The sequence below is a fragment of the Tachypleus tridentatus genome, chromosome 13 (genome assembly GCF_004210375.1).
Source record: "Tachypleus tridentatus isolate NWPU-2018 chromosome 13, ASM421037v1, whole genome shotgun sequence".
NCBI classification, from domain to species: Eukaryota; Metazoa; Arthropoda; class Merostomata; order Xiphosura; family Limulidae; genus Tachypleus; species Tachypleus tridentatus.
Window position 1 is genome coordinate 251301849 of NC_134837.1, and position 576716 is coordinate 251878564.

The 576716-nt window shown below is 33.2% G+C and overlaps 7 protein-coding genes, 1 long non-coding RNA gene and 1 pseudogene across 24 annotated transcripts; 6 read left to right on the forward strand and 3 right to left on the reverse strand.

The window, feature by feature from the left end:
- Positions 1-113916: 113916 nt before the first annotated feature.
- On the forward strand, positions 113917-157194 carry LOC143240055 (uncharacterized). Of its 3 annotated transcripts, XM_076481878.1 has the most exons (4): positions 113917-114167; positions 145023-145132; positions 148159-148318; positions 151263-157194. In XM_076481878.1, the coding sequence occupies exon 4, from the start codon at positions 152158-152160 to the stop codon at positions 154831-154833; it is 2676 nt and encodes an 891-aa protein (XP_076337993.1). In that variant the 5' UTR covers positions 113917-114167; positions 145023-145132; positions 148159-148318; positions 151263-152157; the 3' UTR covers positions 154834-157194. The 3 variants fall into 3 exon arrangements, with proteins under 3 accessions (XP_076337993.1, XP_076337992.1, XP_076337994.1); XM_076481877.1 differs by lacking the exon at positions 145023-145132; XM_076481879.1 differs by lacking the exons at positions 145023-145132; positions 148159-148318.
- Positions 157195-168562: 11368 nt separating this feature from the next.
- LOC143240056 (uncharacterized) lies at positions 168563-233650 on the reverse strand. Of its 4 annotated transcripts, none has more exons than XM_076481882.1 (7): positions 233475-233650; positions 215463-216240; positions 203366-203682; positions 197331-202685; positions 181865-182022; positions 177224-177336; positions 168563-174560 (listed from the first exon to the last, which is right to left on the reverse strand). In XM_076481882.1, the coding sequence occupies exons 2-7, from the start codon at positions 216035-216037 to the stop codon at positions 174386-174388; spliced, it is 6693 nt and encodes a 2230-aa protein (XP_076337997.1). In that variant the 5' UTR covers positions 216038-216240; positions 233475-233650; the 3' UTR covers positions 168563-174385. The 4 variants fall into 4 exon arrangements, with proteins under 4 accessions (XP_076337997.1, XP_076337998.1, XP_076337995.1 ...); XM_076481883.1 differs by having other exon boundaries at positions 233433-233650; XM_076481880.1 differs by lacking the exon at positions 233475-233650 and adding an exon at positions 232042-232506.
- Positions 224860-224930, reverse strand: LOC143241163 (U6 spliceosomal RNA; annotated as a pseudogene).
- An 8641-nt stretch (positions 233651-242291) lies between the features above and the next one.
- On the forward strand, positions 242292-396508 carry LOC143240057 (histone-lysine N-methyltransferase 2C-like). The gene is given in 74 exon segments (XM_076481885.1): positions 242292-242463; positions 260929-261493; positions 262709-262956; positions 263629-263713; positions 264836-265051; positions 267478-267599; positions 270177-270286; positions 271705-271809; positions 273512-273569; positions 276984-277161; positions 279969-280083; positions 281317-281510; positions 285773-285869; positions 286602-286644; positions 287186-287319; positions 290467-290604; positions 291368-291484; positions 291642-291743; positions 300308-300412; positions 301324-301505; positions 301751-301915; positions 302972-303090; positions 304531-304623; positions 304884-305072; positions 309523-309657; positions 310905-310988; positions 311736-311890; positions 316472-316819; positions 318631-318751; positions 323819-324047; positions 324415-324605; positions 327170-327243; positions 327563-327613; positions 330012-330114; positions 333882-334090; positions 334240-335110; positions 335365-335475; positions 338192-338269; positions 341974-342246; positions 343668-344261; positions 345956-347154; positions 347157-347322; positions 347766-348094; positions 350903-351061; positions 352485-352664; positions 353879-354482; positions 356677-356850; positions 358038-359660; positions 362187-362248; positions 362604-362753; positions 364591-364747; positions 366719-366855; positions 368447-368561; positions 368707-368976; positions 369132-369302; positions 369901-369976; positions 372548-372720; positions 373056-373114; positions 373613-373874; positions 374113-374252; positions 376615-376701; positions 376961-377320; positions 377980-378090; positions 381688-381797; positions 382801-383044; positions 383363-383478; positions 387299-387416; positions 387680-387842; positions 388981-389117; positions 389817-389947; positions 391731-391905; positions 392605-392721; positions 393264-393446; positions 394696-396508. Coding segments are annotated over 73 exon segments (15402 nt in total). The 5' UTR covers positions 242292-242463; positions 260929-260984; the 3' UTR covers positions 394789-396508.
- A 9633-nt stretch (positions 396509-406141) lies between these two features.
- LOC143240058 (heterogeneous nuclear ribonucleoprotein A1-like 3) lies at positions 406142-425035 on the reverse strand. 3 transcript variants are annotated; one of them, XM_076481886.1, is made up of 11 exons: positions 424894-425035; positions 418802-419065; positions 418225-418435; positions 416853-417017; positions 416108-416185; positions 415680-415760; positions 415337-415441; positions 414636-414732; positions 410673-414243; positions 408061-408188; positions 406142-406831 (listed from the first exon to the last, which is right to left on the reverse strand). In XM_076481886.1, exons 1-8 carry the CDS (start codon positions 424906-424908, stop codon positions 414662-414664), a joined length of 990 nt encoding a protein of 329 aa, XP_076338001.1. In that variant the 5' UTR covers positions 424909-425035; the 3' UTR covers positions 406142-406831; positions 408061-408188; positions 410673-414243; positions 414636-414661. The 3 variants fall into 3 exon arrangements, with proteins under 3 accessions (XP_076338001.1, XP_076338003.1, XP_076338002.1); XM_076481888.1 differs by lacking the exon at positions 424894-425035 and adding an exon at positions 424681-424701; XM_076481887.1 differs by lacking the exon at positions 410673-414243.
- A 69-nt stretch (positions 425036-425104) lies between these two features.
- On the forward strand, positions 425105-464744 carry LOC143240059 (chromobox protein homolog 1-like). Of its 8 annotated transcripts, XM_076481896.1 has the most exons (6): positions 425194-425251; positions 425545-425756; positions 438954-439091; positions 455890-456055; positions 458623-458720; positions 463191-464744. In XM_076481896.1, the coding sequence occupies exons 3-6, from the start codon at positions 438961-438963 to the stop codon at positions 463339-463341; spliced, it is 546 nt and encodes a 181-aa protein (XP_076338011.1). In that variant the 5' UTR covers positions 425194-425251; positions 425545-425756; positions 438954-438960; the 3' UTR covers positions 463342-464744. The 8 variants fall into 8 exon arrangements, with proteins under 8 accessions (XP_076338005.1, XP_076338009.1, XP_076338007.1 ...); XM_076481890.1 differs by lacking the exon at positions 425545-425756 and having other exon boundaries at positions 425105-425251; positions 438944-439091; XM_076481894.1 differs by lacking the exon at positions 425545-425756 and having other exon boundaries at positions 425109-425309.
- A 5433-nt stretch (positions 464745-470177) lies between these two features.
- LOC143237481 (uncharacterized) lies at positions 470178-513236 on the forward strand. 3 transcript variants are annotated; one of them, XM_076476774.1, is made up of 11 exons: positions 470178-470606; positions 492054-492206; positions 494172-494254; positions 495422-495533; positions 495874-495993; positions 498883-498987; positions 502037-502148; positions 503086-503201; positions 503664-503807; positions 504345-504470; positions 507210-513236. In XM_076476774.1, the coding sequence occupies exons 1-11, from the start codon at positions 470585-470587 to the stop codon at positions 507986-507988; spliced, it is 1872 nt and encodes a 623-aa protein (XP_076332889.1). In that variant the 5' UTR covers positions 470178-470584; the 3' UTR covers positions 507989-513236. The 3 variants fall into 3 exon arrangements, with proteins under 3 accessions (XP_076332889.1, XP_076332891.1, XP_076332890.1); XM_076476775.1 differs by lacking the exon at positions 470178-470606 and adding an exon at positions 487065-487536; XM_076476776.1 differs by lacking the exon at positions 498883-498987 and having other exon boundaries at positions 470179-470606.
- Positions 513237-527549: 14313 nt separating this feature from the next.
- LOC143237269 (uncharacterized) lies at positions 527550-534193 on the forward strand. The gene is made up of 2 exons (XR_013019960.1): positions 527550-527844; positions 532761-534193. It is a non-coding gene; the product is annotated as an uncharacterized LOC143237269 (long non-coding RNA).
- LOC143237268 (protein HEXIM1-like) lies at positions 527844-528773 on the forward strand. The gene has a single exon (XM_076476332.1). The coding sequence runs from the start codon at positions 527920-527922 to the stop codon at positions 528577-528579; it is 660 nt and encodes a 219-aa protein (XP_076332447.1). The 5' UTR covers positions 527844-527919; the 3' UTR covers positions 528580-528773.
- Positions 534194-576716: the final 42523 nt, after the last annotated feature.

A 576716-nucleotide genomic window follows, 5' to 3' on the forward strand; every position in this document is an offset into this window, starting at 1 on the left:
GTCACATTATATCGCTCCCACGTCAGAAAGGGCGAGCATGTTTGGTGCAACCGGGATTCGAACCCGCCATCGACACTAAAAATAGTAGAAATATTTTATTTATTTTCTTCTTTTGGTACTTTCTACAATTACTAACGTAGTCTTCTTCTGTTGATGCTATGGCCATTTAACCTGCTGTGACCTGGTCGTCAAATTTTCTGAATGATGCAATGGTAAATCAAGAAAAATAAATAATTAAATAATAGTAATAAATAATGTGACGTTAAAAGAAATAAATTAATAAACATTTTTTGTTCAGACTGTTTTATGATAGGAATAGTGTCTCCACTACTTATCCAAGCCAGCCTTAAAAGCCCTGATAGTATGCGAAAGGCCTCGTCGATAATGGATAAAGTAGAAATAGTGCGGTTGAAACGTTGTGTCATTTACCCTTCCCTTCATTCAGAATTTCATATAGCATTACGATCATCCTACAATTTCTAAGAAAAGGCTGACTGTTCTAAAAACCAGTGATTTGTGTGAAACAATGCACGTGCTGCTACTTCAGCCAGATATCGTGCAGTGCTGTCTCGTGGAAACGGTCATCAGTCCGAGGTCAGCGATCTCATGTGCACTTTAGTTCTTTCATTATAGTCTGGGTGTCATGTAGCTGAGATTAAGCCAACTGATTTGTTAATCGAAAGCTTTAATCGAAGCTTTAAACATTTAAGGTTTCTCAACCCATTTATTCACAAGTTCAACATGACTTCTGATAAAAATCCTGAAATATGAGGAAGTTAAACCTCGTCTAAGTTTACAAATAAACTCAAAATGGTATTTGCTTGGTCTACACACGCAATAATGTTATACCACTAGGAACTTCATGAATTACAACTACCTTACTCAAAACAAGGACAACCTCTCAATATTCAAACCGAAATTCTTTATTAGCTTGAAAAGTGCTGTGCAAAAGTGTTAGGACAAGGTAAAAAATTAGATTTCAGGCTACTTTCAAAGAACAATGGAAGGTAAATCACACGTGAAACATCAGAATGTTATTAATCTTCATACTTAGTACAACAGAAACTCAGTGGAAGTGCTTGAGTTCAGCAAACAGTTAATATTTTGTGTCTTCTTTTAATAACTGCAGACAGTCTCCCAGGCATTATTGTAGCATACTTAATCAAAGTGCCCTTTAGTATTTTACTCCTAATATCTTTAATACTTCCCATAAAATGTCTTTAGAAGTAACTTTTGATTTGTCAAGTTTTTGATTTATCAAATCCCAGATCTGCTGAAAATGTGTTGAGACTGGGGCTCATTGGGGCCATTGCAACATAGAATGACTCCAACAGTTTCTGTCTTAGCTGAGTAATTTCTGCATATTTTGTGTGAGTGCTTGTAGTCATTACCTCCTTGGCAGTAGAATCATTTACCAATAATACATAAACCACTGAGTGTACCATGACGAATCAGTATCTGATGGTACTTTCTTGGTCCATTATTCCATCTATTTTGCAAATGTCTCCAGTCGTCTCATCAGAACAGTGCCATAAAACCAACGCACTGCCTCTTTCACACTTCTTGAAATGTGCTATGCATTGAGGTAAGTATCTTCCACCTTTCTTCCGCTGGACATACCAATCTACGCTTTGAGCCACATATTTCAAACTTGGACTTATCCGTCCATAACACCATTTTCCAAACATCAACAGTTCATTTTCGTATTTATTAGCAACTTTCAGTCTCTTGGCAGTATTTGAAGATCTAAATAAAGGTTATATATCTGCTAAGCGACCAGACATTCCATTTTTGTTGAAACTGTATATCTGGACACTTTTTTTGTCCAGATGTTCTGCCTCTTTCTTTCGTATTTTTAAATGTACGTGTCGGGTCTCATAATCTAGGGTGTACTTACTTGACAGTGTTTGGTGAGCATTTCAAGTCTGTAGCAATCTGTTGAAAAGCCCAACCAGAATCATATAAAGTTTTTAAGCGAACTCTTTGCTTTTTGGACATCATCGTGACAACGAAACTTAATATATGGTGTTAAACACTAATTTTCATCAAGTTTTATTTCCCAAATGCTATTAATTTTATTTATTTCAACATACACCGGTACCATATTCTAGCTTCTTGCAAGCTTCTTTCCATATGGTTAAGACACTGCATGAGATACCACGATAGTTATTTAATCAGTATGTGTATTCAAGCAGAACTATTATGATATGTCCTTGGTACAAGTATATGGTAATTGTGAACAATAATAAGTAGTCTCACACTGGCTCACTTGTTAAAGGGATCAGTGAAGCATTACCATAATATTGAAATTTACGTTATATAATGACATAGAAGAATTATCCCCATATAATGAAAAGAATAATTAAATATTATCATGTCCTAACATTCACGTACTATATCGTACCACATTCGTTTACATTAATAAATATAAACAGGTAACGCAAGACAAACGTGTGTTGTTTCACTTACAAATCCGTTCTCACATATTAATTAATGCACACTTGCAGTAAAACATGCCACCATTCAGAAACTATACTGGGTTTCCACGGAAACCCTCGCCACCTGTTTGCAACTTTCCACAAACACAAAACGGTTTGTTTTCACAAGCTAAGCGGCGCAATTGCAATTACTTCAACTCGAATATTAACTCGAAATACAAACTTAATCAGGAATTAAGACAAGTAGATTTATTCTGCTGTAAACATCTATCCATATCGTATTTTGTGTTGCCAACTGAAAAATACGTGCAGTCCGATGTAGTACGTACGTAAGACATGAAAGTAAAATTATTTTGGCTATCATAACACAGAAAAACAGCTTGTAACGCTTGTTTACACTGATAGTGCTGCCATCTAGGGGTCATAACATCCACTGCATCACATAAACACAGAAAAGTTAATCAGGAAAAATCCTTACTAAATAATACACGTTGCTCTTGATTTGTGGAATCTTTGCTAATTTTTCATGACGTTTTAGAGCACAATTTTTTTACTCTGCTTGAGAAAAATTGGTAGATATCAATCAGTCCATCAGGCGCAGTCTTGCACAGCAATCTTATCCATAGTCACGTTACATGTGCAAGTTTTCCCGGAATGTTCCTCAGCTAAGGTAAACATTTCAATGATATTTAATATTAAACATCATCCACCTAAGTAACCATCTAGTGGTCTCCCGCTGGTACAGCGGTATGTCTACGGATTTGCAACTCTAAAATCAAGGGTTCGATTCCTCTCGATAGACTCAGCAAATAGCCCAATGTGGCTCTGCTATAAGAAAGCACACTCACCATCTAGTGTTATCTCGTGATGCCACGCATCAACGTACATACAATGTTACAAATATGCTATGAAAGTTTCTACCATTCAACATTTACTGCAAAATTCTAAATAATTTGCTTTAAATTTCGAAAGAAAATTAAATAATTTCTTTTTACTTCTAACGTATATTTCCTGTTTATTTCCTTAGTTTTTTGAAAATGGTTTGTTCTGATAGACTTACTATCACAATTAATTATTTATTTTATACTTTCCTAGTGATTTAGCGGTATATCAGCAAATTTAAGACTGGTTTCAATATGTGTGGGCTCGGCATAATCCCGTCACACCAAACATGCACCCCTTTCAGCCGTTGGAGCGTTACAAAGTTACGGTCAATCCCACTATTCGTTGGTAAAAGTGTAAGTAACCCAAGAGTTGGCGGTGCGTGGTGATGACTAGATGCCTTCCCTCTAGTCTTACACTGCTAAATTAGGGACGACTAGCGCAGATAGTCCTCGTGTAGCTTTGCTCGAAATTCAAAAAACAAACATGTGTGATGAGCATAGAACAGATAGCCCATTTTGAAGCTTTATGCTGAACAACATCTAAACCAATTATATGATAATTCTGAAGTAATAACGTATGAAAGTTATACTCGTATTACGTAATGCCAAATATATTCAGTCCCTTCTTCCAGTGACACAGCGGAAAATTTGAGGGCTTATAATGGTAAAAACTGAGTTTCTATAACCATAATGAGCACAGAACAGATAGGGATAAGGTTACGGGTTTACAATGCTAAGATATGGGGTTCGTTTCACAGTGATGAGAAGAACACGGATACCATACTGATACTTCAAAACAGAAGTAGAAACTATAAATTGTGCACAGTTCTGACTTCATTTGGTTTCGATTTGTGGCCCCATCTGTTGGGACATATTATATATTTCAGTTAAATTGTGCACTTTGTTTTTTGTTTTGTTTTTTTAAATATCGGACTAACGAGGATTATAGTTGATACATTTATGATATTCCATTGGAGTTTAAATTTGGAATTTGTATAAACAGTGACACAAGTATTTTTCATACTTATTTACCAAAGTTTATGCTACAACGTTCTATTCTTTAACATGTACCAGCTTCTATCACAAACTCCCAGAATCGAACCTCGACCACCTCCACCATAAAACGCAGTAAGAACAACCCTAAAAATGACTGCAGATTAACAGCCAAAACGTAGGATAAAAAGTTGTTAGCAAGTAGTAACTATAAAAAGAGTATTGTTTATTTGATCATTTTGTTTGTTTTCGAATTTCGCGCAAAGCTACACGAGGGTTATCTGCGTTAGCCGTCCCTAATTTAACAGTGTAAGACTAGAGGGAAGGCAGCTAGTCATCACCACCCACAGCCAACCCTTGGGATATTCTTTACCAATGAATAGTGAGATTCACCGTCACATTATAACGCCCACACGGCTAAAAAGGGCGATCATGTTTGGTGTGACGAGGATTCGAACCCGCAACCCTCAGATTACGACTCGAACACCTTAACCCACCTGGCCGATTTGATAATTAACCATGACAATTTAAATCCAGTCGCCACAATCTCACCGTAAGCATTTGAATATCTGTTGACTAATTTAATATATGGGTACAACAACTACAGTTAATTTAACAAATACAGTTAGAAAAACTGCATTGATAGATTTTTAACAATAAAAAGTATAGAGCTCAGGTTCTCGTGATGTTTTTATATGAGCTAGTTTTGTTTTAATTAAAATATTGGATGGATTTATATTATTTAGTATTACACTTTTTGCACAACAGAGGGAGTTGTATTTCTTATTATGACAACTTTTTTTACTCTGACTTAAGGAATTTACATAGTTGAATGTGACACGTGTTATATTGCAAAAGCAGATGTATTGCTTATTTTTGCATTTCTTATACCCTACACATGTCATACATCACTCACTGAATTTATTTAGAATAAGCTCAATACCCTGCAGGTTGTTTTCAAGAGCTAATTTATTCGATTATTTCAAACACAATTCAGCAACACCAGTGAAAAGGCCAGATCAAATACTCTTAAATTCCAAGTACCAACCTTCCATAATTTAAAACTGCTAATCAGAGGGAGGGAAAACAGTCAGCAGCATCTTATACCTATAACGCAGTTATTCCTAATTTATCAGCCGAATTAACTACCTCATTTACAACGAGTCCACAACCGAAAATACGAAGCGTGTTTAGCAGTTTATTACGTCTCGAATATTGCACCATCGGATCAACAGATCAACAGGCAAAACATTAGACCATGATCAGTCTGCTATTTCATTACAACATACTTCTTCGACGATAGTTCAAGACACTAGCTACTTTTGCATATTTCCTTAGTAAAGTATTCTACGTTGTTTAGTTATTAACAGCGAGAGTGAGTACCAAAGTGGTTAAAATGTATTTGAATTCTTATATTACTTATGATTACTGCACCAATGGCCAGACTGATTTTCAGTTTTACCTTAAGTGCACAGCCTGCACTGATCGGAAGTTATTATACATTGGTATATTTTAAAAGTACCTGAAATACGACACAAAAATATTTTTTCGTTTATTTTTGTAGAATGAACATCATCTTTAATTTGGAAAATAGACAAGAAATGTTACATGAAATATACTCTTCAAAAAAAGAAACGCAAAAGGGATATTTTTGTTATTTTAAAAAGAAATATATTTAATAACGTTACAAGCACAGAGTGTGTGATGTTACACGTGTTAAGGCACTGATTGTCAAACCAAAATGACAATAAAAGTTGTGCACTTTGAAAACGGAGGAAAACATCGGATTTTTCGCCAAAACGCATGCGTGTCCAATAAATTTGTTTGAGAGATCTGCATGTTCTGCAAGTGCAACATGTGCAAAATCCCTATAAAGTGACGGGTTCTCGGTTTCCATAGCTCACTGTTAAGCCACCGACACACAATACAGTTACGCCAAGACTGACTGAAGCACAACGCAACAACGCCATTGGTCGCTTAGAAGCAGGCGAATCTCGATCAGATGTCGCCAGAGCTGTGAATGTCCACCCAAGCACCATCACAAGGCTATGGAATCGTCACCAACAAATGGATCAACTCGTGACCGTCCACGATCTGGCAGACCTCGTGTGACTACGCCCGCACAAGATCGCAACATCCGGTTACGTCACCTTCGGGATAGGACCACCACTGCGACGTCTACTGCCTCAACTATACCAGGGCTGCGTAGGATTTCCGATCAGACCGTACGCAACCGTCTACGAGATTCTTAGGCCCTATGTGCAATCCATCATGGTGAACGTCAACAACGTTTTTCAGCATGACAACGCCCATCCTCACACAGCCCGACTCACCACTGTCTTCTTGAGACACCACAACATCAACGTTCTTTCCTGGCCCTCCAGATCACCAGATTTAAACCCCATCAAACATCTTTGGGACGAGTTGGACCGCGTCTGCGACGGCGACAACCTCAACCACAGACTCTACTTCAGCTTGCAGCAGCTTTGCAGGCTGAGTGGACAGCCATTCCACAGGATGTGATTCGTCATCTCATCGGTTCCATGGGCAGGAGATGCCAAGCAGTTATTGATGCTCACGGGGGCCATACTCGTTATTGACGTTGAGTGACGTTAAACTTCACCTAGTGAGCATGGACTTCGCCTTTGCAGACTTTGGATGTTCAGCAGTGAATGTGCAAAGTTTCACACATGTCATACAGAACTACCCGGAATAAACTTGTTAACAATGTGTCTCATATTTTGCCTTTTGCGTTTCTTTTTTTGAAGAGTATAGTACTTTTATCGTCTATTCCTCGCTGACAATATAACTCAATGTTAAATGGTGAGTCCAATAATAAATTGGATTTTTTTTAGCTTTCATCTTGATCATTTTTTACTTTACTGATAATATTTGAATTAGAAGTATTTAAACGGCTTCAAATGTAAACGTATTTTGTTGTTTTATTCTTATTTATGTTAGAAAATCTGTACTTACAAAATTCTTATAAGTTTTCAGGGTGAAACTTAAAGGTCTTTTCAAACCAAATTACTTTCCTTTTCATTGCAGGAAGATTCTAGAAACTTCTATAAAACGGACTTCCTAACTTCTATTTTACAAGTTTGTTTAATTTATTTGGAGATTGAAGGAAAAGGAACAACAAGATGAGAATGTTATTTACAAACAAAAGCCAAAAGAATGAATATTTAATATCATCTTTATAATGGGATTATCATATTTTGGGCCTAAAGAAAGAATATTTGTTATAGGAGTTTCACCATCTGTAATAGGATTATCCTATTGTAGGCCTATAGAATGAGTATTTATTATACAAGTTGTTTCACCATCTGTAATGGATTATGCTATTGTAGGCCTAAAGAACGAATATTTACTATACAAGTTGTTTCATCATCTGTAATGGGATTATCCTATTGTAGGCCTAAAGAACGAATATTTACTATACAAGTTGTTTCATCATCTGTAATGGGATTATCCTATTGTAGGCCTAAAGAACGAATATTTACTATACAAGTTGTTTCATCATCTGTAATGGGATTATCCTATTGTAGGCCTAAAGAACGAATATTTACTATACAAGTTGTTTCACCATCTGTAATGGATTATCCTATTGTAGGCCTATAGAATGACTATTTACTATATAACTTATTCCAGCATCTGAAATGGGAATATTATACTGTATATTTGCAGAAATGTACTGAACTATTGCTATATCTTTATTTTATTCATCCATACTGAATGCCCCAGAAGTCCATTTGTTGAAAACTATTTAATTTAGAGTAATAATTCCTTCTTTTCGTTCATTTTTAATTTAACTGCCATCTTTAAACAAGTTGTGTCTTCATTATGTTATTTAACATTACAACATATATAAATATTAAAATATTATATTGCTTAATGATATTACTGGATACTTTTCTTTTACACGAACTGTTATCTGTGTTAAAATGTCGAAGTCTGTCTTTTATCATATTTCGAAGCATTTAAACCTTATATTAAACAGTGTAAAGCCAACTTGGGTAAGGTTACGGCTGAACAAACCAAGAGTAATATAAAGTACATCCGACTGAGCAAACTAACAATAATTTAAATCACATCCTACTGAACAAACCAAGAGTAATATAAAGTACATCCGACTGAGCAAACCAACAATAACCTAAGTCACATCCTACTGAACAAACCAACAATAACCTAAGTCACACCCTACTGAACAAACCAACAATAATCTAAGGTCCTTTTTACTGAACAAGTCAACAATAACCTAAGTCACATCCTACTGAACAAACCAACAATAACCTAAGTCACATCCTACTAAACAACCCAACAATAACCTAAGTCACATCATACTGAACAAACCAACAATAACCTAAGTCACATCCTACTGGACAAACCAACAATAATCTAAGGTCCTTTTTACTAAACAAGTCAACAATAACCTAAGTCACATCCTACTGAACAAACCAACAATAACTTAAGTCACATCCGACTGAACAAACCAACAATAATCTAAGGTACATTTTACTGAACAAATCAACAATAATCTAGGATACATTCTACTGAACAAACCAACAATGATCTAAGGCACATTCTACTGAACAAACTAACATTAACTTATAATGTACAGATTACTGACATCCAGCTGACCAACGTACTTTTTGTGAGATGAAATGCAACATGATAAGTTCTAAAAATCCGATATTTGAAAAATGGTAAGATGCAAATGTTTGTAAAGCTGATGTTAGGTAATTGAATTTCCAAAGAGCTTTTCAATATACATAATTAATTTGAAAAAAAAAAACAAGGTTCAAAATTCAGATCTTATGTGTTATCATACTAACTTCACGTGGAAATAATGTGCAGGTTATATCAACTTGACACAGAATAGTGTTAAAGTCATACTAACTTGACACAACAATAATATTCTTAAGCTAATTCTAACTTCACAAAGAAGTAATATTAAAGTTATAATAGCTCGATATGAGAATAATGCTCAACGATACAATATAATTGGTTTAGGTTTCTTTATTAGCATATAGGAAGTTATCTGTATTTTGATAGGATAGAGTGAATGTCTTGCATCACCCCTCCCGAGACAGAGCTTAGTTTAAGTAATTAATGGAACTGATCAACTGTTAATCCCAACAGCCTTCTTCTCCCAGATCGGTTAGTGGTTAGTGATTAGTTTATTTGAGACGTACGATGAAAGAACATTTATATTGACACAGGATTTTTTTTCTTATTACAAAATCAATTAGAATAAAGTCGGTTTCGTTAATCAAATTCGCCTATACAAAGAAATGAGTCTTTCAATTTAAATTGGAATAAAAATAATTTTCGAGAGAAAGATACACTCAGTTACTTTAGAAACTGTACAATTTCATACCTTTAATGAACCAGTCTGAATTACATTCGTGGTTTACAATAAACCTGAGTGGCTTTCAACCTGTTATGTACAATTTTACAGCAACGTTGCTGTTTAATATTATTTTATGTATTTAATAAATACGGACCGCGAATGGCCCAATAATCAGTACGTCTGGACTGCGATTCCGAGAATTCGGGTTTGCGACCAGTTGCAGCAAGATCGCACTTGGCATGTTACGATTGTTTGTGCGTTATAAGAGTTACAGTCAAATTCCGATATTTGGTCAAATACAAGTAGTTCAAGAGTTAGCGGTGGATGTTGTTAAGCAGATGTCTCTTCTCTAGTCTCTCAGTTTGATATTAGCAACCGTTGGGCCAGATACAACGGTTGGGCCCAGATAGTCCTGTTTGTAGCTTCGTGAGAAGTTCTGTAAAGAAGAAACATACAATAATATTATTTTATAAACTTTTTTCTAACTTAGAAAAGCGATTTTTTGTATTTTTATTTATTTTGTGCAGGTTTGATCAAGCACATCAGCCACATAAGTTCAGAACTGATTTAAATAACGTCCCGACACGCAGTTTTAATATTTGGAACAGTCAGATTCAGCACTTCATGGCTATCTTTCAGTTGACACGTAAGAGTTTCTTTCCAGACAAACAATGAACGGATCTAGACTTAGCCGTAAAGCAAAATAAATTATTTTAAGAACATTTTATGCATAGTAGAAATATTCGATTGGTCAGGCGCGTCACCCAGTAAGCTTAGTAACTTACAGCGCTAAATTCTGGGGTTCGGTTTTCCGCGGTGTGCACAGCGGATACTCCAGTATGACTATACTCTAAAATAAAGAATCAAACAAACAATGAGACACAGCTGTGCAGCTTAACAACCCAGTACGACTCTGATCTAAAACAAAGAATCAAACAAACAGTGAGACACAGCTGTGCAGCTTAACAACCCAGTATGACTCTGCTCTAAAACAAAGAATCAAACAAACAATGAGACACAGCTGTGCAGCTTAACAACCCAGTACGACTCTGCTCTAAAACAAAGAATCAAACAAACAATGAGACACAGCTGTGCAGCTTAACAACCCAGTATGACTCTGTTCTAAAACAAAGAATCAAACAAACAATGAGACACAGCTGTGCAGCTTAACAACCCAGTACGACTCTGCTCTAAAACAAAGAATCAAACAAACAGTGAGACATAGCTGTGCAGCTTAACAACCCAGTACGACTCTGCTCTAAAACAAAGAATCAAACAAACAGTGAGACACAGCTGTGCAGCTTAACAACCCAGTACGACTCTGCTCTAAAACAAAGAATCAAACAAACAGTGAGACACAGCTGTGCAGCTTAACAACCCAGTACGACTCTGCTCTAAAACAAAGAATCAAACAAACAGTGAGACATAGCTGTGCAGCTTAACAACCCAGTACGACTCTGCTCTAAAACAAAGAATCAAACAAACAGTGAGACATAGCTGTGCAGCTTCACAACCCAGTATGACTCTGCTCTAAAACAAAGAATCAAACAAACAGTGAGACATAGCTGTGCAGCTTAACAACCCAGTGCGACTCTGCTCTAAAACAAAGAATCAAACAAACAATGAGACACAGCTGTGCAGCTTAACAACCCAGTATGACTCTGCTCTAAAACAAAGAATCAAACAAACAATGAGACACAGCTGTGCAGCTTAACAACCCAGTATGACTCTGCTCTAAAACAAAGAATCAAACAAACAGTGAGACACAGCTGTGCAGCTTAACAACCCAGTACGACTCTGCTCTAAAACAAAGAATCAAACAAACAGTGAGACACAGCTGTGCAGCTTAACAACCCAGTACGACTCTGCTCTAAAACAAAGAATCAAACAAACAGTGAGACACAGCTGTGCAGCTTAACAACTCAGTACGACTCTGCTCTAAAACAAAGAATCAAACAAACAGTGAGACATAGCTGTGCAGCTTAACAACCCAGTACGACTCTGCTCTAAAACAAAGAATCAAACAAACAGTGAGACATAGCTGTGCAGCTTAACAACCCAGTATGACTCTGCTCTAAAACAAAGAATCAAACAAACAATGAGACACAGCTGTGCAGCTTAACGTCACGTTATAACGCTTCCACGGCTGAAAAGGCGAGCATATTTGGTAGGATGGGATTCGAACCCACGACCCTCGGATTACAAGTCTAGCATCCTAACCACCTGGCCATGCCGAGTCTTTGAGTTATATGCTTTTAATGTAATTAAAGTCTGTCTTTTGTTTTGTAACTCTAAAATTAGCCACATAACAACATTATACAGTAACAAGGGCACTATTCCCTTGTGATGCAACGATAAGCTTGAGGGTTTATAACGCTAAAATTCGGATTAGATCCCTGCGATAGACAATTCTATTGTGTAGCTCAGCTCCTAAATAAATAAAAATTGCACCACTGGTAACGTTAAGTGCGAAAAATTAGTTATTAGACCTATAGATAGATAAAAAAAAAACAGAAACAAATTTTCTGCATATGTTTCCTTTATTATGGACCCCTAGAGGGAAGAGGGTATGTCTGTGAAGCTGCAACGCTAGAAAACGGGTTTTAATACCTGTGATTGGCAGAGAAAAACGGTCCATTGTGTAGTTTTGTGCTTAACTTCAAACAAAGAAACAACAACAAAAATCTTTCTTCTAGATATAAATCTCCAGTATAACAACATGAAATTTATAGTAAGAAGGAGAACCTTCCGACCTTATCCGGAACACTGCTTGTAATAGCAACATGAAATTTATAGTAAGAAGGAGAACCTTCCGACCTTATCCGGAACACTGCTTGTAATAGCAACATGAAATTTATAGTAAAAAGAGAACCTTCCGACCTTATCTCCGGAGCACTGCTTATAATAACAACATGAAATTTATGGTAAGAAGGAGAACCTTCCGATCTTATCCGGAACACTGGTTGTAATAACAACATGAAATTTATAGTAAAAAGGAGAACCTTCCGACCTTATCCGGAACGCTGCTTGTAATAGCAACATGAAATTAATAGTAAGAAGGAGAACGTTCCGATCTAAAAATTCCATTTTAACGAATTGGTACATTTATTTCAATACTGTAAGAAAAGTAACAAATGCAAATGCGAAGTTTGAAAAGATTGAATATCATGTTTACACCTCGAGATCAGCGTTCGTTTTTATAAGAAAGAAAAAATTGGAACCACATATGTCCTAATCGGCCACAATAATACTCGTCAAATTCTTACATGTCTTTCCAATGGGAGTTCGTACCTTTACCAAAACGTGGTCTTAGAAACTGTCCTCCATGTAAATTGGAAGATCTGCAGAAAGTATGTCAATATGTATGGCAGGCACTAATGATTAATTATGACCATCAGACTGACCAATTTGTAAGGTCATTATAAAGCCCGATTGACCTCAATACTGAAGTGACACATGTTCCACAGAGTCCGTTTGGTTTGTGAACTCTGGACTTCCACTAATTAAAGCTCTCTGGACTCCCTCTGATCTTGAGATATCTTTCATCCGCTATTTCAACATAATATTTTTTAAATAAACTCAATCCACAAAACTTCAAGTCCAGTATGGCCCACCATCACAGGAGAGATGAATAAAACCTGAAGCTTCTAATTAACCCTAGTAATCCTCTAAAGTGAAACATCGGGGATCTCATACCACAATTCCTGCCCAATGTTGTAGTTATACTGAACCTACCAGACAATTTAACAACCATGATACCTCCATTTTACATCTATCTACATAATATTCTGCGACAAAACGGTGATGAAGCATCTTAGGGTCATGCGCATTAGCTATTTTACATGAATTGTTCAATTGAATTATTTATGACAGTAGAGGTATATATGGACTAGTCCGTAACTATTTCATTTAGAGCGTTCTACGTAGCGTATTATTTCTTCCAAAGAAGGAGGAATAAAAGCACGGGTTTCCGTCTGTCAGAGAACAAAACGATGTACGGGTTACTGTCATGAAAAAACAACTTACAATGTTCGACTGTGTATGTGTGTGTTTTCTTATAGCGAAGCCAAATTGAGCTATCTGCTGAATTCCATCGATACAATGCTCGACAAGGGAAAGAAGAAATGGGAGCCGATAAAGTCCAGCATCACCCCTTCTCTGATAAAGTCCAGCATCCTCCTCCTTCTCTGATAAAGTCCAGCATCATCCTCCTTCTCTGATAAAGTCCAGCATCACCCCTTCTCTGATAAAGTCCAGTATCATTCCCCCTCCCCTTTCTCTTCTCCCCACCGAATCATAAGAAAACAACTAGCACAGTATTATTGGTTTTTATTTTGATAAACGGAAGTTCATTCTACGATTATTCTCTGATTTTATTCACAACTGTAAATAAAAAACAAGTATTCTAACGAAGTTATTCTAACTCGGTTGTTTTTTCTATCAGTGTTGCAAGGTGTCCTTTTGTGCCACTATGTTTATTATACAAGTTAAAGAATACAAACCTTGGACGTGTTCTAGGAGAAATTTCTTTCCGAAATTTATGCATTCTTTATACAAAATCGTAAATTATTTGATGTAAGTTTTCCACTGGACTTTTTTTGATGTGTTTTAAAGTTAGAGACTCTAAAAGGAAGATAGGCCAGTTACTCATTCGTACAACATGATGTACCTATTTTCTTGCTGTTGGTTATACTTGTATGTCTGTTTTCTGTGATACTTTAATCACCAGAATTATGTGAAAGATAGAAGTGAGTCGTCTGTGCTGCCACCTTATGGCAGTTATGAATGTTACAGGATGTTGAAACACAGCAACTTACACTTGACAAAGAACATACTTATCGTATTAACTACTTCTTATAATGATAACTGCGATAATAGACACACCGTTCGGTGTGTTTAGATATATAAACATATAGATAACACCTTTCATGTAACAAGCTTGAACCTGCAGTAAGTCTGTATGTTTGTTTGTTTTTAATTTCGCGCAAACCTACTCAAGGGCTATCTACGCTAGCCGTCCCTAATTTAGCAGTGTAAGACTAGAGGGAAGGCAGATATTCATCACCACACACCGCCAACTCTTGAGCTACTCTTTTATCAACGAATAGTGGGATTGACCGTCAAATTATAACGCCCCCACGGCTGAAATGGCGACCATGTTTGGTGCGACGGGGAATCGAACCCACGACCCTCAGGTTTCGAGTCAAACGCCTTAACCCACCTGGCCATGCCGGGCCAGTAAGTCTGAAGGTTTACAATGCTAAAACTGAAGCACAGGTAACCCGTTATTTGTGCCTAATAACAAACAAACAAAACAGTTTTATTTCACAACAAACAAAGTAAAATTTGCACATAAATAATCTCCTAGAAATTCTACTTACAACCCCAGATGCAAGGGAATCGGAAGATGAAGTTAAAAAATACATCCAATCGTTCTCGAAGCGTTTTTGTTGTCGTTTCCTAGCGTTATTAACAAGTAGAACAAAGACTACACAGAAGATACAAAATACGTCAAAGTAAGAATGTAAAACCAAACGTACAGAACTTTTAGAAACTGGCTTTTCTGAGTTAACCCTATAAGTTGTCTTCGCTCTCTACACTAGTTACTGAGCTCTTGTGCTGAAGTAATTTTCTACATTTCACAAAATTTGTCTTTTTATTTAATTCAAACTACGAATAAAAACATTACACGCTGTTACTACTATCGAAAAACGTTTCAGTTAAATAAATTAAGTAATAATATACAAAAGCATTCGTGATGTTCCAAAAACACGTAGGTACAAGGAGTCTTAACAAAAATGAAATAGAAACCCTATAACCCGAGCGCTTTCGATTCCCACGTATTACAAGACGCTGAAATTTGTTCACGAAAACTGGGTAATCCACGAGCACAAACATGGGTACTAAAAGCCTCCCACGTGCGTCAAGCAACAGTACACACACAGCATAATCTCTGTTCAGAAATGAGGCCTTTATCAAAATGAGGCTTTCAACCATATCTCCTGTTGAACCGTTACATAACAAAAGCCTAAAGAGCATAAATCTGGTATTCCTGCTAGTGCATACGAAAACATACTAGTCAGTTTGCCCAAAGCAGCGCATATGGACTTCTCTTTATCGAAGTCTTGAAATCGTCTTACTCTTAAACTATACAACTTATGGGCGCAACAAGGAGGAGTGGTGTGCTTTGACGTGGCATCATTACGACGGATTATTCTCAAGATGCACGGTTGTCAGATTGAACATGAGTGGACGTTCTTGTTATTTTGATATTAAACGAAAAACTGCACAAAGAGCTATCTGTGCACTGCTCATTACGGATGTAGAAACCTGATTTCTAGCGGTGTAAGTCTGCAGACATACTGCTATGCCATTGTGAGGAGGGGGGCATGAGTGGACGTATTGACAAGGACTTTAACGACGTGTTGACGCTCTTAAATCATTCTTGTGTATGAATATATTGTATTGATTACATTTCCATAAGTGATGCATCTGAACTGTTCATAACCTCGGTTAACAAGTGGGTTTTCAGTATGAATATTAGGTGCCTTAAAGGACTAACTACCATACGAAAGATTGTGGATATAATTGTCTTGTATATAGAATATTAAAGAACAATTACTAAATACCCTACTGGCGGTAGAATTTTCTGTAAGTAGTTTGTACTTCTGTAGTTATTACAGACCGATTGTTAAACATCATGTTGGTTGTATAAGTTTCTGTGAGTACGTCGTAGTTCTTTAGAATTATATCACTGCCTTTTCTGTTCACAGGATGCCACATCAGAACCAGAAAGAATTAGACTTTTGTTATTCCTCGAGTCGAATTGAAAATATTATTCACGAGATTTCTCAGCTGACTTCACAGAGGTAGCAAAAACACTCAGTAATTTTTTTGTGTTTTTGGTAGTTAAGTCATCACCGTCACTGAATATTTCACGCAATCTGATGAAGAGCTTGGGGTTGGTCGTATAATGTTGTATGGATGAGAAAAATCGACTTGTAGACAGAAATAAGAACCAGTTACTTTACAACATGTACGAGCAGTGATACGGTTTAGTATTAAGTTACAATTCCATTACTAGAATGCCCCTCGCTAGTACAGCGGTATGTCTCCGGATTTACAACGCTAAAATCAGGGGTTCGATTCTCCTCGATGGGCTGAGCAGATAGCCCGATGTGGCTTTGCTATAAGAAAAACACACACACACCATTACTGAAAATGAACATTTTTCTCTCTAGGTGAATTTCAAGTTGAAGTGAAAAGAGAGACGCGCCTTGCAAATTGTCTAAGTTTTCTAAACGGCTTGGGACTGCTTCTTTATAAAACTTAGTTAAAAGGTAAAACATTGCACGTGTTTTCGAAGATTGTACGCTAAAGAGTTAAACACTGGTGGGTAATTCTCTATGTTCAGTTAATTATTGAATGGATGATTTTGCTAGCTCATAGTTCTTCCTAGATTGGCATATAGTCCCATTGATAGATTAATTGTGTTAGCACTTCTTCTAAACACCATGACTCTACCTTCTTCGTCGGTAGCTGTACACTAATTACACCAACTCACTCTCTCTCTGTTTTTTGTTTGGAAGTTTCTTGCAGCTACAATTTAATCATCTCTCAGAAAGAGCTTACAAAAAAGAAAATTATGTCGTAATTACACCTGCCGACAAGGGTGGAGCTATAGCGGTTTGGCGGAAGAATCTACGTTTAGAAAACGAGAAAAATAGTGCTTCATAATAGAGGTTGATCAGGAATTTGTTCAGAACTGAAATTAAACATTCGAACATAAAATACCTGAAAAAGCAGAGTTATTTTTGAAACAACACTCAAAGCCTTGATTTTCAATAGTTAAAACCTCCCATACATAAGCAAAATAATGAATTTCACTTTATAGACAAAATCAAGGTTTGCCCATTTATTCATATTTTACCAGATTAGTAAAACATTTTTAATTTGTAAAGGGGTTAATAGTGATATTCAAAAGTGTGTAAACAAGTTGAATAGAAACATACAGAGTATATTATCAAGCCTACAACTAGGTACTCTAAAAATGTAAACAAACAGTATTGTTTGTTTATTTTTATTAGAGTTCCCGGATGTTGGCTTGAAAACATAATCTTTGCATTTTGTACGTTTTTGACGCTGTGTATTCCCCCTTTTTAAATTATCAATTTTTACTAATTTTGTAGTACAATATGAAGTATAACTCTGTCTTAAATGTTTCCTTATTGTTATTTTATCTGCGTTTTAAAGTAAAACAAACATTTCTCTTGTATCAGATCTATCATCTTTATAAAGCACTTACAGCCCCACCTGGTGACACTTAACAATAACATTAGAATTCAATTCCTGTAGAGGACATGACACAGTCAGTCCACTGTGAATTATTATAGAGTGTTATTTTTACGTCTAGCTATTACTAAGTATTTATCAATAATGTTAGTCTTACACGTATCTATTACGTGTAGTTATTGCCAGAAATCTTAAATGTTATCCTTACGTGTAAGTATTATGTGATGTTATTCTCATGTGTAGTCATTATTAAGTATCATAAAATGACATTATCTTTGCGTGTAAGTATTGTAAAAGAAAATTTGAAACTTTTATTCGAAATATTTCTCTAAGGTTAGAAATGTCTAGGAAAATAACGATCGAAGACATATAGAGTTACGTGTGAGTGTTTATTAATTCAGTAGTTCTTTATATTTCTCAGCCTTCTCTGATTTTTCTTCTCTCAATTTTAATAATTTATTTTTATTCATGGACTTGGGAAAGTTTTTTTTTAATGTTCTTTTAACCTGATGTTCAAACTACGTCCGGTTTCACACAAGGGTCAAAAGTATACATTTTGGGGTTGTTTGATATAAAATTTTTAAACCATAAAATCCTTACAAAAATTTAAACCAAAAAAAATGAAAAAGCTGTCACTAATTTTGAAATGACTAAAACATCCAAAAAGTCACCGTTCCAGTCTTATTTATCAAGATACTTAATTATTCTATAAAACACAGAAGTTCCGTAATAAAACGATAAAAATAGTATCATTAATGTTGACCCCAAAATATCAACCCATGGATCAGCACTCAATAGCTTGATATGTCATTTCTTGTCCCTAGATGGCAGCAGCATTTCAGAAAATAAAGTTTCAAAAAAGTATGTGTCACCTGCCCACAACGGGTAACGAAACCAGGTTTTTAGAGTTGTACGTCCGTAGAGATACTGCTCTGTCAGTGGGGGAAGGGGAGGGCGCAACGATGGAGTGTAATGTCGGTTATCGAAATGTTTGTTTGTTTATGACAGAGCTACACAGACGAGCTATCCACTTTCTGTCCACCATGAGTAATTTAACATTGAACTTTAGAGTTGTAAGTTCGTAAATTTACTGTTGATACACCAAGAGACAAAAGATAGAATAAAAAAAAACGTATATATATATTTAGGCTAATCACAAGTGTGTATACTTTAATATGCTAGCGACATCGACCTTTGTTAGCTTTTTTTCTTATTTATATATACACATATAAAACAAATGTATACATACACAGAGAGGCGTATATGTGTGTGTGTGTCTATGTATATTTCGTATTTACGTTTTAATTATATAAGGGAAACATGTAAATTAACAAGAAAGAAATACGCTGAGGAAACTTGGAGCTACTACGTGCGTGATCGAATACATATTGACGTAATTTGTGAACTCAATGATTTGCCAAAACTGGTCACGTGTAAGTAACTAGAATGTAACCTATGGATTATTAAAAGTACAAATGTTTAGTACGTTTTATTTTTCTAGTTTCGTTACGCGTAAAGTATGTAAATTCCTTCTTCTTCCCTCACATATACGTCGAAGAATCAGGTGGCTATCTTTAACTTCGATAAAAAAAAAAGTTAAACAACAACAAAAACAAACAACCAAGATCTAAAATGGGGCACAAAACACAAGTAAAATATCAAAAGTAGGAAAGCTACTGGACGTTTTGATTTGTTTGTGGTAAAGGCTGAACTGAAATGAGTTTTCAGCAGCTCTTGAAAATATCCACTATAATATTGATTTCTGCTGCTAGAAATAAAAAGCTTAAGGTTAGCATTGCTTGGTGGTTAAAGCGCCCGACTCACAATCTTCGGGTTCGAATCCTCGCTATCAAACATGTTTATTCTTTTAACTGTGGGATCGTACAATATTACGACCAGTCTCACTATTCATTGCTAAAAAACAAGATTAGCCTAAGAATTAATACTGGTAGTGTTGACCTATACTCTATCCCGCTAAATTGTCACCCGTTGGGACAGCAATAAGTCGCTGGATTTACATCGCTAAAATCAGGGGTTCGATTCCTCTCGGTGGACAAAACAGACAAGTCCCATGTGGCTTTGCTATAAGAAAAAACATAAACACAAACCTCACTAACTTAGGGAAGGCTTAGTGCAGATAGTCCTCGAGTAGTGTTGCGCTAAATTCGAAACAAAGAAACTTTTATTTTTTATTAAATTTCAAATGAATATTATTTTGACTATTATTATATTGTCAACAGTGAAATATCATACACATGAATTTGATAAACACTTCTTATATATGGCAGCGGTAACCAGTAGTGACATACCCTTGACACATACGATTTCTCAAAACAAAAGTATATCAAATAGTGGTTTATCAAAAGAAATAATTCAAGGGTAAGACAGCAAAACGTAAATACTGAGCACTTGGTGGTAGAATACGTTAATAAGTACAATATTCACGCATTGTTTTAAAATTCATTTCTACGGTTTTCACGTGATCTCATAATGTTCTCTACCAGCCACAGTGGGAAACTGTTTTAGCAAATTTCAATGGGCGTTCCTTTGAAGTGTCAAATCATAGTAGAATATCGCTACGGAAAGAACTGTAGGAAGGAAACGCATTTTTATTGTTGTTTTTACTCATGGCTTACCCCAGGGCCACACAATATAAACATTTACGAAAGAAACACTTCTGATCGGCAATAAATATTTGTTATTAGGCTAGTAAAGTTACAACATACAAATACAAGCAAAACAAAATATTTTTGATATTCAAAAATTATAAGAAATTTTCTTTAAAAAATGGCTTATCTTTCGTTTTTAATGTGGTCGAAAAAAACGCTTTTGTCTCGGACGTCGTACATTATCCCTTGTGTACTATGTTTGAAAATTAAGCCTAAATTACTCTGTGCAAGAATTCTGTTAGAAGGCTCTGTCGCTAACTTCATTTAGATAATTACAGTGTTAACTTTAAGTAAGTTATTTTCCGTACCAACCACGTGACCTCCTCAGAGGTTTAACAGGTAATTAAGACGAGATCAGTAACTGGTTGTTTGTTTGTTTTTTTTGGAGGGTTTAACGAAATTAACTCTCAACATTACATACACCATTAGAAGGTATGTCGACACTTGTCTTAACGTTGTGTGTCCACGTTTCGTTTGGGATTTTTTCTTTGCTATTTTTCTCTGCATTTCTTGGTTTTTGTTTTAATTTTACTTTTCTGAAGTTATTATATCGAGTACGCCTCATGGTTGATTATGATAAATAAAGATATCGTATTTTCTCCTTTCCAAATATAAAGAATTTGGAGAGTAGTATAAATGTAAATATTTGGGTGTGCATATATATAATATGATATTAACAAAAACAAGTCCAAACAAAAAAAACAACACTGCACCAATCGAAAGGATCCCCAGGATACAGGCTGCAATGCTGGATATAAAATGCACCCTCGATTTTGGAGGTAACTGAGAAAGTAGGGCTCACATTGCGGTGGGGATACACCCTCTATCAGTCAACCTCAGTTCACCAGCTTTACATGAATAATAATTAAATGATAAAATAATAGAAGAAATAGAAATTAGGAGAGCGAGATGTGGGTGCTCAAGCCCACAGCATTCCACACCTATATCACCCTTCACTACCTTTAGACCGATGTGGGAAGAGGTGACTGCTGTACAAAGTAAAGAGGAAGAATAAAAGTTAATAAGAAGGAAAATAATAATAACAACGTTTTACCACTTGAGAGTAAGTAAGTTAAATAAACATACCTCATGAAGTTGGTATTCCAGCCCCCATTACGATGGTATGGTACTAATTAATAGCCCAGTAGACAAACTATACTACTATAAAGGGACCCAATAAATTATCTAAACTTACTAGTATAACGCCCAACCATCACCCACTAAGTTCGCTGTAACAACTAATTTTCAGACTCTAAACAAGTCTTTATGTGTAATATGGTGTTCATCTGCATAAAGTAGTGCTAAGTTGTTTAAATGACTTTATTAACAACTGAAAATAATTATCAGGAATTTTCAATAAAATTTCCTTAATTCTCACTTCTGTATATTTATTTAAGGCATTCTTATAGTTATCAGAGAATATTTTGATAATTTTATTTGGAGTTTCCCTATTAAATCCCATAAATGTTAATAGATTTAATAAAGGTTTGATATGCTTTGAATTTCGCGCCAAGTTACACGAAGACTATCTGCGCTAGCCGTTCCTAATATAGCAGTGTAAGACTAGAGGAAAGACAGCTAGTCATCACCACTCAAGTCAACTTTTGGGCTACTCTTTTACCAACAAATAGTGGGATTGACTGTCATATTATAACACCCCCACAGCTAAAAGGGCGAGCATGTTTGGTTCACAGGGACTCGAACTCGCGATCCTCAGATTACGAGTCAAGTGCCTTTACCATCTGACCATGCTAGACATTTAATGAAGAAATACTAAATTAATGATGGAGCGTTTTTTCTTCTGTTTGGGCTTATTTTTGTTTATAATAAATTATAATTAGTCAGAAGTTTCGACTTGCTGTTTTACTGCAGTTCTCCCTTTGGATATTGTTTTATTTTACTTGACTGATCAGTATTAATATTATATATATATTGTTGTTATAGTTTCTGTCGTTAGACGGGTTCTTTTGAAATTATCACTTGTGAAGAAAGATGAAAAATCCAGTACACTTCATCATAAAGAAAAGTTATTTCATTGGGTAGAAGTTTTAGCTCTACGTAACTAGCGATAGGCCTAAATTCACAAATGATCGCGTACCTGCTAGCCTCTTCGTCCGTAGAAACTTATGTTTCTCTAATTACTATTAGATCATTAAAAAAACAAATTTGAAATATACTGCACTGGACTAATTTACTGGCTAACTCAATCAATTCACCACTATAACATATTCGTTAACCAATCAACACTCACTGGTCTAGTGTGGACTTTTTATATTGTCCAGGTCATTTTCTACGCTTTCGTAAACCGTTTTAGTTATTATTTATCACGTTATTATAACGTGATGTTGAAAAGTGCATTTAGTCAAAAAATAATGCGCAGTATAAAAAATTTTATGGCATACAAATATATCTTTGTTTTTACTTATAATCTTATAGAGTAATAAAATTACATTTATTGAATTAGATTTTCTTCAGTGTATACTCTTTAACCACAGGTTATATATAATGTCGAAGATGCGGTGTTTGTATTTAACGTCATTCCTATGTAAACATATCTCATACGTCTATAGTTTCTGTCTATTTAACTTATAGGGTGATATAAACACGTTGCATATAAATCATTGAGAGTTTGGCCACAATAACATTATCAACTTTTTACTGATTATGTTTTATTTGAAGTTAATCACAAGGAGCTAGCTATCTGTGCTCTGCCCACCAGGGGTATCGAAATCCGGTTGCTAGTGCTGTAAATCTGCTGTGCCCGTGCGAGGGGAATCTACTGATGTTATACATTATCTAAATACGCTGTGTTTTAGTTAAACTCTTACACACCAAATTATTTTCTTCTGATAGATTCACATTCATATTATAATTATAATGACGAGAAACCCCCTTGAAATAAAAAATGTATCTCAGAACGGCTGGTAGGGGTATTAACACTTATTGATAAGGAGAGAACATCCTGAAGATGACCTAGGAAGGTCGAAACGTTGTTCTCTCCTCATGAATAACAGTGCTAATACTCACAACAGCCGTTCTGAGGTACAAAAGTAGGCCTAATATTAATGTTACTCTACGTACTGGAAATAAAAGATGAAAAGTTTAAATTACAAAATTGGGAAAATATTTGTTGATTTTTTTTAACTTAGAGTCTCCGTTGGATAAAGAGGTTTGTTTTTCTTAATTTAAAACGTTGGTGATATAAAAGAAAATACCTCAATTCAGAAACTATTTAAGCGTTTAAAAAGTTAAGCGTGACGTGAAAAACTAGTTTTTTGTGGTTGTTTTTAAACATACATTAGGTAACGTGACGTATAGTGGCATGTGTGTCTAGTTACAACACAGTCATATAGCCCGAGCGAAGCTGGGTACTTTCGCTAGTAACTAATGTACTATCGTTGTATGGAGCCGTTTAAATTAGTAATATACACTGTAGTTTAACAAATAATAACTACTTTGCATGTAGATAGTAAAGTACCTTACTATAATAAAACACATACTTAAGGTAGTTTATCTCCAGCTTTCCTTGAAACAACATGTTAGAATAGAATGATGATTTGTTGACGTCTTATTGGATGTTTGTGGATTCTATGTGAAGAGCCATGTGATAATTTAACCTGTACTTCATACAAAACTGCTTCCAGACTTAATTTTATAGCATCTATCTTTTACAAATATTCTGGGTGAGCATGTTCCCAGATACCCGTTGTATTATCATGCTAATTGTGTTTTGCACAATATGTGTTGGCTTTTGATCTCACAAAGTATAGCCCCCCAAAACACATTCTGCCTAAAGGCCTAAAATCTTTATTTATCTATTTTGGAATTATGTTACACATGGAATATTAACACATAGTACCTCCCCCCCATAATTCTGAGCTTCTAGATTAGAGTAAAGACAAATAATCAACGGTACCTACCACTAACTTTTGGAATACTCGTATCTGCCTAAATTGACCGAATAGTAGAATTTGATGGCCACTCTTATAGCACATGCATAGCCATAAAATGCAGAGCATGTTTTGTTTTTGGCTACTTATTTATTTTTAAAAAACAAGACATGTACCATGAATCACCGGATTAACTTTCCAGACAACCACTAGACCACCCCTGACTCAGAGAAAATAACAAATCCTGAGAGGAATTGCAGTAACATAGAAAGCAAAAAAACAAACCGTCAGAAGCAGTTAACGTAGCGTTGACTTGATTTTTTTAAATTTTGTAGATTTTTACCAAAATTCTTTAAAAAACACAACAAGCTAAGAGAGTGAGTAGTTACCATTTCTAACTGTCGTTGATAGTTTTGTTAAGTGCAGGGTGAGTGATAGTAACAGATAGAGTTACTCTCATTTAATTAGGCCTTGTCTGATTTTGTTATTTAGTCACAGCCACCTAAGACGAAGTAGCTGTAAGCACTAACTCAAGTTAAAAGTCCTGGATGAAATCGAATCAGTTATTGCAAGAACGAATATAACGAGCTTAATGGACGTGAAAACACATCCGAAATAAAAACAAAAGCTGGTAGAAACGAAATCACAATTTCACTTAATTGTTTTAGACGATAAAAGGATTCACTCTTATTCAAAATGTATTTTTCTTTATTTGATTTGTTTTTTACTACACAAAAAATCTTCACTAAGCTTTTAAGAATTCCATTAGAGTGTCAACATTGAGAAAATCCAATTATTTTAGAAGTATCTCCAGCGAGCGAACAAAATAAATCCATGACTGTGGAATATCCATAACAAATAATTTAGTTTGTAAAATATATTTTAGTTATTCAGAAAGTTCCTTCTTTATTTGATTTTTTTACGATACCTCGACTTTATAATAAATTTTCAATAATTACATGAGGCAATAAACAATACAAGTGTTTAATTATTTAGAATTCTTATAAATTAAAGTGTGAAATTAAAAATGACTCAGAAAAACTCTATCTATTTTACAGACACACAAATATACAAGTATAATATGTCTGATCACACACACACAAACACAGAGGCATTTCTAAATGCACATGCACAAAGGGCCGGCATGGCCAAGTGGTTAAGGCACTCGATTGGTAACCTGAGAGTCGAGGACTCGAATTCCCGTTGCACCAAACATGCTCGCCTTTTAGTTGTGGGTACGTTATAATGTGACGGTCAATCCAACTATTCGTCGGTAAAGAAGTAGTCCAAGAGTTGGCGGTGGGTGATGATGATCAGCTTCCTTCCCGCTAAATTAGGGAAGGCTACCTCAAATAGCACTCATGTAGCTTTACGGGAAATTCTTTAACGTATATTGTGTTTGATTGTATTTTTAAACGAGGTGGAATTTATTTTCATATTTGTTAATGCTTTAATACAAACGTTTTATCATATATTACATTATTTTTTAGGGTATATGGAACTCTTAGTTCCAAAGACTAAACTCTTAAGAGATGACGTAATCAGTGTTGTTTTTTAACCTCATTTCTAAACAATAATTTCATCCGTAGTAAAATATCAAAACCGATTTTACAAAACAAACAACAACACAAAAACCTTCCATGTGATAACCGGAAAAAAAGGTATTTTTTCTTCCTTTTCTTGCAGTAAAACTGGAGATTCATATTCCAAGGGGCTTCGTTCTCTTATCATTTATTCTCACATATAATATAGTCCTGTAAGAAATCTTCCCGTAGAGAAATTACCTGAGTGGAAAGAGAATTAGGAAGTTAGGGTAGGCAGGAAAGTGCACTTCCTTCGATTCTTGAATCGCCAAGGGATATTTGGATTTCTTGTCATATTAAGACAGCTCCTGCTCTTCTGTCGCTTAATTAAATGTAGACAAAATCCCAAATATGTAAAAGAAACCACTTAAATCCAATAAAAGTGAAATATCCTTGTTTGCTAAAACTCTTCAGATGATAGCGATTTAAACGTAGTGTGTTTCGAACGCTGCATATGGTAAAATAGTTTTCTAATTATCTGTGAAAAGAATACATATTGAAAGATTTGTACTGTTTGGAACATCAGTATTAGCTTATAATCCAAAGCTAGCTACCCACACAAGTCATAATTAAATATCAACTTGATAATGTGTATAGCTAGTTAAATATACTATCGTTAAATGCATGGTTTCAATAAATGGGTACCTTTGTTGGTTGCAATATGTTCGGCCGTAATCCCAATAATATCTCACGAGAAATAGTGAGATTGGGAGATTTAGGCTGTTCCCGGGAACTGCCTTAAATTAACAAGTACACTATCAGCTTTTAGTTTCCGCTAGGTGCCGTTGTTGCACGAGTTTTCGAAAAGAATGACTAAGTTGACTTTTCAGCAATGTGATGAACGTTTTCTAATGTAAGTCTGACATCTACACTTTTTTCACTGAAAATTCAAATTTTTGATAAGACTGCATGTATTTCAAGTGGTAATTTCCTGTTTATTAATATTGACTATATATAAATATATATATAACGTTATATCATATAAAATTCGTGTTTATACCTACACGTATTTATCAAACTATAGCTTTTTGTTGTATTTGGAAGCGCGTAAGGTGTGCGACTCGTAATCCGAGGGTCGCGGGTTCGCGCCCGCGTCGCGCCAAACATGCTCGCCCTCCCAGCCGTGAGGGCGTTATAATGTGACGCTCAATCCCACTATTCGTTGGTAAAAGAGTAGCCCAAGAGTTGGCGGTGGGTGGTGATGACTAGCTGCTTTCCCTCTAGTCTTACACTGCTAAATTAGGGACGGCTAGCACAGATAACCCTCGAGTAGCTTTGTGCGAAATTAAAAAAAAAAAAAATGTTGTATTTGGATGGTTGTAAATCATGTTCTTTCAGGTGACCATTCGTTATTAGATTGACGACACGTTAAATAATGTTTGTCACGTGACCATGCATTATCAGACCAACGACGCGTAAACAAATAGAGAATCTAAAATGACAGACATACGAAGATTATTCCTCACTATTTCCCCGAAAGGGAACTGAAATCTTCCTGGCTGATTCACCTGTTTCAACCTCTCGCACCATAATACTGTAGTGTATTGTCTGCAGGTCAAACAGTAGACACGGAAATTACGTCATTTAAGGGACGCTTACCGCCGCAGTTTGTAGTGTTGTAAAGTCGATGAAATGTGCGCGTGCCATGAATCACAAGATGATTATGCATTCTATAGGCTACATACATGACATGCGAACTTTAAAACAAGAAATAAAAATATTTGATACTCTTAATTTTGGTTTCATTTACTCTTGAAAGAGAGTACTTTCGGAGATCCTGTGAGGGTGCATCTAGTATATAAGTGTGCAATTTTCTCAAAAACCTACTCAAACGTAGACTGTACGCAGTCCATAGTGAAGACAGGTAACCGTCGCGGAACTGACAGTCTAGAGTGATGGCAAGTTACAGTCACTATCCACATTCAACTCTCAGGCTTCTTGTCTGACAAGTAATGGGTGGCTTGGCATGGCCAAGCGTGTTAAGGCGTGCGACTCGTAATCTGAGGGTCGCGGGTTCGCATCCCGGTCGCGCCATGTATGCTCGCACTTTCAGCCGTGGGGGCGTTATAATGTGACGGTTAGCCCCACTATTCGTTGGTAAAAGAGTAGCCCAATACCACTCATGTAGCTTTACGGGAAATTCTTTAATGTATATTGTGTTTGATTGTATTTTTAAACGAGGTGGAATTTATTTTCTTCGATATACAGAATGTTTTATTTAACTTTTATTATAATTAGATCAACTTCTTTAAACTAGGCCCGACAGGGCCAGGTAGTTAGAGCGTTCGACTTTCAATGAGGGTCGCGGTTTCAAATCCTCACCCACCAAACGTGGTCGCCCTTTCAGCCGTGAGTTCGTTATAAAGTTACGGTCAATCCCACTAATCGTTGATAAAAGAGTAGCCTAAGAGTTGGCGGTGGGTTCTGATGACTAGCTGCCTTCCCTTTAATGATACTCTGCTAAATTAGGGACAGATAGCGCAGATAGCCCTCGTGTAGCTTTACACGAGATTAAAAAAATTCTTTAAACTTTAGATAAGCTGTGTTCTAATAGGTTAATGATAATGTCTTTGCACCGTTTTCGAAAAGATTTAGATGATTTAATATTTTAAGACCGCTTTGGGATGCCTGGCTCTTTAGTTAAAGTACAACTATAAGTTCACGAGAGGAGGCATATTTCAAAATGTACTAGAGTGCCTTCCACTCACAGTAGAAGTGACCATACCATTTCACGAGATGGAACGTTTCTGACCGTCCAGACGTGTGTCTTCAGTTGCACTAGAAACGTTAGTAAATATGATAGTATAGCTTCTGAAATGGTTAAGTTTTATAGAAACTAATAGACATTCAATTTTCATTCACATTTATCTCGAAATAAGTAAAGAGTCAGTTAAATATCTAAAGCGAATTAAAGTTGACACATTATACCAATGTTATCAACACGCACCGCCAACTCTTGAGCTACTCTTTTACCAACAAATAGTGGGATTGACCGTCACATTGTAACGCTCTCACGACTGAAAGGGCAAGTATGTTTGGTGTGACGAGAATTCGAACCCGCGACCCTCAAATTAAGAGTCGAGTGCCTTAACCACCGGACCATTCTGGGCCAAAAAATATTAAGAAATAACTAATTTTACTGTAAAAGATAATTCGGAGAGTGTAGGAGTATTAAGAAATAACTAATTTTACTGTAAAAGATAATCTGGCGAGTGTAAGAGTATTGAGAAATAACTAATTTTACTGTAAAATATAATTTGGCAAGTGTAAGAGTATTAAGAAATAACTAATTTTACTGTAAAAGATAATTTGGTAAGTGTAAGAGTGTTAAGAAATAACTAATTTTGCTGTAAAAGATAATCCGGAGAGTGTAAGAGTATTAAAAAATAACTAATTTTACTGTAAAAGATAATCCGGAGAGTGTAGGAGTATTAAGAAACGACCAATTTTACTGTAAAAGATAATCCGGAGAGTGTAGGAGTATTAAGAAATAACTAATTTTACTGTAAAAGATAATCCGGAGAGTATAGGAGTGTTAAGAAATAACTAATTTTACTGTAAAAGATAATCCAGAGAGTGTAGGAGTGTTAAGAAATAACTAATTTTACTGTAAAAGATAACCCGGAGAGTGTAGGAGTATTAAGAAATGACTAATTTTACTGTAAAAGATAACCCTGAGAGTGTAGGAGTATTAAAAAATAACTAATTTTACTGTAAAAGATAATCCTGAGAGTGTAGGAGTATTAAAAAATAACTAATTTTACTGTAAAAGATAATCCTGAGAGTGTAGGAGTATTAAAAAATAACTAATTTTACTGTAAAAGATAATCCAGAGAGTGTAGGAGTATTAAGAAATAACTAATTTTAGTGTAAAATATAATCCGAAGAGTGTAAGAGTATAAAGAAATAGCTAATTTTACTGTAAAAGATAATCCGGATAGTGTAGGAGTATTAAGAAATAACTAATTTTACTGTAAAAGATAATCCGGAGAGTGTAAGAGTATAAAGAAATAATTAATTTTACTGTAAAAGATAATCCGGAGAGTGTAGGAGTATTAAGAAATAACTAATTTTACTGTAAAAGATAATCCGGAGAGTATAGGAGTGTTAAGAAATAACTAATTTTACTGTAAAAGATAATCCAGAGAGTGTAGGAGTGTTAAGAAATAACTAATTTTACTGTAAAAGATAACCCGGAGAGTGTAGGAGTATTAAGAAATGACTAATTTTACTGTAAAAGATAACCCTGAGAGTGTAGGAGTATTAAAAAATAACTAATTTTACTGTAAAAGATAATCCTGAGAGTGTAGGAGTATTAAAAAATAACTAATTTTACTGTAAAAGATAATCCTGAGAGTGTAGGAGTATTAAAAATAACTAATTTTACTGTAAAAGATAATCCAGAGAGTGTAGGAGTATTAAGAAATAACTAATTTTAGTGTAAAATATAATCCGAAGAGTGTAAGAGTATAAAGAAATAGCTAATTTTATTGTAAAAGATAATCCGGATAGTGTAGGAGTATTAAGAAATAACTAATTTTACTGTAAAAGATAATCCGGAGAGTGTAGGAGTGTTAAGAAATAACTAATTTTACTGTAAAGATAACCCGGAGAGTGTAGGAGTATTAAGAAATGACTAATTTTACTGTAAAGATAACCCTGAGAGTGTAGGAGTATTAAAAAATAACTAATTTTACTGTAAAAGATAATCCTGAGAGTGTAGGAGTATTAAAAATAACTAATTTTACTGTAAAAGATAATCCTGAGAGTGTAGGAGTATTAAAAATAACTAATTTTACTGTAAAAGATAATCCAGAGAGTGTAGGAGTATTAAGAAATAACTAATTTTAGTGTAAAATATAATCCGAAGAGTGTAAGAGTATAAAGAAATAGCTAATTTTACTGTAAAAGATAATCCGGATAGTGTAGGAGTATTAAGAAATAACTAATTTTACTGTAAAAGATAATCCGGAGAGTGTAAGAGTATAAAGAAATAATTAATTTTACTGTAAAAGATAATCCGGAGAGTGTAGGAGTATTAAGAAATAACTAATTTTACTGTAAAAAATAATCCGGAGAGTATAGGAGTGTTAAGAAATAACTAATTTTACTGTAAAAGATAATCCAGAGAGTGTAGGAGTGTTAAGAAATAACTAATTTTACTGTAAAAGATAACCCGGAGAGTGTAGGAGTATTAAGAAATGACTAATTTTACTGTAAAAGATAACCCTGAGAGTGTAGGAGTATTAAAAAATAACTAATTTTACTGTAAAAGATAATCCTGAGAGTGTAGGAGTATTAAGAAATAACTAATTTTACTGTAAAAGATAATCCGGAGAGTGTAAGAGTATAAAGAAATAATTAATTTTACTGTAAAAGATAATCCGGAGAGTGTAGGAGTATTAAGAAATAACTAATTTTACTGTAAAAGATAATCCGGAGAGTATAGGAGTGTTAAGAAATAACTAATTTTACTGTAAAAGATAATCCAGAGAGTGTAGGAGTGTTAAGAAATAACTAATTTTACTGTAAAGATAACCCGGAGAGTGTAGGAGTATTAAGAAATGACTAATTTTACTGTAAAAGATAACCCTGAGAGTGTAGGAGTATTAAAAAATAACTAATTTTACTGTAAAAGATAATCCTGAGAGTGTAGGAGTATTAAAAAATAACTAATTTTACTGTAAAAGATAATCCTGAGAGTGTAGGAGTATTAAAAAATAACTAATTTTACTGTAAAAGATAATCCAGAGAGTGTAGGAGTATTAAGAAATAACTAATTTTAGTGTAAAATATAATCCGAAGAGTGTAAGAGTATAAAGAAATAGCTAATTTTACTGTAAAAGATAATCCGGATAGTGTAGGAGTATTAAGAAATAACTAATTTTACTGTAAAAGATAATCCGGAGAGTGTAGGAGTGTTAAGAAATAACTAATTTTACTGTAAAAGATAACCCGGAGAGTGTAGGAGTATTAAGAAATGACTAATTTTACTGTAAAAGATAACCCTGAGAGTGTAGGAGTATTAAAAAATAACTAATTTTACTGTAAAAGATAATCCTGAGAGTGTAGGAGTATTAAAAAATAACTAATTTTACTGTAAAAGATAATCCTGAGAGTGTAGGAGTATTAAAAAATAACTAATTTTACTGTAAAAGATAATCCAGAGAGTGTAGGAGTATTAAGAAATAACTAATTTTAGTGTAAAATATAATCCGAAGAGTGTAAGAGTATAAAGAAATAGCTAATTTTACTGTAAAAGATAATCCGGATAGTGTAGGAGTATTAAGAAATAACTAATTTTACTGTAAAAGATAATCCGGAGAGTGTAAGAGTATAAAGAAATAATTAATTTTACTGTAAAAGATAATCCGGAGAGTGTAGGAGTATTAAGAAATAACTAATTTTACTGTAAAAAATAATCCGGAGAGTATAGGAGTGTTAAGAAATAACTAATTTTACTGTAAAAGATAATCCAGAGAGTGTAGGAGTGTTAAGAAATAACTAATTTTACTGTAAAGATAACCCGGAGAGTGTAGGAGTATTAAGAAATGACTAATTTTACTGTAAAGATAACCCTGAGAGTGTAGGAGTATTAAAAATAACTAATTTTACTGTAAAAGATAATCCTGAGAGTGTAGGAGTATTAAAAATAACTAATTTTACTGTAAAAGATAATCCTGAGAGTGTAGGAGTATTAAAAAATAACTAATTTTACTGTAAAAGATAATCCAGAGAGTGTAGGAGTATTAAGAAATAACTAATTTTAGTGTAAAATATAATCCGAAGAGTGTAAGAGTATAAAGAAATAGCTAATTTTACTGTAAAAGATAATCCGGATAGTGTAGGAGTATTAAGAAATAACTAATTTTACTGTAAAAGATAATCCGGAGAGTGTAAGAGTATAAAGAAATAATTAATTTTACTGTAAAAGATAATCCGGAGAGTGTAGGAGTATTAAGAAATAACTAATTTTACTGTAAAAGATAATCCGGAGAGTATAGGAGTGTTAAGAAATAACTAATTTTACTGTAAAAGATAATCCAGAGAGTGTAGGAGTGTTAAGAAATAACTAATTTTACTGTAAAGATAACCCGGAGAGTGTAGGAGTATTAAGAAATGACTAATTTTACTGTAAAAGATAACCCTGAGAGTGTAGGAGTATTAAAAATAACTAATTTTACTGTAAAGATAATCCTGAGAGTGTAGGAGTATTAAAAATAACTAATTTTACTGTAAAAGATAATCCTGAGAGTGTAGGAGTATTAAAAAATAACTAATTTTACTGTAAAAGATAATCCAGAGAGTGTAGGAGTATTAAGAAATAACTAATTTTAGTGTAAAATATAATCCGAAGAGTGTAAGAGTATAAAGAAATAGCTAATTTTACTGTAAAAGATAATCCGGATAGTGTAGGAGTATTAAGAAATAACTAATTTTACTGTAAAAGATAATCCGGAGAGTGTAGGAGTGTTAAGAAATAACTAATTTTACTGTAAAAGATAACCCGGAGAGTGTAGGAGTATTAAGAAATGACTAATTTTACTGTAAAAGATAACCCTGAGAGTGTAGGAGTATTAAAAAATAACTAATTTTACTGTAAAAGATAATCCTGAGAGTGTAGGAGTATTAAAAAATAACTAATTTTACTGTAAAAGATAATCCTGAGAGTGTAGGAGTATTAAAAAATAACTAATTTTACTGTAAAAGATAATCCAGAGAGTGTAGGAGTATTAAGAAATAACTAATTTTAGTGTAAAATATAATCCGAAGAGTGTAAGAGTATAAAGAAATAGCTAATTTTACTGTAAAAGATAATCCGGATAGTGTAGGAGTATTAAGAAATAACTAATTTTACTGTAAAAGATAATCCGGAGAATGTAAGAGTATAAAGAAATAATTAATTTTACTGTAAAAGATAATCCGGAGAGTGTAGGAGTATTAAGAAATAACTAATTTTACTGTAAAAGATAATCCGGAGAGTATAGGAGTGTTAAGAAATAACTAATTTTACTGTAAAAGATAATCCAGAGAGTGTAGGAGTGTTAAGAAATAACTAATTTTACTGTAAAAGATAACCCGGAGAGTGTAGGAGTATTAAGAAATGACTAATTTTACTGTAAAAGATAACCCTGAGAGTGTAGGAGTATTAAAAAATAACTAATTTTACTGTAAAAGATAATCCTGAGAGTGTAGGAGTATTAAAAAATAACTAATTTTACTGTAAAAGATAATCCTGAGAGTGTAGGAGTATTAAAAAATAACTAATTTTACTGTAAAAGATAATCCAGAGAGTGTAGGAGTATTAAGAAATAACTAATTTTAGTGTAAAATATAATCCGAAGAGTGTAAGAGTATAAAGAAATAGCTAATTTTACTGTAAAAGATAATCCGGATAGTGTAGGAGTATTAAGAAATAACTAATTTTACTGTAAAAGATAATCCGGAGAGTGTAAGAGTATAAAGAAATAATTAATTTTACTGTAAAAGATAATCCGGAGAGTGTAGGAGTATTAAGAAATAACTAATTTTACTGTAAAAGATAATCCGGAGAGTGTAGGAGTATTAAGAAATAACTAATGTTACTGTAAAAGATAATCCTGAGAGTGTAGGAGTATTAAGAAATAACTAATTTTACTGTAAAAGATAATCCGGAGAGTGTAGGAGTATTAAGAAATAACTAATTTTACTGTAAAATATAATCCGGAGTGTGTAGGAGTATTAAGAAATAACTAATTTTACTGTAAAATATAATCCGGAAAGTGTAAGAGTATTAAGAAATAACTAATTTTACTGTAAAAGATAATCCGGATAGTATAGGAGTATTAAGAAATAACTAATTTTACTGTAAAAGATAATCCGGAGAGTGTAGGAGTATTAAGAAATAACTAATGTTACTGTAAAAGATAATCCTGAGAGTGTAGGAGTATTAAGAAATAACTAATTTTACTGTAAAAGATAATCCGGAGAGTGTAGGAGTATTAAGAAATAACTAATTTTACTGTAAAAGATAATCCGGAGAGTGTAAAAGTATTAAGAAATAACTAATTTTACTGTAAAATATAATCCGGAGTGTGTAGGAGTATTAAGAAATAATTAATTTTACTGTAAAATATAATCCGGAGAGTGAAAGAGTATAAAGAAAAAACTAATTTTACTGTAAAAGATAATCCGGAGAGTGTAGGAGTATTAAGAAATAACTAATTTTACTGTAAAATATAATCCGGAGTGTGTAGGAGTACTAAGAAATAACTAATTTTACTGTAAAAGATAATCCGGAGAGTGTAGGAGTATTAAGAAATAACTAATTTTACTGTAAAATATAATCCGGAGTGTGTAGGAGTACTAAGAAATAACTAATTTTACTGTAAAAGATAATCCGGAGAGTGTAGGAGTATTAAGAAATAATTTTCTTTAACAAAGACCACTTTTGAATATATTACTGCTCTGTTTTATCGGTTTCATTTGGCTCAAAGGATACAGTAACTCCACCATCAACTCCTGGCCTATTCCATTCTCATCAAACAATGAAATTTGATCATTACTGGTACCACTGCGGAGCGCGTTCTGAAGTAACGAGCCATGAATTCTGTTTCGCAATCCGAGCTTCCCAGTGATTAGACCACGCTCAGCCAATTAGTGAATGACTTTATCGATTTTAAAACGTTTCGTACTTCTTCAACCAGTTTCACGACTGTTCCCCATACTATATGTTTCAAACATATATGGTATATATGGGTGCGTTATAGGAATGAAAGTCAATCTCGATTATTTGGTTAGAATGGAGTGGGTATTAAAAATCTCTGATCTGGACGTTTAAGCTAACTATGTACATAATGAAGTATTTTTGTAACATATTTTCTTATTGCAGGCTTAGCTGTCATAGTTACTTAGAATATTTCTAATGTGTACTTGTTTTAAATTAAGCACAAAGCTACACAATGGGCTATCTGTGATCTGCCCATCTGTAAAAGATAATCCGGAGAGTATAGGAGTGTTAAGAAATAACTAATTTTACTGTAAAAGATAATCCAGAGAATGTAGGAGTGTTAAGAAATAACTAATTTTACTGTAAAAGATAATCCGGAGAGTGTAGGAGTATTAAGAAATAACTAATTTTACTGTAAAAGATAACCCTGAGAGTGTAGGAGTATTAAGAAATAACTAATTTTACTGTAAAAGATAATCCTGAGAGTGTAGGAGTATTAAAAAATAACTAATTTTACTGTAAAAGATAATCCAGAGAGTGTAGGAGTATTAAAAAATAACTAATTTTAGTGTAAAATATAATCCGAAGAGTGTAAGAGTATAAAGAAATAACTAATTTTACTGTAAAAGATAATCCGGATAGTGTAGGAGTATTAAGAAATAACTAATTTTACTGTAAAAGATAATCCGGAGAGTGTAAGAGTATAAAGAAATAATTAATTTTACTGTAAAAGATAATCCGGAGAGTGTAGGAGTATTAAGAAATAACTAATTTTACTGTAAAATATAATCCGGAGAGTGTAAGAGTATAAAGAAAAAACTAATTTTACTGTAAAAGATAATCCGGATAGTGTAGGAATATTAAGAAATAACTAATTTTACTGTAAAAGATAATCCTGAGAGTGTAGGAGTATTAAGAAATAACTAATTTTACTGTAAAAGATAATCTGGAGAATGTAGGAGTGTTAAGAAATAACTAATTTTACTGTAAAAGATAATCCGGAGAGTGTAGGAGTATTAAGAAATAACTAATTTTACTGTAAAAGATAATCCTGAGAGTGTAGGAGTATTAAGAAATAACTAATTTTACTGTAAAAGATAATCCTGACAGTGTAGGAGTATTAAAAAATAACTAATTTTACTGTAAAAGATAATCCTGAGAGTGTAGGAGTATTAAAAAATAACTAATTTTACTGTAAAAGATAATCCAGAGAGTGTAGGAGTATTAAGAAATAACTAATTTTAGTGTAAAATATAATCCGAAGAGTGTAAGAGTATAAAGAAATAACTAATTTTACTGTAAAAGATAATCCGGATAGTGTAGGAGTATTAAGAAATAACTAATTTTACTGTAAAAGATAATCCGGAGAGTGTAAGAGTATAAAGAAATAATTAATTTTACTGTAAAAGATAATCCGGAGAGTGTAGGAGTATTAAGAAATAACTAATTTTACTGTAAAATATAATCCGGAGAGTGTAAGAGTATAAAGAAAAAACTAATTTTACTGTAAAAGATAATCCGGATAGTGTAGGAGTATTAAGAAATAACTAATTTTACTGTAAAAGATAATCCTGAGAGTGTAGGAGTATTAAGAAATAACTAATTTTACTGTAAAAGATAATCTGGAGAGTGTAGGAGTATTAAGAAATAACTAATTTTACTGTAAAATATAATCCGGAGTGTGTAGGAGTATTAAGAAATAACTAATTTAACTGTAAAATATAATCCGGAGAGTGTAAGAGTATAAAGAAAAAACTAATTTTACTGTAAAAAATAATCCGGAGAGTGTAGGAGTATTAAGAAATAACTAATTTTACTGTAAAATATAATCCGGAGTGTGTAGGAGTACTAGGAAATAACTAATTTTACTGTAAAATATAATCCGGAGAGTGTAAGAGTATAAAGAAAAAACTAATTTTACTGTAAAAGATAATCCGGATAGTATAGGAGTATTAAGAAATAACTAATTTTACTGTAAAAGATAATCCGGAGAGTGTAGGAGTATTAAGAAATAACTAATGTTACTGTAAAAGATAATCCTGAGAGTGTAGGAGTATTAAGAAATAACTAATTTTACTGTAAAAGATAATCTGGAGAGTGTAGGAGTATTAAGAAATAACTAATTTTACTGTAAAAGATAATCCGGAGAGTGTAAAAGTATTAAGAAATAACTAATTTTACTGTAAAATATAATCCGGAGTGTGTAGGAGTATTAAGAAATAATTAATTTTACTGTAAAATATAATCCGGAGAGTGTAAGAGTATAAAGAAAAAACTAATTTTACTGTAAAAGATAATTTGGAGAGTGTAGGAGTATTAAGAAATAACTAATTTTACTGTAAAATATAATCCGGAGTGTGTAGGAGTACTAAGAAATAACTAATTTTACTGTAAAAGATAATCCGGAGAGTGTAGGAGTATTAAGAAATAACTAATTTTACTGTAAAATATAATCCGGAGTGTGTAGGAGTACTAAGAAATAACTAATTTTACTGTAAAAGATAATCCGGAGAGTGTAGGAGTATTAAGAAATAATTTTCTTTAACAAAGACCACTTTTGAATATATTACTGCTCTGTTTTATCGGTTTCATTTGGCTCAAAAGATACAGTAACTCCACCATCAACTTCTGGCCTATTCCATTCTCATCAAACAATGAAATTTGATCATTACTCGTACCACTGCGGAGCGCGTTCTGAAGTAACGAGCCATGAATTCTGTTTCGCAATCCGAGCTTCCCAGTGATTAGACCACGCTCAGCCAATTAGTGAATGACTTTATCGATTTTAAAACGTTTCATACTTCTTCAACCAGTTTCACGACTGTTCCCCATACTATATGTTTCAAACAATTATGGTATATATGGGTGCGTTATAGGAATGAAAGTCAATCTCGATTATTTGGTTAGTATGGAGTGGGTATTAAAAATCTCTGATCTGGACGTTTAAGCTATATATGTACATAATGAAGTATTTTTATAACATATTTTCTTATTGCAGGCTTAGCTGTCATGTATAGTTACTTAGAATATTTCTAATGTGTACTTGTTTTAAATTAAGCACAAAGCTACACAATGGGCTATCTGTGATCTGCCCACCACGGGTATCGAAACCCGGTTTTTAGCTTTGTAAGTCCGCAGGCATACCGCTGAGCGATGTTGAAACCTTGAATTAAAACAGTCTTTTTATCTCATTGTAAACAAAATGCTCATGAAAAGTTTCATCATGAATGAACAGACAAATGGAAGCTTTCTTTCTTGGCTGGGCGTAGCCTAGTAGTTAACGTGCCAGGACAGTGAATCCAAGCATTCACGAATCGCGAACCATTGTCACAGAAACGATCTCCGTATTTTGAAGCTGGGAATAGCTTAAGAGAAGACGGTGGGTGTTGTTGACTAATTGTCTTCTCTCTCTCTATCGCTATTAGTTTAGAGTAATAGACGGCTCACTTGGCCTTTTTTGTAGTGTTGCGCGAAATTCAAAACAAACAAGCAAACCGTAATTTTGATGATTTTCGGGTTCAAAATAATTAATAATTAAAAAAATATATATTAAAAAAATAGTACGAACAAGAACGGTGTTAATTGAGATGTAATAAGCAAATCATAACGAAAGTTACTGATTAACTAATCAGGTACACGAATTCCACCATCGAATGAACGGTGTTATGAACAAGTAGATAACTTAATTACCTCAAAGGCTTGAAGCTATAATTTACTTTTTAAAACGAATTATTCATGTAACATTATTAGATTAGTTCCTAAAGTCGAGGAGCTTCGCTTCTTCTTTGTGGGTATTTGGGTATGTTGGATTTTAGATACCAAGGAGGGTCACATGCAAAAGACCTCTTCCTCCATCGCTAACTTTCATGTCGGCTACTACTATGTTGTAGTTGTAGTGTTTTTGGGCCAGAGTAGCCCACAGTACTCCGGCCCTTTTCAGGGCAATGTCTGTGTATGTCTTGAGTTACTTTTTTTATTTATTATTTATGTTGTGTTTTAATTATTTTTTATATATATATATTTATATTTAACGAAGAAAAAGAAAAAAAGAAAAAAGTTATGAATATTATACTAGTTTTAAATGTCTAGTGCATGATGGTCAGCAGTGCGTGGTGGCCAGCTTGATTTATATTTTTTAAATATACATTCATAGGAGAGAGATACTTAGGACTATGTTCATTATGTACGTGATATCTGTCGAGATGGGCCCGGTATGGCCAAGCGTATTAAGGCGTTCGACTCGTAATCCGAGGATCGTGGGTTCGAATACCAGTCGCACCAAACATGCTCGTCCTTTCAGCCGTGGGGACATTATAATGTACCGGTTAATCCCACTATTCGTTGGTGAAAGAGAAGTCCAAGAGTTGTTAGTGGGTGGTGATGACTAGCTGCCTTCCCTCTAGCCTTACACTGCTAAATTAGGGACGGCTAGCGCAGATAGCCCTCGAGGAGCTTTGCGCGGAATTCAAAATAAAAAAAAAACGTATCTGTCGAGATCACACAATAAATTATTTTTATGCCAATTTTTATCAAAATAATTTAGTGCATGAATTTTTCAAATACTGTCTCAAAGTTTGAATACCTGTGTATGAATGTGGATGAAGTACTGCGTGGTACTTTATAGGCTGTGGTTAAGATTGAATTTTGTAGTTTGTGAAATTGTTTTTGTTATGTTTATCCAGACTAGACATGCGTATTCTGTTATAGGTCTAATGTATGTTTTGTAGATTTTTATTATATTATCAGGTGATGTGCCTTGATTTCTACCCGAGAGGCTTCTTGTATAATTTGCTCTTTTCCATATTATACTCAGGATATTATTTGTATGTTGTATGCACGTTAATTTGGTATCGTAAATTAATCCTAAAAATTTAGCAGAAGTAGTAGTCTGTAAAAGTGATTCATTCATGTATAACTTTGGTGGATATTTTTTCAGTTTATTTAATCTGGTGAATAATATTACTTGGTTTTCGGATTATTTATTTTTATTCTATATTTCTGGCAGTATTCTTCTATATCATTCAGAACTGGTTGGAGGTTTGTTGCTGCTATTGAAGGAGTGGGGGCACTTTTCCAGACTGCTACACAGTCAACAAATTGTGATGCAAAACCTAAGTTTAGGTCCGACATATTACTCACATACATGATAAATAAGATAGAGCTAACTACCCCTCTCTGTAGGACTCCTGCCTCATGTGTAAATCGAAGAGCTTCTGGAAGGTTTCTTTGTTTGTTTTTGAATTTCACGCAAAGCTACACGAGAGCTATCTGCGCTACCCGTCCCTAATTTAGCAGTGTAAGACTAGATGGACAGCTGCTCGTCATCAGCGCCCATCGCCAACTCTTGGGCTACTCTTTTACCAACGACTAGTCGAATTGACGGCTGAAAGGGCAAGCATGTTTGATGTGACGGGGATTCGAACCCGCGACCCTCAGATTATGAGTAGAGCACCTTAACTACCAGGCCATGCCGAGCATCTCTGGGAAGGAGCACCTGCTTTACCTGATCCAGAGCGATATCAGTAGGTATTCTTCGAACAGACAAGACGAAGCATCATCAGAAGACTCAATACTTGTCAGTCTTCGTCTTGTGGTTTGTAAGAAGACACTGCTTTAAGCTATAGGAATCTCGATCAAAATGGTCCTTCACTTTAGGTCATTGATTATTAGGCACCGCTACAAAAACCTAGGTAAAGCGTTAAAACTTTATGTTTTATAATACATGATGCTATAAATTATCGAATACAGAAATGGGAAAAAAATGAGATGTTAATTAGCCTCCCAGTGGCACGTTGCTAAAAATCGGATTTCGATATCTGTGTGGGCAGAGCGCAGGTAGCCCATTGTGTAGCTTTGCGCTTAATTCTAAATAAACAAAGATGTTAATTAGGACAGTAGAAGCTTCACGACGAGGTGTCATTTAAAATACTGAAGCTTAGTCTAGTGCCCGAACTGCGAATTCAAAGATTCATGGTTCGCAACTCATTGTCATAAATATATACTCCCTACACGGTAGGGGTGTGAGTGCGGTGTAAATTTTTGTTTCTTTGTTGAGTTTTACACTGTATACAGTAGTTTTGGAGTTCATCAGAATATGAGTCTGACTCAGTTGGTAAGGAACTGGTTCACCGATAATGGTTAGCAGAGCCGTGATGGATTTATAACATTCTAGGCATTACTGTACTATCGATACTGATAAAATGGTGTCGCTAAAGCTTTAATTCTTTCACAGTATATTCTAAAATATTTCATTTAAAGTATAGCGGTAAGTTTGTTTGTTGAAGTTTGCGCAAAGTTAATGTAGGGTTATTTGCACTAATTGTCCTTAGTTTTGATGTAATAAACTAGAAGGAAAGCAATTAGTCAATATCGCCTACCGTCGATTCTCTAGTTTAACAGTTACATTATAATGCCCCCATGTTTGTTGACGGGATTCAAACTTGCGACCCATAGGCGAGGAGTCAAGCACCATCACGATGCTGAAGTCCGGGTTTCGATACACATGGTGGGTACAGCACCATGTAACTTTATGTTTATCTGCAAGCAAACTTAACCACCAGGTTATGCCATGTCTCTATTATTAGCGATAAGACAAGAATAGCCCAAGACCTGATGAGGGCTGCTGTTAAATAGCTATCTTTCCGTTAATCAGTGACTTCAAAATTAAATACAACTACGTGAAAAGCCTCTTATGTTGATTTACCCAAGAATCTGAAAGAAACAGCAAATAAACACACAAGAAGGGACATGTGTCCACCACAGGTGTTGAAACCTGGTTTTTAAAGCTATAAACCTTTTTAAGGAAGGGAAACAAAAACGGAACTTTTAAAAGTTTGTTCAGTTCTTTCTTCTTCAATCAACAATATTGTTTGTCAATGACAAAACAGAAAGAAACAAACAAGATAACTGTTAAATACCACGTTTGTACACAAGACAGAGTGCGTTGTATTAAAACGATTATGATTGTTCAGGAGAGGAAATCACATATACACAGCTGTTATGTCGCTAAGCGTTTTTGTTTTATGCTTTTGAGACAATTTAACACTAGAATTTTCTAAAAGAAACGTGTCATGTTTGAAGTCGGATAAGAGTTGTTTACTTTTATTTTTCACGCAGATATGTAAAATAACAACGTTAAAATAACTTTTTAACGCTTTTGGTGTTAACTCCAATTTTTTTTCGCACAACTGGGCCTAACGTTTGGCAATGCTATCGGAAAGTTACAAATAATTCAGTTTATAGTTTTGGACGAACTTGTTTTCAGCAAGAATAAAAGTATCTTCTTGTTCAAAATATTGCTTCGTTTGGTAAGTCTGGATAAGTGAATATCTCTGTTTTATTCAGTTCGACTTTGTTTATCAAAATTAACAGAGACGTTTGTGACTCGATGATATTTACGAGTATAGCACGCCCTCTTTATTTCGCGATCATAATTCACAGGCTTGCGATAAAAACAATAAATATCAGAATCTAGTTGAACGGTTTAAACGCCATAATTCAGAGAAAGAATGTTCACTGAAACTATAAACTGTGGACCTAATAAAATAGCTTCTCGAAATACTGTCTCATATATTATTTTATTATATCGTAATACATCGAAAATGACAGCATTTTATTCTCTAGTCGACCTAACCGTCAGGTCGTTCTCAAACCGCAATCTTCGGGTCACAGATATTCGATTCCTCTTCGCCGATCATGCTCGTCCTTTCAGCTGTGTGGTTGTTATAGTGTAATGGACAATCCCTCTATTCGTTATAAAACGAGTAGCCCAAGTATTGGCGGTGGGTGGTCATGACTAGCTGCCTTTCCTCTAGTCTTACACTGCTAAATTAGAGACAACTAGCGTAGATAGAAATCGAATTGTTTAAGACTTTAATTGAATGTATTGTAATATACTCGATTTTCTCCATAAACAAATTCGATTTCACCAAAAATTCACTTTCTTTTTTAAATAGGTTTTATCAAGAGCCGAAAGGAGTTTCTAATCAGACATCACAAGAAAATATCAAGACGCAATCTGTAAAATTGACCGCGTAGAACAGTTTACATTTTTAACATATCTCAAACTCAGCTGCGTTTATTCAATCTTCTAGTTGCATCAAATGAATCAAATCCCATTTTCACCAACAAATGAATGGAGACGGTCACGTGCACAAATATATTTGATCAATTTCTGTTTGTTTGTTGCTAAGAGCACAGCTAGAGAATGACCCATCTATGCTGTGTCTACCAGGCGATATCAATACCCGATTTTTAATGTTATAAGACCTTAGACTTGCTGCTGAGCCATTGAGGGATGAGGGTGCTCAACCAATATGATAGCTTACTCAAATGGTCCAGTGGTTAAGGCACTCGATTCGTAATCGCGGTTCGCGGGTTCGAATCTCCGTCACACCAACATGCTCGCCATTTCATTTGTGGGGGCGTTATAATGTGACGGTCAATCCCACAATTCGTTGGTAAAAGAGAAGCCCAAGAATTGACGGTGGTTGGTGATGACTAGCTGCCTTCCCTCTAGTCTTAAGCTGCTAAATTACGGACGGCTAACGCAGATAGCCCTCGTGTAGTTTTGCACGAAATTCAAATCAAACTTTATGAAATTCATGACTTTTAGAGAAGTTCGATATTTATAACCCGATCTTTGAAGTCCAATTTATATTTAGAAATACAATCTAGTAAAAATCGATTCACAGCCTAATTAAGTTTCATAATATGGCCTGTTCGTTCATGTTTTCGTACAATATACGTCACATAGGAAAATCAGGCCTATGAAAGAACCATCTAATCTTCATCATTTCCTTTCGCAGGTCATTAGAATGTAAAACAACAGATCAAAGAAAGTAAGTTGAAAAGTAGAGGGCGCACATGTTATCCAGAAATATTCGAAATGTATTTGGAACTGCTCACTTAATCCTCTTATATCGTAAGCAAAAACACCTGGAAGGCATCACGTTTATAGTACAACAAATTTCACTTGATAAATTCTTTCTTATATATTAATTCTAAGTAAATCTAAGCTTAAACTCAGTGAGCTGGTCGTGGCTTAGTGATTAGGGTGTCAAACTATGGATACGAGAGACCGTGGTTCGAGCCCTACTGCCGCAAAATCACACGCCTTACTTTATGGCAGCGGTTGCGTTATACGAGTGACAATCAAATTCATTATTCGATTAGAGTAGCTTCAGTTTTGCCGATGAGTGTTGCTGACTAGTCGCCTAACCTCTAACCTATCAATTCAAAACTAGCTGTGGCTAAAGCAGATAGCCTTGGTGTAGCTTTGAATAAATATATGAAACAAACAGTATATCGTCACGGAGTAAGGATTTAGTTGTTTTTAAATTATTAATTTGTTTAAACGTAGGTTCCAAACAAATATTTCCTTTCCTTTTACATTTTCGTAGCTGAATTATGTTCCGAACTTTACAAAAATATCGATCAACGATAATTTGTTCGAATTTACAACCTAAAACACAACCCTAAAACCTGATATTAGATTTCCGGCTGTGGACAGACTGCTGATAGTATACTTTTAAGCTTTTCGCTTACTTAGAAACTAACATAAAACTATTCCACACGACTTTACATTTAATATAAGCGTTTCAGTATTTTTAAATATTTTTGAGGAAAAAATAAGCTGTATATATTTTGTACACACTGTAATCAGCGTCGCTTATTTCTACATTGAAAGAGCGTTTTCTTTTAACATAAGAGGCGCGAGGCAGAATTCTAACAGCGCCACCACGGGAAAGGAAGCTGCGTTATTTTTCTCCTGTCGTGACATTAGACTCAAATTGATACTTTTTTAACGTCAAAATAGATTCATGAAAACCATTCGTTAGACAGCAAGTTTATCTTTTATATAACTTATTTTAGTAGTAGACGTGTACTATTATTCTGTGGACTGAACGAATCAAGATTCTTATAGTATTTAGAATCGGTTTATACAAGTGCTCGATACTTCTCTGTATAACTGAACTTAAAAAGAGTGCAGTGAAAAAGTTATCAATAATAAATAGAATTATTCTATTGGGAAGAAAATTACTGAAATTTGTATTAGGCGTGTCTTAAAAGGTATAGATTATTATAGCGATTTAAGCCTAACAGTGCTCTATTATACAAGTGTTGTATTACCAGTAAGTCTCTTTGCAAGCATATTTATAATTTCACGTTGGCTTGATTTAATCTAAGGAAACGCTCGTTAGATTATTCTGGTGTGAAAACATCGATAACACGTTGTTATTTTTCAGTTGCAGTTTTGTCTTTAATGATTTTGTACTACGTTTGTCATAACCGATTCCCATACTTTTTGAGTATAGAAAACATAGCACGAAGGGCAACTTCACGCAAATTTCTAGTTAACTTCAGTTCTACTGAGTTACGTCATTTTCGCTTCTTAATTAATTTTGACACAGTGCTTGTCTTTTCCACTGCTCGTATTCTGATTATGAGGTAGTGTTTGTCTATATTACAGCCTTTCTTCTGATTATGAGGTTGTGTTTGTCTATATTACAGCCTTTCTTCTGATTATGAGGTTGTGTTTGTCTATGTCACCGCTCGCATCAGAGGAACCAAAAGTAAGGAATATGGTAATTCGAAACTTTTTGATAAATGTTACAGAAGAAACTGACAAGTAATGAACATACGAGATAGAATCCAAGATAAAACTATACTCTCAGAAACAGGACACATGCTCAATAACGTCTTTAGAGCACAACGAAATAACAAAGTTACACGTTTAATAGCGGGTCTAGACTCCCAGAGCCTGTATCACTACTACAAAGCTTTTGGTACTGATGAAATTAAAGTGTATTTGCCAATTCATTCATGCTACCCCGAAAAACACTACCAGATATAAACTTAAGATACCCCTACACTTGCTCAGTAGGATTTAACTCCCGAGATCTCAGCGGGAACGAGCTCCACTCGTTCGATTGTTTGGTCTCGAAGGTACTGGTCGATCATCTATTGAAGTAAGGACGAACATTATGATCGAAAAACAAAAACGTGTGGACTACTGCGCCAGCGTAAACAAAACCTAACATATTGATCAAGGATACGACCTTTGTAATATACTTTGTTTATTGTGTTGTTCAGTGTTATATACATGCCTGTAGAACCTTACAACGAAGAATCTTCCTAGACCATTGCTGTGGTATAATGGAAACTTGTAGGTGACATAGACAAGCACAATCTCATAATCAGAAGAAAGGCTATAATATAGACAAACACTACCTCGTAATCAGAAGAAGAGCTGTAATATAGACAAACACTTACTATTTGTTTGTTTGTCTTCAATTTCGCCCAAATCTATACGAGACACATCTGCGTTAGCCATCCCTAATTTAGCAGTGTAAGACTAGAGGGAAGACAGCTAATCATTGTCACCCACAGCCAAACCTTGAACTACTCTAACGAATAGTGAGATTGGCTATCACATTATAACGCCCCAAAGGCTCAAAAGACAAGAATGTTTGGTGTGATGACGATTCGAACCCGTGACCCTCATATTACCAGTCGAGAGCTCTAACCACCTGGACATGTCGGGCCCTTACCTGTTTTAACAAAACTAGTAGATAGCCATCACGATTGTTCAAACATCACATGGATTACATCCTAACTATCATCCTGTTCTAAATGCTGTCGCTATTCTTGAAGATGAACAATTGGTGGCATACTATGGATTAGTTTGGGGTTTGGTTTGATTTGCATTTCGCGCAAAGCTACACAAGGGCTATCTGCGCTAGCCGTACCTAATTTTGCAGCGTAATACCAGAAGGAAGGCAGCCAGTCATCTCTACCCATCGCCAACTCTTGGGCTACTCTTTTACCAACGAATAGTGGGATTGACCGTAACGTTATAACGCCCTCACGGCTGAAAAGGCAAGCATATTTGGTGTGACTGGGATTCGAACCCGCGATCCTCGGATTAGGAGTCGAGCGCCTTAACCACCCGGCCATACCAGGCCCAAAAACAATCTGTGCTCTGCCCACAACCGGTATCGAAACACGGACTTTAGCGGTGTGAGTCCACAAACATGCCGCTGTAGCACCGGGGGACAGAATAAGTAGAGTGTGTACGTGTGTTTTTTATAGCAAAGCCACATCGAGCTACCTGCTGTGTCCACCGAGGGGAATCGAACCTCTGATTTTAACATTATAAATTCGTAGACTTACCGCTGTCTCAGCGGGGGACCTGATGATAGAAATAATTATATCAAGCAGTGAGCCGGTTAAGCTGCCTTTTGGTGTCCGACTCCTCTGACGTCATGTGTTCCGAGCTTAAGAAACACATGACCAGGTTTGTACATCTGAGCGTGTGAGAAGAATGTATTGTTTATTACTACTTGTAAATAAAGTTAATTACATATTTTTTTAAAAGATGCACTAATTAACATCATCATTAACTTTTGAATATAAATGAACAAAATTCAAAAAGTTGTTTAAGTGTTCTTTGATTAAAAGTTTGATTACAATTAAAATGCTGTATACCATTAATTAGATTGTTTGACACTGAAAACAATAACAAAAATTTGACGAATAATTATAATTACTGTTGTGCTTTGAGTTACAAGAAATGGTTTTCCTCTGTAGAATATTAAAAAAAAAAATAGAATATACAAAATAAGATTCTGAATTTCGCGCCCTAAATTATAAATATTATGAAAGTGTCAAACATATAATACCTTCAGTTAAACTAAAACATACCAACCATTCGGGCGAGAGGCATGACCTGTTGGTTAGAGTGCCTGGACTGAGAAGTTGAGAAATCACAGCTCGCGTCTTCTTTCCCAACAAACGGTAATAACAACAACAACAAACTTTGCTGTTGATTTTTGCCTCGCCATTCAATTGCTCTAAAATTAGATAAGACTCTGTACGCTTTGTGTATCTTTACCCAACGTTTTTGTTTTATTTCAAACGAAATTTGAATTTCTACTTGTAACGGATTAACCGTTGTGCGTTTATTGAAATACGTACGTTTGTTGCAGTACGGATTTCTTTTTTCCATGTGGTGTATATTGTTGACTGTGTACTGTGCAAATCTCGCCTGTTTTTGAACTTTATAGAAAATTCTTCAGACTAAGAATAAACAATATGTCTTTAAAGAAACCTTAGCGTGTGAGAACACGGTTGCAATTTGCGTGATTATAAAACTGACGCGCCAGAAGAATAATGTTATTGGTCAGCTACATGCCTCGGAAGCTATAATTGTGATTAATGCCTGTTAATAAAAAAAACTACAAAATTGGACCAGCAACTTTTGCATATTTCAAAGATTACAAAGGTTGAATGAATAACTTCGGATGTTATTATTTCTATGATTGTTTTGTTTTTTTGATTTCGCGCAAAACTACACGAGGGCTATCTGCGCTAGCCGTCTCTAACTTAGTGTAAGACTAGAAGGAAGACAACTAGTCATCATCACCCACCGCCAACTCTTGGGCTGCTCTTTTACCAACGAATAGTGGGATTGACCGTCACATTATAACGCCCCCACAAGTGAAAAGGCGAGCATGTTTGGTGCGACTGGGATTCGAACCCGCAATCCTCATATTACGAGTCGAACACCTTAACCCTCCTGACCATGCCGGGCCTGATTCTATGATGACATACGATATCATTTTCAATGAAAACGTACGGAAGTTTCAAACTTTTCCAGCCGTTAAAAGAAGTGTACAGTTGTGTCAACAAAGAATTAATTTGTTCTCCGTGAACGTCGGTAAAATATTCAGTTCCAGACCAGATATAAGATTCAGTATTGTTTGTAAGTTTGTAAGACTATTATATCATTGGTACTAACTGTTAGTAATAATTGTTATTACAAATCCTATGTTTGTTTTCGCTTGTATATTAAAATATATTTGTATAAAAAAGAAGACTGTGTGTATCAACCTTGTTGGTAAATATCATAAACTTGATACATATTAACATTTAATTAACTTTTAAATTAAAATTAAAATTAAAATTTCTGGTTATTTGAAATAGTAATGCATAATGTATGTAACGTAATAAATCGGAGATTCATTCGAAATAAATTATGATACGTAACCTAATGAACTGGAGTCATGTGTCCAAGATCTGAATCAGACACGAAATTCGTTCTAAATTAAAATTCAAATTTTAATTAAGTTTATATTAATCAGTGTTAACAAGATTTGATCATGTCTGATTATCGAAGTTTTCTTGAATCACCCTCCCTCGAAGAACTCGAAAAATATAACAAAAGGTAGTTGCTTGAAATTGTAAAAAAATTAGAATTAGAGGTTAAAAATCAGTGATAAAAGATGTATTGTTGAAATATCAGTTGATGTTGATTTCTTGTTCGAGGAAGCATCAGGGAAATACGCTAGTGCCTCCACCAGCCAATCAGAGTTGAGTGATAAAGAAAAGTTAGGAATTTATTGAAACTCAAACAAATCGAGCTTGAACAATCCCGTATCGAAGCCCAGAAAGAGCAAGCCTGTATCGAAGCGGAAAAAAAGTAAACATCTCGAGGCCAAACAAGCCCGTATCAGAGCTGAGAAAAAAAATTAGGCTAAAAGAAATGGAAATTAGACTCAGCTCTGATCGACCAAGGCAAAATGACAGCTGTGAACTCGATATATTAAAGTACCACCATTTAACTAAAATGAAGTTGATAAGCATTTCCAACATTAGAAAATAGCTGCCCGAACCATGGAATGGACAACTGAAAAACAGTCATTATTATAAGACAGTTGTAACTGGTAAAGTAAGGGAAGCTTATGCTGCTCTGTCTCTAGAAGATTGAACCAATCATAATAAGGTTAAAACAGCTATTCTCAAAACATACGAGTTAGTACCAGAAGCTTATCTCCAAAAGTTTCGAGGTTATGCAAAGCAAGAAAACCAAACTTTATATGAAATTCGCCCACGTAAAATAGGTTTATTTTGATCGATGGTGTAATTCTATGCATATTGGCAACGGTCTTGACAAATTAAGACAATTATGTCTGATTGAGGAATTCAAATGCTGCTCAAGTAACGACCTCTGAACCTATTGGGATGAAAAGAATGTTGAAATACCACAGGAAACTGTTGTTCTTTCCAGCAATTACACTTTAACACATAAAACCGTTGTTTTAAACTTGCTTGTAATCCAGACATTCAGAATATTTCATATAAAGAATTATTATAAAAAAATAATACAGTGGCTTATCTTAATACCAGCTTGTACCCCAAACATCTAGAGAATTTCGTACACGTATTTATGGCGAAGCAATACGATGTCGCGTATTAACCTTGCTTGTACCTTAGGCACTAAATGTAATTCATACATGTAATTATAGAAAACAATATGGTAGCGTATATTAATACCTTTTTAAACCTCAGTATTTCACAAACATAATTATATAAGAAAAGCAACATGGTGGCGTAACTTTAAACTTGTTTCTAACTCATATATTCATGTCTACATCGATCTTTTTCTGACGTTACGTAGGCCCGGCATGGCCAGGTGGGGTTAAGGCGTTCGACTCGCAATCTAAAGGTCGCGGGTTCGAATCCCGGTCGCACCAAACACGCTCGCCCTTTCAGCCGTGGGGGCGTTATAATGTAACGGTCAATCCCACTATTCATTCGTAAAAGAGTAGCCTAAGAGTTGGCGGTGGGTGGTGATGACTAGCTGCCTTACACTACTAAATTAGGGACGGCTAGCGCAGATAGCTCTCGTGTAGCTTTGCGCTAAATTCAGATAACAAATTTACGTTACATAAGTAATCGATTAAAAGTGTGAACATAAATATGACAGTTTCTCCTCAAAATTCTTTTTACTCGTGGAAACTTTGTGTACATGTGTGATTTGTTAATGATTCTATTCTTCGATCCATAGCATTAATAGACTGTCGTATTTTCTGCGTTTTAGTTTAATATTAAATATTTCTACAAAAATGCAAATATTTAAATTAGTGACTCTCTGCTATACGAAGCAATTTAATAATGAATAGAAACAGAAGAAAAACGAAAATAAGACGACTGAAATACTAGTAAAATTTAAATGTTTATTATTTCGAACGTAAAGAGTCACTTTACTTGAAACCAATAATGGGGACATTCACATGGGTTCGTTTAGTTAAAATCACTGAAAAACAAAATAGTTCTTCAAGAAATATTGTTTATATCCTTCCACAGAAAAAGGGTACTTACGACTTACGCTATACTCTTTATACGAGGACTACATAAGGCGTCTCATTCACTACCATGGAACCGTGTAGTAATAATTCTTGTTTGTATGAGACGACTGGGTATGAGAAAATGAATAGCAAAGCGCTTTGTGCGAATTTTGTTTGTATACTTACCAGTCTTTGTTTGTATTCCGGGTATAATAAAGTAACTCAGAACATAATGAAGAAATGTGCTTTTCCCAGTTTTATAAGTGACCGCTTCATTAGGAAAATGGCTCAAGCCAAGAAAGAAACGTCTAATGTAAACAGTTGGAGAAAATAAACATGAATCCCACATGCGTGATTATATGGTAATATTACAGAAAACAAAACCGGAATGAAATACTTCAGATGTCCAAACTCAGGCAATGTCCTCTGAAAAACAACAATACTAATTAAATAACATGATATCTTGAACTAAAGACAATAGGAAGTACTAGAAATTTCCAAATTGGTTATTTAGATGTAGCTGTTTTTTTATCTTCTAATCGTTGTCTATCCAAGACAAAAACAAAAAAGAAACACACTAAGTAGCAGTGATCTTTCAATTATTTATAACTTGTTAATATTTAAAACACTGAATTGGTTTTTTTTAATTTAAATCAGGAAGAAAATCGAACTGGATCCGCATATTTACAACAAAGATGTTTTATAACCTGATGGCCCGGCATGGGCAGGTGGTTAGGGTACTCCAATCGTAATCCGAAGATCGCGGATTCGAATCCCCGTCACACCAAACATGCTCACCCTTTCAGCCGTGGGGGCATTATAATGTTACGGTCAATCCCATTATTCGCTGGTAAAAGAGTAGCCCAAGAGTTGGCGATGGGTGGTGATGACTAGCTGTTTTCCCTCTAGTCTTACGCTGCTAAATTAGGAATAGCTAGCGCAGATAGCCCTCATGTAGCTTTGCGCGAAATTCAAAACAATCAAACAAACAATTATAACCTTATAAATCCAGAAAAAAATCGAACCGAATCATCATTAACGTTGTTCTGTACTTAACTAGATGTAATTAGCAAAAGTGGCAAACTTAGCTTAAATTGATGGCAACAGCAACATTAAAATATTCAAATTAATGTGACATTTAATCAATCTTTGGACTCACCACTCGTCAATACCGGTTTCAGGGAAATCCTCCTCTAACCTCATTACCAGTAAGTAACCCTAGACAGTGGCGACTCGAAAGAGCCCTTACTAACAGCCACAAATTTACCTGTTCTTTAAATCTTATATTAACATAGGTTAAATGCAATGGGCAAAAAAAAAAACAACTAAAAACAATAACGAAATTGATAAAGAGAGAGAAAAAAAGAATTTTTATTTCTCTCGGTGGCTCAACAGAAAGTTCGAATGTTTACAACCCAAAACCTTAAGGTTCGATCTCTAGGTTGAACCAGTGCAAGTCGTACATTCTGTGGATTTGCGCTTAACAAAAACAAAACAAGAATCGTATTTGAATCGTGCTATTTTTAACATCTAAAACTGAGATAATGAATTGTTATCAATATGTTTTACATATTGTCGATAGTGTAGTATTACAACACTTATATCCTACAGTGGTTCAGCGGAATGTCTGCGGACTTACAACGCTGAAAACCGGGTTTCGATACCCGTGGTGGGCAGAGCACAAATAGCCCATTGTGTAGCTTTGTGCTTAATTGAAAACAACAACAACAACTACAACATTTATAATGTAGTGTACTTTAACGTTAGCTATAACTTGAACGAAGCGAGTCATACCCTGGCGTTTGTTGGTTAACCTTATCAGACTAACGTTGTCAGTGTTTTAGAATCATACTGTATAGGTAAATCAGGCTCTCTTCCAAGTGTTAAGACCCGACAAAATGAACCAGGTTGAGATATACCACATGCGGTTCAATATCGTATTAGAAAATGAAAAGCTATGCGTTGAAAGACGGTAAGATGTAGTAAATTGATTTAGGGTCAATCATAGAATGGCATTTCTTAGACTGTTATGAACAATTAACTAATGGTAGATATTGAGTTTTCGAATATTCATCTGATATTGAATATCATCGTAAAATAGACTATCTTATAAAAATTGTCAACATAACGTAAAAAGTGTTATAGAGTTCAAAGTTCACAATAAATTACAGTGACTGCACCACTGATATTGTAAATGACCAAACAAAGTATTCGTTCGAAACAATATTTTTAAAGCGCTTTTGTACTGTTTTTTTTATAATATACATACACACACACATATGTCTTATTAAGCCTATTTAACATTCAACACAGAAAGTTTCCTTAGTTAATATTTGAAATTATTAATATGTACGGTTCTGGCTGTTGACATCACCATCTTTTAAAGAATACATCGAGCGCTAGCACTCTGTATTGGGAAGACACGGAAGCCCCAGTTAAAGCTATACAAAAGTAATCTATATATGAAAAACTACTTGGCAGAGCCACTTTATCGCCAGTGTATTTGCCGCTTTTCAGTTATTCAGAGCATCCCAATCTCACAAATTTGCGAACAGCCGAAACGAGATTTCTTATTTTCATTCTCCGTCTTCTTTCTTTTCGTTGAGATCGTGAATAGAGATTTATTTACTAAGTAACCTTTTCAATAAGTTCAACTAAGTAAGAACTTTGTAGTAATTACTTTTCTTTGTTCCGAGAGCGGTTGTGGCCTAGTAGTTATCGTGTCGGATTGCGTATCAAAGGGTCCAGGGTTTGAGACTTGAGGCCACTGAACAAATTATCAACGCTTTCAGATGTTGGCGCACGTTATAAAAAAGTGAGAGTTAGCATCATTATTCTGTTAAAAGAGCCATACAGTGGTCTTGTTGTAACGGTTGTTACTGACCTGACTGGATTTCTTTTGGTCTGTAATTCAAATCTATTGACCATCACGCTTGAATTTTAGGAGTTTCTGTTCTGGACACTTAGTACAAGTCTGCAGAAAATGCCGTTTGCGTTCAGAAGCTCCAATTCTTTTTTTGATTTATTAGCATCACCAGTAATAAAAAGGTGAATTCGATTTGCAACAAATTCTTCCAAGAAATAGGTATAAAAGGTGTAAATACCAGCGTTTTTACTTACATTTTTGCACCAGTAATACACATTCCTGAAGGGGGGCCCGGCATGGTCATGTGGTTAAGGCACTCGACTCGTAATCTCAGGGTCGCAAGTTCGAATCCCCGTCATACCAAACATGTTTGACCTTTCTGTTGTTGGGACGTTATAATGTGATGGTCAATTCTACCATTCGTTGATAAAAGAATAGCCCCTGAGTTGGTGATAGGTGGTATTGACTAGCTGCCTTCCTTCTAGTCTTACACTGCTAAATTAAAAACGGCTATCGCAGATAGCCCTCATGTAGCTTTGAGCGAAATTCAAAACAAAAAACACTCCTGAAGGTGTGGGACTTGCGAACTTCTGAGGTACTCTAATCGAATAGTAATATTTGACTGTTACCTTTACAGCATCCATGGCCCTAAACTGTGAAATGTAATTTGTTTTTGAGGCATCGGAAAACGAACCATGAAACACCAGATCCACAATATGTGATGCTAACCACTAGGCCATATTCGGCGTTGGGCTACTATCTTACTTGTATTTCCTGTATCGATATTACACATATTCATTGATACAAAAAGCAGTTTATTTACTAAGATAGACTATTCTCTTTGGGGCAATAAGCTTTACAGCCCATTTCACGCAGTCTGCCTGAAGAATTCAGAGCTTTGGTATCCTAGGAGTGAAATGTTCTGAGAAGAAATTGTTGAGAAGCTTAACCCTCAAATAAGAGAGGGGCAACTATGAAGCATGAACAGTTCACGCGGTTTACTCTGTTTTGTGTTCCCGAATTGAACATTGGTTTAGCTAACGGGTTAATTACTTGGAAATGAAATATTTTAATTCCTTGTAGTAGACACGACGCGATTCGCTCTATACTGACAAATGTGTTTTGTGGTTTTGTTTATTTTGTAGCTAAAGGCTGATAGCTGGATAGACAAGTTCGCTCCGAAAACAAGAGGTTGTATTTCAGCATTATCACCCATATACTGATATACTAAAGGAAGGAAGGAAAGCAGCTGGACTTCAGAGTCCATCGCTAGCTCTAAAGCTACTCTAATCGAATAATGAGATTTGATTGTCACTCTTAACACGCACATACTACCCACAGATGTGGAGAATGATTTTTTGTCTCTCTTTTTGATGCACCCGAGTACGAGTTACATGCCCTTGGATCCACAGCTCGGCATTTTTTTCTTTATTAATCCACCATCGCAGAGAGGATATTAACTAAAATACGTCAGAAATTACAAAACATCTCATGAAAACTAGTGTACATACCTGCATAGTGAATAAAACAAATAAGAATAGTTAATTGCTTATAACACTATATTTTAGTTCTTAATTACTTATGTTGTAAAAGTACAGAAAATGGACATTATTCCATTTAAACATTGCTTTTGTGACCTGGATAATGAAATTTAGAAATTAACCTATTTTCTATGTAAAAACGGGCAAATTTGTACATTTTCATTTACATTAGGTCTGAATAAAACAACATATGAATCAAGATTTACATGTATTTATACTGAAGATATAGAAAAATGAACAAAAATGTTTAGAAGTGAGTAGTGTTTCGAGATTTACGACTGTAATGTAAATCACTTTCACGTATCATCTCCCAAATATAGTCTCCTATCATATTTTCGTTATACGCTTCTTAGTAGCAGCATTCAAAGTCTAGTATATCTTGGTGGAAACGCTCGCCTTGCTCCTCTCTGTATGCTCCCATGTTCTCCTTGAATTTATCAAGATGAGCGTCAAGGATATGGACTTTCAGGGACATCCTGCAGCCCATTTTACTTTAGTTATTCACCAGAGCCTCAACCAGTTCCACATACTTTTCCACATACTATTCCATACCTGTCGACCCTCACAAAATGACCAGAGTCGCGGTAGATACTGTGGAAGTTCGAGGTTTTGTCTAGTAACCGAAACCGTGACTAATAAAGATAACCTTTAGCTCTAAGTTGAGATTTAAGTATATTTACAAAACGAACACCAACTCCGCGCCATAGAACGTAGAATAAATCACAAACTAAGATATACACACACATTAACAAAATAAGCTGAGGTGATGTAAACTCCAATGTGGTAAATAAAACTAACCAAAACACCCTGTCCTTTTCATGATCCATTAATGTACGGCCTAAAACTATCTCCAACAAAACAAAATCTAAATTGCACGTATCCTGTACTGTGGAACATTGGGAAAGAACAAATGAGCAATAGTTTCTCTAGCAATACCACAGGAGGAACATCAATCCGTCGGATTATGAAACATATGAACCAAATTAATATTGCTAGTCATCACATGATGCCAAATAAGATAATTTAAATTACAATACTGATAACCGACAAAATAATTAAAAGAATATTTCCAAATAGACGACCAATCAGTAGTAGATACGACACTTTCTTAAAACTGATGCGATACATCGGGATGAACATTATCCTGCAAACAAATAAACGTCATTCGCAAGAAAAGACCTTGAACTAAACTAAAGCGCAAATCACTTTTATATGCTACCCACTAAGTCATGCTGGTTACTTGGCCACAGGTTTACTTATATTTCTTGCGTCAGTACCCCACACTCTCATTGCAGGTTGTAACAGATGGATGCAAAGGGTACGAATGTACAGTGTTTTTAGGTAAACTCTTGCGTCAGTACCCCACACTCTCATTGCAGATTGTAACAGATGGATGCAAAGGGTACGAATGTACAGTGTTTTAAGGTAAACTCTTGCGTCAGTACCCCACACTCTCATTGCAGGTTGTAACAGATGGATGCAAAGGGTACGAATGTACAGTGTTTTTAGGTAAACTCTTGTGTTAGTACCCCACACTCTCATTGCAAGTTGTAACAGCTGGATGCAAAGGGTACGAATGTACAGTGTTTTTAGGTAAACTCTTGCGTCAGTACCCCACACTCTCATTGCAGATTGTAACAGATGGATGCAAAGGGTACGAATGTACAGTGTTTTAAGGTAAACATCTTGCGTCAGTACCCCACACTCTCATTGCAGGTTGTAACAGATGGATGCAAAGGGTACGAATGTACAGTGTTTTTAGGTAAACTCTTGTGTTAGTACCCCACACTCTCATTGCAAGTTGTAACAGCTGGATGCAAAGGGTACGAATGTACAGTGTTTTTAGGTAAACTCTTGTGTCAGTACCTCACACTCTCATTGCAAGTTGTAACAGCTGGATGCAAAGGGTACGAATGTACAGTGTTTTTAAGTAAACTCTTGTGTCAGTACCTCACACTCTCTTTGCAAGTTGTAACAGATGGATATAAAAGATACGAATGTACAGTGTTTTTAAGTAAATTTATTGTGTCAGTACCAAGCACTCTCATTGTACGTTGTAACAGATGCATATAAAAGGTAGGAATGTGCAGTGTTTTTAGATCAGTTGTGATTCTGAGACTTTATATCTTTTGTTGTAATTGACAATAAACCAACAAAATGTACAAACGAATATACTTAGGTATATTTCCTCTATCTAAATATGTGGCCTCATCCATCCACGTCATTAGGAAAACGGCCCGGCATGGCCAGGTGGATTAAGGCGTTCGACTCGTACTCTGAGGGTCACGGGTTCGAATCCCTGTCGCACCAAACATGTTCGCCCCTTCAGCTGTGGGGACGTTATAATGTGACGGTCAATCCCGCTATTCGATAGTAAAGGAGCAGCCCAAAAGTTGGCAGTGGGTGGTGATGACTAGCTGCCTTCCCTCTACTCCTACGTTGCTAAATTAGGGACGACTAGCGCAAATAGCAATCGTGTAGCTAAAACAAACAAATATTAGAAAAAACACTTAGAGAAAATAATGCGAAATTCCTTTTTTTTTTGTTGCCTGTTTAACGTTAAACACAAAGCTACACAATAAGTTTTCTGCGCTCTGCCCATCACAGGTATTGAAACCAAATATCTAGAGTTGTAAGCCATTGTGTAGCTTCTTTTTTCTGTTTTGGAAGGATCTAAAAAATACGCGCAAGTACCTGAAAACCATGCACTTAGTAGCATTATACATGATTTACATAAAGATACATAATTTTATATCTGTATTTTCAAAGCCAGTCCGCTAAAATAACTGACGCCCCCAGTGCCATGGTGTTATGCCTGCGGACTTACAACGCTAGAAACAGTGGTGGGAAGAACACAGATATTCCACTGTGTAGCTTAACTCGAAAAGAAACAAAATAAATAACAAACAATTTAATATTTTATTGTGAACAAAAAAAGTGTTTGTTTTTCACTTTGCTATGAGATGAGATAGAAAGGAAGATTGACTGAAAGACAGAAATCTTAGAAAAACGTTAAAAAGAGATTATTAAAATTCTTCCTTATATAAACTATTTCAGAACTGTTTGTTTGTTTGTTTTTCTTTTTTTAAATTTCGCGCAAAGCTACACGAGGGCTATCTGCGCTGGCCTACTTGGACTACTCTTTTACCAACAAACAGTGGGGTTGACCGTAACATTATATCGTCCCAACGGCTGAGAGGGCAAGCATGTTTGGTATGACAGGGATTCGAACCCACGACCCTCGGATTACGAGTCGAGTGCCTTAACCACCTGGCCATGCCGAGCCTTCAGGACTCAAAAAAAAAAAAAAAAAGATGAACATAGAACAGAGAGTAATCTATTCTCAATACTAAATAGAGAGAAAGGTAATAACTAATGTGTCGATATAAAATACATATAAAATAGCAATGGTTCGCACGTCCCTTAGTGCTAACCCTAAGTAGTGTTTAAAACAACATGGGACAATAGTTAATTTGAGAACGCCAGAGTTCAGCAAGCTGATTTAATGAACCAGCCGAGAACTATATGTATTTAATTAAACGTCGCGAAAATTCCTCTTTGCTAATGACCTAAAATAAAAAAAACAACGGACAGTCTAGAAACTCTAAATCCCACATCAATTATGTCAACATCAGCATAACTAAAAGAAAAGGAAATCTGTGCGATGAGAAACGAGAAACTTTGTGTGCTGAGAGAACATGCAACAGAGAACTGGTAATCTCCCCGTATTACAGCGTAAGTAATATCATCAAAGTGCAATCAAACACAATCACCTTCTACCTTTGAGAAACTCGGTGAACAGAGCCTCTGTGCTGGTTACATTTTGTCATTTTTGCACGCCCCATTGAACACGAATTCTCTAGTATACAGCTCGAGAGCTCTAGGGGAATCTGTGAACGTCGACAACGAAAGTACGACGTTGAGCGCGTGCTGAACAAGAAACTGTTTTGACATTTTCATTTTCTTTGAAACCTTCGCACTCAAATAACAGAAAATAAACAAACATACAAAGAGCTAAGTCATTATTTCATAGATAAAGAATTGCTTTATCGTGTGAACCTCTGATAGACACTGAAATAATTATAATGTGGATTTCAGATTCCCTAACAGATGGCGTCTTTATACTTTTTATTTTTTTGGATGGTTGTTGAAATTAAAGTAGCATATTGTATGTCTAGAGCTAAAACGAGATTTCTTTCTACTTTTGTTCAGAAAAGCCGGTTAATTGTGGATCCTGGCCAAGCGTGTTAAGGCGTGCGACTCGTAATCCGAGGGTCGCGGGTTCGCGCCCGCGTCGCGCTAAACATGCTCGCCCTCCCAGCCGTAGGGGTGTATAATGTGACGGTCAATCCCACTATTCGTTGGTAAAAGAGTAGCCCAAGAGTTGGCGGTGGGTGGTGATGACTAGCTGCCTTCCCTCTAGTCTTACACTGCTAAATTAGGGATGGCGAGCACAGATAGCCCTCGAGTAGCTTTGTGCGAAATCAAAAACTAACAAAACAAAATTGTGGATCCAATAATAAGCACGTGAATTGATTATTTCTTTTTTTTATTCCAAAACTTTCAGCGACATAAAATACTTATGATAAGCTTCGTGGGATTAGATATCAGGCGTGGTTAATCGTCTGCGCAACCTTTTTCTAAGCCTAGTTTCTTCTTGCTTTTTGACCAAACTTGAAATCCAACAAGATTTCGAGAAGGATCACAACTTTTTACGAAGGAAACGAAGGTTGATTAGTTATCAATATTTTAAAACATAATATTAGAAATATAAACGTCATTAATTTTTAGGTTTAGTGCAAAATAAACATAAAAAAGGTTCACAAGCGCATGACTGATTCTTTGTGTTTCATTCAGTTAAGATCAGTTTCAATAACCGCCTTGAAATCAAAATTTTCAGACTCTACAAATTATTGCAATAACATTAATTATCAGGTATCAGCGAAAACAAATCTCTTTCTGCAAGAAGTGTTCACGAAGTTTCTCACGCGTCTATTTTTAAATATATCCGTTACTAATATTATGAACCTTACAAATCACTGCACAGTATTTTAAAAAATGTAAGAACGTAGGTACGAGTCTCGATTAGTCGAATCATACCAGTTCGTCATATTCTCTGGATTTGGAATTTTCAATCTGTTTCATTTTTTCTGATTTATTCTGGTGTCGCTTCTACCTTTTTTTTTTCTTTCAACTTTATCCGACTTCAAACGAATCGACCGAATATCTGTTATAAATACCGGAAGATTTGCGTTTTATTAGAATTAGGCGTGACGTTTATCAATCGATATCATTTATTTTATTCAAATATCTGTCTGTTGTAGCTCAAGATTATCAGCGTTCTAACCACCAGAAGGAATCGAACCCCTGACATTTAGCTCTTTAAGTTCTTCAAGTTACTGGCCTGGAATGGCCAGGTGGCTATAGCGCTCCACTCGTAATCCGATGGTCGCGGGTTCGAATCCCCGTCATACTAAACAGGCTCGCCCTTTCAGCCGTAAGGGCGTTATAATGTGACGGCGAATCCCATTATTCATTGGTAAAAATGTAGCTCAAAAATTGGCGGTGGGTGGTGGTGACTAGCAGTTTTCTACCTAGCCTTATAGGGCTAAATTAGGAACGGCTAGTGGAATTAGCCATTGTGTAATTTTGCTCGAAATTCATCAGTTCTTGTTGCTCATGCTATGAACATATAATTTAGCGAAGTGTCCATATTATAAATTCTTAACAGAAGTTTTCAATGAACACATGAAGTTAGTTAAGAAAAGGTTGTTATTTTCACTTTATATATATACATGAATATCTTGAATAACTCTATTATAACTAGAAAACTATAGATGAACAATAATTTTCAACGTAGCTTCAGAATTTGTATCTTCAAAATAGCCAGAAACGGTTGTTATTTTTCCAGTAGCAGAATTATTTTGTTGCTAGGTGTTGTCAATAATGGTGTATAGATTTACACAAAATATTTAATTTCTAGTTTGATTTTACGTTTATATTTAAACACCTAATATATAATTTTTTTAAGTTTAACTTCGATTTCTTTATTTTCATTTTAAAGAAGAGTGAGACCAGATCTCAGCCATCAATCGTTATGTAAACTTAAATAAATATAGTTTCTATTTACTGATATAAATGCACATATAAACTTCGTCTATCGCCCACACATTCTGACATTTTTTCTTTGCTAGTTATCTATTGTACATACGGTTTTCTACAGTTGGTTGGCCTTCCTTTCTTCTTCTTTCTTTCCGCAAAGATAAACAACAAATAACCTTTCTTAGAGTTGCCACAGAGAAGAACTCCAGTACGTATGTGTTCAGTCGCTTTTCGAGACGAAGGTTCTTCTTAACTATTTTTCGCACTGTTATTTGAGGCAAAAGAATGTTTTTTTTCATTGAACTTTTAACTCGTGGACTCTGCCGTGTTACAAGAATTCGTATTTTTAATTAGCCCAGCTGGATTTAAACGTGTTGCAAATATCTATCTGGATGGTCCTGATGATCTATGATATCCATATTTGTAGACGTTTTTCAATGCCATAAAGTACCATGAACATATTTATCTTAAATCCCAAATCTTTAACTTGAGTACGTCTTTATGACCTGAATGTATGAATATTTGTTATCGGAAAGCATTGTTTTATATCCTTCTTAAAAGCATTCAATTTCCAGTGACATTAAACTACTTGTATGTAAAGCAATGTTCAAAAATATTGAAAGAGCAAGAACTCCTTAAGAAATGACTCCAGTAGCCTAGCGGTAAGTCTTATAAGGCTAAAAACATGTTTTGATACCTGTGATTGGCAGAAAACAGTTAGCCAATTGTGTAACTTTGTACTTAACTATAAAAAAAAATGAAAAGGGCATTTTAAAAGTAGATTAAAGCAAATATTTTATGTGTTTTTGTTAGTGTAAGGGAGGGTTGAGGAGACTCTGATTGTCTGTTGACATGGAGAGTAAATATCCACAAGGAGTGAAGGACTCCTCTTTTAAACCTATTCAATTGGTTTTATAAATATTCTAATAATCCAAAATTAAATATTGAATTATTGTATATTAACACTTATTAGCTTATAAAAATTATTATTATTATTCACTATGAGGACTTAGTAATTCCTTGTGTGTTCTTCATTTTAACGCTGAAATATGTTTTCCTAAGTACTTACAGCCATCAAGGTGTGGAATCAGGTATGCATGTTTGTAATTGTTGATAGTTTTTGTACCGGAGAAAAAAAGGGTACTTTGGGGCATAAAGGTAGAAAAATGGGGCTTGAGCACACGCGGCCGTCCTCATGTGCATACCACTGACTGTATATGCAAAGCTAAACAATGTCAAATGTAGCTGTGATACATTTAGTTCCACTGGAGATATCACGTGATCTGCTGATTTACATATTCATGTTATTTCAATAAAACTGTATTCGACCGTCTTAGCTGCCATCACATCAAACATGCTTGCCCTTTCAGCCGTGGGGACGTTATAACGTGACGGTCAATCCCACTATTCCTTGGTAAAAGAGTAACTCAAGAGTTGGCGGTGGGCGGTAATGACTAGCTATCTTCCATCTAGTCTTACACTGCTAATTTAGGGACGGCTAGTGCAGGACAGCCCTCGTGTACCTTTGCGCGAAATTCAAAACAAACCAAACCAGAAAAACCCTCTGAACTGAGCTAACATCATAACTTATAAACTTGGTTGAAAATATTATAGGTCAACATCTCTGTGTTGGATAGAAAAACAAAAATGAATACATAAAGACATCGAGTAAATACGTTTTGTTTTCATAAAACAATCTGTCGAAAGGAAGGGAAAGGTACCGGTTATTCATGGAAGAATAAAATATGTTCTAATACATGTTGTACACTGGTGTTTTTATTTCAACTTGCGATATGTTGGCAATAACAGAAAATGTGAAATACGGTGAATATTTTGCAGCACGTGAAATGTTGCAAACAAGTGTGAAGTTGATTTTAATAACACTGACCAAACTAAAGCTACTTAGCAATGTTAGTGAATTTCTCAAAATCGAACCTTCTATTGTAAGAAAACGTTCATGTACCATAAATGAATATAAGCTGTATTTAACATAATATAATAACGTACAATTCAAAGCTTACACTCAATATACTCAGTAGATATTTTATGCGGACTATGTATGAGTTTCTAATACTAAAAACCTGAAGAAGAGTATTAACATACTGACAGTAATAAACAATCAATGATTCAGTTTGTGAAAAAGGTGAATTTCCAGTAATGGAGCTTTTAGGAGATACGTTGCTGGAGAGCGTTCTTCCTTCTGGAAACATCCGGGTAATTGGCTTTCTTTAATTAACACTCATCTACTGCTTCTATCCTACTAGTGGCCTCAGCATGGCCAGGAGGTTAGGGAGCTCGACTCGTAATTTGAAGGGCGCAGGTTTGAATCCCCGTCACACTAAACATGCTCGTCCTTTCAGCTGTAGAGGCATTATAATGTTACGGCCAATCTCACTATTCGTTAATAAAGGAGTAGCCCCAGGGCTGGTGGTAGGTGTTGTTCACTACCTGCCTTCACTATAGTCTTACATCGCTAAATGGAGGAAAGCTAGTGCAGATAGAATTTGTGTAGGCTTTGCGCGAAATTAAGAAAAAACAAACAATCTTACTATCTTCGTCTTTTTTTTTAATTATCGCGAAATTTTCAACACAAAGCAGTGGTACTCAAACGGCGACCCTTTTCCTGTTGTCTAGGGTATTTAACGCCTCCACGCACACACACAGAGAATATTTCGCGCTACTCTTGAGGGCAAAACGCAATTCCCAGTTTTAGAGTCAATGAATTAAAGTATAGTCGTCAGTCTGCACTTGAGTTCTACTAAAATTAAATTTTTTTCTTGGTAACCAAGACGTTCTTACTTCAAGACTGTTACCTCCCTAGATGAAAATCAGTGCAAAGTAAAGTCTTTAGTACACTTAGTTATCTGAAACAAGAGCTACTACAATTCTTTTCAACACAAACACAGAAATTAATATTTTCCTATTTTCTATAGACATTAATTTTTATTTTATTTTATTTTTGAGAAATAACAAACTTCATTGTATCTCCAGTTCGTGTCCAGCAAGTATATTATTCGTGTAACTCGATCGCCTTGTCTTGCTGAAATCTGTGTCGGATTTAATCACGAAATCGTTTTAGGTACAGAACGTTGGCACTCACTTTAGTTTATCAAAATCAATCACAAAAATAAACAGGAGTGTCACATTTTTTCCATGTTTTGTTGTTTCTTTACCGACTTTACACACATAATTGCAAATTTTTTTTACACTACGTCTGCGCGTGCGACACGCGAATATATTTTTTTGTAACTCTACACTTGTTCCTTTGATTTAAAGCAAAGCCAAATTGGGATATCTGTTGCGTCCACCGCGGAGGAACAAACGCGGATAACAGAGTTGTTAGTCTGTAGTCTCTCATCTTTCCCACCAAGAGGATTTGTAATTCTACCTAGTTCGTGCTATTCTTGCTTATAATCTGCCTATAATTTCATAATATACCTACTTGATACTATGGTCTATAAAGACAAAAATAATAAAGAAAAGGAGAACAAGGAAGTTGGTACTGAGCGTTTACTTAAAAAGTATTATTTTATCTATGTCTTCAACGACTACAAAAGTTTAGCTAGTTATTACCAAATAAAGTAACATAGTATCTCACCAAGACTATGTTAAACTTCATAATAACTGGCGTAGCTAACCAACACGATCTGGCTGCGCTTGTAGGTTTGGAAATAAGAACAATGGAACTATAATCTCTCCCCCCCCGTGGCACAGCGGAAAGTCTACAGGCTTTCACCGCTAGAAACCAGGTTTCGATACCCGTGGTGGGCAGAGCACAAATAGTGAGTTGTGTGGCTTTGTGCTTAATTCAAAACAAACAAACAAGTACTAGCTATAAAACATTACACTATATTTGTATAGGTATTGATTATAACGTATTACACTATGGTTATTTAACTATTAAATATAACATATTATATTATACTTAATAATAATAATAGCTTTGTGCTTAATTCAAAACAAAGTACAATTTTTCCCTGATTTTCGCAGATTTCAAATTAGATCTTTATAATTTCACACCGTATTTGCCTGCTGTCCAAGCAAAAGAATTACACATTGAAATATAAGATATCGATTTCTGTGTGTGTTTTTCTTATAGCAAAGCCACATCGGGCTATTTGCTCTGTCCATCGAAAGAAATCGAACCCCTGATTTTAGCGATGTAAATCTCGGACTTACCGCTGTCCGAGCGAGGGACATATCGATTTCAGTAATACGATGAACATATTAGAACCATTAGACACACCAGTGAAGCCACATTAACTTGAAAAATATTACTTAATCGTAGATTAAAGCAAAGCCAACAGAATTTGCATGTTGGGACGGTGTGAATTTGCCAATTCGTTTTATATTAGAGACAGTGGACGGGAAATAAGCGTTGTTAGAGACGATTCAGACAACAGTCGAATTCCTGAATAACGATCCCCTCTTACACACCTGAAAATTTTGTATTTTTCAGTCATTTTTGTACAGATCTCAGAAACTATATTTCTCAAGATTGGCTCAGCTACGTTCAGTGATTACGATGAAACTTATTGTAATAAGAGAGCTGTGACATTTCAAACGGTGAATTGGTCAGTGTTACCAACTAAATACTGTTTAACTTCTCCTATATTCCCATCACCATGCATAGAAAGACAAACAATCTTAATATTACTTTACTGGTATTGCTTGTGCAGAAAAAGTATAATAACAAAACCGAAACCACCCTTTTCATTATAAATAAGCTACCCCGCTAGTACAGCGGCATGTCCACGGATTTATAACGCTAAAATCAGGGGTTCGATTCCTCTCGGTGGGCTCAGCAAATAGCCCGATGTGGCTGTGCTATAAGAAAACACACACAAACACACATTATAAATAAGTTAGCATTTCAAAAGTTGTTTAATATCGAATTTTAACTTCAAGGGAAATCCATTTCAATCTCTCTTTGATAAGGCGTTCGACTCGTTATTCGAGAGTCGCGGGTTAGAATCCCCATCGCACCAAACATGCTTGCCCTTTCAGCTGTGGGGTCGTTATAAAGTTACGGTCAATCCCACTATTCGTTGGTAAAAGAGTAGCCCAAGAGTTGGCGGTGGGTGGTGAGTGATGACTAGCTGTCTTCCCTCTAATCTTACACTGCAGATAGCCCTCGTGTAGCTTTGCGCGAAATTTAAACAAACAAACTCTTTGATCGACATGTGTTACTGGGTTATACTAGCTTCAAATAATTATCACAGCGAGTATAAAGCACGTTCAAACCATTAGTATGTTTGAACTCTTTTTATTACCATATTACCAACAACACTACATGGGTATATACCAGTTTTATAATAGGTTCTATTTATTTAAATAATAAAGGTGCACTTTAATCCAGTGCTTTACAATAAGGAATTTCAAAATAAACCTTTACATAACATTTCCACACATTACAAATGTGTTAATTAAAACAGCCAAATATAAAACATACCTAAAGGGTATTGACGTTATGCGTGTGTTTGATATATTGATAGTAGAATAGATACACGACAATGAGTAAAAGTGAGGAAAGCTTCGGGAGATGAACAACAAGCTGTAATTACTGGTCCTTCAGAATAGGATATTTGCGCTCAACTTTAATTAAAAGGACGACCGTGAAAAAAAAAAGAGAAATAAAGGTCTGTAATTAAATGCTTGATCCTTCTCGCTTAAGTCAGCCGCTAGGTGGCTTTTTTTTGTCTTTCTACTCCACTCGACATTTTTCAAATTACTCTGCTAATATATTCATGAAACTAGCGTTTTCTTTGTGTTGTCATTGGATATATGGAGCAACGTTGCTCCTGGCAAGATTCGTCAGTTCACTCTACTATTTGGTCGCGCCCGTTCTAAGTTTGTTTTCAATTAACTTTTCTTTGTTATAACGACTTATACATCTTAACTTAATTAATGTTTTTGTTGGTGTAGGGGCTTTATTTCGAAAATACAAAACACTGGCGTGTTCCATTTAGTGAAACCAGCTAGTGATTAAAACCCGACCGCTTCGTAATTAATATGTAGATTCAATGTTCATAAAATGAAAAACAAGAATTAATGAAAAATTAAATGAATTTACAAAGATCAATCTCATTAATACGCTGGATATTTAAAAACCACCTGGCCATGCCGGGTCCTCTCAAAAGAAATTCATTTCTTACGGCGTTCACATCAGTTTAACAAAAGCACAGTTTCACAACTTTTGGTTGGTACAAATAATGATATTAGATGTTAGTTTTATTACGGAAACAACTGAAAGTGTGAAGCTTGTTCATCACTGTGAAGTCTCGAACCTGTGCTGTTAGAAGTTGGTGATATTCAAAAAACATAAAAGAAATTGAGGAAGTATTTGTAGTCATCAGTCATATTTTGGTATGTAGGTTCAACTACAGAGGCTGCTAACAAAATTAACTGTTGAAAAATATTAAAATTAGTGATTTGTAATCGGTTCACATACCTTTTTTTTTATTTTAAAATTACTTATTGCACTTTGAAAACCGATATACATGCTTTCCCAAGAATAACTGGCATGGCCAAGCGCGTAAGGCGTGCGACTCGTAATCTGAGGGTCGCGGGTTCGCGCCCACGTCGCGCTAAACATGCTCGCCCTCCCAGCCATGGGGGTGTATAATGTGACGGTCAATCCCACTATTCGTTGGTAAAAGAGTAGCCCAAGAGTTGGCGGTGGGTGGTGATGACTAGCTGCCTTCCCTCTAGTCTTACACTGCTAAATTAGGGATGGCTAGCACAGATAACCCTCGAGTAGCTTTGTGCGAAATTCCAAAAAACAAAACAAGCCCAAGAATAACAGTTCATAACATGCTCAGTAGGGGACAGTGACAAAAGAAACCCAGTTAGTTTTGTTTGTTCCAGTGAAAATTTGACAGAGGAAACACTAAGGTTTGAAAACTTTAATGGATTGAAACTGCCTGTTGAAATAAAATAAAACAACGTTTCTGTTTCTACATTTGAACCTGAAGAAGGCCTCAAAATAGAAACCGAAACTTCGCGTACTTTTCTTTCATCAAACAATTTCAGTCTTTTAAATTTGGCACGGCATGCTCATGTAGTTAACGCACTCGACTCGTAATCTGAAAGTCGCGAGTTCGAATCCCTGTCACACCCCACATGCTCTCCTTTTCATCCGTGAGGGCGTTATAATGTGTCAGTAATCCCACTATTCGTTGTTAAAAGAGTAGCTCAAGAGTTGGCGGTAAGCGGTGATGAGTAGCTGCCTTCCCTCTAGTCGTACACTGCTGACATTAAAACTCGGCGTATTGCTGTTTCCACGATTATAATTTGGATGCTGTTATTATACACTCCCACTTGGTACCTATCACTTGTTTACTTTCATTTGCACTGCAGAGTAACACTGCAGTGTTGTTGGTACAATTTCCTTCCTCAGAGCTCCATCCAACAAAACCTTCTGTTTTTTATTACTTCATTGTTCGTGAACTCTCCTGAGAAGGTTATATTCTTTTGCTTTTCTGTCATTAAGGCTCAACCTGCAGTTGGTTAGGAGACAATCATCTTCTCAAAATCGTTCTTTTTTTGGGTTTTTTGTAATGCTTTTGGCACAGAAAGACAGAACGGTAAATATCTCAAGTGATGCTCTAAGAGGCGATTTCCGCTATTTTCTTCCAGATCGACTGAGTGTGTTCACGAGCTACGTAAAAAATGAAAGTATTTTTCTACACTTCCATGACACAAGTTGGGATAATTACCATTAAAAGGATCTAGCTAACCGAGCATGCGCACCAAGACTGCTAAAAACTGCTTAATTAAATCCCGTAACTTCAACATACCCAGATTAAATGCATACACGGGAGAAAAACAAACAAACTTTAATGGAATTATAAAGAAAAAATTCTAAGTCTTAATTTTAAGTTATTAAATTAGAATACACTGGAACGCGCACGCTTATATATTTTGGTTTTAAAATATTCAATTTTAAACATTAATAATAAATTAGTACTTTCATTCTATTAGGTTTTCTTTCCTATCATAAATATAATTTCCCGTGATGCTTCATGATAGAGCTATCAAAGGAATATCTCATGATCTGTAAGGAGAGAAGGAAAATCATTAAGAATACGTCTGTTGACTTTCTATGATGTTTGACTAACACAGAAAATTACATTTGCTGATTTAATTTATGATTCGTTAATGAAAACAACCTTACAGCAACCCCTTCCTTGGGATATTTATGATCGTATTAACAAACTACGTTCGAAGTCAGGTTTCGTTCGGTTTTATGCAAAGATATTTTCCGTGATATTTACTAGACGCTTATTAAGATAGAGAATAATGCATCTCGCGCGTTTTAACAAGAGTGGATCATTAAATACAGCTTATAAATTATAAAATTAGTTACAGCACATCCATAGAAGATTAATTCTATTTCGGCTAATTTTTTGTCGTTAAGCACACAGCTACAAAATGGGTTAACTTTTCTCTGCACACCGCGGGTGTCGAAACCTGGATTCTAGTGTTGTAATTGCGAAGACACGCTGCTATGACACTGGTGGACGTGTTTTAATTGATGATTAAAAGTTTAGTTTTTGGTTTTGTTGAGCACAAAGATACACAATGGGTGGGATGTGCTCTGCCCATTACGAGTACCGAAACTGGATTTGCACCGTTGTAAGTCTACATACTTAGCTGAGCCACTGAAGATCATTTAGAAAGTACCAAAGCTCCTGGCACTCACATAATTAAAAATTCTAAAAAATTTTGTTTTGAATTTCGCGCAAAGTTATACGAGGGCTATCTGCGCTATATGCACGCATTTAGAGTGTGATTTAGAGACTCACTTAATTAAGAGTCTATCTACTTTTCAAATGCTATAAATATTCAGCTCTTTTCGTTATTTTCAAACCGAACGGCTGGGGCTTGTTTGTTTGTTTATTGAAATTTGCGCAAACCTACACAAGGGTCATCTGCACTAGCGGTCCCTAATTTAGCAGTGTTAGACTAGCGCGAAGGCAGTTAGTAATCACCACCACTCACCGCCAACTCTTGGGCTACTCTTTTATCAACGAATAGTGGGATTCACCGTAACATTATAACGTCCCCACGGCTGAAAGGGGGAGCATGTTTAGTGTGACGGGGAAATTATCTACTGTTATAACAAAATCAGCTATGTTATAGACAGCAAAATAAGAAAGAAAAACGCCTTAAAATAAAAATTGGCTTTAAGAGCTAAGTTACGATTATTCTTAAATATCTGAATGTCTATCTTCCTACATTTTTCATGCAATAATGTTAAGATAAATATATATATACACAAATACCAACACGTTACTTTGTGATAAAACATATTACATGTGATTTCATGAAGGAATTTCTAGGCTAAGACTCAAAATTCTATGCTCTTGTATTTATGTTGCACGAGCAACAATGAAGATTCTTTGATCAAACCGATACTGTCATAATATGCAAACAGTAATATTTTAAAATTATTGTTGTCTTTTTAACACAAGCCAAGTTATGATTGATCAATATCTCCTTGTCCTCCTGACTTGAAAAGATACACGTATATTGTTATAATAGTCATTAGGAAACGAAAGACTTTAATTAAGAAGTGTAAATAATTCACTTAAGTAAATTGAGGCAGTCTTTAAAATAAGCACACGCACATAATTAAAATAATGAAAACTTAAATTAAAGTTAACAAAACTGCGTAACATATAAGATGGATTATATATCTCACGAAATGTATGCATATATTTGGACCCAATGAACAACCAGTTGTAATGAACGCAAAAAACAATCTTAACTTAATTCAAAAGTATATTTTTAATGCGTTATTATGATTAAAAGACATGTTGTGTAATAAACGTAATTTACTTTAAGGGCGTATTATTTGAAAAGTAAAACTGGCTAATTCTTTTATTTAGGTATATAACAGAAGACGTGAATAGGTACCTAATCAAAGAGTAAAAAATTATTTGTTTGTTCGTCGTTAATCATGAAGTTACACAATGAGCTGTACGTGTTCTGTTCAACATAGATATTGAGATCCAATTTTTAGTGTTAGAAACCCTCAGACTTACCACATAGTCACCAAAGTGCGAACTAATTCTAAACGTTCCTTTATCTTGCATAAGCACGTATTTATGTGCTTATGTGCACGTAAATATCCTTAGTATTTAATAACGTATCAGTACGAATATAAATTTTCAGAAACAAACCCAAATAACACACTTTAATTTTGTCGTTTTACAAACAATTTCTAAATGTAATTTATCATGAAGGACATGGCCAGGCGTTTGGGATGCTAGACTTGTAATCTAAGGATCGTGTGTTCGAATCACAGTCACACCAAACATGCTCGCTCTTTCAGCCGTAGGGGCGTTATATGTGACGGTCAATCCCACTATTTGTTGGTAAAGAGTGGTCCAAGAGTTTGCGGTGGGTGATGATGACTAGCTGCTTTCTCTGTAGTCTTACACTGCTAAATTAGGAACGGCTGGCGAAGATAGCCTTCGTGTAGCTTTGCACGAAACTATGAAACAAACAAGTAGTTATGATGGTTTATCAAAACGTCTCACAGATATATATGTATGTTTTTAAACATAGACTTTACGTTTTTGTAACATTTCAGGGGTTTCGACTGTAAATGAATCGAACGCTGATTTCTCGAGACCAAGGGGGAATGAAAAGACAGCACTATCTTCTTTATCAAAAATACTAAACTTCAAACCTATTAATAAATATTTCAATGCGATGTCAAAATGTCAGCATTTCGAACAAATAAAAACGAATTCGGTCACGTTTCCTCCTTTGTATAATATAAATTTTAATACTTTAGACATTTACTAAAAAATAACGTGTTCGAAACTTTTCATATATCTGAGAATTTAGCGATAAGAAAACATGTTTAGGTTACGGAGAAAACACAATCTGAGCGTAGTCTAAAGGCTAGCGTATCTGAGTGAGATTCCGAATTCGAGACGTGATTCTGTCCAATATTTTTAGACCATAAGCTATAAGAGCAACAGCCACTATTGCTATTGAATAAGTGTAGCTTTTTATTCAGGGGATGCGTATTACCGATTAATTGGTTTCCTTCTGATTCGGAGTTCAAAATTGGGAACAGCTCTGCCTGACCCATTGGAGGCCTTTGACCTGGCTTATCAGGTGTCGTTCAAACAAACGAACAACAACAACAAATATTTTTTTTTAACCATCATCTTCGCATCTACTGATATTTTGTTGTGCTGCCCTCTGGTGATTGTTTTTAATAGAGTTCTGGCGCATATCCTAGGAGAAAAAACAACAACTACAAAAGAACGTATAAAGGCACAAAACAAAACAAATGAACTGAAATAAAACACAAATAGACAGAACAAAACTATCAACTTTATTATACTGAAAGTCAGCAAACACGTCACCAGTTCGGCTTTAAGCATGTGATTAACACAGGAACGCTTGGCATATATGATGACGTTTTCCAGCCAAACTCAGCAATAATCCTTTAGTCTGTAACAGTTTTAGTGTCAGTTGCTTTGTTGTGATACATCATTAATCCAGTCTGAGTGTGAAAGACCGAAGTAAGCGAAACTCGTAAAAGTACTGATATGCAAGCTTGTATCACACTTTATATACTTGAGCTGGTGTTACTGCTTTCACTTCTACGGTCTCTGCAAAGTGAGTGAGTTTTTTACCCTTTAAATAGCTGCTTGTGTTCCTCACAATGGAGGAATATCCTTTATAACTTCCCGTGTTTTGTAAGGAAACACGAAACGCGCACGATGTTTGTGAGGTTCAATGTTGTTGATCTTATGAATAATCTACCGTAATAAAACAACGAAGGAAAGTATGTTTTACAAAGTTGTGTTGTGGTAGTAATCAAATTATAATAAACTACAAAAGCAGTAGTCGTTGCAGAGACTAGATATCAGTTATGTGAAGACTTTGATGTGTATATTTTCAAAGTTTGTAATTAGTTTTAAGCTTTATTTGTTTGACGTTTGGTAAAGCTACACGAGAGCCACACGCACTAGCAGTACCTAATTTTGAAGTGATTGACTAGAGGGTAGACAGCTACTCAACCGCCCACCGTCAAGTCTTAATCTGTTATTTAACAATAAAAACAGGAACCGACGGTCACGTTATAAACGCCTCCATGGCTGAAGTGCCGAACATGTTACATGGTAGAATTCGAACTCGTGACTGGCAGATTATGAGACTACTAGTCCAGTTTTTAGGAAATCCATTCATAATTATTATTTGAAAATAAGGACTAAACGTGGATCAATAGTTAGCGTGTTAGGCTGCTGCTCGAAAGATACAATATTATTCTGCATTACTAAGATGTGTTATTTCAACGCAATAACAGATACTATTGTAAAGTGGCATACTGTTAACAGTTATATATCATATCTGTAATTGAAATGTTTTATCTGATTAAAAAAACAACACTTTAGTTTAATGTTAGGTTTTAGAAATTCGCTTTACCTCAGGTAACAAAATATTAAACCTTGACCACCATTTTTACTCATGAATTAAAAAAAAACGTAAAGTTGTCAGCAAAACAATTACCAAATGTACGTCACCACAAGTCCTAGAAAACACAATAATTATTGCAGAGCACATGTGAAGTTTTTCGTTTCATGTAACAATAAAAATATCACGCAACGTATATATTAACTTTCTCACATCACAAGTACAAGTTCACAAACAGGTGTTTATCGAAAATTCTAATAATTCTAATAATAGAATGCCTTTGTTTTTGCTTTTAAACGCTAAGTACAGAAAGAGCTATCTGCAATGAGTCCATCACGGGTATCGAACCCTCGTTTTTAACGTTATATGTTTTCGATCATACTGCTGAGCCGTCGGGGTAAATAGAATTGTCTGGAGAACTCTAAATTAGGCATTATAAATTTCGTCTTTAACCACTTCATCCAAGTTGTGTCCTGTCCTCAACTATAGGTTTCAACCATTTCTTTGTAATTGTGCCCTGTCCTCAGCTTTAGAGTTGAACCACTTCTTCAAAGTTATGTCCGGTACTCAGCCTTAGTTTTCAACCACTTCTTCGTAATCCTCAGCTTCAGGTTTCAACCACTTCTTCGTAATCCTCAGCTTCAGGTTTCAACCACTTCTTCGTAATCCTCAGCGTCAGGTTTCAACCACTTCTTCGAAGTTATGTCCTGTACTCAGCTTCAGGTTTCAACCACTTCTTCGTAATCCTCAGCTTCAGGTTTCAACCACTTCTTCGAAGTTGTGTCATGTACTCATATTTCATCTTAAATCGTTTCTTCTTCTTGGTTTCTATTTCCAGTTTTTTGACTTCAAGATTCGTTTCAGCTTCTGTTGTCTAATGTGTGCTATTTTTGTCACTTATTTTCCTCCGTAGGCACTTCCTGTCGTTAATCAATCTAAGCTATAACGTTTTTTGTTCACTACATGATATCTTACAAGCTCTTTGGTACATCGTCAAGAATGTCTGGAAGATGTCTGACAGCCTTAAATTACTGCACCCATAAATCATTTTGTTAAAGGTTTCAATAATTATTTTTCGCAAAAACTTTTCATAGCTGATACATTGCCAGAAGCACTGTCAAACCTAAAACACACCTTTCACTTTGATGTACCTCACGTGTTTTATGTGGTACCATAAACAAGTACCTCAAGTTTAACTTAAAGGTGAACTCTAAAAGATCTCCACCTCAGACTAATTAGGTGATTCTGTGACACAAGATTTAAGAGCTGTTAGTTATTTTGATAGAACTTCACCAATTTGTTCTGTTGAACCATGAAACGTACAAACGAAATGTAAAAATAATCAAAATTTTCAAAACGTCTGTGTGCCACCTGTGTATAAAAAAAGTATTTGTTGAATTCTCACGAAGATATAATATGTTAATCAGACATAAATCCCTATTTAAACATAAGATTAATGTAGATCACATTACAGGATCAGATGCATCAGACTTTAAACTTTACTGAACATTCCATATATAGACTTTCAGATAGATCATGTTACTGAGATCTACAAACTTAGCTACTGGCCAGTAAAGGATCTAAACTCAATCCACAAAAGAAATACGTAGTTGAGATATATTAGAACCAAAATATACAAGGGTTTATCATACACGTCTGTAATTAGTTATAGTTATCATATGGATTCGTCCCTCGATTAGACAACGGTAAGTCTACAGAGTTACAACGCTAGGATAAGGGATTCAATTCCCTGCGGTGGACACAGCAAATAGCCCAAAATATCTTTGCTCTTAAAAGAAAAAAACCACTTGCACTCAACTATATCAAAGACTGAAGTTCATAGATGTGTTTGGCTTGTTTGTTTTGAATTTCGCGCAAAGCTACTCGATGGCTATCTGCGCTAGCCGTCCCTAGTGGGTTTGAACGTATCGTTTTATCGACACCACGGTTAAAAAAAGGGTGCATGTTTGAAAGGACAAGGATTCGAACCCGTGACATTCAGATTACGACTCAAGCACCATAATCACCTGGCCATACTGGGCTGTTGTGTTTGGAATATAGCACCATGTGGCGTTGTTAATTATAGAGATAAAATAAGTCCAAAAAAACTGAATTACCTGACAAAAGTAATGAAATATTTTAACTAAAACGACATATATATATATATTAAGATACTACAAGCTTTAATGAAAAATACTGTATAAATATTCACTTAGTTACTAAAATAAGATTTGAAAATAGGTCATTAATACTTAAATCAACCTCGCAGTGGCTCAGCGGTATGTCTGCGGACTTACAACGCTAAAACCCGGGTTTTGATACCCGTGGTGGGCAGACCACAGATAGCCCATTGTGTAGCTTTGTGCTTAATTCAAAACAACAATACTTAAATCAAGGTAAATTATGATAATTTACTATATAAATATTTTAAATGTTACAATCTTCACAGAAGGTAAACTGGCATTCAGACAATGGTCTAAAATTATTATTTACATTCAAAAAATACATATAAAGCCCTAACGCTTTAGACATGTAGACCTTTCTTCATCAAATATTGCTTGTAACAGCTGGTTTTTGTTATACCTCTCCCATCAAATTTGTATTTTGTTTGTTTGTTTTTGAATTTCGCGCAAAACTACTCGAGGGCTATCTGCGCTAGCTGTCCCTAATTTAGCAGTGTGAGACAAGAGGGAACACAGCTAGTTATCACCACCCACCGCCAACTCTTGGGCTGCTCTTTTACCAACGACTAGTGGGATTGAACGTCACATAATAATGCCTCAACGGCTGAAAGGGCGAGCATGTTTGGTGCAACAGGGATTCGAATTCGCAAATTTGTATTCAGAAGAACCTGAGTAAAAAGTGTTAATTTTATATTTTAATGTGTGCGCGTGCTGTAAATCTACTTATGTAGGTTTCAGATTATTGCGTTTTTACTTCAAAAATATTCAATAGCAAGAACGACTATAGCGCCCTAAACATCCATAAGAATGTGCTCCTTCTCCCCCAAAAATAATCATCTCAAATGGCATTGCTGACTTTGGCTGTTAGACTGGAAAATAGTAGATTTAATATCTAGATACAAAATTAGGCACCATAAACTTTAGCTTATATGAGCAACTGATTTAATTTAATTTATGGTTATGGGGCTATATTATCATACAAAACAAAAAAGACTATATATAATCTTATTACTTAAATTAGCAGACTCTAAAGCTAAAAAAACAAAAGTTGTGAAATTATGTTTCATCTTTTGAAAAACAACAACTAAAAATTGAACTGTTGCACATCCACATGGAATTACTTCACGTGGGAAAAACGTAATGAAATACTAATTTGTAACCGTGGCATAACAGAGAACGGCTCTGATTTTCTTTTTTCAAATGCAAACTTCTATGTCATAGCTCCATTTCTTAATCAATTTGAGATCTAATTACAGCCGCGGCTATTGAGGATTTTCTTTTATTCAATATAATATTATCATTTGAAATTTGATGAAAATAATCCATAGGTCTACAGCTAATTATAAAGCCAAAAAGTTTAATAAATTTGTCTATTTTACTTTAGTTGCAAACATGTTGTATTCGTCCAATAAAAAAAAAATTGAATGACAAGACGTAAGAAGAAACCACATCTATCAATGAGTAAAGTTACGTTGTATTGTTAAAAAAGTATTTTACTAGCAATGGTAAAGCTTATAATTTTGTTGCGAAAGATCTTTGGTTCGAATCCGAGCTGAGGAAATATAAAAAAAATGTTTTGCCACACGTAGAAAATTACCTAAAAATATGTGTAATAAACGGCACTCAGTGCTTGTTATAAATTGTATTTCTTTGCTTGTTTTAACGCAAAACTACAAATAAGCAATCCGCATGCTGTCAGCCATGGAGAATCGAACCCCTAATGTTAGTAGTATAAGTCTGCAAAATTACTGCTGTTCCACTCAAAAACACTCATTTTATAAATATCACTCAACATAACACCTAAAGGAGTTGCGATGTAACATCAAACTTTGACTACAACTGGTCCAAAAACTATACAAAAGTCCCAGCATGGCCAGGTGGCTAGGGTGCTCGAATCTGAGGGTTGCAGGTTCGAATCGCCGTCGCACCAAACATGCTCGCTCTTTCAGCCATGGTGGCGTTATAATGTTACGATCAATCTCACTATTCGTTGGTAAGAGTAGCCCAAGAGTTAGTGGTGGGTGATGATGACTAGCTGCCTTCCCTTTAGTCTCTCACTGCTAAATTAGGGATAGTTAGCACAGATAACCCTGGTGTAGCTTTGCGCGAAATTCAAAAACAAACAAACAAAACAGAATATTTTATTTTACTTTTTTTACAGTAACGAAATTAACTGAAAGACGTCGCAGATTTTACTGTTATAAGTTATACTTCCAAACAACACAGTGACAAATATTATCACACATAGAAACTAAATAGCAAGGATTAATTGTTTGTGATTAACCACTATTGTATATTGTATATCGGCTAGTAGTTTAGTTTTAAATGAAAATTGTTCTATAAAAGACGACTTTATGGGCCGATGTTGATTCATGGAGAGTGCTGCTAAGCTAACTATTTGCCAAGAAATTTTTTAAATCTTTGCAACGTTTTGACACCTAGCGGATTTCTTCACCAGGCTGAGTAGGTTTTGCCAATCAAAAGTACACTATATGAGTAACAATGATACACTCTTACCAGAGAACAGAAACATTTGAGCCAAATAAAACGTAGCCGAGAGTGGCCTAGCAGCCAAAACTTCTCTCTACCCCTTTGGAGCTGTGGGTGTGTTATAAGAGTGACGAAAGTCAAGTCCCATTACTTGTCTTGTTTGTTTTGGAATTTCGCACAAAGCTACTCGAGGGCTATCTGTGCTAGCCGTCCCTAATTTAGCAGTGTAAGACTAGAGGGAATGCAGCTAGTCATCACCACCCACAGCCAACTCTTGGGCTACTCTTTTACCAACGAATAGTGGGATTGACCGTCACATTATAACATCCCCACGGCTGAAAGGGCGAGCATACTTGGCGCGACCGGGATGCGAACCCGCGACCCTCAGATTACGAGTCGCACGCCTTAACACGCTTGGCCATGCCAAGCCACCCATTACTTGTCAGACAAGAAGCCTGAGAGTTGAATGTGGATAGTGACTGTAACTTGCCTTCACTCTAGACTGTCAGTTCCGTGACGGTTAGGTGTCTTCACTATGGACTGCGTACAGTCTACGTTTGAGTAGGTTTTTTGAGAAAATTGCACACTTATATACTAGATGCACCCTCACAGGATCTCCGAAAGTACTCTCTTTCAAGAGTAAATGAAACCAAAATTAAGAGTATCAAATATTTTTATTTCATGTTTTTGAAGTTCGCATGTCATGTATGTAGCCTATAGAATGCATAATCATCTTGTGATTCATGGCACGCGCACATTTCATTGACTTTAACAACAGTACAAATTGCGGCGGTAAGCGTCCCTTAAATGACGTAATTTCAGTGTCTACTGTTTGACCTGCAGACAATACACTACAGTATTATGGTGCGAGAGGTTGAAACAGGTGAATCAGCCAGGAAGACTTCAGTCCCCTTTCGGGGAAATAGTGAGGAATAATCCTCGTATGTCTGTCATTTTAGATTCTCTATTTGTTTACGCGTCGTTGGTCTGATAATGCATGGTCACGTGACAAACATTATTTAACGTGTCGTCAATCTAATAATGCATGGTCACGTGAAAGAACATGATTTACAACCACCCAAATACAACAAAAAGCTATAGTTTGATAAATACGTGTAGGTATAAACACGAATGTTATATGATATAACGTTATATATATATTTATATATAGTCAATATTAATAAACAGGAAATTACCACTTGAAATACATGCAGTCTTATCAAAAATTTCAATTTTCAGTGAAAAAAGTGTAGATGTCAGACTTACATTAGAAAACGTTCATCACATTGCTGAAAAGTCAACTTAGTCATTCTTTTCGAAAACTCGTGCAACAACGGCACCTAGCGGAAACTAAAAGCTGATAGTGTACTTGTTAATTTAAGGCAGTTCCGGGAACAGCCTAAATCTCCTAATCTCACTATTTCTCGTAAGATATTATTGGGATTACGGCCGAACATATTGCAACCAACAAAGGTACCCATTTATTGAAACCATGCATTTAACGATAGTATATTTAACTAGCTATACACATTATCAAGTTGATATTTAATTATGACTTGTGTGGGTAGCTAGCTTTAGATTATAAGCTAATACTGATGTTCCGAACAGTACAAATCTTTCAATATGTATTCTTTTCACAGATAATTAGAAAACTATTTTACCATATGCAGCGTTCGAAACACACTACGTTTAAATCGCTATCATCTGAAGAGTTTTAGCAAACAAGGATATTTCACTTTTGTTCGATTTAAGTGGTTTCTTTTACATATTTGGGATTTTGTCTACATTTAATTAAGCGACAGAAGAGCAGGAGCTGTCTTAATATGACAAGAAATCCAAATATCCCTTGGCGATTCAAGAATCGAAGGAAGTGCACTTTCCTGCCTACCCTAACTTCCTAATTCTCTTTCCACTCAGGTAATTTCTCTACGGGAAGATTTCGTCCAGGACTATATTATATGTGAGAATAAATGATAAGAGAACGAAGCCCCTTGGAATATGAATCTCCAGTTTTACTGCAAGAAAAGGAAGAAAAAATACCTTTTTTTTTCCGGTTATCACATGGAAGGTTTTTGTGTTGTTGTTTGTTTTGTAAAATCGGTTTTGATATTTTACTACGGATGAAATTATTGTTTAGAAATGATGTTAAAAAACAACACTGATTACGTCATCTCTTAAGAGTTTAGTCTTTGGAACTAAGAGTTCCATATACCCTAAAAATAATGTAATATATGATAAAACGTTTGTATTAAAGCATTAACAAATATGAAACCAAAGTATATGTAGGACATGAGACACCAGATACTGTTATATATCTATATATATGTACATGTATAAACTGTTACATATGTTCACGTAAAAACTGTTACGTGTGTTCATGTAAAAACTGTGTTATTTATGTATACATTTAAAATGTTAAATACGTGCAAAAGTAAAAACTGTGTACATCCAAAAACTGTCGTATGCGAATATGTAAAAGCTGTATAATAAATGTTTAATCGTAAAACTGTTTCTGTATGTGCAAGTAAAACTGTGTTGCATATGTGTGCCTGTAAAAACTGTGTAATATATATTTAAAGGTAAAAGCTTTTATTTGTAAGTATATGTAAAAACTTATACATTTGTGCAATGTAAAAATTGTGTTTCATACATGCACGTGTAAAAACTTGAGAGCTGAACATATGTCTTCGTGTACATGAAATAACTTTTTTTTTTTTTGCCGGGCATTAATTTTAACACATTATTAAAATTTCAATATATGCCCATACTGGTCTTTCTTATTTCTTAAGACTTTGTTTTATTATCACAGGATACATTCAGGTATCACCTTCCTGCGATGTATTCTACGTATTATAATTCATAAAAAGTATTGTCTCTTCTCCATTTCACTGAAAAATAAAGATTTTTTTTCCGAAGTAAAACGTGCTAGGAAAGACTGGAATGTAATGTAATTTACACTTACATATTGCTTTTGTAGTAACCAGATATCTAGTTTTAATCACGAAGTGATTGGAAATCACGTTTTCATTTACGATACTATTTTCAATATCTGGAAATGTAATTTTAGAGCCGACTCACTCTGTTCTAATAACATGTTCCTGCAGTTCCTGTTGGAATTACTTTCCATGTTCTCTATAATGTGTCTCACGTTCATCCTCCAAAACCAAGAGCTTATTATGTTTTTTAAAATGCGACAGTGGGAACACGGATGAATTTTTCTGAAGTTAAATGTATGTCTCGAAGCTAACAACTTGACAAAAAGTATATGATATTATGAAAAAAGTAACGCACGAGGTTGTTTTTGTTATTTCATAAAATTAGTGGTGGAAAACTTATATCCTTGTACTATGAAGATATGACAGAGTGAAGTGAGAGTTATAAAAGTGTACAAATTAAAATATCCATGTTTGCTAGAATAGCATAAATGTGCTTTTGAAATTCTAATAAAATTAACAATGTTTTATCACTTCTAAAATCACCCTACATGCTTAATATTATAGTAAGCGATGCATATGTGAATATTAAAAAACTGTGTAGAAAGACAATAAACATGTTGTTCTAAGTCATAATAAACGTACATCAAAGTAAAACTTTAAAATAATAAATCTGTAGTCGTTACACCATCATGAATGTGCACAAAAGTAAAAGGCCCGGCATGGCCAAGCGTGTTAAGGCGTGCGACTCATAATCTGAGGGTCGCGGATTCGCATCCCCGTCGCGCCAAACATGCTCGCCTTTTCAGCCGTGGGGGCGTTATAATGTGACGGTCAATCCCACTATTTGTTGGTAAAAGTGTAGCCCAAGAGTTGGTGGTGGGCGGTGATGACTAGCTGCCTTCCCTCTTGTCTTACACAGCTAAATTAGGGACGGTTATCACAGATAGCCCTTGCGTAGCTTTGTGCGAAATTCAAAACAAACAAACAAACAAACAAAATAAAACTGTAAAGCAAATAATATGTATTACTTACATCATCATAAACATTTACCAAAATAACACAGTAAAACATAACACCTAGTTCTTACACCATAATAAATGTGCAACAAAGTAAGACTAAAATAATAAACATTTTTTTAGTAAACCACTCTAAGAGTATACCAAATAAAACCAGATTCATCTGTTTGTGAAGTTAGTAAAATAAGAAGGTAACTGTTCCTAACTATCTATAGAAGCACAGCAATGTATAAACTGGTATTTCTGTATTTATTAAATCATCATAAAAATCACGATAATATAGAAACTAGTACCTCTGTGTTTATTGAATCATCCTATAAAATTACAACAATGTATAAACTAGTATCTCTGTATTTATTAAATCATCATAAAAATCACCACAATTATAAACTGGTATCTCTGTATTTATTAAATCATCATAAAAATCACCACAATTATAAACTGGTATCTCTGTATTTTTTAAATCATCATAAAAATCACCACAATTATAAACTGGTATCTCTGTATTTATTAAATCATCATAAAAATCACCACAATTATAAACTGGTATCTCTGTATTTATTGAATCATCATAAAAATCACAACAATGTATAAACTGGTACTTCTGTATGTATTGAATCATCATAAAAATCTCAACAATGTAAAAACTGGTACTTCTGTATGTATTGAATCATCATAAAAATCTCAACAATGTTAAAACTGGTACTTTTGTATGTATTGAATCATCATAAAAATCTCAACAATGTTAAAACTGGTACTTTTGTATGTATTGAATCATCATAAAAATCTCAACAATGTTAAAACTGGTACTTCTGTATGTATTGAATCATCATAAAAATCTCAACAATGTTAAAACTGGTACTTTTGTATGTATTGAATCATCATAAAAATCTCAACAATGTTAAAACTGGTACTTTTGTATGTATTGAATCATCATAAAATCTCAACAATGTTAAAACTGGTACTTTTGTATGTATTGAATCATCATAAAAATCTCAACAATGTTAAAACTGGTACTTCTGTATGTATTGAATCATCATAAAAATCTCAACAATGTTAAAACTGGTACTTCTGTATGTATTGAATCATCAAAAAATCTCAACAATGTTAAAACTGGTACTTTTGTATGTATTGAATCATCATAAAAATCTCAACAATGTTAAAACTGGTATCTCTGTATGTATTGAATCATCATAAAAATCTCAACAATATTAAAACTGATACTTTTGTATGTATTGAATCATCATAAAAATCTCAACAATGTTAAAACTGATACTTCTGTATGTATTGAATCATCATAAAAATCTCAACAATGTTAAAACTGATACTTCTGTATGTATTGAATCATCATAAAAATCTCAACAATGTTAAAACTGGTACTTCTGTATGTATTGAATCATCATAAAAATCTCAACAATGTTAAAACTGATACTTTTGTATGTATTGAATCATCATAAAAATCTCAACAATGTTAAAACTGATACTTTTGTATGTATTGAATCATCTTAAAAATCTCAACAATGTTAAAACTGGTACTGGTACTTCTGTATGTATTGTATGTATTGAATCATAAAATCTCAACAATGTTAAAACTGGTACTTCTGTATGTATTGAATCATCATAAAAATCTCAACAATGTTAAAACTGGTACTTCTGTATGTATTGAATAAACATAAAAATCTCAACAATGTTAAAACTGGTACTTTATTTATTGCATCACCATTAAAAGTTTTACGACGCAAATAATTGTACTTTTTTTGTTGGCGTCTTTCTTTCTCTTATTTATTTAACATTAGATCAATAAAGGATTACTTTGGATGATTAGAACCACCAAGATATATGCACAAATCATTTGACCTGATCTAATCATATAGAGATTTGTGAGACTTCAATTCACGCTTGAAATTTTTAAAGCATATTTCATCACAACCTAAAGATTATCAAACTTACACCAGAACATTTTCTCTCGAGCCTTATTAAGCGACCATCTTCAACCAACAAGGTATGTCAGTTGCAGATGTGCTCGCTAATACCGCAAAATGAGTAGAACAAGTTGAAAACCAGGGTCTTTTACTATCTGTCATAGAAAATGTTTGAAAGTGCACCACATAGAGAATAATGACTTAGAGTGAAACGAACAACATGGCATCTGCTAAAAAGGGAATAAAACATTCGTTTTTACAACCATGTGACAAACAAAATTAATTTCAGTGTGTGGCCACAGTTATAAGAATCTCGAATTAGAACGTAAGTTATAATGAGTTATGTCATTATTAAGAAAGTGACCAGAAACTCGGGAATTATTTTGGATACTTTTCTAGAATGTGTGGCAGTTGGAACACAGCTGAGCCCCTGTGAAGCTATTGTGAAAACTAACGTATAATGAGATTATAATGATTACAATGTACTGGTTCATCAGTTGCGAGGTCACATACAGAACTTGGATTTCAATACACGTGATGGGCACAGTGTTCACTGCCTATCGTATAGATCTGTGTTTACATACACAAACTCATTTTAAACATCCCTCATTTACCTTTTAACATTCATCCATTTTTTTTCTCTTATACTTAACCTATATTGTCAACTGAATAAAGTGTAGGACAAAACCACAACTTACCACAAGTAGGTGAAATAACTGAACTCATTTGAGTAGAAAACCACAACTTATTACGAGTAAATACAATAAATGAACTCATCTGGGTAGAAAACCATAACTTACCACAAGTAAATACAATAACTGAACTCATCTGAGTGGAAAACCACAACTTATCACGAGTAAGTGCAATAACTGAACTCATCTGAGGACAAAACCACAACTTACTACAAGTAAATATAATAACTTAACTTATCTGATTAGAAAACCACAACTTATCACGAGTAAGTGCAATAACTGAACTCATCTGAGGACAAAACCACAACTTACCACAAGTAAATATAATAACTGAACTCATCTGATTAGAAAACCACAACTTACCACAAGTAAATACAATAAATGAACTCATTTGTTAAAACCGAGACATTAAAATAGGTTTGCTGGTTTTTCTCCTTAGGTAAACTTAATTTTTACATTTAAAACAGTGTAGCAACACCTGTATGTTACAAGACAGATACAAGATATTTAGAAAAGCTTTTCATACAGGTCAGTTTCTCCAGATTATTCCCTTTTGCATAACGAAATCTTTTACACGATTAATACGTTTGTTTCTTTTGTTATTTTAAAGCCGCATCTTTGTATCAACTATTTCTAATGTTATCATACAGAATATCTTCGAATCTAACCTGATTAAACCAATGGCGTGAAAGAACTATACTGAAATAAACTAAACACTCACGTCACGCCTATCGCTTAAGTTTGAAGTACATAATTACAGAAAATAATATAATAATAATAATTCTATTACGAAACAGCACGAGGCATTTTAAATAAGTCACACAGGACACTCCATAAAAGTAAACATTGTTAATCTAGTAATGCACGTGCTTTGAAGTAAAGATATCGCAAACTGAACTGGAAAGTTTATTATAATTTGTTTGGTCAAAATTTCGCGCCGTTCTAATCTACCAGTATAAACCAGAGGAAGGCAAATAATCAACACAACCCACCGCTAACTCTTGGGCTATTTTTTTTTACCAACGAATAATGAGATTGATCGTCACATTATAACATCATAGATCTGGTGTGATAGGAAAACGGTGATTTTTACTGGCAAAGGCCGTTTAAGTCCAGACTCTAAATCTGATGATTTACAGTTCGCGACTCGTTTCTGCAAAAATGCAACGGAGCGCGATTTGTTTTTGCGACACCGGCACACAAACCACAAACTTCATGATTCACCGTTCAAATACGCTTATGACTAAACCACGATCAAGCTGCTCCCGTCTAAAGTGTCAGTACACGTTCAAAGTACGATGCTAACTATCCTAAAAACTATTCAGTGAAACAGTTTATTTACAAGTTATATTACTGAATAAACAGCAGACGCAAAATTAGTTTGTGCACAAACAGAAATGTTTACAGATATTGACAATCTCAGTTTTAAGACACAACTTCCTATAAAATATTAAAAATAAGGCTTAACCAACAAAAAAAGCAGTTTCTGCAGAGTTACTTTACATCTGTTTGTGCATGAACAGAAATGTTTACAGATATTAACACTTCTGAACTTCCAATAAAGTTTATTCGACATTGACCGTAAAACAAACTTTTAAAATTACCTTCTATTTTGGAATGGAAACACAAAACCGCATTTAAAAGATTTGCCATTTGTCATCCACGTGTCGAACTGTGAATTCAGAGGTTCATTGTTCGCGTCACGTTATCCTACAATCCTCTTCTCACTTTAGGGCCGTGGATACTTTATAAGAGTGACAGTCAAACCCTATTACTCCATAAAGTAGCCCAAGATTGGTGGGTGCTGTTAGGTAAATGCTTTACCACAAGTCCATCAACTCATGATTACGGACAGCTGGCACATGTAATCCTCGCGTAGTTTAATGTAAATATCCGAATCAAACAATTAGGAATGCTAACAGTGTATCAAAAAACAAATCGTCCATCTAAAAAAAAAAACTTGTTTATCTACTAATATTTTCTCAAGATCAGATGTCCGAAAATCTAACAAATAGAAAGTTTTGTTTGTTTTTGAAACATAAAACGCGCAATAAACTATCTACGCCAAGACCATTGTAGAAATCGGACGCCCAATTTAGCGTTAAAATTCCTCGAGCTCACTGCTGAGAGACAGAAACACTTAACTATCAACATTCACAAGCGGAACGGCACTGGAGAAGACAGGCTGCTTGATGTGTATCGGTAGGCCTGGCATGGCCTAGCGCGTAAGGCGTGCGACTCGTAATCCGAGGGTCGCGGGTTCGCGCCCGCGTCGCGCTAAACATGCTCGACCTCCCAGCCGTGGGGGTGTATAATGTGACGGTCAATCCCACTATTCGTTGGTAAAAGAGTAGCCCAAGAGTTGGCGGTGGGTGGTGATGACTAGCTGCCTTCCCTCTAGTCTTACACTACTAAATTAGGAACGGCTAGCACAGATAGCCCTCGAGTAGCTTTGTGCGAAATTCCAAAACAAACAAACAAACTGATGTGTATCGGAAGGCTTTAATAAAAACCCAACCAGTTACGACACTACAAATAAACTTCATTATTGAATTCTCATCTTCCTTTAACCTTTCGTGTATGAAAACTGTAATAAACAAGTGGGTTTTAGAAGAAAAAGAAAAGGTTTTCTTTGTCTTCCTTACAGGCAAATTAATAAAACTAATACCCCTGTGATTGAAATTTAAAACTTATAAATATTTAATGTTCAATACTGTAAAGTCTATTACATTAGGGATTTCTGTTTGTTTGTAATTAAGCACAAAGCTATGCAATGGATTATCTGCCATTTTAACGTTGTAACTCCACAAACGCGTCGCTGTACCACTGGAAGATGAGAGGGATCTGTTACGCGCGCTTGCTTGTTTGTATAACACACGTTGGGTTACTTTTTTTGTTTGCTTGTTTAACACACGTTAGGTTACTTGTTTGTTTGTTTGTTTGTTTGTTTAACATACGTTGGGTTACTTGTTTGTTTATTTAACACACGTTGAGTTACTTGTTTGTTTGTTTTAGAATTTCTCGAAAAGCTGCGCGAGGGCTATCTGCGCTAGCAGTCCCTAATTTAGCAGTGTAAGACTAGAGGGAAGGCAGCTGGTCAACACCACTCACTGTCAACTTTTGGGCTACTCTTTTACCATTGAATATTGGGATTGACTCTAACATTATAATGCCCCCACGGCTGAAAGGGCGAGCACGTTTAGTGTGACGGGGATTCGAATTCGCGACCCTCAGATTATGAGTTGAGTATCTTAAGCACCTGGCCATTCCGGGCCTAAATATTTTAAAAATATTTAAAAAATTGTATAAAATACGAACTGTTCCATAAATTAGAGCCCCCCCCAGCCCCAGTGGTACGATATATATCTATCTTAATGTTGACGTTTGTTGCAGTTAATTATATATCCAGACATGCATGTAACTTAAACTAAATACACCCCAACATTTCAGAAGTAAGTTTGACCGCTTATTATGCTAAAACCTTGGTTCTGATACCCATGGTTGGCTCAGCACAAATAGTCCATTATACAGCTTTGTGCGTAAAGACGAAAAAATATGGAACAAATCTTAGTAAACAGAGCTTAAAAGGTGAACTGCCTCCACGAATAACTTCTTAGTAAAGAGAGCTTAAAAGGTGAACTGCCTCCACGAATAAATTCTTAGTAAAGATAGCTTAAAAGGTGAACTACCTCCACGAATAATTTCTTAGTAAAGAGAGCTTAAAAGGTGAACTTCCTCCACAAATAATTTCTTTCTTTATTTGTTTAATAAACAGAAGCATTTAACTAAATGTTTTCTCTAATGTTTAAAACTGGCTAATCTTTCCGGGATATTTTGTTCAATTTCACATTTTAATGATAAACCACGTGGAATAGGATATGTTGTTATGGTTTTATTATGATCATCTTCTTGTTCATCGATTTGTGTACTCGCATCCACCTACCCACCCACCCCTAACTATATTATATTTAAAACACCAAATTCTCACTAGAAACTTCCTGAATACACATTTGAAAGCACATTCTGTCTAATTTGCTGTTGACATATCAGTACATAACGAAGTATCTGAGAGGTCATCTAATATTTGTCTGTTTATCCATATATCTGTACCTTTATCATCTCTGGTACAGAATATGAAACATCGTATATTTCTATCCTTGTTTTTTAACCCATCAAAATAAACGATAAAGTTGTTCAAGTGAATAGTGATATATTTGTTTATATACGGCCCCCAGGGGCTTAGTTACAATAAACTTCAGAAATAGTGAGAAACAATAACGGTTTAGAATTCACTTGGATCGCTTGTTTAATGGTATTCCTTAAACATTAACAGTATACCTTTATCAGTGAAAGGTCCCTAAGCAGTTTTCAGCGCTAAATTACATCTCTGTAACCTATGTAAGTATACAAAAGTTGTATTGTGCCTGCTGGCGGTTGGTAACGTGTGTTCCTTTATTAGAATCAAAGCTTATTTCTAACCCACAAAGCTGTATAATTATTCAATCCACAAGCCCAGAAAGACTGGATACAGTAACAGCTATGTTTCCTTTGAATAATGAAAGGAATAAGTTGACATTTATAAACGTTACTCCGCAGGGGAGACTCTGATCACAGTTCTATAGACATATATGAACATTGTACACAACTGGCTAATACTGACATGACACACATAACAACCATGTTTTAACATCCATTACTCACACAGAGATATACTAACAGTCACATGCAACATGATATTAATGATGTGAAAAACACAACAACATGAATAAAAATAACACAGAAATGTACCAACAATTATATGTAACATGCTAATAATAACACAACAAACATAACGATTACGTAACAACATTCATCAGTCAGTATGGACTTATACATACCAACAATTACATGTAACATGCTAATAATAACACAACAAGCATAACGATCACGTAACAACATTCATCAGTCAGTATGGACTTATACATACCAACAATTAATTATATGTAACATGCTAATAATAACACAGCAAGCATAACGATCACGTAACAACATTCATCAGTCAGTATGGACTTATACATACCAACAATTATATGTAACATGCTAATAATAACACAACAAGCATAACGATCACGTAACAACATTTATCAATCAGTATGGACTTATACATGCCAACAATTATATATAACATGCTAATAATAACACAACAAGCATAACGATCACATAACAACATTTATCAATCAGTATGGACTTATACATACCAACAATTATATGTAACATGCTAATAATAACACAACAAGCATAACGATCACGTAACAACATTTATCAGTCAGTATGGACTTATACATACCAACAATTACATGTAACATGCTAATAATAACACAACAAGCATAACGATCACGTAACAACATTCATCTGTCAGTATGGACTTATACATACCAACATTTATATGTAACATGCTAATAATAACACGACAAACATGCTATTAAATTATATTAACTTTCGATTAGTGCAAACTACATACCCACAGGAGAGCTTAAAAAAAACAAACTTGTAGTGACATTTAGCTGATTAAATGTACTTTTCTACTTACAGAGATTAAAATGTTTCATAAGTTGGATATTCTCGCTGCTAACGACATTTTCACGCACTAACATGTATTATCCATATATACATTAATAATCCAGATACCATTCCAAGAATAATGTGACAAAACACGGCGGTCACGTACCAAAACTTAATTCAACTTATGGAAATGAATACATAGTATAGTGCTAAAAACATAATAAGTCAAATACAACGAAAACAATAATTAATTATAATCAATACTGGCTACCGTAGAAAAGACGTTCTCACCACAGCAATATAATATTTGAGTATAGCAGAAAAGAACAAATGTAATGTCTTTAAGATTATGTATATTATTAGGTTCTTCAGTTTACACTACCTTTTTAATACACAGAACTTATTGTAAATCTTGCTTTGATGGGCATTACAATAACAACACATTAAACACCCAGCAAAATAAATAAATCTTGGGTTTCAAAATTTTAAAATTATTCACAATTTCTATAACCGCTGTCTTGCTTGCGCTATAAATTTTTGCAAACCTTTCCTGATATCGTGCTTTAACTTATTAACTAAAACTGCGAAAAACTGAACACAAAGGTTTGTTCTGGTACAAATGAACATCAAAATTGTATAACAAAGGTTTGTTCTGGTACAAATGAACATCAAAATTGTATAACAAAGGTTTATTCTGGAAAAACAATGAACATCAAAATTGTATAACAAAGGTTTGTTCTGGTACAACAATGAACATCAAAATTGTATAACAAAGGTTTGTTCTGGTACAACAATGAACATCAAAATTGTATAACAAAGGTTTGTTCTGGTACAACAATGAACATCAAAATTGTATAACAAAGGTTTGTTCTGGTACAACAATGAACATCAAAATTGTATAACAAAGGTTTTTTCTGGAAAAACAATGAACATCAAAATTGTATAACAAAGGTTTGTTCTGGTACAACAATGAACATCAAAATTGTATAACAAAGGTTTGTTCTGGTACAACAATGAACATCAAAATTATATAACAAAGGTTTGTTCTGGAAAAACAATGAACATCAAAATTGTATAACAAAGGTTTGTTCTGGTACAACAATGAACATCAAAATTGTATAACAAAGGTTTGTTCTGGCACAACAATGAACATCAAAATTGTATAACAAAGGTTTGTTCTGGTACAACAATGAACATCAAAATTGTATAACAAAGGTTTGTTCTGGTACAACAATGAACATCAAAATTGTATAACAAAGGTTTTTTCTGGAAAAACAATGAACATCAAAATTGTATAACAAAGGTTTGTTCTGGTACAACAATGAACATCAAAATTGTATAACAAAGGTTTGTTCTGGCACAACAATGAACATCAAAATTGTATAACAAAGGTTTGTTCTGGTACAACAATGAACATCAAAATTGTATAACAAAGGTTTGTTCTGGTACAACAATGAACATCAAAATTATATAACAAAGGTTTGTTCTGGAAAAACAATGAACATCAAAATTGTATAACAAAGGTTTGTTCTGGTACAACAATGAACATCAAAATTGTATAACAAAGGTTTGTTCTGGCACAACAATGAACATCAAAATTGTATAACAAAGGTTTGTTCTGGTACAACAATGAACATCAAAATTGTATAACAAAGGTTTGTTCTGGTACAACAATGAACATCAAAATTGTATAACAAAGGTTTGTTCTGGTACAACAATGAACATCAAAATTGTATAACAAAGGTTTGTTCTGGTACAACAATGAACATCAAAATTGTATAACAAAGGTTTTTTCTGGAAAAACAATGAACATCAAAATTGTATAACAAAGGTTTGTTCTGGTACAACAATGAACATCAAAATTATATAACAAAGGTTTGTTCTGGAAAAACAATGAACATCAAAATTGTATAACAAAGGTTTGTTCTGGTACAACAATGAACATCAAAATTGTATAACAAAGGTTTGTTCTGGTACAACAATGAACATCAAAATTGTATAACAAAGGTTTTTTCTGGAAAAACAATGAACATCAAAATTGTATAACAAAGGTTTGTTCTGGTACAACAATGAACATCAAAATTGTATAACAAAGGTTTGTTTTGGCACAACAATGAACATCAAAATTGTATAACAAAGGTTTGTTCTGGTACAACAATGAACATCAAAATTGTATAACAAAGGTTTGTTCTGGTACAACAATGAACATCAAAATTGTATAACAAAGGTTTGTTCTGGTACAACAATGAACATCAAAATTGTATAACAAAGGTTTGTTCTGGTACAACAATGAACATCAAAATTGTATAACAAAGGTTTTTTCTGGAAAAACAATGAACATCAAAATTGTATAACAAAGGTTTGTTCTGGTACAACAATGAACATCAAAATTGTATAACAAAGGTTTGTTCTGGTACAACAATGAACATCAAAATTGTATAACAAAGGTTTTTTCTGGAAAAACAATGAACATCAAAATTGTATAACAAAGGTTTGTTCTGGTACAACAATGAACATCAAAATTGTATAACAAAGGTTTGTTCTGGTACAACAATGAACATCAAAATTGTATAACAAAGGTTTGTTCTGGTACAACAATGAACATCAAAATTGTATAACAAAGGTTTGTTCTGGTACAACAATGAACATCAAAATTGTATAACAAAGGTTTTTTCTGGTAAAACAATGAACATCAAAATTGTATAACAAAGGTTTGTTCTGGTACAACAATGAACATCAAAATTGTATAACAAAGGTTTGTTCTGGTACAACAATGAACATCAAAATTGTATAACAAAGGTTTTTTCTGGAAAAACAATGAACATCAAAATTGTATAACAAAGGTTTGTTCTGGTACAACAATGAACATCAAAATTGTATAACAAAGGTTTGTTCTGGTACAACAATGAACATCAAAATTGTATAACAAAGGTTTGTTCTGGTACAACAATGAACATCAAAATTGTATAACAAAGGTTTGTTCTGGTACAACAATGAACATCAAAATTGTATAACAAAGGTTTGTTCTGGTACAACAATGAACATCAAAATTGTATAACAAAGGTTTTTTCTGGAAAAACAATGAACATCAAAATTGTATAACAAAGGTTTGTTCTGGTACAACAATGAACATCAAAATTATATAACAAAGGTTTGTTCTGGTAAAACAATGAACACCAAAACTGATTGATAAAAATTTGTTCTGGTACAACAACGAACATCAAAACATTACTATGTGATAACATGACGACTATAGATTTTCTTTCAGAGTCTCAGTAAAAAATATAAAGACTCCCAACCAAACAGAATTCGAAATAACTTGAACTCTCTTCGTCTGATAGCGCATCTACGAGTCTGGTTGTAGATAGCCTGTCTCCAGCGACATATAGCGAATCATACGTCCTTGACTGGGGGTCGGGGCACGATAATCCCAAACTACATTCGGAGCAAAAGCAATTCTTATGACTGAAAAAAATGAATGTACAAAAATAAGTCAACCACATTATGTCTGCTATATCAAAAGAAGACGAGACTTTTCACCCAACACTAAGGCTCTTCACACTTGGCTGAGATACAGCAGACACAATAGTGACAGACTAATGGTAATTATATATTTATTTTAGAAACCTTCAATCTGTATAGTGATTTGCATGTGACCTTGACATTCGTATATGCATTGCATCTAAGCAGAGTGATAATAATTAAGTTTTGAACATATATGAGCTTAAATAAACTAAGTTTCCTTCAATAAACGTTTACTGTTTTACGAAATGAGTCTGGATTTAAAATGAGGTGAAACGTTTAGGACTATCTTATAATTACTCATAGTTATGATAATCGAGGAATTACAAGGACAGAGAAGATAGATACGCGTATTAAGTGGAGAACAATTAACATGTTAAACTTTTATTACTTTTACTCCTCCAGAACATCTTTTAACAACGTTAAAACGATTTTTTATTCACATAATAAAGTTAAAAACATTTCATTGCATGTATTCGTTTACTCCTTAAGATGTAATATACAAGGAAAATACAGAAGAATCGCCAGTAATATACCTAAGAATTGAGTATATGAAAATTTAAAAAAAGTATTGGTAGAATATGTAAGAATTCCCAGTAGAATGTATAAGAATTATCAGATTTGTTTGTAGTAGAGTATTTAAGAATCTGGTATATAATAATAATAAAACTATTGGTAGAATACATAAGAATTGTCAGTAGAATATATAAGAATCATCTGATTTGTTTGTGGTAGAGTATTTAAGAATCTGGTATATAATAATAATAAAACTATTGGTAGAATACATAAGAATTGTCAGTAGAATGTATAAGAATCATCTGATTTGTTTGTGGTAGAGTATTTAAGAATCTGGTATATAATAATAATAAAACTATTGGTATAATACATAAGAATTGTCAGTAGAATGTATAAGAATCATCTGATTTGTTTGTGGTAGAGTATTTAAGAATCTGGTATATAAGAATAATAAAACTATTGGTAGAATACATAAGAATTGTCAGTAGAATGTATAAGAATCATCAGATTTGTTTGTAGTAGAGTATTTAAGAATCTGATATATAATAATAATAAAAATATTGGTAGAATACGTAAGAATTGTCAGTAGAATGTATAAGAATCATCAGATTTGTTTGTAGTAGAGTATTTAAGAATCTGATATATAATAATAATAAAAATATTGGCACAATGCGAAAGAATTGTCAGTAGAATGTATAAGAATTATCAGATTTCTTTGTAGTAGAATATCTAAGAATCTGATATATAATAATATATTCAGGTGACAATTTTTTTTATTTAAGAACTTATAATAATAATAAACCTTAACTCTCCTAGCATCCCAAGATGTCAAATATTCAGTTTCCTGTCTCTAGCGACTAAATAACTCTTAGGCAATGAACATGTTAGTTTTTAGATTAACCTATAAATAGCTCAACACCTGTAATTTTCATAAAACCCAATTAAAATTCATGTTGATATATGCTGAACAAAATTTTATCGGTACTACAGTTTTGCCTAAAACTCAATGATTCTGTCTATTAAAAATTCGAAACAGAAACAGAATAACTACAACAGGCCTATAAATATAATTCAGTAATGCATTTAACTTCATTTTTAGTGTTAAAAGGAAAGCAATACTAAAACGTGATTCAAAACAACTGATCGTGAAATTATTTATGTCGTAATTAACGCTACTACAATTTGTAAACTTCGAGTGATTTGTTGAAGCAGTCTAGAACGTCTATTTTTAAGTGATAGCATAATACGTGGAAAACAATTACAATGGTGTAGTCGAACACCTTGTTAAGAAACCTTTGACGAAGATCAGGTTTAACTACTGCACAATAGATCGTCTGTAATTGATTGTATCTGGAGAGAAGAGAGGTAGATTAGATGATATATCGCACGAGGAAATCATCCAGAAATCTGACACAGAAGTTCTCTTTGTAATAATAAATTTTAGGTTGAAATATGAGACGGTAATTTCTCAGTTCTCACTGATATATATATATTCGGAAATTCAAACTTCATATAGATGGTCTCGTGATAAAAACGCATCTATACATAACTGAGATTTAAAAGTCGTAACCCGTAGCATGCATATTTAAAGAGGATTGGAAGGATTCCTTTGTTTGTTTTGTTGTTAAAACGCAAAGATGCCCAATGAACTGTCTGAGCTGAGCGCACCACAGGTACAGAAACCTGCTTTTCTAGCATTATACGTCTTCAGACATGGGGCCAAAGAAGACTGGAAGACAAAAGTGTCAAAATGTCTCTTTGTAATGATTTTATTTCTGAAGAGGTTCGCGTTGAAGTAACGCATATGGTATAGCTGTGTAATGTTAAGTCCCTTGGGGTGGCAAAATGTTCAGGGATGAAACTTCGTTAAGGGAATCTCTACAATGATAATCTCGAGAGAGATCGGGTTTACACAATGTTTAAATCTTCCTTTAACAGTATGTGTTAAAAAGGATTGCATCGAACCAACGTACAAGGAAAAGTGTTAGAATAATGTATTTTTAGAGAATATTAAGTTCAATAATTACGTATTACAGCTCTTACACCAAAATTATTCTTACCTAATACAAAACGGTGGTAAAGTTGTCTGAAGGATTCAGTCACTCTGGAATAAGGTGAAGTAACATATTTTAAAAATAGTTTTATATAAATATAACGAACTCTACTGTCCTGCATTTTTTTCAGTTCCTCAAGACGTACAAAAAGTAATTTATATTTATTCGCTAGTTACCTTAGACTTGGATTAACAAATAACCCTGTTAACTATTACAAGAAAACTTTATTCAATATGAAAATCAGAGGTTTGTGTGTTCGCGCATATCATTGGTTGTTCACGAGTTTTTGTCCTTTAGGCAGGAATATGTCAGTTATGAGTTTGGACCTTCCAGAAAAAGGAAATTTTTTGTGAGCTTGGACTACCAAATAAAAGATTTTATTTATGAGATTCGATTACTGAACAAAAGTAGATTATTTATGAGCCTGGACCTCGAGAAAGAAGTAAATTATTTATGAATTTGCCCTCTAGGCAGAAGTAATTTATTTATAAGATACATTTATACGCAGAAGAATATTACTTGTTAAGCTTTATCTGTAAACAAAATTAAGCCTCACATAATAAAGAGCTGGGATTTTTTTAAAAATTTGTGGAGCGTTACTTGAATTTGTTTTTAACAAGTTTCTCCTGTAGGGGAGCACAGCACGTGCCATTACGTTTACAAAAGCACTCTTTCACTGACGGATAATCATTAGTGTGTGTGCCACATCGAGCTATCTGCTGAGCCCACCGAGGGAAATCGAACCCCTAATTTTAGCGTTGTAAATCTGGAGACTTACCGCTGCACTAGCGGGGATCATCATGAGTTCCAAAAACATTAGGATCTTAATGCAACTTGATTAAGCTACGGAGCTCAAATTAACCATAACAATTAAAGATAAGCAAACATTTAATTCACAAAGAAACCTGTGGTGGCACACTTTTTTGTCAAAGACTTTAAATGGCATATCATCATAAACTTCACACAAAATATTAGCCAAGCCATTGTAATTGTCAGAGTGTTTAAACAGATAAGTTTACTTGTTTTTTATATGTGGGCCTGGCATGGCCAAACGCGTTAGGCGTGCGACTCCTAATTTGAGGGTCGCGGGTTCGTGCCCGCGTCGCGCTAAACATGCTCGTCCTCCCAGCCGTGGGGGTAATAATGTGACGGTCAATCCCACTATTTCGTTGGTAAAAGAGTAGCCCAAGAGTTGGCGATGGGTGGTGATGACTAACTGCCTTCCCTCTAGTCTTACACTGCTAAATTAGGGACGGCTAGCACAGATAGCCCTCGAGTAGCTTTGTGCGAAATTCCCAAACAAACAAATTTTAATGTGTACCATGCTACTCCTTAAAACATTTCTACAGGTTTACTGAGCAATGTGTTAAGTAGTTACTGAAAAAAAACAAAATTGCAAGACTGGTCGACGAGAAAACAATAAAAATACCATGATAATTACGGTAGAAAGGTAGAACAAAAATGCCTTTAAGGTTTCATTTTATCTTAAAAAAAGTGAATTAAATGGCTAGACATGACTTGCTTTATCTAGGAGCGTTCTGTTTCCGATAAATGTCTTTAAGTTCTCATTTTATCTTTGTAGCTACAACTATTTTAAGTACAAAATATACTGGGACAACAAAATGTTTTATATAATCGTACCTCCTAACCATTTTGTTTCATCTTTCAAGATTCATGGATGAATCGATCGATAGCTTTTATTATGATTAGCAAACGTATTGCGAGATTCAACTTACGTAACTCCAGACAAAACAGGAATAGTTAACATCTGAGGATTAATCCCTGCACAAACACAGAAGTGATCCTAACGTAGTACAATTAAGTCCTGTTGTCACTGTTGCAAGCACTCAATACGACAAAAGGCCCCGAGTCGGTCGTAGCCCAATTGTAAATATGTTCTAATTGTGATTCAAGGGGGTTCACTGTACGAGTTTCGATAGAGATGGCCAAGCATAAATATCTGGTCAAGCAAGAAATGCTAGCAATGGATTATTTTCTGGTGATATGTTTCTGTCCTGCAGGTGACAATTTACTGAGTCCTTATATTGAGAGAGAAAGTTGGACACTCCTTTTTTTGCATCATTTCCTAGCAGTTTAATTTCATTCAATAGCTGTGCTGGTGATGCCACAAGGAAAGGATAATGCTCTATAAGTTCATTGACAGGAGAGTTGTCAGTTTCCTACGATCATGCAGAGTTTTGTCCATAATCAAGTCCACTTTACGAAGATCACCCCTTTTTCTCTGCAATGCAGACGAGTTTAAACCCATTCCTTGTGTATTTCGGTGGAAATTTCATCCTCACCAACTGGCTTTTCACTCAAGTATTGCTCTAATCCATATAGCCTCTGTTCTGAGATGGGGTTTCATCTGTTGCAGTTTTCGTCTTTTTTTTTCTTTCTTGGACTCAAGGCTGTGATGAATACTTCCACTTTCTATTATTCTGGAATTTCTGACGAAGTCTCGTCCTCCACAGCTCCTGCAATTAGAATTGACAGAATTAGTTCTATTGAGAATGATTAACAAAATTGCCCTGGTATAACTATAATTATGTTAAACAGCATTTCTTTTAAACCACTTTTGGCATTTTTCGGGTTTAATCTGAGAAACTGAAAGTCGTACACATACTGGTTAATAAATTAGTTGTACGAGTTCACCTTGGCAATGTATTATCTTTAGCGTCAAATTAGTTGAGTTTCATTAGTTGAGTCATGTTACATCGTATACAAACAAAACAAATGTTTCAAAGTATCAAAATAGTATTTTCCACAGCCCCTCCTTGGTAGATAGATGTACTTGGGTGTATTTTAAAAAAATATAACTTCCCACAAAATATTCACTTGTTTCTTTACTAATATTATGCAACACAAAAAACGCCATTTAATTTATTTTGTAACTAATGGACATATTTCTTGCAGAATACATTTACACCCTTACAAGTGGTGATATGGTCATCCCTGTTATGCACTTTAGAACGACTTTTATTTGTCTTGTTGATTTTTGGGCTCATAAAGTCAAATGTATAGATAAAAGAATATATTTGTGATGAAAATATATTCCACAACAAACATAACATAATGCACATGTGGGTAGTACTTACACGAACACCTTTGGGTGTTAGATTTGGGGCATCTGACAGCTGAGGGTAGCACTTAAAAATTTCATTCAGTACTTGGTCATACTGCCTTGAAGTGGGATATCTGGAAAATAGAGGTTGAGCAGGCTATCAAGTACAGATGAAGACATCGGGAGAGATATAATTACACTCTTGTAATCAGAAATGGTACACATAGTATTCACTGCACAGCACTTACAAGGTATAGTTGGAAACCTCAGTGTAGACTGCATCCAGTAAATGAAAGCGACCTTCTTTCTCAACAGGCTTCCCTTGCGACAACAGCAAAGCAGTAGATCTAGGCAGACTTGACAAATTTTCCAGTTTAAAGGGTACTGGCCAAGGCTTGAATGTTAAGATGCTGACCAAAGAAAATATCAAATAGTTCAAAACACTTACAAATTGGGGTTGACTGATTGAAATGAAATACTAAATAAGGCCTAATAAATAAGAATGATTATATTTTCACCTTTGTTCACATGACAAGGCAATGAGTAATGATCATAAAGATCTGGAATGCTCAGGAGTTCATAGCTTCTCATTGGCTCTACAATGTAAGCATGAAGATGCCTGTGATAATCAACAGTTTGGTATCTTTGCCAATACAAAAAAGGTTTTCCCCAAAGAACAAAGCAACAGATCACTGAAGAAAATTGAAGACTGTCGAATTCATAGCTACTGACAAACATTGTCCCTGTGTTGTATGTGAGGCAGTTGACTGCATAACCTGATGTTTTAGTGACAAGATCGCCTTCCCAACAAATGCACTGACAAGGTTTCGCTCTTCTCCGAGTGAATTCACAGGCAGTCTGACAGGATTAATCAGGTCAAAGGCATCTACTCCAAGAAATCCATTGCTTTCCAGATGTGAACAGAGTTTATACTGGTGTCTCATTGCAATTTTTTTGACTAGATTCCTCCTGTTTTCGGTACGTTTTGCAACATCAACAAAAAAACTATGTTTGGTCTCAAATCTCATGATCCACACATTCCTCAGTAGACCAAATCTGCGGGTCATAACTGGGTAATGCAAAGTAAAATGTCTCTTTGGCTTGAGAGTTCTATTTGGAAATTCTTTTTCATAAAGAGAATGGAACTGTTGTATCACATCATTTACGAATTCAATGCTTGAATGTGACATTGATGGACACATTGTCAATTCTACCATATCCAGCAGAGCCAACAGAACTTCCTATTTGTTGTTGCCTTCTGGCACTGCATCACCCACAAGTAATGGAAATAACCTTAAGAGACACCGAACTTGCATAGCTTTTTGCTTAATGTATACAGACCCTCTCAAAATAACAAGCTCAGGCCTATTGATTTTATCAGTTTTTTTGTAGTGGAACTCCTTCACTCTGCCTGCAAGGTTGTGAAGGCTGAAGTATCCAGACAAGACATACTGATCTACGAGTAAAACTAAAATTTCTGACACCAAGCCAGATTCAAAAAGGTCATGTAATATATCAGGTGGTAGAGCATTTGCCACATGAAATTGCTACAGAACGTTCAGGGGGATCTCGTTTTTAACCCCATATGTACTTGACAAAGTCGGTTCAGTTTCGACCATTGCAACTTGGTAATTATAGGATGCAATAGATCTCTCTGGACATTTTGAAATATCAAATAAATTTCTTAAATCATCCCGAGTTACCATGCAGAATCTACATGATCTGAGACCATAAGATGATTCAAAAAACGCTCCAATAGCATGGCTTCCCAAATTATCTGCAACAACAAAAAGAGGTGCATCTCTGAATTTGAATGTTCCCTCTAGTTTGACAATGTCAATGCCAATATTTTCAAGAACAGATATTTCTTCAATCAAAGGTCTCATCACTGTATTTAGCCCATGTTTTTTTACATTTTCGCTCTTCGCCAAGATTGCTAAGAATATAAAATAAAGCTGAGATCTCAAAGCATGTTCAATATTGCCTAACTGATAGTAGAAAGCAGCATATTTGTAAGCAGGAGCTCGTATTCCAGCCTGGATCACGGCTGTAAACTCATCAAAATATAGAATGATTTGAATGGCAAGGGGAGTTTCTTGCCAGAATGGATGGTTTTTGAAATGTTCACTATCAACGACATCTCTAAGACAATCATCAGCTGACTGGCGAGGATAAACAACCTGGCTAAAAATATCATCATGTTTAAGCAAACACTTCAGAGTATCTAATAAAGAAACATACTGCAGTGTGTCATGTTTCCCATCACCAGCAATTCCCAGATCATACTCAACAGGTTTTACAAATGCCAAATTATCTTCAACGTAAGACTGGAAATTATTGTGGTCAGTGAAATTTTCAATCATGGAATGAAAATCAAGACTTTCTTTCTTGCAAGCTTCCATCACTGTAACTATAGTATTTCTAGAAACCCCCTCACTGATCAATGTTCTTTTTATGGTTTGGAATAAATGTTCATCTTTAGCAGCCATAATAGAACAAGACAAATTTAAAACATTACTTGTAGTTTTGTAAGTAATTTTTTCATTTTCACGCCTCTGCAGAATTGTTTTAGCTAAGGTTCTTCGCTTGTCTGTGACAACCATCTCCTTATTACCATCAACTGCCTCGTCACTGTTAGAGTTTTTATACCTCTGTTCCATGATGTACTCGTCACATTCACCACCAGCTTCATTATCATGTATACTGGTAGTAGCAAACCATCCATGCTTTTTATTTATGTCTTTTCAAACATCTGATGCTTTTGAATGGTCCTTCACATCCATTAACCCCACATGGGACAACAAATCCAGGCTCATGCTCATGAACTAAAGAAAAATGAGAAAAAAGCTTGCCAAAATGCTTAACCTTATAATTACATTTAATGCAAGGGAAAATATTGAAAACTTCTGACTCTTCTGTCATGTTTAACTTCAAATTTTACCACACTTCACAGTGTCTATAATAAATATCATGCAAGACATACATCCAAATGTCACGGGTTTTCATTTTGGAATGTAAAATTTATCATTTATTTAACTAAATTTAATGATAAATTTTCAACAATAACAACGAACCGACAGTGTATCCTCGGACTTGCCCTCAATTTAGCGAATAAAAACGTACTTCAAAAAGCAAATTCTTGACACAACCCCCCGGGGGGGTGGCCAAAAACATTCATTGGCCAGACCTCAAACTAACTAACATATTCACCAAATTGAACAGAAATCCGAAAGGAATTGTGGACTGTAGAGAGAACACAAGGAACTCTCAGCAGACTCATACGCATGCTGATGTGTGATCCGTAGTATCCCTCGATTTTCGTAAGGGTATACAATTTTTATTATTTTAACTACACAACTCCGTTGCTCATGACTCGATGCAATATCCCCCGGATCCTACATTTCTCTCACCAGTATGGATGTGGTATGGATTATGGGAGGGACCCAAAGTCTGAGAAAGTTCCCTGGGAGCAAAGAAGGGAGAGGGGTTGGGGAATTATTTTGCAGGATCACAGGCCTTCTATTCATAGTGTACGGCCTGGCGCTGGCTCCTATCTCGCACCATTCGATTTCAAAGTATAGAGTTTAGAAATTTAATTACATTTTGTACCTAAAGAGATTTCTAGATAGTTTGTAATATTAAATTAAAGAAGCACACATTAAACACAATATATGTTTCACTTTTTTGCTGTTTTCAAATGATTTGTCCTCTGCCCCCATTTGTAACTCTATTGTTGACTGTGTCAGTGGATCCCGCCATAATACACACGTTGCATAAAGTGTGTACGCTTTAATATTTGTAGCTCTGCGGATTTATTAAAAATAAGGAGCTGATTTATTAAAAATAAGGATTTATTTTTTACGTATTATCGTATGTCATCTTTCATTATCAAAGATCTATAAAATAATAACAGACGAGGTCCCTTTTAATGAGTATACAACTTTCATCTGTGCAGCGGTGGCCGTAACAAATCTTTTTAGCAGCGGTGTAGTTGGAGCTAAATTTAACAGAGCAGCAACATGGATCATTGCGAGTTTTGATTCTACCGCAGGATATGCATTCAAGATACCAAATATGTGCATTTGTGATGTCAAGACTGGGGAATGTTTTCGATTTCATACTTGCTTCAATGCATTACCTAAATATAAATATTCCTACTCTACTACCACTGGACTACAGTAATACAGACCTACATAATGTAACGGGCAACCCATCCTTGTTTACACATAACAAGTTGTACAAAAAATACCGATGGATTCACTTCAGCTAATCTAGAAAGTTAAACATTCGTATTCTTATATTGTTTTATTGAAACATAGTGTAGGAAAATAAGACATAAGCGATTAATATTTACCTGGATTTCTTCTTTCGGTCATCTGCGCGGTTGCATGGCAATTATGCAATGTCAGTACAAGTTTCGATCATTATAAATTCTATAAACGTCATATGTAATTCTCCAATGTGCGACAAAATATTGCTGTGTGTGATTTCTTCGCCTACCCCCTTTGGGTTTTAGTGTCATCCCAACCTTCGGCTGCCGCTAAGGAATGGACCATGCCGTCTTCACCCCCCCTCCCCCCCGTGTATGTATTGTTGCATGTGAGCCCCTAAATCCCCCCTCGACCACCTTGAGGAATGATCAACCTCTCTCCACAAATAACACCTACAGCCCTCCTTGCACAAGGAACTCCCGCCTTCAGATAAACTCGACCTGGTACACCCCTCTGGAAAAGAGATAGGCTCGCTCGCGCCTGATGAAGCTGCTTTCTATTTATACTCGATTTGCGCTGCGGACCACAAGACGAATCGGATGCATTTCCCGAACGTGTAGTGTCAGCGCGAGTATTACCCACGTGGGGAAAACTTATTTCAATCATAACTTAGATCGTTGTGGATTGTAATAATAAATGTATTGATTATTGGATTTCATATTCGAATATTCCAGCACATGCACACAACAATATAAAAAACACAATTGTCAAATAAAACAGTGAAGAAATAGTAGTGATCAATAAATAAGATTTATTTAGGTAGGATTTATTTTGTGTGAAAGAAATTTATCCCCCCCCCCACAAAAATAAAAGTAAATAAATAAATAAATTCTTGCAAAGTTTAGCCCTGGTCACATTTCAATTGTTGTATTTATGGAACAAAATACATGTATACAGTCATTTACCTGAACTGCACCTTAATGCTATAAGAAACATCAAGAATGTTAATTCATGAGTTAATGCTGCTTATGATGTTGGTCTTCCTGACCACAAAGTAGTCCTTAAGACCAGCATAGCAAACAGACTGGAACATGGTCATTCTGACTAGGAAGTAGTCAAACTAACTAATTGCTTAAATTGACTAAGAGTCAGTTTGACTTTAGTACTAGTGGTGATGACTAGTTGCCTTCCCTCTTGTCCTACACTGCTAAATTAGGGACGACTAGCGCAGATAACCTTCGTGTAGCTTTACGCGAAATTCAAAACAAAATAAAAAAGGTGAATTGTAACAGTCGTTCACAGATACGTTGATAGGTAAGTGTATCTACTGCTTTAGAAGCTCTGCTGTGAGTTATTTTGAAATGAAAGTGTAAATGCAAAACATGTACTTTCAAATTTTGAAAAAATAAGTTAATTGAAACTGTAGTGAATGAGAACTGTATAATTCACTTCTGATAAGTAATTAAGTTACCAAATATGATGATAAGTTAAACCGATTGTTGACCATTCCTGTTTATCTATCACAGTTTTGGACTTTGTTTTCAGTAATATCTTTCCATTTCTACTTTAATTCCAATTAAACTTGAAAATAAGAGCGAAAATTTTCGGTTATATATAAGTATACAAAAAATAATTTAGATTTCCACTCAGTCTAATAAATACATTCACTTAGGTAACATAATAATCCTCGTCAGTGATGTCCTGTTAAGGGGTTAAACGAAACTTAGTGGTGAGCGTGCCCAAACTGCAACTTCGCGAATTTGGGCATCACGTCCTGTTTCCGCTATAAAGGCCGCAGCCAATTCTAGTTATCAACATAAATAAAGTTGGTGATAAGTGTTTTTGAGCAACTCACTTTCCTCCAGTCTAACACTTCAAAATCAGACAAGTGTCATGCACAGTGTCTGGTATAAAACTTAAAGCAAAAACCTGGATTAAAAAAATAGCAGAAATATCAGAACCAGTTCAGTAATATTAATCAGATTTGATGTGTTCCTTTTTTTTCTTGTAAATTATACATATTCATACTTAAGCTAAAATCTCCATCGATAATTCTCTTCAAGAAAAGCAAGAGGAAACGTATCTTTTAATTAGATTCTGCTGCTTATCTAAATTTCTCCAAGTCATATTTAGCAGAAATTTACGTTATTTTTATTATTCTTCCTCTCCTTCTTTGAATATCAAACAACAATGTAAACCCACAGATGATTGTTAGCTGGGTTATATATTATTTTTATTACTCTTTCTCTCCTTTTTCGATATCAAACAACAATGTAAACCTACAGAGGATTGTTAGCTGAGTTTAATGTAATTTTTATTACATATACTCACTGTTTTGGATATGAAACAACAATATAAATCTACAGAGGATTGTTAGCTGGGATTTATGCTATTTTCTCTTGCTCTTACTCTCATTCTTTTGGACACCAAACAACAATGTAAACCTACAGATGATTGTTAGCTGGGTTTTATGTTGTTTTCATTACTCTTTTTCTCCTTTTTGGATACCAAACAATAATGTGAATTTACAGGTGATTGTTAACTGGGTTTCATGTTATTTTTTTCATTTCTCTTACTCTATTTTTGGAGTTGAAAAACAATGTAAATCTACAGGTGTTGTTAGCTCGATTTTATATTATTTTTATAACTCTTTCTTTTTCGATATCAAGCAACAATGTAAATCTACAGATGATTGTTAACTGAGTTTTATGTTATTTTTATTACTCTTTCTTTTTCGATATCAAGCAACAATGTAAATCTACAGGTGATTGTTAGAAGGGTTTTATGTTATTTTTATTACTCTTTCTTTTTAGATATCAAGCAACAATGTAAACCTACAAATGATTGTTAACTGGGTTTTATGTTATTTTTATTACTCTTTCTTTTTCGATATCAAGCAACAATGTAAATCTACAGGTGATTGTTAGAAGGGTTTTATGTTATTTTTATTACTCTTTCTTTTTCATATCAAACAACAATGTAAATCTACAGGTGATTGTTAACTGAGTTTTATGTTATTTTTATTACTCTTTCTTTTTCGATATCAAGCAACAATGTAAACCTACAGATGATTGTTAACTGAGTTTTATGTTATTTTTATTACTCTTTTTTTTTCGATATCAAGCAACAATGTAAACCTACAGATGATTGTTAACTGAGTTTTATGTTATTTTTATTACTCTTTCTTTTTCGATATCAAACAACAATGTAAATCTACAGGTGATTATTAACTGAGTTTTATGTTATTTTTATTACTCTTTTTTTTCGATATCAAGCAACAATGTAAACCTACAGATGATTGTTAACTGAGTTTTATGTTATTTTTATTACTCTTTCTTTTTCGATATCAAACAACAATGTAAATCTACAGGTGATTATTAACTGAGTTTTATGTTATTTTTATTACTCTTTCTTTTTCGATATCAAGCAACAATGTAAATCTACAGGTGATTGTTAGAAGGGTTTTATGTTATTTTTATTACTCTTTCTTTTTCGATATCAAACAACAATGTAAATCTACAGGTGATTATTAACTGAGTTTTATGTTATTTTTATTACTCTTTCTTTTTCGATATCAAGCAACAATGTAAACCTACAGATGATTGTTAACTGAGTTTTATGTTATTTTTATTACTTTTTTTTTCGATATCAAGCAGCAATGTAAACCTACAGATGATTGTTAACTGAGTTTTATGTTATTTTTATTACTCTTTCCTTTTCGATATCAAACAACAATGTAAACCTACAGATGATTGTTAACTGAGTTTTATGTTATTTTTATTACTCTTTTTTTTCAATATGAAACAACAATGTAAATCTACAAGTGATTTTTAGCAAGGTTTCATGTAACTTTTATTACTCTTTTTTTTCTTTTTGGATGTTAAACAACAATGTATATTTAAAGGTGATTGTTAACTGAGTTTTACGTTTTTTCTCTTACTCTTACTCTCTTTTTTGGTTATAACAACAATTTAATCGACTAGTAGTCGTTAGCTTTGTTTTATATTATTTTTTTACTCTTTTTTTTTTCGATACCAAACAGTGTTGTTAATCTATAGGTGATCATTAGCTGAGTTTTATGTTATTTTTATTACTCTTAATCTCTTAGTTTTGGACACCAAACAACAATATAAATCTCTTTGTTAGCTGGGTTTTATGTTAATTTCTATTACTCTTACTTTCTACTCTGGACACCAAACAACAATATAAATCTCTTTGTTAGCTGGGTTTTATGTTAATTTCTATTACTCTTACTTTCTACTCTGGACACCAAACAACAATATAAATCTCTTTGTTAGCTGGGTTTTATGTTAATTTCTATTACTCTTACTTTCTACTCTGGATATCAAACAACAATGTAAATCTACAGGTGATTATTAGCTGAGTTTTATGTTATTTTTATTACTCTTAATCTCTTAGTTTTGGACACCAAACAACAATATAAATCTCTTTGTTAGCTGGGTTTTATGTTAATTTCTATTACTCTTACTTTCTACTCTGGATATCAAACAACAATGTAAATCTACAGGTGATTATTAGCTGGGTTTTATGTTAATTTCTATTACTCTTACTTTCTACTCTGGATATCAAACAACAATGTAAATCTACAGGTGATTATTAGCTGAGTTTTATGTTATTTTTAATACCTTTACTCACTTTTTTAAATACCAAATAACAGCGTAAATCTGCAGGTTATTATTACCTTTGTTTTGTTATTTTTCATTACTCTTACTCTCTTTTTGGATGTGAAAAAAAAATGTAAATCTACAAGTGATTGTTTTTTGGTTTCATGTTATTTTTGTTACCTTTACTCACGTTTTGAAATATGAAACAACAATGTAAATCCACCAGTGCTTGATAGCTGGGTTTTATGTTATTTTTATTACACTTACTGTCTTTTTTGGATATAACCACAATGTAAATGTACATGTGATTGTTATATGTGTTTTATGCTATTTTTATTACTCTTTCTCTCCTTTCTCAACATAACAAAACAATGTGAATATTCAAGGTATTGTTAGCTGAGTTCTATGTTATTTTTATTACATTTACTCATTTTTTTGGATATCAAACAAAAATTTAAACCTAGAGATGGTTGATAGCTGGGTTATATTTTATTTTTATTACTCTTTCTCTCCTTTTTCGATATCAAACGACAATGTAAACCTATAGGGGATTGTCAGCTGCTTTTTACATTATTTTTATTACATTTATTATATACAACAATGCGTTCTCACAAAGGCTTTTATGTGTTGCTTTGCAACAGAAATATAACCTAATATTTTTCGTTTGTGAATGAAAGTATAGAATGATATTACAGACAACAAAACTGAGGAAAATATTTGTCGATTTCTTAATTTAAGGTCGCCATTGATAATAGATATTTGTTTTTATTAAAAACGTTAGTGATATACAACAGAATGTAGCTTAATTCAGAAACGATTTAACTTTAAAACCAAATCGATATTTGGCTCTAGGTTAGGTGATTCTACACTATATCTTTACTTTAGGTTTATTATACCAACATTCGCTACACTTATACGGTTTCACAGCACACATAGAGATTTTGCACCCCGTCACTAGAATCGTAATGGGCAGACAGTAATCAAACTATTCTATCTGGATAAATACATTTTTAGCTTTTACGACTCCTCTCATTTCGAGAAATAAAGCGTGACGTGACACATGCTACTTTTATATAGCTTAGAATGTTACAGTCACAATGGTCAGCGTCATTTGCGCTGACAACAGGCCAGAAATAGAAACAATTTCGCTTCAAGACGCACAACTTTTACGCGTTAGAGAATAACCAAAGCATTTCAAGACTTATCTAACCCTAATTTGTAAAGGCTATGGCCGTGTTACTGTTAAATAAATGATAGAACCTCACATTTCATTTCATCAATTGTAACTTGCTTTCGATACATAATCCCATATTAGCAACATATAGTTTTTATAAACCTATCCGCGACGTGACAAGTTTGGTAAAGTACACATAGTTGTGAGTTTAAATATCAATCACAATTATCAATATGGCACATACACTCTTGATATTACCTATCGTTAAGGCTCGTGCGACTCGTAATCTGAGGGTCGCTGGTTCGCATCCCAGTCGCACCAAACATGCTCGCCTTTTCAGCCATGGGAGCGTTATAATGTGACGATCAATCCCACTATTCATTGGGAAAAGATTAGCCCAAGAGTTGGCGGTGGGTGGTGATGACTAGCAGCCTTCCCTCTAGTCTTACACTGCTAAATTAGGGTATGGCTAGCGCAGATAGCCCTCGAGTAGCTTTGTGCGAAATTCAAAAACAAATAAACAAACCTGTCGTTAAGCCTACTCTGTATTTCGTACGCACAACGCCACAGGTTTAATTCGTCACGTGAGCTGGCATTATTAACCAGTTAGATATTGTTAACATAATTTTACATATCCAGTTTTACAGAAGAAAGTTTTGTCAATATTGTATACTAGTTTGTCAGTTTTGTTTATAAAAGCAAAACAAATAATATTACTTTTATTCTTTGATAGACTGTTTAGGCAAAATATTCATGATGAAACTTTGTAGAATGGATGGCAACTGCCTGTTGTGGAAACACAAGTACAGGACGACATTTCGAAAGTCTTTCAACTTTCGTACTCTATACTGTGTCTCCACAACAAGAGGTTGCCGTCCGTTCTACTAAGTTTCATCAATATTATTTTTTACTTTCGTAAAAATAATAGTAATAATAATAATGTAAACGATTTTTTTCTTGGTGTCTTTCGTTATAATACCTCCACAGTGGTACAGCAGACATACAACACTAGGATCTGACTTTCGATACCAGTGGTGAGCAAAGAACCGATAGCCTATTATGTAGCTTTGTGCTGAAGTTCAAACCAAATCGTTATAATGAACGTATTCAACCAGTAATTCAGTGTTACTTTAAGAAGTTTAAAGAGATAAAACGTCTTTATTGAAAATAAAAATACAACGTTTCAGCTACACATGTGACAAAGAATTGTGGTCAGAACAATGCACACTTTAATTAAGCTGTTTTAATTCGCACTTAATTTGACTTTGCATTATTATATGCAAGTCTGAAGACGTTAAAAGCAAGTAAAAGAAAGACAAAAGTCCTGCTCGGTACAGCTTTAACGTCAAAGCAGCTTACTTTGTGTATGTTATTGTACAAACAGTTAAAGAAGAATTAGTGCTATATGATGTAAATATATCTAGCCATGATCTTTGTATTCTAATGTGCAAACAGTTAAAGAAGAATTAGTGCTATATGATACAAATATTTCTAGCCATGATGTATGTATGTTAATGTGCAAACAGTTAAAGAATAATTAGTGCGATATGATACAAATATTTATTGCCATTTAAACCTATCGCAAAGTACGTTAAAAATAGACTTCAAATATCATCGCTTAATTTTTTGTGTTAATTCCTTAAAGCAGGAATTTTCAAACTAGGAGGAGGTTGGAAGACACAGGGGGGTGCAAAACAACTAGACAAAATTATTTAACGAAGGAAAGTTGCGGGTGAAATATAAAAAAATAAAACCTGAAAAACCGTTAAATATGATTCTTTACATGAAATATTTACAACAAGAATAAAGTGTTTATGGAACTCTAATTGGGGGGAGGGAGGTGGGGATATGGCAGAATGTAGGTGGTCTTCAGCACCCAACATATAGAGCTGTGAGTGTGAATTACGAAGCAGGCTACATAAAATGTAGTTTATGTACTCCAGGTGTTGCGAAGGAAGTTATATAGATTTTATATAATAGGGCAAAGAGGCAGATAAAGTGTGCTTTCTATACCATATCCTTCGTTGTCGGTGTCGGTAATGGTTGGGTATTTCTTACTTTCGGGTTTAGATATCACCATAGGCAATTATACTAAAGCATACGCATCCCTCTTTACGTAAGTATATTAATATATTTTATGAATATACATATATAATAAATATACATACATATAGAAGGAATAAAACTTATATTCTTTATTATGATACACTTCGAACACAGGCCCGGCATGACCAGGTGGTTAAGACACTCGACTCATAATCCGAGGGCTGCTGGTTGGAATCCCCGTCAAACCAAACATGTTCGCCCTTTCAGCCGTGGGGGCATTTTAATGTGACGATCAATCCCACTATTCTTTGGTAAAAGAGTAGCCCAAGAGTTGGCGGTGGGTGGTGATGACTAGCTGCCTTCTCTCTAGTCTTAAACTACTAAATTAGGAACAACTAGCGTAGATAGCCCTCGCGTAGCTTTGCGCGAAATTCAAAACAAACCACTTCGAAAAGAAATTCTGTCGTAGTGTCTAACGGATATCGCCATCTTTGTAACAGGGTTTATGCGTCAACCGTATAAGTATTTTTATTTTCATTACCGTTTAAAATTTTAACTTCGAAATGTCCAAAAAAAATATTTCGTAATGTAGAGTCTTCCATAAATATTGCACATGACTTGAATTTTCATAGATATAGAACTCGAAACGCGAAATATGAACAACAAAAGAAACATATTAGTGAGATATTTTATGATACGTTGTAGTTAATTCTCAACTCAGCATTATAATAAACCAACTTGCTGAAAGGTGTGAAAGAAAAACACTCGCACAGGATACGTATCAGTTCTCCTGAGTGATTTATATAGTTTATAGTGTATCATCTGTGACACACAATCATATAAACACATAGTTATTAAGCCTAGGGGGTGCAGATCCCCCATAATTTCCACACTATAACACTTGATAACATGTCAGGAATAAACTAACAAAATCTGATTACACTATCGGTAATGCAAGGCGACCTCTAGCGGCTGGCGGGATCGTGAAAAGCTTTTACCAGTCAAGAGAATGCCACAAAACGGAAGACGAGTGGAACGACTGGCTCGTAAAACCGATTTGCAAGGAACGTGTTTGCGTTTCTACTGAATTTTTCCCCGCCAGAGTATAACGGTTATCACAGTAAAAGCTTCTCAGGTTGAAAACCAGACACGAGATCCTCGATTCAATAGTTACCAATAGTAGAAACGTTTACCTGGACTTAGTTAGATAAAACAACTTTGTCAACCAGCTCCGAACGCAACTTTTGACACAGCCAACCAAAACCCCTTAATAACAGACTGGTAAGTTTTGTGTACAGATTTGTATATATATAAAACAACCTATTAGTTAACACTCCGAACAGTGTTCAAATTTGTGCACGAAAATATGCTTTACAAAAGTTACTGTCTGTAAAGTAGAAATTTATTAAGGTTTTCGTTGTTTTGAATTTCGCACAAAGCTACACGAGGACTATCTGCGCTAGCCACCCCTAATTTAGCAATTTAAGACTAGAGGGAAGGTAGCTAGTCATCATCACCCACCGCCAACTCTTTGGCTACTCTTTTACCAACGAATAGTAGGATGAACCAACTTTATAACGCCCCCACGGCTGAAAAGGCAAGCATGTTTGGTGTGACGGAGATTCGAACCCGCGACCTTCAGATTACGAGTTGAGTGCCTTGACCACCTGGCCATGCCGGACCGGCTTTTGGAAGTAGCACTTATTAAGTTTTCGTAATTTCCTAACTGATGGAATTACCCCTCTATGAATAGAAAGATTTTAGTACTGGTTCGTTCTACAATAATACCTGTAAATTAAGATAAAATAGGAAAAGAAAAATGCGACGCTAAACTTTCGTTAATTTAAGACTTAAAAACAGCTTTTTTCGTGAAAGTTTTCAACCACGCTTATTCGTTTGTTTGTTTTTTTCATTTTGAAGTGGTTACTTATAATAATTCGAACAGTTTTTACTTTTATTTATTTGTTTGTTTCAGAGTTTCGCGTCAAGCTACACAAAGGACTATTTACGCTCAGCCTGTTTTTGTTTTGTTGAATTTCGCGCAAAGATACACGAGGGTTATCTGCGCTAACCGTCCTTAATTTAGCAGTGTAACACTAGAGGGAGGTAGCTCGTCATCACCACTCACCGCCAACTCCTGGACTACATTTTTGCCAACGAATAGTGGGATTGACCGTCACTTTATAACGTCCCCACGGCTGTAAAAGCAAGCATATTACGAGTCGAACCCCTTAACTCAGCTGGCCATGCCAGGTCCTCAAAGAGGGAAGCGTGTATTTGTGGCAACAGGTCGCGAACCATAAACCCGCAGAGATACAGTCCAAGCACGCTAGTTTCTAGCATTGTATAGTGAGAAATCGTAAAATGTCATTCGATTTTCTTTTCACATGTTTTCGTTCCTTCTCATTCCTATATTTCTCACTCCGTCTCGCATCATTTAATTTAAAATCGCATGGTTTTTAAATTTGCCAAATACCATGAACAAAATAAAAGTGATAAAATTGATTGGAATAACCTTTCATTATGATGGAAAAATTTTTAGATGCTTAAAACTATCTGTTCTGTAGCCATGCATTGCTTTAGTTCAGAACTTTAGTGATATAAGGCCTCAAACTTACTATTGAGCCACCAGGTGTCCTATAAATGAGACAAGCAATCGTAAGTGCGCAAGGATTTTACATTTCAAATTAAGAAAGCCTTAACTATATAAGAAATTGACAAAAGCAATGTAATTAAGAAAACCTCGTTTTTAAAGTGATTTTACTTTAGCTTCAGCAGAGGTCGCTGTCGTTCTCACGGGCTGCTCTCTTACAATCATCTCTATTTATTGCTACGTTTTATACAGTTCTTTTCTCCTTCATAATTTCTTTAATCCCATTTTCCCAGCTCTTTGCTGGTCTTCTCTTACTGGTTACTGGCACCTTATATGTTCTCCTAATTACTTGTTCTAACCTTAGGCTCACGTGATCGAACTACATAAGCCTCGTTTCTCTTACCTTTTTCTCTATTACACAGACTCTTGTCATTTCCTTATCCGTTTTCTACTCTTTCAGTTACATTCCTGTCAGTTTTATAAGAATCGAATATTTTACAGTAGGTGTTCGTAACTTGTTGACGATAAATTTTACAATAAACGAACAGCACACAATCTACTTGTTTTAATATAATACATTCAAGAGAAGCAAAACGTAAGCACAAAAATTTGTTACACTGCTGATTATCAAAGTTGCATCTAGAGCTTAAATAATTCTTCTTTGTTTTTCGTGAAAACTCACCACACGATGATTCAGTTGCGTTATAACTCAATTAACAAGAGGAATTAGACTTCTCTACTCTGTTATTATAATACAATATATGAATATAACACCTTAAAAGTCGCCACTATACACTCTTTATGGCTGAACTTACAAACACAGTACATATATGTTCTTCACTAACTCTGTATTAATTTTAGTAACTTTCTTACTTCCATTAACTTGGTTGCCTAAATGCATATATTATATTTCCCGACAAAGGCCTTCAACTTTCTACAAATTACAAGACATTATAATGAAGCATAAAGCAACGAGGAAGATTCTAAAGGTTCGAGTAACGTGACGTCAGCTCACAAGAGTTGAACAACACAAGAAATGATTAGTAAACAGTTACGTAAGCAAATCTGAGATAAATTATCGCTTCTTTAAAATATTAAATTTAGCACTCGCGCTTTACAACTATCTACATCATAACCTTCGTATCACATTTAAATAAAACAGGTTTATCTAACACCTCTCAACAGTCACCTCAGCATTCTCGTTTCTATTAACAAACAATCTTCTATCTTCTTCTGTGAAATTACTTGTACCGTAGAAAGTTATGCTACTTTATTATTATATATGTTAACTTATATTTTTTAAAAAATTGAAAATATTAAGTGCCATTGACACATTGAGTTACAAATTGAAAGAGTTAACGATCACACCTTTCTAGGATCTTATTATTTGAAAGAGTTAACAGTCACACCTTTGTGACATCTTATTATCTGAAAGAATTTAGGGTCACATCTTTTTAAGAACTTATGCTCTGAAAAAGAGTCACTTCTTTTTAAGGCTTTATTTTCTAACACAGTTAACAGCTACACCTTGCACAAGCCCTATTCTCTTAAAAACTTTTCAGTTTTCGAAATAAACACAGAATGAAGACACAAGTAAACATCAATAAACTTTCCACACCCATATTTCTCAGCTAGAGCTCACCCATATTTCCCGACTAGAACTCACCCATATTTCCTGACTAGAACTCACCCATATTTCCTGGCTATAACTCACCCATATTTCCTGGCTAGAACTCACCCATATTTCCTGGCTAGAACTCACCCATATTTCTTGATTAGAACTCACCCAATTTTCTCGACTAGAGCTCACCTATATTTCCTAGCTAGAACTCACTCATATTTCTCGACTAGACGTCACCCATATTTCTTCACTAGAACTCCCCCATATTTCTTGACTAGACCTCACCCATATTTCCTGGCTAGATCTCACCCATATTTCTCGACTAGAACTCACCCATATTTCCTGGCTAGAACTCACCCATATTTATTGACTAGAACTCACCAATATTTCTCGACAAGAACTCACCCATATTTCCTGGCTAGAATTCACCCATATTTCTCGACTAGAACTCACCCATATTTCCTGACTAAAACTCAAGTGGAGGAGGGGGTTGTTGAAATCTTTCAATTGTGAATAAATTTCTTCTTCTTATAGCGCCAGAAGAGTGGATAAAGTAACGTGCTTTTTTATGTTTCTTGACTATCATAAAGCTTCATAATCGACAAACAAGATATTTCCAAACCCAAAGTATTACGTAGAAACGAAGATTTACCGACAGCAAATAGACGCAAATGGCTTTACTTACTGATGCACCAAGAAATGGGGAAAGCGTCTCTTAAAAAATATTTCCATTCCCTGGACCTTCGCAATCTACTGGAATACAAGTGTCAGTAATATTTCCAACCACTGTAATACTAGTGTCAGTAATATTTCCAATCCCTGGACCTTCACACTTTACTGTAACACTAGTGTCAGTAATATTTCCAATCCCTGGACCTTCGCAATCTACTGTAATACTAGTGTCAGTAATATTTCCAATCCCCGGACCTTCACAATCTACTGTAATACTAGTGTCAGTAATATTTCTAATCCCTGGACCTTCGCAATCTACTGTAATACTAGTGTCAGTAATATTTCCAATCCCTGGACCTTCGCAATCTACTTTAATACTAGTGTCAGTAATATTTCCAATCCCCAGACCTTCCCAATCTACTGTAATACTAGTGTCAGTAATATTTCCAATCCCCGGACCTTCGCAATCTACTGTAAAACTAGTGTCAGTAATATTTCCAATCCCTGGACCTTCGCAATCTAGTGTAATACAAGTGTCAGTAATATTTCCAATCCCTGGACCTTCGCAATCTACTGTAATACAAGTGTCAGTAATATTTCCAATCCCTGGACCTTCGCAATCTACTGTAATACAAGTGTCAGTAATATTTCCAATTCCTGGACCTTCGCAATCTACTGTAATACTAGTGTCAGTAATATTTCCAATTCCTGGACCTTCGCAATCTACGGTAATACTAGTGTCAGTAATATTTCTAATCCCCGGACCTTCACAATCTACTGTAATACCAGTGACAATAATATTTCCAATCCCTGGACCTTCGCAATCTACTGTAATACTAGTGTCAGTAATATTTCCCATCCCCGGACCTTCACAATCTACTGTAATACTAGTGTCAGTAATATTTCCCATCCCCGGACCTTCACAATCTACTGTAATACTAGTGTCAGTAATATTTCCCATCCCCGGATCTTCACAATCTACTGTAATACTAGTGTCAGTAATATTTCCAATTCCTGGACCTTCGCAATCTACGGTAATACTAGTGTCAGTAATATTTCCAATCCCTGGACCTTCGCAATTTACTGTAATACTAGTGTCAGTAATATTTCCAATCCCTGGATATTCGCAATCTACTGTAATACAAGTGTCAGTAATATTTCCAATTCCCGGACTTCGCAATCTACTGTAATACAAGTGTCAGTAATATTTCCAATTCCTGGACCTTCGCAATCTACTGTAATACTAGTTTCAGTAATATTTCCAATTCCTGGACCTTCGCAATCTACTGTAATACTAGTGTCAGTAATATTTCCAATTCCTGGACCTTCGCAATCTACTGTAATATTAGTGTCAGTAATATTTCCAATCCCTGGACCTTCGCAATCTACTGTAATACAAGTGTCAGTAATATTTCCAATTCCTGGACCTTCGCAATCTACTGTAATACTAGTGTCAGTAATATTTCCCATCCCCGGACCTTCACAATCTACTGTAATACTAGTGTCAGTAATATTTCCCATCCCTGGACCTTCACAATCTACTGTAATACTAGTGTCAGTAATATTTCCAATTCCTGGACCTTCGCAATCTACGGTAATACTAGTGTCAGTAATATTTCCAATCCCTGGACCTTCGCAATCTACTGTAATACTAGTGTCAGTAATATTTCCAATCCCTGGATATTCGATCTACTGTAATACAAGTGTCATATTTCTTCGCAATCTACTGTAATACAAGTGTCAGTAATATTTCCAATTCCTGGACCTTCGCAATCTACTGTAATACTAGTTTCAGTAATATTTCCAATCCCTGGACCTTCGCAATCTACTGTAATACTAGTGTGTAATATTTCCAATCCCTGGACCTTCGCAATCTACTGTAATACAAGTGTCAGTAATATTTCTGGAGCAATCTACTGTAATACTAGTGTCAGTAATATTTCCCATCCCCGGACCTTCACAATCTACTGTAATACTAGTGTCAGTAATATTTCCAATCCCTGGACCTTCGCAATCTACTGTAATACAAGTGTCAGTAATATTTCCAATCCCCGGACCTTCACAATCTACTGTAATACTAGTGTCAGTAATATTACCGACAATGGCTGACATTTCATTTCCTTACTTCTTCGTTTTTGAAAAGTCACTTGTGGATGTTACTGTGAGATTTTTTTTTCGTCAGTGCCTACTGCCCACTACTTATTTATTTTTTTCACTGACCATCTTCCCAGACGTGTCCCATAAAGGTTTTGTTGCCCGTTTCTTTATTCCAGCAATCGTGTACAGATTCTTTGTTGCTGTTGTTCACGAAATTCGTACCTCACTATTACACGCCTGATGAATTTCTTTAGCCATTAATGAATGACAATACCTTTGAAACGTTGTTTTCATATCATTTCAATCAATTTTCAATAACCGTTAACATAAGATAGTAGCTTCCCAAAATATATTTGAATTGAAAAGTTAGGCTAACGTATGATTTAAGAAAGTTCTTCATAAATAAAAAAAAAATTAAGTGTAAGTTTAAATACGCCCAAGAACTGAATTTACTGCATCTTTTCCTTATAGACTTATGACAGGACTTATCTCTTAAATACTTTGTTACGTTTGTAAAAGTGTAACTTACTCTCCATAAGACGAATTGAAACAATGTAGTATTTTCAGGACACTAAGTATATTTGACATTTGATCTCAAACGATCATCTTCTGCTATGGTTACCTCCATTAGAAGACACCATCTTGAGGGCAAACAACACTAAGAATGTTTGACCTTTGATCATCAGCGGTTACCGTCCTCTGGTATTCTGCGACCAGCGGAATCCATCACTCTGAAGTCGAAGAGACCTTGTATCTAAAATATACAACTGAGTATACTGTCAAACTTAACTTCTGTGATTCCAGATCGTAGGTTATATTATATCTCAGAAACAAAATGCATCATGTGACTACATCTTGGTTATGTAATAATGTAGCCATACTCTTACTGGAAAAAGAAAATATAACAATATCTTATTTGTTTTGTCTGTGAAGTCATCACATTATACACCCCTAGCTAATAAAGTGTAGCTCTCAAACATAAACTCTCCTGGCAACAAGATAATAACATACATGATCTATAATGAATTTGAATCTGCTTTTCTTGTAATGTTCGATTCCTATCCTGAGAAATAAACTGTTTCAAAGCTCTTGAGAATTACAGTTGATACGCTAATCCTCCTTGCCTCCTTCTTTAAATGAAAACGGAAAATAACTAAAAATATAGCACTGAAAAGTCGTTAAACTGCGTTTTGAAATGAAAGTCTCTTCTTTTCTGACTATTTAATGTCATCAGAAAGACGTTAAGAACAGAAAAAGAGATAATTAAATTCCAGTAATGCCTCTTTTTTGTCTTATTTTATTTTTTGCTGTTCATTATTAGAATGTCATCATTCTCTATTCCCAACCATGTGTGATAATATGAGTTCTTCAAAACTAGTAGACTAAATTATCTGACTTTGTTTAAGCTCTACGTTCAACTAACGTGTTACCAAACTATTTTCTATTTTTTCGAAGGCCAGTTAGGCTTAGTGTATATGACAGTTATTTCCTAGAACAATGGTGAGTCGATCGTGGCATAATGGTTAATGTGATTGGCTACGAATGAGCAAGGTTCAAGGTTCATTCAGCCTGCTGAACACACCCCTCATTTTCAGCTGTGAATGTGTTATAAAAGTGACAATAAAACCTAGCATTTCGTTCAAAGAGCTGGAAAAAACTTTTGACAGGGAATTGTTCATGACTGGTTGTCTTCCCACTCGGTAGTGAGTTCCGTTAACTGGTTGTCTTCCCTCTTGACAGTGGGTACTACTGACTGGTTGTGTTTCCTCTGGTCAACAGCGCAAAATTAGAGACAGCTAAACTTCAGAGTTCTCAAACGCTCGTTTAGCCCATTGATCGTAAGAGGTGCTATCCAGGTTGAAAACACCGCATCTTAAACGACTCAAAATTATACTTCTAAAAATGGTATATGTGTTCACATGAGTACTTATGAAGAAATCGCTTATAGTATGTGTATAAGATTGAATTTTGCTTCCGAAACATGAGAAGGATTAACAGCTAGAGATATCATGAACTTGTTACATCTCACGGATTATAAATAAAAAATGATGGGAACGTTTTGAAAGAGACATGGTGTGAAGACCCGGCATGGCCAGGTGGTTAAGGCGTTCGTTGAAAGAGACATAGTCTGAAGGCCTGGCATGGCCAGTTGGTTAAGGCGTTCCACTCGTAATCTGAAGGTCGCGGGTTCAAATCCCCGTCGCACCAAACATGCTCGTCCTTTCAGCCGTGGGATCGTTATAATCTGATGGTTAATCTCACTTTTCGTTGGTAAAAGAGTAGCCCAAGAGTGGCGGTGAGTGGTGATGACTAGCTGCCTTCCTTCTAGTCTTACACTGCTAAATTAAGGACGGCTAGCGCAGATAGCCTCATGTAACTTTGCGCGAAATTCAAAAGAAACCAAACCAAAACATAATGTGGACGCCAAGCACGTTGATTTGTAACTGTCCATACTCCATTGTGAAAATAACTATTTCGGGAAACAGTTCCGCATTACGTTGATGCGTAAATCGAGCCCTGTTAGTACAGCGGTAAGTCTACGGATTTACAAAGCTAAAATCAGGGGTTCGATTCCCCTCAGTGGGCTCAGCAGATAGCCCGATGTGGCTTTGCTATAAGAAAACACACACGCACGCAAAAAGAACCAGCTCCAATAAGAACATTATATTTCAAAGAAAAGGCCACTCTACTGAACAAATTAACTCTGACAGAGTTATTTGAAGATTAATCGAAAATCCTGCCAAAGCTATTCCACGATGTGGAACCATTTTAGGAAAGGGCCAGTTTCACAACACTTGCACGAAACAACTATATAAAATACAGGTAGAACGAAACGTGAAATATTCAATTATTCTTTCATATCAACTGTCTCTAACAATGTTTCAAAAAGCAACGTGCTTAGTTATAAAACTCTCAAAGATCTGGTTTTGAAAACCGCATTTTCTTCCAAATTTCAGCTGGAGTAAATTTATAGTTTGATAAAATTTCAGGTAACTTGATAAAATTTGATTGTAGTCACAGATATGATTCAAGCTAATTCAAAACTTATTATTAACTAGACTATACCATATTTGACACATCGGGTATATCTTTCGCCCCATGAAATTTTACACAATCTATGTATTTTTATTTATTCCAAAGCTGCTGTGGCTATCCGCCGTCGTCGGTAATTTTGAGTCACTAACCAAAGATTACCAGCCAACCTTCCACGCTAATGGACGTACTGTCACTCCTATAACGTCTAAACACTTAATAAGCGGGGAAAATATGATATCGCAAAAATTCAAACTCAGTTTACCAATTCCGAGATGTATACCTTTACCACAAGTTTCACCCGCACACTGTAAATGTGTACAGAACGCCTGTGCCCCCAGTGGCTCAGCAGTATGTCTGGGGACCTACAACGCTAAAAACCGGGTTTCGATAACCGTGGTGGGCAGAGCACAGATAGCCCATTGTGTAGCTTTGTGCTTAATTCTAAAAACAACAACAACAGTACCCCTGTAAGCGTAAAAGCAAGATAGAATTTTCAATAACCACGAACTTCAAATTCTTAAGTCAGAATTAGAGTAAATAAATCTAAAATATTTTTTTATTTTTATTAACTACATTTTTGTGCTCTAATTGTAAAGCGCATGTATATCAGATTCGTTTTTATTAGTCATCAGGATCTCTACCAGCCTACCCTTAAATTAAATTATTTTATGCAGAATTGGGAGTATATTAATTTAAGAGACTATGGGCATAGTCAAATATAACAATTGAAAGGGTTTGAACTCTTGAGTACAAAACTGTAATTAGATCTTAAATTTGTCAAGAGATGGTGAAGCTACAAGCTAAAAGTTTGTAATTGAAAAGGGAGTCAAAAGTACGTGAGAGTCGTTCTGCCGCGGCTAAAAATTTAGAATATTTTATGTGAAATATTAGAATATTTTATGTGAAATATTTTGTGTTAAGGTTAATAAGTTGTTATTCTACAAGTTTTCATAAACTTTGTAAGGATTTTATTTTACGTTTTTTTTTATCCTGGTGTTCAAATTACGTCCTTTTTTGTTTATGTAAAATTTAATTTGAATTTCGCGCAAAGCTACAAGGGATATCTGCACTAGCCGTACCTTATTTAGCAGTGCAAGACTAGAGGGAAGACAGGTAGTCATCATCGAATCCCCATCACTCCAAACATGCCTGCCCTTTCAGTCATGAGGGCGTTATAATGTGATTGTTAATCCAACTATTCGTTGATAAGAGTAATACAAGAGTTGGCGGTGGATGGTGATGACTAGCTGCCTTCCCTCTAGTCTTACACTGCTAAATTAGGGATGGCTATCGCAGATAGCTCTCGTATAGCTTTGAGTGAAATTAAAAAACAAACAAATAATGGGTTTCCCATGGCATGTCATCACAGAAGGAAGTACAGATCGCTGTACTGGAAACAAACAAATGAGGCTAGTTGTAACATTCATGAATATCTACCTCACTCAACATAAGGAAAATCAAAGTGTCGTAGAAAAATATCAAATAAAACTTTTAAAAATGCTTAACCGCCAGTCAAAAGGTGGAGAGAAAGACGTAGAAACTTCGTCTGTCAGCAGGTTTCAAAGGAAATACTGTAAAGAACAATATAATTACCCTTCCGAACTTTCAACTTTGTGAATCTCAAGCCACGTCCTTAAATTAAAATCTTAATTACGTAGTAACATTTTTCCATCATCTTAATGTTGAATTTTAAATCCAGCTTTGAAAAAGTCTCTAAGAAAGTTATTGTAAAACCAAAACAAAAATCTAATTAACAGGAACAAACATAAGCTGAAAGTTAGCACCAGGAAAAAAACAAACTGGGAGCCGTTCTGTACCGTAGCTAAAAACCTAACTTGCATAAATAAACACAATAAGCCTAAACTTTCAAGAAACATTTTACAAATATTGCACTTAGCTTACTAAAAGCACGCGCATCATATACTTATATATAATCCTTTAAAAACATGCAAGCTTATCTAAGTCGTGCATAAAGTGAAAAACAAATAAACCATATTCAATGACAATTATCATATTTACCACGTAGAGCGAAGATGGTTAACATGGTAATTTCGTAATAATAATACGCACCAAAAATGGATTTTTGTCGGTTTTCTGTTTTTTAGATTATGAACTTCAATACTTACTAATTTTGTAAGGTCAGTCTGACAACGCTCACGTTTTCTTTCCTTTTTTAGTAGTTTGCACTTCACGAGTCTGGCTCGGGTATTGGGTGTAACCACAAAAACGCGTGTTTGTTATAATTCCAATCTCTAACTTCGAACCATAACCCAAGATAAACATATAAAGTTCAACTCCAGTAATTTGAGTTTTTATTTATCGATGAGATTTCGACTTTGAGCGAATGAATTAGGATAAAAGTGTTTTTTTTTTCGTATTTTCCGACTAATTGTTGGTCGTCAATATGGCTTACTCTGACCCACAAGAACCAATAATTAACAAACTAAAGAAGACATGTTGTATTATTACAGCATCAGTATTTGATTTGTCTACCTTCGTTCTCTATGTTTAACAATACTGCTACTATCAGAAATTTGTAGTGATTATGGTCGCAGGCCTAAAGTTCTATCACGTAAGAAGATGTCATAGGTCGTTGTCAGTAAATGTTCAGGGAATAAGACGGTTACTTGTATCAGTAACGCGCAGGGGTCAAGAGTTTAATAACAAAAGGTCACTTTCAAGCATCATCAGCAAGACTGTTTGGGAGGGTGGAGGGGGGTATCAGACAAGACTAGGGGAGTGTGAGTTGCTTCTGGTACAAGAGAACAGCTAGAAGCAGAGAGATAATCTTTCATTCGTATTCAGTTGAACTTATAAATACACATTCAGAACTGAAGGTGCTAAACAGTGAATTCTTGCGTATTAACACTTAGTAACATAATACAACTATTTTTCTGTTTCATTGTAAAGACCGAAATTATCCTTCACTCCCCATTTAAAACTCTCAACAATAAAGATGTAGAACAAGACGTATTTTAGTAGGTTGGGGGTAATTTCTATGAGTGAGAACAATGAAATGGGACATAAAAGCGGAGAGGCAGGGCCTTGGGCCTTCCGAGCTGTCTCTTTGTGCATATCACTGCTGTTGGTCTTCATATCATTCATTATAGTGTATTAACTCACAACACAATTATAAAACTGGGAGCACCCTGCAGACTTACAGCTCACAATTACTGAACAAATATACATATATTACACTTAATTTCTCAAAGTATACATTAATACTCCAAGTATTATCTCTTTTTCTTAAACGCCTCCCAGTGGCTCAGCGGTATGTCTATGGACTTACAACGCTAAAAACCGGGTTTCGATTCTCGTAGTGGGCAGACCACAGATAACCCATTGTGTAGCTTTGTGCTTAGTTCAAAACAACAATTTTCTTACACTGGCGACACTGTTTGGACAAATAAAAACATCTCTATTGGTGACTCTTGGCGTCTAGGGGAGATAAGGCTAAAAATTACCGCATTAAACATTTTCTACGAGGGCAATTTTTATGGGAAAGTTAGAACCCATTGAAAAATACCAAACTGGTTTTGAACAGATGATTCTGTACAAGCGAAAAAAAATTTTCGAGCGTTTAGCAAATGATAATTTATCCTGTTGAATACTTACAATATTCATTTGACAAACGGATATTAATCGTTGTTACGAATTTTATGGGAACATTCTAAATGTTTCTTTTCTCTTTTAGTTTAGATAGGTGAATATTTTGTTCGTTTTAAATCTTCCATGATTATACGTGTGAATCCCTGCGTATAGATTTAACAATGGTGTCCCATCCTGGAGGTTTGATAGCTTGCCCTAATGACTTATTGTAAAGCGTAAATTACAGCTTTACAGTAATGGAGTCTTTGGAGTCTTCCTCAGGCACGGTTTGGTTTGCGTAAACAAACTGTGTCAGAAGATGACTCCAGCGCTGGAGTTCAAAGATTGCTCCAAATAAACCTTCTTAGTTAACAAGCTGTAAAATGTCTTTGAATTTAATTTTCTTTAATGGTATACTATGTAGTTTACGTAGCATTTTGGAGCGAGGACGCTACTGTGTCTCGTATATATTTGTTACATTCTATTAGTCTAAAGTCAGAACTGTATTATGAATTCCTTCTGTTGAAAGTTCTCTCCATTCAGAAAACGTTGCTGCCTTGTGTCATAGGACATCCGATTCAGTTGTATTGTTTCTGTACAAAATAAATATTCTCTTTCTTTGTTTGTATTTGGCTTTCTCTTCCAACTTCGTTAGAAATTCAAATTTAATCCTGAATAATATGTTCTGCCTTTCTTTTTACTAGTGCGATTATTATTATTTCCTGTAAGATTAATTAAGACACCTGGGAACACCACGTTAGTATCCTAAACTGTCATCTATGCCTAAATATGTTGCTTTCTTTTAATTAGATGCTAATTACTAATTGGATTATTTCTAAGCTTTTCGACTGTTAATTTCCTCCCGTCTTTAAGAGAGTTTTAATAAGAGTTATATATGTGGTACTTGGAACCAGCTACCGTCTTTAAGAGAGTCAAAAAACAACTGTAAATGTGGCAGCTGAAATCAGTTACCGTCTTTAAAAGAGTCCAAAAAACAACTGTAAATGTGGCAGCTGAAACTAGCTACCGTCTTTAAGAGATTCTTGAAAACAACTGTATTTGTGGTAGCTGAAATCAGTTACCGTCTTTAAAAGAGTCCAAAAAACAACTGTAAATATGGCAGCTGGAACCAGCTATCGTCTTTAAGAGAGTCCTAAAAACAATTGTACAAGTGATAGCTCGAACCAGCTACCGTCCTTAAGATAGTTCTGAGAATAAACATGTGGATGATTGCTGGAACCAGTTGCTGTCTTCGAGCGAATCTTGAGAGACGTTATATATGTGGTAGCTAAGGCTATCTCCGTCTTCAAGAAGGCCCTGTAAAGAGCTACATGTGTTTTGTAGCTGGAACTGTTTGTAAGACCCAGGATTTTACCACCATATATACAGCTCATTTCAGATCTCCCTTTAAAACACCAACGAATTAACTGACGAAAAGATAAAACTAACTGACGGTAAGTATATGACTAGCTAGTAATAAAAGGTAGATAACAATATTGACCATTAACCATATGAAGGATATGATGAATTCTTTACTGCTGGCTCTCATGCGAAAATTGCACCAAGTGATTCTGGCAGGCAATAAGCAAGTAAATATATGTTATGACTTTCTTTCTCATTGTTCTTTATCAGTAAGTAAGCATTGTTTGAAGATTTATAACCCAATCGATATTCAAAAGTTTCAGTTTCAAAGAACTTCCAGCTTTCCACTAAATATATAACACTTGAAAACAGCCAGACACAATTTAACTTTATTTAAAGTCACTGTTACCGTTGTGAGGGGAAAAAAAAACAGCAACTTCTCTGCCTCTCCGTAAACGAACGAAAATAAGTAGGCAAATATTTTAGCTGTAATCTAACTTCCAGATACATTCAAATAAAACAGAATGAAAATAATGTAAGTGTGGAAAGAAAAGACTTACACACTCAAACATAGATGATTTCTGAATGCGACCAATATCTCGAATTTTCGGTTAGCATTTTATTTCTCCATAAGTGGGGTCTAAGACCTTCTGGCGGGGTCATCTGTTTATCTTCTCGTATCACTATACAGTGGTGTATCGTCTGTTTTTCAATCAGGAAACACTAAAATGACGTCACAGAAGGGACACTTTCTGTTGCAGTTTGTACTGTCGTGACAACAGTAAAACGTGCGCAAGCCATGTATCACGAGATAAATTATGCACTCTGTGGGCAACAACACAGCATGAGATATGAACTTCAAAAACAAGAAATAGAAATATTTATTTTGGTTTTATTTAACCTCGCAGAACACTTTCGTGGACACTGCGAGAGTACATTTAGTACATTTCAGTATTTTTAATAACATATTTCAAGTCCCCTGCTGGTACAGCGGTAAGTCTACGGATTTCCAACTCTAAAATCAGAGGTTCGATTCCCCTCGGTGGACTCAGCAAATAGCCCGGAGTGGCTTTGCTATAAGAAAACATACACACACATATTTCTTTCTATTTCTTGGTTTAGGTTTTCGTTAAATATGCCTGTTATGGCCAGGTTGTTAAGACGCTCAATTAGCAATATGAGGGTCGCAGATTCGAATTTTTTCACCGAATACGATTGCCATTTCTTCTGTGAAGTGGGTCTGGCATGGCCAAGCGCGTAAGGCGTGCGACTCATAATCCGAGGGTCGCGGGTTCGTGCCCGCGTCGCGCTAAACATGCTCGCCCTCTCAGCCGTGGGGGCGTATAAAGTGACGGTCAATCCCACTATTCGTTGGTAAAAAAGTAGCCCAAGAGTTGGCGGTGGGTGGTGATGACTAGCTGCCTTTCCTCTAGTCTTACACTGCTAAATTAGGGACGGCTAGCACAGATAGCCCTCGAGTAGCTTTGTGCGAAATTCCAAAACAAACAAACAAACTGTGAAGTGTTATAATGTGACAGTCAATCCCGCTATTCATTGGTAAAAAAGTAGCCCAAGAGTTGGCGGTGGGTGGTGATGACTAATTGCCTTCCCTCTAGTCTATCACTGCACAGATAGTCCTCAAGTAGTTTTGCGCGAAGTTCCAACCGAAAACAAATCATTTTAACTGAATTAAATACTAAATTTCATGAACATATGTTTTCTTCCCACTTCGATCACGGTTTTTAATTTTTTCAACTGTGTAAGTTTACCTACACGGCTGCATCAAAAAACATTAGTTCTTAGACCTCGTGTTTATCAGAGACCTCAAACTGCACCAACTGTCCACTTTGCTAGGATACTCCACGAGCACATTTATTAAAAACTTTATTTACGTATTCAAATTATAAAAGTTAGGTGGTGTACCAACTGACTTTGTGAGCACTATGAATGGTAAATATATAATCATGTTATGATTAACTTGCATAACAATTTGTAAGAGTAACAATCTTATGGAGTCTAAAGGGGGCAAGATAGTTGGAACCCGTTTATAATAATCACATCTTTATCAATGATGTTTAAAAGCAGTATACAGTAAATTCTATTAACAACAACTAGTACTAGAAAAGATTGTGATGACCAAGCGTAAATGATGAGTAAAAGGAAGAGACAACTGGACAAAAGATGTTACAGTTGTGTCACATTGACCGATTCCTTTAACAGCAATCACAATTCACTTGTTTGAATTGTACTGTGGGAAGGACGATACACAATATTTTACCCAGCAGCTAATAATCAGCCTGGAAACGACTTATCTTAGATGCAAATAGGAAATCATGGCTTTGGTGGTACTTAAGATAAACAGTAAACAATAGGCGATTGCAAACGTGTGATGTAGTTTTAGGAGTGGTGTTTACTGTTCACCATTATGAACATTTCAATATTAGCTAACAACTAAATAAGTGTAGTTTATCTGTTGAGTACAAAGCTACGTAATGGGCTATCTGTGCTGTATTCACCCCGGGTATCGAAACCTGGTTTTTAGTGTTTTAAGCCTTTAGACTCGCCACTTGAGGGCTAAATGAATAAAGTTCGTTCGTTTGTTCGAACTTAAGTAGAATGGGCTATATCTGCTCTGTCCACCACCGGTATCGAAATCCGGTTTATAGCGTTGTTAAGTCCACAGACATACCGTTCTACCACCGGGAGGGTGGGATGGCAAATAAATAAGTATAATATTAATTGTTTGTATTGATTAAATACTGGAAGAACCTTTATCAGCGGTTTTACTATATTCGCACTTTACCATTATCATAACAACTGCTAGAAGAAAGGCGCTTACTTCTCTGTTATCAATTGTTGTTTGTTTCCTCATAAATATGTATAATGACTAATTTTATATTCCGACAGATACGTTTCAAGTTGAATGATAAATACTGGAAAATGCGCATAGATGGTCTCCTAATGGACAGTACAAAGTTCAAGAAATGTATTCACTTGTACTGACATTACTACTATCTACACACGTTACTACATTACTACTATCTACACACGTTACTCTAAGCCTAACAATGAATTATTCTTACCAAACTTCTCTTCTTTCTGTGTCAGAAAATGATGCATGTTTTCCAAAAGTACGACAGCTGAATTTCTAGGATAACTCTAATTTGACGGAAACTTTAACTCCGTTTTTCAGTATAACCTATTTTTCTACCATCAATTTATGTCCCATATTTCATCACATCATGCAAAGGAGTCCTAGTGTCTCCGCATACAAATACTGCCTCAACGGACATACTCTGCAAGAAAGGTTAGATCACATGATCGTGTTACCATTGGTCTACTTCACGATTTCACTTACGAGGTTACAATGAGTTGATCTCGGAACTAACTTGGAGGTTCTACAGAATACAGAGGAAACAGTTGCTTGCAAAACGACACTCATAAATCTTCGTTTCGCTATAGAACCTGACACCAAATAACTGTAGTAACTACAAGATGATTTTTCACCAGAATGTTTCCTTTGGGTACGTGACCTGGTAGGATCAGATACACCTGGCCTCTACTTCCATCTTTGACTATTTATTTAGTCCTTGAATGTTGAATGAAACCCACAATGATTCTTCAGTAGAATGCAGTTCAGTAACAAGAAAAACCCGTTCTCACTTCATGCAGTCACTGTATACGGCTAATGACCCTTTTCACCAGACTGATTGGTTTGTTGTATTTTGAATTGTGCAACAAAAAAACAACTTACATACTACTATCTGCATTACCCGTCCCTAATTTAGAAGTGAAAGACTAGAAGGAAGGTAGCTAGTTAACGCCACCCATCGCCAACTCTTAGACTACTCTTTTATCAATGAATAGTAGGACTGACCGCCAAATTGTAACATCTTCACATCTGACAAGGCGAGGAGAATTCAAACCCGCAACCCACATATTGCGACTCGATTGCTCTAATCACCAGACTCTGCCAGATTCCCGCAAAGGGCTTATTGATTCTTGACACTTTGTTGTGATTGTTTTTATGTGATAGAAGCATAACACACATATTTCACCACTGCCAAAATGTAAGTAGCTCAATTCAATTAGTAAGTCCTCTTTGTGGTTGTAAAGTTGTATAGAACGATTTACATAGGAGGATATTTTCTGTGATAGGTGGTGATAAGATCTTATGTGTGGTGGCTTAAGGATGGATTGTTCTATACTTAAATAATTTAACACTACCAAGAGGTTTGAAAACAATAAAGAAAAAGGTTAACACCTATCAATAATGTAAATCACAGTAAATTTGTTTCATTCATATTTGTATCATAAATTTCTAATGAAATTACTGGCATATTTAATAATTTAATCATCGATATAAAACTGTATTCAAATCTTCACATAAAATCAACACCTTATTTCATAACCCGAAAGATCCATGCGGATGTGAAAAGAAATACAAAAGGAAAATGTGGCATTCCTTGGAAATAAGACACAAAGAACACCATGACAGCACGTGAACAGGTGAATTCCAAATGTCTCCCTCAACATACCATCAATATGAAACAGATCACAAAATACTTTGGGATAAAATTCGTCTTGTACACCAACCCAGAACTGGAAACGAAATAGACTGTTTAGAAACTACAGAAATAATGAAAGAAATGATGTTTTACTAAACCTTGATAATGGACCCATACCATCACCAACCGTATTTGGTGACGTCTAATCATCTTTCATCCACTTGGCCAGACCTAACCTTAACCTTTACCTGTCATATACTGACACTATTTCCGTCAGATTTAACCCGTGTGTCTTTTGTCTTTGAAACGATATATAAACATTGTACTGCTTAACAATGACGATACCTAAATGATACAGACCAATGTTCTGTTGAAACACGCAGTAGGTTTCACCATAATAAAATCTATTATTATATTAATATATATATTAATTAACATGATATGCTTCTTTACCCAAATAATAATAATTGTGAGTGCTGCCATCTCTTGATTAAATTTAAAATTGTAACTAAAATGTCAGCGGAGGTAGCAAATAGCCCTATACAATTAAAACAAGCTTTCTAAAGACGTGAAAACTGAAATCGAGTGGAATTCGAACTTAGTTTCCTAACTTAATTTATTAATAGTTGCTAAAATCAACTTAGCTTTCATTACTTCTAATGTTTTTATAACAACTCAAAAACTTAATTTCAACATGTTACAAACAATGAAATATTTGAATTACAAGCTTTAAAAACATAACTTCATAAACATTGAAGTTCCATCCTGTAAAGCGAAAACTGAAGCTAACAGTATCGGATATCTTAAACGGTTGGAGTAACCGTGCATTTGAACTGTGTTCAGTCTACGTTTAACAGTCTTTAGTAAATGTGATGGTCAATTTGTTATAATTGATTCCAAAATCTTATGGATGATTTATAAAAAATGTCAAAAGCATATAGTAAAGAACATTTACAAAGGACTATGGGTCATGTACAATACTTACGATGGCACGCAATAGCAATTTGAATTGTTTTGTTAATGTCTTACTTCCATCAATTTTGTTTATTTGTTGCTTTTTGTTTTTGTTTACACTAAAACAGCATGTGCTCTAGCCATCTCCAATTTTGAATTTAAAACTAGAATAGAGGTAACTCGTCAACAGAACCAACTACCAACTCTCTGGCAATTTTAATTGAATAAGGGATTTGATCGTAAATTTTATAATGCACTAATAGCTCCAAAGTGGGAATCCAGAGATCCTTATATTCACAGTTTGGCACGCTAACCATTAAACAACAAATAGCCTCGGAGTTCAAAGTTTATTCCACAAATGCGTTGTAACTAATGAACATCCGATTGTAAAGTCCATGGTAACACTTGTTACAATACTTATACAAAGTTAGGCCTTGATTTTTGTATCCATATATATCACTAATAAATGTTACTTTGGCCAGGATTTATTGAAGTAAATGACCTCATCATAAAAATAAGATGTATATTGATCAACAAGATAAATTTTAAAATATCTACGCTAGTCTTCCCTAATTTTGAAATAATAAAGTAGCTCAATAGTTTGGGGTGAATAATGCTGGTTTAGTGCTTTTCATATGAACTCTTGGGCTACTTTTGTCACACTGAATAGTTGGATTTGAACGTCACTCCTATAACATATCCAAGGCTTTAAGGTAAGGAATGCGAATTTCTAAATTTTTTTTCTTTTTTCCTGGCGGCAACGGAAAGTAAAATATTCCATGGTTCAGCACATCAACCACTGGACCACTTTTGTCAAACTGAATAGTTGGGTTTCAACGTCACTCCTATAACACATCCAATACTTTAAGGTGAGGAATGCGAATTTCTAAGTTTTTTCCTTTTTTTTTTTTTTTTTGTGGCGGTAGCAGATTTATTGTATTCCAAAGACTTATTAAACGATATATCAAACCAGGAAGTCTTAAGCAATAAAGATTATCTATAACTGATCCTTAAAATTAGGTTTAAAAACCGGAGCGTGGTCAGGAAAACTTTGTTCTAAATAAAATATTTTGTTTTGTTTTGTGTTCTTAGTTCAAAGTTCATTACACTGCAGGATGAGCCCTCGAGTTTTTAATGTTATAAGCCTAGAATTGTTTGTTTCTAATTTGGCACAAAGCTACACAAAGGGCTATCTTTGCTCTTCCCATCACGGGTATCGAAACCCAGTTTTTAACGTTGTAAGCCTGTAGACATGCCGCTGTGCCACTAGAAGGCGTAAGCGTTGAATCTTACAGCTACATTGTCTGTAAATGTTCGGAGAATTACATACAGTGATGATGTTTGTTGGAATGTTTGTGCAAACCTAAATAAGGATTACCTAATAGGCTGTCTGTTCCCTGGTAGGACAGCAGTAAGTTTAGAGACATACAATGCTAAAATCCGGGGCTTAATTCTTGTGGTGAATACCTGTCTATTTATCTTTGCCATCCCATAAGGTGTCATTCAAGTTAGCAATGCCAAGTACCATACAGTGATTCAGGTGTCCTGCTTAAAACAAGAAGTGTGATAAGAAGGCATAAACCATGAAAAATAACGCGAAACATCTCTTACCGAGAAGTTCTTTTACCGTACGATCTTTCAATGAAAATTATCACGAAACAGAAGAGAATGTTTTGAAAATTATTGATTTTGATTTATGTGCTAAGGAAGATATGAAGTCGAAGCAATAACCACTTCGAGAAAACGTGGAACATCGAACCAGTTATCCATTCTCGCTTTCTCTCTCTTTTTTTTTTTTTTTACAATTTCTTGAAGCTGCATGAGCGCCGTCTAGCGCCTCTTTCAACAGAATATAATGTACCCACTTTCATTTATCTTGCTTCAGCGCTACACAATTCTTACTATACGATCTACAGAACCGTTTATAAAACTACAGTTTCCTTTTAAACTGAAGTGAAGGAACTGAGAGTTAGTGGAAACTTTTCTTTTTAAGTTAACGGCTGTAATTATCGCTAATGTGATCCAAACACTTTTTGGATAACGAAACTGAGCTTCGGGCTAATTCGCTATTGATTACGTAATATATTCTAACTCTAAAAGTTATGATCCGTACATTATCGTTGTCTCTTATCTTATGATTTGAGGCTAAGCAATACTGCTTTAAAGCCCTGAGACACGATTCTACTTATCCGGTCTTAAAAAATTACCCACGAATAATCACACCTTACCGATGACAGAATCTTATTAATGGAACATGATGATGATATTCATAAATTAAGATCAAAATCAATCTTACATTTGGTTACTATCATTTTGCATGAAATAAGCATAATATCCGCTGGGTATGAAATATGCAGGACTTGCTAGTTGTTTTCTCGCTAAGCAAATCTGTTATCTGGATATACGAATCTTCAAAAGCCAATTATACACACGGTTAAAAACAGCAACAATAACTCTGGTCTGTATCATATAAAACTATCCATTACATAAGCCTCATATTCTCAATAACTGTGTTAAAGTTGAAGACAATCTGAATGTTTTGAGTTCTAAGCCTTTTTTATGCCACACAAGTCATGTTTTATTGATAATCTACGTGCAAATTGAATGGCACATCTAGTTACCTTTTGTGTGGTCATTTTTACTGGAAAACTCAAGACCAGCATATTTAATAACTTGAGAATAACCTCTTGAAAACCAACCCCTCAAAAAAATACCTGTTTTGTGTTTGTTTCAATCTACGTTTTCATAACTATATTAATAATTAGCCTACATGTACCGAAAGAAATGCCAGAAGAAAAATGGCCAAACCTGCTGGTACACTACCGAAAGCCTTTTTTTCTCTACATTCATCTTATGTTTAGAAAATAACGAGTCCTTCTTTCTTTCAGAACTTTTTGCAAAGTTATAAAAGAGTTATCAACGTATAACTATCCCTAATCTTATCTAATAGACTAAAAGTAAGGAAACTAGTCAGTAGTGCCCACCGCCAATTCTTAAAATACTCTTGCCTGATCGAACGGTGTGTTTGTTTATCTGAATTAAGCACAAAGCTGAACAATGGGCTATCTGTGTTCTACCCACCACGGGTATTGAATTGCGGTCTCTAGCGGTGTCAGTCCGCAGACATACCGCTGTGCGTTCCTCTTATCCACGATCACGAAGTGTAAAATAGGTTTTTACAGTAACGGGTCTCGAACCATAAACACTCTGATACTGAATTCTTAAGAGCATAAATAATTATTATATTCTGAAGCTGTCTTTTTTTAGACATATTTTAACTTGTGGTGTCGATTTGACATTTGGCATGGTCATTGAAAATTGTGACACTGTTCAGATAGAAAACGTTTTCAGTCATTGTCTGACCGCTGACCTTTTCTAATTTTTACACCTTGCATCTACGTATTAAATTATCACGATCAGCATGGCAATCACACAAGGATTGAATTGATCACATAGACTCCAGCTACTGTAATCAAAATTTTGTAGCTGAAACAGTTACGTTCCTTTAAAGCTTTTAAAATCTAATCCATTCTATATTGTAGGCCTTTCGGTTTAATTATGATTTATAAATGCGAAATCTTGTGTTCTGTAGTTGAATCTAAATCCTTCATCATTGATCGTGCATACCCTGATGGCCACCATCACATGATATTTCCCATCACGAAGAACACAAAGGTCTCTCTTTTTTTTCTTTAAATCTTGGGTTATTTGGCTCTTCGTCGTTTAAAAAAATCTCCACCTAGATCTACTCATAGTGCCATTGTCAAACTGGCCCCAGTTTTCGTTTATTTTTCAGTTTTTATTCCGTTAATTCGACCCAGAGCTACACAATGGTCATCTGTTGTCGTCGTCCCTAATTTTAAACTGATAGACTATAGAGGGACAGCAGATGGTCAGAAACGCCACTGTCAACTCTTAGCCTACTCTAATAGAATAATGGGACTTCACCATCACTGTTGTATCGAACCCACGGCTTCAAACTACGGAGCGCGTTCTTTTGCATAAAAAGAATACGAACCATGAATCCTCCAATTCACAGTTCAACATGCTTACCACTAGACTCCTCCTATTAGTGGCACAAGTACATAGATGCTAGCCATGTTGCCAGTTGCGTCATGGTTGGCATATGTAAATTGTTTTTTCATAATTTAAGGCTAACCCTTTGTATTTCATGATCCTCATTTGGTCACGTAAACTCAGAATGCAAGAAACAATCACGTACTAAAGGTTATTGATATAATTAAGATAGTTGATTTCTGTAGTTTGTTTTGTTGCTTGTATGTCAATGAAATAAACTTCAATTTACAATTTTTACAATGGTTAAAAACTTGTAAACTTTTTACGGTTAAACTGGTTAAACTAATGGTAGCCTCCTTGGTAAGAAGAAAATGCACGGCTATATGATATTGGTTAAAAGAATAGTAAACCCTCAGTAAAGAGATACTTAAACAGTGCCTTCCTTAGTAATAATATATACATATATAGTCATAGATATAAAATTACTCTGTATGATTTGTCAGCATTATTTTTCTAAGTTTTTAACCTTGCAGTTTATAAAACCTGTTTACAAAGGTTGTTGGAAAATTTTCCATCCTGTTGGTTCAAGTAAATGTCAAAAATTTAAAGCTAGTTTTGTTTTAAATATATGACAAAAATGAGACTCGACAATAAGGCTTGATTTGTTGTAAATATCGCCCAAAGCTACACCAGCGTTATCTGTTCTAGTTATCCCTAATTTAGCAGTGTAAGACTGCAGGGAAGGCAGCTAGTCATCACCACCCACAAACAACTCTTGGCCTGCTCTTTTATCAACGAATAGTGGGATTGACCGTAACTTTATAACTTTCCCATAGCTAAAATGGTGAACATGTTTGGTGAAACAAGAATTTGAACCCACTATTCACATATTGCGAGTGGAACGCTCTAACCACCTAGCCAGACTAAACACGAACAAGAAGACAGAAAAAAGAAAGTTTATTTGTTTTAGAATTTCGTGCAAAGCTACTCGAGGGCTATCTGTGCTAGCTGTCCCTAATTTAGCAGTGTTTGTTTGTTTGTTTTTGAATTTTGCACAAAGCTACTCGAGGGTTATCTGTGCTAGCCGTTCCTAATTTAGCAGTGTAAGACTAGAGGGAAGGCAGCTAGTCATCACCACCCACCGCCAAATCTTGGGCTACTCTTTTACCAACGAATAGTGGGATTGAGCGTCGCATTATAACGCACCCACGGCTAGATAAGCGAGCATGTTTGGTGCGACGGGGATGCGAACCCGCAACCCTTAGATTACGAGTCGCACACCTTAACCCATCTGGTCATGCCGGGCCGAAAAGAGAAAGAAAAAATAATACTGTTCAGAAAGTTCAAAAGCTACCCAGAAAGAAAGAAAAATATTTGAAGCACTTATGTATTAGCAAAAACAATAATATGGCACACTGCTGTGTTGCGTTATTGCGGTAAAAACATATACTGCTATAATTTCAGTTAAATATGTCCAAATATTAAGTATTCTTCACGGTGGGACAGCGGTAACTTTGTTTGTTTGTTTTTGAATTTCGCGCAAAGCTACACGAGGGCTATTGTAGCTAGCTGTCCCTAATTTAGTAGTGTGAGACTTGGGGGAAGGCAGTTTGTCTTCACCACCCATCGCCAACTCTTAGGCTACCCTTTTCCCAACGAATAGTGGGATTGACTGTCACTTATAACGTTTCCACGACTGAAAAGGCGAGCATGATTAGTGCGACGGGGATTCGAACCCGCGACCCTCACATTACGAGTCGAGCGCCCTAACCACTTGGCCATGCTGGGTCCAGCAGTAAGTTCACGGGCTTACAATGCTCAAACTCTGAGGTTCGGTTTCTCGAAGTGGATACAGCAGGTAACCCATTGTGGCTTTGATCTAAAACAAGCACAGTGTTATCATAGCTTCACCTTTCCGAAATAAATATTTATTTATTTTTCATTTTTATCACAACAGTTTGGTTTTATTTTCAGTATACTTTGTATTGTGATAAAGCTGAGGCTATTTTTTTTCGGCCTTGGCGTGGTTTAGTGATAAGAAACTCGACTCGCAATCCGAGGGTCGAGGGATCGAAACCCGTCACCAAACATGCTCGTCTTTTCAGCCTTGGGAACGGTGTAATATGACAGTCAATTCTCTTATTTGTCGTACAGAGAAGTTCAAATGTTGGCGGTGGGTACTGTTGAATTGCCGCATTTTCTCTAATCTATCACTTCAAAAGAAATCGAACCTAGTGGCTCAAAGTTGAAAACATACAACGCTAAAAATCGAATGTCAACCCTTGTGGTGGCACAGCACAGATAACGCATTGTGCAACTTTCTGTTTAACAACAAAGACTTATAGCAAAACAAAAATAACAAAACCGGAAATAAAACGCTCTAGAATTTCTCCTCTTATGTATGCGATAGACGCTCATAAAAAAAGTAACTGAGATAACAGAAAAAAACAATAACATAAATAACACAAACGATAACAATAACAATGCTTTTTAACTCTATACTATTTCCAGTGATGTACTGAAAAACGTTTTTATTAAAAACAATTAGTTATTTCGATAAAAGACGCCTTAACAAGCGTAACTGGAACTCCTCCGCTTACTGGTAGGGTGTAGTGCCCCCACTGTTCCTGGGAGAGTTGGATAAGAGATCCAATAAAGAGTAAAGGTTTCATAAATACCATTAACAAACGGTGGAACATGAAGATAAGGTTTGAAACCCATCATAAACGATTATAAGAAGTTTAAATCTTCTGTCATCTTGTTGCTTTGTCATCAGTTTAAGATAGAAAAGCCAAAATAATGGCTTCACATCGACGTTTCAGCCAGACCTACTTTTCCCACTCATTTGTAACCGAGCTATAAAAATAACTGGTAATTATTTCTCTGAGTTAAAAGTTACAAAATGTTATCATTGCTACAGCAAAAAGAAATCAGTGTTTGTATATATATATACATGAATATAATAATGCTGTCTGTTGATGTCCATGGATTTTCACCAAAATTCTTATATAGATTCATTAGGTCCACATAGAATTTTCGTTTTGCAGTTTTTATGGGTGTTTTTTTTTTCCGTGTGGTTTTTTTTCTTTACCTCCACTTCGCTCCCTGTTCACGTATCTATGCCAAATTTGGCACGAAAGTTTGTTGGGCTCATGCGAAGATACATGCAAACTTGCAGTTTCACATTTTGTGTTTTGCAGTTTTTTATGGAAGTAAATTTTCATGTCCTGTAATAACCTTTCATTAATCATAAATTTACATATCTTCAACTGGGAGACAGGTACTCCAGCTGGTATATATATGTGTATATATAATAGCTGCAGCTTAGCCCTTTTTTAGGATTTTTATTTGAGGAGTTAAAGGGCAAAAAAGTTATCTGAGACAGTAGTGCGTCAAGTGTTATAAAGTACAAAATAAACATACTTTTTTGCCTTTAAGAAGTGTATGTTTAATTTGTATATTCATATTGATCCAAACTATCGTTAAGCCTACTTATAGTTACATAGGTCCTACCGGTCCAAAACCAAATTAACATTTTCATGTCAGTGGGAGTCACAGTGTAGGAAAGATTTAAAGACTAAGTGATAGTATCTTGGATGCGGGGGAGGACTTCTAGGGAATAATGCTTTACAATGGAGGGGTTCGCCCCCACACCACTCCAGTGTATACGACCTTGATTACGAATAAAACAGGGAATAAAGTAATTATTTAATTCAGAAGTCAGTGGAGAACATTAAAACTGTCAACATATCGAGATACTAGTATATATAATTTAATTAAATGCTAAAGTATACAATCACTGGTCGGTTCTCACAACATAATGTTAAAAAACGTAGATGAAACATGCAATAAGACCGTACCTGCCAAAACGAATTATTAAGAATATTAACACATTATACAAATAAATATTAGTGAAGAAGCTATAAATAATTAGTTGTCCAACAAAAGAAATCTATGTAATGTTAATATTTAAACATATTTTGGCCATAGAAACAAATGTCCACGATATTGCTACTTACTGTACTTGTAACATGTATGTGACAATGTGGTGTGAAAAAAATGCGTTTATTTTCCTTTAAGTTCACAAAAGTATTGTCTTATAAAGAAAAACTAAAAAATATTCACACTTACACATATGTAGTGCTTTCAGAGAATGTTTTTTTTTTCTTGAACTAATCATACACTATCACTGTCAAAGGTTATTTATATTTTTGATACTGCCGAACATTTTCACAGAAGGTGTCATTGTGAAATGAATTTCTTTGATCTGTACAAATATTTTCTCTAGCGGCATCGGTCACGTGAAGGCCTAAGAACGCTTGGAAACTATGTACTTGTTAATTTTAGTTATTATATGGCCAAGAGGAATGGATGTCAAGTGCACTCTGAGAGGACTGCCGTATTGTAATATTTTATTTATATATTGGTGAGTTTTCTCAATCTAAACTAGAATATCACAGATCTTCCGCTACGATAGAACTCTAACCAATAATAGACTAATACCGTGCTTTCGTCCCTTGTCTGTTGTATATTTGCTTCGTTTTCATATAGAAAAATAAAGTATCTGTTCTTCAGCTTGTTTTACACAGTCTCTATCCTCTGTTTTTCATCTCAGTCTGGACAGAAATAGAAATTAATTCTAATATATTTAGTCTGTCTCATCACTAATCAGAGCGATTCTTTAGAATTCACAACAACATAATGTTAAGAAGAAGAATAGACCACGTATACTTACTTAATGTAGATTTTCATACATCAGTACTACAAACAAACCATTTTTGCACATTCTCTAGGCAGTCAAAACTACTGTTTTCATAATTCTAAAAAATGACAACTTTGGCACTTTGAACGCAATATTTTTTTTATTTTCTATGTTTACCTGCATGCTTATATCCTCTACATCTTGTGGTGTGCTCATAACGTAACAGCACTAAAATACTCAAATTATTTTTACATGCCGAAAAAGAAAACCTTATGAATATTCTTGAAATTTTATGTAAAACGTTAATATAAGTATGGACACAATCATTACACATACACTATGTCCGAAAAGGCTTGAACTAAACAATTGTCAAATCCCAACATGCTAAACTATGTCTTCAAATCTTTCAAAGAAAGAGACAGCATGGTGTGGGCGAGAACACTAAATACTTTATAATTGTTAAGCAAGTCCGACATAGCCAGGTGTTGAGGGCGCTCAACTCGCAATCGAATCCTCGTCCCATCAAACATGCTTCCCCTTTCAGCCGTGGGAGAGTTACAATGTGACAGTCAATCCCACTATTCGTTGGTAAAAGAGTAGCCCAAGACCTGGCGGTGGGTTTTGATAACTAGCTACCTTTCCTCTAGTCTTCTACTGTTAAATTAAGGACGGCTAGCGCAGATAGCTTTGCCTGAAATTCATAACAAATCAAACAAATAATTGTTACGCATACTAATTATATAATAGTGGCAAGCTTTTCCTCTTTAAACTTCTAAATCTTGTATAATTGATATTCGCGTCGGGTATTTATTAATGACGAGCTTTCCATTTCGTGAACCCCAAATACTGTACATTTGTTAGCCATGGTGGATGTTTATTACTGACGAGTTTTTAGTTTCTTTAAAACAACCCTCAGGAGCCAAGGAATGTCTTTACAGCACAATTTGTTGAATATTAAAAGTTCATTCCGTAATCTCCTAAAGAGGGCAGTGTTGGACATGTCTTTTAGAGACAATTTTTTGTTTAAGTGAAATACAGCATTTTCAATTCTCAATACCAGCTTGTACTAAAGTCTACCAGTTGGGGTAAATTAAGAAAGTATCAATAAAGCCACATTCTCAGCATCACTAATTAGGCAGTTGCTGACTTTTGTGTTTCTGCTGTCACCTTTTCATGTTTAGTTTTCAATTGAGTACAAGCGATTTCACCTACGATTTGGTAGGGAAGATCGAATCATCACGATAGTCAGTAGTATGATAAGCAGACAGAAATACTTGGAAAGCAGCTACAAGCGTAATATTTTACTCGTCTTGCAGTACAATACCTATCAAGTTGGTTCTAAACGGTTCCTGAATACCTCTAAGTGTCATTTGGAGACTTCCATGTTTCTTGTGATTGGCTGTCAAGTTCGAGATAGTCACCAAATCAAATTACTTTTTGCAGCCCCAACGCTAAAAGAATGCGGGAAATGTTTTTTTCCAGCCAATAAACATATATAAAATAATTTAGTTCAAGGTAAGGAAAACCAGATTGGATAGCTTTTTTGTTTTGTTTTTTAACACAAAAGTCTCTCCTGTAGCTCCTGACGGGGCTGTTGAAACCTTCAAATACTGTATAACTAACAGCGATCCGGAAAATATTTGCAGCGAAATTAGTATTTTTATTGCAAAGAAATGCTTCTTTAAATACATGATTCCTAGAATAATACCAAACAATTTTAATTGCAAATACCGAGATCCACGTATCGTAGGTCTAACATTAGCCTGTTTATACAGCCTATAACCGGTAAACAGTTTGGTTTGTTTTTAAGTTTACGCAAAGCTGCTCGATGTCTGTCTGTACTAACCATATTTAATTTATTAGTGATAGGCTAGAGCGAAGACAACTAGTCAAAACCACTCACCGCCAACCCTTGGAGTACTCTTCTACTAATAAATAATGGGATTGACTGTCCCTTTATAATACACCACGGGTGGAAAGGCGATTCGAACCCATGACACTCAGACTGCAAGTCGAGTGCCTTAACCACCAGCCCATTTTAATAAAGAGATAAATTAACATTATAACTTATTTACGTTTTAACATTAGTTTAATTAGGGATAAACGTTACTGCACTTAATACTGTTAATAAATAAAACATAATGTGATTCTATAACCTAACTTTAGACCTTTCTCAGAATTCTGAAAACCTTTTCTAATACGTTGTTGTATGAAATATCTAATAAGGTGGATTTACATTTGCCTTTTGTTAAAATCCGTTTCAATGAAGTATGCGCACGCAAGCTCATTTAGATAGTAAGATGCGCATACATTTTCAAGAGATACCAAAACTGAATACATTGTTACTCGTGTCGAATATTTATTACTGGCGAGCTTTCCGTTTCTTTAAATATCGCATAATTGGCACAGGTTGTAATAATTATTAGCGGCTCACAATCTAAAACTAGTACCAGTTTTAATATATTCACTGTTTTGTAACGAATCTTCCTTCAATAGAACCATCCACAAGTGTGATAAAGAATCATAAATCGTGCATGTTCTTTCAAATAAAGTATTTGTATGAGCAAATTTATACTCTATGTAGCTTCTTTAAAAGAAGTGTTGTAATTTTCAAACATCCTAGTCCTTCAAATGAGGCCCGGCATGGCCAGGTGGGTTAAGTAACCTGAAAGTTGCAGGTTCGAATCCCCGTCGCATCAAACATGCTCGCCCTTTCAGCCGTGGGGGAGTTATAATGTTACAGTCATTCCCACTATTCGTTGGTAAAAGAGTATCCCAAGAGTTGCGGTGGGTGGTGATGACTAGCTGCCTTCTCTCTAGTCTTAAACTACTAAATTAGGGACGGCTAGCGCAGATAGCCCTCGTGTAGCTTTGCGCGAAATTTAAAAAAACCTTCAAATGATATTTTATAAAAAGCAATTCTTACACAGTCATACATTTCTTACAATTTCTTGTTATACAGATGTGTGTGTATGTTTTCTTATAGCAAAGTCACAATGGGCTATCTGCTGAGTCCTTCGAGAGGGATCGAACTATCTGGTTTTAGCGTTGTAAATCGGTAGATTTACCGCTGTATCAGCGGGAGACGTTATACAGGTATCTTTCACTTTGTATCTGGTGCATTACATGGCTAATATAATTCAAACTTTACATAATTATATTTATATATTTAAAACCTCTATGTATTCGGAACGCTTCTTTTGTTGGTAACGCTCGACTTTCTGTTGGTGACAATCAAATTGACACAGAAGTTTGTCTCGAGTTCAAATCTCAGTTGAGTGGGAATTTTTAAAATTATTATCTCATTATGTTTAGATAAAGATATAACATTAGGAAACACAACAATACAATAGTGTGCATTCAGAATTTATATACTTTTGATGATCGACTACAGTGGTTACAGTGCTCTATTATAATGCAGAAGTCTTTCGCCAAAATTTCGAGCCCAGCATGGCCAGGTGGTTAAGGCACTCAACTCGTGATCTGAGGGTTGCGGGTTCGAATCCCCATTACACCAAACATGCTTGCCCTTTCAGCTGTGTGGACGTTATAATGTTATGGTAATTCCCACTATTTGTTGGTAAAAGAGTAGCCCAAGAGCTGGCGGTGAGTGATAATAAATAGCTGCGTTCTCTCCAGTCTTACACTGCAAATTAGGGACAGCTATCGCAGATAGCCCTCCTGTAGCTTTGCACGAAATTCATAAACAAACAATCGTCCAAATTTCAGTTGAGTCGGAACTAAGTGTTAATTATTTCATTATTATATTTATTTTAATATATTTATTATTATATTTACGAAAAGATCTTTAAATATTGTGAAAAATACGGTTATAATAATAGATTAAATCAGGGATAATATAATATAATACAATAAATACCAGTAAATGTATGTGTCAAAAACAACGTAAATATCTTTTCAGCTCAACAGATGACACTACAATACATTATTACTGATCTTTCCCACCTTTGATAAGATTTTTACAAATTAAGTTAATTAATTTAAGCATTTATATGAAACGTTATGCTTTCGTGCGTTTGCCCTTCACCATAAAATTCAGCGCAGATAGCCCTCGTGAAGCTTTGCGCAAAATTAAAAACAAACAAACAAAACCATAAAATTCTTTGCCTTTGTCATCACTATGAATAAATCGCAGGGTCAGACATATAACCATGTAGGAATGTTCTTATAGTACCAGTTTTTCACATGATTAAATCTATAGGGTTTTATAAAGATTTAAACATAACGTAGAAAATATAAATAAGCTTCTTTTTTTTTAATTTCGAGCAAAGCTACTCGAGGGCTATCTGCGCTAGCCGTCCCTAATTTAGTAGTTTAAGACTAGAGGGAAAGCAGCGAGTCATCACCACCCACCGCCAACTCTTGGGCTACTCATTTACCAACGAATAGTGGGATTGACCGTAACGTTATAACGCCCCCATGGCTTAAAGGGCAGGCATATTTGGTGTAACGGGGATTCAAACCCTCGACCTTCGGATTACGAGTCAAGTGCCTTAACCACCTGACCATGCCGGGCCATTCATGTGGCAGTTTCCAATCGATGAACAAGAAAATGTACAAGTCACAGCTTCCAGCTAACACACACGCTTGGAAATCACATGATTTTTTGACGGCGGAAAATGTAAGAGACTCAGAAAATTTCGCAACATGATAAATTAAAAAAGATCAAATTAAGTTCAAAAGTACTCTCAATTTTTACAAAATTCATGTGCAATCCAACAGTACAGTAGCTATCACTTACAATAACTTTATAATTGAGTTATAATAGAAATTTGTAGCTTAAGAAGATTGTCAACAGTAGATCAACAGTAAACATTAGATCTCCAGCCGATACTTTTGTTGCGAACACCAGTTGTAGATTTTAAATTCTCAATTTTTAATTATCTTGTGTGTGTATTTTTTTTAACACTGAGAAATTGGCAAGTACTTGCCTGAAGTAAGACACAAGTACCACGTTACAGTGTGCCTGAGATTTCGTGTAAACTCGCGTCGTCGGGTACAAAAGCAGTCACATCGCATTTAGTGTGTTTATAACCACGTACATCAGCTTACAGTGAAAGATAACCACCTTTCAACAGGTCACAAACATTAGCAACACTTTATATAATATATCAGTTCATGTGTTGCTGTAAAATACCCAGCTTATTTAATTGTAGTCTTGTGAAACAATCATATTAATAATAATATGAACAAAGGGGTAAATTTCTATTTTGTCTACAATCGTGAAATCACTTGTTTCCTCTAAGAAAATATAAGACCTCAGAAGTTCTGGACCGATGTTAAGGTGATATTTATAGAAACTACACCTTCCAAATTCACCCACACTCACTGCATGTACATACAATAAGCATTACTACATTCTTGTGTTATGTCAGTTAGTAAGGAGAACCTCATAAAGATCTCAGGCCGTAGAGTAAAATACTATGTATACACACAAAACTGTCAGGCCACATAAAAAATTTAAAGAAATGTAGATCACTATAGAATTTGTTATTTTGATATAATTACGAATTTGGTGTTTTTAACCTGTGACACCAATAATATGTACAAAGATCTTTCAGTTGCGTAAATACGTGATCTCACTGATAGGTTAACTATTAATTTAAATGTTTTATTTATTTATTTATTGTTGCTGAAATTGTTTTGGCAGATAGCATGTCTGTGCGATGATAAGTCACAAACAGTCATTATATAAGAACTATTTTTGTACCTGCTTCCCAGTGGTAAAGCAGTATGTCTATTAATCAGAAAGTACAGAATTTGACCAGGAACGTTTATAAATTTCGAGCATTACAAACCGTTTAACTTCAGTGAATTAAATACATCGGAAGTTATTATTTCTCCAAGTACGTTAAGTATTTTCGTTGGCAAAAGGTCAGTTCATAAGCGGCGTAAGGTCAACCAAGATAGCCAGCTTTACTGAGGTGTGACTATATCAGCTCAGAATTAATTTGCTAGTCGTGGACCTGGATCGTCGATAAAATATTGTTCTAAACCAGATATAAGATTTCGTATTGTTTATTGTGAATTCTTGTATATAAACCATCATTTGTAATAACTATTAGTAATAACTGTTATTATAACTTGACGAACCTTTGTAGAACGGACGGCAACTTCCTGTTGTGGAGACACAAGTGTAGAAGACGACGTTTCGAAAGTCTTCCGCCTTTAGTCTTCAAGTCAGTGTGTGTGTAGGTGTTGTCAGTCTCTTGTAGTGTCCTGGTGAATTGTGGAGAGCGTGTTATTATGACTTGTTTTTTGGTTTGTATATTAAAATATATTTGTGTTAAAAAGAAAATTGTGTATATTAATCTTGTTGGTAAATGACATAAATTTAATACATATTAATTAATTAATTCAAATTCAAATGTTCGATTATTTGAGATTGTAATACTTTAACATATGTAACATAATAAATTGGAGACTCATCTGAAATAAATAATATTATGTAACATTATAAACTGAATTCATTGCTAAATATTGTGTTTCCTTTTTATTATTTCCGCACAAAATTACGTGTGATGAAAGAACAGAACAATATCACTGTTATAGAATCTGTGAAACACTAAATATTTGTTATCAGGTGCTCAAATAAGCAGCTATAAGTAAGCCTCTTAGAATAATAGGTTGAATGCCGCGGCAATTTCTTCCCTGACCCACTCACAGATACCCACACACCCACACCCACACTATTGTGCTTAGTAGTTAATTTTTAGAAAACATTCCCTCAGATTTAATTTTCAGAAGAAAGTTTAATCAACATTTATCGCCATATGATGGACATTAAGCAAGTTCAATATTGTTTTAGCATATTTAGATGTGTAGCGATTGCTTTCACATTATCAGCCTATATTAACTAATCTACACATTTTATCCAACTGTGATGGTAAACATTTCAAACATTTTTATTCTAATAGGAACAATGTGTTTGTGTTTCTTATAGCAAAGCCACATGGGGCTATCTGCTGAGTCCACCGAGGGGAATCGAACCCCTGATTGAGCGTTGTAAATCCGTAGACTTATAACATGATAATAGGAACAAAATTATCAAGAACATGTTCCTCTTCAATAGGGGTATTATTACATCTCGTTACGTATGTGATTTCACTGGATTTGATATACGTTTTTCTGAACTTTTTTCGTCGATTGGACAAGTTGGCGTTTGAACTTCTGTCAAACATGTCGAGTATTAATTTCCCATGAGATTTTTGTTTCATCCTCAAATGAAAACTAATAGTATAAAAAGTGCAGGTACATTTTCTCTTCAACTAAAGTTCATTTTCCACACTCACTGTGCTCTAGTACGTTCTTCAGAAATTATATTTTAATGTTGCTATGGGAACTCATAAACAAAAACTCGTATCTTTTAAGGAAGTTGAGTGGCTAACGTGCTGAAAAATGTACCTGAGTTCCCGACCCCTTCCGACAAAAAACAAAACAAAATTTGTGCTCTGAACTTTGGAGTGTGTTTTAAGAGTAACGGTCAAATCCCACTGTCTAGTCTCACAAGACTGATACAGTACTTTAAAAATTAGGAGTGATTAATGCAGATAGCCCTCATGTATCTTTGCGCGAAATAAGAAAACAAAGTATCTTACCAGGAACTTTAATTCATTTGTTCTATCCTCACTTAAAAATTTATTTATTTGCTGCTTATATAACTATTATCACCATTCAGTTGTATAAAACCTGTATACCACAACACATGGAAAGCAAAATAAACTGCGTGAAATGTATCAGTTTCCTCGTAAGGAAATGAAAAAAAAAAATACTATGTTACTTCTAAAGACCAAAGCTACACGAACGCTATCTGCGTTAGCCGTCCCTAATTTTTTAATGTAAGACTAGAGGGAAGATAGCTAGTAATCAACACTACCCACCGCCAACTCTTGGGCTACTCTTTTACCAACTAATAGTGGGATTGACCGTCACTTAATAACACCTCCACGGCTGAAAGGGCGAACATGTTTGGTGTGACGGGGATCCGAACCCGCGACCCTCAAATTACGAGTTGAGCACTCTACCAACCTGGCCATGCCGGGCGTTTATAAGAAGGATTATATAAAGCTTTGGATACATCGCATTTTTCACGAGTCAAAGAGCCAGTTTTCATGTGCATTGTAAGTAGAATTGGGTTTCATTCTTTTTGTAATGATAGTTTCATTAACAGTATTGATTAAAATGTTTGTTTTATGTGCAATTTGTTTTATCATTTTCCACTTATTTATAATGTATTAAAACTAGGATTATTTTATATTGTTAGCTTAATACACTGATTCAAAAGTAACCTAAATGTCTGGCACGGAGATAAAAAATGAATCATCGAGAAAATTGTGAATACGAGAGTACATAAATTTAATCCGGCACGGCCATCTTGTTAGAGCGTTAAAATTACAATCTGAGGATCACAGGTTCGAATCCTCCATCCCACCAGACATTCTCGCCCTTCAGTCGCAGTGAGATTATAAAGTTACGAACAGGTCAGTTCCACTATTTGTTGGTAAAAAGGGTAGCCCAGAGTTGAAAGTAGGTGGTGATGACTAGCTGCTTTCTCTGTAATATTTCATTGCTAAATTAGGGATGGCTAGCGAAGACAGCCCCTCGTGTAGCTTTCCGCGAAATTCAGACCAAACACATAATCAAATTATAGATTTACAACATAACAATAAAATACGATTACGTGAGTGCTTTTAGAATATCAACCTTCAGAAATTGCTCGTGCTATCGGGTTTCTCCTATATTTTCTCTCGTTTTCTTTTTTTTGCAATATAACAAAGTTATATATTTACAATTACTTCAGTATCGACAGACTAGACAGTACCAATAATTGTGTTGACTGATTTCATTTCACCACTTTCGCATGATTAAATACAATAACAGTGCAAATAAATAAATAATATCCAATATAAATAAGAATTTAACATATTTATTTCCAAAAAATCAACAAAACAAATCCAAAGTAAAGTTCCTTAAGTTTGATATTCGTAAGATATTGCTCCCCGCTAGTACAGCAGTAAGTCTTCGGATTTACAACGCAAAATCAGGGGTTCGATTCCCCTCGGTGGGCTCAGCAGATAGCCCGACGTGGCTTTGCTATAAGAAAACACACACGTGAGTGATTAACGAGTCAGTTATTCGTTATAAGTTTTTAGTATATATTCGATTCATATTTCTAATGTACTTAGAATTTGTTTATTTGTTTTAGGTGCGGTCATAAGGAAATCTTTTGAAGAATAGAAGAAAAAAACTTTTCAATTAGTTGCCTTTCTTGCGTGTTGTAGAACACCTACAGACAGCATGGGTCAACAAGAGTTATTAAGAATGTTACTAATTCATAATACGTGTTCCACTACAGATTCCAACTCATCTTATTGTTAATGTGAACATAGCCGTTGTATTGATTTAATCATGTCACTTGGCACTTTTTCCAAGACTGTCTCGAATCTGTAGAAAACTCGGTAATCTAGTGAGTTCAAATACCACAAGTTATTGTGTTGACAGAACTGGTGTACGTTTGTAAGTTTGCCAGACTTGAATAACGTGGATCACATCTTAAGAATCAAGTGGTGCTTGTATAAACAACTCTAAAGACAACAATTCGAAGGAACCACAGCGTTTTTAAGTAAGAATGGTGTGGCTTAGATGATTTACACGTAACAAGATGCTGGCAGTAGGATTTAGCCAAGCAGTACTCGAAAACAAAACAAACGACAAAAACTTCAACAAGTACTGAAAGCTAATGAAAACTAGCCTAAACATTCATTTTTCTTACAGAGTAAAGCCAAACAGCTTTTAATTAGTTCAGACGTAAAGCTGATGAAACTGTGTATGTAATATCACACGATAAAAGAAACTGGCAAATTAACAATTTCAGTAAACCCAAAGATTCACCTGCAACAAATTGTGGTCATCTGAAACTTTCATCAACAAGCCATAACTGGCATATAATAATAACATACTGTGGAAAGTAAAACACTGCCCTCTATTTACAATAAGAAGGAAATACATTATAACCAATACAATAATTCCAGTTGAAAGACTACAACTGCCCTCTGCTGAAGCCTATATACAAACTCCATGACTTCTGGACACTGTCATTTATGGGTACATCAGAAGTAGACCAAACTGCACAACCTAGAAGGATGGTATCATATCCATTAACAGTGTGTACTGTTATAATGTTGGTGAAGACTTCAGTAGCATGTCCAAATACCTGTTTTTGTGATGAAAATTTCCTGTATGTTCGTTGTATGGGTGATGGGGTATTGCGAGTGCCACTTGACATACCAAAAATGGTGATTCGGCTTGAGCTACGGAAATATATAATCCCATCCCTGTCTTCTCGAAACCTAGAAGGTCTGGTACAATTAAAAGACCTCAAACTACAGCAAACACAGATCAGAGATATTAATAAAGAAACTTTTTTGAATCTTGGCACACTAGAACATTTAGATTTAAATCAAAATCTACTTTATATTTTAAAAAAGGGAACTTTTGATGGTTTATTAGCTTTGCGTTATTTGGATATTTCATCTAATCTTCTTGTCTCTCTTGATGAGGCTTTTAGAAACTTGTCTTCTATAGAAATGCTGAACCTTGGTAACAACCAAATTCCTCAACTTACAGTAAAGAGTTTAACAGGTCTACAGAATCTTCGATATTTAAACTTAGAACTAAATAATATCTCTACAATTCAAATGGGAGCTTTCCAATATTTAAAAAATTTAGTTCACTTAACTTTAAGCAACAATCCCCTTAATACTTTAACTCGCTTGGATTTTTTTGGCTTTAGACTTCAATATATTGATATTTCAAACACTGGCATACATCACGTGCCCCAAAGCTTAACAAGATTTGTTAGAGACTTAAGATTGGCTAAAAATAATATAACATACATCAGAAGAGGAGATTTAGAAAGTTACCAATATCTTGGGCTTCTTGTCCTAGATGACAACAACATATTAGAAATTGAAAATGATGCATTTGGAAGGCTTGAGTTTTTGAATAAGCTTTGGTTAAATGGTAATAAATTGAAGTCAATACCAATTAACTTACCACCCTGTTTGCAACTGCTTTACATGGAAAATAATAATCTCAATGAACTTCCATCTTTCGGTTTCCAGGGGCTGGTCAATTTGGAGCATTTGTATCTTCAGAAAAATATAATCGAACACCTACACAAATGTGCCTTCTGTGATCTCTTTAATTTGAAAAGCTTGGACCTTCAAGCTAACAAGATAAAGAATTTGACACTTGGTATTTTTGAAAAACTTGCCCAACTTGAAACTTTGAATCTATCACAGAATAAGATTAATATGATTGGACCACAATGCTTTGCTGGATTGGAGAATCTCAAAACTCTCCAAATTTCCCATATTTCTTCCATTATCTACTTCGATGAATTAGCTTTTGACACACTGAAGAATTTGATCAAATTGGAACTGTATGACAGCTCTCATTTATCTCACCATCTGCTTAGATCTACTAGAGTCCTTCATGCCCTATGTAATGTTAAGGAACTAAATATCATGCACAATAACCTAACCAGTCTGAGATCTGACTTTCCATCATTCTTCCCTAACTTAGAAATTATCAAAATGAGTGGTAACAAATGGCAATGTAATCAGTCTATTTTGTGGTTACAGAAATGGATCACTACCTCGCACATCCAGTTTTATCAGAAGTATGATATTCACTGTTATTCTCCCCTTCAGCTTCAGTTTAAGCCAGTTATGCTTCTAACAGAAAAAGACCTCACAAATGTAATGAATGAGACCTCTTCTAAAATGGAGAAAAAAAATGATAATAAGGAGGAAAATCATGTGCAATTATATGTCACAGTAACACAATCCCCATTAACCACAAACAAATCTTCAGGAATGTTTGTACCAGTGTATAGTACACAACCATCAGGCAAGGTGAACAGAATTCAATCTAGAATTTGGATGAAATCTAATAAATCAAACCTACCAAGCAATCTAGAAGCACAAATAAACATCACAGAAATAAAATCTTACAATGAAACTCTTAACTCACAATACATTCCATCTTCAGGCAGCATTAACAATGTGAAATTGTCAATAAAGTCACCTGAAAAACATGATATTCATAACATGGATGCTAATACAACAATTGCTCAAACAATAAATACCAGTTCAAAGATAATTCAAGCTAACAATCTTACAGATGGAACAGAAAGTATTGTAAGTTCACATAGTGTAAGTAACACATCTGCATTACTTGCAGTAAGTTTAAGTTCAACCAACTTTTCACTACAAATTTACAACACAACTCAAAGTTTTTATAATTATATAGCAAAGCATGAACAAACTTCATCTCATGAGAAACAGTACAATTCCTCAATTTTTAGTGCTCATGTACAGATCCCCAAAATATATAGTAATCCAAAAATAGCTTTAAAAATATCATTTTCAATAGCTGGAGGTTGCATTCTTGTAATTTTAGGATTTGTAGCATTAGTTTCTACAAAGCGGTACTGGAAGTTATCTTTTAATGACAAGCAGTGTCAAGTTCAAAGAAACAGCATTACATACAGTCCACAGAAAGACGAGATTTCTATTCTCACAGTAACTGAAAATGAAGCAAAACCAGTCATACAAAATAATGGCCCCAATCATGAATTGGGAAACAAACTGTATGATATTGTGATGGACACTGATAAGTATCAAGATCCAGCAACAGCAGTTTCTCCATATCTTCAGTTTCAAGAGTTAGTTCCTCAGATTTTAGATGAAAATGAACATAATCTCGCCTGAGCTTTCAAGCACACAGATCTACGATACATATGAGTCTTGTATTCTGACTTGTCATTCCATGTTACATAACCCATTCAAACAAGGTGAGACATATTTCACTACATTTGGCACGGCATGGTTAAGTGGCTAGGGTGCTCAACTCGCAATCTTAGGGTTGCAGGTTCAAATCCCCATCACACCAAACACGCTTGTCGTTTAAGCCATGGAGGTGTTATAATGTCATGGTCAATCCCACTATTCATTGATAAAAGAGTAGCCCAAGAGTTGGAAGCAAATGATGATGACCAGCTGCCATCCCTCTAGTCTTACATTTAAATTAGAGATGGCTAGCACAGATAGCCCTCGTGCAGCTTTGCCTTAAATTCAAAACAAACCAAACTAACTGCATCTGTGTAGTGCTATAGCATTTTCCAGAAGCCAAAAATGTTATAATTATAACTTTAAGGGAAACTAATAATTAAATAGCATGAAATAGTAATATTAGTAGACTGTCCTGCTAAACCTTATCAATCTTTACTGTATTTTTACATATATAAATAATACTTTCACAATACATGTATGTAGAAACACCTCTCAACATGACAGCTACACATTATTTACCATAATACAGCTTATAAACAACAAATCTTTAAATTTTCAGTCAAGCAAGGAACTTATGCATGAATGGAACATACATTTTATGCTAGTGTATAATTCGTTTATCTGTTTCCTTTCCCAGTACATAAACAAACATATTTGTTAGATGAGTTTTGGAATTCATAAAATGAACAAGGTGCATGTGCACAAGCAGAAAATTTTCTGGGAGGGCAAAGTAGTGTGACATTGTGAATCGAATAAAAAAATTCATTTTATGCAAATGCCCGTGACAAGGTATAAAAGAAATGAAAATTAACCAGCATGAATTTATAAACAGTTGATCTAGTGCCCCCATATAGCTGGTATTAACTACTTCCCAATAGCTGTTACATTATAATGTCACAGCAAAAAATTCATAAATTATTCATATAATTGGCCTCACAATAAAAAATGTTTATTGTAGTGGCCATTTAATTAAATATTACCAGCAAAAAATTATAAATACTTGTTTCAAAGATAATATTTTTCATGAATAAACTTGAAATAAAACATGGCCCAGATTTTTTTAAGTTTTTCACAAAACAATCTCTCTTTGGACCAAAAGTACAATGTCATCTTTTTAACTGCTTTGTCTTTTATCAGTATTTTCAATACTGCTTACTTTAGGTAATAGTAATAAGTTTAAATTCCAGACACATAGTTTAAAAACATAATAATCTGCATAGACTCAAATTTCTTTTCTTTTTTAAAAATTAATATGCTGATGAAATATGTGATGGGTAATATGAACTATCACATCACTTTGTTTGAAATCAAATATGCTGTCAGTGTTATTTAATGAAAACTTAATTGGAATAAAATACAAACTTTAAAACATTATCCAATGCCACTTTTTATCTCTTGTGTGAATGTATTCATTTGTTGAATAACTTATTATCACTAATTTATAATAATTATTTACTCATGGAAGTTAATAAAATATTTGTTGCATTTAAAGATATTCTACTTCTGTTCAAATTAACGAGAACAAAATAACTTTTAAATCACAATTATTATTACTGAAACATATTTTGCTACATGTTTCAGCCACATTTGTTAGAGCAACCCACTGATAGCATGAAAAAATGAGTAAAATATGTAGCAAAATATCTCTGTTTTTGCAGTTATAAGTAACTGTGGTTTAAATTACACATTACTTTAAGTAAATAAATATCACAATATATATTAACAAACCATGTAACAACCAAATGTCACAATTTTTCCTCAATAACAACAACTAAATACCAAATGTTGCTGGATGTTTTATACCATGTTTTTTAACACTTCAATAAAAAGTTAAAAAAGATATTTTATTATATGAGAGAGCAATATAGTGACTCCTTATGGGGGTTTAACTTTTTAATACATCTTTCTAACAAACAAACTACAGCACTAATACCACTTTATTTTGATAAATCAATTGATTTTAGTGACAGGGAAAATGATATACATTCATTCTGTTGTGTAACCAAGTAAATTCCATTAAAATATCCAATATTACTGAAAATTAGTTCATGCTTTTTTACTAACTACATGATTCAGCAAAGTGTGTAATCTGGGTTGAAAAACAAACATAAGCAATGGTTTACATTCTTTACAATTACATCTTAAAAGTAATCTATTTTCAATTGTTTACCACAAAAGCTTTCAAAGGAACTACAGTAACACACTCATTACATCAAGTTTCTTGTTCTTCTCAGGACTGATAAACTGATAGTTATTACTCTCAGAACTGATAGTTCTGAGGGTAATAACATCTTGAAGGCAATGATGAATTACATTTAATGTTTTTCAAATGTAGTTCCTTTAGTAAAGTTTAAAATAATTCTAATCAGTAAACTATACTAGTGCATCTGATTAAAACTGTCTACATGTGTCAGATGTTTCTTAGTCTATCAAAACAATATCAGTTCTTCTAAAGTCAGAATTAATTCAACTTTGGTTAGAACTATTTTTAGGTAAATAACTAATGTATTTTCTTATCTTACTTTCTACTTCTTATTCTGCTTTACTTTTTCAAATCATATGCATTTTAAGTTTGTAAACAGAATCACAAAATTTATTTAAAACAAGCACTATAACCAAGTACTTGTAAAAATTATTTCTAATGGTCATTTGTTCAGTCTGACCTTTTAAGTTTACTCCAAATATGATATGAGGCTCAAGAAGAAACAGCAAATAAAACATATCTGAAGGAAATTCCTGTTGTTTTTATAATAAAAATAATTGTATTATTATTAATTCAAAAGGCACACGTTATTTTATAATTTTGTAAAGGTAGGACAAAAGAATCTTATTTCTAGCTGCTACAGGTAACAATCATCTTAAAAGAATTGGAAAAATCCATTAATTTGATGTTTAGATTTATTTATTTTTATTTTTTTTAAATATGCACATAGATATAAATTAAATGTATTTTAATTAAACATAAAATGAGGAACTGTAAAAACTGACATTTTTCTGTAAATATTACATAATCAGATGCTAAATAATAAATGTCACAAAAAGTGTATGGTTAAATTATCACCACAGTGTAATAACTGAGATTTAAAAAGTAATTGTTGGATGTATGATGAAGAACCGTTATTTTAAATTGTTATTTTACACATTGAAAATACAACATAACTGCTGACTTTTATGTTTCTCCAGAGTTACTTATATTGAAGTAATGTTTTAGAACACTCCTTATTCAGATGGTTTCAATACTAGACAACTCAGTATGATCAGTAGTTTCACTGGGAAAAAATCTCACCTAGCTAATCTTTCGACATTCTTTGAAGAGGTTACTGCTTATGTAAGTGAAGGTACAAGTGTGGATGTTATGTATATGGATTTGCTAAAAAGGATTTTTACAAAGTGTCACATAAAAATCTGTTAAAAAGTTCTTTGTATTTGTAGAGGATAGGTTGGATCACTGGACCAAAAATTGGCTAGAGAGAAGACAGCAGAAGATTGTTATGAATAAAGTTCAGTCGGATGTCGGATTACTGTCACAAGTGGGGCACCTTTGAGGCTCAGTGTTTGGTCCTTTATTCTTTTTTGTATAACCCAATGACGCATACTGTCAACAGTTCACTTAAATTTGTTGAGAACATTAATGTTTTAAATGCTACTGCCTTACAAAAGTATTTGAATTATTTGGTGATCAAGATGAATAAACTGCAGATGGCTTTTAATTATGATAAATACATGTAGGATATCACAACTTCCATTATTAGTATAATTTTGACATGAATAACCTTAACAGCATTATGGAAAAATGATAATGTTGTTCTAGTTGATCAGTTTCTCAAGTCATCTAAACAGTGTGCTGTTCATAGTTGCAGGCCAAATAGAAATTTAGGTCCTATGTAGAGAATATTATATAAAAGTTTTAAAATGTTATAATGTCATTATATAGATTACTAGTTAGGCAACATTTGAAGTATTGTGTTTAGTTTTAGGCTCCTTACCATAGAAAGAAAACTGATTTGTTAGAAATGGTTGAGAGAAAGACTACTAGGATGACTGGGACTGAAATTTTATTATTTTAGGATAAGTTAAGATCTCAGAATTTTATTTCTCTGAAAAAATAAGGGATCTGATTGAGGTGTTTAAGATTAAGGTGACTGACAATGTTGATGCATCATCTTTTTAAATTTTAATAGTGAGATTAGGGGACACAAATAAAAGTATTTGCAGGGACAAAGTCATCTTCAACTAAGACAACTTCATTTTCCTAACAGGGTGACTGGCATCTGGAATGGTTTCCTTTAAGATGTGGTGGATTCTAAGGTTGCTGTTGTTTGTTTGTTTTTTGTTGTTGTTTTTTTTGGGGGGTCTAGAGTTTATTTTTAATCTAGTAAAGAGAACCTAGATGGACCAAAAGGTTCTTTGTTGTCCTTTCATGTTATATTACAAAACTGTGGGATGTAATAGACAAGAGAAAAATGGTAATGATGGCACAGCTATGGAATGTACAAATCATTAGCAATCCCATTAAATAACTTCTGTGGAATGTAACAGATGAAAGAAAAATGGTGGTCATGTTACAGCTATTAAATATATACTGGTGAGCAACTCAATCATATAACATCTGTTAAATGTTACAGTGGTCAATAATTTTACACAAATAATAATTATGAAAGGGAAAAAGAAATTATGCTGCACTTTCTTCAGTACAACTCATATATTAATGATAATGACTTATATTTACAAATAATAACTAACATATTCTGACTTTAACTGCCTGTTAATTATTTGTAAATCACTATTTTTTTTTTAAATTCTAATAATAGGTTTATCCTTCTATACATTCTGAAGTACAGGCAGGCTTATTATAAGCAGTGTGGATTTAAAGAAATAAACATTAACAATGGTGTTTAAAGTGCAGATATTTATCAAAAATATACTGAGTCTAAAATATGTTGCAAATGACAAAAAAATTACACTGAGCAAACATATAATATTTGATATAATTCAAAGAGAAAATAACTGTTGTAACACATATTTCAAGGTAAAAGTATATACAAAACTTAAAAAGTTGCTTTTATCTGATAAACAACATATGTCTGCTAAATCCAAGTTGGAAAAATAACTATAATGAGGAGAAATTAAGACCTTTGAAATTGTTTCCTCTTGAAAAAGTTAAAAAGGACCTGTTTGAGGTGTTTAAGATTGTCAAGGGAATTGATAGTGTTAATACATCATATTTTTTTCATATTTAACAGTGAGAATAGTACAAGAAGATACAAATATAACTTTTATCAAGGTAGGAATCATCTTTGGCTAAGAAAGTTTCATTTTTCCAACAAGGAGGTTAACCTTTGGAATGGGTTATCTTAAAATATACATACAGTCTGCAAATTTAAGTGAGTTTAAGAAAACGCTTTATAAATATATCAATGATAAGAGCAGAATTTTACTTTTTTTCTCCCTTTTTAACTTATTTAATAGTTTTAGTTTTGAAGATAGGGCAGCTGCGATGGACCAATAGGTCCCTTGTTGTCCTTAAACATTACGATATGCTAAGATCAACTTTATGGTTTGCTTGGTCACGTTTTGTGAAAACTGCACATGTTCAGAGTAAAGAATAAATTCTGAATATATATTACATTATTACGAGAAAAATATGATATATTCATATACCTCATAAATTACATGAACAGTATAAACTGTGCTCAACAATAAACGCCCTCTTTCAACTAAGTCATAAGAATTATGAAACGTTCTGTACAATATATTTCATTTCACTAGTGCTTCATATTTTGTAAAAAATTCCCTTCATTTTACTAAACACGAGCACTACAGGATATATATGTTCTAAAACATATATTTTTTCTAATTCCCTGAATTCTACAACTGCAAATCATTCTGTGCAATGTATTTCGTTTTTTAACAGAACCATATGAACGCTAAAATATGTTTTGTGTCATTCATTCCCTGATACAAATCCACAGACAACCTAACCTGGGAGAATAATAATGAAATGCCAAATGCCACTGCAGTATGTAATATTAGTGTAAACTCGAGGAGTAACACAAGTTTACGACATTTCATATTCTATGATTACGAAAATCAATCAACTAACTGCCGAAAACTTTTACAACAGTTTCGAAAATTTACTTGATTACATCTAAATAAAGATAATACAAATACGTTTGAATGTGTATTATAATATACAGACTGAAACACAACATACATATCACGTTTGACGGATTACACCAAGAATAACTGTGGTTACCCAAAATATGTCTCGGTCGGATCTCCGATTTTTTATGTAACGTACACTAGGTATTAAGATTTCAAATAGCCGAAATTTATAATTTGAATTTAAAAGTTAATTAAATGTTAATATGTTTCAAATTTGTGATATTTGACACCAAGATTAATACACATAATTTTCTTTCTTTACACAAATATATTTTTTGCTTTTGTTTGTTTGAAACACAAATCTGTATATTTTCACCACCCACCGCCAACTCTTGGGTTACTCTTTACCAACGAATAGTGGGATTGACCGTCACATTATACAACATGTTTAGCGCGACATTACGAGTCGCACGCCAGGCCATGCCACAAAACAAATTTATAATAACGGTCATTACAAATAATTGCTTACACACAAAAATTTGCAAACAATATTTAGTCTTTATCTGGTCTGGGGCTGAATATTTTATCGACGGCCCCCCAGTGGCTCAGCAGTATGTCTTCGGACTTACAACGCTAAAAACCGGGTTTCAATACCCGTGGTGGGCAGAGCACAAATAGCCCATTGTGTAGCTTTGTGCTTAATTCAAAACAACAAAACAACAGCAATTTTATCTACGGGATGCAAGTTACTTTTTTTTTTTTACACCGATACACTTCGGAGGCTTACATATCGTAGAAGGTATGATGCGAGGACCACAATACATCGAATTTTTGCAGAGAAGAGTCGTTCCAGAATTGAAAACTAGATTTCAAAATGGATCTGGCATTTTTCAGCAAGATCTGGCTCCGTGCCACACATCGAAACTTGTGAAGAATTTTATGACTACAACGCGAATAAAGGTGCTGGACCGGCCTGAAAACTCTCCAGACTTAAATCCTATTGAAAATCTTTGGATGATTTGTAAAGAAAGTCTTCAGGGAAAAAGACTGTACTATGAAAGATAAGCTAATTGAGGCCATAACTGAGGTGTGATACCGTGATCCAAAAATTAGTAAAGATTGCAGTCAATTTATGAACTCGATGCCAAAGCGTATTAATGATCTTCTGAAAAATAAAGGCGGTCATATCGTGTATTAATTTGTAAGTAATTTTTGGATTCTCAGAAATAAAACGCAAACAATTAATTTGTACAAAGGTGTACTGACGTCTGAAGTTAATTTACTGAAGTTGAAGGGTTTTTTAAGTTCGAAATCTATAAACGTTCCTTCTCAAATTATGTAGTTTTCCGATTAATAAACGTTAACCACAATTGTAACTCCCAAAGCCTATAGTATAATTACTGTGGCGACCAAACAATATTATATCACTATCTTTTGGCGCGGCCTAGCATGGCCAGGTGGGTTAAGACATTCGACTCGTCATCTGAGGGTAGCGGGTTCGAAACCTCGTCACACCAAGCATGCTCGCCCTTTCAGCCGAGGGGGAATTATAATATAACGGTTAATTCCATTATTCGTTGGTAAAAGAGTAGCCCAAGAGTTGGCGGTAGATGGTGATGACTAGTTGCCTTTCCTCTAGTCTTACACTGCTAAATCAGGAACGGCTAGTGCAGATAGCCCTCGAGTAGCTTTGCGCGAAATTCAAAATAAACAAACAAAACAAATACTGACAGTTTTTATTGAGCCTGATAAATACATTTCTATTCTAGACAAAAAAAAAAAAACAGTTACTAAGCGAATCATTCTTCAAAAGGATTTCAAATCAAATTTTATACAGAGCGAAGAGACATTAAAATTCACACAAAACTTGTACTTATTATAAAAATAATAAGTGGTAATTAATACATTGTATGCTTAACCCTCAAATTACTGAGTTGTTCTTAGAACTGTGACAACTACATCGCCTTGATTTGTAGTTGTTGTTGTTGTTTTTGTCTGTTACAACTAGAACTGCAAAGAAGTGAAAAAACTATGTGAAATTCCTCATTTGAAGTAAAAAACATATATTGGACTCATTGGTAATTTTTAGGTTTTGTTGTAATATTATCATCAACGGTATTTTTTGTTAAATAGTTTTTCATCACCCATATGACCCGAAGGTTCCTGCTTTTAAAATGTTTTAAGTTGAATTGGGTCCATACACAACTGTAAAAAAAACGTATTTAAGAACCATATCAGGATGATATTATTTGACCGATTGTCACCTATTTTCTTATGTATCCTACGCAATGTTTGTTCATAACCAGTAATAAGATATAGCGTTTGGTTTCATGCAAAAATGGAAAGCTACTTGTTCCTTATTTTGCCTTAGACACCTTATTGCTCTTTTGAACCTTAGCTTCATCCAGAATCATCATTAACATTGTTTGTTTTATCCATTTAATTCAACTAACAACTACAATCAATATTCCGTTTCACATTTTTCTGTATCGGAAAATAGAACGAGGCGCCGATAACCTTACAACTTGATATTCATTTGTAGCGTGTTACTGGGAAAATTCTGTACAAGTACCGATTTCAATAAATCAATCATGACGCGAGAGTCTTATCGATCGTTTTAGAAACCACGAGAAACACACCACTAGTATATAAACAGGGGCGGTCTTAATCATACTGGAACCGCGGTCAGGATTCAGTAAACGAGCCCCATTCTGAAAAGAAAACTCAGAAGTATATTAAAAGGCATAGCATCAGAGGTCCTTCTATGTGTGGGGCCCGGGACAATTGTCCAGTTTGCCCAAAAGTTAAGACAGCTTAGTGTATATAAACGAATAAAAGGGAGTGTGGTGTATCAATTCTGGATAGTATTTGTTTGTACGTACATTTTACTATTTTTTTTTTTCTTTTAATACTATTTATTTGTCGATAATGGCAACAAGTGGTTGTGTAAATTACCCAAGCATATTCTGTTATATTTGTGGTATATTTGTTGTAAAGAAACAAAGACAAAACATTACAGAATTCGTCAAAAAAAAGCGTATTATGCATCGTGTTTTGGAATAAAACTTGGGGACCCAGACACATCATGGGCTCCGCACAAAATTTGCATCGTTTGTGTCGAAGAGTTGGGAGAATAGAGTAAATATGAGAAAAGTCTTTGCCTTTTGGGATTGCTAGTATAACATGCAAGGCTACAATACTCGAAATAAACAAGAAATTTTTTATCTAAACCTTCAATCTGGTATAAGACCTGTTGTACCTACTCCAATGGATACTCTTGAAATAGTTTCATCTTGTTTTGAATCTGATTTTAATAAAAATTATACTAATAATTTTTCTTCAACCTGAAACGTCTGGTGAACTACAACTTTTCACACAAGTGAACTTAATAATTTTGCGAGAGATTTAGATCTCTTGAAGGATTCTTTAAATATTTTGGGATAAATAATAATCTCATGAGTGTTGTTTTTTTCTTCTCAATTTGTTTAAAAATCCTTACGTGATTGAAAAACATTAATGTTGTTTTTTAAATCTGCGTAGCTGATTTATGGATAATACATTATTAAAACTAAAACAACTTTTATAAGGTTTACATTCACAGACCTGTACTATTTATACACCAATTACGAGTCCATGGTTTTGTTTGGTAAACAGTCCCCACTGGCATTAGATTCATACATGGCAGATGCAACTGTTATCGAGTTCATGATTTTTAACGTGGGTTTATGCATCAACAGTATCTTTGTTTTAAGGTTACGTGCTTTAATCAAGAAATTTATTTGTTTCAATGAAGTAGTGAAATTTTTTGTCCTTTCGTGATCTAGATGGTTATTATCGAGTTCATTGTTTCTAACGTTAATATATGTATTAAATACAGAATCTACTCTGGTGATGCGGATAAAATTCTAGCTTTATGTTATCTATAAATTTCCCTCAGGTATTTTAGAAGGTTAAAAGTTACAATTTTTCCAACACAAATGGTAGAATACTTAATGTAAATTCAGTTGTAGGATAGAATTAATGACAACAAACCTTCATTTAAACGTTGGGTCCGATGCGATCCAAAGTGTCAGATAACTAAATGTTATTATAGCAAGTTATAAAGGTTGACCCTAATTAATACTTGTCGTAAGCACAGTCCCATGCGAGACAAACATCAAAATGTTCTAGTTCGAATCCCCGTCGCACCAAACATGCTCGCCCTTTCAGCCATGGAGGCGTTATAATGTGACGGTCAATCCCACTATTCGTTAGTAAAAGAGTAGTTCAAGAGTTGGTGGTGGGTGTTATTGACTAGCTGCCTTCCCTCTTGTCTTATAGTGCAAAATTATGGGGGGGGCTAGCGCTGATAGCCCTCGTGTAGCTTTGCGCGAAATTCAGAAACGAACAAAACAAAATGTTCTTGACCGAACACCGTCGCAAAAATATCATCATATAAAAAATGACAAACTGTTGTGTTGCACTATTCTCGATTTTTGTTTAAAATACAACTGACAGTTGAAAAGAAGAACATTTAAGTATATCATAACTTATTTTGTTGCTATTCTTATAAGGGAATAAATAACTGATCATTTACGAAAGTTTCTTTTTTCGTTAATAAAAATAACATTCATTCAAGTTTGAGTATTAAATACAATAATATAAAAGGCAAGCTGTCGTGGCATATATGAAAGGTGGCACTCCAGGTTTGTTCTCATAGTTTAATATTTCACTAAACTACATTACTAAAAAACTGTAACTTATTTTCCGACTCTGAAAAACCCGCAATAAATGGTAAGATAAGCTCCCGACAAATTGTTTTAAATCACCGGAAGCTCGGCAGTAATTTTTAAGAGATCATGTTATTAAATTCGGAGTTCGATCCCTACGGTGATAACAGTGCGGATACTCCATTGTGCAACTTTGCGTTTAACAACATGTTTTTTTTTTCAATTTCATACCTAAAGAGTATTCTAAACAGAAACGAAATCAGAATGAAATCGAACGATGTGCCGTAAATAATTTTAAAAGTTACAATCTCACAGTTTATAAGTGTAATAAAATATATTTCGTCAGTAAATAATCTGAAAAGATAGCTAGTGAATAAAAATGTTTCAGACAATTCTTTATAGATAGCCTTGAACTTCTGTAAATTTATATAAGTCGTGAATCGCAAGTTGCATTTACACTACGTAATACTTTCACAGAGTTGAATATCGTAGTGTGTTTGTTTCAGAAGTTTTGAATATCTGTAACGGACTTTTTTTTTTTTCATGCATGGTTGTTACTGATAGACAGAACGTCGTGACAAAAAATCGGGGATAATGGAAGAAGTATGTATGGTGATATAATGCAAGTATATGTTGACTTAATAATATATTAATCATATTTTTTACGAACCAAAGACTACGGTAAACTTGAACTTTAGTTACACAGTATATTTTTATTTTTCAACTGGTATCGTTGGAATTCTTTCCTCCCATTCAGATCATTTGTTGTTCCGATGTCCATGGCTTTCAACTTCCTCCATCGTTAGTAACTTCATTTATTACACCATAAAGACAAATACGTATTTTTAAAGTAATATATTTTAAAGGATTTTCTCTTACACACAAATGGTACAATCCTGGTTACTCCGATAAACCTTCTTCATAATTCAGTATATTAAAAAATATATAATGACAAAACACTTTAAACAGTGTGTACTAATGTTTTCGACCGTTCTTAATAGATAAAATTAAGCTTTAATAAATTTAAATCAGTCCGCAAGTTCGAAATCACCACTTTGTTTTTTTGATTCTGTCAATAACCATTTCGTAAGTTTGTACGTATTCCAAGTTCTTTTACAACAGATGGTGGAAAAAATCGGTTAAAATATTAATTTTTCATTAGATGTTTAAAATTGAATGTCGGTATACTGTGCTTTGTGATGACATACTCTAAGGTAATTGTCAGGTATATTTTTCATTTTAGCAGTACCACATAAAAAACAGTATGAAAACTATATTAACTTATAACAATATATGGAAACTATGATTTGATCTTTCAAGCGTCTTAATTTAAAAATAACCAGTACATATACAACTACAAAACTTTAAGCAGTTTATAGTAATCATGTTTTGCATCTGCACTAAATGAAACCATAACATTACCAGAAAAATAAAATATTGTGACTGAATAATTATTTTAAAAATTTGTAAAAAAAAGAATTGTGAATATCACTTCAGCTATTCTTCAAAACACAACTGTTAAAATAAGTAGAAATATACATCTATTAATTGGCTTAAAGAATTCTTAAAAAAATCATTACATAGCAGACTTCCATCACAATTCCCTAATGTAGTTATCTCTGTACTATCAGAAAAAGAAACAATTGCATGGGCAACTAAACCAATATATTGCTTTTAATTAATTAAAGTAAATCAAATGTTTAAAACACACAGTATAACTTAAAATAAGTCTGGATTCATTGCAATGATGAAAGCCATAACTATCTATACCACAGTGTGGTTCTTGTCTATGTTTTCAAACTACCACACTAACATAAATATAAAAAAGAACATGAAATATACAAACTTTTAAAGCACTGTATTTTGTAATGCCTTCATCAGAATATCTATATATATTGTAATGAGTCAAGAAATAATACTTACTGTGAAAACTAGCAACTCGTATAACGATCACTACTGATATAAAGTTGCAGTAAAACAGCATGTTCCAGAACTACATTTTGACATTGTATGACTTTTCATAGGTGACATGAAGCTACCCAACACTTATCACTTTGGAAGGGTATGTAATCGCTCTTTCTCACTTAAAATTTCTGTAATCTCAGATCACAAAAAATGTGTTCAGTTTGAGAAGTCAATTTCCAAGACGGGGATATATCTTTATTTAATGACATTAGAAAACAAAGAAATATGGATCAATTTGGGGTACCATGTTTATCCAGAAAAAGAGCTGCACCGACTTTTATCACAGAAATAGTAAATAGTGTGTGACGTCTTGAAACAGGTTAGAATGCATGAACACTAAAGTTCAGTGTCAAAAGCTATCCACATTACCTCAGGCAGCACATGCAACATAATGGAGGATGATCTCCATCTAAAAATGAGGCCAAAAGTCTGCAAGTTCATACCTTCCATCCAACAGTTGCATACCTCAAGCAGCTAGAAAATAACAGGGCATTCATGATATTCAACATGAGGACATCTATTAAGTTGCTAGATGCAGCTCTTATGGATTTCTGTGTGATCAGACTGCTGAAAAAATGCTGGGAATCTGTTGTCCTTGTAACTATATTAATTAATATAAGCAAACAGAGAAGACTGGCGTGCTTTGGACATGACCCTCTTGCAAAAAAACCTTTTCCAATACCAGAAAAAAAAAAAACTATGATGTAGGATCACTGTCAAGAAACATGGTTGTCAAAAAGAATACAAGCAGACATGACAGTACTGCCTATAAAGATGTGGTGAGGATTCATAATTATTGTAATATAATGTAATAAGCAACCCTCCATATTTGACTAGTCTTGAAAATCATGTGAAGTATCATACCGCCATTTGCATAAACTGATTTATTGACTCTCTTTTAAAATATATTACACAAGACAGATTGATAAAAAGTTTATATTAAAACTCAAGCTTGCCATCAAGTGGTTATAATATATAAATAAGAGTACTCTTATTATTTCAAAATGATTAGTCTAAAAAACAAAATCCGTGCTTATTTACATACACAAAACCAGCCAATTCACTATCGACTGGATATACAAAATAAATGAACCACCCCCTTACACATCATAATAAGATCACCAGCCTGAACATTCACACAAAAACATCTCTCTTGCTTTGCCTACCTAACCTACAATTAAAACTATAAACATTTATTCCATATCATGCAAAAACACTATATACATTTAAGTTTCACAATAATATAATCACCAGCAGGTTTAAGCAGTATTATTTTATAATTCATACATGGATTGCTTTCTGTAACTTGCACTCAGTCCAAAGTGTACTTGTGGAAGTTTTGCACTTTTTGTTTTTTCTAAATAAGTTTGTTATATAAAATTATTATTTGGGTCTATACACAAAAAAGGTGGAATTTTATGCAGGAATTTAACTGGATATCTTTACAGTAAAAATTACAAATCAAGACAACTAATTTATGTTAATTCAAATTGTATTTTTCTTCAGAGATATACAGCTCTTTCTTACTTGTGAAAACCTCACAGGAGTTTCAGATATCAAGTCTGGTTCTTGGAAAAATAATAAAAAAAAGGCCATAAGTTAATTAGTCATTTGTCACAGTAAAATTAATTAATACCTTTACTAATTAAAAACGTGTCAATAGTTTTATTTTTTTCAAGATCTTCACTAGCAAAGTGGAAAGTGCAGTAATGATATTCATTTTCATTTCTTTACATTAAATTGAAAAAAAATCTCAAATAAGACATTAACTGAATCAAATATTATAGGTAAAACTACTTAATACTAAATTTCACTGCTGATACATGAAATATAACAGTTCTTAAATGTTGTTAGCTACGTCATAAGGAGATGACCATCACTGAAACCAGAAACATTACTACTAGAACTGCGTAATTTTAGATAATGTATGAACAATGACAGAGTAGCTGTCCTATTCAAAAAACTTTGAACTTTACAATTAAGAATAACCATTACACACATGATCTGATATGACATGTTATACTGGTCTATGTAATTTCCCAAATATGAAAGATAGGAACCTAATGAATTATTGAAACAATATGAAAAAAGTAGAAATTTTCAGAAATTATATATAAATGAACATATCTTTCTGGTGAGGCATGATACGTAAGTAACTGAATCAAATATTATAAGTAAAACTAATCAATACTAAATTTCACTGCATACATGAAATATAACAGTTCTTAAATGTTGTTGGCTAGGTCCTAAGGAGATAACCATCATTGAAACCAAAAACATTATTACTGGAACTGTGTAGTTTCAGTTAATGTATAAACAATGACAGAGTAGCTGTCCTATTCGAAAGACTTTACAATTAAGGATAATCATTACACGTGATCTGATATGACATGTTATACTGGTTTATACAGTTTCTCAAATATGAAAGACAGGTACCTAAATCAATTATTGAAACAATGTGATAAAAGTAGAGATTTTCAGAAATTATATATAAAAAGATAAGCATACCTTTGTGGTGAGGTATAATAGTTAAGCATTAAAAATAAGTAAAGATATACCATTACAGCTTCAGTTCCTAAAGTCCACACTTTTGAATTTTTCAAACTTTTATTTACAGATCAGGATGAACTTATATATTTTACAATACATCATTATTTAATTGTGATCTTCAGTTGACGTAGCAGCTTACATCAGCAAGAAAAACATCAGTGATTTAAGGTTTAAATGAACCAAATGTGCAGTGTTCTAACATGTAAGCTTCAGAAATGGTGAAATAAACCAAAAAGCAATGAAAGTGATTCATACTGATGATTAAGAGTCAGTTTTTAAGTACCATTGACAAAAAGAAATGTCCAGTAATTAAGAAATAATCTGTTTGTTCCTGAATTCTTCTGTGGTAGTATCACTTTCTGAGAATATATTCAATCTATGTCTGGTTATAACTAACAAATGTTTCCCAAATTCTGGAAGAAGTACATTTAATAATTATAACGTATCCTTAAAAAAAATTTCAAACGGATATATATAATACTTCAGTGTGTGTGTGTGTGCGCGCGTGCATGTGCAAGCGTGCTATTGGTCCAGGTTGTTAACAAGTTGACAACTTGAACTGACAACATTAATATATATATGTTGTTTTAATGTTATCAGTGCATTAAGCATGATAAAACATTAATTTAACCATCTCATTAAGTTTTAAGATTTCAGTTGTTCAAATACTTGTCAGATGTTTGTGTTCAAAATAGACCATTATATCACATTAAAAACATGAAAAATATTGACTTTTTCAATATAAAAGCCAAATAAAATAATCTAAATGTAAACTTAGTAACATTCCTGTTAATATTTTAGTTTGACACAAATTTTAATTTTTTACTGTCTCCAACCAGTCTAATTTCTTCAGGGGTTAAAAATTTTAAAGAATAGTATTGCAATTCAGACATTATTGTATAAATGCTTTTACAATGGTTTTATAAATTTAATATTAACTACAGTGGCTGGATAGCAAACTGTGCAATATGCATTTGTGTTTTTTACAGTATGAAAACTAAACTAACACTTCTGTTCTAGGGCAAGAAAACTGTACATTAATTACTTGAGAAACAAGAGTCCTCAAGCATTTTGTGTATATATATCTGAGATGGAGAGAAAGAGATAAGCTACAATGACTGACTGCCAACAATTATAAAAATCCATTCTCATGTTACAATTCATCTGTTTGTTAGTTTAGAGTCTCTTGTAAAACTAGAGAAGGGTTACCTGCAATAGCATCTCTAATTTTGAAGTGACAGACTAGAGGAAAAGCAGCTAGTTAACACCACCCACTACAAACTTTTGTACTACTCTTGTTAGAATGAATAGAGGTATTTAGCCATCACTCTTATAATACACCCACAAACCAAAAGTTCAGGTTGCAAAATGTCTTCTTTTTTTGCTGTAATGGGGACACAAACCACAAAAACTCAGATACACTAACCATAGAGCGACACATATAATTAATAAGTACTTCTAAACAAAATAAGCAACCTACATATACCTGCTCTTGTAAGAAACTGACAGCTACAAGTTTATATTTGTCTTCCTGCTACCTTTGTAATGCATTTGTTCAGTTTAGTTATCTTACTGCAAAAGAAGTGAGTTGTAAATTTACCACACATCTACACACCTTTCAATAAACAGTACTTTGTGTGAAGGTAATTACATTGATCTCATATTATTACTTGAAAAAACGAACTCCTTTAGCCTTACATTTAAGTGTAAATATTTAAACTTGTTTGTTTGTTTACAGTTCTTAAATGTTTCAGTTAGGAATGTCATATCTTAGCTCTGTATACTGTTATTTCCTAATATTAAAGCCTGTAAAACAGGATTCATTTTAGAGCATCAAATGTGACAAAACATCATAGTAATATAGAAATTATTCTTAAAGAGTTAAATCTTTACTGGTCAACGTGGTTGTCTAATGGATTTTAAGTTTTTTTTTAAATATCTTGATCTACTTTATGTTATTTAATTGCAATTTAAATCTGTTGTAAAAAGATATTATAAATATCAAGGTGCCAAAGATCTGATCCCCTCCCCCCTCTGTGCACATAGCTGTACGTATCTTTAATTGGATAACTGGGTCTTAAAACCAAATTTAGCTTCATTAGATAAGTATGCAACATATAAAGTTAAAGAATGGGTCTTAAATAATTAAGAAAATCTAATTACATTTCGTGCAAAAAAAAAAAAAGCCTCCATTACTTTAATTTAATATTTCAAGTCATTTTATGTATTCATTTAAATCAATAAATTACCTGATTAACTCAAATCTACCATTTCTTTAAGAATGTTTTATAAAATTAAAAAAATTACATCAGTAAAAAATGTATTAATTAGACAATAATCATGAAAATAATTTCACAAAAAAAAGATTATAATCATATTAAGAAATCAGATTTTAGTGTTTGTTATTTTAAAATAAAAATCTGAACAAATATAATTTTGACATTCACCCCAATACTCACAAACCATACTGTAAATTTACAAGTTTCTAATAAAAAGAGGGGGGGGGGGAGATTTTTCCTGTTATGCTGGTGTGTTGTCTTAAAACAGCAAGATTAAATACTCAAAACATGAAAAATAAAACTTCTACACAATAAAATACTGCTTTTTATCAGTATAGAAAAATCAATTAGACAGTATTTCACATCTAGAAATAGCAGCTCCAGGAAAATGTCAAGTACTGTTATTCTTTCACATGATGTAAAAGTTATTTGTCGGTTCTTATCTTATTTTGAGAGACTGTACTTTATTGATATCATTCCTAATGAATAAATGATATTAAATGTATCAATTTTGCTAGTAATTCTCGCAAACATACTTGGCTAAATAAAGTGAACACTGTCTATAAAGTACTGAAACTGATGCATATGATTGAATGAGATTAAACCTTCACTATAACAATGTAATTAAACTGGGTTATTCAGTAATTATTTCTTAAGAATCCTATACAACTAATAAAAAGGATTAGCAAGTTTGTTTTTTCTGACAAAAACGTTTTTAAAGTATATATTTGATTAATTTTTCTAATCTTTGATATCAATGTGTTTGACTATTTCCAAATGTTTTATCTCCTAGTTAAGATGCTTCTGATAAAAAATAAAATTCACCATAAAAAACATTAAAATAACCTACTGTTCTTGAGGAGAAGCATACTTTTAATTATAAACAGTACACAAATAGCCAAATTTGGGTCACAAAAAAAAAGTTGAATGTTTATGATAATGTTTTCTTTTTTTGTATTTTTAGCAAAGACCATTCTTGAGGGCTAGATATATGCAAACAAATGACCTCAAAAATATCAGTCAATCATGACAAGTTAATAAAAACAAAATCTGTTTGTGCTGCTCTAAATAAGATATTTTTTATTTGTGACCTCATGTAAAAAATGACACAGGAGGCACAATTTCTTTAAAATTTTATGGTGATTTCTAAAAACTATGGTGCACAATGCTTGTCCACACACAACAACAAAACTGCAACAGCAAATCTGAAATATAGGCTATTAACTTATAATTTTGTGTGGATAGTTATCCCACCAAAAACATTATAAAACAAATTAGTGCTTACATTACCTATTAACATTTTCTGTTTACACCTATACAAAAAGCAGCTGTGGTACAGATACATCCATTCTTTCTTTACCTACATTAATGGGCGGCTCACAAAAATCATTCCAGAGGATTTCCTCCAACTGCTTCTGCACCAATCCTAGTCTTCTTAAGACAAATTTGGATTATCCATACAATTCAACAATAAATTCAGATAAAGTCTGTAGTGTACATGTATAGTCCACACATTACAGGATGAAAAAAAAGGAAAGGAAGAAAGAAAACAAAAAGGTCTTTTGTACACATGGAGTTACACACGTGTATAAACTACAGGGTTTACACCAACAGTTATTTAAAATATATTCAACTGAACATAACTCCCAAATGCATAACTGAGAAGTGTGCTTTTTGAGAGAGATAGGTTTTTTTTTTTGCTTTTTGTTTGTTGTTGTTTTTTTTTTCCACGAAGAGTCCTCAGTAAAAATGAGGCACAAAATATAGTATCAACAGTTACTTGGGACAATTTAACAAACAGAAGCACTGAACAAGTAGTAGTAGTAGTAGTATATATATATTTGTATGTTATATACTTATATATTATTTTGTCCTTCTATGTTTAGGTCCCCGCGATCTTCCTGTTTTTGAACAGGGCACAGTCATGTTTTGATGAACACTACTTGCAGAACCACCTCCTGAAGCAGATGTTGGTCTATCTAGTTCTAGCATTGCTTCTTGAATGGCATTTTCCAAATTCGAGTTCATTTTTCGTCCCCTAAGCAATAAATAAAAACACTTCAGTTAAAAAATATGCAACTTTAAAGCAAGTAACACATCATCTCAATTTTGTTTTTATAAAGGTTGACAAACGTTATTTAAAAAACCTTGAGCTGTATACCCCTTTAAAAATGTCAAAAACAACTGTCCTTCAAAAGAAATAAAATACTAGAACAATTATTGTTGTAAAAGACATAATATACTTTGACATCACATACTTATAGAGAAATGTAGGTAATAACAGTTGAAAACCTAACTTTTTGGTTGCTGCTTAGTTCTTTCAATAAACTTTCTTCTAGCCACAAATCTAACAAACTGAATACAGTTTCTTAAGTTTCCATAATACTCATATTCTTATGAATGATTTGAAACCAGATTCTATCACAGTTTATGAGTGGGAACTTCTGAAAGAATTATACTTATGTGTTTGTGAAAATTTTACAAAAGAGAAGCAACTGTGACATCACAGCCAATTAAATTAAGTGATTTAAGTTTTGAACACAGTGAAAATAGACATGCATAGAAACACACAATAAACAAAATAAATCAACAGATGTTCACATTTACATTACATAGTCATTAATATAAATTACTAAAATAGACAGAAATCAATGATTTTAATTGAATGTTGACCAGCAAATGAATCTGCTTCCAGGAAATACAGGAACAAAAGGTTTATGGGTTCTTGATAGACAGATCAACACAAGAAAATGAGTAGAAAGTTGTTATGCTACTCACTATTGTACATTTGTCTGTCAAAACAACACACGAAAAACACTAACATGGTTACAGTTATAGCCAGATGTATTTATAACTTCTCTGACATGCCACATGCTCACAACTCATAATCTAAATCATATTAATGTGTACACATGCATCATACAAATACCACATCATTATTTGTAAATGTTATCATTTGTACACTACACATATTTGTAAACATTACTTTCTTATAATCACATTCTCTGAGAATTTCAACACTTTATGTGCCTCTAATCTACAAAAGCATATCCATTGTTTACTTTAGTAATCATTTACTTGACAAATTTAAATATAAGAAGTTATAACAAGAAACCTTGCCTAACAGAACTTGTTACAGGCTCAAAGTAGCAGCAGATAATGTGGTAAAGGGTACTACTATCTGTTTACATTGCTGTACTTCATATGTAAGCTTTTCATATTCCTGCACTTACTTTAAGATTGTATATGGAATGTGTTTCAAATTAATGCACCTTTATTTTGGTTCTTACCAGTTCTGTCCAGGATCTTACCAACTAAAAGATAATTAAAAAGAAAGACAGCAGGTGATGTCCATGAGAGAAAAAGCTGTCTTTTCTGTCAGCTAACTGGATAATGGCCCAAGGTTTCCCTAGTTCCAGCTTTTAACATGAGTAAATGGAAGCTACATGCATAAAATGTTGTGTGTAAACCTGGATTAAGTTGTTATTGTTTTCCATAGCATTAATGGTCAAGCTCTAACCTGTTAGCAGATCTAGCCAGGTTTTGTCTTTAGTCAAAACCTGAAGTAGACTTAGATTTGATAAAAAGTGACTTTTTTATTAAAGCTTCTTGAAATACTTAATGTTCATTTTGTTTGCTAAGATCTTAACATTTTATATTTTTAAAGTTTAACTCAGGGTTTATTCTTATTTTATATTTAACTCAGTTGCAGTTTACCTATGGGAACAAATACATTTGATTAATGAGATTAACCGGTCACTAAGCTTTCATTCCACAACAGATACACTTGCTCCAGCATTACTCTTTTATTTGTGATTGTATTTTTGTTGTTATTTGATAATAAAGATTACTCTTGTACAACTTCTCTAATTTGACTCTCTCATTTTGATGCACTTGGAGAAATAAATAGATCAAACACTCCATAGCTTGATACCCTTTGAACATCCAGTTAGAAGGTCCTAACTGGTTACTCTGATGAAAAGGAGCAAGCCAGAAAATAAAACAATAATTATAGAATACACAGTTTTCAGATTGCATTAACCAATTACTATGGGGTAGTTGAGGATTTTGAAAACCTAAGAGCCTGGCAAAAGCTGTTCTTAATACATCTATTCAGTTAGTTCCAGTTATTCAGTATATTTAACCTCAGTAATACCTGATATTACAAAATGGCCAGGTAAGAGACCTCAAAACTCAGTTAAGGTCATCCATAACTTATAATTCATGACCACTGAGCAGTACTTACCATCTATACTTAACCATTTAGTTGGACTGACTGCCAGAATTACAATGCCTCCACAGGTGAAAGTGTGGTGTGTTCAGCAGCATACCACAGCTTGTCATGCTAATCACTAGGTTTAACCTGGCCCATTCTACTTACTAAAATTTTTTTTTATTATGAGAAGTACATTTTCTAATAAAGTGAAACAAATCTTATGCATACAAGCTAAATTTAAGATTTTACTACTAGAAAACCATTACAATAAAAATAGTAAATGGATCTTTTTATGGTATTTAAATAACTGGATTAAGCCACTATTTATTACTAAAATTTTAACTCATTTAAAACAGGAACCAAATATTTAGTATATACATTTCATTTTTATTATTGTTTTTGTATCCAAAGAGCCTATCTCAAAATGTGTTAAAGCACAACATTTATTAAAACATTTCAACCAACTGCAAATAACTTCTACTAACCTTCTGTACTTTTTCCTGGCCCTGTGATGTGCTTCAAGTCCTTCTGACAGAGTCTTCAACTTTTCAGGCTCTACTTGAGTGAATGTGTGATCTCCAAACCATTTTACCCAAACCTTTACAGATTAAATAGGTTAGTTTAGAATAGAGTAATTATATTAACATGTATAAACCTATCTACTACTAAAACTATATTTTTTATAAATATGCATATAAAAATTGAAAAGTATGTCACAGTTTAAGAGTATAAAATCAGTTTCTTTATAAAATAATGACCATTACAACAGCTATCAGTGTAGCGTGTTAAATTCAAACAATTTTCCTGATTTAATGTCTCTGATTGTTTGTTTGACTGTTGAATTTCATGAAACATGACTTAGAAAAAACGGATCACAAAATTTTCATTCAGTATCATCATCAATATCCTTTGATGTTCAAGAAATGTATGTAACACTATTTGGTAAAATTTCAAATGCTCTTTCATTTTAGAATATTAAGTGTAATGTTTGATACAGAAAATTTCAGAGTTAACTAATAAGAGTATCTACCAAATTTTGGAGTTTCTGTACAAAGACACTTTGAAAATCAGTTTGCATTCAATACCATTAAACTACAACTGAAAAAAATATTTCTGATATAAATTAGAGAAAACAATAAATTGTTTAGGTAGAATATTCCCAATGAGCACACTGGAATGGATGCAAATGTCTGTTGTTGAAAAACACAAGTGTACAAGACAACATCGGGAAAGTCTTCCATCTTCAGGTCAGTGTCAGTGAGGTGCTGCAGGTTTTTTATAGTGCATTGATGGATTGTGGAGAATGTTGTGACTGGTTGTTTGTGTGTGTTTATGAATAGTGGAGTGACTATAGAAGACCTGCAACACCTAATATTAAAAAATAAGATGAAAAGCTTTCAATACGTCATCCTCTGCATTTGTGTTCTTTCTAAAACAGTAAATTGCCATCCTTTCCACTGTACTTGTCAACAAATCACATCTACAGATTTCCCAATATTCAACAAATAATACATAGGGTTATTACCACTAGTGTATGTGTATCATACAAAACATTTAAGTCTGAATACCTATTCAACACCTTTATAAAACTCTGTAATACATTATACTACCAAAATGGAATTCCCAAAGTATAACTAGTTCTCCTCCTCTCATGAGGCAATTCACAAACAGTATCTGTCTTATAAAATACTACATAACAGTGTTATAACTTAATATACATCATTCACTTTCTTGTTTTAATATTATTGGAAATAAATAAGTCCATTATTTAACTAACACTTGTTAATTTTATATTTTCAATGCCAAAGTATATTTCAGAGGATGGACATTTATATATTAACAAATGGTTTGGTAATACCATCAGGCAATACAATCTAAACTAAAACAAATGAAAATATAACACACACATTGCCAATTTGTCTCAAAAGTTGGTAAGCAAACCAGCTTCTGGAGAATTAGTTCTTACAGCATAGTATCCCAGTATAAATCAAAGGGTACTCCATGAACTAACAAAGCTCTAACTACTTAGGTAGGCAGATTTTCAACTAGCACCAGATAATCTACCAAAGAGATGGACTGTAAATAACAACTTTGATCCAAGAAAGTTACAAGTAAGCACCTTTACTTTAAGGTTTCTTTCTAAGAAGGAACAAACCACTCATTTGAAAATACAAAATATCCAAAACTTGTTCTCAGAAAACAATAAAAGATGACAAAAAAGTTAATCCAAATATCAAAGAGAAAGAGACTGAAGGAATTTCAAAGTAAGAAAAAAGTGACAATCCCAAGAAGAATGGGTTTTCTCAGGCATAAAGAGAAAGAGAAACAGTTTCTGAAAAAGACAAACAATAGATGAATGAATAAAAAAATAAAAAACATGCTTACAGAGGAAACTGAGCATTAGAAACCCTAATTATACTAATATGCTCCTCATAATGCTTGTTCAATTTATACAAAAACAAAAAACTGAAAAGCTAATATAAAGACCCAACAGAATGAGAAACAGTCTGCATCTTTAACAAAAATGACCAGAGTTAAGTACAAACTGCATTTAGGAGACACCGATGTGAAAATTAATGATATGCTGCTTGTTTAAGTCCTTCCAATTGGACTGACCTTTGATTCATGAACTTCAAAAATTCATCAGACCTAAAACTTTGTATGTAGTACCTTGTGTATAAGTTTGACTAATATTCATTCATCCAATATTGAAATATCATGTCCATAAGGTTGGAGAATATCTGTGTATTAGTGACCTTTTAACCTCAACCTTTGACATGCAACCTTTAAAAAATTAATCTATCAAATCACGAGATATCATGTCTACAAGATAAAGAGATATTCAATCTAATTAGCAATTAACTGGAAAGTAGAACTGCAATCAAACCAAAAATAACAAACACTTGTGAAGCCTAATCAAACAGTACATAACAAAGAATAACACTAAGCACCAAAAAAACTTAACCTAACAATAAATATATACAGCACTGGAAGAAGTATATGTGGACTCCATCTCAAGAATTCCACACAAACAAACAGAATGAATAGAAAGAAGGATAAAATATAAATAATACAAACATGAAATATGAAGGATTGTATAAAATTACAGAAGTGAGAAGTAACAATATGGATGAGAGAAGATGAATGTGAGAAAAAAAAATATAGTTTAATGAACCATTGATATATCAATAAGATAAAATACACTAAAATAAAAATACCTAACTGATTGGTATAGGAGAAAAGATACAACTAATACTAACTGCTAACAAGAACTTGACTACGAGTATTAACCAATCTAATGAAACTTATGTTATGGAACCCAATTAAGAACACATAATAATATCAAAAAATAAAATTATTCAAACACCAAACCAATAAAAGCTTTATCTTTCTAAAGTCTGTAGCCTGTATCTCAGTGGGTGGATCCCCAAACTCTAGAAGAGACTTGACGAAGGCCAGTTTACTGGATTATCAATCTCATGAAGAAATAAAGCCAAAACTTTTCCCATAGAGTACCATGACTGGGAGCCATGTTAATGTCTTAACAAAACGTAATTAAGAGTCCGTGTAAATGCGTTGACAGAACACAATCAGGAGTCCATGTCAACATGCTGATAGAACAAAACGAGTTCGTGTTAATGTGCTGATAGAACAAAACAAGTTTGTGTTAACGTGCTGATAGAACATAACCAAGTGTCCATGTTAACGTGCTGGCAGAACATAACCAAGAGTCCATGTTAACATGCTGGCAGAACATAACCAAAAGTCCATGTTAATGTGATGACAGAACATATAACTTTCGAGGTGGCAATACAGAATTCACGATCCACAGTCAATAACCAATCACAAATATGTTGGCAGAAACAAATAAAATGTTTTTTAAAGAAGTAATAAGTTCTATAACTAGGTAAAAACAAAATAATTCCACTTTAGAATATTTCATCAAGTAACAAATATCACTACTGTATAATAAAAAGCAACCTGTCATTTGCAACAGCTTGAAAAGGTGTCAAAACTTGGAAAATGGGACCACCATGATTTGACAGAAGCCATCCTCACAGCAAGATTCGATATTTGCACTCTGATGAACATAACTCACCTTTTTTGGACAGGTTAATGACTGGAGATGAAAAATGAATATATTATAAAAATGTGAAGTGCTGCAGACAATGGCTCAGTGCAGGTAAACTGGCTAAAGCACAGCCCAAAATGGATTTTCCAACTTAGGAAAATCTTGTTAAGCATGTGGTGGGATTTTGTTGGTGTGATCCACTTTGAGTTGCTACTACTCAATGTAATGATTACATCAGACTTCTGTTCCCAACAGTTAGAACTACTGAATGTTGCACTGAAAGAAAAGAGGCCTGCTTTGTTCAATCATAAAGGTGTTGTGTTACACCAGGATAATGCATGGCCCCACACAGCAAGGATCACTTCTGCAAAGATTGAAGAGCTAGACTGGGAAACACTTCAACATCCCTTTCATTCTTCAGACCTTGCCCCATCTGATTATTATCTATTCTAAATATTGCAGAACTATCTTGATGGAAAAAGAGCTTGGAACACATGATGATGTCAAAACTATCCCTCTCTGCATTCTTTTCTTCCAAACCCCAAGAATTTTATAGAAGTGGCTTGTGAATTGTTGGCAGAAAGTAATTAACAATAATAGAACATACATTATTGATTAAATAACATTAAAAGCATTTGAAATCCTTTCTCTTTTTCTGAACCCTAAAATTGGACATTACTTAAGGAATGACTTGAAACTTGTACCTTTTATCACCTTAAAAAAATAGATTTTATTAACAGCCACAATGTAACAGATTCAATAATGCCATGAACAGCACAAAGACACACCCAAAGCAAAAGTACAGGTTTGTTAAATAACATAATAAGAAAACTGACATATTAAATTCAGTAACCAGAAAAACACTAACAGGATAGTGAATTATGTAGACTGCTTTTTTTTTAAAACTACAAAAGCCACTTTCTATTGCTCTTATTTTTAATGAGTAACCTACACATGCAAAGAATAATCTTACTTTGTCAATTTATTCAATAATGTTGCATTTGAGAAATAACCAGATAAACCCTTTTGTAAAACATTTATTTACTTTCCTTACCTTTCCTTCTTCATGCTGAATGTTACTTCCTCTGACTTCTTCTTTTTGAACAAGCTTTCCTGGCCAAGATGGGAAACCTCTTATATGACCCCATACTAAGTCTCCTATGTTAAAAGTCCGAGGCTGAGGAGGAAGAGGAGGAGAATCTGGATTTTCTTCTGAAAAAAAAATGGAAAAAAAAAAGAGAGCAATAAAGTGTGAAGCTGTTACAAAATTTGTGACAAAAACATTTTGTTTCTATATGAGTAGCAAACAAAGCATTAAGTAAGGACTACTATTTAATTTCTTTTTACCAATTTTTCAGAATAACTTGCATTTGTTCAAACAATTTAGTGTATTTGTATGCTTGTGTATATGTGTCTACATATATATACATGGTTGGTTGATAGTACTTTCAAAGTTTTAAGACTGCTCTTCAGCAAGTGGCTCTTCTTTATATATATATATATATATATAAACTGTAAGATGTATACAAGCCAACCAAAGTCTTACAGACACTATAATATTAAGATGTAGCCCTGTGGTTTACAGTGTTATTGCAATTGACACTCTAGGTTGACTTCCATGGAGGAACAGAGAAAGACTCAAGGAGTCCCCAAATGTTGGCAACAACATGAGGACAGTGCAATGAGAACATCAAACACAAAGAAATAATTAAATAACTTAAAACAAAATGGAGAAAAAAGATAATGCTTATTGTGGTTAGGGCTAAGTCATATGGTATTAACAGTTATTCCATTTTCAATATCTCTAATGTCACACAAAGATGTACACACATGGATAGGAAGGATACCCAATGAGGAATAATCAGCCACCAGATGGCATTCTCTGACCACTTCCAAACAGCAACAACCTTTAAGAAGTTCAAAGGTAAGATTTTGTAAAGATTAAACACAGTTATATGCAACGTAAGAGTTACCTAGCAAATGTAATGAGAAGTAACTTGAAAAATATTGAAATCTACACTTAGATGGTTGAGGGCATAACAATAAACAAGGCAGATCAGCTATACAAAGCAGTTCATTAATGTGGATGAAGCAAGATACATGGAGAAAACATCAGATTACTCTACTTGGCATTCTCAAGTCTTGGTAAAAATTAATCAGTCTCAAAATAAAATACTCATCTGTATGAAAAACACAGAACATAGCATTTAAGGGAAAAATATCACAGTAATGTCTCACACAAGCAAGGAGAATATGTCACAACAGATATACACAGAACAGGTAGCCAAAGGTTTGAACACTGAACTTGTGATGACCCCAAGAACTAAATGGAGGTTTTAATCTGAAAGAGGAACTGAATGAGTAATTAGAAAGGCCATGAAGAGGACTGTAAGAACCTGAAAGAGAATAGCCAGAGAAAAAATACAATTTTATCAACAAAGCCATTCTGTAGGCAGCAATCACAAAAATTAATAGATTGCTCTTAAAAAATTAAATAAAAAGGAAAGTGAAATAAAAGAATCAAACAACCTGAAGGAAGATAATGGCAGATGAATCACCATGGATAACTAATTAACTTGTGTCAATAAATTACAAAGGTGGATGGTTGACAAGAATGAGCAAGAAGACAGGTTACTCAGAAAATCCTGCCTGTCTTGCATAAAAGTACGACATCTTGTGGTGAAAAATGAATATTTGAGGCTAACATAAGAGAGACTTCCAAGATGGAAGAGACAGTGACTCCTGGATTGCCAATAGGCAAAGGAAGAGAAATCATAAGAGGCTGGCTAATGATGTTCTTATTGCACAGTTCTTCATATTAAAGATAGCACCCTGGGATAAAGCAAATAGGAAAAAAAATACAAAAATAAGTTGTACCAATCCTGAATCAGTACATCTACTAATAGGGCTGAAGAGTCTGGAACTGGAATGAAGTAAGTGAAAGACTGATGTTGAAGAAAACTGACAAGAAATAAATAAAAATATTCCCAAAGTGGGAACAAATCCATTGAAATACCAGATTATATTAGAACTTCTCTGTTGGAAGGATCTGGTCCAGGCAAGATTGCTACTGATCAGCTACTACAATGTTCCAGGCATAACAAGATGACAATTGAATGCAATTATCACAAAGCCCAGGAAATATGCTCTACAATGAGAAAACAGAGATCTCAAGAACATGTACCAACTGGTTAAACTGGTGTGAAAAACTGACAGTGAAGTTTCCTAAATGAATCATAACAATATGTCCATACAGATGTGACAGACTTGGTGACAGGATCACTGAACTACTAAACACTGGAAATAGTGTAAGTACCAAGAACCACAACAAGTCCAGATAGAAAGGTGTCTGTGAAAAGACGCAAGTTCAGGCAAGGTGGAAGAAGAACATTGCCCAAGGTTGTTAGATTGACTGAACCACTGAAAAAGGCAGAGATGGAAGAAATGGAACAAGAAGCAAGTGAACCTTTTGACATACTCCACTGATCTACCATAGTCCAATGAAAGGGTTGGTTGGTTGTTTGATTTAGTATTTTATGGCAGAAAGCAGCAAGGCTATCTGCCAAACATCCAGTAAAAAGTTAAAAGTAAATTTAGTAAAATTTATATAAGGAAATTAAGGTAAAACAGAACAAAGTGTAAAAAAAAAACATAAATAGCATAAAATCAATGTTTATATCTAGTCTACAATGTAAAGTTAAAAACTACAGTAATTCAAGTTGTAAAGGACTTTCTGTAGCTTAACTGTAATAATCATAACTCGCAAGGAAGACCAACACGTAAGTACAAAAACCACCATCAGTCACCTGAAGTTGGCTTTTCCAGTCCTGGTTCCAAATTATTTGACATTATGGCCATTTTCAAAAAGGAAAGTAATAAAAAGGGTTTTAAAAGATGTGGAGCAAAATTATAATAACAACTCCCCACGATGACTAAAGTATAGTTCAAACAGCAGCGTTAGTCACCTGAAGTTTGCCTTTCCATTCCTGGTTTCAAGTTATTTAAAGTTACAGCCAATTTCTAATTTCAAATTGAACTAGATGAACTGTGATTTTTAAAAGTGAGCCACATTAGAAAGGTGTAATGTATAAATTAAAAAACTTAAATGGCATTAGAAAGATTACTGGCCTTTAAAAAACTAAAAACATTACCAAGGTAGACAGTGTAACCATCACCAATAACACTGTCTAATGTTATGGACAAATCTTGGAACAGAACATACTTAAAATCACTGAGAGTAATAACAATGACAAGAAAGTAAAGTGTGGCTTATTGTGATCTGTGTGTTACACAAACTACACACTGGTGCACCAGTTCCAGATAAAAGAAAAGGATGAGTTAAAAAAACTGTGACCAATGTGTAGTCCAGTCAGAACAACTTCCTCTTTCTGATTCTTATGGAAGCAAGACGGCCAAAGCTCAATATAGGATTTTATTTGGAAAAGCTTGTTTTCATGTTGCTCACTCCAAGACGACTGCCAGCTGGCACAGAGGTGAGCCTTGAATACAGGACCATAGTCCATGTATGAGACAAGAACAGCAGTGACAGTGCCAGAGCAGATAGACTGAGCTGCAGTGTCGGCGAGCTCATTCCCACGAATACCAACGTGGCCTAGTATCCAGAAAAACTGGATAGAAGTAGATGTTAAAGATAAATGGGTCAGTCAGTTTTGAATATCAGCAAAAACAGGGTGTGAACCAACGTGAAGCAATTCCAGGGCCAGTAGAGAACTAAGCGAGTCAGTATAAATAGTGCAGTTTGATGACTGCTTAGCTTCTATGTGATCCAGGGCAAGAGAAATGGCATATAGTTCAGCAGTGAACACAGAAGCTGTAGAAAAGAATCTGCGTGCAAACACTAAACCACAACAAACCATGGCAGAGCCCACACAGTCACCTGATTTTGAACCATCTGTATAAATAGGAATGGAAGGATGGTTTGAAAGATGTTCAGCAAATAGCAGATGATATTTCCAATCAGGAGTGTTTACTTTTTGCAGATGACTTAAAGACAGGTCACAACTGGGGACTGTAAGAAGCCATGGTGGGATGGACTGATCAGTGGATACAGCAATGTTATCCAAGAACAGACCCAATTCACCCAACTGCACCTGGATACGAAGGCCAAAAGGAGCAATGGCAGACCGTCTGGTCTGAAAAAGCATGGCCCACCAAGGAAGGAAAAGACAACCCCAGGTGGGATGCTTTGGTAAGGAACGAAGTTTCGAAGCATATAGTAAAGATAGTTGCAAGCGGCAGAGGTGCAAAGAAAGTTCATGAGACTCTATGTATAAGCTCTGAACTGGGAAAGTGCAGAAAGCCCCAGTGCAGAGCCAAAGTCTTTGATGATGAATAGGATCTAGCATCTTTAAGGCCGATGGTCTGGCAGAGCCATAGACCAGTGATCCACAGTCGAGTTTCAATTGAATAAGAGCACGATATATCTTTAGCATAGAACGTCAATCTGCTCCCAAAATGGTGGAAGAGTGCTCTTTTACATTTGACCCATTGCTGCTTGATGTGTGGTATAAAGGTCAGCTTACAGTCAAAGATAAGCCCCAGAACTTAGTCTCAGGGACTACAGGCAGCACAACTTCACCAACACAGAGTTCAGGATCAGGATGAATACCATGTTTGCGGCAAAAGTGCATGCAAACAATTTTAGAGAGAGAGAAGGTAAAGCCATTTGCTGTGGTCCACTTCAGTAAACAATTGAGGACAGTCTGTAGCTGTTGCTCATTATACCACATGTTTGACGACTGACAAGAGATGTAAAAGTCATTGGCATAGAGCCTGTTTGCAATAGTGAGAAGTTGTTCAGTGATGGCATTAATTTTTATATTGAAAAGTGTGACACTCAGAACACAGCTCTGAGGGACTCCAAATTCCTGTAGAAAAGAACAGGAAAGTATCGAACCCACACAAACTCGGAATCTCCTGTCCATTAAAAAATTTTTAACAAAATGTGCAAATGGCCACATAACCCATATACATGGAGGTCTTGCAAAACGCCATACCTCCATGTTGTATTAGAAGCCTTCTCAATGTCAAAGAATATTGATACAAGATGTTGCCATTTGAGAAAGGCTTCTCTGATTGGCATTTCAAGTCGAATCAGGTGGTCCATGGTGGACCGCTGTCATCTGAATCCACATTGGGTGGGCAAGACGAGGTTGTTTGATTAGAGGAACCAAACAAGAAAAGCATTAACCATCCTCTCTAAGGTCTTACAGAGACAGCTTGTCAAAGCAAGTGGATGGTAGTTTTAAGGAATCTTGGGATCCTTCCCAGGCTGAAAGAAAGGTCGGACAATAGCCTGGCAGCAGGCATCAGGAAAAATATTCTCCTGCCAGATCCGGTTAACAACAATCAGAAGAATAGCAAGAGAAGCAGGAAATAGATGGCACAGCATCTCATAGTGTGTATCATCAGGTACAACCAATGTACTGCCAGACCGATGAAGAGCCATTTTGAGTTCGACCAATGTAAAGTAACAATTATAGTCATAGACACAATCAGCTCGAAAGGAAAGAGATGATTGCTCTGCCCGATGCTTGATGGCTAAGAAGGTGGAGGAAGAAGCAGAAGTGCTAGATACCAAGCAAAAGCTTTCACCTAGAGTATCGGCAATGCTCCGGGTATCAGCTACTTCCTGGCCATCAGAGAGCAAGATCGAGAGAGGACAGGGTTATATTGCCCACTGACCTTTCGATTCTTATCCCATGTGACTTTGGAACTGGTGGTAGAAGATATGCTGGTTGTGAAATTAATCCAAGATTCCTTCTGGCTCTGACGTCTTACCCATTGAGTTCGAGAGTGTGGGATATCTACAGAAAGTATACCAGGCTTGTTTTTTGAACCTTCTGTGCCATGTGGCAGGCAGGATTCCACCACGGATGAGGATATAGTGGAAAACATGTCAAGGTTTTAGGAATACATTGGGCAGCTGCTTGTATAATACAGTCAGTTACTGCTGCCACACAGTCATCTATTGATGACTTACAGACAATGGCAGGATCAAGTTGTGCGAGAGCAGTGAAAGAGGGCCAATTTGCCTGATTCAGCTTCCACCGAGGCATGCAAGTCAGGTGGCATCAACCACGACTTGTCTCTCTCAAGCTAATACAAAAATGATCACTGACTCATAGAATATTGTCAACCCTCCATGACAAAATGGGAAAATAATGAAGGGGAACAAATTGAGAGATCAATAACAGTAAAGGAATGACTAGGTGCATAGAAATAAGTAGAATAACCAGTATTGAAAAGAGAAAGGTTGTGATCAAATAGTATACACTCTACAAAGCGACACCTCCTATTAAAATCAGCACTTCCCCAGAGGGGATGATGTCCATTAAAGTCCCCAAGAAGAAAAGGGAGACAGCATCAAGGCCTGATTGATCATAGGCCTCTCCAGGTGATGACAGGTAAAGAGAACAAACAGTGATGGTATGACCCAAGGAAACATGGATGGCTACAGCCTCCAAGGGTGTATTGAGTGGCAAAGACAGGGGGGCACATGCTTATCAACCAACAGTGCCACCCCTCCATGCACTCGTCCGTCACACAGCCTGTCATTTCCGTATATAAAGAAAACTGCCGAAAGGTAGCTGTATCAGCAGATTTCAGAAATGTTTCCTGTAAGGATGGTAAGAAGCAATCAGTGTTTTGATGTCATCCAGATTACAGCATAAACCTCGACAGTTCCATTGTATTGGGATGGTCATTTTTATTTACATGTAAGCAAATTGAGTGTAGAACCCTTCTGTTTACGACCACATTTTTTTTTCCCCTTACTGTCCTTATTCGAGGGAGATCTATCAACCTCCATGGATCCTGCCCTGCATCGATTGTTGTTGGAAGGGGATTCCAGAGACTGAGGAGGTGAACAAATGATTGTTTTGCATCTTGGGGTGAGAGAAGATGATGTATCTGAGGAAATGCCTGTACCTGAAACCAAAGGATGTGGATCTTGGGGTTTGGTGTAATGAATACAAGGGACAGAGATAGGTGTTGAAGTTAATTCATCAACTTTTTCAACCATGGAGGTCAAAAGACTTTTCATTTGTTTGGAGAACAATTCCTTAGGAGGCACAGAGAGATCTGTCTGTACTCCCACAGTAGTTAGGAAATGAAATGCAGCAGCATACATCTGAGATGAGGTGGTGAACAGCAATTTTCAAGCCTCAGGACAGGTAATTTTAAGAATTGTTTTCAAATGTTGCACCTCTTTTTATTCCAACCATTTAGGGCAAGAACGAAAGTAGAACGGGTGAGAGCCATTGCAATTGATGCAATGATGGTCCGTTTCACACTCAGAGGTATCATGGTCCTTACCACTGCAACGAGCACATGCCAAGGAACCACAACATGACGTCTTTGAGTGACCAAACCAATGGCACTGGAAACATTGGAGAGGGTTTGGAATGTATGGCTGTACTCTGCAATTAAGATAACCTGCCTTCATGGTGGCAGGCAGACGTGGTGATGTAAATGTGGGAATGAGGACACGGTAGGCACCATAATTCCATCTTTGCAAGTGGAGATACATCAGCTTAAGATTCCAAAGTAGAAGAAACATCCCAAGTCCTTATCATGAAGAAAGGGTGCAGCATAAATGTCCCTGAGAGATATTAAACAGTGACATGTAAACCAGAAAAATATGAAAATTGATCTCACAACACTGTGGAGGTGAGAAACTGATCCAAAAAGGCAAAAACCAAAATTACAAAAAATGACTTTATCAAGAAGAAAGAATGCAACACAGATGTTTCTGAGAGGAAATGGGAAGCAAATATCAGAAATTAAGGTATACAAATAAATTACACCCAAGAAATAAAGAAACTAAGTTAACTAGGACACAATAAAATAAGAAAATCAATGACAGGGTGTAAAAACTGGTATGGGTAGGTTTTTCAATACAGCTGACAGGACTATGATGTAAAGCATCTAAAAGAAGGTAACATGTGGGAAGATATCAAAAAAAGGTTAGTTAGTAATGAAAACAAGTTTACAGAAAGTCAGGAATAAAGAACAAAAAAAGAGGAGGAAGAATACGAAATTCTCCTAATGAACCAAGAGACTCAAGACAATGAAGGTTCATGTATCATGACTGAAATTCAACAGAGAACAACTGGAAGAAAGAGTAAACAAAAGACACACCTGCATAATCCAAGCATAATAAATGAAGGTGGGATTGACATGATTCCCATCAGAAAGAATGAACAAGAAGTACAAGTATGCATTGAAACAACGTTACCAGTGTGCATGTCACAACCTTTTGCAGAATTACACTCAAAATTTAATAAACATACTCATTATTATCAAGAAACTTGGAATAAAAATTTAATTTATAATTTAAATTTTAATGTTATATAATTTCAATTTAATTTAAAATTGAAATATTTAAATGAATTCTCAATTCTGTATTTTAGATTTTCTTTCTTCCCTAATGTGGATTTCAGAATGTCAGTCAATCAGAAATATCAACTATACATATACTGAAAAGCCTGACTTTATGACAGGAACATATCACCTTCATTACTTTCTGATATACCAGTAAATATGATACAGTCATTATTAAAGCCTTTCCAAACTTTTCATGCTTTTAAAATTACTTATGTACTCACATTTACTTGTAAATGATACATTTATAACCAATAGAAAGGCCATTTTGTAAAGTGCATGATTACTGTGTTTTATGTTAATTTATTTTGGTAAAATGTACTGTTTGACAAAGAGAGTTTATTCAGTAAAGATTAAAGTCTCTGTCCCAGTAATAAAAGAATTTTTTAAAACTTTTCATTGGTCAGTTACAAAGCCAGATAAATTACAATTTCTTGGGGTTATTTTGTTTCACTGTTTGAATTTTTGATTGTGTTTTAAAAAATATATTTAAAAGCTATATGAATTCTTTAACAACAACCAACTTATAGAAAAATTTAGGGTTCATGAAACCCAGCTTCCAAGAGCAAAAATTTTCAATCTTAAAGTGCCAATTTATTTTTATGTATACTTTTTGATTTACTGATGTTTTTTTAAAAGTAACTAAAATGTAAGAAGTAAAAATTTAATACATTAGATAAAAAACATATACTTTTTTTTCATATGCAATAATACACGAGGAACTTAAGTCATCTGATGTGACCTAAACTTTTATTCATCGAAAATGCTCTGCATTCTTACTGTGCGACTTATTACTATTTGGGGTAGTTAGACATGGTCAAAAGACAAATAAAATAAAATTAAATGAAAGCAGCTGTGAAAGGTTAAGAGGCTGCTGAAAACACTGAAAATAAATAATTACAGTTATCTGTTACAACGTAAAGTTATTCCAGCAAAAATACAAGGTATTTTTTAATTGGTTTACATTTTTCAACTTTCATTATAGGTGATGATTTCAATACAGTTAGTGTTAAGGTAGAGAAAATAACTGACAATACATCAAGTTTTACTGAAAACTTCTGATATTAATTTAGGTGGTTCTAGAGATTAAGCAAATGAAATAAAAACCGTAGATGAAAAAAATGTAACCTTGCAAACACACTAGTTACAGTTATAGACTCAATAAATTAACAATATGTAAAAGAAATACTTTATGAAAATTCTGTTTTTTGTGTGTGTACAACATAAATGTAATGTTTATTAAATATTCATAAAAGTTTGTGTATACAGTTATTGTAAATTTGGAATAATAATAACACATCACTTCTCTAATATGGGGCAAATCAAGTGGATTGCCCTATACACACACGCACTGAGTTAAACTCATCTAGAGATGGAGCAGGCTCAGCTGCATTAACAGATGCAGGAAGTCAAGATTCCTGGATTCTAGATCAGAATGTTATCAATCACTTGGTGAAAATGGTAAAAACAATGATGGTAACAACACTAACTGTCAGAGTGCCTCTAATCACCATTACAGTAATAAATGACACCAGTTGAAAAGTGAAAGAACCTAAAGGAATTCCAGAACTGTGGAAATACAAATTTGTAATTTAAACAGTCTATGAAACCTCGTGTTTCTTTTGTTTTGTTTTAGTGGGGGTTAGTGCATGTTTGTATTTGTAAAAGTTGGATTGATTTGTCCACGGGCCTATATGACTGTTGAAATTGATGGGCACTTAACAAAAACTCTACATTGGGTTAAAACAATAGGAAACCATACTGTCAATGACACCTCATCACAAACACGGGAACACATTTCCTAAATCTGATTAAAAGAAAAAATGAAATGTAAGACCAAATCAAAGCTGTAGCTGAAATTACTGAAATTCAGTATCTTGCATTTTCATAATCAAGAAAATAACAGGAAAAAAATATCATGAAATAAAAAATAAAAGTGTAAAACTAATAAGTGAAAACAATTATCTTAATTTGTAAGAAAAACATATCTGAACAAAGCATTGTTAAGGAAGCAAAGAAAAGCTTTTGTTTTGATTCTAGTTTTCAGACAAACTACTTTACACCCAGAATGTATTGCTCTTTACTTCCAGATGGCTTCAGTCTAATGATCATCAGACTAAAGCCCTCTGGTGCATTCCACTTTAATACACGTAGAAATGGAGTTCTGTTCAAGACTTGTGGAATGCACAAGTGTTCTAAGCAGATGTATAAAGTAACAGCTCTTTGTTCTGCAGAGGTGATTACTGTTTTCAAATAATGATTTTTTGTTTACACACAATGCTTGAGGGGAGTGCCAGTTGTGTTAACCTCCTGATAGTGTATAAAAATGGTTAATGTGGATTACATCATAGAATAGCATAATTACCCTATTACGTGCAAGGCTGAGAACTTTTACAATGGCTTGAAGCATGCAAAAAAAATGTTTCAGCAGCAGTATCAAGGTGTTGGCAAACATTTTGCGAAGAGATCAGTAGTGTGAACTGAAATCATCAGTAATTCAATATCAAATCAGCTATTAAAAAACACCATCCTTAATTACTTCATTTGTAAAACACCAAACTCTCCACCTACAGACCATTACTAAAAAAATAATAATTTAAGGGAACCACATCCACTATTCTATTTTAATCCTAAAATCTAAATATCCTGCGAGCATCACATCACTTCAGATCTCAAAAAAGAATTCATAAAAAGTGGGTCAGAAGATAAGTTCTTGGTTTTAGCAATTTTTTTAAAAATATATTTGCACTTACATTTTAGAAACATTTCAGCTGGTAAATTAGAAACTGTTTTAATTACATCTTGTTATTTTGTTGAAATTCCAACAAAAAAAGTAATGGATTTTAAACCATCAAGAAACTCCTGCAAAGCTTATTTGAACAAAGTAGAATAATCTGTATATTGCAGAGCTAAAGATAAACAGATGGGTGAACTTCATCCTACCTACAATTACAACAGTCTACATATGCAACAGAGAGAGAAAGAAAGAAGACAATATTACTTTTTATACAAAGTATTAAGTAAGAAAAGACAAATCATTAGATATACTTTGTTTGTAATTAAGCACAAAACAACACAATGGGCTATCTGAGCTCTGCTCACCACAAATATTGAAACCTGGTTTCTAATGCTGCAAGTCTCCATACATACTGCTATGCCCATAAAATATATAAATTATCCATTAAAAAAAAAAAACAGCAATTACCAGCAAGTTTTATTTAATTTTTTTAATTGAGGGTGAATGGGGAAAATCATTGACAAAACACAGAAATAATTACAAGTGCTGCTTTGTAAGCCTAAAATGCACTAAATGAAATGCTCTTTATTTTAAGAGCAAAAAGAATAAAAAGTCCAAAGTTGCTCTACTGGAGTGGTGAAAGTAAAAAACTGTTGATCAGTAATATTCAATCTGTTGGGCAAAACAAAGGAACAGAACACTGTCAAGCCTAAAGTGATGTTACAATGAAACATCAACAATTAATCCCTAAAAGAAAAAAACAAATGGAATCATAGGTCTAGAAATAAGAAAAACTAAATTTCAAAATCAAGAATTTCAGAAATGTGCAATTAAGGTGAAGTAGATTATGACTGAGATATGCAAGAAGGAAAATAGAGGAAACAAAAAATGGTACACTCAAAAAAAAATGTTTCCTAGGTGTGAAGATAGGATTAGAATATAAAATTTTGAAATTTTTTTCTCCTGAGAAAAGAATAACCATAAATCTCAAAAACCCTTACATTTAAGAAATACTTCCAGTAATTGTGGAGATCTCCAAATGCCAAATGCATTATAGTAAAAACTTCATTAAAATCCATATGAATGAGTTCCTTCATAAAAAGACTGGACACTTTCAATTTTAAGTAGGCTGTAAAGAACACAATTGGAAAGAAAATCAGATGAAAAAAAAAGGGACAGAATATCCCTAGTTCTGATAAAAGACACAAGTAATGTGATACTGAGATCAGACAAAAAGTAGTCCACACATCTGGAAAGGACCCACTATAACCTCAATATGAGTAAAGCCTTAAGTACAATCCAGAGTAAACAGAACTTGGCTGACTTGAATGCATAATGACAGAGAAATCCATTACACTGAGGAATTTTCATGTCATATAAATACTAAATACTCAACATAGTTCAACATAGTCATTCCTTATTGCCCTCCTGAATTCTCTTGTTTTCTCACTATAAGTGGATTAACTTGTTTTTAACTTGCCCAATAATGATTTATTCAGAATTCTATATATTTACATTACTTTGTTACTTCTGATTTTCATATTACAAATAAAGTTTATTTCCTTTTGCAGAAATGTTGTTTCTCTTTATTTATTTACCTAAAGTAAATCAAAGATATACTCATATTAAAGTGATCTGCATTTGACCTTTGTTACGAATTATACTTTTAAATGGACTGCAAGACTACAATTTCAGAAAAATTCCCATAAATCATTAGTATCAACATTTCAGAGAAAATATTTAATTTACACTAATCATTAACTGGAAAATTTTATTCTTCTTTAAAACAAAAGTGTAATAGATTAATATGTGTAATTTAGACACTTGACAGTTAAGTTTATCATAGTGGGTCACTTGTTAAAGGTTATATCATCGCATTTTTTTTTTTTTACTTGCATTTAAAATTTTATTGAACTACATTTTATGAATTTATGTCAATAAGTTTGATAACAAATTGTAGATTATTATTCAAGTTTTAGTATTAGATTTTAGTTAATTTCTTAATTTGAAAGTAAATATTTTCTAATAAAGACTTATATTTTATTTCTGTGTCATGTGGTATGTTGAATGCAGCAATGGTTCAGATTACATGTTTATGATGTCAAAATACTAAGTTTATAGTTTCATACAAATTAGAAACTCAAATTACAAATATTAACAAGCTGGAATATAAAATAAGAACCTCCTATATTTTCTACTTGTTGAGATATGGCTTATGTACCAAATCAAACAGAGTGGCCCATTCACCTCTTTCCATTTTTGGAAATGGTCCCTTATGTACACTTACTTCAATATACATGTGAATAAACAATTGACAGCTCAGACCATCACCCTAGTCACTTTCTCAGTCATTTTAAAGTACTGGAAAGCTATCTCATTCTATTGAACTAATATTTCAAGCAAGTAGGTTGTGCCTTTAGTATGTTGAAAATTACATTTTTTTTAAAGACAAAATACAACTTAGTCCCAAAGTCTGATAAATTGTAGTGGAATTCCAGGGTATTAATATAATTATTTAATTTTTGGGGGGTTATTTTAAATGTATATATAACATTTCTAAAAAAATTATTTTGTTTCACATCCTACACATGCAAAATTTGAAAAGGCTTAAAAATGTATAGCAAGCAGCAAATGAGTACAAAGGTTGTCTAATTAGAAGACGTAATTGTTTTCTATACTTATTTATTCACTGTTTTATGTTTTAAGAAAAACAATTTAAGAACTCCTTTGTAAACATTAAAAACCTACATACATATATAAGGTATAATAATTCAAATAAGACTGTATTTTACCAAATACTAGTTCACTAAAACATGGTCAAAACATGTCACTTTGTAAAGATTAAAGGTCAGTTTACATTTTTGGATACAATAACAACATGTGCCATGTCAATGCAGGTTCTGAAGTGTTAGCCAGATATGACTGAAAGGTCATTATAAAACATACAATAAATTTATTTAAATGTATAATGCTATGAGATTTAAGCTACTTAGATTAAATATTTTTGTTATAATCTTTTGCCATTCTAGAAAAAAGAAAGCAAAATTTATATTTATTTCATATTTTTTTTATGATGGTTATGAGATCAGTCAAATTGAAAGCCCCCATATAGTTAGGGTAGAGAAAATAACCAACAAAATACAAAGTTCTACTAAAAACAAACGTTTGAAATGTATTGAGCAGTTTTTAGATTACAAAAATATTTGAAATTTTAGAGACGAAGTATAGTTTTTAACCATAACATGATAATCATTTTGCACAAAGACTAGTAACAAAACAGAGTCAATATTTTCAGAAACAAATCTTTTATAAATATAACTTCATTAAAAAAAAATTTTTTTTTATGTACAAAAGACTTGTAATCTTTACTAAAAGTCTACCAAATTTTGTGAGGGGCATATACTGCATCAAAAGTTATAGTATAAATAATTAACTCATGATATAACACTAAGCTCATCATGAAAGGGTTAACCTGTCTTTATGTTCATTATTTATCTATAAGGAGCATAATAATTTTAATCCTGCTGTATAAATACCAAAAATATTTACTTTTGTTCATCAAGAGCTTTATATGACCTAAGAAATGCCAATACCCAAACAGATCGGCATGTCTGGTTACAAGCTCATGGCTGCTGCCTTGTTTCAAACTCTCACTCAAAGTAACACTTAAGTACTAATCAAGTAACCTTTAAAGTACTAAGCCACACATTACTTGGGAAACAGGTGTTTAAATTTTAATTTAGGAACTATCGGTGAACAAATATTTGATTTCTTAACTATATGTTGATATGGTCATGTATTCTATTAATCTCATAAATTGAAATGAGTATATCCATTATTTTTAGAAGCATACTCTACAGTGTCCCAACCTTAAACAATGAGTATAATGGAGATTGGGCATACATTCCAAAAATTGAAAGTCTGATATAAATGTTTGGATTTCATTTACCATTTCTAATTCCCAAACTAAAAATAAGTTAATATTATTAGAGTTGATAAACATAACATCCAATCCCTCCACACACACATTACTTTCATATCTATGAAAGATATCTAAATAAGTACAGGTTAGTTAAATAAAGAAAATATGTTATCCCTAAATATACTTCTGATGAAATGCAGCTGATTTAGTATGTTAAACTAAGATATAAAAAAAGTATTTAATTTTTTTCCTTTTTCTGTATTAGTTTTTATGTCACTCACAACATTCAACAACATTTTAAATCTTTATTCTATAACCATATTACTGTATACTTAAATATGCAACATTTCAGGACCATCATAAAATTATTCATGCTTAGATTCCAGCATAATGATAATGGATATTGATGAAAGTTTGATGCATTTTAAAATAATTCAAATATATTTTCTTGATTACCATCAGAGTCCTGATCGCCATCTTCCTGAGAAATAGGAAACACTTCCCTTCTTCTCCTCTTCACTCCAGACCACCTTTCAGTTTTACACGTCTCTGTTTCAAAGTTCTGGTTCACAACTGTCCGAGTGACAGTGACAAGGGAGTTAGTAGTTCCTTCCAATATCTTTGAGTTTGCTGATGACTGCAGTGCTCCATCTCTGCTTTCTAAACATATTCTGTTTTCATCTTCCCTCTCATCCCGGCCACAAACAAGGTTCATTGGCTCCTGACTGGACTCTACACCTGAATCACTTATGGAATGGTTATCTGCACCTGACAAAGACTGTTCAGAGGTATCAGAAGAAGCAGATGAAGCATTTTCACCTGCATTATCAGGCTGATCTATTGGCAAGGTTTCTAATGAACAAGTACCCCACTTAGTTTGAAGATTCTTTATACTGTCATTGGGTTCCTCTAACCCATGTTTTACAAGAGAACTTTTACTGGCTTTCTGGTTTTCTAGTAAACTGTGATTATTTTCCTTCACAAATGGATTTGAGTAGGTCCATGTTCTACTCAAGTCAAGAGCTAAGTTCACCTCAGATACTGTCTGTTGCTGAAAGTCGGTACTTTCACAGTTTTGAACACTATCAAGATGTTCAATGTCTTGATCTGGAAGTCGTGAATGAACATCAGTAGACAATGAAGTTTCTTCTTTGCTGAATGACTCACCGGGATAATCAGGCACTGGGCTGTCTCTGACATTATTTCTACCTTCTTGCATGACTGCTCTTACAGCTGCAGACAGATTCACAGGGTCTGGCCACAGAGTTTCACTAGCCTCTTCTTCACAAGGCTGAAACATGCTTTCTTCTTCTGTTTCATTATATTCCTGTAAAGAGGCACTGCCAATGTCAATGTTTTGTTTGGGGGCAACTGTAATGGCTTCTGTTGATGGTGTAGGTTCATTCACTGGGATACACACTGAATCTACTGAGGTGACTGTCTGCACAGCTGCATTATGTTCCATTTCTCCACTCTGAACTCCAACACTTCTAGCTCTAGAAGACTCTTCAAGATCACTTGATTTATTCACCATACATAGTGACAATTCAGGCAAGTTTTCCTCTGCTGAAGATGAGTGAGCAGTAAACCCACCACCTAAAGAAGTCTGACTATTTAAGCTTGAACTAATATAGTTTAAGTGACTCGTTGCTGTTGTAGGTATTAACGTATTACAAGGTAACGATGATGATGGAGTACTAACAGAGGCAGATATCATATTATGACTGACCACTGGTGTGGATCCCTGATGATGAATGATGGCTCGTGGAATACCTCCTGCTGAAGAATTATCTTGAATGTTGGGACTCAAGATCACATCTGCTCCAGAAACATGTGAATTGGGTTGAATCACATTAGAAACAAAGGAACCATCAGGAAAGGCACATTGTACTGGGTTAGACTGAATCCCAAAATTAGAAGGACCCTGTACTAAAACGGATGGTTCTTGGGGAAAAGAGCTGATATTTTGAGGGTTCTGCACAAAAGCAATGGAGTGAAAAGAAGGTCCAGAAACATACTGTTGCAAAGGGATGTTCTGCATTACACTGGCTCCACCACCTGAAGGGAGCCCAATCATGCCAAATGGCTGAAGAAGATTCACTTGGTTTCCAAATCCTGAAGATAACATTTGTTGTTGTATGACTGGATTCATGCCATTGTAACTTATAACCTGTTGCTGTTGCTGCATTAACTGTCTGGATTGCTGAACTGAAGATGGAGGCAGTACAGTGAAAGTCTGGAGGACTGGAGCTTGCTGGGTTTGCTGTTGAGGTGTAATGGTAATGCTTGGAAATAACATAGAAGAGTTCTGAGTTCCACTTTGCAACATGGAGGCTACTGTTTGACTTCCCGGTTTTTTTTTCCCCTCTTTTGACTTCTTTCTATTTGGTGTATGAAAGAAATTTGGTGAATCATCACTTTGAACACAAGAAATGGAGCCATTACTGGACAAAGGAGTACTACACGTAGAGCTAGGCCGAGATACTGATTTAGAATAAAGCTCTGACCTTCCTCTACTTTCATCCTGTTGAGCTGATAGAGTAACAAAAGAAGTGGGGCTGGATAAAGGAAGTGGGGTAGTAGCTAATGCACTAGTGGACCCCCCTAATATTGAAGTAATATTTGTTGGATGTGTTGGAGTACCAATTACTGGAGAAGGCTGTTCAATTCGTAGAGGTCCAGGCAAGAAATTTTGTCCAGGAGGAATAAGAACAGTATTTTGCATAGCTGGAAGAGATAATAAATTAAAAACCTGCATCACAGGTTGTGCTGGCTGGCTTAGAACTTGCGGTACCATTCCCACAGCAGGTATAACCTGGGTCATGGATGTAGTTACTGTTGTCACGTTAGGTATAGAAAGAGGAGGCATGGAGTTATTCAATCTAAGTTGTCCTGGCACTGGCATACCATTAATGTTTTTAAGTGGTTGGTTAACTGCAGAATTGCAAGCTGAAGCACTTGGACGGTTGTAAGAAGCAGTACCAGGTAAAGAATTGTTGTCTGCTACAGTATTGGCACTGATGAGTACACCTCTGGAGACTGTAGCAACTGCATTAGTTGCCGTAACTGGCTTTACTGAAGAAACACACCCACCACTGCTCACAGTTGCAGAGATCTGTGAACAACCATTTTCTTCTGAATGAGCCAAACTTGAAAGCTCGTGTCTATCATATATAACTGTTGGTTGTTGCGTTACAGGAAGTGATCGTTCAAAAGACTGCATTGTATTTGTGTTTTTCTGATTTGTAGAAGCTGCTAAAGGAATAGCTCCAACCCTTGTGTAAGGTTGAGATGAAATCAAAGTTCCTGAATTATCATTCTGAACTGTTAAAGAAATGTTTGCACATTGTGATGGACCTTCTCCCACACCCAAAGGTATATTGTGACTTGACAGATGAGGATTTCTTACAGTGAAACTTGGTTGAGATGATCCAATTATAAAACAACCATTCTGTACAAGCTGCTGTGACTGTAGCAAGTTTGGCCTCAATCCATCAGATATTAATAGTGGTTGGGATAACTGTTGGGTTGGACCAAATGGCTGTGCTTCCCCAACAGGTGTAGGTATGGAATTTACAGCTGGTCCTCCAACTGGTACTCGTATACCATCAGGAGTCATCAGAATTTGCTGGGAATTTGACATACCTGGAAATCCTGTAGGCAGTACCATTCCATTTAGGTGTTGAGCAAACTGGGTTCTTGAGGCAGTTGGTAAAACTGTATTTGGTGTGTATTCAGTATAAACACGTTGACTGAGCTGGCTGAATACATTCTGCACTAAAATACCAGAGGATGCATTATGTTGCCATAATGGAGAACGTACAGCTCCATTTGGGCCAGGAAACTGAACAAAAGTTGATGATGTCATATTTTCAACAGAGGGAGTGCTTCCATTAGCTGTATTCTCTGTTCCGTCTGAGCTAACTGATTGGGTCTGTATCACACTGGGACGCACTTGTTGAGAGCCAATCATTCCGACTTGCTGAATGACCTGAACTGGTGATATCTGGTTAGTTTGGGGTGCAACATGAATCTTCACAACTGAAGGAGAAGCTTGGATGCTTGATGGTGTTTGAAGATTTACTGCAGCATGTAAATTAGTAGAGAAATGGTTATTATTAATGTTAGGTACCAACATACCAGGGTATGATCCATTACAGTTTGCTATCTCTGTACTTGGTCCAAAACATGAAACAGAATTTTGAAGGCCAACCTTTGGCAAAGAATTAACATCAAAGCCTTCTTCAGCTGTTACCTCACTACTATTTTGCACTCGATTTATAGCATTTACAGGAAATGATTCCAAATTCTTATTCAATAACCTGCTTGTGTTTACAGAGGAAGTCTGAGAATCCATAATTGGAAACATATTTCTTTTTTGTAATGGTAATTCTGCATCAACAGAAACAGTTAGTTTTGAACAATTTGAAGTCCAATCTGTGTTACTAACATCAAACATGTTATTTAAATTAGAAGATAGTATTCCACTACCTGTTTCTGGTATGGAAGATTGAGTAACTTGATCATTTAAATTATGAGTGGGCAAACTACTAACAACAGCATCTACAATTTCATTCTGACTACTGGAAGAGCTACACCATCTTACAGGAATGCCTTGAGGGCAAGTCAAAGACTGACCACCCTGTGAAGTGGCTAGATATTCACTACTTACACCCACAATTGGAGTACTTGCACTTCTCTTGGACACTGTCTGACTTGCTAGAGTGCCAGTAGGAGGTCGATGATGCTCGGGAGGAATTTGCCTTACATCTACATTTGGACATGGAGATCCACGATCAAAAAGCCGTACAGTGTTATTCACTTTTGAAGACTTTTTAAGTTTCTGCCGACCATTAGGACTGAAAGTACCATCTCCAACCTGAGAACTGCCAGACTGGTCTGTGGCAGAGCGACAAAAAAAGTTCGGAGCAAGTTTTTGTGTGGCTGGTGTAGAAACTTCATTATTGCTTAAACAAGAATTTAATTCTTCATGCGCTGAACCATGTTGCTGCATCACAGGTGCTCGTGGATATGAAGGACAAACTCCAGGGAGCATCATACAAGAATTTAATTGTCCACCTAAACCAATACACTGGTTAACTTGAAGCTGGGAATGAAGAACATTACCTCGTACTACTGATTGTGGTGAAGGTCCATGGAGAATTTCTGAGCTTTTAGTTGCTGGAGTCTGCAAATTTTGCTGTATTGGTAATAATGGCTGCCCTGACTGCATATGATGACCCAAGGGGAGTGAAATGGATACTTGGCCTACTCGTGATGTATCCAAAGAAGTATGTCTTTTATCACCTGATTCTGTTCTCTGAGAGAAGCTTTGTACATTTGACATATTTAAGTGAACTCCACAGGGACCTAAATGTGAAATGCTGCTGAAGGTAGAAGGTGCAGTGGAACAAGATGTTGCTGTTGTGCACACAAAAAGTTCATTACTGGTTTTACTCTGTGGATACTGACTGTTATTTGGGCAAACTCTCATGCTGTTATTATGAACAGGAGCATCAACCAGAAGTAATTCTTGTGGTGTGCAGAACCTTTGAAAGTTACTTCTATCTTCACTGGGTAACAGTGTTGGCAGCATGTTACCTGCTTGACTGCTAACAGGACTATTGCTATATGATGATAAAGAACAGTGGTTCTTTTCAACAGCAACTGAACTAAGAATCAGATTATTATTTTTACTTTCTTTCCTTAAACCCATTTTATCTCTTTGTGCCAACAACTCAGAAACAAGGACTCCATCAAAAGGACTTTTGTTTTTCGTTCTCATTTTTTTCTTCTTACAAGAGGATGAATCTGTAGAAAATAAAAATTTCTACTTTAATACTTATGATATGCTAGTCTTTAACCTGTTAACTGTTAAGCAATTACTTTATGAAACATTAAAAGCATCATGTCTCAAAACAATATTCTTATATTTCAAAGAGGGCAGGAAAATAAGAAAATTATTTATGTTCAAGTGGGCACAAGGTAAATTTATTTCTTCAAAATAAGGACTGCCAAAAGAAAAACTGTGATTCCACAAGAGGATAACAGTAATACAGTTACAGTATGTTAAAAAATATAAATTAGATAAAACTTGTTCATGTTCTATAACAAAAAAACTAGGTATATTTTTTCTAGGTATCTAACCATAATATGTAAATTCTTAGCTTCACAATATTCCAAGTGTTTTGTGATCGAATTTCAAACAACTCCATATAAATTTGTTTCATATCTAACTTGCATATTAAATATACCAATCTACTACATAGCATTAAAATATCTGACATTCTTAACAGTGCATATGACTAAATGTCACAAAGTTGTCAATTTTAAGATAACGCCATGAATTACATACCTGTTGTAAGCATAGTGCATCTATAGTTTTATATTGTTTTTTATGAAATACATTTGAAATATAAATATCAAACTAAAGAAACAATATCTTTCTTAAATACATGTAACTGTTTTTTTTGCAAGTATTAGAGACTCACCTTTCTTTTTTATTGCTGTCACTGAGCTACACGAATGTACTGACTGAGAAGAAAGTTTCAAAGGTGATGAAGATGGGTTAAGGCTTGTGCTATTTTGAAATGTTGCCATGGCCACAGTTTTCCGTTTATGAATACATAACTTACTAGCATCATTCCAACAAGAGTCTGTAAGAGCCCAAGCTTTTGACTGTACAGCTGGATTGAAGTTAAAGACCTTACTTGGAACAACAGGACACTCTAGTCCACACTTACAAGTTCCTTCTGTTTGCAGGTACATAACAACATCAGATAAAGAAGTCAAATGACACTCACTGGGGCTGAAAGAAATAAAAAAGTATTACAAAATTTCATTACAAACTTATGCCACCACCACCCTGAAAAAAAAGAAGTTATTAATAGTTTATAAACATTTTGTTTTCCATAGTCAGGTGTAAAATGGAATACAAGGTATTTTACCCCTTACTCTACTAAAACAGATATGCATATCATATGAGTCTTTAAGAGATTCATTAAAAATTTGACTTAAAACACTAAATGGCAATATATGAGTAAGACGTTTCTGGAAATTCTTTTTTAAAGAAAATGCCTGATAAATCCACAAAAAGTACATTGTAAGTGAATTATGTTATTAATAAATATTTTAACTTGTATCTGTACAAAATAACTGCAAATCATTAACTTGGTGAGAAGATGTGAAAAATGTGATTTGATGTGATGTACAAGTTATTTTTACACATACAAATTTCCTGTATTTGTACATGTACAAAATAACTGCAAGTGTAGAACTGCTGTTTAATTTTCCACATAAACAATAACAATACTTGAAAAAAAAGCCTACTTATAACAAACATACATACTCATTATAAGCAAGTAAAAGCACAGATTCATATAAAAATATCTATATTTAGCCAATCATACCAAAACTACATTTAATTTGAATAAAATAACTAAAGAAATGTTTTGCTAATTATTTAACCAACTGAACTTTGAATATCCTAAGGTATGTATTAAAAGACTTTATTAATTTTGAACTTGTTTCTAGATCCAACTATATAACAGAAAAGCAGTTAGGATTATTAGATTTCAAAATAAAAAAGCCAACATATATCAAACTCTATAAACTAAAATTTCTCTTTCAGTTTTCATCACTATATTAAAAAAAAAAGCTATAATAATTTTTAAGGTTATTTCTTTAAAAATTATGAAATACTATGATTTGCATTAGAAAATCTCCTTAATTGTTTGCACTGAAAACAAGTGACAAAATCCTGAGAAACCCAAGTTTATTTCTCTTTAATAATAGCTAATTACTCACGTGAGAAAAAATTAACATTTTCTGTACCTCAAAATATACTTTAGATAGATACTTACCACTCCACATAAAAAAATAGTTCATGCTTTAACACATTTTTCAAAAACCTGTAATATACACCAAAAGTTTGAATGTGTCTATATGCAGTAACGGAATAGTACAACCAACAGTAGATTATACCTCTTCACCAATAAGAGATTGACACATCCTCTTTACACAGTACTTGCCTCAAACATTTTGTGCATGTTAAAATCATTTGCATAAAATCCCCTCACCTGCTAGACCATTAAAATTTGAGATAAGAAAGTATTACTCATGAAGAAAAACTCCCCACTCAGTGGGCTCCTGTGTCTCCTTGTTTTTTGTATATTTTTTTATTTATTTTGGGGAGTGAGGGTTATTGCCTCTGGGACAACTGAAGAATGACAATTGGAAGAATAAGAACAACAACCACAGAGATTGATGAGACCAGTGTGATAAAGGTAATGTAACACAAAAATGTCAGGAGATGTCAACAGTCAGAGGCACAACAAGCCATGAGAAGGTAAATGTAATTGAATAAGATATTAAAAATACAAAAAGTGTCATCCCTTATGGAGGAAAGATAAGTAGGGTTAAAGTGTTAAAAAAAAAAGAGAAATTCCATAGCAATAAGATGATGTTGACCATCTCTACAGAGAACTATGCAAGAAAAGTAACACTGTATTGCCTACACAGAACAAAAGAGATGATTAGGGTCTGAATGATTCTACAGAAAAGATATAGAAGGGAGGGTGGTCAATGAAAGCATACAATTAACCAAGCACCCAGCCCTAGTTCTGAAAAGGAAGGAAGAGTGCAGAAATAAAAGAAAAGAGGATGGTCAGGGAAAAAAAAAGACAGAAGGTTGCTGACAAAGTTGCACTTGAAAAACCAAATAAAAAAACTAAGTTGAAGAAAAGTCACACGACCTGTAAAATGAGAATGGCAGATGGACCAATAACAAACCTTCAACTTGAACTGTTAAACATGAGGGCAGATGACCAAGAAGAGTGTGCAAGAAAAACAGACTTTATGAGAGAAATATGTCCATTTTTTCAAAGGACCAGACAAAAGTAATGTGAGAAGATGACTGATTGATTGTTTGAATTAAGCACAGAGCTATATAATGAGCTACTACTGCTGATGACTGAAAATCTATAATGAGCTACACTGCTGGCCAAAATCTTAAGGTCAATAAAAAAAAAACATGCATTTTGCGTTGTTAGACTCGACCACTTATATGAGTAGAACTTCGAAAGATGAAAATAAGAAAAGGGAAAATAAAAATGAAAAACTTTTTTAGCATTTAATAGGAAAAATGTGAACACTATGAAATTAGCCTAAATACTAGCTGGTCAAAAGTTTAAGACCACGCTGAAACAAAGCGTTATTCGGTAAACACATAATGAAATTTAGTCATTTGTGTACAAGCATTAGCGTTGTCAACATCTCCCACTGACATCTCCTGTGTTACATTGGGTAAAACTATAGGAAAGGCTAAAATGTTGACAGAGTTTAAACGTGGCAAATTTGTCGAGCTGCAAAAGCAAGGCCTCTCTCAACATGCCATAGCTGGTGAGATTTGGCACAGTAAAACTACTGTTGCAAATTTCTTAAAAGACCCTGAGGGGTATGGAACAAGAATTTCAAGTGGTCGGTCCAAGAAAATTTTGCCAGCATTGAGCAGGAGGATACAATGGGTTGTCTGGCAAGACACCAGCCGATCATCAAACCAGATTAAGACCCTTATGAATGCAGAATGCAGCTTAAGAACAATAAGATGGCATCCACAAGAGAAAGGCTTTAAAATCTATAAACATCTTCAAAGGCCACGCCTTCTTCCACACCACAAAACAGCTTGGTTAAACTTTGCTGAGAAGCATCAGACATGGGGCATAGAAAAGTGATGAGAAAAAATTTAACCTGAATGGTCCAGATGGTTTCCAACATTACTGGCACGATAAGGATATCCCACAGGAGACATTTTCTACACAACACAATGAAAGAGGTTCAATCATGATCTGGAGTGCTTTCTCCTTCCATGGAACAGGTTATACAGGGGCGTCAAAAACCAGTTGGCTATATTGGCATGTTGGAGAGACCATCCTTATTAACTGAAGGCTCTTGCTTGTGTGGAAAAGACTAAATCTTTCAGCAGGACAACACTGCAATCCACAATGCCTGCAGAACAAAGGGCTTTTTCATGGTAAATAACATGATTCCTTTGGACCATGCAATGTGTTTGCTTGAACTGAAACCCGTTGAAAATGTTTGGGAGTGGATGGCAAGGGAAGTCTATAGAAATGGACGACAATTCAAAACAGTGCATGATCATCGTGAAGCCATCTACATCGCTTGGAATAACATTCCAGCCAACCTTCTGCAAAAGCTTATATTGACCATGCCAAAGCAAATGTTTGAAGTTATTCGTAATGACGGCCGTGCAACTCACTACTGAGTCCTCTTGTTAGGGATTTCCTACCCTGTTTAGGACTTCTTTTTGGTATGGTCTTAAACCTTTGACCAGTTAGTATTTAGGCTAATTTCATAGTGTTCATATTTTCCCTATTAAATGCTAAAAAGGTATTTTTATCTTTTCTTATTTTCATCTTTCAAAGCTCTACTCAAAATGCATATTTTTTCTTTATGTTCATTGGCCTTAAGATTTTAGCCAGCAGTGAATCTGTGTTCTGCCCACCATAAGTATCGAAAGCCACCATCCAAAAATAAAGATAAAAGATGGAATGAGCTGATAAACTCATCCAAAAATGCAATAACCTCAGCAAAAACTACAAAAGCAGGAGAATATGGTCCTAGGTCAAAGACAAAGAAGGTAACAGAGAACAAACATAATGCACAGTAGTGGTAACACTGTTAACTATCAAAAGTGCCTTCAGTCATTTCTGAAGTGTTAGAAAAGTATTCCTATTGAGAAGGGTCTAGACCTTGAGAGGTTTCAGTACCATGGATACAAGAATTCTTAACCTAAATAATCCATGAAATTGTTTTTTCTTTAATATTCCATTGAAATAAAGAAAAAATTGAGAAAGATAAAAATTTGCATTTTAAAATTCAGAAGTCAAAATATTCTATTATTTATTTATTTTTTTCAGAGGACAAAACAAAATGTATGAACAAAGAATGAAATTTTGGTCTATACAGGGTGCACTGTTCATTCAAGGAGGATGTGTTCTCCTTCTATTCACAGAAAGAGAGAGAGTTTAATACTGGTTGCATTACAGACTAGTGCAGTTTGCACTATTAGATGTAGGGGTGAGAATTCATTCATATGCATGAATCATACACAAACTTTTCAGCAGTGATTCTGATACACTAATTATTTCTTCTGTGAAGAAATGACTAATGCAGTCAAAATTATATTTCATGATATGAAATGTAGAGAAAAAAGAATAATGTAAATTAGAAGAACAGAACTTCCACTACAATACAAGTCATATACAGTTAACATAAAATTCAAAAACAATATTAAAATAAAACTCCAACCTTGGAGAAAGTTTACTTTCTTAAAGTTATCTTAGAACAGGGGTTCCCAACCAACTGGGGGGTCGCGAAGCCTTGGCAGGGGAGTTGCGAAGCCTTGACAGGGGAATCACGTAGCCTTGTTAGAAGTAGCTTGGGATAACATTTTCATGTCGCGAGTGCCAAAAGGTTGGGAACCCCTGTCTTAGAAAGTTCTTTAATAAATGATGTTAGTGGTTTATTTATATAACAGAAAGGTAAAGACACAGAAATTTAAATAAATTTATATTTATTCTTTCTTTATATTTAAAGCAAATTATCTTATGATGGAAAAGATGTACTTATATTTTAATTATTATTAAAATCATGAAAGGAAATATAAAGAATTTCAAAGAGTATAATAGTTCCTTAAGAACAATTACTTATCAAATGATAAATATATTTAATACATACAACAGAAGTTACTATAAGCATTCAAGTAGATGTACATTTTTGGTATATATATACACACACTTTATGTGTCTGTCTGTTTCAGATTTTTGTAAAAGTGAGTGAGTGAGTGATTTAGTGTTTTATGGCACAAAGCAGCGAGGCTATCTGCGCCAGACAATCGGTAAAAATGTAAAAAAAAATAAATAAATAAATGTAGTAATAGACATAAATGGAAATGAAGGTAAAACAAAAAAGTATAAAACCAATGTTGACACCTAGTCTACAATGTTAAGATAGAAGGCAGAGTATAAGAAGTTGTAAGGTATGTACTCTAGCAAAAAGGTAATGATCATAACCTGCCAGGAAGACTAACAGGTAAGTTCAAGAACCACCATCAGTCACCTGAAGTTGGTATTTCCAGTCCTGGTTCTGGGTTATGTGTCATAGCAACCAGTATCAAAATGTAAAAGAATAGAAGTTTTAAAAGATACATAGCAAAATTGTAACAATGAGTAGCCAAATGTCCAGCAAAAAATAAAAGACAAGTAAATGGAATAAAATTTGTAAAAGTAATTGAAGATAAAAGCAAAACGGCAATTAAAACAGAAAATGGCGTAAAAACCAATACTGACATCCAGTCAACAAAGTTGTAAAGAACTACCTGTAGCAGAATGGTAATGATCATAATCTGCCAGGAAGACTAACAGGTAAGTATAAAAATCACCGTCAGTCACCTGAAGTTGGTCTTTCCAGTCCTGGTTCTGGGTTATGAGTCAATATGGCCAGTACTAAAAAGTTAAGTAGTAAAAGTGTGAAATAATATGCAGCAAAAGTATAATAACAACTCGCCAGGACGACTAACGAGTAGTTCAAACGGATAGTTCAAACAGTAGCGTTAGTCACCTGAAGTTGGCCTTTCCAGTCCTGGTGTCAAGTTATTTAATGTTCTGGCCATTGTCCAATGTCAAATTGAAGGAAAGAGATTAAAACTGTAAAAAAGGAACCACAATTAAAAAGGTGTAATGAATAAATATGCAACACTTAAATAAGATTAAAAAGATTAATGGCCATTAAAAAATTAAAAACATTATCAAGGTGGACAGAGTCACCATCACCAATAACTCTGTCCAATGTCACAGACTGACCCTGGGAAAAAATATGTTTAAAATATTGCCGTCGTTGAGAATTGTAACGATGGCAAGAAAGTAAAACGTGGCTGATAGTGATTTGAGTGTTACACAAACTATACATTGGTGCATCAGTTCCAGATAAAAGAAAATGATGAGTTAAAAAACTGTGACCAATGCGTAGCCTAGTGAGAACAACTTCCTCCTTACGAACTTTACGGAAGCTAGATGGCCAAAGTACAATTTTGGGTTTGATTTGAAAAAGTTTGTTGTCACGTTGCTCACTCCAAGTGGACTGCCAGCTGGCACGGAGCCGAGCCTTGAAGACAACACCATAGTCCATGTATGGAATAGGCATAGGAGTGATGGTGCTGAAGCAGACATATTTAGCTGCCATGTCTGCAAGCTCGTTCCCTTGAATACCAACATGGCCTGGTATCCAGAAAAACTGGATTGAAGTAGCTGCTAATGAGAAATGGGCCAGTTGGTTTCGAATATCAGTGAGAATAGGATGTGAGCTAATGTGTAGCGATTCCAAGGCAAGTATAGAACTAAGCAAATTAGTATAAATAGTGCAGTTGGAGTACTGCTCAGCTGCAATATGATCCAGGGCAAGAGATATGGCATACAGTTCAGCAGTGAACACAGAAGCTGTAGAAGGGATTCTCCGCGCAACTACTGACCCATAGCAAACCATAGCAGAGCCCACTGAATTACCTGATTTGGAACCATCTGTATAAATGGGAACTGAATGATTGTTTGAAAGATATTCATTGAATAAAAGACGGTACTTCCAATCTGGAGTATCTGCCTTTTTTAGGTGACTGAAAGAAAGGTCACATTTGGGGGCTGTAATAAGACATGGTGGGATGGGCCAACCTGTGGAATCTGCAATGTTATCCAAGGACAGACCCAATTCATCCAATTGCGCCCGGATGCAAAGGCCAAATGCAGCAATGACAGATCGTCTGTTCTGAAAAAGTACTGCCCACCGAGGAAGGAAAACACATTTCCAGGTGGGATGCTTTGGTAAGGAATGAAGTTTCGAAGTATATTGTAAAGATAGTTGCAAACGGCGAAGGTGTAGAGAAGGTTCATGAGATTCAATGTATATACTTTGAACTGGAGAGGTACGGAAAGCCCCAGTGCAGAGTTGAAGTCCTTGGTGATGAATGGGTTCAGCATCTTTAAGGCCAAGGGTTTGGCAGAGCCATAGACCATTGATCCATAATCGAGTTTCGATCTAATAAGAGCACAATATACCTTTAACATTGAACAGCAATCTGCCCCCCCAACTGGTAGAAGAGAGAACACGGAGAATGTTCAGTGCTCTTGTGCATTTGACACGAAGCTGCTTTAAGTGTGGTATAAAGGTCAGTTTACGATCAAAGATAAGCCCCAAGAACTTGGTCTCCGGGACCACTGGCAGCAAAACTTCACCGATATGAAGTTCAGGATCAGGGTGAATACCCCGTCGACAGCAAAAGTGCATGCATACAGTTTTGGAGAGAGAGAAATTAAAGCCGTTCGCCAGAGTCCACTTCCGTACACAATTGAGGGCGGTTTGTAGTTGCCGCTCAATATATCTCATGTTTGACGACTGACATGAGATGTGAAAGTCGTCGACATACATCCCATTCACAACAGTGAGAGGGAGTTGTTCAGTGATGGCATTTATCTTTATACTGAAGAGTGTAACACTCAATACACAGCCTTGAGGGACTCCAAGTTCCTGTACAAAAGAACAGGAAAGTGTCGAACCCACACGAACTTGGAATCTCCTGTCCATTAAAAATTTTTAATAAACATGGGTAGATGGCCACGTAACCCATATGTATGGAGGTCTCGCAAAATGCCATACCTCCATGTTGTGTCGTAAGCCTTCTCTATGTCAAAGAATATTGATACAAGATGTTGGCGGTTAAGAAATGCTTCTCTGATAGATGTTTCAAGACGAATTAGGTGGTCTGTGGTGGAGTGCTGTCGACGGAACCCACAACCTGGGTGGGCGAGAGGAGGTTGTTTGATTCAAGGAACCAAACAAGACGAGCATTAACCCTCCTTTCTGATGTTTTACAGAGACGGCTCGTCAAAGCAATTAGACAGTAGTTTGAAGGAATCTTGGGATCTTTCCCTGGCTTAGAGAAGGGTAAAATAATAGCCTGGCACCAGGCATCAGGAAAAACATTCTCCTGCCAGATCCGGTTGAAAACAATCAGAAGGACATCAAGAGAAGCAGAAGATAGATGGTGCAGCATGTCATAATGAATATTATCAGGTCCAACAGACGTACTGGCAGACCGATGAAGGGACATTTTTAGTTCTACCAGGGTAAAGGGACAATTATAGTCAAAGAAACAGTCAGTTCGAAAGGAAAGAGGTGATCGCTCTGCCCGAGTCTTGATGGCCAGGAAGGTGGAGGAACAAGCAGAAGTGCTAGATACCCGCAAAAGCTTTCACCTAGAGTGTTAGCGATGTTCAACATCAGTCACCTCCTGACCATCAGAGAGTAAGATCGAGAGGGGATAGAATTGTAGTGTCCATTAACCTTTCGAATCCTGTCCCATATGATCTTGGAACTGGTGGTAGAAGATATGCTGGTTGTGAATTTAATCCAAGATTCCTTCTGGCTTTGACGCCTTACCCACCTAGCATGTGCACGGGCCCGCTGGAAAGCAACCCGGTTTGAAAGTGTGGGATATCTATGAAAAGTATCCCAGTCCCGCTTTTGAACCTTCCGTGCTAAGTGGCAAGCAGGATTCCACCACGGACGAGGATATCGTGAAAAACGTGTCGAGGTTTGAGGAATACACTGAGCAGCTGCATGTGTAATACAGTCAGTTACCGCTGGTACACAGTCGTCTATTGATGGCTGATTTACGATGGCAGGATCAAGTTCTGCGAGAGCAGTGAAAGTGGACCAGTCTGCCTGATCCAGCTTCCACCGGGCACGCGGGTAGGGTGGCATCGAGCACGACCAGTCTCTCTCAAAAGGATCAGAAAATGATCACTGCCTTGTGGATTACTGTCAACCCTCCATGAAAAATGGGAGAATAATGAAGGGGAGCAAACTGAGAGATCAATAGTGGTAAAAGACTGACTAGGTGCATGAAAGTAAGTGGAAGAACCAGTATTGAAAAGAGAAAGATTGTGATCAGAGAGCATCTGCTCTACAGATCGGCCCCTCCCATCAATAATAGCACTTCCCCAGAGGGGATGATGTCCATTAAAATCCCCTAGGATTAGAAATGGAGATGGCAATTGTTCAACGAGAGCATCAAGATCTATTTTGATCATATGTCTCTCCAGGGGACAGGTACAGAGAACAAACAGTGATGGTATGACCCAAGGAAACACGGATGGCTACAGCCTCCAAGGGTGTGTTGAGTGACAAAGACAGGGTGGGCACGTGTTGATCAACCAACAGTGCCACCCCTCCATGTACTCGACCATCACACAACCTGTCATTTCTGTACAGAGAAAACTGCCGAATGGAGACAGTATCAGCAGTTTTGAGAAATGTTTCTTGTAAAGAAAGACAAACAGGATGGTCGGAAGCAATCAGCGTTTTGATATCATTTAGATTAGAACGTAAACCTCGACAGTTCCATTGTATCAAGGTGGCCATTTTTAAGAACAGGTAGGTGAAGTGGCTGGAGAACCCTTCGGTTTACGACCACGTCTTTTTTCTTTACTGTCTTTAGTTGGAGGAGGTCTATCAACCTCCATGGATCCTGCTCTGGGTCGGGTGGCAGGTTTTTGTTATTGGAAGGGGAATCCAGTGACTGAGGATGCGAACGAATAATTGTTTTGTCTCTTGTGGTGGGAGAAAAAGATGTATCAGAAGAAATGCCTGTGTTTGAAACTAAAGGACATGGATCTTGAGGTTTGTTGGAAGGTATGGGAGGAACAGAGATGAATGTGGAAGTCGATTCATCAACCTTTTTAACCACGGAGGTCAAAAGGCTTTTCATTTGTTTTGAAAACGATTCTCTTGGAGGCACAGAGAGATCTGTCTGCACTCCCACTGTAGTTGTGGAATGAAGTGCAGCAGCATATGTCCGAGATGGAGTTGTGGACAGCAATTTCCAAGCCTCAGGATAACTAATGTTATGTGTCGTTTTCAAACGCTGCACCTCTTTTTCCTCCAACCATTTTGGGCAAGAATGAAAGTAAGAGGGGTGAGAACCATTGCAGTTTACGCAATGTGGGTTCATGTCACAGTCATAAGCATTGTGGTCCTTGCCTCCACAACGAGCACATGTCAGGGAACCACGACAAGATGTCTTTGAGTGGCCGAATCTCTGACATTGGAAACATCAAGAGGGTTTGGTATGTATGGCTGAACCCTGAAAATGAGATAACCTGCCTTGATGGTGGCAGGTGCACGTGGTGAAGTAAATGTTAAACGAGATATTTGTTGGCAGTGTAACTCCATCTTTGCAGTGGAGATGCCTCACTGCAGAAACTCCTTGAGTGGAGAGACCAGCGAGAATCTCTGACTGGGAACGTTCTTCAAATCACTTTCAACAATAACTCCTCATGAAGAATTCAAGGTAGCATGGGGTGTAACCTCAATAGGTATATCCCCAATTGCCTTTGAATTCAAGAGGAGTTCACTGTGTTGGGATGTGGATGTTTCAACCAATACGTCACCAGATCGAAGTTTCTTTACTGATTTTGGACAACCAGCAAGTCCCTCTAGTCCCTTTTGAATAAAAAAAGGGGACATTTGCCCTAAAGGTTTTTCCGAAGAGAATGTAATATAAGAAAATGAGGTACATGTGTTACTGATGTTGAAGATTGAGTATTCAAGACGTGGTCGCTACCCATTGACTGTTTTTTACAATTTTATTTAAATTTTTTAGAAGATCCATAGGAAAAAGAAAAAATTTTCGGTACCCACTGACCCCACCCACCATGGAGCCCTACAAGGGGACGCACTACAAAGTCACGCAAGGACAATGCAGCAACGCCAGGGTTTCGTGAGCACTATACCCAAACACCAGCATCAGGCACAATGTCCACAACACCCGTTGAGAACTTCCAACACTGGTACTCGGTTGACTCTAGCCCAAGTGGACCAGCCGATTGACCCCAATGGGGGCCACCCAAAGGCTGCCCGTCTACAGGAATTCGATGCCAAAGTGGTGTGTTAGGGTTGGACCCCTCAACCACCAGGATCCTCTCCTCCCCTTCACGGGTCGCCACGCATGGCAAACACGTGGGTGGATGTTTAGATCCCAGAGAAGGTAACCAGATAGAACAGAACCTTCCCTGGGAGGTCCCCTCACCACGTACAGGAATCCACACCGAGGGGGATATTTGTAAAAAGCCATATAAGATCTATCTGTGATAATTGTTCCGAATTTTTAACTCGATTTATGATCCTGAATGATAACCACTGGGCTATGTTCTACCCATTCATATGTCAAAATATTGGAATTCATATATTGTTCTAGAAGTAATACTTATTACTGTACAGTCAAAATTTAGTTAAAGAAAAAAGCTTGATATAAAGAGTACCATTTAATTGATACATTTATATTTAATGAGGATATCATGAATTTTACATTAAAAGTGAAAAATTATTTTCAATTCGAGTGTGTGTGCAATCCTATGTATTATTAATTTTCTGCATTATACAAAATTACATATAATACTCATTTATTTAGTTTAAGGACAATTTTATCAATGTAATTATTCCAATTTAATGATACCTTACCTAACATATACTACTTTTCCATCACAGGTTAATCTTTTCCATCCAAATGGTACAGTTACACTTTCTGGAAGTGCATGGCTCCCCTGATACATCATAGTTGATGAAAGAACTAAATTCTTTCCCTGATTCCCAACTAGATGTGTTAGAGTATCTTGTATACAAGATCTTCCTTCAACAGTTACTGCTGGTTGAGGATGCTGCAACAAAGCAACAGAAGTACCAGAGTTACGACCATCAGATTCAACATACGACCCCCCACTGTCCACCGGTGTCCATGAAGGACAAACAGGTACGTACGACTCAAAGGACGAAGACAAGTTATTATCTTGGACTGGCTGAAATCCTGTAGCTGATGACAATGATAGAAAAGATGGTGTACATGGCTGAGCAAAAAAACTCAGCCGTGGATTAGGTTGGTTTGCCTTTGACCCCAGAGTTGGTAATGTGTGAATAACTCCTAATGGTGAATTATTTACCACCCCACCGGCAGGAAAGATCCCAGGACCACTTGAAAAAATGGTCTGTGGTGGCACCAAGGTGTTACTTTTGATCACATGGTGGTTGAATTCTGACATGTTATTCTTCAATGTTCAAAACAAAACAAGGTAGAGAAGTATTCCACCACACATTGTAGGGTCAAACAAATTTCTTGAAACCTTCAATCTATCACATTTTCTCATGCAAGTTGTCCTTTTATTTCTAAACTTTGAACAAAGAGATTATCATTGTCTTCAAAATTACTTCTTTTAGTGTTCATCCCAGCAAATGACATCTTTCACTGCAAAAAAATAAAAATAAAAAATTGTAATAATTTGCAGTAAAAAAAATTCAAATCTAGAATTTAATTTTCACATGTTACTGAGGTAACAAGAACCAAGATAAGAAATTAATGGCACATAAAATTTCTTAAATTCAAATTAAATGTTTAGCAAAGAGAAACAGCCAGTACGAATATACTTAATAATCAAAACACAGAATCCAAATATAGTAAAAATACTACATATGTTTACACTTACAACTTTATACAGAAATTATATATTAAAACACATTCACAAGTAAGCAAGCTTTACATGAGACTTAAATAAGGACTTCTACACATCAATAAAAATTTATTGCTTAAAACATTTCAAGCAAAGCTTTGATATCCACTAGAGATTTTGAAATTACTATGATATGAATCATTACAGACAAGTAACCATCTGCTGCTACTCTTCAAAGTTCCTATAAATTAATCACAGTGCATAAATAATCCTTAAAAAACATTAAAGTGTTATCATTCCCACAAAATGAATCACAACATGAAAATATTATCAACAATTCAAAAAAACAGTTTTATTATGTGTTTTAACATATACAGCCCTAGACTTTGACACGCCATTCTAAAAACTTTGTTAGAAACTTTTCTCCCTAATACCAAAAAAACTAGATCACACTGTATCATAGAAATTTGTTGACAAGATGATTTCAGGATACTTGTACCAAATTACATGTAAAAACTAAGGTAATTTTCACATTGTAGAAACCTGCTGATATACATCTACAAGATTAGAAAAATATTTACAAACCTCTTCCTTTGTGTTTGAGTACATGATTCAAAATAAACATTTTTGTTTTATCAGTTGTCAAAATTATTGACAGAGAAAAAATAATATACACAAATAGTTAAAGATGCTCTCTTTATCAAAACACCAAAACCTAGCATTAACCTGTATTCAAATGTAAAATTATATGTACTTTAATTTTTCCTTATTTAACAGTTGTGTTTGAATTGCATTCATTTTATTGTCTAGAGATGTGGTACTGCTGTTAATACTACAACCTTACGGTTTAATTCTGTTGTTCAAATATATCATCTTGACAATATTAGGTAAACACGGAAAAACAATGTTTTTTAATAAGATAAACAATGTGATTTTTACAATTTTTTTGTTTAATCCATAATAAAACTAATTTTCATATTACAAGTTCTATTCTAATTTAACAACTTCACATACTGGTATGTTTTATATAACACAATGACCAACATCAAAAATAATTACAGAAACTAAGCTAGCAGCATTAAAGGAACAGCACACATATCACAAAATCAATTAGAAATTACACATAATGACACATAAAACCAGAAATTATGTCAAAAGATGAACTGTTGAATGATTGCTAATCCAAACATTACCAACATTTAATACCTCTGAAGGTCACGTTATCTGAACTCCTAACTTCTTGTACCCTTAACCAACTTGAACCATCTGGTATAAAATAACACTATGTAACACAAATTTTGTTCATGGATAGTATGTGTTATTTCTTCATTGCTTATGTTGTAAAAGTACAGAAAATGGACATTATTCCCTCCAAACTTTGCTTTTGTGACCTGGATAATGAAATTTAGAAATTAACCTATTTTCTATGTAAAAACTGGCAAATTTGTACATTTTATTTACATAAGGTCTGAATAAAACAACATATGAATCAAGATTTATATGTATTAATACTAAAGTTGAACAAAAATGTTTAGAAATGAGTAGTTATTCGAGATTTGTGACTGTAATGTAAATCACTTTCACATATCAGCCCCCAAATATAATCTCCCATCATGTTTTCGTTATATACTCCCAGGTCACAAAAGCAAAGTTTGAAGAGAAAGTTAAGTCTTTTCCATTTACTTTAGGCATAAGCAATTGGGAAATAACACTTTCTGCCCAGGAACAAGAAAAAAGTAAAAATTTTGTTATATAGTTTAATCAGTGCATTTCTTTCATAAGCAAATCTTGGATTGATAAGAAAATGTAAAAGTGTCAAAATTTGTTTCAAAACAAACTATTGCTTTGTAATAGTGGATCTTGATTCTACATGATTATTCTCACTGAAAGTAGTACACAATTATACCAGAACTTCACAATGTTTATACCACCTACATCAAATTGCCATAGTAGAAAGAAATTTAAGAAAAAAGGTTGACAAAAACTTGACGGTTCAGAACTGATTTAACTTTGATTGAACTTAGCAGAGAAATTCAGGGTGAGTTTAAATGAATAAACAACTAGACAATCTGTGTAAGTTTCACCAGCTTTTATACTTTATGGTCTCACTAAAGATAAAGTGTACATGTCACAACCTTTTACAGAATTAAATTCAAATTTTAATTTACTTTATTATGAATATATATCAATAAACTTGACATTAAAACATAGTTAATAAACCAAAGTTTGGTACAAGTGTTGAGTTTTTAACTTTATAAAGAAATATTTCTAAAAACCTCAGTCTCCTACAGAATGAGAATAGTGACTTGTTTTCCAGATATTCTCCTTTCTCCAATTTATTTGGCACCTCTCTCTAAGTACAGAGTTTAATGTCAATTACTCATTACAATACAAACTATCTGATGTACCCATTCAATGTACAAGGAAGACAAGAACTCATTTACATGTCTTTCAGCATCAATTTGTCTTTTTCTCCTTGTTTATTCAGGAACTTAATTTGACCATTTCAGTTGCTTTCCCCTTTCTTTGGTTATCCTAATTTTTGCTAAGCTCTCTTGAATTTGTTGTGCCATCCATCTACTTCTCTTTATATTGCTGAGAAATTTTCTTTCTTACACTGTTTCTAGTTTTATTCAGAGTTTTAGATTATAACTTATTTCAGATATGATGTTAGAAGTGAGTATTCAATTAAAATGAAGGGCTAAAGTGGCTTCGTGCTGTAAACACACCATCTTTTAATTCAAATGTTAACCAATATCTCAATTTCCTGATATGGTATTGTAAATTGTATTTAGAACACTTGTATAAATATGATTACACACACACACACACATACATATTTATATAAATCCTAACTTAACTGAGATTTGAACCTAAGACTTTTACAACAGAGTAAGGTATTGTAATCACCAAGACATTTTGACATCCATTCTTTGAAACCTAATGTTAACAACTAATAATTTAAAATATCATGGTATTTATGTTTTTTAAACATTTAAAATGCTTCCTCTAAACATGATCACATTTTTTAAATATTAAACAAATCCTAACTATATTGGTATTTGAATGCAAGACTTTCACTAGAGGTTCAGGCATTCTAACCACTGAAGTATTTTGAGCATTACATACAAAGAATGGCTTTTTCATAGCCTTCAATCTTATTTGTTTACAGTTATGGACTAAAAAATCAGACACTTGTCACACTCATCTGTCACATCCTATCTTTGTAAAATTGTCACTCATTCTCACTGTTCTTTTATACTATATTACTTACAAACAACAGAAAGGTATAGAATTATATTACATTGTTTCCAGTACAAAAAATGTCTATTTTGTCTTCAGTTTGGTAGTTTCTCTCCCAGTGTTTAGAAAAAGAAATTTGGGAATTAATTTAACTCTCATGTCAGTTGAATCATGATAATTGCACGGCCTCTCTTGTTTTATGCAATCATGATGTTAGAAAACACATAGATTCAAGATATCTTGACAGAAATGAATAAAAGCCCTATAACCCTAACCTGAGTGCTTTCAAAAGGTGAACCTTTATTCTTCATGGACAGGGTGAGAATGCTTTTTGCATGTTACTATTCTGTATTCTTAGGTGCATTATTTAAGTAAATAAAAATCATTTAGTGTACTATTACCATTAGTACAAAAAGCAAAGTTAAATTCCATCAGCAACTGACAGTTAAAAAAAAAATAGAGGTCAAAGTTCTATATTTCATATTTTTAATATGTATTTTTACTGTAAATGTAACTAATACATGCAAGAATTAAAAGCATTATGTTAGATGATGAAAAAAATCATAACTTTTTTTTCATAGGTAACATGAGCTACTCATTCACCGACTTACAACTTGTATAGCAGGATTATTAGTTAGGCATGGTCCACAGGGCAGTGTCTTAAGACAATAAAATTTAATATAACCGGATACATACCATTACAAGCTTTAAAGTACTTAGAATAAACAATTGTGGTTTCCTGTTGTAACGTACAGTCATTCTACAATGAAAAATAATAATTTAGATACATTTCTTTCTTTTTTTTTAATAGTGGTTATAAGGTGGTCAAATCAACAAAGTCCATGTAGAGTTAAGGTTAAGAAAGTAATACAAGATACAAAGTTTTAATGAAAAAATAATTTGATATTTATTTATGAAGTTTTAGAGATTATGCAAATGAAATTTGAAATTTTCAGATGAAGAAAAGTATAGGTCACAGGTTAGACCACATTTGGAATACTGTGTTCAGTCTTGAACTTATTATCTTAGGAAGAACATTGAACTGCTAGAAAGGTTCACAAAATGGTTACTAGAATGGCACCTGGAATGGAGGTGTTGTCATACAAGGAAAGATTGTAATTATTCAAATTGTTTTCTCAAAAAAAAAAAAAAAAGATAGAGGAGATATGACCAAAGTGTTTAAGATTATAAATGAAAATGACAGTATTGATGTTTTTTTTGCTCATACGTAGTGAGACAGTAAGACTAAGGACAAAATTTAGAAGTCATCTTCAGCTAAGACATTTATATTTTTCTATGAGGGTGGTTGGTTTTAGAATGAATTGCCTTCAGATGTTATGGAGGAAGTAAACTGAAGAGAGTTTACGATAAAGCTTGATAAGAATATAAATTGTGATGGATAGCTTTAAAAGGATGGAAGAGCCAAAATGAAAATCACTTTGCATTCAATGCAGTCAAAACTCACTCTATATATTTTCAAACAAATCTTCAGTAAAAACAATTAAAATATCCAATATTATGAAAACCCACATGCATAATTGGATTTAACTCCAAAGGAAATGCAAACTTGCATAACATGAAGAGGAATATCCAAAATCACTTGATAAAGTGAACAACCACTTCAAGAGGATAAAAGAAGATAATGAACCTCTGGATATATCTATATTATTATGCTAGAAATCACAGAAACAGGCAGGTATGGATGCATTAAAGAAGAACAAGGAACTCAAGAGAGAGTCCCCAAGAGAAACAAACCTACTTATGCAGGAAACAAAATAAACATGACAGCCTTGGCATCTCTAAAACATAAAGTGGGCTGTCATATACCTACCTGGTGTACTGTAAGAAGGTTGAGAACACTGATATGGAGAATAGACTTGTCTTTCACTCAAGTACCCTGGAACTCCTAACCTTGAAGATAAGCTCTCCATCCCTGAAGAGACGCATACGTGAACAGATGGAACTTGGAATGAGGGGGTGGAATGGGCACCCCAATAATCCAATCACCACTTGCATTTGACAATGTTCTTTCTGATTAATGAGACAAAATGATCCACAGGATTGGAATGTATGATTCATCAGTCACGCAGTGACCATTGAAGGGATTTCATACGTTCATCCCAAAGGAATGAGAGGTTCAAGGAAGAACCACCTGCACACTGGGAAAAGATGAAAGAAGTAAAAACCCGATGGCTTTTTCAATGCTTGAATCCTGAAAAGGGTTGGTTAAGTGCAACTTGAGTATTAAAAAAACACATCCAAATAGATTAAATATTGCATCAGTTACAAAACAATTTCTCCAGTCTGATTTGAAAGCCCATTTTTGTCGTTTCTGAAAAATCCAAGCATTGATCTGTTAATTTACAGGATGGAGCAAAAAGAAGCCAGTCATCCATATAATGATCTGTCTACAAGCCTAAGAAATGCAGTTGAAGATAAGAAACTCAAACAACTCTACAGATGCTGATGCAAAACAAAAAGTAAAAACCCAGAACTGTAGCACCTGACCCTTGTACACAAACCTGAGACATCATCTGGAGGATTTTGCTATGGGAATAAGCATTGGTAACATCAAACCTGGTCATCCAAAGCCCTGGTGTATAGTGCTATTGTACATTGAAAAAATATTACATAATGTAGGGAGGAGAACCTAAAAATTGGTTAAGACATATCGATGATTCTCTCTTTCTCTCAACATTGGGTCTGTCTATATGACTTACAATGTGACCTCCTTGTACTCATTTAAAGTCCATTTAGATTTAATACTTGTAACTTTCAGTATAGTGTGTATATCTTCACAAAATATGGCAGCATTTCACTTGATATTATAAGCCTTTAACATATAAAAAACATTTTTAGTACAGTATTTCTAATAAAATAAAATAAAGATTTGCTCAAAAATGTATTATTTGTTTTGAATAATCTGTGTGCAAGGTAATTTTCATGTTAAAACTAAAAATACTTATCTCAAACTTCCTTTCTGTAATCCATAAAACCTCCTAAATACATTTCAAATTTTATTTTCATAAAACATGATAATTTTCTCTAACTCAGAAAGGCAACGGTAAATTTAAATGACCTCATAACTACCACAAAAATTGAAATAAATCATAATTTTTTTCTTTATATACCTACTTCATACTGTAATATACAACCACATTCATTTATCCTAATTGGCTCTAAGTTGGTAACAATATACAGCTATTTACATTTAAATTTTATTGTTTTATTAATCTTTGAACTGTGACTACCTGCTGTTCCCATACTTATAAGTTGTAAATCACTCAGGGAACATGCAGCTCATGTTATGCTACTGATTTAAATTAACCACAACCTACTACAACTAGTACAAGAAAGTTGCATGTGCCTCATGAAACATTTTTATTTTATTATTCTTTATTTCATATAATCTAATTTAAACCAACCTAAAAATATACTGATATTAACATTTTAATTACTTTTATAACTATACAGAAAAAATAAACATGAAAAACAAACAAAATATTTATATCTTCTTTTTTTCTTGCTTTTGGTTATGAAAGAAAGTTAACCCTAATTTTTTATACTACTCATAGCATTGCAATTTTTATTTAATTAAATAATGCATTAGACAATCTAAACTAATAACATGTGAAAAGTAAACAAATTCCTTTATCTGTCTAAAATTTTCTGGCTTCCTAACTCATCAAAAATTCATCCAAGCTTCATTAACTTCATTGTGGAAACGTTGTTGATACTCTGAGTGAAATTGAAGTTTAACCATTCAGAACATAACGGTATACAACATGTCATTTGAAAGATAGAAACCTTACATTTCTATTGGTTACAGGCAATATATATTTAAATGCAAGAGTGAGCTATTAACAATATATGAAAAAGTTTGTTTTGCTTGTTTTTTGAATTTCACACAAAGCTACACAAGGGCTATCTATGCTAGCTGTCCCTAATTTAGCAGTGTAAGACTAGAGGGAAGGCAGCTAGTCATCACCATCCACTGCCAACTCTTGGGCTATTCTTTTACCAATGAATAATGGGATTGACTATCACATTATAATTCCCCGACAGCTAAAAGGGCAAGCATGTTTGGTGCAACCGGGATTCGAACCTGCGACTCTCGGATTATGAGTCAAATGCCCTAAAGCACCTGGCCATGCCAGGCAGATATATGAAAGAGAGGATGTGACAAGTTGGTGTGGCATGAGGAGTCTGATTTTCTATTCAATAGTTCTGTAACCAAAGTTGAAAAATATAATAAATGTGGATTATCTGAGCAATGATGATTTTATAGAAAGTAATTTACATTTAAAACTTTTTTTTTCAGTAAAACACAAGTTACATGTTTTTTCTAACCTAACACACAACAGCAATGGTAAAATTGGCCAATCTCATAACCACTAAACATAAATCAAAATAAATTTATATTACCTTTTTTTTTCTATAATGACTTCAAATAAAGATAATACTCTATAAAAAATACCTCATGTATCACACTAGAAGAAATTCAGGATTTTTTTCAAACACTTCTTCATAGAATTAAGAACTTAAAACTTATATACTATTAAAATATGGATTGTTTACTAAGATTTTATGCTGTACTAATTGGTATAGCATAAACAAAAAGTAGTTTAATAAACTTTTGAGTGCAAGATGCTAAAACGTTGTGTCATGCACTGTAAAAAATAGCCAGGTGGATTGGATTAAACACCAATCTCCTGTCTTCTTGGATATCACAAATAAATGGGAATACAATGGTGCAGGAGTGGCACTGACCTTCTCTACTGCATTTTGAACTAATAACTCTCTTATGGCCTGAGAAAGGAGCTCCACTTGCCATGGATTTGTTGGAGGTGAAAAGGAAACAGGCCAAGCAGACAATAGAAGAGGCAACTTATATCAAATGACCAACCACAAAGCCAGAACATGGAATACCCAAGGATGAAAGAAAATGAAAATTCTGTATTTAGTTTTTAAAGGAAAATGAACTTCCCAACTGGGGTGTTCAGGGATATTTATATCCCCCTTCACCCCGTTCGCGATAGAATTTTAATGCTATAAGAGATTGTATTTAATTTCTCCAGATGTTGTAGTATATTGGATGTTTATGAAGTTGACATATTGAAAGTAGTTTCAGAGAAAAGCAACGAAAAGGCTGGTCGAATGAAGGCAGCAGAGAACAAAATGTGGAACACTTCACGATTTTGCGTGACATCCTTGCGCAGGGGCCATGCTAATCTTCTCTGTATACCCAAGGATCCCTGATAAAAAAACTCCAGATGTCCAGAAAATGATGTAATCATGCTCCCACTACTCCTCTGTCCTACAGAGTCAATAACACAGTTTGTGTCCATCCTCAAGCCAAAGATCCTTCAGAATACAGATAGACCCTACTGTAGGAATCAACAGACCTGGGAACCAAAGGAGGGGGGTCAGAAAACACAACAGACCAATATTCCAAAATCAGCACCAGAAAAACGAGAGGCCAGTGATGATAGAGAAGAATGCAAACTTACAATTCTAACGTCTTTGGAACTCTAGCAAATAACATGGGATGGAGAAAAGGAACTTCCTGTAACTCCCTGAATACAAAAAAAAGTAAATGAACCCTTTCTAACAAAGTATCTCTAGCCAATAAAACCTAACTACAAACCAGCCAGGAAACCAAAGAAGTAACAGAAGAAGACAATCAGACTGAGGTAGACATCAGCAAAATCCACAACTCATCCTCACATAATAATAAGCTTCAGACAAAAGTTGTATTGAAGATAAATACCTCAGGACAGTCATGAAAGCATGATGAATCTGAGCAAACAGTGATCTGGTTAAAGTGTTCACAGGTTCCAATCTAAATTCCCACATATCCAAAACGGAGTTGTGAAACTAGGTGACAAATCTGCCACCATGAAAATAAATATCAGGAGAAGGATGAAAACCAAGCAGTCACTTGCCATCCTTTCTGCTAACAAGGAAGGAGTAAAATCAAATGCAATAGTTGTTCCCAGGTTATTTGCAAAAACCACCTCAGAACTACATAGACACACATCCTTGGCCCACATGAATGTCTCCATCTCACAATGACTCATCCCTGGCCGTTGCCAAACATCAGATAGCAAGGGTGGAAGAAAAAAAAGATCTGATTGAATTCTCTAGTAGGAACATTAGCTTGGAAATTCATACCCATTGGTAAGTTGTTTTTTGTTACATAGTGTACAAATGTAAATTAAAATATAAACACAAAAATGCAAATCACATTCAAATTCACAATGAAAATAATAAATAATCACAATAATCCTGCTGATAGAAACCTATGCCAAATGCTTTGTCAAAAAAATATAATTTCAGTATTCAGATAAAGTACTGATATACAATACCTGGATAGAGGGGTGCATAAATTTTAAAGCTGAATGAAAATTTATTACATTTTACATTAATTTGGCATGTTTAGAAATAAAATAGAATGAAGAGAGTCAACAAATACAAAAGTTTTATAGTATGATACCATCATATTTCTTAGTACTGTTACTATTCTCTGGTAAAGAAATTACTTAAAACTATAAACTCAGTTTACAAATATCCAGCATCTGCTTGTGACATAGTAAGCCAAATATTACTATAAAGGTTATCATATCATAATTAATGTGTTTGTGCAAGTGTGGATTACATAATATATACTTTAAACATTAAGTTACAATAAAGATTTATCTACTTACATCAAAGAGACTGTCTGCTCACATCACACAAATAACAAGAAACCAAAACATCAAAATGTATTCTTTACACCCATAAACTTGGACACATCATTGAAAAGTTTCAAATACCTCAAACCAACATAACTTATTACATCATTAGAAAAGCCATTTTAAATATTTATAATCAAAAAGACAATTCTGCCACAGAGTAAGTTTAGATACAACTTCCAACCTCTTCATTCCATAATTGACAGAAACCACCCAGAGGAAAACTGCCTTAACACTTACAAAAATTTTGAACTGAATTAAGTTACTTGCAATTCTTCTAGTTTCTACAGAAAACAAGTTCAAACCATTAACTCTTTGTTGTTGTTTTTTTGTAGTCTGTCTCTCAACTCCAATTAACATGCTGACAACCTTCCTATGTTAATAAAACAAACATAACATGGAGGAAAAAAGATGTTGTTAGGTCCATCTGGGCTTTCATTACACACAAACTCTTAAACAGGCTAACCATTTGTTGCACAATAACATCATCAACCTTACATTCCTGACGTCACTTTGTATCACACACTTTCGTCTTTTATGATTCATCACACTACAAGGTTCTTTACGATACAGAACATTTTTGTTCTATTAATAATTTTCTTGAGTAATGAGATAGCAGTGAGGTATTTATTGACCTAACTATGACATAGTACATTATCGCTACAAGCATTTGTCCAGAGCAAAATGTACATGTGAAAATATATAAATTTTTGTAGTGCAAGAATGAATATAGCTTATCACAGGATATGTATTATCCATACTATATTATTTTACATGAGCATGCATTTGTCTTTGTGGCTTAGTGAGATTTAGGCAAATACATCCATATAAATCTTCATTATACAGTTAGCATGCCTTATTCAGTAGTCATTTTAACATCAAAATATCACCTTTTCACCATAAGTAATACTGCACTTTTAACATCCAATTTGAGTTCTCACACCCCATAAACCTTGGTCTAGACATCAAAATTGCAACTGTTTTGCTTTCAAAAGTTACAATACTGCCATTTTGATGCTTTGGCAGAGACCTTAAGAACAATCTCTAAACCTTAAAAATGCAAAGTTTGGTAATTAGCACCCTTTAATTATCCTTTTGAGTGTGTAATTAAATTTTGGGTGGGTTCTTAAAAAATTTCAGTTACCCACTAACAAATAAAATGCAGAATTTTATCTTTTTTTAATAATTTTCAAAATCAAAATTCATTACTTGTACTTTTGCTCAGCAGTAAATTCGAGAACGACTGAGTATCCTGACTGTCACACTATAAGGAAATGTTTTGCTGACACTGTGGAGTTAATCCACTTGTCACTCCAAATAGCTATAAATATCAAGTTGGATTACAGTATCCAAATGGTTAAATAAAAACCATTTTTTTACCATCAAGAAACATTAAACATATACCAAAATAACATTAAACCTTCTTCTACCTGACCATACACCCAATTCTCACATCGTCTCACAAAGCAACCTTTGCTTGAACTGTATTCAATTATTTTCTTACTTCCTTCTGTTCCCAATTACTATTTTCATCTTCTAATAAACCAACCTTCCACAAAGGTATCTCCATCTTATCCTACAGTAGGAAAGCTAGGAGTGTAGCACTTTTTCTAAGCCTTATGAACATAACAATCAGGCCCACATTTTCACACATAATCCACTCACAGCTTCTACTTTACTTATAAAGTCCACCCAATTACACATGAACTACCTCCAACCATACTAAGACTTGTCTAGTCGTTACTATAAAAAAATGAACTGCTGCTCATAATTACTGATTTCTGATGAAGGCCTCTGCAACTAGTAGATAAAGCCTAGAATGTGCACATCTACATAAAAATGACACACTTGTTCCCCTCAAACAAACAAAAATCACATTGTTAAACTACTTGAAAACTGGTACATTCAGGGCATATATTACAGTTTTTCTCACTTATGAGAGCTGTTAAAACTTTGAAATGGAACAACATTTTCTGCAAATTTAGAAGAATGGAAGCCTAGTTGTCAAAGCTAAAAAAATAAAGATATTAAGGTTTAAGCAAAAAAATGTTAACACATTTTATCCTTCTGGTTTATAAAAATTAATAAATAAATATTAGATTATAGCTCAAGGTTCATAATAATATTAGTGAAAACAATAAACTGAACTTTGAACTTTAAACACTTATACATTGTATCTGAAATGGAAAAAAAAATGATTTAAACAAATGAGGTAACAATAAAACAATTATATTGAAAAAATTAAAGTTTCACCTTTCTTGACAACAGACTCACAGAAGTCAATTATTACATACCACTTATCTAATTTAGGTGCCTAATAATATGCAAGGGAATCCTCAATAGCTCTAGCAGTTATAATTATTTTAGGCAAGATTAGAGTAAATTAACCTATGAGACTTTGGGCAAGGTCAAACACATCAGTCAAAAGGGTTTGAACTCCTGAGCCCAAAACTGTAATTAGTTCTCAAATTGGTACAAGATGACAGAACTACAAACTAAAAGTTTGACTTGAAAAACAAAGAAACTTAAAATCATTCTATGAGCCACTCATCTGTAGCTAAAAATGAACTTATTAAAATTTAATTTAAACAAATCCTTTAAGTAAAAGCAAAATGAAATTAAAAACATTTAAAAATTTAATCTCTCCTTTTAGAACAGATACAACATTTTCAAAACCTGGATTTCTTAACTCTTTAGTAAAAAAAAAGTGTAGTAATTAAGCAGCGAATCAAAAAATCAGTTTCCATGGTAACTACAAGTGAAAACCTCAAATTTGAGCATTCAAAGTATTTGTACATATTCCTAGAGAATTTCATACACAAAGGTAGGTGTAAATTGTCCCAAAAAATAAATTTACACACTAAAATTTTCCTTTAAATGTTTTGATCTTGTTAACTGGCACCTGAAGAGTTCAACTTGAGTTCTCAAGTGAAAAGAATTAAGGAAACAGAATAAAAAAATGACTAAAATTCACATCTTAATATCACAGTTACATCAACAATAGGTTTGAACATAAAATTAACTCAACATTAAGACTCATACCTAGTTTACTGATCTTAACAACCATATCATAGCAAACAGTTATGACAATTACTGATGACCCATTCCTTTGCTATAAAACATAATACCTTTCAACAATCATATACAACATGGCTGGGCATTAATAAAATACATTAGAAGACATCCAAATACCAGAATCCATATTTTGGTATTCCACAACATTGCCATTACCAAAGGACACCAATATAAACAAAGCTGCATAACATTATACCAGTTTGACAACTCCAAGCTACATCTTTGACAATAACATTAAATACCTGGCATACAATACAATACTTATAAACTATTATCACTCACCCTTTACACCCTGAGTTCACATCACAAGATTGACTGATTTCCAACATAACAGAACTATGAATGTAAACATCACTTAACGTAATGCCACAATCACGCCTGCATGCTATTTATTCTAATACTATAACCTTACTCTGCACTTCAGTAAATTCAAGGCATACCAGATAAAATGCAATTTCAAATTACCCATTCTTACATACTAAAACCTCCATCTGATGGGATGACATATAGCTGTATCAATTTACATGACTGGCCGTGTTCAACAACCAAAAGGGTAAGTACAAACTTCACATCATTGTTATTATTATTATGTATAATAATAAACAACAGTAGTAATTAAGCTCTTATTGATGTTTAAATATATGTTAGATGTTTTAATAACATAGATAAGTGATAAATTTTTAATGTAAGTGAACAGGATGAATGAAAACTCATTGAATGGTAACATGTAAACATTCATACACTCTCAGTGATGTCGAGAAAACCCACTTGTAGAGAAATATATATGCAAAAAACATCTAACACTGCCCTCTACATTCCGACACTCAGTTACACAACCCCTTCCAAACATGTGGTCAGCTTCTGGTCAGTTACCTCTTTCTTTCTTTGTGAACCTGATGATGACCAAAGAAGGTCGAAACATTGTTCGCTCTTCTACGTAAAATATTTTCTCAACCCAAACGAGCCGTTTTTTGCATATATATTCATACACTCTATTTGCATGATCTGATTCCTCACAAATGATTTGGTAAAAATAAGAAATATGATTAAAACAACAAAACATATTTGGAAGAAATACTATATACATAAACACAATACCTGTTATTGAACATTTTAAATGACATCACATAAACCACCATCCATACCACATATAAATAATACTTGGCATAATACTGTACATCAGATAGTTTGATGTCTTCCAGTACAACTGAAGCTATACTCTCTCATTTCACCATTTTTTTTTTACTAAAATAAGTGTCCTAATATTTGTTCACATTTCTTGCCATTAATAAATAACAGCTTATAGTAATTTTAAAAAGTATCATAACAATACAAAAATAAAATCTTATGTCAGATAATGCTATAGAACGAGGAGAAAATATGAATAACGACTTCAGTAATATACATCACTAAAATAAATATTACACAATGTATTATAATAAATAAATAAAAAAGTTAGATACTTTTGTTTTTTTAATATATATATAAAAATCTTGCTGATACTAAACAATTGTAAAACCAAACTAAAATACATCCCTTAAAAATAATATATGCCAAAAATTAACAAAATCAAGAGTTCAAAAGCTATACAATTAACCATTAACAACCACAACTAATAAATATCTTTATTATAAAGGTCTACATGGAAACAAAGATTTAACAATAACCAATCAATCCCTATAAAACAAAAAACATCCCAAATGTCAACAATTATTGCTGAAGAAACAAATATGTTCTTATGTAAAAACTATTAAAGAAAACATAAACTTCAAGTAACGAACAGCTAAATAAGGTATTTCCAAGTATCTGACACACAATAAATTTCATGTTATGACAACAGAAACATAACGCCCTAACAATTTAAAAAATAAATGGTTAAGATGTCAAAATGGAAATCTTACCCTCTGCTATATGACTCACACACACAAAATTAATGCTCTTCTCACAGATACATTTCCTCATTACCACACCCAAATACCTAACTTTACACTTCTTTATACTAACACTAATTTTCTACCTAACCTACTCAATAGCATTAACACTGTCAGTTCTCTTGAGTATAATAATACACAATCTCAATATACTTTAGTATACACAAAACAACTTGCATAAAACACCACTATAATTTATGTTACTTGTGTGTTTGTAAATAAATACTCTAACTTGTTTAAGTTTCAAGTCTATAGAAAAGTATGGCAAACAATATTTGAACTTCAATTAGGCCTAGTATAATTACACAATTATAAAGCCTCGCAAAATTAATAACAATTGTGCTTAGCACCAATCGCTTTTACATCAACTATCACAACCACATCTAGGACTGTACTAATAACTTTGCATAAACGATATTTAGAGTATTAGTTATAACATCACTGACTTTAGTTAAATGATGTACCATTTAAGTTCGTTGAGTGGTCCGATTCTCACCATTAGTCATTACTAAAGTAAAGGTTATTAGACAATTACATTTACTGGACATAAACTCTAATACGTGCGTTTCAATTTGTTTTGATTTACAGTTCATATTTATTGTTTAAATGATCTCACCTTGACAACATAAAACTATAAGCTCTGTTTTGTTTACTTCTCCTGTAGTAGGATTAACCTTCTATCAAGCTCACAATCCATACTACTATGTGACGCTCACTGAACGATTACGAAGCAAAAGATACTTATAAGCTTCGTAACGAAAGCTTGCCAAATGTTAACTAACCATTCCCGAATGACTACACAGAACACTGTCACAGTACCTACACTCACTAAGCAGTTACGTACAGATTACAGTACACAGTTGATTTCACCTTGAGCTGATTCCAATAGGATATATAAAAACATTGAAGGCTATACGTAGCCTTCAATGATATAACAGCTTTTCATGTAACGTGAAAATTATAATGATAATCATTCACATTTTGAAATATAAACGACAAATTAGACTACCTCAAAAATTTTTCTTCTTCGCGTTAGTTTTAACCAACTTTGTAAATATGGCTTACAATCCCATGATTCCTCAGTATTTAGCCTCGAAGCAGACTGTATCTATTAAAAAAAAAAAAAAGAGCGCTCAGTGTTGGTAAACCTCAGAGGTTTCAGTACTACGAGTAAACTGTTACGTGTACAATTCACTACAATGTTGAAATGGAAGTTAACTTTTCAACGCGTATTGAACAATTAAACATAAGATTTGTATAACTTTCTTCGGAACAACACTATCCCAAAACAATGATTTCATAACAAGTGAGTAAATATTTCATTATACATTGGGAATAAGAAAAAACGATAATAAAACTCCAAGGATACTGAATATACTATTATTAACTTTTTTTATGAAACTTGAATTAGGTCCTTCTGCTTAATTTAACTGAAAAGTTCAGGTATGCTTTATATTTGAGGATGGTCGTGATACGGTGCGGTTACTCATACGCAATGATTGAGTAAAAGTTTCGTGTTTGTTTTAAAAGATCAAAACTGCTTTAGACTACGGGATTAAGTAAATATATGAAACATGATTTACGGACGACAACTAAGTTATCAATATTAGGGTTACCATAGTTTTAATTTTATAGCACTAATTTCTTTATTTAATATTGTAGAGTTTTAAAAAATAATAATGTGTAATAACAGCTATGTGGATATGCGAATATATATATATATATATCATTTGCTTCACATTTATGAATATGTGCGTGAATATTATACGTAAGCATAACACAGAACCAACGAGTTTTGATGGTAAAAATCAAATTTTAAACACGCAAACGAGATTTAAGTGTTGATTAACTACCTTTTGAAGCAAACTATAAATTGATCATTGATTACCACAATATGTTATTTTCAGGTAAGTTAATTTCTAAAAGGAGTAAAGTAGGTGAGTATGCTATATAACGAGAGGTTCGGCAATAAAAATATTCAAGAAATAACGAGTACTGAGTCTTTACCCATAAGCAAGTCCGGCATGGCCAGGTGGTTAAGGCACTCACCTCGTAATCCGAGGATCGCAGGTTCGAATTTCCGTCATACCAAACATACTCGTCCTTTCAGTTGTGGGGGCGTTATAATGATTTGGTCAATCCACTATTCGTTTGTAAAAGAGTAGCCCAAGAGTTAGCGGTGGGTGGTGATGACTAGCTCCCTTCCCTCTAGCCTTACACTGCTAAATTAAGGACGGCTAGTACAGATAGCCCTCGAGTAGCTTTGCGTGAAATTCAAAACAAACAAACTGATAAGCAGACGTAAGGGATACAAAGTGCGACATGCAACGGAAAACAATTTTTATTTTAACAAAACACAAATCAAAATCATGTGTACTTCATCTTATGGATGTTGGACTAGCGCCTTTAATGAAGTGATGAATCAATAAGTCTGGCTCTATGTTTTCAAGACTTTTTATCACGCAGACCGAATCACTAAAGATGATGTTCCAGACTGACATAACTTAAATAAATGGTTAACGTCAGACTTACCACAGCAAACAGCGCTAACCATATGATTGGCCAGTCCCATCCAAACATATGATGCAGAGGTGTAGGAAGGAACTGCAAAGTAAGGGTGTTTGGCTACACGAATTTTTACAATGAGAGATTGAAAAGTATAATGAGCCAATAAAAACACCTACCGTACTGCCGAAGGCCGCTCAATCTAGGGAGGTCTAATGCCCCAGAATATTCATATTACAATATAATTCACAATTGCTACATAAGTCAAATACATAAAAGTGGAGTTCTACACTGCCCACCAGCTCCGACGCCTCTAAGATAACTTGTAATATCGAGTAATCATCAAACATACCATTAGAGCACAAGGTACAGCTTTACAATTATACGCTTATGAGAGACAAGATGTTATCTACCAGAGGCGTATATTTTTTACACCCGATGGGGAGGGGATAATTTTTGCAACCACTTATGTGGACTGTTCAATTTGCAAATTGGTAATCTCTGATTACGCGAACGTGAAAGCAGTAAACATGCAGTCACAGAGTAATCTTGTTGCCACGATACTTGCATGTATACTTAGGCCTACTGACTGATACTTACGAACTAATGTTTAGATTGAAAAGCTTAGAAGCACGCCTATATTAAAAATGTGCATTTCGGCCACTGAAAAAGCATACATCTAGGCCTAATTATCTAATTCGTTTGGTAAGAACACAGGAATCACAAGAACAAACACACAAATTGTAGGCCTGTGATGCAATAAAACAATTCAACAGACCAAACTGTAGGAGTGGATGACTGTATGCGCCATACCCCCCACCTAAAATGAAAGGGTGTATACCCCATCCCCCCAGGATCTACGCCCCTGTTATCTACGAGGGGTGACAAAGAACAAAGAGCACTAGAACAAAGTCAATTCAATGATTTTTTATCAAAATTTCTACAAAAGTTGTACATACCTAAAACAAATAACAAAACTGAAACTTCCAACATTAAAATGTTTTTAGGGCAATGCCACATTAATATCCATTGCAATGAATCAAACCCTGGATTTTAGCGCTGTATGTCAACACTTATACCACTGCCCCATTGAAGAGATTCTACATTAAAATACGAAAGCAAAAAACGTATATAATAGTCTATGTACCACAGTTTTCTTTTATCCTCTCCTCTCTGTTTCAGACTTGATCCTCAAGTCGACATTAATTTTAAGTTTAAATCAAAATAACTTACAAACATCCATGGATCAAGCAGTATTTCTTACAACGTTCTTTAATCTCTATAAAGACTGACATATGACACAACTAACATAACCCTTTAACAAAGAATACAACACATAAAAAATATATTTAATAATGAAATAACATTGTTGTATCCCATAATTAAGAATTCCTAAAAAGTGTTAATAATAAAGCTTAAAACACACAACTTGATCCAAAGAATAGATATATATATGCGTGTGTGTAAAGCACAAAAATGTGTGTCTCTTTCTCCACTATCTAACTACTCCTGAGTCGTCTGGCCAGTCTCGACTAAATTTTGTGGGACGGTAGTCTGGAACAAGGGGCATATTAATGGGGATCACACACCTCTCCGTCTCCCATTACTGCTTTTATTGAGCATTCATTATCTTTGACATAAGTTATCGTTTATTGCATTCATAGATGGCACCAGGTTTTTACACGAAATAAAAACAAACGTTAAATATCTTGGACAGTGCACTAGCGGAGGAAAGAAATAGAAAAATGGCTGCTATTATTGGAATACTACATAAACACAGCAAAAGGTTTTACACCAACATCCTCCATAGGGCTGATATGAAGATCCGTTTCTTAAGTTATACACACTTCCTACTTAAACCCGTGATCTTTCAACTTCGGCCCCTAAGACACTTCTGCGACCAATGACTATTAATTAATTAATCACGTGAGACACTTTGAAAGGACATCAAGAGCTGGTTCTTGAAAGCGGGTGACAGGAGCATCCATATCATCACTATTTGGCCGCTACCTCTTCCTACAATGTCACCCTCACCATCGCACTGTGTATATCATGTTTTAAGCATATACGTATTGAGTTCTTAAAGCTTATACAAAATATTTGGTGAGATAATAATGATTACTGTGATAATATATTACGTTATAAATAAATATGTTTGTGTGTGTGTTTTTTTCTTACAGAAAAACCCCATAGGGCTCTCTGCAGAGTCCACCGAGGGGAATCGAAATAAATAGTGTGAAGGCTAGAATTTTTTAGTTATTTATCATATCAACCACACACACATATATTTTTTAATTTATAACTCGGACAAAGGATGGGTATCCCAGTTTGTAAATAAATAATTCATTCCTTGAACAATATATATATATATATATATAACTGCATATTTATTTATTGTCGTATAAACAGTATATATACAAGGGGTGGGAAAAAAAATGGGCCCGCTTGAAAATGTTGTTGATTTCTTATGTCTTTTATTAGATAATATAAAAATGTATAAAACTATGTCTTTAGATCGCCCTCGACGAGATCTATTCAAATATGATATAAAATTTTACTTTTAACACTGACTTTCGTAAATACCTGAATTTGTCACCTTAGATCTAAGAAACTACAGCAAGTACACAACACTTTAAGTGTAACTAAAATTATGAAATGTTTAGGTATTTACAAAAATCAATGTTAAAATTAAGATTTGAGGTAATATTTTAACAGATCTCGCCGAGCTCGTTCTAAAAACATATTGTTTTATAGATGTTTCTGTTATCTTATAAAAGATATAATAAATTAATAACATTTTCGATGTAAAGTCACTTTTAGATCACCTCTGTATGTGTGTGTGTGTGACATGGCCAGATGGTTAGGGCGATCGACAATACAGATACTGTTGCTGTTTAAGTTTCCGCTCGTCTAGTTCTTTGTTTGTTTGTTTTTGAATTTTGCGCAAAGCTACACGAGGGCTATCTGCGCTAACCGTCCCTAATTTAGCAGTGTAAGACTAGGGGAAATGCAGCTAGTCATCATCAACCACTGCCAACCCTTGGGCTACCGTAATGTTATAACGCCCCTACGGCTGAAACGACGAGCATGTTTGGTGTGACGAGAATTCGAACCCGCGGCCCTCGGATTACGAGGCGAGTGCCCTAACTCTTGGTTATGCCGGGACCTCATCGAGTTGTTCTTCATGCAAATGCTATGAAGCATTGAGTGTGGAACCGCTTATGTTCAGTATCAAATATTGCAACACCTGTCCTTAAATCCATTTACTCCAAGCAACAACTTATGTGAAACAGTTAAGAAAAATATCCTAGCCTATTTTGTCATCCCATTGAACATTGAAAGATTTGCTTGTTTCAACTCTTGTCTTTTTTTGAAAATTCGTAAGTCGTAAAAGCCTTATGAATGAGGTATCTTTGCATAAAATATTCAATGGAATGACTCAATTTATGGCAATATACAAAATAATTTCTTCCGTGATGATGCAATGTGTGGAGCTAAACTTTATAATCACATCTCATTGTGTCTTTTACTGCGAGACACAATCTCTGGGTTTTGTTACTATACCTCAATGTCCTGAAAGGCTTCTTCCAAGATGTCTCCGTCTCTACTTTGGAATAAAGATCACTTTACGTTGTCCAGCATGCGCATCTCCCCACTCTCTCCAGCCATTGCTGATTTGAACCATTAATTCATGATGTCTGAACTCCTTAATGTGTGTCTTGTTCTCCCGTTGAGTGTTTCAGAAAATCTTATGCCTTCGAAGCTGTTCAAAGCTATCATGAACCTTGCCTGTTGCCTGTTGTGCATGAAAAGTTCCCATTGCAGATCGTTGTGACACAGTACCATAGAAGCCTTGATGAAACGCCCGTCAACCTCAAAATTCCAAGGACCGATAGAAAATTCAAAATGTTACTTTCACCACTACCAGTAAAAGCTCTACGTCTATGAGAGTGATGACACAGTTGTGACACAGTACCATAGAAGCCTTGATGAAACGCCCGTCAACCTAAAAATTCCAAGGACCGATAGAAAATTCAAAATGTTACTTTCACCACTGCCAGTAAAAGCTCTACGTCTATAAGAGTGATAACTATAGTCCTTATTGCATTCATAGATCTCGTCACCAAATGCGTCTTTCCACGTTCTTGTTTACTGAGTTTCACAGATTACATAAAGTTAAACAACATTCTCAAAATGAACTTCTCAATAACACATTTTGATAATAGTACTATTTTTTCTTTTCTAGCGTTATTCAGATTCCAGAGGTGGAGAACATCTTTTTTTTTTTTATTGGTCAGGCAACTCAAAATAACGTGCAAAGCATGTTATTACTGGTGGGTGGGTATGTCTAGGAGCATGGCCCCAGTAAACTTTAAAAAAACAATAGGTGATCTGTGGAAGAAGCTTGTGATGATTTCACCATAATTTAATGAAAGTGTTAACTATGTACAAGCACTTATACTTATTCAGCTATAATAATGTACACTTGCAGATTACACATGTAATTTATTATACATTGTTATACTACTTTATACGTATTACTATAAGTCTATCTGGTTATCTAGAAATAATTTTTGAAGTGTAAATTAAAGTTGTAAAAGCTCTACAGCAACTGCAATAACACGTTGATGTTGCCCAGTTTGCCCCGAACTACTCTAGCAAACACGTTTTCTAGAAATAATCTGAAACTTGTATCAGTAAGGCAGGTTAAGGAATGTTATGCAAAGAATGAATTGAACCGAGCAGTAAATTAAAACAAGAACACAAGTGACTAATTGACACAGAATACGTGTGTGTGTGTTTTCTTATAGCAAAGTCATATCGGGCTATCTGCTGAGTCCGCCGAGGAGAATCGAAACCTTAATTTTAGCATTGTAAATCCGTAGACTTACCGTTGTACCAGTGCTCTAATGCATAGGGCTTTAACTGGAAGGGGATCACTGATTGCTCAATTGATTAACGTAATGACCTAATGGGCTGGACTGAGGGTACTGAATTTATATGTTGCGTAGGGTCCCATTAAACATCATCACAGAATTCAGTGGTGTAATGATTATTAGATTTGTTTTGAAGATTTAAATGGTATTCTACATTTTGAACAGTTAACAAATAGAAACGATATCAAACAAGATGGCTGCTTTAATTCTGAGCTGGTTCAGAAGAAAGTGAGAAATTTAGAAAACGGTAAGACTCAGGGGCCCATATAATATTTCTTCAAGGGTTTTGGAGGCACTTAAGGATTAAATATCTGAGTGCTTATTACCATTTTTATCAGTCTTTTAATAGTAGGCAGGTATTGAAGAATCGGAAGTTGGCTAATGTAACCCCTCTTTTCAAAGGTTTGTTTGTTTGTTTTTAATTTCGCACAAAGCTACACGAGGGTTATCTGCGCTAGCCGCCCCCAATTTAGCAGTGTAAGACTAGAGGGAAGGCAACTAGTCATCACCATCCACCGCCAATTCTTGGGCTTTTCAAGAGAGATGATAGAAATCGTCCCAGTAATTATAGACCCGTTAGTCTTCCATCAGTAGTAGAAAAAGTTTTGGAAAGTGTGTTCAAAGATGCTTTGCAAAGTCGTTTAACAAAGTATAGAATTTCATTGGATAGTCATATAGTTTCACTAAAAGAAAATCTTGCCTTACAAATCTTTTGATATTCTTTGACTTCTTGCGTGGACGAGGGTGGGGGTGTAATCTATTATATCTGGATTTTCAGAGAGCATTTACATGATACCACATAAAAGATTTGTAAAAACATTTTCTCTAGGGGTGTGGGGAATGGGTTGGCGAATTGGATAGAAGAGTGGCTGGGTGGGAGAAAGCAGAAAGTTTATACAGATGGAGTTCAGTTGGACTGGATTAAAGTCATGAGTGGGATGTGTCAGGCCTCCGTTTTGGAATCTTTCATCTCTTTGATTTACATCAATGACACATTAAGGAATAGTCAATGAATTATTTAAATTTACAGATGACGTTGAGGATTTGGGTGTAGCTGGCTCTGAATAGGATGCTGCTGATTTACAAAATGATTTAGATAATTTAGTGAGTTGGGCAAGTAAATAGCAGATGGATTTTAGTTGTAATAAATGCAATATCATGCATATATGCTATTATAGTTTGAATTATAACTATAACTTAGATGACAATAATCTTAACTGTATTATGAATGAAAATGATATTGGTGTAATAGTCGATCATTCTCTGAAGCCATCCAAGCAGTGTGCTGCTGTTTGAGATAGGAGAAATACGAATGTAGGTTGTATCTACAGAAATATAGAATACAAGTCTAAAGAGGTTATATAATTTCATTGTACACGTTACTGGTTGGACCACATTTGGTGCTTTTTGTTTTTTTTTTTAATTTGTGCAAATTTATCAGTGTAAGACTAGAGGGAAGGCAGCTACTCATCACCACCCACCACCAACTCTTGGACTACTTTTTACCAACGAATGGAGGGATTGACCGTCACATTATAACGCTCTCACGGCTGAAAGGGCAAGAATGTTTGGTGGTATGGGGATTTGAACCCCATCTCGAATTACAAGTCGAGTGCCTTATCCACCTGGCCATGCTGGGCCGCCACGTTTGGCGTATTGTGTTCAGTCTTGGACTCTTTATTTTAGGAAGGACATTGAATTGCTGGAAAGTGTTCAAATATGGGTTAATAGAGTGGTGCTTGGAATGGATGGATTGTCATACGAGGAGACTTTGAAATCTCTCAAATTGTTTACTCTTGAAAAAAGAAGAATTAGAAGAGATCTTATTGTCGTGTTTAAAATTATAAAAGGAATTTATATTGTTGATGCATCATCCTTTTGAATGTTTAACAGAAGAACAGCAGGACAAGGAGGCACAAATATAAATTTTGGCAGGGTAAGAGTCATCTTCAGTTTTTTTTTTTAACAGAATGATTGGTCTTTGGAAGGGTTTGCCTTCAGATGTTTTAGAGGCAGTACATTTAAATTAATGTAAGAAAAAGCCTGATAAGTATATGAATGATGAGGACTGGCTTTAAGAATTTTTATAATTATTTTAGTTTAGTTTAGAAGATGGAACAGTTGAGGAACACCAATTGTTTCCATGCTGTCCCAAAATGTTATATGTTATATCATTATATTTTACACACCTTTATCTCCTTACTTTTATTAAAATATACGATACAAACAGAAAGAAACTGTAAAAATTTACAGTTAGAACTCAAGTTTTTATTGACTTTAAGAAATAAAAGTATTAAGCAGCATAGTTTTTGAGCATGAATTATTTAAAGAAACTAGAGAGAGTCTTGGCATAGTCTGGTGATTAGTGTGCTTTGTTCATACACTGTAAATTTTGGGTTCGAATCCCATCACTGAAAGGCCCGGCATGGCCAAGCGTGTTAAGGCATGCGACTCGTAATCTGAGGGTCGCGGGTTCGCATCCCGGTCGCGCCAAACATGCTCGCCTTTTCAGCCATGGGGGGTATATAATGTACGGTCAATCCCACTATTCGTTGGTAAAAGAGTAACCCAAGAGTTGGCGGTGGGTGGTGATGACTAGCTGCTTTCCCTTTAGTCTTACACTGCTAAATTAGGGACGGCTAGCACAGATAGCCCTAGAGTAGCTTTGTGCGAAATTCAAAAACAAACAAACAAACCATCACTGAATATGTTTGCCTTTTCAGATGAGGGAAGTTATAATGGGTAATCAATCCCATTATTTAATGGTAAAGGAATAAAGAGTAAATCAGAGTTTACGGTAGCTGGTGTTGACTAGCTGCATTTCCTCTGGTCTATCAATTTTAAATTAGGGATGGCTGGCGCTGTTAGATTTAGGGCAGTCTCTTGATCAAACAACAACGAGAGAAACAACGGTTAGGTACAAAATTGGTGAAATTTTCGACCAAAAATCGTAGCTTGTATTTTGTGGATAGATTTAGCTAGTTTCTTTTGTAAACGAACAGTAATCAATATTGTTAAAAGATAATCTTTTAATTAAAATATTTAAAAAAACTGAAGCTCTTGTTTGAAACTTTTTATTGAAGAATATGATTAATGTTTTAACTACAATTTATACCTAGCGAAATATGTGGCCGAACTTATAACAACTCCAGTTTGGAAGTGAACCAAAAGAATGTATATATCCGCTCGTTAAACATCTTAAAGTTTTATTTAAAAACAGCTGTATAACGTAAAGACTGAAAATTACTAAAATAATATTTGTTTATTTTCAATACACCTGCGTATATTTAATGTTCTGTACAGATTACTGATTTGCTTAAATATCGAAACTATATTGTTGTTTCCTAACGCGGTTGTATACAGAAGAAAAGTGGGATGGTAACATCGATCACGTCTCGGCTTCCGAAGTTTACGGTAAGTAAACTTTAGGAAGATGTAAATGATGGTTGTAATGATAGTTTATTTGGTGATAATTGATTGTCCATTTAGTGAATTAAGTTGAAAATATTTATTTGCATTACTGTGCATTTCTCTTTTAAAATAGTGACTTTTTTATTTGTTAGGAATGTGTTATACAATGCCAGACATCAGATCAAGTAAGTAAACCTTATCGGCGAAATGTGTTAGTATTTTTTAACATGCTATTTCTAACTTCATCTTGTCTTCAAATAGACTGGAGACTCGGTGAAGGTGGTCTTAGGTACCGTAGCATTGTCATTCTTATCTTCGTTATGACTGAATGAATTTAACAATACTTTATAAAACATGCAATAGCCCTAATTAATGATGACTAAATTAACTTCTAGTTTTAAGTGTTAAAATATATATATATATATCAGGCTACATATATTTCTTTTTTACCTTTAAATATACTTTAAATTAACAGTTATTAGAATAGCAATAATAGGGTGGAATATCTGTATTCTAAAGACTGCTTGTGTGGGTATTAAAACTAGCTAAAATGTACGGAACAGCTTTTCGACCTTAGGTCATCTTCAGGTTAACAAAGGGTGTAACATAATGTAGCACTCGGTAACACTAACAATGACTGTGAATGTTGGGACAGTAAAATGTTAGTAAATTAATTTATAGACGTTTTATTGTGAACATGTTTTTAGTTCGAAAATCGGGACATTTTTATAATGTAAATAGTGTATTATATATAACTGAATTACCATCTTAACTGTTTGGTAAAAGTATGATTTTTAGTACTCATAAACTTAATATAATAGTCTGACTACTTTTATTATATTATCTTAGCCTATTTTAGTAAAATAAGAGAAGTAGCAAGCTTTCATTGTTACATTTTTAAGAAGCAACACTTATTTGAAAAGCTCATCCAACCAATTTTTTGAATTGTCTCAAAACTAGAAATTTTAGGGACTAACTATACTCATATAGTAGCTATTTTTTTAATAAATAAATTCATTATTTGAAGTGTTGGAGACATATTTTTCATTCACCTGCCCACTTTTTAGTGACTATCCAAAAATGTGAGAGACTTGTATATCTTTTAACTCCTTTAAAATTTTTGGTCAAACTTGTCTGATTCTGACTTTTTTTTTCTTTTTTTTTTTTACTTTTCACATCTGTCAGCTTATCTTGGAGGGAATAATATTTAAATAATTTAGGTCAATTTTATGTTTCCCATAGAATGCATATGATCAAGAATATTGCTAAAGCCTTTCCTAAGAAGATAACATTTAATAGCTTGGCCTTCTTGTAGTCATTAGTAAAAACTTTGCTATCAACATCCCATAAAAGTCCCATTTTAACATTTGGCTTACCTTTAACATTTAAAAAAGTAATGCTGCTCGTTTTAACTTTATTTTTCATTAGTCCATTTGGATTTCATATTTCTTTTTTAACTAAATCTTCTAGCCTGATTGCAAATTTAAAATCTTTAATTATATCCTTTTTTCTTGACTTTCTTTGTCTTTTCTAACCTAGTTTAATCTTGTCCATTATCTTTTTCCTTTCTTTAGGAACATTTCTGTATTGAATTAGAAGTCATTTAATTTTGGAAAGTATAACAGTAAACCTATCCTTTACTTTCCTCTTTTAAACTTCTATGAAGTCCTGGCTGCACTGCTGCCGTTGGCAACCTGTATTTTACACAAGTTGAACTTGCATCCTCACATACTATTATCTTCAGAATATAGCACGAAGAAATTGGGGTTTTCACAGCAGTATTTGTTTGATGGAGAACAAGTCCTTCTCTTTGAGTTTGCCTTGTGTGACAGGTTATCTTTCTACAAAATTAATTCTGTTGCTGAAAAAAATTGGTTGATTTCTTGAGAGGCATGCAAGTTCTTGAAGATGCTGATGTGGGAAAGTATAAAATATACATGTAAACACTTAAAAATGTGTGTCTCAAACCAAAATGTGATGCATATCTCTTATTCACAAATACTCGCCCAAATACACAGTAATAAATTTATTTAATGTGACAGTAATTTTACATTGGTTTTGTCTGTGGTAGGACTTCAATAAAGTTTGACTGCCAACTTTAGGAATACATAAGATAAAAAATTGCAAAAATATTAAATTATCGTTCTCTCTTCTCTCATAAACACCATTTTATCATCTGGCATGACTGATGTACACCATGATATGTATGATTTAATGCTTGGAATATTCTTCATACTAAAATGTAAAATGCTAGCTTGTGTTTGAAATACATGGAAAAATATATGTGAAGAACTTAAATGTGAAATACAGTATATGCTATTCACAACAATGTTTTTTGAGTTAAGCACAAAGCAACACAATGGGCTATCTGTGCTCTGCCCACCATGGGTATTGAAACCTGGATTTTAGCATTGTAAGTCTGCAGACATGCCACTGGAAGGCTATTCACAACAGAACTGAGCTGCCAGTTGCATTATTTTGATGGATTGGCAGCATTTGAAGTAAAGAGGCTTGTAGATATAAAGCATTTCTTCCAAAAATGAAATATTTTGTGAAATTGAAGGTAAGCAATAATGGTTGTATGCTTTCAAAATATCTAAATTGTATATACATGTTCAGCATTTTGCATCAGAGTTCATGTATATGTATGAGTTGAGTGTGTGTGTTTTGTGTATGTATCTAAATGTGCATGAATTACCTATTTATATATCAACTTAGATGATATCTAAGCAGTTAATATTTGCATCAAAAAGAAAATACTTCATTACAAACAGCAAAGGGGGCCCGCCATGGCCAGGTGGTTAAGGCGCTTGACTCATGATCTGATGCTTGAGGGTTTGAATTCCCATCACACCAAACATGCTTCCCCTTTCACCTGTGGGAGCATTGTAATGTTATGGTCAATCCAACTATTCATTGGTAAAAGAGTAGCCCAAGAGTTGTCAGTGGATGGTGATGACTAGCTTCCTTTCCTCGTCTTACACTGCTAAATTAGGGATGGGTAGCACAGATAGCCCTCGAGTAACTTTGCACAAAATTCAAAACAAAGCAAACAAGCAGCAAAATCAAACTTATGAGGAAGTAAAATGTTTATAGTACAAAGCAAGCAAAGGATTGATATTTTCTTACTGGCTCCTTACTTCACAAGGTCGTGCTTAACTCTTGTCACATTTCCTTCCAAAAATAAAACTAGTGGATTAAAGTGTTTGAAATTGGACAGGAATTTTTTAAAGAAATATAGTTTCAGAAAAATAGAATATGTAATTTTGATTTTATTTATTATTTATTTCAGTTGTTTGTATTTAGGTTGAATAATTCAAGTGTAAGATGATTTTCATGACAAGTGTAAAAAATAGATTTTATCTTAATTTTTGAATTTTATTTGCATAATCTCTAGAACCTCCTAAAAGAATATCAAAGGTTTATTATAAGGTAACTGTTTGTATTTCAGTTTGTTTTCTCTGTCATTTTACTAGCTGTAGCTGTTATCATCAACCTAAGTGTAGTGAACCGTTTAAAATTAAGGAAATAAAAATATGTTTGCGCCACTTAACTCTCTTTCCGAATAATCTTAAATATCTTTTGGTTACATTCATAATTTCAGGTTGTTTACCTTTCCAATTATTATAGATTATTTTAATGCTGTATTTTGCTTTTCTGTCTTTTAACAGTATATCACTAAGCACAGTAATGCTTAGTATATAAGGATAGGCTGAGAAAACATGTCTGCAACATTCAGTGTTGCTTTGTGAAGGATACAAATAAACACTGGAGTTGAGTTGTAGTCTCATTTGAACATTGCTATTATTGAGTAATTCATAGCTTGTGAGACTCCCATTATCATAGAACTGAGAACTAGCTGAAGAACTGAAGTGTTTGTCTTTTTTTTTCCCACATTCAACAAAATGTGTGAAATTTTCACAATGGCTGTAGTATGACAAAAGTATTTTCAGAGCAGTTGGGAACAGGCTATTACTAAGCACAGTAATTTTTAGTTTAATCTAAAAGATAAAAAGAACCATAATTCTAGTGTAAATGACATTTATAACTACTACTTGAAGTTGGCTTTTGTGCAGGAACATGATTCACCTTTAGAAATATTAACTCCAGGGAGAAACAGGAGTTACTAGCCAATAACAGATGAACATTAAACAACTGTGACATGTAGAGCATTCAGTGCTTTGCACACTATGCAGTTAGTGTCTTCATAGAATACACTAACTTTTTGCCAGGGGAAAAATATCATAAAACAAGTAAAAAAAAAACATTTTCGTAAATGTAAAGTGAGGTAGGGGTGAAAGTGACAAAAAATAATGGAAACATGAATATAGGGGTGAAACAGCTATATGTACCTTCCTCACTGTAGGTTCCTCACCATTAAGTTCCAAGAAGTCAATTGTAATGTATAATATCTAAGGAAGTGTAATGAGGAAATTGACATGATATTAACAATATGTTACCATTGAATTCTACAGATAAACCAAATGTTAACAATCTACTTCAGTAAAATTGTTTTAAAAAACAAAGAAGAGAAACCACTAATAAATTGTTTTTGCAAAAATTAAATCAAGATGGATGGATGGCAATGTTAAAAAGTACAAGTTAGAAATGAATGTGCAAAAACCATACACAAATCACTTCATAAGTAGCTAAATCTTTTTGAGAATAACTTTTATCTATAACTAAGTGTTGAATTCCTATTGTATGCAGAAACCCAGGTTTGAATAAAGACATTTAAACTGAATAATGCTGTACAATCTTGTGGTGGATAATAACCATGAGACTGTAAGATTGACTTAGTATTTACTAGCTACTTATCTAAAAAGACGTGTGGTTTTGTGTATTCATCTATATTTTTTGGCATTGTCATTTCTACATCATATTTAATTTTTGCAAAGTTTTTTTCATTATTTTTATTAACTCTTGCAACAAGCTCTCAGTATAATACACACATATACACATTTGCACACTTTGGGAACTTACACTGTAACTTTTGGAATAGTATGTGTATTTTCACAAAATTTGGCAGACTTTTAGCAAATATTACTATTTTTCGTACAAAAAAAATCAAATTTTTTATTGAAATATTTTTACTAAAGATTTTTTGTGTGAAAATAATGTCTGTTTGGTTACCGGTCCAAGTGCAGAATGATTTCATATTATGTTTAAAAAACTATTCTTTACCCTTAAAATTTCATATATTATTTATGTAATCTGTAAAACTTCTTGTATCCATTTCAAACATTTGTTTTCAGTGAGACTTTATATTTTGTTATTTTCTATACTCTAATTATGTGGGGTCTGTCAACTGACTGACCTGATAATCATCATAAAAAATAATTAAGAACTAAATATAAATTATGTTTTTTGTGTACTAGAATGACTACATGTTATAGCAAAAAAATGAAAATGTTCAGAGTAAGTAACTTAAGTCTCGTAATGCTGTATATTTATTATTTTTTATTGTATTGGCCTTCCAGTCATGCCTATTTAACATTACATAACTTGCATTGATGCAGTGCATATGTACATGTTACTATATCCAATAATATAAAACTGACCTTTAGTCTGCCCTGTCTTGACTGTTTTGGTGGACTAGTATTTTGTAATATACAGTAACATTTAAATTATTATACAGTGTATAGAGATTATTACTATTTAGAAATAAGTTATGAAACTTATTTTTCTTAAAATATAGAACAATAAATAAAGAAGTAAAACAAATAATTATCTTTTCTAGCCATGATCTCTGGACTTGGTTGTTGCTGGACATTGGTTGCTAAGCCTTTTAAAATTTTACATGTGGAGGATATTAAAGCAGTTGTTTTTGTTAGGTTTTATATGTACAGCTGAATAACTAAAAAACATAAATAACTATGCTGATACCATAGAATTCCACTATAATTTATTAAACTTAATAACTAAGCTGTACTTAGATCTAAAAAAAATGTATGAAACTTTGGTTAGACTAAAGATACAATCTACCTCCTTGAAATCTTGGTTCAAAAGAACATGGTAGCCTTTTCACTGATTAAAATGGTTGAGAAAACCAGTAGGGGAACATATTAAACTGTTGATTGGTTATTCACGTGTCACAAGTTGAAGTAAGTGTATATAAAGGACCATTTCCAAAAATGGAAAGAGGTCAATGGGCCCACTTGGGTTTGATTGAGTACATAAGCTGTGTCTCAGCAAAATAAAGATATGAGGTACTAGTTTTATATTATAGATTGATAATGTCAGTAAGTTGAATTCCTAATTTGTAGAAAACTATAAACTTAGCATTTTGATATCATAAACATCTAATTTTAAACAGTGCTGCATTCAGCATACCATCTGAACAATGCAAAAGGGGTAATTATGTATTATTTGTTTTAAAATCTATACTTCGTTGCAGTTCACAAGAGTTAACTTACTATGTAAATGAAAAAAAACATTTTGCTGAAGGCTTATGAAAGTTTGCGACAGGTACTATGTTATGGCCCAAGGACATTTTTATGGTGGGTCATGGGTCAAAGGCCATATCATCAAGTGTTGACTTGCATTCAAAATTTTATTCAATTACTATTTTACAAATTGATATTAATAAGTTTGGAATGAAATCATAAATTATAATTCAAACTTTAATATTATATATCAGTTAATTTCTTAATTTAAAAGTAAATATTAAAAGAATTCACCTAAATATGGATTTTAAAGAGTTATGTGGTATGTTGAATGTAGCACTGGTTAAAATTAAAGTTAAACAAAATAATTATTATCCTGGCTGTTGACCAGATGAAATTATGCTAAAAATAGAATGTGGAAAAATAAATATTAATGCTGATTTATGTTTTTAAGATCATATTTAAATGCAAATTTGTGATTAAGTTATTAATCGTACAAATCTAATGGTTGCTTTGCAACAAGAACCTATGTTTAGATGCATATTTTGTAGGGGGAAATGCCTAGCCCCTGGAGCATTTTAAGGTTCTAATCTGCCTATTGTGATGAGCTTTATGCAAATTGCTTTTAGATCTGATATTTAATCAATAAGAATGATCTCGTCTGGACGAGATCCCTGACAGAAAACTCAAATAAAATACTGAGACAAGAAACAACATAATTGTCGCAAATTATATTGTTTCTTGTCTCAGTATTTTATTTGAGTTTTCTGCAAAAAACAACCAAATTAGAGTAACTAGTTTTAACATGTCTTCTGTCTGATTTTATCTATTTTAAGAAAAACTAGTTATATGTGCTTTTGTGACCTCAGGAGGTTGAATTTCCTTAAGGATGTAGTATTAGAAAATTAGTAAACTGCTGGCTAGTGTTGCAAATTTGCTAGTAAAACTTAGAAGGGATTAGAAACAAATTGCTAGTATGCATTTCAGAAGAACGATTTTCAAATTCTCATTGTCAAGTGTTAGTATATTCAGAATACAAGTATTAAATAAAATAAGTTACATGGCAAGATTCTAAGTAAGGACAGTTACTCTAATGGGTATAAACAAACCCCTTCACTTGCTGGTGCCATGCCAGTCTTGTGATCCCCATTGTAGCTTCATGGTATATTGAGACATGGGGATATTGAGACTGCTATCTTAACTTGTTTTTGGGTGGTTGCTAAGGCAGTTAGCATGGGGAACAGTTCAGCTAGTGTCATACCATCTGGCTTCTGAGTGCAGTTGTGAAGTCACTATACCTAATGGTTACTCATTCCAGGTAATAATCGGACAGAAATCACATAAACTGCTTGTTTTTTTGTTTTTTTTTACAGATTTATATAAATTAACTTCTCCATGATTAACACAGATGTAAAACTTATTGGATTCCAACTCTTTACCAGCATTTGGCATTTAAATTTTAACTCTGAATACCAAAATATGTTTTCTAGAGTATAGAGTGACTATTAGTTGTGGGATATTGTATACTTTCTTCAAACAAGTTCTTGAAGCCTAAATACACCAGTTTGTACCTAAATTGAGCATTTAAAATGTTTTTGTGACATAGTTAACAACTGTTATATCTAACTAAAATAACTGAAAAAATAAGCAAAACACAAAAGATTTATAAATAGTGTATATAGGTTACTTGTCTATTAACATTTAATATGTGAAATAGTTAATTATAACACAATTACAGTTAATTTTACAGAAGAAGAATGTTGACTGTTGCAGTCCCACATCTGGTAGTAGGTCAAAAATAAATAGCATCTGTTTTCAAGTTCTTTAAAGAACTAAGATGGAAATCTAGCATTTCAGTTGAGATTGTTAAAGGGTAGGAGGGGGAGAGTGTTTATTAGGCCTTTGTAGTCATACTGATGAGATAATTGAATTTGATAAGAATATATATATGTACCCACACACACCACCTAGATTTGGTTCAGTTACTGTATTGTTTTAGTTTCTTTGATATTTATACTTATTGTAAGGGTTATCTTGAATTGTTAGCTTCATATATAGATTTATAACTAACATAAATCTCCTGAAATGGTTAATTCTTCTAGGGAGATATTATTGGGACTACAGTCAAAAATATTGTTAACAACCACCAGGGTACTTATACTTAATTGATGAAATAATGTTTTTTAATTGTTACAAGTTTAAAAAAACAAACAAACAGTATAATAAATTAACCATATTTGTTACTGTGTTGGTTTGTAATTTAGATTTGTGGAGGTAGTTTACTTTTGATAAATGATTGCTTAAAAATGGCTTGTTTATAAGAATGAGTTTTGTTTTGGGAATGATAGTTAGTGAAGATTATTATAGTAAACAGAAGTCAGCATTAATTCTTATAACATTAAATTTGATTTCATTTTGTTTTGTAGTCTTTAAGTGCAAAAACAAGTGAATAATAATATTATGAAACAGTACAGAATGTTTTTATCATACTTTTTATGAGAAAAGAAGATAGAACTTTCCATGTGGTTCATTTTAGTTTAAATTGTATGAGTATTTTAGACATTTTGAAAATTTTATTAAAATAGAGTTCAGTGATTAAATTAACTGGTGAAATTGATTACCCTGGCACTCGATAGGCCTAAAGTCCAAATTACCAGTTGGTAGCATTGCAAAGCAGTCTCACATCCAATAGAGTCTATGTTGTAAAAATACCCCCACCCCCACAAAAAACTAGTAGTGCACATGAAAAAAATTAACTTCTCACATGGATAGAAAATATTAGTACTAAATGTTTTTTCATTTGATTCCTGTTGATAGCACTGTTTTGGAATGTATGCAACAAATCCTGTGATTTTTTGAAGATTAGTATTTAAAGTGATGATTCAGCGTAGGTTTCTTTTGACAATATTTCTTACCTTAGGTACTGTTGAGTTTTCTTGATTGTGTCTGCTTTTTGAATTTCAGTTCTTTGATATGATGTGAAACCAGATTTTAATTAGTGGATCATGGAATTGACTAAAGTATTAAAAGAAAATGTTTCTTAATGACGGAAAGCACAAAGTGACTTAAATGAGTATTATTATTATTTGAAAGAACCATTAAAACATTAGTCGGATGGCAAATATATTTATGATGAGTTACAGAGTTAGTTTTGAGTTCTTTTAGTAATAGCTCGTATTTTTTAATCAAGTATTTTAAACTCCCATTTATTCTACATACAGTAAAATTACAATGATTGTAGTACTTAGAACATGACTGTGATTTATTTTTATCTCAGTATTAACAATACAGCTGTTGATCACTGTATTAGTACTTTATTTCTGTAGCCGTTTATATATACAGGGTGGTACATATGTTATTATGTTATATTCAATAATACTAATGATGAGTTGAAGGCAGCTGTTACCACGGCATTTGGAACAATAACCTCTGCTATGTTGAGGAAAATGTCTCGCAGAACATGGCGTCGCATAATATTATGCAGCGAGAATGAGGGATAGCACACAGATACACTGGATACATGAGATATATGGATGGGTAAGGACTTGCAGGCCATCCTGTATGTAAAAGTTGGTTTTCTCTTTATCACTGATGTAACCCTTTATGTTTTTGCTTCTGTTAATTACTTTGATTTGGTTCAAGATCCTTCAATAGTGGACATGCAAACATTATGTAATGCTCAACAATCTTGTCTTCAAGTATCATGACTTCTAAATATTTGCAGCTTATAGTGAACCAGTTAAAAAATTAAACTTCACAAGCAAGGTTATGCTGTTTGAAACACAGAACTTAAACCTATTGTTTTCAGATCTATGATACACAACCTATTTATTAATAGTATGTAATTAGAGGTTTGAAAATTGTTTTGCATACTTGAATGGATTGGATAGTTTTAAGTATAGTTTTTCTGAGATTTCTGACTGATGAGAAACTGTGATTAACTTCCATGAATACATTTCAATAATGAATAAATATGTCTAAGCAAAGTTACCTTAAAATATTTTCATTTCTGTGAGAATAACCTGTTGAAGGGAAAAATGTTAAGTAAATTATTTTACTTACCATCAAATTCAATCTACTGTCAGTCGTGTAACGAGTGAATATAACCTTGACGTTAGTTCAGTTTTTTACCTGAATCAATCTTGTTTAAATAGATATGAATACGTATTGGTTGATTCACTAGAATTTGGTTGTAGGAAAACTTTTTTTTTTTCACAAGTGAAATTAATTACTTTCATCTTGGAAATACATTATCTGCACAGAGTGCCTCTAAACATTATTATAATAATTTGTTTTGAAGTGGATTTTGCTTACAATATCATAAGTTCTGTGTTCTAAAGGCTTTTGCTGTCATGATGCACATGATTTACAGCTATTCTACAGTTAGTTTGAAGTCCAATCTTTTTAACACAGTAATATTGAAGCATATTGCTTCAGAAATTGTTGAAAAATCCAAACACGTTTATGTGTACAAGATATGTGGAAGTATGACATTAATCTTCATCTTGTTATTTTGATGTCTGTTGAGTTGATTAAAGCTATTCAGAGACTTTATCTTTTGATGGTCATTTACTCTCCATTTTTGTTTACTTGCTACCATGACTCACAACTAAACCATAGTGTTTCTTTTTACTTGGAAATATAAATGAATGTTATCATTAAACTTGATGGAGAAAAAAAGTGATAAATTACATTGCACAACAATTTCTTTGAAAAGTTTTGCTTCCTAAAAAGGTTTTGCTGATTGTGACAGGTACCTGGTGTGTATCACAAATATAGTTTTGGTTTTGCTTCATTATGTAGGAACTCTGAGAAATAGACAGTTAACTGTTTTCTGGCAATAACATATTTAATTGTGTTTATGTTTCTAATATGCTATTAAGTTCAACATAATTAAAAGTGTTTTGCTCTTGATTTTTGTTTGTATTCAATGTCTGGTGCATCACTTTGCAGTGTCCAACAGTAGTCAGCAAGCATTGACAGATTCCAGTTGCCCTGATATTGTTTTTCCATTGTAGCAATGTCCTGGTGAAACCTTTTACCATGTTCATGGCTGACAGCACTGAGGTTTGCAGTGAAGAAGTCCAAGTGTGAGTGGAGGAAATGAATCTTGAGTGACATGTTGCACTTCATTGTTTTGTATGCTTTGAGAAGTTTGTCTACCAGCTGAATGTAATGTGGGGCTCTGTAATTGCCAAGGAAATTGTCAACAACATCTTTGAAGGCTTTTCAGGCAATCTTTTAGGGCCCAACTAACAGATCTTTGAACTGTTTATCACTTATAACATGTCTGATCTGAGGGCCAACAAAAATGCCCTCTTTGATCTTGGCCTCAGTTATTCTTGGGAACACCTGTCTTAAATAATAAAAACCTTTGCCTTTTTTGTTCATTGCTTTTACAAAATTCTTCATAAGTCCCAATTTTATATGAAGAGGAGGCAAAAAAATTTTTGCTGGATTGACAAGTGGTACATGTACCACATTTTTCTGTCCTGGAACTAACTTTTTACAAAGTGGCCAGCTCTGTCTAGAATAATGTGACTCTTTGACACGACTGTCCCATTCATGGATGAAACAACAATACTATGTACAGCTGAGCTGCAGTCCCAGTAACAGAGCAATGACTTTCAGATCTTCACAAATATTTCACTTGTACTGGATGTGCTTCAGCAACATTTCTGTGTCCTTGTAGGTTTCTTTTATGTGAAATGCATAGCCAACAGATATTGAAGGGTGAACATTGTCATTGTGTAACAGAACAGCTTTGAAACTTAACATTAATGAATCAATAAAGAGATGCCACTCTTGCAGGTCATGGTCACAACCCAAAGCAGAGAACAATCCTTTGATGTCAACACAGAAACAGAGACTGTCAACTTGTGCAAAGAATTTAGTTGTATCATCTTGGCAGCTTCAAAAAACAAAAATTTTTGTACCTGGTAACAGCAAACACCATTCCTAGACTACTAGGAATGACTGTAGACTACTAGACTGCAGTCTAGAACCCAGCAATTCGGCTTTTGCTTTTGACAGACCCAAATCTCTGACCAGATCGTATAATTCTGACTGTGTTATGAGATGTAGATTGCCTGAGGAACACTGTTCAAAATCTGGATCAATGTCACTGCCAGTTCCCTGCATTGCGGTTTCTTCATCTGGTTCATCTAAAGTCCATTCCTCTGGTGGTTTCGGAATTGGAAGACTGTCATCATGTGGCACGGGTCTCATTGCTGAAGGCAGATTAAGGTATTCAATTGACTTCTTGTTTTTGGCAGAGAAACCAGACACATTAGTCAAACAGAAGTAACAGTCTGTCACATGGTCTTTCTGTTTTGCCATATCATTGGGACAGCAAATGGCATTGTCTTTTGAGTGCCTCTGAGCTAAGCTCTTAGACAGATAGCATGTGTTGCACAACAAATGTGAGGTGCCCATTCCTGGTCTTGATCACCAATTTTACAGCTGAAGTACAGATGATATGCTTTCTTCACAAGAGCAGTCATTGAGTGTCTCTGATGAACAAGCGTATACTTGCCACAAATACAGCAGAATGTATCACGGCTGTTACGACATTGACAAGACATATTGACCGACACCAATTGTCCTGTAAAACATCTATAACATCTAACTTACATGTTACAGTGCTACTGAAGCAATGATATATTCTGAAACAATACGTACACACTATAAGGTCTATATTAATCCAATGAGCAGCATCTGTGTATGTAAGCCACTTTTATAGCTTGCTGAGACAGTGTCAAGCTGGCTCCGGCATGCCCAGGCTGCGTACTTCCACAGAACAGCTTACAACCTGGCCTGATTTCATGCCTGGACATGTCCAAACTGCATAAAACATTTTTCATAGGTCTCTTACAGAAACAAAAATGTTTGGACACAAATAGAAAAAACATGACAAAACTGAAGATTTTGATGAAGGGGTACATGATGGGCAAATATGGATGTAATTTTTATGATCATCAGCAAAAAATATATAAGGAACAATAGTGTTCAAGAAGCAAAAACTGTTGTGCAGTGTTATTGTTTACTTGTGCATTTTTATAGAAGTAGCAGAGAGTACAAACTGTGTCATTTTACATTTGAAGTGGGAAGTTAGTGGAACTTGCTAAATGAATACATTTAACTAATCATTTATTGTCAAATTAGAGTATATATTTATTTCTCAGTTTCCACATTTAGATAGTTCTGGATACAACAGGGTAGGATTAAGTTGCTTTTTTAATCCTAAGCTGTTATATGTGAAAATGTCCATATACATAAGTACATACATACATACATACATACATAGTAGTACAAATCTTTAAGAAGCTAAAAAATTGATTAATGTGTTATGTGCTTTCTCACTATAAATGCAGAGATGCCAACTATTTTAAATGACTGAACGTAATGATTGTAGACAGAGCCCTTTATCATTTGCAGCTACTAGGCCTGACTAAAGTCTCTAAGCTGTTTATTATTATATTATTATTATTGTAACTATTATTATTTATTACTGCTATATATTGCTCATTTATGACTGTGTTTTGTGTATTTAATAAATAAATTAAAAACATTCTTTTGAAATTTTTTTTCATATTCTGAATTCTTACTCATAAATGTAGTTATCTGCATAGTTTTTGTCTTCACCTCAGCCTTTTGTTGGTGAGATGCCGACTTTGCATGTCTGGAACAATCATTTATCCCGCCATGTGCCACAGAAAAATTGATGTGACAAACTGTACAAAATGCATGACTGTCACTGACCTTTGATGCAATGACCGGGTATTTTGCACTATACTCTTTACTAAATTTTTGATTCACAGTTTTAGTCCTTTCAGATTTGCCAGAAACAAGACAATTTGGTGAAATAGGCCTCTTTTTTCTGTCTTGCAAACAATCGCATTGGTGTTTCTATGCCGCTTAGAAAATGACAAATACCCATCTACGCGAGTGCTGATTGGATGACAAGTGCTGATGACGTAACTATGTATTCCCCCACGTACCCAGTATGGAGAAGCATCGCATTCACGCTAGTGGTAGATGTCAGAGATACAAATATTTATTATTATTTCAAGCACAAACATGATTATCGCAAGTAGCCATTTGGATTATGTCTTTTATTTATTGTCAAAATTTATTTGTATCTCACTATAAGTTTTCTTTTCACCCCTTTCAAGTCCTGGGGGAACAATTTATCACTTTATTGTATAGACCTATATAATATAAAATAATTTGGGAAATGCAACAAGTCATAATATATACACCAAAATTGTAATGATTACACTCAAATCATAATGGTTGGCATCTCTGTAAATGTTCACGAAAGTTAACTGAATTTCTATCAGTCAAATTATTGTTACATCATGACACTAATTGTAAATCGGAAAAATATGAAACACCATCTAGTTAAGTTACAGTTCATTATAATTTGAAGTACATTGCATGCTCTTAGTCTTGGAGATGAAGTTTATGATTTCATTCAAATACAACCACGTGTAGTGAAACACTTGAATTCTTCAGGTGCATCTCCACTATAAAATAAACTCAAGCACTTGTCACTCCACTTATTAGAGGTGAAGGAAAAGGATTATTATAAGTATAATATTATTCACTATTTTATATGGAATAATAGTCTACTATAAAGTGAGTCAAAAATGTATTACTTTTAATTAGCACAGTGGCAGTATAACACATTTCTATCCTTGTTAAATGTTTATTTTAAAATGTGCTGGCCTCCTCTCACACTTTAGCTTTATGCTGATGAAAGTTTCTATTCTGTGCCCACTGTATTGCCCAAAGAAAGTTAAATCTTGTGACACTTTCCACCAACATCAATGCACTTCTTACCACAAATCTTCATATAAGCTCCCTGTTACTTCCAATTCACCTTTCTTTATGGCATTACATTACTACTACTGTGTTATGTGCTTGCTACAAGTTTCTCTTCAGTATTGAATGGCTTTAGTTGCAACAATGCTTTAGATGATTCCTTTTTTTAGATTTGTATTCTTGAGTTTAGATTTTATTTTTTTATTTTACAAAATAAAATTTTGAAGAAGTAAGTTTTTTAAAGTGATCTCAGTAATATTTTCTGTTTATTTCTTTTCTATTTTTAGGGACCCAATCTTCATTTTCATTTGAATCCCATTCACTGCTAGGTGTTGCGTAGTCAGGTATGCATCATTCTAAATCCACACTGACTACCAGTCAGCTGATAACTGGTAACAATAATCTCTGTTGAGATGAGTTGTTCTACAAGACTACCTTGTTTATCTTTCAGAGATGGTAAACAGTTATGTCACAAAGACAAATAGACTTTATACCACTGCTTAAGGACTATCATGAGTAAAGCTTAAGGGGATTTTGCCCATCCCTTCTGATTCGTGTATTAAGTAAATTGGGATGAACTTGCTTTCCAAAATAGGGAAAGTGGTTTATCTGTTGCATACTCTCAAAAGCATTATTCCTAAGGGCTCTCCAATACAAATATTCTTCCCATTTCTCTTAGTGGAGCATGGGAGTCCATATGACTTTCAATTTCCAGTCATTGGAATAGTGGACAGAGGTTTTTTGGTGGGTTTTTTCTTCCTGAGTGATGCTTTAACTTATTATTCATTTCAAGGAGGAGAGGATGAAGGATGAAGCTGAGTGACCTCCTCCCAATAATTTTGGTTGTTTTTCCCAGATGTGTGGTAGGAGCAGGACCAATTTCTGTGGGAGCCTCCTTGTAATTCCAGTACAGAGATTACTTTTAAGTGTGACCTTTTTTTTTTTAGTCATTCTCTATCTTGATGATCATGGATGAAAGTCTTCAGCTTTTCATAATTTCATATGTGAAGCATCAATTCCTATGCCATCAATTGGTCTTAGATTTTTTCACATCCTCCTTGGTGATTCTGGGGGCATAATATGTTGCCTTGTATCTCAGACTGGGGAGTTACAATTTTGGTTTGTAATCCTAGGCCATGTAATCTCTGTTTCTTCAGATTGGGATGAGGGTTTGTCCACATTTGTGTTGCTCATTTTTTCTTTATAATTCCAGTGGCTCGGTATGCAAATTTTGTAACTTTCAGTTTGGGTTTCATTCATATCACATTACTAGACAAGACCAATACAAAACAGCCCTCATGCTCTAGCCACTATGCCTTGGATCCACATTTAGGTCCAAAGCTCTATAATTCTAATAATGAGAAATGGGATCTGGTCTGACTGGTTAGGGCCTGGACAAATTTGTGTTTTTCTAATGATGTTAGACTTTTGCCTCTTTACTGCCTAGTAATTAGATTTTGTGTTGTCCAGGTGAAGAGCTTATCTGTTGCAGAAGTAATGTGGGCCCCACTAGTGAACAAATGCTGTATCTCATTTTTGCACACCTCTTTTTTTTTTTTTTTTTTTTACTTACATGATTTCTGTGTGGATATTGCTCTCATCAGTGGGAGATTCTAGTTAAAGTGTGAGAAGGGATAATTGTATTTCAGAAGTTAACATTTTTTTATACCAAAAATGTATTTCCAATAATATCTCCTCTTTTACTCTCCCATCTTTCCTCCTCACAAAGTGGCTGCTTTTGGATCTGCTAATTGGACCATCTTGAGAAGTGGATAGGAAGTAGTAATGAGGGGCTTATATGTGTATCTGGTATATGGGGTGCATTGACATAGGGAGAAAATTGCAATGTAGTGGTCAGTATAGTGAGGTATAAAGGCTGGAGCAAGTGAGGTAAAATTCATACCAATGCTTAGAAGGGCAGAGAAGAAGAACTTTTGTCAGGATAAAACTAAAATGAAAGAGGAGGGTATCATCAGAAATACATTTTCAGTATAGGAAAATGTTAATACACATAAGGAAGGTTGAATTTCAAGTGCAATCTACTAATAACACCTAATCCAATTCTTGTTTGCCATTTCAATGGTTTCTGTCTCGCTAGAGATAAATTAGCAGTGTTATATATTATTATACTGTTGTTAATCCATGGACAACAGGCATCACTTTGGTTAGTTATGTGTTTAACAGCCTCTAGGCCAAAACTTTCACATGAGAGTTTTGTTAAAGCAGAATACATGCATACCATGATGTGCAGTCATGCCAACAGATGTATACTAGCTGTTGTGTTGTACATGAGCTCAGTTGATATGTATCTGATGTTGAACAAATTTGTTTGAATTGTAGTAAAGCCTCATCCATACTTTTGAACTACTGGCCAGAGGGAGTTTAACTAGGTGGTAACAACCAACCCAGTTGTTGGTCATGGCAGCCTGAAGCTAAAAGAAACTTGAATTAATTGAAAAAAAATGATAATTACTCCTTAGCAGTGTCTCGGTTATGGTACTTGGTTAGTTGGAATAATTAGTACTAATTTCACTTAGTTTTGTTTTTGTGTATTGCTACACTAATTTTTCAAGTTAAAGAAGCTTGAAATAGTAAATGATAATAAAGAAAAATCATAATAACTATAAGTTTAAATACTTCAATAGTTGGAGCAATCAGAAAATAGCACTAATCAGAAACACTGATGTTGATTTGGTTCATAATTTACAGGAGTCCTGAAACTAATAACTTAAAACTGAACAAATCTGAATTAATTGAAACTAACAAGATATCATAATGACAATATTTGAGTTACCTGGATAATTTAAGTAATCAATAAACATTAATCTGTATTGGTTGATTATTTACGTGGCACTAACCCATTCATTTGTAATTTTGATTAACTGTTAATTTTTATATGATGCCAATTGGTGCTCAGAGGTAATTGATTATATTAACTGAGTTAATTACCCAGTTCTTACTTTTTTATGTACATTTTTTATAATCTAGGTTTAAGCTAATGCTGTTGTTGCTATCAGAGGCAAATTTTAATTAATTAATTTTTTTTAAATTAACATTTAATGTGACATGGTTTGTATTCACTATAAAGCTTGCTTTTTGCTAAACTTTTATTTAAGCTGTACTTGACTTGGATATGTCATTTTAACAAAGCTAATTGTTTTTATCAGATAATTCTTCAGTATTAATTTAGAACAAATAGCTGAGAATTTATATGTGAGATGCTAGATTTCTCTTTGTTGTACAATGTCTAATTTGCATCCAAAATTTTGAAGCAGTTTTTATGTATATCCACCATCATCATGAAAATCAGTAGTTCAGAAGTGTAACACATTTAAATCTGTAAGATATTATATTGCATATAAATAGACAATATCATACAGGCATGGATTTTGTTTGTGTGTCTATTACAGGTTTAAGTTAGTTTTTCTTTTCCCACAGGTTTCCAGTGTATACATATCAGTCCTGTCTTTAATAAGCTAAGATGAAAAGCTAGAATGGAGAGACAAGAGGAAGAGGGGTGTTTTCATAAAGACATTCCTGAAGATAATAAAACAAATGTATTAGATAATTCAGGATTAGCTGTAAGCCAGTTGGAGCCTGAGCCTGCAAGAGATCAGAATTTAAAGACTAAAAAACAAAATACTTTCCGAGTATCATCCACAAATACTTTAAACACAGTTTCTTCAAAGCCATCAACCCTTGATATATCAGTCAGTTCAACTAAAGAATTGTATCCAAATGTTCATAGTGAAAACCTCATTCCTGGTGAACCAGTTCTGATTTCTGGAGATGAACAGCTGGGTGGTAGTACTGAAAGATGTCTTGATCTGAACTCCCACACCTCAGGGATTGAAACTTCAAAAGAATTTAATCATTGTTCTACTCAGCCTTTCTGTTTAAATAAGTCACGTTTGACACTCCCACTTCAGTGTGTGGCTCCATTGAGAAGAGGAAGAGGTAGACCTCGCAAAGATGGGAGTTATCCAGTTCAGAGGAAGAAAAAGTATGTTCTTAGAGCAATCTGGTTTGTTTTAGTTTATATTGTACATTAATAAATGGAAGACAGTAGTAAAATATGAAAATGCAAAGAGCTGGTTAAAAACACTGTAAAGAAAAACAGCTGTTCAGTCAATATTTGGTACAAAGATTCCTTATAATTATGTAACAAAATGTAAAACAGTACATAATTATATATGAAAGTAGACAGTAATTCCTGGTTATTGAAGTTCCAAAGCACACAACGAAATGGAAGTTCTTGGTAGGTAGGAACCAATTAGAGATTTGGTAATGAATGGTTTGTAAAACAAATGAAGTGGGAAAAGAAAAAAGACAATAAAAAGATAATAACATAGATTAAAATTGGACAATGAGTGGAATTGGTCATTGGACTTGTTATTTGATTACATTTAACTAATTGATTATTCTCATATGAAAATGGAATAATTGTAGCAATGAAAAACATTAATTTTGATTATTTATTTTTAGGAGTTATTACACGTATTGGTTAAACTGAATAATCTTGAATTAAAGAAAAATAATAATAATAAATTATTGTGGAAATATATTTATTACATGGTTAGTTGGGTTAATTGAAAACTAAATTTGATTAGTTGATTATTTTTGTGTAATTAATCATTTCACCATGTGTTTCATTAATCAAGTATTACTTGGTGACACTAATTGATGTAATTGATGCTCATAGATAAATGAAGTATGGATAATTGGAGAAGGCAATTAAGTTTTAAAAAATCAAGTAAAAATTTATAGTTGATGGTTACTCTTAAGATAGATGATATGTTTACTTCATGATTGCAGATGGCATTATTTCCTTTGATTGATTAAACAACTGAAACTTGAATAAAATGAATAAATACAAGTTTTTATTTTGGTTTTTGTTTACTTTGTTCTGTAACACGTCATCATTATTCATTGATAGCTGTCGGCCCACAAGTTTTTCCAGTTCATGTCTTCAGTTTACTTGTACTTTATTTCTCATATTGTGCCATGAACTTGGCCTTTTATCCATATATATTATAATTTAATATACGTTTTGTTTCTTATTGTACTCAGTCTCAATAAAAAAAATGTGTGGCTGAAGCATTGACCATTTACTGTTGTTGTTTTTTTTATTATTATATTGAATTCATTTGTTTATAACAATTTAGAAAATACACATGGAAAGGTATTTTAAATGCCATACTTATATTATTTAATTTAGATTCCGTGGACGACCTAGGATACGTAGCAGGAAACCAGAATGGGAGAGTTCATTTGGAAGTTCACATAGTGTTTGTCTCCCATCACAGCCATCTGTAACAAGCTCTATCCAAGGTGATAAAGTTGCTGGTGAAACGGAGATACTTACACCAAGTGTGTTGCCTACTAGTCGTATTTTCTCTCAGTCAATAAACTTTGAAGTGTCAAAGAAGCCTGTTCATCTTGAACAAGATATTTTAATGCAAACAAGTAAGTGGATAGAATATTATAAAGGATTAAAAATTGTTGTGGTGTAATATTTTGAATATTTTATATGGAAATATGGAAAAGATTACCTGGTAAATTTAAGTTTCTGTTGGCTATGTGTTCTTGTAAGAAAATATATGAAAATGAGCAGCTTTCGACTATAATGTAATACTTTAGTTGATTTTAACTAGAAATAAATAATTGAAATACATTTTACTGTAAATAATACAATAGGTTTTGTAACATGACAATGGATAAAAATATTATAATAAAGTTGCAGTTGTGGATTGCATAGGTCTTTGTTAACTTAGGTTACTTATTACATTTGAAACTCATATTGGACTCTCTCTCTATAGTTATTTGTCTTGTAACTTTAATATTTGTGAAATTTAAATTTTTTCAAGCACAAAAAATATTATACTTTGTCATGCATACTGACTGGAGTGATGTGTTTATTTTCCATATTGTCAATCCACTTAATCACTGTGATAATTTTAGGACAACTGTTTTCCCAGTAATATTCAGAAAACAATGCAATTAACACGAGTTTTGTTAGGAAGTATTTCAGTGTTAATTGATAAATAATTTATCACTTGTGTTTTATTTTAGAAATAAAACCGTTTAGTATGGTGTTAATATACACATCTGTATGTGTATGTATTTTTCTGGATGCAGGTGTTATGTCATCAGAATCGTCCACAATAGTTCCTTACAGTTCTTCTCAGGGAGAAAGAACTATAAAGAATTTCCAAGAAAAATGGTAATTGCTGTGATCATGCAGGATTTTAATAAAGTTGTTTTGTTTTATGACAATTTAAAAGGGAATGCTTGAACAAATATTGAAGGTGAACGTTTTTGCTTTTAATAAACCATTTAAATATTGTTTGATGACACTATGATTTAAAATTTTAATGTATTTTTTGGTGTGAAAGTGTTCATAGTTACTACAAGAAAAACCTATACACTTGGATATATTTGATATTTTTCACTGTGATATAGGTCCAGTTTATTTCTCTTCGAGTAACTTGTATTCAGGGCTACTGATGAAGAGTGGCATTCTCCAGATATTGTATAACCCAATAACATACATTGACCAAAGTATGAATTGAACTGGATCTTTTGGACTTAGACTCCAAAATTAAAGTTTTTGTAATTCTTAAGTTTATTTGTTATCCATTGTAGTTTTGTGTGTACATAAACTTTTGATATAATAGTGATTCAAGATGGTTAACATTCTTGTCAGTTTTAACACCCATAGTTTTGTATATATTAGGGACGAAGTTTTTGGTACAGAATGTGTACTTACGCTTAGCACTGAAATAGTAAATATTTTCAGAAACACTGCTTTGCACAAATACTTCTGCTTAAAGTCATTTAAAGATCCATTCACCTTTTCCTCTGTTGAAAATAAAGGCTTAGTGATCAACAAACATATACTTGTTACTCTAATAATAATATTAATAATTTACATTATGGTTTGATTTTGTATTGTTGATTTATTTATGAAATATATTTTGAATGGATTTACTTGGTAGATTGCATAAATCAAAAACCAGATTTATGTTGATATGATGCACTTAAAATGCTATAAATTATTTGTGGTGTTAACACTTTTTCTAATACAAATTTGTTGCTATTCATGTGTTTCTAGGATCAGGAAACTGTGTGAACATTTGAATTTTCTGAATCATTTTTATGGAATGGATATATAACTAGAATGCATATCAGTTATATTATGCATTGAGAAATGAGGTGTACCAGCTTAGTAATTGATAGGACTGATAAGTAAACCTTGTAAGAGTTGTTGTAATTGTAACATCTGGTAATTTGTTTTTATCTAAACAAATATTAATAGTTATAAACTTGTTTACTCCAAATTAAGGCCTGGAAAAGTATGTGCCTTCTGTAACCTTTGTGAGAGAAGTGTGCTAGGTCAAGGTGAACTGAAGTATTTTGAATCTGCATTGGGATTTAATCCATTTAAAAAGAGTACAAAATTACAGCAGGGCTCTTGTAAAAATGATGACGGTGTTCTGCAAGAAAAGTCTTCAAAGATTTTGTCAGAAAGGCGAAATTGTGGTCAACTCAAAAACACAAGGTTTGTTTTAAGTTCTATTTTTGCTGAATTTTGTTATTAGCAATATTAAATTAGAAAACTCTCAATCATTATTACGTTTTAGTAAATAAGTACAGAAATCTAATATCTTTCTCTGAAATTCCAAATTCTAACCAGTTTCAGGAGGTTTACTCGCTGCTTTACGTATTCCCCACATAGGAAGACATAGGGAGGTTATATGGGAGTGCTGAAACCTCTTTGTTACTCCCAGGGGTCTTAAGAAAATCATGCCACCTTTTGTTAACTGGTACAGTGGCTTGTCTGCTGAAAGTGAGCACACACACAGACTTTTGACAAATAATAGTTTAGAGATGTATGTTTTTATATTCTGTGGGAAACTTGGTGGATATATTAGAAGTGTTTTTGTTTTGTTTTTCAAATTGAGAAAAAAACCTTTCTTAAAACTCAAAAACGAGCCGTTTTTGCATATAAATTTCTCAACAAGTGGGTTTCTCGTCATCACTGATTTTCTTAAAACTGAGTATTTGTATTGGATAGTTCCAGAAATTGCCAAAAAAAGAAGGTCCGAGTGTTGCTTACAGAAGTTTACTGATCTAAATAAACAGGTCATGGTCCTTTTATTTTCTTAAATAAAGACATCAGACATATTTATAAATAGTCAATAAAAACAGGTCATGCTCCTTTTATTTTCTTAAATAATTTCATTTCTGCATGAGACATATTTATAAATAGTCAATGAAAACCATTAATTCTGCAATTTCATATTGGAATGATTTAATTATTTAGTGCCAGTTTTTGAGTTTGAAAAATACATGGATGGTAGGGCCTGTTTTGTTATCCTTGTGATATTTGAAACAAGAAAGTAATAGCACAGTATTCTTAACCCTACATTCTTATTCTAGGGTTTCTTCTACCCCTAACATTTTGTAAACAGTCCCAAAAGCAAATCGAAGCACTTAGGCATTTTGCTGTTCCTGGTGGCTTCCTAAAACTGCCAATAGAGTACACTTCTAGTTTTCCCCCCATTTCTATCCCAGCTGAGTTGAGAGAAAAATACTCTATGGTACTGAACCAAGGAATGTTTTTGGATTAACTATCTCTCTATTATTTATCATTTTCATTGATATTTTTGAATCAATGAGCTTTTTAGTTCAAATTAATTTGTAGGAAAAGGTTTAGATAAAAAATATTTTTTAATTTTTTAATCATTTTATTTTGTGTAAATAAAGAGACATCAAGCGTCAGTAACCAATGTTTTCTGTCATTCCTTTATTAACACAATCAGAACATAAAAAATAAATAATGTTCTCTAGAATCATTCACAATATGCTTACTTTAAATATAAACTTAGATTAATAATATAATGAAACTAAATGTTTTGTCTTCAGTTTATTGGTATGGGATGTGGCTCAACCCCATGTTGTGCAGGCTGTTCAATACAGTAAGTGCATTAATGCAGGATTAAAGAAAATGGTACAAGTAGAGTAAAAAGACTGTACTGTCAACACTTCCATGTAACTTGTATTTGTTAACTTCTGCATGTTTGTGGAAACTTAAAACTTTCAGGGTGAATTCCCATTCCCAACAAGAAACAGAAAAGTTCAAAGTTCACAATTATGAAAACAAGTATTTGAGACTCTTATTGAAACAAAAATCAAAATCATAGCCTTATGTATATACATAAGAAATATCCTAAACAATTCTGAGAGACAATCATGTGGTCATACTTGAAATTCTCATAATGTGTAATTTACCTTCTTTGGTTAAAAAAAACAATCCAGGGTTATAAACTTTATTTCACCATTTATAATAGTTGTCATCTAATTTATATAATATGATTTATGAAAAAGTAATGTGTTTTGTGCAGTTTTCAAAGTGGTACCTTCTAATGAAAAGCTGCACACTTTTATAGCTAGTTCTTTGAAGGTTTTTTTCTAAATCAGCTATTCTTAGAATGTTTCTTATTCAGTGCTTACTTTTTAGCTTAAATGCCACTACAATCTCAGAACTTGAAAGAAAATAAGACATGAACACTTTCAGTTAGGTTCACATGTTATATTTGTTGATTTATTAAACATCGATTAGTTTTGTTGCTAGTTTATGCAATCACTGTTATTTTCTGAAGACAATTCACTTGTTATACAATCTAAATTTTCTCTTTCAATCTTTTTTTTTGTAACTTCCTTTTAAAGTGAATTTTCTGTTTTATAAAAAAAAAATGTTCTGAGTTTGACACAAATTAGGTTGTCATTTGATCTTAAATTAACTGAACTTTGTTATTCTTGTAGACATATTTAGGTAAAGTAAATATAGCATTAATGTATGATATTACGTAAAAGTGCATTTGGCTGTCTGTAATTTTTAATTTTGTGTATGTACATGTGTGTCAAGAAGAAATGAAATTTATTTATCTTTAATGAAAACCTGATGAATTCTTGAAACTTAAGGGAAAGGATCAAATCACCTAGATTAGGAGATGGATGTCATTCATGTAATAATCCTGTTGATGAGTTGGAGATTTTGGGTTTTCCTGATGAACCTGATCCGTCCATGCTCTTTGAACCATCAGGTATTGTTGTTTATGTTTTAGATACCCTAATATTAAAGTTTTATAAGACTGTAGCTGAGACAATTTGTAAGACCTGTACCTTCATTAAAAACAATAATTACAACATATATAACAGTTTCTGCTGTGACAGTTTATTCAAAAATTGAAATTTGAAATTAACATTTTATTAGTGCTATTATAATAAAACAGATATGTTATATTAAATCTTACCCTTAACAAGTCTGTTTTTTATGGGTATGATTCACCAAGTTCTAGTATTGGCCCAGCATAACTAGGTGATAAGGCACTGGACTCGTAATCTGAGGGTTCAAATTCCCGTCATACCAAATACACTCCTCTTTCAGCAGTGGGGGCATTATAATGTAATGGTTAATCCCAGTGTTCATTGGTAAAAAGTAGTCCAAGAGTTGGTGGTGGGTGGTGGTGACTAGTTGCTTTCCCTCTTGTCTTAAACTGCAAAATTAAGGATGGCTAGTGCAGATAGCCCTCATGTAGCTTTGCGTAAAATTCAAAACAAACCAAACAAACTAAGTTCTGGTAATAATCACTGATTTAAGAGTGCAGCAATGTAGCAGTAACACATTTAACATTCTCTTCTAGCTAGTAATTTGATTTGTTTAGAAATGAAAGGTGGGTGGAGTTTTCAGTTGCCATCTTTCAATGAAAATCTGATGTATTGTGACAATTGAGATTCAGTTCTAGGTTAAATCATGTAAGGGCATTTCTCTAATTTGTCAGTGAAAAATCACTTTTACTGTGCAAATACGATTTGTTCATTGAAAAGTTTGTAAATACCATTGATTTGATTAATAAACTAAATATACAGTTGCACAAACAAGTTATGTTTGGTTGACAACTGTTGATTACATGCAGCTCTAAATTTTTAGTGTGTATTTGTTCAGTATGTAAGGTGATGTGTGAAAAAGGCATATGGAATTATCTTGATACATGAAATAGGATGGTTTTCTTTTCATCCAAAAAGTTGAAAGAATACTCTTTTACCATCCTTAATTATCATAAACCTTCTGGTTGTTTTTGATAATTATCAATTAAAATATAAATAAGTAAAGCTAGAAAATACTTTAGCAGCAATTTATTTTTAGCTTTTACGTTGATGTCAAAATAATTGTATGATAAATATCATAAAAAGATCACAATTGTGTTATTGATATGTATATGGATAGGTGTAGTCTGGTAGTAAAGTTGCTCGGTTTACAATGTGAGAGTCGCAGGTTCAAATCCCAATTCAACCAAAAATGCTCATCATTTCAGCCATGAGGTTGTTATAATGTGATGATTATTCCCACTATTCATTGGTAAAAAAGTAGCCTTCCCTGTAGCCTTTCACTGCTAACACTGCTAAATTAAAGACAGATAGCACTCATATACCTTTGCATGGAATTCAAACCAAACCATTACTGGTCATACCTTTTAACATCAACATTCTAGAGCACTTTAGGAAGAACAGTTTAACTTCAAAGCAGGTGTAATGGTTTCTGACTTAAACATCATTCACAAAAGAAGTTTAGTCCTTAGTTTTCCTGTTGAACCTGTTACATATACATGACTATTTCAGTTTAATTTTAATGTGAGTGTTGTAATTTAGATATTTTATGTAGTGCAAGTTTTAAAGTATGAAAGTATCACAAACTGTACTGTGGTAACAGTATAGAGAAAAATAATTAATCTTGTCAGTTGTGTTCCAAAGTAATTAAATCAGCCTGTGGTGATTTTGACAAAAAAACAAAACAATTATTTGGAGCTGTTGATGCAGTTGTAATAACCATCAGTGTAACAAACATTTGTATGTATGTTTGACTTGCTTTAATATATTATTTTTAAACAACTGGGCTGTGAACTGTTGTTTTCTTGTTGAAATTTATCTCCAAGTCACAGACATCTACTGCCAGGTCCAAACAGAAAACCTGCTGAAACAGCCACTGACAGTATTGACTTCTAACAAACCTTGTTGTCAGTCTGTCTTAATTTTAACAATATATAATCCTATTATATTTTTAAGTTGTGTTTAGGTGACTGTAAAACAGTGTTTGCTAAGATCGTAAATGAATTTTTTTCAAATGATTTTTATCACTCTCTGACCGAGTATTTATTGTCAAAGACTAGACATTTATACTTATTTTAAGGTTTGTCTGCAACCCTAATTTATACGGTTGTAAAGATTGTTAAGAAAAGCCTTATTTAGTGCTTAGTGACCAGCAAAGTTCAGTATTTAGTGTCCCCTATAAACAGATGACATTCTTACATCACGCAACTTTATTTTACTAAAAGTAATACTTCTTGAAATAATGGTTGATTAATGTTGCAGTACAATGTAGCTATCAGAGCCATCTTGGAAAAGGTTAAGAGAAAAATGTTAAAAACAGTAACATAAATTCAGATTGTGGATTTTATTATTTATTATACCACCTGTTCTTCAAGTGATTCTAATTAGGCCTACCACTGTTTACATAGAATCATAAGTTTAATACAGTGTGTTTCAACTAATGGATTTCGTGTTTCTGTGTTTATACTGAAAATGTCAGCTTTTAAGATAACCAGTTTTTAAAATTATTATAGGACATTTTTATGCTCATCATTGGTGTGCTACCTGGTCAGAGGGGGTGTGTCACACAGAGGATTGTGGTCTTGCTAATATTGAAAAAGCTGTTTTTGCAGGAATGAGTCAGGTGTGTGGGTTTCATTATACATGTGACAGAATGCACCTAATTTCTACCAAGTAGAAAAAATTCTTCATTTTACTTGCTTGTTAAGTAAAGAAACTCAAGTCTTCTACCTCACATGAAATAATTTAAAGCTTTACTACGTGAGATATATTCTCTATCTATTTTAATTGATGAAAGGTAACAGTTTCTGAAGCTGCTATCCATACTCGTAGTACAAGTTTTGTTCTAAATAGTAATCTACCATATTTCATATGACAAAGCAATAGTGGTGTAAAGTTTGGATGTTTTTATAACAGTTATTTTTCATTTGTATGTAAGTTTTTGATATAATAAACAATTATGTCTTTTGGAGTTCTTTCTTAACATTAAATTGACATAGAGCAACTTGTACTTATTGAAATTTAATAAAAACAAATTGAGAACTTTTTTCCATTGGGTTTTCATTAAACCAGTTATGTATGTAACAAGCAGTGAATGGTAATTGTTAAAGGTTTCTCATAATTTTATTTTTCTTGTTTTTCAAAACAATACTTATCAGTAAGTGAAGGAAAAGACTTGTAGATGATGCTCGTTATGCATGTAATTTCACTAGAAATGCAAATGATTTTACATTTTTATAAATAGATAATGTGGCACATTAAACAAATTTGATAGAAAGGTGTTTCAATCAAAAATAAAGCAAGATCATTATATAGACGTCAGTTAAAGGGTAACTTTGATGTGAAAGTTTTACAGACCTGCCTACTGCTACAATCTCAGTGTAGCTACTATGTTATATGCTCTCTGACTATGGGGCTGTGGTAATTTTGAAGTAGCTGTGGTTGTGGGATTGTGTAGTGTACTCAGTTTGTTCAAAGTCTTTATTTCGGTCAAAATTTTCCTTGTGCAACTGCAAGTGAGCCCTGATGAGCTATTGAGTATGCATGTACATTATGCATGAAGCAAGCCATTGGCCATTGCAAATCAAGCATGAGTTTTCAGCGACTGCCCAAAAGTGATTTTTCTGAGGTAACAGAAGGGATCACAACACAAGGGATCTGGTGAGGTCAGTTTATAGTGTACATTGATCAGCACTTCACTCTTTTGAGTTTTCAAATGTGTTATTGCAGTCGTAATGGAGAATGCATTCATCCACCCCTCTCAAGAAGGATGATATCTGTGCTACTGAAAATTGACCAGTTGACAGGCAAATGCTACTGAGAGCAAACTTTATGGGTAGGCAAGTCTGGTGTTACCTGTTGAAATAAATATTTAATCTTGAGTTCAGACCTATTTATTTTATTTTTTAAGTTGTGTAAGTGGACCTCAAGTTTTAAATCTATCTGTATATATATATATATATATATATAATTCTGTAAAACTTGTTACTTATTCTTGCTGATCTGTCTAGTACAATATTAATGAGGGTGATATTTCTGTAGAGATGCAGTTATTGTAAAACAGTTGGGGCTACTATTAGATGTAAAGAAAACAAGTGTGACCATGTGTATCATTATCCATGTGCTGCAGGATCTGGAGGTTTTCAGGTACCGTTTATCTGTTTGCATGTGCTAAATTAATGAGTATGTGACAAGCTTTAAGTAAAATATGCAAGTGTTTTTGTAGACAGAAAAATTATGTTACAGAAGTTTGTATTCAAGATAAGTCTGAATTATAAACATCAGTCAGGCCTTAACTCTGAATAGTCAGAGTGCAAGTATACATGAAGAACAAAAACATATTTGTCCATTATACAGTTTGCATATTACACTTGCATAATCTATGTAACTTCCAAGATACATATCTGTAGTTGCTGTTATTTTTTTTTCCCTTAATATCCCTGTGTATTGTATCTAGTATTTACTTTCTTCCACCGCAAACCTTCACTAAAATCACCATTGTGGTATATAATGAATAGTTGATAACCCTGACACATCAATTCTATTAACTTTTCAGAAGCCCTTATAAATGGCCCAGCATAGTCAAACGTGTTAAGGCGTGCGACTCGTAATCTGAGGGTCACGGGTTCGCATCCTCGTCTCACCAAATATGCTCACCCTTTTAGCCGTAGGGGCATTATCATGTCACAGTCAATCCCACTATTCGTTGGTAAAAGAGTAGCCCAAGAGTTGGCGGTGAGTGGTAATGACTAGCTGCCTTCCCTGTAGTCTTACACTGCTAAATTGGGGACAGCTAGTGCAGATAGCCCTCGTGTAGCTTTGTGTGAAATTCAAAACAAACCAGTCCAGTATGCCCCCTTCCACTGTAAGATAAACTACAAATAAGTGAAACTACAAAATGAAAATAAACTAAAACAACACTCACTCTAAAATTAAGGAAAGTTAAGGTGAAAATTATTGCAAAATCCCTTAAGCAAAAGAGAATCTGATTTTTAATGCTATAAAATGCAGTAACAACTTGAGCTAGGTTTCCATGTGAAACCTTTTATACAGATGACCTTTGCTTATTCATGCTTGCAAACTGTAACAAGAGAAACCCTGGGCCATTATCTAATTTGGTTACAGAAAAGACATCTATTTTGTCTGCAAGAAATTTGGTGAATTGTCAGTTAGTAGATGAGATCCTAGACTGAGCCAGTCAGATGTAAAGTTGAGTTGTGTTTACTTGAATGGCTTATCGTGTTCAACCTGAAATAAAGGGAGTATAACACTCAAAACCTTCCTGTATCATACATTTAAATAGTAGTGATTGAAGGGATGGGTTTTTTGAATTTTGGTTTTACAAAAAGAAAATTGTTATGGGTAAAGGTAATTACCTTATTTTTCTAATCCTTCTTGAAATTCACTATTTCCAAGTACATCTCTAAAAGTTTTAAAGCGTAGGAAAAAAATATAAAACTTCATCAGTCAATGTTTTGCTCATCATTGAACAGTGACTGTGTCTAACTTTTTAAATTTGTAGCAAATTTATTATGTGCATTACTATTGTAAGATTGTGAGTTATACAATTTATTGTTGTTATTAAAACAAAAAAGTAAGTCAGCAATTTATCTTGAATAGTTAGTGTCTTAAACACTTAGTTTTGATTCTTTCATCAGTTAGTCATACTATAAAAGAAATACCTGTCTTCTGCAGTGGGAATATCTTATTGTGGAAAAATATGATTGAAAAGCTAAATTAGAAAATGTGGGAATTCATGTGTTTTGATTTTTTTTTTCATTATTATTTGTGAGTAAATGAAGCATGTGTTAATATAACTTAGTTCTGCTGTAAAACATTTTTTTAATAGGATATGAAAACCCTTAGCCTTTGGTGTCCTTTGCATCTGAATCTGGCATCCACAGTTGGTAAGTTAATAAAATCCACATACTTAAAAATCTTTGTTAAAGGTTAAGTGTAGTTTCTCCTTTATTAAGTAAAACAGTAGTTAGTTATAACTTGTAACTTGTTACATTGAAAGTAGGGTACTTATAAAAATTAATGTTTTGTTCACAATGATTTGTGGTTCACAAAATCAGAGATGCTGATTATATTTGGTAATGCATTGACACATTTTGATTGATGTTTATTCCTTTTTTAACAGTAAAATAATTTTAAAGTATAGTAATTGGATGAATTATTACAAATACATTTTGCTATCTTGGTGGAAGATAGTGTTAAGGTATTTTCTGTTTTATAATTTGTTGTGTATGGAATATCTCTGATAAATGAATACATAATACTGTTTGTTTTTTTTTAATTTATTGCAGTTACAAAAGTAAAATGTATTTATTAAAAGTGTAGATAAATGTTTATGTGAAGCATCTTTGTTAAGTTATAAAATTATCATAATATTTAGGAAAGCCTGTGTGTGGAGGGACAAAATGTTGAACCACATTTAAATTTAGGTTACTTTCAGTAATTTTCAAGCCAACTGAGACTAGAGAGATAAACACATTTAACTCTCTTGTTAGGACTCGGTCAATGTTGTCTAGTTTGTGACACAAATTGACCTTCATAGTTTTGATATTTTTACTTTAATATGTTCTGTGTATCTTTATGAAATTTGACAAGCTTTAAGTAAGTGCTAAGAATATATTGTATTAAAAAAAATCAGACTTTCTAATTAAATATTTTCAATACAAATTTTCCCATGAAGATATGGAATCAAAATGATATTCGTGTTGAAATTAAAGATATTTTTCTTTCTCCGAAGATTGTCAAATCTTATTTAAGTAATCTGTTAATTCTATAGCAATGACGTGGTACAAAGTGTAGCATCTTACATAACTATGTTTCTTTCCAAAAATAAAACAAGTGGATAAGGTTGTTTAAAAGTTGATTAAAACTTCCAGGAAAGTATGTAGTACAAGAAAAAGTATAAAGTTTTGGGGTTTTTACTATTTCTATTAAAAATTCATTATTTAATGTAGTTGTTTTGCACTCACAGCAAGGCGATTTTTATTTTCAGCATAAATATACTATTTATTATCGAACAGTTTTCACATTTCATTTGCATAACCTCTATAACCTTCTAAATGGTTATCAAAATTTTTTTAGGGTAAAATTATTTTTAATTTTTTCTACCATATCACTAACTGTAGCTATTATCACCAAAGTACAGTACAATGAAATACCTAAAATTAAGAAATATATATAAATACCTTTTTACTTGCAGTTTACTTAAAGGCTTTCCTTTTATATATTTTTTTAATATTATTTGTTTTGGCACACGTTAACAGGAACCTGTGTATGATGTAACGTTAATATTGGCAGAGACAGTCTTAGCCTTGAACAAAATTGTGGTTGTTCACACTCTTGCTAACTTTATGAAAATTAGTTGAGAAAAGTATAGAATAAATTTTAGAATGTTTAATCCTTTCATATATGAATTATGAAATACATAATTAACTAAAATATAAATGAAAAACTGAAATGCAATTTAATTGTCTCTCGAACTAATATGTACAAGGCAAGAAAAAATAACCACATGCTAGGGCCCCTGCCCTCATCATTGGATTAAACTTTATTTTACCTCATTTGTAAATGGATATATTCATCTACATTTAATTCAGATACCAATGGGAAATCTGCTCTTTTTGTTGGTTATAAGCCATTCAAATTTAAATTGTTGCTGAGCAATACAGTTTTTAATTTGCAAGTGGGTGTGGCTAGCTTAAAGTGAGAAACATTGTACAACCATTATTGCAGGGACAAGTTCGTGGAATGTTCTTGGATAACTTGTAAACATTGTATGCTGTACTTTAAATGCCTCAGGGGGAATGGCTACATTTACATATACAAGTTCTTCTGTACCGACTCTTAAAATTGGAAATCATAACTGCAAGGGCATGGCGAGACATGAAACCTCAAATTGTGAATAATATTTGGAAAGTTTCTTATGAATGAAATGAAATAAAAACTTTGATAATATAAAACTTTGAATTACAATGTAATTGATGATAATTTCATTAAATTATGTCGACAGTAAAGTGGTTTAAATAAATAATTAACATGCACAAAAATAGTCCTAAAAATGGTGTTGAACACATAGGGTTAAAACACCCTAAATGAATTTTGAATGTTTGTTTTTTCAGTAAAACTATTTTGTCTGTTGTTTTCTTTACTCTAACCCTATGTTTATCCTAAATAGTTTGAGTATTGTAATAGTATTCATCTGTTAATATTCAAATTTTATTGTTTTTTTACCTCTTGAGCTGTGTCTGACAAATAATCCAGTGGTACAATCTGTAAGCCACTTTGTGAATGTGTAGATCATGTACCCCTGTCGAGTTATGTAAGGGTTGGGCAACTCGCAAGTTTATCTAGTTAAAATTTATTTTTTTCTTTAACTTACTTAATCTAACTTATCTAGTATACTAAATTTCTAATTTTAGTTAATTTTATAATAACTAAAGAATGCAGACTAAAAACAAGAAATATAATACTTACATGGATCTTTTTTTATACTGTTGACTGTCGATGAAACTTTATTTTTATACTAATGGTACTACTGTCCTAAATAATTATTGATTTAAGTAATGCACCTAAGAATGCAAAATAATAGCATATAAAACACAGCAATGGCACATAATTGTTAATTTTTCTGGCTTTTAAACTATGTGATTAGAGCTGTTAAAAGTTTGGCTGAACTTGGTGTGATCCCTGTGGAATAAAGGATGAGCTGGAAGCAAAATAGACAGTTCTGTGTACAAAACACAGTGTAATGTGATACATAATTTGATAATTAAAAACTTTGGTTTATCTATTGGATTTAATTAATAAAACCTTGAATATCAGGAAGAACTATTGGCAATTTGTTAAAGAGTGGATATGACAGCTGGGCATGCATGAGGGGTGGAGTTTTTATTTTATGGATCTGTAACCATGTATGATTGAGAGCTATAGACGTTATGCTTTGATTGAGTGATAGCAATACTGTAATGAGTAATTAATGTTAAATTTCATACTTAGGTGGTAAATAAATTAGAGAAGGAATATCTGTAGAGCAAATGTCATAGTTCTCTTACTATGGTGAGATGGGAATTTTTATATTTCATTATAAGATTAAGAATGCAAAACATATTTCTTGAACATAAAGCAAAATGAATTATTTAATTTGATTTTATGCTTAAATATCATATGTATGCATCTAAGTTATAAATATTATTTGTAAGTGAATAGTTTATAAAAATATTTTAATGCTTATGTATTCTATATTGTACAAATGTGAAATATGTATTAAGAAAAAGAGGATTATTTGATTTTATATTTTTTACTAGATGGTTTAAATGTTACCTGCAATTTGTGCAAAGAACCAGGAAATCTCCGAGAACTTCTTCTTTGTAGTATTTGTGGCTCCCACTACCATGGAAACTGCCTTAAACCTCCAGTACTTGTGAACCCTGTTGTACGAACAGGATGGCAATGTCCAGACTGTAAAATATGCCAGACCTGCAGGTATAAAACTCGGAGATTAGAATGTATGATTTCAGATAGGTTACATTGAAATATTGTTCCATCATCTACTAATATTTACTCATACCTAATGATCAGAACAAATTGTAGTATGTTAAATGTGAAGTTTTCAATTAGAGTATTTCTTAAGTATTTGTTTCATGTGATGAAGAAGGGTTTAAAATGTATATCAAATTCTGTATTTATAGAATAATATTTTCTTTTTGTTGGTAACTGAGTTTTAGGTTATTAAGTGCCCTGGGAAATTTTTTAGAAGCTTGACAAAGTTGTTACACTTGTATATTCCATAAATATTAAAGTCAAAACAGGAAAACAGAAGTGTGAAAAAAACATTCTTGTAGAAACAAAATATTTATCTTTAGAAATGGGAGGATAATGTTATGGCCTAAAACATGAAATAAAAAATAAAATTATAATTATATGTGAATGTCTTCCCTTTTTTATATTTCCCCAAAAGTGACTTTTGTTTTTGTATATATCTGTTGTTGAAATTGTGTGATGAATATTTCCTTAAGGAAGAAATGGTCAGAAAAGCAGTTTTGATTTACATTAAGTGTAGCTGGTAATAGTTACGTTGGAGAAAGTAAAAGATCTTTTACATCTGGTAAAATCTGATACCTTTTCTTAAAATTATATAGATAGTATGACGTTCCCTTTATTATAAAACCATGCCATCTATTCAGAAACAATTTGGTATTAACTTTAGGGAATGTAAAAGGCACAGATATCTGTTATTAGTCTAATAAATAATCCTAATTAGGAGTAAAAGGTTTGCCATATAAAGTCAGTGTGATGGGCACAATTGTCAAGAAACTAATGGTTCCTATTCTAGGTAGAAATTTGGTATACGTATTTTACAACAGTGAAATGGCTGTAGAATTTCTTAGATGAAAATTATAAAAACATTAGTTATAATGGTATATTCATACTTGTAATGAAGTGTTGGTTATCATTTAATTAACGTAAATTGATTGCATTTTGTTATATATGACATTCGTGACACTTATTTTTAGTCTCATGGTTGTGATCGTCAAACTTGCAGTCACCTCCGAAACCTAGGATACGTTTTATAATCCCATGTTGTAGCTTATACCCTAGGATCTTTTTTAAACAATGCAGCATATTTTGTTTAATTTTAATATTTGTTTTGGCTTAAAAATTTATGGTTATAATACAGTTAATCAGAGGTTGGGATTTGCTGTTTTTAATGCAGTCCTTCCTCATGATTTTGTTTACTTATTTAACTTCATTTAAGTGTAATTATTTAATTTCACTAAAGTGTGTGTGTGTGTGTGTGTGTGTGTGTGTGTGTGTGTAGTTGTTTATAACTTTTATAATAGAAAAAAATTGCTGTTTATTTGATATAGTAGTTTAACCTCATGTATTTGGGTTTGGTCATTCTGACTGTTCTGGTTAACCATACGTGACCATGAAACAATACATCTATAATTGCAAAGTTTTTATTAATTATTGTAAACCTGTTATGCAGGATAAAAATTCAATTTTTTTTAGTAAATTGTTTTTGTTAAAAATTTGTCATTGAGTTTACAGTCATTTTAACTCGGACTCTGAATAGTCTGAATGCAAGGTGATTTTCATGCTAAATTAAGATGTCTTTTCATTGTACAATTTGCATATTTGCATTTAAATAATCCCAAAAACCCTTTAAATAAATGTCAAAGTTTTGCTAAGGTAAAAGCTTATATTTTATTTATTATTGTTTCTACCATAACATTAACTATAGCTGGATTTGTGAAATGAAATTTTGAAAATTATGAAATAAAATGAATCTTTGCTTCCCACCTGCTGACAATCAGTGCTTTTAATCTAATATTTATTGCTACCAATTTTAAAAGGACTGATGGATGTCTAATAACATCACTTAGTTTTGAAAACTGCCTTGAAAGTTGAGGATATATGGGCAAGATTTCTGTTATAGATTGGACAATTTATTTATATCTTACTAAGTGAAGAAGGTAGGATCTTGTAACAGTACATTGGACTTTAAAACTATTTCTAAATTGTTTATTTGTAACTTAGATAGTGTAGATGCTATATGATTGATGTTATACAAACTTAGAGATGAAATAATAAAAACTCTTGCATGTCATTTTGCAACAAAAGTGAAATTTGAGAATTTAAAAAATTGTTTTTGAAATTAAAACAGTATAAAAATTTATTGACACATGTTGATAAGAAAATTGTTCAATTAAATGTTGAAGGTAACTAAAATATGTTATGATATGTGAAAGATTCAGGCCTTTGTGCATTAAATTAAAAGGTAGTATTAAGTTTCAGTAAATCTTGTACTTTTTTTTTTAAAGAACTCTTTATAATAAAAATTGTGCATTTGAAAATGATTTCTGCACAATGAAATAAGAAATATATCAAATTACAGCATTCATTTTAAATTTTAAAATTCATGTTGAAACATTTTACAACAATCAACACTATCCAGAAATATTCTGGTAGAAAGCCACGCAAAACAAGGTTTTGTTCTAAAGTGTATCTAATATTCCAGTGGATAAAGCATTAATTTTGCTCGTTCATTCTGATTTTATTTTGGGGTGAAAAAGGCTGTAACTTTATAGTTTACTGTGATGACTATAATGTTTGCTTCTAATGGTGTATTTATTAACTTTCTTATTTTTACCACAAGTGGTTTCACAGATGTTACCATGTGAAATGAACTATCTGATAGTGAAGAATCATTTTTTATCTTAGAAACTGTAGATTTATGAATTGCCATAGAGCTAAAAGAACCAATCAATATTTGCTATTTCATGCAGGAGTCCAGGATACAATAATAAAATGCTTGTTTGTGATGTCTGTGATAAAGGTTATCATATGCACTGTGTGCTTCCTGTAATGAACAGTATACCAAAGAATGGGTGGAAATGTAAGGTAAGTCTAAAAACTTAAAATTCCTATATATTTGTTATTTAAAAGGTAATTTATGCAGCTTTCAAATATGAATCTTATAAAACCAAAACCTTGTTGCTCACTTTGTAAGATAGTACAAAAACTGTAGTGAAGATCTCACTGGTTACATAACATCTCAGAGCAATGCCTTTGACCCAAATCTCTTGATCTCTGATCGTAGTTATAGATTTTAGTGATTCAAGCAAAACAGATGGCTTATGTGAGATACATAATGTGCAATTTGCTCTCTGTTGGTTATAAGTATGACCATTAGCAATGTCAAAGAGAATTATTGACATTTTTGAAAGACATGTTGTGGCAGGATGTGGGTTTGACTTTCTTGTTTATATCTCAGTAAATCAAGAAACCTAAAGGTTATAAATTTAAACTCAGAATATGATTTAGGGGTAGAAAGAATATGTAAAATGAACAATTTTCAATGAAAAAATTCATAATGTGTGCACTTTGGCCCACCGAACCCAAAGAGTTAAACATTGAAAGTTTATGGTTTACCCTACAGGGTTTAAAAATAAATGTTGGTTAAAACAATTACATTTTAAATATATATATAATAATAACAATAATAGTGTCTAAATCTTACAAATTTTCTCAGAGACAAAGGAAAGGGATATCATTTAATTTGTGAAAGCACTCATTTTGGTCTGTTTTTTATGCAAGTTATAATTAATTTTTAGATGAAGATATGATCTTAAGTGATTTTGTAAAACTCCAAAATATTTTCTGTGTTTGCTGTCAGTAATTAGATGTAATTATCTGTGGTGTCACAAAATCACAGTAACATGTTTCACATTACTTACAAAAAGCTCCTACTTTCATTAACTTGTAGCACTTATAATCTACACAAGGTAAAAAACAGTATATGCAAGGGGAAAAATAACTTGCACATTTGTTTTTTACATTCACAGGCTTCAAAGTAAAATTTGTTTTATTATAATAAAGTAATAATACAATTAATTAATCTTTATTATAGCAATGTGATATATTTTATTTAAGGATGTTTTTTTGCCACATACTTTTCATGAAACTTAAGATGGATACTGGAATGTGTTTCTAAATTGCTTTAGCATGTTTAATAAAAGAAATTATGTTGCTTTATAAATTTCAAAGATGTAAACAAGAGGTAACTCAGCCTCTGAGTGTTTTAATTTTTGGATGTACTTGGGACCTAACTGAACTTCTGTTGTGTAATCCAAGAACTGTCGTGTGTGTGGAGACTGTGGCTCTCGAACCCCTGGTAATGGTCTAAGTTCTAGATGGCATAGAAACTACACTGTTTGTGACAGCTGTTACCAGCAGAGAAACAAAGGAATAGCCTGTCCTCTTTGTGGAAAAGCCTACCGGCAATGTACTGGAAGGGCAGAAATGACTCGATGTAAAATGTGCCGAAAGTAAGTTGTGTTTTGTTATCACATTATGCTGATTTCAAAGTTTTATTATTAGGATGTGTCTTGTTATCATTATATTACCTGTTATATTTGACACTTGGCACTATCAACCACTTCTGATTAACTTTTATTTTCTCCAGACTTAATACATTTATTGCTGTGATACTACTATTTTCAGTCAGTGTATTGCAATGCATGCTTCTAGTATGTTGATTGTAGACTGTCCAAAACATGAATAAAAATCAATATAAAAATGGAACTTTATTCCTATAATATTTTTCAATTAACAAAGTTATGTGTAAAACCTTAAGTATTGAATTTCCTGTGATTAAAAGTTAATAATTGTCTCTTGACTATTTGTTTGGTTTATATTTTGGTTTAAGGTCTACTTGGCATGTTCTGTCATGTGACAAAAATTAGACCTTTTGCATTAAACTGAATCTTATTTGCCATTTCTTAATTTCTGTTTTTGGTATTACACTGCTCCAATTTATTTCTACATTGTGAATAATTTATTTCATTTTGTTTTTTAGTAATTTTTGCTTTATGTAAAGTTTCTTGATTTTGGCATGGCTTAATGGCTGTGAGGCTTGATTCGCAACCTGAGAGTCGTGAATTAAAATCCCCATAATGGAACACGCTCTTCATCTATGGTTGCTGATTGGATTGTCCACCCAGGGGTAAAAAATTCTTGACTTACAAAAATATTGGCTGAACCCAAACTATGTGGAATTAAGGTTATAATGATAAAAATAGAAAATAAGGTTCCTTCTGTACAAACAAGTTATGGTAAGATAAATTTTTGAGACATTGGAAACATTGTTATTTGTTACATCTTAGAAATTCTTGGTGTTTTTACCATGGAGCTAATTTTTGTTCAACTGCTGTATTAATTAGAGTTTACTGAGAATTGGTGTTTATGTGTTGTATTTGTAGATCCACTAATAACATTGCTGATAATTGTAAGTGCAATAGCGAGTAATGGCAGAAAATATATCAACAAAAAGGCAAAACTTACTGACCACACAAAACTTTGAATAGCATTGCTCTAGTTTAAGAAACCTATTGAGAAGTTATGGGTAAAAATGTGATCTAATTTGAAAGAGCTAACCATTATATATTTGACTGAAGTGTTGTGGGTTACTGCAAGTGTAAACAGAAAAGACATTGTTTTCAGGTGTTTAAGAGTGTTACCAGAAGACACACTGAAATAATTCTCTTTCAGTATCCTACATAGAAGAGTTAAGAAAACATTAAAGGGGGACAATTATAACATATAAAATAGCAAAGGAAGATGCTGCTTCAGACTAGTTTCTTTATGCCTGAATATATGGGGGGACAACATACACATTTTTACATTCATAGACTTGAAAGAAAAGAAATGTTATTGTAATAAAGTAATAATAAATAAATATTATGTAGTCAAGTTTTTCAATAATTTGTGCTTTATATAAATTATCACTGTGACTTTTTGGTAAAAAAGTTGTAACACAATAAATATTATGTGATGATATAGGTTACAGCAGTGTAATACAGTTAATTTGAGGTGTTTTTTTTGTTTTGTGTTTTTTTTACTTTTCAGAATTAGCTAAAATGATTTTAAGATAAAAAATATAGTATCCAGGTGAACGCCCTCAGAATTCCTGCACTACATGTGCAAAGTTTCAGGTCTGGTGTTGCCTGGGTATTATCTGCACATAAGCAGAGGGCTGATTATTATTTTTAAACAGAAGGGACCAGATTTCCTATGTTCATCCTATAATGTATGTCATATGCACAATAGTACTAATACTGATAAGAAATTCGCACTGTTTTCAAGCATTCAGTGAATATGAAATTAGTATGAATAAACATTTAAATATACTCATTTTTACTAATGATATGAATTCTAACACATACATTTTTAAAACCTATTTCACAGAATTGTTAATATTATTAAACACTTATTACCTAACAATTTGTTTTACCAAGCAACAAATTGCAGCACGTAATTCTCTCCTTTTATGTCTCAAGAACCATATGACAAAATTATAGGCCAAACAAATTGGTCAAAATGTTTTTAGAAAAAAATGATACTCAGGTATTTACTCTCAGTATTTCTTTGGTATGTACACAAAGTTTCAGGTTGCTAGGTTATTTTCTCCTGTAAAATGTTGAATGGTGTCACTGTGTTTGATTGAGTACATAAACCATATCTCAGCACAATATAAAGATAGGTTTTTATTTTATATTGTAGCTTGTTGATATTGGTAATTTGAGTTTCTAATTTGTCAAAACTATAGACTTAGTATTTTGATGTCACAAACATTTAATTTTAAACAATGCTGCATTCAGCATACCACATGACTCACTATATTTAAGTATGTTACATTAACTTGTATGTATCGTTAAAGTTTGAATTATAACTTACAATTTGATTCCAAGCTTATTGACATAAATTCATAAGATAGTAGTTAAATAAAATTTTGAATGCAAGTCAATAAACACAATGGCATGGCCTTTGACCCATGGCCTGTCATGAAAGGGTTAATAAATTTATTCAAAAACCAGGTACAGAACTAAAGTCCATATTGTGTAAAAATTACACTGACAAACACAACATCAATATAATTTATAAAATACAATGCAACAACTGCCACAACGTCTGTACTGGAGAAACAAGCAAAAAATGAGAACTAGATTCAAAGAACACAAAAAACACCTTCACATGTTTGTGAACACTGCAAATCAAATAAACACAACATAACCATAGAAAACACCCAGATATTAAGTAGGGAAACAAATGCAAAATCAAAGAAGCCTTACTTATACAACAATTAAAACCAAAATCAAGCCAATATAAAGAAATGCATTTATACCTGTATGAATTAATAACCTAATATCCAATTGCAACACCCTCTACAATCCTGTACCCATTTATACACTTGTCCCTAAGATGTGTTGGCAACTGTCAGTTGCAAGCTCTCTCTTTGTTAACCTGAAGATGGCCTAGGAAGGTCGAAATGTTGTTCTCTGCTTATCAATAAGTGTTAATACTCATACCAGCCATTCTGAGATAAATTTTTATTTCAAGTGGGTTTCTTGTCATCAAGACTTTTGGGGATGCTGCAGGAGTACATCCAGTTAGTGAAATCACTGACACCCTTCTGTTTTGTGTATAAAGAACAAGGTTCCCATATGTCTTGGAAATTTTGAAAATTTGCAAAGTTATTTTCAGGCCTGGAAAAATTTTGGAAAATGGGAAAAAAAAATGTTCTGAAGAAGATCATGGGAAAACTATGACTTCATGAAATACATTATGTGGATTAGTAACAGTTAGTAATTTCTTTGAACAACTGAGGTAATTAAAAGAAAAGTGAAAAGTGTGTGGATGGGGTAGAAATGAAGGATGATGTCATGGAAAATGGCTGAAATGTCCTGGAAAAGTTTCAAAAAATTACTTTTAACACAAAAACTGCAAAGGTTGTCAGTTTTATGCTTTTCACTTTTAAAATTGAAATAGCTTTTGTTTGTTTGTTCATAGCAGTCTCCCGCTGGTACAGTAGTAAGTCTATGGATATACAACACTAAAACCATGTCACCTCGGTGGACACAGAAAAATAGCCTGATTGGGCTTTGATATAAGAAAACACATGCACGCACTCACATGCACACTTGTTTATAGGTTTCCCTGAATGTGTATATTAAATACCCTGATGGTTTTAAATACAGATTTCTAAAGTTACAGAAATTATAATCACTTTTACCAAGAACTGCCAAAGGCCCATCAGTTTGATCATTGTTTACAATGCATGCTTTTATTTATAAGATCAAACAATTTGTTTTTTGTATTTCAAGTAATCTTATGTGTGAGTATAAGTGCCTGTTATTCCTATCTCTAAATTGACTCTCAGGTTTTTGATTACATTAATATTTTATTATATTTTGGTCCTTGTAGTCTCAAAGAACACAGGTCTGTTTGTCAGATGATGTAAACACATTTTTATGTAGTCTACTTACAGTCCTAGCATTTCCAATGAGAAATGAAATCTGCTCGCCTGTTGATTTGAGTATATCATAACTTGCTGCACTATTATTGAAGAAATAAATTACATGGAAGAAAAAATTGTTTCTATCACAAAAGTTGATATTGGTAACAATAAGATAACATTCTTTGTTTAAAATCTGTGATCTTTATGTTGAAATATTTTGTGGTTTTTTTTACATAAATAATACATCTGAAGAAGCAGAAAATGTTGTATACCTAGTTTAAATTCTGTAAACAGGTTTATACATCAAGAATGTGACCCACAGATACCTAAACAATGGCAGAAAGCAGTAACCAGTCCTTACATATGTCCTGTTTGTAGGGAAACTTGTCAAGTGAGTATACAATTTTTACATCTCTATTTTTTCTTATATAGCAGGGATGTAGTATTGGTGTATCAAACTGAATATTTTTGGTGTTTTGCCTGCTTCTCTTCAATTGAGTGGCCATTCTATAAATTAAATAAAAACTTATAATTTTATGGGAAGCTTGCAACTATTATATCCATTGATGGCTTTTGTGTGTAGCAGAGATTTTTTATTTTTGAGTTAAATTTCAGTACATTTAATCCAAAACTGATTATAAATTAAGGTAATTTGTTAAGTAATATTTTGTACATAGTACAAACAGTTGAATATAATAAGGAAGAAATCAAAGGTATGCATAACAGTGTATTATATGTAAATCTAAAATGACTGTGTAGTAAATTTCTGTTTATTCAAAACATTGAAGGAAAAATGTGGTCATAGTTTCTACATGTAGTTTTTATTTGACGTATGAAGTGATCTGCAATGTGTAGAGATAATTACATATATTTGTAGTACATTAAGAAAATACTTTGTATATAATATAGTGCTTGAAATGGGCACACACTTGCTTTTATTGTATATTTGTTTAAATGCATACCACCATTATAACCCCTGTTATCTCACTTGTAGGCATATCATCACTGTTCTTTTTACTGAAATGGAATTTAAGCTTTTGTTCATCAGTGTTTTTTATTGTTGTTAGATTTGCACCATCAGATGTTATGTAAAAAGTTCTTGAATTGTTAATTTTTTTTACAGCAGGTTTCTGACTTGCGGTATGATGTAGCTAGTATAACACAAAGTAAGTTATTGTATGCTGTTGTTTTTTCTTTATATGGAAAATTGCAAGCAGTCTATAAAAGATTTGTGATTTCATTATGAATTTTAGTTGTATATTCTTGTTCAATTAAAAATAAAGAAAGCATATGCATAGTGTGTGTCTGTCTGTCTGTTCATGTGTACTTGCATATATGATTTCTATTTATTGATGGTTAAAAAAAATATAAAACAATTATGCCAGAAAGTTTGTATTTCCAAAAGAAGTGCAAAGGTTTGAAGCACAAATTAGTCAAACATTTTGTGCCAATGTGAACAAATATAAAACCTAAGAAAATGAAGAGAAAAGAAATTAAAGAAACAATAGATAGGGGAAGAAAAATTGTGCTTTTGATGTTATTTTTATTAATTTATTGAAGTATTTTTTTATAATGTTTGGTTTTGGCTCAACAAATAATTGTGATCAATAATATTTTTGTAGACTCTTGTCGTGTGACTAAGTGTGTTATCATTTTTTGTTGTTTAATGAATTTTTAGGTTGTTAATTTCAATTGTTTAATTCATAGGTCAATTCAGAGATGAAAGTGCTCCTGCATCGATAATTCCAGATACTTCTGTGAACATGATGAAAGAATTGCTTGGCTCAGGATGTGATGATAGTGTTGTGAGTGTGGATACAAACAGTGTTGATGCAGGAAAGGTAGTGCTGCTTTATTTTATAAATTTTATATGTTGTCTTTCTCATGCCAAATCAACTTTTTATTTTTGTGTTTAATACAGTGTCTGAGTCAAATATATAGTGGCTTTGCTACATCAGTTCTGACCACTTAGTTTTTGTAGCAGGCCAATCTTGCTGAAATATGCCTAAATAGACCTTAGGATGATTCTGTCATTATGCTGGAGTTCACAAACAATGTTGAATAGAAGAAGATGTGAAAAGTTTATGAAAAACTATACTGTGGCCATGAATGATTTGTCACATATTCTCCAGTAAGAATCCACCCTGTAGAGCTTAATCTCTCTTCTTAACAAAATATAATTATATTGTTTTTAAGAACTGCTGCAAGTGAAAAATAATTACCTCATTAATTTTGAAATGACAGTTCTTTAAAAAAACCAAAAACAGTTGAAGTCTGTATGCAGTGTCAATATGTGTTTGATCTAGTGACATCAATTGTTTTAAAAACAGTTGAAGTCTGTATGCAGTGTCAATATGTGTTTGATCTAGTGACATCAATTGTTTTAAAAACAGTTGAAGTCTGTATGCAGTGTCAATATGTGTTTGATCTAGTGACATCAATTGTTTTAAAACAGTTGAAGTCTGTATGCAGTGTCAATATGTGTTTGATCTAGTGACATCAATTGTTTTAAAACAGTTGAAGTCTGTATGCAGTGTCAATATGTGTTTGATCTAGTGACATCAATTGTTTTAAAAACAGTTGAAGTCTGTATGCAGTGTCAATATGTGTTTGATCTAGTGACATCAATTGTTTTAAAAACAGTTGAAGTCTATATGCAGTGTCAATATGTGTTTGATCTAGTGACATCAATTGTTTTAAAAACAGTTGAAGTCTATATGCAGTGTCAATATGTGTTTGATCTAGTGACATCAATTGTTTTAAAACAGTTGAAGTCTATATGCAGTGTCAATATGTGTTTGATCTAGTGACATCAATTGTTTTAAAACAGTTGAAGTCTGTATGCAGTGTCAATATGTGTTTGATCTAGTGACATCAATTGTTTTAAAACAGTTGAAGTCTATATGCAGTGTCAATATGTGTTTGATCTAGTGACATCAATTGTTTTAAAACAGTTGAAGTCTATATGCAGTGTCAATATGTGTTTGATCTAGTGACATCAATTGTTTTAAAAACAGTTGAAGTCTGTATGCAGTGTCAATATGTGTTTGATCTAGTGACATCAATTGTTTTAAAAACAGTTGAAGTCTATATGCAGTGTCAATATGTGTTTGATCTAGTGACATCAATTGTTTTAAAAACAGTTGAAGTCTATATGCAGTGTCAATATGTGTTTGATCTAGTGACATCAATTGTTTTAAAAACAGTTGAAGTCTATATGCAGTGTCAATATGTGTTTGATCTAGTGACATCAATTGTTTTAAAAACAGTTGAAGTCTATATGCAGTGTCAATATGTGTTTGATCTAGTGACATCAATTGTTTTAAAAACAGTTGAAGTCTATATGCAGTGTCAATATGTGTTTGATCTAGTGACATCAATTGTTTTTTTTAACACATGGTGCTGTTACCAGATGTTCTTTTCTTGTGATTACTATATTTAGTACCAAAAGTGCTCTAAGTAATTTAAAAATATGTGCCATCTCATAAGTTTATAGTGAAGTAGGATTTAAGTTTTAGAATAAACTAGTCTTTCTCTCTTCTCTTTGGGGTCTGTTTCTCTCCAGGAACAAACATATATAATATTTTATCTTGATTGAAAAGGATTGAAAAACAACAACAATATATTTATGTACATTATTGAACACTAAATTATAAAAGTGTGTAACATGCTAACAAACAGCAGCTCAGTGCTTAAGATCAAGTAAAGTTTGGATTATTTTTTTATTGACAGTCTCAGACTATTTTCACTGTTGCACCAAACTCTCCTCTCTACAGCACAGTGCTATTTAACCTATATCTTAACATTTTAAGTTAAATTTTGTAGCATAGGCATATCTTTTGCATTTAATTCTCATAGTTAGTTCAAGACAAAACTTAAAGTTCACTTTTGGCTGCTCAATTTGTTTCCAAACGATTCTGCTTGGAGATTTCAGTTTTAACTTCCACAAGTGTACAAGTGTCTGACAAGAATGAACTAGTAATACTAACAACAAAAGCAATTCTGACTCGGGACTAACATTATAGTTTCTTCTGATATGACATCAAATTACATGATTTTTTTTTCACTAAAATATTAATAAACAGAAGTTTAACCATTATTTTGATTCTACCATACACATATTCAGTGCTTGAAGTTGGGTGGAGAAGAGGAGGCTTTACTTTTTATGAAATGTATTGATGTGTATTATTTTTATTATTATTCTGTGGTGTGAAAATTAGAAAGTTATTAGGTTAGGTTATGGAGATAATGAAAAAAATGAAAATTCTTTGCAAGGTATACACTCACGGGTAACTCATATGTTACATAACTTAATCACATGAGATTTATATCCACTGAATCATTTACAACTTGTGTTCTGGGATTATTAGTTAGGGGCAGTAAAATGATAAAATTAGGTACAAATAGATGTATATGTTACTAGTTGTAGTATTGAAATTGATGATTAGTTGAGCCTGTAATGAGAGGGCTTAATTTGTTATATTTGTGAACTGGTTTACCACATTCCTCTATTCTGTTCCATGACATTTTAAGAAAAAAGGTTTTTCTTCCCTGTATATTGCTGTTGTAAATACTTGTATTGTTTGTTGAATCTATACATTCTTGGAAGCTAACAGTCTACTAGAAATAGCAGGATGGTTTCAGGCTCTCCTGAAAAGAACTTGTTTGATATCCTGCCCCACTTTAAGCACTTCACGTACATTAATTAATTTTCAAAGGAAATTATTAACCTACTTTTTCAAAATTAAATTTCTTTAAATAAGGTTATCCCCTTAATATAAAAAAATTCCCAAAAATACAAACCTATAGGCAAGAATCAATTTGAATAATATTTGCAAGAATAATAAATGTTAAATATGGAAGGATTTGAATGTCATATAACATATTAATGCTTTGGGATGCAGCTAAAACTTAAATTAATCTTTTCTTTTTCTGGAAAAGTTACCTGTTATAAATTAATTTTTTTTTTTTCATTTTTGTAACTACAGTTTGGATCAGCACCATCCCATCCATTAGGCTTTACTCATCCTAATGAATCCAAGTTTCCAAACTATTCTACAACTAGACATTTAGCTAGGAGAGGAAAGTTTTTAGGGAAGAGAGGCTTAGGAGTTGGACGACCTCGTGTAGGTTTATTCTTTTATTATTGAGAGTTCTTTGAATACTAACTAGTTAATTAGTTACATGCTATATATATATATATATATGTGTGTGTTTGTGCCAAAACTCTTGTATATTCAAAAAAATTTCCTTAGAAGATATTTTTCATCATTACAATTTTCTGCATAAACACTTTTTTTTTTTATAAATCAATTTAATTTCTGTCTATCTCAGAACAGCTGGTATGGGTATTAACACTTTTACTAGTAACTCAAAGGACAACGTTTCAACCATCCTAAGTTGAAGATGGCCTAGGAGGGTCGGAATGTTGTTCTCTGCATTATTAGTAAAAGTATTACTACCTATACCAGCCATTCTGAGATGTTTTTATTTCAAATGGATAACTCATCATCAACAATTTAATATCTGTATAAGAACTACAAGTTTTATTGTATTTTAAAAACTAGTAGAAATGCTGTCCTATAGGAGGGTGTTTGTACTAGTGATTACTAATCCTAGTATTCATACCTCATTGAGAAATATTTAGAAAAGCAAACATTTTGAAAAAAATTACTTGTATGGGAAGCACTGCACAGAAAATGTATTCATATTATGCTGATATAAAATGTAATGTTTGTATATATTAAAAGTGGTACACTTTATTGAAACAAAATTTTTTTTTTTTTTTGGGTGTATAGTATATATTATAAGATTTTATAATAATTATAAAAAGGACATGATAATGATCTCAACAGCTTAAACTGATGTTATATCTTCATGTCTTGATAGGGCTCTGGAAAATTTACTGGAAAACGAAGTGTTAATATTTCAGAATTCCAAAGCAAAAGAGGTCCAAAACCGAGAGGAGTTAAATCCATACATCTTCCTGGAATAGACCGTTCTCATGTAAGCTGGAAACCATTAAAAAAAAAAAAAAACAGTTGAAAAAATGTTTGGATAGTAATAGAAATAATGAAAAATTGTTTTTAAATTTTCTTCAACTGTATAATTGAGATTAAACAACTTGAGCCATAATATATTTTTCTGATACTTTCTTTTTCAGGTGCCAACATCCAGTGAAATTAAAGAACTTAAAAGTAGTGAACTAGGCAAGGAAAACAAATTGATTTTTTGTACTACAAGTGATGAATTTGTGTTATCTCAGGTAAATCATTTTTTAAATTTGTAGTTTTATAGTTAAAAATTACTAAATAAATTATGTTAGTGAAGTGTTATTAAAGAGATTTCTTTGTTTTTTTGTGTAAAAGGTGTGTGGTTGATAGTGGAAGATTGCCCATTTATGACAAGTTACCTTTTGTTACTACAGAACTTGAATAAGTTACATTTCAAGTTAAAAAATTACACCACTGCATTAAAGCATTGATAGAAAATAAGGCATAAGAAAACACATCTTCTGTATCACACTTATCTCCACTGAAAATATAGTTATTTCTTGATCTCCAGAGTTTTCACTCTTTGCCCATCTAACCATTGAAAATGCTTGCTCCAGTCTTTTATACCCCATGAGATTGCCCTATGAAAATTTTAATTTACAAATTTCTTTGTATTCTTCAATGCACACTATCTGGGTACTGTTTATAAGCACCTCATTCAGATAATGTAATCACTTTTTCTCAACAAAGCATTTGGTATGGGTTTCTGTCAACAGGTCTGTTGTGCTTATTCAGTATTTTTGTTGTGATGTTTAATGTGTTTGGCATTTATACAGTTATATTTTCATTTATGTTTATACATTACCTAATATAAAAAATAAAGTACCTATGAGTATTACTTCCTAAGTTAGTGTTTCTAATCCAGAAGTCAACCAGACCTCTTTTCCACTTATGTTGCTGTTTTGTGTTTGTCAACAGTTATGGAGTGGTCACTCTCAGTCGAAGTTGTCCATGATATAATCTGTTGCAAGATGTGGACTGAGGGTCTCTCTAGGGATGTTTGGAGACATCTTTTAAAAGTGACTGGTAAGAATTTAGACACACTTTGTCTCCTTTTTTTACCAGGTAGACCTCAAAAGAGGATCACTTTGATCAGCCACCTTCAACCCCTTTTCTTCAGTTGGTTACTCATGTTTGTGAGGTTTTGGATCTGTCCTATTGTATTTTACTCTACTCTTTTATTCTTAGTAGAAAGGATGGCAAGTGACTACTTGGTTTTCCTCCTCCTCTTGTTCATGCTGGGAGGTTTACTGCTTAGTTATACAACAGGATAGCTATGCTTTGTCCCTCACATTTATTTGATCAGCATAATTTGACTTATCCCACCATGAGGAGTTTTATTTAGACTCTCAAGGGGTGTGACCCCCTTTCAGACCTGTGTGAATCCAGATTGGAACCTGGGATCATTTTAAACAGTTCACAGTTTTCTTGGATTTGACTTACTCTGTTGACTCTTCTGAAGTATTTATCTTCATTTCAACTTTTATCTCAAGCCTGTCATCATTCCCCTCAGCAATCTGAGGACAGATTGGGGATTTTGTTGACATCTGCCTCACTCAGATTATTTTCTTCAGTTCTTTCTTTGGTTTTGTTGCTGGAATTTATTGGGTAGAGACTCTTTGTTAGAAAGTGTTTGTTTACCATATTTTGCCCTCAGGGAACTATGGGAAGCTCCTTTTCTCTGTCCCTTGTCATTTGCAAGAGTTCTAGAGATGTTAAAAACCTGAATTGGTACAGCACATTTATAATTTTCTCTATCATTGGCTTCTTGTCTTTCTGGCACTAATTTGAGCACATCAGGCCATAGTGTTTCCTGACTATCTCCTTAGGATTCTGGATCTATTGGTTCTCATAAGTGTCCATCTGTATTGAAGAACTTTAGCTTAGGCAGACTGGCATAAGCATTAGTAACTATCTAATGAGTAGGGGAGCAGTAAGATCATGATTACATCACTTCCTGGGCATCTGAAGTTCTTTCACCAGGGATTCATGAATACTGCATGTTCTGACTTCAGGATTGGACATTCCATTTACTTCACCTCAACCATTGTTTGCTCAACCTCTTGTGTTTTCACCTCCCACAAATCCACAGTAAGTTGAGCTTCATTCCCAGGCCTTCAGAAAATTGTTAGTTAAGAGGGCTGTAAAGAGAGTTAGTCCTGTTCTTTTGGGATTTTAGTCCCATGTATTCATTGTACCAAAGAAGACAGGAGATTGGCATCCTGCTATTGATCTGTTTCAGTTCAACCAATTTTTTTTCAATCTTCCTTGCTTTACCAAAGAAACTTTTCTCAACCTATTATGGCACTTTGCACCACTCTGGATGATCAAGTTGGATGTTACTTATTCTTCTTTCCATACCCCTATTGTAGAATCTTCCTAGATTTCCTCAGTTTTGTGCACAAGGGTCAAGTGCTGCAGTTCTGGGTTCTATCTTTTAATCTTGCATCAGCACTTTGTCTTATCCAGAGTAGTGTAAACCTTTTATGTCACCTGCATTCCTATATGGATGACTGACTCCATCCCATCAATTAGCAAAACAAGATTCTCCTTTCAGAAGCCATGAAATTGAACATCCTTATCAATTTAAAGAAATCTATTTTGTCATTGATGCTGTATCTCATCCATCTTGGTGTGTTTTTCTGAATTGACATAAGTCATGCTCAACCTCTGTTAGGCTTCAAGTCATGGAAAAAAGCCTTCGGGCTTTTACTTGTGTCTCTTCCTACTTCAGTAATGCATCTCTCTCTCATTTGGGAACATGGGCATCCCTCAAGCTGCTCATTCCTTTGGCACAAGCACATGAGGTCTTTTTAGTTAATATTGTGCACCCAGTGAGTTATGCATTCCAGTCTTTTGGATAATTCTGTCTCCTCACTCAGGAACAACATTGTAGATTGTGAATAGTGGTTGGATTGGGAAAACACAACTCATTCCAGTACTTCCTCCCAAGATGCATCTGTTCACAGATGCATTTCTTCTGGGATGGATGGCTTATCTTCAAGGTCAGGAACTCTCCAAATTAATGTTCTCATACTTCTTTCAATACAACAGGCAATGGTTCGAGATCTGTCTCTCTTGAAAGGAACATTGTCATGGATACATTTGGCCCAGCATGGCCAGGTGGGTTAAGGCGTTTGACTCATAATCTGAGAGTCACCAGTTTGAATTCCAATTGCACCAAACATGCTTGCCCTTTCAGCTGTGGGGGTGTTATAATGTAACGGTCAATCCCACTATTCGTTGGTAAAAGAGTTGACGGTGGGTGGTGATGACTAATTGCATTCCCTCTAGTCTTATGCTGCTAAATTAGGGACGGCTAGTGCAGATAGCTCTTGTGTAGCTTTGTGCGAAATTCAAAACAAACAAACATGATACATTTTGACATTTCCATGATGGTAACTTTATATTTTTTATTAATGATGCATACATTTTTGAGACCTTTGCTTTCATATCTTGGATCTTCTGTACTGGGCTCATTCCTATCATGACATAAAGTTTTAGTGAGAATGTATCTTACACTCTAACCCAAATATTAGATTACTTTTTGTTTATGTTATACCAATTAGAATAGCATAAGATCTGAGCTATTAATCTGTAGTTTTAAGTTCTTAATTCTACAAAGCAGTATCTTTAAAAAATCCTGAATATCCCCTAGCGTAACACACAACACTTTTTTTTTTCAGCTTGCCATCATCCCTGTGTTTGTCCACCACCCCTAGAAAAATATGAAATTAAACAGTAATTACTCTCTTTAAAATCATCATTGCTCTGACAAACCACATTTAATATAGTGTTAAATTTTTTTGGTTACAGAGCTGTCATCCCCTGCTGGTATAGCAGTAAGTCTACAGATTTACAATGCTAAAATCAGGGGTTCAATTCCCCTCAGTGGACTCAGCAAATAGCCCAATGTGGCTTTGCTATAAGAAAACACACACACACAAAGCTGTTGGATAAAAAATCAGACCACTCCTGTCACACCTACCTGTCTCTTCTTCTCTTTCATAAATCGTTAACAGTATTCTCTGACTCTTACAATACGTCGTACTTTTGTGTATGTTGTATTTTAATGTTACATTCTGAACTATTAAATGTCAGTTTCTCTCCAAGTACCAGCATAGTTCCCATGGGAAAGTTAAAGACTGGATTGGAAGTTGGACTCTTCTAGTGTATATTGAACCAGGTGTATCGTAACGTAAGACTGGTATATTTGACTAACTGCTTGCGACTTGATTAGAGCTTGTATTTATACTCACTGCTTGCAACTTGATTAGGAGTACATAGAGTAAAAGTGATAAAAACATCCATATGGACACAATCAACAACAGAGACCAGTTTGGATGAATTTGTAACACCTTGTCGCACAGTTACAAAACCAGGAAATTTTTAAGAGGTAAAACAACTTGTACACTTTTTGCATGCTATTAGTCTACATTGTTTGGTGCATTAGTTAATTAAATAAAAATTAAGTACACTGCTGTGAGTAACATAAAACATTAGTGTAATTCTCTGAGAATTGATAGCCAGAAAAAGGAAGATTGGATAAGTATTTAATTTCTTGTTTTTCATGTTTATTCTCTATGTATAATTTTAAAAGTAATTTAAATGTAAAAATGAGAATAGTTTTAGTTAAGATTAGATTAAATGAAATAAAGAATAATATAATAAAAATGTTTCATGAGGCACACATGCAAGCTGCTTGTATTGGTTGTAGTAGCTCGTGGATAATGTAATTTGATAGTGTAATAATGTGAGTTGCAAATGCCCCAAGTGATTTACAACTCATTATGGCATAGATAGTAATTAGGTGCTATTCATGGGACAGTAAAATAAAATTTAATTATAAATAGATGTATGTTATGAACTTAAGAGATGTGTAGGATAAATAAATGTAATCTTGTGTTACAATTTGAAGTCATTCCAGAAAGAAAAAGGAGGTAATTTAGACTTATTTCGTTTTTTTTTTTTTTTTTGTTACGAAGTTGGCCAAATTTGCCACCTTCATTTTGAGATAGGGTAGAGAAGATAACAAATAAACTATAAAGTTTTACTGGAAAAAAAGAAAAACTCATCTGAAATGCATTTTGGAGGTCTTAGGGATTACACAAAGGAAATTTGAGATTTTTCATATGAGAAAATAATTTTTTATTTTTACATGAAAATTACTTTGCATGCAGGTGCATGCAGCCTATTCAAAACAAATACTGAATATATTTCTGGACAGATCTTTATTTTATTTTATTAAAAATACTTCACTAAAAATATGATCTTTTGTATGTTAGACTGCCAAATTTTGTGAAAGTATACATTCTATATTAAAAGTTAGAAGTTTTAAATCTAAAAATACTTTAGATGAGTACAAAGAGGCCATGCGGTTGGTCATGTACACTGAGCCCATATTGAGAGAGTTAAATTCTCTTCATTCAAATATATATACTATATTCCATTTTAAGACTTGGGTATTTCAAAGGGGTGTACAGTAGCTTTATGTTAGGTATCCTTATCCAATACTTTTCAGTATTCCAAATATCAGAAAGTTTTTGTATCCCCAGTTCTATCCAGTCTACTAAAATCCTTTTGTATTCTTCAGCCAAAATGACCTTTTCAATTACAATTGAGATTTTACCATTGTTTTACATACATTGTCTCATCCTCTTTTTGAGCCCTGAACTTTGTGTTTTCATCTTTCTCTCAAAATCATTTATGTCATGGTTGGAGTTGTTTGCAATCTATGTGCCTTAGATTCTTTATCATTCCACATTTGTCCTGCTTTACCCTGATAGGTTTTTCTTCCCAAGAGTGATGGCTAGGGAAGGGGAAAGATCCTTATCACCAATCTGTTTGCCAGCCATTTCTCACCTCAGTGACTTCTCTGATCCTGATTGTTTGCTATGTCCTGTCAGGGTCCTAAAGTGTTATGTGGCTCTTACTAATGCATTTTGAGGTAGTAGGAACTGATTGTTTGTTCATTGGGAACCTTCTATTTCCCATGACTTATCTTCCATTACACTATCGAGGTGGCTTCTAAATTGATTCAGATGGCCTATAATGAATTATCACTATAGGATAGGAATGTTTTACATGTCATATCTCTATGTCATTAGCTGCCTCATTGAATTACCCTCTGGAACTCAATGTGTGGCTGGCATGTGAACTAATTCTAATACTTTCCTATCTTGTTACTTACATGATCTGGCAGTTTCCTCTTCTGAGGATTTACAACCTATCCTCTGTAGCTATTTTGTTAACGTCTATTAGACTTTAACCAGAGCTGTTTTTCTCAATCATATATATATTATTTTTCCAGAGTTCCTTTATTTTTTGCTGAGTCTCATCATATGGTTAGTATTGCCCAGGGAGATATGTTTTCTTTCTTTCAGTTCTGCACTAGCAACCACTTTCACTATAATTACTACAGGTTGCAATAAGCTTTGTTGAAATGAGGTGTTCCATAAGACATCTAGGCCCCCACCAGATGGTATTGCTGAATGCCACTTAAGGACTATCATGAGTAAAACTAAGGGGGATCCTGCCATCCCTGCCAATCTTCAGGTTAAATAAATTGGGATTGGTTTGCTTTTAAAACTGTAGAGAACTTGGTTCACCTACAGCACAGTTCCTCATTGTTACCCAATGCATATTATCCCCAGGCTTTCCTAGTGGAGATCAGGAATTCTTATCATCCCAAGTTTTTAGTTGGGTTGTCAGAAAGAGGCTTTTCCTCCAAAGTGTTTTATTGTGTTCCTCCATTTTTGGAGAAGATAGTGAAGTTGAGAAGTGAGGATGAGGGTTCATAATTCCAGACTGAATGAGTTTTGTTCCTTTAGTTAAGTACAATGTACATAATCCCATCATTCCATGTCTGGAGTGTTGTCTTTTGGACGTCTTCAAGTGAAGGAGAAAGTGAGGTATTGCTTACACTCTCCTCATAATTCTGGTGGTGTGAAGTGCATCACACTATGGCTACAGGCTGGGATCAAACCAAAGTGTGTAACTATAAAATTTTGCAAACCAATAGCCTTAGCCATCAATGTGGGATATAAGTACCACAGCCCTTTAATTCCAACCCTGAGTTATGGAATTTTAACTGTCTCTTTGGAGCTGACTTATACTGACAATTATTTATTCTATTCCACTTTTGATATTGCAATTAAGTTTCAAGTGAAGAGCATACCTATTCTGGATGTGATGCAGTTCCCCTACATTTTACCATTTTTTTTTTTTTTTTTACCTTGGTACATTCCTGTTCTATATAGAAGTTTCCTGTATGGATCATGCCTGTAATGGCCCCTCCATTTTCTCAATGAGTGATTCTAGCTCAGTTGTCAGTGGGTGGTAAGTATGTTTTGGAAGTTAACATATTTCTAAACTGAAAGTATATTTCCAATAATACTTACCTCCTCTGACACTCTTATGCCCTACCTCCCCACTAAAAGCTGATTTATGTCTTGAAAAAGCAATTACATTATCTTATAGATAGAGAACATATTGAAGTTGATGGAGAAATTTGCAAGTTAGAATTTGCCTAAGGCATTTGAATGGGTATAAAAGACTAGAGCAAACACTGTCAGTGCTCAGATGGAAGTCCTGGATATCGAGAAATAGCTGTAGTGTCAGTGGAGGTAAGTATTATTGGAAGTGCATTTTGAATTTAGGAAAATGTTAACTTACTAAGGAAGAAAGATTGAAATAATCTGGAATAACATAACACAATGTGAAACTTGTTACCTCAATAAAGAAGTAGTTTCTCCAAATCATATTTTTCCATGAAACTGTCAAGGGTGATGTAATCTTAACTTGGAAGAGATGCTTAAAGATATGGTGAAATCCCTTTGTCTTTTTTTTCAGCTTTGTTAGGCCTAGTATAGGCAGGTGGTTAAGGCACTTGACTCGTAATCTGTGAGTTCAAATTCCCCTCCCATCAAGCATGCTTGCCCTTTCAGCAATAGGGGCATTAGAATGTTATGGTCAATGCTACTAGTCATTGGTAAAAGAGTAGCCCAGGAGTTGTTGACTGTGGTGGAGTGACTAGTTACCTTCCTTCTAGTCTTTAATTGCTAAATTGGGGATGGCTGGTACAGATAGGCCTGGTATAACTTTGCAAAGAACAAACAAGCTTTACAACTTTAGCTACAACTAAAGTAACTTAATTTTAAAGATTGTTTTTCATTTTATTATATATATATATATATATATATATATATATATATAAATGAATGTAAAATGGGCATAAGATTTATTACACATATTAAATTAAATCTTTATATTAACAATGTTTAAGAAAAATTATCTGCATAGTAGTTTAGTGTGGTGAAAATTTATATTTATTACACACGAGCGATTGCAACACAGCAAAGCCACACACGATGTTTACAGAATCAAAATAGATAAAATTAAGTTTTATAAAGTAAAAACTTCATTTGCAAAAACTTGTGAAGACATGAAAATCAGTAATTAAAATGTACAACAAAATTAAGCATTTTCAAATTTTTACATCTGTGAATTCAGACAAACATCAAATATAAAAAAATAAGATATTTATAGAAGCTACAAATTTTCTAGAAACTTCATCTAAAGTGTCAAACTGTGCATCTTAGTAACAGCCCTGCATATAGTCCCTTTTTGACAGAAGAGATGCACAAATCTCTTTTGAATGCAAATAAACATATAGTGTTCCATGTTGGAGCATGAGATAAATTTTAAGTTATATTTCTTATTTTTTAAAACATTTAATGACCATTAAAATACTAAATTAGATGATGCTCTATTCCAGGATCTCTGTGTTATGTGTGGTAGTTTTGGAAAAGGAGAAGAAGGCAGACTAATTGCTTGTTCTCAGTGTGGCCAGTGTTACCATCCTTATTGTGTTAATGTTAAGGTATGTCCTAATAAAGCTTTCTTAATACAAAATAGTTAAATGTGTGTCGTATAGACATTGTGAATGTGACACATTAATTATGTGTATTTACAATTATATCTAAAACTGTACAGTCTTCATACAGTGTTTATATATAAAAAAAACACACACACACACAATAAGTGAACTATTGTTTTTTTGTTTGGGTGATTTGGAATGTGATTTACAATTGGAGGACCATAATATTTCTTCCTCCAAACACTTTTGAGCCCTTTGCCTTTTCTACTACTTTTAAAAACAATTTACTGAAATTTTTATTAATTTGTAGAAACTCTTAAGGTTTAATAACAGACAAAAATATTTCTATCAAATTTAAAAACAACAAAAAAACATTCAGTTTTTTGTTCACTACAAAATAAGCTGGTGGGCCAGATTTGGCCTAAAGTCCATACATTGTGTAGCTCTGAAATACACACATATCACTGTGTTATTGAAGATACACTGTTTTTCCAAAGTTTGTTTAAAAAAAATGCACTTTTTATTTTGTAATAAACTATCCTTTCATAAAACCAAGCATACTTTTGAAGCTGTTTAATCTAAAAATTGTGCCTTTCAAGTGTAAAAGATGTCAAACAAACTGTGTTAATTTATTTTTATAGCTGTAGTTACACCTGTTTAAAAAAGACAGCATTTTAAAACTTTTTAGAATGGAAGTCAAATGATATTTCTCTTCAAATGTATTCATAAATCTAGATTTCTGGTATTTATTAGTGTAACTTTCCAGTATTATATACACTGTTATTAACTCTATTTTAAACAAATTGCATTTTTTATCAATTTTCACCACATGAGATCTCATTTTTAGGTTGCATTAAAATGAATTATGTTAATAAAAATTATAATTTTTTCTCTCTCTCTCTCTCTCTCTGCAGGTTACAAAAGTTATTCTCAGTAAAGGCTGGAGATGCTTAGACTGCACAGTATGTGAGGGATGTGGAAAACCCCATGATGAAGGACTTCTGCTCCTGTGTGACATATGTGACATCAGCTATCATACTTACTGCCTGGACCCACCACTAGATGATGTGCCTCAAGGAAACTGGAAGTGTAATTGGTAAGAATGTAATTTTAATGACAAAAATTCATAATGTTTTTAGACGGTAGATATGAAACAAGTGAAATGATATTGATTTTTATAAGGTTTTGACGTTTAGTGTGTTTGTGTGTAAAAAAAACATAAATGGAATTTTTACTTACCTGTATTTCTGTACAGCTATGGTTACTTTAACTATCTTGTTAATTGATGAAGTGCAGTATTGTAACTTTTAATACTATTATCATATTTATATTCATTCTTAGGTGTGTAGTCTGCCTTGAATGTGGATCCCGAAGCCCAGGATATGGATCTTCATGGCAAAACAACTACACTTGCTGTGGACCATGTGCTAGTAAAGTGATGTGTCCAGTCTGTCACATCGACTATCAGGAAAATGAATTAATAATTCAGTGTATTCAGTGCTATCGGTACGTGAGTTTCATCACATGGATTATTTTAATGTTTATGGGCATGATTGAAGAGTATCCTGAGAAAATGTAAGATTTCTCATGTGACTTTAGTGTAACAAATTAAAAAAATATTAATAAATATTTGGATAAACGTCACTGAGATTAAAAATACTGAATCTTGCATGTTCGTGATTTTTTATTCACCTTTTATAATATATGGCATACAAGAAGCCCTACCTTTGTTAGGGTTCATAACTTGATTGGTTGGAACCAGCATTGATACTATTCTTCACACTCTTGACCAAGAAAATCTTTAAAAGCTTGAAACTAAGCTCACTGTTTGTAGCTTTTGAGCAACATTGAGAAGAACATGTCTGATGTTCCAGGTTATTAACCAGTCACTCTGTTGAAGCTGCTTCTTGTTCATTCTCAACTCTGCCAGCATCATCACTATGTTATTGCTCTTTTGTTGGTATCATTATATGTTAGACTGTTGTGCCAAAATTAAAATGATCCCTCACTGGTTAAGCTCAGTTTTTGTCCGTGTGGTCTTTTGTGCACTACAAACCGTATACAATATTGGCTTCTTTGTGTTCTATTCAAACCAGAGACCTTCAACAACTCATTTAGGGCAGAATGTCTAAAGTTTCCTTTCTTCATACTTTGTCTTTAATAAATGTCTGCCTGACATTTATTTTTCTCTCACCCATCATCAGGTTAACATTTTTTTGGAACATGAATATTCAAAATATTCTAATTGTTTTCTAAGCCATTCTGTGTCACCTAAAGCATCAGTGGTGACAAAGATTACAATGCTATTATTTTATTATTATTATTTTCCCCTAATGAGTGCTTTTCACACTTGAACTTTCAAAATGACTGCTTAGGAAGGTTAGGGATATTTTTTAAATAAGGAAATGGTCATTCTGTCTACATTTTTTATTGAAAAGAGGTGTGTGTCTTCTTCAGTTATGAGGTTTCGTGTTTTAATTTTAAAAAATGCCAGATTTTTATATCTTTATATCCTTGGCAGTATAATTATGTTGGCAGTGTAACCTAGCTTTCTTTATAAAGGTGGCTTCATGGGGGATGTGACCAGATATTATCCGAAGAAGATGCTGAACAAGTATCTGATCATGGATACCACTGTATTCTCTGCAGGCCTGTTGATGAGCAACCACCACACCTGTTATGTACGTATTAAAACCAGTTCTATTTAAAGAAAAATGGTGTATGTTCCAAATTTAGTTTTTCTGTTCTACTTAATATTAGCCAAATAGTTTGTGTACAGTTTGCTTGTTTCTAAGTTACTTTTTGTGAGGGTTATTTGTAGTTAAACTTTTTCTCATTGTAATCTGTGCAGTAGGATTGTGTTTTATGATGGAATAGACAATTGAAATGGTTTGAATTACATTTGGTGTGTTAAGAATTTCTGTTTTCAGCTTGTTTGAAGGTGGTTTTTGTTGTCACTGTATTAATTCATGTGTTGCACCTTTCATTCAAAAAGAAAAAAATATAGCTTCAGAAATGTTTGTGCATTGTAAAAATTAATTGAAGGTTTAATTTTACTATATTGCAAAATTAAACTGGTCTTTTTAATTTGTTTGAAATTTATTGTACATTTTATGTTATCAGAAGAATTATTAGAAGTGTTTTTTTATAGTATGATTTTATATCTCCAATCATCAGAACTGATGCAGAGTTTTATTTTGAAGAGAAATAATCACTATGTGAGATGCAATCTCAAAAATAAATTTTTTTCTAAGGTGTTTCTCAGTTGAAATACACTTAAGTATTAAAGCATTTAAAATATGTTTAATTCCTCTAGTGCTGGAGAGATAAATGTTAAATAATTCTCTATTGAATAGGTTTTCTAAAATGTAATTTTCACAACTTGTAATTGTTGGAGTTTGACAAACGATGCTATATAGTTGTTAATTGTTAACATAAATGTAATGAGTGTTTTCTTTTTCTCTTGGTTGTGGTATAAACTGATTGCTTTATAGTATAACTTTGTACTAGCATTCAAATTGCATTAAAGATAATCTGTCTCTTCAGTTATATACTAGCTCTAGTAAGAACCTACTGAGCAACAAATAAACATCTGAAATTGTTAGAGTATCTGCTTCAAGAGCTTGAAACCTTAATGTCCTGAACCAAACTGCACATCACTAATTCACTGACTACAACTAATTATGGGAAGTAATTGTTCAGTAACAAAATCCAGCAAAGAATAAACAGCTCAACCACAGTAAGCCTAAATTCAATGTGAAAGGTAAAATAAAGGGGGGAAAAACGTTGTTGCACGGATGATTGTTACTTGGGATGTATAAATAAAGAGATGGACTGTCTTTAGTGCTGTTTGGATGTTATTACACAGGTATACATAACTTGTAACTAAATAGGCTTTTGACTTTTTTAATGGAAGGGGCATATTTTGTCTTTGCCTATTCTTTTGAATTACGTACATCCATATATAATACAGACTGACAGCTATTAATGTCTGTTTAGTTATTGGTGACATGACCAGTAATAGAAATTGGTTGTTCAAGAAAATGGTAATATAGTATTAACTCTCATGCAAGTTGCTACTTTTTGCAAGATTGTGATCTGAAAATATTTACCTTTGGCAGCACCACCGTTTCCTCAAACACCGCCAAAGCCTCTCCCACCACCAACAGAGTCTGTGCACTTGTCATCTTCTGTAGAGATTGCCAAGAAACCAGGTACATTCAGTTTAAATAACACTGAACTTAAGAGACATTTCTGTATAGTAGATCAATATTAAAGTAACACTTTGCATGAAGAATATCTTTTACCTGTCAAGTGATATATTTCCTTTTTTTTCCCTTTCTTTTCCTTTGGATTTTTATAGAAAAACCAGACTTTCATTTTGAATGTGTTATGCAGTTTTTAATTTTGCTTTATATGTGTTTTATAATTACATGGTAGTTTTTATGGGTAACTTTTTTATACCTGTGTATAGAATCAGTGCCTCCACCTAAACCACAACCACAATTCTATGTTGATGGTGTGTTTTTGTCAGAGAGTGGAATGGACCTAATAAAAGCCTTAACAGTTGAACAACCTAAAAAGCAGAGAATGCGTAGGCCTAGACATTCTGTAGTTGAACAGCCTCTTGTACCAGGAGAAGACAAGGGTGCAGTAGCATCTGGTTAGTTTTTCTGGTTTGTTTATTGGTTTTCTGAAGTTTTGTTATATAGGTTGTTTTTTGTATTTAAACCTGGCTGCTAATTTCTTTGTAAGCAATTTACAGATATTGTTGTGTTGTTATTTTTACCCAACTGAACCATTATGAATTTTTAGTTTATGATTAATTTTGTCAAGATTAAAGAAATCATAACATTACTTTAGAATATGTTCATATTTCACTGTATTATCTTTTATCATTAGATAAGAAACTCGACAATCTGAGTGTTTTCAGAAAGTAGACTTTCTTTCATCAGGGGTAGATGACCATTGAAAGCATGTTCAAGGGTTATCTACTCAATGTATTTGAGATGTCACATGCCTTTTTGAGAATATGTCCTTAATTGTGAAATAGTGTTGTGTATGTGTGATGGAAAACAAAGACAAAGAGTTCTTTCAAAAGAAAACAGGCTTACAAAAATATTTGTTTGTGCAAGAAGTAATATTCAGAATAATTGGGAAATTTATCTATGAAATACATTAATTATGCAGAAAATGGAAGAGTGAAATATTAATAACATATTTAAGAAATTAAATCCAGTAATAATACATTTACAAATTAGAACATAGAAATAATCTATATATTAAAATTTGTTTGTTTGTTTTGAACTTTGCACAAAGTTACACAAGGGCTATCTGTGCTAGCCCTTCCTAATTTAACAGTGTAAGACTAGAAGGAAGGCAGCTAATCATCATCACCCACTGCCGACTCTTGAGCTACTCTTTTACAAACGAATAATGGGATTGATCGTCACATTATAATGACTTCATGGCTGAAAGGTCAAGCATGTTTGGTGTGACAAGGATTCGAGCCCATAACCCTCAAATTATGAGTAGGGTGCCTTAACCACATGGCCATGCTAGGCCCATATTAAAGAAAGTATAGTATGTAATTAAAAATAATTTTATGAATCGTGACCCTGGTATTTGTGATTTTTATCCTTTATTTCAGTCTCTTAGCTAGATAATTTTAGAAAATTCTGTTTTGGAACAAATTTTATTATTGCATCAATAATGTTTTGATGCTCATTACTTCATTAAAACTTATTTTTATAATTTTTTATTTCAGTTTATATTTCATATCTTTTATACTTCTGTTTTCATGTCTTATAAATGTATTGTGATTATTATTGGGTTTCATTGTTTAAATTTATAAGCAGTTATTCCTCTCTCCCAGTTTCTTTATCATTAAGTGTTTGATTAATAAATCTCCCCATTGTTCTTGGATATCATTCACAAATATATGTTCTTAGAAGCCATTTTTATTTCAAAACTTGTCTTTCTCTTTGTTTCCCGTTACTTTGATATCACATATACACAGGTATCTTTTACAATTTAAATCGATATTTTTGAAATCTATAACAGTTCCATTGCTGTGACCACATAAGTGATTAACATGCCTAGAATGGTCAATTTACCCTTGATGAATAGTACTTTTTCAAGCCACTTGGGGCTATTTTTTTTTTATGTTTACTTTTTCATGTTGATTCCATATGCTTTTGAATATCCTGAGAGATATTATGTTTAGAGCTAGGCAGTTAAATTTATTTATCATTGTAAATGATCACCTTTGAGCAATGATTAAGTAAATTAAGTGAAAGTAAGGTTTTTAATTATCTCAGCAGTTGATAAATTGAAATTAGGATTAAATTTATTGTTATATAAATAATCAACTAAATGAAACCAGTAATTATTATTGTTCCAAAGTACATCAATAGTTAGTTGATCAACTGCTTTAAAAAGTAATCAAATTTGTTTTTTCTTGTTATTATTGTTTCCTATTATTCAATATATCCTTATCAAAATTACAGTGAAATCAACTGTCATGACAATAATTAAATACTTTAAAAGTGGGATTTTTTGATTATCATATTCACTTATTCCAACTATAAAAGTACTTGAAATCTTGTTTGCTGTTAAGCACAAAGCCCTATAGTGGACTTTATATTGTGCCTAATTTTAATCTTATGTTTTTAATTTCAAGTTTGTTTATCTTCAGTGTGGGCCCGGCATGGCCAGGTGGGTTAAGTCATTCGACCCATAATCTGAGAGTCATGGGTTTGAATACCTGTTGCACCAAACATGCTCACCCTTTCAGCTGTGGGGGCATTATAATGTGATGGTCAGTCCCACTATTCATTGGTAAAAGAGTAGCCCAAGTGTTTGGCATTGGGTGATGATGACTTGCTGCCTTCTCTCTAGTCTTACACTGCAAAAGACTACACTAGGTCTTACACTAGGGAAGGCTAGTGCAGATAGCTCTCGTGTAGCTTTGCTCGAAATTCAAAAAACAAACAGTCATTGTCAGTGATTTATTGGCTCATGTATCAGGGGTCTAGGGCTCAATTCCCTGTTGCCACCAAACTTGTGTGGCTTGTTTTTGTTATGGAAAAGCCACTGAGGGCAACTAACTGTATGGCAGCACCTGTCATTAACGTTTTTTTGTAACTGCTGCTTAAAGGGAAGACAGTTGGCTTATGGCACCCACTTTAATTATATATGTATTTTTACTTTTTGAACTTCTGACTGCCGTGAAGGTGAAGGCAACTATCTGACAGCAACTGCCATCAACCTTTTTATTTACTTGTACATACCAGTGTTGGATGAAAACTGTACTAATGGATTAATGGAATTTTGGTTAATTAATTAGTAAATACCATTAATTACCAAGGTGTAATTGCAGTTCAGATTATGGAATGCTGTTGAGACAAGAGTGTAAATTAGATTTAAAAGATAATGGAAAAAATATTTTTTTACATATTCCATTTACTTGTATATTAGATGTGTTTTGGTCATATTTATCCCCTTTAGTATATCTGTAAATGTTTCTAATTTACCTCTTCAAACATCTAAACTGTAAAATTTATATTTGCCTATCTTTGTCATTTCTTAGACAGTCTATAGCATCCTTTTCTTTTGCCCTGTTAAAGTATGTATAGTATGCTGTATCAAGTTTCTTTGAACTTATTAGAAGTGATCTCACTGAAAAAAATATCTGATTTTTTTCTCTTTCTTTTCTATGCATGTCTTCTAGATTCTGAATATTACTTATTTTCCGTTTCAGAGTGTGTTGTTTTTTTTACCCATTGTTATAATAATTTAAGTTTTGGTTCTCTCTTCATTTGTGCATTGTCTTTAGGGTTGAGCTCTTTACTTTTGAATTTTGTGTTATATTAGTAGTGTGATTTTGCTGCAGTGTATTTGTCTGTGTCTTCCAGAATGATTATTTTCATATTTGTTCCTTTTGTGATATTGTTTTCTTGTCAACATATTTTGTTTTTCACTTTTTCTTTTTGGGCCTTATTGTGATTTGTTTGCACTGGTCCATATGTTTTTGGAACATCTATACTCTTATGAATATTTTCAGTAGCTTTTATATCTATCATTATCTCACGAGTTTCACTTAGATGTCCTGTTAAAGTTCTTCATAAGTTGTTCCCATGGGTCTGAGAAAAGTATGGTGATAAACAATTTTACTTTTGTGGGCTTGGAAAATCTCCTTTGAATTTTATCTCAGTTCTGAAAACTGTAGAAAATAAAGAACAATGAAAGTCACAGCAGCTATGAAGTGGTGATTCAAATATTTATTGCCATTTTATCTACTCTCATCAAGTCCTTATTAGCTGTGGATGTACTGATGTGAATGGGCAAGATTTAAAATTAATTTTATATCATTTTTCAAACTGTGGTCAGATTCAATATGTTATGATGTCTTATTTGAGTGGATTATTCTGTATGTGTGTAATAATCCACATAATATATTTTTTCTTCTAAGAGCAATACTTGTTTATCTTTTTTTTAAATATATTTTATTATCCAAATAAAATATGTTTGTAAATTTTCATGCTTTTTCAAAAGCAAAGAAAATAAAGTAAAAGGTAGTAAGGGCTAATGAATTGTTTCTAGAATTTCCTGAATAAAGTCCTGTTGAAAGTTTTGAAGCTGATAGTTAACAGTTTTGTTCAATTAATAATTGCAAAGGATAGTTTTGCTATATGAAATTTGAAATTATTTACTTATCACTTCTGTGGGATAAGTATGTCATTTATTTGTTGTAAAAGATTAAATTTTAAAATAAAAGTTGTATGTCTGTTGCCCCGGCATGGCCAGCTGGTTAAGGCACTTGATTCTTAATCTGAGAGTTGCAGGTTCGAATCCCTGTCACACCAAACATGCTGATCCTCTCAGTTGTAGAGGTGTTATAATGTGACAGTCAATCCCACTATTCATTGGTAAAAAAGTAGCCCAAGAGTTAGGTGGTGGGTGGTGATGACTAGCTGTCTTCTATCTAGTTTTACACTGCTAAATTAGGGATAGCTAGCACAGAGAGCTCTGATGTGGCTTGACTGGAAATGGTTCTGATAATATATGAAACATACTGTAGGATGTTAGTATAAGGACATTTTTTCTTTCAGATATAACTGGAGATCAAGTAGGTATGGAAACAGAGGTAAGAATGGAAGTTTGTGATGGAAGAGAAGATAATAAAGAATTGGCAACAGATGCTAGTGTGGAAAAAAAGAAACGGCAAAAGAAACTGCATAAACTCGGTAGGTTTTTAGAAAATAAAATTGAATTTAACAAAGAAAAACTGTTTCTAAAGTAAATTTAACATTGTAATATATAAACCAGCTCCTGAATATAGAATTGAAAATAATCAGTGATGACGAGAAACCCACTTGTTGAGAAATTTATATGCAAAAACGGCTCGTTTGGGCTGAGAAAACACTTTACATAGAAGAGCGAACAACGTTTCGACCTTCTTCGGTCATCGTCAGGTTCACAAAGAAAGAGGTAACTGACCAAAAGAAGCTGACCACATGTTTGAAAGGGGGTTGTGTAACTGTGTGTCGAAATGTAGAGGGCGGTATTAGATGTTTGAATATATAATTTTATTTATTATATTAATATAGGTATAAAGGCGTTCCTTTATATTGGTTTATTTTGGGTTTAAGTTGTTGTATAAGTAAGGCTTCTTTAATTTTACGTTTGTTTATGTTTGTTTCTTTATTTAGTATTTGAGTGTTTTCTATGGTTATGTTGTGTTTATTTGACTTGCAGTGTTCGAAAACGTGTGAAGGTGACTTTTTATGTTCTTTGAATCTGGTTTCCATTTTTCTACTTGTTTCTCCAATATAGAAGTCGTGGCAGTTATCACATTGTATTTTATAAATAATGTTGGTGTGGTGTTTGTCAGTGTAGTTTTTACATAGTATAGACCTCAGTTTTGTGCCGGGTTTTTGAATAAATTTGGTATTAATTGGAATGTCATATTTTGTTACTAATTTTTGCCAAATGTATACTGCTGTATACCATATATTCCCGACATCAGCAAACAAATAACCAACATTTGATTGATTCAACCTATAATGAATTGTGATGGAAAATAATTTATTTAAATAAATTGTGGGAAAAATAAGTATTCATGTCTTTTGTGTTTCTAGATAGGTGGGTGGGTGGTTGGGTTTGGCATTTTATGGCACAAAGCAACTAGGCTATCTGCTCCTGTTTTTGATGTATTTGAAGCAAAGCACTTGAGACAGATATAAGATAACATGTTAGAACTGTGGTTTATATGGATTTTTATGTACCAGACTTCAGTTTAAATAACAGCACTGGACATTAGAATGTATAATGATTGATTTTTTGAAACTTTTCATTGGCAAATTTATTATGCAGAAAGTAAAATGTATCCATCTCAATATTATGCAGTGTATAATTTTGCAAATGTCTTGTATTATTCTGTCATTGTTGTTTCTCTGATTTTAATGTTACTATTAATATTTCATTATCCAAGGAATTGGTGGGTTTGTTGCAAGGCAAAGATCTCGGAGTCTTTCATCAAAAGAGCAAGCAAATGAACACATTTCTATTGTTCAAGGCAAGATATTATATTTATTTGTATTTAGTGTTTAACATCAAAATTACCGAATATTATCCAATAGCGTAGTATAAAAATTTGATTTTGGAATAGTTAAGAAACTTTTTATTTGTATTGTTACAAAATTTTTATGAGGAAAACTTTTTAATGTAATTTAATAATTTTTACTATCCTTATTGTGTAGATCCTGTAATACTTTTGCACATTACATTTGAATTAAAACAATTCAGTTACTCCTGAAAACCTAACTGAAAGGAAGGTTTGTTTTAACACATTCATGATGGGCTCTGTTTTGTATATCCGAGTTAAATATTTATACTATAACTTTTTGTGCAGTATGTGTACCTTTGCAAAACTTAGAAGACATTTAGTAAAGGTTGCTAGTCCTTTTGTACACAAAATATCAGTTGTTGTTTTTTTTAATGAAGCATTTGTGCTAAAGATTTGTTCATGAAAATATTAAGTCTGTTTCATTTGTAGTTCGAGTGGAAGGTGTGATCTTCATGTTACGGTTAAAAACCTATTCTTTTCCCGAAATCTCAAATATTATTTTTGTAATCTCTTAAAACCTTCTATAACCTACAAGTTGATAGAAAACGTATTGACAAAAGCTCATAAAAATAGTAATTCAATACCATTTTGAATGCAGAGCAACAAACGTAATTTTGTGGCCTCCAAATGATGACCCGTTGCGATAGTGTTAAAGTGCATGTTTAAAGGAAAGTTATTTTTCTCATATCTTTACAGAAAAAACAGATGGATTAAGAGTTGGAGAGGTCTCTACACCTGTTGTAGGTGAGCCACGTGTTGAACTGCCACAGCCATTTCAGCAAAAGCCAAAGCGAAAACGAAGGGTGAAAAAGAAAAGTTCTCTCCAAGAAAGTTTCCCATCATACTTGCAGGTATGTTTTAGAATGTTCATCTTTTGATTTGGTTTGTTTCTTTTCATTGTATTAATGGTAATACTGTGTGTAAAATTCTGAGAATAAAATAATTATTTAACAATTTCTACCACAATAATTGATAAAAAAAATATTTTAAAAAATTACATTCAATAATAATTATTCTTTGTTATGGGCCAAGATACATTGCAATAACCTTTTAATGGTGATTTTGGGCATTAATTTGAGAACACTTGACAAAACTGGTGTTGTCTAATAATTACTGAGTGCCGAAGCAGAATTGTCGCATATAATGCTACATATACCACAGTTGGTCAGTGTAGTTATTACTATATGAGAAATTTAATGTAACATATTTGTTAAAGTACTTAATACTATAAACAACTAAAATGCATATCCTGTTTAGTATGTGACAAGTTCTAGTTAGATATTCACAAAACATTAAAACAACTTGTATGTATATGGCCTCTCATCCTATTGTATGAATTTTGCTTATTTTAAATCATTAATGTTTTTAAGGCCAAAGTGAGTTTGCTTAATGATCAGACTTTAAAAGGGGCTTATGAAGAGAACAAACCAAAGGTGATTACTCTTAAAAGTGCTAAAATAATTAAATAAGAATTAATAGAATTTAAGATAAGTCAGAGATAGCAAATACAGTTTTAAATCTTTTGTGGTAAGTGCTTAGACTTGTGTTGAATTATGTAAGTGTAGGAGAAATAAACTTAATATATTCTGTAGCAATTATGTTAATTATATGATTTATATTGAATAAATGATTGTATTAGCATAACTTTTGGGAGAGTTTAATAAAATTATAACCTAAAAAGTTAAATGCTTAGGATTGTGTTCAAATGTATGTATTTACGATAAATAATTTTATTTATAGTGTGTACTGACTGTATTAAGTATGTGATTTATACAGAATAAACAGCCACACCATGGAAATCAATGGACTCAGTATACTTATATTAGTATTTTTAAAATAACATTGAAAGGTGGAATACTTAAGTTTATGTTAGATTATGTAAGGTTAGGATAAAGAATGTTATTTGTACCCATATCTATTATGTTAATTTGTATGATCCTGTTTCATAATATCTTTATTTAAGACTGTATGAGAAGTGTCAAAATTATCACTATTATTTATTTTAGTCAAAAATAAATTGTACTTACCAAAGAATTACAAAATTAGTGTTCTGGCTGGAAGTTCACAGAACAATGGCTCATCTTATACAAGTTTGACTATTTATGCAAAAAGAGAGAGCGTTGATATTTTTAAGTGAGTCTGCTCATTAGCAAGACTTCTAAAGAGAACATACTATAGGTGATCAGTTTTTAGAATGCTGAAAGATAGTACAGGAAAAGCTATTTTAATAGATATAGTTCTTAATCTCTTTGGTGTAATAAATTCTTGTAGGATGTAAGGTTAGGATAACTTGGGATAAAGAGAAGTCATTTATATCCTCTAGCAACTATGTTAATTACGGGACCTGGACTGAGTCATTGACCACATCATGGTAGTCTTTTTACCTAGTGGTGCAGGTGGAGTTGAATGAAGTGTGAATGTTAAATACTTATTAGGCTTGCTTTGGATATATATGTATGTAACAAAGAATGTAACTTAAATTCTGTGTGGATCATACTAATTATCATTTATAATGAGACAATGACCACATCACTGAGAGCAATTTATTTTGCATAACTTACATCAGTCCTGATTAAAATGGTATCTTTGAAAACATGTAATGCTTAAGCTTACATCAGAGTATGTTAGGCTAGGATGTATTGTATAATCATAACAATTAAGTTAATTTGTAAAATCATACAGTCATGTGAAAAATTAGGACACCCTATGAAAGCCTGTGTATATATGTAACAATTTTGGATAAATGGATATTTAATCTCAATTGTAACAATACTGAAAGATTAAAGTAATATAACTAAACAAAACTGAAGAAAAGACTTTTCAAGATCTTCTGTAAAATGTAATTTGACAAAAATGCATATTCGAACTGAGGAAAAAGTTGGGACAACCCCACATTTATACCCACTTAAAATGGCTCAACTCACACACAGGTGTATCACACCAGGTGCATGTGATCAGAAGATCGTTACTCAGCATTTTGAATGAGGCTTGCCCTATTTAAACCTCAGACATTTAGTTTGGTGTGCTCCTTACTGTTGAAGTGAGAGTGAGCACCATGGTGAGAGCAAAAGAGCTGTCTGAGGCCTTCAGAAAGAAAATTGTAGCAGTTTATGAGTCTGGTAAGGGATTTAAAAAGATTTTGAAATCAGCCATTCCACTGTCTGGAAAATAGTCAACAAGTGGAGGGCTTTCCAAACAACTGCCAACATGCCCATGTCTGGTCGTCCAAGCAAGTTCACCCCGAGAGCAGACCGCAAGATGCTAAAAGAGGTCTCCAAGATCCCTAAAATGTTATCACGGGACCTACAGCAGGCTCTGGCTACTGTTGATGTGAAAGTGCATGCCTCTACAATCAGAAAGAGACTGCACAAGTTTAACTTGCATGGGAGGTGTGCAAGGAGAAAACTTTGCTCTCTAAAAGAAACACCAAGGCTAGACTGATGTTTGCCAGAGAGACAAAGACCAGGACTTCTGGAATAATGTTCTTTGGACAGATGAGTCCAAAATTGAATTATTTGGACACCAGAACAGAGGACATGTTTGGTGTAAACCAAATACAGCATTCCAGGAAAAGAACTTCATACCAACTGTGAAGCATGGAGGTGGAAGTGTCATGGTTTGGGGCTGCTTTGCTGCAGCAGGACCTGGACAGCTCACAATCATAGAATCCATCATGAATTCTACTGTGTATCAGAGAGTGCTTGAGGATCGTGCGAGACCATCTGTAAGAAAATTAAGGCTGAAGCGGAACTGAACCCTGCAACATGACAGTGACCCAAAACATACTAGTAAATCCACCAAGGACTCGCTGAAGACTAAGAAATGGAGAGTCCTGGAATGGCTGAGTCAAAGCCCAGATCTTAATCCCATTGAGATGCTGTGGGGTAACTTGAAACGGGCTGTACATACAAGAAACCCCTCAAACATCTCAGTTGACAGAATTATGCATTGAAGAGTGGAGCAAACTTTCTTCAGACCGATGTCAGAGACTGGTAGATGGCTACAAGAAGTGTCTCACTACAGTTATTTCAGCCAAAGGGGGTAACACTAGCTATTAGGGGGTAGGGTGTCATAACTTTTTCCTCAGTTCGAATATGCATTTTTGTTGAATTATATTTTACAGAAGACCTTGAAAAGTCTTTTCTTCAGTTTTAATTGTTTTGTTATATTACTTTAATCTCTCAGTATTGTTACAATTGAGATTAAGTATCCATTTATCCAAAATTGTTACATATATACACAAGCTTTCATAGGGTGTCTTAATTTTTTCACATGACTGTATTTCATAATATCCATGTTAAAGAGTGTAGGGAAAATGGTGAAATTGTCTCTGTTATATATCTCAGTTAAAAATAAATTGTACTTATTAGTAAATATTGTGTGTAAACTTCTGAAAAATTCTAGCAAATTTAATAAATTATGAAAGGTATATGTTATAGCATATCTTCTGTGGGACGTTTGTGTTGGAGAAAGGGAAATTTATAACTATAATTTGTTTCATAAAGCTTGAAGGAAAGCATTTGACTAACAACATTAAAGTTTAAATTGTGGTTGTGTACTTAAAAGTTTTTGATTAGTAAAACTTGATAATGAATAAATTATTGGGCACATTAATCAATTAAAATAAACTAATTAATTAGTATAGCAGAAATTTAAAACTAATAATGCTGTCCATTTCTTTTATGGCATAATGTGCAGCTAAGATACATATTTAGATTTTATTGCATTATGAATTTTTAATTCATAAAAAAATTAATTATTTCTCTTCATAAATGCTCAGCTTTTATCATGCTTTATGTGTGAATAATTTGTGCTTCAGATATTATTTTGAGTATTTGTTATTGATTTTTCTGAATGTAAATTCAGAGAAGTCTAGTATAATGCCTTGAGACTAGAAGGAGTTAGAAGCTGATGAAATACATATCATAGGTTTAAACATTGAGTAATTGTTTCATTAATTGTACATAATGAATAATATTTTTATATGTATGTGTGGGTGTTTATTTAAGCCAGAATATACAAAACACTGGGGAAATTTATAACAAGAAATAATTATACTAACAGAATTTTTCATTTTTAGTATTGTCGCTTTGACAAAGTATATGTTTTGTGGTAAGGTTTCCAAAAGTTCTTTCAGATAACTTTTTTTTGTAAAACAGTTTACTGTTTTCATTATTATTAACCCTTAAACAGTGGGAATGTTGTAGGTAGCAGCACCATTTGATGTTCATTCAGATAGCTGCATTTAATAAAAATTGTTGGAAGACATAAAAGTATAAAAATAAATTTTATAATTTTAATGTTAAATATCTTAACTATTACATGGAGGCTTTTAGACATTTTTTTTATGAGGTAACATGCTAAATGCTACTCTTAAATATTACAGGATTTCATCATAAAAAGTTTAATTATCAGATTTTTTGTTTGTTCAGGAGGCATTCTTTGGGAGAGAACTCTTAGACACCTGTAAGAGTGAAAGTTCTTTTGAGATATCAGGTGATGAATCAGCAGGTATACCAATTGTAAACCAAGAGGACGTTATGTCAATGATACCTCCAACTGGTGTCTCTGATGAAGCACAAAGTCTTCAAATAAGTATCAGTGATACATCCAGTTTGGGTGGAGCATTATACAGTGCTGCATCTTGTACTGAAGCATTGCTTGAACCAATGACTTTTTCAACTGCTAGCTTTTCAAAACATTTGTCATTAGAGTTGCCTGGAAATCAAGAAAAAGAAGGAAAAGACATATTGCAAGAAAAGAATACGTCTCAATCAAAAGTAAAATACAATCATTATTTGTATTATAAAAATTTTTTAACAAATTCCAGTACTGCTATGGAGGTTGTTATATATGTTTCTGATTTTCAATGCAGTCTTTTTATTGTAATAGAGCAGTATGTTCTGATTTTATTTTGTAAGCCCTTATCTGAATACATTAATAATTAAAACAGTTTGGTATTTATATTTGGCATCTTTTCTACTTCTAAGATTTGAGCCTAGTCTTAAACTTAAAAATTTGTTGTTAATCTTGTTGCAAAATTATAAGATGGTGTAAAAATCTGTTTTTATATTTAATTTTCAAGAACCTCTCCAGTGATACAGTAGTATTTATGCAGACTTGCAATGCCAGACATTGGGATTCAATACCAGTGTTGTGTAGAGCACAGATAGTTCACTGTATATCTTTGTGCTTAACTACAAACAACCAAACATTTTCAAAACTTTTGATAGACAGTGAAGTCAGAGTGTTGTGTATATATAACTTATGTGGCTTTTTTCTTTCATTACGTTTGGGCAGTTACCTTTCATAGTCATAATTGTGGATGGTTAATGTAGAAAAGTAGAGCATTATAAAAATATTTGTTTTGTCCAGTGAGGCTCTGCTTGAAATACTTGGTAGATTTTTTGAAAATGTTTTCTTATTACCTCTAACTTGCTCAGTTTTAGCTCAGTTGTACCAAATGGATGCATTGCAATATTTTTTGTGTATATGCAGCATTGGTTAAATTTAGGAACTGAAATAGTTGATTCAAGTATGTTGTATACAAATATAAAGAAATGATATTAAAGAGTATTTAGTGTAGATATTAGTAATTAGTTTATTTTATGATTGCTTAGGTTTTCTTATAACGGAGAGTCAAAAGCAGATAATTACTGGAAATGGGTTCTTAACTCATTGTAGAAAATGTAATGAGCAACTGATATAGTAATAAACATATAAATAGCATTAAATGAGCAGAAAACAGTAGATAGACAAAGACATTATCAGAATAAAGTCACTGTCATGGAAAAGTTCAATCTGAAGTCAACTGAAATAGAAGTGATAGTCCAAATAATTAACATAGGCCTAATATTTAATATGTTAGAGTATGACTAACAGTGGATAAAGAAGACTATTCCATCAAAGTGTAGTTCTAAAGTAATGGAATCAACTTGAGTGCGTTTTAACTAAAGGGACAGAGGATATTTTGAAGAAAGAAAACTATATTATTGGAACAGTAGCTAGCACCACTTTGTAAGTGAATTATACACAGTATACTAATGCGAAAGAAATAGGAAAAGTTAATTTGACTCGTCAACTGACATTCGGGGGTAGTCGAATGTGCCTAAGTGGATCTTTGACAAGGAGAAGAAAATTATATAGCGGTAACGATATTTCAATGATCTCTGTAGTGTAAAGAATGAATTTATCACCAACAAGCCACAGATGCCTACTGTAGTAGAATCCTTAGCTCAACAGCAACACTATATATTTACACTGTGAATAAATATAAATAAAAAACTTTTTTAATTTACAGTTGGCACATGTAACAACCTTAATGTCTGACAATTTTCTTTGGGATTTTTAATTTTGTTTGATTAGCAGCCCTTTCTCACTGTTTATACAATTCAGAATTAAGAATCACTTAGAATGGCTTTTTATAAACTGTATCGCCAGCAATAGTCAGAGATTAATCACAAAAATTTAGAAGAATTGTAAAGAAGCTTTGTCTTGTGATTGGATATTACTTCTTTAAAAGTTGTTCCATCTTGTGTTTAGAACTAGTCTTGGAATGTGAAAGTAAATGAAATTTAATTTTTCATTATAGGATATGGACGACAATTTTGGTTACACTAAAGTTTCAAATGCTTTACCTTCTCGTCCTGAAGATACAGCTCAGCAGGATGAATTAATGAATGTAGAAGATGATACTGCAAAACAAACTGAAGGTAAAGTGTGACAATTTAGTTACAAATTTGATATTAATTCATTTTGTCTGTTTGAGTGTATTTACTATAGGCCCAAGTGAAGATTGTGTGATTTTATTACAGAATTTTTTAAATATTTCTCATTGCATTTGTGTAATAAAATGACTTTCAAATAATTTTATTTTTTTATTTTTATTTTTATTTTTTTTAGAACAAGCAAATTTGTAATACTGTGGTACCAAACTTAAAAATATTTGTTTGCTGTAACCCAACCATTTGAATTTGTGGCTGATTTTTTTTCTTTTCTTCTTAACATAATGACCTGGGAAGTTTTCACTTTCACCAGTTTCTGCCAACATACCAACCTATCTAACAAAATATTCAGAGTTTAAAATTTGTTACAGTTAAAATATTTTCTCTAGAAAATTTATGTAGTCTGCAATGAGATAGGAAGGCATTGTGTTGTTGCAAATCGACAGTGCAGTGCTGATAGGCCAGTTTATTGAGGTTTGATAATGTGGCTTATCTCATCCCTGAGACTCCTCATACATGATTTAACAGAGGAGAATTTTCTACTGATGACCTTACATCAAAAACATTGGGAACATAAGTCTGTTCGTTGTATCCATATCCAGAAAATATTATCGTGGATTGAGGATTAGGACCAAAATAAACTAATTCGGATTAGAAACTTATTTACATGGAAGGAACTGCTTGAACAAAATGAAATGGAAGAATGAACCACAGTACCATTAGCAATAATCAATTTAACTTCATTAATTATGGTCGATATCCTCAGCAAATGTCTGTTTGATGCTTCTTAAATTCTTTTCATAGAATAAATACTGATAGTAATTTTATTCATGGTTAAACTCATAATGTTTTAAATGATAATGGAACTAGTGAGGTTTCTGTTTTATTTTTAATTAATTTTGAGAAGAAAAAAAAAGTAAAAATTTACCTACCAACCCACATTTGAAATCAGTTTAAGATTACAGCAAATAAAGATGTTTTTAAGGCTGGCCTTGTAATAGTGACTTGTGTATGAATTAAATGTAAAGTGTTTAATTTGTTTTTGTCAGAAGCTATTTTTGAACAAATTTCTATATGACTGAATTTTTTTTAATATAAAACTACATAAAGTATAAAGATATTTTCATAATTAAATAAATCTAGCTTGTATTATCTGCACCTCTAATGTTCAGTTCTTTTTCTGTATAGAGTAATTGAGTAAAAAGTACTAATTCAATGACAGTCAGATACAGACTAAAAGTAAATGTTTGAAAACAGCAGTAAATGCTTTGATGTTCATGTTAAAAGTAAATTGAACTTTTTGTGCATCCTTTATTTGGAGCAACTGTGAAATTAGAATAAATTGTACACAAAATTTTGTGTTAAAAATAAGCTTGTTTTAGAATTACTAATAAATGTAAGTAAAAACAAATTTATTCTTTGACTTAAAAACTTTTGTTTTGTATTATGCTCTAATTAAACAAGTATTTAAGCTAATAATTTGTGCTACATATTAAACCCTGTGGAATGTTTGTGAAAATGTATCTTGAAATAGATTGCTTATTGAATATAAATATCTCTCTTCTTTAAAACTATACATGCTGGCTTGAAAATAATGTTACAAATAGGGGTTTGGTTACATTCATCTTATGTTAAATATAGTTTAAAACAGTGGAAATAGGTGACCAAAACAAAGAAAACTTTGTTGTGTTTTTCATTAAACACCATTTTTTGTCTCTCAGTGGAGCAGTAGTAATTAAAGGACTTGCAGCATTAAAACCTGGGGTTCAGTCCCTTGCAATAGACACGCCAGATGGCATATTGTGACTTCACTCTGAAACAAATATCACCACTTTTTTTTATGTCAACTTCATTTATTTTGCTATTGACTATCTCACTCAGTTTAACTAACATTAACAGCATTAATAAAATAAAACTGAAATGGTTTGAAAGCTGCAATTGTTCACTTGACTGCCTGTTCATCTACACTTAAAATAACTTAAATTAGCCGACCAAATTTCACAATAAACAGATATCTCTTCTGTATATATCTATATACATTTAAATTTACGTATTGTTTTAAAAGAAGGCAGAACTGAGAGGAAGATATGTATATAAACCTAAACTGAAATTAATACAAATGTGGTTCTAATGTATTTTGGTCTCCAACAACTTGCATTACTCAAGAGTTGCACAAAGAATGCCTTAAGACAATAACTGTAGTAAAGGTATATATGGAGTATTCCATAGGTATTTTGACTGCATGCCAATGTTTAGTTTTTACCTTTACATTATCTAATTTATGGTGTGTTGGTTAAATATCCAATTCAAGCAATATAAAGCAAAAAAACATACATTATATATCATGTACCTATATTGCTTCATATGTTCTTTTATGATCAAGGTATTTGGAATTGAAAAGTATGTATATTAACTCTTAAGATGTTGTAAGATGTTTTATTTCTTCTAAAGAAGCCAAAATTAAAAAAAAAAAAAAATATTGATGAGGGCATGCAAATCATTTAACCCTTTTTGTATCGAGTACATCAAAGTTGGTAGTCACAACCTTTTATGTAATTTATATTCATGATTTAATGAAAGTACTTAAATATTAATGTATACAAAAAGTTCTTAATCCTATCACCATTAGAATCCTTTACTGCACAATACAAAGTTTTAGTATCTGACTTTGAACATTTTATTAAATTACTTATATATGTTATACCAATTAGAATAGCATAAAATATTAGCTAATAATCCATATTTTAACAGTATATAAGTTTTAAGTTCTTAATTCTACAAGGCAATATTTGAAGAAAGATCCTGAATCTAACCTAGTCTGACACGACACTTTTTTTTGCTTGCTTGCTATCATCTCTGGCACCACCCCTCAAAAAAGAACAAAATTAAATGTTAATTACTTTCTATAAAAATCATCATTGCTCATACAAACCACATTTATTATAGTCGTCTATTTTATTTGGTTACAGAACTATTAAATAGAAAATCAGAACCCTTCTGCCATATCCTTTCTTTCATAATTCAGTAAGAAGTTTCTCTTACGTTTAATTACACATAACCAAGGTTTTTCATCTGTGAAGTTAACGTTATGTTTTGAATGGTTAAATATCAATTTCACTTGGAGTATAAGGAATGTTCCTGTAGGAAAGTTAATGACTGGCTTGAATGCATTTGTAACAACTGTTGTCACAGAGCTAGAAAGTGAAGAAATTTTGAGAGGTAAGGGAATATGTCTACGTTTTGTATTTTATTTGTTTATATTGTTTGGTGCATTATCTAGTTAAATAAAAATTAAGTGCAGTACTATGAGTAGTATACAAAAAATTAGGGTTCACTCTCTTTGACAATAGAGAACAAGTAAAAAGGAGATTGGAAAATTATTTTATTTGTTTATATTGTTTGGTGCATTATCTGCAGTGTATACAAAAATTAGGGTTCACTCTCTTTGACAATAGAGAACAAGTAAAAAAAAGATTGGAAAATTATTTTATTTGTTGTTTCTCATGTTTTTTTATGTATAATTAAAAGTAACTAAAATGTAAAAATTGGATCTTTTAGGTTATTTAAGATCAGATGAAGTAAAATAATTAATGATATAATAAAACTGTTTCACTAATCACACATGTGAGCTGCTTGTACTAGTTGTAGTAGTTCATGGATAATGTAATTTGATAGCATAAGGTGAGCTACATGTGCCCCAAGAATTGTCTATTTCATTTCCAGTTGAAACTTTATTCTCACAGGAAACATGACTAAGAAATTAGCTTTATTTTGTTCAGTACTTAACACGTAATTAGGAAGCTAGAAAATTTATGATAGCTATAGGACGCTGTCTACTTTTTATGTGTTGTTATTCTGTGCTCCTGGATGTAGTATTTAATTACATAAGAAAATATTTAGTCTCACAGTACTATTAGTATTAAAAATGTAGGCTTATGATTTAGGTAAGTATTAAATTTCTTGTTTTTCATATGTATTCATTATTTAGTTTTATAAAAGTAACGAAAATGGAAAAATTAGAAACATTATAGGTTAATTATGTAAGATTAATAATAATAAAAAATTCTTCACAAGGTGTGCTCATGAGTAGCTCATGCACCACATAAATTAATAGGGTAATACAAGGTACATGTTTGTTGGGTGTGGGATTACTAGTGAATCCCTGTTTAAATGATAAGATAAAGATCTAAAACAAAATTTGATATTAAGATTTTAGGGATTATGCAAATGAGATTTGAGATCTTCATATTAAAGGAAGTATTTTTTTATTTTAACATGAAGGTCACTGTGCATTAACAGCAATTGAAACTGATGTAATGTAGTTACAGACAAAGTATTAGTAAATAAACTTAAATAAATTTTGTCTGTAAAGGATCTAATGTTTATTGAATGCTTGCCAAATTTCATGAAGATACATTAAATATTTTCAAAGTCATAGTATGTATACTACCATGGTAACATGCTGGTTACAAGGTTGGGTAAAGTACTCTTGTGATAGGGTTAAATGCTATATATTGAAATAAATATTTTTTCCCTTCAGTATGATATATGTATGTTTTTAATAAAGCTCATTCATAAACATGTAGTACTCCAAAGGTTTTATGGATAAATAACTTATTTCATCATATACTTCACCAGTTCAGCAACTAGAGAAACTTCACAGTGAATTAGCTATTTGTTAAAGTTATATACATATTGACTGTGTAAACTCTGTAGAGCAGTTCATATCATTTTGATCCACAATTCTGGTTTTCAAACCTTTTCTTTCTCCAAGGACTGGATCAGTAAGTCTTACTATGGTGTATAACCATTATATATTACCTTCATGTAATGTAGGTAGTTTTACATAGGATTGTAGAAACAAGCTTAAGAGGACTTAGAATTTTAATTGTATTAATATTTATTCAGATAAAAATATTCCCTGGATGTATTTACAGGTCAGTTAAAACCATGTCCTTGGAGTAGTGGTTGGGAGTGACTGATCAATGATATTGCATTTTCTTTAGGGTAGTGTCATCTGTAATATAATATGAATGTAAATTCATTTTTTTGCAGTCAGAGGATGCTCAGAATTTACTGTCACAACTGCTCCTGATGAAGTGAATGTAAGACCAAGTGCTCCTCATTTTCATCCAACATCATTACCATCCTCTGGTTACCAGCCTCTGCCTCAAAATTCTGCTACTCACGTACCTCTAATCCATCAGCCAACAACTCCTAGTAGTAATATAGAGTTGGTCTCTAGTTTACCATCATACACTCAACTGTCAGCTGAATCTGGAAGGTAATTTGTGAATATCTGAGCATTAAAAACAATTTGTGATTATAGATGCAGTTGTTTGCAACATGCATGAATTTTAATGTTAGAAAGTTGGTAAATCTTGGACTGCCATTTTTGGGTTTTGATTCTTATATCTTCAATTTGTTTATTTACTAACCCAAAATTTCAAAAGTAAACTTTTTTTATCATGCAAAAAGTAACATATAATGTAAAAAACTTTTAAAGTTATGTGGTATTGTTCAATGTTGCTGTGGATTATATATGCAGTTATTTCAATTTTGAAATACTTTACTGTGACGTAATTATTACATGAACATGAAATAATAGTAAAACAGTCTAAATTACATTGTGTTGCCTATCTAATAACTAGCTCCCAGTTGTCAGCCCCATCTAGTCCTTGGCCAGAAAGAGAACAGCTTAAAACTCCACCACAGATTAGCATTCACATTCACAAAAATGTATTGAAATGGGAATCTGATGAAGCTCTGGGTGACAAAGCTACCATATCATCAATCTTGTATACAAACATCAATATGCCTCAACTTAAAATTGAATATCCTAGTAAGTAAATTGTGTATCGGTAGTTGAACAAAATCTCATTGTGCCTTTATGAATATTGTTGTTAAAATTAATCTTTAAAGATTCTTTTGTGATTGGTGGTTATCAAAAAAACTTTGTTAGAGAAATATTTTGCTAATTCTTAATGACAACAAAAAATATTTTTAACACGTATAGTAAACAGTATGGAAAAAAAAAAATGTGACAGTAAAATTAGTTAAGAAGCAACTCAAACTAGTTAGTTTGTTTCTTTGTTTAAATAACAAATCCTAGGATTTTTATATGCAAAAACGGCTCGTTTGGGTTGAGAAAATATTTTACATAGAAGAGCGAACAACGTTTCGACCTTCTTCGGTCATCGTCAGGTTCACATTTGTACTTAACTGTTACCATTATGTCTGAACCAGCATACCCTTTGTGAACCTAACGATGACCGAAGAAGGTCGAAACGTTGTTCGCTCTTCTATGTAAAATATTTCTCAACCCAAACAAGCCGTTTTGCATATAAATTTCTCAACAAGTGGGTTTCGACATCACTGATTATTAAATCTAGGATTAATGAAAAATTACAAAATTGTGTTATGTGACAGAATCTGTTTAATATCTTAAAGTTTAACAGCATGATAATAAACATATATTTAAATTATTATGGTTTTATCAATTACTAGCTCATTGATGTTTTAAGTATAACTTGATTCATTTCCCTATGTTTACACTCATGGCTTTAAAAGCTCAACTTAATTGGCTAGGAAGTTGAGCTTTGAAAGTTAATAGCACGTAAATATTCTCAGTCCATCAAAATCATACTTTTTTTTTTCAAATTATGACAAGAAAAGTTTTTAAATATTAATCTTGTATTTTAAATGGGCACAGTAGTCTCATCAACTATTTAAGTACGGTCTAATAAAAAATATAAATAACATTCATAAAAAAAATCTTGAATAACAGTAATTGAAATTTCATTGCTAGTATATAAATGTTTTTAATTTTCAAGCATTTTTTACAAATAATAATAATTCTAGAAAGGTACTAATTTTATTTTCCTGTGAGTAAACCAAGACAATAGAATTGAAACAATCTGATTTTTTTTTCCTCGTTTCTTCTCCCATTTTCTTGCATTTTGAAAATACATGTTGCTCTAACAGAACCTGTAAGATGGATAAACAAATATTATCAGAAAATGTGCAAACCATGTCATTTTTATGGGTTGTTTCTGTTTTGGTTTCAAATGGACACTAGGTAGATGTCTAATGATTGGAAGAGTTACTAATATTACAGCTATTTGTAAATGGGTCTGGGTATATAATGAGAGATTGGCCTTTGAAATTATAGGCCAGTCAGTTATACTTCTATCATGGGAAAAAGTGCAAAGAGTCTGATAAAAGAAATAAAATCTATTAGTGAAATATGAAATCATAAGTGAAAGCCAGTATAGATACAACAAAAGAAATTTTTCCTTACTGTTCTATTCTTTTTTCAAGGATATTACTAGTGATCTGGATAATGAAACTCGTGTATTTAGATTTTCCAAAAAAACTTTTCATGGTATGCCACATAAAAGATTAGCTAAGAAAATCTCGAATAGATGGTAGGAAGGTAAAGGTTGGTATTTTTGGTGTTTGGTCAAAATAGAGCTCGTTTTACTAGTGGTGTGCTTCAGGGTTTTGTGTTGCGGCCCTTGATTTTGGTATTATGCTAATAATAGGAGTGTAATTATTATAGTTTGCTGATGGCAGTAAACTTAGGTATTTCTAGCTGTAGCTAACAGATAACCTTTAATTACTGGATGTGCAAGTTAATGTCTTTGAGTTTATTGTAGTTTTGATCATATCAAATATAGATGCAAAAACCCTCTTAATAGTGTGCTCAAGAAAAAATCTTTTCCACAGTGGTGGATATGTTGCTTAAGCAACAGAACGTAGCTTCGGTTTCAAGATATATGTGTGTAAAAAGAGAATTATTAGTTTTTGTACAAATCACTAATTAGGACTCACTCAGATTACTGTATAGTGTTTGTCTCTTTATTTAAGAAATAAAAAGATGCAAAAGTGACTAAGACCTAGTAAATTATTTTCTCTTTGAGAAATGAAGGGTAACAGGTGATCTTATTCAAGTGTACAGTACTATTATAGAGTTCAGTAAGATAAATGTCTCTGTTTTCTTTGCTGGAAACTAGGAATTTGGTTGTTAGTCTTCTGATGTAATGCTGTTATTAAGTTTTATATACTACTGAAAGAAATATTTTTCAGCATTTGATAGTTCTTAATTTTTAATATTTTAATAATAGAATTTACTGTTACCATGAATAAAAATATTACATTCATTGAATCATATTTTCAACAGTGTAAAAGTATGTTCATAATTGTATTTCTGTCAAACTTTAAAGAGGTTTTATATAGATACTATTCCTTCAAGATAAAAAAGCTGTAATGCTGAGACTGATGTGTTATAATAAACTACTTATGTGACTTACTGCACATTTTAACAGACATGCAGTGGTTGGTGATGTATAAAATTTGTTTATGTTTAGTTATAAAAATAAGTGCATCCTTGTTTTGAAACTGTAGACTGGCCTGACAGAGCAAAACAAATTGCCAAAATTTGGAGAAGTCTGCCATCTGAGAAACGTCAATTGTTTGTGGTAAGACCTGGTAGTTGTACTATTTGTGTCACATGTGCTTAAATTGACCATTTGAGTAATGACTTGTAGTACAATAACAATACTGGTTTTTATTTGGTATATTTATTGAAAAAATGAATTATTGCATAATGTTTGTGTGTTTTTTTTCTGTATAATAATATGGGCATAAAAAAGACTTCTTGGATAGATGAAAATTTCATGTTCTAAAAATCTACGTGTGTTTAATTTGTTTAGAAGCATCTTTATGATTGTAGTGTTATTTTAAAGCTTTAACATTGGTGTTTGTGTTTGACAATTACAAAATGTGTAACATTTTCAGCAACAAGCGAAAGAAAACAGGGCAGCAAATAGAATACAGAAAAGGCAGGCAGTAAGTCTTTTATTTTTATATAGTATGGTTTTTAGCAATATTTGACATAACTATTGGCAAAAAAATGATTTCTGTATTGAACATGGAACAGAAAATGTGGGCTGACTGTGGACTGGACAAGAATGCATTTATTAAGATGTTTTCTGTTGTAAACTTGATAAATATTGTAGTGGCTGCATCTAGTATATATCACTATAATTACTTTACAGCATTTTAAATGATCACAAAGAGACTGACAATGTGCGTGTTTAGCCAGTTTTTTACTCTTATATTTTTAGCTATCAATAAAAATTAAAAAGTACAACAAGTATGGTTGTGAAAGAACCCAACTTCAGGGCCTCCTAAGTTATTAAGATGGGTATAATACAGAGATAAAAATAGTGTATGATACAATCGGTAATTAGAAGAATATTATTTTTTATCTTCTCTTCAGATTTTAAATTTGAAAAATATTTTATTTCCATACCTGCAAATGTAAAATAATCAGGGCCTTGAATAATTAATTGTCATAGCCACACATTTTTCTCACAGTTAGGTTAAAAATCAAAACATGTAAAAGATTTGTGTGTGTGTGTGTTTAAAAGCTGTTGAAACTACTTTTTTAAATTCTATTTTGCCATAAAACTTGGTCATTGTTTGTGTTTGTTTTTTGCTGTATGAGATGTAAGAATTTAAGAAAAATAGACTGAAAAAAGCCTCTCTTTCATTAAATGTATTTTGCAACATCTGTATTACTGATTCAAGAAAGATATACAAGTATGATAAGCAATGACAAGGGAAAAGTTAATTTAAGAGAACATGTACCGTATTTCAAACTGACATCAAAGGAAGTATTTAACAGTAAAAATACATAAGTCTGTAACTAATAGCTTCAAGAAGTGGATAGTTTAAATATTAGAAATAATAATAAAACTACATGTGTTTATGTTAGTCAGTAAGATTATAGATCTTTTATATTGAATAATCTGGTACACAAAGAATCTTTATTGTTTAGAAACCAGTTTTACAGAACAATGAGAAAAATGACTGCTCTTCTTGTAGGTAATAACAAATTTATGATTTTTAATTTAACACTGCTGACTGAAGACCAGTCATGCAGTTTTTAATGTAAAATGATATTCATAACCGGTGCAGTGTTAGACATCATCTTAGGCAAGTTCTGACAAGAGTTTTGGTGCAGTGTTATTGTGTTTTCAATTTAAACAATAGCAATAATAACAAATTTAAAATGTAATATTTACATTGTATCTCAGAATGGCTGGTATGGGTATTAACACTTTTATTGATAAGGAGAGAACAACGTTTCGACCTTCCTAGGTCACCTTCTTAACCTGACCTACGAAGGTCAAAACATTGTCCTCTCCTTATCAATAAAAGTGTTAATATCCATACCAGCCATTCTGAGATACATTTTTATTTCAAGTGGGTTTCTCATCATCAAGAATTAATCTTCACATTCTACTGTTTACGATGCACATGTGCATCCAAAGGAATGCTAAATGTGCACATGTATGTCCTCATCAGTGAATATGCTAAGCTCCCATTTTGCACTATATTGAATAGGAAATTTGTAGAAGTTAATATATACATCTGCTGCTTTTATTAATGCCTGTGACTGTGGATGCAGAACTTGAAATTAAATTTCCAATGTGAAAAAATAAAAATACTATAAATAAAATACTTGATTCCATATGAGGGAACTCCCCCCATATATTCCTAAATTTAACACTGCATAATCTCCACTTGTATTTCTGTATGTGCATATATATGTGTGTGTGTGTGTGTGTGTGTGCAAGAAGTATCATGTGCTATTTATGTGCCTTATGCAAGGTTTGTTGTGGTTAAAAGATTGCTATAGTAATGGAAGAAACCATTCCATGGATGACAAGGAGATAAACAGTTGGTGATAAAGTATTTCTTCTGTAATGCATTACTTTTTCATACAAACTCTTAAGTTTTCTGCTTAGCTCTTCTGTCATTCATTATTTGTTTGTATTTTTTTCTTTTGGTTTTTAATTAATAACATTCTAGATCCACCTAGAATCAAACACTTGATTAAAGTGCTGATGTATCATGGAATCAAAACCATGAAAGCTTTATTTTAGTGCTGCCATATATTCATAAAACAAGTATTAAACATTATATATTGACCAATTCAATGCAGAAAAATAGTAAAGAGTGCAAGGAGTTAGACTGTAATGTTGAAATATTGGATAAACATTTTACAAGTACATTTTAAACCATGCAAAAATGTAAAGAGAGAAAATGACAATAACTGACAAATATAAATTTGTATGAATAAAATGTTTGGTTCACATAAGGCTAAAGATATAAAAAAAAATAATTGTTATTTCTGTTAACATGTTTTGTGGCTCAAATGTTTTAATTTTTAACACAGGATTCTGCCAGAGGAAGTCGTAAAAACAAAGAAATGAAAGAAAGAGAGCAAGAGATTCAGGCCCCACAACAGTTGGAGATGTCACAAGAACAGAAGGAGCAGGGTAACCATTATTAAACTATCCTTTGTCACGAGCCTCGTTTCAAAAATTAGTAGTAGAAAACATTGAAAACTACAGTTCATTTTATCTGCTCTTAAAAGCACCATCTAATAACTTAACAACAAAAAAGATGTACTAACTACATCAGGAAAGGAGTAATTAACCATATATTGAAAATGGCTATCTGTATGTGGATGGGACTTAAACTCGAGTCCCAGGTATAATAGTAGGCTTGTTCTTATTTATGTCAAAAAAGAAGAAACAATAAATAATGCTGCTAAAATGTTTTTTCTCGTGAAGCAGCAACAAGAGCTTTTTATGTACATTGAAAGTGTATCTTAAAGTTACTTCTACCAATTATTTGAAGACATAAGGCTCAGTGCAGGTACAATGACAGTTTGTGTACACGTGCTCACATGTGCTTTTAATGCTTTTTTGCTTCAGTATAGAAGTCAATATCAAATATTAGTATACATGGAATGCATTATAATCGGTTCTTCTACTGATGTGAATACCATAGCTAGTGTTTACATTTGTTTTGAGTACAGACTTGTATTTCAAAATTTTTAAACATATATAAAAAATATATAATTCCAATTGCATCAACAGTCTTTTACCAAAAAATATCTTGTTGTTATTATTAAATAACTTTTATTTAATGTTACACAATTTGTTTAAAAATTTATCTTTTCATTTCCTTGCAGCTCTGAAAAGGCCTGTTAACAATGCATTTTTGATATTTATAGACAATTTTTTTTCTGGATATTATGAATAATAGAATTATGTTTACTAATAAGCTATCTCTTCTTCGAAATGTAATGATCCATGTCTTGCTTTTCAAGTTTTCTGTGTCAGTTTTTTTGTTACTACAACCATGTATTGCAGTACTTGGTATGAGAAATTACTAGTGTAGCTCAGCTTCGGAAACCACTACAGCCAACAGCTAGGAAATGAAAGTATAGAAATCATTATCAGTATATCAGATATAATTTTAGTAGTAACTAGTTTGTCAACATATCAATCCAAAACTCCCATGGGGTTGAAGAAAGGATCTTAATTTGAAATCTATAATACTTAAAAACTGATCAGAGATCTGGGAATTTTATTTTACTTTCTTTTCATATTTTTTTTTTGTCATACTGTTTTTGTTTGAATGCTACAATGATGTTTTTTTGTAACAAGACCTCAGGGAAGCTCAGCAAGTATTGTAGCAATTTGAATGATACAAGTCTATTTTAGATTGAATATTTTGGTAAGTTTATTGTATTCAAACATCATGTAGAAATAAAAGAATTTATTTATTGAAAACAAAGTATGCCATTAATCTTGATAAAAAAAATGCTGTTGTCAAAAATAATATTACAAAAATAATGGTTACATTGTTTTGAAAGGTGAGCTCATTGGACACTAATAAATCTTTGTCAGTTTTGCCATGCTTTATGTGATTTACAGCTGCAAGTAGTGAGAGCTTCAGTTGGCAAAGTTATGTATAAGATTTGAATTGACTGGGTATATTGTATGTAACATTCTAATCAGTAATACATGGTGATAGAAAAAGACATAGGTTCAAAACATTAGCTCAACACACAAAAGTACAGATCTATATATATATAACCCAAGCACTTTTGAAAGTTTGACCTTTTATTAGAGGAAAACTGGGAAAACAGTTGAAACAAAATTTAAATTTTTAATACAAAATTCTTAAAATTTCCTAACCTAATTTTGTGGAAAAAGTATTAAATCAGGTTTAATATATGCATTTTTTTAAAGCAGAAAATAGATACTATTTAGATAGTTTTCACAAATTTTCATGCAATTTGGTTAAGTATTTCTGTTGTGGAAATAGAAGAAAAAAATAGTTCAGTGATATACATGACACCCCTTCAGTTCAGAAAAGTTTTGGTGTTAAGTTCAGCTGTAGCAAAGATACAAGAAATCCTAAATCTTTGTCACTTGTAAATATATAGAAATGGTTTAATACAAATTTTAACAGATGTGGAAAACGGGAATTTGGTGTATGAACCATTGAGTTCTACATAATTATCTGAGTGAAACTAAGCCACACTAACCTAGGGTGAGTTGTGTAAGAATGAGTACAAGTTTACAACACATTGGTTAACCCATTCATTGAGTTCTACATAATTATCTGAGTGAAACTAAGCCACACTAACTTAGGGTGAGATGTGTAAGAATGAATACAAGTTTACAACACATTGGTTAACCCATTCATTGAGTTCTACATAATTATCTGAGTGAAACTAAGCCACACTAACCTAGGGTGAAATGTGTAAGAATGAGTACAAGTTTACAACACATTGGTTAACCCATTCATTGAGTTCTACATAATTATCTGTACAAGTTTACAACACATTGGTTAACCCATTCACTGCAGCTCGTACATACATTTCTCAGTGCTCCCACCCTCTCGCACTGTGACTAGAACAAATGTTTCCCATTGTTGATACTGTTTACACCTTCTTTTTCTGGAGTCGGCCAGGTTCATCATGATTATTATCACTGTTATGCAAAGCTAGCATCTTCTTGTCTCATTTTCTCTTCATCATAACACATTCTACTTGATTCACTTTAACTATCCTCTAAGCCACCTGAGTCTAGTACATGAAGCATATTCACATAGTAATTAGGGTTTCTAATCACCAATCTGGTGATGAAGGCATGGTTGGCATGCAGTTGTTGTACATCAGGCATCTTGTTGGTTACTGAAGTGTTGAGTGGAAAACATTGAAGAAAATCATTTATCAAAATTTAGTGGAATGTCAGTGAATACTTTCCAAGTCATTTTACTCCCACACATGAGGTGCAATAATTTTGAATGACGATGAGAAAAATTTGTCCTAGTTGCATTGTGGGAGGAAATGTACATCCCAGCCACAGTGAAAGGGTTAAGTTGTGAATGTAAATTATTTTTGCCATTTAAATTTTTAGGAATTAAATATACTGAAATATTTTGTTTAAAATTAGCAGTGCTCCAATTTTTAGTTTTTTTGAATAATGAAGAAACATATAGATTTGTATGAAGTGCTGCAGAATGGTGGACCCCAGTAATTGATTTCCAGATTCATTAGTGTGTGATGAGATGAAGTGTTTAAAATTGAAACTGAAAAAATGTGTGTGTGTACACACCTCTTCTTCTTCTTCTTTTTTTTTTTTTTTGGCAATTGATCTTTTGTCTATGTTCTTAATTGAAAACCTTTACATTTTCACATATAGTTTATTTTAATGTTTTGTTTTCCTTCTATCTCCTTAATGCTGTTATTTGTTGTTACATGAGTCAGTGGGAGTCATTGGACCATCTTATGGTATTGTCAACAGAAATACCTTAACCTTTGGTTGAATATACACACACACACATTCAGTTTCCAAGTTTGATTAAATCTTTTGTAATTTGACCTAAATGGGTTGGCATATTTTCACCGAGCTGCAAAAAAATTCTGAAAAATTTTGCAAAGCTTTGTAGTGATGTTATATACCCAATGGCCTTGAGAAACAGGCAGCATTGATGATTTTTATTTCCCAGCTTTCAAGACAACATTAAAAAATGTTTTCTACCATGTGGTGCACTCTTAGTTGATCTCAGCAAAAAATTTATAAATTTATGCTAGGGTATAGAATAACATTTTTTATTTTAAAAGAAAGTCTTACCATATGTAAAATAACATTGTGGTAATTTCACAGAATAAGTAAAACACATTTCCATGAATATTAGGTTTTGACAGGATAATTTGCTAAAAACATTTTTCTTGTTTCAGCTCCGTCAGCATCAACTTCTCCTGCAAGAACTCCAGTAAGGATAACTTCACCCATGATGTCAGCACCCTTGATACCAGACTTAATAAAAACTGGGACATCATCTTGTATACCTACACCTCCTTTTACAGTTTTTAGTGACCCTGACTTTATTCAAGCTACAATGATTGGACAAACATTGCCATCTCATGACCAAATATCACCTTCTCAGGTATGATTTCAAAAGATTCAATATCTTTCAGTCTTTAAGTAAGATGTATTATCTTCATTGTGATATAATTTGTATAGAGATATTTTCTACTGTGTTTTGTAATGTTTCTTACAATTTTTAATTAACTTGTGTGCTGTTGTAATTTGTAGAGCCTGCCATCCCCATCTCATGCACAAAGATCTCCAGGGCAGTCTGAGGTAGCATCTTCATCCAATCCATTAATCCAAGTGTCAAGAGTGAGACCTACAGAGGTTAATCATCTGTCTCCAGAAGATATTAACTCACAACCACCATCCACAACACAACCTGTTTCTACTAGTTACTTCCTAGTTAGTCAGTGTCCAAGCTTCATATCTCAACAATCTGTGGCACAACCAAGAGCTGTGTTATCAACCATGTCGCCAAGTAAACAGAATCGAACATCTGGGCATGCCTCTCTTTCAATACCTAGCACAGATTCTTATAGCCAGCCATCTTCTACTCTTCATACTTTTATGCCACAAGAAACCTTTCTGCACCAGTCTTCCACATCTAATCCAGACACTAGCCTCAGATCTGGCCTGTCGTCAGTCACTCTTAATTCTGTGGATCCTTGCACCAAAGTTCTACCAGATTCTCATTCTCAACAGTTCGTGCCCAACAACTTATCCTCATCAAGTGGGACTCCAACTTCTAGGCATGTTTCAGAGTTGCCTTATTCTCAGCCTCCCTCTTTTTCTTCAGCTGATCCTTATTCTCAGCCTGTATTAACCCCTCGACCAGCTGACGCAACTCACACGATGAATGACCCTTATGCAAGACATTCAAGAACACCTCATCCTTCATGTATTTCAGGAACAACCACCACTGTTGTTTCACACCTTGTAGGAGAACCTGCTGTTTCTCATCCTGAACAGAATCTAGCAGTTCCTGTTGGTTTGACAGAAGAAACTCCCCAGATGCCAAGTCAGCAGCTGAGAGATCTGCTTCAAAGACATCAGTTTATTCAACAACAGATACCTATTCAGTCCTGGTCTTCTGGTAAGAAATAGGTCATAATCCTAATATGTTCATTGCACTTTGGGAAAATTGAGGTTGCAGTTTCATGTTAATATTCATTAGGAATAGCTATTAGGGGATAACTAAAAATTGTTTGATTTTTTTTTTCTTAGCTATTGAGTAAATAATTTCCATCTAAATGATTTTACAAAGATATCCCATTATTAATGAATCTCTTTCATGAAATTAGTCAATAAAGATGGATCTCTTTTTTTTTCTTTCTTTTTGATTGTTAGCTACTGGAACCTTAGTGACTTCCAGCCAATCAACTACTCTAAAGATGAGTAATGTTCAGAAATTAGGTGGACAAGATGCTGTTAATTCACACATACAACAAGGAATGTATAGTGAGTTTAGTCAAAATATACGTTTTTTTCCCATAATTTAAGAGTACAACTCCTCATCACAATATAAAATTAAATTTTAATTTAATCTGTTAAGCAAAATGGTATTAAGTACTACATATAGTATACCTTTATATACCTTGCAAGATCATTAAATACCTTAAAGCAAGATAATTATTTTATGTACACAGTTACAATTCAAGTGTCTTGAAGGCCTTCTGAACTTTGTAAACATCATGGTTGTAGTTCTGTTGTCATTTCTAAATGACTTAATGTATGATCATGACATTTGATATACAGCTTCTCTCTGACTAATCTATGATTTTAGTGCAATAAAACTGATGTTACTTTTCGTTTTGCAGAATATCTTGTTTTGAAGATAATTTTTGGAATATAATGTTTCATTGGCAAATGAACTGATATTTGTGTAAAATTTTTATAAAGAATCATGGATCTGGTAATGGTCTGCTATTGTACATAGATAACTGTCAATAACCCTTATATGTTTAATAGAAATATATCAAAGTAAGGATGACTACCACATTATAAACTGTCAACATTGTGATTGTAATTTTACAAATTGTCACCAAATAACAGATATTACATGACAATCTTATTAACATAATTATTAAATGTTTTTGCTCTATAACTCAGTAAAAGGTACAGGCATGTTTTGTTAGTAAATACAATTGAACCAAATTAATAACTGAAACTTTCTGTCTCTGGAAACTTCATATTTCTCATTCTGACATGAAAATAGTGTACAAGTTTTGGTTTAAAAAAGTTTATCTACGCCTCAATGTATGTAATAGTGAAGGACTTAGCGACTGGTGATAAAAAATGAAATTATTCTAAAATGACAAATATTGCAAGTGTAATAAAAATCATTCTTTAATAGATTGTTTAGGCAAAGTATTCATGATGAAACTTTGTAGAATGGACACTATAAAAGGCCGACAACACCTGCACACACACACTGACTTGAAGACGAAAGGGGGAAGACTGTTGAAACATCGTCCTCTATGCTTGTGTCTCTATGGCAGTTGCTATCCATTCTCAAAGTTTCATCAATAAAAATTATATTTCTCATTAAACCTAAAATAACAGTATTGGTGAATATACACAGCTGATTTGTTGTCATTATGATGTTCTCAGTTAAGCTACACTACAATGAAGAAAATGTCATAGTAACCTAACCACTTGCTGTAATCAGATGTTTAATGAAATTTATAATAGTAGAAAAATGGCTTTAACATAAATAAAAAATATAAGCTTTTAGTATTTTAGTAAATGTATAAATTTATGTTCTGCAGTTTTCAGAGTACCTTGTATCTACTACCATACAGTTCTGTTCTTTATTTATTGGACAGTTGCCATTATATTTGTCAGCAACATTAGAATTAACAGATTGGTAACAACAATAACTTTCCTCTTCCTTTATGTTTCCAACACAACTATGTTCAGAATTTTCTGGTTCTCAAGATGAACTCCACATTATTTCTACACAGAATTATTTTTCAGTACATGTGAATAATTACATAACTGAACTCCAATAATACAAAATACAGTTTAGCAGTGTATAGTAAAACATATATGAACATTGTTTACAACTTTAATGAGGAATGTACAGTGTTCTGCTTAGGGCATTCTACAGTTTTGATGTCACAAGAAAGATTGGGAAGAGATGATACTGGTAGCTATAAACACACTAGCTGTTCTAACCTCTGTACAATACATAATACATTTCAAACTGATCAGTTATGAAGATCAGTATGTTTCACATAGCTTACATGTATTATTTTTATGGCAGTATTTTCAAAAACATTGAATGTTGAGAATAAAAGAAAGATCAAACACCCCTAACTGAACTGTTCAATTGCAAAACTGCAAAATCAATTAATGAATGGTCACACCCTGAAAATGGTTGTTAGAGAGTAAATAAACGTATAATGTTACTTATTAGTGAATAGGTAACAAATTGTACTCATATTGTTCCATTTTGCAGTAAAGCATGAAAATATGAACATCATGTTACGATGTATTCTGCAGTTTCTATAAAATACATTGAAGTAGTAAATATAAATAATCAATGTATGTGTTACAGAATGTGCTTGGGAGAACTTGTTTTCTCTGCATGGGAAGCACCTCCTTACCTTTATACTCACCACTGCAAGTTGAGTAATAGCCAACCATATTGCACAAACTGGAGACCTTTTTCCTTTGGTTTGTGAAATGGACCATTGGTACTTGCATATCCTTAGATAAGGAAATCTTATTTGCAAAATTACTAATATTACACTAATAAGTGAAAGTGATTTTTGATTAACCAATTACGGAGATGTCCTTGTGTGGTTTGACCAAGAACTCACTTTTATTTGTCACAATGTACCAGATTTTCATTTAAAGATGGCTACTGAGAACTCCACCCACATTTAATTTCTGAACAAATCAAATTAATAGTTAGAGAGAAAAGTTAAATGCCTTAATACTGCACTGCTGCCCTCTTTAAGTCAGAGATTTTTCTTGAGCTGTTTGAATCATACCATTAAGGGATGACCTAAAATTTATATTTTGTTTAAAGTGTTTGTTTAAATAGCATAATGTATGAGATAGCTAAACTTCTTCATGTAATTATTTAATAAGTAAGAAGAATTACATTCTAAACAGTGCTACACTATATTTATTTTTTGAAATATCTGATTTTTTTTTTTAAATTCAGATACTGTGATAGGTACTTCCAGAGTAACTGGGATGGAAGGAAACTTTAGGCATCCTTTACCCCCTGGAATGAGACCCCGTAAGTTTATATTTTCATTGATACTATATATATTTTTAGGTAAAAAGCCCACTTATATTTTTTGAGCAACATCACAAATTTATTTTCTTGTAAGTATAGCATTTTAATTTATAAATAGGACTACACTTTTTTTTAAGGTATAACATATCATGTGTACTGATAGAAATGCAGAACTATCTATACATTAAATATGTTTGAAATTAGAATCTCCAAAATCATTTTGTTTAAAAAAAAAAGTTAGTTGAAGCAGTCCTTGTTGAAGTGAAGCTTTCGTAAATCATGTATGGAAAGCTTCTCCAAACACACTACATAATCTAATATATCATTACCTTGTTAAGTTTATGAATGCTGTTATCTTATGAAAGTCTTTTTTTATTTCATCTCAAGGGATACAACCTTAGGCCTAACAGTTCCTAGGTTAAATTTAATATTCATCTTTCACTGTTTTTTTAATTAGTGTATGATCTGGATCTAATATGAAGATTTTGATTTTCAATATAAATACCTTTTTCAAGAGTATACAGTACAGTATAGAATGATACTCAACATGATTATTAAAAAAGAAAAAGAGATGGAAGTTGTACTATTGAGGGTTCATTCGTTTTACTTACTTTTTCATATCCGAGAAAAATATTTTTTGCTCCTTTATTTTTATACAAAATACTAAATATTAAAAAGTTTTCAAGGACATGTTAAGTTTTATTGAACTTAACCTTTATGACTTTAAAACCAAAATTCCAAATGTTTTCAAGGATCCAAAGGTATTTAATTTCATGCGTATAACATTATGTGATGCCTAGTATTAACAGATACCCATGTTTCCTGGGACACTTCCTAATATAATACAATTTTAATTTTGAAATGAATATATGAAACTGTTCTCAATATTCATTTTTCAAATAGTAATAGTTTCTTGGATTTTTTTCATGGGTGTTTTTGTGTGTGAACACAACATTCGTGATGTGTTTGATATTTGTAAGACCTGTACATTGCCATCATACTGTCATATTCTTGTTTCAAACTGTTATTAGTCTTATAAATATAATTCCAGTTGTACATTATGACACAGTTGGTGTAAAAATATAGTTTTCTTATTTAAAACTCCGAGTTGCAAATAAATCATGTAACTTTGTAGGTACATATTCAGAAAAAGTGAGGAATTGAACTCTTCAGACAGAATATGTTGTTTAACTAAAAAATATAATTCCTTGTTCTAATTAAATTTCACTCATGAAATAAAATTGCATTTAATTCAATATACTAAACTTTTCCTGGCAAAGTTGTAAACTAAAATATTTGAAGCTGGTAAAGCATCAGAAACAATAGGCCTAAAATATATGTATAAAATCATGTAAAAACTGTAGGTTTTTCTTTCTTTTTTGTATGTTCCTCATGATTTATCTATTTTGAATTAAAATGTAGAGGTGTGAATAGTGGTATTCCAGGTCTGTCTCTCTTTTGTCCCCCATAAATTACTGTTCAAGTGGCCTTTCATTCAGTACTAGCAGTAGTGGGAGCCTCCTCTCTTGTATATATTTTTGAAATTAGGGACAGTTATAAGCAGATACAACTTAAGTAGTTATGAACACAGATTCCAAAACAAACATTCATGAAGACAATTCAGAAAATCACTCAAACTCGCAATACCTGTGTGGAATGATAAAGTAAAAAATATTTACCAAAATCTAAAGTAGATGCTTATTTAGATTGGTTAAGAAATCAATTTGTTCAAAGATATTTTTAACCTAATATGGGCTTTAAAATAGAAAATTACTTAAATCTAAACTAAGACTTTTAAATGGCTTCTTAGATATTAAGACTTTTGTTTCAAAATTTCACTGATTCTGCATGTTTAGAGCCTTCTCACAACACTCCTAAGTTTTTTCATTTTTATTTTTTGCTTTTCTTATGTTTAATCATTTGGAGCCTTCATATAGAATTTTAATGCATTGTGTTAAAGCTAAAACTGTTGTAGTTAAACATAACTACAATTGAGAATTAAGTTATGGACATTAAAATTACAATGGTTTTAGTTCTTAGTAAGATCCAAAAAATTAAATGTATTTGTAAGTATTAGTAATTGACGGAATTACTTTGCATGCATTCCAATAATGGAGTTGATCTAGTAATGATGTAGACAAGCATCTGTTTGTTACACTTTTATTGTGACTTCAGGCCACACTTGTTTTAAGAAATTTCTTTGTATCATTCATTAATGTAGGAAATTTTAGGTTTTTAAGAATCATTGTGCTGTAATGCTTGGATTTGTGTAAATGTTTTTGTGTAGTAAGTTTTATTATTTTTTTTAAATTTTGTCTAATATGTATGTTGTGGATCGATAAAAGGAAAACTGGTTTTCACTCGTGAGTTGAACTGATTATCACGATTGATAAAGCAGTCATATAATTTTCCAATGTTTTTGTGCAGTGACTGAAATGTTTGTGTATGTGTGTGTCTGTATATATAGTTTGTCATAACTATAAACAAGCCAAAACAAAAAAATGAAGCTGCATCAACTGAATAGATCCCAGGGTACAGGCTATAGTGTGTGATATAAAATGTACCCTAGATTTTGGAGGTGACAGCAGAAGTAGGACCCACTGTCTATCAGTCTTAACCTCCATTCCTCAGTCTCACATAAAGAAATAAAGTAAAGAAGTGGTAAAAGATATTAAAATAATATAATAGAAATTAGGAGAGCTCACAACATCCCATATTTATATCACCCTTCACTACCTGCAGACAGTTGTGGAAAGTTAACTACTCTCCAAAGTAAAGAAAAAGAAGAAAACATATTTAGAAAAAGTAAAAATAAGGTATCACCATTTGGGATTAAGTAAGTTAAATAAGCTTACCTCTTAAAGGTAGCATACCAGCTCCCATTATGGTAAAAAGGCACTAAATGGTAGCCCAATAAATGAATTATACTAGTGTGAAAGGTCAGAACCAGTTATCTAAAATAACTAGTATAACTTTCAGCCACTAACTATTAAGTTTACTGTAGCTGTCAATTTTCATACTCTATAAGCAAGTCTTCATATACAGTAAGTTATTCATCTGCATAAAGTAGTGCCAAGTTGTTAAATATTCCCAGTTAAAAATATTATCAGGAATTTTGTTAGTGAAATTTCTTTAATTTTTGTATCTTTATGTTTATTTAATACATTCTTATATTTATTACAGAATACTTAAATAAACTTTAAATAAAATTATTAATTAAATCCATAAGTAGAAAAATGTGAAGGTGATAAAATAAATTTTTAGAGAAAAAATTTGTAAGTTACTAAATCTCGACCTTAGTTCCTAAAAGGTTTTTTCTAAAAGTCTAATTTTCATAATCTGAGGGTCACAGGTTTGAATTCTTGTCGCACCAAACATGCTTGTCCTTTCAGTTATGGGGGTGTTATACTGTGATGGTCAATCCCACTATTCATTGGTAAAAGAGTAGCACAAGAGTTGGCAGTGGATGGTGATGACCATATGCCCTCCCTCTAGTCTTGCACTGCTAAATTAGGGACAGCTAGCACAGATAGCCCTTGAGTAGCTTTGGTTGAAATTAAAAAAAAAGTAATGTATTTCTTGAACTAACTTTCTAAAGAACTATTATTTTACACTTGATTCACAGTTTAATAAAATATTTTTTTGAGGTACAGAATTATTATAATTGTAAAGCATATACATAGGCTATTTTGCTTGTATTCTAGGTTTCCCTACTAGTCCTGGTCAGCCTTTTGGTCATACAACTCCAATGTTTGGCCGCAAACTTGTAAGTTTGGGGGGACAGTTCAACTCACGGCTACAAATGGTTTTGCTTCCACAACATCAGTTGAGAGGTCAGTCACTGGCTCCTGGACAAGTAAGAATAGCAGGTCCTCATCCACGCATGTCCACAGGTTTTGGAGAGAATGTCAACGAACTTTGTGATTTACAGCCTCAGAAGCAACATTCTCCATTGCCACAAAACCAGCATATGACTGGTAAGAATATACCATAAAGTAATAATGTTTATAATTTATGAAAAAAGAAATAATGATCTTTGGTGAGGTTTCACTTAACTATGCCTGTTAAAATTTAGTTGCTTTCAGTCACATTAAAGTTTAAGATGCTCTTTTTTTATAAATATATATTTTTGCTGAGATTCCTTTAAGAGATATATATGTTATGCATTATGTAGTCAAGTGCCATTTTAAAATGTTCATGCTTTTTGATGAGGTCTTTCTAAAATATGTGTATGTTTGTAGTTAAATATATTATTAACCCTCATGTTACAAACTTGTTTATTATACTATTTGTTATTGGTGTAGTCCATACGTTGCAACATGTTGGGTAATTTTATGGTTTTTGACTGTTTCAACACTTGATGTAATTAACTGATCAAAAACTTTAGGTGAAATTATTCATTTTCTTTGCAAAATACTTAGGAGACTCAAATAATAATTAATGGAATTAGGTTGATTAGTTATTTTTTAACATATGTTTGTGTGGTTGATGTGTTATTAAAAGACCCTCTAACCAAGAAAGTAATGAACCCACAAGTAAGTTTGTATGTAGTTTTGAAAAGTGTTGAAATAACAAAAATCAAGATCACTGCATTTATGTAAAACAAGACATTCAGTATGTCGTGTGGATAAATATCTTTTTCTTGTGAATTTATGTATTTTTATGCAGGTTATATGATTGTTCCAGTATGCAGTAAATTAAAAATATACCAAAAGATAAATATGTTAATGAATATGAAACAAAACTTGATGGATGTGTAATATTGAACTTTCAGACCAGTGATGTAAAGAATTTTTATTTTACTAATTCTTTTATACATTTTTTAAGGTTTTCTTCATTTTGTATATCAGTATTCATAAGTAGATATCCCTAAATTGTGCATGGCATTATTAGAATGAAAACAAAATTTTTACTTTCACGTAAACAAAAACTGAGATACCTTTACATGTTTTATGACACTCACTGATAATGAAAATCCAAGATGGAAGTATTTTTACTTTTTCTATAACAGCATTTGAAAATAATCTTTCTAAGGTTTAGAGAGCTAAATATTTGTAAGGGCATGAAATATAATCATATATAATAATTTTTATTTGTATAGAAGTTAAATATATCATTAGACATTTTTGTTGTGTGCAGTTTAATAGTTTACTTGAACATCACGTCCAACCCCACCCAACAACAAAAAAGTTGTAACTGTCGATTTCACACACACAATTCAGTAATGGTTAAAACAATCACACTATCATGAGTTTGGATGTGATATGTTTCATAATCAAGTATCATATTCCAGGAAAGTAGTTTGGAAAATGTTTTCCATTTAGTAAATGATACAGAATTTATAGAAGATTTTTGTAATTAATGATAATATAATCTTTAACTGAACTTGTACTTCCAGGAGATCTACTTGGTAGTTCTGCTCAGCCAGTAGTGTGCAGTTCACTTTCTCAAATACCTGAGCACCATAAGCCAACTGTTATACTTTCAGTATTGTCTCATGCTAGGAAAGAGGGTGTTAACCCTTCTGTTCGCCACTGTTTCCCAGTTGCATCTTCAGAATTGACTCGCCAGACTGTTTCAGTTTCTCAGGCTTTGAACCAATTTGTTATCTCCTCAAATTGCAGTTTCACCCAACCTTTGACTACCTGTGGCATAATGTCTCACATTACTCGGCCAGCTGCTTCTGCTATCAGTCAGTCAGTGAGAGGCCTGCATCAGCATCCACAAAGCCTCCAAGCACATATAATCATGAGACAGAGCGTGGCTTCAGATGTTAACATAAACAAAGCTCTTTTTGCTCATCCAGGTCATACTTCTACATTAGAGAGCAAGTCTGAATCTAGTTTGTTAGAAACACCTAATTTTGAAGAGACTCCTCAGAGAAGGACAACTCCAGAAGATTTAGTGAATGTTGTAAATGAACAGACTGTGAGTCATGAGGCTGAATGTGAACTTGGTGACGAGCTTGATGATGATGATGATGAATTGTTAGGTAAGAGTAATATCATATTAACATTGTGATTTTGTTCTTGATTCTCCAGAATTAGTTATATTGATGACCCTCAGTCCTCGTCTTCTTTATCCAAAGTTATATACAATGTGTTTTGTTCTGTCATATCAGACTAACATTATTTGGAGAATAAAGTGACTGGCCAGTTTAATTTAATTTAAGAAACATATATACTGGTTCGTACATTGGTATTCACATTTTTAACTTTTGATATTCAAGGTGTATTAACACCTACTCATAACTTCATGAGTGTATGACTTCTGTAAAGGTTGTTGAGTCTTGCTACAAGTTCTTTTTATAAGTTAGGCAGTATAGTCAAGTGTTGAAGAAATTATAAAGTTTTAGGCTTAGATTTCCCACTTTTGACCATATTACAACACTAAGTATATTCCTACCTCCTTAGTTTCAGAATCTGGACTCATAAGGAACTTGTACTGAACAATCATAAGGTATTGTTCTAAAATAAAACTACTTATAATGATTGATATTACTTTTGCATAATGTATCATTGACTGCATTAAACTATTCATAACCTATTTTCTCTCTTACAACTGTATTTTACAAAGACACTGTTCCTTTGTTAATATTGCTGTTGTATGATGAAAGAACAATACTAAATCACATGGAGATTTTTCATTGGCAGTTTGATAACAGTAGTTAACAGTTTATTTAAAATTTTGGTCAGGGTTATAGTTATAGTATATAACTACTCATTAGTTGAAAATGTGATGAAATTTATTGTTTTAGATTTCAGGAAACTTAATGCACATTGAAGAGTTATAAACATTGTTGGAATAACTTGTATGACTTATTTTTAGAAAAACTGTGTGTGTATTTATTTTCCCAGCATATTGCCTTGTCAATTTCTTTGGAAGTATCAGTAAAGCCTAAACTAATAGTGAAATATAGAACAAAAGAGAAAATGCAGTACGGATTATACATACAAACAAGGCAGCTGTGATTTTACAATATGCAGCAGTAACAATGTAAGCTGTAAGTCTCATTCTCAAAATAATGAAGTCATATCACATATAGTTTCAAAACTCATGTTTTAATACCCAACATGGGTACAGACAGTCCTTTGTGTAGTTTTTTGCTTAACAACAAATAAACAAAATTATGTTTTTAAAAGATACTGTCGAGTCTTTTTGACAGTTTATTGTCTATAATTTTGTTTTTTTTAACAGAATATCCAAAATACATCGGGAATGTGTTCTTCTAGTTGCTAAAATATTGAACACTTGCATCAATTGCATCACACTGTTCTCATTCTGCTTTGCATGCTGAGTAGCAGAACATTTTTAGGCTTTACAATTCTATATTTAACAAAATGGATACAAAATAAAAGGCACAGTGTGCATATTAACTTTGTAAAGTGGAAGAGGGCATAACCAGCAAAGCATTCTCTGACTGTGTTTGTGACATTCATTTTTGTTTTTAGTTATCAGAGTATTATACAACAGAATTGTAAGAGCATTCCTGTGTTGTAAATATCATCTAAAGTTACAAATATTCTTTATGCCTAGATAAATAAGCCCTATGAACAACAAAAGCTTATTGTCATTCTAATTATTTTATTTCCTAAGATGTGTTAAGTTTTTAGATGCAATGAATAATTTACTACATGTAAAAGTGGCTTTTACATTTAATTTAAGCTTCAGTTGCTTTTATTACAGGTCTTGGGAATGATTTTAATATTTTGGAATATGCTGATCCAGAACTTGTTGACAAAGGGCTTTTTGAAGATGGAGAGAAGAATAACATTTTGGATGAACACCTTGATCTGGACGATAAAGATGATATGAAATGTAAAACTGACATGGGTAATGGGGCATGTAGAAATAGCATAGACAAAGATCAGTGTATTTCATTTCAAGCAGGAGATAAAACAAATGTTGAAAGTAATGAGAAATCCTTTCAAGATGCACCAGTTAGTAGGCTTGGCTCAGATAATTTTCAGGCTAAATTCAGTAAGTATAGCAGTTTAGAAAGAGTGAAAGATACAAAGGAAGGTGTACTTGTGGGTTTTTCAAGCAGTACGAAATCTGAGGCCTCAGATTCTGAGTTAGTGTCTCATCTTTCTAAAGTTATTGATAGTAGTCAGAAATCTGCAGAAGAAAAGCAGCTTTTGTCAGAAGGTGTTAGAGTGCCATCAGCAGAATCTGTTTACCAGTTGCTTATAAAATCTGGTTCACCTGTAATTCAGGCACAACAAGGAAATGCTGAAGTCAAACCAGTGTCTCAAGTTTTGACTGTAAGTCAGTCATCCATATCTATACCTGTTTCTAGTAGTCAAGGAAGTGTAGGGGTTACACAACTTCCGAATAAAGTGCTCTTATCTCATTCTGCTCAGTACATTCCAAATGTGCCTTCTTCTCTATCATACCCTATTGACAACACTCATTCATCTCAACCTTCACCTGCTTCTTCTTCACAACATAGGCATTTTTTACAAAGACCAGGCCAGGTTGTTACTGTAATTCCTAGAACTTCAGAATCACCTGTACAAAAGAGCGAAATTGGTCAAAGTGACCAACATTCATTGATCGAAAACCATTCTCTCCTTTTGGAAGAACTTGTTCAGAAAGAAAAGCTGGAACAACATGGTAAAAGTCAAGATGGTTTGGTATCTCTTCCTCCTGATGCACTTCTGAATGATGTGGATTTTGAACAGTTAAAAGCTGATGTGCTTTCATGTTTTCCTGATGATTCTTTTGGAGGGCCTGGTCCAATGCCATCTGCTCAAGAATTGTCACAACCAACAGTCACTTCTATAGATAAATTTAAACTTTCAAGACCAATATCATCACAGTTTTTCCATGAGGCACAAAAACAGAGAGATAAGTCACAACAACTGGTAGATTGGAAAGGTCATCAAGATCTTGTGTCATCTTCAGGATCAACAGTTTCAGAATCTCTAATCCACATCAGAAACATTTTTCAGAAGTATCCAATGTTTCTGCTTCAGTGGGTTCACAGGGAGGAAATGTGACTCCGGGAGAACCTCATGTAAGGCATGCGACTTCTAGGCAGACTTCTCCAGGTATGTCTTTATATTGCAAATTTCTTGTGTTGATTTTGTTAGAAAGCAACAAGTGTAATTAAACACCAAGATACAAAACTGTTAAATGGTTTTAAAGCTGAAAGACAATTGTGTACTTACTAGTAAGTGGATTAAGCAACTGTAATTATTTAATCATATTTTAATTAACATTCATATATCTATTCCATTTGTATACATAACTAATAATATTTCATAGCTCGCAGCATATCTTTTAGGATTTTATGATTGAGATATTATTATTTATTCATTTACTATTCTGACTTCAAAGCCTTGCATGCATAAAGTAAAAGGAAGATAAATTCCATTCTAGAGTTGTTGTTTTAGTTATTTCAGTTGTTCTTTTCCGGTATTAGGAACTAATTTTACACTAGTTTTAAGGATAAAATAACTACAGATTGAGAAAAAAAAATCTAATGATACAGCAGGAAGCAGTGTTACTCCTCATCCACATGGATTCTACACAATTACTTCACTGCCAACCCCACCACTTCCTCCAGCTGAACCATCAAATGATCGAGAGGGACAACAACATTCAAATTATGAACAGTGGTTGTTGCAGCAGCAACAACTGTTAAGTTCTAATCAAAAATACCTTGAGACAGAAGTTGGAAAGCTACGAAAAGTTAAGAAATCTCTTAATGCAAAACAACGTACATTACGAAAGAATGGTCAGGAATTAGGTGAACAAGATGCATTTGAACTGGATAGAATTACCCAAGAGCAAGCAGAACTCCAGAAACAACTAGACCAGGTACAACATATTTATATACCTTTAAAACATAATACTTTAATTTCTGATGGAATATTGTAACAGGTAATAGATGGATATCTCATAGTATTATGGATAAGTTTGAGCTTTTATAAGGTTACGTTACCAACGATGCATGTTTGTTAAGAGCAAAATAGGGTTAGTATAAAATCTTTGCTGTACTTTTTAAGATGAACAGGTTTGAGTAAGATAGCAGTGTTTATAATAATTCTAAAATGTAGCCTAGTATTTTCTAAATTTATGATCAGACTTGATAAAATGTATTAGAATTTTAAGAATATAGATATCAACTGACATACCTATTCAGTGTACAGGAAAGACAAGGGGGATCAGATAGAGATGCCAGCCACCATGCCCCACTCATAATTGGAAGTTTCAATTCAAAGAACATGTAGATCTGAAAAAAGGAAATAAAGGGATAAACACACCCATGGGGGGTAGATATGAATGCCATCTTCCCATATCCTAAGAGTATGTGTCAGGCTTAATATTAGTTTCCCAGTTATAAATAGACAACTATGTGAAATAAGAATATTAACAAAATAGCTAGCAAGTTGTTCATGTACATAAAAACACAATAAGAAGCTGAATAGATGAGATGATCAAACACTGAAAAATTGAGTAAGATAAATGGTATTACCCTTCAAAAAAAAAATTGATTTAAACTTTGTACTTTATATCATTATTTCAAACTGAAACCTGTTGCAATTAAATGTTTGACGTAAACTTTTATTTTTTTATTTTAGAAATTAGGAATAAATAAAATATAAGAATTACGATACTTGAATTTGCAGAAGAGCTTTGATAAAGTTTATTTGTAGAAATCTATTTCCATTTTCACACACACACACTGAGGAAATATACTCTAAACATATTATTGACTTGTTTTTGTAACACTGAACAACTTCAGTGTGATTTTGTACAATTATTATACATTATTATAAAGTGTTTAGTAATTGTAAAATATGTCATGTTACAGAAATCCAAAAAGGTAAAATACAGTTACAGTATTGGAGGAATCCATAATATCATTTCTATGCAAGAGTAATAAATTACATTGTATTACACTACACTGTTCTACAGTATAATGGTGCACTACAATTTATACCAGCTTGTATAGCAAGTAACTACATATTTAACCTGTTGACTGCCAAATATTTCAGCTGCTACAGTACAACTCTAATGCTTCTTCAACACACATATCTGTACCAGTATAGTGGTGGATGTAATGCTGTGTTAATTGCTTGTGTCTCAACTTGTGTGTTGTTTTTGTTTTCTGTGGAAAGTATCACAAGTATCCTGGCTAGGTCTTCTAAACATGCTTTAAATTCTAAAATTAATGACAAATTAGACAAAACAATACTTCATCAACATCAACAAGTTTCCTCCACAAACCGTAGAAAAAATTATACACACACACCTAGACAAAAGCAAAATCAACTAACACAAGTAAATATACCCTACATTTTAAAAAAATCACGAAACCACATACGGCTGCATGCCATATATTCCCGACATCAGCAGAAAAATAACCAACATTTGACAAAAGTTGCAACAAAATATGACATTCCAGTTAATACCAAATTTATTCAAAAACCAGGCACAAAACTGAGGTCTATACTATGTAAACTACACTGACAAACACAACACCAACATTATTTATAAAATACAATGTGATAACTGCCACGACTTCTATATTGGAGAAACAAGTAGAAAAATGGAAACCAGATTTAAAGAACACAAAAAGTCACCTTCACACATTTTCAAACACTGCAAATCAAATAAACATAGCATAACCATAGAAAATGCCCAAATACTAAATAAAGAAACAAACAAAATTAAAGAAGCCTCACTTGTACAACAACTCAAGCCCAAAATAAACCACTACAAAGGAATACCTTTATACCTATATTAATAAATATATCCAACATCTATGCATGCCCCCTAAACACTCAATTAAACAACCACCTTCAAACATGTGGTCAGCTACTGGTCAGTAACCCTTTCTTTCTTTGTGAACCTGACAATGACTGAAGGTCGAAACATTTTTCACTCTTCTACTAGTGCTTTCTCTACCCATACCAGCTGTTTCCAAATATATAATTTTCTCTACAAGTGGGTTTTCTCATCATCACAGATTCTCATTTCATTGTTGAGGAGCATAACAGGATATTTTCTATGCACTCATTTTGTTCTAGACTCACTAAACTCTGAGCAACCTACTCAGTCTCACAAACTTTCCTGTCACAGTAGTTTTACATTAACACTCCTACGAAAAGTGGGGCCTAGTTGATTCATTTCATCAAATGAAATGGCAATTTCATTTAAATACAAATTTATTAGCCTGATATTAATAACCTTTCAAGTTGCTCTGGGGCCTCTTAGGCCCCACTTTTCGTAGGAGTGTTAAGAGGTCAGTGTATGTAGAGGTCATTTTTTTCTTGATGTAGGCCACCATTTAATCCTTTGCTTCACAACAATGGCAACAAATAAAAAATAAAAGATTGACAATCTGTGTTATATACTGAGCTTTTGTTCTTTTAGTGGGTTTAGATGTTTGATCATTACAAGCATCACAAAAGCTATGTTGGGCATTTGATTAAGACTTAACATTATAATTAACCTGAATTATAAACCTTGTGGATATTTATTTCTTTGGATCTGTTCCATTGTTCAAAAAACATATGTACAAACATAATCTTTTTTCTTGTAAGATAAAAATGTAACTTTTCGATACAAATGCATTTTAAGTTTGTTAGTGTTAGTTGTAACTGTAGTTATATTCAATAGGCAAGGAAGCATTCCCGAAAACATAACGTGTTGTTTCAAGATTATCAAGTGAAACAACAGAAAAAGCAACTTCAGCAGCATCCACAGATTGCTGGAACCACACAACTACCAACTCAATCTCCAGTCCTGTCTCAGGGTCCACCCACACCTTATATGACTGTGAGTTTTAATCTTAGTTTACTATTTGAAGAAGAAATGCTTATTTTCCAAGAGTACTAGGAATTTGTGTTTATATTTGAAATCAGTTTTTTTTCCTCTATCTGGATATACGTGTGTATATATAATCTTATGATAGCGTCCTTAAAATTAAACTTCCTGCAAAACAGTACATCATCACTTGTAAAAGTCTGTAGTGTGTGTCTGTGTGTGTATTAATACTTAATATGGCTTATCTTTTAAGAGTAAACAAAAAAAAAGGGCTAAATGTTATTAAAAAATAAAAGCATTTCAGATGCACTCTTTGTAAAACCTTTCTGTTGATCCAACTTGGATTTTCAGTATAATTCATAGACTATAGAAATTTTTACAAGAGTGTGTACGTGTCTTTATTAATTTGTTGGAAACAGATAAATGTTATATATAACCTGACTTTTTTCAACACTTTGAATAGAATACTACAAAGACCACAATGTATATGTAAATTCCTGTCTGTATTATTTCATATAATACACTCCATGTCACTTAATATACAAGTTGTGTGTAGGTTAATAGTTGCCTTTTTACATTAATGTTGTATTATAACTGCACAATGAAATTTGACTTTTAGTAAAATATTTGCTTTATAGGTAGGATCCTTTGATTAAGCAACTTGTAATGATGATTCTTTTATGTAATTATACATTTTGAATAAAATCCTTGGTGATTTCCAGTGAAATTGATGGCCAGAATCTCTCATGTGGAAATAAAATGCCATAGCTTGTATTTCCATACTTAATATGACGTTTTTATGTTAATATGTCCTTGTCATCGTTCCTTCCAGTTTGACCTACATTACCTTCCAAACATGATTTACAGGTTCAATCTAGCTGTCTTGAATTTTGTCTTTAAGTGTTTTTCTGTTTAAAGTTTGGATACTTGTTGGTGTAACATGAATTGTGGTGGTGATTATAAATGCTGACCTTTTTAATTTGGATGCATTAAATTTGTATTTACAATAGGTGTGAATTATAATGTGTGTTAACCTGTTTTCATTTACACATGTTTTATTAAGTTGATAATTTATGATGTGGATAAAAAAAAGTCAATGCTTCCCCTCCTCTCAAAAAAAAAAGGTTTACAAGTTGGCAACTGTGTTTGTTAGTAACTCTAGTGTCTGAAGACATGGCATGAATATACATGCTTTTATATTCTTTTAGTACTATCATTTTGTTGACTAACTGATTGATTGACATAAACCTGTTTATTTTTATAGATGAAAAAAATGGTATCAAAATTACACCTGTTGTTGGAGCTTACTGCACATTTTTTATTCTAGTATATTTCAAGAGGAACAAAGTAATTGAAAAAAATTATATGATAATCCATTATGTGACAGTTCATGATTCATTAAGTTGTGAATTTATGTTTATGTTCATTTGTACAGGATCCAAATGCACCTCAGTCTCCCATGTTGTCACCATCTCCCCTGGGAACTTCTCAGTCACCACAATTGCAGCATTTTTCAACTGTAGTTTCACCATCTTCCATAATCCAAAATTTACCACAAATAGTAACTTCCCAGACTGTGGCTGGTGCCATGCCTAATCTCATACACACAGCTCAGGTAAGTGAAAGTCATTGCAATTAGTTTTAAACTTGGTTCTCTAAAGAAAAACAATTTGCTGGGGAAATATAACATGAAATGTGTACACAGTTACCTTTTAATTTGGTTTCCAGTGTGTTCCACCTGTTTAATATTTCTTTTAAGTACAGTGAGTAATGAATAAAAGTGGTCAGTTCTATAATATTTGTAGTACCATCAAAATCTTTTAATCTCTGTGTTTTTTGATACACATACAGAACCAGTTTATCTCATTATTAGGTATCTCAACTGATTATCATTTATCTTGACTGCAATCTGACAAGTTGAAAGTTTATAGAATAGGAGTTTTCTTCCATTTTAATAAATTTGCAGCAATAGTTCAAAATGGCTTTTGCTACTGAATATTGTTTTTGCTTAGAAAATAACTGGCCATGAAATTGAGTTTGTTGTATCTTAACAAATGTGGTTTTTGATGACAACTAGTATGTGTAGTGACGGTCATTTGAAAAAATATTTTTGTATGAATAATGAAATTTCAAACAGTCACAGATGTTTCATCAGTCCTGTGTTTTAATCCGTAAAAGTTTTAGTGACATATGGCTTTTACTCTGTTATATGTTGAATATCATATGGATTAGATTCTTGTTACCCACCAGCTCATTTACACATTGAAGAACATAAAAGATTTATAACTTGAATGATCCAAGGTTAAAAAAAAAGATTTATGGTGCATAAAGTTTAATAGCAAATTTTATGTCTTAAATGTGTTTTGGATTTTTATTCTCTAATTGAGTTTTTGCTTTATTGCCAAATGTTGGTTTCTGTTCAGCTTTTTTTAAATTGAACTGGTATCTGTGTTTTGTATAACAATCTCAACTTTCCAGATATTATTTCTAACTTACAAAGAGCTGTTGTACATATTCAGTAGTACATTTACATTTGAAGTAAGCTTTGCACTGTTTCAGTTTGTGTTATGGTGAACACTCCTGAAGAATCTGTAAAGTGAAGCATCAAGTTTCTCTTTAAATAAAAACATGGTGGTGGTATGAAGCTGTATATTTCTAGTATTAATATGTATTATGTACAGAGTAGGCATACAGAAATTAAATATAGAAATGTTGTATTAGTGGAGTAAATATGTCTGCAGAAACAAAAAACAGTTGATAATTTAGTGTTAAAAGAAAGATCTTTAATAAAATTGAGTACAAGGTACATTATGAATCTATCCTTTCTAGAATGACGTCACCTGTTTAAATGAAAATTTCCAACAACAGGAATATCATTCTGAACATCAGCTCTTCTCTCAACCCAGTATTCAACAGCAACAACTTGTGTCCCCTAAACTCCATCCTTCTCCTGGGCCTCTTTCTAGAAACTTTATGATGTCCCAGATAGTTTCTCGGCAACATTCTTTCTCTCCTGGTTCTCAGGATGGTCAACAACAATGCTTTTCTCCAGAGAACCCTAATATGCAACAACAGAGATTCTCACCAGGTGCTCAACAGCACTTTGTTGTGGGTTCACCAAACTCCCAGCAACCTCCATATTCTCCAGTGTTACAGCAGCAACAGTTGTCATTAGGAGCTCAAGGAGTGCATAAGGCACGGTTTCTTCTACCCCAGCCATCATCAGTTCTTACACCACAACACCAACAACAAATTTCAACAAGTGGAGTGTATCAGTTGACTCAACAGCAGCCACAGATTGTTGCATCTCAAGACATGGCACCCCACCAGAAACCACAGCAAGTGTTTTCTCAAGCAGTACAGTTACAGCATCCACCTTTGCAAAACCAAGTGTCTTCTCAGCAGCTCCTTAGCCAGGAAGGATCCGTAGGGGGTTTGTGATGTTACTGAACTATCAGCATATTCATATTCTGTATCATAAAATTTTTGTTTATTTTGTTTCACAAAGAGATACTTATGACACATACAGATTTTTAAAAAATTTAGAAAATAATTAATTCCCAAAATCTCAAATACATCCCCCTCCCATTTTTCCTTCATGATTCTTTTAGAAGTAAGACTAGTAGTAGTATAGCAAAAAGAAAGTGATTTTACAAATGAATGAGTTCCCTGTAGATTTGTATTATTGTCCTGTTCAAATAATACATCAAGTGAAAATGTCCACCATGTCTAAATATATTTCATCAATTATTTTGAACAATAGAAAAATGGCCTTTCAAAATATACAATAATATATGCAAGCTAAGTAAAAAACATGTTTATTAGGATTTTAAACTAATGGGATTTCTGATGTTAAAACACTTCTAATCTTTTTAATTACAACATATTTGACCAATAAAATACTCTGCTTAAGTTGATACATTTGATAATTAAAATAAATGAACTTTTTGTGAATTAACATCAAAAGCTATCAAACTTAGATATTCTGCATGTTTGTGAGGTTAACTGTGTTACAGAGAAATTATAATTATACCTTAGCATCCCGCATGGGGTTGTGTTTTTCTTCCTCAGTGGGCCACACTTTTTCATGACAGACAGTCTGCCATTGTTCCTTTTAGCCTTCGTATCTAGGTGCAGTTGGAGGAATTGGGTCTATCTCTGGATCACATAGCAGTATCCACAGATCAGCTCTTATCATGGCTAATTACTATCCTTAAATACGACCTTTCTATGAGTCATCTGAAGAAGGCAGATACTTCTGATTGGAAGTATTGCCTTCCATTTGCCAAGCATCTTTCAAATAATCTATATATATGGGAATGGAAGGATGACTGTATGGGCTCTGCCATGGTTTGCAGTGATTTAATTGTTGTACACAGAATTCCCTTTACAGTTTCTTTGTTCACTGCCATATTTGTACACCATTTCTCTTGCCCTGGATCACATAGAAGCTATGCAGTACACAAACTGTACTATTTATACCAATTTACTTAGCTCTCTGTTAGTCCTGGAATCCTTTCACATCCGTTCTCACCCTATTCTCGTTGATATTCAAAACTGACTAGCCCATTTCTCTCTATCATATACTTCTATCCAGTTTTTCTGGATACCAGGCCATGTTGGTATTCACGGGAACGAGATTGTTGACATTGCACCTAAGTAAGTCTGTTCCTGAAAGATGGTTGAAAAGATGCTTGGCAAATAGAAGGCGATACTGTGGTCCTGTATTCCAGGCTCGACTCCACATCAGTTGGCAGCCAACTTGGAGTGAGCAACATGATAATAAGATTTTCCAAATCAAACCTTCTATTGCGCTTTGGCCATCTTGGTTCCATAATGATTGGGAGGAGGAAATTGTTCTGGCTAGGCTCTGCATTGGTCACAGTTTTTTAACTCACCACTTTCTTTTATTTGGTACCAATGCACCAAAGTGTGGTCTGTGAGGCACTGAAGTCACAATAGCAAACATCTTACTGTCATGCCTTCATTACAGTCAAGAGCAAAGACACCATTTTAAACATATTTTTACAGTGGGTTCACCCTTGACATTGGTCAGTGTCATTGGCAAGGGTGATAATGTCTACCTCAGTTGTGTTTTTATATTTTAAAGAGCCATTGATCTTTTTAACTCTATTTAAGATTGTAATCCGAATATTGGATTATGTTCTGTTTTAGCATGATTTTTTTTAAATATTTTACTTTTTACTGGCTGTTTGGTGCAGATAGCTCAGTTGCTCTGTGCCAATAAACACTAAGCCAACCAACCAACAAAGTAAAGCCATGATGTTCTTCATGTGTCAGAAAGGTTTGATGTTCTGAAACTGATGAAAGCTAGTTTTTTTGGATTTTTTTCTGACAAACAACTTTTGTTATGGGGGGAAAAATGGAAATTACCAACTCAACAGAAATTATAGTTATGAATTATTTTGTTTACTGATAACAGGATTTATGAATGTGATATTTTGATAGTAGCCTGCAACTGTTAAATACACACTTACACAGTTTATTTTGGGATAAATCCTTGAAATACATTGTTTTACAACAATATGAGGTTTATGGAAATAAATGTTCATCAAGAATTTTTGTTTTTCTACAGAAAACTAATGACTTTTTTATGTAATTCATAGATGAAGTGAAAAGACAGGAGTTACTTCAACGAATACAATTTTTAAGAGAAAACAACATCTCACTCTCCCAATTTCCTGGTCAAGTAGGTTTGCATTTTGCATTAAACTCTAGCGGTGGCCAGTCACGACTAGCTGTTCCTTCTGGTGTGAACCCAGATATCATTGGCAGACAAGGTGAGATTTTGTATATGCATATTTGAAATTATTAATATTTTAGTTTGTTATTATTTTGTGTTATTTGAAATCTCAATTTATTAATATTTGCTTTTACATTTGTTTTTTATCATCTTTTATTAAATGTACTCTTTGTAAAACTGAAATATATTGTCTCATTTTGTCTTCCATATTTCATCATAATGTTTACATGTGAATGGTTTTGTGCTGTTGTATTAACAAGATAAGGTAGTTTTCTGTACAGATTTTATTTTTGTTTAATTAGGCTGCAAGAAAAATTTTTCACTCAAGTGATATTTTGAACAAAGAAATGAAGTGTATGAAGCAGATATAATATATTGAGTTGAAAATGGAGAAATTGATTGTTCATAATGCACAACTTGGCTCAACTAAAGCTGTATTTAAAACTACCTAGCTGTAATCCAAGTTCTACCTGAATATTATTTTCCATACACAATATTTTTTGTTAACTTTCTTTTCACTTGTTATGATTATATGATGTTAATATTTTTCAATTAAGAAACTTCTGACACTGTTTACTTATGTTTCTATTCACCATATTTTAAAAAACAACTGTTAGTTTTCATGATGTTAATGTTGCTGAACAGTATGCCATGCTATACTTAATTCATAAAATTAATTTCACACTTCAGTGTCTTAAACAATTATTTAGTTTATAGTTGATAAGTCATCAGCTGTTTTGAATTTGTAAGTATTTGTCAGTCCTCCCAGTAAAAAATCTACAAATAAAACCTTTATGTTGATTCTTGTTTTTATGTCTTTCATTTTTCATTAATATAGGTTCAAAGTTAACCATTTTACAGCAAACCTTTATTTTCAACCAAAAATTTTTTGATAAAGTATTTATGATAATATCATAATTTTTGAAAAGGGAGATAATTGATTTTGTAGTTAGCATTACTGGAACTTACATGGTGAAATCTCTTTATTACTCTCATCTGTTTTGTTCATGTAAGTTTTACAGATGAGAATAACAATTCACATTTAATACGAGTCAAATGTAATATACATTTGTATTTTTATTGGTCACTCTGATTCATGTATCTGCTCAGTTAATGGCCAGTTTAATATCCTTTTAGAAGTTATCACAAATAATATACAAATCAATTATGTATTTTTTATGTACTAGTTTTTTATCTGATATTTGGTTGGATAATTATTCCCAGCAGTACCACCTACCTGTGCTCAGGAAGTACGTCCTGTCCAGATGCCATTCTACTCTGGTAGGCAACGACCATTTCTTCCTTATCCAACACACATAAGGCTCTTTTCTCCAAGCTCTTCTAATCCTGCAAAAACTGATTCAGTGCTAACTACTTTAACTACATTGCAAAATGTAAACCCTTGCAAGTCTAGCATAGTGGTTAGAGGTCAACCAACAGTTGAAGTTGTTTATAGCTCTTCAGGACCAACTTTCAGGGTTGTTAGCATCCATGACTCGGAAAGGGAAAACACTCAACATGAAGCACTGGAGGGAGGAATCGTGAACACAATAGGACATTCTCTGTCTTTGAGTAGACCAAACCTTACATCACAAGGAACCAAAATTGTCCATAAAATACCTATTTCACAGAAATCAAACACTGATTTTTCTGCATCGGCCCATAATCAGGCACGAAATGTTGATGAAGAGAGTAAAGAAGTGATCAGTGGTAGTCCAAAAGGTTTGTCTTGTACTGATAAGTTATCTCAACAACTGTTTGAATCAAAATTAATTTCTTTAAAGGAGGACAATGAAACTAAAGGAAGGCATTTGGCAGTTGAGTTTCTTGAACCTCATGAACCTACAAAAACTGGACAAAGTTCAGTTGGCAATATAGATGCCACTGGAATGACTGAGAATTGGCATACCTCTCTTCTGCACAGTGATCTTGTATCAGAATTAAATCAGGGAATGTTGAATCACACTTTTTCAACAGGACAAAGACATAATAACTTTCAATTCCAGAAAGAAATTAAAATTGAAGAGGTGACATCTACTAGTAAAATTGAAACCCCACAACTATTGAACTTTTTTCAGAGTTCTAGTCATTCAAACCAAAAAGACAAGTTATCTCAAACAACATTATCATCTTCTGGAAATCCTTCTTCTAGTAGATACTCCCAAAAAGCTGGCATTTCTTCCCAGCCAGTAGTTTACGACACTGTCAGACCTTCATGTAGTTCATATGGTTCTTTCTCAGATGTGTGTAATAATGTATCAAGTATTTCTGTTCCTTCAGAAAGATTTGTATCACATGAAAACATGCCTGAAAAACCAAAATCTGTAGTTCAATCAGAAAACAGGTGTGGTAGTACTACATCTCTTTCCAGTGTTTTTGTGTTTAATCAGACATCAGATTATAAGCTTGCAAGTACAAGAAATGTTTCTCTAGATGAATCTAGTGTTCACTTAGATCCATCAAGAGAAGGTTTGTTTTCCACATTGATTCACAAACAAGAAGGAATTAAGCCTGAAGCTAGTAAAATCACAGCAGAAAGTTTCAGCACTAGTGAGGAGCTACGTGCTAAAGAGGGGACTGTAGAAGAACTAGGTGAAGGTACTTTTGAGCTCTTTGTGGTGGGGTCTCCAGAAGGTCAGACCAATGATTCTCCAGCTCCTATGCTCCCAGCAAAGGAGGACAGGACAAACCAAGAAGAGGAGAGTGGACTAAGTTGTCCCACTGATGTCCAAACTAAAGGAAAAGAATACAGAGACTCGACCAACAGAAATTTGGCAGGCTTATCAACATCATCATCTTTTCATACAAAATTTAGTCGCACAAAAATGGAAACTGAAATCTGTTCAGGTACACATGTAAAGTGTTTTTAAATATAATAACATCTTATGGTTCTTGACACGTTTAACTTGTTTTAATGTGATAATATGATTCAGACCTTAAGCACATTGCTTTACTCTCCTTAAATTTCTTTCCAATAATAAAACAAGTGGATAAAATAGTTTAACTAGCACTTGGCAAGAACTTTCATAACATTATGTAGTTTTTAGAAAAAATAATCTTTAATATTGATTTTTTCTGTAAATCTTACCAAGAAATTTATAATTTAATTTAGTTATTTGTGGTTGGTCTGTATAGTTCACCTGATTTTCATGTTGAGTATAATAATACAATTTTTATCATAAAATTTTCACATTTCATTGTCATAATCTCTAGAATATCCAAAATGAATACCAAATGTATTGTAAGGTAAATGTTTATATTTTAATTGTCATTTTCTCTAAACATTATTAACTCTAGCTATTATTATCAGTGTACAGTGCAATAAGATGTTAAAGATTAAGGAATGGGAAGTATGTTCATACTTTTTATCTTTTCATTGAATAATCTTGAAATATCCTCTTTGGGTCATATATGTAATTTATATTTTTTTCATTCATAGTTTCTTTTTCATGTTTTATTTTCCTTTCATTTTCATTACCTTTTGATTATTTATGTCAACACACATCAATGGATGCCTGTGGACAATATAATGTTAACACTGAAAGTGACTAATTTTTCACCCAACACAATGGTGGTTGAACTTGCTAACTTTGAGTATCTATTGATTGAGGCAAAGCAATTTTTAAAAAATCATTAAACCTTTCAAATGAGAATTTTAACACACAAATAATACATAATTGAAATATAAAAGTGTAAAACCTAAATGCAGTAGTTGAGAAAAATAGCTCAGCACTAGGGACCCCCACTCTCAACAGTGGACTAAGCTTCATTTTGCTTTGTTTGTAAATGGATACTTACGTGTGCAAGTTCTGTTAATTAAAAAGCATTCAGTTGGAAAATCTGCTCTTTCTATTGGGAATAAGCGTGCCAATCAAATTAAACCTGCTGCTTAGCAACACAGTTTCTACTTTGGAAATGGATATGATTTATCTTGCACTGAAAGAAATTTTACAACATTTTCCTCATATACGCATTCTTGGAATATGACTCAAGTTAACCTTAAACAAGCTTTTTTGTATGTACTTTGAACATCTGCAAGAACATGTCTACATTATACACACTTTATTTCTCTAAAGTTCAAGTATTTTGAATCATGAAATTATCAAGTGACAATGAACCAAAATATTTTAAAATTATTTCAGAAGTTTCTATTGAAATAAAGAAGTAAAACCTATGACAATATAAGACTTTGAAATATAGTTCATGATGAAAATAATATCATCACAATACATTCAGAGTAAAGTGATTTAATAAAATGATGATTGTAAGTTAGTAACATGCACATAAAAGGTTTTAAAAAATGCCATTATTATTATATTGTTAAAAGTGGGTTGTAACTTAAATGACTTTTAAGTTCATATTGTATCTGTTAACAACAGAGGAATTTAAAAGATAAGTGCAACACAAAATTTATTTTTAAGGGGTACATGTTATTCACAAAAAATTATGCTATTTAAACATTCATTTTACTTTAAGAAGTGAGATTTTATGTTCTGGTATTGTATTCAGTACAAGGTTTATTTATAATTTTTTACTCAACAATAATGATGGTAAAAAAGCATATGGGTTTAAGGAGTCTTGATAAAAATGAAATAAAAACTATAACCTAAATGCTTTCGACAGGTTTACCTTTTGAAAAAAATGGGTTCTCTTCTTCATGAAAGAATTGGAATGTCAAAAGGGCTTCCTCATGTGACATTCTTGGCCAAATATTTACTCTAACAGCCTCATTTGAGTGTTGTTGTTTCTGTACATGCATATTTTAAGTGAAATATTTGTGATTTGTTGTGCTGTATTTTGTAGAAATCCTAGAAATTATAAATATGAAAAGTATTTAAAAATGATAACAATTTGTAATATTTCTGTTTATATATATATATATATATATATAAAAGTACTTTTATCTTTGCTTTTTGAGATTTGTGGGAGAATTAGTTTATAAAATTATATTAAAGTTTACAAGCATTTTCAATAGATCTGGGATATGATCAAAAAGTGTTATGATAGTGTTTGTAAACTGAAGTTGAATTTGGTGATGGATCATTCTTAGATTTTATAAATTTGTTTCTACTTGCTGTAGAATGTCAGTATGATTAACATTTATTAAAGCTCATTGAACACAATCATTTTTATGCAATTTATTGAATAAAGTGAACTTCATTCTATACATAACATCTAGGACAGCTTTTCATGACTGCTTTTTGCAGATTCTAAAGGGATTACTGGAGGCAGTGATGAAAAATGGAGAAAAGTAATATAGGTTGCTAATATTTTAGTTTTAGTAATATTTATAATACCTGCTACTAAGTGAGGTTGCTTTGAACAATTATAAAATAATTTTTAAGCTGAACTTCATGTGTTTACTCTATTTAGGAGAAAAGGATAGTGGATCTCAAAAGTCCTCGGTTCCTCCTTGTACATCTCATAACCAAGAGGTGAGAAAATTTCAGCTTTATTTTGTTCTTCAGATTGCATTATTAGGAGTTGATCTTTTGTTTATTGGTTAGTATGGATGCTAGTTACTAGATGTTTATTCTAGATATTCAAACAAATTTAACAGAAGTACTTTTGTGTTGAATAAAATCAGTGTGTTCAAGTCCCATATTCTAAATACACAGTGGCTTATCTGTATATAGTGTAGTAACTGTCATTATTGAGAGTTAGTGTTTATTACATTTGACTTTTTAATGTACATTACTATTTGTAGAGAAACATGTTGGTGTTATAACATGTTTTATTCTGTAGCGTCAAAAATCCTTTGTGACCTTGTTTACTAATTCTGTTCTCTAGAAACCCCATGTGTGTGGCAGCATTCCTCCTTCACTCCCCGTGTCAGTAACAAACACAATTAACTTCACCTTAAGCCAAACTGGAATGCCCAGTGTTAGTCACCCACAGGAAGAACATGGTCTTGCGAACTTGATAAGAACTAACACTGAGGTACTTGTTATTCTTTTTCCTTCATGTTTTACTTGGTCTGCAGTGAACATTTTTCCTTTAAACCTATTGGTTTTGTAAATTTGGGATAGTTATTTTTAAATTAATGTATCTGTGATATACAGATATTTCGAGCACTGTTAATTGAACAAGTAGAAATCAGCAAGACGGAAACCGTTCAAGTATGAGTGGACACATTTCTGTTGTTGATATAATGAACAAATAGATGAATTTAACTCTTAGCAAGTTATAGATGAACATCTTACATTCCTTACACTGTACCTTACATGTGTGTGTGGTATTAGAAATAATTGTGAAAGTGAGAAATACAATGTGAATAAAATATATAATTCTTCATCCCCTTTCCCTGTCATACATATATAATCTGCACCAGGATACAGTTACTTGTTGACAGTTTACACTAAGATTGAACATCATCCATCTGCTAATAATGCTATATCTACATAATAGTTGTAAAAGTGCAGTTCATACTATTGCCAGCACTAATGTGGTAATACACTGATGACAGAAATACTATGTGACAAATGTGCAGAAATAAAAGTTTTGGCAAGTGAAGACAGATTTAGGTGAAATTTTATTTCAGTAGAATATTTATGAAAATTATGAAAAGGATACTTGAAAGTAGTAGTTCTGTTGGTAATATAATCAGGTGAGGCACAAACCTCAAAACCTTCAAAAGTGATGCAAGAAGCTCAGAACAGTGTAAGTTTTAATGTTACATTTGGAACAGTAATTCTCTCACATGATTAACAGATGCTCATGTTCATTGAACAAATTTTTCCATTCTCATTGTTACACCTACCCAACAAGAATCCATACCCAAAAATAAACCTTGTACCTGAGGACATGTGGCATGAACTTGAACACATGTGAACACAGTTTGAAATTTTGTGTCCCCAGGTTTCCAAGGAGGGGTTAGGAACACAAAGTCTGATTTATTGGATGCTAGGTCAGTAACATTAAGAACATAGTGTTGGATTCCCTCTGAGTGCAGCCCCCCGCTAGTACAGTGGTATGTCTCCGGATTACAACGCTAAAATCAGGGGTTCGATTCCTCTCGGTGGGCTGAGCAGATAGCCCGATGTGGCTTTGCTATAAGAAAAACACACCCTCTGAGTGCATTTTATATCAATTTAGTAGATGAACTCTGTCACATGTGGCTACTCCAACTCCTCTGCTTGGGTTAGTCCTAACAACTCCAAAACTGTGGGAGGAACTTACAAACAAACAACTATACAACATTGATTTATGTAGGATTGTAAAATATATCTTAAATGTCATTGAAATAGTTTCCGTAGCAGATCTGCTTTTTCTGTCTTTCACACTAATACTCTTCTTTTGTTCATTTTAAAACCTATTACTTCTTCAAGATTATCATTTTTCTGTTGCATTATACATTTTGAATGCTTTATATTTAACACTCCTACAAAAAGTGGGGCCTAATAGGTCCCAGAGCAACTTGAAAGGTTATTAATATTAGGCTAATAATTTTGTATTTAAATGAAATTGCCATTTAAATCCATTAATGAATGGATTAACGAGATTCCCACTGTCCCTATCTACTATCTAGCGAAACCACAGCCAGGCGAATGGGCTTGGAGAAATCAGGACTAGAAACGTCTTTTCGTAGGAGTGTTAAGTGTATCTTAAACTTATTTTTATTTAACTTTCATCTCAACATTTTTTTTTTTTTTTTGCATACTACACGTTGCTCATTGTGTGAAACGTGTTATGTAAATCTTGTACGTTTATTTCAGTGTTATTGTTGTTTTTTTTCTGTGTGTTTGTTCATTTCCATTTCCTTCCTCAATAATCACAGGATGTGAAGTCAAGAGAGATGGTGGAAGTTCAAGAGAAAACTTTAGATGATGTGGAAATCAGATTTAGTTTTTCAGAGACTACTGCTGATGAGAATATTTATCGTGATCAAGGCAACTTGCATTTTTGTAAGCATGAAATCCAGAAAGAGTCTTTGGGTAATTATTTACTCGACCTTACAGGTGGTTTACCTTATGACCAGTATGAGTTCCAAAGTGAATTATCTGATCATAAAGAACCAAACTTTCCTACTGAATCAGTGAAACTAAGAAATATGTAAACATTAAGACCAAATTAAACTAGTGAACATCAAATTTAGAAGTTTACAATGATGTTTCACTCAATCAACAACGAGATAAGAAATTAATGAATGAGGGGAAACAGTCAGAAACAGCTCTATTCTTATATTTATAGTTTGCAAAGCATTATTATTGTTGTCATTTTAAAATGACAAGTTTTACATTATTTGACCTTTACTATAAAACAGGTTAAGCAATGACATTAGATCCTTAAACACTGATTAAAAAAAATTATTTATAAAACTAGTTTATGTCTTATTGATTTAAAATCTTGAAAATAAACATCAGGAATAAGACCCAACATAGGTGCAAAATAAGTTTAATAAAATGACATACAAAAGAAAATATGGAGTAGATATGAAATTCAAAGGCACTGTGAGGTAATATAAATCTAGGAGTATAAAAATAATATGAAGCTAGATCTCAGACTTTGATTATAAATAGATAATGAAAGATTTAGTAATTCCATAAAAGTCCTGACAGAGAATTGGTGATTTAAACAGCCCACAAATAATTAGAGTTTATTGTAAGTCTTTGTCAGGCAAAAATGTATTATGTTCATTGTCTCAGGTTACATAAAAAAAGTTTGTATTTAAATAAAAATATCAGAAAACTAAAGCTTTTATGTTGAAGGGCTAACTTTTGAGAGATTTTCTGAATTTTCTTATTATAAGTGTCTGAAGTACATTTAATTATACAAATTGAATCTAATGTTATATCCTCACATGTAAACAGATACTGGAGGTACTGTTTATATTTATGTTCTGTTTTTGTCATGGACAAACAGTTATTAAAGTTTATCTTAGTCTTTTTTTTTTCTCTATTACAATTCTTCCATAATATTTTTTTTTATATTTGCTGTGCAGATACAAATTGTTTGTTTGTTTGTAGAGTACATACTTCACAACTGGATTTTAATCCATTCGGTACCACATAATATCCCCTGCACTTGAAGCTACAGGTGCATTATAAGAGTAACAATAGTTCAAAATTAGATATGGCAACAGATATCCTTTATAGTAACTTTGCCATAAATAAACTTTCTTTACAAGTACTTAGATGGCCCAACATGGCCAGGTGGTTAAGGCACTTGATTCATAATTCGAGGGTCGCAGGTTCAAATCCCTGTCACACCTAACATGCTCACCCTTTCAGCTGTGGGAGCATTTTAATGTGATGGTCAATCCCACTATTAATTGGTAAAAGAGTAGTCCAAGAGTTGGTGGTGGGTGGTGATGACTAGTTGCCTTCCATCTGGTCTTACACTGCTAAATTAGAAAAGGCTAGTGCCAACAGCCCTAAAGTAACTTTGCACAAAATTCAAAACAAATGAACAAGTACTTGATTATTTTTCCTTTTCTCTCAGTCAGTTTTATGGGAAATTTGTCATTATATTTTGTCTTCTAAGAAACTATTTTATAAGTAATAAATATACTTGTTAATTCTCAATAAGCTTGAAACATTTTCAGAGAACTAAAAAATAAGCTTCCATTTCTAAAACATTCTCATCATTTTTCTTGTAAATTCCTTCATGTGTTTCTTCAAAACTTTGTGAATGTTGCTCTCATTCTTTTTTTTCTTCAAGATGACAGATGTTATTGAATGTGAGTTGTGTCCAATCTCTACCTTCATTCCTTTTGACAGTTGGAAACAGCTTTCATTTAAATTGGTTAATTAGACGTGTCCTGACTGTTTTACTGTGTTTTAGTTTAAATTTCAAAAATGACAGTTATGTCAGAATGTGTCTATTCTTTAAAATATTAATTTTTGAAAGGCAACTTGGTGAGAATTTGTTAGTTATAATTGTTTGACCCTATTTGTTTTTTGCAGTTGGTCAACCCCAAGTTGACATTTTTCATAAACATTCGTTAAGTCTGGAAGGCAATGTGAACCAAAAAGTCTTACTGAAGGAATTACTTAAGAACTCTTCATTGGGAAAGTTAAGAAAAGAAATAGAGAAAGTTGAGGTAATAAAACTTGCTACTTTATGATTTGTCGCAGAGTTAGATAACATGATATGCACTTAGATACTTAGAAACCGGGTTTCGATACCTGTGGTGGGTAGAGCACAGATAGCCCATTGTGTAGCTTTGTGCTTAATTCAAAACAACAACAACAATCCTTCTGTGTACCACATAATTACTTTATTCATCCATGAAAAGCAACACATCACATTGGGAACACATTAGCAGTTTATCATACACCAACATACTATAAGTGTGAAATTAGTCACTTGAATAAATTAGTAAATGTGCCTAATTTCATTGTCCAAATAAAAAGATGCACGTGCCTTTCAAATATTTATTTTGATACGCAAAAGATATATTGATCACTAGAATAGAATGCCCTAAAACTACCATTTGTTAAATGGCTTTGTAAAAACTTCACTTGCCCACATGCTGCTCACTTACTCTCAACTAACGTCTGTTGTTACTAAGTTCAAGAAGGCAGTTGCAAGCTTTTTTAAAAAAAAAAACAACCAATATTCTGTTGGTTATAAGCATGTATTAATTAAGAAAACCTGGTTCTGAAAATTGCCATAAAAGGTGAGGATGTATATGGGTGGGACTTTTGTCATTGTTGGAAAAAATGTGTTAACATTTCAGCAAATGAAGAAGTTGGGGTATTAAAAACTTGAAAGTTTGTATAGACTTCATTATTATTTATAGCTTATAATATTAGTTAGATGCTGTAGAAGTTATACTATTACAGTTATATAAACTGAAAGAAGAAAAATTAGGAGTAAAGTAAGAGCACAAGTGAAAACTGAAAATTTTATCTTCTTTTGAAATGAAGAAATTAAAACTTTAATATAAACATTTGAATTATAAACTACATTCTTTTTGCCAGGTTTATTGATATACATTAATAACAAGCTAAATGTAAAACTGGCTCAGCGTGGCCAGGTGGTTAGGGTGCTTACTCCTAATCTGAGGGCCAAAGGTTCGAATCCACATCACACCAAACGTGCTCACCTTTTCTGTCATGGGGGTATTATAAAGTGATGGTCAATTCCACTCTTCATTAGTAAAAGAGTAGCCCAAGACTTGGAGGTGGGTGGTGATGACTAGCTGCCTTCCCTCTAGTCTTGCATTGCTAAATTAGGGACAGCTAGCACAAATAGTCCACGTGTAGCTTTGTGCAAAATTCAAAACAAAACAAACAAAAGTAAAACTTTAAAATATGTTAATGTACACATTGGTTAACAACCTGTTGATATTGTGGTGAATTTTAATTGTAAAATCTTCACTGTTATTTCAAAAACTCTATATTTGAAATATGTTAGTCTTCATTGCATGTACATTTATGCATTCTTTTTCTTAGACTTAGTTTGGCCTGGAAATAATTTCTTATTGCATTCAGAAAATGATACATTCAAATTTATTTTGTTGATGTGGCTATTTAACCTGATACTGTGGTACATTATTTTAATCTACTATTTTAGTAGAACTAAAAGAATGTCATTATATCACTGATCTCTATGTTTAAAAACAAATTTATTTTGTCTTTTTCTTGTGTGATGTAAGCTGATGAGAATAAAATGTATATATATTACAGGATATAAAAAACAACCAAGATACAGAATCTGGACCTGGAAAAGTAGAGCCATGTAATGAAGACAACAATAAAAAGTACCCTGAAGAACTTAAAGAAAAGAAACCATCCTATCTTGGTTTGTTATTACAATATTAATTTCCACACTGAATAGCAGTGTACATTTTGATGAAATTACAATAAGAAATTTATATGTTTAGCACAATTATAATTATTTCTGTAGCATAGTTTTCAAATCAGACTTGTGTATTTATTGCAAACAGACTTACGAAGAGCTCAGCTGGAGAAAGATCCAACACCACCACCTGAAGATGTCAAACCAAAGAAGAAAAGACCAAAGAAAAAGAAAGATGGACCACTTACTAAGAAGAAACAGGTAAAAGGATCTCAAGGAGAAGATGATCATGATACAAGTATGGATACTATGATGAGACATGTGAAAGCTATATCACCTGTTACAATTTCAGAACCTTGTATGAAGCCGAACTTCAATCTCTGTAAAGTGTTTGGAAGTGGAAACTTGAGAAATAAAGGTAAGACTGTTTTAACAAATATCTTTTATTGAATTGTTGTTTCTAACTGTACCTTATCTACAAAGTTCTTATTTGTCATTACTTCCTAAATAATGCACCTATTGTCGATCCTTACAATTAACATACTACCTTTATAGTAAAGATTTGATTTTCAGTTTTAGATTGCCGGTTACGAGGTGGTTACGGTAATGCTACTCTAATGAGCCAGTCTGATTATTACTCAACTCAACCATTTGATAGTGACCCACCAATGCCAACACCTGTTCCTTCAAATTCTCCACCTGTTAGGAGTTACTATTGTGATGAATTTGTTAATACAGTTGGAGGTGAGTTTAGCTCTGATCTGTAATTTTAAATGTGTGCCAAAACATTAATTTTTGGGTAAGTTTTTGTTAAATTTTTTTTCTGTATTTGTCACAGGCTTTAATTCAGTATGAATACCAGTTCACCGATGTAAAAATAAAACAAGAAATGAGTTATTTGTTTTAATAATAACAAAAAAAATCTGTACAATAATTTCAGTGAATACATATAAAAAAACAAATCTTTTTAACACCATAATTCATATTTATAAATTTACTGAGCTCATAAATTAATTATTTATTTTGCTTACTCGCTATTTGTGAAGTTGTGAAATTACTAAGTAATTCTCATGTTACTAAGTAATTATTGAGTGATATTACAGAATGGAGAACTAATAGAAATTAGTTAAAAATGAAATTACTCATTTTCTGTATAATGTAGTAACTAATAAGATGAATTGTAATTTCGATAGTGCACAAAGTTTAGAAAATATTTTTGTCTTGAATTTTCTTGTGAGCAAGAGAAGTTATTTACATTAACTTAAACTATGTTTTTGCAATGTGTGAAAACTTATTTATTGTAATAAAGTTTTGCCCACACATTATATGAATCTCTTTTTAGATCCTCCTGGTTTTATGGATGTTTCAGTATCAATATCCACACCCCAGTTGTTTATAAATCACAAAAGAATTATCAGGTTAGTGTTGAAACTTGTGTCTTGCATCTAAGAAATTTAAATTTCTATCAAGTGTGTAAAGAAGGTATCAAATGTTTTAATAAATTGAAATATAATTTGTTCTCAACAGAATTATTTGTATATTGTTATTACAGTAACTGTTAAAATTATGGTAAAGTTATGAAGTAATCATATAAGTTATTGTTTCATCAATGTAGTCCTAGCAGATGCTTCTCTATCTTTAACATTATGATTTCTCCACTGATTAATGAAAAGGGGTGGCTTGAGCTTAAAGTTCTAAATTACAAATGTTAACTGGAAAATACTCTTTTCAAGGCTAGCAGAGAACTGGTAATGTACAGTTTTAAATTTAACTTTTCACTGTGGGAAACGCACGTCACTAAAGCTTGATCTCATTTAGTGTTTAGAGTATTAACTTATTTTTATCATTTAGACCACATTGCTTAATCTGTCTAACACTAAAGACATGAAATGTATGTATCTATTTTTAGCCTTAAATTACAAATATTGTTAAAATAGAGGGTATTGGGAATGGCTGACAAACTTTTATTTTTCTTTAGTAAAGTTTTATTGTTTGAAACTTCAATAGAAACCAAAGTTTTGAAGGCATGGTATCACTTAAGTCGTAAGCAAACGGTGGATATAAATATACTTTAGTAGACACTTTGTACAACATATCAAAAGATTATTAGAGATTTTAACAAGTTTTAAAATTAGGTCATAGAATAACATTGTAAATTTATTTACCTGTTAGTATTAAGTGCAGTAAAATTTAAAGCAGAAGTATAGAAGTCACAGTGCTAATTTATCTCTCTATTGAATGTCGTACTTAATAAAGGTTTAACTGATGTTAGCCCTAAGATAAATTTCAAAATCTGTTACTTTTTATTTTAGAAATCCTTTAGTTAAAAAAGTTCTTTTGCAATAAAGATACTAATTTGATCACAGATATTTTGTGACTCTCTGCTAGTTGTTATTAAACTTTTTTTTGTCTGCATTTGCTCTGTGTTAGAGATTTTATAATCTGGGTTCAAATTTTTACAATATCACAAAGTACTCCCTGCACTTCAAGTAGTGGATGCGAGTGACAATGAACCCATTAACGTAGGTGGTCACATGGGATGGTGCTACTGATTAGCTGTATTTCTTCTGTTCAGTAGATCAAAATTTAGACTCTGATAGTATCAACAAATAAAAACATTAAATCATACAGGCAGCAACAAATAAAAATATGGTTAAATCATACAGGCAGCAACAAATAAAAATATGGTTAAATCATACAGGCAGCAACAAATAAAAATATGGTTAAATCATACGGACATCAACAAATAAAAATATGGTTAAATCATACGGACATCAACAAATAAAAATATGGTTAAATCATACAGGCAGCAACAAATAAAAATATGATTAAATCATACGGACATCAACAAATAAAAACACCACTAATTCATGCAAACATCAACAAATAAATATGTGAAGCTCTACAGCCTTGAACAAATAAAAATGCTACTAAATCATAGAGGTGAAATTTGCTTTCATATAAAGTTTATAAATGTCAGCCATTGTATATATTGATTGATTGTGTGTGTTTCATCATTAGTTGTGAAACTGTCATTACATCGTTACATGTTCAACTGATTGTATTCAATGCATTTATTCAGGACTATGTAGCAACAAAGTATTTAAGCGAATTTATTATCTTTTGTGCAAGTTTATTGTAATTAAAACTGATTGTAATATTTGTAAAGGTAATTGAACTAAATACCAAATAAACCTTTTTTATTCATGCTTGAAGTTTGTTTTTGCAAAATAAATAAGACCACATGAAAATAATCATAAAATTATTCTACATGTGCACCACAAACTGTACTCTGAAGGTATGCATGTTTGGATATAATGAACTATCTGATACTTAGTTTTTATGGAGGTTTTTACTTAAAAGGTTAGTAAAACAATGTTTTTAACCAACCTTCAGAGTTTCAGTTGTCAGTGGTTAAAGATATGGTGAAATACATGAAATAAAGTTATAAATTACAATATAAATCATTTGCTTCTTTCATTTTGTTTATCAGTGGCTCAGGAGTAAGCCTGAAAGCTTATAATGCTAAATCCAGATTAATGATGCATGTGGTTGGCACAGCACGGATAATCCATTCTGTAGCTTTGTGCTTAACTGAAAAACAAGCAAATATTCCATTTTGAACCATTCATCTATCAGATCAAATGTGACTTTCATGTGACGTCAGCTGTGTATTTTGTTACCGATTTTCTCATTCACTTTATTTGCATCACGTAGGTAGTAAAATTGATGTTGCTGCCCTTCATCTAGTTGCTTATCTACTTAAACTCTGTGTTTGTGGGTCCACGTTAGTTTTTGGCTGAGTATTGATTCAGCCAGTTCCTCACAACCAATACTGACAGAAAAATGAGCTTGCATAATCATGGCTCATAACCAGATCAGATTATACCAGCAAAGATGGTGAAAAGAACTAACATGTTCTGCATATCTGTCTTATAAATTATAAATAACTTGCTATTTTTTATGTAATTTTATATACATATTTTTAGAGATGCTGAATCTCCAGAAACTATAATCTCATCGTCATCACCTGAATGTGAAATGGTTGATCCTCCAGAAATATTTCCAGGGTTGAGTTTTATCAATAGCAATGAGAGTTCTTCCAGAGAGAGGTTGACTTGTTCCCCCATAGCTCCCATTGTAGCACCTATTCCAATAAGGGGTATGTGTTTTTATTGGATAGCACAGATAAATGAGCATGCTGTATGAAATGTAATACACAAACTATTAATGTAATTTTCACGTGAAATGTTGTATTATATTAATGTAAAACTTATTATTTCTTCTCTGTGTTTGTATGTGGAAAAAGCTGCATTTTTGAGATTAGGTGTTCAGTAACCCGTTATAAAAATCTAAGAAATATTTTCTTGAGTACTACATACTTTGCAAATATTTCTTGGATTTTGTGATTTTTATTATTATGATTATGCTCTCCATGTATGATAACTAAATTCTGAATAATTACAAAATAGAGTATTCTGTTTTGTTATTGACCAGCTTCAACAAACATAACTGATGGATCACCAACATCAGCATCAGATAGTGATGAAGAAAAGGTAAGTTGTTTGTTTCTTCTTTGTTGTTTATTTCAGTTGTAAGGGGAAGTATAAAGTTTGATAACAGTTGGTGATGATCAACCCAATAATGACAATTAAATGAAACCTGTTTTCCCAACCTCACTCAACTACTTCCTTTCATATGGAACAACTGGCGGAGTTGTTGCTTGATTAATACATTTATGAAGCTTTACAGAATACACTGAACCAGAAAAATCAGTCACTGTGCATAGAATTTCAAATAAACAATATGAGAAATAGATAAGTTTCAGAGATTTCCTAATAGATTAAAAAAATAATTAATTTCAAACTTTTATTGTGTATTTTGAAGTCACCCAGAAATATGTAAATTTCCTGTAATATAGTATAAATCATTAGTAGTTTGGTTTTAAATACTGCTTGTGTTATTTAAAAACTGAGTGTTATTCAGTTTTTGAATAATTTTGTACTGATATATTTGATGAGTGACAGTGAGGAGTACATAAGACTTCTTTTCAGGATAAAGAGAATGTCATAAAGGCAAAGAATCAACATGATTTGTTTGTCTACAAGAGTAAGAAGCTACGATTAGGCAAACATCCTGTCCCACTTAAAGACTGTGGTAATGTTGCAGTGACTTTGACCTTGTCTTCATCTGAATCTGATGATATTCAAGGAGTTCTTAATGCACTGGCTGACTTGCTGAAGATACCTCATCCAACCAGTTTTGAAGTTGATTGCACTGCTACTTCTGTGCAGAAGTTTGGGCTTCACAACAAAGGTATTAAAGAAATTGTGTGTATATGAGCATGTGTAACAAGAATGGAGATTGAATGAATAATGATTGTTGGGAGAAAAAATAACATGAGAAAAGTTAAATTGTGTTAAAATGCTGTGTAATATATTCAGTCCTACAATTTCACACATTTTAATAACAAAAATATACGATGTATAAAGTAATGTATTCATTACCACCATGATTTTAATCATTTCTTTACTGTTATTTGCTTTTTTCATAGCCAAACACCCAACTGTCAACATTAATCAGTCACTGTTAGATGTGAAACCTCGATTTTGTATGCATTGTGACGTTGCTATAGTTGGTGCAGGCATCCAGAAGAAAGCTTCTGAACTTCCCTACAGTTCCAAAGATGAGTGGGTAAGTTTTATTTAATGGCACGTGTGTTATTCCTGGTGTGTTTTATCATAAAGATAAATTGTTTTAGTGAAATGCCTCTTTTGTGGAATGCTATTAAAGTTCTAAATCTTTCAGCAGATGCTGGCTTTTACATTTCTGTAGTTTGTGTAGCATTCTCAAATTAAAACCTGAGGCATATAATATCACATAAAACTGCAGCTTCTGACAACCTGTACAAACCTGCAAGCCATTTCTTCACTTGGGTGTGGCACACAACTCTTAAAATAAAAAGTACAGCCTTTGTGTTCAAATTAGTATTCATTAACTATTTGTTCACTAAATGAACTTGAGTCCTAGTATGGTGTTTGACAGTCCACAATGATCATTTTCATTATACATATTAAAGGGAATAATAATTCACACAATCTGATGGTCAGGGAAGTGGACTCGCAATGCGTATGAGTGTGTGTGTCTCATGATCAAAACCTGTCCTCCAATGTTCTCGACCATTTCAGCCATGGGAATGTTATTAAGTGGTATTTAATCTTACTAATCATCAACAGAGAGTTGCCCAAAAGGTGGTGTTGGTCGGCTAACTTCCAGCTAGTCTATCACTTGAAAATTAAGTACAACTAGTGCAGATAGCCCTTCAGTAGCATTATGCAAAACCCAACAAACAGGCCCGGCATGGCCAAGCGTGTTAAGGCGTGCGACTCATAATCTGAGGGTCGCGGGTTCACATCCCTGTCGCGCCAAACATGTTCGCCCTTTCAGCCGTGGGGGTGTTATAATGTGACGGTCAATCCCACTATTCGTTGGTAAAAGAGTAGCCCAAGAGTTGGCGGTGGATGGTGATGACTAGCTGCCTTCCCTCTAGTCTTACACTGCTAAATTAGGGAAGGCTAGCACAGATAGCCCTCGAGTAGCTTTGTGCAAAATTCAAAAACAAACAAACCCAACAAACAAATTAATTTGCAGCTCCTGGCAACCTCTACGAACCTGTAAGCCATTTCTTCACTTGGGTATGGCACACAACTTTTAAAGTACAGAAATATAAATAATAATTCTATGGAGTGATACTGTGGTATGTAGTAACAATCAAGACAATGTTTAAGAGACAGCTAGTTACATCCTACTTATAAGGAAATTAACAGAATGAAGAACACATAAATGAAAACTGTTGAAAAAATACTCCTGAATGTACCTTAAAAATGATGTATTTTTTTCTAGCTACAGAAGGGTAATATGTAATATTTTTCAACTGCTCAAAGTATTTCTTCAAAGTCCTGAAGACACTCATTTAATTCAAGATTGTCAGCTAGAAAATTATTAATTGTATAAGATCTCTGCATCTGTTGATATTGACTACCAGTTGTTTCTGTATCTGTGGATAGATAGAAAAATGTATTGAATTATAGTAAAATGTTTGTTTCATTTGTGAGTATACAAGAAGTAAAGTAACATTATCCCTCTGGTTGTTATATTTCAACTGCAGTCTTGATATTTAAGTGCTGTAATAACATTATTTTCTGGTAAAACTGATTTTTATGTAAGTATTGAGTAGAACTGCAGAGGTGACCAGGAAATTTGTGGAATAGTCTATATTTGAACACCTGAATGAGTTTTCTAGTGTATGAATTAACAAGGGTGGACAAGTAAATATTATAACAAAGACAATTTTTATTACGACTAACTAAAAAGAAAATGAAGCATATGTGCAGGGAGTAAGACTGTTTCTTCCAACAGATTGTAATCAGGTATACAGCTTTCTGTCTCTCTCTCTTTAAGAATGGATCCATGTATTGCTAAAAACATTGATCTCCAAAAAGTAACTGAACATTTGGATATCTTCTTGTAACTGAACTAAAAAAACAAAGGTTCAGTTTAACCCTCGTTTCTTTGTTCAGTCAATGGCATATCGCATGATACTTGTTCTTTCACAGTATTTGCTGGCTATAGTATATATATGTATATACAATTTACCACTATCCCCTATAGCAAAAGAGATATGTAATAAATATTTTTGTAATTCAAACACGTAGAAAACCTGTGATACATCTTACAGTTATGATACTCTGATTTTTTTTTAATTGATATTTGCTCATTTTTGGAGGTCTGATTTCTTTAGTGATATATTTTAAAATGTTTTTTATAATTTAGTAATAAAATAAATTTTCTGTATGTGAGCACTGTTAATGGTAAAATATGAGTTTTCAAAAGATTGAGTACAGTGTCAAATAATTGCCTAAAATGCAAAATTTATATTGTTTAATAGTTTCTGAATAAGATAAAAATCCAAAGAGTCTTGGTTGTAACAACAAGGATAAGTTAAAGATATTACTGAATAATTTTTTTAATTACATAAATTATAACATCTCTATAGGAAAAAGATGAGGTTACTTTTTGCAACACCGACTGCTATGTTCAGTTTGCTCTGATGCACAAGTCAACAGCATCTTCTGATCAAGAGGTAGACATTGTTTTATTGTTCTTTTTCTCACTTTTAAGAGTTTTTGTTTCTTTGAACTTTAAAGAGTTTGTTTCTGAAATATTGCAAAAATTAAAATATGGTTTACGTGTACAGGATAGCTCAGACAAATTGCCTACAAATATACCATTGTGGTATGAATATCCTGCAATAGCAGGTCATTATTTATACATTAGTGTAACAGACGTTTCTTTGGTAGTTGAATTTAAAGCGGGGAACTTTTTTTTATCATTTGTCATAGAAGACAGCAACTGTTGTTAGTCATCTTGGTAATGCTACTCTATCAGAAAAATGTACCAGTACTGGAGAAAACAAAGGAGCTAGGATCTCGGAGAATTGTTGGACTGCAGAAGATGTGGCTAAATCTGAGACTGACAAACCTTGCAAGAACATTCTTCATGTGTCAGCTGAATCTTCTCCCACACCTGAAGTAGAGAAAACAAAACTAGATGTTGTCCAAGATGTTGCAAATGTTAGTGCTAAGACCAAAGAAGAAGAGAGAGTGCAGGATCAGTTTGTGTCTTTGAATGAAAAGACAAAAAGCAATATCAGCTGTGAAATTTCCAGAGCCAAAAAGCACAGTATTGTAGACAAACATAAGGTTTGTACAGTAATATTATGTATTTGTCTTAACAAGAGATTATATTAAAAGTGGTGACTTTATAAGTGAAGAGGTTCAGTCGTAGAAATAAAACTTTGTGAAATAATAATAATATAGTGATTTCATAACCCAGGGAACTCTTAGCACAATCCATTAGAGCTGGGCAAGTAATTTAATTAATTGATATATTTAAGTGTCTATGAGTGTTGAATAAAATTGCAAAATAGTCAATTAATCCAAATTAGCATTTCCAGTTTTGTGTTTTCGTTTATTATAGTTTTCCACGTTATATAGATATTGTCATTGTGACTTGCCATAATAATTTTTAATTACATCAACATTGGAAAGCATCACAGGTTATTACAATTATACAGGTCTTATGCAAGAACAATCAATTAGTTGAATGTAAACTACTAAAGAAACCAGTGATTGGCTCTTTTTGAGTAGTGAAATGTGTTCGAACATGACCAAGTGGCACTATCTTTGTTGTACATCAGCATTCAGTTATCAACATGCAATAACTGTTCTATTAAGTCACATGATTAGTGAAAGGTTATTATTTTTATGTGAATGTCAGTGACTATCAGATAGATTGTATTGGATAAAAAATGTTATACAGCATTTACAAAAATAATGTATACAAGTTTTTGTTTTTTCAGTACTCTGAACCACTATCAAAAAAGTGGCACGGTTTGCGATGGAAGTTTTGGAAGGAAGGTTCTTCGTCTTCCCCAATGAATAGAAATTTATCTGAAAAGGACCTTGGGCAGGTAACTTCTGTAGTAGTGGATAAGGTTTAAAAAGAAAATAACTAAATACATTTTAAATTTATTCAGTAAGAATTAATTGGAACAAACACAGTACGTAAATGGTGGTGTGTGTGTATAGCTATAAGTAAATGAAATTCAACAGTATAAGGGTCTGTCTTTAACTATTTAAGAATATATTTGTTTAACTTTTTTCATGAAAAATGAAATATAGAATATTGTCAAGTCTAATGTAAGTTAACCAAAACATTTTTGTTGTGACTACAGAAGTGTACGGTATCATTGTACTTTAGAACCTGGTTGAAAATGTGTTGCTCTTATTGTAAGACGACTTGCATCACTGTTTCATTGTGGTTGCTCAGCTGCATGTCTTGAACAAAGATTGTGTTTTGTTTTTGTTTCACTTTGTGCTTCTCAACAGTTAATTTGTACAAAACATACAACTTGAACATTGTTTTTGAATTAACTTTTAATTAACTAGTTTTTGTTGTCTTTTTATACCAGTTTTCTTATCAACAGTTAATAGATGCAAAATGTGGAGCTGACAGCTGTTTCTGAATTAATTGTTGATCAACTAAAGTCTACTTGTTTTTTGTTTTTATATGATCAACTTTCAATGTTTTGTCATGGAAAATAACCCCTTAAACCTTGTCAGTAGATTATATCAGACAGAAGTAAGGTCTTTCTTTTGATAATGAATTGTATAGCATAATGGATATTAATATAAGTTTACTCTTACTGTGGGAGATGTTAAAACCCAGAGTGATAATTCTGTGTAACATTAGGCTTTTGAACACTTTAAAATGTGATTTATGTTCCAGTAAATTAGTTTGAAATTGAGAGGAATGCATGAAAATTGACATACATTTAGATCTGGAGATTTATGTAAAAGCAAAATCCTTCACAAATCTTTTTCCAAAGAGCCACCATATTGAATTCTAACAAGGCCACCATGAAAAGTTTGTTTTATGGAAACCTCTACTTCTAATGTTCATAATGTAATGACATTCTAGCATAATCTTAATGCCCATAACTACATTTTACTAATTAAAGAGTCTAGATATAGCACTAATTTGGTGTATGAATCTTTTTAGTTTCAATATGGCTATTAGTTAATGTTTAAAACATTTACAGTACAAATAACATTGTGAATTTATATGATAGATTGCACCATGCAACAGTAAGATGTTAAAATTATCTTTCTTATCTCAGAAAAGCCCCCCGCAAGTACAGCGGTATGTCTACGGATTTACATCTATAAAATCAGGGGTTCAGTTCCTCTCGGTGGGCTCAGCAGATAGCCAGATGTGGCTTTGCTGTAAGAAAACACACACACATGCATATATATCTGAGAAAAATTATTTTTATTGAATTGTGTTGTAAGATACATTTTCATCTGTGAATAGACATACAGTGCATAATCTAACAAAAATAAGTTTCCATTACTCTTCAGAGCATAAACCTGTTCTTGGTCTCTCGTTGTGGCTTGTGAGAAGTCAAAAGAAGTAGCAAACCATTCTTCTTGATAGTGTCAGTTATTGGTATGGAGCATTGTTCTGATTGCTCACACATGTAGGTTTTATGCTGTGGCTGTCCCGGTTGCTGGACACAGCACACTACAGGAATGGGCATTATATCTCTTCTTTCAAGTCATACACATCTGTACTGTCTTTTCTGAATGTGTTGCTGGATTCCTCCATGATTGATACAAGAGCTTCAACATCATTTTCAAAGACGTTTTGCATATTGTACCTGTACTCATGATGATGTACATTATCATCACTTGCTAGCAACAAACTTACTGATATGGCTACTTCTGATGTAGTGTCTCATTTCTGCAGAATTATTAGTAATTTCTTGCAGCTTCTACGTATCTTTTGACCCCTTTATTTCCCTGTTTATACTTTTTGGTTCAGTGCCATGAGGAAAAGACGTGCATATATTTTTGAAAGATAAACTTTATCGTCTTGAATTCTTCAAAGATTTCGGCGTAGTCCACTGGTAAAACCCTCATGTTCTTGATCTGTTTACGAATCTTATAGAAATAGTTTTTAGATCCTTTGCGAACAAGCATGGAACGGCTTGTCCTAAGAACTGAATATGAAATTGCTTTCTCGGTGGGACCTTGCATATTTCATGACCATAAACTCCAGATCCAAAATTGTGGACCAGTACATTTATTGAGTATTTTTCATATTGTTGTTTAGTCTATGTCCAGTGGTGCACTGTAGTCTGAGTCAGTATAAGCTCTGTAGGCATTTGGCTACAAGACATACAATATTTTCATCTGTCTTTTCTTGTCACAATGCACAAGAACCAAACAGTAACTTAGTTTTGGTATTCAGTTTTCCTGGTAGTAAGTATTGTTTGTATTTCCTTGTCATGTAAGGAAATTCTCCTTAGTGTCATGTGTAAACTGAAATTATTTAATAAGTTGATACCACCACCACAAAGGTCTGACCACTGTTCCTTCTAAGCTGTGCAGCTACAAGACAACCAGTCAAGTGCCACACAGTTCATTATTCCAGCCACGCAGATTCTAAGAGAAAGAGTCTCATCATGTTAGAGGATTTAATGAACCCTGGCAGTCAGTAGGCCAAAAGCCTAAGTGACCAACATGCAACATATCTAAGCAACTATTGAGCCAGCCAATAAGTTGATAGTCTGAAAATAGTCCCCCTTCTCTCCAGAAAACAAATAAACTTGTTGCACACTTCCTCACATTGCATTGCTATTGATGCACATGAAAACATTCATTCTGCACATGAACAAAAGAAATTGGTGCCAATTTTGCATGTAGTTATATAAATTCATTGTGGAAAGAAATCTTGCAGAAGTCACTCTGGTAAATTATTATCAACTATTATGTGTATTTGACATATAATTTATGAGAATCAAAATAAATTATTTTGAATGTAGAATTATGAATAATGAAATAGTAATGGTTGTAAAATAAGAGTAGCTTATGTATATGCTTAAATGATAAAATGAAACTCACTGCCCAAGACAGTATGGCTTTAGACATTTTTATAAGAATTAGAAGCGTGTAATTACGGTGGTGTTTTATAGTGGTCATGATAGAATCCATCATGGTAGCTGTTTGGGAAAATGTCTGTTATGGGTCATACTTTTATTGAATCTTCATATGACGTGTGATGTCTACACATATACCAAATTTTAGGTATACAGATGATAATTCTATGTTTACTTGAATTGTAATTGGGTAATGCTGGTTTCAGTGGTGGCTGTTTGGAGAAAGACTGGTAGTAAGTCTTACTTTTATATGAATTTCTAAATAATATTTGCCAATTTTTCATGCATTTCTCACCATTTTTGAAATTTCGAGTTCCTGTCTACTACATTATTATTTGTAGCCTTTAATTTAGAAGGATGGTAATACATCAAATGTCCATATTAATGTTAATATGTTTGAATATATAAAAATTCTTCAGTTATTTAAAATTATTCTAAACTAAAAATTTGATATTAAAGGAATGAATTTTTATAAAATGGATATTGCTTTAACTGAAGGAAAAAACTGTTAATATGTTGTATGTGTTTAGCACTGATAAGCAGTATTGTTATTTAATGTTTATATAGACATTCGACACTACATCAGTCTGTGTCAAACCAAGCAGGGGGCTGAAAGATGAAAGAATGTGTGTTTTGTGTCATGAAATGGGTGATGGTGACACAGAAGGCCCAGCCAGGTAAGAAGTTTCTTCAAGATACTTTCATATTTTTAGTATAAGATAAATAACCTGCTACTTCCAAATGTTTTATTTTTTTGTTAGTTCTAAAATTCTGTAATGTGTGGGAGATCGTAAGTACAGAAATCTACAAACCATTCTCAGATTGTTTTTTTTTTAAGTTCATCTGGAAATTATTTAATATATTAGTGCTTATTGACTGTGAAACATCATCCTGCAACACCACTGTGCTTAATTCAATGTATGTGCTTTCATTTTAAATATGTTTGTGTCTGTTTAAAGACAAAGTGAGAAAAATAATAAGTCATTACTTTATTACCAGATCTAACTATTTGGATTCATTACACTTTCATTGTGTTCAGCTGTTAATCTTAAAACATTTGCTCCTGTGTTGCTCATACATAATTGGCATGGTTTTACGGTAATGTACTGCATCACTTACATACGAGTGATGCACAGTATGTGATTCACAATATTTTAAATTTGGACTATTTGAATCCGGTTTGCAAGGCTTATTCTTGAGCTTTTTTATGGTTTTAAAATTATGTTTAGGCAGAAAAACACTTGTATGTACATATTATATCACAATACAAAAGTAATTATGTGTGTGTGTATTATAAAACAAAAATTTGAAGTGTAATTTTTTTTTTCATCAATTTGGTTATTTATTACAAAAATAAAATATACCTCTTCTTAGAACAAAAACAGAGTGAGTGCCATGGACTTGGAAGTAAATGGGCTTCCACAAGATGTATTTCACACATTTTTTTGAAATTAATAAAAACTATATTTATACCTTATAACCCTAAAGCTGGCAAAAAATTGCTTTTGGTATAATAAAAATAAAGTTAAACCAAGGCAAAATTCTGCTGATATGACCTTGGAAGTGAATGTGTTTTTACGTTTCTGTCACAGGTAACAAATAGTTTAAGTGGGAGAATAAATGTTTAAATTTGTGTTAAACACTATATCATCATTATAAACATCTTATGTATTTTTGCAGATTACTTAATGCAGATGTTGAAAAGTGGGTTCACTTGAACTGTGCTCTTTGGTCTGCAGAAGTGTATGAGACAGTGAACGGTGCTCTGATTAATGTGGAAACAGCCTTCAAACGAGCAATGGTGTCAGTTTGTGTACGATGCCAAATGATTGGTGCTTCATTACACTGTTTTAAACCCAGGTGCACTAACGTTTACCATTTCCCATGTGCATTTCAGGAAAAATGTACTTTTTACAAGGATAAGGCAAGTTCTTTTTAACCAAGTAAGATTACTTGTAAAGTAGGATTTATTTATTATTGAATTTTTGACTTGAAGCGTGAACTGTACTTGTTAAGGATTCAATCTCTCTTTCTGCTACCATGGTTAAGTAAAATCTGGTATGTATTTAATATTGGTTTCAAATACCGATTTATAACTCATTTTGAGTATTTAAAATCAGACAAACTTAAATTAGTAAAGCGAGATAATTTTTAAATAGTATATAGTCAGCATTCTTGTTGAAACAGCTGATGAAGGTTATGATGTTTCATCATAATAGATTGAACATTTTATTTTTTCCAGAGTATGCTTTGTCCACAGCATGTACCCAAAGTTCCTGTACTGGACAATGAATTAGAATCTATGGCTGTTTTTAGAAGGGTTTACATAAACAGAGAAGAACACAAGCAAATTGCAAGGTATTCTTGTAACTGTAGCTCTAAACCAAAGTCTCCTTTAATCTGTTTTGTTTTATATCAAATAACACTTGTCATTTAAACTCTTTATTATTTAAAATCTTTTTTCTTTGACAGCAAGGTTCTTTAGGTACATAGGTTTTGTTTTTTTTCATATGTATGTATTTATGCATGCATATTTCTGTGTGTGCGTGTGTGTGTATAGAACACCAGATAATTATTATAGCTTGAAACACTGTATGGCAGAACAGATAATTAGAAAGTGTTGTCACAAACACACTTCTCGTAACTGAATGTTTATGTTGTTTGCTGTAGTATCTTACTTATTGACGAAATTTCAAACTATCTAAGATGTTATAGCATTTTTATTTTATATTTAAAGTTATAATATCTTAAAATATTTTTGTCTTACAAGAACTTTTACAATTTTCTCTAAATGTACACTAAAATCACATACTTTATTTAGAAAGACATGAATACAGTACGAGGTATTTTAAAATTGATCAAAGACAGTGTTAAATATGCTTCCTGTGATTTTAACTCATCATGTGAAGACTATTCCTTTGTTTGTGATATAGCCACATGCATTTGTACCCTAACAACTACATCATATTATTGAAGCAGAGAGAGAAAACATCTACTACATAAAAATGAAAAGCCTTTTGTCCATCACATCAAAGTCTACCACAACGAGCAAATTTGTCTTTTTAAAATTCTTCCAGTTGTATATATGTGCATAACAGATGATGTACTACTTTGGGCATATAACTAGATTTGAGGGTAGAATGGTAGAGATCATAATGAGTAATAAACCTGAATTGGGTAAATTCACATCTGAACATCTGTACTGCTATCACATAAAATCATAATGATTGGCTGAAATGCCCCATTATGTCTGCTTGGTTGTCAAAGAAACACAGTGATGGAACCTCACGAAATTTTGTCCATATGGAACTATTGGCTACAGCTCTATAATGCCCTGCGTGTGTTACTTGTTGTAGTAAATTTTAGTTTTGAAAATGCCCAAGTTAAATGTGCTTCTTTGGCCAAGCATAACAATAAAGCCAAAAGCAGAATAAGAGTCTAATGAGAAGAATTTGAAATTTGTAATAAAAGTCTAAGCTCTTACCATCACAGTTAGTAATATGCAGAGCCATACAGTTGAGTGAGTAGGAATATATGTTTGAGAATCAGTTTTTCATGTTCTAATCTAAAAGAATTTATCAAGATGAAAATTTGAACTTAAAAATATACAGAAGTTAGTCTTTCTTAACCTGAAGATGACCTAGTAAGGTTGAAACGTTGTTCTTTCCTTATCAGTAAGTACCCATACCAGCCGTTCTGACATTCATTTATACAGAAGTTAATGTTCCAGTCAGGCTATACTTGAAGCAGATGACCTAATTTACATACAAAATGTTGTTTTAGTGAAATACTATAAATATTACAGTCATTCTCTACACACATACTGTTACTGGATTATAATTAAGTTTTAGAAAACATGTTTATAAAACCTTTATTTAGATATAATTGTGAGAAGAAAAATTAATCATTATTTACTGTAATGTGATGGACATTAAGATTGTGGTTAATAAATTTAATGCTACTTTTCCAGACAGTCAGTCAGTTGTGCAGTGTAACACAGATCTGTAAAATCATGTACAATATTTTATCGACTAAACAAATTTTAAGTATATCTTTGGTGAACTTGTGTTCGTTTTTGAACAAGTAGCTTCTAAGATATAATCACTTTGAATATAGCTTTTTTTTTGTAATACAGTACATGAGGATATAAAACATATAAAATTAAAGAATATTACATGGTATGACTTTGATTATGAGAAATGATCATAATTTAGATCTGTTTATAAACTTTTAATGTCCAAACCTGACGTCTTATCTAAATTTCAAAAAAAATTCAACCACAATTGGAAAATTGGGTGAGCAGAATTTTTATTTCATCTCAATCATTTTTGAACCTGACTGTTTGTTTTTCTAACATCAAGAATAATTTTAAATATGAATCTTTCCTTTATAATCACTTGTATATGCACTGAAAAAAAGGATTAATTGCTTTTAATTTTATATTTATATGTGTGTTTAAAGATACTGTGTAGTGTAGAGTATTGTTAGTGTATCCATTGCCACAAAAATTAGCTTCTCTATTCAGTTGGATGAAAGTAGGCTGTAAACTGGCAGTGGATGTTGTTGACTAGTATCCTTCCTTTCAGTTTGAAATTAGGGATATTTAATAGCCTTTGTGTAACTTTTGCAAAATTTGGATAAAGACAGGCAAACACACAGTTTGTATCAAGCTTCTCACAGTATTTGATATATTTTGAAGCAAAGTATTTGTACACATAATACTTTAAATAACAAGGATATTTTTTATTTTGCATGTGTATCTCCAAAAAATAAATTGAAGTGATTAAGCTTTGTATTAAATAGGCATCTATCAAACTGGTTACCCACTTTTATTACTGTGGCTGAATTTGTTTTTAAAATTTAGATAAAACTTCAGGCTTGGGCATTAAAGGTTTATAAATATATTCTCTCATAATCATAATTTTCTCATAATCAGAGACATACCATGGTGTGCTGTGAGCTAACTTACAACCAGTATTCAGTGTTTTAAAGCTGGTACAGTAAGAGACAGACTGCTGAAACATTAGTAACTGTAGTTAATACCTCAACATCAGTTGTCCTACTTTCTTTTAAGACTGTGTACTATAGTTAGTGCATATTTTTGTTATTAAAGGGAAGGATTCAATCTGACATTCCAAGTTAATTTTTTTTTATTTTACATAGCAGTTTTTGCTGTTTATTTTGTCAGTTTTTGACTTTTTTTTGTATAATGGTGAAAGCAACAGAGAGATGGGATGAAGTTTTTGATTTTTCATTTTGGGTAAAGAAGGAATTAAAAGTTGACAGTGGCTGTACTGACCATTAGTCACCAGTTATTATTCATTATTAATCTTTTATTAAAAGTTGACAGTGGCTGCACTGACCATTAGTCACCAGTTATTATTCATTATTAATCTTTTATTAAAAGTTGACAGTGGCAGTACTGACCAAGCCATTAGTCACCAGTTATTATTCATTATTAATCTTTTATTAAAATTGACAGTAGCAGTACTGACCATTAGTCACCAGTTATTATTCATTATTAATCTTTTATTATTATTACATTGTGATTTTTTCCCATCAGTTATGTTTTTATGATGCATACATATATATATATTTATGGTATTAATGTTAAAATGCAAGATACTTCAGTCAAATAGCTTATTATGTAAATTATTTTTTCAGTGATCTAGACTTCTAATTATTTACTTCTGTTTCTTTTGTAAGAATAGCTGTTTTTTCATCCCATTTTTGATTTATTTTTTTAAGGTTCTTTTACTGTTATATGTTAGTTGAACATTTCTTTTTTTTCATTCTGTCTATCCTGATCCCTTCTGTTCTGCTGTTTTTCTCTGTTTTATTAATGTATTACTCAATTTTAATACCCAGTGTCCATTTATCAGAGCCATATAAAAAACATATATTTAATCAGAATTTGAACTTTAGTCTATGCACAAGAATATTTTCCTTGTCCTGTGGATTTACATTATGTACATTTTTTCAGTCTGTTTCTCACAAATTGTTTCCTGTAGTTTATGAAAATGTTGTTTGTTTTATAGTTGTGCTTATATAGCACCATCGGTTGAAAGAAGCCAGCATAATAAGATAGTAATATAGACACACACACACACACACACACATATAGCATGGTTTAGTTTGTGATTTGCTATCTCTGAAAATAATGTGTTTTATTTTTCAGTATGATTCATCAAGGTGATAAGTACCTCATCCGTATTGGTAGCCTCATCTTATGTAATGTTGGGCAACTTCTGCCTCACCAGCTGCAAGCTTTTCACAGCCAAACTTCCATTTATCCTGTAAGTTTCAATTACATAAAATACTTTGTTATTGGTTGTAAAATACATTATATACTAGAAGTTTACAGTAAAAATTATTCCATGATAAGAAAGAAATTGAAAAAAGCATATTCATTGCTCTATTTATATAATAAAAATAAAAATTTGCTAGTTGTAATCAGTAATGTAGTAGAAACATGTGGAATAAACTCTAGTGACTATTAATACAGTATAATTAAAACAAATACCTTTGTACTCACGCTGAAGTGAACTGATCTGTGTAGGTGGGATATAAAGCTGTTAGGATGTACTGGAGTATTCGAAGACTTGGAAAGCGTTGCCGCTATGTGTGTAGCATCAGCGACTTCAGTGGAAAACCACATTTTCAAATACAGGTGCAGGAACCAGGCCATGATGAATTTACTTTAAAGGATTCAACTCCTAAAGGTGAGAGACATTAGTGTGAATTTTGGAGTTCTTGTTTCTTTCAGATATTAACTACATAAATTATGTTTAGAAAGTCAAAGTGACTACAAAGTTATGTAAATGTTCAGTGACATGTAATTGGATTAATTCTTAGTGGGTTTTACTGCACGTATTGTTTTAAAGTTTGATACAAATGAATAACATTGTGTTTGTTTTTAATGTCATCTAAGTAGTATCGTTATTTTTACAAATAAAATTTCTACAGTTATTTGTGAGGAAAAAAACACAATCATAACCTCAAATGCTAGAACACTAGACTTTATCAGCAGGCTTATGTGTTTCTAAAACAGAATAATAGATATCTGTGCAACAAAATTACTTTGTTTTTTTCATTATTGCTTTAAAGACAAACAGACAGTGAGATTAGGGTTAGATGTAGAAAACCAATGTAAGTACATGTAGATGAAAAAAGTGATACTGTGTAAAAATGTGTCTCGGAACGGCTGGTGTGGGTGTTAACACTTTTATTGATAAGTTGAGAACAACGTTTCAACCTTCCTAGGTCATCTTCAGGTTAAGAGATACTGTGTAAGTAACAGGCATCTTTTAAAATAACTTAATCCTTTAGGCACGTCTGTTGCCATGTTGCATCCACATATTGTGGTTTCAGTTTCCCACTAGAAATGAGAAACAACTGCGCAAAATCATTAGATGAAGTTTAATTTGCACAGGTGATGATCTCATCTGCAGATTTATATGTAACATGGCATGTGTTGCTATTCAAAATATATACAGCTGAAAATTATTTAATTTTCATGAGAAAATGGACCCAAAATGGTATCAATTTGCTCCAGTTTTTTTTCCTAATTGAAGAGACATTTGAGTGTGTGCAAGCTTACAGTGATTCTGGCTCTGAACCTGGATTATTTGATGAGAATTCTAAGCATGATATGACCAAAGAAGTATGCACCTAAGATTAATGACACATAAACTGCTTAATACATAAAAGTAAAAGCATTAAAAATCATAAATTATAACATCTGCAAACAATTCCTTTCTCTATTTCAGTACACACACACACCTTAGCTTAAAAAAGACTAAGTATTTTATTATGAAGATCAGACTAAAATATGAAATGTCGTGTGTTTGTTTTTTTCAGGTGTATGGCAGCAAGTCTTAGAACCAATACAAGAAATGCGTCAACAAGCTAAAACTATTAACGTCTTTCCAAATTTCGTCACAGGTGAAGATCTGTTTGGTCTAACAGAACCAGCCATTGTTCACATTCTTGAATCTGTAAGCTAAAAATATTATTTTTTAAACTCATTACTTGAATGAGATTTTTTTATCATAACTTGTTTATTTCCTGACATTTTTAAGAGTCATGATTTGTTTGGTTTGCTGTTTTTTACATTTTACATAAGCCTAAAGTCTAGTGTGTATATGTGTGTGTGCGTGTGTGTCGTAGTATACCAGGACAGAATATCATGTGTATATGAATATGTTTATATAATCATAAAATTTTAAGCCACAAACCAAAACATTAACATGAATTTTTTTTAAAATATGCTGCACATTTTCAAAAAAGGATCCTAGGGTAAAAGCTGCAACATGGGAATATAAAATGTATCCTAGATTTTGGAGGTGACTGCAGAAGTAAGACCCACATTGTTGTCTGATAGATGGTGTATCCCAACCACTATGTGGATCCTACTTCTTCAGTCACCTCCAAAACCTAGGATACATTTTATATTCCCATGTTGCAGCTTTTACCCTAGGATCCTTTTTTGAAAATGTGCAGCGTATTTTAAAAAATTTCATGTTAATGTTTTGGTTTATGGCTTGAAAATTTTATGAGAATAATATAATTAATCAGAGGTTGGGATTTGCTGCTTTTTAACACAGTCCTTCCTCATAATTTTGTTTATTCATTTAATTTCATTTAGACATAATTATTTAATTTTACTTATATATAATTTCACTGAACTTTTCCAGCTTCCTGGAGTAGATTCTCTCACAGACTACGGTTTTCGTTATGGTCGTTCGTCATTATTAGACCTTCCTCTAGCCATTAATCCAACTGGTTGTGTCCGCACAGAGCCAAAACTGAGTACTCATTTCAAAAGGTGAGCTGATTTCAAATGTTAGTTTGAGAAAGATGTTTGGGTTTTTTCACATATGGCCTGTTTATCATTAGAGATCAAAAATATTTTGTATTTATGCTATTAATGTTGTTGTTTTTTATTGACATTTTTTAAAGTACTGATATGCTTCTTTCAATTATTTTTTTAGTAATAACAATAAAAAAGAAACAATTAGCCTTCTCCCAGTGGGAAACCTTTTCACTTCATTAACATTAGGCCTTATAACTTCTCAAGGAGTTTAATAGCCTACTAATTACCATAACAGACTCTGAACTTGTTTTCAGGTTGTCGAGACCAGTATCAAATGTACACCATTATTATTTTGTCATAGTTTTTTTTTAGATATTTTTTTCCATTCTTGAATATTTCTTTGTGTTAACTGGTATTTGTATAAAAGTCACAAGTTTTCTAGTAAGACAAGATACCGGGTAAATCTAGTTACATTTATAGCTTATTACAGTTGATGATAAATTGTTCATATAACTAATGGACCCAAAATACAAAATAATCTTTGTACACCATCAGCCAGTTTCCAATTACTCTGTAAAACGTTACTGTAATTGAGGCAGCCAACTAATAGATACTAAGACACAGTGGATTATTTTTATGGAGAGATGTGATTATTAGAACACAAATAGCTACTTTGTCAGTTTATGAGTTGTTTTTTAACATTTATGGCAGCAAAATAGAATATCAAAATAAATGTATTAATGAACAATAATTATTAAGTTGAAACATTGAATATGTGAAGTAAAACTTCCTAATGAACAATAAAAAAATATAGAAAAAGTAAATCATATACATGTTTTAAAGCTGAAACACTCAATTCTATTTAATAAGTTTATTTTGAGTTTCACATAGTTTGATTTGATTCTACTGTGAGAAGGTATTTTGATAAGACTAGCTGAGGGTGCCTATAAAGGAAAATGTTAGAATAATATTCCCTTTCCTGCTTTCATTGTTATTATTAAACCCCTGATACTTTCATTAGATGTTAATTGCATATCCTACTTTGTGGTAGGTAATAATTAACCCATTTAACTGATTAAGTAAAACCAAAAGTCTACAAAAGAGGTGGAAGTGTACCTTATTTCAATGTGATTTTATGCTCCATATTGAGCCAAATACTAAAAGCAAAATTGACCTTGTACACTGTTGGTTGGTTTTCATTTACTCTATAGAAATTACTATAATTGAAACAGCCAACTGTAAGGGTCATTAAAGCCAAAAATGTATTAAAAACATTTTGTTGATGGATACTAACACCCAGTTGATTCTCTTTATAGTGAGATATGTGTATTAGAACACAAATAGATACTCTGTAATCTAGAATAAAATGTATTATCTAAGGGTTTGTTTTCTTTCAACCTTGATGGTTTTTAATTGGCTGTTTTTCTTCCTGTTGTGATTTACCACTGTCAAATAGTTGAGACATCAAAACACTGAGTTCTTTTTACAACCTGACTTCAGATCCACTTACATCAGATTGAAGTAGACATTTTATAATAGTGAATGATACAGTTGTTCTGCTACATAGAAACATGTCAGCTGTTTCTTAAATGAGACCATTCTTTAAAACAGCTTTCATGAATTTTAGAATTTTTATTTAAGCTGTTATATTTGAGCACAGCTAATATGTTTATAAGCCATAAATGATACTCCAGTTTTTGTGAAAATTCACTAGAAAGCACGAGCATTGTGTTATAATAACGTAGTAAATTCGTGTTAATAAAGTTGGAGAAACATAATATTTATTTCTTCTTAGACCACATACCCTGCATACAAGCAATACATTCAAATCTAGTCTACACTCAACCCTTGGAGAAGCAGAAGCTAATTCACCTTACATCAAACAGTTTGTACATTCTAAATCTTCTCAATATCGAAAGATGAAAACTGACTGGCGAAACTATGTCTACTTAGCGCGTTCTCGAATCCAGGTATGACAAGTTACATATCTATTTATTTGTGATCAAATAGATTTTTTTAATGGATTGAAGTCTCTTACCATGTAATTGGTCAGTAATGATGAATATATCTAAATGAAGAGTTTTATTATATACGTAAAAAAGAAAGACATCTAAAGTAAGTTTACAATTATGAAATTGTAATTTTATGTTTCTTTAGAACCGTAAGGATGGTTGTTTTAAGTGTTTTCCTTTTTCGTATTATAAATTATACGTAACCAAAGTACTTTGTTGTATAGATGTTTAAATACTGGCATTTTGTTGTTGTTGATTTCACCCTTGTATTTAACTTTAAAGCAAACTTTCCTAAAATTCACACATTACTTTCTTACCCCTGCCCACCCTGATTTTGCATTAAGACTTTCTTGACTCAACCTTTTAAATTAACTAAAGTAGACAAATCTTATGTTGTTGTTTTGTTTTCTATGTGTGTGAAATTATTATTAAGATATATTCCATGTAAGGATTATTTTTGTATTTATAAATTCACTCATTGTTTATAATTTTAATTTGGTATTTGTAAAAAATTGTTATTATTGAACTCGCTAGCGTGTGTATGTTGTATTAAGTAGAATTATACAACATTAAAAAAATTACTTCTTCGATTTGTTAGACATTGTGAACCTGCTTTCATCATTGTTCCTATTTATATCTAGTACTTACATTTTGCAGGGCTTGGGGCTGTATGCTGCTAAAAATATAGAAAAACACACAGTGGTTATTGAGTATATTGGTGTGATCATTAGAAATGAAATAGCTGAAAGGAATGAGAGAGAATACACAAAAAAAGTAAGTTCAGAGTAACAGTTTCACATAAACTTTTTCAATGGTAACATTTTAGCTATTTGTACTGAAACTGGTCTATCTTCTTATTGTTAATTCTAAGAACTTACAAGTCTTGGTAGGAAAGAATACGAACCACATGCTACATTTACCCTATCCAAAGCCAACAAGGCTTTTACTTAGTAGGAAGTCAAGTTGATTCTGATATGACAGATGTAGCAATGGCTTGTTTGCCTGTTTATATCATTAGTTGTTGTGAACTGTGAATGTTATTGTGTTAACAAGATTAAGTAATTGAAATATTATTATTATCGTTTTTTATCTATGTCATTTACAAGCCAAATTTAGGGTAAAGGTTCGTAACGCACTATTTATTTTATTTCTAATACCAATTATTTATTTAATTTTTATTTGAGACAGTGAGGTTGAACAAAGCACTTTCATCACAACCTTATACTCCAACTTGATTGTGCTTAATGCTGAATATTTTAAGTTGCTGTATCACTATTATGATTTAGTTAAATCCTCAACCAAAATTTCCCTTTTAGAATCGAGGAGTATACATGTTTCGCTTAGATGAGAACAGGGTAATTGATGCTACGTTATGTGGAGGGCTGGCTAGATACATCAACCACTCATGTAATCCAAACTGTGTAGCTGAGGAAGTGGAGATTGATAGAGAGAAAAAGGTTCTTATTATAGCTAACCGCAATATTACTTGTGGAGAAGAGGTAACTATTTGATTAGTAACTCAGCTTCTCAACATATGTTTGAAACCTGTTGTATTTCATTTCGAATGAGTTTGATAAAGAAAAAAACTGTATATCAAATAAATGTGTATGTTTTAAAATTATTGTAAAATCAAAAGGACTTTTGTGATACATTTTAAAATGTGTAAAATGTGATAAAGTTTTGCTTATTTAACTATGAATTATTTCAGCTACACAGTAAACTGATAAGTACTTAAGCTGTTACCTGAAAACTGTTGTATTAAAACAACCTAATAAGTAACTTCAACATAGTAACTGTTATCTGGACACTGTACTTATATGAAAACAGCCTAATAAATAACCACATCATAGAAACTGTTACACGGATACTGTACTTATACCGAAACAACCTAATAAATAACCACAACATAGAAACTGTTACACGGATACTGTACTTATACCGAAACAACCTAATAAATAACCACAACATAGAAACTGTTACACGTATACTGTACTTATATGAAAACAGCCTAATAAATAACCACAACATAGAAACTGTTACACGTATACTGTACTTATATGAAAACAGCCTAATAAATAACCACAACATACTGTTACACGGATACTGTACTTATATGAAAAACAGCCTAATAAATAACCACAACATAGAAACTGTTACACGATATACTGTACTAATATATGAAAACACAGCCTAATAAATAACCACAACATAGAAACTGTTACACGGATACTGTACTAACCACAACATATACCTGTAAACAACCTAATAAATAACCACAACATAGAAACTGTTACACGTATACTGTACTTATATGAAAACAGCCTAATAAATAACCACAACATAGAAACTGTTACACGTATACTGTACTTATATGAAAACAGCCTAATAAATAACCACAACATAGAAACTGTTACACGGATACTGTACTTATACTGAAACAACCTAATAAATAACCTCAATGGAGTAACTTTTATCTAGAGGCTATGTTGAAATTTCATAAAAAATTTTGGCACAGTTAAATCTGTCCAAGAATAATTATTATGTGAAGAAAGTATCTGGCTGGATCAATTTGTCCAAATGTTATTTTGTTATTTGAAGCACATGATCACTCTGTACTAGTTGGAGAAAAGACAGTACTGTTATTTAATGAAAATAACTGATTGTATATGTTCTTTATTATATGTTAGTGTTAAAATTTCAGTTCACTTTTCTTCCATAGTTTTAAAAGAATGTTTGTTTTTGTTTTAGCTGAGCTACGACTACAGGTTTGAGTTAGAAAATGATGAGTGTAAACTTACTTGTCTGTGTGGGGCACCTAACTGTCGCAAGTGGATGAATTAGGCCAGTAGTACTGAATTCCACTATGAAATGTGTGTGTGTGTGTGACAAAGGAAAAGGATCAGTTTTCCAGGTAGTGTTGGTACATGATATTCAGGAGAAACTATTGCTAGAAGACCAAAGTGTAACTTGAATCATGTACAACTCTAACAGGAGTATAACAATCATTTTGTTTACTTTATAAATGTATTATTTTGAAGATAGATGTATTGTGAGTTGTTTTCATGGTGAATTTAGGGTATCTTTTTTTTTTCTTTCATCTTTTAAAACATAATCTGAATTAATTGTAGAAATGAATCTATTTGACTTGTTTTTAACATATCATGAAGCTCTATGGGTGATAAGACTACTGTATCATTTCTGACAGGTTAACTCCTCAAACTTAAAGCCATTAGCATGTTTTCTGAGATTGTTTGAACTTCCAGTCAGACAACTAAGTTGACTGAAAGAAAGATTTAATTGTACAGTTTGAACATTTCTAAGAAATTATATTCTGTACTATGTTTTATAGGATTCATTATTTACAATATCGTTGTTGTGTTTCTTAAAGTTGATAGTGACACAAGAACGTAATTATGATTTAAGTGGACATTGTGACATGGTCACTCATCAGAGGCATTTAGCTGTGTAAATGTGTTTATGTTTGGCATAAAAAAGTACCTCATGTTTTTCATTTCTAATGCCAAATACCTATTTAATTTTCTTCTTGGATTTCTTTTAATTTGAAAAATAATTGAGATTTAATGATAAATAGCAGCTTGTGCTAGCTTATCTCTCGTTTTAAGTTAGAGAACCTAGTTATGCAACACCAAATGTACAAATTCATTATTTTTGTAGAGATTTTCAGGATTAGTTGATTTCTAGTAGGATGTTGGCATACTAGGTACACTAGTAGCTCTTATATCTCAAATGTTCCTAAGAGAAATCTTATGAGTCTCCAAATTATGTGTTAGTTTTTGAAACGGGTGTGAAAAGTTTGTATGCAAAGTGTGTAACTTTTTCAAAAATTATATTTTGGTATATGATTAATATGAAAACATTTTGTCAAGAGTTTCATTTATTGAATATTTAGATTGTCTTATAAATACCAGTTTGGTGTAAACTATAGTTCTAAAAAAAACATGATTACTGTCCACTCTTGTATTTGCTGGATAGTTTAACACAGGTTATCATGACAGAAGGGAAGGAAAATTTTTAACAGCAATACATATCTTACAAACAAGATTACTGATGCAGGTTACTAAATTTTTTTCACTATTATTAAAGTAAATAAATAACCTTCTATTTTAACTTGTATTAAAGTCACCTAAACAGTTTAAGGTTATATTGTGTACAGTAATGTAACCCAAAATACAGTTGTGTTAAAATGAGATTGCTGAAGAATCATTAAGTTGTTGCTGAAAACAAAGTTCAGTTTTTAATACAAAAATAATATACACGTATTAAACAAAATGATTTGGTTGGGGTGAACCCAGTCCCTGAATCATTGTTTTAGAGCACTTTACAACAGGTCAAGAACTTGTTAAACCTGAACAGTATTGTAACTTGTATATAAACAAAATGTTGAGGGATGAATTCAACATTCGAAAGATTTCTGTATAGTTATTAAAGATGCTACATTACTTGCTTTATGCCAGAGTCATTGCTAGTGGCTTCCTGCAAGACCACTGTAATTGACAACAGAATTTGTACATCATAGTTTGCATTAAAACTTATGAAAAAACATCTAAACTTGTCATCTTTTAATGCTTTACTAATTGTATGTTGCGAGGAACACTTGTGTTTTATTGTGTGATTCTCTGTTTTTTTAAACCTTCACTTATATTTTCCTTAATGTTTTGAAATCAAAATATTATCAGTGTTTGATATTACATTCTCTGGTTTTTTAATTACTACTGTGTTTATTGCAGTTTTAACAGAAAAGAATACCATGTCACATAAGAATTCAGTTCAACCTAATTTATAAATGTGTATAGTGTATGTAAAGCTAGTCTCTCTCTAATAACACTGTGTAATATAAAATGATAGTAGTACCTTAACTACTTGGCTAGGTAACATTTTTTAAAATACTGATTGCAGTCTTGTACAGTCTTTTTACCAAACCTGTTCTCATTCAATATGTACTTCTGTCTTCTCATACATTATCTATTCAAAAGAAGTGTACACTTCCATCTTCTCATGCAATACTGTACACAGAAGAAGCACAGACTTCCATCTTCTCGTACACAGGACAAGTGCACACTTCCATTTTCTCATACAATACGTACACAGGACAAATGCACACTTCCATTTTCTCGTACAATACGTACACAGGACAAATGCACACTTCCATTTTCTCATACAATACGTATACAGGACAAATGCACACTTCCATTTTCTCGTACAATACGTACACAGGACAAATGCACACTTCCATTTTCTCATACAATACGTACACAGGACAAATGCACACTTCCATTTTCTCGTACAATACGTACACAGGAGTAGCACACACTTCCATCTTCTCGTACAATACGTACACAGGAGTAGCACACACTTCCATCTTCTCGTACAATACGTACACAGGAGTAGCACACACTTCCATCTTCTCGTACAATACGTACACAGGAGAAGCGCACACTTCCATTTTCTCGTACAATACGTACACAGGAGAAGTGCACACTTCCATCTTCTCATACAGCGTATAAAGTTAGATTGAATACCATCCTAATTAAAATAGAAGCACTAGATAAAGACTAATGTGGACTGTGGGAACTGGATTTCAAGAGTAGTTTAAGCACTTTTACATACAAGGAATATATCAGTTAACAATGGCTTACAGGAAGTTATAAAGATAGTATTAGAGTAAAAACTAGTGAATTTATTTATAAAGAACCTTTTCTGTTGAGAAACAAATTTCAGCCCTTTGCTCCTGCACACAAGGAACTACTGGAAGGAAGGAAAACAAAAGGGTCAGAAAAGGATACGTATGATAAGATAGTTGTAGTTATATGTGATTCCTTGACAGGACATGTGGATGGAACAATCTGTGTAGAAAAGAATCAGATTATGATTACCAGGGACACAGATGAAGGATATAACAAAAGTTATATAAAGGGGGCTAGCAGAGATAGTTTTTGCTGTGCATGTAGGGGCTTATGATGGAGGGTAAGATATGTTAGAGGAGGTAATTCACAAATAAATAGAAATAATTAAGGCATTTAGAAAAAAAAAGCATAATTTTGTCAGGGATACTGCTCAGAAATTAACTGTGGGGATGAAGTTATAAGTAGATCACTAGGGCTAAGTGCTAGACTTAGGTTAGTAAATAAAGGTGAGTAGATTGGCTGTTTGGACATGTAGGATTAGCTCAGTGGAAAAAGGGAGCTTTTAAGAATGGATGGTTTATATTCAAATAAGATGGGCATTGCTTATTTACACAACTGTAAGGGGAGTTTTAAACTAGGACTAAGTAGTGATGAGGGCCCAGATAAACTAAAGGCAAAAAGAATGAGAGACAGAGAAAAGTTTATCATAGGAAATTAGTATAGAAGTACTTATAAGAGTAGACTAAATTGTTAATATCACAACGCTAGAACTATAAGAAATAAAATAGATGGCTTTAGAGCACTGGTAGGAATGGAGAATTTTGATATAATTTGAATAAATAAAACGTGGTAAAATGTAGATCTTAATGATAGAAGTTTTTTGAAATACATAGTTGTGAGCTATTTAATATGGACAGAGTATCAAAGCTTAGAGGGCGAGTGACTTTATACATAAAATGTGAGTTACATCGTGTTTAAGTTGAGAATATAAAATATAATATTAAGGAGATTGAATCCATTTGGGTTTCTGTTATTGGATGTGAAAGGAAAAGGCTTTTTGTGGGAATTTGTTACAGACCACCAGATGAAACTGATGAAATTAGTAAGAAACTTTACAATGAGATTAATGTTTCGGCTATTACTGAAGTCATAATTATTGGTCACTTTATTTTCGGGCATATATATTAAAAAATGCTAGAGTCAAACCCCGAGAGATAAAGGTTTTGGGAAACTGCATTGTTTGGTTTTATTCACCAATTAGACAAGGAACCAACTGGAAACAATGTTAATTTAGATTTATGTTAACCTCACATGTAGAAATGAATGAAAGGGTGGACATTCTATAACATCTTGGTACAAGTGATCATTGCACCATTAGGTTTGATGTTCTGCTGCACATGGAGATAAAGAATAATGATATTTTGGTTACAGATTTCAAAATACATTTTGAATGGATCTGTTGTGAATTTGGCAACTGAGTTATTTGAAGACACTGGTCAGATGTGAAAAATGTTTGTCTTCAAGATAAACATACTCTTTATAGAAATAAAAGGGCCAGGTGTAAGTGAAAAAATGGATAGGCTTGCAAAAAGTTTAAGAGATTAAATTTAAGAATCGTAAATTTATATTTTAATGGGCTGGTATGACAAGAAAGTCAATGAAACAAGAAATTAGGACACTAAAAAAATGTTGGCTGAAAATGCAAACCTTAACAATAAGGATTTATGTAAATATATTAATGGGTTTTAATTATAATAAATACAATTCATGTGGGTTATCATTAGTTGAATTATAGGTATAATTTGAATGGGAATAACCTTTACAGTATTATGAAAGAGAGTGATCTTGGTATAACAGAGCCATCCAAGCAGTGTGCTGTTGGTAAGGCAAATAGGATTTTGGGTTGTATCTACAGAAATACTGTTTGTTCACTGGTTAGGCTGCATATGGTGTATTGTGTTCAACTTTCGGCTCCTTATCTTGGATATTGAAATATAAAAGGTTCATAAAAGGGTAACTTGGAGGGAGAGGGGTTATCATACAAAGAAAGGCTAAAATCTCTCAATTTGTTTTCTCTTGAAAAAGAAGAGGTGGGGACATATGATTAGAGTGTTTATAAGATTGTAAAAGGAATGGATACTATTGATCTAATTTTCATTTTTAATAGTGAACATGGTAGGACTAGAGGACACACAAATTGGCTAAGACAGTTTCATTTTTTAACAGGGTGGCTTGTCTTTGGATGTTGCATGGAAGCAGTAATTTTAAGTGAGTTTAAGAGAAAGTTTGAATACTGTGTTATTGACAAGGGCTGGTTTTAAGATTTCTAAAATTTTTATTAATTTAGCTTGGAAAATATAACGGCCGAGATGGAGCAACAGGTTCAATGTTAATTTAAAACATTATGTCCCGCATTTGGAATTTTGACCGAATGTCTCCTCTGATATTTCATCTTTGCTTTTCACTGAGTTATAAGTGTTTGATGTGGTAGTTTTGACTTCATAATTCAGTCGATAAGCAAATATCACCATGAAAATTAGCAATAGCATGAAATAAGGAAAAGTGGTGACTCCCACACTCGAGGCCCAGAATGGCCAAGTGGTTAAGGCACTCGACTCGTAATCTGAGGATCGCGGGTTTGAATCCCCGCCACACCAAACATGCTCGCCATTTTAACCGTGGGTGATAGTGGTAGTTGTTTTGAATTAAGCACAAAGCTACACAATGGGCTATTTGTGCTCTGCCAACCACGGGTATCGAAACCCGTTTTTTAGCGTTATAAGCCCGCAGACACATCGCTGAGCCACTGGGGGGCTTCAGCCGTGAGAACGTTATAATAGTACGATCAATCCCACTGTTCGTTGGTAAAAGAGTTGGCGGTGGGTGGTGATGACTAGCTGCCTTATCTCTAGTCTTACCCTATAAAATTAGAGACAACTGGCACAGATGATCCTCGGGTAGCTTTGCGCGAAATTCAAAACAAACCAAACCCACACACTGTAAGAGAACGTGATTAATCACGTAGGTGCGTTCATCATTAACTATTAACATGTGGGCAAGTCAAACTGCGCATGTCACAACGTTTTAGTGAGTCACATTCAAAATTTAATTAAATTGGTTGATTATCGTTACATGTGAACAAACTGAACATCAAACCATAGATACCAAATCAGGTTCAATATTATTTATGTTTGCATGGTTTCAGGAGAGGTTTAAAAACAAGCTCAAATTACCCTAGTGTGCGAATTTGGATATTTGTTCTTGAACCGACTCATCTTCTGGATGTTTTTTCCACCCTCTAGAATACCAAAAAATGTAACGTAAAATAGTCTCTGTAATTTCGTCATTGATATTTGGAAGCTATATTTTATATTATTCTATATCATGGGACTACGCAGCAATCAGTGAATATTCCGAAACGATTTTCTAAGCCTACCTCTGACATGCTCTAATTTACAACTTGCTAACAGATTTTTCTGAGGTCGATTCCCAATAAATTATATAACCATTAGAAAGCCTAGATTCCAATGGATTCATTGCCATAGTCGTCATACCACGTGGACGTGCAGGTAGTTTACAATTTTTTCGCGAGAACACAATAGGAAGAATAATTAAGTTTTGAACTGCTCCATTCACATGATTAGAAATGCTCGGGTAACGATACCGGCAACCTGGTACTACCGGTACTATTGTAAACCCTGTTCACTATTATTTTGTACCCAGCCTTCCATTGGTCGTAGAAAGTATAGCATGACTAGTCTACTGGGTATTTCAAATTGTACTTTCTGGAAGCCAAGACATACAAACACAGCATTTTGAAACACTTTCTTATGATAGCGTTAATTATTTTTAGTACGCTTTTTTATAATCTTTTTAAAACTTTAATACTAAAATTTATTCATTACAAAGAAAAAGTCCAATGTTTCTAATTATCTTACTCTGTAACGTACCATAATTTTGAATATCGCTATTAATATAGATAAAATCATACTTAGAGATAAATTAGCTTATAAATATTATATAATTACAATTTCAGTATATAGTATTTAAACTAAAATAATTTGAATTATTCAATCATTTAATTTAAACGCTAAAGTAATATTTCAAAAAAAAAAATTTGTGTTGTTAATATTCCAACCTTCAATAACAAATTTATAGATCCTTAAAGATGTGTGTGTGTATATATTACGTGTAATATAATTAGGAGTGGAATTTTCTCTTAAGTTTTTGAAGAATATATATATATATATATTGTATGTTCTGGGATTATAGATTTATCATTGCAGACATTTAAAAATAAATCACTAGTTTCTAGCTTCACGCTAAACTTACGAATGTGAAATTACTGAACATTATTTTAACATTAACGTAAGTCAGTGTTATAAAACAAAGCTTAAAACTGTTATTGTATGCTTGTCAAATCTGTTCTCATACTTTGCTTCCAAACAATTTTCTTATGCAAGCTTTACTGATAAGTTACAACTTCATTTAGTTACTAATCCGGATCCAGAGCAATGTCTTACCTCACTTTAAAACTAACTTTAGATATTGCAATCCTGTATATAAATACAGAGTTTTGCAAAAATTTGGCGTTACTTTGATAAAGCATTTGGTGCATACTTCGTGAAAAATTATAAGATTTGAATGCGGTTATCAAATGAAGCCGACCACCAAAATTTCTCTAATTTTCTATAACTAATTAAGAAGCTTTTTTGAACGATGTTTCAATTGTTCTAAGTTTTTATTTACATGAATTGAATCGTAATTTTTCTGTTTTGTGTTCAAATTTGTTTTTCGTATAAATGTTTCTTTTGTATTTTTAGTTTCTTTTATTCGACTGAAAAATGTTTGAAAACAGTTTTATTAAAATAGAACCATTACTTCTTAATGAGACGCCGATTTTATGTAACAATTTTTTTTTTTTTTTGAAATTTCGCACAAAGCTACTCGAGGGCTATCCGTGCTAACCGTCCCTAATATAGCAGTGTAAGACTAGAGGGAAGGCAGCAAGTCATCACCACCCACCGCCAACTCTTGGGCTACTCTTTTACCAATGAATAGTGGGATTGACCGTCACATTATACGCCCCCACGGGTGGGAGGGCGAGCATATTTAGCGCGACGCGGGCACGAACCCGCGACCCTCGGATTACGAGTCGCACGCCTTACGCGCTTGGCCATGCCAGGCCATTTGGTTGAGACACTGTCTTTTTTCAAAACCTGTGAGACTTTATCCGTATCCCTACTAATCCAGTAAGCCTAAAATAATAATAATAAATACGAGGTTAGCTATTATTGTTTTACCAAACATAACAACAACCACAAACACTTCGACAAATCAATTAATTAACCTATTAAATGCCTTGTCTACAATAAAAACTGAGATTTATGAAATTATCCTAAAATAATCTGTGAAGGTAAACACCATAACACTGTATTGGGTAATCACGTTTGTGGCACCAAAGACTTCTAAATTCAAAACAAGATGTAACAATTTGTTTAATATTACTTCAGTATGAAGTCTTCCAAATAAATATCATAGAACCATTTACCAAATTAGTGTTAAAAATGGTGCCCAAATGTAATTTCAACAGGAAAAGTACTGTACACCCAAATTATTTCATTAATATTATATTTTTGCAGTACCCTGAATAAGTTACGTAATTTCATCTCCCACTTGATTCATGTGTTGAAAATCGATGAGAAGAAAACGCGATACGGACATGAAAATCTCCAAACATATTGTTGCCTGTGAGGAATGAGACATAAAATGTGCCTTGATTCTCAATTATTAACAACGTAAAAAATTCACGTCGTATTTAAATTTCCCGAATTAATTCAAACGCAGTTGCCTACCAAACATAAAAAAAGCTTTGTTCCATCAAATAACACGGTAAGTTTTCTTTGCAATTCAATGCGTTCTGATTTATGATTCTTATGTAACAAGTTTGTGAATATTCCGGTTTCCTCTAGATTATGGATGTGCTATTAAAAAATTGTTTTTCATGCTTTACCTAGTTTTACTCTCGATATAGGATATTACTCAGATGACATGGTCTTCTAAGATAGTTATAGAAAATATTTTGAAATAATATTTCATTGCACTTGTAAGATATTTACACATTTTGATGTTCATCTTCTTTCCAACGAATGACTGTAGTATTACCAAACTAGTGTAGGCACATTCATCTATTTTACTAAATTTTAGTGTAAATGTTCAGCACATATGAAAATCGTGTTAACTGATATTGAAAAATCGTAAACCTTTACTAATTATTTTATTCATACAGTGGCTTGAAAGTAATTTCTTTGGTCCGGTGTCTATCTCCTCTAAGGAGGAACGCAACTCCAACCGAAGATGATGAAAAATATACTTGTACAAATTGTTACGAGTTTTATTTACCTGTTGTTTGGAATAACTACATATGTGTTGGGTTCTGACATAACACACTGCAATATTTTTATCTCATTTTTTAAAAGTTTTCTTTCTGGGAATTACTGCACAGTTAATATATGTTCGGATTGTGCTCATTAGTCATACACAATGTATCACAATGATTCAATGCAGAGAGCTCAAAGTTATCATAAATTTTAATAATCTCATCAATGGACGTAATAATCTCTAATATTACGTCCATTTTAAGGCATGTACGAGAATAGGGAGCCATTCTCGTGTAAACACTAGTCATTACGTGTAAATTTGACGTTTTTCATCAAGTAGGAAACATTCAGAAAAAAAATCTTTACCAAATTATACATTCTTGTTTATCATTTCTATTAAATTGCAACCCGAAGAAAGAAAGCTGATATACAATTCATGCATCCAAGTACAAGTACAATGTTCTTGGTCTTGGTAATAAAATGGTTTTCCTTTTAGGTCCAGTCTAATTCATGCTTAGGGTCAATGTTACTTCCTAATTTAACCTATTCTACCTAATACTCATTGAGAAAAAAAACTGTTCAAACCTAGAAATACCTCAATATTACACTTACTGTATCTTAAAACGCTATGTATTATTCAGTTTCTTAGTAGTTTTATAAAAACAAATTCAACCTGCCCTATTTAAATATTGCCAAATACGTTTCACTCAGTATCCGATTTCAGCAGAACGTTACGCTATAGAAAATAGCATTGTAACATATATAACACTCATAACATTTGTTTTTTTTATGATGTGAATGCCTCACCGTAACAAAGTATGATTACCATAAATTGTATTTAATTTTCACAACACTTAATGTTTTTCTCAATTACGTGAACTCACCCTTTACCTGAAGTATTACGTACAAAATGTCAGATAAACAATTTCTCGGCCAATATTAAAATTTCAAGGCAGTGTATAATGATTAAGCACATCCACTTTGTTAAAATTTCAATCCAGACTACTACTTTCTTTCCTCGTGAAAAGTTCGTAAATCGCTTGAACAAGTAGTTGAACCGAATCGCGTTTTGCATATAAATTTCTCAACAAGTGGGTTTCTCGACATCACTGATTAGTTGAACCGATAAAACGTGTTAATACTAAAGACGATATTACAGCTGACAGTAAAAAGTGGAATTTATAAAATTGAATGTGAATATGTAAATATTTATATTAAACAGACAAAACAATTTAAAACATCGTTTAGTATTCCATAAAAAATGAGTAAAAAAAATGAAAGGTCTGAAAATCCGGGAATAGCCGAACATACACAAAAGCAAGGTATTATGCGAAACCACAGTAATATTGGACCAATCGAAGGGTATTAGTCAATATTCGTAAACCTTACGAAATACTAGTTTGAAAAACAGACACGAAGGTCCGGCGAATATGTATGTAACAATGTTGTGGAACCTCCTGTAATACCTATGCGGAAAAAGAACACCTACACAGAAGGTCACACGACCTGTTTAAGAAGGAAGAAATATGAACGATCATGTTTTACAAGTTTACCCCCTGATAATGTCGTCAAAACATTATTTTAGAAGACAGATTGACCTGAACCAAAACAGTAGTTTAATATTTTTCTTTTTTTTTTTGTCCTCTTTGCTGCATTCTTCTAGTTGCTCCAGTCTATAGCTACTTCACTGATGACATCAGAAATCTTACCAGTTTGCCCACAAGCAGCATTATCCCCCCACGAGGTTCACTTTTTCAACGAATAATGAGCAACAGGACCAAGAATACAAATTATCATCAGATGAGACTTCAAGTGTCTGACAGGATGTTACTTTCTTTTGGCAAAACTTATCCTCAGTGTTATGATGAGGTTCAGGAAGTCTTATGAACACGAACCACTCATGATCTTCACTAAAGTGGACAAAAACATTCTTGTATCCCTCATATTATACTGTGCATGAACTGGATTACCAAGTTTTGGCCACTGACCTTTCAAATACTAGATATACGATTCTCCAGCCATCATCCTTTTAAAGTTTTCATTTTAATGCAGGATTCCAAATGAATACTGTCAATTAGTAAATAATCCAACTATGATAGTGGATCTTATATTTTTTACCTTGAACGTAGATAATTTGAAAAAAACAAACAAACAACAACAACCACTAACTGACAAACAAAAAAGTGTTTAATACAGACAAAATTTCATCTGGAACCATACATGCGGTTTCTTTTACACCAATATACAAAATGTAAACCACATTTGAGTGCAGTCGTCATTCCGTTTCTGTGAAATGATGCAACATATATACGTAAATAATTATATATAATGGAATAGCGTACTTAAACTGCTGATTTATAACCTATAAAATTATTTTGGTGTTACTAACAGAACTTCTGTAAAAGTTGTGTTGTTTCAAGCAATTTTCACATTTACGTTTTCTTCTTCTGCAATTATGTAAAATATCTTCTACAAGTACACATGACATTTTGGCACGCAGACTTGTTTACTTTATCACATTACCTCAGTTACTACACATGCAGAAAGTACTATACTGAATGACCATTCCAGAGACATTTTTATAAAACCTATCACTATCAGTTGTTAAACAAATAGTTTTAAAGCTCTACATTTGTATTTCGACAACGTTTTATTACTCTGTATAAACACTAGATATATCAGTAATATTTAATCACTGCTCAACCCTTTATGAAGATGAAAAACTACGTTATTACATCTCATGTTGTTAATACAGAATTTAACTTTTCACTGTGAATGACACACAATAGGTCAACTGACAAAAAGGCAGATCACCACTTCAGCCCAAAGTCAATCTCACTGGTGGCTATTTCTGTGTCCCTAAGGAGAAAATATTTCTTAAATTAGCATATAATGAAAAAAAAACTGCATTTCATTTCCGGTATGAGATAAAAGTAGTTCATGTAGCACTGGACCTTAACACGTCTAATCAAAATATTGACATATGTTTAAGTCCATAAATACTGGCTAACAAGTCCTAAATCAATATTATTAAATCTATACTTACGTTTCATGAGGTAAAGAATACTGAGGACAATATCTGCCACTGAGTGACAAAAACTATAACATTCTACTTTATCACATTTATAATAGAACCATTTTTATTAACTTGTAATGTATGGTTATTTTCAGCTTTCCATAAATTCTTTATTTGGAGGCTGAATATTTCCTATAATCAAGTTAATACAGATAACCACAGAATTAATAACCCAATAACATATGATTCTTCTGAAATGATCAATATTATAAATAACATCACCTGACTGATAGAGTAAATAATATCTTTTAATACCATTCCAACAGGCTAAACATAAACTAGGCATGTAATTCATATGGCTTTCGTACACGTATTATGTGTCAATTCAATCAAAGAAATAAAACAGTTGTAACAATACATACAAATATTAATTTTTAAACTTAAAAAAAATTAAATTTTGATTTAATATGAAAAATTTCTTACACTGCCAATTCTCAGCATGTTTTTGTAGTTAAACATAAATAGAAAAGCTTTTAAATCTTAAGTTCGTCTAACAAAAGTCAGGGCAAAGGGCAAACCAAAAATTAATTGGGATCACTTATCTTCTCTGTAAAATATACTGGAAACCCCAGCACAAATTTACTACAGTATTTATATTTATTTATTTTTTTAAATGTTTTGTTTATCCATTATGTTTGTAATATTAGGAGGCCCTGTAACAGCAAATTAGCCTAGAAGATATTCTCTGCATATATTTCAAAAAGCCAATTTGTAAGCATGGATTCAAAAATATATTTTATGGCTAAACTAAATTATAGGAGGTCACTGTGAACGAGAGTAAGCTTCAGACAGATCATCACTCATAGGTGAAAGCTGAGTACATACGGATGAAAGTAAGACATGTGCTTATTAAAATATGTAAATAGAATACAATGCTAAACCCAGCAAAGCATAGACTTATCAGACTGAAATCTGTGAACAAACGTAACTGCATTTATGTTTCCACTACAAAGTCCATTTTAATGGAACAGCCATACAAATATACAGTAATATAACCAGTTTAAAAGTTTACCTTATTCAGAACAAGATCTTGCTTTTGTATATCTCAACTCGAACATTCGATAAAACCACACAACTGCTCGGGCGTCTATCTTACGACAGCTCTCAACATACTACGGTGTTCAGCCTCAGAGTGAATACCTATTAAAAACATCCAAATGTTTCAAGATATAACCAGAAAAAGTATCTACTTTATTAATTAGCATCCTTAAAATGTTTTCAAAGTTTTGTAATGCTACAATACCTAATTTTTGTCGAGTTAGGCTTAGCCTACCTAAAACAATCATAACTAATTAAATCAATCTTAAGTTTAACATTTAATTATTAAAACATACAGCTGAAAATTAAGTAGCCTGACATGCAACTATTACTTTAACTTACATGTTAAAAAACAAGACTGACAGATAGGTCCTCTCTTTAAATTTCTGTTCTAAGAAAATTTTAAGCATTTCAGATTCTATCAGTTAAAGGTGTAACATAACTGGGAATTAACAGCAACTAATTACAAAAAAAATAAAACCAAAGTTAAACTGCTACCGATTTAAATGCAATACCCTGTTTTTCCTTACTACAAAGCCTTGTGAAGGTCTGCTGCCCAGAACGTAATTTTCAACTTTGTCAACTAGCTTCAGTTTGGCATGTTTTGCCTCATTTTCTCTTTCATGTTCGTATTATGTCCTACTAAGATACAGTATTTATCCTACAAGATAAACCAAGGACTGACAAATCATGCCTTAATGTATTTCAGCAAATAAAGCTTCCTACCAGTGTTCCTTAAATACCAACTAAAGGTCTTGTTTGTTGTCACTTTCTACATTGTACAGTGAACATAACCACATGCAATGTATATAATAAACAAGCATACATACTTTACTCACGTTAAAAAGTTAACATTCTAATCCTAAAATGAAACCCCCATGCTTACTTTAAGTAAATACCCGAAACGCTCATATAATTAATCTGTCAAAAAAGAAGTCTTTTGAAGTTTTTTACTGAACACACACACATCTTCAAAGACTTGTTTAAAACTAAAGTTTTTCCCCACATATTGAGTGCTTATAATCAAGTTCTCCCTCTTTTCATCTTTGCAGGAGAGCAAAAAATCTGAGCAAACAATGGGCTATGCACACTCATTTCAGTTATAGAGAATCAAAGATATTTAAGTAGACCAGGTCCAAAATGCTTAATGCTAACCCCCACCCAAGAATATGTGCAAAAGCTAATTGTTGGTCAATATTAGTAACCCTATTACCAATAAAGTTTTAAACAATCTTTGTGTACTTAAAAATAGCAATGGATATTTTTGAAATGGTATCTAATTCACAAAATGTGAAAATTAAGGGCATTCATAAATGTATTATTGTAAATGAATGTGGGTTTCATTTTATCACTTTTAAAAATTGAAATATTTAACTTCAAAATTGAAATCCTAAAACTTAAATGTTGCTTTCCAAGTGGCACACAAATGTTTAATGAATTTACAGTGTACCCTAGGAATGTCAACACTTCACTATACATATGTAAATTCTCTCAGTAAATCACAAACAAAATTAAAGCATCACACACACACACCCCAACAAAACATACATCATATACCCCATTTCTGAGGGTCCAAAAGACACAAGCAATATAATGGTCAGTTTACAGATACTATAGTATCTAAAGGAAATCATGTTTCATTTCTAGTTACAAATGAAATGCAAGTTTCCAAGATGCCTCATGACAATACTAATAAATAAAATTTAACCACCTGTTACCTCAATTATAACAAAAACTTAAATATTCATGTTATTTTTCCAGAAATAGATCATGCAACTAAGGGTGACAAGTAACAATAATTAACATGCACAGAAAATACTACAGTCATTTGCATGAAAGGGTGAAAACATCTTTCAATTGCTTTCTAGATATTAAAAACTAAATCAAATTTATTAGTTTTCACAAAATGTTCAATTGTCCAAACAGATAACAAAACCAATTATTGTACAGTAAATCTGATTTAAAATTTTTTGAAGTATCTTTTAACTTTAAAATCCAGTTCAACTCGTAGCATCAAATTCAAGAAAAAAAGGAATCCATGCACATGTTAAAACATCACAAGCAAGATTATAATCACCAATCCATGCACATGTTAAAACATCACAAGCAAGATTATAATCACCAAATAGTAATTTTGTGAACAAGCCATTATTTTTATTTTTCCAAGTGTAAAACTTTTGATCAGCAAAAGAAACGTCATTTTATGACAAATTTATAGCACCAATATATATTAGGTATCAAATTTCTGACAATTAATTCTGAGTAAAAACATACTATTATTTTCAAGCATAGTTTTTATTACACACAAAGACTGTGCTAGATGTTTTCTTCTGTTCCTTGGATAAATAGCAAAGTGGTCAACAATAGTTTGTCTCTAACCAATCATTGCATTCTCTAGTTTAAACCATTTCATGTTAGGCCTGAGGTACTTAAACTCTGGCCCTGTTTTGGAGAATTACATATACTAATGTTGAAAAACACGAGTTTACTAGAATATAAAACAGATACTTCCTAAGACAATTTCAGTCACTTATTACATACCTATGCTACTACCAGTTGAATAAAAACAGCAAGAATTATACCAACCTCTCCTTTCTAGCTGACTCCAGACCTTAACATTAATTTTAAATAGCATATAAGATAGCTGGTAGGTCTTCTGTAAGTCTTCCTACACATACTTCTTTAATGTCTCTTGCTAGCTGACTTTTGAGTAGAGCATCAGGTAAGTAACTAAAAGCCAAACTGATCATACATCTGGTTTGAAGCTAAAACTGTCTAAGCAAGGTAAATTTGGAAATTCCTCTTAGTATATCTTTTCCTCATCTAGTTAGCTAGTAGAAATTATACATGAATGAAATAACCATTTTCATTTGATTAATGAACTATTTAAACAGCCCACTTCTGTCAATTCAACTTTGTTGAACATACTTTTTTTTTTTTTAATTAAGACTTCGAGTTATTCCTCCAATAGAATATTTAAAACGAATTTTGCTTGTCACAAGTATTTCTTATGAGTAATTAAGTAAATGCTATGAAATTTGAATGGGAAGGTAATTAGAATTAGAGAAAAAAATAGTTTAGTTATTTTATGAATGTATGAATTTTATTTGTATTAAAATATATCCTTTTTTTGGACTTTATTTAAATGGACCAAACTTCAGTCCCATTAATCAGAATATCTTAAACCTAACGAACTTATAGCAGAGTTATAGTGTTAATCACCAACAATTCTATGTTATTTAAAAAAAAAAAAAAAAGGATTTTTATGTAGTCCATGTTACCCACACTGAATTTGCCACAAAGTTTAATTTTTGTTTGCAACAAACAGGAAATATTTATTCTGTAGTGCACTGTAAGATAAATGGTGAACAATATCAAGTGTTGCTTCTAGGATGCCTACTTTGCTTATTTACAATATTTTGATTGCTACAAGTGCAAAGTAACCATCTATTTACATACTAGTTCACTCAAAGAAAAATGCACTATTTTTTCAGGTGTGCCCACTATTTGAAATGTATTTTTAATGACTATCATTATACACTGCAACCGTAAATGGAAAATTCCAAAAAGTAATTAATTCATTGAGATATGCAAATGAATATAACGTCAACTGGTTTTGCAGGAGATTCCCTTCATATTATTGGATATCAAAAATGTCAGAAAAAAAAACACAAAAAGTCCAGAGTCATCCAAAAAGAGATTAATTAAAAAAAAACAGAAAATCACAGAGAAGGCAATTTTGTCAGTGAATTTGTAGGTGCGACTCAGTACATACAAAATGATAAAAATTATGAATCAAAATAAAGAAACGGAAAATATGGCATGCTTTTACAACTTGTAAAGTTGATACCTATTTTGTTAAATGGATGGCTCACTTTCTGAAAGTCTGCAGGATTAGGAATTTAGCCCACTCGAGAAATATCCTACAAGCAACACTGAATATCTAATCAGGTAAGACTTAACACAAACATGTAATAAGGTAATTCGTTATTAATCAGTTGAAATTCTAGTAGGTAAATGGCTAGTTTATTATCTTTACTGAGATAGTTATTTTAAAAGATTTCTATATAATGAATTTTCTGTGACTGTTTAGAAGATGATGAATAAAAACTTGCATCTTGGGTCGAATCACAATTTATAGTAATCTATTTTATTAACGTACTAACAAGATATCATTGCTTTTTTTTTTTTTTAAGATTTTAAATTCCATTAAAATTTTTATAATTTAATTATGGTGTTTAAGATGTTACTCATCCATCCAAATAAAATATATGCAATTAGATTGCACCTCAGACTTGAACAAATTTCCATCTCAATGACAACACATTCTGATAGTACTGCATTTGAAGTTTTTCTTAAGTAAATGTCTTCCCACTCACAGCAAATAACAGTAATAAATCCCCAAAGAGTTTGTTTTTGAATTTTGCACCAAGCTACACAAAAGCTATCTGCATTAGACATCCCTAATTTAGCAGTGCAAGACTAGAGGGAAGGCAGCTAGTCATCACCAACTCTTGGGCTACTCTTTTACCAACAAATAATAGTATTGAACATTACATTATAACACTCCCACGGTTGAAAGGGTGGGCATGTTTGGTGTGACGGAGATTCAAAACCGTGACCCTCAGATTACGAGTCAAGTACCTTAACCACCTGGCCATGCCAGGCATTCCCAAACAGAAATAACCTTAACCAAAATTCTCCTATGTGTCTATGTCTGTATATAATTTTACACAACAGTAAAGAGTTAATATGTATGTACTTACAGGCATCCTAATTTGACCAAAAGATTTAATTCCCCTTACATTTTAAAAATTAAAAACTTTCATTTACACTTAATGATGGTCTGCACTTCATTTACTTTTTATTATTTGCTTCTAACCTTTCGCATTATTCTTGCATTTCCTGATTTTTCTATCATTACAAGACTTTACACTGTATATCCCATGAAGCAACATGTTATTTATTGTTCAAACTATGGAATGGCTATATTTTCACATTAAAAAAAGCTATATCCTAAACTGAAAAATAGTTGACTTCGGGATTCCTTCCTAATTTTTAGAAAACTTTAAACCATAAAAAAAAACAAAAAACTACAAGTTTCTTACCCAAGATATATATATTCAACAGTGCTCACAACAACCCAGATTATTTTACTCATTTTCTATTATCCAAAAGTATTTTGTAAGTAAAAACCAAATACTTTCTCTTAAGGTTGTGGTACTTTGTTCTCCCACTCAGCCTTGTATATGTTTGAATCTGAAGTCTAATACATTTACACCAAGAAAACACTTATTTGCAGTGTGATGAATTAATAATGTATTTTACTCAGTTTAACACAATTAAAATTATATGCATGTGTTCTTCATTAGCTACAAAAATTTGAAATGCTATTGTATGAGGTATTTTTTCCTAATGTTCCTTAATGTATTTAATGTTTCGTAATTTTCTAAATCAAAATGTGAAATTAATCATTTGTAAGATGTGATCTAGTGTATTTCCTTTCTCAAACTGAGTATCAGTAGTAAATCCATGAAACCTAGAGACCCTCCAGTGGTTTGGATGACTGAACTATTTTATTACCACAACAGGGAGTTAGCCAGTACTCACACAAGCGGAATGTACTACAATGCTGTATTAACAATAACAACCATACGACCACTGACAAAAATAGGAAAATGAATAATATTATATAAAAACTCATGATTCATTTATACTTTAAGAATATTTTCAGGGTCTTTCATGTCCTTTAGATATGTTGTGGAAAAGTAAACGTGATGAAGTGATAAAAGAATGAAGATTTTAAAAACCAACATATAAAATAGCATTGGCTAACCTACACTCCACTGACAAAAAAAAATTCAAAATACACACTAAGGGGATGAATTAAGCTAAGACTTGAGTCTGCAGTGACAGTTTTTTTATTCTCATTTTTATGCTATCAATTGTGTGAATGTAATGGGTAACAACTGAAATTCTTCTAAGTGGCTGACTGTAGGATTAGATGACCTAGCTGATGGTTCCTGTCAAGCTGAAACCTGTAAGTTGGCCTGCTGTCTTCCTGCCTCAAACATAAGGTACCTACAGCCTTCTCTGAACCCTGCCTGCCCTGAAGATCATGGTTACAACTGTGTTCTGGTAGCTGCTTAATACATCCCTAAATCAAAACGTAAAAGATATTAGCTCAAACTGACTTCATAAATAAGTTACTAAACCTCTTTTCTTCACTCAGATGGCAGAATAAATGTGATAAACTAAGCCTACTTTGTCCAACAGAGTACCTATTTTTACTGTTCAGAATAAAATGTTAATGACAAGATAATGAGAACTCCTCAAAACCAATTTTACAGGTTTACTGTGAAATCCAATGAAAAAAAAAATTGTGCAAATTTTTCAGATTAAGTTTCTGGTTAATTTTATAAGTGCAATATACTGATTCATTCCATAATTAGGGATGAAACATCTTTAAAACTAACCCAAAAAATCCTAGCAGATGAATATGTTGCTCTTTTTAAAATAAGAGAAAAAAAAAATTACACAAAATCATACCCTTTGTACATCACTGTTCTCTGAACTCAAAACCTTCTAAATCCGCCATAACTGCCACCACCACCGCCGCCACCTCCTCCACCACTTCCATAACCACCTGCAAGAAATATAAAAAATAAATAAATTGATTTACAGCATAAAAATTAAGTTTTAAATCTTTGTGCAGGGATATAAAAACATTGATGTCACATTGATATAAAAACAAACCGATGTATAAAACTGTCTATTCAATTATTTTCAAAAGATTAACGATAAGTTCCTGATGCATTGTATGATAATTTGTATGTGCAAACTTACTGAACAAGTACTCATCATGTAAAACTCAACTTTGATACTTTGCATCAATTCTTCTTCTTGCATGTTTTAACATGCACAAAAACCGAAGTGGAAACTAACAAATATTTCAGTGTTAAGACAAGATTTACCATCAATTCCAATTCAATCACACTTTATGAATAACAGGCTGTACATATGACCTTTAAGCATCATTTATTATGAAATGAGTTATTCGAACCACAATTTCATTAGAAACAAAAAAATTATATTACACATTAAGTTCACTGCACAATAAAGCCATACTGCTTTAAGTTTCAAAACAAAGGTTAGAATGTTCAGTTTTAATATTAAAAAGCACATTTAACAGTAATAAGTACTAGATATACAAAAACAAGAAAACAGGCACAAAAACATGCAGAACAAACCTCCATATGGTCCACTTCCTCTCTGTGTAAAACCACCACTTTTCATTGCACCACCTCCATAACTGCCACCATATCCAGCTCCAAAATCACCACCCCAAGCAGGGCCTATGTAAATTTCATTTTGGTAAAATTACAACTGAAACTACGAAACAGTATGGATTAAAATACTATACACAACTAATCTAGAACAATTACTTGAAACCACATATACAAAGCTTAAATCTCTCAAGGCTAATAGGTAATGTTAAAAGGCTTATCTAATGTATACAAGTATTCCAACAACCTACTGCTCAACTCCAAAACAAGCACTAAAAATATCAGTAATACCAAACTGAACACTCACTTTGTCCAAAACCACCACCACCATAGCTTCCCATTCCTTGGTTACCATAACTTGGACCACCACCATATCCTCCTCCAAATCCTAAGAATGTACAAAAACCAATTCCACATAAAAACAACCATAAAATACTCTTAAATTTATATTACAAAGCCTTCAACTTAATTAAAAGAACACAGATCAAATATTCTTCACTCTTTTCTCTCTAAGAGAGTCTATCCTACAGTCTTTTTAATCAGGTAATATTAAACTATATATATTCATTTATATGTCCACATGCATACACAGAAAATATACAAGATTTAAAGCAAGAACAATCTATCAATAATATTTATATACAACTCATGGAAACTTTCAAAACATTAAAGAACAGCCCATACATAAAATTCATTTACTGTTGGTACAAGTTATAAAATGTAATCTAGCCTTACCTTGTCCACCATAACCACCATCTCCCATGCCTTGTCCACCACCTCCATATGAAGAACCACCAAAGTCGCCTCTTCCTCCTATTGGAAAATTAAGGTAGCATCAGCTTAAAGTTACCAACTTTGTGAAACTGATATAGGAAATATCAACAAGAAATTCCAGCAGAGCTTTATAGCATACAAGCTATAAACAAATAACCTACTCCTTTTGTGTTTCCTGAAAGACTTGTACTAAAATTGAAAGTTGTTAGAAAAAGGTTATAAAAACCATATGGCAAATTAAAGGAACATTTTGACAGCAAAGAACAAATATTTATCATTAATATTCAACAAGTTTACCAAAACACAAGATATAAACTGCACACTTTGAAATGATTTTTTTAATTTGCAAGTTTAATTCATTAGACTTAATTATGTCAACATTTTTCACTTAGAGAAAGAAGCTTATTTGTAACAGGTGTTTTATTAGAGACTTACGAGATAAAAGTAGACTGAATTATCTTTCCCATTAATGTGGAAAAACAAACTATTATTTGAGAATTTGAAATAAAAATTCTATAATCTACCTGCAAAATGAATATTTGTAATGTTAAAAGATTGTTATTGATCTAATAAAATATATTGGTACAAGCTCAAATTTCAAACACACTAATATGCTTCTAATAAAGTTGTATGTGAAGAAACTGAGCTTAACAGATAACAGAATTTGAAATAAGTAATGTTAAAGAATTTGCTTTAAAATATGAACCTCTTCCCCCTCCAAACGATGAGCTGTTTCTTCCTCCTCCTCCACCCCCTCCTCCACTTGGCCCACGGCTACTTGAACCTCTCATCCTAGCAGTTTCTAATTCTTGCTTGGATAGAGCCTTTTTAACTTCTGTCTTCTTTCCTTTAAGAATGTGATGTTTTTTCACTAAAGATGAAGAAAACATGTTTGAAAAATGAAGACACTGCCAAGTTAAAAAAAATCAGTTTGAAACTGAGGAAATTCTTATTGTCAGTTTACATTGCTAAGTGTAAAGCACTTTACATTTAAATGCCCCAAGTGTGTTTATTTCACACAAACTTAAATATGAAGTAAGATGATATAAAGTATGCAGTCAGCCACTAAGTTAAATCCATTGTTGCCTGCTTTTAAAATAATATATTTATTGAAATGGGCTGAAATATAGGATCATTTTAGTGAAAAAATTCCATTACAGAGTTGCTGCATTACAATAGAACCAAACAATGGGATATATTTCAACCAATTGTTTCCCACCTTCTACTTAACACAATCACTCCAAAGATCATTGGTATAATTTCACAAACTTGATTTTTTATACAAAAAGTATTTTTGCCAGATTTAGGATTATTAGCTATAAATATGGTTTGTTAGTTTAATTAAAATTAGTTTTCAGATGAAAGCACTAAAGATCAAGAAGTAATGGGTTCCACATGCTTTAAAGGTTTGCTGCAAGATATAAATTACAAGCTCTTCCATATTGGAACTTTACTCCATAAAACATTAAGATACAAAACTTGCCCACTTCCAACATTTTAGCTTTAAAATCATTAAAACAAAACATAAAACAAGTCAAAAGCCATAAAATAAAAAAAAATCAGTGGTGCATAGCAAAAAATGTATGAAACATTAAGCTTACTACTTTTACATTTACCTCTCTCTCAGAAACATTTTTGCCAAATCACAAATGAAATTCATATAAGCATCTTACAAAACATAATTAGTTACATATTTAACATGAGATATTTACTTGATAGTTTAAGAAAGGTAAAAGGAGTTTAATATAAATAGAAATTCAAGTCATGTTGAGCACAGTATCTTTACACAGCAAAGAAATTTACATATTTTAAATAATAAATAAATTCAATCTCATTCAAAACAGCTCAACATAACATGCTTAGTATTTTCCAGCCCAAGCATCCTGGGTAAAAGTGGAGAAAATGAGTAACATCAAGTTTTGATAAATTTACTGCACATCCCCAAAGATTGTCCAAAATGAAATTATAACTAAATGTTAAGACTTGAGTTTGTTTTTTTAGTATTTGTTTTAAGCAAAATAAGAAAATGAAAAACAACTAGTACAAACAAAAAACAAGTCCTTTCAACAGTTACTTACATACAATTTTATCCACAGGGTCATAGTCATCAAATTCCACAAAAGCAAAACCACGTTTTTTTCCTGTCGACTTTTCAGTAACAATATTGACATTGACAATATTACCATACTGTCCAAAATGGTCTCTGAGATGTTCCTCTTCCACGTCGTCTTTCAACCCACCAATAAAAATTCTTTTTACTGTTGCTTGTGCTTCTGGCTTTCCACAATCCTAAAAAACAAGACATTTAGTCACACCATTTTCTTTTTATACTGAAACAAGATTCACTCCAGAGCAAATTTCTGTATGATAAATATTAAACCTTAAACAAAGGATATTAACTATATATATTCTAACATTAATCCTCACTACAGAATAGTTAATAAAGCTTCCATGCTTCTAATTATTTCTAAAATAAATGTCACAAGCAGGATTAGCTTTATGCTAGGAAGAAACCTTTTATGAACTTTTATAATAATAACGTTTAACAATAGTATAACACTAGTGTCAAAAATATGTATGCATGAAAGATAAACTGTGACCTTTAAAAATTTGGACCAGTCTTACACACACACACACGTGAATATAAATTAATACCTCTCGAGGAACTGCCCGTTTAGGTTCAACTTCTCTACCATCCACTTTATGAGGTCGAGCTGCTTGAGCATCATCAACCATGTGTGCTTTCTTGTATGTAATAAAACCAAAACCTCGAGACTTTTTGGTGTTAGGATCTCTCATCACTACACAGTCAACAATTTCTCCCCACTGTTCAAAGTGTGCCTTGAGAGAATCTTCTGTCGTTCTATAGTCAAGGCCTCCAATGAAGAGCTTACAGTACTGTTCAGGCTCCATATCATTCTGGAAGTAAAAAAATATTCACGTCAATAATTAAACATCTTGCAAGTTTATTGCAAGTATAACAATTAAACAAGTTTTTCTTACAAGATGCGTCATCTGTGACCAAGTCTGATAAGAACCAAGTGGTTACTGAAAATTTAATCCTACATACACAGCTAGATCAAAGTGAGCATGTCAACATTTCACAAATTATATTCAAAATTTTTTAAACTTTATTACTACTGTATATCTATAAACTTAAAAAAACTTTACTGGAATATAAACCAGAAAGTCAAAACCACTTGACACAGCACCATACCCACCCATCACATATTGTCTTTCAAAAAATGCCAATAATTCTCTCAAGTTTGCTATTATATTGTTTATAAGCAATAAGAAAAAATTAATGTACTGATTTATATATACTGTAAGATTCACTTTGTAGAGCTTGATTTTAATTGAGGGTGTTTAAAAAAAACAATTACAACTATACTGACATACAAAGACCCAATTACTACAATTGATATTTTTTTATATTTGATTTATTTACAAAAGTACAACTAATGTTTATTTGGCATCTTCATTCAACTAATTTTTGATGCCTTATTTCATGATAAATTGTACACTGGTAAAAAAATAAGCTGAGCCAACTAATATTACAAAGTATCTTCAGGAAACAAACAATGACCTGTAAAAAGCTGAGCCAACTAATATTACAAAGTATCTTCAGGAAACAAACAATGACCTGTAAAAAGCTGAGCCAACTAATATTACAAAGTATCTTCAGGAAACAAACAATGACCTGTAAAAGCTGAGCCAACTAATATTACAAAGTATCTTCAGGAAACAAACAATGACCTGTAAAAGCTGAGCCAACTAATATTACAAAGTATCTTCAGGAAACAAACAATGACCTGTTAAACTTAAACAGAACAGAAACTTGGGCAACAACTTTCAATGTTTTCATTCTAACCAAATTTGCCTACCCACCAAGTACAGTCTACAGGAACACATACATAATAATGCCCAAACAGTGTACATGTACACAAACACACATACACTGCTCATACACATTGTTGTCCACTCAGTTTGTAATGACATTAACAGAGGCAAAGGTAACCTTACTTCATTTAATGTTATTCTATTTGGTACTGTTCAAAACTAAGATTTTTTTTTTGTAGCTTAGCTATGTTTAATTTATGGATTGTCACACTCTTCTCAGGTTAGTTAAGCCTTGAATATTTCCTAAAGTCAATTGGTCATGTCTAACACCATGCTTGAGACCCACACACACACAATCCAAAGGGATGCTTGTTGCATTAGTCAGAGGTTAAGACATTTGTTATTTTATTGTTGTAAGCATATTTAATTTCCAGTATATATGCTTAGATTACATATACATTTTCATGACACTTTCAGCCCCTTTTGGTTGACTGTACCAAAAAAAACTTTAAAAGGACCATAATATATGTTATGTGGAAATTCACAGTCAGGAAACTTAAATATTTCAGTTAAGTGTCAATCAATATTATGTGTGTAGTATGGGCATGAATATTTTATAATTTTTTCATGGTATTTATGAAAACAACTGAGTTACAAGGTTCTAGAGGTTATGCAAATGAAATTTTTACACTAAGATGAAAAAATATTTTTCTCAATCAAAAAATATCCTTAGCAAAAACAAATTTAATGCACACAATAAAACTGTAATGTTGACTTAGTTTAACTTCTAAAAGTAGCAGTACTCAATACAAATTATAATGAAAAACATCAACACGCACACCAATATTACACTAAATATGCAAAGTTTACACTACATCAACATTACTGAATTTTTAAAACAAAGAGAAATCCACCTACTTTTTTTCCTAAAAGAGTGAGACAGTGAAATAATTCATTTTTAAAAATTGTCTTAAGAAATGAGACCATCAGACTAAAATTTTGAAAACAGTTACAAGGATGATGTCAGATAGGAAATGTTTTTGTATAGATTTCTAATTTTATCTTGATTAAAGTTTAGGGGTAATTTTACTGATGTTTATAAGACTGTTGAGAAAGTAAATAGGATTAAGACTAATTTCTTTATATTGTCTTCTGAAGATGAAAGGACATAGAAACAAAAGATTACAATTTGGAAAAATACAAACTAAGCTTCAGTTAAAATAACAATGGTAGCATTGCACTGAAATTTCATTTAATTTAATAATGCACCAAAGAAAATTGAATAACAATGTGCAAAAGGAATCAAGCCTGGATTTAAAGTAAAATTCATAACTCTCTTTACAGAAAGCACATAATACATCATTTGATAGATGAAAATCTTGGCTTTCTGTTAATCATTTCTAAAAAAGATGCGACTGGTGGGTGTAGCAAGAAGGGTCTTGTTTACTTCACAGCTTTATAACCAAATAAGATTAAAGGCTACGAAAAATATGCTTTGCCTGAATACTGACAAAATTAGAAACTTGTATTAAATTTCATACTTCTTTGAGGGGTGGTAAATAAATTGAAGGAAGAATCCCTAGAGATTGAACATCACAATCTTACACTAGAAGAAATTCTGAATATTTTTTAAATAAAAGAACTTAAAACTTGTATTATTAAAATATGGATTAATACAATCTGCCCAGATATCATTTACATCATATGACAAAGTTTAATAATAAATCCTAATTTAGGATTCTAAATATTACTGAACTACTTTATTAACTAGTGTAGCATGAAAATGTAGATAATTCATATTTTGAGTCTGAATTTTAAGTCTACAAGGTAATATTTCATAAAATCCTGAATTTCTCCTAGCATGACTTTCTCTTGACATGTCATCATTCTTATTTTATCTATCAACTGAAAAAGTATCAAATTAAATATAACTTACTCTATAAAATTGTCATTGCTCAGAGCTACTGAATAGAAAATCACACCACTCCTGCCCAAAAACATTATTTTTTCACTTTTATAACAGAATAACCACAAAAACACAAAATAAATTACCTACAATATTTTTATACTAATGGCAGAAATACATAAAATGTATAATTAAATAATTCATTATACATAAAATGTATAATTAAATAATTCACCAAATGTAAAATAGCATGAAGATGCAAACATCTTCCTCTATCAACATTTCTGACTTTCTATGTAACAAGAGCCATTAAAAATCCAAAGCTAGTCATTTCCCACAGGAATAAACCCTGTATTAAAAATTGACAATTTTTTGTTCAGTATGCAACATGACATTTTATAAATTAAAATCTTGGCTTTCTACTGGTTATAGGTAATATATAATTTAACATAAAATCACTATTAACTATTAAAGCCTGAAAGAAAAGTGTGGCAAAAGGGGCAAGATTTTTTGTTTATATTTCTCTAATCAAACAGAATTGAAGGCTATAAAAATTATGGTTTCTCTGAACACAGATGATATCATAAGAAGCAATTTACATTTAATTTTGTACATTCTGAAGCAATGTGGGATAAAACAAACATGCCAGAAGGAAGTTTGTTACTGTATAACACTATGGGAAGTTCAGGATTTTTAAAATATTTTCTTAGAGAATTAAGAACTTAAATACTAGTCAGATATAGATTATTAGCAAAGTGTTTATGCCATATTAACTGGTATGAAAAACAACAAAGTTTACAAAATTTTGAATGTAAAATGCTGAAACTTCTAAAGGATACCATGGACAAAAGAGTTTATCCACTTGTGTCATACCACTTAGTATAGCATAAAATCATGGATAACCAATATTTTCCCAGCATACAAGTTAAGTTCTTAATTTTATAAGACAATATTTACAACAATTTTGAAATCCACTAGTTCATATCCTCTTCCTCTTATTTTATCCACCACCCCTCCTACAAGAACAAAATTAAATACATTTTTGCAATAAAATTGTCATCATTCAGATAAACCAAAACTAATACAACCTTCAATTTTATCTGGTATCAGAGCTATCAGTTACACAAACAGACACCATTTCAACATCTTATCTTTCAGGATTTGTTAATAGCTCTCTTTTTACGTTTAATTCTGCATTATTTTTAAACAAAAGGGCAAAGTTTTCATTTAGCAAATGACATATTATATTACACCACCATATGAACAGAGAACTGTCAATTTCTCTTTCAGTACAATCTTCATTCTTCCCAGAAAGATGACTAGTTTGGATGAATTTGTAAAGGCTGTTATTGCATAGTTAGAAAGCCAGAAAAATTCTGACAGAGGAAATTGTCTACTTTTTTTTGCATGTTTTGACCTATGTTCTTTGGTACATTATTTGATTAAATAAAAATTATTCATCAGCTTATGAGTAACACAATTCTACAGTGTAACAATTTCCATGTTACAAGTGATTTACAACTTGTAGTAGCAAGCAGTCAGGGTTCAAAGGGCAATCAAAAGTGTAAAACAAAAAAAAAAAATTTAAATCATGAATAAATGATAACTTATGAGCTTAAACCTACCTAGGATAAGTAAATGTAGTTTCATGTTACAATTTGAAATAATTCTACAAATATAAAGGTTAATTTTAGATTATTTTTTGTTTGACTGTTATGAAGTCAAACTGATTAACTGTACACTGATATGAAGTCAGTCAAACTGACTAACTGTACATTGATATGGTAGAACAAAAATATATTGTTTTATTTAAACATATGAAACATTTTGTAGAAATTATGGATTACACAAAGAAAATTTGAGATGAAAAGTATTTTTTTAATCTTAACATTAAAATCTCTACTCAGACTATTCAGAACACTTAATATATTCATGAACAAATCTTCATATAGTTTATTAAAACTACATCACTAAAAATTTGTATTTTGTATGTGAAATACTTAATTGTTAACAGTTCTGTGACAGAAATGCTATGTTTTTATTGTACATGGCATATTTTAAATCTCCTTTCATAGTTTTCTCACTTCTGAAAGTAATATTATCGTTCTACAATTTTTTAGTTATTTTGTCTCATGTACACGTGTGCATGAATGGTCACACTTTATAATGAGTCCTTAATTCAGTACATGTAAGTGTGATATACTTCCAAAGTAATCATTTTTACCTACTTCTCACTGCATTTAAGGCCACTATAGTTGCATGGTAGGTATTTTGTGATATATTTAATTTTCAGTTGTATAAACGCTTATCTTAGTCTTACTTTCAATTCAAAAGCACAATTTGAATATCAATTGATTTAAAAATGATTGATTTTCAAAATTCATAACCTTTTAGTTAGAGAGCTAAGTCTAATAATAAAACCACTACTACCACTAATATATACAGCATCACTCATTTTACGGCATCCAGAGTTCAATTTTTAATGAAAATTAATACTAAAAGCTTCATCTACTTATCACTACTTCAAAAATGGTCCGATAACTGTTAATACTTTTGTTAAATTTGCTATTAATATTATGCAGTTAAAAATGTGTTCCTTTGTTAACCACATTTAGAAATTAAATCCAATAACATCATGTTTTTGTCATGTTCAAACAAAGAAATAAAAAACATTCACTGTAAGAAACATAACTACTGAAATTACCCCTACACTAATTTCATTTTAAAAGATAAAATAAACATATAAGAGGTGAAAGATCCACATGATTGAATAACTGCCTCACTTTACCGCCATTACTATTAACTGTCTTTCTTCTATACGACGCCACACAAAACACAGTACAGCAAAGCCCTCAATACCCTCGTACTCCCTATATCTCTTTCGTTAAATTAACATCCGTATTATCAATTCTTTTTACCACGTATATTATTGACTATATGATATAGTAATTAATTAAAAAACGTACAATATATATCTATAAATATATTTATAAACACTTACATCTGAGGAAACCATGACACCAGTTTCAATAAGACGTCGTTTATACACCTTCTAACAGTTCAACAAGAGCAAGAAGGAATAAAAAATGGTGGACGTCACGTGAGTCATGACGCATCGACTTAAAGTATAATAAATTTTAATTTTAGTGTTTTTGCATAAATATATATAATTGCATACAAGATATAAATTAAAGACTATGTTTATTATAACAGTCAGTGGTCTTTTAACTATACAATATTTCTCACTTGTTTTATTTGTGAAAAGGAAAGGTACATTTTGGTGAAAGTACGCCTGCGTGCATGTAGCTTTGAGCTTCATTGTTAATTACAGCAATCAGTGTAAGGAGGTTATATAACTTGTAAGCAACGTTTGTATCCGTATTTGTTTTGACTACTTTCTGTCATTTAATCGATTAGGTAGGCCTTGCTGTTATGTTAGGGATTTATGGTATTATCTGATAATGTCACTGCTAGTACGAATTCAATTGGTTAAAACGGATAGTTGTGATTGTATGAGTAATAATCTATTAAGTGCTTTACCTGAAATTGAAGGATGAATACATAATCTTTAAGTTTAACTAAACAGTAAATTCAGAATATTAATTTATGTTTGTGTAAATTAGTATATTTTATTAAATTGTTATTTTCCTAGCATACTTCAGCCAGATACTTCACTCATATCCGTATCTCATTGGTAGTTGTCAACTAGGCCTAACATAATATCGGTATTCATGACTTAAAAGAAGCGTAAATTGAAAAAAAAATCAATGAAAGATATAAGGCTTAATAATCAAAGAGTTTTCTAAAGATAAACTTTTCTTCATCGAGGACAAACTGAAACGCTTCTTAGGCTAAAGAAGAAAGGTACGGATTAAGAAAGTGCACAGGATAAATATAACTTGTGTCCAACTTTCAAATTCAAAGTCAGACTTAAGTGAAAAACTTAATTTCTGTATTTAAGGAATCAGTACCACTAGTAGTGTTATATTTGTATTAACATTATATTTTCAAAAGTTTGAGGTTTAAATGCGAGTATAATTTGCATCTGTAACATTAATATTATTATTGTGAATTTGTTTATTAGTACATTCACTATTATATACCACCAATTTTTAACATCTCCTTTCTCTTTCAGTTAAACTGTGCTATGCCCTGAGCTAGTTGTTCATAATTGAATTTTCATTAAATAGTAGAAGATTTTCCCCTTAATGGTGTATTTCAGTACGTGGAGAGGGGACATCCCAGGGAAGGTTCTATATTTTAAGTTTACATTCTCTAGGATATGAACATCCACCAGTGTGCATGGTGACCTGTGAAGGGAAGATGATCCTGGTGGTTGAAGGGTACAACCCCAGCACACCACTTTGACTTTGAATTCCTGTAGATAGGTGGCCCTGTAGTGTCAGTTGGTCTTATTGGGCAGGAGTCAATTGACTACCAGTGTTGAGCATTTTCAGTAGGTATTGTGGACATTGTGTCTGGTGCTGGTGTTTGGGTTTAGTTTTCAAGTAATCCTGGTGTTGCTACAGTGTCCTTCTATGGTATTGTAGTGTCTTGTAGGAATCCATGGTGGATGTCCTCAGTGAACACTGAATCTTCCTCTCTTTATTATGGATACCTAAAACCTTAGAATATAAAATAAAAACTTAAACAGCTTATAGGTAAATGACTATTCCTAGATGATTGTTACAGTTACCACCACTGTTAAATCCTGTACCTACAACTTTTAATCCTTCTTTTTTATATGTGACAAATACTTAGAGCAAATGTCCCCCTTTTTTATTCAGAAGGGATTAGAGGGGTTTGCTGGTTCTCCCAAGTTCATCAAGAAGCTATGTTCTAGGGGACATCTTAGTAGAAACATCTACATTAAAACACATTAAACTACTCCTGAGTTCTGAAGGTATTGGGGATATACCCAGGTTATTTCTCATGCTATTCTGAAATCCTCCAAGAAGTGACTTTAAAAGGGATTTGAAGAACATCCTTGAGTTGGAAGTCCTCACTGTTTTCTCCGGCCAAGGAATTTCTAGTTGTGAGTGCATACAAAGTCCATCCATCTGCCTATTTCAAGGCAGGTTATCTGAACTCTCAGGTATATCCATACATTTCTAAACCTCTCAAATGTTTTCATTGCCAGTAGTTCAATTAAGGCATCTGTAATGTATGTTCATTATGGTGGCAAAGACCATAATGCCTATGAGAGGGAACTGAACCCTTACTGTGTTAATTGTACTGGTTCCTACCCCTGTTACTTTCATTATTGCACCATGTGAGTAGACAAGAAAGAGGTACAGCATTTAAAAACTGTTCATAACATTTCTTACCCTGAGGTTTTGAAGTTATTGTCTCCAACTCCATTTCAGACATGTGCTGCTGCACTGTGTGCCACAGCTAAAGTGCGAATGCAGACAGATTTTTCTGTATGTGCAATAGAGTTGTTCTCTGACCATTTGAAGTTTTTGCCTTTTATGGATAAGTTAGTTGATGTTTACTCCTGTCTCTATCCTCAACATTCCTTCCAAGTGACTACTAAAATCCACCTCCTTCAGTCCTGGCTTCTGGCATATTCTTGGGTCTACCTTTTTTGGCACCTAGATGTAAAACAATTACTTCTTCACACCTTTGGTTGCTGGAATCTGTCTACTGATGGACTTTTCCCCACAATCCAGGCCAGGAACCAATTTACTTGATAGACCTTCTAATAAAGACAACTAGCATGGTCATAAACTGTTCATAACATTTCTTCACCCACTTTTTTTCTGCTCAAGTAAAACTGGCCATTTTGATATCCTTTTGAGGTAGATTCCTGTATGTGGTGAGGGGATCTCCCAGATAAGGTTGTGTACTTTCATTTTACCTCCTCTGGGATCTAAACGTCCACCCACATGTTTGCCGTGCATGGCAACCTGTGAATGGGAGGAGATAATCCTGGTGCTTTAGGGGTTCAACTCCAACACACCACTTTGGCCTTGAATTCCTGTTGACAGGCAGCCTTGGTGTGGCCCCTCCATGGTTATTTGGCTAGTCTACTTGGACTAGGATCATTTGAGTAGTAGTGTTGGATGTTTCTGGGCTTCCACTAGAAAAATAACTTTCTTAGCCAGTGTGGCTAAACAAAGTAATTTTCTTTTAGCCACAATTTTAGGTTGCCAAAAAGCGTGTGGTGCGTGACTTTTAATATGCATCAATTCCATCCAGTAAAAAAGTTGTAATTATATGAAAATCTACAAGACATTACGTTTTGTACTATTTTTTTATTCCACAGCAATCTTCCCTGTCAAAAAAAAACAAAAAATAAGCATGATAGAGGAAAATAAAGATACATTTATCAAAATAAAATGGAAACAAAAAAAAAATGACTTAAAACTAGAATACGGTAGCATGACTAGTAAGTAGATAAATCCAATGGCAGCTCTTCAGCCAAATCACTCTTAACAGAAGATGTGGTAGAAGTTGACACCTGAGGTTCCGAGGCACATTTCTTCAACAGGGAATGGTACCCATGTCTGTCTTTGTGAGTTACCCAGTATTTGAATGCAGAGTTGAAGTTAAAATGATCTAAAGGTTTGGACTCCATGGATAAGTTCAGTAACATTTCTGTCTTGGCCACAGACAGACTGCTCCTGGCATCTGTTTTGATGCTAATTCTCTGCTCACAGTCAAAAGATGTAACTGGAATTATTAATCCAATTGCTGCAAGCTGAGACAGATTTGGAAAAGTTTGATGGGTCCGGTGGATGTATTCCTTGTAGAAGTTCTTCATGTTTCTGTTTTTGTGAGAATCCTGTTCCATTATGTTCCTTAGTAACAGCCATTCAGTTAGTGCTTTATCCTCATTGATGAAAGGAGAGTAGTGCTGGATGAGTTTCTTCAGATCATCCTCATCAGATACTGCTCTGCTGTGACATGGGCTAAATATTGAAAAAAATGACATGATGTTAGTGTCTGGGAATGCTACTTGTGGTCTTGTGACCACCTCTTCAACAAATAACTCAGCAGTTGATCTGTACTTTTTACACTGTTTATCAATATCTTTGATGTCACAGCCTCTGTAAGAAGTGTAACCACTGGCATCAGGAGCTTGTGGGAGTTTCTTCAGTGCAGTCTGTGTGTAAGGACCAAGGATGTGTACCAGCAACTGAATGGACAGAATTGACCCATCAATAATTGCTTTAGCCTGATCATAAGATAAATCAGCTCTCTGTAGAGATCTTGACAAAAGTCCAAGAATGCCAACAGTGTCAGCCAAAAAATTTCATCATGACAAAGCTGTAACATGACATTTACTGGACTAGACCATGTAGCAAGGTTCCATTGCTATGACCTGCAGGCAGCTTATCACAGATACAATACAGTTGACTAGCGTTTGGACGGAATCATTAAAAGAGAGCCATCGTGTGAAGAACACTTTCTTGATTTTGTTGCTTTTCTCTCCATGCAATGCTTTGCTCTCTTCCAGAACTCAACACAACTGGGGAGAATATTTCAGGCCTTTTGCAAACTGGTTCAAAACTGAAATGTTCTTCACAAGGTATGGCACCTGTTTTGCTATCTTTTCAGCTGCTAACTGTAATCTGTGTGCCAAACAATGACTTATTATCCAGGGGTATTTTTCAAATTTTGTAGCAACACGTTTTATTCCCACCATGACATTTACACCATCAGTTGCAAGTCCAACCAAGTCAACATCAAACAATCCTCGATCTGCCATAACTGAGTGCATTGTGTTGTAGATAGAATCAGCCCCAGTGTTGGTCAGCTCATGCACAGCAAGGAACCGACTTGTAACCTCACCTAATGATGAAAGATACCTGATATAAATTATCAGTATAGAGGTGTTTCCTGCATCAGTTGCTTGATCTGCTTCAAGAGCAAAAAATGGGAAAGGGCAATGCCGAAGGTCTGCCTGCATTTCATCCTGAACTACATGATTTAGGGCACTGTACATATCATCCAGAGACTGGCTGTGGGTATGTATGAAGCTCTCTGTTCCACTTTGTGACTGAGTCTGTAGTTTTTCTACCTGTTAAAAATATATAAGAACTTGTGTTTTGAAATAAGACCACCAATTAAAGTAATAAACAAAGATATTTGGAAGAGTTGGCTAGCTACTTAATTTTTGATAGATATTTTCAAAATGTTTCACTTTTAGACAATTGTCAAATTGCCTTTTGTTTTAAGAAAATACTGTAGAAAACAGTGTCTTATTAATACTAGAATGAAGAATATTCGTACATTGAATACTTGTGAAAGGAGGGAATGAAACGTTTCAGTTGGGATGGCTTCCTTTGCTTGTACAAGTAATGTGGCCATATGTGCCTGAATGCCACCTTTACACCCCACATACACATTCACAGCAGCAGTTGACATGTCCTTCTTCAAAATTTGTGATGCTACTGCACTGCGATGATCTCCTGACCATTCATGCTTCACCAAGTCATCTTTTTTAAGTTTAGTAGCAGTCTTCCTAGTGGTAGCATAAATATTTGTCTTCTTGTTGTTCCTGCATAACTTGCAGTAAATGTATTTTGTTGGGAAACATGTTCCAGTCAAGGAAAGTGTGAAAACCAAGTTCCTTTAACAACTCTGTGAAAATTGAAGGTATATTTATTTTTTCACACCGACAGTCTGATCACTGCTGCAAGCTTCAGTTTCTTCAGAGCTGTCTTTTCTTTTGGAAGTGGATTTCCCTCCATCAGTTGATGTTGTTGCTTCCACCTTGTTTTGAAAAGAACTTTATATCAACTGTTTAGATGTCTTTTTATCTGATCTAGGATTTGCCATTATCTCAATTCAAACGCGTCAAACGAAACTTGGGATTTACACTCTGATACAGACCGTACGTTGGTTTGACGAAAGTCAAGTTTTCTCTGATTATTGTTTGTGTACCACGGGCAAAATCAAACATGTAGCATAAGAAATTAAAAGAAATCATTAGCACAGCTGAGTAATTTTTTTAATTTAATTTGTTAGGTGTCATATCCTTGAAATCATAAAAATGCATATATAAAGAAAATATAGATTACAGTCAGTGGTAGTTTTTAAAGATGTTTCTTGTTTCTTCAACTTGCTGGGGTGCCTCTGGTCATTTATCATCATTAATGGTGTGGATGGCAATAAAAGCCACAAAAGCTATTAATACCAAAACTTGAGCAGAATAAATAAAGAAAAACCATCCAAGACCGAAAAATTATCTTTTGCCACTGTGGTGAAATCAACACTAGACTTTTTAGCCACAGGCTGTTTCTTTTCACCAATGGCGATGTAGCTAATGGCTGGTGGAAGCCTAGATGTTTCTAATGGGTATTCTGATCATTGCTTCTGATGCTGGCATTTGGGTGTAGTACTCGCGAAATATTGGAGTTGCTGCATTGTCAATGTTTGGCATTGTAATGGGTCCCCTCTTAGGGCTCCATGGTGGGTGGGTCAGTGAGCAATGAAATGTACTGTATTTGTTATGGAAACCACCATTTATGGGGAAAAAAAAAACATTACAGGAAAATGACCACACATGGATGACTCTGTTGTGCATTTAACATCAGTCAGATTCTGGACCTCAGTTTGTAATTATCCATTCCTTGTCCAAAAATTCCTTAGGGCAGATGTCCCCCTTGTTTATTCAAATGGAATTAGAGGGGCTTACTGGCTCTCCTAAGTCAGTAAAGAAGTTGTGCTCTGGAGACATTTTGGTGGAAACATCTTCACCACGTCATACCAAACTCCTCTTAAGTGACCTCAATGGTTATATCCCTATGCAACTTCGAATTCTTCCAGAGGAGTTACAGTTGAGAGGGGTTTAAAGAACATTCCTGAGGCAGAGATCCTTGCTGGTTTTTCCAGCCAGGGCATTTCTACAGTGCGCTGCATTTCTACTTGCCAAGATGGAATTATGGTGCTTATTAATGGTTTGATATTGACGTTTACATCATGTCCTCCTGCCACAGTCAATCTGGGACTCGTGCACCAATGTATTGTCTGTGTAACACTCAAGCCACAGTAAGCCACATTTTACTGTCTTGCAATTGTTACATTTGCACCACTTTAAACATGTTTTGTCCCAAGGTTGTTCCATAATGTTAGACAGTGTTATTGGTGATAGTGACACTGTCCACCTTAGAAGTGTTTTTAGTTTTTAATGCTATTTAAGGTTTTTTTTTATTTATACATTAGACCTTTTTTCATGTGATTCCTCATTTAAGAATCAAAGTGTATCTAGTTCAATTTGAAATTAGAAAAAGGCCATAACATAAAATAACCCAAAACCAGGACTGAAAGGCCAAATTCAGGTGACTAATGCTGCTGTTTGAACTACCCAGTAGTCATCCTGGAGAGTTATAATAATTTGCTACAAGTCTTTTAAAACTTTTATTACTTTCTGAAAATGGCCATAATATCAAATAACCAGGACTGGAAAAGCCAACTTCTTGTGACTAATGCTGATTTTTGAAATTATCCATTAGTCATCTTGGCGAGTTACGATAATTACAACTATGCTACAGAAAGTCCTTTACAATATGTATTACTGTAGCTTTTCTCTTACCACTGTAGACTCAATGTAAAAATCGAATTTAATTCTATTTATGTTTTTAATTCAAAAATTAATTTTTTTGTTTTACCTTAATTTCCTTTTATGAATTTTTATAATTTTACTTTAACATTTTAGTGGATGTTTGGCATAGATAGCCTAGTTGCTTTGTGTCATAAAACTCCAAACCAACCAACCAGGCACAGTCAAAGCAGGTTATCTAAACTGTAAGGTACAACCATACATTCCCAACCCTCAGATATTTTTAGTATCAACAGTTTGGTCACTAAAAAACATCATGTTGTGGTTATTTAACATGTGCTCATTGTGGTGACAAAGACCATGATGCTTATGAGTGCAAAGTAGACCCATGCTATGTTAACTGTAGTGGTCCACACCCCTCTTACTCTCTTTTTTGCCCTAAATGGATGGAGGTGAAAGAGGTGCAATGCTTGAAGACTATATACCTCCTACCTAGAGGTTTGGAAATTATTGTCCTCAACTCTGTTCCACTGCCACAGTGGGAGTGGAGACAAATCTTCCCATGCCTCCAGCAGAATCTTTTGCCCTCCATGATTAAGAGAGTTGATGAATCTTTGTCTACTTCCATCTCTGTCTTTTCCACTCCTTCCATTGACTGCCTCATTCCATTTCCTTTGTCTTCAAGTTTGGGTGTTTGTTTGGTTTCACCCTCTTCTACAGCTCCAGTAAGTAAAACAACCATTCATTCATGCCCTCAGTCGCTGGAATCTTTGTCCACAGACAGAGACTTGCCTACTTGACCCATGGCAGGATCCATGGAGGTGGATAGATTTTTGTCCAATAAAGAAAAAAATGTGGTCAAAAACTGAAGGGCTCCCTACCATATTCTTCTCTAGGTAAGTGAAAATGGCAACTCTGATCCAGTCGAAATGTCAGGAGTGTGGTTCAGATATAGATGACATTAAGGATTAGATTGATTCTTGCCATCCCACATGTCTCTCCTCACAGGAAACATTTCTGAAATCTTCCAGTGCAGTCACTCTTCAGCAATTTTCTTTGTACAGAAATGACAGGCTGTGTGATGGATGAGTGTATGGTGACATGGCACTGCTGGTTGATGAGCATGTGCCCACCCTGTCTCTGCCATTTAATACACCCTTGGAGGTTGTACTTATCGATGCAAATCGTGGGTCATACCATTACTATTTGTTCTCTATACCTGGCTTCTAGAGAGACGTATAAGTCAGACCTCACTGGTCTCATTAGGTAGTTAATGTCCCCTTTTTTAATCCTGGGGGATTTTAATTAACATAATCTCCTCTGGAATGGTGCTGGGATGATACTAATTGGAGAGGTCATTCAATAGAGCACATGCTCTTGGATAACAACCTATTTCTCTTCAATACTGGTTCTTATACTTATTTTTATACACCTCATTAGTTGTTTACTGCTATTAATCTTTCTTCACTTTCCTTGGAGGGTTGATAGTAACCAACTGGGCAGTGATCATTTCCTGTCATTTTGAGAGAGACTGGTTGTGGTCAATGCTATCCAACCTGTGTGCTGCAGTGGAAGCTGGACCAGGCCAATTGGCCCTCTTACACTGCTTTCTCAGAACTTGATCCTGCCATTGTCTGTAAGCCCTCGATAGACAATTGCATGGCAGTAGTGACTAAATGTAGTGTCCAAGCAGCTGCTCAGTGTATTTCTGAAACCTTGACACATTTTCCACAGTATCCTCTTCCTCAGCAAAATCTAGCCTGCCACATGATAAGGAAAGTTCAAAACCAGGCTTGGATACCTTTTATAGGTATCCCACACTTTTAAACCTCATTGCATTTCAGCATGCATGGGCTCAGGAAGTCGGACATCAAAGCCATTTGCAAACACTGTGTTCACGACTTCCACATTTCATGTCAGTTCATTGAGCATGAGGTTTATTGAACAGCAGCTATTGACTGCCCTTAGTTGCTAATTGCAATGAATCACAGCAAATGGTTTTACCTTCTTTCACTCCAAAACTGCTTACATGCATTTCTGCCACCACTAGGGTGTTCATCCAGATCCTAAGCTCTGTTTTGGAAAAGTTATGCCTTCCATGGTCCTAAAGGCAAAGTTCGTGGAGCTTATTTTCGACTGTAAGCTGACCTTTATTTCACACATCATGCAGCTACTTGTAAAGTGTACAGGGTAGTGAACATCCTCCATGTCCTCTCTTCCACCTCTTGGGGAGTGGATCGATGTTCTATGCTAAAATTCTATAATGCCCTTATTTGATCAAAACTGGAGTATGGGTCTCTGGTCTGGCTTTGCCAGGATCTTGACTTTGAAGATGTTTGATCCTGTTCATTATCAGAGGCTTTGGCTCTGCACAGGGGCCTTCTGCACTTCTCCAGTCCAGAATTTGTACACTGAGTCTCATGAACCTCCTCTATATTTCTGCTGTTTGCAACTGTCTTTATGCTTTAAAACATTGATCCTTACCACAGCATCCCACCTGTGGTTGTGTTTTCCTTTCTCACTGGGCCATGTTTTTCAGAATAGAAGGTCTACTGTTGTTCCTTTTGTCCTTTATATCCATGTGTAGTTTGAATTGGGTCTGTCCTTAGATAACATAGCTGTATCCACTGATTAGCCCATCCCACCATGGTTTATTACTGTCCCCAAGTGTAACCTTACTTTGAGTCACCTAAGAAAGGCAAGCACTTCTTATTGAAGTATCACTTTCTAATTGCTGAACATCTTTTGAACCATCCTTTTATTTCCATTTATACAGATGGTTCAGAATTAGGTGACTGTGGGCTCTATCATGGTTTGTTGTGATTTGGTTTTTGCACACAGAATCCTCTCTACAGTTTGTGTTCACTGCTGAATTGTATGTATTTCTCTTTCTTTGGATCACAGAAGCTATGAAGTACACTAACTATATTATTTATATTGACTTGCTTAGCTCTCTATTGGCCCTGATATTGCTTCACATTAGTTTTCACCCTGTTCTCACCTGTATTCAAAACTGACTGGCCCATTCCTATCATCTACCCCTGTTCAGTTTTTCTGGATACAAAGCTACGTTGGTGTTTAGGATAATGAGCATACTGCTATCACCACTAAGTTTGTGCTCTGACACTGTCACTGCCATCCTGTCCCATACATGTACTATGGTCCTGTATTCAAGGCAGTATTCATGGATCAAACATTCTATTGCTCTTTGGCTGTCTTGCTTCTGTAAGGATTGGAAAGAGGAAGTTGTTCTGGCTAGGCTATGCACTCGTCACTTTTTAACTCATTGCTTTCTTTTATCTGCTACTGATGCATCAGTGTGTTTGTGATGCTTGAGTTGTAATAGCTCACATTTTACTGTCATGCTGTCATTACAGTTGAGAGTGACAGCACCATGTTAAACATTTTTACCATGGATTTAGCCTTGACAATGGCAATGGTGACACTATCCCCCTCAGTTGTGTGCTTAAATTTTTAAGGGCCATTGGTCTTTAACTTTTAAAATCTAAAAGTTTGAAATTTGGACTGTTTTGTTTTAGCATGATTTCTTTTTATGTATTTTAATGATTTTACTTTTCTACCAGTAGTTTTGGTGTAGATAGCCCAGTTGCTTTGCACCAATAAACAACCAACCAACCACTTTGATACAGTGGAATTATGTAAGTTTTTGTTCTAGTTTGGATGGCATTAAGGCCTTGATTGATTCCTATCATCCTGTGTATCTTTCCTTAAATGAAACATTTCTGAAACCTGTAATTAGTCAAATTTTCCCAGTTTTTTTGTTTGTTTTTTTTTTGTACTGGGATGACAGGTTGTGTGATTGCATGGATGGGTGGCACTAATGTTAGATCACATGCCGACTCTTTGCCACTTGATACACCCTTGAACTTGTAATCAGTCAGACCTTATTGCTTTTATTGAACAATTCTCATTATTTAATCCTGAGAGACTACAATTATGACAATTTACTGGGGTAGTGCTGATATTAATGGGAGGGGTCATTTTGTAGAACATATGCTCTCAGATCAGAACCTTTTTCCTTCCAATATTGGTGCTTATATTTATTTTCATTCATATAATCATTTTTTCACTATATTGATTTGTGTGCCTCCCTTTGCTTTTCTGGAAGGATAAATAGCAACCCATGGGACAATGATTATTTGTTATTTTAAGGGAGGTTGGCTCTGATTGATTCCTCAATCGATGTGCCTCAATGGATCTTGGACCAGGTGATAGCCAATTTCCTTTCTAGCCAATTGTCTCTGACTTTGGTTGCTTCTTTACACTGCTGGAACTCATATTTGCTCTTCAGTGGTCTGGCAGTACATTTGTTGGACCTGATGATGATCACTGTTAGATTCTGAATCATCTCTTTTCTGCTTCTTTTTACTCTTTTGGTTCTTTTCAACTGAGGCCTGGCATGGCTAAGCGTGTTAATGCATGCGACTCGTAATCTGAGGGTCACAGGTTCGCATCCCTGCCAAGCTAAACATGCTCGCCCTTTTAGCTGTGTGGGCGAAATAATGTGATGATCGATCCCACTATTCGTTGGTAAAAGAGTAGCCCAAGAGTTGGCAGTGGGTGGTGATGACTAGTAGCCTTCCCTCTAGTCTTACACTGCTAAATTAAGGACGGCTATCACAGATAGCCCTTGAGTAGCTTTGTGTGAAATTCAAAACAAAACAAAACAAACAAACAATCTTTTCAACTGGGTCTGGCAGTAGAATGTTTTTCTTGATGCTGAGCTATAATTCTCTCTTTCTCTAAGCCTGGGAAGAATCCCAACATTCCTTCTAATAATTATCCAGTCACTTTGACTAGCTGTCTCTATAAGGGTTCTTGAATTGAACAACCTTCTCTTGCCCACTCATTAGAGGTTTCATTGATAGGGCTCCACCATGGACCACCTGATTTGGGAAGCCTTTCTCAAGACAGAACATCTTGTTTCAGTGTTTCTGACTTTGAGACTGCTTACAACACTGTAGGTATGGCATTTTGCAGGACCTACACTCATTTGGGTTGGGTGGTCATTTATCAGTTGTCCAAACTTCTTATTGAACAGGCTATATTAAGACTGTGGGTTCAAATTGGAGTCACTTGAGGCTGTGTTTGAGTGTTGCAATTTTCAGAGTGAGGATTAACACTACTGCTACACAACTTCTTTCTGCTGTTGCAAGCACTCTGTTGATGACTGCCACATCTTGTGTCGGTCATCAAACATGATGTATATTAAGTAGTAGATTCAGATTTCCATCAATCTCTTGTTGAAGTGGACCATAAAATTTTAATTTTCATTTCTCCCAAACCATTTTGTATGTACCTTTGCCACCATCAGGGTACATACCTGAGACACAGTTTTTTGTGTTTATCTTTGACTGTAAGCTTGCTTCACCTCAAGTAGCTATGTATCAAGTGTATGAGGGTACTATGTCCTCTCTTGGGGAGGGAATCAGTGTCCTGTGCTCAAGATCTATTGTGCCCTAATTTGCTCCAATCTGGATTATGGGTGTGGTCTGTAGTTCTGGCAAGAGCTCTGCCTTGAAGATACTGGATCTCATTCACCATTTGGGGCTTTGGCTGTGTGGGGGTGCTTTCCACACTTCTCCAGTCCAGAGTTTGTACACTGTGTCCCATGAACCTTCTCTTCACCTCTGCCATTTGCAACTTTCATTGCAGTATGCAATTTCACTTTGATCCTTACCACAGCATCACACTTGGGGTTGTCTTTCTCAGTGGTCTATGCTCTTTTGGAATGGACAGTCTGCCAATCTTCTGTTTGGCTTTGATATCCAGGTGTAGCTGGTTAAGCTGGGTGGGTCATTGGATAACATTGGTGTCTCCACTGGCCAGCCCAACCCACCATGGCTTATTATGATCCCCAATTGTGACTGTTGGTTGAGACATCTGAGGAAGGCCAGATACTCCTAATTGGAAGCACCATCTTCTCTTTGCTGAACATTTTTCAAACTATTCTTGGTTTTCAATATGTGCAGAGTTTCACAAAATGTGGTCACAAAAGTTAAATTGGATTTGATCTTGGTCCAAGTTACCTTCATTTCTTTTGATTCTTAACATTAGTTGTATCCTGTTACCACCCAAAGAGAATATTACTAATATAAGTAATTAAACCTTAAACAATGTTACATTAATAAATATCCTGAAATGTTTGGGTAGTACCTAGGATTAATGTCACTTGAGGAAACTTGCTATGTGGTAACCACCATCATGCCCCAAATGGAACAAAAAGAATGCATCCCAGTGAACTAATGAATGAATATTTGCTGTAGAAACCTTGTCAATGCTTAAGTTTAGCTACCAGGATGGCTACAGATTTTGATTTTATTCCTTTAAGTTGCACAATGAATTTTTTTTTGGGGTGCACATTTGAAATTGTTTTTGCTTAAATACCACCAATCCATCAGGTAGAAATGTGTTCAATATATCATAGTTTAATTGCAGAAATTCCAGTATGTTAAACATTTTCTAATCATTGGGAATTGTTTGAACATTCTTTGTAAATTGAGACATTTTGTTATACAAGACTTTTTTAGAGACAGAATGGGTAAGAAGAAGAAGCAAAAGGAAAGTGATCCTCAAGCTGAAGAAGAGTATATTGTTGAAAAAGTTGTTGATAAAAGAGTTAAACAAGGTCAAGTTGAGTATTATCTGAAATGGAAAGGATACCCAGAGTAAGTGTTCATATTAAAATTAAATAATAGTATGAACAGTTGCTAAGTTTTTATTTTATTTCTTTTTTTAAAGAAGGGTGATATTCTGAGCTAGTGCTCTTATTCAGATCACACAGTTTACAGTAAAGGATCATGTGCAGAATTCAAAGAGCTCATGTATATTTGGAATTTTAATTGCTGTGGTGACTAAAATGTGTCCCACCTTCAACTTCTTTGTTGGATAAACTTAGAATATTGTATTTAATCAGTACAATAAATCAGAACTTGTATGGTTGCTACTATGACGCATACTAGGGATTGCATTCATGTCTAAATCTGATTTAGGAACTTGTACATTGTTTTCTCTTTCCAATCCCCTTTAGAATTTACTTGATAAACACGTGACACAAAACTCCCTTTCTCAGCATTAATATATGCATACAAAATGACATATGATCACAAGAATACATCACAAAGAATCATTCACATGTGTACCTACATATAGAATTTCCTTACCTGTACAGTAGCAAAAAATCAATACCTCACAATTTTGTTGACTATGCAAACTAGGCAGTGACAGTAAATAGTCAAAAGTCTTAAAAAATAAACTAGCAGGAGACAATAATTGCTGCATTTTTCTAGTAGCTTGTTGCATATTATCCAAATAATTTTCAAGTAATAACAGTAAAATTTGAATTGGTGTTTTAAAGGTTGTTTTTTACTTGAAATTAGAAGATATTATTGTGCACATAATCCATTTAAAGTAATGTGAAAGATATGAAATTGAAACTGCTATTCTTGGAACTTCACTGGTTTGCTGAGAGTACTTCCTTTGTTAAATTTTGTTTTTCTTGTATGATTGGAACTTTTGCAGCAACTTTTAAATTTTAGTATTTCCTAGTCTTGGTATATGAGAAAAGACTGATCCAATATTTTATTGTAAAATGAAATTACAGAAGATAATAAGCAATATAAAATATTTCTCAATGTTTGTGGTGTAATTATATTAGTTTGTTGTAGGGATGTAATGCAGTGGAGTTTGAACTATAGAGCTTATAGTGCATTCTTGAATGAATGTTCAAACCTTCAGTAGTTGTGATTTGTGGAATTTATCAGTGATGCCCCTGTAGTGAAGTTTATTTCATTGAAAACCCTTTTATTTTGTGTAATCCATACAAAGCATATGAAACACTTGCATAGTTTAGAAATGTTACATGGAACAGTACTTGTATTTTTCGTGATGACTAGAAAACCCACTTATAGAGAAAATTATATATTTAAAAATGGCTGGTATGGGTAGAGAAACCACTAGAAGAGGAGCGAACAATGTTTTGACCTTCTTCAGTCATCGTCCAATTCACAAAGAAAGAAAGGGTTACTGATCAGTAGCTGACCACATGTTTGAAGGCAGTTGTATAATTGAGTGTAGGAATGTAGAGGGCGTGCTTAGATGTTTGATTATATTTATTAATATAGGTATAAAGATGTTCCTTTATATTGGTTTATTTTGGGTTTGTTGTTGTATAAGTAAGGCTTTAATTTTGTGTTTGTTTCTTTATTTAGTATTTGGGCATTTTCTATGGTTATGTTGTGTTTATTTCATTTGCAGTGTTTGAAAACGTGTGAAGGTGACTGTGTTCTTTGAATCTGGTTTCCATTTTACTACTTGTTTTTCCAGTATAGAAGTCGTGGCAGTTATCACATTGCATTTATAAATAATGTTGGTGTTGTTTGTTGGTGTAGTTTTTACATAGTATAGACCTTAGTTTTGTGCCTGGTTTTTGAATAAATTTGGTATTAACTGGAACGTCATATTTTGTTACTACGGTGGAACCCCTCTAAGCGGCCACCCCTCAGATTTGGTCAACCCTTGAAAGTGGTCATTCAATCAGTCCCTTTTTTTTATATGCAAAAACGGCTCGTTTGGGTTGAGAAAATATTTAACATAGAAGAGCGAACAACGTTTTGACCTTCTTCGGTCATCGTCTAAATATGCTTTAATTTCTAAAATTAATGATGAATTACGCAAAATAAAAGAAGACTTCAACAAGTTTCGTCCATAAAATGTAGAAAACATTATACGCACACACCTAGACAAAAAGCAAAATCAACTAACAAAAGTAAATATACCCCATGATTTAAAAAATCACAAAACCACATCTGGCTGTATACCATATATTCTTGACATCAGCAAAAAAATAACCATCACTTGGCAAAAACTACAGTGAAACCTCTCTAAAGCAGCCACCTTTGGGACAAACTGGTCTGATTAGAGGGGTTCCACTGTACATAATTAGGGATTATGTAAACAAAAAAAGGGACTAATAATCAGTGATGTCGAGAAACCCACTTGTTGAGAAATTTATATGCAAAAACGGCTCGTTTGGGTTGAGAAAATATTTTACATAGAAGAGCAAACAACGTTTCGACCTTCTTCGGTCATTTCCTCCACAAACGGTAGAAAACATATGCACACACCTAGACAGAAAGCAAAATCAACTAACAAAAGTAAATACATCCCACAAATTAAAAAATAACAAAACCATATAATGCTTCATACTATATATTCCCGACATCAGAAAAATAACCAACATTTGGCAAAAACTAGCAACAAAATATGACATTCCAGTTAATACCAAATTTATTCAAAAACCAGGCACAAAACTAAGGTCTATACTATGTAAAAAAAGCTACACTGACAAACACAACACCCACATTATTTATAAATACAATGTGATATCTGCCACGACTTCTATATTGGAAAAACAAGTAGTAAAATGGAAAACAGATTCAAAGAACACAGTCATCTTCACACATTCTTGAACACTGCAAATCAAATAAACACAACATAACCATAGAAAATGCCCAAATACAAAGTAAACAAACAAAAATTCAAGAAGCCTTATACAACACACCCAAAATAAACCAATGCAAAGGAACATCTTTATACCTGTGTTAATAAATATAATCAAACATCTAAGCATGCCCTCTACATTCCTACACTCAATTACACAATTGCCTTCAAATATGTGGTCAGCTACCGGTTAATAAACCTTTCTTTGTGAACCTGACGATGACCAAAGAAGGTCAAAACATTGTTTGCTCCTCTACTAGTGGTTTTTCTACCCATATCAGCCATTTTTAAATATATAATTAGTAGTTGTGTTTTATATTTGGTGTAAAATTAAATGTTCTTTGTTTTTTTTATATGTATTTGATGCTATGTCCAATATCATAGTGAATAAGTTTGTATAATAAAAAGACCTTTAGTTTGTGGTATTAAGAGGAAGTGTTTCAAGAAATTTCAACTGTTCAAGCAAATGTATCTATGAAACAGATTGAGAAATTATTGTGAAAGTGTTTAGATTAACTAAATAATGTGGAATACAGTGTACACAGTATTTGGGGATAATTAGCAATAGTAGAATCCTTTGGAACATTTGTGAAAGCATACTTCATTTGTGAACCATTGGTACATGATATAATGCACATGATTGTTTATTCTGCTTGGCATAGTCGGTACATTAATTTCTTAAACACAGCTGTCTGAATTGTAGAAATGGTGTGTGAAAGTCCCAATATTTTATTAACTTGCAACTTACTGATTTAATATACTGCAGGTGAGGTCTGCAAATCTTTGCATCATGTTGAGTACGTTGTTTTATTTTTGTTTTTCTTATAACCACCAAGAAAAATTGGGTCATTCTCTATAAAATAATTAGAAAATTCCAGGAGCAATTGTTAGTACAGTGTTCTTTTGTTCAACTGGTTTTGTGACTTGTATGCTGCTAAGAGCCTTGCATCCAACAAAGCTGTGAATCATCAAGCATTTTGGTGCATGAATAATTTACAAAAATGTGCTGGTTAGTGAACTCAAATAGACCTTATTGGTAATTTCGAGGTTAATGTGATACAAGTTCCCTTTAAGCTATATAGCTTTCCTAGCTAGAACCTGAATGTGTGTGAGATGAATGTATGATATATAAGTGAGCTGGATAATTAGTGGAATTTTATTATTGCTTAATTGTGCTTATTAATTACGTGAAGTGTTTTGCAATTAATTTTTTTTACTTGTAAATGTTTAAAATAAGCACTTCATGTTGAGAATTCTTGCAGTTCTTTACTTTATGAATGTTCCTGCTGCTGGTCATATTTCATGTATCCTTGTTTTGAAAAATAAGTTTGTTTCCAATAATAAGACGTCTAGATAATTAAGCTTTTGTGTAGGCCTACAATTGAAACTAGTAATGTTTTTAACATTTGTAAATTTCGATGATGTTTTATAGTAATTAAGTTTGTTTATATATATATAAACAAATTGTAAATGTCATGAAGTGCTATCTTTATTTTCATCAGCAAAAAAATCAATAGCTTTGGTAGTCTTGAGTAACCTAAAGAAGATGCTTATTTTCATATTGCAACTGGTTTTGAACTTGTTACTTTGTATTTTGGCTATCAAAGTAACTTTAAATTATATGACATTTTTGGTCAATTTTTAAAATTATTTCTGAATGTATTTCAACAATTTTAACCCAAAAATATTTTAGAATTGAAGTTTTGTCATTATCTATCACTCATTACAGAGATGCCAACCATTACGATTTTGGTGTATAAATTACGACTAATCGCTCATACAGACAAATATTACGACTTGTCGCAACTCCTAAATTATTATATATTATCTAGGCCTATACAATAAAGTGATAAATTGTTCCCCCAGGGCTTGAAAGGGGTGAAAAGAAAATTTCTAGTGATATACAAATTTTGATAATAAATAAAAGACATAGTCCAAATGGCTACTTGCAATAATCATTTTTGTGCTTGAAATAATAAAAAAATATTTGTATCTCCGACGTCTACGAGTGCGGTGCTTCTCCATACTGGGTACGTGGGGGAATCCATAGTTATGTCATCAGTGCTTGTCAGCCAATCAGTGCCCATGTAGATGGGTACTTCTCGTTTTCTAAGCGGCATAGAAACACCAGTGCGATTGTTCACAAGATGAAAAAAAAGAGGCCTCATTCACCAGATTGTCTTGTTTCTGGCAAATCTAAAAGGACTGTCTACAATCATTACGTTCAGTCATTTGAAATATTTGGCATCTCTGTTATTATAATACATAAACAATTCAGGCAAGTAGTGTATTTTAATTATGTTGTGCTTTAACTTGTAAAATGGAAGAATACTAATAACAGTGATTGGTACCACTTGTTTATTATTGAGATGGAGAATTAGGTTACCATGGGAAAAAAATGTTAACATTTATTATTCTGAATAGTTGTAATTAGTTCATATAAACACCAAGTTAATCCTCTTTTAGATAATTCATAAGTTTTGTATGGAATTGTTGTTAGTTAGCATGTCCCCCTTCTTCCCACAATTGTTTTTCATTTTAATACAAACTACCAAAATTCAAACAAGTTGTTTTCAAATTAACTAAACTGAATGATAGAGAATCATTTTTCTGTTTCATGTAGGCATTGGTGAACACTTAAGTTGTGGTGAAAGAAAACCACTTTTCTTGAATTGTATGTATATAATTATTATAATTAACTTGATACATTAATGTAATTTAAAAGATAAACCCAAACTTTTTAAAGCAAGATTTTAATAAATTAATCTTGTTCCAAAATGAAATAACCTGATATTTCAAATGTTCTAAAATAACTATTTCTAGATATTACACCATTTTTTACAATAATTTCAGGGTTTGAAAAATGTTTTTAAAACATCACAGTTGAACTTTTCCATCAAATACATTGATATTCGTGCATGATCCCAAATTATTTAGCTATTTTGAAAGAAATTAAGAGAACACTTTTTCATTCATATAACATATGAAAGTATGGATATGTGAGGTGTTTTAACAGTTGAAAGTATGCTATTTCTATTAACAATAAAACTTGTTGAATTTCTGTGGTGCATGTTGATGCATAAGACAATTTAATGCTAGTAATGAATGTTTTTTTCAACACCAGATTTACCTTTCTTTGAGTGGAAACTCCAACATTTCTCTATACCTTCTTCAAGAGAATTCCACTGAAATGCAAACTGTAACTAAAACTAGAAAGTTTCACTTTCTTGGAATAATAAATTGTAATTCAATTTGTAGTGTGCATTTGTGTTTGAGAAGTTAAGTAGTAATTAATGTTAAAATAATAGACTAATTATAATCAAATAACACCTGACTTGAATCCACCAAACTTTTTACAAATCCTTACTAAAGTCACCAAGTACTTTGACAGAACTTTAATTAAGCCATTTTCATCAAATGGCTATGACCACTGGTGAATAGGAACAATGAATGGCACCAATAATTATTTTATTTTTCATCTTACCTTTTATTTCAGCATGTAACTTAGAACTTGTTCATTACAAGTAGCAGTTTATATTAATAGTGCAGTTCATTTTGATATGTCAACCACTCACTGTACGAACGTACAATATAAATTAAATCAAAATTTATTATTTTAATAAATTGAAGTTTTGTACTGTTGATTACTGTTTGTATATTAGTGGAATGCTCCTAAATAAGTTAAAAAGTAAAATGCTAAGTGTCCAATTGGGAAAAAAAAAATTTTGTAGTAGCTTGAACCCCTTGTGGTACATGGTGATGGGGCTTCCCAGGGAAGGTTCTGTACCATTTTACCTCCTTTGGGATATAAACATCCATCCACATATTTAGTGTGTGGCATCCTGTGAAAGGGAGAAGATTCTGGTGGTTGAAGGAAGTTATTGATGGGTCATTTTATATTAGTGGCACTTTAACATGTCACTATGGTCTTGAATTCCTATAATAGCCATGGAGTGATTGTTCATGGGCAAATCAGCTAGTCCTGTTGGACTAGGATCAGCTAAAAACTTGTATTGCACATTTTCAGTGAGTTGTTGGCATTGTGTCTGCTATTGTTTGGATCTGATGCTGATGAAACTCTAATATCTCTACTATGCACTCCTTTAACATTTTAGTGTATTTCCTTGTAGAACTCCATTATCAGAGATGCCAACCATTATGACTATATGCTCATACAGACAAATATTACGACTTGTTGCAACTCCCAAATCATTATATATTTTATAGGCCTGTACAATAAAGTGGTAAATTGTTCCCCCAGGGCTTGAAACAGGTGCAAAGAAAATTTCTAGTGAGATACAAATAAATTTTGATAATAAATAAGACAGTCCAAATGGCTACTTGCGATAATCATGTTTGTGCTTGAAATAATAATAAATATTTGTATCTCCAATGTCTGCCAATAGTTTGAGTGTGGTGCTTCTCCATACTGGGTACGTGAGGGAATCCATAGTTACGTCATCAGTGCTTGTCAGCCAATCAGTGCTCGTGTAGATGGGTATTTCTCATTTTCTAAGCAGCATAGAAACACCAGTGCATCGTTCACAAGATGGAAAAAGAGGCCTCATTCACCAGATTGTCTTGTTTTTGGTAAATATAAAAGGATTAAAACTGAAAAGGCTCTGTCTACAATCATTACGCTCAGTCATTTGAAATAGTTGGCATCTCTGCATTATGGGTGGGTGCCTGGGGTCTGTTGAGAGGCCTAAAAGTGGGGTATTACAAATAAAGCTTGCTATAAATATATAGTACTTAATGAACTTAGATGGCTACTGCTTTTACCATAGATTCATGAAGAAATTTGTGATTCCTATTGTTCCATGCCTCTCCTTACAGGCAACATTTCTGAAACTTGCTTAATCTGTCACTTAGTTTTCTTTATATTGGAATTACAGGTTGTGTAATGGATCAGTTCATGGAAGTGGAGTGCTGCTGGTTGACCAACACATACCCACCTTGTCTGTGCTGGTTGATTATGCTCTTGAATGCTGTAGCTATCCATATCTCTGTGGATCGTATTGTCAGTGTTTGTTCTTTTTACCTTTCTATGGGAGAGTCAGTCAGATCTTGGTGCTCTTATATAACAGTTGCTTTTTCTTTTTCATCCTGGGTGAATGTAATGGACCCAATCACCTGTGGTGTGGTTCTGGTATTGATGGGAGAGATTGTGTAGCTTATACTTTTAGATCACAACTTTTTTCTTCATTATTGGTTCAATTACCAATTTTTATGCATCTAGTTTGTCTTACTACTTTTGACCTGTTCATCTGTTCTTTTCTTCTTTCATTTTACTTGGAAAGTTGACAGTGACTCATCCTTTTGAGGGAGATTAGCTGTGGTTGATGCCACTCAAGCTAAATACAATGATGGAAGTGGGAGCAACCTGACTGGCTCTCCTTAACTGCTCTTTTGGAACTTGATCTTGCTATTGTTGGTCTTTCAGCTGTTATTTGTGTAGAGGCAATAACTTATTGCATAATTCAAGCAGCAGTTTGTTCTTTCCATTCAAACTTGAAGTTACCAGTAATATTCTCATCTGTGGCTTATCTCCTGTCTGCCAGCAAGCACAGAAGACTCAGAAAAGGTTCCGAAATACCTTTCGTGGATATCCTGCTCTTTTTAAATACATTGCTTTAAAGCAGGCTCTTTTCCATGCTTGATGTCAAAGCCAAAAGGAATCTTGAATTAAATTTACCACCAGCATCTCTTCCACCAGTTTCAAAGTTGTCTGGAACAAGATTCAGAAGGTCAGTGAGAATTATGCTTCTTTTTCAATGTTCATCTTGCTTTCAAATGGCAAAGTTGCTGATGTACACTAGTACTCTCAGGAAGGGCTCTACCTATTTTTTCAGTTCTTTTTATTCTCCTGCCTTGCTGGTCATCAAGTCTGAAGCTGAGGATCATTCCTTTCTTTTCAGGGAAGATTCTCTCTGTGATTATAATCTCCCATTAACAGTGGTAGAAGTTGTGCTGCCAGACTGATCAGGGATCGAAATTTTCTCTTTAAAGCCAGACATGTCTGTTTAAAAAAAAAAAAAAAATCAAGTTTGACTGGCACTTTCCCATCTATCACCGGACATCATGACCAGTGGTCATATTCCTAACATATCAGACACAAATACATCTTCCCCTCAAAAATAAGCGAGGCAAAAGCTGTGTATGCACAGCCCAAAGATTTTGCTTAAAAGTATATTCTATGATGAGTGGAAAATAACTTGCAAAATTTAAGATTTAATTTAAGACAAAAAAAAAGCAAATTTTTAAAAAACTATCGTGAATGCTCACAAAATATGCTTTTTAGGTCGCTTTATCCATGCTGTCCTGGATAGTCACGTGACTGCCAAACATTCATGACGACCTGACTGTGGCGTCTGAGAGTAAAAAACAAACATTCATGACGACCTGACTGTGGCGTCTGAGAGTAAAAAAATTGGGAAAGTCTCACAATCTATTTCAGTTTGGCTTCATGAGCAAGACTAATGAATCAGAAGACAATACTACGGAACCCTGAGTGAAAGAACCCAAGCTTGTTGACCCAAGTCCAAGTGTTAAAGCAAAGACTGTTACTGCTAGTACTGGCGCTAAGCCTACTCATCGTTTCCAGGATGAATAGAATAGAGGCCGACCATGGCTGGAGTATAATAACACTACCGGACTGATGTTTTGCTCAATTTGTCAGGAATATGACCAAAGTAGTGGAAGGCAGAAGAACACCTTCATAACAGGATCTTCCAACCTAAGAGCAAGTGCTATTAAGGAGCATGAAAACAGTCGCCCCCACAGTCTAAGTTATCAAACTAAGACAGCAAAAAAAACACCTGATTTAACTCCCATGATGAAAGAATTGAGCAAACTTAACCAGACTGAGAAAGATTGTTTGCTTGTGGTGTTCAGGACTGCCCTTTATATGGGTTTGAATGCCAAACCATTCAGCAATTTTCAAGATCTTCTGTTGCTGCAGGAGCACAACTTTGGTATGAACTTAACAGAACATTATGCCAATGACAAACAAGCAGATATCTTTACAAAGTATATTGCAGAAACAATTAGAATTAATGTCAGATCTTGTCTGCACACCTCATTATTCATTGGCATTATGACTGATGGCTCAACAAACACTGCCAACATTGAGCAGGAGATAATCTATTCAAGATACTTGGAGAGTGACTGTTATCCAGTAACCCACTTCCTGTGTCTGCAGTCAGTTGAGAAGGCTGATTCTGAACACTTGCTACAGGCACTTAGTTCAGGTAAAGGTTTCTTAATTACTTGGGATGAGAATTTTCTGAATTTATCCTGAATTCCTAATTAAGAAAAATTAAAATGGACAATATTTCATGTACATTTGTGTTTTAATTCAGGTTTACATAGTCATTCCATTATTAATATACATCGGTGAAAACTCTAGCATTTTTCAATTGATTTAAACCAAGAAGAACCATGTATTTACCACTGACAGAATTGGAGCTTAACCTAGCACAACTAACGTAATAGATAATGGAGCAATTGAATTTTCTAAAGTACAAATTTACTCTTTTTACAGAAAGTAACTAATATTGGGTACTAATTTTTGTACTTGCAGCATTGTCCATATATGGTAAGTTTCCTGACTGGCTTGAATCAATTGTATGCCTAACAGCTGATGGGGCAGCTGTCAATTTTGGAACAAATAAAGGACTTGTCAACAGATTGAAGGTGCAAAATCCTTATTGGATAGGGATCTACTGTGTTAGTCACAGATTGGAACTTGCAATTAAGAAGACCATCAAGGACATCCTTTACCTTGATAGTATCCAAACCTTTTTAGAAAACCTATGGAAGTTTCATGACAATTTGCCACAGAACTGGGCTGGCCTGAAAGAAGCTGGTAAAGCCAACAACATTGTTAGAAAGCCAACAAAAGGGACAGGAACCTGGTGGGTGGCCTACAAAGAGCATGTTCTGGAGTCAGTTTCTTATAACTGGCCAGTTTTAGCAGCGCATTTGTATCAAGTGAAACTGCATGAGAAAGGGGAACGTGGATAGAAAGCTACAGGATTATACAGTACTTTGACAAGCCTTAAATTCCTCCTGTACATGAACATACTCTTGGCAGTTCTGCCTGTTTTGACATCTCTTTGTCTCAAAATGCAAGACAATTCTGCTACTGTGAACACTGTTTCTGACAAACTTGCTGTTTGCAAAGAGAAGTTGGGCAATCTGTTGAGAGATCCCAGAAAATTGTTAGAGCTCACAACATGTAAACAAACTGGCAAGTGGTTACATAGAGGAAAGGTGACTGCTATTAGTGGTCAGACAAGGGCCAGAGGCTCAGAAAGTGCTACAAGAGACAGTTGCTCAATCTGTGGCTGAAGAAACTGCCATCTTCATCGGTAAAATTGTCACATATCTGGATGAGAGATTTGAAGAATTTGATAAGGCTTTTATTGGTGCCTTTCAAATTTTTGAACCAAGCAACTGGCCTAAAAGCAAAGAAGCATTGTCATCTTATGGCCATAATGAACTCCAGACACTATTGGATGACTTTGGTGCTCTGCTAGAAGCTAAGGGTTTCAACATTGCAGCTGATATTTGCCAAGCTGACTTACATGAGACACTGCTCAAAGCTACAAGACTTGCCAAATCAGATGTGTCCCTGGCTAGTAGTGCAAGTGAATTGTGGGCCCACATGTTAAGTTAAATTACTGTTGAGGACTGTAAACTTTTCCCTGGATCAACAGTGTTGGCCTTGGTATGCTTCATGCAGGCGATTTCTGCTGAACCAGAACGTGGATTTTCCCAGATGGCAGTTATTAAGGATGACTGGCAGTCCAAACTAATAAATGATTCTCTTAATGACTTGATGACAATAAAATTAGCTAAGAGTAAGACCTGTGATCTTGCAAGCAAAGAATTACTGTGCAAGTCTGTAGAATCCTGGTGGAAGGACAGTAAAAAACCAGATGATTTGTGAGTCCACATGGAACTCGCATACGTAGAGACAACAGAGATACTGAGTCTAAATCAGCTGATGTCTTAGTGCTGGATGACTAAATCTACCAGTTTGATTGATGTAATTTTTAATGGATACAAGGCTTGTTGCTGCTTGCTTTGAAATAATGTTTCAGTGCCATAAATAAAATGATTGTTTTATATAGTACTTGTCTCTACTTGATTTCTTGTTTTTGGTAATGTCTGGTGACAATTTTGAGGTGTCCTGCTAAAATTTCAAATGTCTGGCAAGATTCACTGTCCAGCAGGATGTGTCCTGCTGAAAATTTAGAGTATTTCTTCCCCTGCTGAATAAGACCAAGCTTATGAGTTGGATCTGATAACGTTCATTATGAGATGCTGTACCATCTCTCTTGCTCTTGTTTTTAACTGGATTTGACAAAAGAATATTTCCAGATGCTTGGTGCAAGGCTGTTCTTCCTTTTTCAGAAACTGGAAAAATTTCAAGATTCCTTCTAATTATCATCCAATTGCTTTGACTAGCTATCTGTAAGATCTTGAATAAAACAACCTTCTTTTGCCCACCCAGTGTGATTTTCTTCAACAGTCTTAATGTTGATGACTTGCACCTTTCTTGTTTTGGTTGTATTGCTCTTCACATGGCTCCTGAGGCAGTTTTGGGGGCTTATTTTTTTTACCATAAACTTGCCTTTATTTCTCACATTAAGCAGCTTTGTGTTAAGTATATAAAGGCACTGAAAATCCTCTGTGTCCTTTGTTTCGTCTCTTGTGGAATGGATTGTTCTGTATTCAACATGATGCTTTTGTACATTCCAAGCTGGACTGTGAATCTCTTGTTTGAGGTTTTGCCAGACCCTCTGCCATTTTGAGCTGAAATCCCAGATGGTGTAGAGGCTTTCCACACTTTGCCAGTCTTGATTTCCATGAATCTCCTTTTCACCTCTACTACTTGCAATTTTCTGTGCAGTATGCTAACACTTTTCGAACAGTAGGCTGTTCTTTTTCAGAACAGTCTTTCACTCCTCCTTTGGGCTTTTGTATCTAGGTGTAGCTAGCTGAATTGGTTCTATTATTGAATTATGTTAATGAGTCTGATCAGTCCATCCAACCTTGACTAATTACCATCCCCACCTGTGACCTTTCTTTATAACATCTGAGGAAGGAGGCTAATACTCCTTTTTGGAAATACCATCTCCTCTTTGCCAAAAATTTTCTAAACCATTCTTCTGTTTCTTTCTGGATGGCTCAAAATCAGGTGACTGTAGGCTCTGCATGGTGGTTGCTCACACTATCCCCTCTACAATTTGTGTTCACTGCCAAGATGCGTGTCATTTCTCTTACCTTGGGTCATGTAAAGCAGTATTCTGACCTTACTAATTACATTGACTCTCTCTATTGGCCCTGGAATCACTTAATGTTCTCATCCTATTTTATCAATATTCAGAAATACCTGTCTTCTGTTACTATCAAGCTTCTCTGGATATCTGGCTATCTTGGTATCCACAGGAATAAGCTTCCTGATACTGCAGATAATTCCATCTGCTCTGGCATTGTTACAACTGTGATAGACTTGTATGGATTATGGTCCTGTGATCAGGATCTGCCTATCTTGGTATCCACAGGAATAAGCTTCCTGATACTGCAGATAATTCCATCTGCTCTGGCATTGTTACGGCTGTGATAGACTTGTATGGATTATGGTCCTGTGGTCAGGATCTGGCTTTATGCGAATTGTGTGATTTGAGGATAGCAATTTCATAACAAGCTTTTCCACATCAAACCTACCATTGTATAGTGGTCATGCAGTGTTTGTTAGGACTGGAAGGAAGTTGTCTTGTGTCATTAGTCATATTGTTTTCTGTTTTTTTACATCTTTTCTTTTGTGTGGGTCTGATCCACCAGTGTGACCTTTGACACTCAAGTCACAATTGCCTACATTTTACTTTCATGTTATCTTTACAACTGTGAATGGTGGCACCATTTTAGATGCATGTTTTTCCAAGGGTTTAACCCTGATGTTGGACAGTGTCATTGGTGATAGTGACACTGTCCAGTTTGAGTGTTTTTAATCTTTTATTTGTCATTGGATTTTTTAAATCTTTGTCTTTTACTTATTAAAGCATTGTTTCATTTTAACTTTACATTTTACTGTAATTTACTTGCAGCTTTTATTAGTTGGTTGACAACCTACTTGCTTTATGCCATAAAACATGAAACAACCAATCAAAACTTTGAGAAATTGTTACTCAGAAAAGGGTACTGAAATGTATACTTAAAAGACATGCATGAATTTTGTCTTTGTAATATAATGTAAAATTTATATAAATACTGGGAAACAATAAATTGTCCACTATATAGCAAAAAAATAGCTCAATTAAAGAATAAACAGGCCTTGGCATGGCCAGGTGGTTAAGGTGTTCGACTTGGAATCTGAGGGTTGCAGATTCAAATTCCTGTCACACCAAACATGCTTGCCCTTTCAGCCATGGGGCATTACAATGTGATGATCAGTCCCACTGTTTGTTGGTAAAAGAGTTTGTGGTGGATGGTGATGATCAGCTGCCTTCCCTCTAGTCTTGCACTGTTAAATTAAGGATGGCTAGTGCAAATAGCCCTAGTGTAGCTTTGCGTAAAATTCAAAACAAAGAGTAAAAATATTTTTATTTTAATATATATTTATTACAATAGTTATTGCATGGACTTTGATATTATTTTAGTCTAGTTTCCATTAAAGTTGTCTTGTGAATGGATTCAGAAGTTAAATGTTGATCAATAGATATCTGGTTTTCTTTTCTGAACATTTAAAAGAAAAGGGTAATGTTTCTAAGACTGACTTTGTTTTTTTCTCCAGTGCCTAAAGTTGTGAAAACGTTAAACAACAATAAAATAAATATATAATGCTAAAATTAAACTTTGATACCTGCAGTGGACAGAGCACAAATATTCCATTGTATGGCTTATGCTTAACATCAATCAAACATAATGGCAATATTTCTATTACTAGGATAGTTGAAATAATAAAAGAACTGTACTGAGTTTGGTCATTGGGTGGATCTATTTGGATTAATTGGATAAAATGAAACCAAAAATAACACTGTACATAACAATGACAAGTTGATTTATTCTTTTTAATCAGCTACGGAAAGAACTGTAGGACTTATTTACTGATCATATTTAGCAGCAATTTCTTTAACAAATAGTGCTTCATTAATCTAATGAGTAAATTAGCCAATAACTCCTACTGATTAACTTTATTTAAACATCCACTTATCAACTATTTAATTCTAAATCACTGAACTAACTTCTAGTAGTTGAAGGTTTTCTGTTGTATTGTTTTTATCATTATTAGCAACTCCGTCCTGCAAGTATTGAAATTAAAACATAAAAATATGGCTTGTAGCACTGCCTCTTTCCTAGATTCTGGAGTCCATTAAACAGTTCTAATACTACACTAGGCTACCAACTCATCAAGTATTTTTGGTTTACTCTTATCTGAAGTCAATTGTGTACAGATGGCATTACCTCTTGTCCCTTATCACTATTTTTTTTATCACTGGGAAACTTCTTCCTGGGTAGATAATCAAGTGAATTCACTGGTAGCTTTGTCTTTTCTAGAAGTGGTTTCAAGTGAAACCCCAGGATCTGGAGTAGGTTGACTTTCTACTTTAAATATTTTTTTCTAGAATTATCCAGTTGGCTCTTTTCTCGCATTTAAAGACAGTTGTGGTTGATGACCTTCTGAATACAACAGATGGTTCTTTCTCAGCATTTGCTTAACTTTGTAGTTTACTTTCTTGTGATCTGTACTTGTAAGTTCTTTTGAATGTAATGAAAGTTTTTATTATGCTTAGAATATCATGCATGTATCATAGATAACATTAGCACAGTGATGGATCCAGAAGTTTTGGTTATCACAATTGGCCTTTATCTTCAAGTAACGAGTATCATTTGAGAGGAATTAACCCTTTGAATAGGGTTAGTGTACACAGTTAAACTGGCACACAAGGTATTTTATTTAACTATATATATCCAATAGATACACATTGTATAATGTTATCTAAGTTAATTTCCCAAAATCTATTTTAACATCCATGTTTTTCAAACTATTGTTATTTTCATCCCTGAGTATTAAACATTCTATCTTTCAAAAGTTAAATCAGTACATTTTTAACTATGTTTACAAATTAGTAAATCTGACAAAATCAGCTAATATGCAAAAGCAACATAGAGACATGTGAAAGATGTACATAATTCTAGACAAAGTAATCACTTGTCATGATTACAATAAATGTTCATGTGATGGGACATACTAAACCTAATAAAATGTTAACTTTAGCTGAAACCTGTTGGTGCTTTGAATGGTTTATAATTGTTACAATTGTGCTCTAAAATACTGTTATCACAGATAGAGGCATACTTAGACCATGTTACTCAATGTGTTAGGATTGTCCAAAACTTTCCCAACATTTTTATGAAAATTGGTAGTCCCTGGAAGATTGGTACATGAACACGAGATGGTTAGGAGGACTATAGGATTGCCCCTGAATCTGCCATTTTTTAGTACAAATAATTTTTGTGTTGTTTTAATGGTACTATGTTTTATGTATGACATTTATGTTGCTAAATTTGGTTGTATTGAAATTATACTTAAAGATCAATAGCAAATTTGGTGGTGATTACAAAACCTTTGGGTCTTTCACAAGTCATTCCTATAAAGCAAATTTCAGTATTGAAAATAATAGGAAAATATTAATTACATTAAACATTCAACAGCTTACTCAATAGCTTGTATAAAAGATAATTGAAATTCATAGAAAATTGCTAACACAGTTACAAGATAAACCTGTTCAAACTCAATAGTTTGAGTCCCATTATCACATACATTGAGCATTATATTGTTTTAATTCTGTTAAAATTGGAGGCTGAGCAGATACATTTAGTGTATTTATTAGCTGCTGTAGAGATTTACTTTTCAAAGTATGTTTAACAAATTTTTATTAATTTACGTAACAGTTCTGAAAATACTTGGGAACCACAAGAACACCTTGACTGTCCAGACCTTATAGCAGAATTTGAGAATTCCAGGAAAAATAAAGATGAAGAACAAAATGATGACAAAAAAAGGAAAATGGATGAAAATGATTCAGATAATTCAAGCCAGAAGAAGAAGAAAACTGATGTAAGAAGTTAATTTTACTTAATTTTATCTTGGAAATCTTTGAACCTCTTCAAATGCTGTTGGATTTTGTGTTTGGATGGGCTGTGATTCTTTACAGTAGATGTCTGTGAGTTGTTGGTGATACATTTGAACAATAAACAAACATCACACAGTCCACTTGTTTTAACATAATATATGAAAACAAGTCAAATGTATATACATATATATGTATTTGGAGCTTTAACCCATTGATTGTTGATTCATGTAGTGTATAGTGTAGTTAAAGTTTTTTTTTGTTTTTTTTCGAAGTCCACACAATCTGGTTCAGTTACTTTAAAACACAATTTAACAAGATTTTTTTTACTTTATTAGGATACAATATGTGATAATTTTATTTTAAAAGCTGCCACTATACAATATAAATGGCTTAACTCAAAAGTTAAATTTTTTGGTCAAAGTCCACACAATCTGGTTCAGTTACATAAACACAATTTAACAAGATTTTTTCTACTTTGTTATTAGAATACAATTTGTGATAATTTTACTTTAAAAGTTGCCACTATACACTCTTAATGGCTAAACTCATGATGGAAGTCAATCTATCTAAAATTAATTTTAACTACATTTTTTATGCATGTGTATAGGTTTAGACTTGGAACTTTCTATACGCTACCACATCTTATGTCATAATACTTGATCAACACAATTAGAAACCTGGAAGATTCTAGTAATATTATGCAGTAATACAACAAGCACCAATTTGCAATATTTGAACTCCACATCATATGATTTGTACAGCTATATAAACAAACTTGTGATAAACAATCACTTTTAAAAATAAAATTTAAACCACACTATACTTAAGCCATCTAAATAATAACACTCCCATTAACTTAAACAGTGGTGTATATTCAAATTTTCAATAGTATTTTAGGTTAACACTAAAACCTGTGTCGAAAATTTTGGACATAATGGAAAAGTTCAGCACATTAAACTGGGGGGAACCGTATAGTTCAGAGAATGTTCATATTTCATTGGGGCAGTACAAGTGTTTGTAGAGAAATATATCTAAAAGATAAGTATCAATATATACTACAGGTCTATAATCCCGTATCAACAATTCAAAAAGCTACGAAAACTGAAGTTTTTTTTTCGTGGGGTGTGGAGAATTAGTACAACAGCTGATGTAACTCCATACCCACGTTACTCAGGTGTGATGTGGTGGTGTGTCTCAGCACTCTTACTAGTCACACATATCTGCTGTTTGCTGATATTTTTATCTTATTTTTTATTCTGTGACTGTTTAATTTCACTGTGAAAATGTCAAAAAGAGCTGCAGAGACCCCTATGGGTAACAGTGAGAAAAGGAAAAGGAAACATCTGAGGTTTATCAATAATGCAGAAAGTGTGGTTATTGTGGAAGGTTGATTGTGGTGTCTGTGTGGCGTCTTACTGAAAATATGGTGTCGGAACTATCACTGTGCATGATTATTGAGTGCTGTCCTGGACCCTACTGGGAAGATGCATTTGTTCTAAAATCCAAAAAATTCCAAATTCTAAAACACAAGGGAAAAGGGATTTTGGACCTGTAGTACTAAGTTGGACATTGGATACTGTATATTTATCAGTACTTTCTGCAGTACTTAAGTTTTAATGACTTGTTTATAGTTTGTGACATAATTATTGATTTCTATATACATATTAGGTATGTATGGTAGTTCACAAATACATTCCTGTTTACTGTTTGCAGAGAAGTTTTATTGAAAAGTTACGTTGGTAGATAATTCATAAAGATCAATATAAATAGTTACTACTTACAAGTTACTGAAGAATGTACAAGTGATAACTACAAATCAGAGTAAGCTACACGTTTAGAACAATGCTGAAAGTGAACCAGTATAATTATATTTTTGTAAATATCAACCTATAAACATATAATGTATTGCTTTATCAGCTGAGTCCCCTCACTGTTAACAATACATCTTCGACCACAAAGTAAAAAATTAGTTCAAGAAATAGAAGTATCTAAACATTTTTGAAGATATTATATCATGGTCTTGGACCGTTTTATTGTTTTTTGTTTCTTGTAATGTTATTTTATGTCTACATCAAGGTTCTGAGTATATCTCCTAGCTTCACTTGCAATCCATGCAGAACCTTTGCATTTATCAAATATCAACAACTCCATTTCCTATAAGTGCAAAGTATGAACCATAAATTTCTCTCTTCTACTTCAAAGTCTTACTAATGTAGATGCAATTATATGGAAATATTCATGGTTAAAATGGCTACTTTACTTTCTCCTTTAAGTCTCCTTGTCCATATCTACCCACCTTAGTGTTTTAAATGTGCAAGTACAATGAAACTACAATGTTTTGAATTTGTTGTTGTGTACATTAGTTTCATGTCATGTATGCATTGTAATCTCATGAGCTAGATTAGTGTTAGAAGCTACTACATTTCACAAAGGATATTTTTCCCTGTTAAAATGTAGTTTTTTTCTTATTAAAATTGAATATTTTCATTTTGAAAAACAATTTTTCTTGCTTTGTTACAACTACTGTTACAAGTGTATATCAATTTCATAGGATGATAATAAGCCTAAAGGATTTGACAGAGGCTTAGAGCCAGATAAAATCATTGGTGCCACTGATTCAAGTGGGGAGCTTATGTTTCTTATCAAGTGGTGAGTTATTTGTCATCAAAAATACATAAAAGTATATTTCTTGAGTTAACTTTTAAGGACTTTATTTCAATCTCTGTTAAATAGTTTATTCTTAAATTGAAGTAAACAATCCATGAATAAAATGAAATTATAAAAGAGAACCTGAAGAAGTGGTCTATTTACACAAGATTCAAATAGAAACCTGTTATATTGACAAGTTGTGTGAGGATAACATTTCAGCTTTACCTATTTATTGCAAAGCTTATGGTTAGACACTGAAATCAGAGCTAAGAAAATTATTTTAAAGATTCTAATTTGAAGTGTTAGATGGTGTACAATGTAGCAGTTGTATATAGATTGTGGCATTTTAATGTTATACTAGTAGAGTTGCACAAGCCCAAAATATGATGCAGATTATAGGTACATTAAAACAGAAATGACAAGCATCTATTCTGTTTGGTTAAAATTAGCTGTGTAAATAGTAAAATTAGCTAACTACCTGCACTCTCTTTAGGCATCCATTGTAAGTAAATCTTTAGGCATCTTACATTGTCTTAATGAAGTCTTTAAATCAGTGTGCTACAAGTACCTGACAGACCTGCTTGCATCAGGGAACTTAACCATCTTAGATTTAACCTACATACAAAAATATTTTGCACTGTCAGTTTGCTTTTGCTAGCAAATTACAAAGTATTAAGTAAATATCTGGCACTTATAGTTTAATTTTTTTTGTTTATTATTGTACACACAAATCAAGATATTAATTTTCACCTAATTTTCTTGACTTTTGTGTAGGAAAAAATTTGCCAGACCCACAAGGGTTTTAATGGACCTCACTTCCATAATTTATTTTTTAATGTTTGTAAAAGCATATTGGGATTTAAGTTTTTTATAATTTAACAAACTAATAACACCTAACTTTGTTCTTTAAAACAAACTCAGGATTATCAAAATTAATTATCCAAATTTAACAGTTATCATAATGAAAATTGAGGTTAGCCTTCTCAGTTTTACCCATTTATTTTCAATTTTGTTTCAAGTATATAACTGTGACTTAAACTATTCATAAAATTAAGTTTTAATTATGACAAAGTAAAAGTTATAATTGAAATTATTTGGGACTGGCTTCTTTACATTGAACTGCTGTTGTATAATCATCTACCTCACTTTCTGCTATTGCATCATTTAAGTTGCACTTTTTTTCTAAAGCAATTATTGCTTAATCTTCAAAGGTACATACATCTGCCTTTTGCTACTTTCATGGTCCCATATGCAGCTGTTAAAGGCCACTTTGACCTGATGCTAGCTGACCTCCATAAGTAGAAGGCTGGTGCAGGATCATTCTCTCTTTCTTTGTAAACTGGTTGTATGTAACATTATCCTAATAAGGTCTAATACAGTATCTGGTTGAAGCCCATTCTATAAATTTGTATGAAGTAATTTGTATAAATTGAATCCATGCTTGCAGGCTGAGTACAAGACCAATGAATGTTGGAAAGTTTTCATGTGCACTTATATTTTCTTCTGAACTGCTGCATTGTCAATCCTCAGATTTGTACCCTTTATCTGAGTCCAGACTGGATAACAAATGTTTTATTTTGGTTCATTCATTTATAACTGGTTCGGCATGGCCAGGTGGCTAAGGCACTCGACTTGTTATTTCACTATTACACCAAACATGCTCACCCTTTCAGCGTTGAGGGCGTTATAAGCTCATGGTCAATACCACTATTCGTAGGTAAAAGAGAAGTTCAAGAGTTGGGAGTGGGTGGTGAATAGTAGCTACCTTCCCTCTAGTCTTACAATGCTAAATTAGGGACAGCTAGCACAGGTAACCTTTGAGTAGCTTTGCACAAAATTCAAAAAACAAACCAAACATTCATAACTGTATCTGAACTGAATGATGTGCACAGATTGAGTGATTCTTGAAAATGAACTAAGAGTGCCTACATCTCAGTATCATTGAGCTTTTTCAAGAGTTTTGTTCATTGAACATGTATTGATATTTTACATTGAAAGTGCCAGGATATGCAAGTTATTTGTCTCCAAACCTTTTTCCCATATGAGCAATTAAGGAACTTGTGATCTCCGTATCTGTGCCAAAAGTAGTTATATCATTTTGCATCTGTGATACCAAGGTGAAATGTGACGTCTTCTTGCCAGCTGTCCTTGAGTAAACTAAAAAAGGTTGTTCCATAGCATCTCCTGTATCTTTGAAACACTTCTAGAGTTGCATTTAGTCTCATAAAATTCTCTCAAGGATCATACGATGTCTGACATTAAAAGAAAGTAGAGAACCCTCTTTCTTGATCTTGGATGTTTTAGAAAACCCTTTAGTTTACCTTTAAAGGCAGCAAATGCACTCTGATTTATTGAAGACAGCATTCAAATGTATATTCAATACTGGGTGTACCTTAGGGTAGTGTTTCTGTTGCTGTATTTGTATGGTACACTCAATGTTTGCTTCCTATATATGTAGGAACCCTTTTATCAGCATTTTCCACCTTGTTTTGAACAGCCGAGCCCTGGCTACTGATGAATTGTTATAGGACAAGCACATGCTTAAAAGAAACTTATGAAACCAGTTCTATTGTATGAGCTATGCAATGTACTGGGATGATCAAAATTGCTTTTTCAACTTTTGCAATGCCTGCCCAGGCTCTAAAGTTGATTGCAGCTCCATCTGTGGCAAAATCAACACGTTGGTAAAAATATTCCTTTGCAATGTTCGGTTCTTTTAGTGCTTCTAACATTTAACAGAATGCTTGCAAAATATGAACAGTCTACAACCTTGCAGGCAACAAAAGATACCCTAATCATTCCTTAATTTTCAACATGGATGTTAAACAGAACTACTTCACTCACAGCAGTACTTGTATTGCCATCATACATGATGCTATAAAAGTCATACATGATGCTATAAAAGTGTGCACCAGTGAGCCCTTCAATCACTTTAGTATTTTGCACTTGCTACAGTGTTCTTAGTGAAAAATAGAAGATTGATGTTAGTTGCACCAATATCTACCATTTTTAGTTTGGAGTTCCATTACCCATACAGACATGAAAAGGATGGTAGCTTCAATTTCATGAGCTGAGCTAATTAAATAATATTTATCTCAGATATTATAGATTAAAAAGTCTTCGGTTTTGCTCTAGCCTGGTTTTGTCTTTTATACATTCTGTATTTCTTGGCATTTCACACGGCACTTTGATTTAGTGTGATCATGGAAAACATAGGTCATCATATTGGAATGAGCCCATTTAAGAAAGATGATTTTTTTCTGCATAGTCTGATATAATGTGGACTTCACAGTAAAACTTTCCTCTGTCATTGTTGTCAACTTCAATCGAAGGGAACTCAGCTGGTAAATTCCAATAGCATAGTACTAATTTTGCCCCTTGCATGTTGAATGGTAACTTGTATAAAGTTGGGCATGTACATTCTGACTACCAAAACATCAAGAAGTGCATTTTGAAGTACAGTTTTTAAAAAATTAAATATTCAGTAGTAATTATGAATTTGTGGTCAAAATCGAATCAGAATGTGTGGCTGCTTTTTTTGTATGTTGAGTGGTAAGGTGTGGCCAGTGTTTAATGTTTAGTTTTTGATCTGTAATAAATCATGTTAATTCTACATTGTATATTAGTCAGTGTGAAGATTATTAGCTGCAGACATGTATATTACTAATATATTTTAAATTAATGATGTTCATGTATTATTTTGAAATAACCAGAATATTTGTTATTTGACTTGGGTTTAGTTATATACACAGGGTGTTCGGGAAGTCACTGTGCAGTTTTGTAATCGTATGTTATTATATTCATTCAATCTATTTCAAGCCAGCAACTGATAGCAGTGTTTAGATACAAAATAAGAAGGATCTAAGCCTGTATTGATGTCAACGGGCGTAACTTTCAACATTGTTTATAATTCATTCATATTTACATCCTGTATTCTATATTGAAACATGTCTGTTAATAAATATATAAGTGCACAGTGACTTTCCGAACACCCTGTATGAAGAAACCATGAAGTTCTACAGTAATAGTAATGGGGAAGATAAGATGTAATCTATGTATCATTTGATTTTTTTAACTGTCTTTTTTTACATAAAAGTTTAGCTGTTCTGAGATTTTTATTTAATCATTTGGCTTTGCAGTTATTAAATTAGGTCAGAATGGATAAACTTACTAATCCCGAACTTGGAAAACTGAACTAAGGTGCTGTTGTGTTTTGAATGAATTCTGTATTGTTTCTAAAAACATTATTTTGCAAACAAAATTATTAGTGTATAACAATAGTAAAAGTTAATTTTAAAATGCATCATTAGTATTTTTTGTTTAGAATGGTAAATATACTTCAGTGGGGGCATAGCTCCAGGACTTGTTTAGTAAAGTTTCTGTTTAAAGTGGTCATTTTGGTAAGTCCAAGTGTCTGTCTTTTTACTTGACTGAAATGTGAATACTCAAACGTATTTATCTGTGTTGTAGGAAAGGAAGTGATGAAGCTGACTTGGTACCAGCAAAACAAGCAAATGTGAAATGTCCTCAAGTGGTTATTAAATTTTATGAGGAGCGATTGACGTGGCACACAGGTGCCAATCATGAAGATGCTGATGAAAAAGTAGCAAATCAACCATAAGATTCTTATATATGACTCTCGTGCAACAGTTTTTGGTTATTTTACCTGAAATACATTGCTGTTTTAACCATTAAGTAAAACATTGCAAGATTTTGTTATGTTGTTTTACTGTACATACATTTTATGCACCATTACTTGTATGTTTTGTAAGAAAACTGACAGTTGTGCTGTTATAGTGAAATAATATAAATGTTGTGTAGTCTTTCTATGTACATACAAAAACAAAAAAACTACATGAAATTTTTGTATTTGGTAGACAAATTCTTGGTCAAATATAATAAAACCTCTAGTAATGTTCAGTTTTTTCACATTTTTTCTTAAGAAAAACTATCTTTCTGTGTATGGTATTAGGTTATAACAAGTTTTGTAAGGTTTTTTGTTAGTAACTTTCTACTGTTATATTGGGAATTTTTTGTTCTTTTACATTGGGTGCAAGTATTTTAGGGCAAATACATGGATGTCATTGTTTTGTGTCTTTTAAATATTAGTATAGAACATATAGTACTGTTGTATACTGGTGAAAATATCAGTACCTATCGTTATAAATACAAATAATTACTTTGTAGAGTAATGTTTTAAAAGGTTTTTCATTCCATAACTGTCGACATATAATTGTTCATATAGACAACATTTATTGTGAATTATCTTAGTGACCATATTTTCACAACATCTTTAGAAAATCTATATGTATATGCTTTTACTTAAATGTGAAACTTGTAGTTTTGTGTGTGTGTGTGTAGGAGCTAGAGAATACTGAAATGGTGACTATGATAAAACATAGATTATTATTTTGTAATCTGGTTTTATTTTTGTTAAACATCAATAATTATTTTGTAATCTGATTTTTTTTTGTTAATGAAACAAGAACCAAGTTCAGAGAAAAAAATCCTGCAACTGGCTTTCTTCAACTATATTTTCTGTGGTTTGCACCCTGTGTGCAGCACTTTGGGGATGTAAGCATGACTGTAAAACTTCACTATTCAACTAGATTAGTTCATTAGTTGGTTTTAGGTGGTGTTCACTAAATGTTCTCCCACCAGTCTGTCTTCAAAGTTGGGGATGACTGACCAAGGTAGCTCTTAAATACAGTTTGCATGAAGTATTTAACAGAAATCAAGTATTGGAGATAATTAGTGTAAATGATATCATTTTCAGCATAAGTAAATTTTCTTTATATTAAAAAAAAAGTTTTATATAATTATTTTTAAGGTATTAAAATAACTATTGAACAGGATGAGAGAAACTTGAGTTTTGAAGAAATTTTACTTGTAAAGAGTAATAAACATTTGTAAATAATACCTGAAACAAGAAAGTGTACTAAATTTAGAATTTAAATTTTTTTAATGTACTTTGTTAAATACTGTATTAGTCCTGATCAAATAGAATCATTAATAGCTTACAAATAATGTGTCAGTCTTATTTTGGATTTCTTTAGTGTACTTTTGAAGTTAAAGATAAGCCTACACTAAATTTGCTGCTCTGTTTGTATTAACATGTTTTGAACTTCAGTACAAAAGAATACCTATACTCGAAGAAAAAATGCATGCTATCAGAAAAATATCTAACTAGGCAGTGAAAAGTGTAATTTATTTTGCTAATTAGAGGAAATTAACTGAAATTACATAGTGTAAAAACAAGGTTAAATGTAATTAGGTTACTGCCTTTTAGGCTTTAACCTGATTTTTAAGTATTGGATGGAAATCTTAGTGGTTACATTGGGTGCTGCACCCTCATGTGGAGATTAGCTACGTTAAAGGAGATAGGTGGGTAATTGTTTTATTGGTGTTACCAATGGCCTTTTTGTTGTATATTTTCCTACTGGTTCCTTATCCTTTAACATTTCTTACAAAACTATACAATGTTTTGTTTTTCAACAGTCTTCTAAGACGTATATTTACTTACCCATTACCAGTGAAGAGGATATTCATATTCTGTTTAGTAGTATTATGTTCAAATCTGATTAGAAATGGAAAGTGTGCAAAGAGGTGACAAAGAATCAGCAAATAAAAACGTGAGAATAAATTTAATATGCAAAAATTAATCTTTGGAATTGATACAAAATTTAAGTACTAACTATGGATAAATAAATACCTACTTTTAAATGCCATATGATATCACTGCCCCAAGGGTGAACAAATTTAAATCTTGCACATCAATGAAAATAGGCCAAAGTAGTAGTGGGGCTTTAGAACATTGTCAGGGATTATTTGGTTATAAAGGTTGAAAAATATTAGCACCTTATGAAGATCTCTTTAAGACTGTTATTGTGGTTACAGTTGCAGTTGTTTTCTTGTTAAAAATAAGTTCATGGTTTGATCTTTAGACTTTCCTAAACCTGATTTTTTAACGTAGCAAACGTGTACTTTGTCACAAATTTATTGGAGTTATTTTTAAGCCCAATATTCATGATGTTCATAAAATTGAACAGTAAATTGGTATTGCAGAAGAACACATGAATTTCATTTGTCATACAGTTATTTGTATTGGACCATAAGCATACATATATGAAGATATCTGCTATCCATTTTTCCCACAATACTTTTAAGAATTGTAACATCAAAGAAATTGTACGTTATTAACACACGTACTTTCACATTGCACTTTTCAGTGTTCACGAGGAAATAATGATAATCCACTGACATTTTAAGAACCAAATTTTTAATATGAGCGAAATTTCATCACAGAAATAGTATAGGTCTTTTTGTTTCATAACGTATGTTTTGTGAGCTGTGTGTTAACTATATTTTACATTTCCCACTAAATGGTTTCATCACAAAATTCTAAGTTAAAAAATCGTTATGGAAATATCCCATAAGGTCCCATAAAATTAGATTAAAAAGGAATTTTAAATCGCCTGGAAACCACTAGTTTGCGTTTATTAAGACTAAACGAACTATAAGGTCATACCGTAAGTAATGTCCGAAAATTTAATATTGGAAGTGCATCATTTCTGTCTTTGTAAAAGGCTTTAATGACTAAAATTTGTAGCAGGACGTGTACAAAAATGTTTAGACAAGACACTAACCCAACTCCAATTTTTCACATCATTAATTGTAATAAACCTTTGCAGAACTATCTTGATGAAAGAGAGCTTGGAACAAATGAAGGTATCAAAACTACCTTCCGTACATTCTTTTCCTCCAAGCCCCAAGAATTTTATAGAAGTGGCATTCAGAAGCTTGTGAATCGTTGGCAGAAAGGAGTTAATAATGGAACATACATTAATGATTAAATAACATTAAATCATTTCTCTTTTTCTGAACCTGAAATTGGACATCACCAAAGGGATGACTTGATGCTTACCAGGGACACCCGAAAAACAGTTTCATTCAGCTATAGCAAACCCAGTCATGCGCCGTTTAGTATTAATTTTAAATAACAATACTTTTAACCAAAGAATCGATTACATTTATGTACTCTAGAGGTAATTTAAGTTTCAGAAAAACAGTACTTATAAGACAGGATTTAAAGCTGTCGTATTTACTATTCTTTGGATACGTGCAATTAATGTATTTAATCTTTACTACTAAGGGTATTGACTTGAAATAGACATCTATCGTTGTATTGTAATGTGGTCCACCTCGTGACACCATTAGCTAAATATGGTACCTCTACAACAAACGGCAAAGGAAGGAAAGTAATAGAATTACGCGATTTCTAGGCAGAATAAAACCATAAAGTTTGTCATCGTTTGTTTTTTGAAGTTCGCACAAAGCTACTCGAGGGATATATGTGCTACCCGTCCCTAACTTAGCAGTGTAAGACTAGAGGGAAGGCAGCTAGTCATCATCACCCACCGCCAACTCTTGAGCTACTCTTTTACAAACGAATAGTGGGATTGATCGAAACATAACTCCCCCACGGCTGAGAGGGCAAGCATGTTTGGCGTGACGGGGATTCGAACCTGCAACCCTCGAATTCCGAGTTGAGCACCTTAACCATCTGGCCAGGCCGGGCCGTTTGTCATCATAGGATAAAAACTGTTTACATTTACCTGCACAGCTATGATGCTAATCAGTAGTACATTAATTTTGTTTTTCATTATCCACCAAATAATCCATTTGGAAATTACATAAAATAGTTAATTCAGATACAACTTTATTTGCAGTTGAATAGGCATTTCAAATAATTTATAAAACCGTGTAACTAGTTCTTAGTGTATTTTGATTTACAAGTGCAGAGACATCACGAAGTGCTTGAGAGTCAGAGCTCGTTGGCGCGAGAATTGTCGGTGATTCAGTGTGACATGGATCATGTTTTTCTATTCTGATGTTTTAAGACGTTAACTGGGAGTTCGGGTTACTGTAAGATAGAATCGGGGCAAGAACCGCGAGTGATAGCAATTGGCCACACCTCTTCTGCGATGGTTCAGTAGTAACCCATGTTAAGTAAACAACTATGGGCGTTCGCAGAAAATTTTCCCGAGAGGGGGCTCTATAGTAGCGTGAAATTGTGAAGTAAATAAGACACGCATATCCTGAAAGAATTTTCTTATTTTTAAAGGGATAAATATTTACCCCTGTGTCTGCCCATGTCTATAACAGACCGTCGTGAAATATGGATTCATCAAATTTGTTTCTAACGTAACAAATTTTTATTGACAATCATGATAACTATTGCTTTTGTTCGGCATGACAAGGTGGGTTAAGGCGTTTGACTTGTAATCCGAGGGTCGCGGGTTCGAATCCTGGTCACACGAAACATGCTCGCTCTTTCAGCCATGGGGCGTTATAATTTGACGGTTAATCCGTTTACCACTATTCATTGGTAAAAGAGTAGCTCAAGAGTTGGCGGTGGGTCGTGATGACTAGCTGCCTTCCCTCTAGTCTTACACTGTTAAATTAGGGATGGCTAGCGCAGATAGCCCTCAAGTAGCTTTGTGGTGAAATTCGAAAACAAACCGAAGTATTGCTTTCACCTGTTATAGAAATGGAAAAGGTGTACAATTAATAATATATAAGTTATAAATATACTTCCTTAAATAAAGCACGAAACAAATCGTGTCTCTTATCTAATTACTACTTGGTCGCTGGTCTAATCTTAACCAAGGTCTGCGGGATGATAGTTTAAAACGAGAATGTTTAGCAGTGAAACAGTAGGACAAGGGAACACAAATTCAAACTTGGACAGCGTATGAGTCGTCTGCAGTTCAGACAGTACAACTTTACAAAACGGCTTGTTTCGAAGTTAAGTACGAAGTGACTTTTGGAAGCTGTGTTCAAGTGTGGTGGAGGCAGAAAGTTTAGATGGGCTCAAAAGATTGTATGAGTAATAAGGGATGATTAAAATATATATATTTGAGAGTTAGAAAGGACATCTTTGGTGAGCTAAAAAGATTCTTTTTGTCTCTCTGAAATGTTATGAAAGTTAATGATGGCGCTATGTCCTTAAATTTATATATATAATCTTTTCTATAACGCATAACACCCAAAGTGTGGGGGAAGGACACACAAGTGTCTTGCGTACCTTGGAAAATATGGTAGCACCCTCCGTGGAAGAATGCATTGGAAAAATATGACCGTCACTCTTGCAATAATATATAAATCCAGTGGAAGTGTCTTCTCCAATAACCATCATAAAGCTGGTATGAAAAATTTTCCGGGTTATCCCCAGTTCCTGTCTAGATCCTTGATCTTTCAACTGCGGCCCAAAAGACACTTCTGTGACCAATGGACTTTTAATTAATTAAAACTGTGGAAGGGCGTTAAGAGCTATGTGTTGAAAGGAGGTAACGGAAAGCACCCTAACGTCCATACTTAGGCTGCTATCTCTTATAAAGTCACCCTGATCGTCGCACAGTGTATATCATGATCTAATTATATACATATTGAGTTCTAAAAGCTTATATAAAACCTTTGGTGGGGTAATAATAATAACGTTAACATGAAATTGTATGGAAGTTTAGAATTAGTGTCTTTTATCATAGCATTCACCCCCACATTTTTTTTTAAATTCATAACCCAAAGAAGGGACATATATCTCAGTTTTTTGTATGTAATCCATAACCATACGTGAAAACACGTTTATACAAGAAGATAGGAAACAACACCTACAATATGCTAACAAATCTACTCGTAATACGTCCTCTTCTTCGAGATGATATGCGAATTTTGCCATCTGTCTTCATAAACTCACACGTGTATGTTACCTTCTGATTAATTTATTGAAGCTCGCGTGATTTTCAATAAAAATTTAACAGATGTCCACAACATATTAGATATCACTTACTTGTCCATTTAACAAAACGAAAAGAGCGCTGAATAACCTTGTATAAAGTATTTAATTTTATCATTGTGTTGTACAACACAAATTGGAATTTTTATTTATCTATTACTGGATTATTTCTGTAATAAACATAAATAACGCTGTATAAGTTTGCATAAATTATCTAGCAGCGTGTGCATTTCTATTAAATAATAAAAAAACTTTATTTAATTAATGTCACATTTTATGGTAAATAACGTTTAGTTTGTTTACAAACGATACTTTTCTGCTTACTCTTTTGTAAAATATGTAATAATTTTTTTCTGTCGTTGCAAGAATATAACTTTCCTTTAAAGATGACTACAGTTAATTATAAATGAGTTTAGTGACTTTGATTTATATATACAATGAATATATTGATGCCTTCCAAACAAATCAATGAACTTCACATTAAGCTTGCAACATTTTAAATGCTTGAGCTTAAGGTATTCATTAGGAAAATTTCGTGTTGTCCGTAAATTACTATTTTCTATTATTATTCAAATTATGATAAGTTTTATTTTTAAAAGTAAACCACAGCGTGACAAATCGTCCTTCATGACGTCATTCAACGACTTTCCTTACATGGCGAATGAGGCCGGTATTTTTGTCCGGGTACCGATGTGCCTCAACATCGTGTTTGTAGTACACAGAGAAACGTTTGGTTATAACGTGGTTCTGTGATAATATCGAAATCTTCAGGAAAAGTTGTGTTCAGATTATTTAACTAGTTTAAGAAAGAAAAATATAGTTTTTTGCAGTGTATAATACTTTATTTAGCAATACTGTCTTATTTTCTTTAACTTTAGTTGCAATAGCTTTTTGTGTGTATGTATGTGAAACGCAGCAAGCAGAGAATAATCGGTCTTGCTGCCGTTCTTCATAGAGTGAGAGACTCTTCACGACCGACTCTGAAGGAACGTTTTCAAGTTTCATAGTCGTACTTGCTGCTCGAGTTACTCTATCTTATATTTCAAACATCATCATATTTGAATAGAAAATGGAGAATCAAACAATTGATGGTAGGACATTTTATTTAAATAAATTAGATTGGTCTTTTGTGTATTAATAAGTTTATTGTTCTTAAATGTTAATATTTAGAAATATATTTATATGGTAGCTAAAGACGAAACGTATTGAATTTGAAGTGTAACTTGTTATTATGAGGTAAAAGATATGCAAGTTACAGTTGTTATGTAATGCAGTAGTAGTAGTAGTACCTGAATCGGTTTAAGTATCAGTATTAGATCCTTAATCTTTTGTGTTTTTTTATGTTTATCAGTTTAGCAAGATGCGTGTTCTTTAAAAAGTTTGCTTGTTTTTGAAGTTGCGTTTATAATTTCATTGGTCACCTGTGTTGGTGGGTATCAGTGAATTTGTATATGCTATATTCTTTGTAAGTACTTAATATTAATATATTGAATTATAAATACGCTAGGTGTGATGTACAACTATATTAACTATAAACTATATTTAATATATAAATATCAGTGTGCGTTTCAAAGATCTTGGGCAGTGCTTTGGCCCATGATTGGGCATAGGGTGTAAGCCTATCACCTTAATTTCAGTTTAAAAAAAAAAAAAAAAAGAGCAATTTGAAAAAAAAAAATTATCAAGGATGAAGTTAGTAACAATTCAAGTTGATCATTTGCCTTGGAATTGATTTCTATACAGAGGTGCATTTATATTCATTGTGAATTGAATACGAGTGAACCTCTGTACAGAAATCTAATTCTGTTTAACTTAAATGGTTAGTAATTTTAGACTGTTTTCCTAGATTAGTTTATATCTTACTTTATGAACTAAATACCAGAATGTAATATGTTAATATACACATTTATTTAAACGCAATTTCACTCTTGGTTCTTAATAATCCTGTACAGGATGTATTCGATTTCCAGTTCTAAAATATTGCGTTTCTTGAAGAAAACTTAACGATTGAAGCCAAATTGTAAACATAACCAATTATGTTGAAGTCTAGGTTCACGAACATATCTTAATTCCCCCCGCTGGGACAGCGGTAAGTCTTTAGATTTAAAAGGCTAAAATTAGGGTTTCGATTCTCCTCGGTGGACACAGCAGATAGCAGGATGTGGCTTTGCTATCAGAAAAACACGCATATTCATCTTAATTATATATATAATAATAATGTTGAAAATGAGAAACGCCCTTCGAGCGATATAAAGAATAATATACAGACCATGTTGGCTACTGGTTAAAATTTAATCGAAATGCTTTATACTTCATTAATTTATAATATGAAATACAAGACTGCATTAGATCAAAACATACCTAAACTTTCTAAACAAAAGGTTTTTTTTAGAACTGAAAACATGCTTTCACTCAGTAATCCTTATTGAACCTCCTCGAAACATTGTAATAACAAGGTATCTTTGCGTATATATATATATTTTTTATATTGTGGATGTATACGCCAAGGAAGGACTTAAGCCTTTGATACATGATTCTAACTTGAGAACGTGTACTCGGTATTTAGGGAAACTTAAAGTTAGTTTTGAATGTAAGACAAGATTTGCTGGAAATATATAAATAATCTCGAAGTAAAATATTAAATTCCACACTTGGCTTACTACATGCAGTTAAACCACACATTAATATTTATGTAATTTTGCTTTTGTTTTCAGTACTTTATTCATTGTTTTAACTAGCTCGTAATAAATTATTTGTGATGTAGAAAGTGAGTCGTGAAAAAATAGAATTCCTGGTTGAAACACTCGTCTCTGACGGGTAAAAATGACTTTAGGAGCGCTTCAAAAGAAAATGTATATTTAACCACGCCAGGATGTTAGGTTTGAAGACTGTACATTTGATCAAGATATAATTTGCATCTTTTCCGTTAAAAATTGAAGTGAATTTGTCATTCGTGGCCAAAACAGTTACAGCCATCTTTTTTGAAAGTTAAGAAAAAGAGAGTACAAAGAACAGTTGTTAAATGCTACACTTAATATCTTTAACGTACACTTTTATATGTGTGAGTTGCACTGAAAATTCAGCCCTATATTTGACCGTTAAACCCACTATTTATTTTCTGAAAATTAATTTTCCCCAAAGCAGCTCTGTTATTATTATTGTTTTAATGTATCTCAGAACGGCTGGTATGTGTATTATCACTTTTACTGACAAGGAAAGAACAATGTTTCGACCTTCCTAGGTCATCTGTAAAAAAACACCAAGCACTTTTTTTTTACGAGTTATTGTTAAAGTTGAACTTTAGCACCAAGAGCAGGAAGTTTAAAGTCTGTATGACGTTGAAAAGGTATACAGACACTAAATGTACTTCCGCAGGGTCCCCGAAAGTGTTCTTTTTTTTTTTAACGCAAAGCAACACAAGCTCTCTCTACCTCGCGAAATCGAACCCTAGATTTTAGTGTTGTAAGTCCGTAAACTTACCGCTGACTCACCAGGGGACAAGTAATGCGAAAGTACAATTATTATATTATGTATTTTTCGAATTCCTCTACTATTATGCAGTGATAATAATTAAAAACTTGTCACAACACGACGTTTGATTTATTTTTTTGATTGTGCTAAGTCTTGTGTATCATGTAACCAACGGTAATATCTATAAGTTCATAGAAGTTGATATTGGCATAAACTTTGGTTTTAGCATAGTCGGTATTAAATTATTTGCGGATAGGCCTAAGATTAGATAGGCGCATGTAAAATATTTAGCGTGGACTTAAATTTTCCACTAATAACGTAAATACCCACAAATTCTATCATTGGACATAGATTAATTAATAAGTTACGATAACACGGTGCATAGTAGTTTTATTTATTTATTTTTATCATAATAATTTTACTTCTTGTAGACATTTTAATTCAAACACCTGACGAATTTCGCCTAACTAGAAATCAGCCAGTCGATGAGTGACTGAAATAAAACATATTGCGATAATAACCATCGTTTATAGGCGAACTGACTTCGAAAAATAAACAAAACGGGTTAGTGTAAACTTCACTAGTGATATCAACATTAGGTTAAAAATAGTAGTTCAAGTATAATTACTCTATTTTATTACAAATTACTGTTTTTTGCAGTAATGAACGTTTGTTTTTAGAATAGGTATGACTTAATAAGTAAGTAAACTCAAAATGAAACTAATAATTACTTTATGTTCATCTATAATTCAAATATAAAATTTTACGAGAGATGTAGAAACTAGTAAAAATGAAATAAATTGTGTCGCTAGAGCAACAACATATCTAAGAAAAATTGAAAACGGTTACAACTTTGATAAGTAGTGGCTCAGAAGTGTTTGGCCAATTTTCTAAGCTATTTGTTAAAAGACCACAATTAAAAACTAGTGTATAAGATTTGTAATACATTTTCCCAAATTTCTTGTCATTATACGTAGAAATTCCTATCCATAACTTGTCAGTTTTAGATTGCCTACAAATAAGTAAATAAATAAATATATATATATATATATATATAAGTTAAACATTACTATGCCACTATTCATTGAAGTTTCAGTAACTTTAATAAATCAGTAGTTTTGTCTTAAAATGTGTAATTTTACAACAAATCTCTTCAAAATGTGAAAACATTTGACAAGCTCAGTGATCTTGGTAGGTGGCCCTTTGAATAATTGATATCGAATGAGCTAATCTTGTTCAAATCCATGTGAAATTAAAGTTAGTACTTCTAGGTATACAAAATGATGTGTAATAATGTATACGTTTGTTTTCAGATGAGGAAGAATGAAATTTGAAAAAGAAATTTGCTTTTGGCTACGTGAAATAAAGAAAAATGTTTAAGGTGATGTCTTTTATGTAGGCGGCCCGGCATGGCCAAGTTGGTTAAGGCGTTTGACTCTTAATCTGAGGGTCGCGGGTTCGAATCCCCGTCGCACCAAACATGCTCGCCCTTTCAGCGGTGGGAGCGTTATAATGTTACGGTCAATCCCACTATTCGTTGGTAAACAAAGTAGTCCAAGAGTTGTCAGTGGGTGGTGATGAGTAGCTGCCTTCCATCTAGTCTTACACTACTAAATTAGGGACAGCTTGCGCAGGTAGCCCTCGAGTAGCTTTGCGGCGAAATTCGAAAAAAAAAATAAAACAAACTTTTATATAGTTTTAAGGTTTCATGCAAAGAAATGATTTTCTAAATCTTATGGTTATGAGAAATACAGCACAATTAAGAACACTGTCAATAACATGACATATACAGCGTTCAGCCACAAACATAAACAAACAATCCTCAGCCTTTTTTTATATTAAAAATACAAACATGCTTGTAAATATTTTAATTTCATTAAAAAATGGCAGTAAGATGGCTTCAAGTGCTTAAATTAGAAATTTCGGTTATATTCATGTATTTTTATATAGATATTTTTCGTGTAGTAACTGAATTAAAAGCTTTGTAATCTTTTCAAATATTCTGCTAGTTTGTGTTTTATTAGTTTCGAGCAATGCTTCCTCTAGACTGCACAGCCACACAACAACCAATTAAATGCCGCTAACACTCCGTGATGGTGAGGAATCGAAAAACGTTGACGACTCTGGTAGTCGATAGGCCTAAAGTCCGAATAACCAACTGGTAGCATTGCGGCTTAATGATCCAATAAAGTCGACGGTCTAAAAAATATACACACACACACACACACACCTTTAAAAAACACAAGAAAACTGGCAGCGCACGTCCTTACCTTGCGTTGATACTGGTGCACGTGAAAAAATCATTTCGCACATTGAAAACATTAGTGAACGTTGGTCTGCAGCTGTGAACGTTTCTCAATTTAGAGTCCATTACTTTGGATGAGATTTTTAATTTCTGACCAAATATTGGAACTTATCAGTGCTGTAAATTAAAGTTTAGAAACACGAATACTTGAATTACGTTCCGAAAAGTTGCCAAAAATCAGATAGAAATGAAGACAAACTTTTAGCTTTTTAATTCTATAATTTTGAATTTTTATTAAACAAATACTAATAATACGAAATACACTTTTATTTTGGTTAGTAGCCATTCTGGTGGAAAGTGTAGTCGTACTTTACATGGTAGAATCACGTATGTCATTATATATCTTGGTGGGTTTGTATTTTTTCTTTTAGGCTTCATAGTCAAACTGTTGAGTAATTCTGAAGGAGGAACCATCTGTAAGCTCATCCGGACTTCTATATCCGAACAATTAGAATTTTAATTTATGTATATTTCAGATATTTGCAATGAAGTGTTTTGTGTCAAGGTTTATGCATTTACAGCTTTCATATAAGAGTCTGTGAAGTAATTGGATAGCAGTAAGAAGAGATGTTACACTTTTGTAAACTGCTTAAAGTGAGGCAGTTCTCTATTTGAGAAACATAAACATATACGTATGTTTTCTCTCTATATACATATGTTGAAATGTAACAAATTACTAGGCCATTCTGTACATGTCTTTAATTTAGTCTAAAACCTTAACTGTTACGTAAGAAAATACAGGTTTTTTTTATTTGTAATAGTGTGATTGGTAAAACAGTTAAAACATTTAAGTTTCTACAGATATTTCATTTAGAGAATTTACATTTATTTCTGCAAATATATGTGTCCAAGTTATTATAGCAGAGAAGAAAAACAAAAGTACGTCAAATTAATACTCATTTGCGCTTATAAATTAATGTATTCGGTGCGTATATTTGAGCACAGACAATTTTTATGAAGTATATAACATGGTTTAAAAATATAAACAGTTACGATTGTTTGTTTTTTTAATTTTGCGCAAAGCTGCTCGAAGGCTATCTGTGCTGGTCGTCCCTAATTTAGCAGTGTAAGACTAGAGGGAAGACAGCTAGTCATCACCACCCACCGCCAGCTCTTGGGCTACTCTTTTACCAAAGAATAGTGTGATTGATTGAACATTATAACGCTCTCACGGCTGAAAGGGTGAACATATTTGGTCTGACGGGGATTCGAACCCGCGACCCTCAGATTACGAATCGAGCACCTTAACTCAGCCTCGCTGGCTATACATCTAAAAAATACTGATAAGAACACGAAATGTAACGAATGTACTAGTAAAACTAACCAAGAGGAGCGTTTACTTTATTTTTACTTATAAAAATATTTATAACAACCTTTTATTAGAACAATTCGTAGAGAATGAAATAAAGTGTGAATGCAACAAATTCTGTGTCAGTCAGACAATTTTTGAACTAATTTTGAATGAACATAGATTTTGTAAAAGAAAAGCTGATGTAAACTATAACCACCATAATCTACGAGATGGAATCGAATTAATTCATTCTTTGAATAATTATACTGAACTGAATGTAAGAGAGTCTGTGGCAAAAATTAAAAGTAGATGTTTCTTTAAATAAAGACGAAGGTCCTGAAATTTCAGTACGACGGATGTGGTTCAATTAACATTGAATTGACTAGCTGTCAGGGGTTTATGTGTATGTGGGATGGAATTCCGCTACAGTGAGTGGCTGTGATTTGTTGGCGATAAATTCGAACAATAAACGGACAGCACAAAATTTACTCGTTTTGAAATAATATATATTGGAAACAAGCGAGATGTATGTGCAAAAATATTTTATACTATATGATATCACAGTTGTATCTGAAACTAAATGTTTCTCTTTTCTTGTCAAAAGTCCACATAGGCTGATTCAGTTACTTTAGAATCCCAAAGGCAAAACGAATTAATTTTTCCATATTATGTTTCTAACTACGCAATATACGAAAAAAAAATCACTTGCGTTACTCTGTGGGTTATCACAGTTGTATCTCGAACTTTAAATAATTTTAACTGAATAAAAAGTCCACATAGATATGTTTAGTTACTTCAGAACACCTTTGAAAAGATAAATTATTCTCCTTACGTTTGTTAAACTGTGAAACTCTTTTAAAATATCACCTGTTACGGGTAAATTAACAATCACGCAGTTTAACTTAACTTTCACTAATTTAATTTGTGTTGGTTACAAATGTTATATTCAGAGCTTTAAATATTTTTTTCTGTCAAAGGTTCACACAGGCTGGTTCAATTGCTTTAGAACCCAATTGAAAAGACGGATTAATTTTCCTATCTCTGTTGTTACAATACAATTGTGAAACACACTGTAGAAATCCCCATTAATCACTCGCATACTGGCTAACTTCAAGTTTTATTTCACTAACTAACCTTTTACCTGAGTAGACTTTACTTTCACTTTACTCAACTTGCTCTTATTCGGACCCGAAGTAGCCCAAGAGTTGGCGGTGGGTGGTGATGACTAACTACTTGCCCTCTAGTCTTACACTGTTATATTAGGGACGGCTAGTGCAGATAACTCTCGTGAAGCTTTGCGTGAAATTCAAACCAAACCAAACCTTACTCGGTCACACACACATATATTACCCAACTGAGGCCTGGAATTGTTTACAATCTCGGAGACACTAGGATGTAACAATACTTACTTGGCGGGAAAAATACCGAAAATTCGAGTAACGTGACGTAAATAATGTAACTAAAACCTAGTATATCAATCAACTGCATCTATAACCTTCACTACTCCTGTCATGGAAACTAAACAGTTATTAAATATTAAGACAAAATAAAATAACGCCTACATTAAACTGTTTTGTATCTCGAACATTAGTATGTATTTATTAACAACTTGCTGGATTACCGGTCTCCTTTATGAAAATCTTGTAAATTCATGATTAACGAAAGGTTATCTTAGGATGAGAAAAGTTGTTTCCCTTATATGTAATTATAAAAACTGCAAAAGATAAAATATGAAAACGCAAATCACCATGTAACTTAGGGTCGGCTGGCGCACATAGCCCTCGTGTAGCTTTGCGCGAAATTTAAAAACACAAGCAAAGAGTGTAACTCCGCAAGGATCCAAAAACCTTCATACCAAATTTGGTGAAGGTCCCATCAGCAGGGGGCGAAGCACTGGTAAAAAATACGTTCATAAAAACTACAAAACTAAAAATTTGTATGAGTTTTATACATGCGTTACATGTAGCTTACTATCTCTCTCTCTCTTATATATATATATGTATACACACACACACAGAGGCTATATGGTTTTTTTTAAATTGTAAAACCATATACACATGACATACGAATTTTTCCAGTTGTATAGACCAATGCATATTTATTAGGTTGAGGAATAATTCGTGAGCGTTTTTAAATAATTTCATTCAAGCATTACATGCAAGACTATACAATACTTCAATGCATGAACACATTACACCCAAAACATTTATTATGATACTTTATTTCGTGTAATACCTAGGTATATAGTATGCATTGTTTTAAACGAAATTGCAAGAAATTAAATGCGAAAAGCAGATGGTGTCGAAAATGCTCGATTTTGTCCACTTGACATTCCATTTAATGAGCTGAAAATGAAAGCAAAAAATTAAAGACATATGAAAATCAAACACACCATCTATTAGAGCAAAAAATTATCTATCAAATGACATGAAATATTTTGCGAAAGCGTTTCATTTATGAATATATTTGTTTAACTTGAAAAAACGCTCACGAATTATTCCTCAACCCAATACGTTCAATGCAAGCATGAGTATGTTATCACATAGTAATTTATATACGAGTAAGTATTTTTGGTATTTATTGTACTTGTTATATTTTATCTTCGACCTCCTCTCTGCTGACCATAGTATGGCTGGTCACAGTTTTGACACAACTGACCAGATTTCATCTCAGAGAGACATTCGGCACATCCTACATGAATTAACAATTGTGAGCTAATATATTTCCCCTCCCTTTTTCTGTTTCTGACTGAGTTTGGATAATGACACTTCTATGACCCTCTTTCACTGTGGTGACCCTAAGCTGTGGTGGGCCGTCGTTGCGGCATACTTTATCTGAAACTAAATATTTCATAAATAAAAAATGCAGCTACAAAACTTGTGCCTCACTTTCTCATAAAATAGCCATTGTTTTCGTCATCTCTTGTAACTCCTTGTAAACAATGAGCTTCAAGGATGGCCACTGTATCTGCAGTATTTATAAGAACCGCAGTTACACGGTATTAGCTATAATTCGACACTCACTATCGGCCATCATCGTGTTTCCCGATCCGATGCTCGAAACTAAGTTAGTTGTTGTCTTTTAAACTACGTCTTTAAGATTTCTGTTGTGGGAGACAGTCTAGATGTTGGTGTGACATCTCCGAAATCGATCATACAGTAGTTAAAAACATAATCTTGTCAGCATTATCGTGTCCTAAAGGGCAGGAGCCATATATATATATACAAACAAATGATATGAGATATAAATACAGTGGTAACAATAAGTTAATAATCGTTATGGTACACGTGTTATGCCGCTCATATAAATATTAAATTATATTCATGGCTTGCATGAAGCTATATAAGTATGCATGTAGTAGATTATAAGGATCCACATGAACTACAGACTACATTAAAACGATTGGATGTCAATAGTTATACAGCCGCTGTTATTTACTAGGTAGTCAAATAAACTTTAAAGCTACATTACACAATGCGCAACTATGCGTTTCGTAATAAAGTCCAGGTTTTATTGCAATACTCACAGCCGTTTTTACTGTAGGCTGACGGAATAATATTAAAACGATGAGAAAAGAAAACTAAATGAGCTATTTATATTATGAACCACTACCATGGTTCGTGATACTCACATTAATACACACTGATTTTGTATGTATGTGAAATGAACAATTACGTTAGTAACGTATACGAACCCATGACAGTGTTTCTCAACTATCCGTCTATAAACCTTCGTCACCGACTCGTCACAGCCACCAGTTGGATTTCATGAAAGCACACAGACAAAAATAAAACAGACAGAATATTAATACGTAACATATATATGTTTGTTTTTGATTTTTCGTTGTACTTGAACAGTTTAGGGAAGCAGCGAACCGGACTCTGGTACGTAAAAGGTTATAAAACGCTAATGTTTGAGAGTCAAAGCCAAAATAACACGTAAAGTTACATAAGTTGGACTAGAAATCATAAAAGTATCAAATAACTTTTAAAACATATGGAGATGTGGTTCAGCTATCTCGAATCTGTAAGTGTTAATACTTCCTGCCACATCAAAAGGATGTGTAATCGATCATTTGAACAGTTATGGAGATGTCCAGAATGTGTGAATCGTGCGGAAGTTGTAACTAAAATGGCTAGAATTGATTTCATTGGTGAAATCGCAGTTCCGTATCCAACTGTTAAACTGTAATGGTGTTTTCACACACACAAAAAAAAAAATCCCGAACGCCTTCCTCTTCGGAGTTACTCGGGCAGTAAATTGCTACATCCATTTCGTTCCAGCGTAATATTAAAATGTGTATGAAAATAATAAAAAGTAAGTAAACAGTTTCGTACTCTCTAGCACTTTTCTGTTTAATATGTTATCACAATAACATCCAGATGAACCGATCACGTGCACTACATCAGGGATACCTGTTTTTGCATACCATTTGCTAAAACGTAAAAGAAACGAAAAGCAAAAATATGGTATAACATGTAATATCAACTTTTAACCTTAAGGAAGCAGTATAACACGCAAAGAACAATAAACCTCTGCAAAGGTAATGTTTGTACGGTAAGTGTTATGAAGTCTTTCACAGAGAATCCATGGTAATTATAGGGAGTGAAGCTTAAAAGCTAGATGTAATTCTTCAAGATCCCCGAAAGTGTTCTGTTTCAAAAGTAAATAAAACCAAAATTAAGAGCAAGAGATATTTTTATTTCTTGCTTTTGAAGTTCATGTGTCATGTTGTATTGTAGCCTCCAGTGTGCATAATTCTTCTCGTGATTCATAGTATGCACATTTTTTTACTGGTATAATAATAACAGTACAAACTACAAAGTTAAGAGTCCCTTATGTGACCTCATTTTAGAGTCTACTAACTGATAGTCATTCTACTGGGTAATGATGCGAGTTGTTAAAACAAGTGACCCCCTCTAGGCGGTCTTTGGCCTCCTGTAGGGAAATTATTGTTTCAAACAAATTATTGCCAGCTTTCCCATCTCTTTGGAATTATATTGTTAAAATCTGGGGGATTTTTGCAGATCATAAATATTATCTAATTTTGAAAAAAAACAACTGAAACACCAGACTAACTGTGTGTGTGTATGCAATTACTCAAATAGCACAGCAACATTTTTACTGTAGTTGTTTGCTTTCTTCTTTAAAACTATACTGCATGTTACAAGTGTATTTATTATTGCTTATTGCTACTACTCTATAAGAAGGCCTGACGTGGTCTGGTAGTAAGGAGTTCGACTCGCTATCCAAGAGTTGTGGATTCGAAACTCTGTCATCGAATATGCTCGTTTTTTTAGCTGTGGGGGTGTTACAATATTATGGTAAATTCCACTATTCATTGGTAAAAGAGTAGCCCTAGAGTTGGCGGTGGGTGGTGTCGTCTAGTTGCTTTCTTTTTAGTCCGTCACTGTTAAATTACGAATAGCTGGTGCTGATAGCCCTCGAGTAGCTTTGCCCTTAATTCAAAACAAAACAAACCAATATTATTTATATTAAAACTTAAAAACGTATTTGTTTCTTGACTTTGTAACTGATATTCAAGTAGATGGTTCGTTGAGCAATATGACACTTTGGACAGTCATGAGAAATACACTTGCCAAAACGTGATCGTACATATTAGTAAAGACAAATACATAAGTAAGCACATAAATAAGCAAATATTATTTTATAAAAAAGTTCGATACGTTGTGAGAGTTACGATGAAGGTTTAAGGCTGTCGCTTAACAACTACACGTTATTTCATTTGTAAGACTGTATTACCATTGTGACAGACAAAACAGTTGGAATTTAAGTGAAGTGTTCTCTGTCTATACTGAAACCTAAGCTCTTAATCTGTGAACTATAAACTCGTAAGCATAGCATCAACATACAGAAATTCGAGTGTAAACAGAAATCCTTTCTTGCGTTTTAGAGACAGGCGTATCGAACTTCTCCAGTATTGTCACTTTAGAATTTTTGTTAGGTTAGGCCAACGGTGATGTTAAATATACAAGCGTGCGGATAGCCTGCGACAGCAAGACGAGGGCAATAAGAAATTAAGGATAATCAGAAATAAAAGTTAATATTGTATCTCAGAGCGGTTGGTATGGGTATTAACACTTTTATTGATAAGCAGAAAACAACGTTTCGACTTCTTAGGTCATCTTCAGGTTAACAAAGAGTGTACAACTGACCGTTGCCGGACACGTCTTAGGGATGACAATATAAATGGGTACGAGATTGTAGGGGTCGTTGCAGTTAGATGTTAGGTTATTAATTAGTAATTACTAATTATTAATCAGAAATAAAAGTTATAAGCGTTGACTTTAAGAATAATCAGAAATAAAAGTTATTATCATTGTTGACTTTAGCAGTGTAAGAGTAGAGGGAAGGCAAGCTAGTCATCACCCCGCCCACTCTTGGACTACTCTTTTACCAATGAATAGTGGGATTGACTGTCACATTATAACCCCCCCCACGGCTGAAAGGGCGAGCATGTTTGACGTGACGGGGATTCGAACCCTCGACCCTCAAGTTGAGAGTCGAGTGCCTTAACCACCTGACCATGCCAGGCCTACTACTTTTCTGTCTACAGTAAAATTAAATTCGGGGTGGGAAGAGTTCTCCTACAAATTTTATCGAAAGTGTCTTAAATGGCAGATGGATGCCCTGTGATTCGTTAATAACTTCACATCGGATAAAGTTCAAAAGCTTCCAAAAATAAACCCGTGCAGTGCTCGACATGAACCAGATGTATAATCCGGTTTTCTCACCTGAACAACCGACGTCAATTTATTTGTAAAAGTTAACTTTTTTTTTAATTAAAAAAATGTGTACGGCAAAAACATACTGTACGCATTTCTTGTCTGATCGCTCCAAACAGGCGAGAATAGAAAAATATAATAATATAAGAAAATTGGTGTAACATACATCTGTAAAGATTTATTGTGCTAACATAGGCTGGAAAGCTGTTACTAACAGATATTAGGAAAAATTATTATGATAATATGTATTAGGAAAGGACTACTTTTTAAATTCCATGACGAACAGAAAAAAGGTATTTTCATAACATTTTCTATAAAATAATGCTTTTGGGTCGGATGTGGCTTAGTGGTTAATATGTCGAGTTGTCAATTCGATTGTCCATGGTCCGTGTACCGTACTTTAAGGTCAGGAGTGCATTTAAAAAGTGATAGTAAACTCCAGCTATTCAAGTAGGGTAACCCACTAGTTGGTGGTGAGTGTGCTATTGAATAGCTGCCTTTTCTTTTGTTTGTAAATTCAAAATTAGGGACAACCAGCCCAGTTCTTTAGTTGTTTTGGGTGAGCATTCGAAATTGAAAAGTATGCTGTTTTGTGGGTTGTCAACAAAAGAATTTCAACACGACAATCTTCGTGAAGAAATCTGTTTAAGTTGTATAATGGGACTTTATAAATATGTTTACATGCTGAAAAAGTCACACACTTGCATACTCATTATTGTAAACTGTTACAATAAACAGTTGAAAATACGTTAAAACCTTCTACATTATAGTTGTGCAGACTAACCGAACTTTTATTAAAGTTCTATCAGACTGTCATTGTCGTAGATTTAAAGATGGAAATATTTAAGACATGCATGAAATTTAACTCGTTTATTTTGATGGTTAGGCTTCATGAAGCTGATACGGTGTTATTTGATATGGGTCGAGCTTCCCGTTTGCTCAGCGGTAAGCTGAAGGGCTTATAACGTCAGAATTATGGGTTCGATCTCTGGTCTGGGCAAAACACGGATATCCCATTGTGAAGCTCTCTGTGTTAACCAAGCAAAGTAATATAGATCGAAATACTTACGTTATTTTTGAACCATTCTTCACGTATGTATAAACTACACAAAAAACAATAAACTAACTAACATATGTAAGGCTTCTAATGGTTGTTGCTGAGTTTTTTTTTTACTAAGACGTGCTTGAACTCATAGCGGACTTAGGAAGATGTTCAAATTATGTTGTATCCGCTACAAAGGAAAGAAGAATAAACATACTGGATATAGACGATATTTGTGAAATCACTTGAAATGAAATGTGGGTTGTCTAGTGATTAATTTGAAAGTTGAAAGAGGGACTTGAGATTTTCAGCATTTTCTAGCTACAGAAAGTTATTGGTATTTGACACTCTTGATGACAAGAAACACTTGAAGTAAAAAGGTATTCTAAAGACGGCTGGTATGGGTATTAAAACTTTAATTAAAATAAAGTACAGAACAACGTTTCAATTTTCTACACCTGGTATTTTCATAGGTGCTAAAATCCTGAAAGGAATCCATACGACATAGAAGCTCAAGCCTAAAGAAGAAAACCTTTTAAATAAACAGCAAATGGTCAGAAAACAGAAGACGCTAACATAATGTGTGTGACACAAGCTTCGTGGTTTTAGCTAATATTTCTAGTAAATTTTAAGACCATTTTCTTATCAGAAATGTTGTACATTTACATATTTTGAAAGGGTCTCTGTCATAAAATATCAATCAAATACTAATTTAACTACAAATAATTTATCCACATGCACAAACGTTTTTCACCTGTTCTCTGCTAACTATATAATATTATTGATATTATTAAGAAATTGAGATGGGTCATAAACATATAAGTTTATAAAAGGTGTATCATATGGCAGTGTACAAGTTGTTTGGTTATTTTAGAGCAAAGCTCTCTGGTGTGTTCCCCGCGGGAAATAGAACGCTGGATGTTAGCGTTGTAGGTCCGTAAAGGATTTAGATCAGTTATTGGGTTGGGGAAATAAACGGTAGATGGATTTTAATTATGATAAATGCAAGATATTGCACATGAGTCATCATAACTTGAACTATAATTTAGATGGGTATAGATTTAAGAGTGTCATGAAAGAAAAGGATCTTGATGTAATGGTTGATCATCCAAGCAGTGTGCTGTTACTAGTGGTAGGGCAAATCGGATTTTAGGTTGTATTTGCAGATATACAAGTCTTAAAGATGTTATAATTTCATTGTACAGGCCAGTGGCTGGGCCACATTTGGAATACTGTGTTTGGTTTGGTGCTTCTTGCCTTAGAAAAGACATTGAATTGGTTCAGAGGGGGATTACTAAAATGGTACCTGGGATGGAGGAGTTGTCATATGAGGAGGGGTTAAGGTCCTTAAAATTGTTTTCTCTTGAAAAAAGAAGTTAGAGGAGATATTATTAAAGCATTTAAGATTGTAAAACGAATTAACAGTCTGGATGTATTAACATTTTTCATGCTTAACAATGAGAATCAAATAACTAGGGAACACAAATTTAGATTTAGACAAGGCGGAAGTCGTCTTTAGCTAAGACAGTTTTATTTTTTCATATAAGGACGCCTATGGAATGGGTTGCCTTCGGATGTTGTGGAGGCAGTAAGTTTGAGGAGTTTGAAAGAAAGCTTGATAGATATATGAAGGATAAGGGTTGTATTTATTTATTTCTAATTTTTTATTTAATAGTTTTAGTTTGGCTTAGAGGATGGGACAGCCGAGATGAACAAGTAGATCCCTTGTTTTCCTTAAACATTATGTTATATTCTGTCCTTGTATTTAATGCATTTCAGTTTTAAGTTTGAATATTTGATGTTTTATATCTGCAATCATGACAGTTTTTTGTCACTACTTTTAACAGTCTAAAGCACTTTTCTTATTCTGTATGTATCAACTCTAATGACATCTTCAGATCTTTGCAAATCTTTACTGCTCATTATTCACGTGTAATGGTGTCAGTACGCAGATGTGAGGCACCATCTTTGACGGCCTCGTGGCACCAAATATGTTCGCCCCTTTCAGAAGTGGGGCGTTATTATGTGACGGTCAATCCCACTATTCGTTTGATAAAAGAGTAGCCCAAGAGTTGGCGGTGGATGGTGATGACTAGCTGCCTTCCGTCTAGACTTTCACTGCTAAATTAGGAGCGGCTAGTGTAGGTGATTCTCGTGTAGCTTTGCGCGAAATTCCTAAAACAAAACAAACCATCTTTATAGCATGTGACAGACACAGTCAACTTTGGCGCACCCTCAGTGGCTCAGCAGTAAGGGTAAGCCTGGAGGCTTATAACGATAAAAGCCGGGCTTTGATACCCATGACAAAGCAGAAACAGGATAGTTTGTGAATTTTTCCAGTCGTTACAATCGTTATTGAAAGAAAATGCGTAATCGGAAGCGAATTAATTCGATTTTAATGCGTAAAACAAGGTAGACAGTTCTGTCCTTTCACGTTGTCATTGGCTGGTGCGACTTAAAACACTTCTGCCATCATTCTCGTCTGCGAACAGAGTCCACTCTTACCTTGCTGGTTGTCACGTGCTTATTGGTGTGACGTCTTTATTTAGATATTATTAAATGACGTGTTCGAAAATAATATCGTTCGAGAAGTCATTAAAAACGATTTAGATTAGAAATTGTTAATATTATTCCATTTCCTGTACAAAATTCCAGATATATGCTTCATAGTCCAAATTGATGTATTTTTGTTCACAAGTTATTCAGTGTGTGTTCTGTATAAAAAGAAAATTACCTAATTATCGTAACATATTAAAATATTAATAACCATTGACCTTTAGAGCAAACGCTGAAGTGAAGGGTAGAGTTATTGTTTGTTATTAAGCACCAAGCTACACAGAGGGCTCTTTGCTCTGCCCACCACGTGTATCGAAACCCGATTTTTAGCAGTACAAGTCCGCAGACATATCGCTGTGCCACTGGGGGCCGAATTATAGAGAGATAACTCATGAACCTTCAGAGAAATAATAATTTTATAACTTTATTGGAGATATCCTAATAATTTACGATTATTTAAAAGTTTCATTTTTTCAAGCCCCCAGGTGGATCGGTAGTAAGTTTACAGACTTGCAACGCTAAAATACAGGACTTATTTTCTGGGGTGGACAGAGCGTAGATACCAGTTGTGTAGCTTTGCGCTTAAAAAAACGTTCGTGGTGAGTATGTGGTAAGTTAATGAACTTACGGTGTTAAAATCTTGGGTTTGATTCCCGCGAAGACCCGGCATGGCCAAGCGCGTTAAGGCGTGCGACTCGTAATCTGAGGGTCGCGGGTTCGCATCCCCGTTGCGCCAAACATGCTCGCCCTTTCAGCCGTGGGGGCGTTATAATGTGACGGTCAATCCCACTATTCGTTGGCAAAAGAGTAGTCCAAGAGTTGGCAGTGGGTGGTGATGACAAGCTGCCTTCCCTCTAGTATTGAGCTACCAAATTAGGGACAGTGCAGATAGCCCTCGAGTAACTTTGCGCAAAATTAAAAACCAAACAAACTAAAAGCAATCAATTTTCAAGTAGCCCTTTGTGCCTGTACATTTATTGTTTGCACACACAAACCTGTAACACTTAATATGAAAATAATTAATAAACATTCCTATTAATTTGAGAACAAAGTCTTTTAAATGTACTTTGCTAAACTATTTATTTGCTGAATTACCTGCTGTCTGTGACTTTGCCAGGTTACAAGGCCCTCAGATATTTTTACCAGCAAAAATAAGGAATGCACAGTAAAATATTGACCACTTCACCACCAGTAAACAGTACAAGATAAATAACAAATTTGAGATTTTAAAAACCTGCAAATGGAGATCATAAAGAAGTGAGGAAGCAAGGCTGTAGACATTATTTACTCAAATTAGAAATCTTTATTTCGACTCCATTTCATTACCTAAAGTTACTTCTGGTGGAGTCAAAATAGGGATTTGTTGTTTGTGTAAATAATGTTTACAGTATCTCCAGTCTTGCTTTTGTACTTTCCTTTTTATCCTATTTGTATGTTTTTAAATTTTTAGTTTTGTTATTTATTTTACTTGTTGGCTTTTTATGCTCAACTATGGGCAAAGGATTACTTGATATGGTAGCCAACTTTATGTATAGCAATGATAATAAACATAGCTAGTACCTAGCTGGTATGGTTCATGATGATTTACTGTAGCTATTGACTATTTGATTGCATTAGTTTAAGATATAAAATGTTAGGTTGCAACTGGGTATTGTCATGGAGCATTTACATTTTCTGTAATCTAAATTCTCTGTATATAATGTATAACAATGAGCAAATATATGCCTAGACTAAGACACAACCCCATTAAGCATAAAAAAAGTTATACTTGCAGAAGAGCACCCTTTCCATATATATCACATACATCTAAAATATTGTTTTAAATAATAAAGTTTCATGTATTTTAAAGTAATTATTTGACGAAGTAATATAATAAATTTTAATATTATGTTTGTGTTTACTCTTTCATACATACTGTAGGGACTGGTTCCCTGAAGATACTGAGTATCCAGATAATACAGTCATCTAAAGTTCATCTGTTACGGTCATATATTTCCTCTTTCACCCTATACTTAAGCTTTCAAAAAGAACATCAGATATTTATGAGAAAGCTAACTTGAAGGGGTGACATTGTTTACACTAAATTTTTTTTAAATTTGTTTTTTAGTCTCTGTAAAATATAGGGAAAAAATTTGACTTTTTATTACATCTACTAGCTTCATAGTACTTTATTTAATATTCTACAGAAGGTTTGGGTGCAATATACCAAACGATTTTTGTTATAGGCTGTCAAAAGAATGACAAGAATGATAAACATTCTGTTTTTAGCAGATTTGCTCTTTGTTAAAAGTCTAACATGCTTGTTTTTTTATATGTTTACAGCCTTAGAAACCAATAGTAAATGTTTTAAATTGTTGTTTAACTTGAATATTTACTGTTTAAGGTGCTTTTTTTTGCCTGAATGCTTTATTAAGGTTTTGTACAATTCCTTGCGATCACCATTATGAATCACTCACGTGATTCATGATTTTAAAAAAAATCGGTAATTTAAGAGTCAAAGAACATTGTTTCAAAACTTTAAGAGAAAAAAATCTGTGTTAATTATATGCTGCTGTTTCCTTTATCAGTGTTAATTGTATGCTGCTGTTTCCTTTATCAGTGTTAATTGTATGCTGCTCTTTCCTTTATCAGTGTTAATTATATGCTGCTGTTTCCTTTATTGCCCCTCCCAGGTGGATCATTTCACAACAAGCTCAGGTGGAAGCAGGCTGACTTTGTGTGCCCCCTTCCTGATCTGGAGGCCCTTTTCTTTGATATTATTTGCATTTAATCTAGCCTGTTTTAAAACATTTTCACAGAAATTGGGACACCCTCTTGAGCTGAAGGGGTAACCATTTCTTCCCTCCATATAATATTACTGCCACATCCCTATCTCCTAGTAGAGAGTTTGACTGCTCATAACACTTAAATTCATGGCTCAGGTTTTCCTGTGGGCATAGTACAGACAGCTCATTGTGCTCAATAACAAGCAAATTTCTGTCATTGCAAGGATGTGTCAACATCTACAGGTATTGCCTGTTTTAAGAGTATCAAATTATATTCTTATTAAGAGGTATGTAACTTTTGGCATGACACATACATAGAAAATTCTGATAATCATCGTTATTTTCAAACTTGAAAAAATATGCTTTGGTACATAATTACTATTCATTCATGGTTTTGAGATGAGAGTTTAATACTAAATTTAAAGATTATAACTTGTTATTAACACTTAATTTATTCTGTATTAATTGGCAGTGGTAACTTCATATATACCTGATCAGCAACCTTAATACAAAATTCAGTAAAATAAACATTATTTTTTTATTGAGAATTGGTCTTGAAATGAGCAGATATGTAATAACATTTATGCAAGTAACTCAATGTTAATCCACTGCCACAAGCCTGTAACTTTAATATAGGTATGGCCACAAGGGGTGTTGTTTAATTTACTTTATTGTATATGTATTTGTTTTATAGCAAGGGTATCTACTGTATTCACTGCAGAGATACAGTTGGACTATCAGTCATTATTTTTAATTGTTTTTTTTTCTGTTTCTTAATTATTTAGAAAGAACATGGAATATTCACATGATACTTTATAATAACTTAGTTGTTTTGTGTATTTGTATTGTAATGTGTTTCCTATAACTGCACTGATTAGTGCATTTGAAAACTGTGGACACTGTATACTGTCATTACATTAAGAAGTATCATCTATCTTAAAGTAAACCACAAGGCAAGTGTCACTGTTGTGGTCAGTGAAAGCATTATGATGAGAAACAAAGAAAAGGTGATCCGAGCCTCAAGTCAAAGTATTGCTATGAGGTTTTTGCTGGAACAACATAATAGAAGAATAGTATGAATAATGATTACTTGGTAAATATGGATTGGATAAGCCTAAAGAACAAATATCAGTTGAGATTAATTTAGTTGTCTGATATTTTGAGTAAAATATCATTGGATACAGAGCTCTCCTCACCTAAAACTATTGGAACCATGCAAAGAATATTCTGTTTAACATAAAACCTAGCCACTTTTATGTTGTCAGTTGATATTGAACTGCCTGTGTGCATAGATGCTATATAAAAGACTTGAGTGCAGGATCTGCCATCCTTGTTGACAAGCCAAGATTGCAATATGATAAGCTTAGAATCAAAGATATAATTGGATTTGCATTGTGTTTAGTTGAAATAGCCCTTCTCATCTATTTTAAGGATGCTGTTAATTCTCTTTTGTGTTACGACAAGTGAAGATCGTCAAGGTACGAGATGAAGTAATGGTTTTGATGTTAGTGCTGATAAAATCAAATCGCTATGTGGTGTAAGTGTGATATGGCTATTAACTCAAATTGGAAAAAATATATTTCCAAAATTAAGTACAGTGGAGAAACCCCCTATGTAATAAAACAGAGTATAGTGTTCATGTTTTTTCATGTCAAAACAAAGTTGGTTTGTTGTAATTGATTGTGAAAGTATCCTGTTAAGAAAACAGCTTATTTATTCTGTATGGAAGTAACCAAACTAAATAAGGAACCTTCAAATTCAAAATAGTTTACATCAATACTGAACTGAATTTAGATTATTCATGATTTTTACCTAGAAAGGAGTGCAAACATTTTGAGTGAGACAATGGAAATTATAAATAATTGAAGTTCACAGTTAATGAAAATTCCACTGATGAAGATTAGAGCACATCACTGTCTGCTCCACCCCAGACCCACCTGAGTACTTTGAAAGAAAAGAAAAACTAAAGAGAGAATCTGCAACAAATGTTTATATTAATTATAATACAGTAGCATGTCGTACTATTATAAATGTGTATGGTAGAAGACGTAGTGTGGTTGAAAAAACTTGAAAATACATTTTCTGACATGAGTGAAAACAAAAGCAAAACTGCGTATTTGATATGAGATCATCATGTCCTATGATTTGTTTAACGTCCTTAAGTAAAATAAAAGTTACATAAGCAGTTGAAATAAAGGCACATATGGGTTTAAATTATTTACGTCACAGGTATGAATATCTTTGTTCTAATGATTAATTTCTGGGAATGTTCCTGATGCTATAATTGTAATAATAAAAATGTTACTTCAACAGTTGACATGACCAAATTCAAATAATTGTTATTTTTGTATATTTTGAAAAGAAAAGATAGTAATGACGCCCACCAGAAGAGGGTATGGTCATACCACTATCAAAATGGAGCGAGTACAACAGAGTGATGTAAATAATAGTTCTGTTGTGCATATAGCTGGGGGTGATCACAAAGGAATTGTTATTAATAAAGAGGCATCAATAGGTAAGGTTTTTGTTTTTAATTCTTGGATTGAAATAAACACTAGTTGGACTTGGAGTTCTCCATTGTGTTTTAATTTAAATGCATGATTGTATCTATATTTTTTTCTTTTGTTGGTACATATTGAATTCATGTTTTTAATTATTTTTATGATAATTTTGAAAATGGCATTTTATTACTATTCACCTGGCAAGGGCATGTAAAGTGCAGAGGTTGCAAAGTGAATTGTGTATTAGTAATACTATTACTTAAGTTTACTTAGCTTCAACTAAGTAGAAATAAGGATACAGTTGCGACAGAGAGTGTTCGTACCCTTGAGTCCCGAATGGTTTTTTGGCACATAACTTAAAAAGTATCAGGATGAGGCTAATAGAAGTATGATATATATTATAAATATTATACTAACATACATCTACATAAATTTTATGTAAATTAAATGACAAATAAACTGATTATAAACAAATAACCAAAAATAGGAGGAGCAGAAAGTATTCGTACAGTTCAGAACGTGTGAAAAAACTGATATTCCTGTAAAAATTTTGTTTAGTTTGCGAATAAACTACATTATACCATTCCAGAACTAGACACTGGGTTCATAATTATTGGAATTTAGCTAGCAAAAAATATACTTCTGGCAATTTAGCGCCATCTCTGTCATTATCTGCTTGGTCATTATGGCGAAAAGGAAACAACTGCCCAGTGATTTAAAAAAATAAATTATTGTAACATACATGTCTCGTGTGTCTCTTTCCGGTATTGCTACACAACTTAATGTGCCAAAATCTACTGTTCAAAGCAAAATTGCCAAGTTTAAGCTTACAGGATCAACTGCTAACCTCCTTCGTTCTGGATGTCCCATCAAAATTCCAGACAGACTCAAGACGAAGATTCTCAGAGAAGTTAGTAGGAACCCTCGTTTAACATGTAATGACATACAGAAACTGATAAGGAAAACTGGGGTTGAAGTAAGCACCTCTACAGTTATGAACATGTTACGCTCTTCTGGGTTCAAAGCATGCCGTCCTCGTAGAACTCCATATTTAAAGCCTGTTCATTTAGAAGCACAATTGAGGTATGCAAGAGTATTCTTTGGTCAGGCAAGACTAAAATCGAGCTTTTCGGCCACAATGATGTTAACTATATTTTCCAAAAGAAAGGGGAACGAAATCTTCCACAGAACACCGTCCCTACAGTTAAACATGGAAGTGGCTCGATCATGCTATGGGATTCCTTCAGCTCTTCTGGTGTAGGCAGCCTTTACTGCATCAACGGAATCATGAAAAAAGAAGAGAACGATATCAACGTTAGGCACTTATATCAAGAATGATGCTCGGAAATTGCGGCTTGGGCATCGTGGATCTTCCAGCACGACAGTGACCCTAAGCACACATCAAAATATGTGCAATCCTGGTTGAGAGGAACCATATAAGCGTTCTGGAGTGGCCATCGCAGTCACCCGATCTCAACCTAATTGAAATCGTTTTGCATGAGTTGAAGACCAGGATTCATCAGCGTCATCCGAAAAACTTGCAAGAGTTGGAGGCCTTCTGTAAAGAAGAATGGAAGAAAATGCCAGTCGAGTACTGTCAAACGATCATGGAGAGCTATGAGGAGATATTGCGCCAAGTAATTTACCTGAAAGGCTACACAACTGACCATTAAAGTGGATGCATGAACACTTTCTGTCCCTTCCATTCTTGGTTATTTGCTTATAAACAGTTTATTTGTCAGTCAATTTACAAAAAAATATATGTAGACGTGTGTTAGTATAATATTTACAATATACTCTAGTTTCATTATCCTAATCATGATACTTTTTAAGTTATGAGGAGAAAACCACTCATGACGCAGGGGTACAAATACTTTCTGTTGTAACTGTAGTTGTTTTTTAGGATTAGATTATGTAAGATATACAAAACTTTAAAAAAATTACATTAGAATACAACAATGATAATTTATTTTTAACAGGAGAGAATGATGAGTCACCTGCACATCTTTCTTTGGAGTTCAAAGTATTTTTGACCAATGCAGCAAATAACACTCACACTCAGGTATATTTGTTTTATTCAGTATGGTTTTAAATGTTGTATAATGTTGGAGAAATAGGATCAGAAAGTAGTTTCATTAGTATCAAAACACCAATTTTGTGGCAGTTTTTCTGAACAAACCTTAAAATTTTATTTGACAATCTGTTTTTCTTTTATAACAATGTTATAATAAACTGTTGAAATAAAGATTTTTTATAAGTCTTAAAGTAGGGCATTCCATCAGTATTGTAACAACATTATTCTTTCATTGGCAGGTTCTTTTAAATTATTTGGTAAAAATAATTCAACATTCATTCACAAATAAGTTTCTCTCCTCTTTCATTGTTTATATACACTTTAAGTTAGATATTTGTATGCTGCTGTAAATTGTTGTTTATCTACATTACAAATGATGTTAAGCCTCTCTAACAATACTGAGATTAATATAAAATCAACTTATTTGTAGAAAGTATTTCAGTAACCATGACAGGTGCATATATACAGATTGATTCACTCTTCTGTTTGAAATAATTTGACACACTTCATATTTATCTTGTTTGTATTATCTAGCTTCAAATGTATCAGAAAAACTTGATGTCAGCTGGAACTTTTTAAGTATTCTAGGCCTATCTTAACATCTTGCATACTCGAACTAATGTACAAATTATTATATATAATTTAAAGATATATGACAGTAAGAAATTAGTTGTGATAAAATAAACATATTTTAAAATAAAAACTCAACAGTCCATGTTTTTACAAAACATTCCTTTCTTCACTCCTAAATATTGTATTTTCTTTAAGTTAAATTTTAGATTTAACTGACTTTATTTCAAATATTGAGATATTTCGCTTTAAACATGTATTTAAAAAAGTAATTTCCACTCCATAATACTATAGAAGCACGTCAGTTGATTTACAGGAGCTGAACTAGTGTTGAGTATTTAATTTCTATTATTCTAACAATTTCTGGATGATTTTTTTTGTTTTCATTTGCCAAAATACAACATATTTTATTTCTGATGATTATGTAAAATTAAGCTTTATAAAACAAAAACTGATAATATTATCAGTAATAACACAATATAAAGTTTTATTCTGGGCCCCAGTGTAACATTTATTTAAAAACAAAACAAAAAACAGTCATTAGATACCATCAATTATAATTGTAAAATTTCATTTTGATGCTAGGAAAGTCGACAGCTCAAGTTCTGGTTTAAGTCCGAAGTATTGGAACCTGATCAGATGCGAAGTTCTCAAAATTTTTTCAAGGAACTAGTTAGCCCTTCTCAGTTTCCTCGAGGTGAGTTTCTATTAATAATTACAGTTGAATACATTTTTTTAATAAAAATACACAGCTCCTGCCAAAGTAATTTTTTTTTGTTTCTTTCTTTGCTTGTTGTTTAGTTCAAAACTACCAATAAGTTATTTTTTTAGCGTTAATGTAAGGCTTTCTGTAACAAGTCATACTTGTTGGTACCATAATGAATTTTTTTTTTTTTGATGGCATACTTTTTACTTTATATATATTGATATATGAATAAGCGTATAGTATTAAAGGTATATGGAGAAATACTTTTTAACGTATCCTGCATGTTTTCTTTAAAAGTATCTTTAACTGACTCAAACATTCCATTTTTTAGATTATGTGGGCTTCATCAAAGGAATCATGAAACTAATGCAGCTGAAATATTGCAATATAAAGAAGATTGAAGTGGAAATAAGACAAATTGAAGAGATGGAAGAGCCTCCTACCAGGCCAAGTAAGTATTTACAAGTTCTGTAGAAAAGTCAGCCTGAGTCTTTTGAAGAGATGAAAATTGATATTGTATGTGCTTTTACTGGCTTTTGAATTGTATTTTCTATTATATAAATTGACAAGTTATTAAGGACTATATTTGAAATATGTACTCTCTGTTAGACTGAGATATTTTATAATATATGTCAACATAATCAAAAATTAAGACTGAGTCCTCACTCACACTGAAACTTTCAAGAAGTTGGCACCTCTGGCAGATGCCTATGTTACCTTTTCTTAACACTGGGCCTGACTAGATACAGGCTGTTTGATAAGTTATAACAGTTAATATACACTAATTTTGATAAAGAGGTGTTGAATATAATTATATTGGTCAAAAAATCATTCAATTATCATTTGGTGGGCTCAACCTGAAAAATATGTCTGTTTCCCAAGTTTCGTTGACTTAAATAAATCATAAGACTCAAACATTAAGGTACTCTAAGTGAAGTTGGATGCTTGATATAATTGCAGTGAATAAAAAATAACCTAATTTCAATTTGAGGAAGCTACCTACTTGAATAAAAACTGAATATTAGCCCAATTAATAATTATAGCTAATTAAATATGCTGTTCTTACATGTTTGATTATGAAGACTGGAATCTTTCATCAGTTAGGTTCCCTTGCTAGCTGTTGGTGGTATTTATGTCTGCAAATACAATAATATCTTGCAAAGTGTGGCAATTTAGCATATTTAAGTAAGGTCAAACCAATATACCAAGCTTATAGTCCAAAGTAATGTATATTGTAAAAATATGTGTATTACACATGATGGTCAATATTGTTAATAAAAGAAATATTAAAAAGAAAATAGAGAAATCAATATTTATGTCACTTAAACTTGTTCTTTTAAGAATAGAAATATGGCAAGCAGGTATAAGCTTTATGAATGGTCATTGTTGTAAGTAACCCTAACAAATTTAAGTTGAAGACTATTTATCTACTTTTAAAAAAATGGTAAATGAATGTTAAACACTTAAGACATTTTGAAAAAGTATATGAATATATATAAATCAGTATGTATTCATTTCTAGTTATAAAAGACTAAAAAATATCAGTTTTGCAATTCTGTTTGCACATTCACCCAAATGCTAAAAAAGTTTAAAAGATGTGGGATGGATTTTCAATACAATATTATTGAATATATTTTAACAAGATTTTGGTTGGGTGGTGGTTGTTTGGTACAAAACTTCACAATGTGTTTTGCTCACCACAAATATCAAAACCCAATTTTCAGCATCATTAGGCTACAGACTTACCACTGAGCCACTAAGGGGAACTTTAATATGAAAATACAAAGGTTATTGAACCTTCATGAAAGTTAACATTCAGTTATGTTACCTAATTATTGCAGTGAGGTAGTCGGAGAAACTAGTGCTTAATGTTATTCAGATGCTCTGATAATCAGCAGAAAAGTCTTAAATGTTCCACAAAATGAAAGTTTGGGACTGTTAAGCACAGAATAAATTGAACAAGTACATTAGAGGAAAACAAGTAAGCACAAGAGTAGAAATCTTTTGAAGTAACAAACACAAAGATATATTAACAAAATGGGCCAGGTTTTATCTGCTGCTATAGTCAAGCAAATTAAGAGCTAAGAAAGAGAGCAAAACATCAAACTATGGACATACCTAATTTAAGTACCTGGCCATGTAAAGAATTTTGGGTATATGGATTATATACAGTGGCTCACATGTAGTTTTAAGTAAAGTCACTTGTACGGGATTCCATGTTGCCTGTTTGAAGATTTTACAGAAATAAATGTTTGCAACCTTTAGACATCTAGTCAATGAAAATGCCATAGCTACATGCAGAAATTGTCTGGAAATGATTATACATGAATATAAACATGTTGTATACTAGTTGATATATGGAAGAGTTACATTCATGACTGTTTAAGTCATTACAGTTTTAAAATCTCATTTGTTTAGTTAAGTAAGTGATAATTGTTTAAAAAAAGTACTTAGTATTTTCAATCATAACAGTACTTTATGTAACACATTGGCCAAGCAGTATGGTAAAAACTCCCAGGGTTCAGACATGGCCATCTATGATTTTGGTCTTCTGGCTGAAGATGGAATGGTCAATCAGTAGCACAGCTACACTTCACTAAATAGGTTAACCTGCTAACTCCTAGACTATTTTTCAGCTAGGTTTGGAGAGAATGAAAATACTTTAATTAATTTGTTCTGGCAATGTTACATTTAGATAACAATTCATTCTTGTAACATTTACTGAGGAAAGGGTGTTTCAAGTTGTTTTTGTAAAATATCCAAGTGATTTGAGGGATTATGAAAAGTGGCTTTTATTTACTCGAGTCTTCCTTGAAAATATCTTTCTATTTACTTCAAAGTTTTTTGTATTGTTTGACAGCTTTGTTAGAAACAAATTGATCAAATAGAAAATCTAGATTGTTGTGTTCTTATGAAAATCTTTTATGTTCTTAAAAATTAGCCGTAAGAAGGATGATAAGGCCTATAGTTGTTTTGAAAGATTTGTGGGTAGTGAGTAATACACAAGCATTGGAAGTTATGTGACACAACAGCTGTGATTAATAAATAATAGTCATTATGTTAGATTGGTCCAAAGTGACTTGCTGTTGATAGGTTTTAACTATTTCTCGTTGCTTTCCACATGAATACTGTAAGCTGTTAATCTTTTTCTTTGGTTTGGTATGGTATTTAGTGATAATTATACTATTAACTGTTATTCATGAAGGAAATTACTGGTAAAATAAGTTATAATATGCAAATGAAGGAGAGGTGTTCAGAAAATTTTCCAAAAATATTATTCTGTATTACATAAACTCCAAAGAATATAAGAAAAAAAAATCCATTGTAACCTATTTGTTAGCTCTTCCCAATGGCATATTGCTGACTATCGGTTCTCAGAATAATACATCAGAAGAATCGGAAAGTACCCATGGAGCAACCAGCCACTCTTCTTCCAGTTATGAAGGTTTTCATTGATTTGTTTACTTCAAAGTTCTTGTCACCTAGTCTGCCACAAAATGTATGTCTGCGCAGAGCATGAAAATTATTGGCTTAATATAAATTTGCCAAAACCTCAGACTTCTCTCTACTCAAATATGTTGATTTAATTAAATAACAACTTTATGTTTTGCAAGATTTCACGAAACATATTTGTATTGGTTTGTCCAGCATACTAAGCTTAATAAGACTCTAACACTAATGTGACTGTTTTGCTTTTTTAGCTTGGTAAAATTAAACTACTCTTTTATATAAAACTAAATGCATGTGCATAAGTTTTTGAAACTAAATACTACTAAATGTCTTAAGTGTAATTACTTGAATAGTATTCCAGTTCTCTGTTCATCATACATCTGATAAAAAATAAATTTATTTATGTGTGTGTATATTTTGTAATAAATACATGATAAATTTAAGTTGTTAAAAGTAAATATAAAACGAAATATTATTGTGCCTACACTTTATATTTTTAGCCTAAATACAGTTGAATATATAAAATGTAAGAACATTACTTTTAACTATTTTAAGAGCTAATTTAATGCTTTTAAATACATATATGGAATCATCTATGTGTATCTTAAACATGTACATTATTTTTTAAATAAAATTTGGTACAGTAGTTGTAGTTGATTACAAACAGAAGTATTTGTGTTATTCAAACTTGAATTTGGTTTGCTGTGTAAAAACAGTTTTTCTTTTCTGTTGTGAAACTATAAACTAAAACTGTGCAATGTTTTAAAGTTTTAGTTTAAATTTGAGGCTACTTGGCCACCGTAGTAAGAGGCTAAAGGTAAAATTCATTCTTTGCATCTGAGATCACTTGAATTATGAATCTAGAATTGAATGATAAAAGTTCTGATTTGAGCAAAAATTAATCTGCATTTCAGATCACTTGAATTATGAATCTGGAATTGAATGATAAACATTCTCTGTTTGGGGCAATAAGTTAATCTGCATCTCAGATTACTTGAATTATGAATCCAGAATTGGATGATAAAAATTCTCTGTTTTGGGCAAAGAAATTAATCGGCATCTGAGATCACTTGAATTATGAATCTAGAATTAAATGATAAAAATTCTCTGTTTTAGGGGAAAAAAATTAGCCTAAAATTTCTAAATCAGTTACTGAAAAATAATTAAATTTTCACTTCGATGATGAAATATGTTTTAGAAATATTAGATATTTCTTATTCTATAACTTTTAGCTGAGTTTAGTTCTTGTCTTCGACTTTAATTATTCATTTCATTAAGGAGTAGAAAAATGTATGGAAATTACAAATTTGAAATGTTATAACAAGTTGTAAGAGTTGAGAAGTTACGAACAAATAACTAGAAGATGGTAAAAAGAATTTAAACTTCTCTAGGTAATACCTGTTCTTCTCGTTCAGTAAGATCTATTTTTAATCTTATGTTGTTTTTAATTTTACTACTTCCTTGTCAAAAACTAGTACTTGTGAAAGGACAAAGTGCACAGAAAAATGTACTCTGATTTTGTTTTGTTTGTATTTCTACACACAACTTAATGGATAGTAATGAAATGTTTTAACTATGAATTTTGTCCAGTATATTTATGTGCTTAAGTTTTACAAATTAATTCAATTACAAATATACCTCAATTGATGGCTGATTGGACAGTATGTAGTAATACTGAATTTAGATGTAATATCAAGCTGTTACTCATAACTACTGAGAAAATGTAATGTGAATGATGTTAACTAGTAGATAATCACCTTTAGACCTTATTATATTGAATTTTAGTTTCTATTTGATTTAAAACTCTAAAGCAGAGTAGTATGATTACACAGTGTGTGAGAATACAGCTTTTTTAAAAACTTGTTTTGTATGTAATTCGATTTACACCACAGATACATAATTCTGAGAAAATTTAATGCAAATTGCGTAAACTAATAGCTTTTTTCTTCTTTTAAATACTTCTGACATTTAATATATGTGTTTCTTCAATCATATGCATCAGAGCATACTGTTCAAAGGTGTGTTTGTTTTTCTTTGATAGATTGTGTGGGCAGGTATTCATGATGATATTTTGTAGAATGGGCCTCAACTGCCGGCAGTTGCTGTCAATTCTACAAAGTTTCATCATGTGTTTGTTTTGGTTTTTTTAAGTTGTTCTGTAAAATCCCTTTTTTTTTTTTTATATGCATTTAATTATACATTTTAGTGGCTGGTTTCTATGAGTTAGTCCTGAAACTGTGAGGACAGAAATATACCTCTACCCCTATTTTGAAATATTTGCCCCCACTCCAAATGTCTATGTCTTCAACATATAACTTTGATATACTGTAGTGTTATGCCAACTAACATTTGGTCTCATTAAATTTTAATATTAAGTTTGTTAAAGAAAAAATGCTTGCAATTTTTGTATCTAACTTTCTTTGCTTATTGATATCTAGTCAGGATTGCTAGCTTTTTGTAAACAACAAATATCTGCATGGTTGGTTACTTTTAGCCATAAAATGTGTTAAATTGTTAGTCTGTGATTTTCATGCTTAATAATTTCAAATTAGTATATACACATACACACACAAATTGTTTTTTTCAATTATTGTTTTTATTTTCCTTCAGTTATTGCAACATTCATAGACTTGAAGTGTACAAAGTTAACCAACTTTATCAAAAAAAAAGTCATAAAATATTACTGGCATACTTAAAGGTTAAATGAAATAAAACTATAATAATAATAATCTTTATTATATATATTAAGAGATTAAACATTATATCTGACTATTTTCTGCAATTTTATTTTTCCTTAAGGTATTTTATAATTCAGCTATTTTACCAATTGTTTTAATAAAATAAGTTAGATATACTGGAATTCATCTATCATAAAAGTAAACAAGGACCTAAAACCACACATGAGAAAAAGTGATGGTAACTATAAATCAAGTATGTTATATAGCTGATATCTTCTCATAACATACTTGATTTATAGTTACCCTCACTTTTTTGTATCAAGTTAAATGGAAATTAAATAAATGTTTATGATGGTATTGTTTCAGTTTCTCTAGAAGAGAGTATGGCTGGTGGTATAATGAATATTACTCAAGAGAAAGTTTTGGAAATAATTGAATCAGCTTACCCCAACCCTCTTACAATCACAGACTTAACCAAGTAAGTTTGATATGAAACTCATTTAGTTACTTCTAATCTTTCATTTCAGTCTTTAATTTTCAACAGGCTTTAACCCTCTATTATATGCATTATGAAAATACTGTAGAAATATTTTTACTTAAATAACTATACTGCACAAAAAATACATTTTTGTGAAATATATTTTATTAAGTTATAAATTGTCATTACCTAGAAGTAAAATCGTTCAAATGAGATACCTACAAAAACATTTCTATGATTTATTTAAACTGTTACTTGGAAGTAGGAGCAGTCAACTATGGAACCGAAGTATTTTTATTTATATTAAGCAAAAGGGATAGATTTGTTATGTTTATATTAAAATGTACAATTCAGGGTTAATAGAGATAACCGAGTTAATTTTAGTGTCATGTTTGCTTCTCTTTTTGTTTGTTTGTCTTTCATTGTAAAGGAATAGTAATGCTCTGCAACTGTTTTAGTACAGTTTAGTTATTTCTCATTATCAAAATATTTTCTTCTTTCCACCTGAGTGTTGTTTGTTCAGCTTAAAACTGAACTGTACTAAAATTTTATAACCTAAAATTTCTACTGTTATATTGTACATTTAATGCATTTGTTGTTTTCAACAGTTTATTCCATGTTTTTCTGATGTCATATGAATAAACAGTTAACGTATTTTGTTTTTTGAAGATTTCTGACAACTAATTTCAGATATCTTACCAAAATAATGTAATATTTTAACTACTGAACAAATTTATGAAAACAGAAAATTGGAGATTATTAATTAAATGTATGGACTTGTGTGAAATATAAATTGAATTACATTTCTTCAGGCATTGCTTGTCAGAATACCATGATTAATTGAATGTTCTTATATAAAATAAAAAAGTTATGAGTGTTTTCTGTATTGATGAATTGGCTGGAACGGATAGCAACTGCTGTTTTCTGTATTATTTAGTACATTACAGTGTACCGAAGAGGAGGTTCTCTTACATCTCAGTGAACTTAAGTCAAAAGGAATCATTAAATCTTTGGAAAATGGCAGTTACACCAGAGTCACCCAAAATGATACAGGTATGCATTTTATTATTGAAATGAGTTAAAAATGATTGAAATATATTAATAAAAGTTCACCTCATCACACAGAAGTGTAGAAAAAGAGGCAACTTATTTTCTTTAATGGTGCTTGAAAATAAGTTATGTTTATTCGGAATGATTTAATTTATCTATTAAAGATAAATAATTGGCACAGTTTATACCACAAAACATGCACACACACATGCAAATATATTTTATATTTCTTGTTTTTTTTCACATTAAATTGCTGAAGGAATGCAAGTCTACAATTGAAAACAACAAGAAATCTTAAATGTTTTATAATTTACCAAAATTTTGTTGATGAACTGCATTGGATTTCTGTATTCTTATGCGAGACACTGAAGATATATCTTAAAAATTTATTTAATCTCTTGAAGAAAATCTCTTTAATTCATTGTTAGATGGCTTTGTGTATTATTATTTTTTTACGAATTATAGAAGTGAAAATGGTGCGTCAAGTTCCAACTGTTGTCAGCTCCCAGCAACCTTCTATAGCCATCATTACAGCTCAGTACTGTGAGAAAGTGGCAGTTGATGCTATGATAGAAAATAAAGACACTTATGTTAGGTATAAGACTGAAGGTAATATAATATATAAAATAACATTTTAATATAATTAGAATTCAATATTTTAATTTCTCCTAATATCAAATCAGTTATATATTAGGTTCTTCAAGCACTATTGAGAGTTTAAAAAGGTAATATATATTGGACATTTTGTTTCTCTGTTTTCTTGTTCTTGTTTTACATAAAGACTACAAGATTAAAAAATGGTAATTGTGACTCTTTCTATATATACTAGTTTTAAATGTTTTTAACATTTTATAAAAAAATTTGTCTTTCATCCTGAATTTTACAGAATTTTTTGTATCACACTTTTGTTTATATGAGTAATAAAGGAAAATTGTTTTATTTCATTTAAACATTTTTATATCTGTTTTGATAAGTATTCATATCTGCAGATAAATGTATATACTTATTACTTTAAAAGTTAAATTCAGAATAAGATTATCTGTTTTGTCAGCTAAATTAACTGATACTTTAAAAATAAAATTTTAAACTTGACCAAACCTAATTTTTAATTTCATGTATACCTTATGAAGATTTTTGTTCCTTAAGGAGAATCAAATGTTTATACTCTTGGGAACATTGGTGCTCATAGAGTTGTAGCAACAAAGTTACCTGCAGTAGGACACCACAGGGAGGCCATGATTGCTGCTGGTAACACGACAACTCGTCTACTTGGTGAGTAATTTTCACTCAACATGGACTAGAAAATATTTAAAATATATCTGTTAGAAATTTAACACTTGTTATTATAGAGGAGATGCTTAATCTTCAGTAACTATTACTTTAATTTTGATATACAAAATTAACTCGGGTGTATTCATAATTACTGCAAAATTCAAGGCAACGCACCAATGAGTTGTTTAATTTAAAATTTTAGGAGGAATTAAGTTATGAGAGTAATGAGTTTATAAAACCTAAAATTTTCTTAACTGTTCATTGCAAGTTATAACTGTCTTTGTCAGCTTTACATGTTAACTTACATATAGAAAGGGCTTAAGTTCTATTTCATTTTCACACCATGTTAGAAAAGGCTTAAGGAATGTATAAATGATAATTGAAAAAAGAAATGAATATTATATTGAAATGATAATATACAAATCAACCAGTTATATGACAACCACTGCTGATATAAAGTTGAGGTAGAAAGTCATCTATTAGAACTACATTTTAACATTGTTTGGCATTCAACTGCTAGTGTGATGCCACCAAAAATTGACTGCTTTTGTAAAAGGTATATAACAGTCCTTTTATACTCAAATTATTTATAAACACACCATAATGTGATGTTCAGATCAGATATTTAGAATTTCCAAGACTGGGATATTCTGGCTGTCAAGGCTTTGGCCATGTATGTGTGATTTCATAATAGAATTTGCAGAAGTTTATTTATTGCAGCATAGTAAAAGATGCTGATTCATTAGGTTTAATTATAAACAGTTTTCTCGAACCTGTAAAATTAACGTGGACATATCATGTGGGGTAAAATTTCAATTACTCGCAGATGAATAACTGTAAAGCTATTTAAATAGCTAAAATATTCAAAACACAGTTTTTAGCAGTACAGTGCAACAAATAATCTGAATCATTTAGGCCTAATTTACAGGAAATGCCAACATTCTAGGCCACCGTATATGTCTGTTGATGTGATCACATGATGAATGGTTATATTTTGAAATTTTGAATATTATACAATTTCTAAACCTTACTGATTTATTATCAATCCTTAAAATGAAATCAAAATCTTCAATGATATCTTAAATTTTAAGATTTGTATGTCGGCTTAGGGATAAACTAGTGGAGGGGTAGAATAAAGCAATTGTTGACTAAAGATTTTAGCAACAAGCCAATAATTATTCATTATTACTCCTATACAATATTTAAAATACAAAAAGAAATATAGTAGATATTACAATGTATGTTGTAGGGGAGAAACAGGGTCTCCAGAAGAAAGTTTGGACCATGTAACTATTTATCTCAATAAAAGAGCTTAGAATTGTGTTTCTAAATAATGTTTTGGTATTCAGCTTTAACCTATGAAGAAAGACCTTCATATTCGTTACATATATTTTGAAGTTTTGCCTGATTAAGTTATCAACTTTATTATGATGATACTTACATTTAAGCATTATTAGTTCTCTTGTTTCATAAAATCTAATGATACCTTTTTCTTTTAATTCTCAAACACAATAATAACAAAGAATGCTATTTTTCATAAGATTAGGCTTGTTACTGTAAAGTTAATTTTGGCAACAGTGATAACCCTTTGCTATCTGAAAAATTTGGAATTTGACAATTTTCAGTTGAATCTGAAAGTACATTAAAATTAGATATAGATTGAGAAATATTAAAAATCTTCTGCTGTTTTTAAATACAATATTTTACCAAACTAATTCTGTATCTCCTAGTGGAAAAGCCAGTTTTATTCACATACCACAGATATAAGTACTTTTTGTCTTTGTTAAGCTTGGTGACTATTTAAAATATTAATATTTAGTGCTTTTAGGAAATCAAACTAATTGTATACTTTTAACAATACAAGTAATTACAATTAGTTAAATTGAGCTCCTTTGGAAGTGTCCTCCGAAGCTTTCATCTACATTTTGAACTATATACTTGAATTTTTCAAAACTTAGAAAATACAAGCTAGATAGATGCCCAAGTTAAAGAAAAAAATTATATTCCGTGTTGCTATGAGCTTGAGAAAAAAACTGATTATAGAGTACATGGTGTTGAATGTTTTACTGAAACTAGTTTATTTCTTTCATTTCTAAAAATTAAATGAACTTGTAACTTTTTAATGTGTTTTTGGTTTATATCAAGATTACAATGTCTCAGTTTTAGTTTGAATCTAATTTTTAAGGTTTCTTAGTCAATTTCATTAATATCTTAAAAGAATAGAGATATTTTGTTGTTTTTTTAATTCAGTGTTTGGTATACAATGATTTAATAAACCTCAATTTTATATACAAAGGTACTTGTTAAAATACCAGTTTGTAAACTTAATAACTAAGTTCTTTTGTGTTGGATATATCAGTAGTAACATTGTATAATGTTATAGTGGAAGATACAGAAAATTTCATATGCAGTTTTGTTTCTGTTCAGCAGTTATCAAACTCAAAATGGTTTGTTGCGAATGTCACCCATTTTAATTTGTACAAGTAAAATACTATTCCAGGTAAAACTGAGTGTTTATAAGTAGTATTACAAATATTTATTTTAAGTTTTCAAATGCTGTCATATGATTTATGAATTATATTTGTTGTACTGGTATTAGTATTTTTCTTTGTTTGATTGATGTTAATTTTTTGAAAGAAACATTATATTTTAATACTCAGTTGAGTAATTCTTCATATTTAAGACAAGTGATAACTTATTCTCTAACTTAAAAATCTGTTGATTTGTTTTTTGTTACAGGAAGCTTTCAGAAAGTTGAATATGTTTTTCTTGTTGGTCTTGGAGGAGGAGTTCCCCACTATACTGATTATTCTAAACATGTACGGTTGGGAGATGTTGTCATATCTACACCCCCTGATGGACAGAGCGATAAATTTATTTACATCTATTGTGAAAAAACTAAGAGCTCTCCTGAAAGTAAAACTTCAGCAGGTGGTAGCACACTTACAGGCAAGTATAACATCAAAAAATGGTGTCCACCAAATTTATGCTTACAAGAGACAGCACAACAACTTTGGGCACAGGGTTTAATTGATGCTAAACAGCAGCCATGGGAAGACTACATCCATCATGCCTTGGATACCTTAGCCAGCCAAGAAGCTGATTTCAGTCGACCTTCTTCTGACACAGACAAACTTTTCATGTCCATTGGAGGAAAAGATGTTATTGAAGTTGGCCATCCTCAAGCTCCTGAAGGAACAGTGGAATATCGACAACCAGGAAAATCCATGATTCACTTTGGAGGTGTGGCATCTGGAAGAACATTGATGAAGGACGATGCTGTGAGGCAAGAATTTGCTCATCAGTGGGGTATTTTGGCCTTTGATTCAGAATTTGATGCTGTTGTGGAGTCAATATATGGAAATCGTAAAGACAACTATGTTTTCATCAGAGGAATATCGGACTACAAAGATGGAACCAAGAACAAGGAATGGCAGCCATATTCAGCCTTAGCAGCAGCAGCTTTCATGAAGGCTTTAATTTCCTCTTTGGATCCTTATGATGATCAAGACTTTTAAGGTAAAAGAGGAACTTAAAGTTTCAGAACAAAATCATTGTCTCTGAATTTTTACTATTCCATTTCACTCTTCACTCTGCTTCCAGTTTGTATTATCAGTAAATAACTCTGATCCCTCATTAAGATTTATGTTTACTGATTTATTTATCCTAAATTTTCCCACTTATTGAATGCTTCTTAGTTGAGAAAGCATTCAGTATCTGTTATTTAAATTAGTAAATTTTTCATCAAAACTGTTAGCTTAAAAATCAACATTGTTATGAAACTGTGAATAGCATTGAATAATTTACAACTTTCTCTTTTATGTGACAATACTATGGTAACTTACTTCCTATGTTTCTTCTTTTCTATTTGTATTTTTTATGTGACAATACTATGGTAACTTACTTCCTATGTTTCTTCTTTTCTATTTGTATTTTTTATGTGACAATACTATGGTAACTTACTTCCTATGTTTCTTCTTTTCTATTTGTATTTTTTATGTGACAACACTATGGTAACTTACTTCCTATGTTTCCTCTTTTCTATTAGGTTGAGGAATAATTCGTGAGCGTTTTTAAATAATTTCATTCAAGCATTACATGCAAGACAATACAATACTTCAATGCATGAACACATTACACCCAAACATTTATTATGATACTTTATTTCATGTAATACCTAGGTATATAGTATGCATTGTTTTAAACGAAATTGCAAGAAATTAAATGCAAAAAGCAGATGGTGTCGAAAATGCCCAATTTTCTCCACTTGACAGTCCATTTAATGAGCTGAAAATGAAAGCAAAAATTAAAGACATATGAAAATCAAACACACCATCTATTAGAGCAAAAAATTATCTACCAAATGACATGAAATATTTTGCGAAAGCATTTCATTTATGAATATATTTGTTTAACTTGAAAAAACGCTCACGAATTATTCCTCAACCCAATATTTGTATTTTTTATGCAACAATACTATGGTAACTTACTTCCTGTGTTTCCTCTTTTCTATTTGTATTTTTTTACTTTCATTTTATAATTTTTGCAAAATGAGAAACAGTTATCTTTTGTACATATACGTATGGGATAGTTATAAAGAAAGTACTGTATTCAGAATGGTCATATTTTAAAATATTCTTGTCATAGAGTTCAAATATTTCACCAGTGACACATTGAGAATCGTGAGTTTTTCGAAAGATCATTTACTTAGTATACACATGCTTCAAAGCCCTATGTGCTGGCCAGGTGTTAGGGTGCTTGACTTGCTACTTTAGGTTGCAAGTTCAAATCCCTGTCCCACCAGACATGCTCACCCTTTCAGCTTATTGGTAAGAGTAGTCCAAGAGTTGGCAGTGGGTTGAGTTAACTAGATGACTTTCCTCTAGTCTTTGACTGCTAAGTTAGAGATGACTAGTGCAGACAGCCTTGATGTAGCTTTCTGCAAAATTCATAACAAACCAAAGCCCTATTATGTTAAATATCTTTTCTCATGAAACTAAAATTTATTTCTCTCTGTCATTAAGCAATGTTGTATTGGCAGTTTCATTAAAATCCATGTCAGTGTGCAGAATATTGTTATAATCAATAATAAACACTGTGTATAGTACAAATGATAGGCTTGATGTGCTAATTGATATGAAGTATATTGAAAACTTTCTGTGATAGTTTTTAAAATACCCTGCACCATGTCTAAACTCTCCTGGATGAATTATGGTTCACATTGTGCTACTGGTGAAACTTAAGAGCTCCTGGAAAACTAGTTTTTTATGATTACCATGCATTTCTTTGTTTCCCACATGGGAATTAGTGTCGTTTTTTTGTGCACTAGTTTTTTAATATGCAGTTTTGACTTTTATAATTTCATACCAAGGGTGTTTATGGACAAGTTTTATATATACAAAAAATGTTTACGTTTTTGTATTGTTTTGTAAGCACAATAGAAAACAATTTTTTTTAAACATACTTAAAGAATTTGACTGAGTCAGTGTCTACATTTAAAAAAGCTATTGAAGCAAATAAATGTAATGTGGTTTATAATTTATTCACTCATCTATTTTCTTTAGTCTGATGGAATTTCTTTAAAAAAACAATTTAAGAATTACAACAAATTAAAATGTAAATAAGCACAAGTAATGTGTAAATAATATAAAAAGGATTTTGTTTGGTTAAAGCCATATAATATTTATTTGAAGTGTCGAATTGCTCGTTTAATTGTTGTTCTAAAATATCATTGAACTTAAAAAATAATGAGCCTATGTACTTACTGATAATATATGGATTTTTTACAAATATTTAATTATCAAGTTATCAAAATTTAACTAACATCTTTTTTGTAATTCAGTTGCTCCAAAGTTGTACACCAGTATGTCTTTTGACTTACAATGCTAGAAACTGGGTTTCAATACTTGTGGTAGGAAGAGCACAGATAGCTAATTGTGTAGCTTTGTGCTTAATTACAAACAAAGTTCATGAAAAGTTAAATTCCTCAAAAAAATGAATTGTTGTTATCACTCACAATGAAAAGTAGTTACAGTTGTCTTTAAAAATTGAATTGTTGTTATCGCTAACAATGAAAAGTAGTCAGAATTTTCTTTAAATGTTCAATTGTTTTTACCACTAACAATGGAAAACAGTCAGAATTTTCTTTAAAAATTGAATTGTTGTTAACACTTAACAATGAAGAGCAGTCAGAATTGCCTCTAAAAATTGAATTGTTGTCAGCACTTAACAATGAAAATCAGTCAGAATTTTCTTTAAAAATTGAGTTGTTTTTACCACTAACAATGGAAAGCAGTCAGAATTTTCTTTAAAAATTGAATTAATTTTACCACAGACAATGGAAAGCAGTCAGAAGTTTCTTTAAAAATTCAATTGTTATTGCTACTAACAATGAAAAGTAGTCAGAAGTTTCTTTAAAAATTCAATTGTTATTACCACTAACAATGAAAAGTAGAGAGAAGTTTCTTTAAAATTGAATTGTTGTTACCACTAACAATGAAAAGTAGACAGAATCTTCTGAACAAAATACAGTAAAAATTGAACAACTCTGACGTTTGCTCAAAAGCACGAGTTAAAATTTAAGCATTTAATTCATTCATTTCTTTACCTTTTTATTATTTCAAGCTCTCTTTGTAATGAATATTATGTTTTCAACTTTAGTCAAATATGTACTATATATATAAAATTAAGTGTGCGTACAAACTTTTTATACGATATTATTGCGCAGGTCCAACATTACCAAATACTTTTGTGTTAAAACGTTATCTGTTTGTTGTTGTGTTTTAAACTACATTTAAACATCAGAGTAACTTGTTGAAGCCTGCTCAATTAATCTGTTTCATATGTCAGTTCTTCATCTTGTGGTAGGAAATTCAGAACAATATTTTATTGAAAACCACCTAGTGGCCTGGATGAAAAGCTATTACTTTATTCTACAGGAAAGCAGATGTTTAAGCCGTAGTTTTCCTGCGCCACCTCTAATTAACAAGAGTTTTTTGTTTTATTTAAGCATAATTTATAAAAGTAAAGCACGTAAAGAAACAATATATTATTTTGACAGATAGTCTTAACGGACTTTGATTTATTTTTTATTTAAGAATTTTAATATATTCTTTATCAGATATTTGTCCACATTTATAAGAACTTGCTTTTTTTATATATATAAGACCAATTTGAAGAGAAGTGGTATTAGCAAATTATGACAGCTTAATTGGAAGAAAAGTATTGCAAACATTCTGACGTTTTAATATCTGCTTTCAACTTGTGCCTGAATTACCATCAGGCAAATGTAATTTCGGTCTTGAAGGTAAGCGTACAGTGGCATGGGAATTGTCCTCCCATAGCTTACAGTCAGGCCTAGTGTTTAATAACCGATACTGAACAGAAATGTTAATGTCTTTTTAGATAGATGGATGTTAATCAGTTAGGTTAATTAAATAAGCTTGACCGTTTCATAAAATTGAGTAGTGAATATTTTACATGAATGTATAAAGTTGCTCACTTCAGTTTTAACCCTGTCATTATTCGTGTATATGATAGTGTTTGTGTATTGTGGAAAACAAAAAACCAGATGTTTTCAATAGTAGATATACCGGTGTACTTCCAGCATAACGAACAAATTATAAGATATTGTTGTGAAAGCACTTATTATTCTACTGAATGGTAGGCATCTCAAGAGATTTCTAGAAGACTGACAAAGTATGTCCTCATAATTTAGAAACTTAGTTACATTATCAGTATTATATGATAATACAGTGTTCGTAAATGATCGTATAGTACAAAACGATATTAAGATTTTTTATCGTGAAGTAAATCATACTGTTTTGGTTTTGTTGTAGAAGAAAAGCGTATATGGCGCTGCTGTGCTTTTAACAAGTGTAATTTGTCTTTTAAAAACAGCGAATCGAACGCGATGCAGTGGTTGTTAATATCTTGGATTATGGATGTAAGAGCCAATTATCATCCGCGTCCCATCACTGCAATATAATGACGCTGCGCATGTTGGGGTTACGGGTCAAATCCCACTGTTCAATCAGACAATATCTGTGGTGGGTGCTGTCGACTAGCTATATTTCCTCTGGTATATCGGTTCAAAATTAGAACGGCTCCATATGGCACAGCGGACTCAGAACGCTAGAAATCGTGTTTCGATACCCATGTTGGGCAGAGCACAGATAACCCATTGTAAATTTGTGCTCAACTACAAACAAAGGTGCGGTTAGCGCAAATAGTCCTGGAGAAGCTTTGCGCAAAAACCTAAAAGGAACAAACAAATGAAAGTGTGATCCGTTAATGATAATTATAATTTATATCTTTATTGCCCCCGCTAGTACAGCGATAAGTATACGGATTTACAATGCTAAAATCAGGGGTTCGATTCCCCTCGATGAACTCAGCTGATAGCCCGATATGGCTTTGCTATAAGAAAACACACATACACATCTTTACTTTTCTAAGTTGTGTTTTACGATAAAATAATGTAAACACCAGGGTATCTGTTTTTGTAGATGTTTAATTAAGAAATATTAATATTAGGGATCGTTGAAAATAAAAAGTAATGTTATTGAGAGTTTGATACAAATGATTAAAACCTTTTTTTTTTTTTTTTTTGCTTTATGTTCATGATGTGTAATAGTATTGTATCGTATTAAGATTTATTTTTAATATTTTATTCGCGTGTTAATGTACTTTGATGAATCTCCCGGGAATGACTTTGTATTTTTGTTTGTTTATTATGATAGTAAAGATAAAATGATCATTTGTCCTGACTTCACGATACTTTCTTTGTTATGAATTTAAAATGTTTTATAGATACTGATAATTACACATCAAGTAATGTTAATTAAAGCAGTAAGTAAACCTGAAGGAGACTGTAACAACAACAAAATTATTTTCTGAATTTCTGGTAATTTTAAAAACGTCGTTTCAGTGAAATGAACCATGTATTTACTAACATAAGCAAGAAAATGTTCGTTGTCAATAAATTTGCTTTCCCGCCTTTTAGGGCTTTGTAATCGTTCGTTTCCTCAAACTCTATACTTTTTGAATACGTTTGATTATAGTTTCTAAAAAAAAACATAAATAAATATATACAGCCTAAGCCTAGATTTTTTTTTGTATAACACCTGCAGAAAACGGTCATAAATAATGTAATTCTCAGTGTATTCATTTTTGCAGTTAATATCTTCAGTAAGTGTACTGTCACTTTATTGAACAGTGTGTCGAGATTATTTTTAGTCCAATGATATTTGTAAATTATTTTTATTGTTTATATTTCACAAGACAATGCGCAGATATTACTACAATAGAAATAACGTGTATGTCGTTATCTATGTATCTAACTAAAACTCCTGTACTATCTATTAAATGGCACTACAAACACAAATCCATAAAGAATCAAATTTGGGTATTCGAAATTTAGATAATTAAAAAAAAATAACTGTGATATGTGCAACAACCATTTACTTATAATACAACACAGTTTTAAATAAAAGTATTCACAATAAGAACACGACTTTAGGGCTGTACGTGAGGGTTTGATTATATCTTTGTGTATCTCAGGACGGCTGGTGTGGGTATTAACATATTACCAAAATAAAGCAGAGAACAACGGTTCGATCTTCTTAGGTCATCTTCAGTGTATGGCCCTAGCCTCCCGCCAGTCTCAGGTTTTAAATATCGTAGTGTTTACCTTGTGAATTAGAAGAAATTGCACATGAAAATGATGTAATTATAGTAAATGCTATTAGCATTATTTTCATTATAAACTGTCTGTTATACACCATAACTAATGGATGATATGATAACCGTGTGGACAGAATTAACCCTATTCACAAGCATCAGGCAGTTTCTTCAGTTATTTAGTCCAAAGCACAACAACCTAAGAATCAACTGGTAGAAAGCTTTCCACATATGTTTTATATCTGAAATCTAGAAACTTGACTATTATTTTGCTTGATGCCAGGATATAAATGTTTCTAAATCAGAGTGTTATTATTCCTGCTGATGCAAGGTGTAGCCACAGTCGCATAAATAGAAAATGTTTTTCTACAGAATTCATCCAGCTGATTAGACCTCTGTTGAAAGACTACGCGCATATTTCAGTAGGGTTGAAATCGTAAAATTAGTGGTTGGCGAGGTGGTTAAGGCACTCGACTCGTAATCAGAAGATGGCGGATTCGAATTCATGTCACACTAAGCATGCTCGTCATTTCAGCCATGGAAGCATTATAATATGACGGTCCATCCCCCTATTCGTTAGTAAAAGAGTAGCCCAAGAGTTGGCGGTAGGGCTAGCGAAGATAGTCCTCGTGTAGCTTCACGCGAAATTAAAAAACAAACAAAAATTAAAGTTAATGGTTTGTGTGTGTGTATGTTCTTTTTTTTTAAATTTCGCGCAAAACCATCTCTAATTTAACAGTGTAAGACTAGAGGGAAGGCAGCTAGTCATCACCACCCACCGCCAAATTTTGGGTTAATCTTTAACCAACGAATAATGGGATTCACCACAACATGATAACGCCCAAACGGCTGAAAGGGCAAACATGTTTTGGTGTGACAGAGATTCGAACCCACGACCCTCAGATTACGAGTCAAACGCCCTAACCACCTGGCCGTGGTGGCCAGTTAGTTAAGGCACTCGACTCGTAATCCGAGGGTCTCGGGTTCGAATCCCCGTCACGTTTAACATGCTCACCCTTTCAGCCGTTGGGACATTATAATGTGACGGTCAATCCCACTATTCGTTAGTAAAAGAGAAGTACAAGAGTTGGCGGTGGGTGGTGATGACTATCTTGCCTTCCCTTTCACACTGCTAAATTAGGGACGGCTAGCGCAGATAGCCCTCTTGTAGCTTTGCGCACAATTCAAAACAAAAACATAGTCCCACAGATGAAAAGGATTTTAATCTAACGGATAACAAAGATCTCAGTTTGATAAATTGTGATTCAGGCTTTCATCTTTGACAAATATTCATGTGAGATATATTCGTATATTCTTAGCTGTTCCATCTGTTAAAATTCGCACTCGCTTGTCAAACATTCTGTTAACTGTTTGGGGCTTAAAGGGTCATTTGGCAACACAGAGAGCAGTTCACTTTCTTCGTACAGCCTTAGTCAGAGAGTTTGTTCCATATTAATTCTCAAAATATAATTTCACCTCCACACTGGTTTACCGATCAATGAAGAAATGTAATATGGCAAACCTAGTTCAAAATGACACTTGATAACTATGCATTCTGACACAGTGGCATAAAAAACGACCTCTTGAGAAGCATGTATGAATTATGTCTACAGATGGAAACATAGTGTCTGTTTTGGGATAGTACCTTGCTGGTGAGACAGATGCAAACAGTGTCTGTTTTGGGATAGCACCTTGATGATGATGGTCGCCCCCCAGTGGTATGTCTGCGGACTTACACACTAAAACCCGGGTTTCGATACCCGTGATGGGCAGAGCACAGATAGCCCATTGTGTAGCTTTGTGCTTAATTCTAAACAAACAAAAACCTTGCTGGTGAGATAAAGAATGATGTCGCAATAATTCATCATATATTTGAAAAAGATGTTGAAAACATCCAAAGTTGAATGGAACCACAACGTGGTGCTCGTGTAACTTGTGGTTTTAAAGGTGTGTTTGAGCTCACTGATGCATAACTTCGAGTGTAAAACAAGGATACCAAACATAGACTAAAGAACCCAACATATCCAGAGACTAGTTACCAAAGTGCAAGGTGTGATAAAGACAGTCACTTGACAATGATGGTTACTAGACATGGCCTTCACTAACTAACATACAAGTTGCTAGCTTTTGTTTGTAATTAAGCGTAAATCTACACAATGGGCTCTCTGTGTTCTACCCGTCAAGGGTATCGAAACCCGATTTCTATCCTTGTAATCTCGAAGACATACCGCCATGCTATTGGGATGCAAAAGAAATGCTATCGCTGAGAAATGTAGCGGTTGATAGGGTTTTAACTTAGATATCACTGATGAAACTTGTAGTTAAGCACAAAGTTACACAATGTTCTGCCAACCGAGTATAGAAACCCGGTTTCTGACGTTGTAAGTCTGAAGACATACCATTGTGCCACTGGTGGCAAATTGTTAGCTCTGTTCCAAGTTGTTATAACTCTAATCTTGTACAAATACAGTTAATGACTGTATCCTTAAAATCTCTAAACTACAAAACAAACCGCAGCACACTGTAAAGTCCCAATAAGTCGTTTTTCTCTCATTTTTAGTGTGTAATAGTCTAAACACAGATAATCTTCTGATCTTAAACATATATCTATAATGAAATATTTTATAAGCGTTTTGAATCTTTTGAGTTTAATCCACGAAAGTTCAGTAACTGAACTAAAAAATTAGCGTTGCTTAGAAATAGTATCTTCAAATTACATGAGGTACGATATAACAGATATTTTCAATAGTTTATAATATAAAGCATTGGAGAGTTTGATTTAGTGAAAAGCTGTACATTGTAGCGCACGGATACAATGATATTGAACATATAAGATCTAGCATCCACAAAAAAAACGGGTTATATAAATGCAAAACAAAAATGAACAAAGTTTTTCGTTAATATACATGATTATATGTATTTTTTTCTTTACTTGTTAGCCATATTTTTATTCGGTGTATTGCTGAAAATGGTTACTATGGTTTAAGAGAAGGATTCTGTACCAGAACAAGACTAATTACCATATCTTCTATACACACCAGGGTTCTATTGCAGTATCCACAATCCTTTAATTACCTACGTCAACAACGATTCCAAATATAACATATACAAAAGAGAGAAGAAGAGAACCAGTACTGACAAAAGTATCCGTGTCAGCTCTTGGAATTATTCTATCCCATCCCAGATAGGTGACACAAACTTAAAATGAACTTGGTACAAGCTTGGATAGGAATTTCGATAGAATATTTAGCGTTTACCCAAATAAAATAGTTAATGCATGTTTATGACCTTCGTATGCGTATTTTGTCAAGAAGACGTTAATAACATGTAGAACCTGAATGAAACTTGAAGAATTAGCTGAATATATCTAAACAGAGATATGTTTTACACTAGTTACGTAGAGTTAAAATATTATGTAATTAATATAATCGTAATTTCAAAATCTGAATGATGTACATAGTCCGACTGTCACGCTCTTGAATACCTTTTGATTTCTGTGCAGTGAGATTATTTGAGTTTGTTTTGAGTTTCGCACAAAGCTACACGAGGACTACCTACGCTAGCCATCCCTCATTTAGGTAGTGTAAGACTAGAGGGAAGGCAGCTAGTCATCAGTAGTTAACTCTTGGCCTACTCTTTTACCAACGAATAGTGGGATTCACCGTCACATTATAACGTCCGCACAGCTAAAAGGGCCAGCATATTTGGTGTGACGGGGATTCGAACCCGCGACCCTGCATTTACGAGTCGAGTGCCTTAACCACTTGGCCAGGCTGAAAGAGTGCTTGGACCAAGAGGTATAAAAGTTACCAGGTACAGATAAATAATAATTGGAAGAATGTCGTAGCTCTTTAATTACCAGTGTATAAAAGCTCAAAATAAACATTCCGATTTTGTATTTTTAATGTATATAATTATTACTTACGACCAATTCTGCACTTTTTTTAAAAATATATTAATGTCCTTTTTATATTTCTTGTGCCTGAGCTGAGATTCAAAGGGCTTCATCAAAAGTATTTGCACCAGGGCCACAGAAAACCTGACACCGTGTGTTGTTAGAGGGCTAAAACTGTGATCACTGGAGTTTTTAGGGTGAAAACTCGTCTCTCACTGGTACAGTAGTAAGTCTACGGATTTACAACGCTAAACTCAGGGGGTTCGATTCCCCTCTGTGAACTCAACCTTATGTAACTTTTCTACAAGAAAACAAACATTCATGAAAATTCCTACACCTTGCTCATTTTTTTTTCTTCTCTTTCTGGAAAATACCAGACGGGAAAAGTTTTGTGATTGTATTCTTTGGTCATAAGCAACTAGTCGTATCAGAATGATTCAATGTACAGAACTCCAAGTTTTCATAAAGTTTACTCTAATGATTTAAACGTGATACCATTTATTGAATGAATAATTTTTTTTAAGAACTCCAGTTTCTGAGTACTACATTAAAATTACATCAGCAAAGATACATATTCAAATCCTCACGTACAGAGAATCCCAGTGAAAGTTCTTCTTGTGTGGAAGGTACTCTTATTCGAAATTGTATTCTGTTATAAAGAAATAGTTGTTGCACATAACACATTTATTTTTCGAATTCTCCGAATCTTGAATATTCAGAGTGTGAATATATTTATGGATTTTGTGTGTGGTGTCGTTATGTAGATGACGATACAACACGATACAAGAGCCTACATCCATTACGGGAACACGATACGCGCCAATATAGTGAAGATAACGAGGTAAAACTCAGAGCGTTTAAAAATAAATAACGCACGCAATGAAAATAGAGTTAAAGGTTATGACATTTATTTTGTCCTGTTTTTATTAAACAATTAAACAAAAACTATACCTGTAATACACTTTTGTATCTATATAGTTAGGCACAAAGCTACACAATGAGCTCTGTGTTGTGCCCACTACAGGTATCGAAATTCGGTTTTTAGTCTTATAAGTCTGTAGACTTCCCGCTGTGCTTCCCAGCGTACGTGTGAACCGATACGAATCAAAATTGCAACAGTATAATGCAATACTTAAACAGTGTATAATATAATACTTAGTGTTACGAGGAAAAAAAGTATTACATTGCTACAAAGTATGGTATATTCGTTAACCGTGTTGGTTATTGTTAGAATAAAACCACATTGGGCTCTCTGCTGTGTCTACCACGGGAAATCGATCCCAGGATCTTAGCATTATAAGTCCGTAAACTTCCTGCTGTTCCACCAGGGGATGTAGAAATAGGAAGAAATAAATCAACCTTTTTAGATTGTTTTACTTGTAATTAAGCACAAAGCTACACAATGGCCTATGTATGCTCTACCCACCACGGGTAACGAAACCCAGTTTCTAGCGTTGTAAGTCAGAAAACCTTCCGCTGTGTTACTGGGAAAGGGGGGGGGCAGCTGTTTACAAGCACGTCTTGCCGAAGATAGGGCAGAAACCACGCGCAAACAAATAGCAAGGAACATAGTATGTAAATACCTATCTTAGTTGACTTTATCCAGGCACCTTTAGTCTTAAAAAAAAAGAGTAAACAATCACAATTCACAGTACAAGGACGTTTGTCTTCTTCCACCGATGTCTTAGCGGTAAGTCCGAAGTCTTATAACGCGAAAATTCGGGCTGCAAAGCAAAATAATGATATATTAAGGTTGTATAACTTCATTGCTAAGATGTTTACGTCTTTAGTATCGATCTAAGATTTCTAACTTATCTGTTAGAACACTCTCTCGCAATAAAAAATACAACGTTTAAAATCTCAAACAAAGAAGGAATATATAACATAACGCCAGTTAATTACACAATTTCCTGTTTATTTCTCTCATTCAGGTTACTGTTGTAAAAAATAATATGGCTCACTGAAGCTGACATAGATACACAGATATGCCGAGACTGATTAATTAAAAAAGAGTGGGACCTGTGTGCATATGTAATCTCAAATGTGCAGCATAGCCCGTGCTTACTTGGTTGGGGGATCTAGGGGCCCCAGGATTTTTTAAAAATAAAGCTAAATTATGTATGTTGAAAGTTTAAAGTGCACAGAGTGAAATTCGACATGAAGAACAGACAGTGATACACATTACGCTACTAACATTAGTGCACGTGCAAAAAGAAATTTGAAAATCTCACGCAGAGAATTAAACTTGATATCATCACACGAATCGCGAAATTAAATCGCGTAAAAATATTCTCATTTTTGTCCAGAAGGGGTCACCATAAAAAAATGCGTGAGATATTTAAGATACGGACTACATCCACATCCACATACGTATATATAGCAGGATTTCTAGGCAGTGGCCAAGCATGCGCAATCAACGCGAACCTCCACGTGTACAACGGATTTGTTTGTTTTCATATTACAGACGCCTGGGCCAAGCACAGACAGCAGTAAATGTCACTAGAAGGACGTGTCCCTTTTCTACAGCAGTGTGTGTCAAGTCCCGTGATTTCAGTACACCAGATGTGCAAAAGCCAATGATTCCAGCTTAATTACCAGTAGTGATGGTATAAACAGCTGTTTTTTAAACGAGAGACAGAAAGAAACAAGTTAATAGCTAGAACATTTTAATAATGTCATATGTTTTTTTTAACATGCACCAGTAAAGATATTCGTAATATTTGCTAATTAATCTGTAATTTCTTTCAATTCAATAAGACACAAATTTGCTCAAGAAAGGTTTGTTTGTCTGTCGTTCAGCACAAAGCTACACATCAAGACCATGCCAGGCCTAAAACTAAATAAAGTACTCAAACGACGAGTGTTTTTAACCATTTTAATTACTTAACATGTTAAAAATAAAGATAAATAAATGTAAACGACCTTTGTTAAATTATACACATAACATAGATTTTAAAATCTTTCTTCCACGCGAGGAGGTGGCCTCATTTCACTTGCACACGTGGCACGCGCTCCAAGTAAACAACACACTTCACCTCCCAAGGTTCTTAACACGTGACGGGAACCTGTTCCAGTTTCTCTGTTTTGCTGGGGGATTTAAATTGAACTGTTAATTTTCTTAGATAAATCAGACGAGAAACATTTAAGCGAATAGTTATGAGGGAGTATCCATAAATGTACGTGCGCAACCTTTATGGCTTTATTTTAGAATTCCTGTGTACACGATATACTCAGACCTCCCCCTCCTCTCATCGATCAGTCTGTCTTCCCTCGAGAAAAGCATAACAGCAACAAAACGACAGAAGCATTTCATTAGGTTTATATGTTTAAAAACACACACATAAAAAAACAGAAAAGGACAGAATTACTTCATAAACTCAAACTTCATCCAATAAGGGATGCAAGTTGTATTCGATCACTGAGTCGTAACGAAACCCTATGAAGAAAAATGCAGGAAAAATAGAAAATTCTGATCAAATTTTCCCAAAAAGCGTACTTAAGCTATTGCGGAAATCCCTTTCCTACCATGTATGTCTTAAAAAAAAAAAAAAAAAATCACTGTGCGCCAGCACTTTATGGATGCCCCCAAATTTACTTAAATATATGTCACTAAACTCATTGTATAAACTTATTTTTCTTCTTGCTAAATCAAAGTTGCATTTTATCTGGTTATTGTAGCATATACAACTTTTAATTCAATTATTGTTCAAACCAATTTATTTTTTGTTGCGTAGAGGTTGTTTCTACTATAACATTATTTAAACGTTAAAAACGCTTGTGATCAGCGTACAGTGGTACCTAAGATGCGGCGTGATACACATACGTATTACAACAATATTAAAGGTAATATTTCTTTACGTAAAACTATGTTAATTGCTCTCATCCGTAAACATACTGCACCATACAACGTGGGAATGACCTGCACGTAGTAGCTATACGATCACACAAAGAACAAGATTTTTTCCACGAGCGAATTTTTGTTCAGATGACAGACACGTGGTACAGTTTTGACCGTCTCACTCCTCTCCTCGAAAACTATGCAAAATTAGATGCTAATACGAAGCACGTTCGTTTTTATAGCTCTCTAGAAATATGAAAAACAAGTCACATTAACGTGACTGACACAAGTAACAGATAGGCCTCGAGTAAGAGATGCGCGTGCGCTTCTTCTTTGATCTGTTAAACAGTGGTCTGTATAAAAATAATAAGTGAGCGTAAGACCGTAACCAGCACTAGTCCCCTAGCTGTAAGTATATAAATAAATAACATACGCTAAATTTAAATTTCTGGACGTCCTGGATGAGGCTATCTACTTTTCTTCTGTCAGCATCTTTACTGGATTTCCCGGTCAGTCCTGAACAATAAGGAAAGTTGTTTATTAAAGTTTGTTTGCTTGTTCTAATCCCAAAACTACACAATGTTCTATTTCTACTCTTGTCACCGCAATATTTAAAACAGAAATTTAATGTTATAAGTCAATTATTATATTGCCACATGGTAGGGGACATTTATGACAAATCAACGCTTCGAAACGTTTAATGTTAACCGAGAGGATTATCTACTTGGAGAAAACGGAGTTATTTGAAACGTTTACGATACGTGAAAAATTAATAAATCACACTTTTCTTTCTTCTTTAGTGATGAATATGTAAGTGGATGTTACACATTTATAAACATGTAGATAGATAAATATGTAAGTGGATGTTACACATTTATAAACATGTAGATAGATGAATATGTAAGTGGATGTTACACATTTATAAAGATGTAGATAGATGAATATGTAAGTGGATGTTACACATTTATAAACATGTAGATAGATAAATATGTAAGTGGATGTTACACATTTATAAACATGTAGATAGATGAATATGTAAGTGGATGTTACACATTTATAAAGATGTAGATAGATGAATATGTAAGTGGATGATACACAGTTATAAAGATGTAGATAGATAAATATGTAAGTGGATGACACACATTTATAAACATGTAGATAGATAAATATTTAAGTGGATGTTACACATTTATAAACATGTAGATAGATGAATATAAGTGGAAACATGTAGATAGATGAATATGTAAGTGGATGACACACAGTTATAAACATGCAGATAGATAAATATGTAAGTGATGATACACAGTTATAAACATGTAGATAGATGAATATGAAACACACATTTATAAACATGTAGGTAGATGAATATGTAAGTGAATGATACACATTCATAAAAATGTAGATAGATGAATATGTAAGTGGATGATACACATTCATAAACAGATATTTTGTGCACTTATTCATACTGAAAAACCACTATTCGTTGGTAAAAAGAGTGGGCCAAGAGTTGGCGGTTGGTGGTGATGATTAGCTGCCTTCTCTCTAGTCTTACACTGCTAGCTTTGTGCTTAATTCAAAAACAACAACAACCCTTTAGTCTTACTGCTAAATTAAGGACGGCTACCGCAGATAGTCGTCATGTAGCTTTGCGTGAAAATTCAAAACAAACACACACAAAAACAGCAGAAAAACATCTTTACAAAGTACCAGTTTCTACATCTGTTGATTGACCCAGTTTAATTTTTGTGACAAAGATTGACGATACTATAATTTAAAGTCTTGCCGGTCAATTTTAGTATTTTATGAGTTGATAAGATTATTGTTGTCAACAGAAATTGCTGGGTACAAAACAAGATTTTTTTTGCCTCCCTTCCTCTGGGCTATTTATGTCAAATATAGGACAAGTAGCCAAAGTTATCCTGAACCGTGACAAGTAGCTTAACTTCCATGACACCTGTCCCATGGAGAATAAGAAACATAGCATTTTCTTTATTATTTTAATATATCTATATTCAATTTTTATTTAAATAAAAATTAAACACGATTTTACCCCCTGAAAAATTTTTCTGGGGATGCCCATAGCCCCACCCTCTTCAAACTGTAAATTATAATCCGAATTTTCGTATCGTACATTATTTAATCACTTAATTTAAAAGTAAATACTAAAGAAAGACACACTCAGACGTCGATTTTTGTGTGCCACGTGATATATTTAACGCAACTCATTGGCTCAAGTCAAATGTTTGTAATGTCAGAATATAAGGTCTATAGTTTATTACGAATTATGAACTCAAATTACTGATATTGAAAAGTTAGAATATAAAGTAAAAAACCTCCTATATTTGCTACTCTCTCAGATATCGCTCACGTAGTGAATAAAAAACACAGTGACCCCCGCTCACCTCCTACCCTTTTGGAAACGGTCCCTTTTATATACTTACTTCTGTATGTGACATGTGAATAGCCAATCAAAAGCTCAGAATGTTCCATCAAGAGTTTTCTCAACCATTTTCGAATATAATGGCGGCGTCTCTTCCTTGAGAAACAAACCTTTATGCTCGTAAGTTGAGACTTTAGCCTGTTAGAGATTTAATTTTTTTTAGACATAAATAGAACTTAGTTACTATACTTGATAAGCTGTAATGGTATCGATATAGTAATTCATGGTATTTCAGTTATTCAAATGTATACACCCCCAACCCCACAGAAAAAAAAGATTATTTTCTTTCACATTCTTCGCGGCCTGGCATGGCCAAGCGCGTTAAGGCGTGCGACTCGTAATCTGAGGGTCGCGGGTTCGCATCCCCATAGCGCCAAACATGCTCGCCCTCCCAGCCGTGGGGGCGTTATAAGTGACGGTAAATCCCACTATTCGTTGGTAAAAGAGTAGCCCAAGAGTTGGCGGTGGGTGGTGATGACTAGCTGCTTTCCCTCTAGTCTTACACTGCTAAATTAGGGACGGCTAGCACAGATAGCCCTCGAGTAGCTTTGTGCGAAATTCCAAAACAAACACATTCTTCGCGTACAAAATTTCTTAAGGCTTAGCAATCGAGTGCAAAAGACGAAACTAGAAGATATAATTGTTTATTCTACTTATTTATTTACTATTCTGTGTTTTAACAAAAATAAGTTTAAACCTTTTTGGTAAATAGCAATATCGTATATACATATATAATGCATTATAACTGAAATGTGACTGTATTTTACAAAATACTAGTCCACTAAAACAGCCAAGACAGGTCACTTTGTAATTGTTTGTTTGTTTTGAATTTCGCTCAAAGCTACTCAAGGGCTACCAGCGCTAGCCGTCCCTAATTTAGCAGTGTGAGACTAGAGGAAAGGCAGCCAGTCATCACCACCCACCGCCAACTCTTGGGCTACTCTTTTACCAACGAATAGTGGGATTGACCATACCTTATAACGCCTCCACGGGTGAAAGGACGAGCATGTTTGTTATGACGGAGAGTCGAACCCGCGGCCCTCAGATTACGAGTTGAGTACCTTAACCGCCTGGTCATGCCAAGTCATCATTTTGTAAATGCCAGTTTGATATTTTTGGATAAGATAACGAATGCACGTGGGCCACGTCGTTCTAACTTCTGTGAGGATGGCCAGCAATGGATAAAAGGCCAATATAATAAAAAGAATGAACCTTTAAATTATTTAGACTTAATATTTGTGAAAGAAGAAAAATCATAATTTATATTTTTTTCCTATTTTTTATGGTGATTCGTACGTGTGATTTCTTATAGCAAAACCACATTTCGCTATCTGTGTCTATCGACAGGAATCGAATCCCTGATTTTAGCGTTGTAAATCCGTAGACTTACCAATGTCCAATTAGGAGACTTTACGGTGATTACGAGATTTAGATCGATCACATCTGCTAAACACCAGAAGAGGTATTTTGAGTTTAATCTTTTATTATATTTCTAAATCTAAAAAAAAGAAAAGAAAAAAAGTCGGTTTTACCTATCTGTTCTTTACGTTAAGATTTAATATTTTCCTAATTTTCAAATGACTTTAGTAAAATCAAATATAAGGCTTATTTAAGTTATTGTTAAACGTCAGCTTTCTTTGACTGACAAAGAACAAACACAAAATACTGAACACAACATAAAGTCACTGTCGTGCATCTGCCATGAGATAATCAGAATAGTTATTTTTGTCTTTTAACACGAAGTAATAGCTATAACTACGAGATGAGATCATATGAGGAAGTGTAAAAGCTCACCTTCGCAAGATGCAACACATTAAATTTGGACATTTTTGCAAAATGCTGGAGCATTAATATTAAAAGGACTCAACTCCAGCTGACCATTCTTCTCGTAAAGAATGCAGGTATCTACAGAAACTTCTAGTACTTTCTTTCTCTACCTTGTCTTTTTTTTTTTTATATCTGGCTGCGATACTGGAAGTAGTTACTTTAATGGCGGTCAAGCACAAAGACATTGCTAATAGGTGTAGACAGAAAGAAAGTATAGGTTATAGACCTTACTCGGGGAGTTAGATTTTATACATTTACTCTACGTTACGAACTAGTCTCTTATTCATGAAGAAAAGTTAACAATATATTTGTTAAAAACCCATTTTTGTTATCGTTAAAAAGCATATTTAAAAAAAAAATACTGTAACGTAATCCTAATTTCAGATAACACTGTGTTGTTATTTATATATTTAGAGCCAGTTTTAATATTTCGTGATGGAATACTGAGCTGTATTTTAGTTTTAAAGTAGGTTTAACTAGGATTTTTTTTCCTTTTGTTAGAGCTGTCCATCTTCAGATATATAAATGTGTTTTCTATATACACACAAAGCTGTAATATATAACACTGAATTATTTTACGTGACGATGGAATTATTATATATATATATATATATATATAAATGTTGCCTAATATTTGATACATTAAGTCTGTTATTTCTAAGCATGGCCAGGTGGGTTAAGGCGTTCGACTCCTAATCCGAGGGTCGCGGGTTCGAATCCCAGTCGCACCAAACATGCTCGCTCTTTCAGCCGTGAGGGCGTTATAAGGTGTTGGCCAATCCCACTATTCGTTGGTAAAAGAGTAGCCCAAGAGATGGCGGTGGGTGGTGATGACTAACTGCCTTCCTTCTACTCTTACACTGCTAAATTATGGACGGCTAGCGAAGATAGCCCTCGAGTAGCTTTGCGCGAAATTCAAACAAACTGTTATTTCTAACCAGTAATTAAAAATCCCATTCCACACGCTTCAGTTAACTGAAACAAATAGAGACTACAGTAACATTTAAATGAAATAGATTTTCTGAAATATTATTTCAGTGATACAGTTAACAAAACAAACACCCAAAAAACTCATAATTTCTTTCTTCGTAATCTGGAAACATTCAAACTTATTGTTTAAGGTTATTTCAAATCTTTAAAATATTAGATGGCGCTAGCATTCAAGGTTATACATTGTAGTAATCCGCGTTCTTTCGTTTAAGGAGTGAAGTTTGAAATACATTAAGCCAAGTATTTAACATTTAATTAATTTATAATGTATGCATTTTTCAACTTTATAATAACTGTATCAGTATATTTTCATATTTAGACAACTTTAGTGCTTTCAATTAAGAAACTAGTTAGTCTAGTGGATGAACACACTAAACATTAGATCAATATATTTGCCTACAGTAATGTTACAGACAACGGCGTTTGTTATTACTTGTGTTAGGGCAATGTGAAGTGTTGTCCAATTTTATTTGTGTTGTCGATGGTTTTAAATTCAGCGTACGGAGGGTTTTCATATCGTAGAGGCTGAAAAACATCTATCTCAACAATTATTAAGAAATTATGAACGAAGTGGGAGTTATTTACTCCAATGACATATTCTCTTACTGCGAAATAGATCGAAGAAAATTGACTTCAGCTGATACCGTAGACAGCAGGAAACAAGATTGAATTGGAAACGTCAGAGCCATCTAGAGACTTAAAAGTAAGTTATATATATATATATTGATACGAAAAACAGAAAAGCAATTGTAGAGAGGAGATATTAAAAAAAATTGTCATGGAGGTTATTTCATGTGCAAATCACATAAAAAATCGCAGAGGAAGATACAAGCAAAAAAAGAAAAAATGGAAACCTTATGATAAACTTTCTTGGAAAGAAAAACTAGAAGTGGAGGAAAGAGAAACAAGAAGAGCAAATAGAATTAGGGCAGTAATGGTATCTCATGGACTACCCTTAGCACCATATAACACAACACAGTTTCTGATGGATGACCATTACATTCAAGAGCCTAATTTTGAAGTAATAAATAACGGACATAGAAACAGCCATCATGACTACAGTGGAGATTCTGATGAATTTTACAACTCTCCTGAAGATGAAGATGTTTTTTTACAGAAACAGTTTTCAGAAGTTTACGATGACATTCACGCCGAGTGTTTGAATTCTATGTCAAAAAATGAACTTATTCGAGAATACATGCAACTTGAAGACCGCGTTGAAGCACTGGAACTGGAACTGAAGGACGTAAAAGCAGAAAGTATTTCGTTAGAAAGTGTGAGTGATAGTGAAGCTCAAACCTTGGAGGTAAATGAAAGAGAGCAGTTAGAAAAAATTAGAATCTTCCGTGAAGAAATAAAACAACTCACCGAGGAAAACATGCTATTACGAAAAGAAAATGAAAGAATGAAGAAAATGGCAGGCGGCACGTCGATTTAATAACATAATTGTGTTGTATATTGCAAAGTCGTTTTATTTGTACAAGTTTTTTCGGCTAACAAATGGTTTAAAATAAAACAACAAATATAAATGCATTCTAAAAGGAATTGAGAGTAAGAAGCAAATAGGAATATTAACAGTAATACAAAATGTAAAATAATTATATTTATCTAGAATAAAATTTTAGTTTATTATACATGTTTTATGATCTTTGTTTATGCTTTTATTCGTGTCAGTATTTGGAGAAGCGTTGTTTGTTATGTTACTTTTTTATTGTATCATGATATTAATATAAGTTTATTTCTGGTGAAAGCAATAACTGAAAGTTAAACAACATTTTGTACAGTTTATTTGTTTCACTAATTAACAGAAAGTGCAGTTGCAGCATTCGTTGCTTAACGAATGTTTTTTTGAAAGTTCATAAAACAAATAATGTATTTAAACGGAACTGTTCGTCTTCAAATAAGCACGATCTCATGTAGGCGTATTTAATTTTTACTCTTGGACAGTAATTTCTCCACGAAGTTAAGCCTAACGCTCCACATTCTAAAATAAGATTCTCGTCTGTGTTAGCTAAGTGACCCTGAATTTGTATTACAATCACTAATACGTATCTACAATGTACACACGCACACAGTATAGGACGTAATTAAGGAAATACAAATGTGAAACAATTATCATCACAAAAACTAGTTAACTGCACTAACTGGTAAGTTTATTGTTAGTGAAATACATTATTACAGCAAATACAGTAGAAAAGTAAGTCGTACAACACATTAACATTACTTTAAACTTAAGACTAGGCATTGTTATTATACAACAAATTTATTAATGTATAATTGTGAAATATTGTTACAAACTTCATGTATTATTTATTCCCTAGTGCTAAGCAAAGTTGTTTGATCTTACGAGTTCGTATATAAGCACATGCATCCTTAACAATATTCATTGCTGGCAACTGATCTGTCTTCACAAAATATAATTATCATAGTCTACCTGTTGTCAGGAGTCAAGAGTTCGTTTGTTTTTAAACACAAAGCTACACAATGGGCTATCTGTGCTATGCCCACTAGAGATATCGAAACCCAGGTTTTAGTGTTATAAGTCTTCAGATTTACTTCGAGTCGCAGGGAAGCAGCAATCACAGAATCATTAATTTTATGTAGATTTCCAACATCATTGGCTGAGATACCATTTGTAGTGGTCTTCCAGCATGGTTCATTGTAGATGTCATCAAATAAACTGTGGTTGGTTTCTGCCAGAAATTCTGAATCTAGAATAAATTCTTACAGAGCACTATCCTCCGTTGTTGGAAGTCTGAGGGTTATTTTCTTCTTTTGGTTTCGTTATATTTCCTGAGCAGTAGTTTCGGAGTAGTTGCCCATCCATTGAAGACAGTTATGTACTAATGTACGTCTTATTGTTTTGGAGGTAACATTAATACTCAATGTTCATTGGTAAAATCACTACTGGGTTGTTGTATATCATTCCAATTTTTTTTTTAAACATCACCTTTCAAAACATTTGACAGTCCATCTTCACCACTTCCATAAACAACCATAACAGTTTGGCGGACCCTTTTCACGTTTTCCCATATAGCTACTTCTGAAACGTGAAATTTCATCTTAATTTTGTCCTGGAAACATTGTTTGAATTTAACATACAACTGCTAGGAATAGTGTAGTGACTACTCATACCTATATAGGCATAATATGCTGGCGTGGTACCATCTGATTTGATTGAGCGGATAACAGTCAATCATACTGTAAACCATCAATATATGATAATATTAACCGTTCCCTAAATGCTTTTTTTTATTTTTGTCATATATGCTCTACATTACACTATGGATGACCATTGCCTAAAAAGTATAAGAGGTAATCACAACTCAGAGATTAAAACCCTTTCGCACATAAGTATACAAAATATAACAAAAGAAAAATCCTCTATCAGAAAAATAATACATAACATATTAATAGACCAGTACGCTGATTTCTCCAAGCCCGTTTTTTTGTCGGTGGTTTCGCTAGATAGTATGGCATGACTAAGTAGTTAAAACGTTCGACTAGTGTTCTGAGGGTCGTTGGTTCTAATCCCCGTTACGCCAAACATGCTCACCCTTTCAGTTGTATGGGCGTCATAATGTGATAGTCAGTCCCACTATTAGTTAGTAAAATAATAGACTAAGAGTTGACGATGGGTGGTGACTAGCTGTCTTCCCTGTAATCTTACATTGCAAAATTAGGGACGGCTAGCTTTGCGCGAGGTTCAAAACAAACGAACGAACCCTTCAATAATGGAAACAATACATAATAAAAAATATATCCTTTAGCAAAAACCAATACAAAGCTACAAAGTCTGTAACAATACATTAAATAAATTATTTGATTCCAAGTCAAAACTACTAGAAAATTAAGATTTTCGCCTAGCGCTTCGTAGCATTAGTTTGTTTTGTTTTGAATTTCGCGCAAAGCTACTCGAGGGCTATCTGCGCTAGCCGTCCATAATTTAGCAGTGTAAGACTAGAGGGAAGGCAACTAGTAATCACAATCCACTGCCAACTCTTGGGCTGCTCTTTTACCAACGAATAGTGGGATTGACCGTAACATTATAACGCTCCCACGGCTGAAAGGGTGAGCATGTTTGGTGTGAGGGGGATTCGAACCTGCGACCCTCATATTTCGTAGTATTGATGAAACCATTTAATATAGATGCTATCACAACACTTTATACAAGAAAACTTTTGATCTAAGAATAGCAAACTCTTTTTATTTCATGTGGAAAATATAAACATAACACATAAAAATATTTAATAATGAGAGGTAAGATCCTTCTTATGAAACAATATTAATAACGTAATCACACTTATCCAATTGGAGGATATTGTTCACTTTTACGCACCAAAGAAATGAACAAAAACGTAAACACGCAATATTATATAGTATTATGTAAAACCATCTGACGCAACTTTATTGTTAATGGCCGAGGATTCAAACCACTGGGTAGTCATTTCTTGGAAGTATCACTTATACACTTGGATGCACTCTAATAAAGGCCATTTTATTGTTATTATTATAGGTGACATAATCAGGAGTTTTATCCTAAAAAAGCCTCTGGGCTTGTTTCCAGGGCAACTTAACTTGAGTTACGTTGCAGTCGTTTAGGTGAAGGCCCTTCACCTCATCTAGGTAACTGATAATCCTGCCATCAGTATAGAGATCCTGTTATTAATAGCACACACTAATCGTGTGCGTGTGTGTGTGTGTGGGGCGACAGAAATAGTCCATAAGTTGATTGCTTGTCAATACTGTTATGGTGTTGATAACCATATCAGATCCAATGGCTGGTACAAGTGACAAGTCTCACTTGAAACCTGGTCTGCGTCTGAGAGGATCCAACTTCTGAAAATGTTTCCTTGGGCTTCAGAGTTTAGTGAGCTCGTCAAAGATGGGAGCATGTCTAGGTTGTAATTTTCTATCTTCCAACGGGACATCTCACGACTAGATCTTTTTTTTTCGTCTAAAAAAGGGGCTCGACTTTAAGCAGTACCGGCAGGAGCAGTTTAATCACCTGCTGGGTTACTGAACTGATGGTCGCTGCTACTCCCTTCATGAGCGGTATATCCAATGGGAATTTTAAATATTTAGGACCTACGTTGATGGTGGAGGTTCCTTGGCTCCAGGAGACTTCAGGCCAACCTAATGATGGACATGGTAAGCAAAATGTCAGCCAACAAAGATATTTACTCCTTTTACGTTAAAATTAAAATATAGTGGATTCTTTTAAGCCACAGCGAATGTTACACTGGAGTCTGAGGATCAGTGGTGCAATCTAATTCGTTGCTGTGGCAAAAGTCCTGGACATACTAGTTATCATAAATTAGAAATTACATTATGCTTTCTACAAACGTTTTTGGGAACTCAGCAACAAGGCAGGATAGTCATTGGCTAGATAAAGAAAGAAACGGCCAATGGTGGAAAATTTGAGCTTAAATAGCAAAAGTCCAGATTGAAAAGGTAATGTTTACTTCAAAATTTTGAGATTTACCGTAGGTGCAACCCATGTCCTTGACGAACCCCTACACTACTACTGTTCAATGCTAATATATTCACGTCAGTCACGTATCTTTCAAAATAATTTACAAATTAATGCTTTATTCATTTGTTTTATTTTCATTTCAGACAAAACTACACGAGCGCTATCTGCCCCTAATTCAGCAGTGTAGGACTAGATGGAAGGCAACTAGTCATCACCACCTACCGCCAACTTTTGGGCTACTCTTTTACCAACGAATAGTGGAATTGATCGCACATTATAACACCCCACGGCTGAAAGGGCGAACATGTTTGGTATGACATGGATCTGAACCAGGGATCCTCAAATTACGAATTGAGCGCTCTAACCACCTTGCCATGCAGGGCCCGTGAAGTTATAGAAATATATTTTTCGTACACAGTTCATCTTTTAATTTATCGGATTTCTTTTACTAATTAGGTGTATTTCGCTTTGCTTAAGACTTATTAATTATTATCGAGTTTATAACGCATTCTGTAGCAATACAAAATGTATAATTATGCGTTACAGGTGAATGATAACGTTATCGACATAAAAAACATGTTGTTGCTTTTTCATCTTACTGACAATAATAATAAGAAAACATGGGTATTCTTATTATTTTTGGATTTTAATAATTTTTAAATTATCTATTAATGCTTTGCTATTTAGCTTGCATTCTACTTAATTTTGAGTATTATTGATTTTAATGTGATTTGGAAATAATAACAACAATTATATGAGTTGAATCAGTTATTATATGGTCAAATTTGGTTTCGTAATTAGTGTAGCAGTCTGTGAATCTGAGGGTTTACGGTTCGCATCTTATTGTCGCAAAAACACGTTCCACAATGTGGAATCATGGAGGCCATTTACAAGCGTAATGGTCAACACACATTATTCGATTAGTTTGTGGTTAAGCACAAAGCTTTACAGTGGGCTATTTGTGCTCTGTCCACCACCGGTGTCGAAACTCAATTTGTTGCGGTATAAGTCCGCAGACATTCCGTTATGCCACTAGAGGGCTATTTGAGTAGAGTTGCTTAAAAGTGGCTGGTGAGTGCCGTTGATCAGCTGCCTTCTTTCTAGTGTATTTATAGAACTTTATAATTGACTAGCGCAGAAATACGTGGTCCTACTGGTTTCTGCTTTTCCTGAAAACCATGGTCAGATTTGGTTTGTTTTGAATTTCGCGCAAAGCTACATGAAAGCTTTCTGCGCAAGCAGTCCCTAATTTAGCAGTGTAAAACTAGAGGAAAGGCAGTTAGTCATTACTATCCACCGTCAACTGTTGGGCTACTCTTTTATTAACAAATAGTGGGATTAACTGTCACATTATAACGCCCTCACGGCTGAAAGGGCGAGCATGTTTGGCGCGACGGGGATGCGAACCCGCGATCCTCAGATTACGAGTCGCACGCCTTAACACGCTTGGCCTTGCTGAGCCCTGTTTGTATGCATGCATGTGTTCGAAAAAATTGTACCATTGTCATAAACTGTGGTGATGGTGACCGTATGTCACCAAAATGTTGATAACAAATAAAGAAATATAAATTGTAAATATTAAGTTTGAATAATTGTTAAAGTCAATATAAACAGTAAAAAGCATTTTAGTACCTTTTAATGTTATAACGAATGAGTAAGTGGAAAGGAAACTTCAGAGTGGATTTAAACAAAATCAGAAGGTATTGTACTTGGAACAAGGTATACAGAAATAATATACGGAACAATGCAGCAATCGATAGATAAGACATGGAATAGACTATATATAACATAAATGTTTATGGTGTTACCTCCGGGCGTGAGAAAAAATAAATAAACAAGAGAATATTTTGAAAATGACTAAAAATATATTCCATTGAACCACTTAGTCTGGTGTTTGCTACATAGAGGGCAGCACAGTTTCTTCAGGTGATTCTTCCCATGAGAACTAACACCACTAATAATACTGAAAAACAGAACAGAAAAATTAATTTTAATTTTAACGTTAATAAATATCTACTAATTTATTGTATGAAAATGATAAATATATGTAATGAGAATATGGTTTATAAACTATACTGTGTGTGTTTTGAGGTGCGAAGGTGGAGCGAACCCCAATCATACAGATGGTGATTATGCTGTTCTAATTCATTTTGTGACAAATATATACAATTGGTAGTCATATATTTACCAACAAAAAATATAAAAGAGTGCTACCAACGATTCTTATTTGGAACAAAAAGTTTGAAAACATTAGTGTGTGGAGATCCTGCTTGTTTGTTTATAATTGAACACAAAGCTATACAAGGAGATATTTGTGGTCTGCCAAGCACAGGTATCGAAACCCGATTCCTAACAGTGAGAATCTGAAAACATACTGCTGTGCCACTGGGTGAAGGTGATTAGGTCCTTAAATTTGTTAAAAGCATACTCTAAATGTAACAATAAATTAGCAACACAGTTTTTAGACTTGCATTTTAAATGTTTCAATTGTCTGTCCATTAAGTTCAAATTTACGTGTTTAATATCTAGCAGAAACATTATAAATTAAGTACAGTATAAAATTAAATACAAATTTTTGAATTTTAAAGTGCTCAAGATTGAGTTCGAAAGCATAGAAAAATAAATTCAGCAATTTTTATTACATGTTCCAGTATTTACAATGGTTACTATGACTCGTTTTCATTTTTAATTCCTACCTGGATTGTGGGTTTTAAATCTTTTTATTATCGGTTGTTAATACCTTCCTGGATTGTGGACCTTAAATATTTTTATTATCGGTTGTTAATACTTACCTGGATTGTGAGTTTTAAATCTTTTTATTATCGGTTGTTAATACCTACCTGAATTGTGGGTTTTAAATCATTTCATTATCGTTTGTTAATTCCCACCTAGTTTGCGAGTTTTAAATTTTTTTATTGTAGTTTGTTAATTCCTACCTGGATTGTGAAAATTAAATAGTTTTAGTATTGTTTATTAATTCCTACCTGGATTGTGAAAATTAAATCCTTTTAATATCGTTTATTAATTCCTACCTTGATTGTGAGTTTTAATTCCTTTTAGTATCATTTGTTACTACCTACCTAGATTGTGAGCTTTAAATCCTTTTAGTATCGCTTGTTAATAGCTACCTGAATTATGAGTTTTGAATCTTTTTAATAGTAGAGACATCAATGTCACTAACCTCGGATGTAGTATGGTTACTAACCTCACCATTGAGCAGTGCTGGTTGGGGTTTCCTGAAGACAGATAGCTTTAGGTCTAGATTATAAGTTGTGTTTTTTTCCGCGCAGGAAATTCTCGTCTTGTGGAAGACATTTGATAAATTTGCAAAGAAACTGAAAAGTCTGTCACTTTGCTTCAATATTGTTTCTTAGCTTTAGTGGGCTAAAAGTATAATAAGCAAATTATTTATTACTCAAAATGGAAATGACCTGGAGAGAAATACCTTTGATATTATAAAAGAAAATAAATTGGAATACATTTAACACTAACCTTCCACTAGGAATGGGTCTTAAAGTAATCGCCATCTGGCGGAGTTCAAAGCAGACAATGAGCGAGTAAAAGTACAGATATTTCGCTTTTTTTAAATAATACATCGAATGCTAGTTTGCAGTTAAAAATAAAGTGACATAATTATTTTCAAATCACCAAAATATAATTTTAAAATAATTTTGTAAATACACATATGGATATTTTATTAGTACATACATTTTTAAACATTACATGGAGTAAAATATATTTGCATGCATAAATTGTATTATATTATTTTAATAAAGATGCAATAAATAAATCTGTAACATTAAATATCATTGAATAACCGATGGTAATTTGTTAAAGTTGTATTTTTAATTAATTATATATTTTTATTGACCTAAATCAATCGTATTTTAAAATATTTTGGATTATATATGCTTTATTTATAAATTATATTGTTATTTAAGTCAAGCATGAGCTGGGTAAATAAAATTTATAATAGTTATACTTTTATGTACTTGATGTAGGTCACACCATGACTGTTGCTATTCATGTAGTTGAAGCTAAAGTCTTGACTACTTCTATTTCTGTCTCACCCACCTTACCTAATGAGTTCTGGTATTGTGAGAAAGACCTCGTCGGCACCGTAAATTGAATACACAGTATGATTAACAAATTGTTATATATTTGTCTTTGTTTTCACTCACAAGTTCTTAGAATTTAGTTAAACAATCATTATCTTACTTGTAGTTTATGAAACAATTACTAGGAAATCGTGATCAAAAGTATGGCGAACCATAATGATTAGAAATAACAAGTTAATCAGTTAATGAAGTCAGTGGTTTATCATTGATAAATACACAAGAAAACTAAAACCTACAATGATTAGTATACACTAAGAACATATCCCTCATTGGGACAGTGGCAAGTCAATGGATTTACAACGCTAAAATCAGAAGTTCGATTATCCTCGGTGGACACAGCAGGTGTTCTCAGGTGTATGATTTACCTTAATTTAGGTTTCATAGAGTAACAGGAGATCTGCCAGGAAATGTATGATGGAGAAAATCTGAATTGTCTGACTTCAACTGAATTTGAAGAAATGAAAGTTGCTGGGCAAAATTTGTGGTAAAATTAAACAGTCTTTATTTGACACACAAAAACAATCAAAGTTTGTTCTGGTAGTGTCTTTAACTGAAGAGATCTCTCTCTAACCAGGTTGAATGAAGAGGTTGTCAAAAATGTTCTATACTTGTTCCAGATTGAGAAAAAAATAACATTATATATATATATATATACATATACACACACACATACTGTTAATTCTTATCACAATGCATGCGCTAACCATGTGACTATTGATCATTCCATAAAATAAGGATGATTATATCTTCAAGGGATCACCTGACCTGCCAGTAGAGAGGATCACTGGATATTTTCGCACAGTATGTGTCACTTAGTTAAGGGAATCTTTCTTATGTGAACACACAAGTGATACCTTAGGTGAATGATCCAGAACAATAGATAGCTAGGAAAAAAAAAAACATTTGGTTGCTTTGTTAACCGAAGTTCATTGTTACACTATACACACTAATATAAACGAAAACATTTAAAACTCCTCTTAAATTGGAGGAGGGGAGAAAATATGTGGTGTGCCAGCATACCACAGTATTGATAAGAATAAGATAAACTTAATGTTTGAACGAGTTGTCCAATTTGCACATATGCCATAAGCAAATTATTAGTATAATTATGCAAAAGGAGTACAACCAACGTCTTTAAATATTTCTGTGATGGATAAAATTTGAGCTTTAAAAATAGCAAATAGTATATATATTTTATCAATAGACAGAAGCATATATGTATATATTAGTTTTCGTTATAACAACCTAATATAATTAATTAGAGGTTTGGAGTTGCTGTTTTTAACGTGTGGCCTGGCATGGCTAAGCGCGTAAGACGTGCGACTCGTAATCCGAGGGTCGTGGGTTCGCGCCCGCGTTGCGCTAAACATGCTCGCCCTCCCAGCCGTGGGGGTGTATAATGTGACGGTCAATCCCACTATTCGTTGGTAAAAGAGTAGCCCAAAAGTTGGCGGTAGGTGGTGATGACTAGCTGCCTTCCCTCTAGTCTTACACTGCTAAATTAGGGACGGCTAGCACAGATAGCCCTCGAGTAGCTTTGTGCAAAAAACAAACAAACAAACAAGTTTCTAACGCAGTCTTTCCTTTTGATTTTGTTTACTTAACTCTACTAATATTCATTTTCTCTAAATATATATATATATTATCTCTTTAGATAGGGGAATAGATGCATATTCTTTCCATAAAAGGACCGTATACATGTATATTCTATTCGTAAACAGGGGCGTATGTATTTTCTACCCTTAGGCAGGGGTATATGATACATTATATAGACAAAAATAGGGGCGTATCCAGGATTCTTGGTAAGGGAGATTGTTCTCCCACCAGAATATTAAACATTTTAAATAAATCGGTTTTTAAAGATATGTTTGATCGGTAGGCCATTGGAAAGGGAAAGAGGTGGAAATTATATATCTCAAGACGGCTGGTGCGGGTATTAAATTTTTTATTAAAATAAAGTAGGGAACAACCCTTACCAGCCGTCTTGAGATACATTTTTACTTCAAGTGAGTTTCTCGTCATCACAAGGGGAATTATACCTTCATTGTCATTCTCTGTATTTGCCAGTAACTGTAGAACTAAGATGGTAGTGTTTATTTTATAATGCCTTTTAAATAAAATATTTCATTCAAGACACGAATATGACATAATAGAATATATTTACGAATTTCAACCGTTTAAAAAATAAAAGACTGGTATGAAATAGGTGGCATGTATTTTAATACGTTTCCACGTGTAACCATGAGAAGGCGGAAGTATTTCTTAATGTCCTTGACCAGTATTCAGCAGACGCCTTAGGATATCTCTCTGTGTGCTTCCGTGACTGAACAGAATATCAAGTAGCTGATGCCGCTAGGGGCGAAAGTCAACCTGTGGAGAGCGAAAGTGTTTGTAGAATGGTAAACAGTTATAACGTCTGGGCAAACGTATTTCACGTACTGTTCAAGGACAGACTAGACTGTCTAAGACTGGTCGTCAGTTTTCAACGCAGTGTTTCATTTACGACATGCAAACTGCTAACATGTTGCAGCAAGAAGTTTGTTTAGGCTATTTATAAATATGGACATAAAAACTACAGCTTGTATTAGCGTATGAGAAATACCACGCACACAAAGCAAGACGAACTAGGTACAGGGCCGGTACTATTGGGATGGGATCAGGGTTCCGGTCCCTCTGAGGTGTTATCAATGCTGTCCATTAATTTAATTTGGGTTTGGACCCATTATATGTTTCGCTCCCCTTCTCTCCCCAGTAAAGGAAAGCTGGATATCCAAGACTATGTAACCAATTATTATTCAAAAATATTCGGATATTATGACCATAATTTTTTCTTTTATTTCACTCGTCACAAAAATTCAACATTTGGCATGATTATTTAGATCAATAACGAAACAATGAAGTGTATTTTATTTTCAAATTAATGTGTGGATCCTGTTGCAAACATTTTGAGTCTCGATTTTACAACCATTTTTAATAATTATTTGGAAGGGTAACTTTCGTTTAGACTGCTTTAATATGCCTGCTTAGAGTGCGGTTATAACTAAGAAGCACACAGCATGGTCCGGTGCACGAGCCCGCGTACTTAGAGCTAAACAACAAATGTATTTTCACTATTTTGCAACATTCTCGACTGAGCGCATCAACATGGCTCGGAGCATAGTCCGCGAATATAGGGCGAACTGTTCTTTTGAAAAGAAAACAAAAAACATCGACTTATATTCGGGCCAGTACGGTAGTTCTCAATATGCACGTGCTGTCATTGCACATTCGAGCAATAACTGTCGGAACTGCTGAATGTACTCCCTCGGACTATCAAGCATAGTGAAGAATGATGTGATGATGGCGTTTGTTTTTCACATCACCAGTTACTCATCTTAAAAGTAATTCAATGCTGAGTTGAAATGATAGCAACCGTTTTATGTATGGTTGCAAATGCTCAAGAATGGCATAACAGAAGAAGTAAATTGGAAAAAAAATGTAGATCCAAATGCACCAACATTTCCGTAGTTGAAACAAAAATAAATGGTTGAGGTGTTTATCTCTAACACGTCTAAAACTGTAATGCACTTTTTAAGAGAAACTTTAATCACAGGTAAACGTACTTATATTGTACTTTCAGTGAGTCTGCAGGAATGTGAGCAAATCTAACAAAAGTGTTGTTCATTTGAAGCATTGGGGAACATGTAATAGGATGCTCCTTTATAGCATGAGACTCGTCATTGAACTTTTGGGCATAAACAGGTGGTTAGGGGAACGACTCTCTGTGGTTCATGGGTTCGAATCATTGTCCTATCAGGTATATTCGCCCTTTTCCGTTGTGGAGGAAACGTTGTAAAGTTATGATCGATCCTACTATTCGTTTGTGAAAGAGTAGCCCAAGAGTTGGTGGTAGGTGGTGATGACTAGCTGCATACCCTCTTGTCTTACATTGCTAAATTAGGGACGGTTGGCGCAAATAGCCCTCGAGTAGCTTTGCGCGAAATTCAAATTCACTCTTTCACCAACAAATAATGGGATTGACCGTAACATTATAACGCCCCCACGGCTGGAAGGGCGAGCATGTTTGGTGCGAGCGGGATTCGAACCCGCGACCCTCGGATTACGAGTCGAACGCCTTGACACGCTTGGCCATGCCGGGCCTTCCCATACTTTCAGTAAACCCATTATTTCAGATAAATCTATAAACTACATTAAAATTCAATTCTAAAACAAGTGACTGGTTATCAGTTCCACCTTATATTTTCTTATAAATAATTATAAAATTATCAATCTTATGGAAAAAATTACGCTTTCAAAAATTCATACGAAATTTTTATAAGGTAACAAGTGTAAAATTCGCTCACAACTTGAAGCTTATTTATATGTTTACAGACTATTGAAATGTTCAACAAATTATTTATCTCTCATGCCGATAGAACGATCGTACAATATAGTTATTATTTTTATAATTATTATTTTCATGTTTATTTAAAACTTTTTAATTTGGATTCAGGAAAAAACAAATTACAAGTTTCTACTTAACATGGATTCATAAGCTAGTAACAGATACTAATTTTGTTTAGTGGAAACAGTTAAATCCAATATTCAACATTATAAGCCCTCACACTTGCTGCCTAGTCACCGAAGGGGCTGCAACTTCTGAATTCTGAACGTTTATAAAACTAATGTTTGTTAAAAAGAAAAAAACCAACAAGAGTGAAATAATGAAAAAGGAAATATTAGTTTTATTACTTAAAAAGTCATAAAATCCATGGTCCAAATGGCGCGAGCATGTGATAGTAAAACGTCTTGTTTCATAATTAACTGTTTCAGGGGGACACATTTTCGTTTCAGTTTTAACCACTATGTCGCACATACATTACACTATCAATTTTTTCTTTCTCTTGTGAAAACACACCAGGCCCTCTCACTTTTGCAGTCGCCATTTTGATTTTTGTATATTAGTGTCGCCATCTATGGGTATAAAATGCAAGAACTTTCCCGGCCAATAATTTTGAATCACCAGACAACGACACGCGTTGTTATGCCGTAAACCTACCTTGGATGAGGTTTGTAGATACCATATATTAACATATGTTTATCAAAATTGTGCGTAGACAGGAATAAAGTGGGTAAAGATATACATATGTACACGTTTGATCTTATGCTAACACGTTGAGTGGTGTAGAAATCTATCCCAGAACGGCTGGTATGGGTATTAACACTTTTGCTAATAAAGCAGAGAACAACGTTTCGACATTCCTAGTTCATCTTCAGGTTAACAAAACAGAAGGAATGGTGTAGAACAACATCAGGCTAAACGATGTTAACATCCATATACATTCACTTTTAAATGACTTATATACTACATGCATTATATCACTTGTAACGTCTGGCTTGGTCTCACTGTGTACTCTGCTCATCACGAGTATCGAAACCCAAAATTTAGCGTCTTAAACATGCAGAATTACTTGAGTTCCGGCTAGGTATAGCCAGGTGGTTAAGGCACCCCACTTGTAATCCGTGGCTCGCGAATTCGAATGCTCGTCACACCAAACTTGCTCGCCCTTTCAGCCGTGGGGGCGTTAAAATGTGATGGTCAATCCTACTATTCGTTGGTTGAGAAAAAAAGTAGCCCCGAGTTAGTGGTGGGTAGTGATGACTAACTGCCTTCCCTCTAGTCTTGTACTGCAAAATTAGAGACGGCTAGCGCAGATAATAAATAAAACCTTCAATTTTCACCCTCTCTCGTGAATGAAATATATTGCAAGTTAAATTTGTTATTAAACATAAAGTTACACTAAGAATTAGGTGTGTTGCGACGGTTCTAGGTATCAAACCCCAATTTTAGCATTATAATATCTAAGACTTACCAGGGTCATAAACAGGGGATTATTTGCTTGATTATAGGTATAAAGCACGAAGATGTGGAGACAGGTTAGTAGCAAATGTGCTTTATATATTAGAACTTAGAGGAAAATATCTTTACTCGATTTGTTCCTTTTCGCTATCGCAGAAGTTCTTTTGTTAAAGAAATATGAACTGTTTTATTATTTTCAGTATAAATTCACACTGTTAGGTTTCTGTTTTGGCTTAAGGTATTTTTGTTTGTTTTTAATACGCGAAATTTTTGAATTGCTTTTGCTCGAATATTAATTTCTATGAAATCAATTATTATTTAAACTGCCAAAGTATCAATGATTGTAGCGCTATCTACTGTCGTAAACGATTAATACTCTGAGTGTAAGAAGAGGAGTGCGCGTGTGTGTTTTTTTTCTTCTGAAAGCAAAGCCACATCAGGCTATCTGCCTAGTCCATAGAGGGGAATCGAACTCCTGATTTTAGTGTTGTAAATCCGTATGCTTATCGTTGTACCAGAGGGGGACATAACCAGAGGAAGAAGTCTAAATATATATATATTTTCATCGAACTTAATTCTAATTGTTTGTAACTTTATAAGATTTTTATTTTATGACGTAACACCAATCAAACATCATACGAAAATCAGGATTATTACAATTATTGGATTAAAAATTACTCTTGTTACAAGCAAAAATTTATGAACTATTTTCGTTCATTTATTTTTGAAATACTTTATTTGGGTCTATTATCTTCTACTAGAATACAGCTTAACTACTTTTTAACAAGCAACAGTGAAGTTCTGTCAGAATTCATATAAAGTCAGAACAATATTTTTTTCTGTTTGTTTTACTCCGAGTGAAGTTGTTTACGTATGTGCTCGTACATATATAAAAAAAAAAAAATTGGTACTTGTAACTTGGGAGTAAATGTGGCACTGCTGGTTTTAATAAAACATATATGTTTGTATGTATATATGTACTAATATCTATATAACACAATCATTAAGTGCATTTGTGTAGTGCACTAGCGAAAATATTTTAGCATATTTTGTAAAAACTAAGGACTTCATGGTCGAAATGTAGTGACAAGTAAATCTTCAATAACATAATTTAAAAATCCAACCCGTTCTAAACGAGGTCGTTTCGTAACAGTTGAGCCCTTCAGTTCCTGATAGCCTCATAAAATGTTTTAAACAATGTAGTCCCTTCCCACTGGAACAGAGGTATGTCTGTGGACTAACAACGTTAGAAACCGAGTTTTGATTCCCGTGATGGGCAGAGCACAGGTAGCCCATTGTGTAGCTCTGTTTCAACCAAACAATGTATTTCCTTAATAACTGAGCTAATAATAAATAACCTAATAACAACATGTTATGAGGTTATTTGTTAAAACAAACTTTTTGTTAGGAAGTCATTTATTAATAGTAATTAAATAATGTTGTCCAGTTATAAAGCCATTTATTAATAGTGATAAAGTAATGTTCTCCATTAACAGTAATCCCAACCTCAAATCAAAGTGTCCCAGCTAACAAATGGTTATATCTTCTTCAAGAGCGAAAGTTGTTGGTTAGTGGTTGGTACAAAGTTATACAATAGGTTATCTGCAAAGACGGGCATCAAAACTCGGTTTCTAAAATCATAAGGGTGTAGAATTATCACTGGGTCACTGAAGAGTTTGTAGGAAACTTTCAGTTGAACATAATGAATACAGTAATTTAAGTTTATAAAATAAAGGGCTGATTCCTATGTTACCAAATATACAGGAAATGTGATTAGTAAGTAAAGATAGCTCACATAACAATAAAACAGAATAGTAAAGTAGATTTTAACTTAGTAGGGAACCTTGTACATATATGTAATAAGATATAACAATAAGGGTATGTTGTACATGCTGTGTTTATGGTAATATAATGATACAGGTTAGATATCGTATTGTGCAGCTTCACAAAGAAGCAATAAATAAACTGACGATTTTTATGTTCACTCTGTACTGTAGTAACCTACAGTGTGTTATAACCTTGAACAATAACCTGCAGTGTGTAAAAACCTTGAACAGTAACCTACAGTGTGTTATAACCTTGAACAGTAACCTGAAGTGTGTAAAATCCTTGAACAGTAACCTACAATGTGTTATAACCTTGAACAGTAACCTGCAGTGTGTAAAAACCTTGAACAGTAATCTACAGTGTGTTATAACCCTGAACAGTAACCTACAGTGTGTTATAACCTTGAACATTAACCTGCAGTGTGTGAAAACCTCGAAGAGGAATCTGCAGTGTGTTGTAACCTTGAACAGGAACCTGCAGTGTGTTACAGACTTGAACAAGAGTCTGCAGTGTGTTGTAACCTTGAACAGGAACCTGCAGTGTGTTACAGCCTTGAACAAGAGTCTGCAGTGTGTTGTATCCTTGAACAGGAACCTGCAGTGTGTTATAGCCTTGAACAAGAGTCTGCAGTGTGTTGTAACCTTGAACAGGAACCTGCAGTGTGTTACAGCCTTGAACAAGAGTCTGCAGTGTGCTATAACCTTGAACAGGGATCTGCAGTATATTATAATCTTGAACAGGAATCAAAGTGCACAAAAACCTGGAATAGGGGTCAAAGTACATCATATATTTGAATAGGGATGAAAGTGTGTTGTATCCTCAAACAACAGTCGAAGTGTGTTAAAACACTGAACAGGATTCAAAGTGTATTATAAGCTTGAATCGAAGGTCGAAGTGTAATAAAAGGTTGAACGGTGGTCAAAGTGTACATATAAAAGTTAATTTCACATTGACACGAAGATTTCCAAGCATTGGTAAAAGTATGTTTATTTATTTGTTATATGGAGTAAAAACAAGAACTTGACGAATAAACCAACCATAAGTATCAGCGTCTTAAGACATTTTTTATTTTATTATTGTAACTTATTCCCTTCTTACGTTAGGCGAGTTAACGAGATTCACAGAAAATAGCGTCTTTTTTAAAAAGTTAAACAGCTAAATATAAATTATTTTTCGAACCATATTGCTCAAGTATATATCGAAGAACACTAGTTTTTAAGCTGTTATATACATATATAATGTTTTTCATTACTGTAACCTCGTTTGGAGACTGATTCTTGTTGGGTCAGAAGCTGACAACTCAATAGCTAGCGAGGCAGCTTACGTGCGTACTTGGAGCTATGCACGTGGCGTCGAGTTTTGTTTATTGATCGAAATTTAGTGATAACACTTATACGATTTTTTTTTTACCTCAACACAAATTTTTATAGCGTTTCAGATGCAGTTTGAGCCCACGGTATGTAAGAAGGGGTAAATTAAGATGTTTTCGTAAAATAATACATTAACGGAAAATACGTTGCAGTGTCATTGTATTTATACGTTTGTCTATCTATGTATTCTATAAGTGTATATACTTAAAAAATATATGTTTTTAGTCCATGTTATAAACTGAGATTCTATATATTATATCACGAATGCCACATTTATTGGCAAAATGGAGGTCAAGGTTTATTGTAATCTAAACAATAAGAGTAAGTGTATTGTAATCTTGAACACAGATCAAAGTGTGTTATAACCTCAAACAGAATTTGACATTGATACACATGCACGTTGATATACGTGGCGGGAAATTAAAAAGAAACAAACAGATTAAAACTTTAAGGCCCGACATGGCCAGGTGGTTAAGGCACTCAACTCATAATCTGAGGGTCGCGGGTTTGAATCCCCATCACACCAAACGTGCTCGCCTTTTCAGCCGTGGGGGTGTTATAATGTGACGGTCAATCCAACTATTCGTTGGTAAAAGAGTAGCCCAAGAGTTGGCGGTGATGTATAGCCGCCTTCCCTCTAGTCTTACTGTAAAATTAGGGACGGGTAGCGCAAATAGCTCTCGTGTAGCTTTGCGCGAAATAAAAAAAAACAAACTAAAACCTTATATATATAATTTTACTTGTGCCACTTATTTGAATAAAGAACACATTAACGATCAATTAGGCACACGTGTCCAGCAGAACTCTTGTTTTTTAATATTTATTTTAAGCATTTCCAAATGAATTGTATTTTAGAGCGGGTATAAACAAAAATGACAAATCAGTATTTAATATGGAGCCACTTGGAATCTGGTCGTGGTTTCTGATTAGGGTTTGAATACTTATTTTGTTATGTCAGCACGTATTGTTTCTATAATTTTAGAATTACTATTTGTAGAAATTTCAGCCTGCATAACAATACTGACGATACACTAGTACTTACATACACACGTATGTTGTTAATTACTATTTCATTCTAAGAGTTTATAAGTAAAAAAAAATAAGAATATGTTTTAACAAGTCAACAACACTAAACTTGTCATATCTAGTACCAACGAGGCCTTTTGTGCAAATACCAGGACCCCTCAAACCAGCTGGGAGACAGGACAACAGCAGTACAAGTGCTATTTATATGATTTGTTTTTACGAAGAGCTCCTCTTATCACATGAGCTGAATCGAGGAAGTAACTTGTAATTGTTATCAGTTTTACTTCAATCGTCTAAAAATCTGATTTTTTTATGGTAAGGATTAATAAGGCAACGTTATTTATTATAAGTATCAGTTTATATGAAGCTTTATTAACAAGATTAAAATTAAGTGTTATAAGACCAAGAAAGCTGTTAATGTTTAATGTAATAATTGAGGTAAAAGACCAAACAAAGTACACGTGCTTTATTTATAACTTTTATTTGTGCTAGTTATTTCAAGTTTCTATCACAAATAATAAACATTTCCAGTACTATTACAGTCGAATGAATCAGTTATTCTGATCTAATTTAGCTGTTTCATTTGATTAGCGCATGAAACCAGGATTAAATCTGTAAAACAAACGGGTTTTCTTCCGTTAATGGTATTTTAAACAGAGAGCAGACAAGTTACTTGGTAAACATTTCAAATATCTTTGTTTTTTAGTTTGTTTAGTGTTTTGCTGGCCAGTTCTTATAACTTTTATATCGATATTCATTATTTATTTACTGAGACAATGTGTTTCAAGTTTATCGACACTTATATACTAAGCCTATTTCCTGCCGTCCTTAATTTTGAATTGTCAAAGAGGGAAGGAAACTGACCAGCAAAATCTACCATCAACCCTTTTTTGACCATTGTTGGCCAGACGGTTAAGGCACTCGACTCGTAATCTGAGGGTCGCGAGTTCGAGTCCTCGTCGAACCAAACATGTTCGCCCTTTCAGTTGTGGGGCGTTATAATGTGACGGTTAATCCCACTATTCGTTGGTGAAAGAGTAGCCTAGGAGTTGGCGGTGGGTAGTGATGACTAGCTGTCTTCCCTCTAGTCTTACACTGCTAAATTAGGGATGGCTAGCGCAGACAGCCCTCGAGTAGCTTTGCGCGAAATTCAAAACAAACCAAACACACCAATAATGCTCAAAAAACTGAACGAGGGAACATCAAATATCCTTCCATCGAAACCAGGGAGAAGGAACAAATGGTTTCAAAATGAGTTCAACTGTGATGTAGAAGTTAAATAAATGTCGACACAATTTATGATACTAACAAAACTGATACCTACAGTTTTTTAATACAAGTATATTTTGATATAATCCGAGATGACGTATTGTAGAGAAAAATATACATGTAAAAAACGGCTGCTATGGATAGAGAAAGCACTATCTAGAGAAGCGAACAACGTTTCGATCTTCTTCGGTCATCATCAGGTTCACAAAGAAAGAAAAAGGTAACTGACCGATAGCTGACTACGTTTGAAGGGGATTGTGTAATTGAGTGTAAGAATGTAGAGGACATGTTTAGATGTTTGATTATATTTATTAATATAGGTATAAAGGCGTTCCTTTATATTGGTTTATTTTGGGTTTAAGTTGTTGTATAAGTAAGGCTTCTTTAATTTTGCGTTTGTTTATGTTTGTTTCTTTATTTTGTATTTGGGTGTTTCCTATGGTTATGTTGTGATTATTTGATTTGCAGTGTTTGAAAACGTGTGAAGATGACTTTTAGTGTTCTTTGAATCTGGTTTCCATTTTTCTACTTGTTTCTCCAATATAGAAGTCGTGGCAGTTATCACATTGTATTTTATAAATAATGTTGGTGTGGTGTTTGTCAGTGTAGTTTTTACATAGTATAGACCTCAGTTTTGTGCCTGGTTTTTGAATTAATTTGGTATTAACTGGAATGTCATATTTTGTTACTAGTTTTTGCCAAATGTTCATAATTTTTCTGCTGATGTCGGGAATATATGGTATGCAGCAGTATATGGTTTCGTGATTTTTTGATTCGTGAGATATATTTACTTTAGTTGGTTGATTTTGCTTTCTGTCTAGGTGTGTGCGTATAATGTTTTCTACGGTTTGTGGAGGAAACTTATTGATGTTGATGAAGTATTGTTTTATTTTGTCTAATTCATTGTTAATTTTATCTGGTGAGCATAGTTTTATGGCTGTGTTTATTTGGTTTCTTTGTATATTGAGTTTTTGTTTTGTTTCATGTACTGAGTCCCAAGGAATGTATAGTCTAGTATGGGTGATTTTTTGGTGGATTTCTGTTTTAAATTATGTATCGGTTATTGTAATTTTGAGGTTAAGAAACGATATTTGATTGCTTTCTTCTTGTTTACATGTGATGTTAATGTTGGGATGTATAGAGTTAATGTGATTGAAAAAAATAAGTGTGTGTTCTGTAGATATGAATCCCGAAATCGTGTCGTCTACATATCTGTACCAGTATCTACAGATGTAATGCTGAATTTGCTGAAGTTAAATGGTTTGAGATGTTTCGAAATTTATAAAAGTTCCTGGTCAAATTCTGAAATTCCTGATTATTTAACGTTAATCACAGTTATATCTTCCTAGGTTTTTAGTATACCAATTATAACAAACCAATAATATGTACTGTCTCTTGACGCATTATGTTCGTTACATTTATAGACGTGAGGAAAGTTTCTATAAACTTCAGCCTGCACAACAATACTGACGACACACTAGTACTTACATACACACGTATATTGTTGATTCTTACGCTCGAGAATCTTCTACATTTTTAGTAAATAGGCGGGAATTTCGTAATTCACATTTAACAGTGTAACTTAAATACATTTATAAATATATATTTAACTTGAACAAACATCAGTATGTCACAACATCACATATCTTCATACTCAAACAAGGAATACAAATTACTAAATATCCTTCCACCAACAAAAACAAAAGTGAGTATCAAATGTCTTTGTATCGAATCAAGAAAGACCAAGTAACAAATATTCTTACAATGAAACAAGTAGAAGATAATATTAAATATCTTTACACGCAGTGATGAAGTAAATATTTTAGTATATGCATTCATTAAATATAAAAGTTAACCTCTATGAAAACTTTTTAAAGTTATTCAAACATAAGTGTTTTGTTATTACACATTTCCATAAATATGTACATTCTCATTGAAGAGATAAAATAAAAATCATATATATTCATCTCAGAATTGTCTTTTCATTATTTTAAATTAACTATTACTTACACATACAAGCACTATATTAAAGAACTTTCTACGTTTACAGGTTCATATTCTGAACTTTTATAACGTGAGTTTTGTTTATTCAATTTCTTGTATAACGCGAGCTTGAACAGTAAATCTAGTTTATATCAGTCCTAATATAATTTTGCCCTCAATGTCATAGCGGTATGTCTGCGGAATTATAACGCTAGAAACCGGGACACAAGTGGTGGTCAGGTCACAGGTATCCCAATGTGTAGCCTCGTGCTTAACTATAAACAAACCAATACAGTTTCTCTTTGGTCTTCTGTTGTTGGTGTTAATTACAAAGCTAAACATTACGGGTATGAAACTCCCAATTTTAGCGTCTTATATCGCTGAGTTACATCGGAATGGGAGAGTGGCGACAAGCGTTGGTTTTAAATAATATTCTAGAAGAAACGGCTGGGAAATGTAATTTAATTGTAGAAATGAATAACTCTACAGCAAATCTATACCAATCATTCACTTACTTAGCCCACGAGGAGATCTCTAGACATTTAACACAAATGCAAAGTAATTTGTGAAAATAAATCTTATACACATGAAAATGCACATCAGTCTATGACCGCCAGTCTTTTCATGCAAATGTGCAAACAAATCTTATAGAAAGTTACAATAATTATTGTAGGGACGGGCGTGTCTCTAGCAGTTTGCGTGCCCGGACCGTGAACCTAAGGGAGTTAACGGCTCACGTCTATGTGGTTGAAAACTCACTAAGCACAATAATATCTCAATAGTTGGCGATGGGTGCTGTTGTCTAGATGCCTTCCATTTTGTTATCAGTTCAAATTTTGTGACGGTTATGCGCAGGTAACCCTCTGTATCTCTGCACAAATTTTAAAATCAAACATACAGATGATTATCATTTTAAACAATATGCCGAGTTGGTATTAAATTAACCATTTGTTGTTGTTTAGTTTGCTAGTTCTAGAAATAAAACAGAAGCACGATAACATTTTCTGATACTTTTTATGCTCAGATATCAAGTTTATCGATCACCTAATTTTGAGTTTTTGATCCTATGTATGCACTGTATACGATATATATACACGTAGTGGGGTTAGACTGTTCGTTTCTGTACGTGATGTAAAGGGAAGCTCAAGTACACTACGGTATCTCTCGGCCAGTTTGAAAAAAACCCACAAAAAGATGCATTTTATCGAAGTTTATTGTTCATGATGGGAAGCAAAGGGTAGAGGCATAGTGACTCATTCCACGCCGTCTGTTCAGCTGTGATACCTAACCCTTTAGTACTAAAGTTGATTCCCAACAGCTAGCAGAGTGGCCTGGGGTGATCATGCTTTCGGTTTGCAAAGGGACAAACGAGTTATTAGAAAGCAGCTCCGCGTGCACCGCACAAATCATGACTTCCCCATTTCACACGCACGTTTATATATAGACATTGTCTTTTGTTTGCTATCGCTATTTTGGGAGAGTGAACGTTAACTACAACCTTTTTCAGCACGATGGTTTACACGTAGTCCAGTGTTAGACGGGAAATCCTTTTAAAACCACGGCGATAGCTTACAGTGTACCATATTTGTTTTGTGTTTTTTATTCCATCTTTCGGATATGATTGAGAATGTACCTACGAAAAATGACGTGTCTGTTTGCCTGTAGTTAAGCGCATAGCTACACATTACGCTAATCTGTGTTCCGTCCACCAGGGGTATCGAGACATGGTTATAGGGTTATAATTCTGCAGATCTGCTGTTGTGCTAGAGCGAAGCATGAAAACTGAACGTAACTACCGAATTTTACACGTGTCGCATCGCTGAAACATAAGCACAGTGACAGCGTAGTAAAAAACACGGTCCTTCTATGGATATCGTAATAACATGACACGGCCCTTTCAGAGACAGCAATCCGTAAATGGTAAAAAATTATGTATCTAACAGTTATTCTAGTAATCCATGAGTGGAAGCAAAGAATATGGTATAATACGCCAACCGACGTATATATATCATCAACTTTACTGAGCAGTGACTGTTATGGTGTAAACTAAATTAAGCAACTTAGTTGTGCTTATTATTAATTAATGACTGTGTGCAACTAATAATGACCAAATAAAGGTTTATTCTGAGAACATCCTTACAAGAAATAACGCCTGACTTTGTTTAAATAACTGAAATATTAATCACTGAGTGGAGTCCCACAGTGGAACAGCGGTATGTTTGTGGACTTACACCACTAAAATCAGGGTTCCGATACTCGTGGTGGGCAGAGGATAGATGGCCCATTGTGTAGCTTTGTGCTTAATTCTAAACAAACACTGAATATATTTTTTTTAGTTGTCTAAGGTTAAGATAGTTCGCTTGCATTAGTAGGACGTTTCAGTTTGTGCAAAAACTGAAGGTTTAACGAAACTGTGCGTTTTGTGAATCCTAAGAGCCAAGATAGTGTAACATCTGATAATAGGAGCTTTTCGAAAGAAGTAAAACTTTATGCACCACAGGGTATTTTAGTTGTCCCTAATAACATAGCTTTGTTTTAGTCCAATCTGGATGATAGAATGGCTCTAAAACTTTTGCTTTTTAGCTCCATCATCTCTTGGCCGATTTGAGATCTAATTACAGTTTTTGTACTTAGAAAGTCAAATCCTTTCATCTGATGTATCTGACCGCGCCTAAGGTCTCATAGATCCTTAGTTTAATCTAATCCCACCTATAATAATTTCAGTTTGAGGGAAGGCCGGTAGAGATCCTGATGAGTAATAAAATCGAATCAGGTATATGCGCCCCCCAAATATAATTAATAGAAAGGAAGAAAAAGCCTTGTAGATTTATTAACTCTAATCCTGCATAAAATAATTTCAAGTGTCGCGACTACTACTGAGGATTCCTTCTTGTTTTAACATACCTATTGTTAAGGTGAGCACATAAAATCAATTGCGATATAAAGTTTCTCTTTCTACACATATGGAGGGCATAATATTTGTTTGTTTTGTATTTTCGCGCAAAGCTACACGAAGGCTATCTGCGCTAGCCGTCCCTTATTTATCAGTCTAAGACTAGAGGGAAGGCAGCTAGTCATCACCACCTTTCACCAACTCTTTGGCTACTCTTTTACCAACGAATAGTGGGATTGGTAGTCACATTATAACACCTCCACGGCTGAAAGGACGAGCAAGTTGGGTGTGATGGTCAGATAGGTATAGCCAAATAGTTGGTTGTAGGTACTGTTGACTACGTATTTTGTCGCTGGAGCCAACCTTAATTTTCAAGTGATAGACTAAATATTCAAAACTACTCACAAAGGACGATTGAATGAAAAACCTGCAACAAAGAAAACTTAACAACAGATAGTTCACCGCTATAAGTTCATTAAATGTATGGAACGATTACAGGAAAGCAAATCAAAATGTCTTGCCAACAAAAGGCTTAGGGACGGTTTTAGAGTCTCATTGTTGTGGGAGCGACAGAGAGAAAAGGCCAAAGGTTACTTTGAGGTCCCTGGATGTAGTAATGTTTTAAACATCCCACGTAACCTCGTTAGTTAATGAAATAACTTAACAGACATAGGTAGTAATATATTGCCGCATTTTTCCATTGTTTGACTTGTTTGTAAGTAAGCACAAAGTTACACAATGTGATTATCTCTGTTCTGCCCATCACGAGTATCTAAACCCGGTTTCTAGGGGTGTGAGTCTACAGACATACTACTGTGCTACTGCTTGACATTCGATAAGTTTGTAAACTTCGTTTGTGATATTGACTAGAACTAGGAGGGAAAAATATAACATTTGCAAGCGACTTAATCTGGTATGAAGAGGTTGATTTATCAAACGAATAAAACAACAGTATATTTAGGTAATTCAGAGGAACACTCCACAAACCTCGTGACTTAATGAAGTGACGAAGTATAAAACTAGGTTACAAATAACTATCTGCTACCAAAACTAGTCTTGTCGCAATGATATTTTATGATATATATAGAAAAACTAGTCTTGTCGCAATGATATTTTATGATATATATAGAAAAACTAGTCTTGTCGCAATGATATTTTATGATATATATAGAAAAACTAGTGTTGTCGCAAAGATATTTTATACTTACCAAAACTAGTCTTGTCGCAATGATATTTTATATCCACAAAAACGAGTCTTGTCGCAATGATATTTTATATTTACAAAAACTAGTCTTGTCGCAATTATATTTTATGAAATATATAGAAAAACTAGTCTTGTCGCAATGATATTTTATACCTACCAAAACTAGTCTTGTCGCAATGATATTTTATATCCACAAAAACTAGTCTTGTCGCAATGATATTTTATACCTACCAAAACTAGTCTTGTCGCAATGATATTTTATATCCACAAAAACTAGTCTTGTCGCAAAGATATTTTATACCTAACGCTATCACAAGGTGACAATATATGGTGTTTATTTTACTATCACAGAGTGACAATATATGGTGTTCATTTCACTATCACAAGGTGACAATATATGGTGTTCATTTCACTATCACAAGGTGACAATATATGGTGTTTATTTTACTATCACAGAGTGACAATATATGGTGTTTATTTCACTATAACAGAGTGATATTATATGGTGTTTATCTCTCTATCACAGAGTGACAAAATATGGGGTTTATTTCACTATCACATGGCATGGCATGGCCAAGCGCGTAAGGCATGCGACTCGTAATCCGAGGGTCGCAAGTTCGCGCCCGCGTCGCGCTAAACATGCTCGCCCTCCCAGCCGTGGGGGTATATAATGTGACGGTCAATCCCACTATTCGTTGGTAAAACAGTAGCCCAAGAGTTGGCGGTGGGTGGTGATGACTAGCTGCCTTTCCTCAAGTCTTACACTGCTAAATTAGGGACGGTTAGTCAGATAGCCCTCGAGTAGCTTTGTGCGAAATTCCAAAACAAACAAACAAAATCACTATCACAGAGAGACAATATATGGAGTTTACTTCATTATGACAGAGTGATAATATGTGGTGTTTTTCTTCACTATAATAGGGTAATAATATATGGTGTTTATTTCACTATCACAAAGTGATAATATATGGTGTTTATTACACTCTCACAGAGTAATAATATATGGTGTTTATTTCACTATAACAGAGTGATAATATATGGTGTTTATTTCACTATCACAGAATGATAATATATGGTGTGAATTTCACTATCACAGAGTGATATGGTGTTTATTTCACAATCACAGAGTGATAAAATGTGGTGTTGATTTCACTATCGCAGAGTGATAATATATGGTGTTTATTTAACTATCACAGAAAGATAATATATGATGTTTATTTCACTATTACAGTGACAATATATGGTGTTTATTTCACTATCACAGAGTGATAATATATGGTCTTTATTTCACTATCACAGAGAGATAATATGTGGTGTTTGTTTCACTATCACAGAGAGATAATATATCGTGTTTATTTCACTATCACAGAGAAATAATATATGGTGTTTATTTCAATATGACAGAGAGATAATATATGGTGTTTATTTCACTATCACAGAGATGATATAGTGTTTATTTCACTATCACAGTGACAATATGTGGTGTTTATTTCACTATCACAGGGTAATAATATATGGTGTGTATTTCACTATCATAGAGTGATAATATATGGTGTTTATTTCACTATCACAGAGTGATAATATATGGTGTTTATTTCACTATCACAGAGAGATAATATATGGTGTTTATTTCACTATCACAGAGTGATAATATATGGTGTTTATTTCACTATCACAGAGATGATAATATATGGTGTTTATTTCACTATCACAGAGTGATAATATATGGTGTTTATTTCACTATCACAGAGTGATAATATATGGTGTTTATTTCACTATCACAGAGTGATAATATATGGTGTTTATTTAACTATCACAGAAAGATAATATATGATGTTTATTTCACTATTACAGTGACAATATATGGTGTTTATTTCACTATCACAGAGTGATAATATATGGTGTTTATTTCACTATCACAGACTGATAATATATGGTGTTTATTTCACTATCACAGAGAGATAATATATGGTGTTTATTTCACTATCACAGAGTGATAATATAAGGTGTTTATTTCACTATCACAGAGTGATAATATATGGTGTTTATTTCACTATCACAGAGTGATAATATATGGTGTTTATTTCACTATCACAGAATGATAATATATGGTGTTTATTTCACTATCACAGAGTGATAATATATGGTGTTTATTTCACTATCACAGAGTGATAATATATGGTGTTTATTTCACTATCACAGAGTGATAATATATGGTGTTTATTTCACTATCACAGGTGATAATATATGGTGTTTATTTCACTATCACAGAGTGATAATATATGGTGTTTATTTCACTATCACAGAGTGATAATATATGGTGTTTATTTCACTATCACAGAGTGATAATATATGGTGTTTATTTCACTATCACAGAGTGATAATATATGGTGTTTATTTCACTATCACAGAGTGATAATATATGGTGTTTATTTCACTATCACAGAGTGATAATATATGGTGTTTATTTCACTATCACAGAGTGATAATATATGGTGTTTATTTCACTATCACAGAGTGATAATATATGGTGTTTATTTCACTATCACAGAGTGATAATATATGGTGTTTATTTCACTATCACAGAGTGATAATATATGGTGTTTATTTCACTATCACAGAGTGATAATATATGGTGTTTATTTCACTATCACAGAGTGATAATATATGGTGTTTATTTCACTATCACAGAGTGATAATATATGGTGTTTATTTCACTATCACAGAGTGATAATATATGGTGTTTATTTCACTATCACAGAGTGATAATATATGGTGTTTATTTCACTATCACAGAGTGATAATATATGGTGTTTATTTCACTATCACAGAGTGATAATATATGGTGTTTATTTCACTATCACAGAGTGATAATATATGGTGTTTATTTCACTATCACAGAGTGATAATATATGGTGTTTATTTCACTATCACAGAGTGATAATATATGGTGTTTATTTCACTATCACAGAGTGATAATATATGGTGTTTATTTCACTATCACAGAGTGATAATATATGGTGTTTATTTCACTATCACAGAGTGATAATATATGGTGTTTATTTCACTATCACAGAGTGATAATATATGGTGTTTATTTCACTATCACAGAGTGATAATATATGGTGTTTATTTCACTATCACAGAGTGATAATATATGGTGTTTATTTCACTATCACAGAGAGATAATATATGGTGTTTATTTCACTATCACAGAGAGATAATATATGGTGTTTATTTCACTATCACAGAGTGATAATATATGGTGTTTATTTCACTATCACAGAGTGATAATATATGGTGTTTATTTCACTATCACAGAGTGATAATATATGGTGTTTATTTCACTATCACAGAGTGATAATATATGGTGTTTATTTCACTATCACAGAGAGATAATATATGGTGTTTATTTCACTATCACAGAGTGATAATATATGGTGTTTATTTCACTATCACAGAGTGATAATATATGGTGTTTATTTCACTATCACAGAGAGATAATATATGGTGTTTATTTCACTATCACAGAGTGATAATATATGGTGTTTATTTCACTATCACAGAGTGATAATATATGGTGTTTATTTCACTATCACAGAGTGATAATATATGGTGTTTATTTCACTATCACAGAGTGATAATATATGGTGTTTATTTCACTATCACAGAGTGATAATATATGGTGTTTATTTCACTATCACAGAGTGATAATATATGGTGTTTATTTCACTATCACAGAGTGATAATATATGGTGTTTATTTCACTATCACAGAGGTGATAATATATGGTGTTTATTTCACTATCACAGAGTGATAATATATGGTGTTTATTTCACTATCACAGAGTGATAATATATGGTGTTTATTTCACTATCACAGAGTGATAATATATGGTGTTTATTTCACTATCACAGAGTGATAATATATGGTGTTTATTTCACTATCACAGGTGATAATATATGGTGTTTATTTCACTATCACAGAGTGATAATATATGGTGTTTATTTCACTATCACAGAGTGATAATATATGGTGTTTATTTCACTATCATAGAGTGATAATATATGGTGTTTATTTCACTATCACAGAGTGATAATATATGGTGTTTATTTCACTATCACAGAGTGATAATATATGGTGTTTATTTCACTATCACAGAGTGATAATATATGGTGTTTATTTCACTATCACAGAGTGATAATATATGGTGTTTATTTCACTATCACAGAGTGATAATATATGGTGTTTATTTCACTATCACAGAGTGATAATATATGGTGTTTATTTCACTATCACAGAGTGATAATATATGGTGTTTATTTCACTATCACAGAGTGATAATATATGGTGTTTATTTCACTATCACAGAGTGATAATATATGGTGTTTATTTCACTATCACAGAGTGATAATATATGGTGTTTATTTCACTATCACAGAGTGATAATATATGGTGTTTATTTCACTATCACAGAGTGATAATATATGGTGTTTATTTCACTATCACAGAGAGATAATATATGGTGTTTATTTCACTATCACAGAGTGATAATATATGGTGTTTATTTCACTATCACAGAGTGATAATATATGGTGTTTATTTCACTATCACAGAGTGATAATATATGGTGTTTATTTCACTATCACAGAGTGATAATATATGGTGTTTATTTCACTATCACAGAGTGATAATATATGGTGTTTATTTCACTATCACAGAGTGATAATATATGGTGTTTATTTCACTATCACAGAGTGATAATATATGGTGTTTATTTCACTATCACAGAGTGATAATATATGGTGTTTATTTCACTATCACAGAGTGATAATATATGGTGTTTATTTCACTATCACAGAGTGATAATATATGGTGTTTATTTCACTATCACAGAGTGATAATATATGGTGTTTATTTCACTATCACAGAGATAATATATGGTGTTTATTTCACTATCACAGAGTGATAATATATGGTGTTTATTTCACTATCACAGAGTGATAATATATGGTGTTTATTTCACTATCACAGAGTGATAATATATGGTGTTTATTTCACTATCACAGAGTGATAATATATGGTGTTTATTTCACTATCACAGAGTGATAATATATGGTGTTTATTTCACTATCACAGAGAGATAATATATGGTGTTTATTTCACTATCACAGAGTGATAATATATGGTGTTTATTTCACTATCACAGAGTGATAATATATGGTGTTTATTTCACTATCACAGAGTGATAATATATGGTGTTTATTTCACTATCACAGAGTGATAATATATGGTGTTTATTTCACTATCACAGAGAGATAATATATGGTGTTTATTTCACTATCACAGAGTGATAATATATGGTGTTTATTTCACTATCACAGAGTGATAATATATGGTGTTTATATTTCATATATGGTGTTTATTTCACTATGACAGAGTGATATGGTGTTTATTTCACAATCACAGAGTGATAATATATGGTGTTTATTTCACTATCACAGAGTGATAATATATGGTGTTTATTTCACTATCACAGAGTGATAATATATGGTGTTTATTTCACTATCACAGAGTGATAATATATGGTGTTTATTTCACTATCACAGAGAGATAATATATGGTGTTTATTTCACTATCACAGAGTGATAATATATGGTGTTTATTTCACTATCACAGAGTGATAATATATGGTGTTTATTTCACTATCACAGAGTGATAATATATGGTGTTTATTTCACTATCACAGAGTGATAATATATGGTGTTTATTTCACTATCACAGAGTGATAATATATGGTGTTTATTTCACTATCACAGAGTGATAATATATGGTGTTTATTTCACTATCACAGAGTGATAATATATGGTGTTTATTTCACTATCACAGAGTGATAATATATGGTGTTTATTTCACTATCACAGAGTGATAATATATGGTGTTTATTTCACTATCACAGAGTGATAATATATGGTGTTTATTTCACTATCACAGAGTGATAATATATGGTGTTTATTTCACTATCACAGAGAGATAATATATGGTGTTTATTTCACTATCACAGAGTGATAATATATGGTGTTTATTTCACTATCACAGAGAGATAATATATGGTGTTTATTTCACTATCACAGAGTGATAATATATGGTGTTTATTTCACTATCACAGAGTGATAATATATGGTGTTTATTTCACTATCACAGAGTGATAATATATGGTGTTTATTTCACTATCACAGAGTGATAATATATGGTGTTTATTTCACTATCACAGAGTGATAATATATGGTGTTTATTTCACTATCACAGAGTGATAATATATGGTGTTTATTTCACTATCACAGAGAGATAATATATGGTGTTTATTTCACTATCACAGAGTGATAATATATGGTGTTTATTTCACTATCACAGAGTGATAATATATGGTGTTTATTTCACTATCACAGTGACAATATATGGTGTTTATTTCACTATGATAATATATGGTGTTTATTTCACTATCACAGAGTGATAATATATGGTGTTTATTTCACTATCACAGAGTGATAATATATGGTGTTTATTTCACTATCACAGAGTGATAATATATGGTGTTTATTTCACTATCACAGAGTGATAATATATGGTGTTTATTTCACTATCACAGAGTGATAATATATGGTGTTTATTTCACTATCACAGAGTGATAATATATGGTGTTTATTTCACTATCACAGAGTGATAATATATGGTGTTTATTTCACTATCACAGAGTGATAATATATGGTGTTTATTTCACTATCACAGAGTGATAATATATGGTGTTTATTTCACTATCACAGAGAGATAATATATGGTGTTTATTTCACTATCACAGAGTGATAATATATGGTGTTTATTTCACTATCACAGAGTGATAATATATGGTGTTTATTTCACTATCACAGAGTGATAATATATGGTGTTTATTTCACTATCACAGAGTGATAATATATGGTGTTTATTTCACTATCACAGAGTGATAATATATGGTGTTTATTTCACTATCACAGAGTGATAATATATGGTGTTTATTTCACTATCACAGAGTGATAATATATGGTGTTTATTTCACTATCACAGAGTGATAATATATGGTGTTTATTTCACTATCACAGAGTGATAATATATGGTGTTTATTTCACTATCACAGAGTGATAATATATGGTGTTTATTTCACTATCACAGAGTGATAATATATGGTGTTTATTTCACTATCACAGAGTGATAATATATGGTGTTTATTTCACTATCACAGAGTGATAATATATGGTGTTTATTTCACTATCACAGAGTGATAATATATGGTGTTTATTTCACTATCACAGAGTGATAATATATGGTGTTTATTTCACTATCACAGAGTGATAATATATGGTGTTTATTTCACTATCACAGAGTGATAATATATGGTGTTTATTTCACTATCACAGAGTGATAATATATGGTGTTTATTTCACTATCACAGAGTGATAATATATGGTGTTTATTTCACTATCACAGAGAGATAATATATGGTGTTTATTTCACTATCACAGAGTGATAATATATGGTGTTTATTTCACTATCACAGAGTGATAATATATGGTGTTTATTTCACTATCACAGAGTGATAATATATGGTGTTTATTTCACTATCACAGAGTGATAATATATGGTGTTTATTTCACTATCACAGAGTGATAATATATGGTGTTTATTTCACTATCACAGAGTGATAATATATGGTGTTTATTTCACTATCACAGAGTGATAATATATGGTGTTTATTTCACTATCACAGAGTGATAATATATGGTGTTTATTTCACTATCACAGAGTGATAATATATGGTGTTTATTTCACTATCACAGAGTGATAATATATGGTGTTTATTTCACTATCACAGAGTGATAATATATGGTGTTTATTTCACTATCACAGAGTGATAATATATGGTGTTTATTTCACTATCACAGAGTGATAATATATGGTGTTTATTTCACTATCACAGAGTGATAATATATGGTGTTTATTTCACTATCACAGAGTGATAATATATGGTGTTTATTTCACTATCACAGAGTGATAATATATGGTGTTTATTTCACTATCACAGAGTGATAATATATGGTGTTTATTTCACTATCACAGAGTGATAATATATGGTGTTTATTTCACTATCACAGAGTGATAATATATGGTGTTTATTTCACTATCACAGAGATGGTGATAATATATGGTGTTTATTTCACTATCACAGAGTGATAATATATGGTGTTTATTTCACTATCACAGAGTGATAATATATGGTGTTTATTTCACTATCACAGAGTGATAATATATGGTGTTTATTTCACTATCACAGAGTGATAATATATGGTGTTTATTTCACTATCACAGAGTGATAATATATGGTGTTTATTTCACTATCACAGAGTGATAATATATGGTGTTTATTTCACTATCACAGAGTGATAATATATGGTGTTTATTTCACTATCACAGAGTGATAATATATGGTGTTTATTTCACTATCACAGAGTGATAATATATGGTGTTTATTTCACTATCACAGAGTGATAATATATGGTGTTTATTTCACTATCACAGAGTGATAATATATGGTGTTTATTTCACTATCACAGAGTGATAATATATGGTGTTTATTTCACTATCACAGAGTGATAATATATGGTGTTTATTTCACTATCACAGAGTGATAATATATGGTGTTTATTTCACTATCACAGAGTGATAATATATGGTGTTTATTTCACTATCACAGAGTGATAATATATGGTGTTTATTTCACTATCACAGAGTGATAATATATGGTGTTTATTTCACTATCACAGAGTGATAATATATGGTGTTTATTTCACTATCACAGAGTGATAATATATGGTGTTTATTTCACTATCACAGAGTGATAATATATGGTGTTTATTTCACTATCACAGAGTGATAATATATGGTGTTTATTTCACTATCACAGAGTGATAATATATGGTGTTTATTTCACTATCACAGAGAGATAATATATGGTGTTTATTTCACTATCACAGAGTGATAATATATGGTGTTTATTTCACTATCACAGAGTGATAATATATGGTGTTTATTTCACTATCACAGAGTGATAATATATGGTGTTTATTTCACTATCACAGAGTGATAATATATGGTGTTTATTTCACTATCACAGAGTGATAATATATGGTGTTTATTTCACTATCACATATGGTGTTTATTTCACTATAATATATGGTGTTTATTTCACTATCACAGAGTGATAATATATGGTGTTTATTTCACTATCACAGAGTGATAATATATGGTGTTTATTTCACTATCACAGAGTGATAATATATGGTGTTTATTTCACTATCACAGAGTGATAATATATGGTGTTTATTTCACTATCACAGAGTGATAATATATGGTGTTTATTTCACTATCACAGAGATAATATATGGTGTTTATTTCACTATCACAGAGTGATAATATATGGTGTTTATTTCACTATCACAGAGTGATAATATATGGTGTTTATTTCACTATCACAGAGTGATAATATATGGTGTTTATTTCACTATCACAGAGTGATAATATATGGTGTTTATTTCACTATCACAGAGTGATAATATATGGTGTTTATTTCACTATCACAGAGTGATAATATATGGTGTTTATTTCACTATCACAGAGTGATAATATATGGTGTTTATTTCACTATCACAGAGTGATAATATATGGTGTTTATTTCACTATCACAGAGAGATAATATATGGTGTTTATTTCACTATCACAGAGTGATAATATATGGTGTTTATTTCACTATCACAGAGTGATAATATATGGTGTTTATTTCACTATCACAGAGTGATAATATATGGTGTTTATTTCACTATCACAGAGTGATAATATATGGTGTTTATTTCACTATCACAGAGTGATAATATATGGTGTTTATTTCACTATCACAGAGTGATAATATATGGTGTTTATTTCACTATCACAGAGTGATAATATATGGTGTTTATTTCACTATCACAGAGTGATAATATATGGTGTTTATTTCACTATCACAGAGTGATAATATATGGTGTTTATTTCACTATCACAGAGTGATAATATATGGTGTTTATTTCACTATCACAGAGTGATAATATATGGTGTTTATTTCACTATCACAGAGTGATAATATATGGTGTTTATTTCACTATCACAGAGTGATAATATATGGTGTTTATTTCACTATCACAGAGTGATAATATATGGTGTTTATTTCACTATCACAGAGTGATAATATATGGTGTTTATTTCACTATCACAGAGTGATAATATATGGTGTTTATTTCACTATCACAGAGTGATAATATATGGTGTTTATTTCACTATCACAGAGAGATAATATATGGTGTTTATTTCACTATCACAGAGTGATAATATATGGTGTTTATTTCACTATCACAGAGTGATAATATATGGTGTTTATTTCACTATCACAGAGTGATAATATATGGTGTTTATTTCACTATCACAGAGTGATAATATATGGTGTTTATTTCACTATCACAGAGAGATAATATATGGTGTTTATTTCACTATCACAGAGTGATAATATATGGTGTTTATTTCACTATCACAGAGTGATAATATATGGTGTTTATTTCACTATCACAGAGTGATAATATATGGTGTTTATTTCACTATCACAGAGTGATAATATATGGTGTTTATTTCACTATCACAGAGTGATAATATATGGTGTTTATTTCACTATCACAGAGTGATAATATATGGTGTTTATTTCACTATCACAGAGTGATAATATATGGTGTTTATTTCACTATCACAGAGTGATAATATATGGTGTTTATTTCACTATCACAGAGTGATAATATATGGTGTTTATTTCACTATCACAGAGTGATAATATATGGTGTTTATTTCACTATCACAGAGAGATAATATATGGTGTTTATTTCACTATCACAGAGTGATAATATATGGTGTTTATTTCACTATCACAGAGTGATAATATATGGTGTTTATTTCACTATCACAGAGTGATAATATATGGTGTTTATTTCACTATCACAGAGTGATAATATATGGTGTTTATTTCACTATCACAGAGTGATAATATATGGTGTTTATTTCACTATCACAGAGTGATAATATATGGTGTTTATTTCACTATCACAGAGTGATAATATATGGTGTTTATTTCACTATCACAGAGTGATAATATATGGTGTTTATTTCACTATCACAGAGTGATAATATATGGTGTTTATTTCACTATCACAGAGTGATAATATATGGTGTTTATTTCACTATCACAGAGTGATAATATATGGTGTTTATTTCACTATCACAGAGTGATAATATATGGTGTTTATTTCACTATCACAGAGATAATATATGGTGTTTATTTCACTATCACAGAGTGATAATATATGGTGTTTATTTCACTATCACAGAGAGATAATATATGGTGTTTATTTCACTATCACAGAGTGATAATATATGGTGTTTATTTCACTATCACAGAGTGATAATATATGGTGTTTATTTCACTATCACAGAGTGATAATATATGGTGTTTATTTCACTATCACAGAGAGATAATATATGGTGTTTATTTCACTATCACAGAGTGATAATATATGGTGTTTATTTCACTATCACAGAGTGATAATATATGGTGTTTATTTCACTATCACAGAGTGATAATATATGGTGTTTATTTCACTATCACAGAGTGATAATATATGGTGTTTATTTCACTATCACAGAGTGATAATATATGGTGTTTATTTCACTATCACAGAGTGATAATATATGGTGTTTATTTCACTATCACAGAGTGATAATATATGGTGTTTATTTCACTATCACAGAGTGATAATATATGGTGTTTATTTCACTATCACAGAGTGATAATATATGGTGTTTATTTCACTATCACAGAGAGATAATATATGGTGTTTATTTCACTATCACAGAGTGATAATATATGGTGTTTATTTCACTATCACAGAGTGATAATATATGGTGTTTATTTCACTATCACAGAGTGATAATATATGGTGTTTATTTCACTATCACAGAGTGATAATATATGGTGTTTATTTCACTATCACAGAGTGATAATATATGGTGTTTATTTCACTATCACAGAGAGATAATATATGGTGTTTATTTCACTATCACAGAGTGATAATATATGGTGTTTATTTCACTATCACAGAGTGATAATATATGGTGTTTATTTCACTATCACAGAGATAATATATGGTGATAATATATGGTGTTTATTTCACTATCACAGAGTGATAATATATGGTGTTTATTTCACTATCACAGAGTGATAATATATGGTGTTTATTTCACTATCACAGAGTGATAATATATGGTGTTTATTTCACTATCACAGAGTGATAATATATGGTGTTTATTTCACTATCACAGAGTGATAATATATGGTGTTTATTTCACTATCACAGAGTGATAATATATGGTGTTTATTTCACTATCACAGAGTGATAATATATGGTGTTTATTTCACTATCACAGAGAGATAATATATGGTGTTTATTTCACTATCACAGAGAGATAATATATGGTGTTTATTTCACTATCACAGAGTGATAATATATGGTGTTTATTTCACTATCACAGAGTGATAATATATGGTGTTTATTTCACTATCACAGAGTGATAATATATGGTGTTTATTTCACTATCACAGAGAGATAATATATGGTGTTTATTTCACTATCACAGAGTGATAATATATGGTGTTTATTTCACTATCACAGAGTGATAATATATGGTGTTTATTTCACTATCACAGAGTGATAATATATGGTGTTTATTTCACTATCACAGAGTGATAATATATGGTGTTTATTTCACTATCACAGAGATAATATATGGTGTTTATTTCACTATCACAGAGTGATAATATATGGTGTTTATTTCACTATCACAGAGTGATAATATATGGTGTTTATTTCACTATCACAGAGTGATAATATATGGTGTTTATTTCACTATCACAGAGAGATAATATATGGTGTTTATTTCACTATCACAGAGAGATAATATATGGTGTTTATTTCACTATCACAGAGAAATAATATATGGTGTTTATTTCACTATCACAGAGTGATAATATATGGTGTTTATTTCACTATCACAGAGTGATAATATATGGTGTTTATTTCACTATCACAGAGTGATAATATATGGTGTTTATTTCACTATCACAGAGTGATAATATATGGTGTTTATTTCACTATCACAGAGTGATAATATATGGTGTTTATTTCACTATCACAGAGTGATAATATATGGTGTTTATTTCACTATCACAGAGTGATAATATATGGTGTTTATTTCACTATCACAGAGTGATAATATATGGTGTTTATTTCACTATCACAGAGTGATAATATATGGTGTTTATTTCACTATCACAGAGTGATAATATATGGTGTTTATTTCACTATCACAGAGTGATAATATATGGTGTTTATTTCACTATCACAGAGTGATAATATATGGTGTTTATTTCACTATCACAGAGAGATAATATATGGTGTTTATTTCACTATCACAGAGTGATAATATATGGTGTTTATTTCACTATCACAGAGTGATAATATATGGTGTTTATTTCACTATCACAGAGTGATAATATATGGTGTTTATTTCACTATCACAGAGTGATAATATATGGTGTTTATTTCACTATCACAGAGTGATAATATATGGTGTTTATTTCACTATCACAGAGTGATAATATATGGTGTTTATTTCACTATCACAGAGTGATAATATATGGTGTTTATTTCACTATCACAGAGTGATAATATATGGTGTTTATTTCACTATCACAGAGTGATAATATATGGTGTTTATTTCACTATCACAGAGTGATAATATATGGTGTTTATTTCACTATCACAGAGTGATAATATATGGTGTTTATTTCACTATCACAGAGTGATAATATATGGTGTTTATTTCACTATCACAGAGTGATAATATATGGTGTTTATTTCACTATCACAGAGAGATAATATATGGTGTTTATTTCTATATCACAGAGTGATAATATATGGTGTTTATTTCACTATCACAGAGAGATAATATATGGTGTTTATTTCACTATCACAGAGTGATAATATATGGTGTTTATTTCAATATCATAGAGTGATAATATATGGTGTTTATTTCACTATCACAGAGTGATAATATATGGTGTTTATTTCACTATCACAGAGTGATAATATATGGTGTTTATTTCACTATCACAGAGTGATAATATATGGTGTTTATTTCACTATCACAGAGAGATAATATATGGTGTTTATTTCACTATCACAGAGTGATAATATATGGTGTTTATTTCACTATCACAGAGTGATAATATATGGTGTTTATTTCACTATCACAGAGTGATAATATATGGTGTTTATTTCATTATCACAGAGTGATAATATATGGTGTTTATTTCACTATCACAGAGTGATAATATATGGTGTTTATTTCACTATCACAGAGTGATAATATATGGTGTTTATTTCACTATCACAGAGTGATAATATATGGTGTTTATTTCACTATCACAGAGTGATAATATATGGTGTTTATTTCACTATCACAGAGTGATAATATATGGTGTTTATTTCACTATCACAGAGTGATAATATATGGTGTTTATTTCACTATCACAGAGAGATAATATATGGTGTTTATTTTCATAATATATGGTGTTTATTTATCACAGAGAGATAATATATGGTGTTTATTTCACTATCACAGAGAGATAATATATGGTGTTTATTTCACTATCACAGAGTGATAATATATGGTGTTTATTTCACTATCACAGAGTGATAATATATGGTGTTTATTTCACTATCACAGAGTGATAATATATGGTGTTTATTTCACTATCACAGAGTGATAATATATGGTGTTTATTTCACTATCACAGATGGTGATAATATATGGTGTTTATTTCACTATCACAGAGTGATAATATATGGTGTTTATTTCACTATCACAGAGTGATAATATATGGTGTTTATTTCACTATCACAGAGTGATAATATATGGTGTTTATTTCACTATCACAGAGAGATAATATATGGTGTTTATTTCACTATCACAGAGAGATAATATATGGTGTTTATTTCACTATCACAGAGTGATAATATATGGTGTTTATTTCACTATCACAGAGTGATAATATATGGTGTTTATTTCACTATCACAGAGTGATAATATATGGTGTTTATTTCACTATCACAGAGAGTGATAATATATGGTGTTTATTTCACTATCACAGAGTGATAATATATGGTGTTTATTTCACTATCACAGAGTGATAATATATGGTGTTTATTTCACTATCACAGAGTGATAATATATGGTGTTTATTTCACTATCACAGAGTGATAATATATGGTGTTTATTTCACTATCACAGAGTGATAATATATGGTGTTTATTTCACTATCACAGAGTGATAATATATGGTGTTTATTTCACTATCACAGAGTGATAATATATGGTGTTTATTTCACTATCACAGAGATAATATATGGTGTTTATTTCACTATGATAATATATGGTGTTTATTTCACTATCACAGAGTGATAATATATGGTGTTTATTTCACTATCACAGAGTGATAATATATGGTGTTTATTTCACTATCACAGAGTGATAATATATGGTGTTTATTTCACTATCACAGAGAGATAATATATGGTGTTTATTTCACTATCACAGAGTGATAATATATGGTGTTTATTTCACTATCACAGAGTGATAATATATGGTGTTTATTTCACTATCACAGAGTGATAATATATGATGTTTATTTCATTATCAGAGAGTGATAATATATGGTGTTTATTTCACTCACAGAGAGTGATAATATATGGTGTTTATTTCACTATCACAGAGTGATAATATATGGTGTTTATTTCACTATCACAGAGTGATAATATATGGTGTTTATTTCACTATCACAGAGTGATAATATATGGTGTTTATTTCACTATCACAGAGTGATAATATATGGTGTTTATTTCACTATCACAGAGTGATAATATATGGTGTTTATTTCACTATCACAGAGTGATAATATATGGTGTTTATTTCACTATCACAGAGTGATAATATATGGTGTTTATTTCACTATCACAGAGTGATAATATATGGTGTTTATTTCAGTATCACCGTGTTATAATATATGGTGTTTATTTCTCTATCACAGGGTGATAATATATGGTGTTTATTTCACTATCACAGAGAGATAATATATGGTGTTTATTTCACTATCACAGAGTGATAATATATGGTGTTTATTTCACTATCACAGAGTGATAATATATGGTGTTTATTTCACTATCACAGAGTGATAATATATGGTGTTTATTTCACTATCACAGAGTGATAATATATGGTGTTTATTTCACTATCACAGAGTGATAATATATGGTGTTTATTTCACTATCACAGAGTGATAATATATGGTGTTTATTTCACTATCACAGAGTGATAATATATGGTGTTTATTTCACTATCACAGAGTGATAATATATGGTGTTTATTTCACTATCACAGAGAGATAATATATGGTGTTTATTTCACTATCACAGAGTGATAATATATGGTGTTTATTTCACTATCACAGAGTGATAATATATGGTGTTTATTTCACTATCACAGAGTGATAATATATGGTGTTTATTTCACTATCACAGAGTGATAATATATGGTGTTTATTTCACTATCACAGAGTGATAATATATGGTGTTTATTTCACTATCACAGAGTGATAATATATGGTGTTTATTTCACTATCACAGAGTGATAATATATGGTGTTTATTTCATAATATATGGTGTTTATTTCACTATGACAGAGTGATAATATATGGTGTTGATTTCACTATCACAGAGTGATAATATATGGTGTTTATTTCACTATCACAGAGTGATAATATATGGTGTTTATTTCACTATCACAGAGTGATAATATATGGTGTTTATTTCACTATCACAGAGTGATAATATATGGTGTTTATTTCACTATCACAGAGAGATAATATATGGTGTTTATTTCACTATCACAGAGTGACAATATATGGTGTTTATTTCACTATCACAGAGTGATAATATATGGTGTTTATTTCACTATCACAGAGTGATAATATATGGTGTTTATTTCACTATCACAGAGTGATAATATATGGTGTTTATTTCACTATCACAGAGTGATAATATATGGTGTTTATTTCACTATCACAGAGTGATAATATATGGTGTTTATTTCACTATCACAGAGTGATAATATATGGTGTTTATTTCACTATCACAGAGTGATAATATATGGTGTTTATTTCACTATCACAGAGTGATAATATATGGTGTTTATTTCACTATCACAGAGTGATAATATATGGTGTTTATTTCACTATCACAGAAAGATAATATATGGTGTTTATTTCACTATCACAGAGTGATAATATATGGTGTTTATTTCACTATCACAGAGTGATAATATATGGTGTTTATTTCACTATCACAGAGTGATAATATATGGTGTTTATTTCACTATCACAGAGTGATAATATATGGTGTTTATTTCACTATCACAGAGTGATAATATATGGTGTTTATTTCACTATCACAGAGTGATAATATATGGTGTTTATTTCACTATCACAGAGTGATAATATATGGTGTTTATTTCACTATCACAGAGTGATAATATATGGTGTTTATTTCACTATCACAGAGTGATAATATATGGTGTTTATTTCACTATCACAGAGTGATAATATATGGTGTTTATTTCACTATCACAGAGTGATAATATATGGTGTTTATTTCACTATCACAGTGATAATATATGGTGTTTATTTCACTATCACAGAGTGATAATATATGGTGTTTATTTCACTATCACAGAGTGATAATATATGGTGTTTATTTCACTATCACAGAGTGATAATATATGGTGTTTATTTCACTATCACAGAGTGATAATATATGGTGTTTATTTCACTATCACAGAGTGATAATATATGGTGTTTATTTCACTATCACAGAGTGATAATATATGGTGTTTATTTCACTATCACAGAGTGATAATATATGGTGTTTATTTCACTATCACAGAGAGATAATATATGGTGTTTATTTCACTATCACAGAGTGATAATATATGGTGTTTATTTCACTATCACAGAGTGATAATATATGGTGTTTATTTCACTATCACAGAGTGATAATATATGGTGTTTATTTCACTATCACAGAGAGATAATATATGGTGTTTATTTCACTATCACAGAGTGATAATATATGGTGTTTATTTCACTATCACAGAGTGATAATATATGGTGTTTATTTCACTATCACAGAAAGATAATATATGGTGTTTATTTCACTATCACAGAGTGATAATATATGGTGTTTATTTCACTATCACAGAGTGATAATATATGGTGTTTATTTCACTATCACAGAGTGATAATATATGGTGTTTATTTCACTATCACAGAGTGATAATATATGGTGTTTATTTCACTATCACAGAGTGATAATATATGGTGTTTATTTCACTATCACAGAGTGATAATATATGGTGTTTATTTCACTATCACAGAGAGATAATATATGGTGTTTATTTCACTATCACAGAGAGATAATATATGGTGTTTATTTCACTATCACAGAGTGATAATATATGGTGTTTATTTCACTATCACAGAGTGATAATATATGGTGTTTATTTCACTATCACAGAGTGATAATATATGGTGTTTATTTCACTATCACAGAGTGATAATATATGGTGTTTATTTCACTATCACAGAGTGATAATATATGGTGTTTATTTCACTATCACAGAGTGATAATATATGGTGTTTATTTCACTATCACAGAGTGATAATATATGGTGTTTATTTCACTATCACAGAGTGATAATATATGGTGTTTATTTCACTATCACAGAGTGATAATATATGGTGTTTATTTCACTATCACAGAGTGATAATATATGGTGTTTATTTCACTATCACAGAGTGATAATATATGGTGTTTATTTCACTATCACAGAGATAATATATGGTGTTTATTTCACTATCACAGAGTGATAATATATGGTGTTTATTTCACTATCACAGAGTGATAATATATGGTGTTTATTTCACTATCACAGAGTGATAATATATGGTGTTTATTTCACTATCACAGAAAGATAATATATGGTGTTTATTTCACTATCACAGAGTGATAATATATGGTGTTTATTTCACTATCACAGAGTGATAATATATGGTGTTTATTTCACTATCACAGAGAGATAATATATGGTGTTTATTTCACTATCACAGAGTGATAATATATGGTGTTTATTTCACTATCACAGAGAGATAATATATGGTGTTTATTTCACTATCACAGAGTGATAATATATGGTGTTTATTTCACTATCACAGAGTGATAATATATGGTGTTTATTTCACTATCACAGAGTGATAATATATGGTGTTTATTTCACTATCACAGAGTGATAATATATGGTGTTTATTTCACTATCACAGAGAGATAATATATGGTGTTTATTTCACTATCACAGAGTGATAATATATGGTGTTTATTTCACTATCACAGAGTGATAATATATGGTGTTTATTTCACTATCACAGAGTGATAATATATGGTGTTTATTTCACTATCACAGAGTGATATGGTGTTTATTTCACTATCACAGAGATGATAATATATGGTGTTTATTTCACTATCACAGAGTGATAATATATGGTGTTTATTTTTTATTTCACTATCACAGAGTGATAATATATGGTGTTTATTTCACTATCACAGAGTGATAATATATGGTGTTTATTTCACTATCACAGAGTGATAATATATGGTGTTTATTTCACTATCACAGAGTGATAATATATGGTGTTTATTTCACTATCACAGAGTGATAATATATGGTGTTTATTTCACTATCACAGAGTGATAATATATGGTGTTTATTTCACTATCACAAGTGATAATATATGGTGTTTATTTCACTATCACAGAGTGATAATATATGGTGTTTATTTCACTATCACAGAGTGATAATATATGGTGTTTATTTCACTATCACAGTGACAATAGATGGAGATAATATATGGTGTTTATTTCACTATCACAGAGTGATAATATATGGTGTTTATTTCACTATCACAGAGTGATAATATATGGTGTTTATTTCACTATCACAGAGTGATATGGTGTTTATTTCACTATCACAGAGTGATAATATATGGTGTTTATTTCACTATCACAGAGTGATAATATATGGTGTTTATTTCACTATCACAGAGATAATATATGGTGTTTATTTCACTATCACAGAGTGATAATATATGGTGTTTATTTCACTAGAGACAGAGATAATATATGGTGTTTATTTCACTATCACAGAAGTGAGATAATATATTGTGTTTATTTCACTATCACAGAGTGATAATATATGGTGTTTATTTCACTATCACAGAGAGATAATATATGGTGTTTATTTCACTATCACAGGTGATAATATATGGTGTTTATTTCACTATCACAGAGTGATAATATATGGTGTTTATTTCACTATCACAGAGTGATAATATATGGTGTTTATTTCACTATCACAGAGAGATAATATATGGTGTTTATTTCACTATCACAGGTGATAATATATGGTGTTTATTTCACTATCACAGAGTGATAATATATGGTGTTTATTTCACTATCACAGAGTGATAATATATGGTGTTTATTTCACTATCACCGAGAGTAATAATATATGGTGTTTATTTCACTATCACAGAGTGATAATATATGGTGTTTATTTCACTATCACAGAGTGATAATATATGGTGTTTATTTCACTATCACAGAGTGATAATATATGGTGTTTATTTCACTATCACAGAGTGATAATATATGGTGTTTATTTCACTATCACAGAGTGATAATATATGGTGTTTATTTCACTCTCACAGAGTGATAATATATGGTGTTTATTTCACTATCACAGAGTGATAATATATGGTGTTTATTTCACTATCACAGGGAGTGATAATATATGGTGTTTATTTCACTATCACAGAGTGATAATATATGGTGTTTATTTCACTATCACAGAGTGATAATATATGGTGTTTATTTCACTATCACAGAGAGATAATATATGGTGTTTATTTCACTATCACAGAGTGATAATATATGGTGTTTATTTCACTATCACAGAGAGATAATATATGGTGTTTATTTCACTATCACAGAGTGATAATATATGGTGTTTATTTCACTATCACAGAGTGATAATATATGGTGTTTATTTCACTATCACAGAGTGATAATATATGGTGTTTATTTCACTATCACAGAGAGATAATATATGGTGTTTATTTCACTATCACAGAGTGATAATATATGGTGTTTATTTCACTATCACAGAGTGATAATATATGGTGTTTATTTCACTATCACAGAGTGATAATATATGGTGTTTATTTCACTATCACAGAGTGATAATATATGGTGTTTATTTCACTATCACAGAGTGATAATATATGGTGTTTATTTCACTATTACAGAGTGATAATATATGGTGTTTATTTCACTATCACAGAGATAATATATGGTGTTTATTTCACTATCACAGAGAGATAATATATGGTGTTTATTTCACTATCACAGAGTGATAATATATGGTGTTTATTTCACTATCACAGAGTGATAATATATGGTGTTTATTTCACTATCACAGAGTGATAATATATGGTGTTTATTTCACTCACAGAGAGTGATAATATATGGTGTTTATTTCACTATCACAGAGTGATAATATATGGTGTTTATTTCACTATCACAGAGTGATAATATATGGTGTTTATTTCACTATCACAGAGTGATAATATATGGTGTTTATTTCACTATCACAGAGAGATAATATATGGTGTTTATTTCACTATCACAGAGTGATAATATATGGTGTTTATTTCACTATCACAGAGTGATAATATAAGGTGTTTATTTCACTATAAGAGAGTGATAATATATGGTGTTTATTTCACTATCACAGAGAGATAATATATGGTGTTTATTTCACTATCACAGAGTGATAATATATGGTGTTTATTTCACTATCACAGAGTGATAATATATGGTGTTTATTTCACTATCACAGAGTGATAATATATGGTGTTTATTTCACTATCACAGAGTGATAATATATGGTGTTTATTTCACTATCACAGAGATGATAATATGTGGTGTTTATTTCACTATCACAGAGGATAATATGGTGTTTATTTCACTATCACAGAGTGATAATATATGGTGTTTATTTCACTATCACAGAGTGATAATATATGGTGTTTATTTCACTATCACAGAGAGAGATAATATGGTGTTTATTTCACTATCACAGAAAGATAATATATGGTGTTTATTTCACTATCACAGAAAGATAAT

Excerpts from the sequence above, each read along its gene's own strand:
- LOC143240055 (XM_076481878.1), top strand. The coding sequence starts at position 152,158 with ATGGGTACATCAGAAGTAGACCAAACTGCACAACCTAGAAGGATGGTA.
- LOC143237268 (XM_076476332.1), top strand. The coding sequence starts at position 527,920 with ATGGAGGTTATTTCATGTGCAAATCACATAAAAAATCGCAGAGGAAGA.
- LOC143240059 (XM_076481890.1), top strand. The coding sequence starts at position 438,961 with ATGGGTAAGAAGAAGAAGCAAAAGGAAAGTGATCCTCAAGCTGAAGAA. Across the intron at positions 439,092-455,889 it reads AAATGGAAAGGATACCCAGA|TTCTGAAAATACTTGGGAAC; the intron begins GTAAGTGTTCAT and ends TTTACGTAACAG. Across the intron at positions 458,721-463,190 it reads CTTATGTTTCTTATCAAGTG|GAAAGGAAGTGATGAAGCTG; the intron begins GTGAGTTATTTG and ends TCTGTGTTGTAG.
- LOC143237481 (XM_076476774.1), top strand. The coding sequence starts at position 470,585 with ATGGAGAATCAAACAATTGATG. Across the intron at positions 492,207-494,171 it reads TAATAAAGAGGCATCAATAG|GAGAGAATGATGAGTCACCT; the intron begins GTAAGGTTTTTG and ends TATTTTTAACAG. Across the intron at positions 504,471-507,209 it reads CACGACAACTCGTCTACTTG|GAAGCTTTCAGAAAGTTGAA; the intron begins GTGAGTAATTTT and ends TTTTTGTTACAG.
- LOC143240058 (XM_076481887.1), bottom strand. Across the intron at positions 418,436-418,801 it reads AACGGGCAGTTCCTCGAGAG|GATTGTGGAAAGCCAGAAGC; the intron begins GTATTAATTTAT and ends CTTGTTTTTTAG. Across the intron at positions 416,186-416,852 it reads ATCGTTTGGAGGGGGAAGAG|GAGGAAGAGGCGACTTTGGT; the intron begins GTTCATATTTTA and ends ATTTTCCAATAG.
- LOC143240056 (XM_076481882.1), bottom strand. The coding sequence starts at position 216,037 with ATGTCAGAATTCAACCACCATGTGATCAAAAGTAACACCTTGGTGCCA. Across the intron at positions 203,683-215,462 it reads GGAAAAGTAGTATATGTTAG|CCCCAGTGAGTGTCATTTGA; the intron begins GTAAGGTATCAT and ends TATTTCTTTCAG. Across the intron at positions 202,686-203,365 it reads GACAGCAATAAAAAAGAAAG|ATTCATCCTCTTGTAAGAAG; the intron begins GTGAGTCTCTAA and ends TATTTTCTACAG.